The 475748-nt window shown below is 44.1% G+C and overlaps 3 protein-coding genes, 1 long non-coding RNA gene and 1 other non-coding gene across 11 annotated transcripts; 3 read left to right on the top strand and 2 right to left on the bottom strand.

Annotated features, from left to right (window-relative positions):
• The first annotated feature begins 20808 nt into the window (after positions 1-20808).
• LOC130277446 (ficolin-2-like) lies at positions 20809-39954 on the top strand. The gene is made up of 9 exons (XM_056528117.1): positions 20809-20875; positions 25119-25232; positions 25375-25419; positions 27252-27287; positions 28383-28421; positions 29591-29718; positions 31718-31847; positions 32293-32427; positions 39501-39954. Exons 1-9 carry the CDS (start codon positions 20809-20811, stop codon positions 39746-39748), a joined length of 942 nt encoding a protein of 313 aa, XP_056384092.1. The 3' UTR covers positions 39749-39954.
• A 3023-nt stretch (positions 39955-42977) lies between these two features.
• On the top strand, positions 42978-147801 carry LOC130275887 (ficolin-2-like). Of its 3 annotated transcripts, none has more exons than XM_056524489.1 (11): positions 42978-43110; positions 55659-55905; positions 57421-57543; positions 125458-125571; positions 125689-125733; positions 127114-127149; positions 131241-131267; positions 132925-133052; positions 142922-143051; positions 144303-144437; positions 147351-147801. In XM_056524489.1, exons 3-11 carry the CDS (start codon positions 57477-57479, stop codon positions 147596-147598), a joined length of 930 nt encoding a protein of 309 aa, XP_056380464.1. In that variant the 5' UTR covers positions 42978-43110; positions 55659-55905; positions 57421-57476; the 3' UTR covers positions 147599-147801. The 3 variants fall into 3 exon arrangements, with proteins under 3 accessions (XP_056380464.1, XP_056380463.1, XP_056380466.1); XM_056524488.1 differs by having other exon boundaries at positions 131241-131279; XM_056524491.1 differs by lacking the exons at positions 42978-43110; positions 55659-55905; positions 57421-57543 and adding an exon at positions 118947-119030 and having other exon boundaries at positions 131241-131279.
• Positions 147802-152468: 4667 nt separating this feature from the next.
• On the top strand, positions 152469-372275 carry FAM107A (family with sequence similarity 107 member A). Of its 5 annotated transcripts, none has more exons than XM_056524483.1 (5): positions 152469-152608; positions 233303-233366; positions 340983-341157; positions 362861-363017; positions 366286-372275. In XM_056524483.1, the coding sequence occupies exons 1-5, from the start codon at positions 152585-152587 to the stop codon at positions 366397-366399; spliced, it is 534 nt and encodes a 177-aa protein (XP_056380458.1). In that variant the 5' UTR covers positions 152469-152584; the 3' UTR covers positions 366400-372275. The 5 variants fall into 5 exon arrangements, with proteins under 5 accessions (XP_056380458.1, XP_056380462.1, XP_056380461.1 ...); XM_056524487.1 differs by lacking the exon at positions 152469-152608 and adding an exon at positions 185054-185074; XM_056524486.1 differs by lacking the exon at positions 152469-152608 and adding an exon at positions 196642-196658.
• On the bottom strand, positions 306044-337332 carry LOC130275886 (uncharacterized). The gene is made up of 3 exons (XR_008844938.1): positions 337189-337332; positions 318413-318505; positions 306044-306570 (listed from the first exon to the last, which is right to left on the bottom strand). It is a non-coding gene; the product is annotated as an uncharacterized LOC130275886 (long non-coding RNA).
• A 29137-nt stretch (positions 372276-401412) lies between the features above and the next one.
• Positions 401413-401603, bottom strand: LOC130277886 (U2 spliceosomal RNA). Its single transcript, XR_008845624.1, has one exon. It is a non-coding gene; the product is annotated as a U2 spliceosomal RNA (small nuclear RNA).
• Positions 401604-475748: the final 74145 nt, after the last annotated feature.

The raw sequence follows: 475748 nt of genomic DNA, 5'->3' as shown, positions 1-475748 counted from the left end.
GTCAGGGGGCTTTATGTATGGGGTCAATGTTAGGGGACTTTATTATGTATGGGGGCCATGTCAGGGAACTTTATTATGTATGGGGGACATGTCAGGAGACTTTATTATGTATGGGGGACATGTCAGGGGGCTTTATTATGTATGGGGGCCATGTCAGGAGGCTTTATTATGTGTGGGGGACATGTCAGGGGGCTTTATTATCTATGGGGGCCATGTCAGGAGGCTTTATTATGTATGGGGGACATGTCAGGGGGCTTTATGTATGGGGTCAATGTTAGGGGACTTTATTATGTATGGGGGCCATGTCAGGGAACTTTATTATGTATGGGGGACATGTCAGGAGACTTTATTATGTATGGGGGACATGTCAGGAGACTTTATTATGTGTGGGGGACATGTCAGGGGGCTTTATTATGTATGGGGGCCATGTCAGGGAACTTTATTATGTATGGGGGACATGTCAGGAGACTTAATTATGTATGGGGGCCATGACAGGGGACTTTATTATGTATGGGGTCCATAACAGGGGACTTTATGTATGGGGTCCATGTCAGGGGACTGTATTATGTATGGGGGCCATGTCAGGAGACTTTATTATGTATGGGGGCCATGTCAGGGGACATTATTATGTATGGGGATATGTCAGGGGGCTTTATTATGTATGGGGGCCATGTCAGGGGACTTTCTTATGTATGGGGGCCATGTCAGGAGGCTTTATTATGTATGGGGGCCATGACAGGGGGCTTTATTATGTATGGGGGCCATGTCAGGGGACATTATTATGTATGGGGTCCATGTCAGGAGGCTTTATTATATATGGGGTCCATGTCAGGGGACATTATTATGTATGGGGGCCATGTCAGGGGCTTTATTATATATGGGGTCCATGTCAGGAGGCATTATAATGTATGGGGCAATGGGAGGAGGGATTATGTAGTGGGGCAATGTGAGGGGGGTGTTATAATGTATGGGGGCAATGTGAGGGGGCATTATTATGTTTGGGGGCAATGTGAGGGGGCATTATAATGTATGGGGGCAATGTGAGGGGCCATTATAATGTATGAGGGCAATGTGATGGGGCATTATTATGTATGGGGGAAATGTGAGGAGCCATTATAATGTATGAGGGCAATGTGATGGGGCATTATTATGTATGGGGGCAATGTGAGGGGGCATTATTATATGTGGTGGCAAGATGAGGGGGTATTATAATGTATGGGGACAATGTTGGGGCCTAATACTATACAGGGGCACAGAAGGGACTACTATATGGGGCAATGTAATACATATAGGGGGTTTGTACAGAATTGAGGACTTTGCTGTAGCGAGGAACCTAAAACATTCGTCTGGCAGATTCAGTGACGAGTTGTGATCGGGAGAAATCTTCATGATGACCCAGGACAGATGGAGAAGAAAGAGAAAAGTGAACGACTCCGATCAGAGAAGATGCCCCTGTGAGTAACTATAATGACTTATAAGGTCTGCAGTCCCTGTGTACAGCTAAAATCTACCTCTATATAGGGGTTATTGATCTTGTGTATAGTGGTTTTCTATTCAATAACAATATAGCAGTATTAATCAGTGGTAATGGTAGTGTCATGGTGTGGCGGAATTATATGTCCCTTTTATAGTGGTGTTATTAGTGATATTGCCCTGTGTATAGTGGCTTTTATTTCTAAACTGTTATGTCTTGGGCAGGACCTGAGGGGTCTCCAGAGTGGTATAAATCGCTCTGTCGTGCACTGACTCCTGATCACTTTAATTGTTCTGTTCCAATTGTTCCACAAATTCTTACTTCAATGTAACTGTGCTGCAGTCAGCCTGGACCAAAGCCATGAACATTGTCCTGCAGGTGAAATGTCATACAGACCCCTGTCATTTGTTCTCGGGTTCAATGGGGGTCCCAAAGTTTGACCCTTCACCAATCATAATGTTTTGGCATAGCCTAACAGTACTCCATGTGACATATTGAGCCCGGCTCAATATATCATACTGTTGTTAAGTCAATCACTAGACGGGGATGGACATTGCTGCAGCGCAATTAATTGACCACAGGGAACCTGGAACAGGAGGGCTTTGGGGACCGCAGCAGGACAGGGGAGGCACCGGGGGAGCAGCAGGAGGTGATTTAGATGTTTGTGTTTTTACAACGAACAGAAAGGTAAAGGTTCAGAACCCCCCCTCTATCCCAGAGTACTCCTTAATGGTCTATTCACACGTACAGTATTCTGTGCAGATTTCATGGGCAGGATTTCCTGCTGCAGATTTCAATGTAAACTGAATGACTGAACACAGTTTGAAATCCTGCACATGAAATCTGCGCAGAATACTGTACGTGTGAATAGACCCTTAATGTTTATTAAACTATGCACTGGTTACTATGTGCAATATACTGTTCTCTCTGATTATGAGATCATTCTTCTTTGTATCCTCCATCTTGAATTGATGTACAAGGGTGTTTTTGCATGTCTTAAGTTATTTTTCCCACAATGTCTGGTGCTTCTGCTGCAAGCTGACCCATCTGCACCATTACACTGCAGAAACAAAGAGAGACAAGAAAAGGATTAGGAAACTGCAGAAGTGGAAAACAAGAACAGTGGTTCAGAAAGTATATGAGCGAGTCACAGAAAAATACAAAATAATACTTTCTTTGTAAAAGGGAAGAAACATCTAAAATAATAAATAATCCTCAATACACTTGCTTTAACTGAAGTTATCCACTAGGGGGAGATGAAGCATTACTTTACACATTCAGCTTTACAAACCTTATATTTTACTCACATTTGAATTTATGGAAATCAGAAAGTGTGAGATTTCTCAAATCTAAGTCCAAATCATCTGTGGAAATCACATCTCCACTACAAAGATAACTTAGAGCAGACCTTTACAAACTTTTTACCCTGGTGACACCTTTTTTAGGCTACATTCACACTGCCGGTTGTCTCCGGCAGTGTGAAGCTCATTATTTTCGGATCTTGCACCGTCACCGTTTTCTCCCGCTATTCTCTCTGAAAATAATGGCGCCCGACGGACCCCATTGACTATAATGGGGTCCGTCGGGACCCGTTATTGCCTGTTATGACCCGCCAAAATGACGGCTGTCAAACTAAAAGAAAATAAAAAAGAGAGTTTGAAGGCCATTATTGCCGGGGGAATAATGTGTGAAAGAGGCCTAAGACATGCATAGTTTGACAACCCTCGCCATACCACCACTTGTACTTATCAAGCTGCACGTCCTATGGTGCCAGTGGCGTAGCTGGAAACCACATGGCCCCAATGCAAAAAATTTCCCTGGGCCCCCTACCCACCCCAATGACGTCTGACACACATTGGTTCCTCACTTTGTCACTATATACAATAATCATTATAACCCTGCTAAATACTGTACCCCCTGAATATAATACAAATATTCGAGTGTAGAAAAAGAAATGGTAGCTGGCCACTCACCAGTATGTCCTTTCTTCAAGCCTTTATTGCATCGGCATAATACTCACATAAACGGGGGGGTCATACAGAAAGGAAGAGAAGGGGGTAGAGAGGCGACAAGCTCAGTTTCGTACACTCAGGTGCTTCGTCCAGCCATGCCGTATGGCCGGACGAAGCACCTTAGTGTGCGAAACAGAGCTTGTCGCCACTGTACCCCCCGCTATTCCTTTCTGTACGACCCCCCGTTTATGTGAGTATTATGCCGATGCAATAAAGGCTTGAAGAAAGGACATACTGGTGAGTGGCCGGCTATCATTTCTTTTTCTACACTTGAATATTTGTATCTACTGAATATTGCAAGTAGCCTGAGCACCACCTACATCTTGATGCAAGAACCAACTGTATACCCTATTCACACACCTCCTGCATTTCTGAAGTCGCAGTGCCGAACGGGTCTTTCATTGTGCTCCTTACCTGAATATAATACTGCCACAGACTGTACCCTCTGAATATAATATTGCCACCCACTGTACCCCACAATACAATACTGCCACCTACTGAACCTACAGAATATAATACTGCCACCCACTGTTCCCCCTGAAAATAATACTGCCACCCACTCTACCCCCTGAATAAAATACTGCCACCCACTGTACCCCCTTAATATAATACTGCCCCTTAGCATTGATATACAGTATGTATAATAGATGTGTATATAACTGGTAAATGGTAGATGTATGTATGACAGTTGTGTGTTTGATAGATGTATTTATGTATGATTGTTGTATGATCTATCATACATACACACATTTATCATACACACAACTATCATACATTCACACATCTATCATAAAAACAGTGTGACGGTCTGAGGATAAGAAGCAGGGAGCCGAACAGCGCTGAAGGAACTGGACACAGATACCGGCGCAACGAGGAACGTAGGAAGGTGAGCTAAAGTTAGTTTTGTTTAGTTTTTGCAGCCCGGGCACAGGGAAAGTTAAAGGGGAACTCAGGTGGAAACAAGTTGAAAAAAGAAGTGTTTTCAAATCAACTGGTGCCTGCAAGTTAAACAGATTTGTAATTTACTTCTATTTAAAAATCTTAATCCTTCCAGTACTTATCAGCTACTGTATAAAACAGAGAAATTTGTGAATTTCTTTTCTGTCTGACAACAGTGCTCGCTATTGACATCCCTGTCCGTGTCCGGGACCATCCAGATTAGAATAACTTCCCCATAGAAAACCTCTCCTGCTCTGGACAGTTCCTGACACGGACAGAGGTGTCAGTAGAGAGCACTGTTGTCAGACTGAAACGAACTTCACTAATTTCTTTGAAGTATGTCTGTAGTATACAGCAGCTGATAAGTACTAGAAGGGTTAAGATTTTTAAATAGAAGTGATTTACAAATCTGTTTAACTTTCTTGCACCAGTTGATTTGAAAAAAGAAAATTACACCGGAGTACCCCTTTAAAAGTTTTGCGCCGCATTTCTCTTTTAATTTTCTGGAGCCAGTTCATATGAAAACAATTGTTTTCCATCGGAGTACCCCTTTAAGGCTGTATAATTTTACCATCCTTTGTATATACTAATTCTATAAAATGTCTGAAACCTTCAACTAATAATAAAGAAAAAAAATCTACATTTTTAACAGAAGTAGAAGTATAAAAAAAGGAAACAAAAAAAAAAAGGAAAGCAAATTAATAGTCAATCAAAATGGACTTTGGTCCTGGATATTTATGGATTGACAGGCAGGTTGGTAGTGGAGCCTGTCATTCCCTTTCTGGCCAGTCCAAATTCTAAGCCCAGGTGCTGGAGGTCATGCATTACTAGACTTACAAAAGGTTGCATACCGGGAGACTGTAAGGAAATTGGACCCTGTTGAAAGTTTGAAAGACTGTTATCTGCTAGCCTCTTGTGGGACACTTAAAGGGGTTATCCAGAAAAAAAACTTTTTTTTATGTGTCAACTGGCTCCAGAAAGTTAAACTTTTTGTAAATAACTTCTATTTAAAAATCTTAATTCTTTCAGTACTTATGAGCTGCTGAAGTTGAGTTGTTCTTTTCTGTCTAACTGCTCTCTGATGACATGTGTCTCGGGAACTGTCCAGAGTAGAAGCAAATCCCCATAGCAAACCTCTTCTACTCTGTGCAGTTCCCGAGACAAGCAGAGATGTCAGCAGAGAGCATTATTGCCAGACAGAAAAGAACAATTCAACTTCAGCAGCTGAGTTATTGGGAGGATTAAGATTTTTAAATAGAAGTAATTTACAAATCTGTTTACCTTTCTGGAGCCAGTTGATATAAAACATTTTTTTTCCCTGGAATACTCCTTTAATACTGGTGTGAGGTAACACATCTTGATGTCTTCTGTTTTGATGGAGTGACTGGTAGGAAGTCACTTGCATAGTGCTTTGACTACAGGATTTATTTTGTATTTTTGTGCCTGAATGTTAAGGATGCGTTTTTATTTTATTCTGAAAATTAAAAAAAACAGGAGACGCTCTATTTTTAACCCTTTCCTGTCTCAAGATATAAATGTATTTCATGGCAACCGCTACATTAGCGCAACATGACGTACAATTATGTCATGGCGATCCTATGCACTTAGACACAGAGGCAGTAGGGATCAGCTTTTAAATACGACCATGCTTCTGCTGCAGCTGCCAAGACCGAGGATTGTGCCGGTCTCGGCAGTTTAACCACATAGGTGCTGCAATCACTACTGATTGTAGCTTTAAAGGGGTACTCCTGTGGAAAACTTTTTTTTTTATAAATCAACTGGTGCCAGAAATGTAAACAGATTTGTAAATTAGGCAATAGAACAGAAATAGGTAGCCAGTGGTACGATGAAAAAATCTGTTTATTCGGATCCCATAAAACCGCATGCAAGCGGGACTCAGCCAGGCAACCAACAACCAATATTCAGCTTGGACGTGTTTCGGGTGTGCACCCTTTGTCTCAGCACATTGTAATTCACTACAAGAACAGTTTATATACGGGCATCTATCAGGGGTAAGGAGGAGTCAGGACAAAGTCCATACTAATTAACCCACTCTGTTGCCTCGACAGATTAACTCTAACAAACACTTAAAGGTAAAACATGTAAGTAGTAATAAGGTATTGTTGCACATAAAATTACACACAATAAATGCAATTATGTAACAATATAAATCCTATGTTAATAAGAAAAAAACGTAAGACAAAGAAAAAACTAAAATAGAAAAACCGCACAATGTAAATAATGCCCTAAAAGTGAAACCAATTAATAATGAAGAATCAAATCGTTTCTAAGGTTCAGGCCACTAGGATGAGTGGTCTGAAGATTATGTATCCAAAAGGCCTCTCTGTTTCGTAGGGTTCTAACCCGATCCCCTCCTCTCAAATGTTTACGGATACATTCGATGCCACAGAAAATCATGTCAGAGACATCGCCACCGTGAACGTCCCGAAAATGTCTAGAGACAGTGGAGGCGTTCACATGGTGCGGATTGACTGCGGCTCGAATGTGCTCCTGTATACGTTTTTAAAAAAAACGTTTTGTGCTGCCTGTCACGATGCCGGCTGGCAGGTAGTGGATCCTCTGTGCCAGAGAGGGATTGGCGTGGACCGTGCTAGTGGACCGGTTCTAAGCCACTACTGGTTTTCACCAGAGCCCGCCGCAAAGCGGGATGGTCTTGCTGCGGCGGTAGTGACCAGGTCGTATCCACTAGCAACGGCTCACCTCTCTGGCTGCTGAAGATAGGCGCGGTACAAGGGAGTAGGCAAAAGCAAGGTCGGACGTAGCAGAAGGTCGGGGCAGGCAGCAAGGATCGTAGTCAGGGGCAACGGCAGAAGGTCTGGAAACACAGGCAAGGAACACACAAGGAACGCTTTCACTGGCACTAAGGCAACAAGATCCGGCAAGGGAGTGCAGGGGAAGTGAGGTGATATAGGGAAGTGCACAGGTGAACACACTAATTGGAACCACTGCGCCAATCAGCGGCGCAGTGGCCCTTTAAATCGCAGAGACCCGGCGCGCGCGCGCCCTAGGGAGCGGGGCCGCGCGCGCCGGGACAGAACAGACGGAGAGCGAGTCAGGTAGGGGAGCCGGGGTGCGCATCGTGAGCGGGCGCTACCCGCATCGCGAATCGCATCCCGGCTGGCAGCGGAATCGCAGCGCCCCGGGTCAGAGGACGTGACCGGAGCGCTGCCGCGGGGAGAGTGAAGCGAGCGCTCCGGGGAGGAGCGGGGACCCGGAGCGCTCGGCGTAACAGTACCCCCCCCCCTTGGGTCTCCCCCTCTTCTTAGAGCCTGAGAACCTGAGGAGCAGACTTTTGTCTAGGATGTTGTCCTCAGGTTCCCAGGATCTCTCTTCAGGACCACAACCCTCCCAGTCCACTAAAAAAAAATTTTTCCCTCTGACCTTTTTGGCAGCTAAAATTTCTTTGACCGAGAAGATGTCCGAGGAGCCGGAAACAGGAGTGGGAGGAACAGATTTGGGAGAAAAACGGTTGAGGATGAGTGGTTTGAGAAGAGAGACGTGAAAGGCATTAGGGATACGAAGAGAGGGAGGAAGAAGAAGTTTATAAGAGACAGGATTAATTTGACACAAAATTTTGAAAGGACCAAGATAGCGTGGTCCCAACTTGTAGCTAGGGACACGGAAGCGGACATATTTAGCGGAGAGCCATACCTTGTCTCCAGGGGAAAAAACGGGGGGAGCTCTTCTTTTCTTATCCGCGAACTTCTTCATGCGTGATGAAGCCTGTAAGAGAGAATTTTGGGTCTCTCTCCATATGATGGAAAGGTCACGAGAAATTTCATCCACAGCGGGCAGACCAGAGGGCAAGGGAGTAGGGAGGGGGGGAAGAGGGTGACGGCCGTACACCACGAAAAATGGGGATTTGGAGGAAGACTCAGAGACCCTGAAGTTATACGAGAATTCGGCCCATGGGAGGAGATCTGCCCAGTCATCCTGGCGGGAGGAAACAAAATGTCGCAAATAATCACCCAAGATCTGGTTAATCCTTTCTACTTGTCCATTGGACTGGGGATGATATGCAGAAGAAAAATTTAATTTAATCTTGAGTTGTTTACAGAGAGCCCTCCAGAATTTAGACACGAATTGGACGCCTCTATCCGAGACAATCTGCGTAGGCAACCCGTGAAGACGAAAAATGTGTACAAAAAATTGTTTAGCCAACTGAGGCGCAGAAGGAAGACCAGGAAGAGGGATGAAATGTGCCATTTTGGAGAATCGATCAACGACCACCCAAATAACAGTGTTGCCACGGGAAGGGGGTAAATCAGTAATAAAATCCATACCAATCAGAGACCAAGGCTGTTCGGGGACAGGCAGAGGATGAAGAAAACCAGCGGGCTTCTGGCGAGGAGTCTTATCCCGGGCACAGATAGTGCAGGCTCGCACAAAGTCCACAACATCCGTCTCCAGAGTCGGCCACCAATAGAAGCGGGAGATGAGTTGCACAGATTTCTTGATACCCGGATGACCTGCGAGATGGGAGGAGTGACCCCATTTGAGGATTCCGAGGCGTTGGCGAGGAGAAACAAAGGTCTTTCCTGGAGGAGTCTGCCTGATGGAGGCAGGAGAAGTGGAGATCAGGCAGTCAGGTGGAATGATGTGTTGCGGAGAGAGTTCAACTTCTGAGGCATCCGAGGAACGAGAGAGAGCATCGGCCCTAATGTTCTTATCGGCAGGACGAAAGTGAATCTCAAAATTAAATCGGGCAAAGAACAGATACCACCGGGCCTGGCGAGGATTCAGCCGTTGGGCAGACTGGAGGTAGGAGAGGTTCTTGTGGTCGGTGTAGATAATAACAGGAGAACTTGATCCCTCCAGCAGATGCCTCCATTCCTCAAGTGCTAATTTAATGGCTAGAAGCTCTCGATCCCCGATGGAGTAGTTCCTCTCCGCTGGAGAGAAGGTCCTAGAGAAAAAACCACAAGTGACAGCATGCCCGGAAGAATTTTTTTGTCGAAGAACAGCTCCAGCTCCCACTGAGGAGGCATCAACCTCCAATAGGAAGGGTTTGGAAGGGTCAGGTCTGGAGAGGACGGGAGCCGAAGAAAAGGCAGACTTGAGTCGTTTAAAGGCGTCTTCTGCTTGAGGAGGCCAGGACTTGGGATCAGCATTTTTTTTGGTTAAAGCCACGATAGGAGCCACAATGGTAGAAAAATGTGGAATAAATTGCCTGTAATAATTGGCGAACCCCAAAAAGCGTTGGATAGCACGGAGTCCGGAGGGGCGTGGCCAATCTAAGACGGCAGAGAGTTTGTCTGGATCCATCTGTAGTCCCTGGCCAGAGACCAAATATCCTAGAAAAGGAAGAGATTGGCATTCAAACAGACATTTCTCAATTTTGGCATAGAGTTGGTTGTCACGAAGTCTCTGAAGAACCATACGGACATGCTGGCGGTGTTCTTCTAGATTGGCAGAAAAAATTAGGATATCGTCCAGATATACAACAACACAGGAGTATAACAGATCACGAAAAATTTCATTGACAAAGTCTTGGAAGACGGCAGGGGCGTTGCACAGTCCAAAGGGCATGACCAGATACTCAAAGTGTCCATCTCTGGTGTTAAATGCCGTTTTCCACTCGTCCCCCTCTCTGATGCGGATGAGGTTATAGGCGCCTCTTAAGTCCAATTTAGTGAAGATGTGGGCACCTTGGAGGCGATCAAAGAGTTCAGAGATGAGGGGTAAGGGGTAGCGGTTCTTAACCGTGATTTTATTAAGACCGCGGTAGTCAATGCAAGGACGTAGGGAGCCATCTTTTTTGGACACAAAGAAAAATCCGGCTCCGGCAGGAGAGGAGGATTTACGGATAAAGCCCTTTTTTAGATTCTCCTGGACGTATTCGGACATGGCAAGAGTCTCTGGGGCAGAGAGAGGATAAATTCTGCCCCGGGGTGGAGTAGTGCCCGGGAGGAGGTCGATAGGGCAATCATAAGGCCTGTGAGGAGGTAGAGTCTCAGCTTGTTTTTTGCAGAAAACATCCGCGAAGTCCATATAGGCCTTAGGGAGACCGGTTACTGGAGGAACCACAGAGTTACGGCAAGGGTTACTGGGGACCGGTTTTAGACAGTTCTTGGAACAAGAGAACCCCCAACTCTTGATCTCCCCAGTGGACCAATCCAGGGTAGGGGAATGAAGTTGAAGCCAGGGAAGTCCAAGGAGAATTTCCGAGGTGCAATTGGGGAGGACCAAAAGTTCAATCCTCTCATGATGAGATCCGATGCTCATAAGAAGGGGCTCCGTGCGGAAACGTATGGTACAGTCCAATCTTTCATTATTTACACAATTGATGTAGAGGGGTCTGGCGAGACTGGTCACCGGGATGTTGAACCTGTTGACGAGTGAGGCCAAAATAAAATTTCCTGCAGATCCAGAGTCCAAGAAGGCCACTGTAGAGAAGGAGAAGGCAGAGGCAGACATCCGCACAGGCACAGTAAGACGTGGAGAAGCAGAGTAGACATCAAGGACTGTCTCACCTTTGTGCGGAGTCAGCGTACGTCTTTCCAGGCGGGGAGGACGGATAGGACAATCTCTCAGGAAGTGTTCGGTACTAGCACAGTACAGGCAGAGGTTCTCCATACGGCGTCGTGTCCTCTCTTGAGGTGTCAGGCGAGACCGGTCGACCTGCATAGCCTCCACGGCGGGAGGCACAGGAACAGATTGCAGGGGACCAGAGGAGAGAGGAGCCGAGGAGAAGAAACGCCTCGTGCGAACAGAGTCCATATCTTGGCGGAGTTCCTGACGCCTTTCGGAAAAACGCATGTCAATGCGAGTGGCTAGGTGAATAAGTTCATGTAGATTAGCAGGAATTTCTCGTGCGGCCAGAACATCTTTAATGTTGCTGGATAGGCCTTTTTTGAAGGTCGCGCAGAGGGCCTCATTATTCCAGGACAATTCTGAAGCAAGAGTACGGAATTGTACGGCATACTCGCCAACGGAAGAATTACCCTGGACCAGGTTCAACAGGGCAGTCTCAGCAGAAGAGGCTCGGGCAGGTTCCTCAAAGACACTTCGGATTTCCGAGAAGAAGGAGTGTACAGAGGCAGTGACGGGGTCATTGCGGTCCCAGAGCGGTGTGGCCCATGACAGGGCTTTTCCGGACAGAAGGCTGACTACGAAAGCCACCTTAGACCTTTCAGTGGGAAACAGGTCCGACATCATCTCCAGATGCAGGGAACATTGGGAAAGAAAGCCACGGCAAAACTTAGAGTCCCCATCAAATTTATCCGGCAAGGATAAGCGTATCCCAGGAGCGGCCACTCGCTGCGGAGGAGGTGCAGGAGCTGGCGGAGGAGATGACTGCTGAAGCTGTGGTAGTAACTGTTGTAGCATAACGGTCAGTTGAGACAGCTGTTGGCCTTGTTGCGCTATCTGTTGTGACTGCTGGGCGACCACCGTGGTGAGGTCAGCGACAACTGGCAGAGGAACTTCAGCGGGATCCATGGCCGGATCTACTGTCACGATGCCGGCTGGCAGGTAGTGGATCCTCTGTGCCAGAGAGGGATTGGCGTGGACCGTGCTAGTGGACCGGTTCTAAGCCACTACTGGTTTTCACCAGAGCCCGCCGCAAAGCGGGATGGTCTTGCTGCGGCGGTAGTGACCAGGTTGTATCCACTAGCAACGGCTCACCTCTCTGGCTGCTGAAGATAGGCGCGGTACAAGGGAGTAGGCAAAAGCAAGGTCGGACGTAGCAGAAGGTCGGGGCAGGCAGCAAGGATCGTAGTCAGGGGCAACGGCAGAAGGTCTGGAAACACAGGCAAGGAACACACAAGGAACGCTTTCACTGGCACTAAGGCAACAAGATCCGGCAAGGGAGTGCAGGGGAAGTGAGGTGATATAGGGAAGTGCACAGGTGAACACACTAATTGGAACCACTGCGCCAATCAGCGGCGCAGTGGCCCTTTAAATCGCAGAGACCCGGCGCGCGCGCGCCCTAGGGAGCGGGGCCGCGCGCGCCGGGACAGAACAGACGGAGAGCGAGTCAGGTAGGGGAGCCGGGGTGCGCATCGCGAGCGGGCGCTACCCGCATCGCGAATCGCATCCCGGCTGGCAGCGGAATCGCAGCGCCCCGGGTCAGAGGACGTGACCGGAGCGCTGCCGCGGGGAGAGTGAAGCGAGCGCTCCGGGGAGGAGCGGGGACCCGGAGCGCTCGGCGTAACACTGCCTACATAGTTTAATTTGCATTTCATACAGGATATAACATAAACTGTAAACGTAGTCTGGCAGTTTATGAATGAGCGTATAGGGAAACATTGGTTAGTATTATAAGCAACAACCTCCTTAGTTACTTGTGCATATTTGCATACCACACAGCGAGAAAGGCCACACTTATAAAATCCTTTAACCTGGAGCCAGGTGGGGCTGATCTCGCTGGTGGTAGAAAACATACTGGCAATATGTTGCCAATAGTAGGTGCACGTCTAGAGGAAAACCTACCACCTCTACGTATGAACTTGGCCAAGATTGGATCCTGCGATAAAACTGGTAGATACTTCTTTACAATTTTAGTTACTTCATGATACTCTGTACTAAAAGTAGTAACAAAGGTAACTTTATCATCATCAGGACACTTAGTTCCTATGTTTCCGTTACTACTTTTAGATTTAGATGAGATCAATAAATCCTTCCTATCCTTATCACAAATCTTATTTAAAGCTCTGTGTATTAGTCTTGTGGGATAACCCCTATTAGTCAAGCGTTCTTTCACCACAATAGATTCGTTATTGAACAATTCTTGGGAAGAACAATTGCGCGTGGCACGAGTAAATTCACCCACAGGCACAGCAGCAATTGTGTGCCTCGGGTGACAAGACTCTGCTCTTAAAAGTGAATTACCTGCACAGACTTTACGGTAAGTAGATGTACAAACATGAGGGATTTCAGCTGTTAACAGTATATCCAAAAAAGGGACTTGAGTTTTGTTCCAGGTAAATGTAAACCATAAATTAAACAGATTATTATTGATGAAGTCAATGAAATTTTGTATGTTACATGGATCTGTTTTCCAAATTATGACCACGTCGTCCACAAATCTACCAAAAAAAGCTATATCTTGTTGAAATGGATTGTCATCACAAAAAATGTATTGTAACTCCCACCAGAAAACAAAATGTTAGCGATGGATGGTGAGGCTTTAGCGCATATAGAGGCACCTGTTTTTTTAATAAAAAAATCTCCATCAAAGGAAAAAAAATTATGTGACAATTAGTAACGTAAAGCCTTGATGAAAAATTCCTGCAACTCAATGCTGTAAGTGGAAAACGTGGACATAATAGAGCTGACGGCCAAAATAGACAAGTTATGAGATAGAGATGAATATAAGGATTCGATATCCATAGTGAGCCACGAGAAGGAGGGTTGACATTCTATCTGGCCCACCATGGATAGCAAGTGTTGCGAGTCCTTAATATAACTGGGGCAGAGAGGAACCAAAGGTTTTAAAACTGAGTCCACCAACTGACTGAGGCGCTCGTTCAAGGAACCGATTCCCGCTACGATAGGTCGCATCGGGGGAGGGAATCGGTCCTTGTGTTCCTTAGGCAGTGAGTGGAAAATGGGGGTGGTGGGATTGTGAACCAGGATATAATCGTACTGTTTTTGAGAAATAACCCCTAAATCCAGACCAAGGTTCAACACTGACCTCAGATCCTCCCTAAAAAGGGATGTTGGATCAGAGGGCAGTGTACCATACGTACCCCGGTCTTCAAGGATTTTTTTTTATTTAACAAGCCATATAACCCTGTATCCAAACAGACCACCATACCCCCGTTGTCAGCTGACCTCACAATCTGTTTGTTATCTTTAATCTGTCTAATGGCCAGTTTCTCCTGTTATGGACAATTTCCAGGACCTAATTATGCATGACTTAGTAGAGCTAAAAAAGTCTAGTACTTGCAAAGTCATGCATAATTAGGTCCTGGAAATTGTCCATAACAGGAGATCTGGAGTGAATTGGATAAAAATCCGGATTACTCATAAAAATCACCAGGACCATCAGTCATATTAGTTGCTTTCATAGACTCTATTACTAAAGATCTAAGGTTACATAGAGAAATTTGCTCATGGAATGAAACACAACCTAAATCACTTGTTAACACTTGTTAACATTGCGTTAGAACGTGAACTAGACATAATGGCTGAAGAGTCACTATTACGAACACTGGAAATTTCATGAGAAAAAGTCCCTGATATATCAGTCTCATCTTGTGGAAGTCCAGGAGGCATTAATGCAAAGTGTCTCTTTAACGTCCGAGATCTGACAAATCGATTAATGTTTAAGATGGTATCAAAAACATCAAAATGGTAAGTAGGTGAAAAACCCAAACCTTTAGACAACACCTTGATTTGGGGTATAGACAAAATAATGGCAGAAAGACTAAGTACCTCACCGATTTCTACCATTGATTCTTCGGTTTGCTTTCTCGAGGAGAACGCCTGGTGCCGATGTTTCCTCCCCGCTCTCCTACCCCGTTTTTTTACCTCTTACCACGAGGATTGCGGTAAGGCGGGTTAGAGAGGGGGCCTCTGGTTGATGAACCGGCATTGGACTCGGGAACATCCGAAAGATCCGACATGGAGTCCAAGGTTTCAGATTCCAGGGAGGAGAAGGTAACTCTCTGTGTAGGCTTGGCGTTTTTCTTACGTAGAATGGATTTGGTGGGGATGATTTTATCCCACTCACTCCACGCATACATCTTGTTAGATTTCAAATCGTGGAGATCACGTTGAAACTTCAACTTTTTGGTTTCAACCAGGTTAGTCTCAAGACGTGCAATATTATCTTTAAGTCTCGTATCAAAATTGCAAACGATAGGCATCGTGGAGAATGGAGTGAGGTCCTGTTGGATACTTTTAATCTCCGTTTTCACATTGGACAAAGAAAACCATCCATGGTAAGGAGTACGTCCATTAATTTTAATGAACAGGTGGTTAAAGCTTCATCCCACACTTTCTGTAGCTCTGTTGTTAAAGTAGGTGTAGGGAGCTTTTTTATCCGTAGACCCCTTGGAATGAGTCTCTCCTCCATGTACTTTTCCATGGTGGTAATGTCCCACCAAAGTGTGGTTTCTCGAACAAGCAGTTTTTCTAAAGTGTTCATATTAAGTTGTAGTTTAATATCTTTAGAGGCTTGCTCTGTATCAAAGATGTTGGTCGCAGTTTACAATCGGGTGGTGTAGTCCTCTATGTCTTTCAGCACCAACAACTCAGGTCTTTGAGCGGGCAACGCCTCTGTGGCTGGGGGATCCGTAACAGACATCTTGAGTCCGGGGCTCGACCGGTGTGGAGAAGCACCAAGAATGCAAAGTATTACTGAAACATAACCTGATTTAGGTTGTGTTTCATTCCATGAGAAAATTGTCCAAACAGGAGAAACTGGCCATTAGACATATTAAAGATAACAAACAACTGATTGTGAGGTCAGCTGACAAGGGGGATATGGTGGTCTGTTTGGATGCAGGGTTATATGGCTTGTTAAATAAAAAAAATCCTTGAAGACCGGGATACGTATGGTACACTGCCCTCTGATCCGACATCCCTTTTTAGGGAGGATCTGAGGTCAGTGTTGAACCTTGGTCTGGATTTAGGGGTTATTTCTCAAAAACAGTACGATTATATCCTGGTTCACAATCCCACCACCCCCCTTCTCCACTCACTGCCTAAGGTACACAAGGACCGATTCCCTCCCCCGATGCGACCTATCGTAGCGGGAATCGGTTCCTTGAATGAGCGCCTCAGTCAGTGGGTGGACTCAGTTTTAAAACCTTTGGTCCCTCTCTGCCCCAGTTATATTAAGGACTCGCAACACTTCGATATCCATAGTGAGCCAGGAGAAGGAGGGTTGCCATTCTATCTGGCCCACCATGGATACATGGTGGGCCAGATAGAATGGCAACCCTCCTTCTCCTGGCTCACTATGGATATCGAATCCTTATATTCATCTCTACCTCATTACTTGTCTATTTTGGCCGTCAGCTCTATTATGTCCACGTTTTCCACTTACAGCATTGAGTTGCAGCAATTTGTCATCGAGGCTTTACGTTACTTATTGTCACATAATTTTTTTTCCTTTGATGGAGATTTTTTTATTCAAAAAACAGGTGCCTCTATGGGCGCTAAAGCCTCACCATCCATCGCTAACATTTTTGTTTTCTGGTGGGAGTTACAATACATTTTTTGTGATGACAATCCATTTCAACAAGATATAGCTTTTTTTGGTAGATTTGTGGACGACATGTTCATAATTTGGAAAACAGATCCATATAACATACAAAATTTCATTGACTTCATCAATAATAATCCGTTTAATTTATGGTTTACATTTACCTGGAACAAAACTCAAGTCCCTTTTTTGGATATACTGTTAACAGCTGAAATCCCTCATGTTTGTACATCTACTTACCTTAAAGTCTGTGCAGGTAATTAACTTTTAAGAGCAGAGTCTTGTCACCCGAGGCACACAATTGCTGCTGTGCCTGTGGGTGAATTTACTCGTGCCAAGCGCAATTGTTCTTCCCAAGAATTGTTCAATAACGAATCTATTGTGGTGAAAGAACGCTTGACTAATAGGGGTTATCCCACAAGACTAATACACAGAGCTTTAAATAAGATTTGTGATAAGGATAGGAAGGATTTATTGATCTCATCTAAATCTAAAAGTAGTAACGGAAACATAGGAACTAAGTGTCCTGATGATGATAAAGTTACCTTTGTTACTACTTTTAGTACAGAGTATCATGAAGTAGCTGTAAAGAAGTATCTACCAGTTTTATCGCAGGATCCAATCTTGGCCAAGTTCATACGTAGAGGTTGTAGGTTTTCCTCTAGACGTGCTCCTACTATTGGCAAACATATTGTCACCCAGTATGTTTTCTATCACTATACTACTAATAAAAACTATATTGCACTCTGCATAAAAGAGGCCCTCACACAGCTCTGTCAACTAAAACAAAATTTACAAATTATCATCAAAAACAGCTTTATGAAACATCTATTGCTGTCAAAAGCTCACTACCCCCAATATAAATTTTTTGAGGGGTTTAGTTTCCAAAATATTGACCTGATGAAGGGGGGTCCTTCCCCTCGAAACGTGTTGTCTGACACTACCTGTTTGTTTTTTATTCAATTTCATTTATTTTTATTTTACTTTATTTTGGGCAAATAAAGCTTCTTTTTTGCATCTATACCCGAGTTTCTCTCAGTCATTCATATACACAAGCACGCAAGTGGAGAAGCGCCTGTACCAGCAGTCTTTTTTCCTTTCCTCACACGCTGAGGACATCCATAGTTTCCAAAATAGGGTCTTTTTGGGTGGATTTTATGTTTTGACACCTCAACTTTTGCAAACTTTAGCATGGACCTAAAAAAACAACCTAATAAGAAAAAGGATCTTATAGGAAAAAAAAAAAAGAACAAAATTAAAAATGTGCAAAAAAGTTGACATTTTTACATTTCACCGATTGACACATCACCTTAATTTCTGTAAACGACCAAAGGGTTAACAATTTTCTTAATCCTGTTGTGAATTCTTTGAGGGAAGTAGCATCCAGGCCTCTCAAGACAACATCAGAAATGAACTGTTTCCTTTAAAAAAATAAATAAGAAAAAAAATCATCTAATATATGTGGCATGTGTAACTAACCTGTGTGGGTGATGACACTGACCGTATCGGGGAGCGGAGTCTAAGGTGCCTCTGGTCTTCACCAGAGCCCGTCTCAAGGCAGGATGGGCTTGCTGTGGCAGGTGACACCCAGGTCGCAACCCCCGATACGACTCGACCACAAAAGTAGCTGGACGAGGCGAAGTACAGTAGGATGAGGCAGAGACAAAGTAGGACTTAGCAGAAGGTCAAGGCAGGCGGCAAAGGTGCGTAGTCAAATTACGTAGTGGAAGGGTCAGGACACGGGCTAGGCAAACAGACAAAGGGTACGCTTAATCTCAGGCAATTGGCACTGAAGATCCAGCAGGGAAGAGTGGGAGGTGCAGGGACTTATAGAATAGTGTCAGGTGTTGCACATAATTATGGACTACTGGCCCTTTAAATTTCAGAGCTCCGATGCGCGCGCGCCCTAGGAGACGGGGACCTGCGCGCCGGAGCTGAGAGGCAGTGGAGGAGGCAGCAGAGGACTGTGACAAGTGACGGGCTGGCATTTGCATGCGGGCGCATCCTGTCATGCGAATCCCAGCCCCGCCAGCAGCAGGGGAGAGTGAGAAAATGCGCTAACAGCTAGCGCATGCGGCCGGAGTGCAATGTGTTATCTTTCTTAAAAGCAGAAAATGTCAAATTTAGAAACATGGTAATTTTTTCCCATTTTTGCAAACTTTAGAAGTTTTCACAAATAATAGTTAAAGGTATTGACCACAATTTATCACTAAGATAAAGTACAAAGTGACGTAAAAATTTAGGATTACTTAAAGTTAAAGCTTTCCAAAGTTATTAGGACGTAAAGCAAGAAAGGTTGGATTTGAAAACTGAGCCTTTGTCCTGAAGGCCAAGATAGGTTACGTCATTAAAGGGGTTATCCACCATAAGGAGATTTTAGTACTTACCTGCCAGAACTTGGCATTTCCTGTTAGATTTTGTTCTCTAAACTACACATCCCACAGTTCCATGCTTGAAAGTTTGAGGTCACTTTCCTTCCTCCCACACTTCAGCCACCACACCCATTGAAACAAAGTGTTTTCTAAACAGGGGGGCCTACAGCTGTTGCAAAATTAAAGCAGGACAGGCTCCCTCTGATCACCTGACTAGTGATGTCATGTCTCGACACACTGCAACCTGGGAAATCCTGAGACATGAGTAATTTTGCATGCTGTTAAAAATAAATATTGGGGCGATAATCACAGAAGAATTGTGAGAAAACCGTCAAACACAGGTACAGACACTCTGGGGGGTATTTATCAATTTTGCCTGTTGACAGTTTCTTTTTACCCTTTTTTTTTTTCACTTTGGTTTTCGTGGACATGCACCAAATTTATCATTTGGTGCAAGTTGTTAGTAATTTTGGCTGAAATGTTGAAATCAGCTGTTCACAGCGCCTTTTACACTGAACTTACCACCACAGAGGACGCGTATTTTACCCTGTAGAGCAGCCATTTTGGAATCCCTCCTGCAGTATATCAGCAAGCGACAGGAGTTATTTTCTTTTGTGGGGTTTATAGCCACCATGTGAAATGGATTTTATTTTCAACTTGGGTAGTTTTTTTGTTTTTCGTTTTGTTACTTTAGTGCAGTGGTCTCCAACCTGCGGACCTCCAGATGTTGCAAAACTACAATTCCCAGCATGCCCGGACAGCCGTTGGCTGTCCGGGCATGCTGGGAGTTGTAGTTTTGCAACATCTGGAGGTCCGCAGGTTGGAGACCACTGCTTTAGTGCTTATCTTTCCTGAACCTGTGTGGCCATGTCCAATGCTGGCTCAATGGAGGGTGAAGGTTCCTCAGAGACAACTATGTCGCAGGATAGTATTGAGCAGCCCTGGAGGCGTCGCTGCTTTCACAAAAAAAAAAAAAAATGTATGTATTTTTTTACGCCTTTACATTTTCTGACATTGCTAAGTGTGTTTTCCATGTGCAAAATTTCTTGGCGGTGAATTGCGCCAAAAATACGGCATTTTGCACCAAAGATCGATTGGCGCCAATGATGAATTACTGACTAAAGTTAAAATCACACACAGGACCGTGTGATTTTGAGAAAGTTGTAAAAATGACAGTGGAGAAGATGCGCCAAACTTCGGCACAAAAAGACACTGCGCCAAAGTATTGCGCCAAAGTTACGTGAAAAAAAAAAACAACATAAATCCTTTGATAAATACCCCCCTATATTATGAACCACACTAACTTTACAGCCCCTGTAGCATAGTCAAATAAAAAAAAAATTCCTGGAATACCCCTTTAAGGATAGGCAGTATGGTTGAGAGGTCAATCTATACTTTTGTGGCCCTTTCTCTGACTGATGTTTTAGGCTATCTGCCTGGCTCTAGCTAAGCTCCCACACTTTCTTGAACAAATCACTTAAAAGAACAGGATTAAGAAATACCAGGTATTGGGTTATGGATGAATGATACGAGCCAAGTAATAAGATCAACAAAGTGCAGTTTATATTCGAATTGTGCAACATTCACTATGTTGCTCAATTTAAATATAAACTTCTCTTTGGTTATGGATGAATGATATGAGCCAAGGGATAAGATCAACAAATACCTGGAATGTCTTAATCCTTTTCCTTTTAGTGATATTTTTCTCGTACCTACTTAAAGATCATGAGGAAGTGTATACAACTAGGAAGAAATATGCGGATGTTTTCCTAACTAGGCTCCAATAAAAACCCATTTCCGTCACACAACTGAAGATCAGATGTACTTGGCACAATGTGGGCTTTACTGGCTGCTGCTCTCTGCTTGGGATCCTCTGTTAGTGCTGAACACTCATGTCCCGGTGAGTAATCTCTGATCAGTAGATACGGACCTCAAATATGTATTGTAGACAATGTTCAGGAGCAGCGGTCTACTGCATAAATACTTGAAAACACATGAATATAATTACTAGTAGCACTGTATCATAGCACTCAGATCATATTAGTACACATATCTAGTATTGTCATATACCGGGGCCAGTTCTGCTGCTACTGAAGGAAGTGGTTGCCGTGTGGCTGCAGATTTGTCACTAATATGGTGAAATCCATTATGGATACAGTGAGTCAAAACATTTATCATTGTTGTCTTTAAAATGAGAGATGAGCGAACTTACAGTAAATTCGGTTCGTCACGAACTTCTCGGCTCGGCAGTTGATGCCTTTTCCTGCGTAAATTAGTTCAGCCTTCAGGTGCTCCGGTGGGCTGGAAAAGGTGGATACAGTCGTAGTAAAGAGTCTCCTAGGACTGTATCCACCTTTTTCAGCCCACCGGAGCACCTGAAAGCTGAACTAATTTATGCAGGATAAGTCATCAACTGCCGAGCCGAGAAGTTCGTGACAAATCGAATTTACTGTTAAGTTCGCTCATCTCTATTTAAAATATGTGTTTTGAAGTAATTTAAAGGAGTTGTGTAGTGAAAAATAACGTATCCACTATACAAAGGATAAGTTATAGATCGCGGAGGGTCCGAGCGCTGGGACCCCCCACGACCTCCTGACTGGGGCCCCGGCAGTCTGCTGGAAGGGGGTGTGCTGACCCGGGCATGGAGTGCCGGCCTACACGCTCTCTCCATGTTTCGTCCGGCACTCCGTAGAGGAGGTGTGTCAACCAGCTCACCGCCATATATGGACTTGTATAGGAAGACTTCAATAATTTGAAGGAAGCACGGAGTAGACATCCAACCGCATACTTGGAGTGAGCAATATTTGAAAAGAAGAAGAAAAAATCCAGCTCCCAAAGGAAAAATGAAAAGTCCAACGGCGTTTCTGCTATGCTTTTATCTTTTTGGTTTGCACTCATTTTTTTACATGTGAAATAAATTTTGGACTTTTCATTTTTCCTTTGGGAGCTGGATTTTTTCTCCTTCTTTTCAAGTATTTATCATAACATTGCTTGGGAGTTGATAAATTTGGCACATGTGCCGTATTTTTCGCCGTATAAGACGCACTTTTTCTTCCCCAAAACTGGGGGGAAAAAGTCGGTGCGTCTTATACGGTGAATACACCCTTATCGCGGCGGTCCCTGCGGCCATCAACGGCCGGGAACCGCGGCTAATACAGGACATCACCGATCGCGGTGATGCCCTGTATTAACCCTTCAGTCACGGCAATCAAAGCTGACCGCCGCGTCTGAAGGGAAAGTGACACTAACCCGACTGTTCAGTCGGGCTGTTCGGGACCACCGCGATTTCACCGCGGCGGTCCCGAGCAGCCCGACTGAATAGCCGGGTTAGTACTTACAGGACACCGGGAGGGACCTTACCTACCTCCTCGGTGTCTTCTCCATTCAGGGATCCCCTGTATGGCCGGCGCTCTCCTTCCTCGTCATCACGTCGTCGCGTACGTGCGTCGGCGTGTGTAACGACGTGATGATGCCGACGGAAAGCGAGGATACCCGGCCGGCAGCAGAGACGTTCTGGAGCGACGGGGACACGGCGACAGCGATGGAGCGACATCCAGGGCGGAGCGGCGGGGACACGTGAGTATTACCTCCTATGCAGTGGTCTTCAATCTGCGGACCTCCAGATGTTGCAAAACTACAACTCCCAGCATGCCCGGACAGCCAACGGCTGTCCGGGCATGCTGGGAGTTGTAGCTTTGCAACATCTGGAGGTCCGCAGGTTGAAGACCACTATTGGGTTCAAAATCTTTATTCTTTTAGATTTTGCACCTATAAAATTGGGTGCGTCTTATACACCGGTGCGTCCTATAGGGCGAAAAATACGGTAAGTAAGATATAAGTCGCTTCATAACACCACTTTGTATGATTCCTCTGTTAATAAACAAGGAGGAACAAAAGGGTAAAATAAAACTGGCTAGTCTTTATGGGGTTAAGATGGAAATGTTTCTTGTACATCTGAAGTTGTATGTTATAGTCTATATGGAGGAGCTGTATATCGTGCAGCTGGATTAACAAAATAGAAGCATAAATCACGACCACTGCTGACTAAACCTATAATCTTTGACAAGATTTAGCATATTTAGTGTAAATAATAGGATTCATATGAGCTGTGGCTGCTGTCCTGTCTGTTTATAGGTTCTGATGTGTTATCATTAAAGCAGATCTAAAACTATGTTCTTTTATAACCAATCTGGTCATTCTTAAATGTATCTAAAGGAAAAATAAAGTTATTTTGCTAAGTGTTATTTTAAAATACACTATCATCTTGTATATACAGTTCCAATGCAGCCCTATTTGTCGCTATGAATGTGGGGGGAGGTGTATATATGCACATTTGTGGGTACACATACATCCACTGAGTGATATCAAACATAATAAGGTAAAAAAATGAGTGCGTGTACCTGAAATTGTAATGGCAATGCATCTATGCATAGTCCTTCCTACCCTCCACAAGCTCCATAGTCTACTGTCCAGAGCCGGAGAGGTTTGCTATGGGGATTTGCTTCTACTCTGGACAATTCCTGACATGGACAGAGGTGTCAGCAGAGAGCACTGTGGTCAGACTGGAAAGAACTACATAACTTCCTCTGTAGCATACAGCAGCTGAGTACTGGAAGGATTAAGATTTTTAAATAATTTACAAATCGGTATAACTTTATGGCACCATTGATTTAAAAACATTTGTTTTCCACCGGAGAACCCCTTCAAGTCAACCCCTGAAACAATCCTGTAGCATTATGCCTCCTGCACCACAGTATTTGTGCTGATTTTATTGAGTGATAAGGTTTGGAACACATAAGTTATTGAGCAAAAAGCTGAAAGGTATAAAATTTAAGCTGAGCTGTGAATGGTTGTTATGGGCAAATTGTAGAGCAATAAAGGTCTGCTGGGAGACGTAGTCCTTCAGATGTTGTGACAGTGGGGTATAACTATCCTGGTGTTTCCTCTGAGATATGGTGTCTTTTGATCTCTGGACACTGAAACTTCTTGTGCAAATCCAATACAAGATAATTGTTGCAGCAAAGCATGGAATGTTACACCTTTTGGTGCAGCCCCATGAATATGAATGACCACGTTTTTGCCTGCGGTCGGGAAACCGCACACGGCCGAAAACGCAGCCGACCGGAGGCTGCGGTTCACTCCGGTCGGCTCATAGACATGCATTAAATACGGTTCCCGAATACGGCTGAGTGCGGGCGCCATGATTACCCCCCCGCCCCCCCTCCCCCCAGCCGTATACGGAACAGTAAGTAGAAAACGTGGTGTGAACCCAACCTAACTGAGGCTGAGGCATTATATACGAAGGGACATACACAGAAAACTTTTGATGACATGATAGCCCCCCAGCACTGAGTCCAAATATAGGCCACTGAAGAGAGTGTTTTCGGAGGGACACTCGTCCAGCATTAGGTTTCTCAAAGACTAAACCCCATCTTGGAGGTAAAGACTTTAAGCACTATGGGGGACATTTATCCGGGTATTTTTTGCTTTCTCCGGGTGCACAAAAAGTCGCACATGTGCCTTAGCACTTTTTTGTGCGACTTTTGTGGGTAAGCAAAAGTCAACAGCTGGAGGCACACTATGGGTTAGGTCACCGGTGGATCAGCAGCATAAAATACGCTACTGATCCGTTACGTTTGACCCTACCCTCAAAGTATTGTATGTGTTCCTTTATATCTAATAAAAGCACTGGCTTGTTTAGAACCTTCGTCTAGGGCTACATGGACAGTTAAGGTCCTGCCTAACATTTAACATGTACATTAGTGTAAGTGTAATTGTCTTTTTTCTAGACTGTGATCTTCAATAATATCTGTAATCGGGAATATAAACACTTTGGCCCAAATCAAACTTCTGTAATTTCTTGGCATCCCAGTACATGTGTTCTAGCTACCTACCCTAAGAAGTTGTTTTATGGCAATGAGAAAACTTTCTGCAAACCACTTAAATCTGTAAGGAGTACTGTAAGTAAAATATGGTGTCTCCTCCCTACAACTATTTTCCGTTATGTAAAAGACAAAATATCTCAAGTTTGTTCTTTTTTTAGAAGCTGTGGGAAACCATCTACAAAGACTTATTTGTAATAAACTGTCTACATTTATGGGAAGCGTACTGTACATCATTCTCATTCTTCTTCACGCTTACAGAAATAAAATATGTGGCAATTGGAGAAACTGATAAGCTGACAATCCTGCGAGGATGTCCTGGTCTGCCTGGAGCTCCTGGGCTAAAAGGAGAAGTTGGTTCATCAGGGGAGAAAGGTGAATATTTATTTTCATTACCTCTCTATGGGCAGTTTAACTTTCACTTATAAATAACTTATTTTGTAAAATAAGAGTAAGGATATGTGTGGGGTTATAACATAGACAGATAATAGATAAATAATTGTTGTGTTTGTTTTAGGACTTAAAGGAGACCCTGGAAAGGCCGGACCTGCAGGACAGCCAGGTTATCATTCAAATAACTGTTGTTTTTTGTAGTAGAAATAAAAATAAAAATGGTGCTAATAACTGATATGTAAATATGTGAAATATTTTTTTGTGCCACCACTTGTACTTTATAATGACAGCAATCATTTTACTAACAAAATTTACGGCGAAACCAGAAAAAAAATATTTGTGGGGCAAAATTGGAAACAAAAACGCCATTTTGTAAATTTTGGGGGCTTCCAATTCTATGCAGTACACTTGTCGGTAAAAATGACACCATATTTTTATTCTGTAGGTCCATACAGTTACAAGGATACCTAATTTATATAGGTTTGATTTTATTCAACTTCCTAAAAAAAATTATAATTACATACACCAAAATTAGTATGTGTAAAATTGTCATTTTCTGACCCCTATAACTTTTTATTTTTCCATATACAGGGATGTATGAGGACTCATTTTTTGCGCTGAAGTTTTTATCGGTACCATTTTTGTTTTGATGGGACCTTTTGATTGCTTTTATATACATTTTTTAGGGTATACAAATCGACCAAAAATACGCAATTTTGGACTTTAGAATTTTTTTTACATGTACACCATTAAAGGGGTAGTCCAGTGGTGAAAAACGTATCCCCTATCCTGAGGATAGGGGATAAGTTTGAGATCGCGGGGGGTCCGACCGCTGGGGCCCCCTGCGATCTCTCTGTAGGGGGCCCCGGCTCTCGGCCCAGATAGCGGGTGTCAACCCCCGCACGAAGCGGCGGCCGACACGCCCCCTCAATACATCTCTATGGCAGAGCCGGAGATTGCCGAAGGCAGCGCTTCGGCTCTGTCAGAGAGTTGTATTGAGGAGGCGTGTCAGCCGCCGCCTCGTGCGGAGGTCGACACGCCCCCTTCCCGCGGGCTGTCGGGGCTCCGTACAGGAGAACGCAGGGGGCCCCAGCTGTCGGACCCCCCGCGATCTGCAACTTATCCCCTATTCTTAGGATAGGGGATAAGTTGCTCACCACTGAGTCACCACTGGACTACTCCTTTAACTCTGAGGTTTAATTAACATTACACACACAGCGATACCATATATGTTTATTTTTATTATGGTTACATATTTTTTTATATGGAATTTGGGAAAAGGGGGGGTGATTCAAACTTTTAATATGGAAGTTTTTTTTTTTACTCTTTATTCAACTCTTTTTTTTAACCCCTTTAATCCCCTTAGGGGACTTTTAGGAGGAATCAGCAGATTCCTCATACAGATCAATGTGGTTCCATAGAACCACATTGATCTGTGTGCTCTGTGCTCGATTGATAAAGCCTGGTCGTGCCAGGCTTTATCATTGTCAGAGCCGCAGCAGCTAAAGGACGTGAGGTAAGCCCTTCGGCGATCCACCCTACTACACCACCAGGGAGCAGTTAAAGGTCCCTTTAGATGCCGCTGTCAGCGGCAATATAAAGGGTTAATAGCCGTGACAATAGCCGCATGTCGCTATTAATGGCAGCTCCCAGCTACAGAAATCAGCTGGGGGTTGGTATATGACGCAGGCTCGAGTCGGGAGCCCACGCCATACACTGCTTGCTGTCCCAGGACGAGCTAACTCGTCCTTAGACGTCAACCAGTTAAATAACTATATATATATATATATATATATATATATATATATACACATACACACACATAATCACTGTCACTTGTGGATTAATTCTGGAAATAAGAGCAATAAATTATATATATTGTGTGTGTGTATATATATTATTTTCCATGTGAGGACATCATTAATGCACTTGAACAATTCATATAACATTACGTAAACATGAACATACATCTGTTCTCACGACAATTATTTATCACTACAGGATCTGCTGGTTCTCCTGGATTACCGGGACTGAAAGGTGAGAGGACTAGTACAGACTAAATTCTAAAGAACAAATGGAGGCATTTATTATTGTCTTTAGAGCAGTTTTTGTGTGTAGATTTGATTCCATTTTGAGGCAGCGCTGCACCTTGGGCAATTTTTTGTAACTTTTTGGTTTACACCTTTTTTTTTAAAAGAGTGTACAGACCAGCTGTTATGGATTGGTTTTGTGCAGTGGTAATGAATTTGTCAACTGCAGCTTTAAAAAAAATAAAAAATAAATAAAGAGTTGTGAAAATACACTAAAAGGTTGCAAATCTACAGAAGCCCAGACTGTGAAGAGTGAAATTTCAGAAAATGTGTATCCTCCACAAAATTTATCAAATGCCCTGAGAGGCTGCGACCATTTAATACATTTGGTTGAGTCAAGGAAGAAACCCCCCCCCCCCCCCAAAAAAAAAAATTAACTAAATCACTCACATCTTAAATGCATCTTAAATGCTTAAATGCCCCCCAAAGTCCCATGGATTCATTGACGTCATTCAGGGTACAGACAGCTAGCGGAAAGGATGCAGATTTTCCGCAGCAGGAAATACACAGGTGCAGCTGTTTTGTGGATTTTATTTCCCCAAGGATGTAAATTTGGAAAATCCATAATAAATAAAAAGTTTAAATGCTTAGTTTTTTTTAAACCTGCATTACATCTTCACTGCAGCATATGGATAAGATATTTTCCATTCTCCTCCACTTTTCTGTGCTGCAACTGCAAATGCTCTTTTTTGCATGAAAATTCAGTGTGAAAAACCGGCAGTGAATTGGCTGTACCATCAAGAGTTAAAACATTCGTGCTAGAGAAGGAAAAACGTAGCATTTGCAAATAGCAACCAGTCATGTTGCAGCTTTATAAGACTCTAAAAAATCAGATCTATGTTATAGTAACTGCACCACTTTTTACCTATTTTTAGTTTATTTATTATTTTGGAAAAGTGTTTTTTTTGTTTGTTTGTTTTTATAAAGAAAAAAAAATTGTCATCAGTTTTTTGTTGTTTCTTTTACAGTTGTAGAAAAACTCTTCTGTGGCTATTTGCCATCATTTGTTGTTATATTTATTTTTTGACCTGTTTTATTTTAGGAGAGAAAGGGGAATCTATATTTTCAGGTCCAGCTTATGGTGAGTTTTAAAAGATATTACATTTGGATGCCATAAGGTTATGTTTATTCTTTGGCAGTGTCTTCTTTTATTAATGTTAATGTATTACATTTCATGACTACAGAATAAAGACATACTATTGCTTAAAGGGAACCAATCATCAGATTTTACCCTATATAACGCTTGGCAAAGCGTTATATAGGGTAAAATCTTTATTTTCACCATTCCCGGGTGATGCTCCTGCCACCAGGGATGGTGAAGATATGAAGTTATAAACTAGTCACCGCCACCGCCGTAAGTAGTCACCTGGGCGGGGAGCTCTTCTCACCTACTCCCGTTCTTCGGCCGGGAGCGACACCCCCTCTGCTTGATTGATGGGCCGCGTCATTGTTCTGCTCACTGAGCAGACGGAGCAGAGCGATGACGCTGCCCATCAATCAAGCGGAGGGGGCGTCGCTCCCGGATGAAGAACGGGAGTAGATGAGAAGAGCTCCCCGCCCAGGTGACTACTTACGGCGGTGGCGGTGACTAGTTTATAACTTCATATCTTCACCATCCCTGGGGGCAGGAGCGTCCCCCGGGAATGGTGAAAATAAAGTTTTTACCCTATATAACGCTTTGCCAAGCATTATATAGGGTAAAATCTGATGATTGGTTCCCTTTAAATGTCTGGGAGAAGCCTCCTGTTGCCAGTAAACTTGTGTGTATGGCGCCCTTCAGTCTGGGTCTTCGAATTTACCCTACCTCAGAATAAATCTAGGCAGAGACCACCCCTTTTTGAACAGTAGTCTAGCCAAAATGTATTTAAATTATACTTAACTGAGCTCAGCACCACTATCACTATCCTATGCTGCCTTTTCCAGCAAAACTTCCCATCACTGTGCTGAGTTCCTCCTATGTTATACTGGGCAGATTGTTACTACCACTGCAAGGTCAACAGGAGAGATCTGCTCTATAAATACATTGTACAAAATAATACCAATATATTGATACATTTGCAGTTGTCTAAAAAAAAATCTAAGTACACAACATTTTGGATGTTTTACAATTGTAATTTGGAGGTTACATTACATTGTAAACAAGTTTTGTTTTGTTGTTTTAAACTGTTTTTTTTTTTTAGACTATATACATTGGTACATTGTATCAAGATGCTTATTTGGCAGGACCACAACAACTTCTATTTCTTACAGCTCCTCGAAATTGCAAGGAACTACGGGAGCAAGGGACTTACCTCAGTGGGTGGTACAAAGTATATCCAGATGGAGAGAATCCTCTTACAGTCTTGTGTGACATGGATACAGATGGAGGAGGATGGATTGTAAGTGACAAAACAGCTTTTGTCATTTCTTAAAGGGACCCACTGTCTAAAAGCACCTACTGTATCCCGGAAGGTCCCTGTCAATCCAGAGATTCACAGGATTTTCTTGCAGGTGACTCCAATAGACTGGCTGCATGTTCAGATCTCTGGCAGTGGTTGTCATGATTTATCCAGGAACCTGTACAGAAAATAATTCTCTGCACACACAAGTAATATATTCAGCCATCTAAATATGGGATTATTCTTATATAGGAATTCACTAGACATGTAATTGTAAGAGGACTGGCAGACCCTTACTACCAAGGGCGGATTATGTCTTAATTATTGTTTTTTTTGGGCCTACTGATGACCTAAGTATCCAGTTAAGTTACCTCATTGGGCCCAAATTAGTCTTGGTTTCTGAAGTCAATGGCATTGCTAATTATTATATGTGGTCACCATACTATATGTATTTATATGCTCTTAAATAATAGGAACAGGCCATCAATGTTAACCCCTTAAGGACACATGACGTACTGGAACGTCATGTGTCCACTCCCGATCTATAATGCGGGGCCACGGTCGGGACCCGTGGCTAATAGCGCGCGGCATTAATCGCTGTGCTGCGTGCTATTAACCCTTTAGACGCGGCATTCAAAGTTGAACGCCGCGTCTAAAGTGAAACTGAAAGCATGCCGGTTAGCTCAGTGGGCTGTTCGGGATAGCCGTGGCAAAATCGCGGCATCCCGAACAGCTTACAGGACAGCGGGAGGGCCCCTACCTGCCTCCTCGCTGTCCGATCGCCGAATGACTGCTCAGTGCCTGAGATCCAGGCATGAGCAGTCAAACGACAGAATCATCGATCACTGGTTTCCTATGAGAAACCAATGATCAATGATAAAGATCAGTGTGTGCAGTGTTATAGGTCCCTATGGGAGCTGTAACACTGCAAAAAAAAAAAAGTGAATAAACATCATTTAACACCTCCCCTATGAAAAGTTTGAATCACCCCCCTTTTCCCATAAAAAAAAAACTGTGTAACTAAAAATAAACATATACGGTATTGCCGCGTGCGAAAATGTCCGAATTATAAAAATATATTGTTAATTAAACCACACGGTCAATGGCGTGCGCGCAAAAAAATTCCAAAGTCCAAAATAGTGCATTTTTGGTCACTTTTTATATAATGAAAAAATGAATAAAAAGCGATCAATAAGTCCCATCAATGCAAAAATGGTACCGTTAAAAACTTCAGATCACGGCGCAAAAAATTAGCCCTCATACCGCCCCATACACGGAAAGATAAAGTTATAGGGGTCAGAAATGACAATTTTAAATGAATTAATTTTCCTACATGAAGTTATGATTTTTTCCAGAAGTATGACAAAATCAAACCTATACAAGTACGGTATCATTTTAACCGTATGGACCTACAGAATAAATATCAGGTGTCATTTTTACCAAAAGCCCCGAAAAGTTACTAAATGGTTTTTTTTTTTACCAATTTTGTCTCACAATGATTTTTTTTCCGTTTCCCTGTAGATTTTTGGGCACAATGACTGATGTCATTGCAAAGTAGAATTGGTGGCGAAAAAAATAAGCCATAATATGGATTTTAGGTGCATAATTGAAAGAGTTATGATTTTTTAAAGGCAAGGAGCAAAAAACGAAAATGAAAAAACTGAAAACCCCCCGGTCCTTAAGGGGTTAAAAGCCATTTAACAGCCTAGTTTGTAGCTTTTACTAATTACAATTTTTCCTTTGTTTCCAGCACAATTTTTTTTTGTATTTTAAAAGTTTTATCTACTCATCATCTTAAAAAACACCCTCCAATCCCACTGAAATGACAGACAATCGTCTAAAGAGTTGTTGTGAACTACAATGCGCACTATTTTCCAAGAGGCTCTATGAACCACTTAGGGCATTGCTGATGACTTTTCCTATCTGTTACTTTTAAAATAACTGTTAATTATCTTCTATTATCTATGATATTTTTATTCTTTTTTTTTTCAATCTTTAGGTTTTCCAGAGACGGTATGATGGCAGTGTGAATTTTTTCAGAGAGTGGAATGACTACAAGCAGGGGTTTGGTAACCAGCTTAGTGAGTTCTGGCTGGGAAATGAAAATATTCACCGCCTTACATCTACAGGTAACTCTTCGTTCACTCTTTTGGGTCATCGTAAGGGTACATTCACTCTGAGTGAAGTACAGAATTTCTTTGCTGACTTCTCCATGCAAAACCCATATCACACAAGTAATTTGAGTCAGATTCAAGCAGAGTTTCAATTTGGAAATTCACTTTGAATCCTCTTAAAATGAAAGCCATATTGTTGTCAGTGGAGTTCCTGATAAGCATTATTTTCTGCTTCAAGAATGGACATGTCAAGAAGATAATCCTCGTCAGGAACTTCCATTATTATTAATGGGGCTTTGATTCCACAAGGAATGTGGAAAATCTGCTTGGATCTGCCTCAATACTGTGGACAACTGTCCTAAAGTGTCCTTAAGAACTGCAGATCACTATACATACAACTCTCAAAAGATAACCTAGCAGAGAAGGTATGCACTGACTTTGTATATGTTTAACATTTTAGGAACCCATACACTTCGAATAGATCTGACAGATTTTGAACATAACTACAGTTTTGCCACCTATGCTTCATTTGCCCTATCAGGAGAAAGCAACAATTATACGCTGAATGTTGGCCCATCCACTGGAGGCACTGCAGGTAATGTTGACTGGTAGTTGTAATATAGTGTAGTTCAATGAGAGGAATAAGAGGTAGCTTCATGTGTGAGGTTCCGAAGTCTAGAGGAACAAAAAGCATGTACCTGGTGTGCATGAAGTAGGTGTGACTGGGGAAGATTTAAAACGGCAATGATATCTCTAGGTGCTAACCACCTACAAGTGTCCCTATTCATAAGTGTTCCCATCGAGGTCCCACCCTTTGCCTCCCACTGGCATAACCAGGAGGAGGAACAACCCTGAGGGAATTCTGGGTGATCGCTAAGGGAAATGTGCTTTAAAAGAAGGAAGGGAAGGCCAAAAATCTTCCGTACCTCCTTCCAGGATATAATCGTGTCCCTGAGCAATATCGAACCTCTGGTGATAATTTTTCAAAGGACGTGTGTAGCAGTGCAGGAAGACACCATGGCGCAGCCAGTTCCTTCTCGATCCTCAGGTTAGAGAAATAGGTAGAACCAAAGATCCAGGCCATTACATGGTAAAATAAACATGCCAAATTGTAACCTCTGATAATTGGGAAGTTGACTCCCCCCTCTGCCCTACATAGCATAAGCTTCTGTAAAGCTATGTGTGGGCGTTTGCTCTGCCACAGGAAGTGTGTAAAGGTGGAATGTAGACGACGAACAGGAAGGGAGGAAGGGTTTGAAGGGGATATAGCAGGCGAGGGAAACTAATCATCTTGACGAGATGGCAACAACCCAGAAAGGAGAGCGGCAGGTTCTCACATTTTTTTCAATTCCGCAGAAATTCGCCGGAAGAGAGGGACATAGTTGAGTGAGTAAAGTGTCTCATGTGTGCGACCTATGTGAATGCCCAGGTATGTGATGGAGGAGGTGGATAACCTCACCCCCATATCCCCCGCAGTAGACTGCCACCTAAGTGAGGCAGAACCCAAGGGCAGCAACACACTCTTTGAAGCGTTGATCTTATATCCCATAAATTTCCCCACCACTGAGAAAAACTCAATAATTTTAGGGACAGCAATTCTCACTAACATAAAGTATGTCGTCTGCAAACATGGATAACTTAAGTTCCTGTGAACCTTCCATAATACCCCTATATAAATCCGATGTGAGCAAGGAACGCGCCAATGGTTCAATCGCCAGGTGAGAAGGGACAGCCTTGGTGCGTACCTTTCAGTAGAGTGAGGGGAAGGGAAAGAATACCCGGGGTATAGACTCTAGCCGTAAGACCATGATAGAGACCCAATATAACGGAGCTAAAGTGACCTGTGACCCCGAACTTGTTCAGCACAAGCCTCAACCAGTCTCACAGAACATTATCAAAGGCTTTTTCAGCATCAAGGGTAGAGCATCGGTTGAGACCGGTGTCAGACACTATCCATGGCCGCCAGGACTTTGGGGATGTTTGTGACCGCTGAGCGCGTTTTTATAAAGCCCACATGATGTTCTCCGAGAGAGAGAGGGTATGGACTTGGCTAGGCTGTCTGCCAGATCTTCGAGAGCAATTTCACGTCCTGGTTGATCGGCGAAATGGGTCTGTAAGAGTTAGGATCTAAAGGGTCTTTACCCAGTTTGGGAATGACTTTAATATAAGCTCATTTAGCCGAGGACGACAAATGGCCCGTGCTGAGGACATTATTAACATAGGCGGTCAAGGTGGGAGTAACTTGGTCTACTAGGGTCTTATAAAACTCGCTCGAATACCCATCTGGCCCCGCTGCTTTTCTATTCGTTTGGGACTTAATAGCCGACTGAACTTCCTCCCCCGTCACCACTGCATTCAGCTCCTGGTGCTGGACAGGAGGGAGAGGCCTTCCAGAAACTGAGCCCCCTCTGTGGAAGGAGTGGAAGGCATGGAATATAGCTCAGCATAATAGGAGCTCAACACACTATTGACCGAGCGAGGATAATTCCGGATTCGATCCTGAGAGTCTTTCAGTGTTAATACATGAGCCGATGCAAAGGCTTCTTTAGCCAGTCTGGCCAAAAGACGGCCAGACTTATTGCCATGTTTAAATAACTCTAGTTCAAAATGGGATCTATATATGCGTTCCCTTCTATCCAGCCAAAGTTCATAGGATGCCTTTGCTTCCTGCCAAAGGAGTTTATGGGTCGGAGTGGGGGGAGTCAACAAAGCGGGAGTAGGCTGCTGTGAGGGTCGCGCTAGCCGTGGCATGTCCTTCCTGTGTTTATCGTTTGATGGAACTGTGGTACGCCATGATCTTACCCCTAAGAACTGCTTTTGCTGTTTCCCAATATAGTGTGGAGTCATCTACGTGTGCTGCATCGTCGGTCTTGAATTCCAACCCTCCCCCCCACAGAAGGTCTAAAAATGCCTCGTCCTTCATCAAGTAGGACGGAAATCTCCATAGGTAGTCAGATCCTCTGGGGCACGATGTCAAGAGTTCCAAGACAACCGGGGAATGATCCAAAAGAACCATGTCCTGGAAGTCCACTGTGCCCAAACGAGTACATAACAGGGGACTGACCAGGAAATAGTCAATACGGGACCATGAGCAATGTGTGTGCGAGAAATTTGTGTACTCACGCCACTCTGGGTGGAGATGACGCCAAGCTTTCTGCAAACCTGTGAGATAGAAAAGGGGGTCCTGCCAATCTGGCTAAGGAAGCAAAAAAATAATGATTATCGCCATTTGGGGCAGAAACATTAAAAACATCATATGTCTGTCCACAATGTTCTAATTGAAGATGGGATAAGCGCTCTCAGTGTCATGGTCATGGGAGAGTATGCGGTGGGCGAAGGATGTGTGAATTAACATCAGGACTCCAGATTTACCATGAACTGAAGGGGAGCTCACAATCCTGCCAACCCCCAATTTCTGGATCCTCTGAAAGTCACTCTCTGTGAGATGCGTCTCCTGAAGGAAAACCACATCAGGTCGCAGACATTTCAGAAAACGCAGAATGGACATCCTTTTCTGGGGGGAGCACAACCCTTTTACATTCCAAGAGATCACTCTAAACATCACTCATATAGACCCCCATAATAAAGAGGGGGAGGAGAAGAAACTTGCATGAGACAATAGGATGAAGGAGAGGGAGGAAGCAGGAGACTAAAAACTAACAGTGGAAGAGGGGATAAAAAGGGTTGGCAGGCACCAGATGAAAACACATGGAGCATGGTCTCTCTCCAGGCATGAAAGAGGATGGCCATGGGGTACCCTACAGTGAAAGGCATGGCAGAATGAGAAGGCACAGACAAAACAAACAGGAAAAACAAAGACAAATAACGGAACAAAACATAGGAGCCCAGAACAATGCAGCGCCCAGTGCGGAATATAGGCAGCTGCAAATTGGGTTGAGGACTTCACTTTTTTCGAACATGTGTAGACACATGGGCCCCACCCTCGCACCCCCTTTGGGCAGCAAAATTAGGCTAGGGCAAGTCATAAACAGAGGGGAATTGTACCCGCCCCAGGAGCCCTATAAGGAAAGAAAAAGCTACGTCAGCTCCCGCTACTTATAACAAAATACAAGTTATAAAACATGGTGCAGATAACGATCTAGGCCCCCATTAGGAGATGGGGTATCAGAAAAACAGAAAAACAGACAAAACAGCAGTATGCAATACTCAGTCCAGGGAGGAGGATCTGTTGCTACGACTTCTGCTGCGTCTCCCCACAGATTTCCTGAGCTTCCTTGACTCTCCTGGTGAGTGCGTTCGATCATCTCTGCGTCTGAGAGGTCTGGAAGTGGCATCAGGTCATTCCCTAGGAGATCGTGAGCAATGTGGAGGGGATCGAGAAGGTCTCACTGAGGTTGCCAGAAAATCCTCCGCTGCTTGAGTTGTGTAAGAAGTGAAAGTCCCGTCTGTAGGGAAAACCTTTAGGGTCGCTGGGTATTGGAGCTGGAAGCGTCATTTGGCCTTATAAAGTTCCATGTAGCTGTGGTGGATGCTGGGTGAATGGCAGGACCACACGTGTTGCAGTGTGAGTGGTGGGATCTGATGTTATTAACCCCGGGGGGTCGGATGGTATTAACCCCTGTGTGTTTGTGACACCAGTGCGGTTTTTGGGTTCCGGAGCATCACACGCTGCATTCTCCGCTATCCCATGGGCTAGTAGTGAATAAAGAGTCCACAACCAGTTATGGTCGAATGGAGGCTTTACTGAATAGAAGACAGGTGTAATTATCTTCACAACTAAGGCCAGATTTCCCAGAGAGGTGGCCAGGACCCAGAGTACTTGACTTGACTATGTGCGGGACTTGACTAGGTGTAGTGACAGCAGACAGACTTGTAGACTTACTGGAGAGACTTGTCGCTTTTTGGGGTACTCCAGATGCTGAACATTTGTCCTGAGATCTCTGGTAGCTGCTTCAGCAAAGACTTGTTCTCAGATCAGATGGTAGGGTCTAGAGAGAAATTGTAATGGCCGCCCCTTTATATAGTGGAGGGCTGGACTAAAGCCCATTGGTCAAGCTGTGGGTCATAGGTTAAAGCTGGTGCTCTCTGGGAGTACATGTGACAACAGATTAGGTGATTTAACATAACATGTGACCAACTTACATACAGGTCCTTTAGACCTCCCACAGGTCCTTGACACTATCTAGACATTGTCTATCCATTAAAGGAACATACACACATTTATTAACCACTTAAGGACACAGAGTTTTTCAGTTTTTGCATTTTCGCTTTTTCCTCCTTACCTTTTAAAAATCATATCCTTTCAATTTTCCACCTAAAAATCCATATTATGGCTCATTTTTTGCATCACCAATTCTAATTTGCAGCGATATTTTTCATTTTACCCAAAAATCCACGGCAAAATGGAAAAAATAATCATTGTGCGACAAAATCGAACAAAAAATGCCATTTTGTAACTTTTGGGGGCTTCCGTTTCTACACAGTGCATATTTCGGTAAAAATGACACCTTATTATTCTGTAGGTCCATACGGTTAAAATGATACCCTACTTATACAGTTTTAATTTTGTCGTACTTCTGGAAAAAATCATAACTACATGCAGGAAAATTTATATGTTTAAAAATGGCCTCTTCTGACCCCTATAACTTTTTTATTTTTCCACTTACAGGGCGGTATGAGAGCTCTGAAGTTTTTATCGGTACCATTTTTGTTTTGATAGGACTTTTTGATCACTTTTTATTCATTTTTTTAATGGTATAAAACATGACCAAAAATAAGCTTTTTTGGACTTTGGAATTTTTTTTACGTGTACGCCATTGACCGTGCGGTTTAATTAACGATATATTTTTATAGTTCGAACATTTACACATGCGGCAATACCACATATGTTTATTTTTATTTTTATTTACACTGTTTTATTTTTGAATAGGAAAAGGGGGGTGATTCAAACTTTTATTAGAGAAGGGGTTAAATGATCTTTATTAACACTTTTATTTTAACTTTTTTTTTTTTTTGCAATGTTATAGCTCCCATAGGGACCTATAACACTGCACACACTGATCTTTTACACAGATCACTGGCGTGTATTAACACGCCTGCGATCACTGTTATCGGTGCTTGACTGCTCCTGCTTGGATCTCAGGCACGGAGCAGTCATTCGCCGATCGGACACCGAGGAGGCAGGTAAGGTACCTCCCGGTGTCCTGTAAGCGTTTTTTGGGACATCGCGGTGGTCCCGAACAGCCCGACTGAGCAGCTGGGATATTTTCCCTTTCGCTTCAGACGCGGCGGTCAGCTTTGATCGTCGCATCTGAAGGGTTAATACAGGGCATCACCCCGATCGGTGATGTCCTGTATTAGCCGCGGGTCCCGGCCGTTGATCGCCACCGGGAACGACCCAATATGACGCGAGGTCACCGCGTGACCCCGCGGCACATCGCGGGAGCCGGCGGAGGACGTAAATATATATCCTTCGTTGATAAGGGGTTAAACCAACAGGAGAACAAGGGGAGACCCTGCAGGGCAGCCCCCAGGTCACTGAGGGACTCAACCTGACAGGGCCGACAGGTAGTACAGGACCGTGTACCTGTACTGGGGCATCACATAGACCTTACTGTAAGCCCATCTGCGCTTGGCCACTTCAGTGGAAAAATCCTCGAAGATCAGTATCTTCTTATTGCGTAAGGTCAGTGGTGAAGTGTGCCTGTGAAAGGCCTTCAAGATCTCCAGCTTGCTGTTGTAATCAAGTAGCTTAAAGATTACTTGTCGGAGTCGGGCGTCTGCTCCAGCGCGTGATTGTGAGCGCTCTGACGCCAACAGACCCAGTCGATGATCTCTTTCAACTCGACATTTGTGTGGAAGTCCCAGAGCTTTTTGCAAGTCACTTTCACAAAAAGCCTGAAGATCTGAGGAAGAGATTCACTAACTCCCACCATGCGCAGGTTATTGCGACGGGAGCGGTTTTCCAAGTCCTCAAGTTTTTCGCTGACATAGCACAGATCTGTTTCGGTCTTTCTCAAACGGGCAGCCAGACCGCTGTGAGTCAGTGATTCATAATGCAATGATTCTCTCTTCAGCCTCACCCAGTCTACCAGACTGAGCGAGCAGGTCATTCCGGAGTCAGCATGGAACTCATTGTGTTCTCCATCGTCTGCTGTATGGTAGGAGTTATCAATTTGACCAAAGCTGCTGCAAGGGACTGGAGGTCCATTGGGGGTAGTTAGAGAGATTTCTGTAGCTGCCACCTGTGCTAGGTGTTATGGAACTGTTGAGATCTGTTTCAGAGCATCATCAGGGGAGAATAATAGCTGTCTCCCCACAACTTCCATGGCTGCTGGCGGGTTCTGGGTGGCAGACAGCAGGGACTGAGCAGGTGCAGGCGTAGAGGACACTGCAGCCTCTGAGGTGCCCTGGCATGGGGTCCCCTTAGTCAGGAAGCAGTCCATAGAGTATAGATGTACTCCCAGGGCAGGGAAAGGAGGATGCAGCTGTCTGTGGAGCAGAGAGGGGAGTAATAGTGTATGCGGTAAGGAAGGACCCTGTGCCAGCAGGGGGGGGGGGGGGGGAATACAATCTGCAGTTAAATTGCACACTGACGCAGCTTATGTCTGCACTCACAGTAAAACCCCATGCCAGTGTGTTTTGCAGCTGCTATGTATTGCCCTATCCTTCGAGAAAAACTTTAATAATTTTTTTTTTTGCACGCAGGTGACGGTCTCGTTTATCACAATGGGCGCCCCTTCACAACCAAAGACAAAGACAATGATGCTTATCCAGATAATTGTGCAGTAAGCTTTAAAGGTGCTTGGTGGTATGGAGCATGTCATAATTCCAATCTCAATGGGCAGTATCTGAGAGGAACACATGCCAGCTATGCCGATGGAGTCAATTGGGAATTTGGAAAAGGGCAGCATTATTCCTATAAAATGACTGAAATGAAGTTCAGGCCAGTTTAATATGTATTTTTTTTATAGTTTCAAAGTAGCCAATTTTGGGGGGCCTTCAAGAATTTTACTAGAGAGTGACTACATATTACCAAAGACATCACAATAATGAAGTTGTTTAAAATGTATGAGGGTGTACCCCACATTTCACAGAATAATCTATGATATGACACATTTGTATTTGTAACCTCATGTGTTATGTATAACCATATACAATAAATGCTTTCTACTGTATTGTCCTGTGTTCTCTTTGACTACCAACCAAATGGCCTTACCCTTTTATACAGAAACCTGCTCATCTCTATATAAGTGAGTCAGTTAATAGCGGTATTCTGGGATTATTTTTTTATTTGACTATGCTACAGGGGCTGTAAACTTAGTATTGTTCATAATATAGTGCCTGTACCTGTGTTTAATGGCTGTCCTTCTAATTCTTATGTGACATTTGCCCTAATGTTTATTTTTAGCAGCATACAAAATGAGTACTGTTTTTTCCGAGGTTGCAGTGTAGCCCAAGACATTACATCACTAGTCAGATGATGAAAGGGAGTGTGTCTGAGCATCAATGGGTGGAGCGACCGCTGGGTGGGAGGGAGATCATTCTTTATGGGGCTGCAGGGAATTGTGATTTCAATCAAAGCATGTATGGAAGAGTGCTTAACTGTGCTGCAATGGGTGGGGAGACTGATGTTTGGGAGGGATAAAAGTGACCTCACACTTACAAACAAGGGATCTCCAACAGATGGGAGGGAGATCATTCTCTATGGGGCTGCAGGGAACTGTGGTTTCAATCAAAGCATGTATGGAAGAGTGCTTAACTGTGCTGCAATGGGTGGGGAGACTGATGTTTGGGAGGGATAAAAGTGACCTCACACTTACAAACAAGGGATCTCCAACAGGAAATAGCTTTTCACAAAAAGAAAACAGCAGTGTTATAGTGGACTCACAACACTTAGCCCCAAGACAAGCACAGATCCATTCTAAGCATGTCCATTACTGTCTGGCACGTACATACTAAATTCACCTTATGTTGGATAACCCCATTAATGTTAGGGTCCCATCTGATATAAGGCCACCACCGTGCTTATGACAGTGATTATGGCATTTGATGTTAGTAATGTTTTTCAAAATAATAATATATACAAGCAAGGGCTATCGTGGTTAGATCATGAAGCTGCTATGAAGTCTTTGGACAAAGGGGACTCGGGCCTTTTTATCCTGGGATTCCTTTGTCACTGACTATAGTAGTCCTCACTGTACAACTGCATTTAACCTCTAAGGTGCTGAGTGCCGGCACAAGGAATACACACCAGACAGAATGTTGGTATCATATCTCCTTATACTGGTATCATATACTACCTAAAGAGCTGCCCAAGGAGTTCTGTTTAATTACACGGAAGTACATTGTTTTTACATTTGATAAAAAGGGAGGTTTAGTTATGACGTCAAAATCTTCTCGTTACATTTTGATTAGTTATTTGAGCTTAGTTATTTGATTGGTTATTTGAGCATTATATCTGTATATATTAGCATATTTAGCATCCATTTCTTTCTTGGCCAAAGTTCATTTATGCGGCCCTCTCGCTCTCATACTGGAAAATCCCAGATCCTTGTCCTTCTATACAATCTGTATCCTCTTCAAATATTTTGTCTTCTGAAGTTTCATCTTGGACCTTCTGGCATCATTTCAAGGTCTTTTTCTTAGTCACGAGCAGATTGCAAGCTGATTTATGGGTAAAGGGTAGTTTAACAAATATCTTTTTCCAGCATCAGCAATGGCATGTTAGTATTAATATATTGATCAGTCATCAGAAACATAAGGGTCATCCTTATCAATAACATCCAAATGCACATCGTTGAGGAGGCACAGGGGACTGGGGACCCCCATTCTGCTATCTCAACTATCTTGTGGATCACCTATCTTTTTAGAATTAAGACGCCAAGGCCAACAGCTGATTTTGCAAGGAGGAGCTGTGTTTGTCCATGCACTGGTGCTCACCCTCATCTTGACTCCTCAGCTCCTTCTCACCACTAGGGGCATTGCTCAGGGGATTGCTGACAAATTGTAACTTTGGGGGCGGGGGCAAACACACAGTTGTGGGACAGCTATTTAACTCCACCTACCCATACGGCCCGCCCTTCCCACAACAGTACTGATAGGGTAGATAACAAATAGACAGAAATATATATATATATATATATATATATATATATATATATATATAAACAGTAGTAGGTAGGCAGCACACCAAACTTGAGAGTAGTGAAGCAGCGGGGTACAGGTAAGGAATACAGTCCCAGTCACAGGCTGTATATAGAGATCCACAGCAAAAATCCAGCAGCACACCCAAATGTAAGTAAAACACCAACAGTGCTTTATTGACCCACTGACGTTTCGGCAGTATCACACCGCCATTATCGAGCATTATCAAAGCATTATCAAATAGACAGAAATATATATATATATATATATATATATATATATAGCAAGGCAGGGTGAGCGGTACATCAGTCCAGGCAAAAAGATAGGTGCAAGCAGTCTTGTAGCTCAGGTCAGGAGCCCTCACCAATCCACAAAATAAAGTTTGACCGCAGCACACAAAGTACAATGAAGTAGTGGTAGCTTTATTCCATACCAAGTGGAGCAACGTTTCAGCCGCCATGCAGCCTTTCTCAAGTAACACTGTATCTAAAAAATAGGTGTTTCTATCTACTTTGATATTGAAATGAGGGATGGAAATTCAAGTGGGAATTGAGTTTATTAAGACCACACAGGTATAAAATACAATGACATGAAGTCATAGGACACAGGTTGGGATTTACTCTAAAAAACTCAATATATTGTTTAAATCCGATTACATCGATAAAACTGAACTGGTGCATAACTAAAAATATACGTACATATACATTATATATATATATATATATATATATATATATATATATATATATATATATATATATATATATATAGTCTGTAATCCAAAATAACATATGCTGGTAGTGGTGACAATCTAATGTGACCAATAATATGGAAACCAATAGAGCAGTGCAGAATGAATAGTTGTGATCCCTCTTCTTTTCACACAATTTCTTTAAAGTTCAGTTGATTGCGCGGGTTGTAGTAGGAGTTAGGTTGCGTGACATGTAACTGTTTTGTCAGTCATAATTAGCCAATAGCGCATTGAAGCGTCATGGTAGTGGTCACATGACAATATCATCCATTCACACTACAGGACGTCACGGACGGAGTCACATGACCTGTTGATCATGTGACAACCCAGGAAGTGCGGCATCTTACAGCGCCGCTGACAAAAAAGAGGTCAGAGATCAAAAGGAAACAAAGCAATATGAGGTGCCGACGCACAAATGTGGTAAGCTTTGACCTTTTAGATTGATGGCTCTAATTGAAGATATGAATTGACTAACTCTTAATGGCGGAAATGATTAGTAGCTTAGTTCATAACATAGTAACATAGTTCAATGGTTGAAAAAAGACCAGAGTCCATCAAGTTCAACCAAACGATTGGAGGACCAAACGTGAGGAGGGGCCACTATAGTCTATATAAGTTCCAACAAAAGGTCCCCACGTGCCATATGCCTCAGATACCCCTGATGACTGGTGTCACGAGACATGTAGGGGAGGCAGTGCATTCACAGTTTTAATATTAGCAAAGTGTTCACCAATGAGGTCTCCTTATAAGTTTGTGATTTTTTAAATAACCTATATTAAAAGTGAAGTTTTAAGGGAGGGTGCATTTTAAGGGGTCTTATACCCTCACCTGGAACTGTTTCTAGGTGTGGGGTTTAGTTGTTATTGTATGTTCTTATGTTTTGGCACCTCAACTTTTGAAAATTTTGCAAACCTTAGCATGATACCTGAAAAACAACCTAATAATAAAAAATAGGAAAAATGGATCAAATTTTAACATTTTAAAAAAGATAAAATTTTTCTGACACGTTGCTTTAATTCCTGTGAACCACCTACAGGGTTAACACTGTTTCTTTATTCTGTTGTGAATCCTTTTTAGGGGTGTAGCATGCAGAGCGTGTAGCGTCTGGAAATGAACTAGTTCCTTAAAAATAAAAAAATAAATTATTGAAAATTAGCTGCTAAATTTCTACTCCCTGTAACAACCTAAAAAAGTAAAAGGAAGTTTAACAAATAATGCCAACATAAAGTAGACATAAAGTAAATATATATTATTATTAGCTTATTTATGTGGTGTGACTATCTTTCTTAAATGCGGAGCATGTCAAATTTGGAAAAATTATATATATTTTTTTTTTAATTGCCAACTTTAGGAGTTTTTCATAAGTGATAAGGTATTAACCACATTTTACCACTAAGATAAAGTACAAAAGTGGCATGAAATGAAAAAAAAAAAAAATACATTTCTGAATTACTTAACCACTTAAGGACGCAACCCATTTTGACTTTAAGGACGCAGTCGTTTTTTGCAAATCTGACTACTGTCACTTTAAGCATTAATAACTCTGGGATGCTTTAACTTATGAATTTGATTTCGAGATTGCTTTTTGTGACATAGTCTACTTTACGTTAGTGTAAATTTTGCATAATTTCTTTGTGAAAAATTCCAAAATTTCATGAAAAAGTTTAAAATTTAGCATTTTTCGAACTTTGAAACTCTCTGCTTTTAAGGAAAATGGACATGCCAAATAAATTATATATTGATTCACATATACAATATGTCTAATTTATGTTGACCTCATAAAGTTGACATGTTCTTACTTTTTGAACCCATTAGAGCCTGGGTTCTCAACCCGTGGTACACGTACCCCAAGGGGTACGCCACGGGTTGAGCGGGGGTAAGCGAAAGCGCTGTCAAATACCGGCCATGCAATGGCCAGTATTTGACAGAGCACATTTTTTATTAGCCACGGCAGCTCACTGTATAGTAGCACGGCCCAAGCTGCGGCCGCGGCTACTGTGAGTGAGCTGCCTGGTTGCCGGGGAGACGTGTGACCTCCCCTTACGTTGCGCGGAGTTGCCGCACAATGCAGGAGGACGTCATACGTCAGTGCGGTCCCGCCGAACGGGTCGCACTGCATCAAGTGGCAGCGAACAGGGTCCCGCCGGAGGCCAGGTAATACGAAAAAAGAAAGTTAACAACTGTGCGGGCCAGAGGGGGGAAGTGTATTGGACAGGGGGAAGTGTATTGGAGGAGGGGGGGGAAGTGTATTGGACGAGGTGGGGGGAAGTGTATTGGAGGGGGGGGAAGTGTATTGGAGGGGGGGGAAGTGTATTGGAGGGGGGAAGTGTATTGGAGGGGGGAAGTGTATTGGAGGGGGGAAGTGTATTGGAGGGGGGGGAAGTATATTGGAGGGGGGGGGGGGAGTGTATTGGAGGGGGGGAAGTGTATTGGAGGGGGGAAGTGTATTGGAGGGGGGGAAGTGTATTGGACAGGGGGGGGGAGTGCATTGGAGGGGGGAGTGCATTGGAGGGGGGGAGTGCATTGGAGGGGGGAAGTGCATTGGAGGGGGGAAGTGTATTGGACGGGGGGAAGTGTATTGGAGGGGGGAGTGCATTGGAGGGGGGAAGTGTATTGGACGGGGGGAAGTGTATTGGACGAGGTGGGGGGAGTGTATTGGACGAGGTGGGGGGGAAGTGTTTTGGATGAGGTGGGGGGGAAGTGCATTGGACGGGGGGAAGTGCATTGGACGGGGGGGAAGTGTATTGGATGGGGGGAAGTGCATTGGAGGGGGGGGAGTGTATTGGACGGGGGGAAGTGCATTGGAGGGGGGGAAGTGTATTTGACGGGGGGAAGTGTATTGGACGAGGTTGGGGCGGAGTGTATCGGACGAGGTGGGGGGAAGTGTTTTGGACGAGGTGGGGGGGGAAGTGTATTGGAGGGGGGAGGAAGTGTATTTGATGGAGCACAAGGCATTAAGATGGAGGGGGAGAGGGATAATGGCGGTGGGGGTGGGGTGGGGTAAGTAATAAAGCACAAGGCATTACATTTTAATGCATTGTGCTTTATTTCTCCCTCATCCCCCCTCCACCATTATCCCTCTCCCCCTCCATCTTAATGCCTAGTGCTTTATCCCTCTCCCCCCTTAATCTTAATGCCTTGTGCTTTATTGCTCCCCATCCCCCCTCCATCATTATCCCTCTCCCCTTCCATTTTAATCCCCTTGCGCCATTCCCCTTCCTATGATCCCCTTTTGTCATATCGGATAATAATGGCACAAGGGGATTAAGATGGAGGGGGGGAAATGGCAAAAGGGGATCAGAGGGAGGGGGGATAACGACACAAGGGGAATAAGATGGAGGATGAATAATGGCACAAGGGGATAAAGATGGAGAGGGAATAATAACACAAGGGGATAAAGATGGAGGATGAATAATAACACAAGGGGATAAATATGGAGGGGGAATAATAACACAAGGGGATAAAGATGGAGGAGGAATAATAACACAAGGGTATAAAGATGAAGGAGGAATAATAACACAAGGGGATAAAGATGGAGGGGGAATAATGGGACAAGGGGATAAAAATGGAGGAGGAATAATAGCACAAGGGGATAAAGATGAGGAGGAATAATAGCACAAGGGGATAAAGATGAAGGAGGAATAATAACACAAGGGTATAAAGATGAAGGAGGAATAATAACACAAGGGGATTAAGATGGAGGAGGAATAATAACACAAGGGGATAAAGATGGAGGAGGAATAATAACACAAGGGTATAAAGATGAAGGAGGAATAATAACACAAGGGGATAAAGATGGAGGAGGAATAATAGTACAAGGGGATAAAGATGGAGGAGGGAATAATAACACAAGAGGATTAATATGGAGGGGAGAGGGTTGATTATCCCCCTCCATCTTTATCCCCTTGTGTTATTATTCCTCCTCCATCTTTATCCCCTTGTGTTATTATTCCTCCTCCATCTTTATTCCCTTGTCCCATTATTCCTCCTCCATCTTTATCCCCTTGTGTTATTATTCCCTCCTCCATCTTTATCCCCTTGTGTTATTATTCCTCCTCCATTTTTATCCCTTTGTCCCATTATTCCCCCTCCATCTTTATCCCCTTATGCTATTATTCCCCCCTCCATCTGATCCCCTTTTGCCATATTGGATGATAATGGCACAAGGGGATTAAGATGGAGGGGGAAATAATAACACAAGGGGATAAAGATGGAGGAGGAGGAATAATAACACAAGGGGATAAAAATGGAGGAGGAATAATAACACAAGGGGATAAAGATGGAGGAGGAAGAATGGCACAAGGGGATAAAGATGGAGGAGGAATAATAACACAAGGGGATAAAGATGGAGGAGGAATAATGGCACAAGGGGATAAAGATGGAGGGGGAATAATGGGACAAGGGGATAAAAATGGAGGAGGAATAATAGCACAAGGGGATAAAGATGGAGGAGGAATAATAACACAAGGAGATAAAGATGGAGGAGGAATAATAACACAAGGGGATAAAGATGAAGGGGGAATAATAACACAAGAGGATAAAGATGGAGGATGAATAATAACACAATGGGATAAAGATGGAGGAGGAATAATAACACAAGGGGATAAAGATGGAGGAGGAATAATAACACAAGGGGATAAAGATGGAGGAGGAATAATAACACAAGGGGATAAAGATGGAGGAGGAATAATAACACAAGGGGATAAAGATGGAGGGGGAGTAATGGGACAAGGGGATAAAGATGGAGGGGGAATAATAACACAAGGGGATAAAGATGGAGGAGGAATAATAACACAAGGGGATAAAGATGGAGGGGGAGTAATGGGACAAGGGGATAAAGATGGAGGAGAAATAATAACACAAGGGGATAAAGATGGAGGAGGAATAATAACACAAGGGGATAAAGATGGAGGGGGAATAATAGTACAAGGGGATAAAGATGGAGGAGGAATAATAACACAAGGGGATAAAGATGGAGGAGGAATAATGACACAAGGGGATAAAGATGGAGGAGGGGAATAATAACACAAGGGGATAAAGATGGAGGAGGAATACTAACACAAGGGGATAAAGATTGAGGAGGAATAATAACACAATGGGATAAAGATGGAGGGGGAATAATAACACAAGGGGATAAAGATGGAGGAGGAATACTAACACAAGGGGATAAAGATTGAGGAGGAATACTAACACAAGGGGATAAAGATGGATGAGGAATAATAACACAAGGGGATAAAGATGGAGGGGGAATAATAACACAAGGGGATAAAGATGGAGGAGGAATAATAACACAAGGGGATAAAGATGGAGGAGGAATAATAACACAAGGTGATAAAGATGGAGGAGAAATAATAACACAAGGGGATAAAGATGGAGGAGGAATAATAACACAAGGGGATAGAGATGGAGGAGGAATAATAGCACAAGGGGATAAAGATGGAGGAGGAATAATAACACAAGGGGATAAAGATGGAAGAGGAATAATAACACAAGGGGATAAAGATGGAGGAGGAATAATAACACAAGGGGATAAAGATGGAGGAGGAATAATAACACAAGGGGATAAAGATGGAGGAGGGAATAATAACACAAGGGGATAAAGATGGAGGAGGAATAATAACACAAGGGGATAAAGATGGAGGAGGAATAATAACACAAGGTGATAAAGATGGAGGAGGAATAATAACACAAGGGGATAAAGATGGAGGAGGAATAATAACACAAGGGGATAGAGATGGAGGAGGAATAATAGCACAAGGGGATAAAGATGGAGGAGGAATAATAACACAAGGGGATAAAGATGGAGGAGGAATAATAACACAAGGGGATAAAGATGGAGAGGGAATAATAACACAAGGGGATAAAGATGGAAGAGGAATAATAACACAAGGGGATAAAGATGGAGGAGGAATAATAACACAAGGGGATAAAGATGGAGGAGGAATAATAACACAAGGGGATAAAGATGGAGGAGGAATAATAACACAAGGGGATAAAGATGGAGGAGGAATAATAACACAAGGGGATAAAGATGGAGGGGGAGTAATGGGACAAGGGGATAAAGATGGAGGGGGAATAATAACACAATGGGATAAAGATGGAGGGGGAATAATAACACAAGGGGATAAAGATGGAGGAGGAATACTAACACAAGGGGATAAAGATTGAGGAGGAATACTAACACAAGGGGATAAAGATGGAGGAGGAATAATAACACAAGGGGATAAAGATGGAGGGGGAATAATAACACAAGGGGATAAAGATGGAGGAGGAATAATAACACAAGGGGATAAAGATGGAGGAGGAATAATAACACAAGGTGATAAAGATGGAGGAGAAATAATAACACAAGGGGATAAAGATGGAGGAGGAATAATAACACAAGGGGATAGAGATGGAGGAGGAATAATAGCACAAGGGGATAAAGATGGAGGAGGAATAATAACACAAGGGGATAAAGATGGAGGAGGAATAATAACACAAGGGGATAAAGATGGAGAGGGAATAATAACACAAGGGGATAAAGATGGAAGAGGAATAATAACACAAGGGGATAAAGATGGAGGAGGAATAATAACACAAGGGGATAAAGATGGAGGAGGAATAATAACACAAGGGGATAAAGATGGAGGAGGGAATAATAACACAAGGGGATAAAGATGGAGGAGGAATAATAACACAAGGGGATAAAGATGGAGGAGGAATAATAACACAAGGTGATAAAGATGGAGGAGGAATAATAACACAAGGGGATAAAGATGGAGGAGGAATAATAACACAAGGGGATAGAGATGGAGGAGGAATAATAGCACAAGGGGATAAAGATGGAGGAGGAATAATAACACAAGGGGATAAAGATGGAGGAGGAATAATAACACAAGGGGATAAAGATGGAGAGGGAATAATAACACAAGGGGATAAAGATGGAAGAGGAATAATAACACAAGGGGATAAAGATGGAGGAGGAATAATAACACAAGGGGATAAAGATGGAGGAGGAATAATAACACAAGGGGATAAAGATGGAGGAGGGAATAATAACACAAGGGGATAAAGATGGAGGAGGAATAATAACACAAGGGGATAAAGATCGAGGAGGAATAATAACACAAAGGGATAAAGATGGAGGGGGAATAATAACACAAGGGGATAAAGATGGAGGAGGAATAATAACACAAGGGGATAAAGATGGAGGAGGAATAATAACACAAGGAGATAAAGATGGAGGAGGGAATAATAACACAAGGGGATAAAGATGGAGGGGGGAAGCATTAGTATAAAGGTAAGAACACGCCTTTTGTCCGCAGGTACCCCTCGCGCGCAAGTTCCGTGCGAGGGGGTACCCGCGGACATACTTTCAGCCTTTGGGGGTACAGTCGCCAAAAAGGTTGAGAACCACTGCATTAGAGGACTTCAAAGTATAGCAGCAATTTTCAATAAATATTGAAAATCTGAATTTTTCATGGGCCATTTAAGTTTGAAGTGGATTTTAGGGGCCTTTCTCTCAGAAATCTCCCATAATTGACCCCATTATAGAAACTGCACCCCTCAAAGTATTCAAAATGACATTCAGAAAGTTTGTTAACCCTTTAGGTATTTCACAGGAATAGCAGCAAAATGGAGGCAAAAATTCTAAATCCAAATTTTTTACAGTAATATGTTCTTGTAGACCAATATTTTTTATTTGTATAAGGGAAAAAAAGGAGAAAAAGACAAAATTTGTAACCTAATTTCTCTCGAGTAAGGAAATACCTCATATGTGGATGTAAAGTGCTCTGTGGGTGCAGAAGAGGGCTCAGAAGGGAAGGAGCGACAATGGGATTTTGGGGAGCGAATTTTGCTGAAATGGTTTTTGGGGGGAATGTCGCTTTTAGGAAGCCCCCATGGTGCCATAACAGCAAAAAAATGCCCACATGGAAAACTATTTGGGAAACTACACTGCTCAAGGAATGTAACAAGGGGTACAGTGAGCCTTAACACCCCACAGATGATTGACAAACTTTCGTTAAAGAAGATATCCCATGCAGCAAAGAGAAAAAAATACCTAGCCATTCCATAGTATATTCACCTACCACCTCTCTGACATGTTTGTGATTTTTTTTTCCGGCCCCCATTCACCGGCTATTCAGCTCATAAATTCCAGTTACTTCCTGGTTATGGTGGCTATGCCTGTGATCTCAAAGACTACATTTCCCTGCATGCACTGCTCACATTTCCTGCTCTCAGCTGCCTGAGCAGAGAGCTTGTTAACACTCTTAACTTATGTTAGTCACTCCCACAGCTCTGCTAGCTCACTCCCACATAACACTGAGCTCCAATCATAGCCCTATACAGCAGGGTGGCCACATAACACTGAGCTCCAATCATAGCCCTATACAGCAGGGTGGATACGAGGAAACAAACTAATCTCAGTGCTCAGAGAGAGGGACCCTGGAGTTGAAGCTGCAGTTTTACACTGTAAAATAACTCCCTCCCCCTCCTCCTCTCAGTGAAACAGCTTTACAGTGTCACAGTCACCTCCCCCCTTCTCTGCCCTGCACTCCTCCCTCCCCAGTGCTCAGTGTGACAGCTCTACTCTCCCTCCCCTCCATTCTCAGTGTGACAGCTCTACGCTGGCAGCTCCCTCCCCTTCCCCCTCTTCTCCGTTATCAGTGTAAAAACATTAGCAAGGAGAGGGGAGAGAATCAGCCTGTTTGCTGGGGCTGCTATGATCTGAATCAGCCGGCATATAGGCAGTGCTGCTCAGCCAATCACTGCAGAACAGAGGGAGGACAGTGTGAATATTTATCAGATGGGAGGGGCTAAGGCCGAGCACAGGGAGCTCTCTGCAGCACAGGGGTTTTCTGGGTAATTGTCACGTCACGGCCTCGGGATGCTGCTGATAACAGCCTGAATAGGGGGTCGCAAGTCATGAAAACCTGGAACTGCTGAACTTCCTGTCAGACAGAAGAATGAAGAAAAAGCTTGTTTCTAAGCAGCATTGGTAATGGAAGTGATTTACAAACCTATATAACTTTACCTTCTGCACTAAAAGCTGAACAATTTTTTACTGTGAGACATGTCCTTTAAAGTAGGACATGAAAATTTTATTTTTTTCACTGAAATGCAGATGTTACCCCAATTTTTTTATTTTCACAAGGGGTAATAGGTGGAAATGTCCCCCTGCAGGTGCACTAGAGGGCTCAAAATGTCGCTCCGACATTGGGCTTTTGGAAAGCAAATTTTGCTGAAATGGTTTTTGGGGGGCATGTCTCATTTAGGAAGTCCCTGTGGTGCCAGAACAGCAAAAAAAAAAACACATGGCACACAATTTGGGAAACTACACCCATCAAAGAACGTAACAAGGGGTACAGTGAGCCTTAACATCCCACAGGTGTTTGCCAAATTTTCACAAAAGTTGGACATGAAAATGAAAAAAAAAATTTTCACTAAAATGCTGGTGTTAGCCAAAATTTTTCATTTTTACAAGGGGTAATAGGAGAAAAAGCCCCCCAAAATTTGTAACACAATTTCTTCTGAGTATGGAAATACCCCATATGTTGATGTAAAGTACTCTGTTGGCGCATTAGAGGGCTCAGAAGAGGAGAAGCGCCATTGAGCTTTTGTAGAGAGAATTTGGTTGGAATAGAAGCCGGGGGCCATGTGCGTTTACAAAGCCCCCATGGTGCAAGAACAGTGGACCCCCCACATGTGACCCCATTTTGGAAACTACACCCCTCATGGAATGTAATAAGGGGTGCAGTGAGCGTTTACACCCCACTGCCATTTGACAGATCTTTGGAACAGTGGGCTGAACAAATAAAAATTTACATTTTTAATTTTCACGGACCAGTGTTCCAAAAATCTGTCAGACACCTGTGGGTGTAAATACTCACTGCAAAAAATGAAAGTGAAAGCTTCCCGGCAGCTCAGTTGTGCTGTTCGGGACCATCGAGATAAAATCGCAATGTCCCGATCAGCTAGCACGCGAGCAAAGGTCCCCTCACCTGTCTCCGTCGTGTCCGATCGGCGATTGATTGCTCCAAGCCTGAGATACAGGCTTGAGCAATCCACCGCCTATAACACTGATCAATGCAAAGCTATGGCTTTGCAGGGATCAGTGTAAAAGATCAGTGTGTGCAGTGTTATAGCCCCCTATGGGAGCTATAACACTGCAAAAAAAAAGTGGAAAAAAAAGTTAATAAAGATCATTTAACCCCTCCCCTAATAAAGGTATGAATCACTCCCCTTTTCCCATAAAAAAAAGTGTAAATAAAAATAAACATATGTGGTATGACCATGTGTGTAAATGTCCGAATTATAAAAAATATATGGTTAATTAAACCGCACGGTCAATAGCGTATGCGCAAAAAAATTCCAAAGTTCAAAATAGCGTATTTTTGATCACTTTTTATATCATGAAAAAATGAATTAAAAGCGATCAATAAGTCCTATCAATGCAAAAATGGTACCTCAGATCACAGCGCAAAAAAATTTGCCCTCATACCGGCCTGTGCGCGGAAAAATAAAAAAGTTATAGGGGTCAGAAGATGAGAATTTTTAACGTATATATTTTCCTGCATGTAGTTATGATTTTTTTCAGAAGTACGACAATATCCAACCTATAAAAGTAGGGTATCATTTTAACCGTATGGACTTACAGAATAAAGATAAGGCAATTACCGAAAAATGCACTGCATAGAAACGGAAGCCCCCAAAAGTTACAAAATGGCATTTTTTCTTCAATTTTGTCGCACAATGAATTTTTTTTCCATTTCGACGTGGATTGTTTGGTAAAATGACTAATGTCACTGCAAAATAAAATTGGTGGCGCAAAAGATAAGCCATCATATGAAATTTTATGTGCAAAATTGAAAGCGTTATGATTTTTAGAAGGTGATGAGGAAAAAATAAAAATGCAAAAAGGGAAAAACCCTGCGTCCTTAAGGGGTTAACGAAAATGTGTCAAACAGCTGTGGGGTGTAAAGGCTCACCTCTGATTACATTCAGTGAGGGGTGTAGTTTTCAAAATGGGGTCACATGAGGGTTTTTTTTTTTTTGCATTTATATCAGAACCGCTGTAACCAGCTGCCACCCCTGTGCAAATCAGCAGTTTAGGCCTCAAATGTAAATGGTGCGCTCTCACTTCTGATCCCTGTTGTGTGCCTGCAGAGCACTTTACATCCACATATGGGGTATTTTGGGGGTCTTTGTTCCCTTTTACCTCTTATGAAAACAAAATGTATGGGGCAACATTAGCATGTTAGTGTAAAACATTATATATTTTTTTACACTAACATGCTGGTGTAGACCCCAACTTTACCTTTTTATAAGGGCTAAAAGGAGGAAAAGCCCCCCAAAATTTGTAGCGAATTTGTGGCCCTAAACTGTTGCCTTGAAATATGACAGGGCTCCGGAGTGAGAGAGCGCCATGCACATTTGAGGCCCAAATTGGGGATTTGCATAGGGACGGACCCAAGTATGGCGCTTGCCTCCTCCACCAAAAATAGCTACGGCAGTGTTCTCCAAACAGGGTGCCTCCAGCTGTTGCAAACCTCTCAACATGCCTGGACAGTCAAGACTGTTGAGACACAATTAGCTCCTAGCAGGCTGTAACTACCCCTCCCCCTTATTACTATAATTAATTAAATAATAACTGACACAACAACAATTTAACTTTTCCGTGGGTGGGGATTGGCCACAGCTTTATTTATAAAATTACTTATATAAATAACAATTTAACTGTAACAAAGACACCGATTGGCTTCTTACCAACCCGAGAGGTGCTGCCACACCGTCCTGTGTGGAGGTCTACCCCGGGTTGACCCCGCTTTCACCGTCTTCTTACCGCCAAGCTGTGACTTACAATAAACAGAGATACAAAAAAGGGAGGGAGGGAGGGCAAAACTCCGGGTCCCGGGCAGATTGAGGGGGGAAGGGAGGCACCACAGCTATAAATACCCAGGGGAGGGCCCCTGAAAGCCCGGGAAACTATTGAACCCCTGATTGGTGCACTCCTTCCCCCCACCCATGGGACATACCACTATAGCCACTGGCAAGTTTTACAGGTGGGGGAGGGGGCTAAAACATTGCCTGTATATTTCTTAACCCCTTAACTGCTCACCAGTCAGGGGGCAAGCTAGTTATGCACAGCTTGCCCCACCATGGCTGTCTGGCAATACTGGGAGTTGTTATTTTGCAACAGCTGAAGGCTCCGTTTTGGAAACAGTGCTCAAGACATTTTTACGGGTGTGTATATGTAGTGTACGGGTGTGCATATGTAGTGTTTTACTCTTTATTTTGTGTTAGTTTAGTGTAGTGTAGTGTTGTTAGGGTACATTCACATGGGTGGGGGTTCAGAGCGAGTTTCCCGCTGGGAGTATGAGCTGCAGTGTAAATTTGCCATAGCTCAAACTTAAAGAGGAAAACTCACTGTAAACCCCACCCGTGTGAATGTACTCTGTACATTCACATGGGGGAGGTGACTACAGCAGTGTTTCCGCACCAGTATACCTCCAGCTGTTGCAAAACTATATCTCCCAGCATGCATGGTCTGTCAGTGCATGCTGGGAGTTGTAGTTTTGCGACTGCTGGAGGCACACGGGTTGGGAAACACTGAGTTAGGTAACAGACAGTGTTTCTCAACAACTGGAGGAAAACTGTTTGGAGACCACTGTGTAGTGGTCTCCAAACTGTGGACTTCCAGATGTTGCAAAACTTCAACTGCAAGCATGCCCAGACTGCCCAGGCATGCTGGCAGTTGTAGTTCGGCAACCTCTGAAGGGCCAGATGTTGCAGAACTACATCGCTCAGTTCAACTCCCAGTATGTGTCATTCAGGTGTCCCCCCCCCCCTCATTCACACATAGAAATCATCCCCAGTCCGAGATTTATTCCCCTGCAGTCTATACATCCCCAGCCCGTGCGCCTTGTTATCCCTTCACATAACACTTCCTCCCCTTCACATACATCTTCTCTGTCTTCTTTCAGTGCAGACCTGCGTCCTCAGAAGACAAAGCAGGGGGAGGGGAGATGAGGAGCTGTGTAGGAGCTTCTTGCTCTCATGCACACCTGTGACCACCTGGAGGGGGAGATGAGGAGGCGTGGCCTATCTCTGTCATGCAGTTTTGAAAGAACAGAGAAAAAAAATTACATCTTGTCCACAGCCTAATCCTAACCTGTGAACAACAGTAAGAGATCCAACACAGAACTACAGAACTCCCTGGCCCACAAACAGGTAAGAAAAAAAAGACACATGCTACATAAACATATAATACATGTCAATTGCAAAAACTTGAACATTAAAAGAAGATGCAATATAGCCAAAAATCTTAATCACCGGAGTACCCCTTTAAGGGGATAAAGAGTACCTGTCACTAAATAAATCTTTTAATATAGTATTCCTTGTGTAAATAGCAGACACTTTCCCAATCACTTGCTTTATAAATATGTTTAAAATGTAATATAAAAAACAGCCACTAGGTGGCTCTGTTCTGTTCCCTGCCACAATTAATACAGTGAGTTTGGTTTCCTCCCGGCCTGGCAGGAGTCCGAACTCAGGAAGTGTTTCTCTGCACTGAGCTTGATTGACAGCTGCACAGAGTGTGAAAGCTCCACAGATTCTCACAGAAAGCCGCACAGACTGACAGCTGAAGGAGAGCCTCACTGAATACTGCATAGACTGAAATATACACAGAGCCTGAGGTCTTCTATTCATCACAATGCTGCAACATAGTGAGGGCGGAAGTTGTCCCCCAACAGGCTTCAGTGATGTCACGCTCCTGGGAAACACCCACTTTCTCCTGCTGTGAAATTGCACTATGTGAGCAAGAAGAAGCCTGAGGTAGTTGAGAACAGTTTATTTGGTGGCAGGTACTTTTTAAGCTAAAGGGTACCTCTCATCAAATAAACTTTTGATATATTTTAGATTAATGAATGTTGAATAACTTTCCAATAGCATGTTAATGAAAAAATATGCTTCTTTCTCTTGTATTTTTCCCGATCAGTCCTGTCAGCAAGCATTTCTGACTCATGCTGGAGTCCTAAACACTCAGAGCTGCCAGCTTGCTTTGTTCACAGCCAAACAGGCTGTGAACAAAGCAGGCTGGCAGCTGAGTGTTCTCCTTTGTGAACAAATCAGACTGGCAGCTCGTAGTGTTTAGGACTCCAGCATGAGTCTGAAATGCTTGCTGCCAGGACTGGTAGAGAGACCCCTAGTGGTAATTTCTTCAAAGTGGAAAATGAAATAGAAAGAAGCATATTTTTTAATAACATGCAATTGTAAAGTTATTCTGCATACATTAATCTATAATATATCAAATGTTTTTTGATGAGAGGTACCCTTTAAATCATGCTAAAGTTAATAACACATAGGGAGGTCAGGTTTGAAAACTGAACCTTTGTCCTGAAGGCCAAGATAGGTTGCGTCAACAAAGAGTGCGACAACTAGGCAGTGTCATGAAGGGGCCAAACTATACTTTTGTGGCACTTTCTCTGACTGCTGTTTTATGTTCTTTGTCTGGCTCTATGGAGCTAATCTCCCACACTATCTTGAACAAAACATTAAAAAGAACAGGATTGAGACATACCTGGCATTGCTGATCTTATCCCTTGGCTCATACCATTCATCAATAACCAAATGACTGCCATGTCTTAATTCTGTTCCTTGTAGTGATTTGTTTAAGTGTCTATGGAAAGATCATGAGAAAGTGTATACATCTAGGAAGAAATATGCGGATGTTTTCCTAACTAGGCTCCAATAAAAACCCATTTCCGTCACACAACTGAAGATCAGATGTACTTGGCACAATGTGGGCTTTACTGGCTGCTGCTCTCTGCTTGGGATCCTCTGTTAGTGCTGAACACTCATGTCCCGGTGAGTAATCTCTGATCAGTAGATACGGACCTCAAATATGTATTGTAGACAATGTTCAGGAGCAGCTGGAAGCTGGAAACTTAATAGTACATTATATATATAGTTAGTATGGTTGAAAAAAGACATACGTCCATCAAGTCCAACCAGGGGCTTGAAGGGAAGGATGTAAGGGGATAAGGGAAAGGGATGTAGTTTTATAATTCTGCATAAGCTTTAATGTTATTTTGTTCCAGGAATGTATCTAACCCTGTTTTAAAGCTGTTAATTGTTCCTGCTGTGACCAGTTCCTGAGGTAGACCGTTCCATAAATTCACAGTCCTCACGGTAAAGAAGGCGTGCCGCCCCTTTAGACTAAACCTTTTCTTCTCCAGACGGAGGGAGTGCCCCCTCGTCCTTTGGGGGGGTTTAACCTGGAACAGTTTTTCTCCATATTTTTTGTATGGGCCATTAATATACTTATATACGTTTATCATATCCCCCCTTAAACGTCTCTTCTCAAGACTAAACAATTGTAACTCCTTTAATCGCTCCTCATAGCTAAGATGTTCCATGCCCCATATTAGTTTAGTCGCGCGTCTCTGCACCCTTTCCAACTCCGCAGTGTCCCTTTTATGAACAGGCGACCAAAACTGAACAGCATATTCCAGGTGAGGCCGTACCAATGCTTTATAAAGGGGGAGTATTATGTCCCTGTCCCTTGAGTCCATGCCTCTTTTGATACATGACAATATCCTGCTGGCTTTGGAAGCAGCAGCCTGACATTGCATGCTATTCTGTAGTCTGTGATCTACAAGTACACCCAGATCCTTCTCTACCAGTGACTCTGCCAGTTTAATCCCCCCTAAGACATACGATGCATGCAGGTTATTAGTACCCAGATGCATAACTTTACATCTATCCACATTGAACCTCATTTGCCAAGTGGAGGCCCAGACACTTAGTCTATCCAAGTCATCTTGTAACTTATGCACATCCTCTATAGACTGTACCGTGCTACAAAGCTTGGTGTCATCTGCAAAGATAGAAACAGAGCTGTTAATACCATCCTCTATATCATTGATAAATAAATTAAACAGCAGCGGGCCCAGTACTGAACCTTGGGGTACACCACTAATAACCGGGGAACATTACTATTACTAATTGAATCATAGCACTCAGATAATTTTTGTACACCTACCAGGTATTGGCTCTTGATTCAATATACCAGGGCCAGTTTTGCTGCTACTGAAGGAAGTGGTTGCCGTGTGGCTGCAGATTTGTCACTAATATGGTTAAATCCATTATGGATACAGTGAATCAAAACATTATGAAGGACATTTATTATTGTTTGTCTTAAGAGTGATTTGGAGTAAGTCATTTTTATTTTGGTTTTTCTTACGTGACATGACATATTTATCATAATATTGCTCGGCAGGGCCGGATTAAGAGCATCATGGGCATGGTGCTGAAGATTTTGATGGTCCTTTTTATAGAAATATATAAAATGAAAACTCAACACAAAGCAATTTTGTTTAACACAAATAAAGTGCATTCGTCACATGTTTTAAGCAAATTACCAGGATAAATGAATATATGATAGCGTAATATATGATAGCGTATGGAAACTTTGCATATCTTTATAGAATCTGTTCTTCAGCTATAAAAAATAAAAATCACTTTGCTCTGGCTGAGTCTCTCTGAAGCTATGGTTTGCATTCTAAAGTGTTGTATTCTTAAGTGTGAACATCTGAGAAGTTTTATACGCAGAAGTACATGTGCTGAGTGTAAGTCTGTAAGCTTGGAGTGTTTGAATTTAGTCTAAAACAAGTTTGGGTTGGTGCAGATACTGTAGATCATTGTTTTCCAACCAGGGTGTCTCCAGCAGTTGCATAACCCTTGCATTTTTTTCCCTCTGGTCTGTAGCACACCTGGGGAAGGTTAATTAATTAACTGCTCTCAGGTGTATAAAACTAACTGGGATACTCTGTGAGCCTTGCTCTGACTGAGTCTAACTGAAGCTTTGGTTTGTATTCTAAAGTGTGACCATCTGAGAAGTTTTATACGCAGAAGTTTAAAAAGCAGTTGTAGTAAGCAGGACCCACTGTAACTGTAAGTATTACACTCCCTTGATAAAAGTAATTTTTTTTAATAGTTAAAATTAAATAGTTAAAATAGTTAAAATTTCTTAATAGTTAATAACAGCTGTTTGTCACCTAGGATATGGACAGCAGGATTGGAGGTTTTCTTCAGTGCACATTGTGCCACATGTATACATCTCTGGAGCAGCAGCTTCAGGGTGAATACCGCTGTGACAAATGTGAGCATGTTGCCCACCTGGAAGCTCGTATTAGAGATCTAGAGGAGCAAAATGCAACATTGAGGGTGATTGACAATCTTACAGAGCAAGCAGTTAGTGGGGTAGAAATGGAGGTTGGAGAAACTAGCCAGGAGGCCCAAGTAGGAAGCTAGGTTAATGTAGTTAGAGGGACTGGAAAGGGGGCAAGGAAAAGGAAGGCCACTTCTGCTTCTGATCTCCCAAGTAAAATTGTCAAGTTGGGCAATGATGCGAGGGCCTCAGTATCAGAGATGGCAACCCTAGTGGATACTGGTCTCCCTAACAGCCAGGGGAACAGCTCAACTAGTAGTGTGGGGGATGGTAACGCAGGTAGGCCAAGACAGTTAGTTGTGGTAGGGGATTCTATAATCAGGAAGACGGATAGAATAATTTGTCGCCAAGACCACCTCAACCGAATGGTTTGCTGTCTCCCTGGTGCCATGGTTCGACATGTGGTGGAAAGGGTGGACAAATTACTAGGGGGGGGCTGGGGATGACCCAGCTGTCGTGGTCCATGTGGGAACCAACGACAGAATACATGGTAGGTGGAGGTCCTTGAAGAATAATTACAAGGAACTAGGTGCCAAGCTGAAGGGAAGGACCTCTAAGGTTGTGTTCTCTGGAATACTTTCTGTGCCATGCGCATCGCAGAAAAGACAGCGGGAGCTTAAGGAGTTAAATGCATGGCTTAAGTCGTGGTGTAAGGGGAAAGGGTTTGGGTTTTTAGAGCACTGGGCTGACTTTCCATTGGGGTACAAACTCCAGATCATTTGCACCTGAATGGAAGGGGGTCCGCTGTGCTGGGGAAGAGAATCCTGGAAGGGGTGGCAGAGTATTTAAACTAGGTGAGTGGGGGGAGGATAATAAAGCAAAGAAAGCAGACAGTGGGATGGATAGGTTAGAGAGGGGTCAGGACATAATGGTGGGTGGAGAGGAGTCCTGTGGGGGGAGGTTAAGAGCAGTGGATAAGGAGATCCAAGGGTTACAAACCAGCCGTAAAAATAAATGTAGCCCGAAAAATTTTAACCCCAATAATTCAAAAAATTCCATTAGCCCCAATAACTCAATAACCACAATAAGCCCCATTAACTCAAAAAATACCATTAGCCCCAATAACTTAAATAATAACTTTAGACCCAATAACGCAAAAAATCCCATTAGCCCCAATAACTTTAATAACGTTAGACCCAATAACTCAAAAAATCCCATTAGCCCCAATAACTTAAATAGTACAATTAGCCCTTATAACTCAAATAATAACATTAACCCCAATAACTCAGAAAATCCCATTAGTGAGACTATATGTGTAAAACTTAATGGAAATGTAAAGTGTATGTTCACAAATGCCAGAAGCCTAGCAAATAAAATGGGGGAGCTTGAGGCCTTGATACTGGAGGAACATCTTGATATAGTTGGGGTCACTGAGACATGGCTGGACTCCTCGCATGACTGGGCCGTTAATCTGCAGGGGTTTACATTGTTTCGCAAGGACAGAATGAACAGAAAAGGTGGTGGAGTCTGTCTGTATGTAAGAAGTGGTATGAAAGTCAGTGTGAACGATGCCATAGTGTGTGATGATTCTGAGGATGTGGAATCACTGTGGGTAGAATTACAAAAGGAGGGAAATACTGAAAAAATATTTGGTGTAATCTATAGACCCCCTAATATCACTGAAGAGATAGAAGGTCGGCTGCATAAACAAATAGAGAGGGCCGCCCGGGCAGGTACAGTGGTAATAATGGGAGATTTTAACTATCCAGATATAGATTGGGGTCCAGGGTTGGCTAAAACTACAAAGGGGCGACAATTCCTAAATTTATTGCAGGATAATTTTATGGGCCAGTTTGTGGAGGACCCAACAAGAAGTGATGCCTTGTTGGATCTGATCATTTCCAACAACGCAGAGCTGGTTGGTAATGTAACTGTGCGGGAAAACCTTGGTAATAGCGACCACAATATAGTTACTTTTTACTTAAAATGTAGAAAACAAAGACAGGCAGGGAAAGCAAAAACATATAACTTTAAAAAGGCAAATTTCCCTGGGCTGAGGGCTGCACTACAGGACATAGACTGGGGGGAGGTGTTCTCAAATACTGATACAGAAGGTAAATGGGACATCTTTAAATCAACTCTAAATCACTATACAGCTAAATATATACCAAAGGGGAACAAATATAAACGATTAAAACTAAATCCTACATGGCTGACAAACGTTGTTAAAAGAGCAATAAATAACAAAAAATAGCCTTCAAAAAATACAAATCTGATGGGTCAGCTATAACATTTAAACAGTACAAGGAGCTTAATAAAATCTGTAAAAATGTAATAAAAACAGCAAAAATTCAAAATGAGAGACAGGTGGCCAAAGAAAGCAAAACTAATCCTAAATATTTTTTTTAGATATATAAATACAAAAAAACCAAGGACAGAGCATGTAGGACCCCTTAATAATTATAACGGGGAGGTTGTCACGGGCGATCAAGAGAAGGCGGAGCTACTGAATGGGCTCTTTAGTTCTGTATATACTTTGGAAAAAGGAGCTGACATTGGCCAGGTCAGTGCTGGTAACACATCATGTAATGTACTGAACTGGCTTAATGTAGAGATGGTACAAGGTAAGTTAAGTTAAGTAAATGTAAGCAAATCTCCAGGACCGGATGGACTACTCCCAAGAGTTCTTAGAGAGGTAAGTTCAGTAATATCTGTACCCTTGTTCATGATATTTAGAGATTCTCTGGTGTCTGGTATTGTGCCAAGGGACTGGCGCAAGGCGAATGTGGTGCCAATCTTCAAGAAAGGCTCTAGGTCTTCCCCAGGAAACTATAGACCGGTAAGTCTAACGTGCATTGTGGGTAAATTGTTTGAAGGACTTATAAGGGATTACATACAGGAATACATAGGGGATAATAGTACTATAAGTGATAGCCAGCATGGGTTTACTAAGGATAGAAGTTGTCAAACCAATCTAATTTGCTTTTATGAAGAGGTGAGTAGAAGCAGAGGACAGAGGAATGGCTGTGGATATAGTGTTTCTGGATTTTGCTAAAGAATTTGATACTGTCCCTCAGTCGTCTGACAGGTAAGTTAAAGGGGTACTCCAGTGAAAACCTTTTTTCTTTTAAATCAACTGGTGGCAGAAAGTTAAACATATTTGCAAATTACTTTTATTAAAAAAATCTTAATCCTTTCTGTACTTATTAGCTGCTGAATACTACAGAGGAAATTATTTTCTTTTTGGAATGCTCTCTGATGAAATCACGAGCACAGTTCTCTCTGCTGACGTTATTATAACAATAATAACACTTTAATTATTGTTGTCCTTAGTAGGATTTGAACCCAAGTCCCTAGCACTGCAAGGCAGCAGTGCTAACCACTGAGCCACCATGCTGCCCTTTGCATACATCTGCTATGCTTGGTTGCTAAAATGGACAGAGTAGTCAGCAGTGTTCCAAAAAGAAAGGAATTTCCTCTGTAGCATCCAGCAGCTAATAAGTACTGGAAGGATTAAGATTTATTAATAGAAGTTATTTACAAATATGTTTAACTTTCTGCCACCAGTTGATTTAAAAGAAAAAAGGTTTTCACCAGAGTACCCCTTTAACCCCTTAAGGACCAGGCCATTTTACACCTTAAGGACCGTAGCGTTTTTTGCAATTCTGACCACTGTCACTTTAAACATTAATAACTCTGGAATGCTTTTAGTTATCATTCTGATTCTGAGATTGTTTTTTCGTGACATATTCTAATTTAACTTAGTGGTAAAATTTTATGGTAACTTGCATCCTTTCTTGGTGAAAAATCCCAAAATTTGATGAAAAAAATGAAAATTTTGCATTTTTCGAACTTTGAAGCTCTCTGCTTGTAAGGAAAATGGATATTCAAAATAAAACATTTTTCGGTTCACATATACAATACGTCTACTTTATGTTTGCATCATAAAATTTATGAGTTTTTACTTTTGGAAGACATCAGAGGGCTTCAAAGTTCAGCAGCAATTTTTAAATTTTTCGCAAAATTTTCAAACTCGCTATTTTTCATGGACCAGTTCAGGTTTGAAGTGGATTTGAAGGGTCTTCATATTAGAAATACCCCATAAATGACCCCATTATAAAAACTACACCCCCCAAAGTATTCAAAATGACATTCAATAAGTGTATTAACCCTTTAGGTGTTTCACAGGAATAGCAGAAAAGTGAAGGAGAAAATTCACAATCTTCATTTTTTACACTCGCATGTTCTTGTAGACCCAATCTTTTAATTTTTGCAATTGGTAGAAAGGAGAAAATTTTTACTTGTATTTGAAACCCAATTTCTCTCGAGTAAGGACATATGTCATATGTCTATGTTAATTGTTCGGCGGGCGCAGTAGAGGGCTCAGAAGGGAAGGAGCGACAAATGGTTTTTGGGGGGCAGGTCACCTTTAGGAAGCCCCTATGGTGCCAGGAGAGCAAAAAAAAAACACATGGCATACCATTTTGGAAACTAGACCCCTCGGGGAACGTAACAAGGGGTAAAGTGAACCTTAATACCCCACAGGTGATTCACGACTTTTGCATATGTAAAAAAAAAAAAATGTTTTACCTAAAATGCTTGGTTTCCCAAAAATTTTACATTTTTAAAAAGGATAATAGCAGAAAATACCCCCCAAAATTTGAAGCCCAATTTCTCCCGATTCAGAAAACACCCCATATGGGGGTGAAAAGTGCTCTGCTGGCGCACTACAGGTCTCAGAAGAGAAGGAGTCACATTTGGCTTTTTGAAAGCAAATTTTGCTCTGGGGGCATGCCGCATTTAGGAAGCCCCTATGGTGCCAGAACCGCGAAAAAACCCCACATGGCATACCATTTTGGAAACTAGACCCCTCGGGGAACGTAAAAAGGGATAAAGTGAACCTTAATACCCTACAGGTGTTTCACGACTTTTGCATATGTAAAAAAAAAATATATATATTTTTACCTAAAATGCTTGATTTCCCAAAATTTTAACATTTTTTGAAAGGGTAATAGCAGAAAATACCCCCCAAAATTTGAAGCCCAATTTCTCCCGATTCAGAAAACACCCCATATGGGGGTGAAAAGTGCTCTGCTGGCGCACTACAGGTCTCAGAAGAGAAGGAGTCACATTTGGCTTTTTGAAAGAAAATTTTGCTCTGGCGGCATGCCGCATTTAGGAAGCCCCTATGGTGCCAGAACCGCAAAAAAAAACCACATGGCATACCATTTTGGAAACTAAACCCCTCGGGGAACGTAACAAGGGGTAATGTGAACCTTAATACCCCACAGGTGATTCACAACTTTCGCATATGTAAAAAAAAAAAATTTTTTTTACCTAAAATGCTTGGTTTCCCAAAAATTTTACATTTTTAAAAAGGGTAATAGCAGAAAATACCCCCCAAAATTTGTAACACAATTTCTCCCGAGTACGGCGATACCCCATATGCGGCCCTAAACTGTTGCCTTGAAATAAGACAGGGCTCCAAAGTGAGAGCGCCATGCGCATTTGAGGCCTAAATTAGGGACATGCATAGAGGTGGACATAGGGGTATTCTACGCCAGTGATTCCCAAACAGGGTTGTAAAAGTCCCAGCATGCCTGGACAGTCAGTGGCTCTCTGGTAATACTGGGAGTAGTTGTTTTGCAACAGCTGGAGGCTCCGTTTTGGAAACAGTGGTGTACCAGACATTTTTCATTTTTATTGGGGAGGGGGGCTGTGTAGGGGAATGTGTATATGTAGAGTTTTTTACTTTTTATTTTATTTTGTGTTAGTGTAGTGTTTTTAGGGTACAGTCGCACGGGCAGTAGTTTCTCGCTGGCAGTTTGAACTGCGGCAGAAAATTTGCCGCAGCTCAAACTTGCAGCCGGATACTTACTGTAATCCTCCGCCCATGTGAGTGTACCCTGTACGTTCACATTGGAGGGGGGAGAAACATCCAGCTGTTGCAAAACTACAACTTTCAGCATGTAGGGTCTATAAGTGCATGCTGGGAGTTGTAGTTTTGCAACAGCTGGAGGCTCCATTTTGGAAACAGTGGCGTACCAGACGTTTTTCATTTTTATTGGGGAGGGGGGCTGTGTAGGGGTATGTGTATATGTAGTGTTTTTTACTTTTTATCTTATTTTGTGTTAGTGTAGTGTTTTTAGGGTACAGTCGCACGGGCGGGGGGTTCACAGTAGTTTCTCGCTGGCAGTTTGAGCTGCAGCAGAAAATTTGCCGCAGCTCAAACTTGCAGCCGGATACTTACTGTAAGCCTCCGCCCATGTGAGTGTACCCTGTACATTCACATTGGGGGGGGGGGACATCCAGCTGTTGCAAAACTACAACTCCCAGCATGTACGGTCTATCAGTGCATGCTGGGAGTTGTAGTTTTGCAACAGCTGGAGGCACACTGGTTGTGAAACACAGAGTTTGGCAACAAACTCAGTGTTTTGCAACCAGTGGGCCTTCAGCTGTTGCAAAAGCTACAACCCTCAGCATGTACGGACAGCGGAAGGGCATGCTGGGTGTTGTAGTTATGCAACAGCGGGAGGCATACTACTTTGGCTGGGGATGCTGTGGATTGTAGTTATGCAACAGCTGGAGACACACTGGTTTGCTACTTAACTCAGTGTGCCTTCAGCTGTTGCAAAACTACAACTCTCAGCAGTCACCGACAGCCAACGGGCATGCTGGGAGTTGTAGTTATGCAACCAGCAGATGCACCACTACAAGTCCCAGCATGCACTTTAGCTGTTTGTGCAAGCTGGGAGTTGTAGTTACACAACAGCTGAAGGTACACTTTTCCATAGAAAGAATGCGCCTCCAGCTGTTGCAAAACCATAAGTCCCAGCATGCCCATAAGGGAATGCTGGGAGTTGTGGTGGTCTGCCTCCTCCTGTTGCATAACTACAGCTCCCAGCATGCCCTTTTTGCATGCTGGGAGCTGTTGCTAAGCAACAGCAGGAGGCTGTCACTCACCTCCTGCTGCTGCTGATCGATGCTGCAGGTCAGTCCCGCCGCCGCCGCCGTCGTCGCTCCTGGGGCCCCGATCCCAACATTAACGCCGGGGATCAGGGTCCCCAGCACCCGGGGTCTTCTGCCCGCACCCGCTCACGTCCTCCGGAAGAGGGGCGGAGCGGGTGCGGGAGTGACACCCGCAGCAGGCGCCCTGATTGGTCGGCCGGGAATCTTGCCGATGAATCAGGGCGATCGTGAGGTGGCACCAGTGCCATCTCACCCCTGCAGGCTCTGGCTGTTCGGGGCCGTCTCTGACGGCCCCGATCAGCCAGTAATTCCGGGTCACCGGGTCACTGGAGACCCGATTGACCCGGAATTGCCGCAGATCGCTGGACTGAATTGTCCAGCGATCTGCGGCCATCGCCGACATGGGGGGGCATAATGACCCCCCTGGGCGATATGCCGCGATGCCTGCTGAACGATTTCAGCAGGCATCGGGCACCGGCTCCCCTCCGGCTAGCGGCGGGGGGCCGGGAATGGACAGGACGTACTCCTACGTCCTCGGTCCTTAAGGACTCGGAAACGGGGGCGTAGGAGTACATCCATTGTCCTTAAGGGGTTAAGGACCGGGGGGTTTTCCGTTTTTGCATTTTCGTTTTTTGCTCCTTGCCTTTAAAAAATCATAACTCTTTCAATTTTGCATCTAAAAATACATATGATGGCTTATTTTTTGTGCCACCAATTCTACTTTGTAATGACATCAGTCATTTTGCCCAAAAATCTACGGTGAAACAAAAAAAAAGAAATTGTGCGACAAAATTTTTAAAAAACGCGGTTTTGTAACTTTTGGGGGCTTCCGTTTCTACGCAGTGCGTATTTCGGTAACACCTTATCATTATTCTGTAGGTCCATATGGTTAAAATGATACCCTACTTATATAGGTTTGATTTTGTCGGACTTCTGGAAAAAATCATAACTACATGCAGGAAAATTAACACGTTTAAAATTGTCATCTTCTGACCCCTATAACTTTTTTATTTTTCCGTGTATGGGGCGGTATGAGGGCTCATTTTTTGCGCCGTGGTCTGAAGTTTTTAACAGTACCATTTTGCATTGATAGGACTTATTGATCGCTTTTTATTCATTTTTAAATAATATAAAAAGTGACCAAAAATGCACTATTTTGGACTTTGGAATTTTTTTGCGCGCACGCCATTGACCGAGCGGTTTAATTAATGATATATTTTTATAATTCGGACATTTCCGCACGCGGTGATACCATATGTTTATTTTTATTTTTATTTACACTGTGTTTTTTTTTTATTTGAAAAGGGGGGTGATTCAAACTTTTAATAGGGGAGGAGTTAAATGATCTTTATTCACTTTTTCCCCCCCTTTTTTTTTGCAGTGTTATAGGTCCCATAGGGACCTATAACACTGCACACACTGATCTCTTATACTGATCATTGTTATCCCATAGGGACCTATAACACTGCACACACTGATCTTCATCATTGATCACTGGTTTCTCATAGGAAACCAGTGATCGACGATTCTGCCGTATGACTGCTCATGCCTGGATCTCAGGCACTGAGCAGTCATTCGGCGATCGGACAGCGAGGAGGCAGGTAGGGGCCCTCCCGCTGTCCTGTCAGCTGTTCGGGATGCCGCGGCTATCCCGAACAGCCCGACTGAGCTAGCCGGCAACTTTCACTTTCACTTTTAGCCGCGCGGCTCAGCTCTGAGCGCGCGGCTAAAGGGATAATAGCGCGCGACGCCGCGATCGGCGCTGCGCGCTATTAGAGGCGGGTCCCGGCTTCACTATGACGCCGGGCCCGCCGTGATATGTACCGATACGTCCTTGGTCCTTAAGGGGTTAAGCAGCCCGCTGTCCACCTAACCACCCAGGGCCTTTGGTAAGGAAACAGGGCTGGCCTGGGACATCACATGGCCGCAGAGGCGGCTCTAGACTTTGTGAGGCCTTAGGCGAAATGTGAACATGAGGCCCCACATCATTTTCAGCAGACCTCCCATGGTGATCCTGCACTCAGGGACCGAAGCAGGACACCGGAGGCCCCATAGGAGCGCTGGAGGTGAGTACAGGTTTATTTTTTTTATATACTAGATATAGGCATTCTTCTGAAAATAAAACCCTTCAGCCAAATAGCCACTTTAACAGTGTATTGTGACATCACTGTGCATATTAACCCTGTACTGGCATGTCACGGTATATATTAACCCTGTATTGTGATGTCACTGTGCATATTAACCCTGTACTGTAAGTCACAGTACAGGGTTAATATGCACAGCACCATCACAGTACATGATTAATATACACAGTAATATCACAGTACAGAGGGAGGCCATGCTGCAAAGTACAGGGTTAAGCAGTGATGTCACAGTACAGCATCAATGTGGAAATGAACATAGTAGTAGGGAGGGCATATAGCATGATGGGTATCATGGGTGGCATGGGCCGGCCAGGGTATGGTCAGTGTAATCATGACTGTGTAATGTTTTTGTAGCTGGCTGCTGGAGTAGTGGAGCATGGCGGTGGGGGCAAAGGCACAGGAGGCTGCTGCATGCCTTCACTGCGGCTGCACTGCCAAACACTGTCTGTGTTTACATACTGCGGTGCATGGGTGGACTGAAAATTCATGGGGCCACCATGCATCCATCCATGTGCAATACAAAAAATTTATAATTTAACCTTTGGGACACAACCCCTTTTGGCCTTGAGCCCAGATAGATAGATAGATCAGTGTTTCCCAACCAAGGGGGCTTCATCTGTTGCAAAACTACAACTCCCAGTATGCCCATACAGCAAAAGGCTCTTTAGGCATGCTGGGAGTTGTAGTTTTGCAGCAGCTGGAGGCACCCTGGTTGGGAAACACAGATAGATAGATAGATAGATAGATAGATAGATAGATATGAGATAAATAGAGATGATAGATAGATGATAGATAGATGATAGATAGATATGAGATAGATAGATAGATAGATAGATATGAGATAGATAAATATGAGATAGATATATACAGATATAGGTAGATAGATATGAGAAAGATGATAGATAGATATGAGATAGATAAATATGAGATAGATATGAGATAGAGATAGATAGATATGAGATAGATATGAGATAGATATATACAGATACAGGTAGATAGATATGAGATAGATGATAGATAGATAGATAGATAGATAGATAGATAGATAGATAGATAGATAGATAGATATGAGAGATAGATAGATAGATAGATAGATAGATAGATATGAGATAGATAGATAGGTGCAGGGCCGGACTGGGGCTAAAAACCAGCCCTGGAAAAATAGTCATACCAGCCCCACAGCATTGCGTTATTGTAGCAGTCACTGGCTGCAGGGAAGGGACAGGGAAGCCGGGCACTTGATTTGCCATGCCTCTATAAGAGAACTATGCTGTGGCTGTGCCCTGAAGTCAAAGGGGTGCAGCCTCAACATACAAGACAGTAATGTGGTATTAATGCTATGTAAAATCCACTTGGGGAAAACAGTAAAAAAAAAAAAGTAAAAAAATTAAAGCAACCCTTTCTTTTTTGCACTTGCGCTACCGCCAGAATCACGGAACTCATTTCCCAGTGTCCAGCTCTTCTGGGTTAGGTTACCTGATCTCACACAGCTGCTCATTCAATTACAGGCCGAAGCAATGTCCAGCCTCAGGCGCTGATTGGATGGCTGGCCATGTGACGTCACGTCACCTAACCAAAAGTGCCAGATACCAGGAACAGAATTCCGTCATTTCAGTGGCAGTGTAAAAGCGAGGAATTTTAGAGAGGGTTTTTGTTTTTTTTACTGTCCCCCCTCCCGTAATAGATATAACATAGGGTTAAAATACAGTGGGAAGCATAGCACTGGTGCAGGCATTTGAAAATGCTACCAGAATACAGGTAAATAGTCACAGGGGCGGGTCCTGACCAGCCGGCTTGATTGACACGTCTCTCTTGTCTCTAGCAGTGTATAGGGAGACCCTGGAAGACAGTGGTCAGCACTACAAAGTCCAACACTACACCTTTTCTCGACTTTGCAGGTTCCTGCATACAGATGGGGTGCTCAATCCCAATAGTTTATAGCAGTAAGCATAACAGTCTCACAGTAGAACATTATTGGAAGCACTCACCAATCAACTGGGCAACATTTCCTTTGCACAGGCTTTGATAAATCTCCCCTGGGTCTTGAAACTGTGGACTGTTAGGTATTCCAACAACGGTCTGTGCATGCTGGGAGTTGTCATTTTGCTGGGAGTTTTAGTTTAGCAACAGCTGGAGATCCACAGTTTGGAGACCACTGATACAGGGAGAGATGCGTCACCTGCCCTGCTGAGACCCGCCCTGAGGACTAATCACCGGTTCCGATGGCATTTACAAACTAAGATTCCTTTGAATGACCGAGTGTCCTGGGATCGTGATGCCTGCACCAGTTTTATGCTGTCCGCTGTTTGGGCAAAATAAAACTGATAACAGGTTCCCCTTAACTGTAGTTAAATTTAAAAAAAATAGTTATTTAGAAATAATGAATAAACAACCTAAATTGCAAAAAAAAAAAAAAAAGTGCCCCTCCCTTACAAAGTAGTAACAACAGGTCTCCTCTTCCCAGAACCTACCCCCTACCCGACATTACAGGTCCCCCCTCATTACAGGTCCCCCCTCATCACAGGTCCCCCCTCTCCAGCCCCCCACATCACAGGTCCCCCCCATCTCCGACCCCCTACATCAAAGGTATCCCCTCTTCAGTCCCCCACATCACAGGTCCCCCCGTCTCCAGCCCCCTACATCAAAGGTATCCCCTCTTCAGCCCCCCACATCACAGGTATCCACTTTCCAGCCTCTCATATCACAGGACCCCCTTTCCAGCCTCCCCACATCACAGGTATCCCCTTTCCAGCCCCCAATATCACAGGACCCCCCTCTTCAGCCTCCACATAACTGGTCTCCCCTCTCCCCCAGCACCCACCAACATTACAGCCCCCCTCCTTGCAGCCCCCCACATCACAGGTCCCCCCTTTGCAGCCCCCCACATCACAGGTCCCCCCTTTGCAGCCCCTCACTTCACAGGTCCCCCTTTGAAGCCCCTCACATCACAGGTCCCTCCTTTACAGACCCCATCATCACAGGTCCCCCCCTTTGCAGCCCCCCATATCACAGGTCCCCCTCTGCAGCCCCCCAACATCACAGTTCCCCCTTTACAGACCCCATCATCACAGGTCCCCCCCCCATTTGCAGCCCCTCACATCACAGGTCCCCCCTTTGCAGCCCCTCACATCACAAGTCTCCCCTTTGCAGCCCCTCACATCACAGGTCCCCCTTTGCAGCCCTCACATCACAGGTCCACCTTTACAGACCCCATCATCACAGGTCCCCCCCCCTTTGCAGCTCCCCCACATCATAGGTCCCCCTCTGCACCCCCCCCCCCCCACACACACATCAAAGGTGCCCCTCTGCAGCCCCTAACATCACAGGATCACAGGTCTCCCTCTCTGCAGCCCCTAACACCACAGGTCTCCGCCTCTGCAGCCCCTAACATCACAGGTCTCCCCCTTTACAGACCCCATCATCACAGGTCCCCCCCCCCCTCTGCAGCCCCTAACATCACAGGTTTCCCCCTTACCAGACCCCCACACACACACCACATAACAGGACTCCCACCCTTACCCTTACATAGTAATAACATTAGGTTCCCTTTTCCTCTCACCCAGTATAGTAGATCCTCCCCCGAGCAGCTGCAGTCACTGTGTGTGGACAGGAGGAGGGGCCAGGAGCAGTGAGGAGGCAGATAGTAGAGGGGAGTGTACTGTCTATACAGCTCCCATTACAGACTCTGTACTCAGCTCCCATTACAGACTCTGTACCCCAGACCTCCGGACCTCCGCTCACTGTGTCAGCTGTCAGGAGCCTCAGACCTGTGTGTGATGCTGCAGCTGCGGTGCACACCGGTCCAGACACTGCTGACAGACTAAAGGCTGGGTTCACATCATGTTTTCTCCCACACAGGAGTGCATACGGCAGGGGGGAGCTAAAACCTTGAACTCTCGTATGCGCTCCCATATGTAATTCATTTCAATCGGTAGGCTCATTTTTGCGCTGTATGCGCTTTTTCCCCGGACCTAACACTGTGGTCAACCACGATTTTAGGTCCGGTTGTAAAAGCGCATACGGCGCAAAAATGAGCCGACCAGACCGAACGTTTCACTCCGGCCGGCTCATTGAAATGAATTACATACGGGAGCGCATACGAAAGCATACGGGAGCTTGAGGTTTTAGCTCCCCGCTGCCGTATGCGCTCCTGTATGGGAGAAAACGTGATGTGAACCCAGCCTCAGACACAGTGATTTGTCAGGACTCAGGCAGCCTGCGCTCCAGCCACTACCGGCCCACAAGGCAGCAGCCTATTGGGAATTTTCCCAGTAGGCCAGTCCGGCCCTGGATAATATCCCTCCATTGCCCCAGCAGAGAAAAGTTGGACTAAGGACTATCTCCTGCAATGATAGGTTGAGAGATTCATATAACAAGAACCACTATTCAATTGTGTAAAATAAATGCAGGAAATATTAACCCTTGACACTTTGGTTACTTCAGTGTACGCATTAGATTAAGAAAATACATTTTGCAAACTCTCCAGGACCTGAAACACATTTTATGCATTAAGCAAAATTTTAGACTGTCGTCTACCCGGCAACTTTCTGGCAAATGGCAGCTGGAACAGTTGTACAGGGTCACGACATCGGCTTTAGTTAAGTTGTATTCATGTCTATTAATTTATCAATAACATCCTGTCTGCTGTTTCACTGTCTAGCAGCAAATAGGTATTGGACAGGGCTGGACTTGGACCAAAAATAGGCCCGGGCATTTTAGACTAAGCAGCCCATTTTAGTCGTGGGTGTGGCTATGTGAAGGCGGAGTCACAAAAGGGAGAGACAAAATGTAAATCATAGTTGGGTATAATCGAGCACCTAACGAAAAGAAAAATGTATGTATGTGTGTATATATCTCTCTCTCTCTATATATGTATTATAAATCCAGACTTCAGCAGCACACAGACTGGGTGAATAAAGTGGATAATAATTACATCACCAGTTTAAACAGAAGCAACGATTCCGCGGCCTCTCGCCGCCATTATCAAGCTCAAGTGAATGACTGAGAAGTGCAGTCTTAAATGTGTACATACAAATTAAATAATTACATAATTATTTGACAGTGCAAATTGCATAAAGCATAAATAGTGCCGATTTCACTTTTCAAGTGCCGTTCATCCCTGTGCATTTCCTAGTGATCAGTGATTCATCATATTCCTATAGATGCGCTTCATATTCATAAATACACAGATTGTATACATTAAAAGCACTTACCCAACAGAACCCGCTGTTTTCACATGTCCCACTGTACGGAGCGTGTGTGATTTCTCAGTGCGCATCTGTGAAAGACTCCACCAATCCTGTGTGAGTCTCTCGGCCAACACTGACCAATCAATGCGTGCGCCAGGTGTGACACGATGCGCAGGCGCATCAGAAGAGAAGTAGAAGAGATCGCCATATTTGTTGTTGGCAAAATTGCCCATATTTTAATACAGATTCTCAGGCGGTCCCGTGTTCAATCTCGCAAGGGTATGCGCAGATAGAGGTGGCATGGCTCAAGTGGATGTTGTTACCAAAGGCAGGCACTGCTCCATATATGCCAACCACCTACTGTGGTAACGATCCGTATTCTCTGCACCCATTAAAAAATTTGGACACACCTAATGGTATAAATATTGGCTCATCTCTTATGATAAAACAATAAAAATAGGTTCTGTGGTGTCCCAGTAACGCATTCTATACAGTACTTATTTATTTATGGGTCCCCATAGCCAGAGTCCCTAGGACTTAGGGATCCCTGTTAGTCAGTCTACCCCTAGTCGCCTCTATTCTAGTGTATAATCTCTAATTCATGCATAGGTTAATGTAAATAGCATAGTATATGTAAATAAATGGTTAATTACTTGTTTCCATTAGCGTTGCAGGACCTGCGGGTCATGTGACGAGGTGAACTCTATGGTATTTAGCTTAAGGACCTTTGGAGGCCCTGTGACGTAAGCAATCCCATCTCACCATGTAATGGTGAATGGCAGACGTTCGGACCAATCAGATTCGCCACACCCCCTGCCCATATAAGGGAGCAGCGGCCATGTTTCGCTCTCTTGTTCCTTGGAAAGCAAGCAAGCAAGACCTGTACAGCAGTAAGGTCCGCAACTACTGCCAGTCACTAAGCAACCTAAGGACTGTTTGTATGAGACTGTTACTGTGCCATGGATATTGCAAGCACTTCAGTAAAAGTTGTTCAAGTTCAAATCTCCTTGTGGACCTTCAGTTATTTTATGCACCCATCGTTACTGGGAAGGGCGGCGATAGGCCGGAACACTGATTCAGCATACCAGCCCTCAGCCTGGCGTCACGAACTCTAGGGTTAACATTAACCCCTTATATACCGATACCATATTATCACTAAAATACACCCCCCAAGGGCTACCACAGTTCCATATGTATCTGTACAGGGTTACACAACGGTTCTGTTGGTGGCTGATACAACGGGGTTTTCAATAGTATCTGCAATAAACAGAAAAAGAACAGTGTCAGTTCAGTCAATACAAAAATACACTAAAAAACAACATAATACAGGTTAGGGGCTGCATAACAGAGTATACCTTCTAGTCATTCTAGGTGTAGTCTTAAACTCTGCATTAAGACCGGAGGGTCTCATAGTATTCAACCTGAAGATCCACATCAATTCTCTTTTTTGAGTAGTGTAATACGAACCCCCCTCGTTTGAGTGGCGGGATGTGGTCTAGTATCATAAATTTTAGGTCTTTTTCTTTGAGATTGGCCTCCGAGAAATGTTTGGACACCGGTAGGTCCAATCTTTTTTTTTCTGATGGTGTAACAGTGTTGATTTAAAAGCGTTTTTAAATCCAGACTCGTTTCACCCACATATAGTTTCATGCAAGGACACCACAAAATGTATATCACGTAGTCTGAGTTACAGGTAAGTTAGAATTTGATGTCATATATGTGATTGGTTTGAAGATGTACAAATTCCGAACCTTTTGCCATATACTGACAGTTCACGCAGTAAAGGCATGGAAAGGAACCTTTAGTTTGTACAGTGAGATATTTTTGTTGTGATTTTGATTGAATAGAGACATCAGTTTTAACTTTCTGCACCCTTTACATATATGGACTTATCTAGTTGTGCTGCTCTTCTTGGAGTTTTTTTTCTCTATCTGTATACTGAGACCAATATTACCAATAATACCAGTATACAAGGAGGAGTATTGAGGGGAATTCATCAAGCTATTTAGAACCTTTTTCAACACAAAGGGGGAGATTTATCAAAGGATTTAGACTGTTTTTTCTTGTCTAAATTTGTCGCACAGAAAGTCGCAGTCTAAATATGTGCGACTTTTCTGCGACTTTTGCTCTAGAGGATTTTTAGAACATGATGCATGCAAGTCTATTTTAGACTGAAATGCATTGAAGAATGCATTGGTGCTGAATTTATCAAAAGCGACTTTTCAGCGACAAGTCGCATGGGCTGAAAGTACGCCGAAATGTCAGACCATGTTGGAGCAGGTTTAAATATAGACTAAAGCGTAGATCATGCAGTCTGTGCACAGAATTTATCAAGAGCCCTGCGCCATTTGATAAATTAGGTGCACAATAGACCGGACTAACCCTCTGTTGTTTGGTCTATATTGATGCGGGACATAGACAACTTTGATAAATATCCCCCAAAAAGTCTCGGGTCACTTCCCATGCGACTTTTGTGTGACTTTTGCTTTTGATCATATTTCAAAAAAGTTAACCAGTTAAAAGTTGCAGCGGCCTACACATTTACCTTAGCACTGTAAAGCAGTCTAAATGGGTACCATGGGCGTAGGAGACGGTAAATTCATCACGTGGCGTGCGACTTTTGATGAATTTGTCGCAGGAAGCTAACATCAAACGTGACTTTTCTGCTCTAAAATAGTACACATACTAGATAACAATTGATGAATTTCCTTCTTTATTACCATACATATTACCATCATACTGTTACTGACCAAATCCTGTATACTGAGACCAATATCACCAATAATACCAGTATACAATATTATCACCACACACATTACCATCATACTGTTCTAGTCAGTAGGGTTGTAAACAGTGCAGTCAGTGTATAGCAGCAATGTCCTGGGCATCACTCTATTCTACAACAAAGTTACACTTCTATCTAATAGTGGTACCTCCAAATCTGTGCTCGCTGCAGGCTCTCTCACCCTCCTTGTGACTCCTCCAGCAAAATAGTGAATACAGCTCTGGAGTATAATACAGGATATAACACAGGATCAGTACAGGATAAGTATTGTAATGTATGTACACAGTGTCCTCACCAGCAGAATAGTGAGTACAGCTCTTGAGTCTGGCCACTAGAGGGAGCATCTTCCTGTTTGGGTCTGCGTTTGGTGTGCTCGACATCTGTCTCCCCGCAGCGACCTTCTTTTCCCCAGTAGGAGGGTTCGTTTCCTGGTATGAGCGAGGAGCAGAGAACCCCAACACCTTCCCCCCGAAGTAGGTCCGCAGGGGGAAGGGGGAGCCAGCGACCAGTTGCAGAGGGACCAGCATCAGGAACTGCACCAGAGGTCTTCGGGTTAAGGCGCTCTGCCAGGAGATGCAGCGATGCATCTCAGCACCTCCTAAGCCCATGGAGACGAAGAGTAGCCGCAAGGCTGCTCCAACAAGCAGCAAAGCTATAAAAAGTACTGCAGGTACTGTGAACTGCGATACTCCTCCTGCAGCAAAGTCAAATGCCCATGGAGGTGAGGAGGAGGATTGGGCAATGCCAAGGGCCCGGGAGCCTGGAACCACCTATGGGTCCCGGGTGGCAGACATACTTCAGGGATATGAAGACGCATGGAACACCTTGTATAGGCTCCAGGAGGAGGTACAGGAGGCAAAATCCTTAATGGACACTGCGTCAAAATGCCAGAAGGCTGAGCTGTCAGCCCGGATTAAATCGTTAAAAACCAGCATCAGCAATCTAAAGAAAAGAAAAACGTTTATTTTGTAGAACAGTGGGCCATTTAAAGAAAAGCTTCAGAATGAAGATCGCTTAGCAGAAAAGGAGAGGGAGAAGCAAAGAAAGCTGAGGGGGCTTCAGCTACGGGTGGAGGAGGAAGGAGACGTTGTGGAGGCCGATAATGTTGAGCCAAATCCACCCTAGGGTCTGCAACATCTGACCCCATACAGTGGGCTCCTTGCAGGGCAAGTGGCGATGTCATCTGGCCACGGCTCTGGAGGTTCGAGAGCAGCACCAGTCACCAGGGAGGGGCGCTGATGGCCCAGATCCAGCTCCTGGAGTCCTCAGGTCGCCTCCAGGATTTCATGTTTGGAAATGAGTTACCAGAGGAGGCACCTGGGGGAAGGAAAAAGAAGAAGCTAAAGAAGACCAAGCTCCAGGAGCAGGTAACATTTGTATATACCCTCCTCCTTGAGCCCCCCGGACTGGCCGCAGGGTCAGCTCACTGTGTAAACCCCATTTCTCAGCCCAGCCTGAGTTCTGCTGTGGACTCAGTGCAGGAGAGTGGGGAGAGTATGGAGTCTAGTGTGGCGGTGAGCTCCGTCGCTGTTTGCAGTAACAGTGGTGGAGCAGACAATGTATTGGCTGTGAGGTCGGACAGAGATATTGGCCCAGCAATGGGCATGGATGGCTCTGGCACATTGGGTTGCTCCCTAACGGGAGGGGGGGCGGCGGCTTTGTGGCAGAGTCAGCTGCGGGAGCTCCCGTGGCTCTGAGTGCTGGCATTGCTGTTCCTTTGGAGCAGCGGTGTCATCGTGAAAGAGCTGCCAGGGCTAAGATGTCTTCGCCTCCCAGAAAGACTGGACTCAAACCCCTATTTTGTATTGGCACCGCTAATGCGGATCAGCGGCGCCCAGGAGCAGGGATCTCCAGTACTGATGAGGCGGAGGGTACCAGTAAAAACAGGGCTGGGGCCGCTAATTAACAGGCTAGGCAGGCTTCCCGGTTCTTGTATAAGGGACCGGTGGCCTGTCCTGTGGCAGTGGCTCCAGCTCTGGTACCCAGTGATGCTGATGGTACAATATCTGCACCAGAACGCAGGAGTGGATGTGCTTGAAAATTCAACTGTTAATAAAAATCTGTCTGGGGCTTTGAATGGTGGTATGGGCTGTAGCACGGTGGAGATATGGGGGGGGCACATCAACTAAAACAGGTATAAATGGTGTAAGTATGGATTATGTGGAGGAGGGTGGTGAAAGGGCACAGATTAGTGGTGGAGATGTAGGGCCTGGTCCAGTTGCACCCTCAGCGGTGGCAGCACAAGTACGCAGCTATGCAAATGTCACCGCTGGGGGGAGGGGGCCTTCTGGGTCTGAGGAGAGCAATTTGCAGCAGTGTCTCCTGGGGGCCTTAAGGAGAGGGGAGAGATCAATCAATGTAGATTGAAGCTGACATCTACGCCTTGATACTCGATATCAGCTTTGTTCAGCCGGAGGGGCTTGAGCTCTTCTAGTTGAATTATGAGCTGGTAAAGAACGAGCCCGGCTGGTGAGACTTTGCCATTCAGGTGGTGTCTCGCCAAAACAATGTCAAGAAAGTGACCGTTTTAGCCCGTAACGAATCACTCTCTTGTATTGACATCATGACGTGGCTAGGTCGGTATAGAGAGGCAGTGGGAGTCCCAAAAAAGAACAGGGATGAATAAGGCATCTGGTCAGGGGCCTGGACGTTTATGGTCAAGCTTAGGCGTTCAGGAAACACCGTTACCCATATGCCATCTGCGACCTTCCTTGGAAGAGATCATATCCAGATCTTCTACCAGGGTCAGCCGAAGCTCTGTGACAGATGTGGTGACCCCACACATTTTAGTGGCAGTTGTACTGTGCAGAAGTGCACTCTGTGTGGGGAAATAGGCTATCTCGCTGCATCTTGTGCGAAGATTAGGTGTCACCTGTGTGGTGACTTAGGTCACCCATTCAGTCGCTGCCCTCGTTCCTTTGTCAACGCGGTTGTTGTCCCTATGGGGGTAAGCCATGAGGTGGACTCTGCTGGGGGGATGGCTGGCGGGGATGAAGGGGTGAAGGGGCCAGGGAAAAAAAGTAAGCAGAAGACGCCTGCCCAACTGAGGCGTCTCAAGAAGCGTCAAAGGGATAGGGAGGTTCGGGAGTCACAGGAGCATCGGCCAGCTGAGGTGACTTCTGATCCTGTCCCTGCGACCAGTCTTACTGCTGAGGCCCTGGGGGATAGTGAACTGGATGAGGAGACTGGAAGGATCCACAAAGAGGAGGATGCTGTCTCCTCGCTGTCCTCCCATGGTGAAAGCACGGATGAGGACAGTGGGTGATGGGCAGAAACAAGCGGGGTACTCGGAGGAATAAGAAAAAGGGAGATTTAAGATCTTTTCCCACCCGCCAGATGCTAAAGGAAGGTACAACTGACCCCCCTCTGATTGGTCTCTCCAACAGGTTCTGAGCCCTCAGCGACATTTCCTCTTCGGAGGAGGAGGCTGGGGGTGAGGTCCTGGATGTTGCGGTGGGGCCCACAGGAGACGCTGAGTCCTCTCTCCCTGGGGAACCTATGTCTTCAGGTGGGGGGACTGGCCCAGAGTCAGGGGACGAGGAAAATGTAAATAAAGGGAAAATGGAGACATCCATCTCACTAAAAAGGGGAAAACCATCATCTGATGAGGAGGGTGATGGGGTGGATGGGAAGGATGGTGGGAAAAAGAAAGCTGTCTAACTCAATCACCCTTGATGGCGGCACCCTCTCCGTTGACTATGGCATCCATTAACGTTGCCAGCATTAAGTCAGATACGGCTCGATTTGCAACCTATGATTTTTTTGCACATATTAATGCTGATATTTTATTTTTGCAGGAGACCAGGCTTACAGACATGTCATCTACATATAAGGCTAAAAGAGAGTGGAGGAATGGGCCCTCCTACTGGTTTCTTGCGGCAGAGCCTTATAGCGGAGTGGCGGTCCTTTTTACCGCAGCGGAAGAATGCGACGGGTTATCGAGTTAGAAATGGGGAGGGGCCTGATCTTAGATGTCCTCATGAAGGGACAAGAACTTCACCTTATTAACATCTACGGCCCACAGTCTAAGTGGGACCGGAAGTGTCTCTTTATGAGGATCAAGCCCTATCTTTTTACAAGTCGGCAGGTGGTCTTTGGAGGGGACATTAATGCTGTCACGAGGCCCCAAGACAGGGGAGGTTCCAGAGACAAGCTGACTTATGATGGCGTTACCCTTAATAGCATAGAGAGTGAGGCTCGCCTGGTGGATGTCCACATCCGGCACACCCCAGGCCAAGCGGGATTCAGCCATCATAGGGGTAGTTGTAGGTCCAGAATAGACAGGTTTTATTTAAAGGAGGAAGCTGTCTCTTCAGCAGTGTCTGTTGTTGAGGTGGAGTTCTCCGACCACTGTTTAATTTTGTTTTCTCAGAATGTTACAGAGACCCCCCGGATGGGCAGAGGCTATTGGAAGCTTAATTTGTCTCTCTTGGAAGAAGCGGAGATAAGGCAGTCCTTTGAGGATTTCCTTCAGAGCCAGGTACCATTGCTGAGCCTTTGTAGCAGAAAGTCAGAGTGGTGGGAGATCTTCAAAAAAAGGGTTGCGAGATTCTTCCACCAGCTCTCAGGCCTCAGGCCTGAGGAAGAAACTTAAGCACCTTGTCTCGACTGGAGGTAGCCGAGAGGATATCTCCAGAGTGAAGTCTTTGCTGATGAAGTGCCAGTACGAAAGACACGCATCTTTGGTTTTTGAGAGGGATTACGAGAAGTACCGCTCGCCCGACCCTTACAGAAACTGCAAGATGTCAGTGAATAGTAAAGTAGTCTCAGGACTAATTGATAGTACGGGTTCCTTGAAAAGGTCCAGATCAGGGATCCTGGAGGTCATCAGATCCTTTTACTCGCACCTCTTGGGAAGGAAGGGTCTAGATCGAGGTAAGGTATCAGCTTTCTTGGCTGAAACATCCCTGAACAAGGAGTAGACCCCTGTCTTAACGTTTTGACAGAGATGATCCGGGAAGAGAAAGTCAGGATGGCTATTGATGGGCTTGCCCTCAAGAAGTCACCCGGTCCAGATGGCTTAACATCTGAGTTCTATAAGACCTTTAAGAACACTTTGGTTCCCCTCTTGACAGAGGTATTTAATGAGTGTCTATCCTCGGGCACTCTGGCAAAGTCAATGAGGAGGTCAGCGCTGATCATCCTGTCAAAGGGTAAAGACTCATCCCTCATTGAGAATTGGCATCCCATAGCACTTCTCAATGCGGACAAAAAGATTCTGGCAAAAGTGCTGTTTAACCCGGCTGGTGGAGTTTGCACCCCGGCTCCTTTCGGGGGCTCAGCATTGATCTATTCCGGGCCGCAGTACATTTAGTGCTGTGCTCAGTGTCCGAGAGGCTGTGGAGCAGGGTAAGGCTGGCCACTGGAAGGGGTACTTGCTGTCCTTGGATCAGGCAAAAGCGTTTGATCGGGTTAACCATGAGTACCTCTGGTCTGTTCTTCTGAGATATGGCCTGACGGGGGGGGGGGGGTTGTTGATTGGCTTAAGACCTTGTATGTAGAGGCCGAGAGTTTCCCACTTGTGAATGGTTGGATTGGTTGCTCTTTTGAGGTTGGGTCTGGCGTCCGTCAGGGTTGTCCTTTGAGCCCTTTGGTGTACGTGTTTGCCATTGATCCTTTCCTTAGGAGGATTGATTGTGGACCATTGGCGGGGGTGAGAATGGACCTGGCAGTGACGGATTCGGCTCTGAGGGCGGTAGTGTATGCCGATGATGTCACCGTGTTTGTCTCCTCACAAGAGGAGGGCCGATGGGTGATATCCGAGGTGGACCGCTACTCGGAGGCATCCGGGTCCAAGATCAACCGGGATAAGTGAGAGAGTCTTGGCTGGGAGGGGGAGATCCTGGTTTTGATCTCCCGGATGCCCTTCCAGAGCCCCAGGAATCTGCAAAAGTTCTCGGCATCAAATTTGGCCAAGGGGATTACCCCAAACAAAACTGGGACAGCAGGCTTAAGATCGCCGCTCAGAAGGTGGATCAGTGGAAGGGTTGGTCTTTGACCCTCCGGGAAAGGGTTAACCTGATCAAAACATTCCTGCTCCCTTTACTGATATACCTGGGCAGTGTATGCATGTTGCCAGAACCTCTTTGGACCCGGGTCTACAGTGTGTTCTTCCAGATGTTATGGGGGAACAGACTGAACCTAGTGAAGAGGGAGGTTACTTACCGTACAAGGAGACTAGGGGGGTTGTGTATGGTCAACCCCGTGGTATTCCTAGTGAATACCTTTCTTAAGACCAATATAGCAAACCTCTGGTCAGAGAGGGCTCCTCCGTTGGTATCCTCCTGTAGGGGATGGTTTTGGCCTTTCTTCCAGGAATGGGAGACAGGAGGGCAAGTGAAGGATATTCGCACACAACATGGGCATCTCCCGGCTTACGCTACCCTGGTTCTGACGGTTATTCGTCGGTGGGGTCTGGGGATGGGGGAGTTTAGGACTCTGTCGAGGAAATTCCTTGACAAGAGGGTCCTGTCTTCTCATTTCCAGAGGCCATTGGTGCTCAAGGACTGCCCAAGTCGGGATCTGGAGGTGGATTTAGAACTTTTGAATTCTGTCAGGATCCCCTTGAAGTTTTGGGACTTGACTTAGCGCTGCTTCCATGGGAAACTGTGTGTGAGGGACAATCTGAAGTGCAGGAGCTCTGATGACCGCTGATGTCCCCGCGAAGAGTGTGGAGGCATGCTGGAAAGCATGGAGCATTTTCTGCTTCATTGTCCCTTTAACACAGAGGTTTACACCAGGGTGGGCGCTTCCATTCCACTCGGCTGGCCAGTCTCTCCTATGCGGAATGGGCCTATGGGGCATTCAGAAACCTTGGAGGCTGGGACCGATGCACTTTATTCCTAGTCAGCTCAGTAGTTAGGTATTACACGTGGAACGCACGGTGTATAGTGTCGACGCAGCGTAAAATCCTCCCTGTGGATGTGGTGGTTAGGAACATTCTCAGTGACCTGGTGAAGGTGCGTTCTCTGGAGTACGAGAGGCTGGGTGCTGGCAGGGCCTCTCGTCTGTGGAGGGGCTCTGCCTTTAAAGTGCCTTAGCCTGTTGTCTCCCCCTGGTGGTGGGCTGATGCTGGCACATTAGTCTTTTTGTTTTGAGCAGTTGGTATATGGTAATATAGGGCTTGCAGGTGCTGAACTTGAGCTTTAGGGGTTTGTTGTTTGGCTTATAGTGTTATTTGTATTTGTTATTGTATTTATTGTTGTAGTCTATGTATATACTTATGTATTGTATATACTATTAGTCTGTGTATATATTATGTAATGTATATATTGTATATATTGTGTGATGGCACCTGGGGTTTGGGTTTAGTTTAGGTTGGGTGGTGGGTTAAAAGGGGGGAGGGGGGTTGTATGGGACTTTTATATATATATAAAAAATCCTGGACTGGTTCATGGACGTCTGGTAACATGTACTGGGGGCATGGGATGCGGGACCAGCTAAGGGCCCAAAAAAAAAAAAAAAAAAAGTGGTGTTATTTTGTTTGTGTTGGTTTTTATTATTTTGTATATATTATTATTGTTGTTGTTGTTATTCTTTTTGGTATATTACTGGTATTGGGTTTTTGGTATTGCAACTGGGCCAGGAAATTCACATTTAGTATTAGTGTATATTAGTGTATATAGTTTATTAGTATGGTATGGGTATTATAGGAATGTGTCTTTTGTAAATATTGTATATATTTGTTTGTGTGCAGGAATGAGTGTGGGGTGGACCGGTGTTGTATTTTATGCTATGGTGTTGGTTTTATGATTCGTTATATTGATATGTTCTGTCGGATATGGTATGTTTATGTTTTGTAATTTTTTATTGTTATGTTTGAAATTTTAATAAAAGATCTACAGGATATAACTCAGGATTAGTACAGGATAAGTAATGTAATGTATGAAAAACAGAGGGGTCTGGAGGAGAACAGAGGGGTCAGGGAGGGACAGAGGGGTCTAAAATAAAACAGAGAGATCAAGGATGGACAGTGGGGTCTGGTGGAGGACATAGGGGTCTGGAGGTGTCCAGAGAGGTCAGAGTTGGACAAAAGGGTCTGGTAGAGGACAGAGTGGTCACGGATGGACAGAGGTCTGGCGAATTACTGGGAAGCCAGGGATGGATAGAGGGGTCTGGTCAAGTACAGAGGGGTAAAGCGTGGACAGAGGGGTCTGAAGTAGTACAGTAGGGTTTGTAGGGGTGTGGCTTGTCACTGAGTAGGGTTTTGTTTTCAGAATTTTCCCTATATATTGTCCTTACTGTAAGTGAGGACATTACAGAGGCACCAGATAAAACACAACTGCCATTAAAGTTTTTTTATTAGTACAGATAGGCATTTTAGTCCAGATCTGCATAATACAGACTCTAGTATTACCCCCCCCCCCCCCCATGTATAATACAAACCCCAGTAAGAACCCCCCCCCCCCCCCCCGCATAATACAGAGACGGATGCCAGAATCACTCTCCATAGTCGTTCACTTTTCCTTTTCTACTCCATCTGGCTTGGAACTCCATGAAGAGTTCTCCCAGCTGTGACTTGTACCTGCAGAATCTGACGGACACACATTTTAGGCTCCTTTCTCCACCACCATCCCCACCTCTATACAAACTCCCCATCAATATTGCCCACTTTGTGCCCCCATACACATATATTTCCCCTCACATGCGTGCGCATAGCCTCCATACCCCCTTAAGGACACAGGTTTTTAGTTTTTTTTTTGCACTTTCCTTTTTTTCCCTCCTCCCCTTCTAAAAGCCGTAACGCTTAAAATTTTTCACCTACAGACCCATCTGAGGCTTGTTTTTTGCGCCACCAATTGTACTTTGTAATTACACCAATCATTTCACCAACAAATCTATGGTGAAACAAAAAGATATTTGGGGGTGAAATGGAAAAAAATGATTTTGTAATTTTGGAGGCTTTTGTTTCTACGTAGAGCACTTTTTGGTAACAATGATACATTATCCTTATTCTGTAGGTCCATACAAGTAAAGTGATACCCAGTTCATAAAGGTTTTGTTTTAACTTACTAACCTACTTAATTTTTATTTATTTTTTTACCAAAAATTTTTTTTGCCGTATACAGGGATGCCTAGGGGCTAATTCATTGCGCAGTGATCTGTAGTTTTTGAAAAAAAAGGAAAAATACACCCTGGCACTATGGATCCCAGGCAGTGCCCCCCACAAAAGCTATGTATGTCAACCCAATGGGACCCCGTATCACCATTAAATTTAAAACTGCAATAAATATAATGTAAGGTTGACGGCAGCACTAATAGAGACTTGCTAAAAGTGCAAACTGCATGGTAAAGTGCATAAAAATATATATAAATTACAGATAGCGAGCATTCGCCTACTGAAGAAGGGGTCGGAGGACTACAATTCCCAGCACCCTGAAAAGTGTCTAGGACTTGGCACTATTGATACCATCTGCTGGTACGCATCCAATTACCAGTGTCCGCACCAAACTGTGGAAGTCCCGGCATTTGAGGAGTTAACCCAGGATTCAGCCTTCCGCCTTGTCTGGCGGCATCTCACCTCCCACATCTCCCGGACCCCAGATCTCCACGTGGGACGCCGCTCCCGTGTATGCTGACACCCCTGCCGGAGTGTCGGCTTTGTTACCATCAGCTACCAGCCGTAGAGCGGTCGCAGTCTATTGCACAGAACACCGCGTCGTACCCCACTGCCATCGGGGTTACGAACCCAGTGTGAGATCGCTACTTACCATTCTGTGGACATATGGGAGAACATACAACAGCCGCAATACATCGGTCCACACCAGTGAGAACCAGGCGGCTGCAGGCGGTGAGAAATGCAACCACTATTGTTTATATAATATATTCTATCAACTACCTGGAGTCTGATTCTGCAATATTCTTAAGTGCACTTTAACCATCTGCTCCATAATGGGACTCCCAAAATAGGTGCCGGACTATCGGACTGTATATATATATATATATATATATATATATATATATATATATATATGCTCAATTAGCATTCTATTTTTATATTCAACAATTTGATACTCTACTAGGGCCCAGTGGGGTATCTATTAGTGCCTCTGTATGTGTAGTTAACTCATTTTATCGAATTACATTTTTTATACCAGTGATGCTGTTTTCTATATAATTGATTAACGTTTCCACATATATCATTATGCACCTTGGATGGTGAGGTCCTTGAGGTAAAAGCTATAAATTTGGCTTTTATTTTTCCTTTGACGTCGGTGGGGACCGGTTATAGCTTCAATTACCTCGTACTTTTTGCTGTGAGCTGCACCTTTTTTAAACTAATTTACAAATCTGTTTAACTTTCTGGCACCAGTTGATTTAAAAAAAAAAATAAAATAAAATTCCTGTGGAATACCCCTTTAGGGTGTGAAGTTCTTTACGGGAGAAGCACAGTTACTTATGAGTGTCCATGGGAGGTTATGCCTTATCTTTATGTCTACCATGCTACCAACCAAAAGAGTACAGTTTGTGTTGGTGGAAAATGCACTGAGCAATGTGGCAGTCAACGTGGTGGAACCTGGAGGCCTGTTTGTCAGTGTTAAGGTCTTATATATATTACATAATCAACTTAATTACAAAGGTCTGTTTGACCAGAAGGAGATACCTGTGAGTCTCTATGGTTTCATGTCTGAACGCTGCCGCTCGATTCTACTTCGCTTGTACTTCCGGATCACATCCGTAGCTCCATATACCATCCACGCATGCGCACTCCATACTACAGACTTCCGGATCACATCCGTAGCTCCAAACACCATCCACGCATGCGCACTCCATACTGCAGACTTCATTGCATGCGCTTGCGCAATGCGCTCCAGAATACACTCCATACATTCTCGGGCTACATCCCGATATACCTCTATGTGTATCACTTGTAGCTGTGCACTCTATCACTATGGCCACAAACTAATTCATCCATTCCCCTCACTATGAACCATTATCTTTCACAATGGTAGTCCCTCAATAATATGTATTTCAATAAACTGATCTTATATTATTCACATGGACATAAAATACATAAAAAACTTTATAGATAAATTTAAGATCATTATCTTAAGCTAGTAAAAAATACAAAATAGATAGCATACTGTATAAACTCTGTGTGATACAGCCAATTTTGGCAAAACCTATATATCTCTCATGAGGGACCATCCATAGATGTACATCACATAGTCCATATTTAGCACAACAAGTTTATACCTCATGAGGGACCATCCATAAATGTACATCACATAGTCCATATTTAACACAACAAGTTTAAACCCTATATAGAGAGGGCCAGCTAATGCCCCACACATCAATATAAGAAATGGTTGTTATTATTGATATCCAGCATACAAGGGTAGCAACACACGTGAGCATACACATAAACATAAACATAACCATGGACATATATAGAGAGTGCCCTATCACCTAATCCACCTATGTGCACATCAGAACACACCTGAATATATCTAAAATAAATAATAATAAAATAAAATATATTATATAATAATAAATAAATAAATATTAAATAAATAAATAATAAATAAAAAGTAAAAAATATAAATAAAATGAAATAAATTAAATCAATAGATGAATAAATGGCTCATCCAATATTAAACTAAATTAAATAAATAAATCAATAAATGGCTCATCCTATATCAAACTACAGTGAACAGATAAACAGACAACAGATATCCATATACCCATAGCAGTAGATCGTTAGGTAGCAATATATATATATATATATATATATATATATATATATATATATATATATATATATATATACCCCCATATCCCTAAATAATTTCATACAATATTCCCTAGATGAACCCATAATATATACATCCAAGTGATTATAACTCCCACTGAGTTTGACATAAATACAAAATCACAAAAGTTGCATATAGTGTGAAAAAATAATAAAATAAACTAAAGCAATTTTTATTATATTTATAGACAATTTGTGTGCCATTATTATTATGTATCATCAATAATTGTAGAGGTTATCATCTGGGACTCGGCCACACTTCATTGTAGCTGGGCGGAGCTGCCGCCCGGCTCATGAATATTCATGAACTTATCCTCCTGGTCTAATTCTTCTTTCTCGGTCTGGTGTGGAGGGCCGCGCATGCGCCGCGTTCCATACACCCGGAAGCGGCGTTCTCCCCCCGGCTTCACTCAAGCTGCGGCCCTGTACAAGTAAGGAGACGGGCTGCATAAGTGAAAAGCCGGGGGTGGGAGGAAGGGAGGGACGGAGGGTGTATTTATTCACAAACAGACCGAGAAAGAAGAATTAGACCAGGAGGATAAGTTCATGAATATTCATGAGCCGGGCGGCCGCTCCGCCCAGCTATAATGACGTGTGGCTGAGTCCGAGATGATAAGACCTCCCACTGAGTCCCAAGCCAGGGAATAACAGAAAACTAAAAATTTAGATATCTTAAGAAGCGCTGAACCATTTTTAACCAGGTAAGAAGCGTTTTTATCAGGATCACCCGCACTACAAGCCTGTGTAACAGGTTTAGTGCGGGTGATTCTGATGACAGATTTCCTTTAATAGAAATAATTTACAAATCTGTTAAACTTTCTGGCACCAGTTGACTTAAAAAAAAAAATAAAAAAATTGTTTTCCACCAGAATACCCCTTTAAAGTATAAGTGCACAACGTATATGTGGTTTATTGCTGGGGTATGAAGCTGTTTAACAAAACACGGTGGCCGGGAAGTCTGACCATGAGGCTATTTGGTAGTAAACAGGCAATAGCATGAGGGACTTGTTCTATGACCATTACATTGTTGGGTCTACATCAGGGGTCTCAAACTGGTGGCCCTCCAGATGTTGCAAAACTTCAACTCCCAGCATTCCCGACAGCCATTAGCTGCAGAAAATGGCTGTCTGGGCATGTCCAGGCATGCTGGGAGTTGAAGTTTTGCATCATCTGGAGGGCCACCAGTTTGAGACCCCTGGTCTATACGCTTATTTTAAAATAGGCGGAAAGTGAGGACTGTGTACTGCCGGTGTGAGCTGTGACTTGTTGAGAGAGACATCAGCATTCATGGCTTATGTGAGGACAAACCACTCGTGGAGAGATGTGAGAGCGACATCAGCCACCATAGAGCCACATGGAGCGACATCAGCCACCATAGAGCCACATGGAGCGACATCAGCCACCAGGCCAGTATTTTACAGGCACAGCCTTTATTTTGCCGACCCTGCCGGTTTTTTATATTAAAAATACTGGCAACGCAATGGTCGGTATTTATCCAACCAATCCTACTCCTGGAATGTTACCAGTGTTTCCCAACCAGAGCGCCTCCAGCTGTCGCAAAACTGCAACTCCCAGCTGTTGGCTGTCCGGGCATGCTGGGAGTTGCAGTTTTGCGACAGCTGGAGGCACCCCTGGTTGGGAAACACTGGTTTAGAGAGGGCAGCAGAAGAGACAGCTGGAGCCGGGGGACAGACAAGTCCCATCTGTGACATGAATAGCCCCTGAATAAGAATTGCTAAAGCAGCGCAGGGACTACAGAGTGTTAACCCTGAAGTAGGATCATCTGAGAGAGATTAAGAGGTTGTACTATAATAGTCTGCCCCTGCTACGAGGGCCTAGAACTAGTATTAAGATATTGAGCCCTCGGCTATGAGCACATTTGATCTGTCTTAGGCTGCATTCACACTTCGTTTTAACATAACAGGTGCCAGATACGGCTGGGGGAGGGGCAAACCGGGCTCTCCCATACCCCAGCCGGACCAGCACTGAACTCCATTTACTTTAATGAGCCGACCGGAGTCACCGTCAAACGGTGACTCCGGTCGGCTCATTTTTTACCCTTATGCGGTTTCTTGACCGGACCAAGAACCGTAGTTCTGCTGCTCAGCAGCACCGTGAGTTAACTCTTTCCTTGCTGGGCTCCTGGATGGTATACATGGGTACACTATGCACCCCAGTATTCTATACAGCTGGCGTAGGTAAGTAGTGATGTTTTGCACCCTGTATATGCTATATATCACTCCTCACCTCCTCTGTGGACTGGGCGCTCTGCATCCGACCCATGGAGTGGTACCTGAAGGCAGTAAAAAAATTGCCACAGGATACAAAAATTATTGTTTCCACACACCAGCAAAAACGCAAGAAAAGAACACAAGAAAAAATGAAAAAACGCAGGAAAATCTGTGACAGTTTTTCTGCCGTTTTTGCTGGTGAACAAAAAACTTCAATGTAATCCGAGCCTCAAAGCAATAGAACAAAATCCCTATGTCCACTTTTCCTGTGAGGTGCAGCTCAGGTGTACAAATAGAACTGTGTGGAAATTTAGAACTTTGCACAAAATGTATCATGTGCCTTGCAATTGCACCAAATTTAGACCAACCAAAACAATCTACAAAAAACATGTACCTACAACAATGATAAATTTCCCCCAATGTATATGTGTGATTGTGTATATGTAGTAGAGCTGAATGTGAGTGTGTGTTTATGCAGTAGAGGTGAGTGTGTGTATATGTAGCAGGAGCTGAGTGTGTGATTGTGTATATGGAGCAGAGCTGAGTGTGTGATCAGGTGTATGTAGCAGAGCTGTGTGTGTGATTGTTTATATGCAGCAGAGCTGAGTGTGTTGTGTAAATGCAGCAGTGCTGAGTGTGGGATTGTGTAAATGCAGTAGAGCTGAGTGTGGGATTGTGTAAATGCAGTAGAGCTGAGTGTGTGATTGTGTAAATGCAGCAGAGCTGAGTGTGTGATTGTGTAAATGCAGCAGAGCTGAGTGTGTGATTGTGTATATGTAGCAGAGCTGAGTGTATGATTTTGTAAATGCAGCAGACCTGAGTGAGTGATCAGGTGTATGTAGCAGAGTTGAGTGTGTGCGTGGTCATGCTTATACATAATCACACATTCAGCTCTGCACCATACACATGTCGCACACTAATTTCTGCTACATGTACATGATCACACACTCAGCTCTCATACATGTACACAGTGTTTACCAACCAGGGTACCTCCAGCTTTTGCAAAACTGCAACTCCCAGCATGCCAAGTTTTGCCACAATTGGAGACCTTCTGGTTGGTAAACACTGATATAGAGGTAAGGGGACAGATTGTTCAGCAAAATTACATATTTTTTAAACCCAGACATTCTGGGGGAGATTCTCAAAAATTAATGTAATTTCTGTTCCAGCGATATTATTCACACCTTTTTTTTCTCCCCACATTTTCAAAGGTCTCTTGTGCTGCTTTGAAAATATGTGAAAATTCATTTTCGCACCCGAAATTTTTTTTCGCAGCCATATTGGATTTGTTTTGCGCCATATTTTACATCCCAGAAAATTCTGACGGAAACATCTCACAAAATATTCCATGGTTACTAGTGCCCAGTGATAACTGTATAAATAAAATATTTCTGAGCTTAAATGTGAGTGAAGGTGCAGTGACCATGAAAAAAATAAAATATATATATATTTTAGTACCATTTTTCAATAATAATGGTTTCTTTTTTTTATAATTACTTAAATAACATCTTTTCCCAAAAAAACAAAAAAAAAACACAAAAACAGTAAAACTACAACACAATTTCTGTGTAAACTGGACTCTCACCCCTTTGAAAATATCATGTAAAGCAGAAAATATACATGGACACGCCCACTTTTACAAAACTGACATGAACAGTGTAAACCGCGGCACAAAGCTCTTTGAAAATGTGTTCGATACTTTTTACGCCCCAAAATAGATTTTTTTGTGCCGCTAAATTCTTTGAGAATCTCCCCTCTGTGTACTTTATAAATATTTATGATTTTACTATTATGCAGAGTTTTGTTCGGTGCACACTGCTGCTCCAGCACTTCTAGCTATGTGAGCAGTGCCGTGGAGGTAGAGAAGGAGTGCACGGTAGAGCCAGGGGGGTGTTTCTATATTTGTGTAAAATTTATCAAAGCACGTGCACAACTTTTGTAAATTTTTGAGCAAGAGTGTTAGACAAGAGGTGTAAAGGGGCAGATCTGTGTCTACAATAGACCCTAATGAGAAATCTCCCCCAATGATTCTATAAACTGGTGGTCGATAAGGAGTATATAGTTTATATACATTTTATGTGTAGAGTTTTTTTTTTAATATAATAGGAAAGAAATAAAAGAAATTTTTTAAAAGGTTCCCAATCTCAGTTTTCGTTAATCAATAAAAGAGATTTACACCATTTTATGAACAATATAATTTCAGTTGTATGTATATAAAGTATACAAAAAAGAAGGTCGCAGCAGCAGATCTCTTGGTCAAAAAATAGAGGCTCTTAGCGCACTTTTTGATCAAAACGTGTCCCCATCCACCACACAGAGGTGGCCTCTTGTCGGATGAGACCCTAACATGCCTAATCCACTCACCTCTGCTGGGCACATGGCCTCTGGCATGCAGGATCCTTTTATATTATGCATGTTTTGTATATCAGGGATGTGGAAATCCTATCGCCCGATGCCCGGGACAAGTAGTTTTGGGCGCCGGGCAGGTGAATTGTTCATAGATTTAGCCCTGTATCGGGCTAGCAGGGACAGGCCAACTTCCCCCTTATTTTTCTTTAGTGCAGTCTGTCCTCACACACAGAAATCCTCCCCAGCCCTGTGCAGTGCGTCCTCTCCTCTCTCCCCCCCTGCTCTGTGTTTTCCCTGTGCAAACTTGCAGCCTCTCCGTGGTAGATTAGGTCCTGTGGAGACAGAGCAGGGGGAGGGGATGGAGCTGTGTGTGGGGGAGGGAGCTGTGTACCGAGCTATGTGCGGGGGATGGAGCTGTGTACCGAGCTGTGTGCCGGGGATGGAGCTGTGTACCGAGCTGTGTGCCGGGGATGGAGCTGTGTACCGAGCTGTGTGCCGGGGATGGAGCTGTGTACCGAGCTGTGTGCCGGGGATGGAGCTGTGTACCAAGTGTCCCGAGCTGTGTACCGGGGATGGAGCTGTGTACCGAGCTGTGTGCCGGGGATGGAGCTGTGTACCGAGCTGTTTGCCGGGGATGGAGCTGTGTACCGAGCTGTGTACCGAGCTGTGTGCCGGGGATGGAGCTGTGTACCAAGTGTCCCGAGCTGTGTGCCGGGGATGGAGCTGTGTACCGAGCTGTGTACCGAGCTGTGTACAGAGCTGTGTGTCGGGGATGGAGCTGTGTACCGAGCTGTGTGCCGGGGATGGAGCTGTGTACCGAGCTGTTTGCCGGGGATGGAGCTGTGTACCGAGCTGTGTCGGGGATTGAGCTGTGTGCGGGGGATGGAGCTGTGTACCGAGCTGTGTTCGTCCTCGCTCTCCCCTGCTTCTTGTGTAATGTAGAGCGGGGGGTGTGAAGCTCAGGTGAGGAGGCCGAGCATGCAGGCGGCGGGAAGGGGGGTTGTATATGTATGTAATGTATGATTAGGGGGTGTATCAGCGGCGAGTGTATGTATGGTGTATATGTATGGTGTGAGTGTATGTGTGATGTGTGTATGGTGTGAGTGTATATATGATGTGTGTATGATGTCTGTGTATATATATCATGTGTGTATGATGTCTGTGTATATATGATGTGTGTATGATTTCTGTGTATATATCATGTATGTATGATGTCTGTGTATATATGATGTGTATGATGTCTGTGTATATATCATGTGTGTATGATGTCTGTGTATATATCATGTGTGTATGATGTCTGTGTATATATCATGTGTGTATGATGTCTGTGTATATATCATGTGTGTATGATGTCTGTGTATATATCATGTGTGTATGATGTCTGTGTATATATCATGTGTGTATGATGTCTGTGTATATATCATGTGTGTATGATGTCTGTGTATATATCATGTGTGTATGATGTCTGTGTGTATGTAATGTATGATGGGGGGGCAGCGGCGGGTGTATGTATCATGTGTGTATATGTATGGTTGGAGTGTATGTGTGATGTGTGTATGATGTGTGTGTATGTAATGTATGTATGATGAGTCTGTATGTATGATGTATGTAATGTATGATATAGGGGGCAGTGACCGGTATATGTATATGTGTATGTATGATATGTGTATGTATGTGTGTATGTATGATGTATGTATGTAATGTATGATATAGGGGGCAGTGGCCGGTGTATGTATATGTGTATGTATGATGTGTCTGTATGTATGATGTATGTATGTAATGTATGATATAGGGGCAGTGGCCGGTGTATGTATATGTGTATGTATGATATGTGTATGCATGTATGTTTTGTACAGGGGCGGACTGACAAGTGCTGCTGCCAGTTGTGCAAATTTTTTAAAATGTATTTTTAGTGGTTTCTGGCCACCCACACTAAATTGCACCCCCAGAATCCCCCCCCCCCCCTTCATACTCGCCCGCCGACCAAGAGCCCCACGGATGCACGCAAACACGCCCGAACCAAAACTACAACTTCCAGCATGTTGCACCATAACCTAAACTGTAGAACTATAAAGTTTAACATGCTGGGAGTTGTAGTTTTGGTTCAGGTCAGCTGCAGAGCCGTAAGCTGTATCAGGGCATGCTGGGTGTTGTAGTTACTAACTGCAATTCCCAGTATTCCTTGACACAGCCTATGGCTCTGCAGCTGACACGGAACAAAACTACAACTCCCAGCATGTTACACAATAACCTTAACTGTACTACTATACAGTGCAACATGCTGCAACACCCACACAACCATAGGCTGCATCAGGGCATGCTGGGTGTTGTAGTTATCTAGTAACTAAATGAAACTTCCAGCATTTCCTGACACATAAATTAGAGTAAATAAAATGCACCACATAAACTGGAGAAGCAGAACCACCCCCCCCCCCCCAGTAACACTTTTCCAATCAAAAGACTCCATATATAAGTCCCTATGAAGACTGAAAAATAGTGATTCAAATATTTTAAAAAGTGCGTATATATGTGAATAAGCCCCTTTCCTAATAAAAGTTCTGATAATAAATGGTTCCGATAAAAACTACAGATGATGGCACATAAGATTACCCTCATACATCCCTGTATATGGAAAAATTGGAATTATAGGGGTCATATGGGGGGCTTGCCTCAGGTGTAAAAAGGAGCCACAGCTCTCCCGCCGCTAATAGCCTGGCATGCTGCGATCTCCGTGGCCGCTATTAAACCATTAGATCACCGCTGTCTAAGTTGACAGCAGTGTCTAAAGGAATCTTATATCCATCCCTGGTGGTCTAGTGGGGGGGATCAGACTATTTTGGTTGAAATTATTTCATCTACCAGGACAAGTGGATTTTCTTGAGGGTCAAGTAGATTATGTTCCGCTTTAGTCCCTTGGACAAGTACCGTATTTTTCGCCCTATAGGACGCACCGGCATATAAGACGCACCCAATTTATAGGTGCAAAATCTAAAAAAATAAAGATTTTGAACCCAATAGTGGTCTTCAACCTGCGGACCTCCAGCCGTTGGCTGTCCGGGCATGCTGGGAGTTGTAGTTTTGCAACATCTGGAGGTCCGCAGATTGAAGACCACTGCATAGGAGGTAATACTCACGTGTCCCTGCCGCTCCGGACCCGTCACTGCTGCCCTGGATGTCGCTCCATCGCTGTCCCCGTTGCTCCGGAACATCTCTGCTGCCGGCCGGGTATCTTCGCTCTCCGTCGCCGCCATCATGTCGTTACGCACACCTACGCACATACGCAACGACGTGATGACGAGGATGGAGAGCGCCGGCCATACAGGGGATCCCTGAACGGAGAAGACACCGAGGAGGCAGGTAAGGTCCCTCCCGGTATCCTGTAAGCACTAACCCGGCTATTCAGTCGGGCTGTTCGGGACCGCCGCGGTGAAATCGCGGCGGTCCTGAAAAGCCCAACTGAACAGCCGGGTTAGTGTTACTTTCCCTTCAGACGCGGCGGTCAGCTTAGATCGCCGCGTCTGAAGGGTTAATACAGGGCATCGCCGCGATCGGTGATGTCCTGTATTAGCCGCGGGGCCCGGCCGTTGATGGCAGCAGGGACCGCCGCCATAGGTGTGTATTCGCCGTATAAGACGCACCGACTTTTCCCCCCCAGTTTTGGAGAAGAAAAAGTGCGTCTTATATGGCGAAAAATACGGTCGTTTTTTTATTTTTTTATTTCTACACCCCTGTAGATAGATATATATATATATATATATGCATTGTACCATCCGCACTATATCTCTGCACTTTTTTATATATTTTGTATATGTATGTATTGTATTGCTCTATATACTCTTGCACTCTGCAGGCACTGCTCCTAACCATTTGGTTTTACTATACATCATTCCTGCACACTAATCAATATTCATTTATACACTTCTATAAATAGATTTTGTTACAAAAATATTTCTCATTTTTGTATATGTTGCATGCACTATAATTTTTTTTTACCATTATGCATGTGATCACATCCTTGTCATTTTTTTTATGCTTTCATTTGCCCCCGGATTATTATTATAATCATTATTGCTATTATCTTAAATGTATATGCATTATTTATGGCCATGTTATTGCCTTCACAGTCCACAGTCAGTTCTCCCACTATATATTTTCATTCTTTGTATTATTTAGCCCTGGGTCCGATGTTCAGCTTATTTTGTATATCCCTCTATTAGCAGCGATCTGCGGCCATTTTGGAGACGCTTGTCTTTCCCCCTAGAATTTTTTCGTGCACGCATGCGCAGTATGAGTGACTGTGGCCATGTTTTCATGGCCGCACACGCTCTATAATGTGAATGCGCGTTGCGTGCTCCATCACACAAGTGCCGCGGTGTCCAACATCACTTCCGACCCAGCGGCTTACTATTTGGACAGGTGTGTTATTCCTTTTCTATTGGGTCACTATTATATAAATACCGTACCTGTAGCCATTATTTGCAGCTACATTTTTTAACATATATTGATATATATTTATTTTATTCCGTCTATTATGTACATTTTTAGAATCATGTTCTTTTATTAATAGAAAATATATATTTTCATACATCGATTTGTACTTTATTTGGTGTCGGGGTTACAATGTGTTACGCTTTTGGCGTTTGTAGGTATATATGTAGAAGGAATAAGTTGCAATATATAGGGGAAAAAAAGAAACATGGGGGTTGGGGTGCAGGTGACTACTCCCAATGAAGCAGAGCTGTAGTGTTCTGATCAATCCGGGAGCTTTGTATTCTTCCCCCACCATCACTTTCCTCCTCCTCCTATTCTCAAAAATGAGGAATCCTCCTGCCAGAATACCCAATTCTGTAGAGAACGTTGGACTTTTTGTCAAAATTTTATTAATATTTGTATTTATATTTGTATATTATATTTGTTTGTCTTCTATGTTATAAAGTGACGTTCATTCCTCCGTATAAAGTCACCCCAAAAAACACCCTACACCCAGAGTTTTCTATACCTTTATTTAATAATAAAAAGCTTATTTCACCCTATAAAACAAATGGATGTAAATGTCCATGTCTACACCTGTCCTCAGAGCAGTGACATTCTGTATGACATCACACATGTGACTTCACAAATGGTGATAGCTGGAAAAAGAGGTGCAGAGCCCCAGAGCCCTTACTCTGAGGACTGCACTCTAGCGAGCACTAGTGTTTCTAGATTGTTTTCTTGCGCTTTTTATTTTATTTTATCATGATTCGAGGGGACCACATCAGCAGAGATGAGGTCAATTTGGCCTGTAGCATGTGCTGGACAGTTACCATCCTCCTGGGTTCCCTCTTCACCACCGCCCGGAGTTTCTGGTTTGAAATCACCAGCAACCAACCGAGCCGGAATATCACCTCCAGCCACCTGCAAGGGCAGAACGATACCATCAGAGATCTGCCCAGCTTGAATACTACCAGCAGCGACATGAAGTGTCCCATCTGGACGAGGACCAGGATCAGAAAGATCACCCCTGTCCTGGTGAGTAATCAAACCTCTGCCAGCAGCGACATGAAGTGTCCCATCTGGACCAGGACCAGGATCAGAAAGATCACCCCTGTCCTGGGGAGTAATGACACCACTGCCAGCAACGACATGATCAGCTGGGATTCCATTACCAACAACCTGCAGAGCGGGGCGGCCATCATCAAAAACTATCTTGGCTGGATCAGCACTTATGGTGACATGATCATCTGCCTGCTATGCTTTATCCCCATCAATAATAACCTGCTGGACCGGTTCATAGATGCTGTTGACGATCTGATCTCGTTTGCTACTACCATCGGTGACCTGCTGTCCTGGATAGACACCACCACTGAATTGGTATTCTGGATCCCCACCATCACCAGCAGCTCCCTGCTTGCCTGGATGAACCCAGTCAATGAGTTGGTGGCCTGGATTAACACCAGCAGCACTATAGAGCTTCTTTACATGATCTGTAACCCCACCGCCATCAGCTGGATCGGCTTCATCAGTGACAGGCTCACCTGGATCGCCATCACACTCCAGCTTCTGACGTGGGTTATGCCAAGGGGGATAGTGACCAGCATCACCGGACCGATGGACTATATTAACTCGGTCAGACAGTTCCTGGGACGGGTCACCGTTGCCATCCTAATTGTCAATATCCCCGAGATTAAAGGTGTCATTACCATCATCACCAGAATACTATGGGTATTTACCACCAACCTGTATGTATGAACACTGGAAAAGATGAATAAACATTTTTATTTGACAAATATTCCAATAGTTGTAATTATTGTTATAATAGACAAAGTAGGGAATTTATTATAAATCAGTGTTTTATATGTCAGTGAGAAAAAAAAATATCTGAGTAAGGTGCCCCAAATGTATGAAGAGCTGCAGTTGAATATGGTTTCACATAACTACAACTCCCAGCATGCCCAGATAGCCAATAGCACTGCTCAGCCTCTGATTGGTGGAGCACTTTGTCGTACGGTAATAACTCAACTAACCCCTTCCCGCAGAATGCCTTATATAAACGGCGTATTGGGCAGGTCCTTCACGCATTCCGCCGTTTATAAAAGGCATTCAGTTATACCGGCGATGCGCGGCATCGCATGGGTTAACTGGAAGAAGTCCCGCTGTTACCAGCAGGAGACAACTTCTGCAAGCCCCCCCAGGACCATCTGTGGATGGTCCTAGTCAGCAATGTGATTGGTCCCTGTGGACCAATCACAGTGTCTCAGCTGACTGGGGGGGTTAAAGTTAATTTCCCTCGGTCTGCCCGTCCTTAGAAGTCGGGCAGAGCGGGGGAAGATGAGTGCTTCTTGGGGGGACCGCGGCACATACCTGGGACCGGCGGCAGTCACAAGTGGTGAAGGCAGCTGTGGCATCAGACGCAGCAGTGAAGATCGCTGTAATGTGATCTTCACTGCTGCTGGGAGTTGTAGTTTCGCAACATCTGGAAGGCCACAGTTTGGAGACCACTGAGCAGTGCTCTCCAATCTGTGCTCTTCCAGATGTTGCAAAACTACAATGCCTGGGCAGTCCGTGCATGCTGGGAGTTGTAGTTCAGCAACATCTGAAGGGCAAAATGTTACAGAGCAACAACTCCCAGCATGCCTGGACTGTCTGGGCATGCTTGGAGTTGTAGTTTTGCAACAACTGGAGGCACACTGGTTGGGAAGCATTGTCTGTTTCCTAACTCAGTGTTTCCCAACCCGTGTGCCTCTAGCTGTTGCAAAACTATAACTCCCAGCATGCACTGACAGAGCATGCATGCTGGGAGTTGTTGTTTAGCAACAGCTGGAGGCACACGGGTTGCGAAACACTGAGTTAAGTAACAAACTCTCAGTGTTTTGCAACCAGTGTGCCTCCAGCTGTTGCATAACTACAACCCTCAGCATGCACGGACAGCCAAAGGGCATGCTAGGAGATGTAGTTTTGCCTGCCCCCCCATGTGAATATACAGGGTACAGGGTACATTCACATGGGCGGGGGTTTACAGCAAGTTTCCTTGCTGTAAACCCCCACCTTGTTATGTGTTTTGAGGGGTGTAGATTTCAAAATAGTATGCCATGTGGGGGCTTTTCTGGCACCATAGGGGCTTCCTAAATGTGACATGCCCCCCAAAAACCATTTCAGCAAAATTCACTCTCCAAAATCCCATTGTTGCTCCTTCCCTTCTGAGCCATCTACTGCGCCCTCCGAACACTTTACATACACATATGAGGTATTTCCTTAGGCTCCTTTCACACTATTAATTTCTCCATTTACAAACTTCCGTCACATGTTCCGTCACTACAGCTGCAAAACCCGGCCGTTACAAAACCCCTGACGGCCGTGACTAAATTGCATTGCAGCCTATGGGGTTTTGTAACTGCCCGTTTGCACCCGTATATGCCCGTAATTCATTACGGGCGTTATACAGCGAAGGGACATCGTGGCGGAAAAATTACTGCATGCACCTCTGCAGCGCCTAACATCACAGGTCTCCCCCTCTGCAGCGCCTAACATCACAGGTCTCCCCCTCTGCAGCCCCTAACATCACCGGTCTCCCCCTCTGCAGCGCCTAACATCACAGGTATCCCCCTCTGCAGCCCCTAACATCACAGGTCCCCCTCTGCAGCCCCTAATATCTCAGGATCACAGGTCTCCCCTCTGCAGCCCCCACATTACAGGTCTCCCCCTCTGCAGCGTCTAACATCACAGGTCTCCCTCTCTGCAGCGCCTAACATCAAAGGTCTCCCCCTCTGCAGCCACTGACATCACAGGTCTCCCCCTCTGCAGCCCCTGACATCACAGGTCTCCCCCTCTGCAGCCCCTAACATCACAGGTCTCCCCCTCTGCAGCCCCTATCATCACAGGTCTCCCCCTCTGCAGCCCCTCACATCACAGGTCCCTCTCTGCAGCCCCTAACATCACAGGTCTCCTCCTCTGCAGCCCCTAACATCACAGGTCTCCCCCTCTGCAGCCCCTCACATCACAGGTCCCTCTCTGCAGCCCCTAACATCACAGGTCTCCCCCTCTGCAGCCCCTAACATCACAGGTCCGCCTCTGCAGCCCCTAACATCACAGGTCTCCCCCTCTGCAGCCCCTAACATCACAGGTCTACCGGTCTCCCCCTCTGCAGCCCCTAACATCAGAGGTCTCCCCCTCTGCAGCCCCTATCATCACAGGTCTCCCCCTCTGCAGCCCCTCACATCACAGGTCCCTCTCTGCAGCCCCTAACATCACAGGTCTCCTCCTCTGCAGCCCCTAACATCACAGGTCTCCCCCTCTGCAGCCCCTAACATCACAGGTCCGCCTCTGCAGCCCCTAACATCACAGGTCTACAGGTCTCCCCCTCTGCAGCCCCTAACATCACAGGTCCCCCTCTGCAGCCCCTAACATCACAGGATTACAGGTCTCCCCTCTGCAGCCCCCACATCACAGGTCTCCCCCTCTGCAGCCCCTAACATCCCAGGTCTCCCCCTCTGCAGCCCCTAACATCACAGGTCTCCCCCTCTGCAGACCCTAACATCACAGGTCTCCCCCTCTGCAGCCCCTAACATCACAGGTCTACAGGTCTCCCCCTCTGCAGCCCCTAACATCACAGGTCTCCCCCTCTGCAGCCCCTCACATCACAGGTCTCCCCCTCTGCAGCCCTTAACATCACAGGTCTCCCCCTCTGCAGCCCCTAACATCACAGGTCCGCCTCTGCAACCCCTAACATCACAGGTCTACAGGTCTCCCCCTCTGCAGCCCCTAACATCACAGGTCTCCCCCTCTGCAGCCCCTAACATCACAGGTCCTCCTCTGCAGCCCCTAACATCACAGGATCACAGGTCTCCCCTCTGCAGCCCCCACATCACAGGTCTCCCCCTCTGCAGCGCCTAACATCACCGGTCTCCCCCTCTGCAGCGCCTAACATCACAGGTCCCCCCCCTCTGCAGCCCCTAACATCACAGGTCCCCCTCTGCAGCCCCTAATATCTCAGGATCACAGGTCTCCCCTCTGCAGCCCCCACATCACAGGTCTCCCCCTCTGCAGCGCCTAACATCACAGGTCTCCCCCTCTGCAGCGTCTAACATCACAGTTCTCCCCCTCTGCAGCGCCTAACATCAAAGGTCTCCCCCTCTGCAGCCACTGACATCACAGGTCTCCCCCTCTGCAGCCACTGACATCACAGGTCTCCCCCTCTGCAGCCCCTGACATCACAGGTCTCCCCCTCTGCAGCCCCTAACATCACAGGTCTCCCCCTCTGCAGCCCCTCTCATCACAGGTCCCTCTCTGCAGCCCCTAACATCACAGGTCTCCCCCTCTGCAGCCCCTAACATCACAGGTCCGCCTCTGCAACCCCTAACATCACAGGTCTCCCCCTCTGCAGCCCCTAACATCACAGGTCCGCCTCTGCAACCCCTAACATCACAGGTCTACAGGTCTCCCCCTCTGCAGCCCCTAACATCACAGGTCTCCCCCTCTGCAGCCCCTAACATCACAGGTCTACAGGTCTCCCCCTCTGCAGCCCCTAACATCACAGGTCTCCCCCTCTGCAGCCCCTCACATCACAGGTCTCCCCCTCTGCAGCCCCTAACATCACAGGTCCGCCTCTGCAACCCCTAACATCACAGGTCTACAGGTCTCCCCCTCTGCAGCCCCTAACATCACAGGTCTCCCCCTCTGCAGCCCCTAACATCACAGGTCCCCCTCTGCAGCCCCTAATATCGCAGGATCACAGGTCTCCCCTCTGCAGCCCCCACATCACAGGTCTCCCCCTCTGCAGCGTCTAACATCACAGGTCTCCCCCTCTGCAGCGCCTAACATCACAGGTCTCCCCCTCTGCAGCCACTGACATCACAGGTCTCCCCCTCTGCAGCCCCTCACATCACAGGTCCCTCTCTGCAGCCCCTAACATCACAGGTCTCCCCCTCTGCAGCCCCTAACATCACAGGTCCCCCTCTGCAGCCCCTAACATCACAGGTCTCCCCCTCTGCAGCCCCTAACATCACAGTTCTCCCCCTCTGCAGCCCCTATCATCACAGGTCTCCCCCTCTGCAGCCCCTCACATCACAGGTCCCTCTCTGCAGCCCCTAACATCACAGGTCTACCCCTCTGCAGCCCCTAACATCACAGGTCTCCCCCTCTGCAGCCCCTAACATCACAGGTCTCCCCCTCTGCAGCCCCCCCATCACAGGTCTCCCCCTCTGCAGCCCCTAACATCACAGGTCTCCCCCTCTGCAGCGCCTAACATCACAGGATCACAGGTCTCCCCTCTGCAGCCCCTAACATCACAGGATCACAGGTCTCCCCTCTGCAGCCCCTAACATCACAGGTCTCCCCCTCTGCAGCCCCTAACATCACAGGTCTCCCCCTCTGCAGCCCCTAACATAACAGGTCTCCCCCTCTGCAGCCCCTCACATCACAGGTCTCCCCCTCTGCATCCCCTAACATCACAGGTCCGCCTTTGCAGCCCCTAACATCACAGGTCTACAGGTCTCCCCCTCTGCAGCCCCTAACATCACAGGTCTCCCCCTCTGCAGCCCCTAACATCACAGGTCTCCCCCTCTGCAGCCCCTAACATCACAGGTCTCCCCCTCTGCAGCCCCCCCCCCCATCACAGGTCTCCCCCTCTGCAGCCCCTAACATCACAGGTCTCCCCCTCTGCAGCGCCTAACATCACAGGTCTCCCCCTCTGCAGCACCTAACATCACTGGTCCCCTTCTGCAGCCCCCACATAACAGGTCTCCCTCTTACCCTTACCAGACCCCCACACACCACATAACAGGACTCCCCCTTACCTGACCCCCACACACCACATAACAAGTCTCCCCCTTACCAGACCCCAAAAACCACATAACAGGTCTCCCCCCCCCCCCTTACCAGACCCCCACACACCACATAACAGGTCTCCCCCCCTTTCCAGACCCCCACACACCACATAACAGGACTCCCACCCTTTCCCTTACATAGTAATAACATTAGGTTCCCTTTTCCTCTCACCCAGTATAGTAGATCCTCCCCCGAGCAGCTGCAGTCACTGTGTGTGGACAGGAGGAGGGGCCAGGAGCAGTGAGGAGGCAGAGAGTAGAGGGGAGTGTACTGTCTGTACAGCTCCCATTACAAACTCTGTACTCAGCTCCCATTACAGACTCTGTACTCCAGACCTCCGGACCTCCGTGAACTGTGTCAGCTGTCAGGAGCCTCAGACCTGTGTGTGTGATGCTGCACTGCTGACAGACTGACACCGTGACCTGTCGGGACTCAGGCAGCCTGCACTCCAGCCACTGCCGGCCCACAGCACAGCGGCCTACCGGGGATTATCCCGGTATGCCGCTAAACCAGTCCAGCCCTGGATAGGTGCTAAATAGACAGATAGATCAGTGTTTCCCACCCGAGGTGTCTCCAGCTGTTGCAAAACTACAACTCAGCTGCCCGGACCTACTGAGAGTTGTAGTTTGGCAGCAGCTGGAGGCAGACTGTTGGGAAGCATAGAAAGATAGATAATCACATATCTAAAGAATACAACCAAAGAATAAGTTGGCCAGCACTATTAATTCCAAACTATAGTAAAAACCTGGCTTGCAGGTGGAGGCTGCTGGGCTAAATATGCAGCAACAGAAGAATACAGCAGCACACTGCTAGCACAAAGATATATATGAAACATGAGTATATAGATAAAACATGAGTATATAGATAGAACATGAAAAGCTATTCAGCTGTAATGCAATAAATGAAGATATGAAACGATGAAATTATGAGCTACTTAGCTTGCAAATTTGGCGCCAAATAGCGTGGACCGTCCCACCACGGTAAGGTGACCTCACTCTGGGACGGACCTTACACTGTGAATATGCCTCTGTGTGAACAGTACAGCAGGCATTGCAAGGTCTGGAACATCCAAGGCACCTTATATACACCTAATAGAGGTGGGTGGGGTGCAGGAGCCAACATGGAGGTAGCCACTCCCCCGTATGTGTAATACAACCAAAGAATAAGTTGGCCAGCACTATTAATTCCAAACTATAGTTGGCTCCTGCACCCCACCCACCTCTATTAGGTGTATATAAGGTATCTTGGATGTTTCAGACCTTGCAATGCCTGCTGTACTGTTCACACAGAGGCATATTCACAGTGTAGGGTCCGTCCCAGAATGAGGTCACCTTACCATGGTGGGACGGTCCACGCTATTTGGCGCCAATTTGCAAGCTAAGTACCTCATAATTTCATAGTTTCATATCTTCATTTATTGCACTACAGCTGTATAGCTTTTCATGTTCTATCTATATACTCATGTTTTATCTATATACTCATGTTTCATATATATCTTTGTGCTAGCAGTGTGCTGCTGTAATCACATATCTATCTATCGCATATCTCTCTCATATCTATCTATCGATCTCATATCTATCTATCTCATATCTATCTATATATCTCATATCTATCTATATATCTCATTATCTATCTATCTATCTGCATTTTCCATACAGGGTGTCTCCAGTTGTTGCAAAACTACAACTCCCAGTACGCCCATACAGCCAAAGGCTCTTTAGGCATGCTCGGAGTTGTAGTTTTGCAGCAGCTGGAGGCACCCTGGTTGGGAAACACAGATAGATAGATAGATAGATAGATATGAGATAGATAGATAGATATATACAGATAGATAGATATGAGATATATAGATAGATATGAGATAGATGATAGATATATACAGATACAGGTAGATAGATATGAGATAGATAGATAGATAGATAGATAGATAGATAGATAGTTATGAGATAGATATGAGATAGATAGATAGATATGAGATAGATAGATAGATAGATATAGATATGAGATAGATAGGTGCTAGATAGACAGATAGATCAGTGTTTCCCACCCGAGGTGTCTCCAGCTGTTGCAAAACTACACCTCAGCTGTCCGGACATACTGAGAGTTGTAGTTTTGCAGCAGCTGGAGGCAGACTGTTGGGAAGCATATAAAGATAGATAATCACATATCTATCTATTTCATATCTCTCTCATATCTATCTATCTATCTATCTAATATCTATCTATCTATCTATCTATCTCATATCTATCTATCTATCTATCTCATATCTATCTATCTATCTCATATCAATCTATCTATCTATCTCATATCTATCTATCTATCTATCTCATATCTATCTATCTATCTATCTATCTAATATATATCTATCTATCTCATATCTATCTATCTAATATCTATCTATCTGCGTTTTCAAAACAGGGTGTCTCCAGTTGTTGCAAAACTACAACTCCCAACACGCCCAGACAACCGTTGGGAGCATGTTGGGAGTTGTAGTTTTGCAACAGCTGGAGGCTCACTGTTTTGAAAACACTGGGGGATTACCACCGATCAAAATGAGAACCCATTAAGGCATCCTTACCTCAACAGGACTACTAACTGCACAACAGATGATCTCCGCCACCCGCTGGTACAGTTCTTCTTATCTTCTACGCAGGCAGGTCTCAGGGGAATGAAGCAAATAACTTTTCAGAGCAGGGAGGAGAGAACTTCTCGGTGCACCCCGTGCTCACTTGTCAACCATCACTGTGGTGGGGGGGGGGGGTAGGGAGCGGGGGTTTCAAGGTCACTGAGGAGGCACCTGGATCAGGCAACAGGCAGCCACGGATGTGATGGTGCTAAGAGCCGGTGCTCCTTTCTCCGCCCCTACGTTAATCCGGCCCTGTTGCTTTGAAGTTGACAAATTTGGCGCATGTAAGCAAAAAATCCGTCACTTCAGAACACCACTTTGTATGATTCCTCCTCTCCTCTGCAACTTTTCTTTGACTTCTTACCACGTTGCACAAAAATCCTAAAATAATGTCCTCGGCCAGTTTTGTAGGCAACATCTTGGCTAGTGTGGATTAGTAACATATTGAGGGGTTTGCGACAAGATTTTAACTCTTTTAAGAAAAGTTTCACTTCATCAATCAGCTGCTAATTTCATGTCCAGGAGAAGGAGATGTAGTGTAGTCTGGCTTTACCAGAACCAAAGTATAGCTTAAAGATTTAGCAAATTACAGTAACAAACTGTTCCAAACGCTGGAGCCGGCGCCAGGAGCTTGTGACGTCATAGCCCCACCCCCTCATGATGTCACACCCCACCCCCTCAATGCAAGTGGGGGTGGGGCTATGACATCACGAGCTCCCGGCGCCGGCTCCAGCGTTCGGAACAGTATGTTCCAAACGCTGGGCAGCAGAGTACCCCTTTAAGTTAACACTTCCGTTTAGGTTTTTCTTGCTCTTATCGTACACACTTACCATCACATCGATGTGTTTCATTACTGTAATATAGTCATGTGATCACCAGTCTGACCCAAAGAAAATGACAGTGCTTAATGTGTCAGAAGAAGAAATTCCAGGGTCAGCGGACTTCCTGTGAACTACAGGATGACACCATCACCTATCAGATTCTTCCTGCCAGACTTCTCTCTTCCCATCTTTATCTGTATACTGCTGCTGCTCACTTTATAGGATCAGAATATTTAGTAGTTATACACCTCCCCTGAGGCTGTGTTCACATTGCATTTTTGTTGTTCTATTTGGTGCTATTTAACAGACATTTTGCAAATCACAATGGAGGAGATTTATCAAAACCTGTGCAGAGGAAAAGTTGCCCAGTTGCCCATAGCAACCAATCAGATCGCTTCTTTCATTTTACAGAGACCTTTTTAAAAATGAAAGAAGGGATCTGATTGGTTGCTATGGGCAACAGGTCAACTTTTCCTCTGCACAAGTTTTGATGAATCTCCCCCAATAAGAATGTGTCATTTTTCATGCGATTTAAAAAAAAAATCTCAGCAAAAACAGCCAAAATGCTGCAAAAATATGTAAGAAAAGGCAGACAAAATTCAAAGTGTGAACACAGTCTAAATAGTTTTAATATTCATACACTTAAAAACACCTCAATTGTGATTATAGTTCAATCACTTAATGGTACTACCTCAAATTTCTCAAGTACATACACAAAAAAATCTAAATAAATATCTCACTTAAGAAAACATTTAGGAATTGTAGCACATTGATACCCAATTCCTGCCACTGTTAGGTACACTTCTTCTTTTCTTTATTCATTGCCTGTGTGAGATGCTCTGCCTGGCCAGTAGGTGCTCTTGCTAATACAAAAATAAACACGTAATTCTAAGAATATCCTAGTAGGTTGTTTTGAAAGTGCTCTAGGCATAAGTAGCGTGTAGTCGATAGACCCTATAGCCAGTATACCTTTCGTGTACTAACTAACAGGTAACTTATTGTTGGCTAATAGAATGTGTGAGATAATACAAGTGCCTAGTCAGCTTGAAGCTAACTGTATAGAGAGCTGTACTAATGTCTAGTTAGCCTTATGTATAGAAGTATGTGCTAATGTTCAGTTTAGCCTCATCAAAATGTATAGAGAGCTAATAAAGTGTCTTAGGAGCTAGCAACTACATGTCAGATAGCTACCTAATTGTCTAGCAAGCCTCAAAATGTATACTAAGTTTGATAAAGTTGTATAGGAAGCTAGAAACTAAAGTATAGATAACTTCTTTAAATGTCTAGATAGCATCTAAATGTCTAGATAGTATTAAAATGTCTAGATAGATTTATAATTGCCTAATCCAGATACTAGGAAAGGTATCAAAATAATGTAAATGTGTTTAGTCTACTTAGGATGTATAGCAAAAGTACAGATCATCCTGTTCTATAGCATCCTGTTCTAGTCCTAGTCCCTCTGTCTCAGGGGACAGGCGTCGAGGCCGACTTATCTTAACCCCTTAAGGACTCAGCCCATTTTGGCCTTAAGGACTCAGACAATTTAATTTTTACGTTTTCATTTTTTCCTCCTCGCCTTCTAAAAATCATAACTCTTTTATATTTTCATCCACAGACTAGTATGAGGGCTTGTTTTTTGCGCGACCAGTTGTCCTTTGTAATGACATCACTCATTATATCAAAAAATGTATGGCGCAACCAAAAAACACTATTTTTGTGGGGAAATTAAAACGAAAAACGCAATTTTGCTAATTTTGGAAGGTTTTGTTTTCACGCCGTACAATTTCTGGTAAAAATGACATGTGTTCTTTATTCTGAGGGTCAATACGATTAAAATGATACCCATTATTATATACTTTTATATTATTGTTGCGCTTAAAAAAAATCACAAACTTTTTAACCAAATTAGTACGTTTATAATCCCTTTATTTTGATGACCTATAACTTTTTTATTTTTCCGTATAAGCGGCGGTATGGGGGCTCATTTTTTGCGCCATGATCTGTACTTTTTTTTGATACCACATTTGCATATAAAAAACTTTTAATAAATTTTTTATAATTTTTTTTTAATAAAATGTATTAAAAAAGTAGGAATTTTGGACTTTTTAAATTTTTTTTCGTTCACGCCGTTCACCGTACGGGATCATTAACATTTTATTTTAATATTTCGGACATTTACGCACGCGGCAATACCAAATATGTCTATAAAAAAAAATTTTTACGCTTTTTGGGGGTAAAATAGGAAAAAACGGACGTTTTACTTTTTTATTGGGGGAGGGGATTTTTCACTTTTTTTTTACTTTTACTTTTACATTTTTTTACATTTTTTTTTACACTTGAATAGTCCCCATAGGGGACTATTCATAGCAATACCATGATTGCTAATACTGATCTGTTCTATGTATAGGACATAGAACAGATCAGTATTATCGGTCATCTCCTGCTCTGGTCTGCTCGATCACAGACCAGAGCAGGAGACGCCGGGAGCCGCACGGAGGAAGGAAGGGGACCTCCGTGCGGCGTTATGAATGATCGGATCCCCGCAGCAGCGCTGCGGGCGATCCGATCGTTCATTTTAATCGCGAACTGCCGCAGATGCCGGGATCTGTATTGATCCCGGCACCTGAGGGGTTAATGGCGGATGCCCGTGAGATCGCGGGCGTCGGCCATTGCCGGCGGGTCCCTGGCTGCGATCAGCAGCTGGGATCAGCCGCGCATGACACGGGCATCGCTCCGATGCCCGCGGTTATGCTTAGGACGTAAATGTACGTCCTGGTGCGTTAAGTACCACCTCACCAGGACGTACATTTACGTCCTGCGTCCTTAAGGGGTTAAGTAAGGGGGCTTGTGGTATCCCGGTACCGCATCTGATACGGTACCTATGTGTGTATGGGTCCCCATAGCCAGAGTCCCTAGGACGTAGGGATCCCTGTTATGTAGTTTACCCCTTGTCGCCTCTATTCCAGCTAGTAGACCAGTAATTTATGCAAAGGTAATGTAAATATAGTAATATATATTTAAATAAATGGTTAATTACTTGTTCCATGGCGTTGCAGGACCTGCGGGTTACGTGACTAGGTAAACTCTATGGTATTCTGCTTAAGGACCTTTGGAGGCCCTGTGACGTAAGCAATCCCATTACTCTCTGTAACGGTGAGTGACAGATGTTCGGACCAATCGGATTCGCCCCGCCCCCTGCCCATATAAGGGAGCGGTGGCCATGTTCTCTCTCTCTTGTTCCTGGGCTGTCAAACGAGAAGGACCTGTACAGCAACTAACGCAGTGAGTTGGGCCCGAGCCTTGCGGCAGTGGCTGAATCATTCAAAATATAGTGTATCAATTCCCAGACACTCTGCAGCATCACCGGACCTAATAATACCCCTAAATCCGGACGGATCTGCAAATATCTACCCTAAATTCAGAGACTGTATAAAAAGCTCAAGGTCCGCAACAACTGTCAGTCACTAAGTAACATAAGGACTGTTTATATGAGACTGTTACTATGCCTTGGATGTATAGCAAGCACTTAAGTAAAGTTGGTCAAGTTCAAGTTAAATCTTCTTGTGGACCTTCAGTCATTTCATGCACCTATCGTTACTGGGAAGGGCTGCAATAGGCCGGAGCATTACCTCAGCATACCAGCCCTCAGCCTGGCGTCACGAACTATAGGGTTAACATTAACTCCTTATATACCGATACCATACCACCACTACCATACACCCCCTAAGGGCTACCACAGTGTTATTTAAAATTACACTACCATTTTGTGTATACAGTTCTAATGCAGCCTTCTTTGTCTCTATGAATGGAGGGGAGGTGTATATATGCATTGTCACATTTGTGGGTTCACGCACCCACTGCACAATTTGAAACATAATAAGGTAAAAAAGTTTAGAGGGTGTACCTGAAAGTGTGGTGGCAATTAGGGATGTAAGAAAAAATCGATTCTCGCGATAATCGCGATTTTTCATTTGCCGATACAGAATCGATTCAAAATATTTTTGAATCGATTCTTTTAGGGATGTGGAATTTTTATCTGCGGACGCCCGGAACAGCATGTCATGCCCCGGGCATCAGGAGATAAAAGTTCCACATTTGTGGAGCCGGATCTGACACGGCTATGGAGCGGGCTCCGACTCGTGCCCACTCCGTACTATGCGACCCCCGGCTGATTTCAGTAGCCGGGGGCCGCCGCTAATAGCCAGCATGCGGCAACCGCCGCGGCTGGCTATTAAAGGAGTATCCGGTGCGCACTTTTCTCATTTTATCCTATCCAGACTGCAAAATAAAACGCACTTTATCTTACCTGCCAACGAGCCCCCGGAGCTCCGGTACAGGTGTTCGGTCCCCGGGCTGTATTCTTCTTACTTCCTGTTAGTCCGGCACGTCACATGGAGCTTCAGCCTATCACCAGCCGCAGCGATGTCCCGCCTCCGCTGGTGATAGGCTGAAGCTCCATGTGACGTGCCGGACTAACAGGAAGTAAGAAGAATACAGCCCGGGGACCGAACACCTGTACCGGACTGTACCGGAGCTCCGGGGGCTCGTTGGCAGGTAAGATAAAGTGCGTTTTATTTTATTTTGCAGCCCGGACGGGATAACATGAGAAAAGTGTGCACCGGAGTACTAGATCGCCGCTGTCAAAGCTGACAGCGGCGTCTATTGGGATCTATGAATGCTCCCAGGTGGGCGATATATCGGGATATATCGCGATGTATCGTCACCTAGACGGTATCGCGATATATCGGGATATATCGAATCGCCACACTGGTATCTCGAATCGAATCGCCAAATTCTTGGCGATTCACACCCCTAGTGGCAATGCATGTATGCATGTTCCCCCTTCCCCTCCCCAAGCTCTGCAGTCTGCATACACAGATATACATTATGTATATCAATGTAATTGCATTGATGTTTTAACCCCTCAAGATGCCCCTTGATAGTGACCTTGGCACCTAAGTGGTTAGACAGAGGCAGACAGAGCTCTTTTGAGACAACATAATATACACAATCAGATGGCATTGTGAAGAACCTTATTGGGACTAAAAAATTATAGACAGGCTGTAATAGGTAATGATGAGAATGACAGTTCTCAAGTGCTGTATCATGCTGCCATGAATGTTTGGGTTCTGTCATTGTACCCCTGCATTTAGAGCTAGGCTACAGTTAAATATTGTAACAATGATCCTGGCAGTCTAACTCTTTAGATGTTGTGCTCAATAGTTACTGCAGTATTAAAGGGGTACTGCATTGCAGGACATCGTATCCTCTATCCACAGGATAGGGAATAAGTGCATGATTGCAGGGGCCGTCAGCATGTCACAATTAGGTATTGTGTTGATTTAAGTTATTGTTTTCTTATGTGCTGACCAAACTAATACTGCTAGACTGTATATTGGCATTACCGATTACTGTATATATCCCAGTGATATCCTGCTTAGCTTTGTGTTGGGTTTTTTTTAAGGGTGGGTCATTTTATGGGTGTTTTTTCTACCTGTTTTTGTATACATAATAAAGATGAATTTTTTGACTATATCTTTGGGCTAATTTTGTAGGTTATTGATTAAATTATTAGCCGTGTTGGGCTTGTAGGTAATACATGATTGCAGGGGGTCCAATTACTGGGACCCCCTGCCATCTCCTGCTCAGCACCCTGGCTCTCTCTGTGCATGGAGCAGTCTCCGCTTAGTGCATGGATTACTGTAGACCACCACACCAAGCGGTGACAGACACGCCCCTCCATGTATTTCTATGGGAGAGCCAGAGATACCCTGTCGTATATAATTCATACGTGATGAAAATAAAGTAATAAACGTTATCTCTCAAAAATAAAAATATGAGGACCACGGGAAAAAAAACAATGAGATCCTCAGAGGTCGACACAATAAGAACCTCTATTATTTGTTAAGATTTGGAAGATAGGAATATCGTTGCACAAATGAAGCATCAACAATCAAATACTGTATATACTCGAGTATAAGCCGAGTTTTTCAGCACGATTTTTCGTGCTGAAAACGCCCCCCTCGGCTTATACTCGAGTGAACTCTCCGCCTGTCAATCCCTTCTCAGTGGTCTTCAACCTGCCGACCTCCAGATGTTGCAAAACTACAACTCCCAGCATGCCCGGACAGCCATCGGCTGTCCGGGCATGCTGGGAGTTGTAGTTTTGAAACATCTGGAGGTCCGCAGGTTGAAGACCACTGCGGCCTTCGTCATCATCCAGACCCCCCTTTAGTTTTCTACTCACCTCCCCTCGGTGGGAAGGAAGGGTGAGCTGGTGCGGGCCATCTATGCGGCAGGGACCGTCCGGTGGGGAGGGTTAGTCGTTCCGGGCTGTCCATTTTCACCGGGGGGGCCCTCTTCTCTGCGCTCCAGGCCTGCCCTGGACTAGTGACATTGCCTTGACGACGGCGCACAGGTATTAGTCAACTATGAGAGATGGAATCTAAAACAAAAATTCAGAAAATCACATTGTATAGTTAAAAAAAATTAATTAGCCTTTTATTGCATGACATAAGTATTTAATACATCAGAAAAGCATAACTTAATATTTGGACTTACGGACTTTCAGCTCCCTCCAAAGATTTTCCACTGGGTTCAGGTCTGGAGACTGGCTAGGCCACTCTAGGACCTTCAGATGCTTCTTACACAGCCACTCTTTAGTTGCCCTGGCTGTTTCAGGTCTTTGTCATGCTGGAAGACCCATCCATGACCCATCTTCAATGCTCTAACTGAGGGAAGGAGGATGTTGGCCAAGATCTTGCGATACATGGCCCCATCCATCCTCCCCTCAATACGGTGCAGTCGTCCTGTCCCCATTGCAGAAAAGCAGATGTTTCCACCTCCATGCTTTACGCTTGGGATGGTGTTCTTGGGGTTGTACTCGTCATTCTTCCTCCAAACACGGCGGTTAGAGTTTAGACCAAAAAGCTCTATTTTTGTCTCATCAGACTACAAGACCTTCTCCCATTTCTTCTCTGGATCATCCATATGGTCGTTGGCAAACTTCAGACGGGCCTTGACATGTGCTGGCTTGAGCAGGGAGAGCTTGCGTGCACTGTAGGATTTTAATATATGACGGTGTAATGTGTTACTAATGGTTTTCTTGGAGAATGTCGTCCCAGCTCCCTTCGGGTCATTGACCAGGTGCTGCTGTGTAGTTCTGGTCTGATCCCTCAACTACCTCATGATCATTGATGCCCCACAATGTGAGATCTTGCATGGAGCCCCAGACCGAGGGAGATTGATGTCATCTCGAACTTCTTCCATTTTCTAATAATTGCGCCAACAGTTATTGCCTTCCCACCAAGCTGCTTGCCTATTGTCCTGTAGCCCATCCCAGCCTTGTGCAGGTCCCCAATATTATCCCGGATGTCCTTACACAGCTCTCTGGTCTTGGTCATCGTGGAGAGGTCGTAGTCTTTTAGACAGGTAACAAGTTCAAACAGGTGCAGTTAATACAGGAAATGAGTGGAGAGCAGGAGGGCTTCTTAAACTAACAGGTCTGTGAGAGCCGGGATTCTTACTGGTTGGTAGGTAATCAATTACTTATATCATGCAATAAAATGCAAATTAATAAAAAAATAAATCATACAATGTGATTTTCTGGATTTTTGTATTTGTATCATATTTACTCTTCAAGTATGAAAGGCGAAATGTCTTTCATACTTGAAGAGTAAATATGATACAAATTACAGACCTCTACATGCTTTGTAAGTGGGAAAACCTGCAAAATCGGCAGTGTATGAAATATTTGTTCTCCCCACTGTATGTCTCAATTCCACAAATTCCATTCTGCAAAAGTTGCTGTTTGGAATTGTGACATTCTGCTGGAATTCCGGGGGAATTTGCATGGAATTTCTGTGTTCTCAGAGCACAGAATTCTGCAGAGATTCAAGCCCCATTGACTTTAATGGGATTCCACCGCAGAATTCCACTAAATATACAGAATGTAGAAAGTGCCCGTTGTGCAAATTCCGCTGTGTGAATGGGACAGCAAAATCCAATTGAAGTGAATAAACAGTAAATTTGGGCAGAATTTCCAGCAAATTCTTCTGCGGAATTCTGCATGGAAATTTCACAGTCTGAACATAGCCCAAAGATGTAGGTCATGTGCTGCTCATGTAATCTGTAGACTAAATACTTTTTGGTATACCATGGGTGTTATATGAGCAAACAGGAGCTTTCAGGACATTCCATTCTAAATCAAGAAACATTAATATGGAGTTGTGCCCCCCTTTGCAGGTATACCAGCTGCAGTTATTGAGTCAGCAGAAAACTGAAAGGTGTAAAATGAAAGCTGAGCTGTGAATGGTTGTCATGGGCAAATTGTTGCGCATTGGGAACAATTGCAATGTAGGTCTGCTGGGAGTAGTTGTCCTTCAGACACTTCTGCCTAGGTGTGGGTTTGCCTAGAAGGGGCAAAGCTGGGAGGTGTTCACACTTTGCCGGCCTGAGCAAGACTTCAACTTTCTAGATGTTGGGTGCCCCTCTCTTCTGGGAGAGGAGGCTGGGCAAGGGATTTCTCCCGCAGCCATGGGCTAGTGAGCATCACTTGACCAAGTCATCTTCCATCTATTACAACCGTATATGCAAATTTTACCCCTTACACTCTTGTTTTACTTGCAGTACCTCTTACGGATTTAAGTGGTTTGCAGAAAGTTTACTCACAACCATACTACAACTGTTTAGGGTAGGTAGCTAGAACTAGTACTAGTACTGGGACGTTAAAAAATGACAGAAGATTAAGGCTAGGTTCAGACTACGGAATCTCCGGGCAAAAAATTTCCGCCCGAAGATTCCAAGTTCCGCCTGCACCGACTGAATTAGTCGGCGCTAGGACCGCGCAGACACTGCAGTCTCCTATAGACTGCTATGTGTTCCGCTAGGATTTCCGCCTGAAGAAAGAGCAACCCCTTTCTTCAGGCGGAAATTTTCTAGCGGATTTTTCATCCGGATTTTCCGCTTCACAAATTCCGAAATGTGAATTTGTGAACAGAAAACCATTCACTACACTGTGCATTATAGTAAGCGGAATTTCTGCCGGAAATTTCAAAGCGAAAATTCCGGCCGAAATTCCGTAGTCTGAACCTAGCCTAATTTGGGCCAAAGTGTTTATATTCCCAATTACAAGGACTACAGATATTATTGACGATCACAGTCTGGAACTAATGTACATGTTAAATGTTAGGCAGAACCCTAACTGTGCATGTAGATCAATACACCGTTTTTTTTTTTCTAAACAAACTAGTACTTTTATTACATATTAAAAAACACATACAATACTTTATAACTACACTGGAGATCAAAATTAGAGAACAACACACAATTTCCTAAATGTCAAGGTCATAGGGGGAGATTTATCAAAACCTGCCCAGAGGAAAAGTTGCTGAGTTGCCCATAGCAACCAATCAGATCGCTTCTTTCATTTTTGAAAGGTCCTCTGAGAAATTAACCCCTTAAGGACCAAGGGCGTACAGGTACGCCCTTGGTCCTGCTCTCCTGATATAACGCGGGGTTACACAGTAACCCCGCGTCATATCGCGGCGGGCCCGGCGTCATAGTGAAGCCGGGACCCGCCTCTAATAGCGCGCAGCACCGATCGCGGCGCCGCGCGCTATTAACCCTTTAGCCGCACGCTCAGAGCTGAGCCACGCGGCTAAAAGTGAAACCAAAAGTGGCCGGCTAGCTCAGTCGGGCTGTTCGGGATAGCCGCGGCTAATCGCGGCATCCCGAACAGCTGACAGGACAGCGGGAGGGCCCCTTCCTGCCTCCTCGCTGTCCGATCGCCGAATGACTGCTCAGTGCCTGAGATCCAGGCCTGAGCAGTCATGTGGCAGAATCATTGATCACTGGTTTCTTATGAGAAACCAGTGATCAGCATAGAAGATCAGTGTGTGCAGTGTTATAGGTCCCTATGGGACCTATAACCTGCAAAAAAAAAGTGAAAAAAAAAAGTGAATAAAGATCATTTAACTCCTCCCCTATTAAAAGTTTGAATCACCCCCCTTTTCCAATAAAAAAAAAAAAAACACAGTGTAAATAAAAATAAACATATGTGGTATCACCGAGTGTGGAAATGTCCGAATTATAAAAATATATCATTAATTAAACCGCTCGGTCAATGGCGTGTGTGCAAAAAAATTCCAAAGTCCAAAATAGTGCATTTTTGGTCACTTTTTATATAATTTAAAAATGAATAAAAAGTGATCAATAAGTCCTATCAATGCAAAAATGGTACCGTTAAAAACTTCAGATCACGGCGCAAAAAATTAGTCCTCATACCGCCTCATACACGGAAAAATAAAAAAGTTATAGGGGTCAGAAGATGACAATTTTAAACGTATTAATTTTCCTGCATGTAGTTATGATTTTTTCCAGAAGTCCGACAAAATCAAACCTATATAAGTAGGGTATCATTTTAATCATATGGACCTACAGAATAAAGATAAGGTGTCATTTTTACCGAAAAATGTACTATGTAGAAACGGAAGCCCCCAAAAGTTACAAAACTGCGTTTTTTTTTCAATTTTGTCGCACAATTATTTTTTTTCTGTTTCACCGTAGATTTTTGGGCAAAATGACTGACGTCATTACAAAGTAGAATTGGTGGCGCAAAAAATAAGCCATCATATGGATTTTTAGGTGCAAAATTGAAAGAGTTATGATTTTTTAAAGGCAAGGAGCAAAAAACGAAAATGCATAAACGGAAAAAAAACCCGGTCCTTAAGGAGTTAAAGAAGCGATCTGATTGGTTACTATGGGCAACTCAGCAACTTTTCCTCTGGACAGGTTTTGATAAATCTCTCCCATAGTGTAGTCCTATGTGAATATATCGTAACATGGGTACAATAGCAGTCTATCACAACAAGAGCTATCCTTGGCGTGTGAACAACGGACAGGTTCTGCAGCTCCTATAGCATATCCACATGATCCACATGACCTCTTCGGTGCTCACATCAAGTAGATACTGCAAATTTTCCCACAAAAGATAGCTGAAATGGAGCACTCACCAGGTCAGTAGCTTTAACCCCTTAAGGACGCAGGACGTAAATGTACGTCCTGGTGCGGTGGTACTTAACGCACCAGGACGTACATTTACGTCCTCTGCATAACCGCGGGCATCGGAGCGATGCCCGTGTCATGCGCGGCTGATCCCAGCTGCTGATCGCAGCCAGGGCGTCCGCCATTAACCCCTCAGGTGCCGGGATCAATACAGATCCCGGCATCTGCGGCAGTGCGCGATTTAAATGAACGATCGGATCGCCCGCAGCACTGCTGCGGGGATCCGATCATTCCGAACGCCGCACGGAGGTCCCCTCACCTTCCTCCTTCCGGCTCCCGGCGTCTCCTGCTCTGGTCTGAGATCGAGTAGACCAGAGCAGAAGATCGCCGATAACACTGATCTGTTCTATGTCCTATACATAGAACAGATCAGTATTAGCAATCATGGTATTGCCATGAATAGTCCCCTATGGGGACTATTCAAGTGTAAAAAAAATGTAAAAAAAATGTAAAAGTAAAAGTAAAAAAAAAGTGAAAAATTCCCTCCCCCAATAAAAAAGTAAAACGTCCGTTTTTTTCCTATTTTACCCCCAAAAAGCGTAAAAAATTAATTTTATAGACATATTTGGTCCGAACTATTAAAATAAAATGTTAATGATCCCGTACGGTGAACGGAGTGAACGTAAAAAAAAAAAAAAGTCCAAAATTGCTACTTTTTTAATACATTTTATTTAAAAAAATTATAAAAATTTTTTTTAAAGTTTTTTATATGCAAATGTGGTATCAAAAAAAAAACAGATCATGGCGCAAAAAATGAGCCCTAATACCGCCGCTTATACAGAAAAATAAAAAAGTTATAGGTCATCAAAATAAAGGGATTATAAACGTACTAATTTGGTTAAAAAGTTTGTGATTTTTTTTAAGCACAACAATAATAGAAAAGTATGTAATAATGGGTATCATTTTAATCGTATTGACCCTCAGAATAAAGAACACACATCATTTTTACCGTAAATTGTGCGGCGTGAAAACGAAACCTTCCAAAATTAGCAAAATTGCATTTTTCTTTTTAATTTCCCCACAAAAATAGTGTTTTTTGGTTGCGCCATACATTTTATGATATAATGAGTGATGTCATTACAAAGGACAACTGGTCGCGCAAAAAACAAGCCCTCATACTAGTCTGTGGATGAAAATATATTATGATTTTTAGAAGGCGAGGAGGAAAAAATGAAAACGTAAAAATTTAATTGTCTGAGTCCTTAAGGCCAAAATGGGTCCTTAAGGGGTTAAAACTGTATTTTTTATTTCATCTGTTCATCACAAGTGCAGGGGAGCAGACAATAGCAGTTAGGGGGGGGTGTATGGGCCAAATAAGCAGTATTTTTAGCTTAATTCATAAATTGTATTTATTCTAAAGCACAGAATAAAAATGTAAATAAGATAATTGAAATAGAACACTGATCAAAATTAGAGAACACTTTCAGATACTTGCAAGTTCTTGGTGTTAATCTGGCAACTGGTGCTAATTTCCTTAATGATCTGACAAACCTTATTTAACTGGCAGCCTAACTTTCCAGTTTTCACTGACTTTTCAAAAATGGTTTGCCGTTCCAAAGTGACTGAAACCCTCCAGCAGCAGGTTTTGCAGATGAAGGCCAAAGGGATGACCCTATCAGACATAGCAAGAGAAGTTGGTTGTCCCAAGTCTGTGATTTCTAGAATATTGCATCTTTACAACATCACAAACTCATTCAAGTCCCCCAAGGAAGCTGGTCACCCTCAAAAGACAAATTCAAGAGAGGACAGGATAATGCGGAGAATCTCCATGGGTAATGGTTTCAACACTGCAGCTGGAATTGCTCACCAGGTTAGCATTGAACAGGGTAAGGATCTGTCTCATCATACAGTGTCTCAACATTTAAGAGCATTTGATCTGAAAGCCCACTCTGCAGTGTACAAACCTCTCATTAGCAGAAAGAATCAAAAGGCTATACTCACCTTTGCTAAAGAGAACCTTCTTCAACAACACATGGTTCCTTCCTTGCAATCATCACTCAATCAGCAGCAATTTTCATGCAGGACAATGCCCCCTGTCACACAGCAAAACTGAAAACATTGAAACAATAAAATTGCCAGCCCAGAGTCCTGATCTAAACCCAATAGAAAACCACTGGAAAATCCTTGGTGACAAGAAACCCACAACAGTCACACAACTGTGGAAGAGACTGGAAGAAGAGTGGAGCAAAATCACACAAGAGCAGTGTGAGAGACTAGTGATGTCCTGTGGGGGGCACAGATGTGCTGAAGTCATTCAAAGCAAAGGCCTGTACACTTCCTACTGATTGGTGACTGTTGTAACCTTCACAAAATTGACATACAATCAGGGGCGTACCTAGAGCATTTGGCACCCGGGGCGGACCCTTTGTTTGGCACCCCCCCCCCCCCCACACACACACACACACGCACCCCCCCTTAATTACACCCCCTCCCTCCCCTCCCCCCGGGGGCGGACTGGCAACACTCGGGGGGCCCCCGGACCAAAAAAAAGGCAAGGGCCCCTGCTAGGCTCTGCAGCTCGTCAATCTTCTGCCACGCTCCTGTTCCACCCAAATCCCACACACAATATACTAAAATGTATATATGTAAGAAACACTTTAACGTAGGTAAATTTCCATGACCAATAATACTGGTATACAAGGAGTAAATATATACCACCACACAATAACTGGATAATACCGCCATACTGTACTGAATAAAACCACTATATACAGACCACTATACTATAAAGAATCTGTATACAATATAAGTGATTATATACAGGACCATATGGCGGTAGATATCAGCTGTACACAGGATGTGTATACCATATAAGTGATTACAGTTACATTTCGGGACTCACAATTACGTTTTTTCTGATCAGCGCCGTCCTCTTTCCTTTTCTTCTCCGTCCGGATAAGACCGCCATGTGGATCTCTTAACATCTGCAGGAAAAACATGTCAGACTCTGCATATTTCCAGTGCCCTCCCCTCCTCTACACAATCTTTCCATCTATAGACCCACAAACTGTAATAATGCCCTCCTTGGTGTCCTGCACAGTAAAAGGGCAGGTAGGTAGGTAGCCCGGTAACCCCCTCTTTCCCATAGGTATATGCAGAGTTACACACCCCCTCTTTCCCATAGGTATATGCAGAGTTACACCCCCCCTCTCTTTCCCATAGGTATATGCAGAGCTATGCTACACCCCCCCCTCTTTCCCATAGGTATATGCAGAGTTACACCCCCCCTTTCCCATAGGTCTATGCAGAGCTAAACCCCCCACCCCCTCTTACCCATAGGTATATGCAGAGCTACACCCCCCCCCCCCCGCTCTTTCCCATAGGTATATCGGTTCATACCGAATACCAAATTTTTTGGGCTGCACGATATGAATTTCCCCCCATACCGCAATACTGGTTGGGCCCCTCCCCCTTGGGAATGTATTATCAGCCTAGCACAGCGCTGTCCCCACATCGGGGAATTAATCCTATGTTACCCGCCAGCACTGTTCTGCTCCCCCCAATTAATGATCAGCCCAGTTGGGTACTACTCACATATGTCAAGCACTGCCCTCCTCCTCTTTGTTGGTGGCCACCGGGCGCTGAAACTCTATACTGTACGCCAGTGGTCTCCAACCTGCAGACCTCCAGATGCTGCAAAACTACAACTCCCAGCATGCCCGGACAGCTGGCGATGGAACTCTCTGTACGCTAGTGGCCAACGGCTGTCCGGGCATGCTGGGAGTTGCAGTTTTGCAACAGCTGGAGGTCCGCAGGTTTGAGACCACTGCTGTACGCTGTATCCCTATGCCCGGGCTGCAAAAGATACAGAAAATAAACTTTTATCTCACCCACGTTGGCCGCACGCTGGGGACAGGAACGCCGGACAGCCATCAGCCTATCACCGGCCAGAGCGATGCCCCACCCTGGCCAGTGATAGGCTGAGTCCACTGTCATGTATGAAGCCAGCTTCTTACATGACAGTGGGCTCAGCCTATCACTGGCAGGGGCGGGGCATCGCTCTTGCCGGTGATAGGCTGACGGCTGTCCGGCGTTCCCGTCCCCAGCGTGCGGCCGACGTGGGTGAGTTAAAAGTTTATTTTCTGTATCTTTTGCAGCCCGGGCATAGGGATACAGCGTACAGCAGTGGTCTCAAACCTGGGGACCTCCACCTGTTGCAAAACTGCAACTCCTGGCTGTCCGGGCATGCTGGGAGTTGTAGTTTTGCAACAACTGGAGGTCCGCAGGTTGGAGACCACTGGCATACAGTGAGTTCTATTGCCGGCAGCCCCCAACAAAGAGGAGGAGGGCAGTGCTTGACATATGTGAGTAGTGCCCCGCTGGTCTGATCATTAATTGGGGGGAGCAGAACAGTGCTGGCGGGTCACATGATTTTGGGGGGGGGGGAAGCCCAACACCGCGCGCTGGTCACATGATAGGGGCGGGGGGGGTCAGAACAGCGCTGGCGGGTCACATGATTTGGGGGGGGAATGCCGTTATATACCGTGGAACCGCCATTAGTTAAAAAAAATACCGTGATACACATATATGGTCATACCGCCCAGCCCTAGGTATATGCAGAGCACCCCCCCTTCCCTATAGGTATATGCAGAGCACCCCCCTCCCCCTTCCCTATAGGTAAATGCAAAGCACCCCCTCCCTCTCCACTATATGTAAGTGCAGAGCACTCCCCCTTCCCTATAGGTAAATGCAGAGCACCCCCCCCTTCCCTATAGGTAAATGCAGAGCACCCCCCCCCCTCTCCCCATAGGTAAATGCAGAGCACCCCCCCCCTCTCCCCCCTTCCCTATAGGTAAATGCAGAGCACCCCCCTCCCCCCCTTCCCTATAGGTAAATGCAGAGCACCCCCCCTCTGCCCTATAGGTAAATGCAGAGCACCCCCCCCTCTGCCCTATAGGTAAATGCAGAGCACCCCCCCTCTCCCCCCTTCCCTATAGGTAAATGCAGAGCACCCCCCCTCCCCTATAGGTAAATGCAGAGCACCCCCCCTCTCCCCCCCTTCCCTATAGGTAAATGCAGAGCACCCCCCCCTTCCCTATAGGTAAATGCAGAGCACCCCCCCTCTCCCCCCCTTCCATATAGGTAAATGCAGAGCATCCCCCCTCTCCCCTATAGGTAAATTCAGAGCACCCCCCCTCCCTCTCCCCCCTTCCCTATAGGTAAATGCAGAGCACCCCCCCTCTCCCCTATAGGTAAATTCAGAGCACCCCCCCCTCCCTCTACCCCCCATCCCTATAGGTAAATGTAGAGCACCCCCCCTCTCCCCCCATTCCCTATAGGTAAAATGCAGAGCACCCCCCCCCCCTTCCCTATAGATAAATGCAGAGCAAAAAAAAATAAAGGATGCTCACCTGATTTCCCACGCAGCGATCTCCTCAGCAGCAGGGGCCCGCGTCTTCTCTCCTCCACAATACAGGTGCTGATGAGTGACATCACCGGCGCCTGTACTGCGTGCTGCGTGGGGGCGGAGGTCACGTCTCCTCTGTGTAAGCTGCAGATGCGGCTCACACAGAGGGGACGCCTTCTCCTGTATGTGCGTGTATCGCGCATACAGGAGAATGTAGCGCTGTCTGCTGGGGATCTGGGACGAGTGTCCCGGACCTCAGCAGCGGCGGCGGCGGCGGGTCAGTCCGTCCCTGGCACCCCCCTTGAGAGTGGTACCCGGGGCGGGTGGCACCTCCCGCCCCCCCCCCCCCCCCCTTGGTACGCCACTGCATACAATCTTTCTTTGTGCTACAGTTATTGCTGTTCTCTAATTATCATCATCTTTTATGTTGATATACTTTGGTTATTTTGTAAAACACTGTTCTAATGGCATGGTGTACCCCTTACAAAAATCCTTTAAATGATAATCAATGTAGCTTACATAATTTCTGAAAAAATCTAATATTCATAAATTGTTCTCTAATTTTGATCTCCAGTGTATATTCTATAGAGAAAATAGGAATGTCCAGCGCAGATGGTCGTGCAAAGATGGTAGTTCTTTATTGGATAAAAGCCATAACAGGAGCAAAAGTAACACGTTTCAGGTGCGTTAGCACCCTTAGTCGTACACCCTTGTACGACTAAGGGTGCTAACGCACCTGAAACGCGTTACTTTTGCTCCTGTTATGGCTTTTATCCAATAAAGAACTACCATCTGTGCACGACCATGTGCGTTGGACATTCCTATTTTCTCTATTGATGTGGTGCTTGCCTTGCACATTGTTCATTGCTTGGACCCAGTGTATATTCTGTAATGTAAATGACAAAATATCCCAAGCTTGTTCTTATTTAGCAGCTGTGGGAAGCCATCTACAAAGACTTATTTGTAATAAACTGTCTACATTTTATGGGAAGTGTACTGTACATCATTCTCATTCTTCTTCACGCTTACAGAAATAAAATATGTGGCAATTGGAGAAACTGATAAGCTGACAATCCTCCGAGGATGTCCTGGTCTGCCTGGAGCTCCTGGGCTAAAAGGAGAAGTTGGTTCATCGGGGGAGAAAGGTGAATATTTATTTTCATTACCTCTCTATGGGCAGTTTAACTTTTACTTATAAATAACTTATTTTGTGGTGATAAGATAGACAGATAATAGATAAATAATTATTGTGTTTGTTTTAGGACCTAAAGGAGACCCTGGGAATGCCGGACCTGCAGGACAGCCAGGTTATCATTCAAATAACTGTTGTTTTTGTAGCAAAAAAAACCCCCAAAAAAACGGTGCTAAGGTTATGTAAATAACATAACGTGAAATCTATTTCTGAAAACCACCCAAAAGTGCATTGAAAAATGGTCTTTTCAAAGAAATTAACAGATGTTTACTATACAAAATGTATGGTGGACTGGAAAAACATCATATTAAATTTGGTCTTATTCCAAATCCACACGTTGCTCCAGGGGAGAGCGGTCGGACCACCTGCAATCTAAAACTCATCCCCCTTTCCTTTGGATAGGGGATAAGTTTTTCCCTTTGATATATCTCCTTTAAATAACTCTATGTTATGTTTTTTGTCTTTGTATTTTTGAAGATATTGTAATGGGTTGCAAAACTAGGGCTGTGTTCACACTTTCAGTTTTTTAATTGTAATAATTGAATACAAAGCCAGTAATGGAGAAGTCTCAGTCTTTCCTTTCTACATTTCATTTCTTTAATTAAACCCTAAATGTGTGAACACAGCTCCTAATATAATGCTCTTAATCCACAAGTGAAGTTATATATATATATATATATATATATATATATATATATATATATATATACAGTGACCCCTCGACCTACGATGGCCCCGACATACGATAATTTCAACATGCGATGGCCTCTCAGAGGCCATCGCATGTTGAAGGCAACATCAACATACGATGCTCTTGTATGTCGGGGCCATCGCATAAACGGCTATCCGGCAGCGCAGACTGCTTCAGCTGCCACCGGATAGCGGTTTACGGTGCCCCGTGTTGTCCGCTGACGATCACTTACCTGTCCTCGGGGCTCCGGCGCGTCCTCCTCAGGATCCCTTGCATTGTCGGCGCTCTCCATCGTCGTCATCACGTCGCTGCGCACGCTGTCCCGTCATCCAATAGGAGTGGCATGCGTAGCGACGGGATGGCGGCGACGGAGAGCGAGGATGCTGGGGAACCAGAGGCCTTGCCGGAGCGTCGGGGACACCTCGGGGACACCTCGGGGACGTGGCGACAGCGATAGACGGCGACATCCAGGGCAGCGGTGACGGTCCAGAGCGGCGGGGACACGTGAGTATAACTTCCTATACGAGTGGTCTTCAACCTGCGGACCTCCAAATGTTGCAAAACTACAACACCCAGCATGCCCCGGCATGCTGGGTGTTGTAGTTTTGCAACATCTGGAGGTCCGCAGGTTGTAGACCACTGTCCTATACTTTACATTGCACGGATCCCTCAACATGCGATGGTTTCAACAAACGATGGTCCGTTTGGAGCAGATTACCATCGTATGTTGAGGGATCACTGTATATATAATTTTTTTTCTTTTATTTATGATATTTTTATTTATTATATTATTCATTACCACAGGATCTGCTGGTTCTCCTGGATTGCCTGGACTGAAAGGTGAGAGGATCAGTACAGACTAAATTCTAAAGAGCAAAGGGGAAGATTTATCAAAACCCATGCAGAGGAAAATTTGCCCAGTTTCCCATAGCAACCAATCAGATTGCGTCTTTTATTTGGCAAAGGGCTTGTTCAAAATTAAAGTAGCAATCTTATTGGTTGCTATTGGCCACTAGGCAAATTTTCCTCTGCACAGGTTTTGCTAAATCTCCCTTAGGCTAAGTTTCCACTTGGTTTTATTTCTGACAGTTTTTGGAATACTGCCACTGCAGTTTTTGAGCCAAAGTCAGAAGTTGATCCATAAGGGAGAAGTGTAAGTTTTTCCTTTATATGTCCTATTACTTTTGAATACACTTCTGGCTTTGGCTCAAAAACTGCAGTGGCAGATATCCAAAAACTGCCAGAAAAAAAGCCAAGTGGAGACTTAGCCTTAGGGTCTATTAACATGTACAGTATTCTGTGCAGATTTGATGCGCAGGATTTTCTGCTGCAGATTTCAATGTAAACTGAACACAGCTTGAAGTCCTGCGCATCAAATCTGCACAGGATACTGTACATGTGAATAGACCCTAAGGCTAGGATTCCACTTGGTTTTTTTTCTGGCAGTTTTTGGAAAACTGCCACTGCAGTTTTTGAGCCAAAGCCAGAAGTGTATTCAAAAGGAATAGGACATATAAAGGAAGGACTTAAACTTCTCCTCCCTTATGGATCAACTTCTGACTTTGGCTCAAAAACTGCAGTGGCAGTTTTCCAAAAACTGCCAGAAAAAAAAACAAGTGGAATCCTAACATTAGGGTCTATTCACATGTACAGTATCCTGTGCAGATTTGATGCGCAGGACTTCAAGCTGTGTTCAGTTTACATTGAAATCTGCAGCAGAAAATCCTGCGCATCAAATCTGCACAGAATACTGTACATGTGAATAGACCATCAAAGTCCCATGAATTCAGTGACGTCATTCAGGGTATAGACACCTAGCGGAAAGGATGTAGATTTTCTGCAGCAGAAAATACACAGGTGCAGCTGTTTTGTGTATTTTTATTTCCCCAAGAATGTAAAAGTGGAAAATCCATAATAAATAAAAAGTGTAAATGCTTCAGTTTAACCCCTTGAGGACACATGACGTACTGGAACGTCATGTGTCCGCTCCCGATCTATAACGCGGGGCCACGGCGTGGCCCCGCGTCATAGCGAGTCGGGCCCGGCCTCTAACAATGGCCGGGACCCGTGGCTAATAGCACGCGGCACAGCGATCAATGCCGCGCGCTATTGGCCACGGGTCCCGGCCGTTGTTAGAGGCCGGGCCCGACCCGTTATGACGCTATTAACCCTTTAGACGTGGCGTTCAAAGTTGAACGCCGCGCCTAAAGTGAAACTGAAACCATGCCGGTTAGCTCAGTGGGCTGTTCGGGATAGCCGCGGCAAAATCGCGGCATCCCGAACAGCTTACAGGACAGCGGGAGGGTCCCTACCTGCCTCCTCACTGTCCGATCGCCGAATGACTGCTCAGTGCCTGAGATCCAGGCATGAGCAGTCAAGCGGCAGAATCATCGATCACTGGTTTCTTATGAGAAACCAGTGATCAATGTGAAAGATCAGTGTGTGCAGTGTTATAGGTCCCTATGGGATAACAATGATCAGTGTGTGCAGTGTTATAGGTCCCTATGGGAGCTATAACACTGCAAAAAAAAGTGGAAAAAAAAAGTGAATAAAGATCATTTAACCCCTTCCCTATTACAAGTTAGAATCACCCCCCTTTTCCCATAAAAAAAAAACACAGTGTAAATAAAAATAAACAGATATGGTATCGCCGCGTGCGGAAATTTCCGAATTATAAAAATATATCGTTAATTAAACCGCACAGTCAATGGCTTGCGCGCAAAAAAATTCCAAAGTCCAAAATAGTGCATTTTTGGTCACTTTTTATATCATGTAAAAATGAATAAAAAGCGATCAATAAGTCCTATCAATGCAAAAATTATACCGTTAAAAACTTCAGATCACGGCGCAAAAAATGAGCCCTCAAACCGCCCCATACGCAGAAAAATAAAAAAGTTATAGGGGTCAGAAATGACAATTTTAAACGTTTTAATTTTCCTGCATGTAGTTATGATTTTTTTCCAGAAGTACGACAAAATCAAACCTATATAAGTAGGGTATCATTTTAACCGTATGGACCTACAGAATAAATATCAGGTGTCATTTTTACTGAAAAATGTACTACGTAGAAACGGAAGCCCCCAAAATTTACAAAACGGCGTTTTTTTTCTCAATTTTGTCTCACAATGTTTTCATTTTCCATTTCACCGTAGATTTTTGGGCACAATGACTGACGTCATTACAAAGTAGAATTGGTGGCGCAAAAAATAAGCCCTCAAATGGATTTTAGGTGCAAAATTGAAAGAGTTATGATTTTTTAAAGGCAAGGAGGAAAAAACGAAAATGCAAAAACGGAAAAACCCCAGTCCTTAAGGGGTTAAAAAAAAAACCTGTATTACATCTTCTCTGCAGCATATGGATAAGATATTTGCCATTCTCATCCACTTTTCTGTGCTGCAACTGCAAATACTCTTTTTGCATGAAAATTCAGTGTGAAAAAGCTGCAGTGAATTGGCTGTACCATCAAGTTAAAACATTTGCTCTAGAGAAAGAAAAGCGTAGCATTTAAAAATAGCAACCAGTCATGTTGCAGCTTTATAAGGACTCTAAATAAATGGTAACGGCACAATTTTTCACCTATTTTAACCCCTTTAAGACGCCGGACGTAAATGTATGTCCTGGTGAGCTGGTACTTAACACACCAGGACGTACATTTACGTCCTTTACATAATCGCGAGCATCGGAGCGATGCTCGGATCATGCGTGGCAGGTCCAGGCTGCTGATAGCAGCCAGGGACCCGCTGGTAATGGCGGAAATCCGCAATCACGCGGATGTCCGCCATTAACCCCTCAGATGCCGTGATCGATACAGATCATGGCATCTTTAGCATTGCTGTCATCTAAAATGGATGATCGGATCGGCCGCAGCGCTGCTGCAGTGTTCCGATCATCCAGAACGGCAGACGGAGGTCCCCTCACCTGCCTCTGCTGCCTTCCACGAGCAGACCAGAGTAGAAGATCACCGATAATACTGATCAGTGCTGTGCCCCATGCATAGCACTGAACAGTATTAACAATCGAATGATTGCTATAAATAGTCCCCTATGGGGACTATTAAAGTGTAAAAATAAAAGAAAAAAAAAAGTTTAAAAAATGTGAAAACCCCCTCCCCCAATAAAAACGTAAATTGTCCCATTTTCCCTACTTCACCCCCAAAAAGTGTAAGAAAAAAAATGTTATATACATATTTGGTATTGCCGCATGCGTAAATATCCAAACTATCAAAATAAAATGTTAATGATACTGTACGGTGAACGGCGTGAACGTAAAAAAAATAGCTGCTTTTTTTTATAACATTTTATTCCCCAAAAAATTGATAAAAAATGTATTAAAAAAGTTTTATATAAGTAAATTGGTTATCAATAAAAAGTACATATCAAGGCGCAAAAAATTAGTCCCATACCGCCGATTATACAGAAAAATGAAAAAATTATAGGTCTTCAAAATAAGGGGATTTTAAACATACTAGTTTGGTTCAACAGTTTGCGATTTTTTTTTTTTTGCGCAACAGTAATAGAAAAGTATGTTATCATGAGTATAATTTTAATCGTATTGACCCAAAGAATAGACCCAAGAAATGACCCAAGAACACATGTTATTTTTACCGTAAATTGTATGGCGTGAAAACGAAACCTTCCAAAATTTGCAAAATTGCGGTTTTCTTTTTAATTTCCCCACACAAATAGTATTTTTTTGGTTGCGCCATACAATTTATGGTAAAGTGAGTGATGGCATTACAATGGACAACTGGTCGTGCAATAAACAAGCCCTCATACTAGTCTGTGGATGAAAATATAAAAGAGTTATGATTTTTTGAAGGTGAGGAGGAAAAAACGAGTCCTTAAGGCCCAAATGAGTCCTTAAGGGGTTAATAAGAAAAAAATCTACTATCATTTGTTGTTATAGTCATTTTTTGACCTGTTTTATTTTAGGAGAGAAAGGGGAATCTGTATTTTCAGGTCCAGCTTATGGTGAGTTTTGAAAGATATTACATTTGGATGCCATAAGGTTATGTTTATTCTTTGACAAAATGCCAGTGTCTTGTTTTATTAATGTTAAAGGGGTACTCCGATGGAAAACATTTTTTTTTAAATCAACTGGTGCCAGAAAGTTAAACAGATTTGTAAATCACTTCCATTAAAAAATATTTACCCTTTTAGCACTTTTTAGCGTCTGTTTGCTACAGAGGAAATTCTTTTCTTTTTGAATTTCTTTTTTGTCTTGTCCACAGTGCTCTCTGCTGACACCTCTGTCCATGTCAGGAACTGTCCAGAGCAGCATAGGTTTGCAATGGGGATTTTCTCCTACTCTGGACAGTTCCTGATACGGGTATCAGATGTCAGCAGAGAGCACTGTGGACAAGACAAAAAAGAAATTCAAAAAGAAAGGAATTTCCTCTAAAAAGTATTGGAAGGGTAAAGATTTTTTTAATAGAAGTACTTTACAAATCTGTTTAACTCTTGGCACCAGTTGATTTAAAAAAAAAAAAAATGTTTTCCACAGGAGTACCCCTTTAAGGTATTACATTTCATGACAACAGAATTAAGATATACTATTGCTTAAAGGGGTACTCCATTGGCAAGCGTTCTGGCTGCATTCTGAACACTTAGTTCCGAACGCTGTGCGCGTGCTGCGGGGGTCGGCCACGCCCCCTCAATGTAGGTCTATAGAAGGGGGCTTGGCAGCCATCCCACAGTGCGCGCACAGTGTTCGGAACTAAATGTTCCAAACGCAGCCGGAACGCTGACCAGTGGAGTACCCTTTAAATGTCTGAGAGAAGCCTTTTTTTTTTTATTAAATTATACTTAAAGGGCACCTCTCATCAAAAAAACTTTTGATATATTATAGATTAATGTATGCAGAATAACTTTACAATTGCATGTTATTAAAAAATATGCTTCTTTCTATTTCATTTTCCACTTTGAAGAAATGACCACTAGGGGTCTCCCTACCAGTCCTGGCAGCAAGCATTTCAGACTCATGCTGGAGTCCTAAACACTACGAGCTGCCAGTCTGCTTTGTTCACAAAGGAGAACACTCAGAGCTGCCAGCCTGCTTTGTTCACAGCCTTTTTGGCTGTGAACAAAGCAGGCTGGCAGCTCTGAGTGTTTAGGACTCCAGCATGAGTCAGAAATGCTTGCTGACAGGATTGATCGGGAAAAATACAGTAGAAAGAAGCATATTTTTCATTAACATGCTATTGGAAAGTTATTCAACATTCATTAATCTAAAATATATCAAAAGTTTATTTGATGAGAGGTACCCTTTAACTGAGGTCAGCACCACTATCACTATCCTATGCTGTCTTTTCCAGCAAAACTTTCCATCACTGTGCTGAGTTCCTCCTATGTTATAATGATTGTTACTACCACTGCAAGGTCAACAGGACAGATCTGCTCTATAAATACATTGTACAAAATAATACCAAAATATTGATACATTTGTAGTTGTCTGAAAAAAATCTAAGTACACAACATTTTGGATGTGTTTTTTGATTGTAATTTGTCAGTTACATTACATTGTAAACAATTATTTTTTTTTTTTTTAGCATATTCATTGGTACATTGTATAAAGATGCTTATTTGGCAGGACCACAACAACTTCTATTTCTTACAGCTCCTCGAAACTGCAAGGAACTACGGGAGCAAGGGACTTACCTCAGTGGGTGGTACAAAATATATCCAGATGGAGAGAATCCTCTTACAGTCTTGTGTGACATGGATACAGATGGAGGAGGATGGATTGTAAGTGACAAAACAGCTTTTGCCTTTTCTTAAAGGCACCCACTGTCTAAAAGCACCTACTGTATCCCGGAAGGTCCCTGTCAATCCAGAGATTCACAGGATTTTCTTGCAGGTGACTCCAATAGACTGGCTGCATGTTCAGATCTCTGGCAGTGGTTGTCATGATTTATCCAGGAACCTGTACAGAAAATAATTCTCTGCACACACAAGTAATATATTCAGCCATCTAAATATGGGATTATTCTTATATAGGAATTCATTGGAGGGCTTCGCTAGACATGTAATTGTAAGAGGACTGGCAGACCCTTACTACCAGGTGCGGATTATGTCTTAATTATTGTTATTTTGGGGCCTACTGATCACTTAAGCATCCAGTTTGTGTTATCTCTAGGGATGAGTGAATTGAAACTGACGAATCCGAATTTGTTACGAATTTCAGGAAAAATTTGCTTCGCAACAAATCCGAATATCAACGCGATTCGAGAACATGAATCGCTTCATTAAACTCCATTTAGTGCGGTCCAGGCTCCAGGACATCTACAATGGCGGATCCACATGTGTTGACATGGGGCAAGGAACTCTGGGAAGGCGGCAAGGCGGGTAGGCAGGATGATCTTGAATCACATGTAGCATGCAGCCTATCAGCAGCCAGCCACCCCTGTAATGTCACAGCCCTATATAATCGGCAGCCATCTTGCGGCCAGTCACATCAGCATCAGCATTTTATTTCAGAGAGAGAGTTTCACTGCAGGGAGAGATAGAGCATTGTGTGCGTTGCACAGAAAAACAGATTCACAGCAGTGATTCACCACAAGCCCAAATCACTGCATACAAGCACTGACAGAGAGAGAGAGGGAAAGTACACTTTTGGGTGTAATACACAGAGACTCCTCTTCTGAAGAGGGGTGTACATCAACTCTTAAGCTTAAAGGGGCCAGTTAGTCAGAGCAATAAAAGCCATTGTCACCTGCTATTAGTGCCTAACAGTACTGTACTGGGCTGTACTACACAGCGATTCTGTACTGCTGCAGTTGGGTGTACAACAACTGTAAAGCTAACAGGGGCCAGTTAGGGTGAGCAAGAAAAGCCATAGTCACCTGATTACAGTGCCTAATACAGGTTGCGTAGCGGAGCTTATTGTCATCTCATAAGTTTAACCTGTGTGTACATAGGTGGTGTAAGTTTTTATTTTTTTCTCCTGAAAAACTAATTTTGCCCTAGTTACTGTGAAAAGCCAGCCAAAGCTACATCCTTGTTCCTGTAGCTTTACATAGTTTTAAGCTGAGAGTATTGTTCAGCTCTCATAAGTGTAAAGTGTAGGTACACTTAAATGGTAAACGTTTTTTTCCTGAAAACCCATTTGGGCCTAGTTACGGTGAAAGGCCAGACAAATTTACACACTTGTTTCTGTAGTCTAATACAGTTTTAAGCGTAGTGGAGCGCATTGTCCTCCTCTCATAAGTGTAACATATACGCACTCAGCTGGTGTATAAGTATGTCAGGCAGAGAAGTGCCAGGACATGCACAGAGGAGTGGCAGAGGCTTAAATTCATCAGGCGCAGACAGAGGTGGCAGCAGAGTAGGGGCGTGTGGCAGCAGGAGTCACAGCGAGAGGTCTGAGCTTCCAGTGTCAGCTAGCAGTCATGTCTCAACCAGCAACCCAGCAGCCATGATTGATTGGTCATCCACTTCATCCCAAGTGACAACCGTCACCCCCATTCAACAGTTGGTGGGTTCCTCAGACTCAACCCTCAGTTGGCATGGCCCTCATGCTGCTGCTACCACCTCCAGGCTCTGTCATTGTGCCGCCATATGGTCTACTCATGCTGATGTTGCCACCTCCAGGCTCTCTCATTGTGCTGCCATATGGTCTCCTCATGCTGATGCTGCCACCTCCAGGCTCTGTCATTGTGCTGCCATATGGTCTCCTCATGCTAATGCTGCCACCTCCAGGCTCTCTCATTGTGCTGCCATATGGTCTCCTCATGCTGATGCTTCCACCTCCAGGCTCTCTCATTGTGCTGCTATATGGTTTCCTCATGCTAATGCTGCCACCTCCAGGCTCTCTCATTGTACAGCCATATGGTCTCCTCATACTGATGCTGCCACCTCCAGGCTCTCTGATTGTGCTGCCATATGGTCTCCTCACCCTGATGCTACCACCTCAAGGCTCTCTCATTTTGCTGCCATGGATACTGCAAAATATGATTAAGGTGCTGGTCCCCAGTTACAGAAATTCCTCCGCATTAGACCACAAGAAAGTATTGAGGATATGCTTTAGCTAAAACTTAGCTTTTCTTAGGATAAAATATATGGACCCAAATTTTTTTGAAATCTAACAAAAGGAAAGGTGTGTAAAAAACACCATGTGCCACCTACACCACCAAGTATTGATGCGATGCAAAGACCTCTAAAAGGTGGAAGAGAACAACGAATGGTACATTGTAACAGATGGGGGTAAAAACTTCCCCTGTAAGGCCCTACTCTTGAATTATTAATTCCTATTATTAATTCCCTTCTTGGCAAGTGTTACTCGCCCTAAAAAGGGCAGCCCCACACAGGAACCTCTCCCTATTTCCACCTAAAAACACTGCCATTTCCCATGGTTTTTAGTTGGAAATAGGGAGAGGTTCCTGTGTGGGGCTGCCTTTTTTAGGGCAAGTAACACTTGCCAAAAAGTGAATTTATAGTAAGAGAGTAGGGCCTTACAGGGGAAGTTTTTACCCCCACCTGTTACAATGGACCATACATTACTCCCTTCCACCTTTTAGAGGTGTTTGCATTGCATCAATACTTGGAGGTGTAGGTGGCACATGGTGTTTTTTGCACACCTTTCCTTTTGTTAGATTTCAAAAAACTTTTGGGTCCATATATTTTATCCTAAGAAAAGTTAAATGGGCACTGTCACCAACTTTATTTTTTGATATGTTGTAGTACTTATGTACTACAACATATCTCTAATATACTTTTATTATTTTTTTTTTCATTAAAAAGGCTTAATTTACATTTAAAAACCGGCTACTGAAAAAGGACTGATTTTGGAGTGGCAATCAGTCCTTTTTCAGTTAGGCTGCACTCGCTCCCTGTCTGTCAATCAGACAGGCGGGAGCGAGAGCATTGGCTCCCCGGCCACTGGCTGGGAGGCCACTCCTCCCGCACATCGCCGCCGCTGCCTCGTTGCCGCCGCTGTCCCTGCACGCCCGCTGCCGGACTCTGCAGTAACTGCAAGTGTAATGAGGGAACGGGGTATGTGGGGCGGGGGGGGAGGAGATAACGGGCTAGTGCCATAGCGAGGGGTGGGGGGGTGAACGGGCTAGCAAAAAAAAAAAAATAGGATGGTGGGAGCTACCCTTTAAGTTTTAGCTAATACATATCCTCAATACTTACTTTTGCACATCAACACTTTGCCAAAAGAGACCATTTTCTTCTGCCTACTTGTATCAACTATTGTTCTGATCCACCCACCTGATGCCACACATCTGATGCCAAGTTCTCCTTCTTTCACCCACCTTCGTCAATGGGTACTGGTATTAACACCCACCACCCCACTCTGCCAAAGTGCACCAAAGTACACAGCAGTGCCGACGTGTGGAGCTGTAACTACAGTCAGGGACAATACAAGTCCTTTATTGCCCACTGGGTGAATGTGGTTCCTGCACAGCCACAACAGCAACTTGGACAGGTCCCACCGCTTCCACCTCCACGCTCTCAGGCCGTTGGTCCTGCGACAGTGTGCGACTCTGCTTCCTCATCCTCCACTGCATGGACAATTCTCTGTGCCCCTCCAGCATACCATGTGTGCAGGGTACCGCGGTGTCACGCTGTTCATCACATGGTTTGCCTTGACGAACGGAGTCACACAGGGGAGGAACTGCTAAAAGTCATTCATCAAGAAATCAAATCATGGCTTACTCCACGAAAACTGGAAATGGGAACTATGGTGACCGACAACAGAAAGAACATCTTGTCTGCACTACGTCAAGGAAGCCTGAGACATGCACCCTGCATGGCACACGTGTTCAATCTGGTTGTTAAGCGATTCCTGAAGTGTTACCTCCATCTGCAAGACATCCTAACAATGGGAAGAAAACTTTGCATGCACTTCAACTACTCATACACCGCAAAGCACACCCTCCTTGAGCCTCAGCATCAGAAAGGCATCCCCCAACAGTCTGATTTGCAACATTTCCACACGTTGGAATTCCACCCTCCATATGTTGTACCGACTATATAAACAGAGAAAACTCATCACCGATTTCTTGATGATCCAAGCAGATAGGGGTACTCCCCTGTGTAACTTCAATGTCAACCAGTGGCAGCTCATATGTGACACCTGCCATTTGCTCAGGCTCTTTGAGAAAACCACATTATTAGTCAGTCGCTAGGCTTACGGAATGAACAACGTTATTCCGCTGCTTCCTATCCTACAACATGTGTTGGAAACTATGGCTGGTCAGGGCACTGGAGACATGGTGCCTACATCTCAAGGCCACATGAGCCCTGTGGGAGCTGAACTGGAGGAGGAGGGGGACAGTGGAGCACAGGCAAGGTTTTGCGAAATGGGTAGTTTTTATAGTCATCTAAAAAGAGAGAAGGAGCAGGAGCAGGCTGTGGAGCTACAGGGTGATGAGGAAGACGAGAAAGAGGACCCAGACACACTCATGCTGGCATGGTCTCCTCATGCTGGTAGCACATTAAATGAAACTTTATCTTAATCTATTTTAAATCTTCAATAAAAATTTTCCTAAATATCTTTAATCTTTTCAATTGTGAGGCGCAATGGTCTCGTCAGGCTGTTGCCACCTCCAGGCTGGGTCATTCCGCCACTGTATGGTCTCCTCTTGCTGCCGCCAATTCCAGGCTGTGTCATTATGCCAAATGATGGTCTCCTCATGCTGCTGCCACCTCCAGGCTTTGTCATTGTGCCACCATATGGTCTCCTCATGCTGTTTGCACCTTAAATTAAACTTTTAAAATTTTAATCTATATTAATTCTTCAATTTAAATTTTAAAAAATATCTTTAATCTTTTCTATTGTGAGGCCCTATGGACTCATCGGGTTGCTGCCACCTCTAGGCTCTGTCATTGTGTCGCCATGTGACTCCTTGTTAAATTGGGTTTTGTGGTCATACAGTATTAGTTAAAAGTAAACGTTTTGGGCACCTGGGATATTAAACTTGTGAATCTAATCAAAATCTTACATTTAAATAAATCAATGTAATCTTTTCAAGACTGAGGCCCTATGGTCGTCCACGTCGTTTATTACCTGTGGAATTACCACAAGAATCCAATGAAACAGGTTGGAGTGATAACATTGAACCATAACTGATTAAATGAAACATTCACACTTTTACAGTTGGGGGTGGGAGCGCTAAGAGGCAGAGGCTGGAACAGGAGGTAGCTTGCCTTGCGGAGGACCGCCAGCTCAATTTTAAGATAGAAGTACGAGCTTTTTCACTGCAGCCACTTCTAGCTTTATGCGCCCACTTATCCAATGGCACAGAAGCTGAATATGCTCCCGTCCAAGTTGCTGGTACTGCAGTTCCTCCCTTTTCAAGTGAACACAGAGCATGGGGGTGCACTGAGAGGCAGGGGCTGGGACAGGTGGTAGCTGGCCTTGCGGCGGACCACCAGCTTTATTTTAAGATACGACTAGGAGCTTTGCCATAGTTTACACTGCAGCAATTATAAACTATTGGAGCTGGAATTACCACGGCTGCTGGCACCAGACTTGCCTTCCAATGGGTCCTCAAAAAAGGATTTAAAGTTTGGTCATTGCAATTACCAGGCTCTCTCATTGTGCAGCCATGTGATCTCCTCATGCTGCTGACACATTAAACTTGTGAATCTATTCAACATCTTCTATTTAAATTTAAAAACATTTATGTAATCTTTTCAAGACTGAGGCCCTGTGGTCATCATCATATATTACCTCTGGAATTACCTCAAGACGCCAATGAAACAGGTTGGAGCGATAGCAATGAACCATAACTGATTAAATGAAACATTCGCAGTTCCATACAGAGTAAGAGTTGGGGGCACTGGAACAGGTGGTAGCTCGCCTCATGGCGGACAGCCAGCTCGATGCTCACCAGAATGGGTCCCCAAAAAAGGATTTTATAAAATTAAAATAAATTCACATTAAATAAAATAAAAATTACATTAAAAAATCTCTTTAATCTCTTCAATTTTGACGCCATATGGTCTCCCTGCTGCCACATCCAGACCCTGAGCGGCAGTGATTCTAATAGTGATGCCTGTAATCTGCATGTCATACTGAGTAACAGTATTATTTCATTAACACAGCACACTCCCTATGAGGGTTACGACAAGGCAAAGTGTTCTACACCCCTATTCAGCCTCTCTGTTGCCAAGAAATAGCTGTTTTTAATAGCGATTTGCCGAGAATAAATTCATACCCAACCCAATGTTTTTCAGAAAATTCGGAGAATTGGCCAAATCGAATTTTCTAAAATTCGCTCATCTCTAGTTATCTCATTGGTCCCAGGTTTTTCTACTGTTGTTGGTTTAAAGGTCAATTTCATTGCTAACTATTAATGATAGTCATCATACTGTATGTGTTTATATGCTCCTAAATAATAGGGTTAGCTCATCAATTTTAAAAGCCTGGATAAACCCTTTAACAGCCCTAGTTGGTTGATTTTACTAATAATTTAAAGTTGTACTTAGTTTTCAGCATAATTTTTTTTTGTATTTATTTTTTTTTATCTACTTCAAAGCACCCTCAAATTCCATTAAAATGACAGACAATCTTATAAAGTTTTGCCATGAACTTAGATGCCCACTATTTTCCAAGATAATTTATAAACCACTTGTGACACTTGAACCACATTATTAACTTATTCTGTTACTATGGTGGCCTAAGGGGTGTTGTGTAGGTAGACAAGAGTTTGTAATGCCAGGAGTGTTAACCACCACTCTACCATGGATATGCAATTGCCTGTGACTGGCACTGGGCAAGAAATACCTCAAATGCCAGGTTAGTTGTCACGATTCGGCTGGCTGGAGGTGGATCCTCTGTGCCAGAGAGGGATTGGCGTGGACCGTGTTGGTGGACCGGTTGCTACTAAGTTGCTACTGGTATTCACCAGAGCCCGCCGCAAAGCGGGATGGTCTTGCAGCGGCGGTAGCAACCAGGTCGTATCCACCAGCAACGGCTCAACCTCTCTGACTGCTGAAGATAAGCGCGGTACAAGGGAGTAGACAAGAGCAGAAGGTCAGGGCAGGCAGCAAGGATCGTAGTCAGGGGCAACGGCAGGAGGTCTGGAACACAGGCTAGGAACACACAAGGGAACGCTTTCACTGGCACAATGGCAACAAGATCTGGTGAGGGAGTGCAGGGGAAGTGAGGTATAAGTAGGGAGTGCACAGATGAACACACTGATTAGGCCTGCTGCGCCAATCAGTGGCGCAGTGGCCCTTTAAATTGCAGAGACCCGGCGCGCGCGCGCCCTAAGGAGCGGGGCCGCGCGCGCCAGGACAAGACAGACGGAGAACGGGTCAGGTACGGGAGCCGGGATGCGCATCGCGAGCGGGCGCCTCCTGCGTCGCGAATCGCATCCCGGCTGGGAGTGATATTGCAGCGCACCCGGTCAGCAGGTCTGACCGGGGTGCTGCGAATGAGAGGATGCTGCAAGCGCTCCGGGGAGGAGCGGGGACCCGGAGCGCTCGGCGTAACATTAGTGAAGCCGCTGTAACAGGAATTTACAATGTTATACAGACAGGAACAGTTCACGTTCATGCAATATTAGCTGAGGAATGCAACATAGAACCACACTTGCTTCTTGGCTCTATGGGACTTATAGCCCTTGCAGATTAACTTGTGACTGAGATTTAACTTAGACAGACTAAGTGACTTGATGACTTGACTTAGTTGAGCTTGACTAGACTTTAGACTTGATTGTCGACAGCATAGAAGATGTAGACTTGGAGACAGAAGAAATGGCTGCCCCTGGCCTAGATTTTCTACACACAGGGTTCCAGGGTTAGGGCTTACTGCCAGGACAAACCTATTTGGACTGGAGTTGCCTGAGGCTTTCTCTCACTGGACCTGGTTGTTGGAAATCCATATGCAGGCAGTCAGTCTCTCAGGAACCGTTAGACAAAGAAGTAGACATTGTACCTGTCCCCATTAACCTGTTAAGGACCCAGGGCGTACCTGTACGTCCTGAGTCCGCTCCCGATCTATAACGTGGGGCCAGGACCCATGGCTAATAGTGCGCGGCATTGATCGTGGTGCCGCGCGCTATTAACCCTTTAGACGCAGCGTTCGAAGTTGAACGCCGCGTCTAAATTGAAAGTGAAACCATGCCGGTTTGCTCAGGAAGCTGTTCGGGATCGCCGCGGCGAAATCGCGGCATCCCGAACAGCTTACATGACAGCTGGAGGATCCCTACCTGCCTCCTCGATGTCCGATCGCCGAATGACTGCTCTCAGTGCCTGAGATCCAGGCATGAGCAGTAAAGCGGCAGAATCATCGATCAGTGGTTTCTTATGAGAAACCACTAATCATTGTAAAAGATCAGTGTGTGCAGTGTTATAGGTCCCTATGGGAGCTATAACACTGCAAAAAAAAAGTGAAAAAAAAAGTGAATAAAGATCATTTAACCCCTCCCATAATAAAAGTTTGAATCACCCCCCTTTTCCCATAAAAAAAAACCCAGTGTAAGTAAAAATAAAAATAAACATATGTGGTATCGCCGCGTGTGGAAATGTCCGAATTATAAAAATATATAATTAATTAAACCGCACGGTCAATGGCGTACGCGCAAAAAAATTCCAAAGTCCAAAATATTTTTGGTCACTTTTTATATCATGAAAAAATGAATAAAAAGTCGTATCAATAAGTCCTATTAATACAAAAATGGCGCAAAAAATTAGCCCCCATACTGCCCCATTTACGGAAAAATAAAAAAGTTATAGGGGTCAGAAGATGACAATTTTAAACGTATACATTTTCCTGCATGTAGTTTTGATTTTTTCCAGAAGTACGACAAAATCAAACCTATATAAGTAGGGTATCATTTTAACCGTATGGACCTACAGAACAAAGATAAGGTGTCATTTTTACCGAAAAATGTACTGCATAGAAACGGAAGCCCCCTAAAGTTACAAAATGGTGTTTTTTTTTTTAATTTTGTCTCACAGTGAATTTTTTTTCCATTTCGCCGTAGATTTTTGGGTAAAATGACTGACGTCATTGCAAAGTAGAATTGGTGGTGCAAAACATAAGCCATCATATAGATTTTTAGGTGAAAAATTGAAAGAGTTATGATTTTTTTAAAGGTAAGGAGGAAAAAACTTAAATGCAAAAACGGAAAAACCCCGGGTCCTTAAGGGGTTAAAGGGGTACTCCACTGGCCAACATTCAGAACATTTAAACCCCCTGCCTGCCCCAGTATGCCTGCCCCATACCATACCCCATACTATAAAGGTATGGGGGCAGGCATACTGCAGAGATGCTTCACCCTTCTGACTGTACTCAACTCTCCTCTCTAACTAGCTTGCTTCATCGTATCTAGATAGACCTGGGTGGAGCAGGGCAGGAGGCCCTAATCAGCCAAAGTGGGGTTTATGGGGTTTGCTGAGCATTACTCCTGCAAAGACAAAATTACATGGCAAGAACAAAATATAAATGGCATTAAATATATGACATTACATAAAATTACATTATGACAGACAATACATGTAACCTTAGCTGTGGGCCAGAGCAGACACTGCAAAGTGACATCCACCTGACAGGGCAGGTGGACAAGTGTGTTCTGCACCAGGACACCACGTTACATTCAAACTTAATGTTTATTATCATCTATTATGTATTATCTTTTACTTCTTTTTGAAATCTGTAGGTTTTCCAGAGACGGTATGATGGCACTGTGAATTTTTTCAGAGAGTGGAATGACTACAAGCAAGGGTTTGGTAACCAGCTTAGTGAGTTCTGGCTGGGAAATGACAATATTCACCGCCTCACATCTACAGGTAACTCTTATTTCACCGTATTTGGCAGTCCATAAGGGTGCATTCACTCAGAGTGGTTGTGTTGTGTTTTTTAACACATATAGTCTGCTGCCTTGCAATGCTGGGGTCCTGGGTTCAAATCCCAGCAAGACAACATCTGCAAATAAATTGTATGTTCTCTCAGTGTTTGCGTGGGTTTCCTCTGGGTACTCCGGTTTCTTTCCCCACTTCAAAACATACTAGCTGTCACGCCCCCTCCCATAGACATGAATAAAGGGGCATGACTTGATGTCACGATCACGGAAGCCCCAGACTTCCGTCCCCATAACGCTGCAGCACCTGCCCGGAGATCACGGGGGTTCCTGCCACCGGAGCCCCCCCCCCCCTCCCTCCGGCGATCAGATATGTTATCCCATATCCTTTGGATAGGGGATAACATGTCTAGGGTTGGAGTACCACTTTATGGCAGATCCAAACAAAATGTCAATGTGTAAATTCTGCTGGAATCCACATGAAATAAACCCCCTATTGATGTCAATGGAAGCTCCTGATAAGGATTATTTTTATGCTTCAAGAATGGACATAGGGGAAATTAATCAAAACTTGTGTAGAGGAAGAGTGGTGCAGTTGCCCATAGAAACCAATCAGATTGCTTCTTTCATTTTTAAAGAGGCCTGTGAAGCAATCTGATTGGTTGCTATGGGTAACTGCACTACAATTCATCTACACAGGTTTTGATAAATCTCCCCCATTGAACCAGAATATAATCCTCCTCTGGACCTTCCATTGATATCAATGGGGCTTTAATTCCACAATGAATGTGGAAATACTGCTTGGACCTGCACAGAATTACTTGAATGCCATGGTTTTTGCATGAAGAAGTAGAAGAAATTCATCAAGGAAATTCTGAAGTGTAAACCCAGTCTAAGGGTCCATTGACCCGGGCGGATTACCTGCGGAATTTCCACAGCGGATTTTGCTACCATTGACTTTAATGGGTCAGCAGAAAGTCCGTAATAGAGGCAGATTTACAGATTTTGCTTTGGACCCATTGAAGTCAGTGGTAACAAATTCCACTGCAGATTTTCCTCAGCAAATATGCTGCAGAAATTCTGCAGATAATCAGCTCGAGAGAATGTACCCTAAGACTCCTTTGTCAATACCATAGACAAGTGTTCTTGTGCATACTGTGACACGCCAGTTACTAAAGAACTGCAAATCGCTATACATACTACTCTTAAAAGATAACTCTGTATATGTTTAACATTTTAGGAACCCATACACTTCGAATAGATCTGACAGATTTTGAACATAGCTACAGTTTTGCCACCTATGCTTCATTTGCCCTATCAGGAGAAAACGACAATTATAAGCTGAATGTTGGCCCTTTCATTGAAGGCACTACAGGTAATGTTGAGTAGTTGTATTGTAGTGGAGAACAATACTAAGAAACCTAATATCTAAGATATGGTTTCCTATACCTGAAGAACCACAGCTGACATAAATCACTGTTCTAGAAAATGTAACATATCCCCATGCCTGCAAGACCACCAATAATAAGGTGTCATTGGCAGGGCTTCCCCCACCCACTGGCAAGGAACACAAAATCAGGGGGCAGTCCATATAATACACATAGGGTTGTCACCTGGCCGGTATTTTACCGGCACAGCTGAAATTTTGCCCACCCTGCCGGTATTTTTATATTAAAATGCAATGCAATGGCCAGTATTTATCCAACCAATCATCCAAATCCCGAAATGTTACACCATAACCTATACCATTGTTTCTCAAACAGAGCGCCTCCAGCTATTGCAAAACTACAACTCCCAGCATGCCCGGAAAGCCAACGGCTGTCCGGGTATGCTGGGAGTTGTAGTTTTGCAACAGCTGGAGGCACCCCTGGTTGGGAGACACTGAACTCCTCAATTCCCCCATTGAAAAAGTCAATGGGCAACAACATCTGCCGAAGCAAATCTGCAACAGATCTGCAGTGAAAAAACGCACGTGTGAACTGACCCTAAGGGTATGTTTACACAAGCAGATCCCCAGCGCATGTTACGCTGCGGATCCGCCGCTGAAGGACTGCTGTATGCTGCCTTTCCAGGATAATACGCTGCTAAAGCGATGTGTGAGTCACTGCGCATGTGCGGTGTACTCACACACATTGCGGTCGCTCCCCCTACTCTATGAGCTAGGCCGAGAGCTGCTGCGATGTGCAAGTATACTGTAGTTTGTGCAAATCGTACATTGCAGTGTGTCTGCTCGTAGCGGTGTATTGCCGCTCCGAACAGGCACCTGTAAAGGCAGCATACAGCGGTCCTTCAGTGGCGGATCCACAGCGTAATATCTGCTCATGTGAATGTACCCTAATGTACCCTAAGAGTACGTTCAGAAGAGCGGCTCCACTGTGGATCCACCGCTGAAGGACCCCTACAGGGTGCCTTTAGATGTGCCTGCTCAGAGAGGCAATCTGCCACTACGAGCGGACACACTGCTACAATGTGCACACATCGCGGCCGCTCCTCCTGTGTGAGCTAGGCCAAGGGGAGCCACGATGTGCGATATACTGTGCATGCACACAGGGACTCGCACATCGCAGTGTGTCTGCTCGTAGTGGCGTATTGCCGCTCAAAGCAGGAACGTCTAAAGGCACCCTGTAACAGTCCTTCGACGGCAGATCCCCAGTTTAAAATACGATGCGGATCCGCTCGTCTGAACGTAACCTAAGGGAAAGTTCACACGGGCGCATTACCTGTAGACTTTCCACAGCATTTTTGCTGTGAAAAATCCGCAGCTCATATTTTATGCTGCGGATCCGCCACCGAAGGACTGTTACAGGGTACCTTTAGATGTACCTGCTCGGAGTGGCAGTACCGCTATGAGCAGACACACTGCGATGCGCGAGTCTCTGAGTGCATGTGCAGTATACTGCACATTGCGACTGCTCTCGGCCTAGTTCAGGGGGAAATTCCGCAGGTAATCTTCCCATGTAAACGGACCTTTAGGGCAGGGTCACGTGTGCGTATTTTGCTGCATAATTTCTGCAGTTAATTTTGCTACCCCTTGACTTCAATGGGTAGGAAAATACTCAGCAGCAAATACCCAGAAAATTATGACACATAGTTACATAGTTACATAGTTAGTACGGTCGAAAAAAGACATATGTCCATCAAGTTCAACCAGGGAATTAAGGGGTAGGGGTTTGACCCTACCCTTAGGCTTTGTTCACACACAGTGGCCCTCATTTGATAATCTAAATCCCACTAGTTTTTATCAGGTTTTTCCAAGTTATTTTGTCTCAGACACTGTGCGACAGGGTGCACCAGGAAAATCCAACTAACCTGACATTGCCATGTGAAAAGCTGGGAAAGGGTCTGTCGCAAAGTGGGCGTGGTAGGACTATTGAATTCACAGTAAATCCTGGGAATAAATGGCTGGATATTTCCACCTAGGAAATTTTCCTGACATTCCCGAATACCCATAGTAAATAGAGTGGAATCCTACAAGTCTGAGACAACATTCAAGTCTGAACCAACATCCCTACACTCTTAGTAAATGAGGCCCAGTATTTTCATCCTTATTTTGGGCCTCATTTTGTTGCTTATGTTTTGTGTATTTTTTTTATCAAAAGCTGAACTGACATACAAAAAATATAATTTGAAGTTTTGCATGTTGTTTTCTGTGTTTTGGACCCACTCAGAAATACTGTGTGAACATAGCCTTAAAGGGGTACTCCGCCCCTAGACATCTTATCCCCTATGCAAAGGATAGGGGATAATATGTCAGATCACGGGGACCCCCGGGATCCTGGCTGCAGCACCCCGCTGTCATTATTGCACAGAGCAAACTCACTCTGTGCGTAATGACAGGCGATACAGGAGCCGGAGCATCATGACATCACGAGGGGGCGGAACTGTGACATCACGATGCTCCGGCCCCTACATTGCCGTAATTACGCACAGAGTGAGTTTGCTCTGTGCAGTACTGACACCGTGGTGCTGCAGCCGAGATCCCGGGGGTCCCCAGCAGTTGGACCCCCGCAATCGGACATCTTATCCCCTATCCTTTGGATAGGGGATAAGATGTCTAGGGGCGGAGTGCCCCTTTAAAGTCAAGTTAAAGTGCAGACTTGCTCCAGACAAAAACTGCGTCAGTGTGCAGTTTTACTGTAGATTGTATTCTAGTTTATGTCTGGGCTCCAAAACCATGTGATTCACAGTAAAACCCAATGCCATTGTGTTTTGCAGCTGCGATGTGTTGTCTTATCCTCAGAGGAAAATGTGAAAAATTATTCCTTTTTTTTTTTTTTTTTGCATGCAGGTGACGGTCTCGCTTATCACAATGGCCGCCCCTTCACAACCAAAGACAAAGACAATGATGCTTTTTCAGAAAATTGTGCAGTACGCTTTAAAGGTGCTTGGTGGTACGGAGAATGCCATAATTCCCATCTAAATGGACAATATCTGAGAGGAACACATGCCAGCTATGCCGACGGAGTAAACTGGAAATTTGGAAAAGGACAGCATTATTCCTATAAAATAACTGAAATGAAGTTTAGGCCAGTTTAATATGTGTGCTATTTTTTGTAGTGTCAAAGAAGCCATATTTTGTTTTTACAAACATGACTACATATTACCAAAGGCCATCCCAACTATGGAGGCAACATATGAGTTTTGTCCTTCTTTAGGATGGTCCCCACATTTCTCAGAATAATCTATGATATGACACATTTGTATTTGTAACCTCATGTCTAATGTATACCCATGTACAGTAAATGTTTTCTACTGTATTGTTCTGTGTTCTCTCTCTTGACTACCAACCAAATGCCCTACCATTTTATACAGCAACTAGCTCATCTCCATATAAGTGAGTCTGTTTAATGTTAGGGCCCTATCCGATATAATGCTACCTTAGCGCCGATGACACAATTTGAGCAAAATATGAAGCAGTTATTCAGCAAGTGTAACAGTAATGCTATTCAAAACAATAATATATACAAGCAAGGGCTATATGGTTAGATCATAAAGCTGCTATGAGGCTTTGTAGGAAGGTGACTTTGGCCTCTTCACCCTGTGTGTGTGGTGGGGGGGCTCATTTTCATCATTGCTAGGGGACCTCCTACTTATGCATAGCACTGATCAGTATCTGCAATCTACAGATTGCAAAACAATAGTTTAAAAAAGGAAAAGTGTAAGTGTAAAAAAAAAAGTAAAAAAGTTTTAAAACAATTTAAAAAGGCCCTTTTTCCCTATTTTACCCCAAAACGCATAAATAATTTAATAAACATACTTAGTATCAGCGTGTCTTTAAATGTCAGAATTCTCAAAATATAATGTTAATGATCCTGTACGATGAACAGCGTAAACGAAAAAAAAAAAATCTGAAATCAGCTGCTTTTTGGCCACATCACTTTCCAGAAAAAGGAAATAAAAAGTGATCACAAAATCACATATATGCAAAAGTGGTACCAATAAAAATGACAGATCATGGCACAAAAAATTAGCCCTCATACAGCCCTGTATATTGAAAGATGAGAGTTAGAGGGGTCAGAATAGAGTGATTTAGAACATACTTATTTTGTTTAAAAAGTTTGATAAGTACAATTATAATAAAGGGCATAAACATGGGTATCATTTTGATTAAATTGACCCACAAAACAAATAATAGAACATGTCATTTTTACCGTAAAGTGCACTATGTAAAAAAGGAAACCCTCCAAAATTTGCAAAATTAAATTTTTCTTTTCAATTTCCCGAGAAAAAAATATTTTTTGGGTTATGCCGTACATTTTACTGTAAATAAACCCCAAAACAAGCCCTCATGATGGAAAAATAAAAAAAAAGTTATGAATTTTATAAGACAAGGAGGAAAAAATGAAAATACAAAAAAATGAAACTGGCTTTGTCTTAAAGACAAAAATGGTCTTAAGTGGAGTTTTTTTTTTGTCTTTTAAGGGTGCGTTCCCACAGGGCGTATACGCAGCGTATTTGAAGCTGCGCAAAATGTATGGCAGCAGCGGGAAATACGCTGCGTATTCCTTGCTCACTATACACACAGGGCTTTCCGGCGGCAGCCCTATGTGTGTAGTGAGTTTTGGAGGCGGGGCCGTGTGCCGGCATGTCTGCGACGCGCAGCTCCGCCTCCAAAACTCACTGTACACATAGGACTGCCGCCGGAAAGCCCTGTGTGTATAGTGAGCAAGGTATACGCAGCGTATTTCCCGCTGCTGCCATACATTTTGCGCAGCGTCAAATACGCTGCGTATACGCCCTGTGGGAACGCACCCTTAAGTAGTACAATAATGATTTACTTTGTATTGACCCACAAAATAAAGATAACATATCAGTTTTACTGTAAAGTGCACTCTAAAAGTTGCAAAATTGGGGTTTTCTTTTTAATTTCCCTGCAAAATACTATTGTTTAGGTTGTTCCATACATTTTAGGGTAAAATGAAAGGTGTCATTACAAAGTACAAAAAACAAGCCCTTATATGGGCCTGTGGATAAAAATACAAAAGAGTTACGTCTCTTAGTAGGCGAAGAGGGAAAAAAATAAATAAAATAAAAAAGTGTCCTTAAGGCCAAAATGGGCAATGTCCTTAAAGGAGTACTTCTGTGGAAAACAGAAAGTTAAACAGATTTGTAAATTACTTCTATATAAATTATTTTATAAATTACTATATGAATTTGAATGGTTTCATTTTTTTTCGTCCAGTTGACAAAACTAAAGTAAAAATTATATACAAAATAGCACACACATTAAAGGGGTATTCCAGGAATTTTCTTCTATTTGACTATGCTACGGGGGCTGCAAAGTTAGTGTAATTCATAATATAATATAGTGTCTGTACCTGTGTGTGACGGTGGTCTCACAATTCTTATGTGATTTTCACCCCAACATTTTTTTTAAGGGGGATATTCCAGGATTTTTTTTTTATTTGACTATGCTACAAGGGCTGTAAAGTTAGTGTAGTTTATAATATAGTGTCTGTACCTGTGTGTGATGGTTTCCTCACAATTCATATGTGATTTTCACCCCAATATTTATTTTTAACAGCATACAAAATGACTGTTGTCTCAGATTTTTCCCATGTTGCAATGCGGCCGAGACCTGACATCACTAGTCAGCTGATGACAGGGAGCCTGTCTGCTTCAATGGGTGGAGGGATCGTTTGGTGGGAGAGAGATTAAACTGCAACTAATGCAACAGCTGTAGGCACCCTGATTGAAAAACACAGGTCTTTTGAATTAATGCAGCTCATTTATATTTCAATGGGTGGGGTGGCTGATGTGTGGGAGGGAGGAAAATGGAATTATGGGATTTTTAGGCAAAGAAGGAAACTCAAACAGGAAATACCAGTTCACAAAATGATATCCACAGCATTCTGGTAATCTCACAACATAGCCATTTAGCCCCAAAACAAGCACAGATCCTTCCTAAGCATGTCCATTACTGTCTGCCAGGTACACACTAAAATCAATTTATGGTGGATAACCCCTTTAATCTATTTTTATGGTATCTGCACTTATGTTTTTTGACACTAGATGGCAATGCTGTCAAGAAAAAAGTCAGGAATGTTAAATAGTTTTTGAGTCAGATTGTCAGCGTTATCATATGTAATGTTGATAGCAAAGTTGTAAAAAAAATAGTTGTAAAAAAAATCTAATAATAATATTTACTTGCTATCACTGGTTATAACTTTTTTTATGCATAGTAAACAATTACTATTTTATGCTTAGTAAACAATTGCTAATGTTTAAATGCGGTTTTATTTTTACCTTTCAGATAATCACAATCCTATACTATTTTCTGTAAACTTATACTGCAAAAAAAATGCACAGGATAGGGGGTAAGTGTTTGATAGCAGGGGTCTGACCACTGGGACCCCCCGCGATCTCCCAAATGGGCCCCAGCATTGTGAGAGCGGCTAATGCCCGTAGCACTGACCTCAGTGAGGTGAACAGTATGCCGCCTCCCCATACAGCTCTATGGGAGAGGCGGGGAGGCATGAATGCTGCATCCTAGCCTCTCCCAAAGAACTACATGGAGGAGGTGTGTTGGCCGCGGCGTCATGCTGCGGCCGACATGCCTCCTGCACGGGAGAGCCGCAACAGAGCCGTGTCCAGGTGCAGGAGACCCCGCAATCAAACACTTAAGTTGCTTTTGCTACATATTTCCTTTAAAGACTTTACAAATCACAAATATCAGGCATTCAACACCCCCTCCTCCTTTTACCATTTACAATATAAAAAAAAACCAGTAAAATATATAAAATACATAATTTGTATTCATAATGGTACAAATAATACCTACAGTTTGACCTATAAAATTTAATAAACAAGCCCTCACAAACATTACATATATAATAATAGTACTAGCAGATGTATGAAACCCTTGTTTCTCCTGTTATCCAGACTTTTTTCGATTCCCCCCCCCCCCCCCCACCCTGTTCAAATCTTCTTCTCTGAAAATCATCTTAGCTTTGTTTTGTGTCTGCAAGACAAGCAATACAAGGTCTATGGAGGGGGGGGGAGGGGGAGCTCTGCCACCAGCTTTGAGAGAACTTAAAATTATTGATGAAGCCTGCAGAGCAGAAATCTACTGAAAATGCCATATACAAGCAGAGGCGTAAGAATGCAAAATTTGCAACAGGGCCCCATGTTCCATTTATAATACTGGTCTCTTCAGATGTGCCTTGGGGCCCCCTTAGGCACCAGGGCCCCGATGCCACTGCTACCACTGCACCTCCTACAGATATGCCCCAGTATACAAGTTATATAATGGAAATATATTGTATTGCTCCTCATGTACACACACAGGACAGCTTATCCTAAAAAGTCACCTGAAATGACCGGTACATTTTAGGTTTCTGGGCCCTAATACAAAATCTGTAATAGGGCCCCAACTATCATGTAATATTTATAATACTTCTGTCATTTCATGTGGCTTTTGGGACATATCAGGAATTGGGCCCAGGGGCACTGCTAATCCTGTACCTATGTATACAGTACTGGCAGTCTCTGCCTATGTATCAGTGCGGATGAGCTACTTCCATCATTCTGCGAACATTTACTGCGGACGCACAATGAAAATATTAGCATTCGTACGTCTCCGCTGCAAAATGTTTCCTGAATCTCCTGCAGAACTGCTCGGCATTCTGTGACATGTTGGGCTGTCAGGAGCAATTACTTTAATCTTGTCCAGCCTTTCTGCATCAGGAGCCCGGCTTAACAGCGGGGTCTGTATGAAAGGTACTATTGTGCATGGCATGAACACTCCACCAAGGAAAAGATTGTTCTCTCTCCTGCATAGGACAAGTGAAAATGTTCCTCTCCTTTAAGATGCTGCTGATTTCTTCTTCTCGCTGGGTAAAATAAACTGGTGCTGTCAGGGTGCCAGCGGCTGTGTGTGTTTCATGCAGTCTGTGCCTTTCCGGAGTCTGGGTGGACAATACACACTCTGCAAAGTGCCAACTCTCAGAAAGTCAAGGACCCAATTGTGAGGAGCGGCAGCATTTTCCGTGGGGGGAGATTGGATTTCCAGCTCCTCGTAGCATGGGAGCGGCTCATGGAAAGAAGGTATGGGGATTGTTTGCATTCCCATCTTAAAGGCTTTTTCGACTTTCAATGTATTGGGAATACCTGCAGAGAACATAGAGCAGGTTCTATGAATGAATGGCTGGAGGATTCCAAATGTAGATAATGTAGATAACACAGGATGATACTAATATTGTATCTGGTTGAAATGTTCCAATTAATGGTCGTCCTATAGGGAATGCTGATGTCACCTAGGTCTGAAGTTGTCAATATAAGGGACATCACTGATACATCAAGGGACATCACTGATACATCAAGGGACATCACTGATACATCACCGGCTGGGCCGCACCATATATGTATATTAGATTTTGTTATTGGCTGACAGATTAAAGTATGTGGGTGTGGATGAATAGTGACGCAAGTGTTTATATAGTGCATGTGACACTTTCAATTGCAAAGTCATGTTAGACCTGATAGAATGTCTAGTAGAGTGAAATGTTGGGTTTCATTTATTTGACATTTTATAGTATTTCATTTTTGGTTATTTTAATTTGCTCTGACATTTAGTGACATTTAGTGTAATGCTGTCCTATATCTTAGTAAATGGTCTAAGGTAAAGCCTTCTTTTAACCGCTTAAGGGCCAGGCCCATTTTGGCCTTAACCCCATAAGGACTGAGCCCTTTTTCACCATAAGGACTGAGCCCTTTTTTGCAATTCTGACCACTGTCACTTTAAGCATTAATAACTCTGGAATGCTTTTACTGATTGTTTTGATTCCGAGATTGTTTTTTCGTAACATATTGTACTTTAACACAGTGGTACATTTTCGTTGTTACTTGCATCTTTTCTTGGTGAAAAATCCCCAAATTTCATGAAAATGTTGAAAATTTGGGCAGGGGGCGGGGCGAATCTGATTGGTCCGAACGTCCGCCATTCACCATTACATGGTGAGATGGGATTGCTTACGTCACAGGGCCTCCAAAGGTCCTCAAGCTAAATACCATTGAGTTCACCTCGTCACATGACCCGCAGGTCCTGCAACGCTAATGGAAACAAGTAATTAACCGTTTATTTACACATATTATTCTATTTACATTAACCTATGAATAAATTACTGATTATAAACTAGAATAGAGGCGACTAGGGGTAGACTGGCTGACAGGGATCCCTACGTCCTAGGGACTCTGGCTATGGGGACCCATAAATAAATAAGTACCGTATAGAATGTGGTACTGGGACACCGCACAGTGTGCCTCCAGCTGTTGCAAAACTAGAACTCCCAGCATGTACAGTCTCTCAGTGCATGCTTGGAGTTGTATTTTTGCAACAGCTGAAGGGACACTGGTTGCAAAACACTGAGTTAGGCTGGGTTCACACTACGTTTTGTCCCATACGGGAGCGCATACGGCAGGGGGGAGCTAAAAGCTCGCGCTCCCGTATGCCTTTGTATGCGCTCCCGTATGTCATTCATTTCAATGAGCCGACCGGAGTGAAACGTTCAGTCCGGTCAGCTCATTTTTGCGCCGTATGCGCTTTTACAACCGGACCTAAAACTGTGGTCAACCACGGTTTTAGGTCCGGTTGTAAAAGCGCATACGGCGCAAAAATGAGCCGACCGGACCGAACGTTTTACTCCGGTCGGCTCATTGAAATGAATGACATACGGGAGCGCATACGGTGACATACGGGAGCGCGAGCTTTTAGCTCCCCCCTGCCGTATGCGCTCCCGTATGGGACAAAACGTAGTGTGAACCCAGCCTTAGCTAACAAACTCAGTTTCACAACCAATGTGTGTGCAGCTATTGCAAAACTGCAACAATCAGCATGCATTGACAGCTGAAGGGCATGTTGGGAGTTTTAGTTTTGCAACAGCTGGAGGCACACTGCTACAACTCCCAGCATGCCCTTTAGTAGTCTCTGCATGCTGGGAGTTGTAGTTTTGCAACAGCTGGCTGCACACTTTTTCATAGAAAAAAAGTACCTCCAGCTGTTGCAAAACTACAACCCCCAGCATGCACAGACTGGAGTTGTATTTGGAACTCCAGCTGTTGCAAAACTACAACTCCCAGCATGCCCTTTGTCTGTGCATGCTGCGATTTGTTGGTACGCAACAGCAGAAAGTGACCAGGCCTCACCTCCTGCTGGATCCTTCCGCTGGGGCTGCCACCGCTGCTGCCGCCAATCCTACTGCTCCTGTCGCGGCCACTGATCCCGAGGGGACCCCGCCGGACCAGGGCACAGTAGAAGACCTCCGCCGACGCCAATCTCCGCCATCTTCGCAGTCCCGATCGCCGCCCAGCAGGGTCGTGATTGATCGGTCGTTCTGACCGATCAATCACGTGATCATGAGGCGGCACCAGTGCCACCTCACTCCTGCTGGGTAAGGGTGAATGGGGCTGTCTCGGACAGCCCCATTCATCCTTTTTTTCCGGGTCACCAGAGACCCGATTCACCTGGAAAATCCGCAAATCGTTGGTCTGAATTGACCGACGATTTGCGGCGATCTCGGGACCCCCCCAGGGGTTTGCACGGGGTGCCTGCTGATAGATATCAGCAGTCACCCCGATCCGGTCCCCGCCGCTCGCCCCGGTCCGGTCCCTGCCACAGCCTTTGGCTGTCTGGGCATGCTAGGAGTTGTAGTTTTGTAACAGATGGAGGCATCCTGGTTGGAAAACACTGGTCTTAGGTATAACTGTGCACTATATACGTGAATACAGCATCTGGGTATTGCATGCCTTAACTATGGTGGTTACATGGCAATTTACAGTAGCTATTGGTATTTCCATCATTATTTGTTCCAGAAAGTATTGAAAAAATATTTTCAGATTCAAAATCTTTTACCAAAGGAACACTGTGTTAAAAAAAAATGTCAGGTCAACTGGAACCAGAAAGTTAAACAGATTTGTAAATTACTTCTATTTAAAAATCTTAATCCTTCCAGGACTTATCAGCTGTAAACTACAGATGTACTACAGATAAAGTTGTGTCGTTTTTTCCAGTCTGACCACAGTGCTCTCTGTTCACACTTCTGTCTGTGTCAGAAACTGTCCAGAGCAGGAGAGGTTCACTATGGTCATTTGCACCTGCTTTGAAAAGCCCTTTTGAATTTTGTGTTTGTATGTGCATATTGTGTCTCCATATGTTTTGTGTGCCTCCATGTCCATTGTTTCTTCCTGTGTGGATTTTGTGTCCTTCTCTAATTTGTGTTTCCATTTGTTTTGTTTGTATCCATGAAACATTGTATATCCCTGTGTGCATTGCATGTTTTTATGTGTATTGTATTTCCTTATGTGCATTGTGTGTCCACGTGTGTTGTGTGTCTCCATGTGTGTTGTGTGTGTCCACGTGTGTTGTGTGTCTCCATGTGTGTTGTGTGTCTCCATGTGTGTTGTGTGTCTCCATCTGTGTTGTGTGTGTCCACGTGTGTTGTGTGTCTCCATGTGTGCTGTGTGTCTCCATGTGCATCCCATACTGTTATTGTACATGGCTGTGAATGTGAATCACTGTCACTTAACACACAGTGAGAATTCCTGAGAGTTGTAATGCTCTGAATGATCTGCTTATACTCTATATTAGCTGCTTATTGCATTGCTTACATTCCAGATCACACACTGTGACACTTTGGCCTGTAGATTCATTTTATGCAATTTCTTCTTTTTTTCCCCCCCAATATTATACAGTGGGGCAAACAAGTATTTAGTCAGCCACCAATTGTGCATGTTCTTCCAATTAAAAAAAAAAAGAGAGAGAGGCCTGTAATTTTCATCATAGGTATACCTCAACTTTGAGAGACATAATGAGAAAAATCCATAAAATCACATTGTCTGATTTTTAAAGAATTTAATTGCAAATTATGGTGGAAAATAAGTATTTGGTCACCTACAAACAAGCAAGATTTTTGGCTCACAGACCTGTAACTTCTTCTTTAAGAGTCTCCTCTGTCCCCCACTTGTTACCTGTATTAATGGCACCGGTTTGAACTTGTTATCAGTATAAAAGACACCTGTCCACAACTTCAAACAGTCACACTCCAAACTCCACTGTGGCCAAGACCAAAGAGCTGTCGAAGGACACCAGAAACAAAATTGTGGACCTGCATCAGGCTGGGAAAAAATCCACTGTGGGAGCAATTATTAGAAAATGGAAGACACACAAGATCACTGATAATCTCCCTCGATCTGGGGCTCTATGCGAGAACTCACCCCGTGGTGTCAAAATTATCACAAGAACGGTGAGCAAAAATCCCAGAACCACAGAGAACTGGGTAACAAAACTACCATCAGTAACACACTATGCTGCCAGGGACTCAATTTATGCAGTGCCAGACTTGTCCCCCTGCTTAAGCCAGTACATGTCCGTGCCCATCTGAAGTTTGCTAGAGAGCATTTGGATGATCCAGAAGAGGATTGGAAGAATGTCATATGGTCAGATGAAACCAAAGTATTGAGATTAGCTTTTGTTATTGGACAAATACTTATGGATTTTTTTTTCTCATTATGTCTCTCATAGTTGAGGTATACAGGCCTTGATACACCCTATAAGCACTCTATAGCAAAATTAGTTTAGTAGAAAGACGTCCTCCGAATTATACATTCAAATTATTTAGTTGGTAATAAATATTATATTCTCTTTCATAAACACTGTATAATGTAATTACCGGGACAGCAGATGAATAGATATCAGAATTTTTGTAGCAAAATTACATTACTTTTATTACTTGGAGAATGAGTACTGCAAACGGTTATTGGATTATGCAATGAATATCCATGCTCAGAAATTTTTTAGACTCCTGCAGTATATGAGAACACCATCTCAAGAAATGGGAACATAATAACACATGTACTGAGAGGAAACAGCGATCACCGGTACACCAGTATAAGATTTAGTCCTTGTGCTCAGGAAAAAAAACATTTTTTTTTCATATCAACTGGCTCCAGAAAGTTAAACAGATTTGTAAATTAATTCTATTAAGAAATCTTAATCCGTCCAGTACTTATCAGCTGCTGAAGTTGAGTTGTTCTTTTCTGTCTGACAACAGTGCTCTCTGCTGACACTTCTGTCTGTCTCAAAAACTGTCCAGAGTAGCATAAAATCCCCCATAGCAAACCTCTCCTGTCCAGCAGAGAGTACTGTTGTCAGACAGTACTGGAAGGATTAAGATTTTTTAATAGAAGTAATTTACAAATCTGATTAACTTTCTGGAGCCAGTTGATATGAAATTTTTTTTTTTTCATGGAATACCCCTTTAAGTTTCATCTTTGCCTGTGGCAACTATAGAGATGCAAAAAAAAAAAAATTATTACCTCAGGGAAGGTCAAAATTGAACAGAAATTTAGCAGAAAATCTTGTAAATCAGATAAATCTGCATTGGCAAATCTGCTCCTAAGGCTATGTTCACATGGCAGAATTACCATCGCAAATTTCGCTGAAGAATTCCAGCAAAAAATTCCACCGTAATTTACTGCCTATTGATTTCAATAGGATTTTGCAGTCCCATTGAGACAGTGGAATTCCACTTTCCGCATTATGCAAAAATATAAAACCGGTCTTATATTTTCCAGAATTCCGCGGCGGAATGCCAATAAAGTCAATGGGGCTTGAATTTCGGGTGTGAATATAGCCTTGCTGTGTGGAGCTGGGTACAGATTTGTAACTGTTTGGAAACGTAAACTAAATATGTGTTAATTTGTAGCTGCTGCAGATCTTCAGCATTTCTGCAGCAAAATCTGGGAAAAAAGAATGTGTAAATTTGTTTAAAATTTTTACTTTCCCTTTGAAGTCTTTTTTTTTTTTTTGTATTTTAGATTTGGGTCTTGGTATTCTTCTAGAACCAAATCAGAGAAAACGTAGCGAAAAAAAATTATGATGCAAAATACAGAGGATAGCAGTATTTTGACACTTTGGGCCTAATTTTTCAACATAGATTAGTGCAATTTAATTCCACTTGTTCTGATGCATTTAAAACGCTGCACTCATTTCCATTGGAAAAAATGGGCACGCATTGAACACATTTTCGGCACATATTTGGGTGCAGAAGACAAAAAAAAGGGCCAGTTTTTAACTGGTTATAATGGCATTTTTACAATTGTTATTATTTGGTAATATTTAAAACAAGCACTTTTTTTTCATGTGATTTTCAACTGCTATAGAGAAGCCTATGGGAAAAATACCACAAACAAGTCATTCCTAGAGCATGTGTCATAAAACAAATCAAAACAGTCAAGGAAACTATGGGGGACATTTATCAAAGCATTTAGTAGGGTTTTTTTTTATTAAAATTGTCGCAAAAAAGTCGCATGTGCTACTACTCTCTTTTTTCTGCGACTTTTTGCATAATCAGTGTCCTAAGCAAAAAATACAAATCTTGCTTACCAAAGCAAAAAGGGATTTTTGACTTGCAGTGGTCAGAGATTTATCAAGTGCGAAAGTCGCAAAAAAGTGGCATCGCATGAAAAACCTACTAAATGTACTCCAGCTCAGACATGGAGCAGAAAAAGCTACTACCAAAGCAAAAAAAGAAAAAGTGCTTAAGCGAAAGAAATTTATCAACAGGCTGAAAGCAGTTGATAAATGAGTCGCACATAAGCAAAAAAATTGTAAGAAAAAAATAACTAAAAAAAGGAATACATAAGCGAACATTGATAAATGTCCCCCTATAATACCAGCCCAACTGGCATCAGCATCTGGTCAGTATTATATTATCTGCCTATTCCAGCCTATTAAGCAAAGTTGGGAACCACAACAAACAGTGGCTTTTCCTTTGCTGAACCTGGCACCATGTATTAAAGGGAACCAATCATCAGATTTCACCCTATATAAACGCTTGGCAAAGCGTTCTATAGGGTAAAATCTTTATCCTCACCATCTTTAGGGGACGCTCCTGCCCCCAGGGATGGTGAAGATATGAAGTTATAAACTAGTCCCCGCCGGCCCTGCAAGTAGTCCCCTGGGCGGGGAGCTGCTTTTACCAGGTCCCATTACTTCGGCTGGCAGGGACACCCCTCGGCTTGATTGACGGGCCGCGTTGTCGCTCTGCTCTGTCTGTTCAGTGAGTAGAGCGATGACGCGGCCGTCAATCTAACCGAGGGGGCGTCGCTGCCGGCTGAAGAACGGGACCTGGTAAGAGGAGCTCCCCGCCCAGGGGACTACTTACGGGGCCGGCGGGGACTAGTTTATAAGTTCATATCTTCACCATCCCTGGGGACAGGAGCGTCCCCCGGGTATGGTGAGGATAAAGATTTTACCCTATATAACACATTGCCAAGCGTTATATAGGGTAAAATCTGATGATTGGTTCCCTTTAATTGCCAATTAGGGTGCATTCACACTATGAAATGTCTGCCTGGGTTGTCCTAGTGCTGACTGATTCAGTGGGTGCTAGAACCACTGACATGGGCCATCCTATCCAAGCAGATACGGCCAAAAGTCTTTTAGTGTAGTAAATAATTTGATTACCATAACACTGAGACTATCTTTTTGGGAACTGGCTATTTCCTGTTGGAGTTTCCTTCTTCAACTACAAATCTCATAGTTTGTTGTTTGTAAGTTTGAGGTCACTTTCCTCTCTCCCACACATCAGCCACCCCACCCATTGAAACACAAATGAGCTGCCTTCCATTCAAAAGACCAGTGTTTTCTAACCAGGGTGCCTACAGCTATTGCACAATTATTTTTCTTCCACTCAGCAGTCACCACACCCATTGAAGCAGGACAGGCTCCTTGTCATCACCTGACTAGTGATGAAATGTCTCGGCTGCACTGCAACCTGGGAAAACCTGAGACCTGAGTAATTTTGTTTGCGGTTAAAAATAAATATTGGGGGGAAATCACAGGAGAATTGTGAAACCACCGTCACACACGGGTACAGACACTATGTTATGAAATAAATTCAAGAGATCCAGCTCACCTTCCCCATGAGAGTGCACGGACCTCTGCCCGGCTAGGCATACAGAAATTCTTCAGAAAACAGACGGTGATCCAGCACTTGGAAATATGCAGCTTTATTTCGGAACTTGACACACACAGGTAAAATCAACTACAGCAGCCAACGCATTTCAAGAACTTGCGCTCTTTCTTGGTGACGTTCGTCTGCTTTCAGGTGCGGGTTTAAATACCTGAAAAGTGGGTGGAACTATGAAAAGCTCCAATACCTCACCCTCCACCTGAGAGAAAACAATAACAATAAGGCTCCTTTCACACTATGAATTTCTCCGTTTACAAACTTCCGTCACATGTTCCGTCACTACTGCATGCAGTAATTTTTCCGCCACGATGTCCCGTCACTGTATAACGGCCGTAATGAATTATGGGCATATACGGGTGCAAACGGGCAGTTACAAAACCCCATAGGCTGCAATGCAATTTAGTCACGGCCGTCAGGGGTTTTGTAACAGACAGGTTTTGCAGCTGTAGTGACAGAACATGTGACGGAGAAATTCATAGTGTGAAAGGAGCCTAAGATGATATGACCTACCACATAAAATCAACATTGTAAAAAATCAGGGCTCAAGACCTGCAGGAACGCATGGGAACGGAGTTCCTGCACTTTTTTCCCAGCAGGAACACTGTATTCATTAGTAGACGCCCTGCAGAAACAGCTTTTGAGTGGAAATCTTGGGTAAGTTCCCACACTTTTTTCCCCAGGACTTGACCCCTGGTTAAAACCATATTGGATCAAGGACGGCATGTTTGCAAAGAATGTCTAAATTTATACAACATAACAAGTGTGTATAAGTATAATACAATTCAATCATGGCAACATTATTTGTTAGTAATAAAATAGCAGTTCACGGCGGACATTTATTCCAAACGGAGTCCTTGGTCCCTCCAAATGAGGTGATGTGGCGTCCGCAACACTGTTTGCTGAATACCTAAACTCCAATTCTTATAATATGAAATTTACTCAAGTTCATTCCACCTTCATTGTTTTTCTTGATTTGGAACTTACAGGTCAGCACCATGAGAACATTTCTGTATCCAGTCATCGTAAACCTATATCAGGCAACACTGTATTCAGAACTGACTGTAATCATCCTCTTCATACCACACGAGCTATTCCAAAAGAATTAGCACATACCGTATTTTCCGCCCTATAGGACGCACCAGCGTATAAGACGCACCTAATTTATAGGTGCAAAATCTAAAAAAATTAAGATTCTGAACTCAACAGTGGTCTTCAACCTGCGGACCTCCAGATGTTGCAAAACTACAACTCCCAGCATGTCCGGACAGCCGTTGGCTGTCCGGGCATGCTGGGAGTTGTAGTTTTGCAACATCTGGAGGTCCGCAGGTTGAAGACCACTGGATAGGAGGTTATACTCACGTGTCCCCGCCGCTCCGGACCCTTCACCGTTGCCCTGGATGTCGCTTCATCGCTATCGCCGCGTCCCCGTGGTGTCCCCGACTCTCCGGACGTCTTCTTCCCCGGGATCCACGCTCTCTGTTGCCGTCATCACATCGCTACGCACGCCGCTCCTACTGGATGACGGGACGGCGTACGCGACGACGTGATGGCGTCGAAGGAGAGCGCCGGCCAAGCAGGGGATCCCGGCACGGAGCAGACACCGAGGAGGCAGGTAAGGTCCTGTAAGCTGTTCGGAACCGCCGCAATTTCACCGCGGCGGTCCCGAACAGCCCGACTGAGCAACCGGGTTAGTGTCACTTTCCCTTCAGACGAGGCGGTCAGCTTTGATCGCCACATCTGAAGGGTTAATACAGGGCATCACCGCGATCGGTGATGTCCTGTATTAGCCGCGGGTCCAAGCCGTTGATGGCCGCAGGGACCGCCGCGATAGGCGTGTATTCGCCGTATAAGATGCACCAACTTTTCCCCCCCAGTTTTGGGGAGGAAAAAGTGCGTCTTATACGGCGAAAAATACGGTAGATTAAAAGATAGGGGATATTCCTCCCATATACTAGCCAGAGCCAATCGCATTGTGGCAGGTAAGGATCGCAGTTCATTAGTCAATCTGGTGGTTACTCCCAGGAAAAACATGGACAAACATGTCCTTGCCATCACGTTCTCTCCACAATTTAACAGTTTATAAAATATCATTTTGAGACACGTTTACTGAGGCAAGATGAAGTACTTTTGAGGATCTTACTAGAGATGAGCGAACTTACAGTAAATTCGATTCGTCACGAACTTCACGGCTCGGCAGTTGATGTCTTTTCCTGCAAAAATTAGTTCAGCCTTCAGGTGCTCCAGTGGGCTGGAAAAGATGGATACAGTCCTAGGAGACTCTTTCCTAGGACTGTATCCACCTTTTCCAGCCCACCGGAGCACCGGAAAGCTGAACTAATTTATGCAGGAAAAGTCAGCAACCGCCGAGCTGAGAAGTTTGTGACGAATCGTATTTAATGTAAGTTTGCTCATCTCTAGATTTTACAGAAGGGTTGTCATGTGGTGTCCAAGAGGGCTCCAACGCTTGGAGATCAGTTATGTAGTAGATGGTTAATAGTAGATGGTTATTCAAAAAAGATTTCTTCAAATGTGGCCATTCAATCTGCCGTACTTGTAATTATGTTAAACCTACCAAACTATTTGAAAGCGTGGAAGGAACAAAAACTTTTTTTTTCAATGAAACAATATATGAATTGTAACTACAATAATGTTATTTACATCATAGAATGCACTTTGTGCAAACTCAAATATGTAGGTTATATATACTACTGGTAAATTAAAGGTGAGAGCTTTGGAACATCTCAGTGACAGCAGTATCACAACATTGCGTAATAGATCTGCTGCAGCTTCACACTTTCAGACTGTACATGGAGGTGGTGTAAAGGGATTCCATATATATGGCATTGAACAAGTGAAGGTTGGACTGCGCAAGGGTTGTATTCATAAAACAATTGGCAGATAGAGAAGCATTTTGGCAGTTTACTTTAGGAACAAGGGCTTCATTTTAAATAAATGTCCGCCATGAACTACTATTTCATTACTAACAAATAATGCCGCCACGATTGAATTGTATTATACTTATACACACTTGTTATTTATTTTGTATAAATTTTGACATTCTTTGCAAACATGCCGTCCTTGATCCAATATGGTTTTAACAATGTTGATTTTATGTAGTAGGTCATATCATCTTATTCTTACTGTTTTCTCTCAGGTGGAGGGTGAGGTATTGGAGCTTTTCATTGTTCAACCCACTTTTCAGGTATTTAACCCCTTAAGGACTCAGGGTTTTTTCGTTTTTGCACTTTCGTTTTTTCCTCCTTACCTTTTAAAAATCATAACCCTTTCAATTTTCCACCTAAAAATCCATATTAAGGCTTATTTTTTGCATTACCAATTCTACTTTGCAGTGACATTAGTCATTTTACCCCAAAATGCACGACGAAACGGGAAAAAAAATCATTGTGCGACAAAATCGAAGCAAAAACGCCATTTTGTAACTTTTAGGGGCTTCCGTTTCTACGCAGTGCATATTTCGGTAAAAATTACACCTTATCATTATTCTGTAGGTCCATATGGTTAAAATGATACCCTACTTATATAGGTTTGATTTTGTCGCACTTCTGGAAAAAATCATAACTACATGCAGGAAAATGTATACGTTTAAAAATGTCATCTTCTGACCCCTATAACTTTTCTATTTTTCCATGTACAGGGCGGTATGAGAGCTCATTTTTTGTGCCATGATCTTAAGTTTTTATCGGTACAATTTTTGTTTTGATTGGACTTTTTGATCACTTTTTATTCATTTTTTAATGGTATAAAAAGTGACCGAAATACGCTTTTTTGGACTTTGGAATTTTTTTGCGCATACGCCATTGACTGTGCGGTTTAATTAACAATATATTTTAATAGTTCGGACATTTACGCACGCGGCGATACCACATATGTTTATTTTTATTTTTATTTACACTGTTTTATTTTTTTTATGGGAAAAGGGGGGTGATTCAAACTTTTATTAGGTAAGGGGTTAAATGACCTTTATTAACACTTTTTTTTTACTTTTTTTTTGCAGTGTTATAGGTCCCATAGGGACCTATAACATTGCATACACTGATCTCCTATGCTGATCACTGGCGTGTATTAACATGCCTGTGATCAGCGTTATCGGCGCTTGACTGCTCCTGCCTGGATCTCAGGCACGGAGCAGTGATTCGTCGATCGGACACCGAAGAGGCAGGTAAGAGCCATCCAGGTGTCCTGCAAGCTGTTCGGGACGCCGCGATTTCACCGCGGGCGTCCAGAAAAGCCCGACTGACTAGCCGGGATACTTTCCCTTTCGCTTTAGAAGCGGCGGTCAGCTTTCACCGCTGCTTCTAAAGGGTTAATACCGCACATCGCCGCGATCGGCGATGTGTGGTATTAGCCGCGGGTCCCGGCCGTTGATGAGTGCAACGCAATGCTTCATATTGCGGGAGCCGGCGCAGGACGTAAATATACGTCCTGCGTCGTTAAAGGGTTAAACCCGCACCTGAAAGCAGACAAACGTCACCGAGAAAGAGCACATGCTCCCGAAACGCGTCTGATACTGTAGTTGATTTTACCTGTGTGTGTCAAGTTCCAAAATAAAGCTGCATATTTCCAAGCGCTGAATCACCGTCTGTTTTCTGAAGACTATGTTATGAACTACCCTAACTTTACAGCCTCTGTAGCATGGTCAAATAAAAAAAAATCCTGGAATACCCTTTCAAATTTGGAGATCATAACACAATTAGGTCATCACTCATTTGTTAAATAACCCTATAAATGACAGAAATCTAAATAGGTGTTCAGGAAGTGGGTTGACGGAACTGTACCCTCTTGGAAGCCTGACTTATCATTGTGATTCAATTGGAAAAATAGCCAAAATGATGGCAGAAATACTGGGATTTTGGGGCGCTATAAGAACCCAACATAGATTCTCCAAGTAAAAAAGGATAGTTTATTATTCACATGCAACGCATTTCTGGGCCGCTCTGGCCCCTTCCTCAGGCAAGATTTTGCATACTTTTGCCTAGCATGTGGAGGAGCAGCTACCATTGATTAACCTGGATTACCATCATCCTTATTTGAGTTTAGCCTGCTGAGAGTTGTGCCTCTGGTTACACAACATTCCTTGGTCAGCATTGTGATTGACTGACTGGTGGCCCTACACATTCCGATACCACACAACAGTAGTTTTTTCTTACAGTAGGATTGTTCCATGCCATATTATAGATAACAGATGAGTGTCTGGGTCCACAATGGACTGCTTATAGTAAAGATCAGTCCTGTAGATAAAGTATAATTTACCGTTTTGCTGGCAGCAGCCTCCTGGATAATATGAGTCACCTGCATCTTGAATAAATCAGTAGAGCTGACTCAAAGCCTGGTATACTTTGCTTCCGTTAATAGCTGACTTATTGATTTACTGATTCGGCCACCTTCCAAAATGTTCTTAGTAAATGATCTGTCACAGACACTTTCTAAAATACTTTACTGTCCCACTTTCCCTTCACTACAGATTTAACCAGTGTGTAATCAGAATGACTTATAATCTTTTCACGGCTCTCGCATTATTTCTTCTCTGTACCCTGGACATGTGAGTTCATAAAATGTCACCAGGGTTAGAAAGAAATTCATTTCAGGCCTAGACAGGTGGAATGGATCAGTGATTATTAACTAAATGGAGCCTGGACTATAATAAACCCACATTCCTTAACATCCATAAAAACTGGTCTTAGTACAAAACCTTGTCGATATTATGGATTTGCTACACTTGCAAGATGTTTTCCAAACTTCTTAACTTAGCAAATCTATATAAAAAAAAACACAAATATGAAACAATGTTTTTTTTTAATCCTGCCAATGACTATCTTATATGTCACGGCAGGGAAACATTCTGGTAGCCAAGAATGTATGAGTTCCTTCTTTGCTTCTTATGGCTCTATCGCTAGCTAGAGCTTCAATCACGGTCTTGTTTTAAAGCCAAGTAGAGCAGGTTGGAGTAGAAGTTGCATATATGAGCATTTCTCACTTAAAGGGGTACTCCACCCCTAGACATCTTATGCCCTATGCAAAGGATAGGGGATAAGATCTCTGATCGTGGGGTCCCGCCGCGATCTCCCTGCTGCACCCGGCATTCGTTTAGAGCATCGGGTGCAGTGCAGAAGGTTCGTGACCTACCAGCCACGCCTCGCTCGTGACGTCATGCCCCTTCAATGCTAGTCTATGGGAGGGAGCGTGACGGCGGAGCGTGGCCGTGATGTCACGAGCCTCCACCCCACATCTCCAGTCATCCGGCACAGAGCAAAGTTCATTCCATGCACCAGATGTCTGAGGTGCCACAGCCGAGATCCCGGGGGTCCCCAGCGGTGGGACCCCTGCAATCAGATATCTTATCCCCTATCCTTTGGATAGGGGTAAAGATGTCTATGGGCGAAGAACCCCTTTAACTGTATTAGCCATCTACAAGCTAGATTCTTGGCCTTGAAATAAGGATAAGCTTGCAAGTTTTTATTTTGTCTGAGATATAGCAGTTTTGAGTTGGAGATACATTTGTCTTACTTCATCCAGCAAGGAAAAGGAGGCAATGGGTGGACATGACATCAAGCTGCAGTAACAGGAGGAGGATGTGTGATCTATATAGGCCCAGATTTATCAAACTGTGTGAGAGAAAAAATAGAGTGATTTTCCCACAGCAACCAATCACAGCTCAGATAAGGAGCACTGGTAAAGTGAAACCTGAGCTGTGATTGGTTGCTGTGGGAAAATCACTCTATTTTTTCTCTCACACAGTTTGATAAATCTGGGCCTATGAACCTACTCCTGTCTCCATGTAACTGCGGATGTTATGAAGGGAAGGGATTCCATGGACTTATCAAACACTATATGAACAACTGTATTGGGATACCTACACATTACACCTACCTAGCTGTTGGGTCATACCCTTCTAAATCCATAGTCACTAATATAGAGAGCTAAATACAGCCTCATAGCATTATCTCTTCTCTACAAAACTCCACACTTGGCACAGTGCAGTCAGACCATACAATCCTATTATTAACCGAACCCAGACTCATCCATCAAAGTGTCAGCTAGAGAAGCGTGATGCATCACTCCACAGAACACCTTTCCACTGCTCTGGAGTCTAGTTATGACTTGCTCTACAGCACTCCATCCTATAATTGCCTTTGTACATAGTGATATAAGGTTTGCATGTAGCTGCTTGGCCATTAAATTCCATACCATGAGGATCCTGGCAGGGCACAGTTTTTGTGCAGATTTTTATGCCAGATGAGGTTTGTGCTGTAGTCAGTTGTAGTGAGTGGGTGCCTTGGCTGAGTGGTGTAACCAAAAGTTCCTCAGTGGACCCCGCAATGTCCTTTTGAACCCCTTCTCTCCCCAGGACATATGCTTACGTTCAGGGAGGGGGGGGGGGAGCAGCTACGGAGAGGGATTGTGACGTCATCCTTTAGATCCCGCAATCAAAGCTGATCGCGGGACCTAAAGCTGGTAACTGAATGTTGCCAGCTAGTTGCTATGGGTGATTTGGACCACCGCGGGGCAATCATGCAATCCAAATCACCTGAACTGATGGCCTGCTTTGGCAGCCAAGAGCAACAGACCGCAGATAACACTGATCAATGCTGTGTAATAACACAGCATTTATCACTGTTAGGAATCAAAAGATTCTATGTTATAGTCCCCTATGGGGACTTAAAAAAAAAAAAAAAAAAGTCATAACTGTGTTTAACCCCTCCCCCTAATAAAAGTTTGAATCACCCCCATTTTCCCACTTTATAAATTAAATAATGTAAAAAAAGATATAAATAAACATATGTGGTATATAATATAATATAATGTTAATTAAACCCCATGGTAAATGAAAACGTAAAAAATTGCAATGTCCAGAATTGTGCATTCTTGGTCGCCTCATATAGTAGAAAAAAAAAACATAAAAAGTAATCAAAAAGTCCATTAAAAACAAAAATGGTACCATTAAAAACTACAGATCACGGTGCAAAAAATAAGTTCTCATATAGCCCCGAATACGGAAAAAAAAAAAGTTATAGGGGTCAGAATGGGACAATTTAACCTCTTAAGGACCAAGGACGTAGCGGTACGTCCTGAGTCCCTTCCCTTTCTATAATGCGGGGCCGCGGCGTGGCGTGGCAAGGCGTAGCCCGGGACCCGTGGCTAATAGCACACAGCACTGATCGCGGTGCCGCGCGCTATTAACCCTTTAGACGCGGCGTTCAAAGTTGAACGCCGTGTCTAAAGTGAAAGTAAAACAATGCCGGTTAGCCCAGGGAGATGTTCGGGATCGCTGCGGCGAAATTGCGGCATCCTGAACAGCTTACAAGACAACTGGAGGGTCCCTACCTGCCTCCATGCTGTCCGATCGCTGAATGACTGCTCAGTGCCTGAGATCCAGGCATGAGCAGTCAAGCGGCAGAATCATTGATCACTGGTTTCCACTGAGAAACCAGTGATCAATGTAAAAGATCAGTGTGTGTACTGTTATAGCCCCCTATGGGGTCTATAACACTGCAAAAAAAAAAAGTGAAAAAAAAAAGTGACTAAAGAACATTTAACACCTCCCCTAATAAAAGTTTAAATCACCCCCCTTTTCCCATTAAAAAAAACTGTGTAAATAAAAATAAAAATAAACATATGTGGTATTGCTGCGTGCGGAAATGTCCGAATTACAAACTCCATGTCCGCGCAAACAAATTCCAAAGTCCAAAATAGTGTATTTTTGGTCACTTTTTATATCATGAAAAAATTAATAAAAAGCGATCAATAAGTCCGATCAATACAAAAATGGTACCGCTAAAAAATTCAGATCATGGCGCAAAAAATTAGCCCCATACCGCCCCATACGTCGAAAAATAAAAAAGTTATAGGGGTCAGAAGATGACAATTTAAACGTATACATTTTCCTGCATGTAGTTATGATTTTTTTCAGAAGTACGACAAAATCCAACCTATATAAGTAGGGTATGATTTTAATCGTATGGACCTACAGAATAAAGAGAATGTGTCATTTTTACCGAAAAATGTACGGCGTAGAAGCAGAAGCCCCCCAAATTTACAAAAAGGGTGTTAATTTTCCTATTTTGTCTCACAATGATTTTTTTTCCGTTTCGCCGTAGATTTTTGGGTAAAATGACTGACGTCATTACAAAGTAGAATTGGTGGCACAAAAAATAAGCCATCATATGGATTTTTAGGTGCAAAATTTAAAGAGTTATGATTTTTTAAAGGTAAGGAGGAAAAATTGAAAGTGCAAAAACGGAAAAACCCCTGGTCCTTAAGGGATTAAAGCTACTTATTTTCTTACAAAAAGTAATATTTTTTTTCACTAGCAAAAAAAAAAAACTTATATAAATTGGGCATCGTTGGAATCGTATGGACCTACAGAATAAAGATAAGGTGTCATTTTTACCGAAAGTGCACTGCATAGAAATAGAAGGCCCTAAAAATTTGCATAATGGTGATGTTTTCCAATTTTGCCCCACAAATTATTCTTTTGGGCTTCACCATACATTTTGTGGTAAAATTAGTGATGTCATTACAAAGTACAATAAAGCCTGCAAACAACAAGCCCTATAGATGACAATTTGATTAAATATTGGAAGAGTTATGGATTTTAAAAGAGGAGGAGAAAAAGAATGAAAACGCAAAAAACTAAAAATTTCTGCATCATTAAGGGGTTAAAGGAAGCTGTTCCCCTTACACAAAAAGGAAAAAGGCATCCAGGGTTTTGGTGAAAAGCTTTAAACTTGGTAAATCCACTGATAGGAAAAGATATAAACGTGGCACTCACCACTTGGGGAAAGCTTATTTCTTGTTTATTTTTAATGGTACATAGACATACAGGAAGCAAAGAAGCTACGGACATGGGACAGCTGTTTCATATGTTGATATGCACTTTCTCAAGCCCATGCTCTCAGTGGTGAGTGCCACAATTATATCTTTTTCTATCAGTGGATTTATAGACTTTGCAGATTTTACAGAGTGGAGCTGAGGTGCGGGTTCTAAGCAGCATGTCTCCAGTGATAGTGTATACTTGAAACTTGAGAGTACTTACAAATTAATGGTGAAGTCATTATTAGAAAAATGTTATTGGTAATACACAAAAACATGTAGTATAAAATAGGGGACTTCCATCCAGATGGAGGGGAAAAAAACTAAACCAAGGTGACCCCTCAGGACCTTGTAGGAGCTAAAAGGACATAATGGCCCTTATACTAAGAGAGGAGTGTAGGTTTCTTTCTGGGTTTTAACCCCTTAAGGACCGGGGGTTTTTCCGTTTTTGCATTTTCGTTTATTGCTCCTTGCCTTTAAAAAATCATAACTCTTTCAATTTTGCACCTAAAAATCCATATGATGGCTTATTTTTTGCGCCACCAATTCTACTTTGTAATGACGTCAGTCATTTTGCCCAAAAATCTACGGTGAAACGGAAAAAAAAAATCATTGTGCAACAAAATTGGAAAAAAAACGCAGTTTTGTAACTTTTGGGGGCTTCCGTTTCTACGTAGTACATTTTTTGGTAAAAATGACCCTCATCTTTATTCTGTAGGTCCATACGATTAAAATGATACCCTACTTATATAGGTTTTATTTTGTCGTACTTCTGGAAAAAATCATAACTACATGCAGGAAAATTAATATGTTTAAAATTGTCATGTTCTGACCCCAATAACTTTTTTATTTTTCCGTGTATGGGGCAGTATGAGGGCTAATTTTTTGCGCCGTGATCTGAAGTTTTTAACGGTACCATTTTTGCATTGATAGGACTTATTGACTTATGATTTTTATTCATTTTTAAATGATATAAAAAGTGACCAAAAATGCACTTTGGACTTTGGATTTTTTTTGCGCACACGCCATTGAGCGAGCGGTTTAATTAATGATATATTTTTATAATTTGGACATTTCCGCACGTGGTGATACCATATATGTTTATTTTTATTTACACTGTGTTTTTTTTATGGGAAAAGGGGGGTGATTCAAACTTTTAATAGGGGAGGGGTTAAATGATATTCATTCACTTTTTTTCACTTTTTTTTTGCAGTGTTAAAGGTCCCATAGGGACCTATAACATTGCACACACTGATCTTCATCATTGATCACTGTTTTCTCATAGGAAACCAGTGATCGACGATTCTGCCGCATGACTGCTCATGCCTGGATCTCAGGCACTGAGCAGTCATACGGCGATCGGACAGCGAGGAGGCAGGTAGGGGCCCTCCCGCTGTCCTGTAAGCTGTTCGGGATGCCGCGATTTCGCCACGGCTATCCCGAACAGCCCACTGAGTTAACCGGCAGCTTTCTCTTTCGCGGTGTGCTGCGCGCTATTAGCGGCGGGTCCCGGCTTCGCTATTAGCGGCGGGTCCCGGCTTCACTATGACACCGGGCCCGCCGTGATATGATGCGGGGTTACCGTGTAACCCCGCATTATATCAGGGGAGCAGGACCAAGGAGGTACCAGTACATCCTTGGTCCTTAAGGGGTTAATTCCCTACAATTTATTTTCCACATTATTTACTAAGGTTTCCCTACATTTTCCCCTTTCCCTACACTTTGCTTTTTTTTTACACATGCTCTGATCTGTATGGTTTTCCTCAGCTCAAATCCACCACATTTTATGTGGAAACCTTAGTAAATATGTTGGTTTTTTTGTAAAAATGTCTGGAACACGCCCCATTTCAGAGACAACGCCCCCTTTACCCAGTGGACACGCCCCTTTTTTGGGTTTTCTTAGCAAAATGGAGAGTTAATCAGGGTTTTTTGTATTCTGGTGCAAATTCTGGCGCAGAATCTGGCGCAGACAGAATGTCTGGCGCAATGCGACATAATCTGGCGCACAACCCGACAAAACATGTCTGGTTTGCAATAGTAAATGAGTGCCAATATGTAAGAAATCAATATAAATTAGTGTTGAGCGGCATAGGCCATATTCGAATTCGAGATATTTCGCCAATATATGGTGACTGACTAATAATGTGGCTTCCCCAAAGGGCCTGAACAAACGGCAGGTGTTACGTAGGAGCTGCCACTGGTTGACATTAAAGTTACACAGGGGAGTACCCCTATCTTGGATCATCAAGAAATCGGAGATGGCTTTTCTCTGTTCGTATAGTCGGTCCAACATATGGAGGGTGGAATTCCAACGTGTGGCAATGTCACAAATCAGACTATGTTGGGGGATACCGTTCTCCCACTGTGAGTGGCTGAAGTGCATCAAAAGTTTCCTTCCCATTCTTAGGATGTCTTGCAAATGGGGAGAACACTTCAGGAACCGTTTGAAAACCAGATTGAACAGTGTCCCATCTTGTCGCAGCGCAGACAAGATGTTCTTCCCGTTGTCAGTCACCATGGTTCCCATTTCCAGTTTTCATGGGGTAAGCCATGCTCCGATTTCTTTATGAATGACTTTTAGCAGTTTCTCCCCTGTGTGACTCAGTTCGCCAAGGTAAACCATGTGAAGAACAGCGTGACACCACCGTGCCCTGCACACAGGGTATGCTGAAGGGGCACTGAGACTTGTCTGTGCAGTGGAGGCTGAGGAAACGGTGGAGGAGACAGAGTCGCATACTGTCTCAGGACAAATGGCCTGAGAGTGTGGAGGAGGAAGCCACGTGACCTGTCCAAGTTGCTTTGGTGGCTGTGCCGGAACCACATTCACCCAGTGGGCCGTAAAGGACATGTATTGTCACTGACCATAATTACAACTCCAGACGTCGGCTCTGCTGTGCACTTTGGAACACATAGACAGGCTCAAGGACTGGCCCACCTTCTCTTCCACAAAATTTGCAGGGCTGGTACTGCCTTCTTCGCAAAGAAATGACGGCTTGGGACTCTTCACCTCGGGCTCGGCACAAGCCATCAGTTCTCTGAAAGGTGCAGAGTCCACCACTTGAAAAGTGAGGGACTGCAGCACAAGAAACTTCATCTCATTCAGCTTCTGCGTTGTTGGATGAGTGGGCGCATACTGTAGTCTCTTGGACATGGTTTCGCCGATGGATTGCTGGCAGAATGACTGACTAAAAATAGGAGGAGCAGGAGCATCTGGAGCCACAGAAGTAGGGTATGACACACAGCTTCCTTTGGCTAAGGTGGTGCAGCCTTGGCTAGCTGAAAGAGGGAGCAGTGTGCCACTGGGTGATGTAGCAGGCTGGACCACCACATCGGAGTCACTGTTCTCCCAGGGTGCTTTACATTGGGCCCTGGCCACGCTTCACCTTCTGCCGACACATCTTGCATGTGGCTATGTTAACCTCCTCCGGATGCTTAATGAAAAACCGCCACACCACCAAGTAGCCGATTTTCCCACCAACAGTCCACACTCATTGACTGCTACCATCTCCAGGAACCCCTTTACCACTACCTCCCGGGAAGGTAAGCTGCCGCAAAGCAGGTGGTCTCCCCCAGGCACGTTTGGCTCCAGAATTTCCACTTCTGCCACCATGCTGACTGCCAGCCATGCTACCACCTTGCTGGCTCAGCTGCTGCCTCACGGGCAACCTGCAACCCTCTTCTCATGATGATGATGAAGCCCCTTCTGCACCCGGCTCCCAATTGCGATCAGCTTCATCATCATCAACAAGTGGCTGCATGTCACTGATGTCCTCCTCAGGTTTCTCAACAGTGTTTGCTTCAGGACCCTGAACGCTGTCAACACCTCCCACGTCACTCATCACTACTTGCCTGCTTAGCGGAGGAAGTGGAGGATGTCTCCTCCACTTCTTGGCTGAGCAGTAGCTGCTGACTGTCCTCTATTTAATCGTTCTCACTGAATAGTAGAGCTGAACATACAGCATAAGATACTTCTGTAGGGGAGGGAACAGCATAGGACAGAGGCAATGGGAGGACAGAGACTGCTCCCAGGCCATGCCAACTGAAGGTTGTGTCTGAGGAACCCAACGACTGTTGACTGGGGTATCAGATGTCACTTGTGATGAAGTGGATGACCGTGTTAACCAATCAATGATGGCAGATGGGTTGCTGGTCGAGACATGACCGCTAGCCGATACCGGGAGATCAAGCCTCTCGCTTCGACCCCTGCTGCCACTTGCCCCTAGTCTGCTGCAACCTCTGTCTGTGCCTGATGAATTTAGGCCTCTGCCACTCCTCTGTGCATGTCCTTGTACTTCTCAGCCTGACATACTTAGTGTGTATATGAGGGGAGTACAATACGCTTTACTACGCTTAAAACAATATTTGTCTAGCACAGCAGCAGGTGTGTACTTTTGGCTGGCCTTTAACAGTAACGAGCCCCTTAAAACTTTATAAGGAACAAAATGGTACAACACTTAGCTGTACGTATGTGGTATGCACTTATGTGGGCAGGAGAATGCAGTAGTATGCTTAACAATATTTGTCTACAACAGCAGCAAGTGTGTACTTTTGGCTGTCCTTACACAGTATCTAGGCCCTTAAGAGTTTAACAGGTACAAAATAGTACACCACTTAGATGTAGGTATGTGGTATGCACTTATGAGGGCAGAAAAATGCGCTACAGTATGCTCAAAAAAGCATTTGAGCAAAACACCAGCCAGTGATTACTTTTGCCTGGACTTTCAGAGTATCTAGGCCCTTGAGAGATTAACAGGTACAAAATAGTACACTACTTAGATGTACATATGTGTTATGCACTTATGAGGGGAGAAAAATGCACTACACTACGCTTAAAAAAGTATTTGAGTACACCAGCCGCTGAGTACTTTTGCCTGGCCTTTCACAGTATCTGTGCCCTTGACAGATTAACAGGTACAAAATAGTACACCATTTAGATGTAGGTATGTGGTATGCACTTATGAGGGCAGAAAAATGCACTACAGTATGCTTAAATAAGTATTTGTGCACAACACCAGCAGTACACAACAGTGCTGCAGCACACAGCGGCTGTGTACTAAACCCAAAATTGCACTCTCTCTCTCTCAATCTCACTCCCTTTCCTATCGGTGCTTCTAGGAGGGATTTGTGCTTGAGCTGAATCACTGCTGTTCTTCTGTGCAACACATAGCTCTCTGCCCCTCTCTGTAATGCCTCAACAACACCAAAAAAGTCCCCAAAGGATCTTAGGGACAACTATAGAAAATACAACTCCTTGGGGAATTACCCCCTCAGGGATAACTCTGGGTAAACTTAACCTTTTTTCAATGGTAAAAAGTTGAAAAAATTTGTTCAGTGGCCACTAGATGGCAGTGGTGCTTTAAAATTACAACTACTGTGTACGTTTTACGTTCCTCTAATCAATTTCTTTTGTGTCTGTTACACAGACTATTAGGAATGGACTGATGGGTATGTTTTATTCCGTCTACAGACTAGTATAACCAGCAGAACATTTGTTGTGGAAAAAAAGACACAGAGTTGCGCTAAAAACGTATTCCTCTCTCCTCTCCTAACATTTCTTCAGCTGAGCCAGCTTGTTCAAATGTATGAGGCAACACACAGCTCTCTGCCCCTCTCTGTAATACAACACTGTAGACAGTGACTGGGAGGTTAATCGTTGCAGTAAGAATTCTTTTCTGTGAAAAACGCACTACTCTCTGTCCAACAGATTGCTGACGTGACTAGGAGGTGAAACGCTGTTGGAAAAAGCTTTTCTGTGTAACACACAGTGCTGTCTGTCCTATCTCTCTGCAGTGAAAGAATGAAGTGACTAGCCAGAATATGGCTGCCCATTATATAGGGCTGTGACATCACAGGGGTGACTGGCTGCTGATAGGCTGCATCCTGCATGTGATTCAGGGTCATCCCGCCTACCCTTGTTCCTGCCTTCCCAGAATTCCTTGCCCCATGTACTCACATTTGGATCCGCCATTTTAGATAACCTGGAGCCTGGACCGCACTAAATCGAGTTTAATTAAGCGATTTGTGCGATAGAATCGCGGTGATATTCATATTCGTTAAGAATCAAATTTTTCATGAAATTTGCAATGAATTCGGATTCATCAGATTCGATTCGCTCATCTCTAGTAACAACCCAAGATCCATACATACAAAGAATCCAAAACAAATAAGCTCATAAATTACGTGTAATAATGTCAAATAATACAGGGAAAAATATTGAACACGCTCATTGATATTTATGTAGTACTTTGTACAAAAGCCTTTGTTGGTAATGACAGCTTCAAGATGCCTCCTGTATAAAGAATCTAGTCGCATGCATTGCTCCGGTGTGATTTTGGCCATTGTTCCACACAAACCATCTTCAAATCTTGAAGGTTCCATTGGACTCTTCTATGAATCATGATCTAAAGTTCTTTCATATATTTTCAATGGGATTTAAGTCATGTGATTAGCTGGTGATTGTAGCAGCTTTATTTTCTTTCTTTAAAACCATTTGAGAGTTTCCTTGGCTGTGTGCATAGGGGATAAGTCTAGTTCGTGCCTCGGAGTACCGATTTAACTGCTCCAGCAAACCAGGTGGAGGAAGTGGAATAAAGACCCCAAGTGATGATTGAATGAAGGAGATAGTAGTCCTTCACGGTCTGGTCATGGTGGCTGGGGTCTTTTCATCAGACCTCCCACACTCCTCGAACTTTCACAGTGCTTAGGGGGTTGCTTTTAAGGATGATAGTGGTAATAGTCCCCCCAGGGTACTCCCCTTATGTAGTGGGGTGCCCCTGATGGTGAGGTGCAAATAATAGGTGGGGGACTTCAGTAACATTAAACAAGAAGTTGTCTTTACTTGCCATAATAGCAGATTTAACAGGTTTCCCAGTTTTTTTTTTTTCTCTCTAAGGCTCTAGTATTCATGTTCCTCAGATACAAGCAGGCAAATGTTCAACAAACAATTCCTCTCCAATCAGTCTTCTTTACGTGCAATTCCTATGTGCAGGGTGCACATCTTCAGTACTGCAATTCCTATCTACAGTGTGCAGTCAGCTTCCAGGTAGCTAGGCCAGAGGCCTAGTCAAGGCTGGGAGGTCCTTCCTGTATTTCTTCTCACAGACTTCTCAGACAACTGACACCTTTCCTCCTTCCTTTACTCTTTACACTGTCTCAACTGACTACACTTTCCTGAAGAGAGTGCTGGGCTAAGATGGTAGTCTACAGATTTAGTAATGGGAAACCAGTTTCAGCCATGTCTTTATGATTTGAATCATTATTTAGTATGGTACCAATAATGTGTGTGTGGAGGGAGGGGGCTATAATTTTTTGTATGTCTTTGGTGGTTTATCAAAATGACCACATATTGTGGAGGTGGGTGTTTTTCAACTATAGACCAGCTGAAATGTCGGCTGATGACATCACCACTTTGTTTAGCATGTGAATTACACTGGAAACTAAGCAAAATGTTTGTGACCCAGTCACATCAGTTACTTTGGTAGTAAGTCTTGAGAAAACTCCCACATATGAAGAAAATCTTTCTGAACAGCTGATAAGATGGCCCTAGCCTTTCACTACAAATAATAGCTCTCTGTCCTCCTTCAACACTACGCTCTTGTTCTTTCTTCTTATTTTTTCTTTTTTAATTACCAGATGAGAAGCAATGCGTTTTCTCAGTTCTGATCAATTCTAAAGGATTTCATTTCCACTTTTTTTTTTGTACTTTTGATAACATGTTTTTTTTTTTTTTTTTAAATACTTGGATATGCCTGTGTTTACAGGTGAATGGGCTGCAGATTGTTCTATCCAGAGAGATAAGCAAATCTATCATGTAAGAATTCACAAAGGAAATTAATATATTCTTCTTGGTAAGTGATATAAACGTCATTGTTTAATCGTAAATAGCAAACTGCAGATTTGATATTATTATTTCTGTTTCAGGGAATAATGCCTTTAGTAGTATTTTTGATGGCTATGAAATAACACCTAATATTTTTACCTAAAGGTTTGGAGTGTGGGGGTTTGCTCACTAACAACATTTATCACTTATCCCTGGCACCTGCCTGGGGCAGTTCTTTATGAAATTTTTGGTTTACAATGATTGCCATTCTATAAAAGTTCTCAATGGCAATACCCCAATGGAAGTCAGCGATCATTGAGTGATACTTTTTAAGGACATCTAGACTGAAGTGGCCAAACAGAAGGGCATACAGCAAAATCTGCTCTAAGTTATACCATAAGAAGGCAAGGTTTCAGCTCCATTAACTGACAACACATCAATGTATTGATCATGAGGATGGCACCACCACCATCTACACTTCCACAAGATGCCCTGGCAGGTCCCTTAAGTGACCACAGAATGCCCTATTCATCTGTGAGTCCTCAACAGGGGTCTCAGTCTCCACAGTCTTCAGATCCCAGAAAACCCCAACCTCAACGGGACCATGTCAAGCAGAAGACGTCTCAATAAGTTTTCAGACGTGGAAATGTTGGAGGGCCAGAAGTTCCTTGACATGGTCACATTACCTTCCCTTTCTTCTGAGCGAAGGGAGTGTCTTAATGTGGATGTCACAGAAGCAGAAGTTAAATTAGCCAATGGTATCCTAGTGTGTTCTTTAAAGCGCTGGTCAATCAAATCACAACCCCATTACCATCTTATTATAATCCCCTTCTCTATACCAGTGTCTTCCCCTTTCATGCCAATTTGGGTATTATAAAGCTGCTCTTGAAATCCAACATTGATCCTTTTGTCCCCTATGTCATGTCGACCGATATTATTCACAATCCAGGTTATCAAAATAGCATAAAAAATCCTGGTGAATAGGCCGGCTCCTTTCTGCTCAATCTCATTAGGGATTCTTAGGTAGGTCTTGTTAGGAACGGTTTGGCTGCAGACACCCTCCAGTAGTTCCTTACTATTTTGGACAGGGTGCAACACCATCCCAATACAAGTGAGTCACCAGTCTTCTTAGCACTTGACGCTAGAAAACCTTTTGACAATGTGTGTTGGGACTGGCAAAGGATGGTGTTGGACAGGTTTGGGATGACTGGTCCTTACCCGACTTTTTATAGTGGTCTATATGTATCGCCTTAGCACAGGTCCTTACATCTACTGTCTGACTTAAGACTTTCCCTCTAGTCAAAAGATCAAGGGAGGGATGTCCCCTGTCCTTTCCTATCTATTTGGCCCTGTAGCCCCTCTCCTGGCATTTAGAATACTGTGACTTGTATACGGGTATCACAATTCACTTTGGCATTATTTGTGGACGATCTCCTCATCTTTTTCTCTATCCCCAAACCTTATTTCTCCTATGATGCCTGTTTTGACCAATTATGGCCCTTTTTGGGGGTATAAGAGTTATCAAAAGTGAAATGCCTGCATTAGGGCCAAAACAACCAAGCTCCTTTTGTCATTCGATAAGAACATCTGCCAGTTTGGTGAAACCTCACTTAATTTCTTTGGCATTAAAATAGGCCCCTCCCCTTCTTGTCCCCCCCCCTCCCCCCCCCCCCATAATCTCAATACTTTGTTATATACTCCTTGTTGGCAATGACAGAGGTCAAACATTTTCTGTAAGTCTTCACAAGGTTTTCACACACTGTTTCTGGTATTTTGGCCCATTCCTCCATGCAGATCTCCTTTAGAGCAGTGATGTTTTGAGGCTGTCGCTGGGCAACACAGACTTTCAACTCCCTCCAAAGGTTTTCTATGGGGTTGAGATCTGGAGACTAACTAGGCCACTGCAGGACCTTGAAATGCTTCTTACAAAGCAACTCCTTCATTGCCTGGGCGGTGTGTTTGGGATCATTGTCATGCTGAAAAACCCAGCCACGTTTCATCTTCAATGTCCTTGCTGATGGAAAGAGGTTTTCACTCAAAATCTCATGATACATGGCCCCATTCATTCTCTCCTTGAAAAGGATCAGTCATCCTGGTACCTTAGCAGAAAAACAGCCCCAAAGCATGATGTTTCCACCCCCATGCTTCACAGTAGGTATGGTGTTCTTTGGATGCAACTCAGCATTCTTTTTCCTCCAAACAAGACAAGTTGAGTTTTTACCAAAAAGTTCTACTTTGGTTTCATCTGACCATGTGAAATTCTCCCAATACTCTTCTGGATCATCCAAATGGTCTTGTGATCATTTTGACACCACGGGGGAGATCTTGTATGGAGCACCAGATCGAGTGAGATTATCAGTGGTCTTCCATTTTCTAATAATTGCTCCCACAGTTGATTTCTTCACACCAAGCTGCTTGCCTATTGCAGATTCAGTCTTCCCAGCCTGGTGCAGGTCTACAATTTTGTTTCTGGTGTCCTAGCCACAGCTCTTTGGTTTTGGCCATAGTGGAGTTTGGAGTGTGTCTGTTTGAGGTTGTGGACAGGTGTCTCTTATACTGATAACAAGTTCAAACAGGTGCCATACAGGTAACAAGTGGAGGACAGAGGAGACTCTGAAAGAGGAAGTTAAAGATCTGTGAGAGACAGAAATCTTGCTTGTTTGTAGGTGACCAGACCAAATACTTATTTTCCAACATCATTTGCAAGTAAATTAAATCGGACAATGTGATTTTATGGATTTTTTTTCTCATTCTGTCTCTCATAGTTGAGGTATACCTATGATGAAAATTACAGGCCTCTCTCATCTTTTTAAGTGGCGAGAACAATTGGTGGCTGACTAAATACGTTTTTGCCCCCCTGTAGTATGGGTGCTTGTTGAAGGCTGGTTATGCTCAATCAGTATGTCAGTCAAATTATTGAGAAATTAGAAATTCAGATTAAAACTTTCATGTGGCACCATAAAATATTCAGTCCAAAGGTATTGGAACAATGTAAATCCAGTGTTAGCGGTAGTGATGTATAATACATGTAATAAACCAAATTGTGGATGAGTTCCAACACCCCTCTAGGTAGAATGCATCCTCTCGATAGCAGAATGCAGAATATTCTTTTATAAAAAAACAAAACAAAACATAAAAGCAGATGATGACATGGCAGAACAGTTACTGCAATGCATGACACTATAAAAAAAAAAAGTCCTACGGTGAGAGAGACACTATTTGATGTGGCTCCCTACTCACTAATTTAGAGGGGTCCCTAACAAGACTCTATGACATTCATATATCCTAACAAGGAATATTGTTAAATTGCTAGGTGTAAGACCGCAACTAGAGGTAAACCTAAATGGTTTCTTGCAAAATGTCTAGGAAAGTTGGGTGACTGCTTTTGTGCTTGTCACTATGACTCCCATAGGGGTTATCAGTTGTCAACCAGCTTTTCCATACAATCAGTTTCCTCTTTTTGCATGAAAACGAGTAAATATTCAAGCTGCTGTTATCTTTAAGGACAAAAGTTTCTGTGTGGTTGCCATGAAACAACAGCACCATAAAAGTTGAATCCAGGTGAAGAAGTGCACATGTCCGCCTTCTGTACAGCTAAGAGGTAATGAACTGTGTTTGGTGATAAGCATGAGACCGGCGGCGACCACTTCAATACAAGCTGCTTTGATCTTAAGCTTAATCCCTTCCACCGTCTGTTAATGCTAAGACACCACCACTAAACCCACAACCTCTATTATTATATAATTGCTTTTACTTCATTGTATTTCCTAAAATAATTCACAAGTAAGATTAGTAAAAAGATTCATTTTATTTTTATTTTTTTCGTTTTTTTCTAGGAGTCCCATTACAACGCCTTTTTCTAAAAGAAATAGGAGCGTTTATTGCCTGTTTAACATCTTAGTATAGTAGCCATTGGATGTATGCCGCTATAAAAGGGCATCGTCAAGTAGACAGTGGGTGGGGGGATAGCTTTCATTTTTTTTTAGCTTTTTAAAGAGACTTTGGCGTCTAATACTGATAAATAAAAACAGGTACAGTGGTCCCTCAAGTTACAATATTAATTGGTTCCGGGACGACCATTGTATGTTGAAACCATTGTATGTTGAGACCATAACTCTATGGAAACCTGGTAATTGGTTCTGAAGCCACCAACATTTTATCCAAAAATAGGAAAAAGTAAGGATTAAAGAAAAATTTGTAGATAACTAATACAAATAAAGCAAATCCTTACATATAAAAGTAAGAAATAGCTACTGGGAGCTGTAAATCACTGTCTATGTCAGTGTTTCCGAACCAGGGTGACTCCAGATGTGGCAAAACTACAACTCTCAGCATGCCCGGACAGCCGTTGGCTGTCCGGGCATGCTGGGAGTTGTAATTTTGCAACAGCTGGAGGCACCCTGGTTGGGAAACAATGGTTTTTGTTGAGGACAGGAGCTTCTTCAGGGTCCTATACAGTATATATGGTGTCCCAAATGGAGCCACCCTTACTTTGTGTCCAAAGGAGCAGCTAACCCTGGCACAGGTAAGGAGTAGTACAGAACTTGTAGTTCCTCCCTGGACTGTAGGGGGCGCTACCAGACAGCCATTCAGTGCTTGTACTTCAGTTATACAGGTGATTTACCAGTAAAATGCCCATTCTGATTGGTCAGTTCCTCCAGTTGTGACACGTTTCACAGATCTGGCCTGTCTGTACCATTGTATGTTGAGTCTGGTTTCAAGTTACAATGGTCCAGAAAAGACCATTGTATGTTGAAACTATTGTATATTGAGGCCATTGTAAGTTGAGGGATCACTGTAAATAGGTGCTACTGCTGGAGTTGCATTTGGCACGAACATATAAAAAACACAGCTAAGGACATGTTTACAAAGGTTATAAAAAAAAAAAAGCCGTATTTTGTTTTGCGGATGTTTTTTCTGCCGTTTACATCAAATCTGCAGCATACACCGTGTATATGAATATACTCTTATTCTTTATCTGCACTGTGGATATAGTCCTACCATCATGTAAGTCAGGGAGATGTAGGGTTATACAGTATATCAATTGTTCTTTTATTGTACAATTTTACAGTCTTTCTCATTCTCTCCACTGCTTAAAGCACGTATAATGTACAGTATGCTCTATGGCTGGTATTACAGTAGTGTGCAAAAGTTTTAGGCATGTGTAAAAAAAAAAAAAAAATGCTTTGAAAACAAAAGTGTTAATAGTTTATTTTTACCAACGAACAAAATGCAAAGTAAATGAACAGAAGAAAAATCTAAATCAAATCCATATTTGGTGTGACTTCAAAACATCTCTTCTGTGTAAGTAGGCTTTGTCGAATTCTTCTGCCCCTTCATGTACAGTGGTGCCTCAAGTTACAATATTAATTGTTTCCACGACGACCATTGTATGTTGAAACCATTTTATGTTGAGACCATAACTCTACGGAAACCTGGTAATTGGTTCTGAAGCCACCAAAATGTCATCCAAAAATGGGAAAAAGTGAGGATTAAAGAAAAATAATTAGATGACTAATAGAGATAAAGCAAATCCTTACATATAAAAGTAAGAAAGATCTGCTGGGAGCTGTAATCACTGGTCTATGTAGAGGACAGGACAAAACGGGATTCACAGACAGTATGGAAGGTCTCCCCGCGCTTGCCGGTAGTCGATGTCAGGCATCGACTACCGGCAAGCGCGGGGAGACCTTCCATACTGTCTGTGAATCCTGTTTTGTCCTCTGTTAGGGTACATTCCCACACGGCGTATTTGCTGCGTATTTGCTGCTGCGTATTTTATTTTCTCTGTTGAAGTCAATGGGTAGGAAAATACGCAGCACCAAATACGCAGCAAATACGCAGCAAAATACGCTGTGTGGGAACGTACCCTTACACGCCAACTGGCGTGGGAAGCCTGCAGCAGCCAGAACATCACCTATGCCTTCATGAGTGTTGTGCCTTATTTCTGCACAACCGTACAAGGTTAGCATAACCGATTTCTACTCATTACAATCATATGTAATCCTGAGTCCTGCACATAGGAGCGCTTTTGTGTTTTTTCTTTTCTATATATAGAGGACAGGAGCTTCTTCAGGGTCCTATACAGTACACAGTGTCCTAAATAAAATGGAGCTGCCCCCACCTGGAGCAACTAACCCTGGCACAGGTAAAGAGTAGTACAGAACATGTAATACCTCCCTGTACTGTAGGAGGCGCTACCAGACAGCCAGTCAGTGAATGCACTTTAAGAATACATGGGGTTTTACCAATGAATGCCCATTCTGATTGGTCAGTTCTTAGAGTCATTGACAGGTTTCACAGATCTGGACTGTCCATAGCATTGTATGTTGAAAATATTGTATGTTGAGGCCATTGTAAGTTGAGGCATCACTGTAATCTCAGACAGACTCCATGATGTTAAAGATTATGTAAGGGCCATATTATCACTTTCAGGACTCCTTGTTCTTCTTTATGCTGAAAACAGTTCTTATATAAGCACTGTCCGAATCAAAAACTTGTTGTACATCTTGCTAAAACATTGAAGGGGTACTCCCCGGGAAAACATTTTTATTTATTTTTTTAAATCAACTGGTGCCAGAAAGTTAAACATTTACAAAATGACTTCTATTAAAAAATCTTAATCCTTCCAGTACTTATTAGCTGCTGTATGATCCACAGGAAGTTCTTTTCTTTTTGCATTTTCTTTCACAGTGCTCTCTGCTGACACCTCTGTCCATGTAAAGGAACTGTCCGGAACATGTAAAGTGAAAGCTGAGCTGTGATTGGTTGCTATGGAAAAATCTCCCCACTTTTTCTCTCACACAGTTTGATAAATCTGGGCCAATGCATTGTTCTGCTGCCGAATAGATTTGGAGAATTTTATGGCATATATCATAGGGGCACTGTCAGGTACTATGTAATTATGTAATTACTATTAAAAATGTATTTATCCAAGTGGTGGTTTTGGAAGTGTGGCCTATAGATTCAGAAGGCATGTCTATGTTAGGACCAATGTCTAACAGCCTTAGGGTCTGCTCCATTTCTGTGCCTATAAGGTCATGTCCAGATGAAGTCAGTTGAGTATTCTTACTCATTTAAAGGGGTACTCCACTGGCCAGCATTCGGAAGTAAATGTTCCGAATGCTGTTTTTGGGGCTGCGGGGGTCGGCCACCCCCTCGTGACATAATGGCCACACACCCTCAATGCAATTCTATGGGAGGGGGCGTGACGCTGGCACGCCCCCTCCCATAGACTTGCATTGAGGGGACGTGACCGCGATGTCACAAGGGGCATGGCCTACCCCCGCAGCGCCAAAACATCATTCGGAACAGTAAAGTACCCCTTTAACTCCTTAAGGACGCAGGACGTAAATGTACGTCCTGGTGAGGTGGTACTTAACGCACCAGGACGTACATTTACGTCCTAAGCATAACCGCGGGCATCGGAGCGATGCCCGTGTCATGCGCGGCTGATCCCGGCTGCTGATCGCAGCCAGGGACCCGCCGGCAATGGCCGACGCCCGCGATCTCGCGGGTGTCTGCCATTAACCCCTCAGGTGCCGGGATCAATACAGATCCCGGCATCTGCGGCAGTTCGCGATTTAAATGAACGATCGGATCGCTCGCTGCGCTGCTGCGGGGATCCGATCATTCATAACGCCGCACGGAGGTCCCCTCTCCTTCCTCCGTGCGGCTCCCGGCGTCTCCTGCTCTGGTCTGTGATCGAGCAGACCAGAGCAGGAGATGACCGATAATACTGATCTGTTCTATGTCCTATACATAGAACAGATCAGTATTAGCAATCATGGTATTGCTATGAATAGTCCCCTATGGGGACTATTCAAGTGTAAAAAAAAATGTAAAAAAATGTAAAAGTAAAAGTAAAAAAAAAGTGAAAAATCCCCTCCCCCAATAAAAAAGTAAAACGTCCGTTTTTTCCTATTTTACCCCCAAAAAGCGTAAAAAACATTTTTTATAGACATATTTGGTATCGCCGCATGCGTAAATGTCCGAACTATTAAAATAAAATGTTAATGATCCCATACGGTGAACGGCGTGAACAAAAAAAAAATAAAAAAAGTCCAAAATTCCTACTTTTTTAATACAGTTTATTTAAAAAAAATTATAAAAAATATATTAAAAGTTTTTTATATGCAAATGTGGTATAAAAAAAAAGTACAGATCATGGCACAAAAAATGAGCCCCCATACCGCCACTTATACGGAAAAATAAAAAAGTTATAGGTCATCAAAATAAAGGGATTATAAACGTACTAATTTGGTTTAAAAGTTTGTGATTTTTTTTAAGCGCAACAATAATATAAAAGTATATAATAATGGGTATCATTTTAATCGTATTGACCCTCAGAATAAAGAACACACGTCATTTTTACCATAAATTGTACGGCGTGAAAACAAAACCTTCCAAAATTAGCAAAATTGCGTTTTTCGTTTTAATTTCCCCACAAAAATAGTGTTTTTTGGTTGCGCCATACATTTTATGATATAATAAGTGATGTCATTACAAAGGACAACTGGTCGCGCAAAAAACAAGCCCTCATACTAGTCTGTGGATGAAAATATAAAAGAGTTATGATTTTTAGAAGGCGAGGAGGAAAAAATGAAAACGTAAAAATTAAATTGTCTGAGTCCTTAAGGCCAAAATGGGCTGAGTCCTTAAGGGGTTAAGGACCAGGCCATTTTACACCTTAGGACCAGAGCGTTTTTTGAACATCTGACCACTGTAATTTTAAACATTAATAACTCTGGAATGCTTTTAGTGATCATTCTGATTCCGAGATTGTTTTTTCGTGACATATTTTACTTTAACATGGTGGTAAATTTTTGTCGATACTTGCATCCTTTCTTGGTGAAAAATCCCAAAATGTTATGAAAAAATTGAAAATTGTAAGGAAAATGGATATTCCAAATATTTTTATTTTTTTTATGCACATTTCCAATATGTCTACTTTATGTTTGCATCATAAAGTTGACATGTTTTTACTTTTGGAAGACACCAGAGGGCTTCAAAGTTCTGCAGCAATTTTCAAATTTTTCACAAAATTTTCAAACTCACTATTTTTCAGGGACCAGTTCAGGTTTGAAGTGGATTTGAAGGGTTTTCATATTAGAAATACCGCATAAAAGACCCCATTATAAAAACTGCACCCCCCAAAAGTATTCAAAATGACATTCAGTCAGCGTTTTAACCCTTTAGGTGTTTCACAGGAATAGCAGCAAAGTGAGGGAGAAAATTCACAATCTTCATTTTTTACACTCGCATGTTCTTGTAGACCCAATTTTTTAATTTTTACAAGGGGTAAAAGGAGAAAATGTATACTTGTATTTGTAGCCGAATTTCTCTCGACTAAGCACATACCTCATATGTCTATGTAAAGTGTTCGGCGGGCGCAGTAGAGGGTTCAGAAGCGAAGGAGCGACAAGGGGATTTTGGAGAGTAAGTTTTTCTGAAATGGTTTTTGGGGGGCATGTCACCTTTAGGAAGCCCCTATGGTGCCAGAACAGAAAAAACACATGGCATACCATTTTGGAAACTAGACCCCGTGAGGAACGTAACAAGGAATTAAGTGAGCCTTAATACCCCACAGGAGTTTCACGACTTTTGCATATGTAAAAAAAAATAATAATTTTCACTAAAATGTGTGTTTCCCCCCCAAATTTCACATTTTTGCAAGGGTTAATAGCAGAAAATCCCCCCAAAATTTGTAACCCCATCTCTTCTGAGTATGGAGGTACCCCATAAGTTGACCTGAAGTGCACTAGGGGCGAACTACAATGCTCAGAAGAGAAGGAGTCATATTTGGCTTTTTGAGAGCTAATTTTGCTCGGGGGGCATGTCTCATTTAGGAAGCCCCTATGGTGCCAGAACAGCAAAAAAAAAAAAACACATGGCATACCATTTTGGAAACTAGACCCCTTGAGGAACGTAACAAGGAATAAAGTGAGCCTTAATACCCCACAGGGCTTTCACGACTTTTGCATATGTAAAAAAAAATAATAATTTTCACTAAAATGTGTGTTTCCCCCCCAAATTTCACATTTTTGCATGGGTTAATAGCAGAAAATACCCCCCCAAAATTTGTAACCCCATCTCTTCTGAGTATGGAGGTACCCCGTAAGTTTACCTGAAGTGCACTACGGGCGAACTACAATGATCAGAAGAGAAGGAGTCATATTTGGCTTTTTGAGAGCAAATTTTGCTCGGGGGGCATGTCTCATTTAGGAAGCCCCTATGGTGCCAGAACAGCAAAAAAAACACATGGCATACCATTTTGGAAACTAGACCCTTTGAGGAACGTAACAAGGAATAAAGTGAGCCTTAATACCCCATAGGGGTTTCATGACTTTTGCATATGTAAAAAAAAAAAATTTTTTTTCAACTAAAATGTGTGTTTCCCCCCAAATTTCACATTTTTGCAAGGGTTAATAGCAGAAAATCCCCCCAAAATTTGTAACCCCATCTCTTCTGAGTATGGAGGTACCCCATAAGTTGACCTGAAGTGCACTAGGGGCGAACTACAATGCTCAGAAGAGAGGGAGTCATATTTGGCTTTTTGAGAGCAAATTTTGCTCGGGGGGCATGTCTCATTTAGGAAGCCCCTATGGTGCCAGAACAGCAAAAAAAAAAACACATGGCATACCATTTTGGAAACTAGACCCCTTGAGGAACATAACAAGGAATAAAGTGAGCCTTAATACCCCACAGGGGTTTCACGACTTTTGCATATGTAAAAAAAAAAATGTTTCACTAAAATGTGTGATTCGCCCCAATTTCACATTTTTGCAAGGGTTAATAGCAGAAAATACCCCCCAAAATTTGTAACCCCATCTCTTCTGAGCATGGAAGTACCCCATAAGTGGACGACAAATGCACTACGGGAGCGCTACAATGCTCAGAAGAGAAGGAGTCACATTTGCAAATTTTGCTGAAATGGGTGGGGACATGTCACATTTAGGAAGTCCCTATGGTGCCAGGAAAGCAAAAAAGACACATGGCATACAATTTTGGAAACATACAAATACAAAACATACAAATTTGGCAATTTTGCACCTCTCAAGGAACATAACAAGGGGTACAGAGAGCCTTAACACCCCACAGGTGTTTGATAAATATTCATGAAGTGGGATGTGAAAATGAAAAATTTGATTTTTTTACACTAAAATGCTGGAGTTACCTAAAATTTTTCATTTTCACAAGTGATAAAAGGAGAAAATGTCATTGTAAATGTGTAAATACATTTCTTTGGAGAAAGGACATACCTCAAGTCTGGGCGTAAACAGCGTGCACACCGGTCTCAGAGGTGCCGGAGATCAGTCAGGGTCCTTGAGCTTTGGCTTTCTCCTATGGAGCCAGAACAGTGGGACCCCCCCTCAAGGGGCATTACATTGGGTAAATAACTGGGGTACACTAAGTAACTAAAATGGGGTATAGTGGGACATAAAATTATAAAACAGATTATGTTCCCAGAATGATGACCCAGAGCATAGCCAAAACAAAAAAATATGCCCGCCCCAAACCCTATGCTCTGAATCATCATTCTGGAATGTGATATGTGTGGCCATCCCTAACTTGTTGCCTCAAATGTGCACCCCGCTCAGGTGGAGAGAGAGCACTGCGCATTTGAGGCAACATAAAAAGTCCCCGATGATAGTGACTCAGTGACCCATGACCCATTTTTTATAAAAAAAAAAATAAAATACCCCCATAGGTCTTATCAGTTTTTTTTTTTTTTTTTGGATTAAATATTTTTTTGTGCAATTTAGTGGTTTTATGGGGTTAAAACTTGGAAGGTACTATGGACTTGGTACATTTGGGTCAAATTGTGGAAAATTAAAATGAAGAGGGAAAATTTAGAACTCCATGGAAGTGTGATACTCCCTGAAGCAATCCTTAATGCAGAGGCCCGGATTATCTGGGCAAGTGTCACATTGAGTGGTGGTGTCCTTCCGAATCCCCATCTTGTAACACACTCTGCATCTTTTCTGGGCTCGTCCCTTCTTTCCAGTGTGGGGGACCTCACCTGGAAAGTGTTGGCCTGGGACGATCCTGGCACCTATTACTTCAGTTCCTTGGGAAGTCCGGCCTGCTCTTTCCCGGTCGCCAAAGATCAGGACCTTTAGGACTTCTTGGAACTGGAGGAATGTCCCTGTGTTGCCAGCGTACTGGGACAGTACAAAAGAGTTGTACATGTCAACCTGTACCATGTAGACCGCAACTTTCTTGTACCATACCCGTGTTTTCCGTATGGCGTTATATGGCTTGAGGACTTGATCAGAAAGATCAACTCCCCCCATATACCGATTGTAGTCCAGAATACAATCGGGCTTGAGGACCGGTGTTGTGATACCTCGCCCAGGGACAGGTGAGCTGCCGTTGCCATGAATAGTGGTCAGCATAAGGACATCCCTCTTATCCTTATACTTTACCAGCAACAGGTTTTCATGGGCAAGAGCACGGGACTCACCCTTGGGAATAGGTGCCTTAACAAAATTTAGAGGGAGGCCTCTCTGGTTTTTCCGCACGGTCCCACAAGCGGACGTGGATCTGGCGGCAAGGGATGTGAACAGAGGGATGCTGGTATAAAACTTGTCCACCTACACGTGGTAACCCTTATCCAGCAATGGGTGCACAAGCTCCCAAATGATTTTCCCGCTAACACCCAGAGTGGGGGAACAATCTGGGGGTTCAATACGGGAATCTCGTCCCTCATACACTCTAAACTTGAGAGTATACCCGGAGGTACTCTCACAAAGTTTATAGAGGTTCACGCCATGCCGCGCCCGCTTTGAGGGAATATACTGGCAGAAGATGAGTCTCCCCTTAAAACTGATAAGAGACTCATCAACCAAGAGCTCCCTGAGGGGTACATAGGACTCCAAAAATTTGGCCCCTAAGTGATCGATGACCGGCCTCACTTTGTAAAGCCGGTCATAGGCGGGATCACCTCGGGGTGGACATGCCTCATTATCTGCATAATGCAGGCATTTCCAAATGGCCTCGAACCGCCTCCGTGTCATTACCATACTGTAAAGCGAGGTCTGGTATAGGATGTCCCCACTCCAGTACTGTCTGACACTGGGCTTATGCAACAAGAGGCCCCAAAATGTCCTAATTTCTGCTGGATCACTGGCCAAAAAAGAATCAGGGTGGAGGGCGATGAACTGCCTGGCGTACAGATTCGTCTGCTCCACCATGTGATTGACAAAACTGTCACTGAAAAAATAACTGAAATAGTCAATTTCAGTGAATCCAGAATTGTTAATCCGGATTCTGGAGTCGCCAACAAACTCCGGAACCCATGGCTGATAACCCTCTGGGGGTCTCCAGACAGGTTCACCAGAAGGGGGCTCTGGTAAACTTGTCTGGGGGGTCGGACTCCTTGTACGAGCGGCATCATCACTCGCACTAGTGCCGGCCACTGGGCCACTATCATGGGGGGTGCGTGGCCTCGCCTGGCGGCGTCTCCGCTGCCGTGCAGGGGGCTCATCATCACTACTAGATGATGAGGAGGACGATGAAGAACACAGAAATGTTGGATCTTCATCGTCCTCACTGACAGATTCAGAGTCGGAGGCAAGAAAAGCGTATGCCTCCGCTACCGAAAATGCCCGGCGAGCCATCGCCTTTTTCTATGGTGGCGAGGGCGGTGGTGGGGGGGGGGGGGGGTTAGTGTGTGTGTGTGTGTTTTATGTACTGTGTGTGTGCTTGGTGTATACTATATATATAACGGTTATATGGGGGGGAAAAAATGCTGCAGCCCCCCAAAAAATGGGGGGGGCTAATGCAGCGCCCTGAACCCCTAATAGTCACACTGAAAAACTGCAGAAGACCCTTGGGGACCTATTAGGGGGTCAGGGGGGGGGAATTTTTAAAAAACTTTTTTTAGCTTTATTTTTTACTATTTACCCTACCTTTCCCTGGGCTGTATGCTTTCCCTGATCTATGGGGGGCTTCTTTTCTTCTCTGGGGGCTCCGATCTCAGCAGAGGGGGGGTCCCCAGCTTCCTCCAGCAGCTCTGACCGCTGACTGAACCCAGCCAGCCGCGGGAGCTGCAGGAGGATGCTGTTAACTCCTCCCCTGCCGGCTGCTATTGGCTGGACGATCGTCCAGCCAATAGCAGCGATCCTGGAGGGGTGGCGAAATTGCCACCTCCCCATAGATACAGAGTGTGATAGGGGGTGTATCATACACCCCCGATCACCTTGTATCTCCGGGTCAGCGGGTCACACGTGACCCGCATCGCCGGAATAGCCGCAAATCGCATGTGTAAATTCACATGCGATTTGCGGCGATCGCCGACATGGGGGGGTCTTATGACCCCCCCTGGGCATTTGCATGGGATGCCTGCTGAATGATTTCAGCAGGCATCCCGGTCCGATCCCCGCCCGGCGCATGGCGGGGACCAGAACTGCCCATGACGTAACTGTACGTCCTTGGTCCTTAACCCCTTAAGCATTGATCGCTGTGCCGCGCGCTATTAACCCTTTAGACGCGGTGTTCAAAGTTGAACGCCGCGTCTAAAGTGAAACTGAAACCATGCCGGTTAGCTCAGTGGGCTGTTCGGGATAGCCGCGGCGAAATCACGGCATCCCGAACAGCTTACAGGACAGCAGGAGGGTCCCTACCTGCCTCCTCGCTGTCCGATCGCCGAATGACTGCTCAGTGCTTGAGATCCAGGCATGAGCAGTCAAGCGGCAGAATCATCGATCACTGGTTTCTTATGAGAAACCAGTGATCAATGTGAAAGATCAGTGTGTGCAGTGTTATAGGACCCTATGGGAGCTATAACACTGCAAAAACAAAGTGAAAAAAAAAAAAGTGAATAAATATCATTTAACTCCTTCCCTATTAAAAGTTTGAATCACCCCCCTTTTCCCATAAAAAAAAAACTGTGTAAAAAAAATAAAAATAAACATATATGGTATCGCCGCGTGCGGAAATGTCCAAATTATAAAAATATATAGTTAATTAAACCCCACGGTCAATGGCGTGCACGCAAAAAAGTTCCAAAGTCCAAAATAGTGCATTTTTGGTCACTTTATATATCATGAAAAAATGAATAAAAAGCAATAAATAAAAAAAAATAAAAAACAATAAGTCCTATCAATGCAAAAATGGTACCGTTAAAAACTTCAGATCACGGCGCAAAAAATTAGCCCTCATACCTCCCGATACACGGAAAAATAAAAAAGTTGTAGGGGTCAGAAATGACAATTTTAAACATATTAATTTTCCTGCATGAAGTTATGATTTTTCCAGAAGTACGACAAAATCAAACCTATATAAGTAGGGTATCATTTTAACCGTATGGACCTACAGAATAAATATCAGGTGTCATTTTTACCGAAAAATGTACTGCGTAGAAACGGAAGCCCCCAAAAGTTACAAAACTGCGTTTTGTTTTGCAATTTTGTCTCACAATGATTTTTTTTCCATTTCACCGTAGATTTTTGGGCACAATGACTGACGTCATTACAAAGTAGAATTGGTGGCGCAAAAAAATAAGCCCTCATATGGAGTTTTAGGTGCAAAATTGAAAGAGTTATGATTTTTTAAAGGCAAGGAGCAAAAAATGAAAATGCAAAAACGGAAAAAACCCCAGTCCTTAAGGGGTTAAGACCCAGGGTGTCGGGACGTAACGTTACGTCATAGGTCCTGTAGGGGTTAAATACACTTTATTTAGAGACAATTTAGCAGCTCTAACTTTAAAGTGTACATAAAACACACCCACATACCTTTTAATGTAAGTCTAATAAATCATCGTCTGTGTTCTCGTTCCTTGTAAGAAACTTCTGTAATCTGTTTGTGGGTTGATGCACAGCTAGTCTCTGGTGTCCTCTCGAGTCGAGACAACATTGCTCCAAAGTGGCTTTGTTACTTTAAATCAATTGGGTTTGTGTTTCCAGCCATGAGACTCTGCCAGCTTGTTTTTCCATCTTTCCGGTCACTGTCCTGGTAATGAAATTACAATAGTATCAGATGTTCTTCTCTGGGTCCAGTGCCATTTTTGCCATCAAACTCATGCAGAGACGCTGAGCAACTTTCTTGAAACTGAGAGAGCTAAAGGGTTTATTGAACAATGCTCTTGTGTGTTTTTCCTCATACAATTTAACTATAATGAATATGAAGGAGATTTATCATTCTTTTTAAACGTTTGGCTTTTATATGACAATTTATTTACTTACTTTTGCTTACATACGACCTATTTATCACATAGTCGCACGACCTTGATAAATAAATCACACGTAAGCAAAACTGAGGAAGAATACGAAACACGTGTTGAGGCGGCGGCGGGGGCATAGTGATCTTACAGGACCCAGTATGACTACCTTAGGTAATGACACATGACCACATTATTTTCTTTGACCTTGCTATTTTTGTGATTCTTTCATGTATGCTAGGGTCTAGAGATGAGCTATCCCCTGTCTATTTTTGTGGGGTTTATTTTTAAGGGTGAGTTGTTTTAATTGGGTGGGTCCTATATTGTGTATATTGAAATGTTCCAAATAAAGTATTTTCATGACTTTATATTTCTGGATTCTTATTGGGTGCTAGTTGTAGGTTTATACATATATATATATATATATATATATATATATATATATATATATAATATTTGTAAATGACTTCTATTTAAAATTTTTAACCCTTCCAGTACTTATCAGATGCTATATACTACAGATATACTACAGAGAAAATTGTGCAATTCTTTCCAGTTTGACCACAGTGCTCTCTGTTGACATCTCTGTTTGTGTCAGGAACTGTCCAGAGCAGGATAGGTTTTCTTTGGGGATTTGCTTCTAATCTGGACAGTTCCTGACACGGACAGGGGTGTCAGCAGAGAGCACTGTGGTCAGACTGGTAATAACTGCACAATTTTCTCTGTGGTATACAGCAGCTGATAAGTACTGGAAGGATTAGGATTTTTACAAATCTGTTTAACTTCAGTTGATTTGAAAACATTTGTTTACCATTTGTTTCCACCGGAGTTTCCCTTTAACTTTCTGTCCTCAATTCTAAGCGTCATGTCTGGAGGAAACCCGGCACTGTTGATCACCTTCACAGAAAAAAGGGTTGATTCCAGTTACCAGCTTTTCTGTAAAAAAAAAAAACTTCTATTATGGATCCATAAAAATATTTCACATAAAATAAAGTTAAAAAAATTACAAAATAAAAACTAAACAAAAAGAAAAAAAATGTTCTTCTGACTTTTTTTATCATGTGTGTTTTCTAAATAATTTAGGTGGTGGCAGCTGAATGCAGCAAAGTAGAGAGATATTCTTAATAAAACCTAATTCAGAGTGCTCTGGACCTCAGACTGGGCCGAAGGTTCACCTTCCACCAAGGCAATGGGGGAGATTTATCAAAACCTGTCCAGTGGAAAAGTTGGTGAGTTGTTCATAGCAACTAATCAGATTGCTTCTTTAATTTTTTTAGAGGTCTTTTCAGAAATGAAAGAAGCAATCTGATTGGTTGCTATGGGCAACTTAGCAACTTTTGCTCTAGTTTTGATAAATCTCCCCTAATTACCCTAAGCACACAGTCAAGACAGAAATGGCTTAGGGACAATTTTTGAATCTCCTTGAGTGGCCGAGCAAGAGCACTGACTTGTACGGTGTCCATTTTAGGACATCGTCAGACGTAACTCCATCCTCCGTCAGGTGAAACGGCGTCCCGCCTCCTCCTTCGGACAAATCGCCGTCAGTCGTCAGCCACAATTCCGTCCTGCGTCATATGAAACGGCGTCCCGCCTCCTCCCTCACACCAATCACCGTCATCCTTCAGCCACCACTCCATCCTCCCTCATCCAAAACTCCCTCGTCCCTCATGCCTCAGACGATTCTCCCTCAGACGCAACTTTCTGCTGTAAAGCAGAGCCGATGCTGCACAGCATGTATAGCAGAGTCGAAACTGTGAAACTTGCACGTGTGTATTACAGACACTACATGTGCTACAGAGTCTGTATAGCAGAGCCGACATTGAATAGCGTGTACAGCAGAACCCATATAGCAGAGAGCCAACACTGACTCGGTTCTGCTACCAGGCAGGAAAGTTTTTCGTCTGAGGGATGACGGAGTTTCGGATGAGAGACTTTAGGATGACAAAGAAGGGAGTTGCAGCTGATGCCTAGCGGAGATTGGCCCCAGGGAGGAGGCGGGACGCCATTTCACCTGACGAAGGACGGAGTTACATCTGACGACTGACGATGTCCTAAAATGGACACCGTAGACTTGAACCCAATTGAACATCTATACAGAGAAATAAAAATGGCTTCCACTGACTGTCCACTTCCAACCTGACAGTGCTTGAGAGGAATTGCAGAGAAGAATGGCAGAATATCCGAGTGGGAAAAGCTTGTGACATCATAACCACAAGGTTTGTGGATAGCAAAAGACTGGTTGCCCTTAGCCAAGCAGAGACACTGACCACCCTGAGGCCTAGAGAGTCTGTACATCCAAGAACAATAGAGTAGGTTAGTGGAATTGAAACAACGGACCATGAAAATCCCACAGGACTCTTGGAAGCACTAGTCACAAGTGAGTATCATATTGTGTGGTGACACAGGGGTGCAAGGATTCCTTATCACTTTGTGACGTCAGGGCACCGTTAGCCTATACATGGTCTGAGGTGGAGACAGCTTCTCCTGGGCCAGACATGGGAGTAAAAAAAAACACAACAACGTCGGGTTACGAATAACTGTCTGAGAAGGTTGCAGATGTTATTACAGTATGAAGCAGAGTGGAAGGGGTTCAGTGTAACCGTTGGGAGCCCTGTTGCCTTGCTGGGACTTATGGTGCTTTTTACCCACTTGATTCATAATACTGACTTGAGATAAAAGATTGACTATTCTCCACACTGGCTAGGGTTCTGACAAGGCCTTATTACTTTTTCCGCCAGGGCTTGACTTTCCGCTGCATGGGGGAACACCCAGAATGGCTGGTAGACTTTAGAGGAAACCTTTTCTTAGGCTTTCCTCAGAGTTCTCCACACAACTTCACCTCCTTTCCACACCGTGGCCCAGCATACATCAGTGATTAGCACCGAATTTAGACTAGACTCCAACTGGGGCAACTCCTCCCCCACAACACTTTATACTGTACAATTTAAGGGTTCCCATTGGACAGGCAGGTTCACCTGGTTTACACTGCTTCTCTGCTCTTAAAGGTACAACACACATAAACAAAATAACATATCTTACAGTGCATATGAGAAACATAATAAAACGTATGATAAAGTGCTTGAAAATTTGAAATACAGCAGTCTCTTAGTGGGCCCAACGCCTGTGCTGCAGCCTGCAGGCATGTCCTAAGAGATCCGCAGCCCACAGGACCACCATTGGTGCTGGGACATCACAATTGTATATTGAATTGCAAGATAAAGGTAATTTGTGTAAAGATGAAGCTGACATGTCTGAAATTATAGTGGTACTGCGGCTTGACATATTCTGGAATATTCCCATCTTATAAAATAACTAGCTGAGTACCCGGCGTTGCCCGGTTTTTCCTTCCTAATCCTTGTTGGGGAGGAAAATAAACAAAGGAGGAAGCTTTTGACTTCATATCCCGTCCTCATATATTGCTGTCATATCCCAACCCCATATCCTGTCCTCACATCCTGACCTCCTATCCTGTCATCATATCTCGACCTCACATCCCATCCTCACATCCCGTCCTCACATCCCGTCCTCCTATCCCGTCCTCCTATCCCATCCTCCTATCCTGTCCTCCTATCCCATCCTCACATCCCGTCCTCCTATCCCGGCCCTCCTATCCCGTCCTCACATCCCGTCCTCCTATCCCGTCCTCCTATCCCGTCCTTCAATCCCGTCCTCCTATCCCGTCCTCCTATCCCGACCCATAATGTATACCAGGTATTGAAATATCTCCAGCCGTACGGAAGTTATGTGGGAACATACATTTCCCATTGATTTGCATGGGACTTTACACAAAAACCCTGACCCTCACAAATGGGGGTATTTAAGGGTTAAATTAACTATCCTATATTTTAAGTGGACATATAAGTAACATGTGACCAAGTATTATCGAAATATCTCCAGCCGTTTGGAAGTTATGCAGTAACATATATTTCCCATAGACTTGTATGGGACTTTAAACATAAACCCCGCCCCTGGCAATGGGGGTGAGTAAGGGTTAAATCACCTATCCTATGTTAGTTGTTGACATATAAGTAACATGTGACCAAGTATTATCAAAATATCTCCAGCCATTTGGAAGTTATACAGTAACATATTTCCCATTGACTTGTATAGGACTTTAAACATAAGCCCCGCCCCTGGCAAATGGGGGTGAGTAAGGGTTAAATTACCTATCCTATGTTTGTTGTTGACATATAAGTAACATGTGCGCCAAGTTTCATGTTAATATCTTTAGCCGTTTGGATGTGATGCTGGAACATACGCACATACATACACACACACAGACATACATACATACACACACATGAGTTTTATATATATATAGATAGATAGATAGATAGATAGCTCAATGATAACATATGCCATTATTGTATCATTTTTGGTCCAACCTCCAGAACTAAGTATGTCATGCAGCTATTGTGAAGAAAATAGGTTATTTGTTCTCCCGTCCCCCCCCCCCCCCCCATTACGCCTGTATATTATTATTATTATATTATTATTATTATTATTTTCACTATTATTTCAAACTTTTTGAACACCAGGCCTAAATCATTAATGCCTTATGTCCAAGTAGCTCTTCACTGTTTTTCAGAAGGAGATAACAAGTTTGTTTTAGGCTATAATGTTTCTATGACCTGCAGAGAAGAATGCATAGAATGTTCCAGAGATATAAGTGTCATGTGATTTACAAGATGATTTCAGATTTCACAAACAAAAAATGCTGCACTCCCTTATTCTCACAACTTCCATGAGAGGGCAGCATGTTACTGGCTTATATACTGATGCTTCGTGAGACCTCTGTAGGTGAGTTTACAGTGTATTTAACACCTTCATGTCTTCCATAGCTTCATGTCTTACATAGCTTGGTATTTTTAGCAACTTGCCTAGCAACCTGGAATCACACATGTAATTTCCTCTACTTCTAAACAGGAACTTTTCTCAGCTGCCCCTATTATCTGAATTTCTTATGCCGCAGCATACTGTTCCCAGTGTTCAGAATGGTATTCACAGGGAGCACATGGGGTTAAATATCCTGCCATGGATTTTGTTTTCATGTTACCCTATAGGTATGCAGTCAATGTAATGTAAGCCCTGACATTAGGTGTATTCGGTACTTGTGCTGAACTGTCTTTAAAGGGGTACTCCGGTGATTTTTTTTTTTTTTTTAAATCAACTGGTGCCAGAAAGTTATACAGATTTGTAAATTGCTTCTATTTAAAAATCTTAATCCTTTCAGTACTTATCAGCTGCTGTATTCCCCACAGGAAGTTCTTTTCTTTTTTAATTTCTTTCTTTTCAGTCTGACCACAGGCACCTCTGTCCATGTCAGGAACTGTCCGGGGCCGGATAGGTTTGCTATGGGGATTTTCTCCTGTGTTGGACAGTTCCTGACATAAACAGGTGTCAGCAAAGAGCACTGTGGGCAGACAGAAAAGAAATTCAAAAAGAAAACAATTTCCGCAGGAGTATACAGCAGCTGATAAGTACTGGAAGGATTAACCCCTTCCCGACCCATGACATACATGTACGTCATGGGTCGACTCCCATTCTATAACGCAGGGCCACACCGTGGCTCCGCATCATAGCGGGTCGGGCCCGGCACCTAGCAACGGCCGGGACCCGTGGCTAATAGCGCGCGGCAGTGATCACGGTGCCGCGTGCTATTAACCCTTTAGATGCGGCGTTCAAAGTTGAACGCCGCGTCTAAAGGGAAAGTAAACTAATGCTGGTTAGCTCAGGGAGCTGTTCGGGATAGCCGCGGTGAAATCACGGCATCCCGAACAGCTTACAGGACAGCTGGAGGGCCCCTACCTGCCTCCTCGCTGTCCGATCGCCGAATGACTGCTCAGTGCCTGAGATCCAGGCATGAGCAGTCAAGCGGCAGAATCCTCGATCACTGGTTTCCTATTAGAAACCAGTGATCAATGTAAGAGATCAGTGTGTGCAGTGTTATAGGTCCCTATGGGAGCTATAACACTGCAAAAAAAAAGTGAAAAAAAACTGAATAAAGATCATTTAACCCCTTCCCTAATAAAAGTTTGAATCACCCCCCTTTTCCCATTTAAAAAAAAAACAGTGGAAATAAAAATAAACATATGTGGTATCGCCGCGTGCAGAAATGTCCGATTTATAAAAATATATCGTTAATTAAACCACATGGTCAATGGCGTACACGCAAAAAAATTCCAAAGTCCAAAATAGCGTATTTTTGGTCACTTTTTATATCATGAAAAAATGAATAAAAAGCGATCAAAAAGTCTGATCATTACAAAAATGGGACCGCTAAAAACTTCAGATCACGACGCAAAAAATGAGACCTCATACCGCCCCATACGCAGTAAAATAAAAAAAAGTTATAGGGGTTAGAATGATAATTTTAAACGTATAAATTTTCATGCATGTAGTTATGATTTTTTCCAGAAGTACGACAAAATCAAACCTATATAAGTAGGGTATAATTTTAACCATATGGACCTACAGAATAAAGATAAGGTGTCATTTTTACCGAAAAATGTACTGCGCAGAAACGGAAGCCCCCAAAATTTACAAAATGGTGTTTTTTCTTCAATTTTGTCTCACAATGATTTTTTTTTCCGTTTCGCTGTAGATTTTTGGGTAAAATTACTGATGTCATTACAAAGTAGAATTGGTGGCGCAAAAAAATAACCAACCATATGGATTTTTAGGTGCAAAATTGAAAGAGTTATGGTTTTTTAAAGGTAAGTGCAAAATATGCAAAAACCCTGGGTCATGAAGGGGTTAATATTTTTAGATAGAAGTAATTTGCAAATCTGCATAACTTTCTAGCACCAGTTGCACCAATTGTTTTCCACCGGAGTACCCCATTCATTTTTTTAAATACTTTGGTATTTGTTTAGTATAGTATTGTTTTATAATGAGACAGGGACACAGAAGTAACATGTTCACAGGGCTTTTGCTGTTTTTATTTTTCAGTAACAAAACTAATACAAACACAAACTTCAGGAACAAAAAAATACAAAATAAATTCTGCTTGTCCAGTCCTAACACAAAATGTCCCCTTTTTTAGGGGTGTACTCCTCCTCAGGTTCCTTACAGCCTCTCAGTGAAGACTTGGTTACACCTTTAGGGTGCGTTCACACGGAGTAAATGAGAGTAATTCACGTCGAAAAATTTACGGGCGGAAAAAAGAATTTTATTTTCGGGCAAAATTTGCTGGAAATTCGTGTGGAATTCGCACAGAATTCACACGCAATTTGCGCGGAATTGCGTGCGGAATTGCGCACAGAAATGGGGGAGAAAGAATTGAAGGGTTTTTCAGCCATTTACGTGCGAATGCCGCATGAATTCAACGCAAATTCCACGCAAATTGCGCGCAAATTCAGCGCAAAAACTATGTCGGGCGGAATTTTTTTTTACCATCGACTTCAATTGATTTCTGCTAGCGGATTCTGCTTGAAGAATGAACATGTTCTCTCTTCAAGCGAAACGGAATTCAGCGTTGGAATTCCGCTAGCAGAATTTCCGCAGTGTGAACAGGCCAGCAGAAATAACATTGAAGTCAATGGGCAGAGGAGATGTGCATTCATTTAGAGCGGAGAATTCAAGAGGAATTACTCGAGTAAATTCCTCTTGAATTACTCCGTGTGAACGCACCCTTAGTAAGCCTAACCTTTTACCAGCCTCAGATTTCCAGGATTACCCATTTTTTACCCAGCTTTCCCTGGATGGGATATGCGATTCCTGAAACCTGGCATCCACATATGACATGTACCTTGGGGAAAGATATAGCGGTCCCTAACAACCATTCCTTCTTTCTTTAGGATTTACAGGATAGGGGATAAGTATCTGATCGCAGGGGGTTGGACTTACACACTTATACCGCTAGATAGATAGCAAAGATAGGTAGCCATGTCTTTAAAATTTAAAGGGCTACTCCACTGGCCAGCATTCGGAACTAAATATTCCGAATGCTGTTTTCATGCTACGGAGTCGGCCACGCTCCCTTGTGATGTCATGGCCATGCACCCTCCATGCAAGTCTATGACAGGGGGTGTGACAGCTATCACACCCCTTCCCATAGGCTTGCATGGAGGGGGTGTGGCCATGACGTCACGAGGGCAGTGGCCGACACTCGCAGCGCGAAAACAGCGTTCGGAATATTTTGTTCCCAACGCTGGCCAGTGGAGTACCCCTTTAATATACAGTACACGTATGTCAAGATGTCAGGGAGGAGAGTACGTAGCAGGCTCTGGATGAAGAAATAGAGGTTTTCAGCTTTTTCTCATCATTTTCATATACGTACACATACTGAATGTTCTACATATACATACTGAATGTTCTACATATACATACGGAATGTTCTACATATACATACGGAATGTTCTACATATACGTACTGAATGTTCTACATATACATACGGAATGTTCTACATATACATACGGAATGTTCTACATATACATACTGAATGTTCTACATATACATACTGAATGTTCTACATATACATACGGAATGTTCTACATATACATACGGAATGTTCTACATATACGTACTGAATGTTCTACATATACATACGGAATGTTCTACATATACATACTGAATGTTCTACATATACATACTGAATGTTCTACATATACATACTGAATGTTCTACATATACATACTGAATGTTCTACATATACATACTGAATGTTCTACATATACATACTGAATGTTCTACATATACATACTGAATGTTCTACATATACATACTGAATGTTTTACATATACATATACATACTGAATGTTCTACATATACATACTGAAGGTTATTTCCCCTTTTCAGCCATCTACTGTATGAAGGTGCTGAGGAATGTGGCATAAACCCAATAGTATCAGCACCATGGAGGACAGGAACATAATTCACCTGTGTCAAACTATTTTATTTATAAATAATATAATAAAGGAGCTATTTCAAGCTACGCTCATTTTCCAGTTGAATAGCCTAAGTGTACAAGTGGCTGCCATGCTTGGGAGACTGGCAAAGAGGTAACCTGATCTCCTTCTTGTAATGAGATCAGGAGACCACAATCCCCATCCAGCAGACAGTGGAATAACCTGTGGATGTGAGAAATATCCACCACACGTTGACATCATTTTGTTTTATACAGATGTAGCAGAGCTGAATTTTATTAAATCTGATCTTTGGCGCATTGTTGTAACTTTTCTTTATTCCTAATAAAAAAATCTTCCATGGTATCATAATCAGGTGTCCTAAATGACAGACTCAGCTCTGCTACATATCATTTGTTGTGTGTCTCAGAACCAGGAGAGAAGCTTTAGTCATTCCAACAGGAGACAAAGTCACATGACATGTGACACTATGATACAACCTTCAACTGCATGAACAAAATGGCTATGTAGACGCAGCCCTGTATTCACGTGTATTTTTCATGTGTATTGTATAAAAAATGCATGCAACATGCATCCCACTGTTTTCAAAGGAAATATGCAACGTAGTACATGTGGGGTACTGTGGTGCACATTTTGTTTTCCACTGTGGAGGCGCAGTATGATAGGAAAAGCTGACCCACCACATTTTCTATGCCTATTTTTAATCTTTAGAGTATATATTATTTTTCCTTTCATTTGAACTACTATAATAAAAGTATATATATATATATATATATATATATATATATATATATATATTACCCAATTCTGATTCATTACTGCACTTAAATAAATAATTACAATATAAATCAAAAAAGAAAAGAAAAATTATAGGGAGCAACACACACTGAAAAAAATTCTGACATTTATCATTTAAACTTTAAAAAATTTAAAAAATGTATAAAATTAAATAATATATAATATACATTAAAGAAAAAACAAAATTAAAAGTCCCAACACAAACTAAGAAAAAAACACTGACATTTATTATTTAAACATAAATAATATAAAAACTATTGACAGCAAAACACATGCCAAATTGAACACAAAATATGATTTTGTTTGATGTTTATTCAAATACGACGTGCAGAACCTATCTAAAAAGCTTGGGGCAGTTTAGCATTGCTGGTGTGGGTAAACTATTTTTGTACACCTTTTTTCTCTGTTGCTAATGCGCACCAAATTTATTACATGGTGCAGGGCACAATGTCAATTATGGTGCTAGTACACATAAAAAAAAAAATAGAAAAACACTGTGTGCCACTTTGTATAATTCCTCCTCTGTGAGTTTTTCTGCAACATGTTAACCCATTGTGCAAAAACTGTGGAACTAATGCTATCTGCAGCCAGATCAGGGCTGGTGTATGTTTGTGGTATTATTGAGGGCAGGGCCGGCATTAGGGCGGGGCAATCCGGGCAATTGCCCAGGGCCCCCATCCCCCAGGGGGCCCCCTGCGAGTGCTCAGTGGCAGATCCAGGTGGGGGCTCCGCCACTGAGCAGCCCACAGGGGGCCCCCGTCACATTCGTCCCGGTTACTTTTCTGCGGCCCCGCGTTAACTTTTAAAATGCAGGAGCCGCCGGGAGGTAGGGCACGCAGGGACGTCACTGACGTCCTGTGCGCGCGCCCATAGGGACGGAGGAGCGGAGCATCGAGGAGGAGGAGGACGCACGCGCACATGGTAAGTTCCTCCGGTCCCCGGGTCTAGCAGTAGATCGTGACCCCGGACCAGAGGAGCGGTGGACAGAGCAACGAAGTTGGGCAGTACACAGGTATACAGCCTCCAGCCATACACTGTATATGGCTGAAGGCTGTATGTCTGTGGGGGAGCTATACTGCACCTAATGTGGGGAACAATACTGCACCTAATGTGGGGAACTATACTGCACCTAATGTGGGGGGAACTATACTGCACCTAATGTGGGGGGAACTATACTGCACCTAATGTGGAGGAACTATACTGCACCTAATGTGGGGGAACTACACTGCACCTAATGTGGGAGACTATACTGCACCTAATGTGGGGAACTATACTGCACCTAATGTGGGGAAACTATACTGCACCTAATGTGGGGGAACTATACTGCACTTAATGTGGGGAACTATACTGCCAACCTAATGTGGGGGGAACTATACTGCACCTAATGTGGGGGGAACTATACTGCCAACCTAATGTGCGGGGAACTATACTGCCAACCTAATGTGGGGGAAACTATACTGCCAGCCTAATGTGGGGGGACTTATACTGCCAGCTTAATGTGGGGGAACTGTGCTGCCAATCTAATGTGGGGGAACTATACAAAAATATAAAATTGTACTATTCTGATCCCTATAACTCTTATTTTTCTGTATATGGGGATGTAATAGGGACATTTTTTGCACTGTGATTTGTAGTTTTTCTCGGTACCATTTTTGTTTTGATGGGACTTTTCAATAGCTTTTTAGATATTTTTTTATGGTATTTGAAGTGACCAAAAATGTGCAAATCTGGTTAGTGCACTATTACAACTTTTGGGGCCCCACTTTTGCCCATGGCCACGCTAAGCCTAAAACCAGCCCTGATTGAGGACTTTTTATGACAAGCTTGCTACTTAATTTACTGCAAAGTGAAAATCCAAAAGTGTGTACCAGAGTCATTTAACCCCTCAAGGACTCAGCCCATTTGGGCCTTAAGGACTCAGACAATTTTATTTTTAAGTTTTCGTTTTTTCCTCCTCACCTTCAAAAAATCATAACTCTTTTATATTTTCATCCACAGACTAGTATGAGGGCTTGTTTTTTGCGCGACCAGTTGTCAGTTGTAATGCCATCACTCACTTTACCATAAAATGTATGGCGCAACCAAAAAAATACTATTTGTGTGGGGAAATTAAAAAGAAAAATGCAATTTAGCAAATTTTGGAAGGTTTTGTTTTCACGCCGCACAATTTATGGTAAAAGTGGCATGTGTTTTTTATTCTCTGGGTCAATACGATTAAAATGATAACCATGATAACATACTTTTCTATTACTGTTGCGCTTAAAAAAAATTGCAAACTCTTAAACCAAATTAGTACGTTTAAAATCCCCCTATTTTGCAGACCTATAACTTTTTCATTTTTCCATATAAGCAGCGCTATGAAGGCTCATTTTTTGCGCTGTGATCTTTACTTTTTATTGATACCATATTTGCTTATATAAAACTTTGAATACTTTTTTTATTAATTTTTTTTGGAATAAAATGTTATAAAAAAGCAGCTATTTTGGTCTTTTTTTTTTTTTTTTTACGTTCACGCCGTTCACCATACGGTATCAATAACATTTTATTTTAATAGTTCGGATATTTACGCACACAGCGATACCAAATATGTATATAAAAAAAAAAATTACACTTTTTGGGGGTGTAATAGGGAAAATGGGACAATTTACGTTTTTGTTGGGGATGAAGTTTTTCAAATTTTTTTTTTTACTTTTATTTTTACTTTTTTTTACTTTTATTTTTACACTTTAATAGTCCCCATAGGGGACTATTTATAGCAATCATTCAATTGCTAATACTGTTCAGTGCTATGTATAGGACATACCACTGATCAGCATTATCGGTCATCTTCTGCTCTGGTCTGCTCGATCGCAGACCAGAGCAGAAGACCCCGGGAGACGGCCAGAGCAAGGTGAGGGGACCTCCGACCGCCATGCTGGATAATCGGATCGCAGCGGCAGCGCTGCGGGCGATCCGATCATCCATTCAAAGTACCGCGAAGCTGCAGATGCCGTGATCTGAATAGATCACGGCATCTGAGGGGTAAATGGCAGACATCCATACAATCACGGATGTCCGCCATTACGGGTGGGTCCCTGGCTGCTATTAGCAGCCGGGACCTGCCGCGCATGACGCGAGAATCGCTCCGATGCTCGCGGCTATTCATAGGATGTAAATGTACATCCTGGTGCGTTAAGTACCAGCTCACCAGGATGTACATTTACATCCTGCGTCGTTAAGGGGTTAAGTAAAAAAGGACTGGGCAAAATCAGCAAAAATTTTGCATGAAACCCCCACTTGCGACAAAATAACGACTAAAAAACTTAGTATATCAGATTGTCAGGCATTCCAATGACTGGTCCCAACCTCTTTGCTCCAATGTAAGATGGTACTGACTGATCATATGACATTTTAGTCATAGACAAGACTGAGAGGGGAAGCTTTCACGCCATGTATAAACACATTAAAGGGGTTATCCAGGAATAGAAAAACAGAGCTAATTTCTTTCAAAATCAGCTCCCCATCTGTCTCCACGTTGGGTGACAACTTGGTTCCAGTGACATCATTGGAACTGAGCTGCAGAACCACACCCAACCTGGAGACAGACGGGGAGCAGTTTTTGAAATTACCTGTTTTTCTATTCCTGGATTAACATATGATGGAAAAACAAATAAAAATTGTCTATGAAAAGAGAGGGGGAAAAAAGGGGAAACATTGTACATGAGACTCAATGTGTCACTTGCCCCTTGTTCTCCTGCACAATCTTACATTAGGCAGAGACAAGTAGTACTGCACACAAATAGGACAAATTCACAATACTACTCTAATCTGCAACTACCCCACCCAGTGTGCACTAGTGTCTCTCCATACCCAGTAAAAGAGGCAGTGGCACTTTAGCTTCAGAGATGGGTGGTAATGGCATAGATGGCATAGTTCCGGCTTGTGCACACAGCTGTATTGCAGATATATGTGGCATGGGTCTGTAATACAGTGCCCATAGCCTTAGTGGGTGCTGCTGATTTCATATGGCACAATCTATTATTTCTGAACAATGGAAAAGGCCAACAATGAATGCAGGTACATTTTACCAGGGGTACTTAATAAAGTGTCCAAATAAGGACACCAAGAATACCAGGGGTACTTAATAAGGTGTCCAAATAATGACACCAAGAATACCAGGGGTACTTAATAAGGTGTCCAAATAATGACACCAAGAGTACAGGTACATTATACCAGGGTTACTAAATAAGGTGTCCAAATAATTACACCAAGAATGCAGGTACATTATACCAGGGGTACTAAATAAGGTGTCTAAATAATGACACCAAGAATACTGGTACATTTTACCAGGGATGCTAAATTGGCATATTATAGAGTAATTATCAGGGAGGCACCACCATATGGCAAAACACAGACTCCAGAGTGCCCATGAATCTGTGCACTAACAAATAGAGTCTGTGCCCCTGGCATGAGCCCTGAGAGCAAGACTTTTATAATGGTCGTCCATTATTTTGTTCCATTATTTTACATTTGGTGTGCCAGCACCAAAGGCCGTCCTGTGGGCTGGGGATCTCCTCAGGCAGACCTGCGGCACAGGTGTTGGGCCCCCCTAAGTCACTGACTGCTGTGTTCCAGTTATTAAAGCACTTTATCCAATGATTATTATATTTCTTATATGCACTATGTTATATGTTATTTATATGAGTTGTACCTTGAAGAGCAGTGTAAGCCATGTGACCCTACCTGCCCAATGGGAACCCCTAAATTCTTAGCTATATAGTGTAGTGGAGGAGGAGTTGCCCCAGTCTAGCCCTAGTGCTAAGCCTGAGCACAAGTGTGATAAAGAAGTGAAGTGGTATGTGAAGAAATCCTGAAGTAGGCCCAAGAACAAATCTCTTCTCAATCCTATCCGACTATTCTGCAAGTGACCCCGGTACAGCGGAAAGTCAAGCCCTGGCGGAGAAAGTAATAGGACCTTGTCAGAACCCAAGCTGGCGTGGAGAATCTTCAGTCTCCTTTCAAGTCAGTATTAATCAATTGGGTGAAAAGTCCCAGCAAGGCAACAGGGCTCCCAAAGGGTTACGCTGCATCCCCTCCACTCTGCTCCATACTGCTTGTAATAACATCTGCACCCTGCTCAGTAAAAGTCAGTTATCCATAACCCGACGTAAGTGTGTTTCTTTACTCCCCGTGTCTGGCCCAGGAGAAGCTGTCTCTACCTCGGACCGTCTATAGGCTAACGGTGCCCTGGCGTCACAAAGTGATCAGGTATTCCTTGCACCCCCGTGTCACCATACATTGTTTTCCAAAGAGTGTGCCTCCAGCTGTTGCAAAACTACAACTCACAGCATAACCGGACAGCCTTCGGCTGTCCGGGCATGCTGGAAGTGGTAGTTTTGCAACAGCTGGAGGTACACTGCTTGGAAAACACTGATTTACAACTATGAATCGATTACAATTATCTAGAACTATGTACCAATGTACTGTATATGTTTGAAATATGTATTTTTGACCATAGAATATATATATAAAGCAGGACAATTTGTGAAATCCTTAGTTTTCCAGTAGCAGTTCATCTGTGAATTCATGCTGAAAGTGCATTATCATAAATTAGTGGAGATAATGACATGTCAGCTGATCTGTAAGAGGAGGCAATGCATCAGATGAATGGAGGTTAGCGGTGACTGCTGCGGGTAATTGCAGCCTGTACACCTTTACAGAACATTGTAGAATGATGCTATTCAGCTCTGCAAGTACTGCTGTTCTGTACATTACTTACAGCCGTGGAACCTGGTTTCTCCATTTTTTTACCGTGGCCCCCTTGGGCTTCTGTAGATAACCTGTAGGGCAATTTGTCCCATTATAGAGGTCTTAGAAAAACATGGTTGTTTTTCTGCAGCGCCACTGCTGTCAATGGGTTGTGTCTGGTATTGCAGTTCAGCTCCACTGCAGTGACTGAGACTAAGCTGCAATACAGCATACGGCCTGAAGGCATGGGGCTCTGTTTCAGGGAGAAAGAAGTCATGTTTATTTAGCCGTGTAATACCTGATTAATTGGAATACCCCACTTTCATTTGTCTATGGTGCCCTACATAGTTCTATAAGCAATGGCTTGAGATATAAAGGGGCTTGTGCTAATGACGATACCTACGGATATCCCTATTAGGGTCCATGCCCTTGTACAGCAATATACAGGGCTCCCAAGGTCCCTGCTGGTTCATATAAAGGATCCATACAGGGGTGTAGCTATAGGGAGTGCAGAGGTAGCAGTCGCACCAGGGCCCTGGTGCTTAAGGGGGCCCCAAAACATATCTGTCCATTAAGAGACCAGTATTAAATGGTCAAGAAAGTAGGAACAAAGCTTGAAGGAGATCTGTGGCGAAAATTAACTTATCCCCTATTCACAGGATCTGATCGCAGGGGGTCCGACTGCTGGGGCCCCCCATGATCAGCGGGACAGGAACCGGCGCTCAGTGAGGAGCACGTGCTGCAGTCGGTATACGCTCCATTTATTTCTATGGGAGCACCGAAAAGACCCGAGTAAGCTCTCGGGCATTATCATCGCTCCCATTGAAATGAATAGAGCTCGTGCCATCTACTGGTAGATGAGAGGCGCTTCTCACTGAGAGCACCAGGGTCCTGTCCTGGTTAGACCCCAATCCCCCCCCCCCACAATCAGCTTCTTATCCCCATCCTGTGGATAGGGGATAGGTTAATTTTTGCCGGACCATCCCTTAAAGTTGGCTGACAAAAATCAAACAACTCCTGTGCATGCCCTTTTAGGGGTATATGTGTATCATAGAGGGGTATACACTTCTTGCCACTCCCTTTATGAGCAAGAATTAACCCCTTAAGGACATAGGGCGTATCCATACGCCCCCGTTTCCAAGTCCTTAAGGACCGAGGGCGTATGGATACGCCCTGAGCATTTCCGGCCCCCACCGCTAGCCGGAGGGGAGCCGGAGCCGGATGCCTGCTGAAATCGTTCAGCAGGCATCCCGGCATATCGCCCAGGGGGGTCATTATGTCCCCCCATGTCGGCGATTGCCGCAGATCGCTGGACAATTCAGTCCAGCGATCTGCGGCAGATTCCGGGTCAATCGGGTCTCCAGTGACCCGATGACCCGGAATTACTGGCTGATCGGGGCCGTCAGAGACGGCCCCGAACAGCCAGAGTCTGCAGGAGTGAGGTGGCACTGGTGCCACCTCACGATCGCCCTGATTCGTCGGCCGGATTACGGGCCGACCAATCAGGGCGCCTGCTGCGGGTGTCACTCCCGCAACCCGCTCCGCCCCTCTTCCGGAGGACGTGAGCGGGTGCGGGAAGACGACCCCCGGTGCTGGGGACCCCGATCCCCGGCGTCCCTGTTGGGATCGGGGCCCCAGGAGCAGCGGCGGCGGCGGAGACGACGAGGGACTGACCTGTGCGGCTGGATCGTTGGAGGTGAGTGACAGCCTCCTGCTGTTGCTTAGCAACAGCTCCCAGCATGCAACAAGGGCATGCTGGGAGCTGTAGTTATGCAACAGCAGGAGGCAGACCACCACAACTCCCAGCATGCCCTTATGGGCATACTGGGACTTGTAGTTTTGCAACAGCTGAAGGCACATTCTTTCTATGTAAAAGTGTACCTTCAGCTGTTGTGTAACTACAACTCCCAGCTTGCACAATCAGTTAAAGTGCATGCTGGGAGTTGTAGTGGTGCATCTGGTGGTTGCATAACTACAACTCCCAGCATGCCCGTTGGCTGTCGGTGACTGCTGAGAGTTGTAGTTTTGCAACAGCTGAAGGCACACTGAGTTAAGTAGTAAACCAGTGTGTCTCCAGCTGTTGCATAACTACAATCCCCAGCCAATGTAGTATGCCTCCGGCTGTTGCATAACTACAAGACCCAGCATGCCCTTCCGCTGTCCGTACATGCTGGGGGTTGTAGCTTTTGCAACAGCTGAAGGCACACTGGTTGCAAAACACTGAGTTTGTTACCAAACTCGGTGTTTCACAACCTGTGTGTCTCCAGCTGTTGCAAAACTACAACTCCCAGCATGCACTGATAGACCGTACATGCTTGGAGTTGTAGTTTTGCAACAGCTGGATGTTTGTCCCCCCCCCCAATGTGAACGTACAGGGTACACTCACATGGGCGGAGGATTACAGTAAGTATCCGGCTGCAAGTTTGAGCTGCGGCAAATTTTCTGTCGCAGCTCAAACTGCCAGTGAGAAACTACTGTGAACCCCCCGCCCGTGCGACTGTACCCTAAAAACACTACACTACACTAACACACAATAAAATAAAAAGTAAAAAACACTACATATACACATTCCCCTACACAGCCCCCCTCCCCAATAAAAATGAAAAACGTCTGGTACGTCACTGTTTCCAAAACGGAGCCTCCAGCGGTTGCAAAACTACAACTCCCAGCATGCACTGATAGACCGTCCATGCTGGGAGTTGTAGTTTTGCAACAGATGGATGTTCCCCCCCCCAATGTGAACGTACAAGGTACACTCACATGGGCGGAGGATTACAGTAAGTATCCGGCTGCAAGTTTGAGCTGCGTCAAATTTTCTGCCGCAGCTCAAACTGCCAGCGAGAAACTACTGTGAACCCCCGCCTGTGTGACTGTACCCTAAAAACACTACACTACACTACCACAAAATAAAATAAAAAGTAAAAAACACTACATATACACATACCCCTACACAGCCCCCCTCCCCTCCCCAATAAAAATGAAAAACGTCTGGTACGCCACTGTTTCCAGAACGGAGCCTCCAGCTGTTGCAAAACAACTACTCCCAGTATTGCCAGATAGCCACTGACTGTCCAGGCATGCTGGGAGTTTTACAACAGCTGGAGGCCCCCTGTTTGGGAATCACTGGCGTAGAATACCCCTATGTCCACCCCTATGCAATCCCTAATTTAGGCCTCAAATGCGCATGGCACTCTCACTTTGGAGCCCTGTCGTATTTCAAGGCAACAGTTTAGGGCCACATATGGGGTATCGCTGTACTCGGGAGAAATTGGGCTTCAAATTTTGTGGGGTATTTTTTGCTATTACCCTTTTTAAAAATGTAAAGTTTTTGGGAAAACAAGCATTTTAGGTAAAAAAAAAAAATTTTTTTTTACATATACAAAAGTCATAAAACACCTGTGTGGTATAAAGGTTCACTTAACCCCTTGTTACGTTCCCCGAGGGGTCTAGTTTCCAAAATTGTTTGCCATGTGTTTTTTTTTTTGCGGTTCTGGCACCATAGGGGCTTCCTAAATGCGGCATGCCCCCAGAGCAAAATTTGCTTTCAAAAAGCCAAACGTGACTCCTTCTCTTCTGAGACCTGTAGTGCGCCAGCAGAGCACTTTTCACCCCCATATGGGGTGTTTTCTGAATCGGGAGAAATTGGGCTTCAAATTTTGGGGGGTGTTTTCTGCTATTACCCTTTTTAAAAATGTAAAGTTTTTGGGAAAACAAGCATTTTAGGTAAAAAAAAAAATTTTTTTTTTACATATACAAAAGTCATAAAACACCTGTGGGGTATAAAGGTTCACTTAACCCCTTGTTACGTTCCCCGAGGGGTCTAGTTTCCAAAATTGTATGCCATGTGTTTTTTTTTTTGCGGTTCTGGCACCATAGGGGCTTCCTAAATGCGGCATGCCCCCAGAGCAAAATTTGCTTTCAAAAAGCCAAACGTGACTCCTTCTCTTCTGAGACCTGTAGTGCGCCAGCAGAGCACTTTTCACCCCCATATGGGGTGTTTTCTGAATCGGGAGAAATTGGGCTTCAAATTTTGGGGGGTGTTTTCTGCTATTACCCTTTTTAAAAATGTAAAAATTTTGGGAAACCAAGCATTTTAGGTAAAAAAAAATAAAAAATGTTCACATATGCAAAAGTCGTGAAACACCTGTAGGGTATTAAGGTTCACATTACCCCTTGTTACGTTCCCCGAGGGGTCTAGTTTCCAAAATGGTATGCCATGTGTTTTTTTTTTGCTGTTCTGGCACCATAGGGGCTTCCTAAATGCGACATGCCCCCAGAGCAAAATTTGCTTTCAAAAAGCCAAATGTGACTCCTTCTCTTCTGAGACCTGTAGTGCGCCAGCAGAGCAATTTTCACCCCCTTATGGGGTGTTTTCTGAATCGGGAGAAATTGGGTTTCAAATTTTGGGGGGTATTTTCTGCTATTACACTTTTAAAAAATGTAAAATTTTGGGAAACCAAGCATTTTAGGTAAAAAAAAAATATTTTTTTTTACATATGCTAAAGTCGTGAAACACCTGTGGGGTATTAAGGTTCACTTTACCCCTTGTTACGTTCCCTGAGGAGTCTAGTTTCCAAAATGGTATGCCATGTGTGTTTTTTTTGCTGTTCTGGCACCATAGGGGCTTCCTAAAGGTGACATGCCCCCCAAAAACCATTTGGCACTCCTTCCATTCTGAGCCCTCTACTGCGCCCGCTGAACAATTAACATAGACATATGAGGTATGTGCTTACTCGAGAGAAATTGGGTTTCAAATACAAGTAAAAATTTTCTCCTTCTTACCCCTTTCAAAAATTCAAAAATTGGGTCTACAAGAAAATGCGAGTGTAAAAAATGAAGATTTTGAATTTTCTCCTTCACTTTGCTGCTATTCCTGTGAAATACCTAAAGGGTTAATACACTTACTGAATGTCATTTTGAATACTTTGGGGGGTGTAGTTTTTATAATGGGGTCTTTTATGGGGCATTTCTAATATGAAGGCCCTTCAAATCCACTTCAAACGTGAACTGGTCCATGAAAAATAGCGAGTTTGAAAATTTTGTGAAAAATTTCAAAATTGCTGCTGAACTTTGAAGCCCTCTGGTGTCTTCCAAAAGTAAAAACTCATACATTTTATGATGCAAACATAAAGTAGACATATTGTATATGTGAACCCAAAAAAAATATATTTTGAATATCCATTTTCCTTACAAGCAGAGAGCTTCAAAGTTAGAAAAATGCTAAATTTTCATTTTTTTCATCAAATTTGGTGATTTTTCACCAAGAAAGGATGCAAGTTACCATAAAATTTTACCACTAAGTTAAAGTAGAATATGTCACGAAAAAACAATCTCGGAATCAGAATGATAACTAAAAGCATTCCAGAGTTATTAATGTTTAAAGTGACAGTGGTCAGAATTGCAAAAAACGCTCCGGTCCTTAAGGTGAAAAAGGGCTCGGTCCTTAAGGGGTTAATTCCACCTCTTAAAGTTTTGCAACTGGCTGAAGCGAGTCTTGTATTACATGGTCAGACAATTCATCTTAAATATTTGGCTGGCCACAATATCCCCTTGAAAAATGGCTGTTTTTAGGCTGTGGGTAGCAAAACCCTTGGTGATCAATTAAAAGGGGGTGATCTGGGCTGAGATATCTAATTTAGGATACGTCCCAACCATACATTAAAGGGGGTTCTCCACCATAAGGTGGCAGACAGTATAGGACATGCTTAGGAAGGATCTGCGCTTGTCTTTGGGTTAAATGGCTATGTTGTTAGATTACCATAAAGCTGTGGCTTTCTTTTTGTGAACCTCAGTATTTTCTGTTGAAGTTTTCTTTTTTACTACAAATCCCAGAATTCCACTTTTCTACCTCCCACACATCAGCCACCCCACCCATTGAACAACAAACAATCTAGATTCAATGAAAAAGGTCAGTGCTTTTTAATCAGGATGCCTCCAGCTGTTCCAAACATAAAAGTAGACAGGCTCCCTGTCATCACCTGACTAGTGATGTCAGGTCTCGGCTGCACTGCATACTGGGAAATACCTGAGACAGGAGTAATTTCGTATGCTGTTAAAAATGAACATCCAGAGCAATGATCAGAATGTGAGACCAGCCGTTAGAGACAGGTACAGCCACTATATTATGAACTACACTAACTTTACAGTCCCTGTAGCATAGTCAAATAAAAAAAAATCCTGGAATACCCCTTTAACATCCTGTCAAAAATGGGATGCCGATGTATACCATGCTGCACATCAGAGGGTCCATTCACTTTATTGGCCTGAACTTCTGTTCATACATGTTTATTTTGCTGTACTTAAAGGGATACTCCAGTGGAAAACAATTTATTTATTTTTCAAATCAACTGGTACCAGAAAGTTAAACAGATTTGTAAATTACTTCTATACAACTTAACTACAGAGTAAGTTAAGTTGTTCTTTTCTGTCTGACCACAGTGCTCTCTGCTGACACCTCTGTCCGTGTCAGGAACTGTCCAGAGCAGGATAGGTTTGCTATGAGGATTTTCTCCTGCTCTGGACAGAGGAGTCAGCTGAGAGCACTGTGGTCAGACAGAAAAGAACAACTCAACTTCCTCTGTAGTATACAGCATCTGATAAGTACTGGAAGGATTTAGATCTCAAAATTGTTTTCCACTAGTGTACCCCTTTAAAAGCATGGTCTGCTGTGCCATTAATGTGAATAGACCCGATGCTGTGTGCCACAGGATAGGTCAACATCCCTTTCTTGACAGGATGCCAACATTTAGGGGGGGTTGTACAGCATTAACACTGTGTGAACCAAGCCTTACAATAACAATTCTGAAAACCAAATGAAATTTACTTCAACCTTCTAGCTCAACCTCTACTATAATGCTTCGAATTGTTTATCCCAAAAAACAAATGTAATGTGTGAATGAGGGAATTGTGGCAGTCAGTGGATGTTGAGTGCACTGTGAATGTTATGGGGGCATTCTGACTGCCATAGGGGAATGATTTCTTGATGTCTTTGTGGCATTGTGGCTTTGGTGGGGACATTGTGGCTGTCCGTGGATATTGGGGGCACTGTGATTGTTATGGGGCCATTTTGACTAACATAGGGGATTGATTAATTGATGTCTTGATGGCATTGTGGCTGTGATGAGGGCATTATGGGTGTCATGGAAGGTGATCTGTGGCTGGCATAAGAAGAGATCATAGTTAAATAGTTACATCATAGTTATATAGTGGGTCGTTCCCCCCTGTGGGCATTGGTGTTGCGGCGATGGTGGTCGCCGCTCGGTGCTGCGCCATTTTATGCTAGGGACGTTAGGGACCCACTCTGAATAGGTGGCCTTGACGTGGCGAGGGGGCTTGTACTTTTTGATCAAAAATGTATACTAACAACCTGTTAGTTTTTGATATTATGCTGAGAAGCAATCAGATCATTATACAAGATTGTAGATGTGCACCATGTCTGTTTTTCTACCCGAATTCACACTGTGATTTCTATCCCCTCTTTTTTTTTTGTTTGAACATGTGCTGCACTCTTCCCCACCCCCTCAGCCCAACCCTATATAAGTAGTAGTTAGCTACACATGGGTCATTTCTTTCCTAGCAGCCTCCCAGTCTGACTGAGAGAGCATGGTAAGTGAGCCATTACACCTTGTTCACACTGGTGTGGTGCCGTGCGGTGTCCGTTACTGCCGTGGTGCCGTGTCTGCGGGGGGGTGCGGCCCATAGACTGGTTTGAGTGGCATTGGGGCCGCTCTGCCGGTGGGTCGTTCCCCCCTGTGGGCATTGGTGTTGCGGCGATGGTGGTCGCCGCTCGGTGCTGCGCCATTTTATGCTAGGGACGTTAGGGACCCACTCTAAATAGGTGGCCTTGACGTGGCGAGTGGGCTTGTACTTTTTGATCAAAAATGTATACTAACAACCTGTTAGTTTTTGATATTATGCTGAGAAGCAATCAGATCATTATACAAGATTGTAGATGTGCACCATGTCTGTTTTTCTACCCGAATTCACATAGTTATATAGTTGAAATATGCCTTCAGTCCCAGGCAAGATGGAGAAAATCTGTAAAATAAGCTCCATGGGGGACATTTATCAATGTTGGTGTAAGATAGTTAAGATCTTACCCCTGTTTGCTTGGTGTATTTTTTACACAGTTTCTCCAAATTTACCAAAATGGTGCACAGACTTGATAAACTCTGCACAATTATAGAAACCAGTGGGCTGCAGAGATTGGTTTAAAGGGGTACTCCGGTGAAAACCTTTTTTCTTTTAAATCAACTGGTGGCAGAAAGTTTAACATATTTGTAAATTAGGCAATAGAACAGAAATAGGTAGCCAGTGGTACGATGAAAAAACTGTTTATTCGGATCCCATAAAACCGCATGCAAGCGGGACTCAGCCAGGCAACCAACAACCAATAATCAGCATGGACGCGTTTCGGGTATACACCCTTTGTCTCAGCACTGAGACAAAGGGTGTATACCCGAAACGCGTCAACGCTGATTATTATATTTGTAAATTACTTCTATTAAAAAATCTTAATCCTTGCTGTACTTATTAGCTGCTGAATACTACAGAGGAAATTCTTTTCTTTTTGGAATGCTCTCTGATGACATCACTACCACAGTTCTCTCTGCTGACATTATTATAATAATAATGCTTTATTTATTGTTGTCCTTAGTGGGGTTTGAACCCAAGTCCCCAGCACTGCAAGGCAGCAGTGCTAACCTCTGAGCCACCATGCTGCCCTTAGCATACATCTGCTATGCATCTGCTATGCATGGTTGCTAAAATGGACAGAGATGTCAGCAGAGAGCACTGTGTTCGTGATGTCATCAGTGTTCCAAAAAGAAAGGAATTTCCTCTGTAGCATTCAGCAACTAATAAGTACTGGAAGGATTAAGATTTTTTAATAGAAGTAATTGACAAATATGTTTAACTTTCTGCCACCAGTTGGTTTAAAAGAAAAAAGGTTTTCACCGGAGAACCCCTTTAAGCTTTCTGCTCTGGCATCTGACAGTTTTGTACATGTCCTATTAGGTGGTGGAGGTTTGCACAAAAAAGTAGGCTTTGCACAAAAGTTGTGCACCAAAAAAAAAAAAAAGTTGACGCATATGATAAGTTCATGCCCGTTGCATAAAGTTTTCCTTGCTTTCAAAAATGCTCTATCAAAAAGAACGCAGAGAAAAAATGCAAAAATGGCAACTGCACAAAATTTTGCGCCTAGAATAAACAAGTAAAAAGGTGTACTACCAATGATAAATGCCCCCCTAATGTCTTTGCAGAGTTTTATGTACTCTATACCTTTAGACGTATGAGTGAATGATGCAACCATAACTACAGTATAGCATTGGTATCATTGCTATGTGAATACTAGCCTTTGACAGAACATATTTTCATTACCAAATATTAGCTCAAACCTTTGATTATTTATTTCCTTATTTTATCCAAACAATTAGAACTGGAACAACTTGAATTGTGGGAACCATAGCCAAATCAGCCGGAGCTCGGGTTCAGATGTCTGTTTCATTCAGTCACCTTAGTAAACATTCCTGGGGAATGGTAAAATGCTGAAATACTGGGGTTTATTGGTCTTCTTTTAGCCAATTCCCAGCTTTAAACCACAAGTTAAACGTTAATAAGAGTTAACCGCTCATAAGTCCTTCCAGAAAAAGGAAGAACCTATGGTTAAAGGGGTACTCCAGTGGAAAACTTTTTTTTATTTAAATCAACTGGTGCCAGAAAGTTAAACAGATTTGTAAATTTCTATTAAAAAATCTTAATCCTTCCAGTACTTATTAGCTACTGAATACTACAGAGAAAATTATTTTCTTTTTGGAACACAGAGCTCTTTGCTGACATCACGAGAACAGTGCTCTCTTCTGTGCTCTCTCCTGTCAGATAGGACTCCTCTCTGCTCTCTCCTGTCTAATAGTACTCCTCTGTGCTCTCTCCTGTCTGATGGTACTCCTCTCTGCTCTCTCCTGTCTGATAGGACTCCTATGTGCTCTCTCCTGTCTGATAGTACTCCTCTGTGCTCTCTCCTGTCTGCAAGTACTCCTCTGTGCTCTCTCCTGTCTAATAGCACTCTTCTGTGCTCTCTCCTGTCTGATAGTACTTCTCTGCGCTCTCTTTTGTCTGATAGTACTCCTCTGTGCTCTCTCCTGTCTGATAGGACTCCTCTGTGCTCTCTCCTGTCTGATAGTACTCCTCTGTGCTCTCTCCCGTCTGATAGTACTCCTCTCTGCTCTCTTCCGTCTGATAGTACTCCTCTCTGCTCTCTCCCGTCTAATAGTACTCCTCTCTCCTGTCTGATAGGACTCCTCTCTGCTTTCTCCTGTCTGATAGTACTCCTCTGTGCTCTCTCCTATCTGATAGCACTCTTCTGTGCTCTCTTCTGTCTTATAGTATTCCTCTGTGCTCTCTCCTGTCTGCTAGTACTCCTCTGTGCTCTCTCCTGTCTAATAGCACTCTTCTGTGCTCTCTCCTGTCTGATAGTACTTCTCTGTGCTCTCTTTTGTCTGATAGTACTCCTCTGTGCTCTCCCCTGTCTGATAGGACTCCTCTGTGCTCTCTCCTGTCTGATAGTACTCCTCTGTGCTCTCTCCCGTCTGATAGTATTCCTCTCTGCTCTCTTCCGTCTGATAGTACTCCTCTCTGCTCTCTCCCATCTAATAGTACTCCTGTCTGATAGGACTCCTCTCTGCTCTCTCCTGTCTGATAGTACTCCTCTGTGCTCTCTCCTATCTGATAGCACTCTTCTGTGCTCTCTTCTGTCTGATAGTATTCCTCTGTGCTCTCTCCTGTCTGCTAGTACTCCTCTGTGCTCTCTCCTGTCTAATAGCACTCTTCTGTGCTCTCTCCTGTCTGATAGTACTTCTCTGTGCTCTCTTTTGTCTGATAGTACTCCTCTGTGCTCTCTCCTGTCTGATAGGACTCCTCTGTGCTCTCTCCTGTCTGATAGTACTCCTCTGTGCTCTCTCCCGTCTGATAGTATTCCTCTCTGCTCTCTTCCGTCTGATAGTACTCCTCTCTGCTCTCTCCCGTCTAATAGTACTCCTGTCTGATAGGACTCCTCTCTACTCTCTCCTGTCTGATAGTACTCCTCTGTGCTCTCTCCTATCTGATAGCACTCTTCTGTGCTCTCTTCTGTCTGATAGTATTCCTCTGTGCTCTCTCCTGTCTGATAGTACTCCTATATGCTTTCTCCTGTCTTATACTTGTGGTAAGCCAGAAGGGTAGTGATATAGGGGTGTTGCAATGATGCTACAGGGTCTGGTGGTATTAACCCTTGGTTTGTCGTGACGCCAAGGTGCGGTTGTTTTGTATAGAAGGCCCTGCCGACAACCGGTCCACAAAAGGCAGGATAATAAACGGAATGTCCACAGCAGATTTTATGAGATAACTGGAACTTTTACTGAACTTCTTATGCCAACAGTCTTTACAAATATACAGTTTCTCTTGAGGCAACCAGGATGCAGGTTCCTCACAGGCTTTGCTAGGACTAATATTCTTGAGCTTTAAGCTGGCCACTATTCTACTAATTATAGGATTTGAGTTGAATAGTAGTCACACAGAATTTGTAGATAGAGCTTTATAACTCACGGTTTTAGTGGCTGCTGGTTCTTTAGGCTTTGGCCTAGGTAAGATGAATTGAGATATGCTGATTGTGCTTGCTTGAGTGTCAGGAACGAGAGTGAATTTAGTGACTAAAGCCCCTTATATACTAGGGGGCTGGACTAATCCCATTGGTTGCAAGTCTGTAGGTCCTGAACCCAGAGAACTCTGGGTACATCACATGACATCATCACATGACCTAGGAAGGTCCTAAACATTTGTACTGCCATTTTAATATATCACATGACCTAGGAAGGTCCTATACATTTGTACTACCTCTATATACAAATTGTACAATATACAGGAACACATTTATATGGGGCGAACAAGAGGCAGGCCCTGCAGGAGAGTCCTGTGGAATGGAGGGGCTCTAACTGAGGGGACTTATGACAGGGACAGAACAAAGTCCTGTACCGGGACACCACATACTACTCCTCTGTGCTCTCTCCTGTCTGATAGTACTCCTCTGTGCTTTTTCCTGTCTGATAGTACTTCTCCTATAAGACAGGAGATAGCACAGAGGAGTGCCAGCCCATCTCACTTACTGGACTTTGTCCATGCCTGTGCTTTGGCTCGGAAAAAGCCAGGATTTTATAAGCCATGATTTCTATAAAAAGGAAATAAAAATTTCTTATAAAGTATATTAGAAAGGTTAAGGGGGTTATCCAGCATAAGGTGATTTTAGTACATACCTGGCAGACAGTAATGGACATGCTTAGGAAGGATCTGCGCTTGTCTTGGGGCTAAATGGCTATGCTGTGAGATTACCAGAACACTGTGGCTAGCTTTCTGTGAACTTGTATTTCCTGTTTTCAGTTTTCTTGTTTGCCTACAAATCCCATGATTCCATTTTCTTCCTTCCCACACATCAGCCCCCCCCACCCATTGAAACATAAATGAGCTGCAGACCTGTGGTCTTCAATCAGGATGCCTACAGCTTTTGCATTAGTTGCAGATTGATCTCTCTCCCACCAAGCAATCCCTCCACCCATTGAAGCAGACAGGCTCCCTGTCATCAGCTGACTAGTGAGTCAGGTCTCGACCGCATTGCAAGCTGGGAAAAATCTGAGACAACAGTCATTTTGTATGCTGTTAAAAATAAATATTGGGGTGAAAATCACATAAGAATTGTGAAATAATCATCACACACAGGTACAGACACTATACTATGAACTACACTAACTTTACAGCCCCTGTAGTCAAATAAAAAAAATTCCCGGAATACCCCTTTAATGGTTTGCCACGATGTACAACATATAACATTGTTTGTATCTGACAGTACCCATTTAAAGTGGCCATGGCACCAGCTGCCATTTTAAGATCAGGCAACACAGGCCACTTTAAGACTAGTAACCAGTGGCTGCTGTGGCACAAAAACTGCTGAAATTTCATTTTGTTCCATTTTAATTAAAAGAGAAGGACAAAATTGACATTTTGATAAAGGACAGGGACTACAGGTGCTAGCGGATCCTGCTGTACTACTAGGTGTGCCCCGGAGCACCACATATGGGCGCAGAGATTTACAGATAACCCTCAGAACTTAATACCTATTGTCAGATGATTCCTGCCTGTAACGTAAGGATAACATATTAGAAAACTGCTCATAATATATTCCTTTATATCATAAGAAGGAAACTTCTATTCCATAACATGTATCTAAGTTGCTGTAAACTTTTTTGCTGTAAAAATCACTTTTCCCCCCTATAATTTTGTATTAAATGCCAGCATTTCTGAGCCACATGGAGCCTGCACTTATTCTAGAAACAAATCTCCTACCAACCAGATTGTCTCTATAAATTGACTTCAGGGAGCTATGAAGAAACACAAAGGCTTTTTGTTTCCAACTTCTTTTAACAACTATGGTTTAGCTATGTAGATGGCAAAGTCAGTCTGTAACCAGCAGGTCAGGCACGTGTAACCCCAGGAATCAATATGGATACCTGGGGAATATCACAGAACTAACAATCCCTAAGCCTCATACACACTGGCCCTGATTTACTAAAATCCCAGTGTTCTTTCTGGAGTGTTTTAGATTTCACTCCTCTTTCTGGGAGCTGATTTACTAATGTGTTTCACGTGTCGGTTAATTTTGTGTTGAATTGTTTTTTTTTGTGTCGCACGGGAAAATGTGTTGCACATACTCTGAGTTAAAAAAGAAAAAAACTAAAAAACATGGGTATAGAATACAAATTATCAATAGCATGTGCCAAAAAATGTTATGGACTTAGACTTAATGTAGGAGTTTAACCTAACAGATCCCCCCCCCCCCCCCACCCCATAAAAAAAAGTGTATATACATTTAAAGGCATATTTTAAAGTTTAAAATGCATTGCATATTCTAAAAATCCTTGTGTAGAACTGTAAAACAATGAAGAAAAAACATAAATAGTTTAAGCACTCCCCACCACGTTAAGCTGTGCCTTTGCCAAAATCACTCGCTTTTGGTAGTTTTTACACATCCTCTTGGCTGTCGGTTCTTCTGTGAGCCCAAACTAACACTTTTTCAGAAGTGATTTTGGAAGTACTCCGAGTAATTTCTGCTTTTTGTCAGGAACACGCCCATTTTTTTGTTAACCATGCCTATTTTCTTGTAATAAAAAAACACTCTGAGTGTTTTCAAAAGTGTAGGTTGTGCAGTGTAAAATTTGGGTGCAGAATTAGTTGCATGGTTGGTGCGACAAAAATTTAGGCGCATAAACCGAGAGAAAAAGTCTGTTGGACTTTAGTAAATCAGGGCCACTGTATGATGTCATTACTTGTACCGTGCAAATCGTGTCAAACTGTGTGAGAATGTTTCCGGAGTAAAAATTATTTAGAAGCCATCTTATCCTATGTTCGCAAATTCCAGGGAAGGTACGGTATTTAACAAATATTTCCTTATGCCGACATTCCAGAATGCAACCCAGCAAAACTTGATTCCCGTTTTAAAGGAGCACGCCAGGTAAAACTGATATACTGTATTATGCCTAGTGCAGGGCCTAGGAGGACGGAGAATGACACAGGGAAACAAAGAACATCATAGAAATAATCCCTGAGTCATTCTTTACCCACTGAAGCCCCAAACTAGGCATAACAAAGTGCATCATTTTTGCCTGGAGTGTTCCTTTAATTCTTTTGTTACCAAAATTACTGACAAGTCTACTTAATCAACTTTTAACCATATAGGAAGTATTAGCATCTAGAATTATTGCTTTTAGGGGACAATATAGCGCACACCGTAACACCATATGTGATTTTTGTTCTTCGTATTGTACAGACTCCATGCACTTGACAATTCACCAGCTACACATCAGGGACCTTAAAGGACCTGTCTAGTTTAAAAAACCCATGAGGGATCTCTAGGTTAATAGAGGGAAGTTCCACAGTTTAGAATCCTCATGGCCTGAGCTGAGAGATGTGGGTGTATTCGCACCATGGTTTGTGCCTCCATGTAACAATCCGGCAGGAGAAGCTGAAAACTGCCTGCCAGTGCATCTGTGCCGGAAGAGTGCCGGACCTGTTCAATCCAATGACCCAAACAAAGTCACTTAATGACTCAGTTCACGTCATTTTCTGTTCGTATCAAAGTTTTGGCCAAAACTGAAAATCGTGGTCTGCTGCAGTTTTTATTCCTGTCCAGAAGTCAGATATGACTGGTACATCATATCAGACTTTTTTTTTCCGTGTCCTTAAGGGTATGGTACCTGTGCAGTCACACAGAGCGTATGTTCTGTCCGTATGAAGACCTTGCACCCTCAATCTTACATTTAGTGTCTAAATCTATGGAAGACATCTGCATACAATGCATCTTCATCCTCTGTGTTATTTGTGTACTGTATGATTGTATTATATTATATGCTCCATTAGTATGGTTAGCCTTCAAGGCAGTAAGGACACTGCGCCAATCAGACTCTGTGCCCACATTCCCCACTGTCTGCTGGTGTTAAGTAGGCAGCCACCTGGGATTGATCTTACTTAGCCTCACACTTGTTTATTTCTGATTCTATTGCTGTGCATCAGACTTCTTTCTAGTGATCTGGATAATCCATTGTGCCTTGTGATTTTGAGCTAGACAAACTCTTCTGGACATCTCCGGACCTGATTCTGACTTTCTGCATTCTGATTTGGACCTTGTCGTGACATCCTGGCTCTGATCCTGCTTTGCTGACTCTTGCTGACAACTGCCTTCCCTATCCTTCTCCCTTGGACCATCACCCACCTGGCTGTTATCTAGGGCAGATCAGAAGTAGGCAGGATCAGAGATGAGGGTGCAGGGTCGGCTCTGCCTATAGGCAAAATAGGCAGCCGCCTAGAGCGCCCTCTTGATGGGGGTGCCACTCTGCCCACCACAAGAAAGTTAGACAACCATTATCTAAACCATTCTCTCAATCAGCTCAGCCAGCAGCACCCTCATAAACCCCTTCTGATGTGTGTCTCCTCAGTAGTAAGGAGATTACATGAGGAGGAGGCTTGTTACAGTGTATCACCCCAGCAGTAAGGTAATTACATAAGGAGGGGGCTTGTTACAGTGTGCCACCTCAGTAGTAAGGAGATTACATGAGGAGGAAGTTTGTTACAGTGTGTCACCCCAGTAGTAAGGTGATTACATGAGGAGGAGGGTTGTTACAGTGTGTCACCCCAGTAGTAAGGCGATTACATGAGGGGGTTTGTTACAGTGTGTGTCCCCAGTAGTAAGGTGATTACATGAGCAGGAGATTTGTTACAGTGTGTCACCACAGTAGTAAGGTGATTACATGAGGAGGGGGCTTGTTACAGTGTGTCACCCCAGTAGTAAGGTGATTGCATGAGGAGGAGGCTTGTTATAATGTGTAACCCCAGTAGTAAGGAGATTACATGAGGAGGAGGTTTGTTACAGTGTGTAACCCCAGTAGTAAGGAGATTACATGAGGAGGGGGCTTGATATAGTGTGTCACCCCAGTAGTAAGGAGATTACATGGGAAGGAGGTTTGTTACAGTGTGTTTCCCAGTAGTAAGGTGATTACATGAGCAGGAGATTTGTTACAGTGTGTCACCACAGTAATAAGGTGATTGCATGAGGAGGAGGCTTGTTACAGTGTGTAACCCCAGTAGTAAGGAGATTACATGAGGAGGAGGTTTGTTACAGTGTGTAACCCCAGTAGTAAGCTAATTACATGAGGAGGGGGCTTGATATAGTGTGTCACCCCAGTAGTAAGGAGATTACATGGGAAGGAGGTTTGTTACAGTGTGTTTCCCAGTAGTAAGGTAAGGCGTGTCAAAGGGCGAGCCAGTGGGCGGAGTCAGGGGATGGCAAAATTAGCTTTTGCCCAGGGTGGCTAAAATCCTGGAACCAGCACTGTGCGGGTGCAGTTTAGTGCTGGACACCCTCCCCCCTGTCCTGACAGATATCAGTGACACATAACTTCTAACCAAAAAATGGCTCAACTTACGTAAATAATTTTGGCTAATTTGTAAACTATCCATGACATAATCAAACTAGATGTCTGCCATAATGTGATTAGTCTATTGCTATATCGTACTACAGTTTTGTTCCCTTTCAGTTTGTTACAAGACTCAATCACATATCACATATCTCATAAATCCGTGTCAGCTCTACAGAGAATCTATAGGACTATAGAACTGCCCCAACATGGAAAGATTTAAGGCATTTCAGAAGTCTGTATCCATCAAGTCAGTATAATGGCCGAAAATTAATTCCTCAGTCTATATACTGGCCCCTATGTGACATCTCTGTTATGGAGTTATATGTAATCCATAATTTACACTGATTAGGAAATGATATTGCTATTGGTACACCAATCTAGTATACTAAGCTGGCAGTATTAGTTACATGCATATAAACACAGTATTTATCACCCAGAGATAAAAATAAATGATACGGACAAACAATTGCTAAATACCCTCCAATGACCGCGTACTCTATAGAGGTTGTGCGAGGATGTATGGAAAGGTGATATCATCAACACTCTTTTAGAAATCAGATAAAGAAGTATAAATACCATAGAAATACCAGGGACATTTACCCTTTCAACTAATCACCTCGCCACTGAAAAAATGAAAGCTGCAATCTGATTCCTATAGTGGATACCTCTATGTTTTTCCTATACTACTACTACTTATAATAATAATACATAGTCTGCAGTCTGAAGGTTCAGTTTGTTGTAATGTATAACACATAAAAAATGTCATGTTTTCTTGGCGAACAAGAAATAGTTCTAAATTCCTTGTCAAATTATTTTGTATCTGTTGTATTAACACAAGATATGGAATTTATTTTTGATAAAGCAGCCGCCGGTTGACTGGTTAATAGTTAACATAGCTGTGTGGACATTGAATGGGTTTGTGTTATTTCAGGTTGGGACCTTCATTCCCAGGGCTGCTTGTATCAACCAGAGTATCAAGGTAACTAACAGGTTCTAAAAGCAAATATTGACTCAAGAGGGAAAGCCTAAAACGTGTCAGAGGAATTAATGCCAAAAGTTAATTTATTGGATTATTTTCATAGTTATAGGGTTAAAAAGTATTCATCCAGGCAAACTCACACAGCGGTAATGCTTTACATCCCAGATATACTTTGAAATTCCATCAGAAAAGGAATACAGACATATGTGGTGCACAGCAGTGGGTCTACTCACTTTAATAGCCCAAAGATAGTCAACTAATGACTATGGACAAGCCACTTCCTGCGCATATTTTCTGGATGGGCTATCTGCTGCACAACTGAGTACAGTAAAATAAAGACGTAGGAGCAGGAAATGGCCCCAAAGTAGTCCCTAGCTAACTGTGTTCAGTCCAAATAAAGTGAATGGACCCGCTGCTATGCGCCACAGTATATGCTGGCATCCCTTTTTTGATTGGATGCCAACATATAGCTGGGATGTACAACATTAACAGCCTTATTGATGTAATGTAAAGCATTTAGTCAGGTATCAGAGAAGGTAATGTGTCACCTAGATTTAGTTCTTCAGCTGTCACGCCCACTCCCATAGACATAAATGTAAGGAGCGCGGCGTGACGTCACGACCACGGCCTCCAAAACCAATCGTTCTGAACATCAGTCATCTTCTAGCATCTAACGACGGAGTACCCTTTTAAAGCCAAAGACTGAAACATTTTGTTTGATTAATTTTATTAAAATTGAAAATTTTAATTTTTTTTATTATTATTTCACCTTTGCCCTAATTCCTATAAAGTACCTAAAGTGTTAACAATTTTAAATTTTTTAAATCCTACTGTGAATTCTGTGAGGTGTGCAGTTTTTTAAATGTGGTGATATAAGAAGGTTTTTCCGCATCTGAGGCTTCAACTTCAGAAATGAACTGGTACCTTAAAAAAAATCTAGAATTGTGAAATTTTCATGAAAATTTGATGCAAAACTTCTAAGCCTTCTAACGTCCTAAAAAGGAAAATGATATTTACCAAATAATGCCAACATGACGTAAACATATTGTAAGGGCCATGCACATTGTGGAATTTCCGCTTGGAGAAATTCCAGGCAAATAATCTGTCTTTATTTTTGCTTTCAATGGGATTATGCTGGACTGTGCACACTGCTGAATTTCTGCTTCGGAAATTCAAATTCTTGACTCATTCGCCAAGTCATTATAGCGGTACCTGCTACATAAAGATTGCCGAATATGCTGCTGTGCGCATAAACTCTAAATGTGAATTAAAATTAGAGAATGTCAAATTTAAAAAAATTCTAATTTTGAGAGAATACCAATGAGTTTTTTTTTTTTTTTTTTTTTTACAAAAGATACAGTCATGGCCGTAAATGTTGGCACCTCTGAAATCTTTCAAGAAAATGAAGTATTTCTCACAGAAAAGAATTGCAGTAACATGTGTTTTGCTATACACATGTTTATTTCCTTTGTGTGTATTGGAACTAAACCAAAGAAGGGAGGGAAAAAAGCTAATTGGACATAATGTCACAACAAACCCCAAAAATTGGCTGGTCAAAATTATTGGTACCCTTAACTTAATATTTGGTTGCACACAAAAAATAACTGAAATCAGTTGCTTCCTATAACCATCAATAAGCTTCTTATACCTCTCAGCCGGAATGTTGGACCACTCTTCCTTTGCAAACTGCTCCAGGTCTCTCTTATAGGAAGGGTGTCCTTTCTCAACAGCAATTTTAAGATCTCTCCACAGGTGTTCAATGGGATTTAGATCTGGACACTTAAGAAATCCCCAGTGCTTTGTTGCCATCCTTTTCTGGGTGCTTTTTGTTGTATGTTTGGGTTCATTGTCCTGCTGGAAGACCCAAGAACTCGGACGCAAACCCAGCTTTCTGACATTGGGCTGTACAGTGCGATCCAAAATCCGTTGGTAATCCTCAGATTTCATGATGCCTTGCACACATTCAAGGCATTCAGTGCCAGAGGCAGCAAAACAACCCCAAAACATCATTGAACCTCCACCATATTTTACTGTAGGTACTGTGTTCTTTTCTTTGTAGGCCTCATTCCGTTTTTGGTAAACAGTCGAATGATGTGCTTTACCAAAAAGCTCTATCTTGGTCTCATCTGTCCACAATACGTTTTCCCAGAAGGATTTTGACTTACTCAAGTACATTTTGGCAAAATGTAGTCTTGCTTTTTTATGTCTCTGTGTCAGCAGTGGGGTCGTCCTGGGTCTCCTGCCATGGCATTTAATTTCATTTAAATATCGACAGATAGTTCGCGCTGACACTGATGTTCCCTGAACCTGCAGGACAGCTTGAATATCTTTGGAACTTGTTTGGGGCTGCTTATCCACCATCCGGACTATCCTGCAACACCTTTCATCCATTTTCTCTTCTGTCCACGCCCAGGGAGATTAGCTACAGTGCCATGGGTTGCAAACTTCTTGATAATGTTGCGCACTGTGGACAAAGGCAAATCTAGATCTCTGGAGATGGACTTGTAACCTTTAGATTGTTTATTTTTCCACAATTTTGGTTCTCAAGTCCTCAGACAGTTCTCTTCTCCTCTTTCTGTTGTCCATGCTTAGTGTGGCACACAGACAGACAATGCAAAGACTAAGTGAACTTCTTTCTCTTCTTCCCTTTTTATCTGTTTTCAGATGTGATTTTTATATTGCCCACACCTGTTACTTGCCGTTGCAGGTGAGTTTAAAGGAGCATCACATGCTTGAAACAATCTTAGTTTTCCACAATTTTGAAAGGGTGCCAATCATTTTGTACAGCCCTTTTTTGGAGTTTGGTGTGACATTATGTCTAATTAGCTTTTTTTCCTGCCTTTGGGTGCATTCATACGCTATTACTAGCAGCGGATTGCCCGCTGCGGGAATCCCGTTGCGAGTTATGCTACCATTGATTTAAATGGGTCCACAAACAGTCCGCAATAGTGTCAGATTTGCGGACTGTCCGCGGACCCATTCAAATGAATGGTAGCGTAACTCGCAGTGGGTTTCCTGCAGCGGGAAACCCGTTGCTAGTTACTAGCATGTGAACGCACCCTTTTTTGGTTAGTTCCAGTACACACAAAGAGAATAAACATGTGTATAGCAAAACATGTGTTACTGCAATCCTTTTCTGTAAGAAATATTTCATTTTCTTGAAGGTATCGGTCAAAAATGTACCATAACAAAGTATGTGTCATGAAAAAAACGGTCTCAGAATCACCAGGATAAGTTAAAGGGGTACTCCTGTGGAAAACTTTTTTTTTTTTTTTTTTAAATCAACTGGTGCCAGAAAGTTAAATAGATTTGTAAATCACTTCAATTAAAAAATCTTAATCCTTCCAGTACTTTTTAAGGGCTGTATACTAAAGAGAAATCCAAAAAAGAAATGCATTTCCTCTGATGTCATGACCACAGTGCTCTCTGCTGACCTCTGCTGTCCATTTTAGGAACTGTCCAGAGCAGCGTATGTTTGCTATGGGGATTTTTTCCTGCTCTGGACAGTTCCTAAAATGGACAGCAGAGGTCAGCAGAGAGCACTGTGGTCATGACATCAGAGGAAATGCATTTCTTTTTTTGCATTTCTCTTTAGTATACAGCCCCTAAAAAGTACTGGAAGGATTAAGATTTTTTTAATAGAAGTGATTTACAAATCTGTTTAACTTTCTGGCACCAGTTGATTTAAATAAAACAAAAAGATTTTCCATGGGAGTACCCCTTTAAAGTTTCACAAAATTATCAGCACTTAAAGTGAGGCAAATCACGTTTGGTCCTGGTCTTTAAGGGGTTAACAGCATTTAAAGATATGCTTAAAGGAGTACTCCACAGGATAGGGGATAAGTAACTGATCTCAGGGGGTCCGACCTCTGGGGCTCCCCTTGATCAGCGAGGAACGCGTGCTGCAGCCGACTTGTGCTCCATTCGTTTCTATGGGATCACCGATGATGCCGATATGGAGCTTCCATAGAAATGAATGGAGCGCGTGCCGGCTGCAGAAGGGTATCCTCACTGAGAGACAGGTCAGGTCCTGGTGATCACAGGGGGCATCAGCGGTCAAGCCTCCAGCAATCAGCTACATATCCCCTATCATGTGGATAGGGAATTAGTAAATTTGCGCCAGAGATCTCCTTTAACAACTGCAACATGGAAAACAATAGACTGTCACCTGTGCTGAGGTCATTGTCCAGGGAGGCAGAGGAGGTGAGCTGTGTGAATTCACCTATTGTGAATGACCAGATCCCCTCTTATCTTTCTACTGGTGTCACCTTTCACTATAAGGCTGTATGTGATGATTAATGAAGACACTGCTAAGAATTGAAATGTATAGAACAGAAAGCATTAGCATATTAGGCTTATCGACCAGAGGTAAAACTACAAGATTTCTAAATATAAAGTAAAATGAGAAATTAGGGGGGGGGGGGGAGGGAATCGCCAAATAGACTAATAACTCATTTTAAACAATAGATCTTTTTTGATAACACATTGGGGGAGATTTATCAAAGGATTTAGACAGTTTTTTCCCCATCTGGTTTGGACTGTTAGAATTGCAACCAGTGGGGATCTCAGTAGCTGAACCCTTCTATATGATGCAATTTTAAATTCATTAAAGGGTCTTCCAGGCAGAATTTTTTTTAATGCTTCTGGGTGCTGTAAAAACTAAATTTAAAGGGGTTCTCCGGTGCTTAGACATCTTATCCTCAGCCGCTGGGGATCCCGTGATCTTGCACTCGGCACCCGTTTGTAATCAGTCCCCGGAGCGTGTTTGCTCCGGGTCTGATTACCGGCGACCACAGGGCAGGTGACGTGTGACGTCACGCCTCCGCCCCCGTGTGACGTCACGCTCCGCCCCTCAATGCAAGCCTATGGGAGGGGGCGTGATAGCTGTCATGCCCCCTCCCATAGGCTTGCATTGAGGGGCGGAGCGCGATGTCACACGGGGGTGGAGGCCTGACGTCCCATGCCGCTGGCCCTGTGGTCGTCGGTAATCAGACCCGGAGCGAACACGCTAAGGGGACTGATTACAAACGGGGTGCCGCTTGCAAGATCATGGGGGTCCCCAGCGGCAGGACTCCCGCGATCAGGCATCTTATCCCCTATCCTTTGGATAGGGGATAAGATGTCTAAGCACCAGAGAACCCCTTTAAGCCATACTGCCTGCCTATTCCCTCACCACTGCCATTTTGTTGGTGGCCAGTCCTTGTGCTTTTAGCTTCTCCTTGTTTCTGATGACATTTGGCTCAGGTAGGAAATGCCCACATAGCCGATCACTGGCCGCGGAGGTGACCATCTTCAGACAGGCATTACCACAGCAAGCGTTTCCTGGAAAGGGGGACAAAGTTCCCTCCCCATTTTAATGGACTGTCCATAGATTTCCAGACTCTGTTTTTTGTCTCCTTTTTTCTCATACATTCTTAATTTGTTTTCGCTACTGTCTTTTAAGTACTATAGAGTAATATATAGAGTAATATAGTTTAACCTTCAGGGTTAAAATGAATAAAACACAGCATGTAGTTATATAAATCGGCTAGCATGAAATTTTAAGTGAAGACAAAAGCATTAAATGTACATTTATTTTACTCTCTTTACAGAAGGAATACTCGCTCCAAGCTAAATTCCATAATGAATATGGAAAACATGTAATAAATGGTTCAGGTAAGAGAATGACATATATCTATACCTATCTATCTATTTATTTATTTATCTATCAATCTATGGCAACTATCTATCTCATACTGTATCTATCTCTTTCTTTCTATCTATCCATATGTTGGTATATTGTGCGTATAATGGAACTTGAACTCTATACAGGATCTTACAAGTGGCATGCGTTATTTGTTTTTTCTGTTGTCCTCATATTATGGGCCCATTGGACTGTACAATTGCAACCTCTGAATTATTCACAAATTACCATTTGGTACAGTACCTTATTTTCTATTCATCAACAATTGTATAACACTTAATTTTCAAGTGTGATTAAAGGGGTATTCCAGGCAAAACCTTTTTTTATATATATCAACTGGGTCCGGAAAGTTAAAGAGATTTGTAAATTACTTCTATTAAAAAATCTTAATCCTTCCAATAGTTATTAGCTTCTGAAGTTTTCTGTCTAACTGCTCAATGAAGATGTCACGTCCCAGGAGTTGTGCATGATGGGAAAATATCCCCATAGGAACTGCACAGCTCCCGGGACGTGAGTCATCAGAGAGCAGTTAGACAGAAAACAACAACTCAACTTCAGAAGCTAATGACTATTGGAAGGATTAAGATTTTTTAATAGAAGTAATTTACAAATCTGTTTAACTTTCCGGAGCCAGTTGATATATAAAAAAAAGTTTTGGCCTGGAATACCCCTTTAAGAGTGATGAATTATTAAAAGCCCAGTCAAAGTCCATTTTCTCACATAGTCCATAATTCTTCTGCCCACTTTGCCAATTACCCCTGATGACACCAAAGTGTATGTGGAGAAACCTGTAGGGGTGCACGCCTATTTTAAATAAACTAATTTTAAATTTACAGCAGAGTGGTAAAAGTAATATGAGGAAGTATTACTTTACTGAGAAAGTAGTGGATGCATGGAATAGCCTTCCTGCAGAAGTGGTTGTTGCAAATACAGTGAAGGAGCTTAAGCATGCATGGGATGGAATATCCTTCATATAAGATAGGGACAGGAACTATTCATGAGTATTCAGAATATTGGACAGACTAGATGGGCCAAATGGCTCTAATTTGCAGACACATTGGCCCTCATTTACTTAGAAAATCGGGTTGTAAGTCTATCTTGCTTTCTTACCCGACTGCTTTTTTCTCCTGGTATTTATTATTATGTCGCATCCTGTTTGTCGCATGTGGGTCTTGTTGGTTTTGGTTTCCAACTCCTCTGAGCTGTCGGGAAAAAATCCACAACAATTCAACAAATTCAGGTTGGAAATCTTTATAAATACGTGGGAAAGCTCAGAAATGTCGTGTTAAGCTCCTTTTTCTGGGATGGGAGAATCCAAATCGGGTCCGTCTGGAAAAAATGTCGCATCATGTCGCAGACTGGCACGACAAAAAAACCCGACAAAACAAGTCGGGTTTAGAATAGTAAATGAAGGCCATTCTATGTTTCTGTGGTGTGGAGGCTTTACAGTCTATACAGCAGGTATACAGAGCCACAACAAATTACACTTTTCTATTCTTGCTGCCGGACGGCAGATGTAATATGGACTATTAGATATGGAAGAGACCTGGGCTTTAAATGTTTGGCTTGGTTATGAAAATCCCAATTAAAAGTTATGTTTTAGTGTGACTGTAGTGTGAATGAGCCCTCACTAGTCACTAGTAGAACATTCATGCACTGTCTAGCAAACAGTACAATAATAAGAAAAGCTAGAAAGAAGAAAATATGGTGAACAATCCCCTTGAAGTACAAAGGGAAACTCAACCAATGTGCAAGCCAATAAATGATCCTTCTGCATTCTTCCACATAACTGATATATTAAGACAAGAGTATGGAGGGGGCTGTCGTACATGCAGATGATGCCCGGAAATCTATTGTTAGATTTATAGCTCATAAACCAATTGCAAAAGAAATGTAACATAAAGGGAATAATAAACAGGCAAACAGCAGCATACGACCCGTGAATTCACTGAGCCTTGGCAACTCCTGGATGTGGCACAGAGCTGTCAATCATCAAGAAAAAAAACTTCTCGCCCACCAGTCCTGCTATATATATATATTAAGAGGCTTTCCAATGGCATGTAATTATTCTCGTTGCCATGGTAATGGACCTATACTGAGCAGCATTATGAGAACAAGTTGTACCTTGGCAAGTACAAGCTACTGACAGACGACAGAAAAGCTTTTCACAAACAGAACTACCAGATCTGACTTATGCCTTTGTTTACCCTTCGTCATTCCCGGTGTTGAATGTAGCCGTCCGGCACAAATGTATCACTAGAACATATAGCGTCCGTTCATGGTCAAAGAATCTTTTAACTGAAAATATTTTCTGTCTATATGAAGGTCATAAAATAAAACATGTAGTTGCGTACATACAGTCTATTGTGTGTTCTCAGTGTGCTGACCCACAAAGAGTCAAAATCAAACGATTTATTCCCAGGTCCCTGAGTGACAATCCGAGTAATTCTCCTACCCAATCACCCATGTAAATGATGTCTAATACTGTAACTATGGAGACCATTTCCTTCTTTTAGTATGTTAACCCATTTTCAAATGATTTAAAGGAACAATGACCAACGTAATTGTGGTTCAGTCTCTCGGGAGCATTTTGATCTTGCTTTGTATTTTAAGCAGGCACCCTACCAGCTGATCCACTCAAAGGTATGGGCCTCAGGTGCATATTGGAATATCTGGCCTTGATCAACTTCCCTCTACAAATAAGACAACCAATAGAAAATGGATACAGATAGAACACAAGTTATATATTGTAACTATGTAAATATTATAACTGCTGCCACGCCCACTCCAATAGATGTGCATTGAGTCGGGGTGAGATGTCACAAGTGGGCGGAGCCATGACATCACGATACTCCGGCCCCTGTATCGCCCGTCATCAGCCACGGAGCAACCTTCGCTCCATGCAGCTGAAAGACTGGGGTGCTGCAGGAGAGATTTCAGGGTTCCTGCCGCTGGGGATAAGATGTCTAGGGGCGGAGTACCCCTTTAAACGTACCTTACCGCTTCTCCCTCAGTGCACTGATATCGCTTTCCTGTCCCCTGGCCCATGTCTTCTTCCTAGTTTTGGGGCCCAAAACGTTAATTGCCTGCCGCACTGATGTCCCATCTTGGCTGGTGATAGGCTGAGCAGCAGTGTGATGTAACGGACCGAGCCCAGTCTTCTTCCTGGTGCCAGGGCCCATTACATCAAACTGCTGCTCAGCCTATCACCATCCAAGGTGTGACATTGATGCACCATGGCGCCACTATGAAGGGAATTTACTGAAGACTGGTATTTTATATGCTGGTTTTAAAAGGAACCTGTCACCATGAAAATACTAACAATTACTGGCATCATGTTATAAAGCAGGGAAAGCTGAGCAGATTGATATAGATTGGTTCTATCATTGAGTGACACAGTCACTGGACTCCTAAGCATGGAAAGATCAGAGATTTCAATCAATAAATGACAAGCTAGAAAATCCCTTATAGGATGTGTCCCCACACATATATAGCCCTCACATACCCATAAATGACTGGCACAGTTCTCATTTCGCTAGACCGGGAGGTCGGCCACAGCTCTTATTATAATACATGAACTATCAAAATGTATTAAACAAACCGCTTAGCAGACAACGCTTTTAACCTTTACCACTCTTATGGCCAAAGCACTGTGCCAGCTGCCGGCATTACCGATGGGCATGTCTGCCTTCAGTCTCTTTAATGCTCCTGATATCAATCTGAAGCAAGCATGATTCTAGAATGAGAAAACAACGTAACTCGTAAAGTTACTCGTAACAACGTAAAGGGATAAACACAATCAATAGATAAGTAAGTAAGTGCAGAGAATTAAAGTCCTCTTATGTAAAATATAACTTTTTATGTAATTTTTTTACTAAGTTTTTTTTTGTATTAAAAGGGTAGCAAAGCCAAACTGTGACACAATCAGACATAATAACAGAGCAAACATTCAAGTAAACAAGTAGGAATATATATGTATATATGTGTGTGTGTGTGTGTGTATATATTACGTGTACTACGGTTCATTACTGCTTTGCACCACAGTAGCTTGGAGAGCTTTTATGCCACGCATACCTGCTTTGCATTTATAATATGCATATGTTAAGCTTAATATTGTATGTTTCTAGCGTTTTTCTGTGCACACGTTCTTAGTGCTATGGGAAAAAAAGAGTTCATGCAGTACATATGCTCATAGTGTTATGCTGTTTATTTGCTGGTAGCAGTTACATTGTCCATACACTTATTGCATTCATGCTGTACATACGCTTATAACTTTATACTTTTTACCTGCTGATAGCATTTATATTGTTTCATATGTTCATTGCATTCATAGCATACCTACACTCGTTTTACTGGCAGGTGTTTTAACAGTTATGATGTTCACTCACTCGTAGCGGTTACTATAATTAAGCCTGTAGCAGTTTTTTGTTAATGTGCTTGTAGCATTGCTACTGTTCATACATAGCATTTCACTATACATAGGTAGGTTTATTCTGTTTGTACGCTTATAGTATATATATATATATATATATATATATATACATACATATACTATTCATACTCTCATTGCATTCACATAGTGCATACGCTCATAGTGCTGTGCTGTTTATTTACCTGTAGCATTTATATTGTTCATACGCTCATTGCATCCATGCAGTACATACGCTCATAGTGTGCTGTTTATTTGTTCGTAGGTTTTATTGTTCATATGATCATTGCATTCATGCTGTACATACACTCATAGCTTTATATTGTTTATACGTTTATAGGCCGCCATTTATCATTGTAGGTGTAAGTAAAGCATTTTTCTACACCTTTTTGTTGTGTGCTGGTAATGTATAGGAGCACCAAATTTATTAAATGGTCACAGGACATTTGATAAATTTTGTGCAGGTAAACATTTTCTGAAATCTCTCTCTTCACATACACCAAAAAGCTAGCTAAGTCTGAGCTGGTGTAGTTTTAGAGACTTTTTCAGTGGCTTTGCCCCTTTTCACAAAAAGGCGCAGTCACAAAAACCTTCTATATCATGTGTATTGACAAAATAAGTGGATTGCAACTCAACATCAGCAGAAATGTGTAAACCAAAATGCGCAAAAAAGGAGCAAATAAACCCTGCTTGTGCCTCTTTTGCGCCTTTTCTAGACACAAAAAACAGTCTAAAGATAATGATAAATGTCGGCCATAGTATTTATACTGTTCATACGTTCATTGCATTCATGCAGTACATACGCTCATAGTGGTGTGCTGTTTATTTGCTTGTAGTATTTATATTGTTCATATGCTCGTTGCATTCATTCTGTGCATATGCTAATAGCTTTATACTGTTTATCTGCTGATGGCATTTATATTGTTCATTCGTTCATCGCATTCCTTTCATACATATGCTTGTAGTTTTACTGACAGGCGTTTTAGCAATGTTCACTCGCTCGTAGCGGTTACTATTCATAAGCCCGTAACAGGTTATATTCACACACTTGTAGCGTCGCTAATGTTCATACATAGCATTTTACTATACATATGTAGGTTTATACTGTTTATACGCTTATAGTATTTATACTATTCATACTCTCATTGCATTCATGCTGTATTCATATTGGGCTTACGTTTATAGCAGCTCTGCCGAGCACATATTTCTTATGCCTGCCACGTCTGCAGGGTGTTGCACCACATAGGTTATTGTTACGGACATGTTTTCAGAGCAATAGCATCTCGATTAGCGAGTTTTTATTTTTGTGTATACTGTTACCAGGTTTATTCTGTACATACGGTTAGCATGTGTCATGCTGTGCATACGGTTGACTTTATTCTGTGCTTATGGTTAGCATGTGTATTCCGTGCATACGGTTAGGGTATTGTATTCTGTGCTAAGGTGAGCGTATTTTATTCGGTGTATACAATTAGCATGTGTTATTAGCATGTTTACTCACCATCTTAGCCTATGGTTAGGGTATTTTATCCTGTGCTTCCATTAGCGGGTTTCTTTATGTGCATACGGTTAGCATGTTTTTTAATTTGTGCGTTTCAGTGAGCACGTTTTATTCTGTGTATATGGTTAGCGTGTTTTTATTCTGTTGGTACGGTTAGCGGGTTTATTCTGTGTATACGGTTAGTGGGTTTTTATTCTGTGTGTTTGGTTAGGGGTTTTTTAGTCTGCATATACACTTAGCAGGTTTTATCATGTTTGTCATGTGTTACGGTTAGTATGTTTTATTCTGTGTATACAGTTAGCGGGGTTTAGCATCTTTTATCACATGTTACGGGTTGTATGTTTTATTCTGTGCATACGGTTACAGTCAGCATGTTTTTGGTCTGTACATATCGTTTAGCATGTTTATTCTGTGCCTGCGGTTACTATGTTTATTATGAGCATACGGTTTCACAAAGACCTGTAATGTCTACAGGCACGATGGTTTCACAAAGACCTGTCACATCTACAGGAACGATGGTTTCACAAAGACCTGTTACATCTACAGGCACAAAGGGTTCACAAAGACTTGTCAAGTCTGCAGGCATGATGGTTTCAAAAAGACCTGTCACGAGTACAGGCATGATGGTTTCACAAATACCTGTCACGGCTACAGGCACGATGATTTCACAAAGACCTGTTACGTCTAAAGGCATGATGGTTTCACAACGACCTGTCACATCTACAGGCACGATAATTTCAAAAAGACCTTTTACGTCTTCAAGCACGAAGGTTTCACAAAGACCTGTCACGTCTACAGGCATGAAGGTTTTACAAAGACCAGTTCACGTCAACAGGAATGATGGTTTCACAAAGACCTGTCACGTCTACGGGCACAATGGTTTCACAAACACCAGTTATGATACAGGCATGATGGTTTCACAAAGACCTGTCATGTCTACAGGCATGATGGGTTCACTAACACTTGTCACGTCTACAGGTACGTTGGTTACGTAGGGAACTGTCATCTGCAATGGGTCATCACTCCCGAGACCAGTTGGGTCAGAATGATGGCAGTTTGGGTATGCATGACTATAGTCTAAGTGTTCAGGTAAGGTGTTTCATGAGCCTTGTTTTGGTTGACAGGCGATATGAACCCACACGGTCTATCATGTAGATATGTTCTTACTTGTCATTTACCTGACAGTTTATTTTTGCCTCTTAATAGAAGGGAATTGGTGCTTGTCAGACATGCCATAGAGCTATCCCTTCAGTGTCCCTTTGAAGTGATGTCACAAGTAAGTATGTTAATAGGTATAGTTCAGTTAGTACATCTGTCGGGTCCTGTTATCATTGTCAGGTCGTTCTTTCACAAACGGACGTTACTACCACAGTCTCTCAGGTACGGGTACCGCCTCCAGTACTCTAGTTGGTAGATGCTACTCTTTCCGGCATGCAAGGTATAGTCTACTTAGGCTATATGAAGCTTGATGCTGGGTGTATGCTGTGTTATTTTTTGAAGTGTTATTCATCCTATTATGGTTGCTTTTTGTCCTCTATAGGCGTGCCCTCGTACACGGTTTGTGGCACACCTCTGACCGCTATGCTAAGTTCAGGTATTCGTACAGGTATGTATGCAATGTTCTCAGTCACTAGTACATGTCTGGAGCCCTGAGCACAAGTATTAATCCCATAGGGCTGTATTTGTGCGAGGGGCTTAAGTATTCCCCGCCCCCCTGCAGGGAGTAAGTGAGAGGCATGAGTATATAACTCCCCCTTCTCCTCCAGGTGGGGCATACGGTACATTTGCGGAACCCTCCCAACCCTCCCTTATTTTATTCTTTTATTATAGGGTATGCCCTCTATAGGCATGCCCTCGTACGTGGTTTATGGCACACCTCTGACCGCTATGCTAAGTTAAGGTTTTTGTACAGGTAGGTATGCAACGTTCACAGTCACTAGTACATGTCTGGAGCCCTGGAGCACAAATATATTATATATGTATTATATATATGACATACATTTAAATAATGTATGTTGCCTTTTAAACCCCTTAAGGACCCTTGACGTACGCGTACGTCATGACACCCTGGTACTTAAGGACCCATGACGTACGCGTATGTCATGGACAATTTCGGCCCCCGCCACGCACCGGGTGGGGATCGGACCAGGATGCCTGCTGAAAACATTCAGCAGGCATCCTGTGCAAAGGCCCAGGGGGGTCAACAGACCCCACCATGTCGGCGATCGCGGCAAATCGCAAGTGAATTCACACATAGATGGGGTTAACTTTCGTTTTCACCGTCCTGCCCACCCACAATAGGCGGAGCAGGACGGGGAAACCCGACAGGGACTGGCACCGAAGATCCACATACCGATCCGGAGGCTGCGGGCGACGGAGATCGTTGGGCGGCGACGGAGATCGGCGGGCGGCGACGTCGTGTAGCTGGATCCTATGGAAGCCGCTGAGTTGCCTAGCGACATCTGGAGGGTACAGTCTGAGACCACTAGATAGTGGTCTCTAACTGTAGCACTCCAGATGTTGCAAAACTACAACTCCCAGCATGCCCAGACAGCTGTTTGGGCATGCTGGAATATGTAGTTTTGCAACAGCTGGAGGGCTACAGTTTGAGACCACTATCTAATGGTCTCTAAACTGTATCCCTCCAGATCTTGGAAAACTACAACTCCTAGCATGCTCAAACAGCTGTTTGCTGTCCGGGCATGCCTGGATTTGTAGTTTTGCAACAGCTGGAGGACCTGCAGTGGTCTCTAAAACTGAAGCCCTCCAGATGTTGCAAAACTGCAAATCCCAGAATGCCAAAACAGCTGTCTCGGCATGCTGGGAGTTGTAGTTGCGTACCTCCAGCTGTTGCATAACTACATCTCCCAGCATGCCCTTTGGTGATCAGTACATGCTGGGAGTTGTAGTTTTGCAACAGCTGGAGGCACACTGGTTGGAAAATACTGAGTTAGATAACAGAACCTAACTGAAGGTTTTCCAACCAGTGTGCCTCCAGCTGTTGCAAAACTACAACTCCCAGCATGCATGGTCTGTCAGTACATGCTAGGAGTTGTAGTTTTGAAACAGCTGGAGGTTTGCCCACCCAGGTGAACGTACAGGGTACATTCACACGGGCAGGTTTACAGTAAGTTTCTTGCTTCAAGTTTGGGCTGCGGCAAATTTTTTGCCGCAGCGCAAACTCCTAGCGGGAAACTCAATGTAACCCGCCAGTGCGAATGTACCCTAAAAACACTACACTACACTAACACATAATAAAGAGTAAAACACTACATATACACCCCCTTACACTGTCCCCCCCAATAAAAATTAAAAACGTATTGTACGGCAGTGTTTCCAAAACGGAGCCTCCAGCTGTTGCAAAACAACAATTCATGACTGTCCAGGCATGCTGGGAGTTTAGCAACAGCTGGAGGCACCCTGTTTGGGAATCACTGGTGTAGAATAGCCCTATGTCCACCCCTATGCAATCCCTAATTTAGTCCTCAAATGCGCATGGCGCTCTCACTTCAAATCCCTGTCGTATTTCAAAGAAACAGTTTAGGGCCACATATGGGGTATCTCCGTACTCGGGAGAAATTGCACTACAAATTTTGGGGGGCTTTTTCTCCTTTTACCTCTTTGAAAAGGAAAAGTTGGGGGCTACACCAGCTTGTTAGTGTAAAAAAATTAAAAAATTTACACTAACATGCTGCTGTTGCCCCATACTTTTTGTTTTCATAAGCGTTAAAAGGAAAAAAAGGCCCCCAAAATTTGTAACGCAATTTCTCCTGAGTACGGAAATACCCCATATGTGGTCGTAAAATGCTCTGCCGGCGCACAACAAGGCTCAAGAGTGAGAGCGCACCATGTACATTTGAGGCCTAAATTGGTGATTTGCACAGGGATGGCCGATTTTACAGCGGTTCTGACATAAACGCAAAAAAATAAATACCCCCATGTGACCCGGTTTGGAAACTACACCCCTCACGGAATGTGAGCATTTACGCCCCACAGGTGTTTGACAGATTTTTGGAACAATGGTACGTGAAAATGAAAAATGTAATTTTTCATTTGCATAGCCCACTGTTCCAAAGATCTGTCAAATGCCAGTGGGGTGTAAATACTCATTGCAACCCTTATTAAATTCTGTGAGGGGTGTAGTTTCCAAAATAGGGTCACATGTGGGGGGGTCCACTGTTCTGGCACCACGGGGGCTTTGTAAACGCACATGGCCCCTGACTTCCATTCCAAACAAATTTTTTCCCAAAAGCTCAATGGTGCTCCTTCTCTTCTGAGCATTGTAGTGCGCCAGCAGAGCACTTGACGTCCACACATGGGGTATTTCCATACACAGAAGAGATGGGGTTTCAAATTTAGGGGGGAATTTTGTCTTACTCGAGAGAAATTGGGTTACACATTTTAGGAAGATTTCTCTCCTTTTACCCCTTGTAAAATTCAATAACTGGGTCTACAAGAACATGCGAGTGTAAAAAATGAAGATTTTGAATTTTCTCCTTCAATTTGCTGCTATTCCTGTGAAACACCTAAAGGGTTAACAAACCTTTTGAATGTCATTTTGAATACTTTGAGGGGTGCAGTTTTTATAATAGGGTCATTTGTGGGGTATTGCTAATAAGAAGGCCCTTCAAATTCACTTCAAAACAGAATTGGTCCCTGAAAATTTTCGATTTTGAAAATTTTGTGAAAAATCGGAAAATTGCTGCTATACTTTGAAGCCCTCTGATGTCTTCCAAAAGTAAAAACATGTCAACTTTATGATGGAAACATAAAGTAGACATACTGTATTGTATATGTGAATCAATATATAATTCATTTGGAATATTCATTTTCCTTATAAGCAGAGAGCTTCAAAGTAAAAAAAAAAGTGCAATATTTTCAATTTTTTCATCAAATTTTGGAATTTTTCACCAAGAAATTATGCAAGTATCGACAAAATTTTACCACTAACATAAAGTAGAATATGTCACGAAAAAACAATCTCGGAATCAGAATGAAAGGTAAAAGCATCCCAGAGTTATTAATGTTTAATGTGACAGTGGTCAGATGTGCAAAAAATGGCCGTGTCCTACAGTGAAAATTGGCTGGGTCCTTAAGGGGTTAAAGGGGTATTCTAAAATTTACCCTCTCTGATGTGCTGTTGCATTTTGCTATTGGCAGACTTCATACAATACAGGTGTTCTGGTCTTTCACAGGCACTTTGAAATGGGGGTATTTAGTGTTGTGCTCACATTTCTAGGGATCCCAGTTATTTTGTATAGCAGTTGGGTTCTGTGCCTCCTTTGTGTTTAGGATTTCAGCAGCTGGCCTTGAATCAATGAAGCTACAGACTGGGTACATGACAATAGACACTTTTGTCCTGGACACACCTTGGTTTTCCTAATAAGACTCTTATGACACTCTGTGAACCCTTTCAATGACAGAGTCCCTCCGGTAGATGGGAAGGCTATGAATCAATGATGTGGTATTACTTGTATTATAAGGAGAGGTCTACTTTAGTATTATATCATTAAAATGATTACATACTAGATAAGTACTATAATTGTGTCCTGAGGCCGGTCAGAGTAGGTAAGAGATATTTTCTATAAGAAGTCCCTGCCAGTCACTGAGAACACTGCTCCTGGTAGGAATCGTCTCATATTGATTTCAATGAGTCAGTTGTGTGTGTACTGGAAATAACCCACAGTTAGTATAAAGAGCTTTATATACACAAGTAGAAGAGGCCGGCATGTTACATTTATTTATTCCATTGTTCCCAACCAGGGTACCTCAAGCTGTTGCAAAACTTCAACTCCAAGCATGCCCAGACAGCTTTCAGCTGTCCGTGCATGCTGGAAGTTGTAGTTTTAACTAAACACAAAATAGCCCTAGGTAAATAAAGGGAACAAACTCATATAAACCAAACCAACAGGCCAAAGCCTGGGGTAAAGAAAACCTTTATTGATTCCCCACCACTAAAACTTCATTTTTACTGTGATATGAAATAAAATCTGAATTATGTACTTAAAAACTGTAGGTCAGATGCTGTTAAGTATAAAGTACACTTGTTAGATATTCTAGCTAGTAGGTCATTTTTAGTAACCCTGCAGTGTTCACAACCAGAGCCAGAACATCTAAAGCTATTGTAATTATAAGACACTTTGCTATTTACTTGCTGTTAAAATTCTCAACCTTTATATGTTTTTAATGCAATTGAAAAAACGTCCACTAGGTGGCTCTGTTCTGTTCCCTGCCACAAGTCAAACAGTTAGTTTGGTCTCCTCCCGGCCTGGCAGCAGACCAAACTCAGGAAATGGGTGAGGAGCATGGCAAGGCACAACTCTCGCAGATTTCAGTGACATCGCGCCTGCTGGGGAACGCCCACTTTCTCCTGCCAGGAGCTCACACAATGTGAGCAAGGGGAAAGATATGATAAATAGCTCTGAATTTTTTTTTTTAAGGGCAGGAGGGGTGTTAGGAGTAGATAGGGAATTTAATCTGAGTTAGTTTAGAAAATATGATTTGATGACAGGTACTCTTTAAGAACATGGCTAATTTTGGCCTTAAAGGGATACTCTGGGGAACTAAACCCATAGCCCTTTCTCTCTCACCAACATATGTATTTGTCTAAATAACATTCATTAGCTATATAGAGCAGTTTCCCTCTTTCAGTTGTCACATGCAGGGAGTGAGAGAAATACTTCATTCTCAAATCCCCCTTGTCTTGGTGTAAACCCCTCACTGAGACTAGCCCCCACCCTTCAAGACAACACCATATGATTTCTGTCTTGTCCAGAGCTCTGGCTTCACATGCACACCTCCCCTCCCTTCCCTGTGTGAGGATCTCACTACGGCAGAGAAGCCAGTGAAGATTGTGCTGAGATTTTCCTGTGTAGATCTAATCACTGACTGCAGCCATTCAGAGCACAGCATGATTTATTGCTGAAGATAGCCTAAAAGAAAAGATCTGTATAGTATGTTTGTGTGCAGTGTGAACATGCACACAGATAGTGAAAGCAATTGGCGGGCAGCCATTACACAGAGGTCCACTGACTCAGAGCTCATCAACGGGCGGGACCCGCGGCTAATACCACACATCGCCGATCGCGGCGATGTGCGGTGTTAACCCTTTAGAAGTGGCGCTTCTAAAGTGAAAGTGACCCGGCTGCTCAGTCGGGCTGTTCGGGACCGCCGCGGTGAAATCGCGGCGTCCCGAACAGCTTGCAGGACACCGGGGGGCCCTTACCTGCCTCCTCGGTGTCCGATCGGCGAATGACTGCTCCGTGCCTGAGATCCAGGCAGGAGCAGTCAAGCGCCGATAACACTGATCACAGGCGTGTTAATACACGCCTGTGATCTGTGTAAAAGATTAGTGTGTGCAGTGTTATAGGTCCCTATGGGACCTATAACACTGCAAAAAAAAATGTTAAAAAAAAGTGTTAATAAAGGTCATTTAACCCCTTCCCTAATAAAAGTTTGAATCACCCCCCTTTTCCCATAAAAAAATAAAACAGTGTAAAAAAAATTAAAATAAACATATGTGGTATTGCCGCGTGCGTAAATGTCCGAACTATAAAAATATATCATTAATTAAACTGCATGGTCAATAGCGTACGCGCAAAAAAATTCCAAAGTAAAAAAAAACGCATTTTTGGTCACTTTTTATACCATTAAAAAATGAATAAAAAGTGATCAAAACAAAAGTCCGATCAACACAAAAATCATACCGATAAAAACTTCAGATCACAGCGCAAAAAATGAGTCCTCATACCGCCCTTTACGTGTAAAAATAAAAAAGTTATAGGGGTCAGAAGATGACATTTTTAAACGTATAAATTTTCCTGCATGTAGTTATGATTTTTTCCAGAAGTACGACAAAATCAAACCTATATAAGTAGGGTATCATTTTAACCGTATGGACCTAAAGAATAATGATAAGGTTAATTTTTACCGAAATATGCACTGCGTAGAAACGGAAGCCCCCAAAATTTACAAAATGGCGTTTTTTCTTCGATTTTGTCGCACAATGATTTTTTTTTCCGTTTCGCCGTGCATTTTTAGGTAAAATGACTAATGTCACTGCAAAGTAGAATTGGCGACGCAAAAAATAAGCCATAATATGGATTTTTAGGTGGAAAATTGAAAGGGTTATGATTTTTAAAAGGTAAGGAGGAAAAAACGAAAGTGCAAAAACTGAAAAACCCTGAATCCTTAACCCCTTAAGGACCGAGCCCTTTTTCACCTTAAGGACCAGAGCGTTTTTTGCAATTCTGACCACTGTCACTTTAAACATTAATAACTCTGGAATGCTTTTAGTTATCAATCTGATTCCGAGATTGTTTTTTCGTGACATATTCTACTTTAACTTAGTGGTAAAATTTTATGGTAACTTGCATCCTTTCTTGGTGAAAAATCACCAAATTTGATGAAAAAAATGAAAATTTTGCATTTTTCTAACTTTGAAGCTCTCTGCTTGTAAGGAAAATGGATATTCAAAATATTTTTTTTTTGGGTTCACATATACAATATGTCTACTTTATGTTTGCATCATAAAATTTATGAGTTTTTACTTTTGGAAGACATCAGAGGGCTTCAAAGTTCAGCAGCAATTTTGAAATTTTTCACAAAATTTTCAAACTCGCTATTTTTCATGGACCAGTTCAGGTTTGAAGTGGATTTGAAGGGTCTTCATATTAGAAATGCCCCATAAAAGACCCCATTATAAAAACTACACCCCCCAAAGTATTCAAAATGACATTCAGTAAGTGTATTAACCCTTTAGGTGTTTCACAGGAATAGCAGCAAAGTGAAGGAGAAAATTCAAAATCTTCATTTTTTACACTCGCATGTTCTTGTAGACCCAATTTTTGAAATTTTGCAAGGGGTAAAAAGGAGAAAATTTTTACTTGTATTTGAAACCCAATTTCTCTCGAGTAAGCACATACCTCATATGTCTATGTTAATTGTTCGGTGGGCCCAGTAGAGGGCTCAGAAGGGAAGGAGACCGCCGCTTCTAAAGTGAAACTGAAAGTATCCCGGCTCAGTCGGGCTGTTCGGGACCGCCGCGGTGAAATCGCGGCGTCCCGAACAGCTGATCAGACACCGGGAGGGCTCTTACCTGCCTCCTCGGTGTCCGATCGACGAATGACTGCTCCGTGTCTGAGATCCAGGCAGGAGCAGTCAAGCGCCGATAATGCTGATCACAGGCGTGTTAATACACGCCTGTGATCAGGATGAGAGATCAGTGTGTGCAGTGTTATAGGTCCCTATGGGACCTATAACACTGCAAAAAAAAAGTAAAAAAAAAGTGGTAATAAAGGTCATTTAACCCCTTCCCTAATAAAAGTTTGAATCACCCCTCTTTTCCCATAAAAAAAAATAAAACAGTGTAAAAAAAAATAAAAATAAACATATGTGGTATCACCGCGTGCGTAAATGTCCGAACTATAAAAATATATCATTAATTAAGCCGTACGGTCAATGGCGTACGCGCAAAAAAATTCCAAAGTACAAAAAAGCGTATTTTGGTAACTTTTTATAACATTAAAAAATGAATAAAAAGTGATCAAAATGTCAGATCAAAACAAAAATCATACCAATAAAAACTTCAGATCACGGCGCAAAAAATTAGTCCTCATACCGCCCCGTACGTGGAAAAATAAAAAAGTTATAGGGGTCAGAAGATGACATTTTTAAACGTATAAATTTTCCTGCATGTAGTTATGATTTTTTCCAGAAGTGCGACAAAATCAAACCTATATAAGTAGGGTATCATTTTAACCGTATGGACCTACAGAATAATGATAAGGTGTAATTTTTACCGAAATATGCACTGCGTAGAAACGGAAGCCCCCAAAATTTACAAAATGGCGTTTTTTTTCGATTTTGTCGCACAATGATTTTTTTTCCGTTTCGCCGTGCATTTTTCGGTAAAATTACTAATGTCACTGCAAAGTAGAATTGGTGACGCAAAAAATAAGCCATAATATGGATTTTTAGGTGGAAAATTGAAAGGGTTATGATTTTTAAAAGGTAAGGAGGAAAAAACGAAAGTGCAAAAACGGAAAAACCCTGAGTCCTTAAGGGGTTAAGGGGTTAAAGGGGTACTCAGGCGGAAAACTTTTTTTTTTTAAATCAACTGGTGCCAGAAAGTTAAACAGATTTGTAAATGACTTCTATTACAAAATCTTAATCCTTCCAGTACTTATTAGTTGCTGAATACTACAGAGGAAATTATTTTCTTTTTGGAACACAGTGCTCTCTGCTGACATCTCTGTCCATTTTAGGAACTGTCCAGAGCAGCATATGTTTTCTATGAGGATTTTCACTTACTCTGGACAGTATTCAGCAACTAATAAGTACTGGAAGGATTAATATTTTTTTAATAGAAGTAATTTACAAATCTGTTCAACTTTCTGGCACCAGTTGATTAAAAAAAAAAAGAAGTTTTCCACCGGAGTACCCTTTTAAAGAGTACCTTTCGTGATCGTGTTACATTTTATAATCCTCCCAGTTCACTTCCCCCATCATGATAAACCACCCCCTGCCTTTATTTTTTATTATTTTTTAGTTTTCTACCTTGATATTGCTCTGTATTTTCTGCTCAGTCTCACAAACTGGGAAGCGATGTTCCTCAGCAGGCTTGACATCATCTGAAGCCATACAGGGAAGAACTTCCTCCCTCACTTGCTACACACAGCCCAGAGCAGTTCAGTGTGAGATGAGATATGAATGGCTAAGGCTGCACACACACCCCTCAGCACTCCAGACTGCATTTCCTGATTTTAGACTTTTGTCAGGCCACCAGGAGTCAAAAGTCTGTGCAAGAGATGGGGGGGGGAAATATGTTCTGGACAAGTAGGGAGACACAAATAAACACAAATAAAACATAGAAAACTTAATTTTTTTAAACAAAGTACATTGGAAAGATTTTATTTACCATAAGGAGTGCAATAGCAAAAATTAGTTTTAACCCCTTAAGGATGCAGCCCATTTGGGCCTTAAGGATGCAGACAATTTAATTTTAACGTTTGCGTTTTTTCCTCCTCGCCTTCAAAAAATCATAACTCTTTTATATTTTCATCCACAGACTAGTATGAGGGCTTGTTTTTTGCACGACCAGTTGTCTGTTGTAATGCCATCACTCACTTTACTATTAAATGTATGGCGCAACCAAAAAAATACTATATGTGTGGGGAAATTAAAAAGAAAACCGCAATTTTGCTAATTTTGGATGGTTTTGTTTTCACGACGTACAATTTATAGTAAAAATTACATGTGTTCTTTATTCTTTGGGTCAATACGATTAAAATGATACCCATGATAACATACTTTTCTATTACTGTTGCGCTTAAAAAATTAAATTGGGAATAAAATGTTATAAAAAAGCATCTATTTTGGACTTTTTTTTATTTTTACAATCACGCCGTTCACCGTACGGTATCATTAACATTTTATTTTAATAGTTCAGATATTTACGCACGTGGCGATACTAAATATGTATATAAAATATTTTTTTAACACTTTTACGTTTTTATTGGGGTGGGGGGTTTTCAATTTTTTAAACTTTTTTTTACTTTTATTTTTACACTTTAATAGTCCCCATAGGGGACTATTTAGAGCAATCACTCGATTGCTAATCCAGTTCAGTGCTATGTATAGGACATAGCACTGATCATCATTATCGGTCATCTTCTGCTCTGGTCTGCAGGAAGGCAGATCAGAGCAGAAGACTCCTGGAAGACAGAGGAGGCAGGTGAGGAGAGCTCCGGCTGCCGTGCTGGATGATCGGATCGCCGCGGCAGCGCTGTGGGCGATCCGATCATTCATTTTAGTGTCCGCAATGCTGCAGATGCCTTGATCTGTATTGATCACGGCATCTGAGGGGTTAATGGCGGACATCCGCGGTATCGCGGGTGTCCGCCATTACGGGTGGGTCCCTGGCTGCGATCAGCAGCCAGGACCTGCCGCGCATGAACCGGGCATCACTCCGATGCTCGCGGTTATGCTTAGGACGTAAATGTACGTCCTGGTGCGTTAAGTACCACCTCACCAGGACGTACATTTACGGCGCTCGTCGTTAAGGGGTTAATGACAGTGCCCATTTAAGGACCAGGCCAAGTTTCATTTTTGTGTTTCTGTTTTTTTCTCCTCCCCTTTTAAAATCCATTGCTCATTTATTTTCACCTACAGAACCATATGAGGGCTTGTTTTTTGCGTGACCAATTGTACTTTGTAATGACATCTTTCATTTTACCATAAGTACTATGAAACCAAAAAAATCATATTTGCAGGCAGAAATTTATAAGAAAACTGCAATTTTGCAACTTTTGGGGGGTTGGTTTTTAAGCAGAGCACTTTACAGCTATAGCTACATCTCCCCAGAACATTATATACAAGGATACACATTTTTAGACAACATAACAATATTACCTTTATACATGGTAGCTCTGTCACTCTACGTGTTTATCTAGCTCCCAGAAAAACTCTCTGGCCAGTAGAGCACCCTGTACACGATGGACAGGGAAGTGGTCAGACCTTTGACATTATTGACTATTAGGGACTGGGATTATAGACTGACTAGCTACAGTCCTACCTAGGCATGACATTTGACTGGGTTATACACAAAGCACTATGTACATGACATTAGCATTATCTATGCTAGACTGACTAGATATCATGTTATTTTATACTGTTAACTTTATACAAAGGTACTGTTACTATTCTCTGTACCTGGCTGGTAACTGTCCCTGTGTTCATCTTTGGGATCTGCACAGCCTCACCTCTGGAGAATCAGGAACCCTCGCCCATTTTCTTACTGACAATCTCCTTGGCCTCCTGAATCCTTCTCTGATGGTCGGAGACTAACTCCAGGGGTGCTTGTGGAGAATTGTTAATTGAGGCCTGCAATCCAAACGTTCGGTCTTTCGTTAGCTGCCCATGTCGACCCATCAACAAGAAGAAGGGGGTGTATCCGGAGGGGAAGTGTACTGTATTATTGTAGATTTCCAAAAATACTGGCAGTAACCGGGGCCATTCTTCTTGCCTTGACACAGAAGCTGCTCGCAGCATATGGATGAAGACTTAGTTGATACGTTCACAGAGCCCGTTCCCCTGAGTGTGATAGGTGGTCCAGAGTTTCTTGCAGTCATGGAATTGACACAGTTCTTGGAACAGTTGGGCCTCGAAGATTGTTCCTTGGTCAATTAAGACAGACTCCGGACACTCAAGGATTTGCACCCATTTGGAGTAGAACATCTGGGCTGCTGTCTTTGCTGTGAGATCTTTGATGGGTGCAACGACAACCCACTTGGAGTACTGATCCACCATGGTGAGAGCATAGGTATACCCGGACCGGGTAGGAGACAATTTCACATTGTCTAGTGCAACCAATTGGTTGGCTCTGTCACTCTGGATGGAATGGATGGGTGCTCTTGCGTCCTTGTGCACATTCTTGGTGCACCATTTCTCAATGTCGGTCTGCATTCTTATGCAATAGAGTCTTCGCCAGACAGTGGCTTCGGTCTTGTGGACTCCAAAGAATCCCGACTGGTCATGGTATGCGTTGAGGACCATCGCCGCATCTCTTTGGGGAACCAGAATCTGATGAAGTCGATCAACAGAGACCGGATCCAAAGAAATTCGGTACAACAGTCACTTCCTTTTTCACCACAGACTGTTCAACTCATAATCATACTGGGCCCAGCATAGACAGGTTGGTACCTTTTTCTCCAGAAGGTAGTCCAACAGATCCCCCATGACTCGACTTTAATCTAGAAGAGTCTTCCAGGTGTATAGGTCTTCTTTAACCTTTTCAGACCTGGGTTCACCATCCATGAGGGCAGTCACAACATTCTGGTTCATGAACCGTTGATAGAATGGGGGCACCTCCACATTTTCCCACATGTCTTCGACAAGTGGTTCTTCACCGTGGGTCATTTGAGACAGTACATCGGCATTGGCATATGACTTGCTGCTCCTGCACTTGATGGTGAACTGTAATTAGCTCATTCTGAAGCTCATCACTGTTCGATGGCACCCAACTTGGCAGTGTTCAGGTGGGCCAGCGGGTTATTATCCGTGTAGACAGTAAATGTCGTGGTGGCCAAATAGTCTTTGAACTTTTCTGTCATGGCCCATACCAGGGCTAGAAGTTCCAATTTGAAAGAGCTGTAATTAGCATCATTCTTCTCTGCTCCTCGCAGGTTACGATTCGCATAGGCAATTACTCACTGTTGTCCTTCCTGGACTTTGGGGAGGACAGCTCCCAGACCTTCAAAACTGGCATTAGTATATAGCCAGAACAGATGACCGGACCCAAGATGGTTGGTTCGGTCAGCAGACATTTAAGAGCTCAGAACGGTGTCTCTTGCTCTTCGGCCCATTCAATAGGCAGTCTTCCATTATAATTCTCCTTTGCGCACCCCGTAGGAGAGCTGTGAGGAGTTCTGCAATCTGAGCGAAGTGTGGGATGAAGTGGCGGTAGTAGCCGGCGAATCCCAGGAAGCTCTTGACATCTTTCACCGTGCATGGGATAGGCCAGTTCTTGACAGCATCCACCTTTTAAGGGTTTGGCTGTACTCCCTCTGCGCTGACAACATGTCCCAAGTAATGGACTTGAGGTTTGAGCAAGTGACATTTTGATGGTTTAATCTTCAACCCATGCTTGATCAAGACTTGAAAGTCGTCTGACAGATGACTAAGGTGTTCCTGGTAAGACTTAGAATACATGATGACATCGTCCAGGTACAACAAGACACTTTGGAAATTCAAATGACCCAGGCACCTTTCCATCAGACGCTGGAACATAGCAGGGGCATTACATAGCCCCAACAGCATATTTTTAAACTCAAACAACCCCATGGGTGTCATGAAGGTGGTCTTCTCCCGATCCTCCATGGCCATGGGCATTTGCCAGTATCCACTGGTCAAATCCAGTGTGGAGAAGTAAGCAGTAGACCCGAGGGCCGTAAGCGACTCCTTGATCCTTGGCAAAGGATAAGATTCCTTATGTGTGACATTGTTCAGCTTCCTGTAGTCGACACAGAAGCGGATGGTTCTGTCTTTCTTTTTTACCAGGACAAGTGTTGCTGCCCTGGGACTCTGACTTTCTTGTATTGCATCCGCCTCTTTCATGTCGGTCAGCATCTTCCTGACAGTCTGGTACATTCCTGGTGCGACTGCGCAGTGCCTTTCGCTGATAGGCGGGCTGTCACCTGTGAGGATATGGTGCTGGATCATTGACGCCTTCCCGAAGTCTGTGGGCCGATAGCATTAACTCCTTATGTTCGTAACGCCAGGGCGTGGTTTATCCTCTACACCACCCGAAGGAATAGCGCTGGATCCTGGGCTAGGCACAGGGATAAATAATGACTCCAACGCCAAGTTACGGAACAATGGCAGCTTTACTGAGTCAGACAGATGTAACAGTCTATACAGCTTGGCTAGGTCCACAGAGGTGACCAGTGACTTCTGAGACCTCAGGGCTTGCTGGGACTTATGGTGGACTGGGCCAATTTGCTTCAGAGCCATGCTGACTGAAGACAGAGTGAATTGGACTGACTTGACTATGGCAGACTATGACTAACTTCACCCCTTCTGTAGCTTACCAGGCTTTGACTTGACCTGTTGCGTACTGGACTTTAAGATCCGTGGCTGCGTGGTAGACTTTAGGCCTCTTCTGGACAGAGCTGCCATCAGAAATTTTGGGGCCCCTTACACAGCTTGTAGTCTGCCCCCCACCCCCTCCCCTCACTGTGGCACACGCTGGATTTTATCTTAGTAAGAAAGATAAAATTAGTTTGAAAGATAAAGTAATATTGCCACTCCAGGACAATATATTAATTCTGCAGTAGCTAAATAATACCACCATACTGTAAGGAAATAAAAGCCACTATACACAGGGCAGTATCGTAAATAACACACCACTATAAAAGGGACATATACCATGACCACTTCCATTACCACTGAATAATACTGCTATATTGTTATTGAATAAAAAACAATATACAAAAGATCAATAACCCCTATATAGAAGTAGATTTGAGCTGTACAAAGGGGCTGCAGACCTTATAAGTCGTTATAGTTACTCACAGGGGCATCTTCTCTGATCAGAGTTGTTCACTTTTCTCTTTCTTCTCCATCTGTCCTGGGTCATCATGAAGATTTCTCCCGATCACAACTCGTCTTCACTGAATCTGCTAGACAAATATTTTAGGTTCCTCTCTACAGCAAAGTCCTCACCTCTATACAAACACCCTATTTGTATTACACTGCCCCATATAGTACTAATATAAAATCCACGGTGACACATTACACACTAATCTTGGTTGCAGTGAACTATCTTGACAAGTCTGTCAGGCACAATGCTTGAATGTTGCAATAAACCTGTAACAACAAAAATGTGCTAGTGCACTACAGTCAGTTAGTCTGGTGACCAAGTCTGGTTAAACTTTTCTGTACACAAAGTTACTTAGACAACTTTCTTTCTGGCAATTTTATTTCCCAGTCTCGCCTATCAGGCTGGGCCCTAGGTTGTGAGATGAACCTCCGCCAACCTAGGGCCCAGCCTACCTCCGCCACTGCAGGAGTAGGCCAAGGCACTTGAGTTGGCACCTGCGGGATAGGCCAAACCTCCTTGACAGCTGGAGTAGGCCTAGCTACTGTTGTGGGTGCCCGCTGGGTAGGCCAAACCTCCTCGCTCATAGGAGTAAGTCTGGGCACATCTGTACAGGAACTTTCACACAGATACTGGGGATCCATCGCTGAGGGATCTGTTGGCTTGGACAAGTATGGTGGAGCCATGGCAAGCTCTTCAGGCATGCCTGTGGAGGCCTACAGACCCGGCCTCAGCTCTGTGGCTGCTAGAGTGGGCCGGGTCAGGCCCCTGGGCAATTGGGTTAGCATCTTGACTTTATGGATGTAGGCATCTTGAAGAGGGTAGGTAGATTGACAGGCCTTTTCAATGTTTAGGCCTATGCTGCCTGAAATCAGTTTGTTAACAACTTCCTTCAGGACATTTGTTTGCACCTCTCGGATCAGGATTTCCATCATCTTTTGGCAGAGCTTACAGACTTGTTGATACTGGGCAGGGGATGTCTTCTTGCCCTGTTTTGCACTTTTTTAGGGATGCAGTACAGCTGAGACAGAAGGTAGCCATCTGTGGTCTGTGTGGCTACCTGGGCTTTAATCCTGGGACACCGTTTTTTTTCTCATGGCTAAGCCTCTCGGCAGACTAAGGGTTACTGGCCCTTTAAGAGACTTAGTGTGAGGCTGCAGCGGTCTGAAGCACTTTCCCATTAGGATATTTGCAGTGTCTGCTCTGCAGCGGGTGCTGCACCAGGACTTACGGAGCCAAACCCACGGTGATGGCGGGACCACAGGGTGTAGCGGTGTAGGTGGACGGGGCAAGATGGTATTAACCCCAGGGGCAAGGTGTTTTTAACCCCTAATGTGCATGATGCCAAAGTGGTTTTTCCACTATTGCAATAGCTAGGCAGTGAAAATTAGAGTCCACAACCAGGTTATGGTTTAACGGAGACTTTACTGAGGTCATATAGGTGTTATTATCTTCACAGCTGGGCCAGAATCCCAGAGAGGTGGCCAGGAACACAGAAGGACCTTGCAGCTTGCTGGGACCAATTATACTTGTAATAGACTTTAGATAATTGACTTGAGGCTTGACTAGACTGTAGATAGTGACAGCAGACATAGACTTGACTTACTGGATTGACTGTAGATTTGAGGCCTTCCAGGTACTGGACCCTAGCACTAAGATCTCTGGTGTTTGCTGGTCTCAGTAAAGTAATAATGGTACAAGAGAGAGAATTGTAATGGCTGTACCCTTATATAGAGGGGGGCTGAGCCAAAGCCCATTGGTCAAGCTGCGGGTCTTGTGTTAAACTGGTGCCCTCTGGGTAACATGTGATAACATAAACATAACATGTGACATTTCACAGGTCCTTTGGACATTTTCTGGAGTCCTCCAAAGGTCCTTTTATACTGACTATACATTGACATACTGACTATATAATCCTATTACATTAAATAACACTATAATAACAGCAGGGGAGACACTGCATGAGAGCCCCCAGGTCACCGAGGGACACAACCTGACAAAGCCTAAGTGTAGTGCAGGACCATGTCCTGTACTGGGACATCACACACAGAAACACAGAAAAGACATTTGCAATGTAATAAACACATATGTATAGGCCATTGCATTTTAAACAGAGGAGGGAATTTATCAAGCTTGGTGTAGGTGAATGATTTATCTACACCGTTATGTTATGTGGTGGTAATGTGTATGTGTTCCAAATTTCTTAAATGGTAGCATGGCATGTGATAAATATGGTGCTGGTACACCTTTCAATAAAATTACACTTCAGTACACCACTTTGTATGGTTCCTCCTCTGCGACTTTTTCTGCAACTTTTTAATCTGTTAAGGGCAAAAGATATACAGGTATTTTCTTGCATCCTGGTACTTAAGGACCAAGGGCATACCTGTACGTCCTAAATTCTCAAGTGGCTTTGAAGCGAGAACAGGAGCTGCGCTCGCTTCAGAACAGTAGGAGGAAAAAACAAAAATGCAAAAATGATAATTGGCCTGTTCCTTGAAGGGGTACTCTGCCCCTAGACATCTTATCTCCTATCCAAAGGATAGGGGATAAGATGTCAGATTGCGGAGGTCTCGCTGCTGGGGACCTCCGGGATCTCGGCCGCAGCACCCACCTGTACGGCTTCCGGCAACGCTGGAGGCTTCGGATCCCGACCACAATGGCGGAAGAGCGTGACGTCACGACTCCGCCCCGTGTGACATCGCGCCCCGCCCCCTCATAGCAAGTCTATGGGAGGGGGCATGACAGACCTCCCATAGACTTGCATTGAGGAGGGGGGCGTGACGTCACACGGGGCGGAGTCGTGACGTCACGCTCTTCCGCCATTGTGGTTGAGATCTGAAGCCTCCAGCGTTGAAGCCGTACAGGTGGGTGCTGCAGCCGAGATCCCGGGAGTCCCCAACAGCGGGACCCCCGCGATCTGACATCTTATCCCCTTTCCTTTGGATAGGGGATAAGATGTCTAGGGGCGGAGTACCCCTTTAACCCCTTCCCGCTATTGTCAAGCCGAGCGCTCCGGGTCCCGCTGCTTCCCCGGAGCGCTCGCGGCGTGCTTCTGTATGCACTGCTTCCATGTTCTCGGAGGGGACGCGATCCGAGTTGCGGGACGTGCCCACTTTCGGATCGCGTCCCGTGTCTCTCACCCACCACGTCCTCCTTCACTGCCCTCCCGGTGCACACGGCCCCGCTCTCTAGGGCGCGCGCGTGCCGGCTCTATGAAATTTAAAGGGCCAGTGCACCACTAATTGGTGCCTGGCCCAATCAGTTCAAAACATATAAAAACCCACTTCCCCTTCCTGTCCTTGCCAGATCTTGTTGCCTTGTGCCCTGAGAAAGTGTTTAGTGTGTCCCAAGCCTGTGTACCTTGACCTTCTGCTGTTGCCCCTGACTACGAACCTCGCTGCCTGCCCTGACCTTCTGCTACGTCTGACCTCGCCTCTGTCTAATCCTTGTGTACCGCGCCAGTCTCAGCTGCCAGAGAGGTCGAGTCGCTACTGGGGAACACGACCTGGTAGTTACTGCCGCAGCAAGTCCATCCTGCTTTGCGGCGGTCTTTGGTGAACACCAGTAACTGCTGAGAACCGATTCCCCAGTATGGCCCGTGTCATCGCCTCTCTGGTACAGGGGATCCACCTCCAGTGTCTTCACCAGCCGCTAGTCCGGACCCTGACAGTAGATCCGGCCATGGATCCCGCTGAGGTACCGCTGCAAAGCCTCGCTGATCTCACCTCCGTGGTTGCCCAGCAGTCCCAGCAAATTTCTCAACAAGGACAACAGCTGTCGCAGTTGACCGCCATGATTCAATAGCTCCTACCTCCACAGCCTCAACCGCCAGCTCCAGCATCTCCTCCTCTCCGAGCTGCTGCTTTTTCTGCTAGAGTCCGCCTGTCTCTCCCAGATAAGTTTGACGGGGACTCTAAAAATTGCCGGGGATTCCTGTCCCAATGCTCCCTGCACTTGGAGATGTTGTCAGACCAATTCCCCACTGAACGGTCTAAGGTGGCATTCGTCGTCAGTCTACTTTCTGGGAAGGCCTTGGCCTGGGCCACGCCGCTTTGGGACCGCAATGATCCTGCCACTGCCTCAGTCCAGTCCTTTTTTTCTGAAGTCCGCAGTGTCTTTGAGGAACCTGCCCGTGCCTCATCCGCGGAAACTGCCTTACTGAACCTTGTCCAAGGAGACTCTACCGTGGGCGAATACGCCATACAATTCCGGACTTTGGCCTCTGAGTTGGCCTGGAACAATGAGGCTCTCTGCGCGACCTTTAAGAAAGGTTTATCCAGCCATATTAAGGATTTTCTGGCCGCACGAGAGATACCCTCCTCCCTGACTGAACTAATCCACCTGGCTACCCGCATTGATATGCGCTACATTGAGAGACGTCAGGAGCTCCGCCAGGAGAAAGATCTCGTTCGCACCAGGCGATACCCGCGCCTGGCTCCTCTCTTCCAGCATCCTTTGCAGTCTATTACTGTACCTCCCGCTGAGGAGGCCATGCAAGTGGACCGGTCTCGCCTGACCCATCAAGAGAGAACTCGCAGGAGGAACGAGAACTGATGCCTATACTGTGCGAGCTCAGAACATTTCCAAAAGGATTGTCCTCTTCGTCCTCAGCATCAGGGAAACGCTCGCACCTAGTGATCGTGGGAGAGGCGTCACTGGGTGTAAATTCTTCCTCTCCACGCCTGACTATTCCAGTGTGGATTTCTCCAGCTGATAAAGCCTCCTTCTCTGTGGAGGAATTCTTGGACTCTGGTTCAACAGGAAACTTCATAAAAGCCTCCTTCATCAACCGGTTTAACATCCCTGTTATCCGTCTAGTCAAGCCCTTCTACATTTCCTCTGTTAACGGAGAACACCTGAATTCTACCGTGCGTTACCGCACAGCCCCTGTACGCATGACCGTGGGGGTTCTCCATCAAGAAAGGATTGAGTTCTTTGTCCTGCCTAACTGCACCACAGACATCCTTCTTGGCTTACCCTGGCTCCAGCGGCATTCTCCTACCCTCGACTGGACCACGGGGGACATAAAATCCTGGGGCTCTTCCTGCCACTCACGCTGCCTTAAGTCGCTTCCCACCAGCCAAGTCTCTAATGCTTCTCCTTTGCTCGGCCTTCCAAAGGCCTATCAAGACTTTTCTGACGTCTTTTGCTAAAAACAGGCAGAGGTCTTACCACCACATAGGCCCTACGACTTCCCTATTGACTTGCTCCCTGGGACCACGCCGCCCCGTGGCAGGATTTACCCTCTTTCCGCTCCGGAAACTGAGACCATGTCGGAATATATTCAGGAGAATCTCAAAAAAGGTTTCATCAGGAAGTCTTCTTCTCCTGCTGGAGCAGGATTCTTCTTTGTTGCCAAGAAGGATGGGTCTCTACGCCCTTGCATTGACTATCGCGGCCTCAATAAGATCACTATAAAGAACCGCTACCCTCTGCCACTCATCTCGGAACTCTTTGACCGGCTGCGCGGAGCAAAGATTTTTCCCAAGCTTGACCTCAGGGGCGCGTACAATCTCATCAGAATTCGTGAAGGAGATGAGTGGAAAACTGCTTTTAACACCAGAGATGGTCACTTCGAATACCTGGTCATGCCATTCGGTCTTTGCAACGCCCCTGCAGTCTTCCAAGACTTTGTCAATGAGATCTTCCGGGACTTGTTGTATACTTGCGTGGTGGTCTATCTCGATGACATTCTAATCTTCTCCTCCAACCTAGAGGAACACCGCCTCCATGTTCGCCAAGTGCTCCAGCACCTCCGAGTTAACCATCTCTACGCCAAAATTGAAAAATGCCTCTTTGAACGTACCTGTCTTCCTTTCCTAGGATATCTGGTCTCAGGACAGGGCCTTCAAATGGACCCCGATAAGCTCTCCGCAGTCTTGGATTGGCCACGCCCCTCTGGACTTCGCTCTATCCAGCGCTTCCTCGCATTCGCTAATTACTACCGTCAGTTTATCCCCCACTTCTCCACCATCGTGGCTCCCATTGTGGCTCTGACCAAGAAAGATGCGAATCCAAGATCCTGGCCTCCCCAAGCGGAAGAAGCTTTTTCTCGCCTTAAGGCCGCCTTCGCCTGCGCACCAGTCTTGACTAGGCCTGATCCACTGAAGCCATTCTTCCTCGAGGTGGATGCCTCTTCAGTAGGAGCCAGGGCGGTTCTTCTTCAGAAAAATGCTAAAGGAAAAAACGTCACTTGCGGTTTTTCCTCTAAAACATTTGCTCCTCCTGAAAAAAATTACGCTATTGGTGACCGAGAATTGCTGGCCATTAAAATGGCACTCGAGGAGTGGAGGCATCTCCTGGAAGGGTCTCTCCACCCGATCACCATCTACACTGACCACAAAAATCTGTCATACCTACAGTCCGCTCAGCGCTTAAATCCTCGCCAGGCCAGGTGGTCATTGTTCTTCGCTCGCTTTAATTTCCAGATACATTTTCATCCTGCAGACAAGAATGTCAGGGCGGATGCCCTTTCTCGTTCCACTGATGCCACGGAGGCAGAAACCTCTCTCCGACACATCGTTCCCCCTGAGTGTCTGATCTCTGCTGCTCCGGCTTCCCTAGCACCAGTTCCTCCAGGAAAAACCTTTGTCCCTCCACGTCTTCGCCTCCGGACTCTCAAATGGGGTCACTCCTCCCACTTGGCGGGTCACGCTGGAATCAAAAAATCCACTCAGTTGATTGCCAGACACTATTGGTGGCCTTCCCTTGAAAAAGATGTAACTGACTTTGTACGCTCCTGTACTGTCTGCGCACGTGATAAAATTCCTCGCCAAAGGCCCGCGGGTCTTCTTCTTCCTCTGCCAGTACCCGAACAGCCTTGGTCACACACAGCAATGGACTTCGTCACTGACCTTCCTGTATCCCATGGCAACACTGTCATTTGGGTGATCGTTGATCGATTCTCCAAAATGGCCCATTTCGTTCCACTCCCTGGCCTCCCTTCTGCGCCACAATTGGCGAAGCATTTCTTTTTGCACATTTTTCATCTCCACGGACTGCCTACGCATATCGTCTCCGATAGAGGCGTTCAATTCATCTTGAAATTCTGGAGAGCACTCTGCACCCAATTAAAGATTAAATTGAATTTTTCCTCCGCCTACCACCCGCAATCTAATGGACAAGTGGAGAGAATAAACCAAATCCTTGGTGACTGCCTGCAACATTTTGTCTCCTCCCGCCAAGATGATTGGGTTGACCTGTTACCCTGGGCCGAATTCTCGTACAATTTCAAAAACTCTGAGTCATCCGCCAAGTCTCCATTCTTTGTGGTGTACGGCCGTCACCCACTTCCCCCCCTCCCTATCCCCACTTCATCTGGAGTCCCTGCCGTAGATGATTTGACCCGGGACTTTTCCTCTATTTGGAAGGAGACTCAAAAGTCACTCTCGCTGGCCTCCTCTCGTATGAAGAAACATGCGGACAAGAAGAGAAGAATTCCTCCTGTCTTTGCTCCTGGTGACAAAGTGTGGCTCTCTGCCAAATATATTCGGTTCCGTGTCCCTAGCTACAAGCTGGGTCCACGTTACCTCGGGCCATTTAGGGTCAAAAGTCAAATCAACCCTGTCTCTTACAAGCTTCATCTTCCTACTTCTCTTCGTATTCCTAACTCCTTTCATGCTTCCCTTCTCAATCCTCTCATTCTTAACCGCTTTTCTCCCAAGGTCACCGTTCCTGCTCCTGTCTCGGGCTCCTCTGACGTCTTCTCGGTTAAAGAAATTCTCGCTTCAAAGATTGTCAGAGGTAAAAAAAAAAATTCTTGTCGATTGGGAAAATTGTGGCCCCGAAGAGAGGTCTTGGGAGCCAGAGGACAATATTCTAGACAAAGAACTCATCTACAGATTTCTTGGTTCCAAGAAGAGGGGGAGACCCAAGGGGGGGGGGGTACTGTCACGCCGAGCACTCCAGGTCCCGCTGCTTCCCCGGAGCGCTCGTGGCGTGCTTCTGTATGCACCGCTGACCGCGAGCGCTGCTTCCATGTTCTCGGAGGGGACGCGATCCGAGGTGCGGGACGTGCCCACTCTCGGATCGCATCCCGTGTCTCTCACCCACCACGTCCTCCTTCACTGCCCTCCCGGTGCGCGCGGCCCCGCTCTCTAGGGTGCGCGCGCGCCGGCTCTATGAAATTTAAAGGGCCAATGCACCACTAATTGGTGCCTGGTCCAATCAGTTCAAAACATATAAAAACCCACTTCCCCTTCCTGTCCTTGCCGGATCTTGTTGCCTTGTGCCCTGAGAAAGCGTTTACAGTGTCCCAAGCCTGTGTACCTTGAACCTTCTGCTGTTGCCCCTGACTACGAACCTCGCTGCCTGCCCTGACCTTCTGCTACGTCTGACCTCGCCTCTGTCTAGTCCTTGTGTACCCTGCCAGTCTCAGCTGCCAGAGAGGTTGAGTCGCTACTGGGGAACACGACCTGGTAGTTACTGCCGCAGCAAGTCCATCCTGCTTTGCGGCGGGCTCTGGTGAACACCAGTAACTGCTGAGAACCGATTCCCCAGTACGGCCCGCGTCATCACCTGGCCCTCTCTGGTACAGGGGATCCACCTCCAGTGTCTTCACCAGCCGCTAGTCCGGACCCTGACAGCTATACATATGTGGGGTGTCCCAGTACCGGATTGCATCCGTTACCTTGTGGTGAGGTCCATTTGAGTCCCTAGCTACCGGTGGGGTCCTCATCAATAGTTAGCCCCTTGTCACCCCTGTAATAGTTAAAATTATTCAAATTCAATGTGTAAATATGTAAATAAAATGTACTTACCTTGTTGTAGTGTCGCAGGACCTGCGGGTCACGTGATGCGTTGCAAAACTCTATGGTTTATGGTTCAAGGACCTTTGGAGGAAGTCAGGTGATCGTCCACCATGCATTGTAACAGGGAGTGACAGCTGACTCGGACCAATCCAAAACGGCCCTGCCCCTGCCCATATAAGGGAGTGGCAGCCATTAATCTCTCTCTTTCCTCGTGGGCTGCTGATAGAGAAGGATCTGCGCAGCTTTCATCAGCAGTGACTAGGGCTAAGCCTTGCGGCAATGGCCATCTTACAAAACTGTGAGTTACCTCAATCCCTGTTAAGTCTGCAAGATCACCGGACCTAAACAGACCCCTAAATCCGGACGGATCTCTGCATCAATCCTAATTCTACTAGTCCTTTGGATAAGCTAATGGTCAGCGGCATCTGTCAATCACTGCCGTACTACATAGAGACTGTATTGCTAAGACTGTTGCTGTTAATTGGATGTACCGCAAGTACCTCAGTAAAGTTTATACAAGTTCAAGTTCATCCCTATTGTGGACCTTCATTCATTTAAGCACGCACCAATCATTTCTGGGAAGGGTGGCGATAGGCCGAAGATTTACCTCAGCGTATTAACCCACACCCTGGCGTCTCGAGTGACAGGGGTTCAATTAACCCCTCATATACCGAAGCAACACCCCAGCTACACTACACCCCCAAGGCCCTACCACATATGCATACGTCCCAGCACCCGACATGTTTGCGCACTGGGACGTATGCATACGTCCTAGCGATATCCTGCACTGCCTCAGGGAGCTTAGGAAAATGGCGGCGGGACCCGGATTTCAATCACAGCTTGGGACCCGCCGCAGTTGCCGGGGCCCCGATCGCGCCAGTCCCGGCAGCATTAACCCATAGATGCCGTGATCAATCCTGATCACGGCATCTATGGTGTTGACAGGGGGAGCGCGCTCCCCCTGTTCACCAACGGCAGTGGCATGATACCATCGTGGGTCGCCGTTGGTTGCTATGGCAGCAGGGGGTCAGATGATGGCCTCCTGTCTGCCTGCTAAGGAAGCCTGTGAGATCCAGCCAGAGGCTGGATCGCACAGGCTGTAGTGTGTGCAGCTCATCAGGTCATACTGTGCTGCAGTACAAATGTTTTGCAGCATAGTATAACCTGTAAAAAGGGAAAAATAAAATAATAAAAGGTTCTTCAATACATGTATGAAATGTAAAAAAAAAAAAAATGCCCCTTTCCCAATAAAACCCTGTATTGTCATAAAAAAAGATCAAAAACACAAATCATATTCATACTAAATATTGCCACGCCCGTATTGACATGTGCTATAAAATTATAATGAAAATTATCCCACACGGTGAATGGCGTAAAAAAAATATATGCAAAATTCGATAATTTTGGTACAAATAGCGGAATAAAAAAGATCAAAAGGTAGCATGTATGGCATAAACGATACCAATAAAAAGTACAGCTCATCTCGCAAAAGTTTAGCCCTCACTCAATGGCGTCAGACGAAAAATAAAAAAAGTTACAGCGGTTGGAATATGAATGGCTGAAAAATGATTTTGCTCAGAAAAGGAAAAGGAACATAAAAAGCCATATCAAATGGGTATCACCATAATTGTACTGACAGAATAAATATCACTTTTGCTGTACACTACACCATAAAAAAATAATAAAAACAAAAATGTCAGAAATTTTCCAGTTTTTCACAAAAAATGCTGCATGTGTCAACAAAAATGCACCACTCATATAAAGTACAATATGTCACGAAAAAACAATCTCAGAATCGCTCCGCTCAGAAAAAGCGTTCTAAAGTTATTACCATTTAAAGAGACCCAGTCAAATAAAATAAAAAAGAGCCTGGTTATTAAGGTAAATAAAATGGGTCCATCCTTAAGGGGTTAAGGCTAAAATGGGCCATGTCCTTAAGGCTAAGTTTCTACTTGGGTTTTTATGTGTGTTTTGCCCCAAAAAAACATCAAAGCAGCCCCATGGCGTTTTTTTTTTTTTTTCAGTGAAAAAACGCTGTGGTCAGATGTTAGCCATAAATCAATGAGGAATCACTAAATTCCTTTTCCACTTTGTGTTTTTCAGTTTGCCATTTTTTTAAATCCTTTCGGCATTTTTTCACTCCTTTTTGGCATATTCCTGCTCCTTGGCAGTTTTTCAAAATTGCAGCATTTTGAGCCTTTGGCATGTTTTCCCCTGAAATCGTGGCATTTTTCTCCCATAGAAGTCTATGGAAGTAAAAAAACACTAAGAAAAACGCCATGTGGGTTTGAACTTTGGCGGTTTTGCAGGCAGTTTTTTTTCTTTTTTGGACTTTAGCGATCCAAAAAAGAGATGGCGATACCTTTTTTAACCCCTTAAGGACTCAGGGTTTTTCCGTTTTTGCACTTTCGTTTTTTCCTCCTTACCTTTTAAAAATCATAACCCTTTCAATTTTCCACCTAAAAATCCATATTATGGCTTATTTTTTGCGTCGCCAATTCTACTTTGCAGTGACATTAGTCATTTTACCCAAAAATGCACGGCGAAACGGAAAAAAAAATCATTGTGCGACAAAATCGAAAAAAAACCGCCATTTTGTAACTTTTGGGGGCTTTCGTTTCTACGCAGTGCATATTTCGGTAAAAATTACACCTTATCATTATTCTGTAGGTCCATACGGTTAAAATGATACCCTATTTATATAGGTTTGATTTTGTCGCACTTCTGGAAAAAATCATAACTACATGCAGGAAAATTTATACGTTTAAAAATGTCATCTTCTGACCCCTATAACTTTTTTATTTTTCCACGTATGGGGTGGTATGAGGACTCATTTTTTGCGCCGTGATCTGAAGTTTTTATCGGTATGATTTTTGTTTTGATCGGACTTTTTGATCACTTTTTATTCATTTTTTAATGATATAAAAAGTGACCAAAATACGCTTTTTTGGACTTTGGAATTTTTTTGCGCGTACGCCATTGACCGTACGGCTTAATTAATGATATATTTTTATAGTTCGGACATTTACGCATGCGGCGATACCACATATGTTTATTTTTTATTTTTTTTACACTGTTTTATTTTTTTATGGGAAAAGGGGGGTGATTCAAACTTTTATTAGGGAAGGGGTTAAATGACCTTTATTAACACTTTTTTTTTACATTTTTTTTGCAGTGTTATAGGTCCCATAGGGACCTATAACACTGCACACACTGATCTCTAATGCTGATCACTGGCGTGCATTAACACGCCTGTGATCAGCATTATCGGCGCTTGACTGCTCCTGCCTGGATCTCAGGCACGGAGCAGTCATTCGTCGATCGGACACCGGGGAGGCAGGTAAGAGCCCTCCCGGTGTCCGATCAGCTGTTCGGGACGCCGCGATTTCACCGCGGCGGTCCCGAACAGCCCGACTGAGCAGCCGGGTCACTTTCACTTTCACTTTAGAAGCGGCGGTCAGCTTTGACCGCCGCTTCTAAAGGGTTAATACCGCACATCGCCGCGATCGGCGATGTGTGGTATTAGCCGCGGGTCCCGGCCGTTGATTACCGCCGGGACCGACGCGATATGATGCGGGATCGCGGCGCGATCCCGCTTCATATCGCGGGAGCCGGCGCAGGACGTAAATATACGTCCTGCGTCGTTAAGGGGTTAATAAAATTTCGTAGGGTACCATTAAAAAAAAAAGATACAGTAGGGATGGAAAAAATTGTATATAACGTAATTTATATTTTTTAAAGAAGCGGCTGGTCCCCTGCACTGTATTCTGCGATGTGAAATTCTTCACATCACAGATTCATATTTCCTGCAGAGAGTTGTGATTGGCCAGATGGTTCCAGCCAATCACAACTCTTTGCGGGAAATATGAATAGGTGTATATATAGCATATACTTCAGTGCAAGGGACCAGAGAAGAGCGGCTGGCCTCCCGCATCTGTACATTATACAGAACGATCGCAGCAGATGTCAGGAGTGACACGCGCTGTGATCTGTCCTTAATTGCAGGGACTACTGCTCCCAACATGGAGCACACACTATTAATGCGGGTGCTACTCCTGACACCCGCTGCGATTGTCCTTCATTCTTCTGAGATGCCGAGCGGCTTTCTTCTGTTCTCCACATCTCTGTACTATACTCCGGCTGGCCAGTGATGTGAATATAAATTCCCATCACTGATTCATATTTCCCGCTGAGAGCTGTGACTGGCTGCCACCATCTGGCAAATCCCCACTTTGGACGGAAAATACGAATGAGTGATGTGAATTCTATTCATATCACTGGTCGGCCCGAAGTACAGGAGTAAGCCACTCTGCATCTCTGCAATATAAAGGACAATCGCATCGGGTGTCTATTAGTAAAGGTACTACTTCTCCCAGTATGGAATAGTCTGTCCCACGCTGGGAGTAGTAGTACTACCAGAAAAATTTAAAAAATAAAGAAAAAAAAGTTAAAAAAGTTAAAAGCACACACTTTATTAACCCCTTAAGGACGCAGAAAAATTTCATTTTTGCATTTTCGTTTTTTCCTCCTTTCCTTCTAAAAATCATATTGCTTTCAATTTTGCACCTACAGACCATATAAGGTCTTTTTTTTTGCGTCATCAATTGTACTTTGTAATGACATCACTTATTTTATAATATAATCTGCGGCAAAACAACAAAAAAATTATTTGTGGGGTGAAATAAATAAAAAAATCCATTTTGTAAATTTGGAGGTTCCCGTTTCTACGCAGTGCAGTTTTCGGTAAAATTACACATTATTTATATTCTGTAGATCCATACGGTTACAAGGATACCCAATTTATATGGGTTTTATTTTAATACTTAAACAAATTATAAACTACATGCAGAAAAATTTGTATGTTTAAAATTGGCATCTTCTGACCCCTATAAGTATTTTTTATTTTTCCACGTACGGGGCTATATAAGGGCTCATTTTTTGCGCCATCGTGTCTTGTTTGTATTGGTGCCATTTTTGTTTTGATTGGACATCTTGATAGCTTTTTATTAATATTTTTATGGCATATGAAGTGACCAAAAATGCACAATTTTGAACTTAACTAATTACCTAACCCCAAGGCCGTAGCCCGGGGTGCAAAAACACCTCTAAATAATCCCCCCTAAAATATAACTTTTATTGTATATCAAATAAAATGAAACCGATTATAAACCCAGCAAAGTGAGAATTAAAAATAGGATGTCAGGTAGGTTAGTACTTGTATGATTCGAGCAACATAGCTCCACTATCAAGGGCTCTGCAGCATCCCAATATGCCTACACTGACACCGGCTTAAAACACTAGATTGCCGCCTCTACATGTTTCGCCGTCTCCACGGTGTTCTCAAGAGGCAAACTGTGGCATCATCACTACAAAATGGCGGCGGGGGCTATTTATAGATAGTGCCCCAATCATCATCACTCGGCGACCAATACCTGTCACCTATCCCGTGCATCCTAAGATTGCTCCAATCAATAATGAGGATCCGCAATCACTTCCCAGGTCCTTTTCCCCTAAATCACCAATGGGAATATGTAACATGTACTGACCTCATCCCTCTCCGTCAGGCCAAGGCTTCACGTCATTAGGTCATGTCGGCCGTATGAGCCGCATCATAACATCGCGCCGCGCCTGCGCACTTCAACTAACCACATCTCACGGTTATCTGTCTGCCGCAAGTAAGCCGGTGCATGCGCCCGCACTTAGACTTAAACTCACTATGGCTCTCACTAGTGCGCATGTTCTCGCACTTTTACTCCGGTCATAATGACCGCCCTAACTGCGCTTGCGTGGGGAGATAGACTTACTTCTGAGTCTCTCCTATATATGTATTGGGGAGGACAGTACTCTATTCTTAAAGTCTCCTATTATATGTGCTGTCTAAAAGCTTCTCCATTATATTGTTGTACTTAGATGTGTGGTGGTCTTATTATATAATACACATATAATACTCTGAGTTTACTATTATATATAAGCTTATAGACATCTTTAATGTGCAATTAAATAATGAATAAATAATATATATATACATTTAAAGGTGTAGTAAGGAAAATTGGAATTCTCAATATATACAATAAACAATAAAGTGATATATTTCATGTGTTCATATATAAATAATAAATAAATGATGCCGTAATACCAAATCTGTAATAAATAATGTCCAGTTCTACATCTCAGGTTCAAGGCGTATCAAATAAGCCACCCTAACTTGTTCACACATCATTAACACCATCAATAAGTATCTGCGCCGATGGATAAGTATCGAGTAATAATTCTTGCCGGTATATACATGATTAAATTCATGTTCAATATCACAGATGTAAAGCATATTAGCTTCACACCAGCTACTATATAGTATACATACTATTCAACACATCAGACAACTAGAACCCTAAAGGAATCGGTAAGTATGGGGAAGCAAAATTAGGAATCTAACTGAGATGATATACCATATATTCATTCTCAATAATATACTGTTTGTTATTTAACAATCATCCGCCATCTATTTGTATATTAAAATCAACACTGGGAAACCAAAAATATTATAATTAATTAGTAAACTGAATATTAAAGAAAACTAAAGAAATGCTGCATACGAAAACCCTTCATTAAGGCCATTGGGTGCTTGGCAGTGAAGTCTCCAAATCCATTTCGCCTCCTCGCGTAGGAGAAGGTTATCAATATTACCTTTATGCGGGCCTAATTTTAATTGACACAGTCCTACAAATTGTAGCTCTCTGATCCGTCCTCCATGTACCGCTCTCATATGTCTGGATACAGGTGTGTCTTTCAATGTCCTGATGGAACTAAGATGTTGAGAAATACACTTGCGAAATTCCTGTGTGGTTTTGCCCACATACCACTTAGGGCAGGGGCACTGAGCAATGTAGATGATATTATGAGAGCTACAGTTGATGAACTGTCTGATCTCATATTGACGTCCATCAACAGGGTTCCTCACTATTTTTGTCTTCTTTTTTTTTTTTTTTTTTTTTTAAAACTTTATTTATAAATTTTCATATAACAAGAACAACAGCAAGGTCCTCAATGTATGATGTATAAAACAAGGAATGAGAGATCACCAAAACAGTCATAATCATAATACACATATCATAATACACAAATCAGAGTGAGATACATCGTGCATATACGATTAGCTAATCCACGACCCTAATTGAGGTCGAACATCTGTCCGTCCACTGGGACAGAGTAGCTATACGGCTATTAGAAGCCCCACACCTCCTCGCTATCAATCCCTCCAACACGAGGTTACTATGCACCTCCGCTAGAATGGCAGGAAGACCCGGCACCCCAGTCGACTTCCACCTCCGAGCAATGTGAGCCCTCACAACTATCAGAATATGATATAAAACGATCATATAATGCGGGGGAACTTGTTCTAGGGACAGAAATAGTAGTGCACTCTCTGGGCCCCATGGGAAGGGGCAATCCACTAGGTTGTCCAATAACTTCTTAATTTCGGCCCAAAGAGGTGCAATTAACGGGCAAGTCCACCACACGTGTAGTAAGGTACCACTTTCTCGGTTACATCGCCAACATACTGGGGAGGTGGTAGGGTATATTTTAGCCAGACGAACCGGCGTGTAGTACCATCGGTATAGGAGCTTCCTAGAAGCTTCGAAATGATTAACACATTTAGAATATTTTTTGTGCAAGTCAAAGACAAAGCTCCACTGCTCAGCCGTGAATCTGCGTGCCAGGTCCTCCTCCCATCTGGACTTAAACGTACTGTCCACTTCCCCCTCTTCCTCAGTCAAAGCTACATAAGCAAGGGAGATACCCCTAGTAGAGGAGTCCCTGCACAGAAAATGACGTTCATACGCAGTGCGAGGCCGAGAGCTATCCCAAGTGAGGGATCTCAAAAAATGTCTAAGCCTCAAATATTTGTAAAAGTCTTTCTGCGATATAGAAAATATGCGTACAATATCAGTGAAAGGCATTAACCCATCAGCATCGCTAATCAATGCCACCGTGAGGATGCCCGCATCTATCCAGGGCTTAAAATCTATATCTAGAATATAGTCTCCTATAGCAGCTAAAGGGATATCCTTCACTCTAGGTGGACAAAGACTTTTAATTCGCGCCACCTTACTCCACAACCTGATAGCAGCCGCAATAGTAGAGAAAGGAGAAGAGGGAGCAAAGGTAGGGTTAAAGCGCAATGCCCAAAGAAAGTTATTAAAATTAGAGACATTGAGGACAGCAGCTTCAATATCTACCCACAGGGGGGGAGCGTCCTGCCACCACCATTTTTTAAGCTGATCGAGTAGAACAGCGTGATAGTACATTTTAAGGTTCGGCACCCCCATACCCCCCTCATGTACAGGGCGATACAGTATATTCGCACCAACCCTAGGATGCTTACCATCCCAAATAAATCGTAAGAGCATTCTCTGTAGTTGTGAGATGAAGGAGGCAGGTACTATCATCGGCAGGCATCTAAAAAAATATAAAATTTTAGGGAGCAGCATCATCTTAGCAGTGGCAACACGTCCCGCCCAAGAGACAGGGAGCTTAGAGAAGTGATCCTATTTTTGTCTTCTTAACCTGTTGACAGAAGCTACTGTAACGCCGAGCGCTCTGGTCCTCGCTCCTGGCGTGTGTCCCAAGGCTTACGGCGTGTGTCCCAAGGCTGCGCTCCGGCGTCTCAGCGTGTGCGCCCCCGCTCTCTTGGTCCCGGGACTCTTAGATCTAAAGGGCCAGGGCACCGCTGATTGGTACCTGGTCCAATATGGTTAATTAAGGGTTAAGGTTTGTGAGAGGCAGTGCTGCTTGGCCTTAATTAGGCTTCACCTGTGCACTGCCTATAAGTACCATCTCCTCCCACAGCCTCCTGCCGGATCTTTGTTGCCTTGTGCCTGAGAGAAAGCTTTCTTTGTTCCTGTGTTCCCTGCCTGTTGCCGTACCCATTGCTACTGACTACCGCCTGTGAACCGTTGCTGCCTGCCCTGACCATTTGCTTCGTCCGACTACCCTTTGCCTGATCCTCTTGTACCTTGCCTTATCTCAGCAGCCAGAGAGGTTGAGTCGCTACTGGGAGGAACAACCTGGGGGTTACCTGCCGCAGCAAGTCCATCCCGCTTTGCGGCGGGCTCTGGTGAAAACCAGTAACTCCTTAGACTCCGTTCCCCTGGTACAGCCCACATCTTCACCTCTCTGGCACAGCGGATCAACCACTAGCCTCCGCTACCTGCTACCAGCCCAGATCCTGACAGCTACAATGTCCACAGGGATAGCAGCCAATGGTACTATTTCTCAACCAGCACTCTTTTCTACCTACAGTTGCCAAGTGACTGTGGACCAGCTGATCTTTTATGCTGGGACCCTTCCTAAAGGTGATACTAGGAGATTTACCAATAACCTGTGCCAAATCTTGATCACGTGTAAGTAGGTGCCAATGTCTCCTCATTATTGCCATCACCTGATTCGTGTGCCCATCAAATGTTCCAATGCATCTTACTTTCTTGGAGGTATCAGTTGTTCTGGTAGTTGTTAAGAGTGTATTCCTATCTGCACTACATGCCCTCTTGTATGCTGTTTTTAAATGCTTGCGAGGGTACCCCCTCTGCCTAAACCTCTCGTATAGATTCCGACTCTCCTTCTGAAAGTTCGCCTCCTCTGAACAATTCCTCCTCGCCCTGAGGTACTGGCCCACCGGGATACTCCTCTTGAGGGATCCCGGATGCCAGCTACCCCAGTGGAGGAGCGAATTGGTAGAAGTTGGCTTACGGAAAATATCCGTTTGTAGATGATTGTGGAAAGTGGATAGATCTCCCACCTATTTCAGAGCTAAAGACTATCCCAATCTCATTATTATTCAGTCTGTCCACAAATTCCTCATACAGCTCAATCGGACCGTCCCACAACATGTGAATATCGTCTATGTATCGACCATAAAATAAAATATGCTCAGTGAAAGAAATCAACTCATCAGAAAAAACAAACGTTTTTTCCCACCACCCTAAAAAAAGATTAGCATAATTAGGTGCACAAGAAGCCCCCATAGTGGTGCCCTGTGTCTGGTGATAGAAAGTGTTGTTAAAGGTAAAGTAATTATTTGTTAAGATAAAAGTGAGTAAAGATAGTATAAATTGGTTGTGCTCGTGAAACAATGTGCTCTTAGTGCGTAAAAATGTTGAAACTGCCTCTATGCCAAGCTTGTACCGTATGTTGCTATAGAGGCTCTCCACATCTAAACTTGTTAGTATTGTAGAGTCTGTCACGGTAATGTTATTAAGTTTTAATACTGTATCTTTTGTATCTTGTAAAAAAGAAGGAAGTGTAGTGACAAACGAAGAAAGTGCGTGATCCAAGTAAATGCTACCACCTTGTGTGAGACAGTTATTCCCCGAAACAATAGGCCTCCCCCTAACAGGATTTGTGTTCTTGTGTACTTTGGGGAGTGCATAAAAAGTAGCAATGGTGGGACGGGGGTTGAGCATAGCTTGTAATTCATCTTTAGAGATTAGGGTTTTCTCTCTTGCAGGAAGGAGAAGATCTCTATATTCCTTCAGATAGTTACTAGTCGGGTCAGAAAGTAAGAGTTCATATTTTGTTTCATCAGATAGTAACGACATTACCATTTCTGTGTAGTTTACCCTATCCATTAGGACAATGTTACCGCCCTTGTCACTAGGTTTAATTATAAGTGACTCCTCATTGTTCCTCAACGTAATTAGGGCATTTTGAACTTTGGTATTTTTTTTCATGAACGCGATCGACCGTGTGGACTAGCAAACCTTATATTTTAATAGTTTGGACATTTACGCACGCGATGATTATTTTTATTCTTTATTACATTATTTAATTATTTTTAAAAGAGAAGGGGTTAATGAACTTTTATTCACTTTTTTTTTTACACTTTTCTTTTGTTTGTTTTTTAGCCCCCATAGGGGGCTATACCATACAATCTTCTGATTGCATATACTGATCAATGCTACGCCATAGCATAGCATTGATCAGTGTTCTCGGTGCTCTGCTGCTCAGTGCTCTCGGCACTCTGTTGCTCCTGCTCCTCATGCTGAGCAGGCATGGAGCAGTAGATAGCCGATCGGACGACAGAGAGGCAGGTGAGGACCCTCTCGTCCTCCAGTAAGCTGATTGGGACATTGCGATTTTGTTGCAACTTTGATCGCGGCGTCTAAGGGGTTAATGCTGGGCATCGGCCTGATCGGCGGTCCTGGCTGACGGTAGCAACCGGGACCCACGGGGTTTACCTGTTCTCCGCTTGTGAGAAGCCCTGCGTCCTTAACAGGTTAAACACATTATTAAAGGGGTAGTCCAAAGGATAGGGGATAAGTTTCAGATCGCGGGGCGCGGGGGGGGGGTCTGACCGCTGGGGCCCCCCGCGATCTCTCTGTACGGGGCCCCGGCTCGCTGGCCAGATAGTGCGTGTTGACCACCTCACGAAGCGGCGGCGGCCGACACGCCCCCTCAATACAACTCTATGGCAGAGTCGGGGATTGCCGAACGCGCCCCCTTCCCGCGGGCTGCCGGGGCACCGTACAGGAGATTGTGGGGGGCCCCAGCGGTTGGACCCCCACGATCTGAAACTTATCCCCTATTCTTAGGATAGGGGATACGTTTTTCACCACTGGATAGCTCCTTTATAATACATTCATAATAAAAAGTTTAACAAAATTACTTATCATTTTTACATTGAAATGGCCTCTTTCTTATTACTGGCTACATTTTCAGTTCCCTGCCCACCCACATAAATTGATCCCTGTTTAAAAATTAATTAAAATTTTGTTATAAAAAATATAAATTTCGTTAAATAATTTTTCTTCCCTCCCTACTGCAGCATCTTTATTTATTTTTTATTTTTATTTTTTGCTACCCTTGGTACCCAAAAAATTGTGAGAAAAAAATGCCAAAGGGGCCAAAAATGCAATTTCCACTCAAAGGCAAAAATGGCAGTAAAAAAAACGCAAGAAAAAAATGCCAAGTGCAGGATAATGCCGTGGCGTTCTCTCTTGCGTTTTTTTTTTTTGGGGCCAGGAAAAGAAAAGAAAGTCGAAACTTAGCCTAATGGTTTAATCTGTTGCATCAAAATGAGCGACTTTTTTAAAATGCTGTCCACAGCCAGTTTTGTAAACCAGGTCTGGGCTGGTGTAGGTTTGCAAAATGAAAGTTGCAAAAAAAGTAATTGCGAAAAAATATATAGTTTACATACAATGATAAATTCCCCCCAAAGAGTTTTGTCAGACTACAGTCACCCAAACCAAGTTCAGGGCAGCTACTGGTACAGCTTTGTTGGGCCACCACAGAAGCAGTTTTACTGCCACCCGCACATTAGATTTCAATAGATCCGGTTGACATCGTTAGGATCTACTGATAATTATCTGTGTCCAGCTTAATAATGTTTTGTCCAGGATTCCGAACCTCTCGATGTATAACCTTCATCTCTATCATACCTACAGAATATACTGTATCGGTGACATTTATCATTGTCTTTTTTTTGTCTACAAATGGCCAAAAAAGGCGCAAGCAGGGTTTATTTGTGCTTCTTTTTGGCACCTTTTGGTTTACACATTTCTGCTAAAAGGGATATGGCGGTATGATTCCTAGTATATGGTCTGGCTGGACATACAGTATATGATGCTCTCAGCAGGGATATGGCGGTATGATTCCTAGTATATGGTCTGGCTGGACATACAGTATATGATGCTCTCAGCAGGAATATGGGGGTATGATTCCTAGTATATGGTCTGGCTGGACATACAGTATATGATGCTCTCAGCAGGGATATGGCGGTATGATTCCTAGTATATGGTCTGGCTGGACATACAGTATATGATGCTCTCAGCAGGGATATGGGGGTATGATTACTAGTATATGGTCTGGCTGGGCATACAGTATATGATGCTCTCAGCAGGGATATGGCGGTATGATTCCTAGTATATGGTCTGGCTGGACATACAGTATATGATGCTCTCAGCAGGGATATGGGGGTATGATTCCTAGTATATGGTCTGGCTGGGCATACAGTATATGATGCTCTCAGCAGGGATATGGGGGTATGTTTCCTAATATATGGTCTGGCTGGGCATACAGTATATGATGCTCTCAGCAGGGATATGGCGGTATGATTCCTAGTATATGGTCTGGCTGGACATACAGTATATGATGCTCTCAGCAGGAATATGGCGGTATGATTCCTAATATATGGTCTGGCTGGACATACAGTATATGATGCTCTCAGCAGGGATATGGCAGTATGATTCCTAGCATATGGTCTGGCTGGACATACAGTATATGATGCTCTCAGCAGGGATATGGCGGTATGATTCCTAGTATATGGTCTGGCTGGGCATACAGTATATGATGCTCTCAGCAGGGATATGGGGGTATGATTCCTAATATATGGTCTGGCTGGGCATACAGTATATGATGCTCTCAGCAGGGATATGGGGGTATGATTCCTAATATATGGTCTGGCTGGGCATACAGTATATGATGCTCTCAGCAGGGATATGGGGGTATGATTCCTAATATATGGTCTGGCTGGACATACAGTATATGACGCACCCAGCAGGGATATGGCGGTATGATTCCTAGTATATGGTCTGGCTGGACATACAGTATATGATGCTCTCAGCAGGGATATGGCGGTATGATTCCTAATATATGGTCTGGCTGGACATACAGTATATGATGCTCTCAGCAGGGATATGGGGGTATGATTCCTAGTATATGGTCTGGCTGGACATACAGTATATGATGCTCTCAGCAGGGATATGGCGGTATGATTCCTAGTATATGGTCTTTCTGGACATACAGTATATGATGCTCTCAGCAGGGATATGGGGGTATGATTCCTAATATATGGTCTGGCTGGACATACAGTATATGATGCTCTCAGCAGGGATATGGGGGTATGATTCCTAATATATGGTCTAGCTGGGCATACAGTATATGATGCTCTCAGCAGGAATATGGCGGTATGATTCCTAGTATATGGTCTGGCTGGACATACAGTATATGATGCTCTCAGCAGGGATATGGGGGTATGATTCCTAGTATATGGTCTGGCTGGACATACAGTATATGATGCTCTCAGCAGGAATATGGCGGTATGATTCCTAGTATATGGTCTGGCTGGACATACAGTATATGATGCTCTCAGCAGGAATATGGCGGTATGATTTCTAGTATATGGTCTGGCTGGACATACAGCATATGACGCTCTCAGAAGGGATATGGCGGTATGATTCCTAGTATATGGTCTGGCTGGACATACAGTATATGATGCTCTCAGCAGGGATATGGGGGTATGATTTCTAGTATATGGTCTGGCTGGACATACAGCATATGACGCTCTCAGAAGGGATACAGATCACAGCATCTGTGGGAGTGCGGTCAGATAAATGCATGATTGGATCGTCTACAGCGAAGCTGCGGCTATCTGATCATCTGTAATGGCGGACGGAGGTCCCCTCACCTGCCTCCCGGCGTCTTCTGCTCTTGCCTGAGATCGAGCAGACCAGAGCAGAAGATCACTGATAATACTGATCAGTGCTATGTCCTATGTTTAGCACTGAACAGTATTAGCAATCAAATAATTGCTATAAATAGTCCCCTATGGGGACATAAAAAGTGTAAAAAAAATTAAATTAAAAAAAGTAAAAAAATAAAAACATTTTTGAAAAATCCCCTTCCCCAATAAAAAATTTAAATTGTCCCTGTTTCCCCATTTTACCCCCCAAAAAGTGTAAAAAATATATTTTTAATAAACATATTTGGTATCGCCGCTTGCTTAAATATCTGGACTATTAAAATATAATGTTAATTATCCCGTATGGTGAACGTAAAAAAAAAAAACATCCAAAATTGCTGCTTTTTTATAACATTTTATTCCCAAAAATAATTGCTAAAAATGTATTAAAAGTTTTATATATGCAAATGTGGTATAAAAAAAAAAAAAAAGTACAGATTGCGGGAGAAAAAATCAACCCTCATACTGCTGCTTATATGGAAAAATGAAAAAGTTATAGGTCAGCAAAATAGAGGGATTTTAAACGCACTAATTTGGTTACAAAGTTTGCGATTTATTTTAAGTGGTACAATAATAGAAAAGAATGTAATCATGGGTATCATTTCAATGGCATTGGCCCACTGAATAAAGAAAACAGGTCTATTTTACCGTAAAGTGTACAGCATGAAAACGAAACCTTCCAAAATTTGCTAAATTGCGGTCTTCTTATCAATTTCCCCACACAAATAGTATAATTTTTGGTTGCCTCATACATTTTATGGTAAAATGAGTGATGTCATTACAAGGAGGAAAAAACGAAAAATAAAATGAGTCCTTAAGGCCCAAATGGGCTGAGTCCTTAAGGGGTTAATACAGAGAAATAAGATGAGTAAAGGTTTATTTGTGTTAGGCTGCATTCACATCTCGTTTTTGCAATACGGCTCCCGTATCCGGTTTCAGTGAAAAAAACGTATGGAACCGTATTGCAAACCGTATGTATAGACATTTCATAGAAAACGGTATGCCAACCGTAGCATCCGGTTGTGTACGTTTTGCATCATTTACGGTTTTATCCATTTTTTCCCATACACAAAATCGTAGTCTACTAGGGTTTTATGTCCAGGCGAAAAACCGGATACAACCCGTATATGTTTTTTTTTTTTTTTAAATGGTGGTCTATGGGAACCGTACTGAACGGTATGTGCGTACGGTTCCATCCGGTTTGTACAATACGGTTTTGCAGTTTGCACATGCGCAGTGCACGCCGAAAGTTCTTCCCACAAATAGAACAAGAACTTTATTTAATTAACCCCTTAATGACCAAGGACGTATATTTACGTCCTTGGCTGGCTCCCGCGATATGACACGGGGTCACACGGTGACCCCGTGTCATATCGGTTCGGTCCCGGCATGTAACTGAAGCCGGGACCCGAGGCTAATAGCGCACGGCAGTGATCGCGGTGCCGCGCGCTATTAACCCTTTAGACGCGCCGTTCAAAGTTGAACGCTGCGTCTAAAACGAAAGTGAAAGCTGCCCGGCTACTCAATGGGGCTGATCGGGACCACCGCAGTGAAAATGCGGTGTCCTGATCAGCTGGGACACGAGCAGAGGTCCTCTTACCTTCCTCCGGCGTGTCCCTTTGGCGATTGATTGCTCCAAGCCTGAGATGTAGGATTGAGCAATCGACCGCCGATAACACTGATCACTGCAAAGCTATGGCTTTGCAGTGAACGGTGTATAAGATCAGTGGGGGAGATTTATCAAAACTTGTGGAGAGGAAAAGTTGCCCATAGCAACCAATCAGCTCGCTTCTTTCATTTTTAGGAAGGCCTGTGAAAAATGAAACAAGCAATCTGATTGGTTGCTATGGGCAACTGGGCAAGTTTTCCTCTGCACAGGTTTTGATAAATCTCCCCCCCTATGGGAGTTATAACACTGCAAAAAAAAGTGTAAAAAAAAAGTTAATAAATGTTATTTAACCCTTTCCCTAATAAAAGTCAAAATCACCCCCCTTTTCCCATAAAAAAAGTGAATAAAAATAAATATAAACTTATGTGGTATCGCCGTGTGCGTAAATGTCCGAGCTATAAAAATATATCATTATGTAGTTATGATTTTTTTTAAAGAAGTACGACAAAATCAAACCTATATAAGTAGGGTATCATTTTAATCGTGCGGACCTACAGAATAAAGATAAGGTGTAATGTTTACCGAAAAATGCACTGCGTAGAAATGGAAGCCCCCAAAAGTTAAAAAATTGCATTTTTTCTTCAATTTCGTCGCACAAAGATTTTTTTCCCCTTTCGCCGTAGATTTTGGGGTAAAATGTCTGACGTCACTGCAAAGTAGAATTGGTGGCGCAAAAAATAAGCCATCATATGGATTTTTAGGTGCAAAATTGAAAGAATAATGATTTTTAAAGGTAAGGAAAAAAAAAACGAAAGTATAAAAACAGAAAAACCCTCAGTTCTTATGATTATTAAAAGGTGAGGATGAAAAAAAGAAAGTACAAAAATGGAAAAACGCCTGGTCCTTAAGGGGTTAAGGACAAACATAAAACCGTATCCTTTTTTTTAAACTTATTAAACCGTGTGCAACCGGACATCCGTTTTCAAATCGTATACGGTTTAAAACCGTACACAGGTATATACTGTTGGGTCCGGTTTTGAGACATACGTTTTTTACAAAAAACTTGATACTTGCAAAAACGAGATGTGAATGCAGCCTTAGTCATCTATAAGAAAATGCTGGAATAAGAAACCAACTTCAGTGAATAAGAAGCTGCCGAATAAGAAACCAACTTCAGTGAATAAGAAGCTGCCGAATAAGAAACCAATTTGAAGACTGTGTGGGCTGTGATAGAGCAGAGTGGTGGAGGATGGAGCTGGTAACAGGGGAGGCTCCGGCACAATACAGAACAGGCACCACAGGTCACGTGACTGCTGCTCTCCTAGAAAACACCGCGGACGAGTGAGAGCTCTGCAGATTCCTGTCAGCTGCAGCCGGGGCTTGGTGTGTGCGGGCTGGACGGCAGGGGGCGCACTCATGTCACAGAGGTGGTTTGACCGGGTGAGGGTACCTGATACCACGGGCACCGGGATGCATAGGGCCATGCTGGTCAAGTCTGGTAAGCAGGGGGGATGGGGGCTGTATTTTCTATTCGGCTCATGCATTATAGGAGCGTGTACACATGCAGTGCTGCTGCAGAGCATCTCACTGTTATTGACAGCTCAGATTTCTGGAGGTTCTGCAGCAGCTTTAAATGCTTTTCTCTCTGCATCGTGTCCTGTAACCTGTGGATTCTCTGGATCTTGTACAACTACAACTCACAGCATTCCCTGGATGATAGCATGATAGGGATTATAGTTTGCTGAGAGCAGATAGAGAACCAGAGATTGCACAGACTGTACTGGGGTGCAGTGTATCATTAATATTTGCTTTGCCTGTAGAGATCTGGAACCAGTAAGTATCAGTCCCTAGGGCAGTGGTTCCCAACTAGGGTGCCTCCAGCTGTTGCAAAACTACAACTCCCAGGATGCCCGGACAGCCTTTGGCTGTCCAGGCATGCTGGGAGTTGTAGTTTTGCTACAGCTGGAGGCACCCTGGTTAGGAAACACTGCCCTAGGGTGTCCCTTAGTTTTGTTAGGATCAAGTCAGTGGTCTCTGATCATGCTGGGAGTTGTAGTTTTGCAACAGCTGGAGGCACCCTGGTTGGGAAACACTGCCCTAGGGTGTCCCTTAGTTTTGTTAGGTCCAATTCAGTGGTCTCTGATCATGCTGGGAGTTGTAGTTTTACAACAGCTGGAGGCAACCTGGTTGGGAAACACTGCCCTAGGGTGTCCCTTAGTTTTGTTAGGACCAAGTCAGTGGTCTCTGATCATGCTGGGAGTTGTAGTTTTGCAACAGCTGGAGGCACCCTGGTTGGGAAACACTGCCCTAGGGTGTCCCTTAGTTTTGTTAGGTCCAAGTCATTGGTCTCTGAACATGCTGGGAGTTGTAGTTTTGCAACAGCTGGAGGCACCCTGGTTGGGAAACACTGCCCTAGGGTGTCCCTTAGTTTTGTTAGGTCCAAGTCAGTGGTCTCTGATCATGCTGGGAGTTGTAGTTTTGCAACAGCTGGAGGCACCCTGGTTGGGAAACACTGCCCTAGGGTGTCCCTTAGTTTTGTTAGGTCCAAGTCATTGGTCTCTGAACATGCTGGGAGTTGTAGTTTTGCAACAGCTGGAGGCACCCTGGTTGGGAAACACTGTCCTATGGTGTCCCTTAGTTTTGTTAGGTCCAAGTCAGTGGTCTCTGATCATGCTGGGAGTTGTAGTTTTGCAACAGCTGGAGGCACCCTGGTTGGGAAACACTGTCCTATGGTGTCCCTTAGTTTTGTTAGGTCCAAGTCAGTAGTCTCTGAACATGCTGGAAGTTGTAGTTTTGCAACATCTTGAGGTCCTAAGTCACCTAGGGTTTAAGTCAGTGTTTTCCAAACAGTGTTTCTCCAACTGTTGAAAAACCACAACACCCAGCATGCCCAGTATGCTGGGAGTTGTAGTTTTGCAATAGCCGGAGACGCACTGTTTAGATAACACTGGTTTAAGTTGTATCTGTTACTGGGAAATAAGCAATAAGGTCACTATTACAGGTCTCACAGGTTGTCTCTGCTTTTTAAGAGTCTGACTGATAAAACTGCATTTGTATGTAATGATACATTTCCATATTGCTGCAAATTTGCCATTCAGAAGTCTGGGAAAGCTGAATTCTTTGTATGTTACTGGAGTTGCAGTAGTGCCCATGGACAAATGGTTCTAAAAAGTGTGAATCCCCTCTGAATGTCAGGACCAGGTGTTCTAGGACAGTGGTCTCCAAACTGTGGACCACCAGCTGTTGCACAACTACAACTCCCAGGATGCCCTGACACATTGGGGGTTGTAGTTTTGCGACACTGTATCTTTTATTCAATGGCTGCTGGAACTGTAAATAGATCTGGAACCAGTAAAACTATTGGTCTTTGGGGTGTCCCTTTTTTTTCTATTAGGTCTAAGTCAGTGATCTCCAAAGCATGCTGGGAGTTGTAGTTTTGCAACATCTGGAGGTCCACAGTTTGGAGACCACTGTTCTAGGCTAATGATTTCCAACCGTGGGCTCTTTAGGTTTTTCAAAACTACAACTGTCTGGGCATGCTGGGAGTTGTAGTTTTGAATCACAGGTACATGACCATTGATTCCGGGCAATGATTTCCTCCTTATATGGATTATATACAAAGTTACCGAGGCATGTAACACCCGGGATCAGTGGCTTCTCGGGATCATAGGGTAACATAGAGAGTTTTATACCCTTTAATGTATTGTTGAATGTAATTTTACCTTGTACAGGAAATTCTGCCAGGAGGCGAAATGTAGCGCACCGTTGGTTGTATCACATCATTGTGATCACGAACCAAGCGTTACAGTAGTAGCTACAATGGGAGTCCACCAATGCGTTTAACACTATCACTTTCAAAGTTGCTGTTTGTGATTGAATTTTACATTGTTCTGATAATATTTGTAGTTGAAAATAAAAATATTTAGGTATTAAAGGTAAATGCTAGAAACTGTGTTGTCCACTCTCCAATAATGTGGATTATTAACGGAGATCTGCAGTGTACAACACTAATCCCCTACCTGTTGGATAGATGACGTGTCTGATCACGGGGGTCGTCCCCCCCCCCCCCCCCCCGCGATCCCCTGTATGGGGCCCTGCCCCTGCCGAGGCTCTCCCGTGCAGCTGACACTCCCCTCCATGTATCTCTATGGGAAAGCCTTTGGAATGATAGGTACACTTTATTGAATGAATGGCTACTTTATTGTATTCCTGTCTGTCTCACTATACATTCGTTTAACTCCAATGAGTGTCCAGCATTACAGCAGGATACAACTGTAAACCCCATTTTTCTCAGGATTGGGTGGGTCCCAGCGGTTATCAGAGAGCAATGGTGTAAGCCAGTGGTCTTCAACCTGCGGACCTCCAGATGTTGCAAAACTACAACTCCCAGCATGTCCGGACAGCCGTTGGCTGTCCGGACATGCTGGGAGTTGTAGTTTTGCAACATCTGGAGGTCTTCAGGTTGGAGACCACTGGTGTAAGCAATGTGCCATTTCATATATATATATATATACACAGTACAGACCAAAAGTTTGGACACACCTTCTCATTCAGAGTTTTCTTTATTTTCAGGACTATGAAAATTGTAGATTGACACTGAAGGCATCAAAACTATGAATTAACACATGTGGAATTATAGACATAACAAAAAAGTGTGAAAATGTCATATTCTAGGTTCTAGCCACCTTTTGCTTTGATTACTGCTTTGCACACTATTGGCATTTTCTTGATGAGCTTCAAGAGATAGTCACCTGAAATGGTCTTCCAACAGTCTTGAAGGAGTTCCCAGAGATGCTTAGCACCCGTTGGCCCTTTTGCCTTCTTTGGGTTCAGGTCTGGTGACTGTGGAGGCCAGGTCATCTGGCGCAGCACCCCATCACTCTCCTTCTTGGTCAAATAGCCCTTACACAGCCTGGAGGTGTTTGGGGTCATTGTCCTGTTGAAAAATAAATGATGGTCCAGCTAAACACAAACCGGATGGAATAGCAGCCGCTGCAAGATGCTGTGGTAGCCATGCTGGTTCAGTATGCCTTCAATTTTGAATAAATCCCCAACAGTGTCACCAGCAAAGCACCCCCACACCATCACACCTTCTCCTCCACACCAGCACACCTGTGAAGTGAAAACCATTTCAGGTGACTACCTCTTGAAGCTCCACTAGAGAATGCCAAGAGTGGGCAAAGCAGTAATCAAAGCAAAAGGTGGCTACTTTGAAGAACCTAGAATATGACATATTTTCAGTTGTTTCACACTTTTTTGTTATGTCTATCATTCCACATGTGTTAATTCATAGTTAACTTGATCAGTACAGGTAGCCTGGGTATCTTGAAATTGGCTGCTGTTTCTTAATTTTTCTGGGTTGTTTTTTTAATGATGTTTATGACAGGTCTATAAAATACTATCAAACTGGAGCAGTCCAGATGACTCCAATTTTCAACATTCACAGGAACAGTTTCATCCCCAAGGGCCAGTTTGAGGAGGGTGCAGACCTCGCCCGTCTACTCTTGGCGTCATATATGTTTGTTCTGTAATCTCTGTATATCTTAATAGTATTAGTTTTAGTGTTTGTCTTTGTTCAGTTCTGGTTGTTTTTTATGCTGATAATTCTGCAGTGCACAGCCTCGTTGTCCTGAACACACCGGGTCATTGCTTTACAGTGACATACCACTCATCCTCTCCTGTACATCATATAGATCACGACTGTCATGTTAACTTTGGTTATATGTTTATTGCTCCCGCAGCATATCGCTGGATAGGAAGTACATTGTGAAATAGACCGGGTTATTTCTTTATTGTTGTTTATTATGCTGCAGTTTATTAATACTTTCACCTGGGCCAAGACAAACCTTTGTCATCAGTGGGGTAATAGATAATGGTAAGAGATGGTGCAAGAGTGAAAAAGGTATGTGTTAAGAACACCTTGTTTATCTAGATTAAATAAAGGGTCTTTCACGTGGGCACATGGGGGTGCTTGAAAATATGGCGCTATGGGTCAGTTTTCTGATGAAACATGATCACAGGGCTAGGGGATACTGGCCTGGTACTGACATAATTCCAGCTTTTAAAGTTATTTGCAGCCTTTAAAATTTGTTTTTCCATGGTCACACCTCATATGTGACTGGACCTTCCGCATATGCCCCATGAGGACATACAGTATTTACATCATATAGGATGAGACTCAATAATACTACATTTCCCCTTCAGTAGCCGTGGCTGTCCATGGCATCCACTGGCAAAATCAACTGTATTTTAGAGATCTTGGGAGTATCCATAGTAAAGGGGTTATCCAGGAAAAAACTTTTTTTTTTTTTTTATACAGTAACCCCCCGACCTACGATGGCCCCGACATATGATAAAATCGACATACGATGGCCTCTCAGAGGCCATCGCATGTCGATGTCAGCATCGACATACGATGCTTTTATATGTCGGGGCCATCGCATTAACTGCTATCCGACAGCGCAAAATGCTTAAGCTGCTGTCGGATAGCAGTTTAAGCATCCCTGGCAGGTTCGCTTACCTATTCCCGCTGCTCCGGGTCCACTTCGCGATCCTCCGGCGGTCTTCTGCATCTTCTCCGGGGTCCGGACCTTGCTTTCTGGCGTCGTTATTACGTCACTACGCACGCCGCGCTGGCGCAGCAGCGTAATAACGTCACCAGAAAGCGAGGCCCGGACCCTGCAGAAGATGCGGAAGAAGCCGGAGGATCGCGAAGAAGACACCGGAGCAGTGGGACAGCATCGAGAGCCCCTGGGACAGCATCGGGAGCGGTGAGGACCTGGTCCGGAGCGGCAGGGACAGGTGAGTACAGCTTCCTATACTTTACATTGCACGGATCCCTCAACATACGATGGATTCAACAAACGATGGGTCATTTGGAACGAATTACCATTGTATGTTGAGGGACCACTGTATATCAACTGGCTCCAGAAAGTTAAACAGATTTGTAAATTACTTCTATGAAAAAACCTTAATCCTTTCAGTACTCATGAGCTTCTGAAGTTAAGGTTGTTCTTTTCTGTCTAAGTGCTCTCTGATGACACGTGTCTCGGGAACCGCCCAATTTAGAAGAGGTTTGCTATGGGGATATGCTTCTAAACTGGACGGTTCCCGATACACGTGTCATCAGAGATCACTTAGACAGAAAAGAACAACCTTAACTTCGGAAGCTCATAAAAGGATTAAGATTTTTTAATAGAAGTAATTTACAAATCTGTTTAACTTTCTGGAGTCAGTTGATATATATAAAAAAAATGTTTTTCCTGGATAACCACTTTAACCCCTTAACGACGCAGGACGTAAATGTACGTCCTGGTGATGTGGTACTTAACGCACCAAGACGTACATTTACATCCTGAGCATAACCGCGGGCATCGGAGCGATGCCGGCATCATGCGCGGTAGGTCCCGGCTGTGGATCGCAGCCAGGGACCCGCCGGTAATGGCGGACACCTGCGATCCCGTGGATGTCCGCCATTAACCCCTCAGATGCAGTGATCAATACAGATCATGGCATCTGCAGCATCGCGATCACTTAACATAATGATCGGATCGCCCGCAGCGCTGCCGCGGCGATCCGAACATCCTGCACGGCAGACGGGGGTCCCCTCACCTGGCTCCGGTGCCTTCTGGGAGTCTTCTGCTCTGATCTGCCTTCCCGCAGACCAGAGCAGAAGATGACCGATAACCCTGATCAGTGCTATGTCCTATACATAGCACTGAACAAGATTAGCAATCGACTGGTTGCTATAAATAGTCCCCTATGGGGACTATAAGAGTGTAAAAATAAAAGTTAAAAAAAGTAAATAAATAAAGTTAAAAAAAATGTGAAAACCCCCTCCCCCAATTAAAAAACGTAAATTGTCCCATTTTCCCTATTTTACCCCCAAAAAGTGTAAAAAAAAATTAAAATATTTTATATGCATATTTGGTATCGCTGCATGCGTAAATATCCAAACTATTAAAATAAAATGTAAATGATCCCGTATGGTGAACGGCGTGAACGTAAAAAAAACTAAAGTCCAAAATAGCTGCTTTTTTATAACATTTTATTCCCAAAAAAATTTATAAAAAATGTAATAAAAGTTTTGTATAAGCAAATATGGTATTAATAAAAAAGTACAGATGACGGCGCAAAAAATGAGCCCTCATACCACCGCTTATACGGAAAAATGAAAAAGGGGGATTTTAAACGTACTAATTTGGTTAAAAAGTTTGCGATTTTTTTAAGCGCAACAGTAATAGAAAAGTGTATAATCATGGGTATCATTTTAATTGTATTGACCCAGAAAAAAACACGTCATTTTTACCATAAATTGTACGGCGAGAAAACAAAACCTTCCAAAATTTGCAAAAAAACAAGCCCTCATACTAGTCTGTGGTTGAAAATATAAAAGAGTTATGATTTTTTGAAGGGGAGGAGGAAAAAACGAAAGCGTAAAAATAAAATTGTCTGCGTCCTTAAGGGATTAAAGTTGTTGTCAATGGTGAGACATGTGGCTTAATACCATGAAAGACAAATCGCGATGGTGGGCTCAACTAAACCATATAGAAAAAGGGTGCTGACTGGTGTAAGAATTTCAAAACTAAGTAAGGAACACACCCAATAGATTTCTTGTAACAGTAGAAAAAAAAAATATCTTTATTTGGTAATCTAAGATAAAACAATTAAACAAAGGTCCTATCTGAACCAACTCCATAATTGGGGGGGGGGGGGGGGGGCATGGGTGGACCCCTCCTCCAAGACTTGTGTGCTAGTAATAAACAAAATTGCACTAGCCTTCAGTTATGCACAATAACACTAAATAAATGCAGGAAGGAACATGCAGTTCATGAGTATAATAACAATGAAACTAAAATAATGGCATAAATTGCACAACAAGCATAATGCTATCCCAGTGCACAAATAAAGGATGATACCCTCCAGATGACTCTGAACTGAGTACCAGACAGTAGAATTTTGGCAATAAACGGAATGGTGCCACTCTGTAAACCCACGTGTTTCGTCACCCACAGGTGACTTCCTCAGGGGTGTTTTGGCTCTGTACCATCTGTTATCATAAAAAGTGTCCCTTAAACGAAACAAAAATTTTTTAACTGTAGTAGATGCTACAATAATCATTTTTTTCCTTATAGATACATTAATATTAAGCTATGTTGACCCAGTGTATTTGTAGCCGTAAAAAATACATTTTCTAGTAAATGAAAGTTGTAGAAATTGCTTTTTCCAGCAGTTTTTTTTTCTTCAGTTTTTATGGTGAGATTCTCTGATTCCTGCTGTTATTTCATATTTATGGTCGCTAATAATAATCATGCTCATTATTTTAAGTGCTCTTCAGAATTGCGTCAGTATTTTATTCAGCATGTGCACTTTTTTTATAGACTTTAATAGAACACATTACCGTATATACTCGAGTATAAGCCGAGTTTTTCAGCACGATTTTTCGTGCTGAAAACACCCCCCTCGGTTTATACTCGAGTGAACTCTCCACCCGCAGTGGTCTTCAACCTGCGGACCTCCAGAGGTTTCAAAACTACAACTCCCAGCAAGCCCGGGCAGCCATCGGCTGTCCGGGCTTGCTGGGAGTTGTAGTTTTGAAACCTCCGGAGGTCCGCAGGTTGAAGACCACTGCGGCCTTCGACATCATCCAGCCCCCTCTCACTCCCCTTTAGTTCTGTACAGTACTCACCTCCGCTCGGCGCTGGTCCGGTGCTGCAGGACTGTCCGGAGAGGAGGTGGTCCATGGGATAGTGGTTCCGGGCTGCTATCTTCACCGGGGAGGCCTCTTCTAAGCGCTTTGGGCCCGGCCTCAGAATATTCACGTTGCCTTGACAACGACGCAGAGGTACGTTCATTGCCAACGTACTTCTGCGTCATTGTCAAGGCAACGCCTCTATTCCGGGCCGGAAGCGTGGAGAAGAGGCCCCCCGGTGAAGATAGCAGCCCGGAACCACTATCCCACCGGACCCCCTCCTCTCCGGACAGCCCTGCAGGACCGGACCAGCGCCGAGCGGAGGTGAGTACTGTACAGAACTAAAGGGGGGTGAGAGGGGGCTGGATGATGTCGAAGGCCGCAGTGGTCTTCAACCTGCGGACCTCCTGAGGTTTCAAAACTACAACTCCCAGCAAGCCCGGACAGCCGATGGCTGCCCGGGCTTGCTGGGAGTTGTAGTTTTGAAACCTCTGGAGGTCAGCAGGTTGAAGACCACTGAGGGCGGATGATGAGAAGAGGATGATGAAGGGGGGTGTGTGGGATGATTACAAGGGGATGATGAAGGGGGGGTGTGGAATGATGACAAGGGGATGATGAAGGGGGGTGGGGATGATGACAAGGGGATGATGAAGGGGGATGTGTGGGATGATGACAAGGGGATGATGAAGGGGGGATGTGTGGGATGATGACAAGGGGATGATGAAGGGGGGATGTGTGGGATGATGACAAGGGGATGATGAAGGGGGGATGTGTGGGATGATGACAAGGGGATGATGACAGGTGATGATGATGAGGGTATGGATGATGACAGGCGGTGATGATGATGAGGATGTTAATGACGGGTCTGAATGATGACAGGGGGGGATGATGTATTTCCCACCCTAGGCTTATACTCGAGTCAATAACTTTTCCTGGGATTTTGGGTTGAAATTAGGGGTCTCGGCTTATACTCGGGTCGGCTTATACTCGAGTATATACGGTAATTTGAAAAAATAGTTCAATTTTTTAACTCTAAAAATAAATTTTGCTGTACTCTGTGTGAACGTGGTCTAAGAGTGACTTCCTTTACAAGCAGGGTGAACTCACAGCCATCACCCCATCAATAAGCAGCTTGCATAATTAATATGACAGACAATTAATCCGCTAATCGAGCCTTTTAATGTGCTGATCTGAAGCTGTGGGTGTAGTTCAAATGATATTTGCTTAATCATTATACTCCCTTTATTTGAATTCAAAGATGCATTTTAAGGCCGACCCTTATTCCCCCCAGAATTTAACATAAACACCATTCGTTTTGTAATTTAGCTCCCTAGGAAAATTGGAACAATTGGTAACTACTAAGAAGATGTCTCACACACAGTTATCATTTGTGGCTTATCTTTACATGACAGCCTAAAATCTGACAGTCTGGTGTATTCATTACAGAAATCCGAAGTGGAGCCTGGGATTTCTACTGTAGACATAGTTGGCCATACATATGTTTTGAATATTCATATGTTCTCTATGGGGAGGGGTAAGTCGCAGCCAGACAGTTCTGGCGCCCACTTATCAGTTCCAGAACAAAAGGGGCCCCCATACACTTGACAGTTGGCTGAATCCAACAAGTGTGTCCCATAAGGTGTATGAGCACCTCTAGCCCCCTTGCTAGTCACATGCAAAAATTTGCCATACAAATTTGTGTAATGCTTTAAGCATTTCAAAAAAATAGGGTGAAGCTGCAAATTTTTGCAGGACTGCCAGCAATGTAATGTGTGTATGGGGCTCCCAGCTTTTCTCTTTCTGATGTCAGGGGAGAAAAGGATCAGGCCCTATTAGGATCCCATTGTTTTCAGGGAAATAAGCCATCACCCCAGAAGTCTGGAAGTGGCTTACCCCTCCTATTTCTATTCCATATACATGAACATGCGGCTTACAGCTATTGAAGTTGTATGGCCACCTTTAGACATAAGGACCTTTATTATTCTGAACAACTAGTAAACTGCCCTGTAATAATAAAATAATGGCGTTGTCAGGATTTGTGTTTATCTGATTTTTTTAGCACATTGTGACTCACAAAAACTATGTTTTTCATAAACCCATCTGTTGCTGATAAATGCTGCAAAGTCTCGGGCCATTCATGTCTTGTCCTTTCCTCTTCCAATAGAAGAGCCTGTTAAAAATTGCGATAATTGTTTTCCATTTGTGTGATGTCTTAAAGGAAGCCAATCACTAATTATATCCTGCCCAGACAATGGGCAGCATAAAACTGGTGCATGCAGCTTAATGCCGGACACTATTATTAATTACTCTGATACATTTAGATTATTTATGGTTCAAACATGCCACCGGGTCCCAGAAAACGCATCTCTCACTAACTGTATATAGGGAGACACGTGTCACTCACTACAGGCCACGTGGAGAGCAGCTGCCAAAACCACCATTTTTATGGTGACTGCATTTAGAGATATTAAAGGAAAAGTGATGGTACATGGCAATATAATGGAGGTAGGTTATGAGGTTACTGACTGGGGTCGATAATGTTATAAGAAAACGTATTTAGCTGGTAATATTATCAAGGTAGTGATTCACAATCTTATAAAAGGTACTACTGAGGATCACTTACGTTATAATGGAGGTACTGCCTGTGGCTTGAAGTGTTATGGAGCCACTTACTGTGAGTTTTCGTTTGTGCTTACAGAGACAAATATCACTTCTTCCACTTTGAGTTTGTCACTGATGCCGGGTCTGATTTGTAAAATGTATATCATATGTAAAGACAAAACTCTGTGTAGACATTAAAACTAAGGATCGGCCGATTATCGGTTTGGCCGATATTATCGGCCGATATTCATGATTTCGGACATTATCGGTATCGGCAATTACCTTGCCCATATTGCCAAACCCCCCCCCCCCCCCCCAACCCGCCTCCCCGGCCAGAGACCACCACTGCCGCCGCTGCCCCATTGCCTCTCCATCCCCGGTTTTATAATTACCTGTTCCCAGGGTCCGCGCTACTTCTGACTCCTGCGGCGTCCAGCGCAATGACGAGTGACGTCCTCAACGCGACGTCACAATCAGTGCTAGCAGTGACAGCTCAGGACGCCGCCGGAGCCAGAAGTAGCGCGGACCCCAGGCCCCTGGAACAGGTAATTATAAATCCGGGGATGGGGGAGGCAATGGGGCAGCAGCGGTGGTTGGACTCAGGACCCCAGGACAGGCAGGGGGAGAGAAGCGGGCGGCGGCGATCTCTGGCCCCGCAAAACCCGCTGCAGTTCATTGATTTAAAGCGCCCGCTTTAAATCATTGATCTGCGTTGGGGGGGGGGAAGGAATAGCCAATAACTTATACCGGAATATCGGTATACGTTATCGGCTATCGGCCTGAAAGGTCGCAGATTATCGGTATTGGCCCTAAAAAAAAAACGATATTGGTTTATCCCTAATTAAAAACATTGCAAAATTAGGAAGTCATGCACCTGTAACCGGTGATATTGATATAGATGGTTCAGAAGGTTGTAGTTACACTGTGAACTTGCTGCCAGAGGGAGCTAAAAAGACCCCTTTACCACTTAAAGTACTTTGGGGGGCCAAAAACAGATTTAGGCCCAGAAGCCTAAACGCCCCTTAGTTCCTCATAATCTTTTGTAGGAGGCTATCCCCAGCTTCAGACGCTGCTTCAGATACTGTGTTTTATACATGTGGAGCAGTTTACAGATGTGACTCATGAACCTATTGTGATTGAACATACACAATTTCTTACAAGCTCTAGAACTTCATATATATGGATCATGTTTGGAAATACAGTTTCTTGGCTGAAACCCACACTTTGTTACCGTACACCCACATAAGTGGCTCCAAATGACTCCCTGAAGAGCTTTATAATACGCTTAGCCATGGCACACTGAGTACATGAAAACAGGTTTTTTCCCACTTGCTTTCCTTCATATTATTTGCTATATATGGTGGGCTGATTTTAAGTTTATTTTGCAGTAACTTGCTATTTCTTTGCAGAAACCGTGCATTCCATAGACTGCATTAACAGCAATTACCAGAAGTTCCAGTTGACTGTCTAAGCCAGGCAGAAGTTTTTCTCGGAACCTGCTATTGTTTCCACAGACAAATGTTTTCTTTATTAAGTCAGTCCAAGTGCTGGAAATGCACAAAAAACATTTATCTGCCTCCATCCCCCACCACTGCCTTTATGAAGGTGCCCATTTCCCAGCAGGGGAGTACAAAGAGTATTTGGCAGCTGGGGAGGATCCAGTCTTTGGCACCTAAAACCCCGACCCCCATGTACCTTAAAAACTAAAAACACCCACAAAAAATGTATGTATTGCACAAATTTGTAAGCTGTAAACAATAGGAGTTAATTCTGAAAAAAAAAATAAAAAAAAATCATCCACCATAAGGTGATTTTAGTACGTACCTGGCAGACAGTAATGGACATGCTTAGGAAGGATCTGCTCTTGTCTTGGGGCTAAATGGCTGTGTTGTGAGATTACCATAACACTGTGGCTAGCTTTTTGTGAACTGGTATTTCCTGTTTGAGTTTTCTTCTTTTACCTACAAATCCCATAATTTCATTTTCCTCCCTCCCACACATCAGCCACCCCACCCATTGAAACATAAATGAGCTGCATCCATTAAAAAGACCTGTGGTTTTCAATCATTGTGCCTACAGCTGTTGCATTAGTTGCAGATTAATCTGTCTCCCACCAAGCGATCCCTCGACCCATTGAAGCAGACAGGCTCCCTGTCATCAGCTGACTACTGAGTCAGGTCTTGGCCACATTGCAACCTGGGAAAAATCTTAGACAACAGTCATTTTGTATGCTGTTAAAAATAAATATTGGGGTGAAAATCACAGAAGAATTGTGAGAAAACCGTCACACACAGGTACAGACACTATATTATGAACTACACTAACTTTACAGCCCCTGTAGCAAAGTCAAATAAAAAAAAATCCCGGAATACCCCTTTAATATCATGAATTAAAATTTTTTTTTGTATCAGAAACATTCCCCAATCTAAGGTCATGCTGGGTTTATATCACTGCCCTGCAAATAACTCTGGATTGCAAGCTCCTGGGTACCTACTAGTTATATAATATAATGTTTTCACAGTGTGGACACAGTCTCTATAGCTTTACTCACGTTTATGTGCAGACACAGGGGGGTATTTATCAATTTTGCCCGTTGACAGTTTCTTTTTACCCTTCTTTTTTTCACTTTGGTTTTCGTGGACATGCACCAGATTTATCATTTGGTGCACGTTGTTAGTAATTTTGGCTCAAATGTTGAAATCAGCTGTTCACAGCGCCTTTTACACCGAACTTACCGCCACAGAGGACGCGTATTTTACCCTGTAGAGCAGCTATTTCGGAGTCCCTCCTGCAGTATATCAGCAAGCGACATGAGTTATTTTCATTTGTGGGGTTTATAGCCACCATGTGAAATGGATTTTATTTTTAACTTGAGTATTTTTATTTTACTTTTATTTTTATTTTTGTTACCTTTCCTGAACCTGTGTGGCCATGTCCAATGCAGGCTCAACGGAGGGTGAAGGTCCCTCAGAGACAACTAGGTGTCGATGCTTTCACCCAAAACATTTTTAATGTATTTTGACGCCTTTACATTTTCTGACATTGCTATGTGTGTTTTTCATGTGCAAAATTTATTGGCGGTGATTTGCGCCAAAAAAACAAAACCTAAAGGCGCAAAATTGTGCCAAAGATCGATTGCCGCAAATTATGAATTACTGACCAAAGTAAAAATCACACACATTGATTTTGAGAAAGTTTAAAAAATCAGTGCAGAGAATGCGCCAAACTTTGGCGTAAAAAGACACTGCGCCAAAGTATTGCACCAAAGATACGGGAAAAAAACACATAAATCCTTTGATAAATACCCCCCCACAGAGAGTAAATGCAGTTGTTGCATTCCGCCACTGACTTCACACCCAGAGACTTTAGGCCACACTGATGGCTGACCCGTGATGTTGGCTGCACTAAGCTTCATACAAGAACACTCAGCGGCTAGCCTCGTCCCTCTCTGTCCTGCCCATTCAGCTGTCAGTAGAGGCTGAAACGGAGAACAGTGCACACTAGTTCTGCAATGCAATTTAGGCTCCTAAATTCACCTCAGTACAACAGAGGCAAACAAGTGCGCACAGGTCGACCCGTCACGGCTTACTATAATGTCCCGTATATTCAGGAACTGCCTGTAAAATAAAATAAAAAAACATGAAACGTGTTTCAAAACCAATCCTGTATTTTGAAACCCTTTGCATGTTTTTTTTTTTAAATTAATGCAGTGTTTTTTTACCTTCTATTTTCATTATTGTTTGGATCCATTTTTACCTTTGACGTGGATCCATTCCTTCATCTGTTTTGTGGCTGCGTCCGGTTATCTCCAAGGAGGTGAGAGTGGTGATTGCAATAATTGTGCAACAGAAGCCAGTTTTTCAGTTTGTTTTTACATTGTTACATATACCCCAAACATCGCCTCCAACCACATCCCTTTTCCTGGTTGTCCGTCTTCTATGATGAGGATTTGATGCCTTGGACCCTCATCCATCCTGATAATGAAGGGGTAGTCACCTCCACTGCACTTCACTTCTAACACACGTGTGGATGAACACCTCCTGATCGACAGGCTCTACAGACCTGAATCACTTGTATGCCCTCAATAGACCAAGGTGTTCTATCTGCAGACAGGTTAATTAAGCATAATGTCCATAATGATGCACGGATACATATTCAAGGGATTTTTCCACAACAACCAATCACAGCAAAGTAAACTAGCTCTAGTAAAGTGAAACCTGAGCTGTGATTGGTTGCTGTGGAAAAATCATTCTATTTTTTTCTCTCATACAGTTTGATAAATCTGGGCCATAGTGTATTCAGACATAATGGTGTCGACATTCACAATGCAAGATGTTAAAACAGCATAGCTTGGTCAGATGGAGAGAGACATGGGTACAAACCTGCTGCGCTACGTTTCAGGGGCACACCTCCTTAGTCATGTGCACAAGCTTGGAACACCGGTGGGTTTAAGTATAGAAGCGGTTAGACACAGGTGAGAAATTAAAGGGGTTATCCAGCGTAAGGTGATTTTAGTATGTACCTGGCAGACACTAATGGACATGCTTAGGAAGGATCTGCACTTGTCTTGGGCTAAATGGCTATGCTGTGAGATTACCATGACACTGTGGCTAGCTTTCTGTGAACTTGTATTTCCTGATTTCAGTTTTATCTTTTGCCTACAAATCCCATGATACCATTTTCCTCCTTCCCACACATCAGCTACCCCACCCATTGAAACATAAATGAGCTGTAGACCTGTGGTTTTCAATTAGGGTGCCTCCAGCTGTTGCATTACTTGCAGATTGCTCTCTCCACCCATTGAAGCAGACAGGCTCCCTGTCATCAGCTGACTAGTGAGTCAGGTCTCGACCGCATTGCAAGCTGGGAAAAATCTGAGACAGCAGTCATTTTGTATGCTGTTACAAATAAATATTGGGATGAAAATCACAGAAGAATTGTAAGAAAACTTTCACACATAGATACAGACACTATATTATGAACTACACTAACTTTACAACCCCTGTAGCATAGTCAAATAAAAAAAAAATCCCGGAATACCCCTTTAACTCTTCATATTCTGCGCTTATTAAGATTCTTTAAAAATGAACGTCCAACAACTGCTAACACAGTTAAATCCACTCTTACAAATAGAGTTTAAAATTTGAATTTTCATTAAGCCCTTTCGGTTCCAATGATTTGAATTCCACAATCCAAAATGTTTCCCTCTTCACCAATTTCTTTCTATTCATCTCCATATGAAATTAATTCACCTTCGCTTCCTTGATCATTTGGCATCTTAGATCAGATGCTACATACCCGTGTTCTTAAGGACGCACGGCGTACTGGTATGCCCTGAGTTTGCTCCATAACGGGTCGGGCCTGGCCTCTAACAACGACCGGGACCCGGGCCCTATTAATCCTTTAGACGCATTATTCGAAGTTGATTGCCGTATCTAAAGTGAAAGTAAACTGCTCCCGGATAGCTCAGCGGGCTGTTCAGGACCGCCGCAGCAAAATCGCAGCATCCCGAACAGCTGGCAGACACAGGGAGGGTCCTTACCTTCCTCCTGCATCGCCGAATTACTGCTCAATGCCTGAGATTCAGGCATGAGCAGTCAAGCGACAGAATCATCGATCAATGTTAACCTATGAGATAACAAAGATCGACGTAAAAGATCAGTTAGTGCAGTATTATAGCCATTAGAGGGGGCTATAACACTACAAAGTTAAAAAAAAAGTTAATAAAGATCACTTAACCCATTCCCTAATAAAAGTTTGAATCACCCCCCTTTTCCCATAAAAAAACTGTAAATAAAAATTAAATAAACATATGTGATTTTTTAAAGGTAAGGAAGAAAAAATGAAAGTATAAAAACGGAAAAAACCCTCAGTTCTTAAGGGGTTAAAATTTCTGGCCACTGACTCTCCATATTGTGGTACCGAACAAGCCAAAGGTTCCTCGTGTGTATAGTGTCTTATTGCAGACTTATGTTCCCCGATTCTAGTTTTAATCATCCGTGTGGTCTGTCCTACATAGACAAAACCACACGGACATTTCAATCGATATTTCACCTTAGTACTGTTGCAGGGGTGGTAGCCTTTAATAGGGATTTTGTGGCCTTTAATCGGATTTAAATTGTCACCACCTTTTATAATTCCATTACATTGGGTATATAAAAGACACGAAAAAGTGCAATTTTTCTTTGCTGCCATGAATGTTCGTTTATCCTTAAATTTTTGTATAAAGTCACTCCTAACCAGTTTATCATTAATAGTTTTCCCTTTTTGAACGAAACGTGAACATGGTGTGGGGGGGGGGGGGGTGTTTCAACGCTGATCCATACTTATCAGTAGAAAACAACTTGACATGTTTCTTAATGGTATGTTGGATGATAGAAGAAAGCTTATCATATCTACTAACGTGCATTACCCGTTCACTTTTTTCTACCACACATGCAACAATATATCTATTGTAATGTCCGTGCGGTTTTGTTTATGTAGGACAGACCACATAGATGATTAAAACTAGAATCGGGGAACATAAGTCTGTAATAAGACGCTATACACCCGAGAAACCTGTGGCCTGTGCGGTGCCGCAATATAGAGAGACAACAGTGGCCAGACATTTTAAAGATCACAGGCATGTAGCATCTGAACTAAGATGGCAATTGATCGAGGAAGTGAAGGTGAATTCTAATGTGGAGATGAATAGAAAGAATCTGCTGAAGAGGGAAACATTTTTGATTGTGGAATTAGAATCATTGGAACCAAAAGGGCTTAACGAAAATATAAATTTTAAAGTCAATTTGTAAGAGTGGATTTAACTGTGTTAGCAGTTGTTGGATGTTCATTTTTAAAGAAATGTAATAAGCGCAGAATATGAAGAGTTAATTTCTCACCTGTGTCTAACCGCTTCTATACTTAAACGCACTGATGTTCCAAGCTTGTGCGCATAACTAAGGGGGCGTGTGGATGACTAAGGGGGCGTTCCCCTGAAACGTAGCTCGGCAGGTTTGTACCCGTGTCTCTCTCCATCTGACCGAGGTATGCTGTTTTAACCCGTACAGGACCTAGGGCGCATGCATACGCCTTCTGTACCTGGGTCTTAAGGACCCAGGGCGTACCTGTACGCCCGTGGGAATTTCGTTCCCTGCCGGGCGGGGACTGGACCGGGATGACTGCTGATATCGATCAGCAGGCACCCCGCGCAAATGCCCAGGGGGGTCGTCAGACCCCCCTCCCATGTCGGCAATCGGCGCAAATCGCAAGTGAATTCACACTTGTGATTTGCGCCGATTCCGGGTCATACGGGTCTATGGTGACCCGGAATATAAGGGGGATCGCGGTTGTCCATGACACCCCCGATCCCCCTGAAGGGATAGGAGTGAGGTGGCAGAGGTGCCATCCCTCCTATGCCTGCTATTGGTCGTCAAAAGAGACGAGCAATAGCAGATCAGGGCGGCGGGGTTAATTTTAGTTTTCCCCGTCCTGCCCAACCAGAATAGGCGGGGCAGAACGGGGAACCGAAGGTGACCGGGTGCCGAAGATCCACTTACTTGTCGGTGGAGGCTGCGGGACGCGATCGGCTGCGGTGCTCCGACGGAAGCCGGTAAGTTGCCTAGCAACATCTGGAGGGCTACAGTCTGAGACCATTATATAGTGGTCTCTACACTGTAGCCCTCCAGATGTTGCAAAACTACAACTCCCAGCATGCCCAGACAGCTGTTTGGGCATGCTGGGATTTGCAGTTTTGCAACAGCTGGAGGTCTACAGTTTAGAGACCACTGAACAGGGATCTGTATACTGCCCTCTAGATCTTGCAAAACTACAACTCCTAGCATGCACACCCCTTATTAAATTCTGTGAGGGGTGTAGTTTCCAAAATGGGGTCACATGTTGGGGGGGGTCCATTGTTCTAGCGCTATGGGGGCTTTGTAAACACACGTGGCCTTCAATTCCGGACACATTTTCTCTTCAAAATCCCAATGGTGCTCCTTCTCTTCTGAGCATTGTAGTTCGCCAGCAGAGCACTTTACATGCACATGGGGTATGTTCTTACTCAGAAGAAATGGGTTTACAAATTTTGGGGGGCTTTTTTCCTATTTTTTTTTTTTTTTTTTTTTTTTGCTGTTCTGGCACCATAGGGGCTTCCTAAATGCGACATGCCCCACAAAAATAATTTCAGAAAAACTCACTCTCCAAAATCCCACTGTCGCTCCTTCCTTTCTGAGCCCTCTAGTGCACCCGCCGAACACTTGACATACACATATGAGGTATTTTCTTACTTGAGAGAAATTGGGTTACACATTTTAGGAAGATTTCTCTCCTTTTACCCCTTATAAAATTCAAAAACTCGGTCTACAAGAACATGCCAGTGTAAAAAATGAAGATTTTCTCTATCAATTTGCTGCTATTCCTGTGAAACACCTAAAGGGTTAACAAACCTTTTGAATACTTTGAGTGGTGCAGTTTTTATAATGGGGTTATTTATGGGGTATTTCTAATAAGAAGGCCATTCAAATCCACTTCAAAACAGAACTGGTCCCTGAAAAATTTCGATTTTGAAAATTTTGTGAAAAATTAGTAAATTGCTGCTATACTTTGAAGCCTTCTAATGTCTTCCAAAAGTAAAAACATGTCAACTTTATGATGGAAACAAAGTAGACATATTGTATATGTGAATCAATATATAATTTATTTGGAATATTCATTTTCCTTATAAGCAGAGAGCTTCAAAGTAAAAAAAAATGCAAAATTTTAAGATTTTTCATAAAATGTTAGCATTTTTCACTAAGAAACGATGCAAGTATCAACAAAATTTTACCACTAACATAAAGTAGAATATGTCACGAAAAAACAATCTCGGAATCAGAATGAAAGGTAAAAGCATCCCAGAGTTATTAATGCTTAAAGTGAAAGTGGTCAGATGTTCAAAAAAATGGCAAGGTCCTACAGTGACAATTGGCTGGGTCCTTAAGGTGTTCCAAGCTTGTGCGCATGACTAAGGAGGTGTGCCCCTGAAACGTAGCGCAGCAGGTTTGTACCCGTGTCTCTCTGTCTGACCGAGCTATGCTGTTTTAACATATTGCATTGTGAATGTCGGCACCATTATGTCTGAATACACTATGGCCCAGATTTATCAAACTGTGTGAGAGAAAAAAATAGAATGATTTTTCCACAGCAACCAATCACAGCTCAGGTTTCACTTTACTAGAGCTTGTTTACTTTGCTGTGATTGGTTGCTGTGGAAAATCCCTCTTTTTTTCTCAGTTTGATAAATCTGGGCCTATATGATGAAGATAGTAGAATAAATAAATGAGAAGGAATATGTATCTGTGCATCATTATGGACATTATGCTTAATTAACCTGTCTGCTGATAGAACACCTTGATCTATTGAGTGCATACAAGTTTACTAAATCGGTGCCTTATCCCCTTTTAGGTTTTTCCCATACAATGGTAATTCCGACTACCCAGCTATGCAGAACTGCAAAAAGTTTAATCCTCTGCAGTTCCCTACATAGTTGGTGTATAGGTGGTTGAAGAAAAAGCCCCAGGACACTTGATGCAATCTACGGACCTCTTCCTCAGATGAATTATGGCATAGTACATCTGAGGAAGAGGTAATACGTATACCTCAAAATGTGTCATGTTATATTGGCATTTAACAAATAAATATGCTTTATTGATAAAAGGAAACTACAAATTTTCATAAATTAGTGTATTACGCCGAGTGTCCAGGGTTCTTTTTCTTAACCACCCATGCATTCTCCATTCAGTCCATCTTGGATCGGACCAGAGGCTGCATCACTACAAAATATGTTGTTGTGTCTTCTATATACCACAACCAAAGGTGAGCAATATACAATATGAAACGATGAAGTTCCTACTTGTTCTTGCATACTGCACCATGTGAAGCTCTGCTTTTTCCTATATAGAGCACTAGAATGCGTATGGCTGGGGCGCTGTTGTGCAGGAAAAACCATCAAGGACCTCAGTGCTACACCAGCTCCTCAACTCTGGCTTCTCAGGTTCATTGTCCCTAAAGTGTTGGCATATCATAGCGATATGCCATCACTTTATAGTACACACCTTCAAAGCAATTCTGGTTATGTGCTGAAAGGGCCTTTCTCCAACAATGACTGGATTTGAAGTCCCAGAATGACTCCTGTGCAGAAAGTATTAAAGGGGTTATCCACCATAAGGTGATTTTAGTACGTACCTGGCAGACAGTAATGGACATGCTTAGGAAGGATCTGCTCTTGTCTTGGGGATAAATAGCTATGTTGTGAGATTACCATAACACTGTGGCTAGCTTTTTGTGAACTAGTATTTCCTGTTTGACTTTTCTCTTTTTGACTACAATTCCCACAATTCCATTTTCCTCCCTCCTACACATCAGCCACCCCACCCATTGAAACATAAATGAGCTACAGACCTGTGGTTTTCAATCAGGGTGCCTCCAGCTGTTGCATTAGTTGCAGATTGATTGCTCTTCCCATTGAAGCAGACAGGCTCCCTGTCATCAGCTGACTAGTGAGTCAGGTCTCGGCCGCATTGCAAGCTGGGAAAAATCTGAGACAGTCATTTTGTATGCTGTTAAAAATAACTAGTGGGGTGAAAATCACAGAAGAATTGTGAGAAAACGTCACATACAGGTACAGACACTATATTATGGACTACACTAACTTCACATCCCCTGTAGCACAGTCAAATAAAAAAAATCCTGGAATACCCTTTTAAATTCTTCTACAGTGACCACAGGAGAAATATATTATGACATGCTGACCTTTCGGATCAGTAGGCCATCTGTGTAGTGCAGACAAGCGCCTTGTAAACTGTTAGGGAAAAACTATGATTGGTGTCAAATTTTATAAAGTGCCCTCTTCATCTCCTATTAGAGGCTGCAGATTTTAACCTCCTTTACACTGCAGCTCTGCTTGTTCTGATTAGCTGCTGTATATCAGCAGAAACCCACCACGCTTACCAGAAAATGCACTGTGAGCTGACTTCTCCTTCAGTAGAGAAAATTATGATTATTTAATGCTAAAACCTTTAAAAAGTTTATCAGGTAAACAATTCATAAATAATGGGGTAAATGAGCCATAATGAGAGATCCCAGAGAATTGCTTTGTACTGTATTTCATTCGTATTAGGTTCTAGTGTTATTTGAGACAGTTTCGGCACCGATTGTGCTTTAGGCTTTATAGGCAATCAGATAAATAAGAAGCCAAATATGATTATCTGCTGAATGTTTGTTTGTTTTTAGTTTTTTTGTCCAAATCAAATATCTGGAACATAATACAGTGAAAGAAAATACGAGCCTTTGCTATGGAAACACTATTTTATTTCTAATATGGCTGATGAAGATAAGAGCGCGTTTCTCAGGTTCATACACATAAAATCAGATAAAGCCTGTCTTCTGATACTTAGAGGATTCCTCATGCTATCTTAAAGGGGTACTCCCACCCTAAACATCTTATCCCCTATCCAAAGGATAGGGGATAAGATGTCTGATTGCGGGGGTCCCACCTCTTGGAACCCCCGCAATGTTGCATGCGGCACCCACCTGTTTCTTGTCCGGAAGCGCTGGAGGGTCTCGGTCGCGACCACAAGAACGGAAGTCCGTGACATCTGGACTCTGCCCCCGTGTGACGTCACACCCCGTCACCTCAATGCAAGTCTATGGGAGGGGGCGTCACACCTGACATCACGGACTTCCGTTTTCATGGTCGCGACGGAGACCCTCCAGCACTTCCGGACAAGAAACAGGTTGGTGCCGCATGCAACATTGCGGGGGTCCCCATCAGCGGGACCCCGCAATCAGACATCTTATCCCCTATCCTTTGGATAGGGGATAAGATGTCTAGGGTGGGAGTACCCCTTTAAAGGGAAACTCCGGTAAAACAATGACGGAGCCCTTTAGGGACAGGAGAGGGTGACAACTGTAAAACAAGTTGCTCATGATTGCAGGTCATATCAATTTTAGGCTAAGTTTCCACTTGGTTTTTTTTCTGGCAGTTTTTGGAATACTGCCATGCAGTTTTTGAGCCAAAGTCAGAAGTGGATCCATAAGGGAGGAGAAGTGTAAGTTCTTCCTTTATATGTCCTATTCCTTTTGAATACACTTTGGACTTTGGCTCAAAAACTGCAGTGGCAGTATTCCAAAAACTGCCAGAAAAAAAAACCAAGTGGAGACTTAGCCTTAGGCAGTGCTTCCTAACCATCGTACCTCAAACTAATATTTGTAGTAGTAAAATATAAATCCTCTCTCTGGTAATCCTCTACACAAACTGGCCATGAGCACTGGCCATAAACAATGGGGGGAATTTATCATTGGTTTTACCCTGGTTTTGTAGGATACATTTTTCTCACAGTTTGTCTGTTTAAAGACTTTTCATTGCACTTTTCCTCAAGAAGGTTTTTTAAAAAGAACAAACCAAGTGGTGATTCCAGTTGATATCATGCAGTGGTCAGGAATTTATCATGGGCGACTTTTCAGTTTGTCACATCTTTTGTCACAAATGCGTTAACTTAGCCGCAAATCCGCACGGGGACGGAGCATAGTGACGTCACGGCTCCGCCCCCGTGTGACGTCACGCTCCGCCCCCTCAATGCAAGCCTATGGAGGGGGCGTGAAACGCCCCCTCCATAGGCTTGCATTGAGGGGGCGGAGCGTGACGTCACTATGCTCCGTGCCAGTGATCGCTAGTAACCTTTGGATAGGGTATAAGATGTCTTAGCTCCGGAGTATCCCTTTAATAAAAAGTCGCACAGGATAAAAAGTCACACAAAAAGTCACAAAAGGGGCCACCATACAAAGTAGAGTACTGAGGAACAAAATGTGATCTGCACCAGATTTATCGCATGCCCTGCACCATGTAATAAATCTGGTGCAGGTACACAGTTTCCACCCCATGAATTAATGGAGTAAAAAGGCATTCACCTGCACCACTTTTCATGAATTCCCTCCAATATATCCATAAAACAAAATGAAGGGTATTACAGCATGATTCCAGGTAAATATCCATCTTCTTTATTAAGTTAAGCCACTAAATTAGTCAAACCACACAACATAAATAAACACTATGCTTTAGGTTTCTGGAGGTGGAGAGAATTCGCTTTCGAACATGGCCAAAAAAACACTGGCGTAATCATAAGAGACAGGGGTCCCCATTAATAATGATGGTGTGTGAACAGACCCTTAGCAGTCTTGACATATCATAGAGAACCCCCCTGATCACTAGAAGTAGGAGGGCCAGGCCGCTTTTGCCCTTTAATTACGCAACCCAGCTAAGCAGTGTGTTAACCCCTTGTTAATCCTATATGACGGTAACTTTGAAATTCCCACCAAGCTCTTGTGTAAATCAACATTTTAATTACCTTTTCCAAGTCACATACCAGTCATTCTTTCTTCTCCTATCGAGAACATGAAAAGTAAACTTGAAGTCCCTGCCAGAAACGTATTAGACTTTTAGGTGTGTCTGGGAACTGTTTACATCCCTGTATGAGTACACTAGAGTAGTTTCGGATTTTATTTTATTATGAACACTTCCATATTTTTGACATAAATATGGCTGATACTTCAATGTAAAAATTTCTATATCATGCATTTAATTTAGAATTATCATTTTTGTGAAGTAACATTTGTTATAAGCCAAAACACAAAGGGGGTGGGGGGATGGTCACTGCTAGACTCCAAATCACCGGCCTTGTGAAGCACTATATACTGTCCCAGGTGAATGCAGTAGGTGGGGTGCCAGACACTAGTGGCATATAGCAATTCCACAGTAATAACCAGAAGGTAGAAAGAGTGTCTGCACTCATAGCGTTTGTTGCAAAGTTAGAAAATACTTTATTGTGGCATATCCAAACAAAAGCCGAACTTCACCCGGTGCAGGGAGGGAAAGGAGGCACCAAGCCTGGAGCAGGGACGTATCACAGGAACGACAGCACCGTTTCGCGTCACTCCTGCATCTTCCGGTTTCCATCTCCAAACGCTAACAATCAGGTATAAATAGGTAAAAGGGGAGGAGTGACCCAACACCAGGATTATACATAGATAAAAAAGGAAATATTGTACAAAGCAATATATAGTTAGCATTATTAAAAACAGAGATACATCTTATCCTGTGGTACTCATAAAAATTAACTTAAATCATTTATTTAGTTTAAGCCCAGAGGGCCTAATGCTTTAAGTTTTATAATCCAAGTCTGTTCGCATTGTAATAATTTAACATGCCTATCCACACCTTGCGGTTGTGGGGAAATTGCCTGTAGTCCAGCAAAACGAAGGTCCCTATAATCACCTGTCTATGTGGTCACTGAAGAGCGTAGCACCTATTTTAGTGCGTAAAGAATATAGATGTTTTCTGAACCTAATATGTAAATTATGCTTCGTTTTTCCCACATAGAACCGTCCACATACGCATATTAAACAATATACTACAAATTGGGATTTACATGAGATGAATTGATTCACCCTAACAAAAAATTGCAGTAATTACAGGGAAAGTTACCTTTAGGTATCTTCTTATTCAACCAATCTGAACTGGAACTTAACATGTGTTTATTCTTTCTTTTTACAAAGTCATGGATGGTACTATTTTTTCTAAATGTAACAATAGGTCTGTTTTTGCGGTGTCCACTAGTAACGGGTCCTGCTCTAAGATACACCAATTGGCCAATATTGCATTTTTTATAATCCGATTAATGGTGTTACGCCTAGCGCTCCGGGTCCCCGCTCCTCCCCGGAGCGCTCACGGCGTCTCTTTCCCTGCAGCTCCCCGGTCAGTCCCGCTGACCGGGAGCGCTGCTCTGTCATGGCCGTTGGGGATGCGATTCGCACAGCGGGACGCGCCCGCTCGCGAATCGCATCCCAGGTCACTTACCCGTTCCCGTCCCCTGCTGTCATGTGCTGGCGCGCGCGGCTCCGCTCTCTAGGGCGCGCGCGCGCCAGCTCCCTGAGACTTAAAGGGCCAGTGCACCAATGATTGGTGCCTGGCCCAATTAGCTTAATTGTTCCCACCTGTTCCCTGCCTTTATCTAGTCTCCTCCCTTGCACTCCCTTGCCGGATCTTGTTGCCTTAGTGCCAGTGAAAGCGTTCTTTGTGTGTTTATACCCTGTGTACCAGAACTTCTGCTATCTCCCCTGACTACGAACCTTGCCGCCTGCCCCCGACCTTCTGCTACGTCCGACCTTGCTACTGCCTACTCCCTTGTACCTCGCCTATCTTCTGTATCTTCAGCAGCCAGAGAGGTGAGCCGTTGCTAGTGGATACGACCTGGTCACTACCGCCGCAGCAAGACCATCCCGCTTTGCGGCGGGCTCTGGTGAAAACCTGTAGTGTCTTAGAACCGGTCCACTAGCACGGTCCTCGCTATCCCTCTCTGGCACAGAGGATCCACCTCCTGCCAGCCGGCATCGTGACAGTAGATCCGGCCATGGATCCCGCTGAGGTTCCCCTGCCAGTTGCCTCTGATATCACCACGGTGGTCGCCCAGCAAGCACGACAGATCGCCCATCTAACCCACCAGATGTCAGAAATGTCCACCATTGTGCACCAACTTCAGTCGCAACTTCATCAGCAATCATCTCCTCAGCCAGCTCCTGCACCCCTTCCGCAGCGAGTGGCCACTCCTAGCCTCCGACTGTCTTTGCCGGACAAATTTAATGGGGACTCTAAGTTTTGCCGTGGCTTCCTTTCGCAATGTTCTCTGCACTTGGAGATGATGTCGGACCTGTTTCCTACTGAAAGGTCTAAGGTGGCTTTCGTAGTCAGCCTTCTGTCTGGAAAAGCCCTGTCATGGGCCACACCGCTCTGGGACCGCAATGACCCCGTCACTGCCTCTGTTCACTCCTTCTTCTCGGAAATTCGAAGTGTCTTTGAGGAACCTGCCCGAGCCTCTTCTGCTGAGACTGCCCTGCTGAACCTGGTCCAGGGTAATTCCTCCGTTGGCGAGTACGCCATACAATTCCGTACTCTTGCTTCTGAACTTTCCTGGAATAATGAGGCTCTCTGCGCGACCTTTAAAAAAGGCCTATCCAGCAACATTAAAGATGTTCTGGCCGCACGAGAGACTCCTGCTAGCCTGCATGAACTCATTCATCTAGCCACTCGCATTGACATGCGTTTTTCTGAGAGGCATCAAGAGCTCTGCCAGGAAAAAGACTTAGATCTCTGGCCACCTCTCCCACAGTCTCCACTGCAATCTGCGCCTAGGCCTCCCGCCGAGGAGGCCATGCAAGTGGATCGGTCTCGCCTGACCCTGGAAGAGAGGAATCGCCGTAAGGAAGAGAATCTTTGTCTGTACTGTGCCAGTACTGAACATTTTCTGGTGGATTGCCCAATCCGTCCTCCACGTCTGGGAAACGCACGCTCGCACTCAGCTCTCGTGGGTGTGGCGTCTCTTGATGCCAAGTCGGCTTCTCCACGTCTCACGGTACCTGTTCGGATTTCCACTTCAGCCAGCTCTCCCCTCTCAGCCGTGGCCTGCCTGGACTCTGGAGCTTCTGGGAATTTTATTCGGGACTCCTTTGTGAATAAATTCCGTATTCCGGTGACCCGTCTTGTCAAGCCACTCCACATTTCCGCGGTCAACGGAGCCAGGTTGGACTGTACCATACGTTTCCGCACGGAGCCCCTTCTTATGAGCATCGGATCTCACCACGAGAGGATTGAACTTTTGGTCCTCCCCAATTGCACCTCGGAAATTCTCCTTGGACTTCCCTGGCTTCAACTTCATTCCCCAACCCTGGATTGGTCCACTGGGGAGATCAAGAGTTGGGGGTCCTCTTGTTCCAAGAACTGTCTAAAACCGGTTCCCAGTAACCCTTGCCGTAACTCTGTGGTTCCTCCTGTATCTGGTCCCCCTAAGGTCATTAAGGACTCTGCCTGCCACAGGAAATGCCCCTCCCCCCCTCCCAGTTCCATCAGGCAAGCTTCTGTGTCCCCTCATGGCCCTCGTCCTGGTGTCACACTGCCCCGTGCCAGGTCCCGCCCTCTGCCCTCTCTCCCCATTCCTACTCCTGCGGTTCTGCCTGTCGTTGAGGAATCCCTCCATCCTTTCCCGGTGTCCTCATCCCAGGGGAGGCAGTTACCCGATAAAGAGAAGGGGAGACCTAAGGGGGGGGGGTACTGTTACGCCTAGCGCTCCGGGTCCCCGCTCCTCCCCGGAGCGCTCACGGCGTCTCTTTCCCTGCAGCTCCCCGGTCAGTCCCGCTGACCGGGAGCGCTGCTCTGTCATGGCCGTTGGGGATGCGATTCGCACAGCGGGACGCGCCCGCTCGCGAATCGCATCCCAGGTCACTTACCCGTTCCCGTCCCCTGCTGTCATGTGCTGGCGCGCGCGGCTCCGCTCTCTAGGGCGCGCGCGCGCCAGCTCCCTGAGACTTAAAGGGCCAGTGCACCAATGATTGGTGCCTGGCCCAATTAGCTTAATTGTTCCCACCTGTTCCCTGCCTTTATCTAGTCTCCTCCCTTGCACTCCCTTGCCGGATCTTGTTGCCTTAGTGCCAGTGAAAGCGTTCTTTGTGTGTTTATACCCTGTGTACCAGAACTTCTGCTATCTCCCCTGACTACGAACCTTGCCGCCTGCCCCCGACCTTCTGCTACGTCCGACCTTGCTACTGCCTACTCCCTTGTACCTCGCCTATCTTCTGTATCTTCAGCAGCCAGAGAGGTGAGCCGTTGCTAGTGGATACGACCTGGTCACTACCGCCGCAGCAAGACCATCCCGCTTTGCGGCGGGCTCTGGTGAAAACCTGTAGTGTCTTAGAACCGGTCCACTAGCACGGTCCTCGCTATCCCTCTCTGGCACAGAGGATCCACCTCCTGCCAGCCGGCATCGTGACAAATGGGACTGTTATCAAAGGAGAAAACAAATCTCTTATTACTTTCTTTTTTCTTTTTAAATTATTTGAAATCAGTAGCTCTTTTCTCTCCATATTTTCTGCTTTACGGAAGGCCTGCTCAATCACAGCTTCAGGATAGTCACTCTCTGAGGCGATTTTTTTTTTAACTCTTCAGCTTGTTGATAGTAAGATGAATTATTATTTATTCTCTTGAGATTGACAAATTGTGAGCATGGGATGTTGTAACATGGATGTGAACTCTGGTAGTGTAATAACGAGTTTCTAGCTACCTCTTTTCTAAAGCCGGTGGTGTTAAGCACTTGTCCATCAAGACATAATTTTACATCTAGGAATTCTAGAGTTTTTCCACCAAATTGAAAGGTAAATAGCATGTTCATACTCTTATTTAAATAATTATCAAAATTTCTAAATTCTTCCTGTGTGCCGTCCCACACTATCAGAACATCGTCCACATATGTCAGGAACAGCTTCACACACCTGGTTAAGGGGTTCCTGAGTGTGTGGACGTACGTCTGTTCAAATACAGTTAAATAAATCTTGGCTAATGTACAGGATACAGGGGACCCCATAGGTGTCCCATGCACCTGTCTGTACCAATGATCACCATAACAAAAAGTATTATTACTTAGAATGAAAGTAAGGACATCAACAACAAAAGTATTGAAATCACATGACCTTTCCCGAGGAGGCAAAAAAAAAAGGGACATAGCGGGTGTACAAATTTTCAACGTCCAAAGATACAAGATTGAACGAATCTTGCCACTCAAAATCAGACAAAACACCCAACAAATCACTGGTGTCCCTATTAAAAAGGGGATGGCTGGCAAGAGGGGTGGAAAGTAACCATTCAAGGTAGCTAGATAAGGCCTCTGTCGCCAACCCGACCCGAACATGTGTTATAACAATATAGGAAGAAAGTCACTTGAAAGTTTTCAAAAACAGTGTTTTTAGTGAATAGTTATTTATGAAACTCACTTGGCATTTTTTCTTATGATGTTTTTTAACTCATCTTGGCTGTTTTTCTGCGTTTTGGGCTCATTGGCTCATGTGTTTTCCAAAATCAGAGCATGTTGACACTAAGGGTGCATTCACACTGCGTAAATGTCGCTGAATCTCCGCTCGCGGAGTTCAGTGAGCGGAGATTCAGCCTGGCAGCTACCGCCAAAATTCTCCGGCGGTAGGACCGCACATCACTGTGCCTTCACCATTGACAGTTATGCAGAGCTCGCGGAATTCCGCTCAAAGAATCAACATGTTCATTCTTTGCGCGGAACAATTTCAGCAGCGGAATTGTTTGCCGCTGAAATTGCTCAGTGTGAACAGGTCTTGCGGAAGATCCATTCACACTGATGTTCACCGAGTGGAATTACATAGTGTGAACTCACCCTAAGTCCAAACTCGCTGTTAAAAGTGTAGTTGGGGTGGCAACTATGTTATGTTTATGTGAAAGAAAAGTAGAGAAGCAGAAACATAGCCACACATCCACCATTTGTATTTTGATCTAATTGCTTCTAAAAGCCCATTCGCCATATCAAGGGTCCCTAACCTAACACTAGTGACACCAAGCCTACAGGGGGAATGACCTAGTGGCCAGGCAGCCCCTACTGCCCAACCAAGCCCCTGACTCCAGACCACACCACCCCACAGACAAAGCATCACAGAAACAATGGCTGCCACAGAGCACCACACCAGTGTGAACACCTACCATGTGCTCCCTGCCAGAGGGCCGGGAGAAGGCTAGGAGGAAACCCATATGCAGTCTCCTGCTAATTAAAAACGCCTGGGCCGAATGGGTGGAGTAGAGTGCTGCACATGGTGGAAGGGAGAGACTACAAATTTACGTCACAAATAGAGAAACATAGCCGCACATCCACCATTTGTATTTTGATCTACTGTTAGTTTTTGAAATTATGCTGAGAAGCAAGTAGATCAAAAAACAAATGGTGTATGTTTTTTCTCTTTTTGGTTGTATTTTTCTCTATTTTTGTTGTACAATTGTAGTCTCTCCCCTCTTCCATGGCCAGCGCTCCACTCCACCCATTCAGCCCAGGCGTTTTTAATTAGCAGGAGACTGCATATGGGTTTCCTCCTAGCCTTCTCCCGACCCTCTGGTAGGAAGCACATGGTAAGTGTTCACACTGGTGTGGTGCTCTGTGGCGGCCATTGTCTCTGTGATGCTTTGTTTGTGGGGTGGGGTGGCCCAGAGCCAGGGGCTTGGTCGGGAAGCAGTTGAGCTGTCTGGTCACTGTGTCATTCCCCCAGTAGGCTTGGTGTCGCGGAGGCACTGGTGGTCGCCCGGCGCTATGCCAGTTTTAGGTTAGGGAGCCACTCTGACTAGGTGGCCTTGGCGTGGTGTGGTGATCAAAATGTATATTAACAACCTGTTAGTTTTTGAAATTTATGCTGAGAAGCAAGTAGACCAAAATACAAATGATGGATGTGCAGCTATGTTTCTCTATTTTTGCTGTACATATGTTATTTTTATGCCCAAAATAAAGGTGTATTCTAACTACAGATACCATATTTATAGTGTGTCGTTACAATAACTCATATGTTGGAGATCAGCTGGCTTATCTGTTTCTGTATCCCCCTGTACTGTAAGGGTATGATCCAATGGCACAGAATGCATGCAGACATGACAATGGTGGTCACTGGCAGCACTATTTTGCATTTATCTGGAAAAATCTGGTAGCCAATGATGGCCAGCACATTCAAGCAGGGTTTTGTCTGACATGCATCATCTGCATCTTCGGACTGTACCCTAATAGAAAGTGTAGTGCACACAGTAGGATATGCTCTTAGGCAGGGGCTTTAGAAAATACGACACCCCACCCCCACATTCACTCAAGTTAAATATGATTGCTGCTGTTAAAGGGAAATTTGTCAGTTTGATTGCCCATCTCATTCCTATCTTTCCCCTGTAATCCCACCAATCCGTATACTATTTATAATATATGCTCTCAATTTTCCTTCGCCCATTTTTCACATGTGCATTTCTCTTTTACAACTAGCTGCCTGTCCTTCCACGTATGGTTGGGTGCCATTTTCTTACCAAAAAACTCGATGTAAATGCACATCTGGCCGTGGCACCTATAGATCTGCTATTTGGGAAAAGTATGGGGATCCCAGGTTCAGTTGGTCGTACAAAGAAATTTAAAGGCAGATCACCCAAAATGGTGCCCTAGTCTTGTCCTGTCCTGAGTGCACATGCTTGACCTGTCTTTTCTTCTTCATTGTTTCCTTTGTTTTTTGTCTGACACAACATGGTTATGGCACCCCTGTTCTCCCAACAGTGGGACCCTCACTTATCAGACATTAACAATGTACCATGTAAATTGAATTAAATGAATGGACCATCTACTTTTACCATCTTATAAACATTGTAAGGAAGACTTGGATGAGCAGAGGTTCCATATTTAAGTCTTTGGCAGTTGATGGGCTTATGATGGATTATGCTATAGGATAGAGCTAAGTAGTACATAGTTTTGTTGCTAAATTGGGACTATCTGCACCTTATTGTGCATGTAAATCAAAGTTATGCATCTGATAATTCAGCAGCTGTTGGGGAATAGACGTGTTTAGAAACATCTGGACAGGGTATGTAATCTTCTGTGATGTCATTTTTTTGATCATCAGTATTAAACATAACAATGTGATGGGAACAAATTTCTGTTTATAAACAACTACGTATACTGAAGCTGACTTTGACTGTACAGTATTTGTGTACAGTGTCTCTTCATTGCTTTCCCCACAGGTTTGCATTGTGAAATGTGATGTTTGTGATCAACGATGAGGCTTCTTTATTGGTGGCCATCATTATGACTATATACTGTGACATTTCCTTTGTTACATTGGGGCACTGTTCATATCATTACAATTATATATTTAGTATTCTAAGGATGGGGCCTTTCTTATGGTGACCACTATTATGACCACACATTGTGGCATTGTCTTTGTCACAACATGTCCTTGTCACATTGTGGCACTATCTATATTACTACAATTATATTGTTAGGGACCGACCGGGGGACAGGGAGAGTGAGCCCTAAACTGACCCTAAAACCGCTCTCCCTGCCTACTTGCCCATCCACCTAACCGGTGGATTAACAACTGGGCGCCGGTCCCTTCCTGAACTAAAGTGCAGGGGCCTAATAAGATCACATAGTAATAAATAGTCAGTCACAAACCGGAAACATGACAGGAAAATACAACTCTAATATATTAAGTTCAGAGGACACAGATCAGTGAGCAGCACAGAGGACACTATCAGCGGTCATGAACAGAGGACACTATAGATCATCGGACATGAACAGAGGAAACTATAGATCTGTGGTCGTGAACAGAGGACACTATAGATAAGTAGTCATGTACAGAACTCCAAAGATCTGAAATCAAGAACTAATAAAGAGTACAAAAAACCTGACAGGAAAACGGACAAGTCAACAGACTTTAGGAACAGACAGGAATATAGCATAATCCCCCAGAACATCCAGAAGACAAAGTTCCCATGGACCAGAAACAGGGATCTATCGCTAATCAGAAATATACGCATTCCCTATGCAAAACCTCCAGTAGACACGAAGTCCCCATGGACAGGTAATAGGAATGTCAGATACACAGGATATATTTATAGAAAACTGTTCACACTGAACACAAGACAGGAATAATCGCAATCCCTTCAGAACACCTCCAGAAGACAAAGAGTCTCATGGAGCGGAAACAGGGATGCCAGATATAGGGCATTGTTCACACTGAACACACAAACTGGACACTCCACTCCACTATAGGAGTAGCCATTAATAATAAATCCAAATAGACTACTGGCCAGTGGCACACTCCACCGAGGTCAGGATGCTGGCCCAGTAGGAAAACAGAAATATAAAACACAGAACTTCACATAAAGAGAAAACAGTGTGAACAGACACATAGCAGAAAGGATAAATAAATCCTAAAACCGACTAAACAATCTCAGCTTAAAATCTACTAAGAGCATGCCACATAACATGGCTAAAACCAAAATACAAAGTGCATGCTAAAACAGAGATAGTAGATTTAAAGCTCAAATAAGAAGTGTTTCACCCAACGCCTCCATTAGCTGCATGGCCAGAATGTTAGCAGCTGCACAGAGGCTAGGCTGGGCTGACATTAAATAGACACACCCAAAAGGCTATTGGCTAACAGAGGCTAAAGCTGAAAAGGAGAGAGACATTAACTCTTCCCTGACCAGAAAACATAAAACTGTTCACACACAGCAAAACCAATAGGCTGTGTTTGAACACAGACCAATACAGACATGACAGACATACTCAATAATCTAAGGATGAGGTTGAACACTTACCATACATCAGAATGACAACTATGAGCATTATTTACTAAATTTTTGCACATGCGCGGGCAATCCCGCAGTTGTGTGATGCAGCTTTCAGTCCTGAGATAATAGAAGCTCTCGCGCTGAAGTACGCAAGAGCAGTGAAGTACGCAAGAGCAGTAATATCCATGACCTGCACCGTGCACCTAATTTCTGGTGCATGCGCCATGCGATGTCGGGCTGACCTTCATTTCCAAGTTCCAGCGCTTGCACAGACTAGACAATTGAGATGACGCATTTCCTGTTAGCGATCTCCAATGCGGAGAAGCGGTGAGTGATTGACATTTTAAGTATTCTATGAGAGTATCTCATATTGAGTATGGGACATGCCTTGGAGTAATTGGATGATGATGCATGGAATAGCATTGGATAGGTTCATTGTCCATCTTCTATTCATGAATCTATTGGCAGCAAATCAAAGGTGTGGTTATGATGTCACATGGAGAGGTTATAAAACCCTTAGAGCGGCGTCTTATGCAGCCATTGCCCCATAACCTCTGAGGGAGTCACACCTGTGACAAAACATGTTGGGGGGAGGGAGGGGCACTGTGAGTGTCATTTTAAAGCAGCACAAGCACTGTTGTTGATGCACACACTGCAGGTGTGCTCTGACCTAAAACCAAATGCTATATTGTTTAACAATTTCATGTGATACAAGTGCGAGAATGTGCTGGGTTTTTAAATCACAGTGAGGGATAAAAAGTGGACTATTTACTCAGCCGTTTGACTGAGTTGATGTACAAACATAGCACTCTTCTGTACTCACTCCTGTCCTATCTATCAGACTCAGGGAGGAAGTGAACACATGGCCAGTAAGGGTGGGCTCAGTGCTCGCCTCAAACACCTCTTTCTGAGCAGTAGATGTCAGAATAAGTAGCAGAACAGAGAGATTTGTGAACCGAATGCAGAAGCTAGACACATAAAAACACATCCAAAGTATTTGGATGACCTAATAAGTAACATATATAAGCATTATTTTTTGCGGTTAACAGGTATACTTTAAGGCAGAAGTTAGCTCAGGCCTTATTACTTTATACAGTGTGCTTCCAGCTGTTGCAAAACTATAACTCCCAGAATGCCCAGACAGCCAACTTTAGTTTCCATAGTGAATTAGTAGACGTTCAATTTTTGCAGTTGATGTGTTGGAGGCAGGAAGAAAGGTCAAGTGTAATGATCTAAATGATCTAAGCAACTTTGACAAGGGCCACATTGTGATGGCTAGATGACTGGGTCAAAATATACAAAAAAAATCTCAGGTATTTCGGGTTGTTTCCTGTTTGCAATTATTATTACCCCCTTAAAGGAGAACTCCGGAATATAAAAATTAGCCCCCATACTGCAGGCAGAAAAAAAAAAAGATGTACATACCTTCCACCGCTCCCCCAGGGCCTTCGGTAACCGGCTACGGCCTCCGCCGTTATCCTCTTCCTGGTTGCCGGTGGTCGGAGAGTCTTACTGCGCTCAGCCAATCACCAGCCGCAGTGAAGTCCCGACTCGGCTGGCGATAGGCTGAGCGGCAGTGTGATGTTTTCAACCCCGGCCGCAGGTGTCGGTGTAGTGAAGAATTTTGTGTCCTGAAGCGTTTTCTCACTGCCTCTCAGCCTATCGCCGGCCGAGTCTGACTTCGCTGCGGCCGGTGATTGGCTGAGCGCAGTATGATTCATCCGACCACCGGCAACCAGGAAGTGAATCGCGGCGGAGACCGGAGCCGGTTACCGGAGGCCCCGGGGGAGCGGAGGAAGGTATGTATCTTTTACTGCCTTTCTCCTTTTAAGGTGGTCCAAGGAAGGACAACCAGTAAACTGGCCACCATGTGGCTATTGATGGACATGGTGAGCAATGGCTAGGCCATCTGGTCCAGTGCCACAGTAGGGCTTTTATAGCACAAATTTATAGATGTTATATACAGTCCTGGGTAAAAATAAATGACAGGAGAGATCTTTGTACTGCCCCTAATATATTTATACATGGTTATTAGGTCATCACTCTACCACTGTAGTCCTCCCTTTTTCTTTTACTACTCTGGTTGCCCATCTTTGAACCTTCTCCAGCTCAACTATGTCTTTCATGTACACTGATGCCCAAACTTGTACACAATGTTCCATGTGTTATGATGCATTATAGGGAGAAAACAAGAAAACCGGTGGGGGTAGATTAATGGTGTATCGCCCTGCCAGTGTGGACTCATTGTGCCACAAGTTGCAGCCGGCCAGGCAGGGAGAATAGGGCAAACTGACACTAAAGATAGCATCAGACGCAGCAGTGCTGAGCAGCTACTGTAAAAACAGCTACTAAGAATGGCTACAGGTGTAGGCTGAAACAAGCTGCAAGCATACAGGAAAAGTGGTAGACAGACCAAGTCAAAGTCCAGTAGACAGGCAGGATCAGGAACACAGGTATAGAAGACAGGGTTCAGGGACCTTAGCAATACAGGAAACACAATCTAACTGAGGCATCAGGCAACAGGTGGAGCAGGTTTATATAGGGAGTGCCAGGCAGGGATTAGAGGTGGATCCATTAGTGAGCGCACACTATTTCTATAAGATTCAGCTTGTGCTGAATTGTTCATGTTGAAGTTACTTTAACACATAGTACCTACATAAACACTGGTGTTGACCAACTTCATCCCTTCATGTCACCATTATTTCCTTATGGCAATGGCCTCTTTCAGCAGGGTAATGTTCTGTCCACACTGCAAAAAATGTTTAGAAGTGATTTGAGGAACATCACAATAAGTTCAAGGTCTTGACTTGGCCTCCAAATTTCAGTCTGATTGAACATTGGGATGTGATGGAAAAACAAGTCCATTATTCCATCAAGGTTCCACCTTTGAACATACAGAACTTAACCCCTTAAAGCGTACCCATCAGATCCAACAAAATTTTTTTTTTTTTAAATATATCACTCAGTACCTAACCCTGACCATGTACATCTATTTTTTATGTGTCTAGCACCTTTATTTCTTTTTTTATTACACTTTTAATTTAGCTCACTAGTCTGAATTCCTCTCAAAGGGAGGGGGCATTGCCTCACTGTGCTGGTCTCCGCCCCCTCCCTCAGTATGCTGTCTGCTTATATCTCCCCTAGCCTTAGCAAAACTACAACTCCCAGCTTGTCCTAACTGACAGTAGTGGGACACAAGCTGACAGTGGGAGGATTTTTCCTCCAGCTATGAGCCCTGCACTCACAGCTGTCAATCAAGGAAGTGTGTCCATGACATAGGTTATGACGCATGGACACAGCAGGACTAGTATGTGTCCAAGCAGGCAGGGGGGGGGGGGCAATTGTTTGACTGGCATTTTCAGTATGAAATACTGAAAATTTTCTAATGAAAGCAATTGCAAAACCTATCGGTTTTGCAGGCTTTAGAACATATATCAAACGTTTTTGTATCTGACAGTACCCATTTAAGGACACGGAGTACCTGTATGCCCTGGGCATTTCCGTTCACCGCCAGTAATCCGGCAGTGAACGGAACGGGATGCCTGCTGAAATCATTCAGCAGGCACCCCGTGCAAACGGCGATTTGCAGCGATTCCAGGTCAATCGGGTCCCCGGTGACCCGTCTGAGATGGTCCCAGTCTGAGATTGCACCTATCACCCTTTGGCAGCAGGAGTGAGGTGGCACTGGTGCCACCTTACGATAGTCCTGATCAGGACTCCTGCTGGGGGTGTTTCTAACAGCACCCACTCGGCCCCTATTCCGGAGGGTGAGAGCGGGTGCCGGGAGTTGGTACCTGGAGCGGGGCCCCCGATCCCTGGCATTGGCGGCAGGATCGGGCCCCAGGAGTATTTTTTAAACAAACATGCTGGTGTTGCCCCATACTTTTCATTTTCACTAGAGGTAAAAGGAAAAAAAGACCCCCAAAATTTATTACGCAATACGTATCAAAAATGTGTAGCTCACTTAGGATAAGGGGAAGAAGAGGGGAGGGGGGTGCTCGAGGTTAAAGGTGATGCCTTCACCCAATAGGCCTAAGAAATATATGTAAAGGAGGGATGTATATATGATATATATACAAAAACCAGTCCTCAAGAGCACTGAGGGTAGGAATGAGGAAAAGAAAGAAAAGTTTAGGATCCAATAAAAGTATATTTATTATAATAAAAATACGACCGATCCCCCTGCAGGGCCCTTGCAAAAGCGAAAGGTGTATGTGATATTAGGTAAAATAAATGTAGCACTAATCAAACGATAATAAAAATATATATATCCACTATAACAAGTTGTGTTGGTATAGATAGATATATGATTCACAGTTCGTCACAACCAACAATATTGTAGAAAAGTAGTAGCAATAAATTCCAATGGTACTGAGATTATATCAGAGTCTCCAGTAGCATAAATCGTGCCGTTTGTGACTGTATTGCGATGCGCAGTTGTATCAATAAATCCAGAAGTAAAGTTTGTAACCTTGTTGCAGTTTTGAGATAGTTATAACATAACTGTATCAGCGGTGTTTGTAAAGGTAATGTTCGTAACGGAACGGTGCACAGCACCACTCACCCTCCTCGGCAGATCTCGGATGCAGGCTTGGTACGGCAGTATCTTAAGGTAGCGATGTCTGTCTGTACTTGCGGTGTACTTTTTGTATATATATCATATATACATCCCTCCTTTACATTTATTACGCAATACCCCATATTTAAATGTAAAATGGTCAGCGGGCGCACAACAGGGCTCAGGAGTGTGAGCACACCATGTACATTTGAGGTGATTTGCACAGGGGTGGCTGGTTACAGCAGTTCTCACATAAACGCAAAAAAAAACTCCCACATGTGACCCCATTTTGTAAACTACACCCCTCACGGAACATAACAAGGAGTATAGTGAGCCTTAACACCCCACAGGTGTTTGACGAATTTTCTTTAAAGTTGGATGTGAAAATGAAATGTTTTATTTTTTTTTTTATTGCTGGTGTTACCCAAACATTTTCACAAGGGGAAATAGGAAAATAGCCCCCCAAAATGTTTAACACCATTTCTTCTGAGTAAGGAAATACCCCATGTGTGGACGTAAAGCGCTCTTCCGGCGAACTACAGGGCTCCGAAGAGAAGGAGTGCCATTGGGCTTTTGGAGAGAGAATGTGGCTGGAATTGCAGACCATGTGTGTTTACAAGGCCCCCATGGTGCCAGAACAGTGGACCCCCCCCCCCACATGTGACCTAATTTTGAAAACGACACCCTTCACAGAACGTAACAATGGGTACAGTGAGCATTTACGCCCCACAGGTGTCTGACATACTCTTTGAACAGTGGTCCATGAAAATGAAAAATAACATTTTTCATTTGCACAGCCCACTGTTCCAAAGGTCTGTCAAACGCCAGTGGAGTGTAAATGCTCACTGCACCCAATGTTACATTCTGTGAGGAGTGTAGTTTCAGAAATAGGGTCACTTGTGGGGGGGGGGCACTGTTCTGGTAGCATGGGGCTTTTTAAACGCACATGCCCCCAAAAACCATTTCAGCAAAATTCACTCTCCAAAATCCCATTGTTGCTCCTTCCCTTTTGAGCCCTCTAGTGCACCCACAGAGCACTTTACATCCACATATGAGGTATTTCCTTACTCGCGAGAAATTGGGTTACAAATTTTGGGGGGCTTTTTCTCCTTTTACCTCTTTTAAAAATAGAAAAATGGGTCTACAAGAACATGTGAATGTAAAAAATGAAGATTTTGAATTTTCTCCTTCACTTTGTTGCTATTCCTGTGAAACACCTCCTAGGTTCCGGTCCTGCGATATAACGTGGGGTCACACGGTGACCCCGCATCATATCGCGGCGGGCCCGGACTCATAGTGAAGCCGGGACCCACCTCTAATAGCGCGCGGCACTGATCGCGGTGCCGCGCGCTATTAACCCTTTAGCCGCGGGCTCAAAGCTGAGCTGTACGGCTAAAAACTAAAGTGAAAGTTGCCGGTTAGCTCAAGGAGCTGTTCGGGATTGCGGCGGTATAATCGTGGCATCCCGAACAGCTGTAGCACAGGAGGAGGTCTTCTTACCTTCCTTCCTGCAGTCCGATCGCCGAATGAATGCTTCAAGCCTGAGATCCAGGCTTGAGCATTCAATCTCCGAAAACACTGATTGATCCATTCCTATGGAGATGGATCAATCAGTGTAAAAGATCAGTTAATGCGATGTTATAGCCCCCTATAGGAGCTCTAATATTGCATAAGAAAAGTGTAAAAAAAATCATTAACCCTTTCAATTATCCCTTCCCCTAATAAAAGTTTGAATCACCCGGCATTTCCAAGAATTAAAAAAAACACAGTTTAAATAAAAATAAACATATGTGGTATCGCCACGTGCGGAAATGTCTGATTTATAAAAATATACCGCTTTTTAAACCTCACGTTCAATGGCATACGTGCAAAAAAATTCCAAAGTCCAAAATAGTGCATTTTTGATCACTTTTTATACCACAAAAAAAGTGAATAAAAAGTGATCAAAAAGTCTGATCAGAACAAAAATGGTACCGCTAAAAACTTCAGATCACGGCGCAAACAATGAGCCCTCATAGCGCCCTGAACACAGAAAAATAAAAAAGTTATAGGGGTCAGAAGATGACCATTTTAAACATATAAGTTTTCCTGCATGTATTCATGATTTTTTTTCTGAAGTGATACAAAATCAAACCTATACAAGTAGGGTATCATTTTAACCGTATGGATCTATAGAATAAAGATAAGGTATCATTTTTGCCGAAAAATGTACTGCGTAAAAACGGAAGCCCCCAAAACTTACAAAATAGTGTTTTTTCATCAATTTTGACGCACGTTGATTTTTTTTCGCCGTTTCACCGTAGATTTTGGGGTAAAATGACTAATGTCAGTACAAAGTAGAATTAGTGACGCAAAAAATAAGCCATCATATAGAATTTTAGGTGAAAATTTTCATTTTTGAGTTATGATTTTTTAAAGTTAAGGAGGAAAAATTGAAAATGAAAAAACGGAAAAAGCCCGGGTCCTTAAATGGGCACTGTCACCAACTTTATTTTTTGATATACTTATGTACTACAACATATCTCTAAACTTTTTTTTTTTTTTTTATTAAAATGCTTTAATTTACATTTGAAAACTGCAGCCTGGCGTGACGTCACGCCTGCAAAAAGGACTGATGCGGCCGGGCATCGGCCCTTTTTCATTCAGCCTGCGCTCGCACCCTGCCTGTCAATCAGACAGGCAGGGAGCGAGCGCATTGGCTCCCCAGCCACTGGCTGGGAGGCCACTCCTCCTGCACATCGCCGCCCCCACCGCCTCGCCGCCGCCGCTGTCCCTGCACGCCCGCTGCCGGACTCTGCAGTAAGTGTGATGAGGGAACGGGGTATGCGGGAGGGGGGTTTGTGATGGAGGGAATGGGGTATGCGGGGGGGGTTGTGATGGAGGGAATGGGGTATGGCGCGGGGGGGAGAAGGAGGGGACGGGCTAGCGCCGCATGTAACTAACTAATAGTTTATCTACACAGGGTGCCTCCAGCTGTTTCAATACTACAACTCCCAGCATGCCCTGACAGCCAATAGATGTCAGGGCAAGCTGGGAGTTGTAGTGGTGAAACAGCTGGAGGCACCCTGTGTAGATGAACTAAGGGCGGAAGTCCCCCCCAGCAGGCATCAGCGATGTTGCGCCTGCTGGGGAAGTCTGCCTGGTAGTGAGCACACTGCCAGGCAGACAAAAGGCATTTTTAATATAGTAAAAATAAAAATTAAAAGCAGGGAGGGGGTTAGGGATAGATTGGCAATAGGCAGGGACAGAAAAAAAAAATAGGATGGTGGGAGCTACCCTTTAAGGGGTAAATAAGATAACTGAGCAATTAACTTCGCAAATGCCTCACAAATAATTCTCAGTTTCAATCAGTGCTTATAGTGAATAGCAAAGCTTATAGTAAAGTCTCCTGTGTAGGACCCTAACAGGCCCGTGAGCAGACTGATCTAAAATAGAAGAGAACAGGTCTTCACAAGACGAGACAAACAAAAACAGTACACCACAAGTAAGATGAGGGGGGGGGGGAAGGGCAGTACTAGAAAAAAGGAAGAGAATTAAAGGGTAACTCATTAAAATAAATGTTTGCTATTGCTCTCCTTATGGTAAATGAAAAATATTTCTAATATAATTTGTAAAAAAAATGAAGTTTTCTATGTTTTATTTGTGCTTAAAATAGCTCAAGAGCTCATTTTCTCCCATCTTATACACAGACTTAGGACCGAAGCCCAAACACAGAAAGTGCAGCTTGGAGTGCTGAGGGGGGGTGTCCAGCCTCATCCAATCATAGCTCCTCTCACACTTAAGTGCCATATACTGCTGGTTGGACACACACCCCTCAGCACTCCAGGCTGCACTTTCTGTGTTTGGGCTTCTATCCAAATTCTGTGTATAAGATGGGGGAAAATGTGCTCTTGAGCTTTTTTAAGTACAAATAAAACATAGAAAACTTCATTTTTTTAAACAAATTATATCAGATATATTTTTTATTTACCATAAGGTGAAAACTACTGGAGAGTTGCAACAAGTAAACCAGGGGGTCTAAGGGTACGTTCACACGGGTGGATTTTTTTGCAGGTTTTCTGCTGCGTAATTGAAAGGGGGCGGGCTCTTCTCGGCTGTCCGCAGCAGATTTTCCGCGGCGGAATTTACGCTGCGGAAAATCCGCTGCAGTCCCTACTGACTTCAATGAGGCTTGCGGCGGATTTTCCGCAGCGTAAATTCCACCGCGGAAAATCTGCTGCGGACAACCAAGAAGAGCCCGCCCCCTTTCAAATACGCAGCGGGAAAACCCGCAAAAAAATCCGCCCGTGTGAACGTACCCTAAGACCAAGTTTCCACTTTGTTTTTTCTCTGACAGTTTTTGGAAAACTGCCATTGCAGTTTTTGAGCAAAAGTCAGAAGTGGATCCATAAGGGAGGAGAAGTGTAAGTCCTTCCTTTATATGTTCTTTTCCTTTTGAATACACTTGGCTTTGGCTCAAAAACTGCAGTGGTAGTTTTCCAAAAACTGCCAGAAAAAAAACCAAGTGGAAACTTAGCCTTAGGGGACCAAAACTCCAAGCACCTCAGCGACCAACCGCTTCACCATATTCCAATAGGCAACAATTGTAGGGCAGGACCAGAATATATGGGGGGAATATTTGGGTTCAATTTATTAAGCAATGCAGAAGTATGGTACCAGCCCATTAACATCTTAAATTGTTTTTCTTTGTAGGCTGTACAAATTGAGGCCTTAGAGGTCTGTTGCCAAACAATCCACCATTGGAGAAGTGTAATAGTGGTGTTCAGAACCTCCTCCCAACGACTCATGTAACGATGAGATGGGGCACTCCCGTCAGGAGGAGCGTTAATAATGGAGAAAATGTCCGAGAGAAGACCCTTCGTCTGTGGGCCAGAGCAGCACAACCGCTCGAAGGCCGTAGGTAGGGAAACCACATGAGTTCCCAGCGCAGATGACATAAAGTGCCTGAGCTGGAGATAGTGAAGTCGTTCAAATGAGGAAAGGCCGTGTCGGGAGACTAAGTTCTCAAAGGACACCAGTGTGTGGGAGAGAGGGTCCACTATATCAGCCCAACAGAAGAGCCCCCTACCACCCCATTTCCTAACAATACAGGAAGTGAGGTTCGGGGGCAAGGTGGGATGGTAAAGAAAAGATTGCAGGGGGGAGACAGGGGAAAAGAGTTGGAATTTCTTGGAGCAATAATTTATCGGGTATTTCTAATATGAAGGCCCCTCAAATCCACTTTAAACTGAATTGAAAATTGCTGCTAAACTTTGAAGCCATCTAATGTCTTCAAAAAGTAAAAACATGTCAACTTTATGATGCAAACATAAGGTAGACATATTTTATATGTGAATCCATATATAAATTATTTGGTATGTCTATTTTCCTTACAAAAGGAAAGGATAGGGGATAAGTTTCAGATCAGGCTGGCGCCCTCCCACGATCTTCTGTACGGGGCCCCGGCAGCCCGCGGGAAGGGGGCATGTTGACCACCGCACGAAGTGGCGGCTGACACGCCCCCTCAAAACAACTCTATGGCAGAGTCGGGGCGCTGCCTTCGGCAATCTCCGGCTCATAGCGATGTATTGAGGTGGCGTGTCGGCCACCGCTTTGTGCGGTGGTCGACACCCGCTATCTGACCAGCGAGCCGGGGCCCCATACAGGAGATCGCGGGGGGCCCCAGCGGTCGGACCCCCGATGATCTGTAACTTATCCCCTATTCTGAGGATAGGGGATTCGTTTTTCAGCACTGGACAACCCCTTTAAGGTCATAATGGGCTTGGTCCTTAAGGGGTTAAAGGGTCTTATTCTAATGTATTAGTGCCAGATAACATAGAACACCTTCAGAGGTCTTGTGAAGTCCATGCTATGATGATCACTGCTGTTTTAGCAGGATTAGGGGAGCCTACACAATACAAGGCAGTTGGTTTTAAAGTTATAGCTGAAAGGTATACATTGTTTGTCCACCCTAAATGGGCATAGCTGAGCAGCACATTTAGGCTAAAAGATTCAGAAAACCTCTGCTCAGAAGAATAAATATGATTGATATTATCATCGATTCAGCTGCAATGTGTATATTTGTCCCTTAGAATGAATTCTGCCATTCGTCTGCTGGAAGAATGAGGAGGAGGATGCTCTTGTTCACTTACTAGCAATTATGTAAACAGCGTGATGAGCTGAAAAGTGCTGGAGAAAAATGTCACACAGTGAGTGGTGTTAACCCTCTCTGCAAGAATGACACGATAGGGAGAATCTTGGATATAATGACATGGATCCGGACTCGAATGGAGGAGATCAATATCTCAGCTTGAACGTCCATTCGGCCTTAATGCCTGAGCGGCACCACATCATCTCATACAGAATAGAAAAGAGTAGATATAATTTTGAGGTGAAATTTCATGGGCATATACATCTCTAGTGAAATAGATTCTTAAAGGGGTTTTCCCAAGATTAAAACTTTATCCACAGCCAGTCATGGGGCACTTCTGCTTCATTCAACTGTGAGACAAGGGACACCCATTGTTGTGATCAGGTTGGCTGCCATAGGTCAGCTCTCCACCAATCAGATAAAATTTAATCACCCAAAAATAGGTTGAGAGCACCAAAAAATGTACTGAAAATTGGTCTTCTATGGGAGTGGTCTTTTCAAAGAAAATGGGCACTATGAATTATGCTTGGTAGACGGAAAATCCATCACACTAAATGTGATCTTGATAAGAGGTGGTCTTCTGAATGAAGTGGTCTTTTGGAGAGGTTTCACTGTAATTATCCCCATTCTCTGGATACGGGATGTTGTTTTTTTTTTTGTTATTATTGCACTGTATTTTCATTACGAGTTGGTATTGGACAGAAGAGCTGCCATGTGTCAATATGGTCTTGGGCCTCAGGAGCCCTATAGTGTGTAATAGTAAGAAATTCTCTGCTCCTGAGAGATGGAAGCAGTTGTATCATAGGATTTTAGAGTATTTTGCTGATCGCTGGACTGTAACTGTGAAGCCCACTTGGGTTATCTCACTACAGTCTTCCTCCTCCCCACACGCTAACAGTACCATCTGTGCTCATCCTGCCAAATGTTCATTTTGTAAGCGCCAGCTCTGCCAGCTCCATGGACTGATATTGCTCTCCAGAATGGCTGCTTCCAGCTCTGCGAATCATATTTACTTTATATTAACTGCATTAGTACAATGAGACGTTTTACTATAGACTTTTACTATCCTGGAAATCAGATGGAAGGTAAATGGCTAGATATCGCTGTGCCATATAATTTCCTTGTGAGATAATCAGATTTCTATGATCTACCCATTGATTCTTTAGATTCGTTTTACAAAAGATAGAGCTGTGAACGGACCGTCATTTATTTTAGATGGGAATTGTTGTATTAGACAGTAATAAATGAGAAAGGACTAGTAGGACCCATCAGTTCATGATATAGGTTGGGGTCCCACCAAAAAGATATCTTACTTATTTGACCAACTGATGTTCCAAAGGGACCCTATGTAATGTTTCCAGAACTGTTTCTATGTTAAACACATGTACAGTATTACATATTTTATTTAGAATTGTGGTTTTCCTACTGAGGCTTGTGAAGTTGTTGGAGGAGATGCCCACAGGTCTGCCAATATGGCACTAAACTGTTGCAGGTTTGTTGCAGATTCTCCTAGTAAAAGAGAATCCGACAGCTAGTTCACCCACACTAAAGTATATTGGGTTATAGTGCAGGTGAAGAGCTGCAAAATGAGGGGTTACTCACTGAAATATGTTCACTAGGTGCTGTGTTCTTCTTGAAAATAGTTTCATTCCTGATGCGTCCCAGTACACATTGGCCTCCATTGGAAGCCAGCTGGCCAAGTTCCCCCATCCCCCACATATTTCCTTGCAGGCCCCGCCCCTTTAGTATTATGCTAATGAAGAATGTGGGTGAGTGCTTACCTTCTGCCTTCATTTGCATAATAATGAAGGGGCAGGACTGACGGGGGATTATGTAGGAGACAGGGGAACCTTAGGGTCCCTTAGGAATAAACTATTTACAAGAAGAACGCAGTGTCTAGTGAATGTATTTGGGTGAGTAACCCCTCATTTTTCAGCTCTTCACCCGCACTATAAACCAGTATACTGGGTTTAGTGCGGGTGAACTAGCTGTCAGATTCTCTTTAAATCCAAGTCTGCAGAAAATCCACAATAATGGTACATTCCCACCTGGAGTATATGCAGCGTATTTCACGCTGCGCAAAATCTGCAAAAGCAGCGGCAAATACGCTGCGTATCCCTCGCTCACCATATGCACAAGGCTTTCCGGCGGCATCCCTATGTGTGCAGTGAGTTTTGGAGGCGGAGCCGCACATCAGTCAAGCCAGCACACGGCCCCGCCTCCAAAACTCACTACACACATAGGGCTGCCACCGGAAATCCTTGTGTGTATGGTGAGCGAGGGATACACAGCATATTTTGTGCAGCGTGAAATACGCTGCGTATATGCCAGGTGGGATTGTACCCTTAATCTGCAGCATTTCCATCCTGGGCAAACTAAGGGTACCTTTACACACTGTGGATCTGATGCAGATTTTCTGTAACTGATCTGCAGCAGATCGGCAACTGATCTTAAGTAAATTGATTTGCTTTGGTGCACTAACACTGCACATTTCATGCAACTTATTGCAGCTGATCCACTGTTAATTGACAGAATGTGAAAATACTCACATGCCGCTGCATGAAATCTACTTCTTACTTAGTAATACTAATTCCATGGATGTTATGTGGTCCTGTATATCTGGCTGTGTTATAGTTGATCATAATGGCACTGTAGGTTCATATTCATGCTGTTCTGTATTACCTATCTTAGAGGGTACAGTGCCAAGGTCCCCAACTCCTTATTTGCTACAAAGGATTAAAGGGGTTATCCACCATAAGGTGATTTTAGTACGTACCTGGCAGACAGTAATGGACATGCTTAGGAAGGATCTGCGCTTGTCTTGGGGCTAAATGGCTATGTCATGAGATTACCATAACACTGTGGCTAGCTTTTTGTGAACTTGTATTTCCTGTTTGACTTATGTTTTTTTGACTACAAATCCCATAATGCCATTTTCCTCCCTCTCACACATCAGGCACCCCACCAATTGAAACAAAAGACCTGTGGTTTTCAATCAGGGTGCTTACAGCTGTTGCATATTGATCCCTCCACCCATTGAAGCAGACATGCTCCCTGTCATCAGCTGACTAGTGAGTCAGGTCTCGGCCGCATTGCAAGCTGGGAAAAATCTGAGACAACTAGCTCATGATGGAAGTTGAACTTACATAAGTTGAAACATACAATGTGGAGAGCCATATAGTGTACTCTACTGTTTTGTGTGCTATTGGTTGTTGATACATAACCTGAGGTCATCTTTTTCTTCATAAGACATAAGCATTTAGTCACAATTACGTTCTTGTGATTTGAAATAATGAATAAATGATTCAGCAGTAAGGGGTTTTATGCAGTCTGATACTAAAAGGAGTATCACTCAATGCTTCTGGTGCCTCATTGGGAATAGAAGACATCCAGTCATTGAGCTCAGAGTCATCCCGGTCAGAATCCTTTTTGGTGTAATGTGATACTCACTTTGGTCCCCAGCATTGAAACATCCTGTGTCTTCATTAATATTTTTAAATCAATGGTCACAATGGCAGCCTGACCTATTTGAATGAAACGGACAAGATATTTAATAGCATCATCGGAATCGCCCAAGGAATTCTCCACTGCAGTTTTAAACACAGATCTGCTCTTTAAAAACACTTTGTCCAGCTTTAGATCAGCCTTAGCAATCTTTACTCCTCTCAGTGCAGAGATTTCATGAGTTCCCTTCTGGAATAAATCTTGAAAGCACAGATTACACCTTGATCTAATGGCTGCAAGAATAGTGCAATCAAATGTTTCATGGGTCAGATATTTTTTTTAGTCTTATCTACAAACAGTATTTTTTCCATTTTTCAGCTGCATTTTTTCACTTCCTTTTATTAACCAGGAATTAAAGGGGAACTCCGCCCCTAGCCATCTTATCTCCTATCCAAAGGATAGGAGATAAGATGTCTGATCGCGGGGTTCCCGCAGCTGGGGACCCCCACAATCTCCCTGCTGCACATTGCATTCGTTTAGAGCGTCGGGTACAGCGCAGGAGGCTCGTGACGCCATGGCTACACCCCCTCAATGCATGTCTATGGGAGGGTATGGAGAGAAGTTCGCTCTGTGCACTGGATGTCTGGGGTGCCTATCCTTTGGATAGGGGATAAGATGTCTAGGGGCGGAGTACCCCTTTAAAGATTTTAGATGTCATCTACTCCACAGCTCAGCGTTGACAGACCTATCTTTTGGAAGCACCTTAGTCATATAGGAGAATGGATTACCGTTGTTCACACTCTTCCCCCATAAGGATGGCACATAGTGCTATGGTCAATGTTTATTTTGCTGACTCTTTGCACTTGTCACTTTTTACAGTTAAAGGGGAATTCTAAACCTTAAAGGGGTTATCCAGGTTTTTTGATTGGCTTTTAAGGCTAAGTTCACATGAAGGAATTTCCAACAAATTCCGCAGAGAAGGAATTCCACAGAGTCCCCTTCTGAATTCTGCTGCACTGTGCACATGACCGTGCGAACATGCCGCACACAATCAACCATATGAACATGGCCTAAAGAGCCCCAAAGGCATTAAAATAACAAAACAGGAGTTACTTATCTTGCTGATCCCCTGGTTAGGTTCCTGTCGGCAGCATTCCATTTGTAGTGGATGTCATGTGAACACAATAGCAGCCTCACTTGCCAAACTGCAGGCATTACTGCCCAGTAATGGGAGCCATGATGCCTGGAGTACGGCACATGACCTGAATCTGCTGATTGGTTGAGACGGTCATTTGATGTCTGCTCCAAAAGGAAGACCGAGGTGCCAACTGGAGTCTGAACAGGGATCAGCGTGCGATCGGAGATGTAAGTAACTGCTGCTTTGTTATTTTTATGCATTCGGGGACTTTAATAAAAAATAAAAAAAATTATCTAAAACCTGGATAACCCCTTCAGCCAAAATTCCTTTTAGGAATATTCTCCTCACTGAATTCCCTGCCATTCCAGTGCCATGTACATCATGTAGAAGACACGGCACAGTGTTCTCCACAGTTACATCACTTCCCTACAGGAAGAGACCGCTGAGCAGTTGACTGCAGTGCCTTGTGTTGGATGTGCTGGGCGTCATTGCAGCACTTCCAGTGGGGGACACAGAGAGCAGCTACCAATTTATGGATGGGTATATGTTTTTTGGGCTTTTTGTGCCACATTCCCAGTCTGTAGAAAATTTTGTCTGGTAGAAAACCCATCTTGTCTGGGACTGCTTTAATATGGAATAGACCTGCATATTTTTCAAAGATGTCCCTGTCAGCATAACCTGGAGTTGTGGTACACAGCCGCTCTTTACAAGGCAGAATTTTCTCTCATCTCTGCACTTTTTACTAGAAATGGTACAGAAAATGATGCCATGTTGCATACAGAATTTATTCAGCCATCTGTTATCTTGAATTCCTAGTTGAGAAGCAAACTGTAAAGCCTTCTCTCCAAGGGCTCTAATAGAGAATAAATAGAAGAGCGGTCATCTGTGTACATGGCCACTCTATTCTGATGGGAGATTTGGGTTCCTCTTCTCCAGATTGTGGGGAGACACAGCACTCAGACCTCCTATGGTCAGATAGTAATCCCCAATCCTAAGGACAGCGGATAACATCTAATTGTAGGACAACTCCTTTAAGGATGTATTCACACACAGGATCCATTACAGATATGAAGTTGTAAAATCAACAGTGGTGGAGTTGAAGTTGTTGTAAAATCTATAGTTTCGCATCCACAACTGCAGATTTTACAAGGCAATTCTTATGTACTCTTGACTGCTTTGTTAAATCTGCAACACAGTGGAAAATATGCAAGCTATCAATGGATAGCAACATAATCTGCTCATGGATTTTCTGCCACAAAATAAATCAGCTTGCGGAATTATGCAGTAAAATCATTTGCAAGCGGAATTTCAGCTGCGGATACATTATGTATGCCCTTGCCCTTAAAGAAAAGTGGACATCCCATTCACCACACTAAACCCAATACACTGGGATATAGTGCAGGTAAACAGGAGGCCGATGCGGGGTCTCTGACTAATATACATACAGTCTGGCGCCCGGTCCCTCTGAAGATTGGCTTCATTCTATGCTGAATTGCACGCTGTAGGCAGGCCCGCCGACATGGTCATTGGTCACATGAGTGCTCAGTAGGCACAAGCGCTCATATGACCAGAAACCATGAATATTCCTATCCAGCCAGCGGGCCTGCCTACAGCGTGCAATTAAGCGTAGATAGAAGCTAATCTTTGTAGGGACCAGGCGCTGGACTGAAGGTATGTATATTAGTCAGAGACCTCGCATTTGCCTCCTGTTCACCTGCACTATAACCCAGTGTATTGGGTTTTGGGTGGGTGAACAAGATGACCGTTTTTCCTTTAAGGAGAATTTGTGTTTCACTAAAACTTTTTTTTTTATCCCCCTCATTGCTAACCTTAACACCTCAATGGCTGTCTACAGGTATAGCAAGAAAGATTCCTAGTAGAAGACGCAGGTTTCCACAAGGCACTGGATACATATCCAGTCCGCTTTGGGCATCCAGTCTATTTGAGTTGAGCATGGGCAAGAGGGAGCCATGTAGTGATCTCTATAGTAAGAGGATAAGAAGAACGTTGGTCATCTTCTCTTAATCCAATATTTGCAGCAACAAGAGTGTTTAGGTGTGTTGGGTTGTTCAATTACATCCCTTAAAGGGTCTTTTGGAGATGGAAGGAGAAGCTGATTGGTAGCAATGGCAATCACATTGTTCTGCACCTTAAAATGGAAGTCATCGCTTCTGCGGCACGGTAGGCCAACAAGATTATTCTGCACCCCTCCAAATGCTTGGGAGTATTATAGGAATGAAAATAGTAGTGTTAAATTGCTGATTAGGTGGATTGTATACTTTAAAGGGTACCTGTCAGATACCCCACAAAAATAAAAAACTGTTATATGTTACTCAGTACCTCATCCTGATCATTTACATGTAATTTTTATGTCTCTATCACCCATATTCCACTAAAAAAATAGTATATTACAGCTGCTCAATGTCTTTTCCATCTTGTCAAAGGGAGGGGGCGTGCCCATCTCTTGCCTGCACTGTTATGACTCCTCCCCCTCCCTCACGCTGCCTACATCTTTTGCAACACTACCAGCATGCCTAGTCATTCTTTGTCTGTCCAGGCATGCTTGGAGTTTTAGTTTTGCAACAGCTGGAGGCACATGTTTGGTAAAACTTTGTGTTACAGCAGTGTTGCTGCAGGCTGTGTTCCTTCTGCAGCCTTGTCAATCAGCCATCTCATGTCCATGACCCTTGGACACATTAATGCTGCTGTGGGATTCAGTGTCCCAAGAGGTATAGGGACCGGGTTTTTCAAAGGCAGTATTCTTTAATAAAATGACATTTTAAAATGTGATTTTTTTTAAAAAGAAGTATATTAGAAAAACTACCGTATATGCCGGCGTATAAGACGACCCCCAACTTTTACAGTTAAAATATAGAGTTTGGGTTATACTTGCCATATAAGACTACCCCTCCTACCGCGATGTACAGTACCTTGTAGTTCCCCCCATATTAAGTAGGCAGTATAGTTCCCCCACATTAGGTAGGCAGCATGTTCCCCCACAATAGTAGGCAGCTCCCACACATTAGGTCAGCAGTTCCCCCACATTAGGCCAGCAGCTCCCACACATTAGGTCAGCAGTTCCCCCACAATAGTAGGCAGCTCCCCCACATTAGGTCGGCAGCTCCCCCCCACATTAGGTCGGCAGCTCCCCCCCACAATAGTAGGCAGCTCCCCCCCACAATAGTAGGCAGCTCCCCCCCACAATAGTAGGCAGCTCCCCCCCACAATAGTAGGCAGCTCCCCCCCACAATAGTAGGCAGCTCCCCCCCACAATAGTAGGCAGCTCCCCCCCACAATAGTAGGCAGCTCCCCCCCACAATAGTCGGCAGCTCCCCCCCACAATAGTAGGCAGCTCCCCCCCACAATAGTAGGCAGCTCCCCCCCCCCCCCCACAATAGTAGGCAGCTCCCCCCACAGACATACAACTTCCAGCCATATAGAGTGTATGGCTGGAGGCTTTGTCTGTGTACTGCCCCCCACAGTGTTCCGGTCACCGCTCCTCCGGCCCGGGGTCACAATCTACTGCTATGGCCTATGGACCATAGCAGCAGTCCCGGGACCGGAGGAGCGGTGATCGGAACACTGTAGATGACGCGCCGCCGGTCACTCACCAGGCCCCGGCCAGCTCTCGTCCTCCTGCGCCTCTATGATTGTACGCACGGGACGTCACTGACGTTACGTGCGTACAACCATAGAGAGGTGGAGAAGCGCAGAAGGACCAGAGGAAGACCGCAGGAGGACCGGAGGAGGACGCGTGGTGGTCGGGGAATGGTTAGTGACCCACGGACATCCTTATGTTCCGAAAAGATTTTTCGGGACACAGGGATGTCCGGCATAGGAATACTTATGATTATCTTCCCGGCTCCTGTGGGCGGCTGCAGGCGGGGGCCATCCAGAGCATGTAAAAACGAATTAATGTATACTAAAAACCAGGGTACCTCCAGCTATTGTGAAACTACAACTACCAGCATGCCCTGACAGCCTTTGCCGGTCCGGGCATGCTGGGAGTTGTAGTTTCACAACAGCTGGAGGCACCCTGGTTTTTAAGTATACTGTACAGTTATTAGTTTGTACATGCTCTGGCCGGCCCCCGCCTGCAGCCGCCCACAGGAGCCGGGAAGATAATCATAAGTATTCCTATGCCGGACCCCAATACCCGGCGTATAAGACGACCCCCGACTTTTCAGAAGAAAATTCGGGGTTAAAAAGTCGTCTTATACGCCGGGATATACGGTATTTTGCCAAGATGTACAACATATAAAAAGTTTGTATATCTGACAGTGCCCATTAAAAGCATTGTTCCTGCTTTGTTCAGCTCTCTATTCTTCACAAATATGGCAGATTCTTCTTCCTGATGTCTTTTGTGCATTGAAGTCCTGCTTGTGGCCTTCAGATTGATTTCCAGTGATAAGGATTTCTCAAACTGATGATTGTTTTGATGGTTGTTGAGTATAACTGGGAGGAAAATCTATCACCTATCTTCTGTCTGGGGAGGATTCACTGTATACGATAAGCTTGTAGCATATCCTAAGTTCTAAGTCCCTTATGTCCTTTTTTTGGCGAGGACAGTCTCTGAATCTTAATCATGGATTATGGTAGTTAATTCTATGGCATTGACTTTGGTGTATAGTAGATGGTTATTTACTGAGGGTTTACAGTTTAAGCACTAGGGACCACCCCATGGTGATCTATTGATGCAACACTTCAGGTTATAACAACTGTGGGGGAGCTATATGATCCCCAAAATCTTGCACACCAAAAAAGAGTTTGTATATTCACCATACCATATGTAATAAATAATTTGCATTTTATATTTACTTTACACACAATTGTGTTCATGTTTTCATAGACTACAGATCATACATACGCTGCATAGCGGATATTGGTAACAGCTGAATCTGAACTTAACAAACTTAAAGGGGTATTCCAGGAAAAAACTTTTTTTTATATATATCAACTGGCTCCAGAAAGTTAAACAGATTTGTAAATTACTTCTATTAAAAAAATCTTAATCCTTTCAGTACTTATGAGCTTCTGAAGTTAAGGTTGTTCTTTTCTGTCTAAGTGCTCTCTGATGACACGTGTCTCGGGAACCACCCAGTTTAGAAGAGGTTTGCTATGGGGATTTGCTTCTAAACTGGGCGGTTCCCGAGACACGTATCATCAGAGAGCACTTAGACAGAAAAGAACAACCTTAACTTCGGAAGCTCATAAGTACTGAAAGGATTAAGATTTTTTAATAGAAGTAATTTACAAATCTGTTTAACTTTCTGGAGCCAGTTGATTTATATAAAAAAGTTTTTTCCTGGATAACCTCTTTAAATGTTCAGATGAATGACATCAGCATTAAGAATCTGCTAGTCTGGACAACTGTGCTGAGGTCTCTGTCTTAATACCCCACAATTGGCTTTTTTTGAGAAGTCTCCATCCTTACGGTTTATAGTCATTCAGTGCTGTTCACTGGCAGAACCAATGTGCTCAGCGAGTCTCATGAGAAATGTTCCCTCTTCATCTGGGCATTGGGCCAAACTCCTTTCTTCACCATACGGCTTGCTTCTTCATACATAGCCAAACCTCCCTCATCTCTGACAGATTCACTAAGACCATTGAAAATGAGGAAATAAAAACTTTTTCTTTCAGCCTGGAAGCCAGGCCTTAAGGAATCTGCATTACACCATACGCCGGTGGCTGGAGGAATACAAATGCCTTAACCATTGTTGTCAAACAAAGATCCACTGTTGTAAGGAGTTTTAATCACAGCAGAGATTGTGCTGAGGATCTTGATCTACATTCTGCAGGAGTTATTTAGATATTACATTACGGCAGTGCCCACAGTGTCCAGACATTATTGTCCTGGGAGGCTATATATAAAATGCTTTTAATATGACACTAACATTTGTACTGTCAAGCCACTGCAGAAGCAACATAAAAATAATGCAAATTTTCAAGGTTGACCTAGAGTCAAAATGGTTGAAAAAATTATTTTCTGCCACCAAGTAATTTTATGGATAAAATAAAATTGTAGACTATTTTTGAGGTATGGTGGACTAGTAAGAACCACTGGAATTAAAGTAGTTTTATCGTTAAACTTATGGACATGATAAATAATTAGGTCCAATTTTGAAATTCTTTATCTGTGTAAAAACGAAAGGTGTATTTTACCTTATTCACTACTTATCCTTGGAGTTTTGATGGCACTTCCACAATAACGTTTCTTCTATTAGCAATACTGCATTTCCATTATCACATCCACTGGTTCACACTGGAATGATTAAAGGGGTACTCCACCGGCCAGTGTTCCGCCTGCGTTCGGAACATTTAGTTCTGAACGCGGTGCATGCGCTGCGGGGGTCAGCCATGCCCCCTCATGCCGTCAGGCCTTGCCCCATCAAAGCAAGTCTAAGGGAGGGGGCATGGCAGCCATCACGCCCCCCTCCCATAGACTTGCATTGAGGTGGTGTTGCCTGACTGCACGAGGGGGCATGGCCAACACCCGCAGCGCGCGCACCGTGTTCGGAACTAAATGTTCCGAATGCAGCCGGAACACTGGCCAGTAGAGTACCCCTTTAAAGCGTACCTGTCAAATCAAACAAACAAAAAAATATGTTACTCAGTACCTAATCCTGACCATGTATATCTAATTTTCATGGCTCTAACACCTATATTTATTATAAAAAATATTCTAAACAAAAAAAAACACACACACACATTTTTTAAATAGAAGTAATTTGTTTAACTTTTTGGTGCCATTTGATTTTAAATAATTTGTTTTTCACTGGAGTACCCTTTTAACCCAAAAGCTCATAGTGTTAGAAATCCTCTCAGGGAAAGGGGTGTGTCCCTTCCTTGTGGTGGTGGGAGGTGATTGGTGTGTCTTCTCATGCAGCCTTGTCCATGAGTCATCTCTTGTCCATGACTCATGGACAAGCCTGATGCTGCTGCAGGACTGGTTAGTGTCCCAGTTATTGGTTCTGACAGTGCTATGGGGATTTGCTCCTACTGTGGACAGTTCCTGACACAGACAGAGGTGTCAGCAGGGAGCACTGTGGTCAGACTGGAAATAACTACACAACTTTCTCTGTAGCAGCTGATAAGTCCTGGAAGAACTTTGATTTATAAATAGAAGTAATTTACAAATCTGTTTAACTTTTTGGCACCAGTTGATTTAAAACATTTTTTTTGCACTGGAGTACCCCTTTAAACCAAATGCCGCATTACATATGAATGAATACATCATCTGTACAGTGCTGTGGGATATGTTGGCACCATTTGAAGGATTATGATTGTTCAACTATATTCACAGGTCCATTGTGAATGTTTGTACTGCAGGTGCCTCACCCGCTTATTAGCTGCACCCTACATTATTCATGTTTGTTACCCAAATGGAAAATGAAATGTATAATAACTGTGTTGTTGGAGCACAATCCATTGGATGCTTTTAATAAGTAATGGGATTAGGTGTCTTTAGTAACGGCCTTTGGGTTCCTCTAAGTATTCTGTATTGCTGTATCTTAGACATATCATATGACTGTTGCTTTGCAGGCAAATACAGTTTCAGGTTATAAAGAGGATGATAATTAATGCATCACAACAAATTAAAGGCCGTCTGGACTTGTGACTTCTCTGTCAAAGACAAATTTGACACCTCAAGGAGTCTGAAGGACACATGAAGGCTAAAATTGAAATGTTCATATACTAGGTGTAAAGGCAAAGCCACTAGTTGAGGCCAATCTGCGTATCTTGGCATGACCATGAACTACATAGTTGCCAATTCAAAACCCTAAGTTCAGAACCAGAATGTCTTAGGCTAGGTTCACAAGACCATTGGAGCCTCCATCAGTTGACCAAATTTTGGTACTCCTGTTCTTCCTGTCAAAGAGATGGACAACACAATGGAACCTATTGGACCCCAATCTTAACCTGTGGGGTCTAGTAGGATTCTTCATTGACTGTTGTTTGATGGGTCCAGCACTGCCATAATAATTTCCATCATAACAGAAACCATGACAGTGGTGTGAGCAGAACCTTACTTTACAAAAAGCCTTACTTTACTACATTTCACAAGAGTTGTAAAGTGGCTTATGTCTTGGGCAAATACATCAATATTTGTATCCCTTAGCTTCTAAAGCAGAGTACTGAAGAAGTTAAAGGGGTACTCCTCCCCTAGACATCTTATCCCCTATCCAAAGGATAGGGGATAAGATGTCTGATCGCAGGGGTCCCGCCCCTGGGGACCCCCGCGATCTCCCTGCTGCACCTGGCATTCGTTTAGAGTGTCGCGTGCAGCGCCGGAGGCTTGTGACATCACGGTCACGTGCCGCTCGTAACGTCTCGGCCATACCCCCTCAATGCAAGTCTAGGGGAGGGGGCGTGATGGCCATCACGCCCCCTCCCATAGACTTGCATTGAGGGTGTGTGGCTGTAACATCACGAACGGCGCATGACTGTGACGTTACAAGCCTCCGGCGCTGCACACGACACTCAAACGAAAACCAGGTGCAGCAGGGTGATCGCGGGGGTCCCCAGCGGAGCAAAGTTCACTCCGAGCACCGGATGTCTGGGGTGCTGCAGCCAAGATTGTGGGGGTCCCCAGTGGTGAGACCCCATCAGACATCTTATCCCCTATCCTTTGGTTAGGGGATAAGATGTCTAGGGGCAGAGTACCCCTTTGATGTCTACATTCCTGGGGATCAAGGACAGAGGTGTCCTCTCTCTGGTGGTTTGGAGTAGAGAAAGGGTTAATCTATCACACCTGTTTTGCATTCTTTAATAAGTACTCTGCCCAGTCACTACAGGAGCAGCTCAAGGAGTCTACATGTGAGAAGACTTTCTTTGAGATGGAGGAATTCTTAAGTGCTGTAGAGATTGAAAGAAATGGTGATTGTTAAGAAGGTCTGTGGTAAATAAGTTGCCTCAATATGACCGTTGCACTTAAAATTTTTGAAATTCCAAATCCCTAATGAGGCTATCCCATGAATTTCTGTTTGAAACCTTTTACATCCATCTAAATATCACCTAGGTTTTACATAGAAACACAGAATGTGTCGGCAGATGAGACCCATGCGGTCCATCTAGTCTTCCGAATAAAGTAATTAGTCTGAGCACAACATTTTTTTTTTCAGAGTTAATCCCTTTAAGCCTCTGCCAATGTTAAAGGGGCACCGTTTTAAAAGTTAGAATGTAAAACTATATCAGTCCAGCTTTAATTTTGAAGTAAATGATAAAAAAAGAAAAGAACCAGACAGTCCTTAGTGAAATGGCCTTTGTGGCAGGTTTAGATAATAGCTGAAGGTCTTCAACTTTGAGCTGTACTTCGTTTGCTACATCCATTCTACTTTGTAATTCTGTCTTTCCTTTAATCTTTATGCCCCATTTAATTTCCTTCCTTATAATTTTATGTTTATTTTTCTTCTGTCTCACTGTATCCATTTCCTCATTTTTCTTCATTTCTTTCCTCCTTTCAGATTCCTCTTTCCCTTGCTTCATTTCTCAAAACCCTGGTCTATACAACACAGTTACCAAGTTAATATTAACCAGGAATTGATGTGTCATTTTATAGGACACAGTGAATGTATGCTAATTCCTTATTTTACATTCCAAGACCCTGGAGGCCTTTTGGCCTAGAATAAATGTGCACCTGACCGACTTCACATAGAGATCAAATTCTTGGGGAATTAACTTTGTTCATAAAGTAGCTCAGAAAGTTCTCATTACTTTCTACAAGTAGTCAAACTCTCAACACTTTCTAATAGGACTTGTTACCACAAACATATTGAAAATCTGTCTTTCCTTTATATTTTTGTGGAAACCCTCAGGGCCTTCATCATACAGCTCCCCATTCTTGGGTAATAAGATCAGCACACTAAACTTTTTCAGTAGGAAATCCATTCCTGCAATCTCTTATTTTTGCAGTAACATTTGTATCATTATGTTGTGTTTTTTTTTTTTACCTGCAGCTTCCATGTACTCAGATATACAGAGGGAGCCCCCTGATATAGGAAGTATTCTGTCTCATCCTGATTATCTGGATTCCAACCCTGAACTTATCAAACCCAAGAAACTCTTGAATCCTGTAAAAGCATCTAGAAGTCACCAGGAACTCCATCGTGAACTGCTCATGAACCATCGGAGGTACGTTTTTTTATTTACATCTCAACTCAAATAACAAAATGCAGTTAAATATGAGAGAATAGTAGATGCTTGGAACAAAGTTCATGCAGATGTGGTTGGTAAATCCATTGTAAGTGAATGTAAACAATGCATGGATACAATTGAAAAGGAGTTAGAGAAAACTGGGCCAATAGGGGCAAATGCCCCAGGGCCTCCACCATCTAAGGATTCCACCACCCCCCTTAAAATGGTAGTCAAGTGGTCAAAAACTTATCCCCTACCCTAAGGATAGGGGATAAGTTTGAGATTGCGAGGGGTCCGACCGCTGGGGCCCCCTGCGATCTCTCTGTACGGGGGCCAGGCTCTCCGGCCAGATAGCGGGTGTCGACCTCCGCACGAAGCGTCGGCCAACACGCCCCCTCAATACATCTCTATGGCAGAGCCGGAGATTGCCGAAGGGCTGTCAGTGCTCCATACAGGAAATCGCAGGGGGCCCCAGTGGTCGGACCCCCCGCGATCTGCAACTTATCACCTATCCTTAGGATAGGGGATAAGTTGTTCATCACTGGGTCACCACTGGACTGCTCCTTTAAAGATGATTCATATCAGAGTCTAACTATAGGCATTAAAAGGGTATTTCAGCTCTATACATTTTATCCCCTATCCAAAGACGTGCCTCCGAGACGTGACGTCACGACCACACCCCCTCGTGATGTCACGCCAGACATGAATGGAGGGGGTGTGGTGTGACATAACAAGGGGGCGTGGCCGTGATGTCACATCTTGGAGGCAGCGCCCGGCACAGAATGCCGGGGGCTGCACTGTGAGCCCCTGCGGTGGGGCCACTGCAATCATACATCTTATTTCCTGTCCATTGGATAGGGGATAACATAGTTCATAAGGTTGAAAAAAGACCAGAGTCCATCAAGTTCAACCTATAACCCTAATGAGTCACTACTGAGTTGATCCAAAAGAAGGCAAAAAACCCTCATACTAGAGGTAAAAAAAAATTCTAAACTAAATAACCCTAATTCTGATAATCTTTCTGGGTACTGTAGTCCTCCCATTTCCCGTATTACCCTAGTTGCCCGTCTTTGAACCCTCTCCAGCTCCACTATATCTTTCTTGTACACTGGTGCCCAGTACTGTACACAGTATTCTATGTGTGGTATTACTAGTGATTTGTACAGCGGTAGAATTATTTCCTTGTCGTGGGCATCTATGCCCCTATTGATGCACCCCATGATTTTATTTGCCTTGGCAGCAGCTGCCCAAAACTGTTCACTACAGCTAAATTTACTGTTAACTAAGACTCCCAAGTCCTTTTCCACATCAGTCATCCCAAGTGTTCTCCCACTTAATACATAATCCCAGCCCGGAATTTTTCTCCCCATGTGCATTACCTTACATTTATCAGTGTTGAACCTCATCTGCCACTTCCCAGCCCAAACCTCCAATCTATCCAGATCCATTTGTAACAGTGCACTGTCCTCTATTGTGTTTACCGCTTTACAGAGTTTATTATCATCTGTACAGATTGTTACTTTACTATTCAAACCCTCTACAAGATCATTAATAAATATATTAAATAGAACAGGACCCAAGACTGACCCCTGTGGTCCCCACTAGTAACAATCACCCAATAAGAATAAGTACCATTAATAACCACCCTCTGTTTCCTATCACTGAGCCAGTTACTTACCCACTTACACACATTTTCCACCAGTCCAAGCATTCTCATTTTATGCACCAACCTTTTATGTGGCACCATATCAAATGCTTTAGAAAAATCCAGATATACAACATCCAGCGATTTTCCCTGGTCCAGTCTGGAGCTCACCTCCTCATAAAAGCTGATCAGGTTAGTTTGACAGGACCAATCCCTCATAAAGCCATGCTGATATGGGGGTCATACATTTATTTTTATCAAGATATTCCAAAATAGCATCTCTTAGAAAACCTTCAAACCATTTACATACAACGGAGGTTAAACTAACAGGCATATAATTGCCGAGGTCACCTTTTGACCCCTTTTTAATTATTGGCAACACATTTGCTATGCGCCAGTCCTGGGGAACAGTCCCTGTCACTATAGAGTCCTTAAATATAAAATCTATTACATTACTTAATCCCTTTAGAACACGGGGGTGAATGCCATCTGGACCTGGTGATTTGTCTATTTTGATTTTTTGTAGGCGGCACTGTACTTCTTCCTGGGTTAGACAGATGACCTGTACTGGGGTGTTTACCTTATCTTGCTGTATGTCACCTGGCATTTAATTTTCCTAAGTGAATATAGTGGAGAAGAATTTGTTTAATATATTTGGTTTTTCCTGATCCCTGTCTATAATTTCTCCTTGATCGTTTTTTTTAAAGGGCCAACACTTTCATTTTAACCTTTTTGCTATTTATATAGTTAAAGAACATTTTGGGGTTAGTTTTACTCACTTTGGCAATGAGTCTTTCTGCCTCTATTTTTGCTGCTTTTATCAGTTTTTTACATATTTTACCTTTTTCTCTATAGCTTTTTAATGCTTCTTCACTTCTGTCCTGTTATAGTAGTTAAAATGCTTTATTTTTGGCATTTATTGCCCCCTCAACATTTTTATTCATCCATATTGGTTTTCATTTATTTCTCACCCTTTTATTCCCATAAGGTATATACATCTTACAGTGAGAATTTAAGATATTTTTAAAAGTCTCCCATTTAGTGTCAGTATTCTTGTTTTTGAGGACATTATCCCAATTTATATTGTTAAGGGCTTCTCTGAGTTGATCATACTTTGCCTTCCCTAAGTTCAATGTTTTTGTGGCCCCTTGAGAGATTCCCTTATTGAAGAACAAGCTATAATGTATTATATTATGATCACTATTTCCTCGGTATCCTTCTACTTGCACATTAGTTACTCTGTCAGGTCTGTTGGTTAATATTAAGTCCAGTAGGGCGCCCCCTCTGGTCAGGCCCTGCACCATTTGGGACAGATAATTGTCTTTAGCTATAGTCAGAAACCTGTTTCCTTCATGAGATTCACAGGACTCAGTCTCCCAGTTTATACCAGGATAGTTAAAGTCCCCCATTATTATCACATTATTCTGATTTGCTGCCTTGTTTATTTGCCTCAGTAATTGATCTTCTGCTTCTTCCATTATGTTTGGTGGCTTATAGCAAACCCCATAAGATGTATAAAGCTGGGATACCCCTTTAAGAAGTTACTATTTTTCAGAGATAGACCTGGTAGGGAGACTTTTAAGCAAAGCTAGGAAAAGCATGTAAAATAGCTCCCATACCACAAGGAAGAAAGCTGTTTCTCTAGCGCCACTTGTAGGTGATCAATCTTTAAATATTAAAGGGGTACTCCGGTGGAAAACTTTTTTTTTTAAATCAACTGGTGCCAGAAAGTTAAACAGATTTGTAAATGACTTCTTTTAAAAAATCTTAATCGTTCCAGTACTTATTAGCTGCTGAATACTACAGAGAAAATTATGTTCTTTTTGGAACACAGTGCTCTCTGCTGACATCATGACCGCAGTGCTCTCTGCTGACATCTCTGTCCATTTTAGGAACTGTCCAGATTAAAAAAAAAGTTTTCCACTGGAGTACCCCTTTAATTCTAATCTGATGCTAAGTTTGAAACTTAGGCACTGTTGTGTATCAATGTTATTTAGACAGCATATGGCTGTATTATTAGGACACTGTGGCATTATTGTTATTTCAAAATATTATAACTATGAAATGTGGGCTTAAGGTAATGATCATTTATATGATTGTCTTGCTTATTCTATTTGTTTACTATATCATAGCTTTATAATTGTTATCTGCTGTATCACCTAGATAAAAGTTGGCCGAACCTGTCTAGTTCGATCAATTCTCTAAAGCATATGGATGCCTCCCAACTTTCCTCCAACAAGTGATATTGGAGGAGAGAAGGGATGAGTATGTTGGATTCTGCTGCCCCACCCTATTGTTATGGGAGAGATAGACCTCCACCAAAGCTATCTGGCTGGGGCTTACCCCTCTCCATAAAGGACACGTGTAATGGAGAATTGGAGAGATAGCTGTTGGCCAACAGCAACTTGAAGTGTTTGGCCACCTTTAGATCTCTATGGATCTTGAATCTCTGAATTAATGAATGCTCATGTTCACATATATATATATATATATATATGTGCTTCACAGAAGGGGTATATATATCTTTTTTTTTTTTCAGTTTTGTACTAGATGCTAAGTAGAATTATAATTTTTTTGTAAATTGTTACCTTCTTTCCAATGATGGGATTGTGATAGCAGAATATCGCTCATCTGAATACACTTTATCATCTGTATTACAGCTGCAACCCTAGGACCCCTTGTGGTTCTGCAGTACGCTTAGATTTATAGATCAATAACCCTATGGAGACTTAAGATCAGATACGGGTGATAGATGTTGTAGCCGTAATATCTCCACCTTTGTTACTGTTACTGATCTCATAAGAGGACACAATTCCTTGCCCTTGAGTACAGCATTTTAACAGTATCTTCTATCCCAGAACAGCAGTTAGCTCAGTATCACTCTCCATTTACAAGTCAGGTAGAAGTCTGACGACAAGGTCACCAGGGAATCCTGTCCGACAAGTAACCTTTATACTCAAATTTACCAGCAGCAGAGACACATGGCTTAGACCTCATATAGTATGCATTACAGCCTGCTCCTCCTCCCAATGGTACAGAGGTGCAGTAAGGCATTGAGACGTAGACTGGCATTGGTAATGGGGCATCTCTAACAAGCTGTGCTCTGCTTCCTTTTATTTTATTGTTTGTTATAGTATTTCCTAATGTTTGTTCTTGATTTTGCATTAACATTGTATTGTTCTTTAAGATGTACTCGTGCATTTCTGAGGTGTATGCTGGACCTTTGTAAAGGTAATAGCATTGGGACATACCATATACTGTACCTTATACCTTACAGCAATTTTATATATATAGATAATTAAAGAGTTATTTATTTACAGTATCTATTGTATTGATTCTTTCATATAAATATGTTGTATATAAATATTCATTATCGGGGAGATTTATAAAAACTTGTGCAGAGGAATAGTTGACCAGTTGCCAATAACAACTAATCAGATTGCTTCTTTTGTTTAAAAAAAAAAAAGCCTATGTAAAGGTTTTGATAATTTTCCTCCTATATATCACCAGTTATGTCCCAATTTTACACTTGAATGTATAATGCTTATGCATACTCTGCACTATGCATACATTACAGCTTTGTTTTCTACTGAGCCATAATGGGCCTGCCGTAGTGTTGCATGAGTCCTCTGTTGTACTAATCTATGCCTCCAAGTATCAAAGAGACGTTCCCAAACCCCTGGAGTGCTGAGAAATGGCACTCCTCCTCGTCATAACAAGTATCTACCAGGGTCCCAGGTTGGAATGTGAATTGCCGCTGACAGATTCCCTTTAAGGGCTTATTCACACATGGCAGGTTTTGTTGCAAAATTGTATGACTGTCCCATTCATTTAACTGGAACTTGCACAAAACCATGAGCTTGCTGCCAAAACAACCCCACTCACATGTAAGTTTTGGCCAGTATCAAAACGTATCAAAACACTCAGCAAAAATGCTCCTGTTCTCACAAGAAATTGCGCTGAATGCATGCTTAACCTGTTGGGGACAAAGGGCATACCTGTATGCCCTTTGCCCACTCCCTTTATATAACGCGGGGCCACGCCTTGACCCAGCGACATAGGCCGGGATCCGTGGCTAATAGCGCGCGTTACTGATCGCAGTGCCACGCGTTATTAACCCTTTAGACGCGGCGTTCAAAGTTGATCGCCGTGTCTAAAGTAGTTAAAAATCACTCCCGGCAGCACAGTTGGGCTGATCGGGACAATCGCGGTGAAATCGCAATGTCCCGATCAGCTAGGACACATCAGGAGGGTCCCTATGGGAGCTATAACACTGCATAAAAAAAGTGAAAAAAAAAAAGGTGATAAAGATCATTTGTGGACGGGTTACATGTACCGTGAGTAGAGTACCATTTGCATGAATTAGGCCTGGGGTGTGCCTGCCCGGCCGTGAAGGGTATCCTAAAGAAAGGGGGATACCCTGAGAGTGACTGTAGAAAAAAAAAAAGGGGACTGAGGGTGGGGACGTCTTGCATGCTGCCAACAGCACCTGTGTGGATAAAAAAATGTATCACCCCCCCCCCCCCCTTTCCCATTTAAAAAAAAGTGTAAATAAAAAAAAAACATATTTGGTATCGCCACGTGCGTAGATGTCCGAACTATAAAAAATATATGGTTAATTAAACCGCATGGTCAATGGCGTATGCGCAAAAAAATTCCAAAGTCCAAAATAGCGTATTATTGGTCACTTTTTATGTCATGAAAAAATGAATAAAAAGCGATCAAAAAGTCCGATCAATACAAAAATGGTATCACTAAAAGCTTCAGATCACAGCTCATAAAATTAGCCCTCATGCCGGCCCGTGCAGAGAAAAATAGAAAAGTTATAGGGGTCAGAAGATGACAATTTTCAACGTATTCATTTTCGTGCATGTAGTTATGATTTTTTCCAGAAGTACGACAAAATCAAACCTATACAAGTAGGGTATCATCGTATGGACCTCCAGAATAAAGATAAGGTGTCATTTTACCGAAAAATGTACTGCGTAGAAACTGAAGCCCCAAAAAATTACAAAATGCCATTTTTTCTTCAATTTTGTCGCACAATGATTTTTGAATTTTTTTTTGGGTTTCGCCGTAGATTTTTGGATAAAATGACTGATGTCATTACAAAGTAGAATTGGTGGCACAAAAAAATAAGCCCTCATATGGGTCTGTAGGTGCAAAATTGAAAGGGTTATGGTTTTTAAAATGTGAGGAGGAATAAAATGAAAGTGCAAAAACGGAAAAACCCTAGATCTCCAAGGGGTTAAGAGTAACAGGAAATTATAGCTGCACAATGTTGCTTCTCAGATTCAGCTGCATGGACAATAATTATATTTGGTGGAAATATTCTAACTTTGTTTGCGGTTTGTTCTAATGTTGCAGTTTCTGCATGAAGCTGGAACTGGGATTTACTGGCCTCATCATGTGGCCATTAGCCCTTGCATCCTGCCATTGCATGGCATCGGACGCATTAGTAGAGCATATCCTTATACTGAGGTATTACATTTTGGTGTAGAAAATAGGATAACAACATTAGCATGAGCTGAGGAAACCCTGTCCACTTTTTAACACAATGTTATTTTTAGATCTAACATTCTGTGCTAATTAGTTTTTCTATACAGTATATCTCTACAACAGTTAGAGCTCTGGATTTCTTGTTCCCCCATAGAAATATAGAAGGATACTCTGTCTGCCTGCAGCCTCTAAAAGAATATAGGAGTTCACTGCATGGTAGTTTATTATTGACTTCCATCTATTACAAGTGTTTAGCGAGCTCATATACAGAGAAGGCTCTAGACTTTGTGAGGCCTTAGGCGAAACCCAAACATGAGGCCCTACATAATTTTCTGTGGGGTGTAACTAGTGTCCTATGAACCCCATGGCAAATTCTGTCCAGTACACAGAGATGACAATCACCAATATTACCAGTATAAAAGTAGGAATATTATCACCATACATATTACTATCATACTGTTACTGACCAAATACTGTATACTGACCAATATTACCAAAATACCAGTTTACAAGGAGAAATATTATCACCATACATATTACTATCATACTGTTACTGACCAAATCCTGTATACTGACCAATATTACCAAAATACCAGTATACAAGGAGAAATATTATCACCATACATATTACGATCATACTGTTACTGACCAAATCCTGTATACTGACCAATATTACCAAAATACCAGTATACAAGGAGAAATATTATCACCATACATATCACCATCATACTGTTACTGACCAAATCCTGTATATTTAGACCAATTACTAATAATACCAGTACAAAAAAATGGTCCCTCCAGAAAAAAGTAAGCACAGGTGACCACTGTAAGTTGTGTGTGTTATCAGCAAGAAAAACATAATACCTTCACATCAAGACCACAACTACTATTGTGACTGACTAAAGCCAATTGTTACTGTATAAAATTCACTATACAAAGACCTATATTCTAACCTACACTGACCATATAGTGGTAGATACCAGCTGTACACATCTCTGTGTGTATTATCCCTGTACTGTGACATCACTGTGTATTATCCCTGTACTGTGACATCACTGTGTATTATCCCTGTACTGTGACATCACTGTGTATTATCCCTGTACTGTGACATCACTGTGTATTATTCATGCACTGTAACATCACTGTGTATATTATCCCTGTACTGTGACATCACTGTGTATTATTCATGTACTGTGACATCACAGTGTGTATTATCCCTGTACTGTGACATCACTGTGTATATTATCACTGTACTGTGACATCACTGTGTATTCTCCCTGTACTGTGACATCACTGTGTGCATTATCCCTGTACTGTGACATCACTGTGTGTATTATCCCTATACTGTGACATCACTGTGTGTATTATCCCTGTACTGTGACATCACTGTGTGTATTATCCCTGTACTGTGACATCACTGTGTGTATTATCCCTATACTGTGACATCACTGTGTGTATTATCCCTGTACTGTGACATCACTGTGTGTATTATCCCTGTACTGTGACATCACTGTGTGTATTATCCCTGTACTGTGACATCACTGTGTATTATCCCTGTACTGTGACATCACTGTGTGTATTATCCATGTACTGTGACATCACTGTGTGTATTATCCCTGTACTGGGACATCACTGTGTGTATTATCCATGTACTGGGACATCACTGTGTGTATTATCCATGTACTGGGACATCACTGTGTGTATTATCCCTGTACTGTGACATCACTGTGTGTATTATCCCTGTACTGTGACATCACTGTGTGTATTATCCCTGTACTGTGACATCACTGTGTGTATTATCCCTGTACTGTGACATCACTGTGTGTATTATCCATGTACTGTGACATCACTGTGTGTATTATCCCTGTACTGTGACATCACTGTGTGTATTATCCCTGTACTGTGACATCACTGTGTGTATTATCTAGGGGTGCACCGAAATGGAAATTTCAGAAACGAAACCGAAATAAAAAAAAAATGTCCGGCCGAAACCGATACCGAAAATAACTTCTCCCCGTCTTCTGGTAAAATGCAGCGCTCCGCTCATTAGATTAGATTCCCCCACATTAGATTGCCAGCTCCCCCACATTAGGTCGGGAGTTCCCCCACATTAGTAGGCAGCTCCCCCGCAATAGTAGGCAGCTCCCCCGCAATAGTAGGCAGCTCCCCCGCAATAGTAGGCAGCTCCCCCACAATTGTAGGCAGCTCCCCCACAATAGTAGGCAGCTCCCCCCAACAATATTAGGCAGCTCCCCCACAATAGTAGGCAGCTCCCCCCAACAATATTAGGCAGCTCCCCCACAATAGTAGGCAGCTCCCCCACAATAGTAGGCAGCTCCCCCACAATAGTAGGCAGCTCCCCCACAACAGTAGGCAGGTTCCCAAATTAGGTCAGCATTTCCCCCACAATAGTAGGCAGCTCCCCCCAACAATAGTAGGCAGTTCCCACACAATATTAGGCAGCTCCCCCCACATTTGTAGGCAGCTCCCCCCCACATTTGTAGGCAGCTCCCCCCCACATTAGGTCAGCAGTTCCCCCCCACATTAGGTCAGCAGTTCCCCCACAATAGTAGGCAGGTTCCCCACAATAGTAGGCAGCTCCCCCCAACAATATTAGGCAGCTCCCCCCAACAATATTAGGCAGCTCCCCCCAACAATATTAGGCAGCTCCCCCCAACAATATTAGGCAGCTCCCCCCAACAATATTAGGCAGCTCCCCCCACAATAGTAGGCAGCTCCCCCACAACAGTAGGCAGGTTCCCAAATTAGGTCAGCATTTCCCCCACAATAGTAGGCAGCTCCCCCCAACAATAGTAGGCAGTTCCCACACAATATTAGGCAGCTCCCCCCCACATTTGTAGGCAGCTCCCCCCCCCACATTTGTAGGCAGCTCCCCCCCACATTAGGTCAGCAGTTCCCCCCCACATTAGGTCAGCAGTTCCCCCACAATAGTAGGCAGGTTCCCCACAAAAGTAGGCAGTTCCCCCACAATATTAGGCAGCTCTCCCCCCCCACAATATTAGGCAGCTCCCCCCAACAATATTAGGCAGCTCCCCCCAACAATATTAGGCAGCCCCCCCCCACAATATTAGGCAGCTCCCCCCAACAATATTAGGCAGCTCCCCCCACAATATTAGGCAGCTCCCCCCCCCCCCCCCACAATATCAGGCAGCTCCCCCCCCCCCACAATATCAGGCAGCTCCCCCCAACAATATTAGGCAGCTCCCCCCCCCCACAATATCAGGCAGCTCCCCCCCCCCCACAATATCAGGCAGCTCCCCCCCCCCCACAATATTAGGCAGCTCCCCCCACATTTGTAGGCAGCTCCCCCCCCCATTAGGTCAGCAGTTCCCCCACCCCACAGACATACAGCTTCCAGCCATATACAGTGTTTGGCTGGAGGCTGTATGTCTGTACTGCTGCCCCCACAGTGTTCCGGGCACCGCTCCTCCGGCCCGGGGTCACATCTACTGCTATGGCCTATGGACCATAGCAGTAGGTGCCGGGACCGGAGGAGCGGTGACCGGAACACTGAAGAAGATGACGCGGTCACTTACCAGGCCCCGGCCGGCGTGCGTTCTCCTGCGACGATCCTGCGGTCCTCCTGCGTCTCTATGGTTGTCAGTGACGTCCCGTGCGTACGACCATAGAGGCGGAGAAGCGGAGGATCGCAGGAGGACGCCGGGGAATGGTGAGTGACCGGCGGACATCCTTATGTCCCGAAAAGATTTTTTGGGACACAGGGATGTCCGGGATAGGATTAGGAATACTTCTTTTTATGTGCCCGGGCCGGCTCCCGTGTGTGGCAGCAGGCGGGGGCCGGCCAGAGCATATAAAAACTAATACTGTATACTAAAAACCAGGGGGCCTCCAGCTGTTGTATAACTACAACTCCCAGCATGCCCGGACAGACTTTGCCGGTCCGGGCATGCTGGGAGTTGTAGTTTCACAACAGCTGGAGGCCCCCTGGTTTTTAGTACACAGTATTAGTTTTTATATGCTCTGGCCGGCCCCCGCCTGCAGCCACACACAGGAGCCAGCCCGGGCACATAAAAAGAAGTATTCCTAATCCTATCCCGGATAGCGCAACCCCCCCCTGCACCCCCCACGAGTGCCTCTGCCACTGGCCATGTTTGTAACTTGTGCTGTGGGCGGGCAGGGGAGGTGGTCATTATCGGCACATTTTTTGTTGTTTCGGCATTTTGTCGAAATAGCTATTTTCGGCTGATATGTATCGGCTGCCGATATATCGGTGCATCCCTAGTATTATCCATGTACTGTGACATCACTGTGTGTATTATCTCTGTACTGTGACATCACTGTGTGTATTATCTCTGTACTGTGACATCACTGTGTGTATTATCTCTGTGCTGTGACATCACTGTGTGTATTATGTCCCTGTACCGTGATATCACTGTGTATATTAACCCTGTACTGTGACATCACTGTGTGTATTATCTCTGTGCTGTGACATCACTGTGTGTATTATATCCCTGTACCGTGATATCACTGTGTATATTAACCCTGTACCTTAATCTCACTGTACATATTTACCTTGTACTGTGAGTGACAATACATGGTTAATATGCAACGTTCAGAGTTAATATACACAGTGACATCACAGTACAGGGATATTATACACAGTGATGTCTCCGTACAGGGATAATATACAGTTTTGTCACTATGAACCTTAAACACCTCATAAACACCTTCTAGTGGTGGAATTAGGCAGCAAAAATTTCTCTATTCAAAGGGGTTATCCAATCTTAAAAAGTGTAAAAAGAAATATACAATGTATCTGGAAAGTATTCAGACCCTTTCAATGTTTTATATTTATTATGCTGAGGCCTTGTGCTAAAATAACAAAAAATAGTTTTCCCATATGATTCTACACTAAATACTCCATAATGGCAATGTTAAAAACTAACATTTTTGGAACTATATAAAAAAGAAAAAATATACATGGGCATATATATTTGCTATGACCCTTCTTGCTCAAAGGGCTTTCCATTTCTCTTGATCATGTCTGAGATGTTCCTACACCTTGATTGGAGTCACGTGTGGTCAGTTCTGTTGATTAGACGTGATTTGGAAAGACACAGCCCTGTCTATATAAGATCTCACAGCTGACAATGCATATCAGAGCTTTAAATTGAGCCATGAGGAGGGAAATTTGCCTATAGAGTTTAGAGACGGGATTGTGTGGAGGCGTAAATCTGGAGAAGGATGCAAAAAATTCTGCCGCACTGAAAGTTCCCAAGAGCCCTTATATTGAAAAAAAAATATGAACAACCAGTAGTCTTCCTACAGCTGGCTGCCTCAACAGGCTATGTAGTAAAGGAGAAGGTGACCAAAAACCATACTGTCATTGTGGCTAAACTCCAAAGATCTGCATACAGATGGGAGAAACTTCCAGAAGGTCGACAATCACTGCAGCAATCCACTAAACTGTGTTTCATAGCAGAATGCTTAAAATGAAGTCTTTCTTTAGTAAAAAAAAGGTGCATGAAAAGGATACTCAGACTATGGGAAACAAGAATTTCTGGTATGAAGAAACCAAGATTGAACTCTTTGGCCCTTAATTCTAATTATCATTTCTGGAGGAAACCATGCACTGCACATCACCTGCCCAATACCATCCCCACAGTGAAGCATGGTGGTGGCAGCATCATGCTGTGGGGGTCAGTAGCTGGGACAGGGAGACTGGTCAGGGTTAAGTAAAAGCTGAATGAAGCAAAGTACAGAGTTTTTCCTTAAAGGGGTTATCCACCATAAGGTGATTTTAGTACATACCTGGCAGACAGTAATGGACATGCTTAGGAAGGATCTGCGCTTGTCTTGGGGATAAATGGCTATGCCATGAGATCACCATAACACTGTGGCTAGCTTTTTGTGAACTGGTATTTCCTGTTTGACTTTTCTTTTTTGACTACAAATCCCACAATTCCATTTTCCTCCCTCCCACAAATCAGCCACCCCACCCATTGAAACATAAATGAGCTGCAGACCTGTGGTTTTCAATCAGGGTGCCTCCAGCTGTTGCATTAGTTGCAGATTGATCTCTCTCCCACCAAGCGATCCCTCCACCCATTGAAGCAGACAGGCTCCCTGTCATCAGCTGACTAGTGAGTCAGGTCTCGGCCGCATTGCAACCTGGGAAAAATTTGAGACAACAGTAATTTTGTATGCTGTTAAAAATAAATAGTGGGGTGACAATCACAGAAGAATTAGGGATCGACCGATATCGTTTTTTTAGGGCCGATACCGATACTCTGTGGAGGTTAGGGCCGATAGCCGATAACTTATACCGGTATAAGTTATCGGCTATTTATCCCCCCACCCCCGGCGACACCGCTGCAGATCATTGATTTAAAGCGGGCACTTTAAATCAATGAACTGCAGCGGCTTTTGCGGTGCCAGAGACTGCCGCCGCCACCCGCTTCTCTCCCCCTGCCTGTCCTGAGTCCTATCACCACGACCACCCCTCCCCCACCACCCCACACCCCCCACCGCACCACCCCGGCCAGAGACCGCCGCCGCCGCTGCCCCATTGCCTCCCCCATTCCTGTTTTTTATAATTACCTGTTCCCGGGGTCCGCACTACTTCTTGCTCCGGCGCCGTCCTCCTGAGCTGTCACTGTGCGCACTGACGGTGACGTCGCGTTGAGGACGTCACTTGTCATTGCGCAGCGCACAGCGTAACACAGGACGCCGCAGGAGCCAGAAATAGCGCGGACCCGGGAACAGGTAATTATAAAACCGGGGATTGGGTAGGCAATGAGGCAGTGGCCGCAGCGGTCTCTGGCCTGGGCGGTGTGGGGTGCGGCACGGTGCGTTGGTGGGGGTGCGGCGGGGGGGCATTATCGGATTATCAGCAAGGTAATTGCCGATACCGATAACGTCCAAAATCGTGAATATCGGCCGATAATATCGGCCAAACCGATAATCGGTCGATCCCTAATAAGAATTGTGAGAAAACCGTCACACACAGGTACAGACACTATATTATGAACTACAAGGAAGAGAATAACAGAAGACAAACTATAAGCTAAGAAGCACACCAAGATATACTTAAATAGATAACACACCAAATTCATGCCATACATGATAATGTGGAGAGATACTCTAAAATCAATTAAAAGACTCCTAAGAGCCACAACCCAGTCCTAGCGAGGGGCCATGAACCCCCTCAACTAGTATGGTGCCCGTCCAGAACCTGAGATGTCACATATATGGAACAACCATCCGTGCCGCAAGTGAGTTAAGATAGTAATAGATCTGAATTGGGATAGGCAAGTAAACACTGTAAAATAGCTAGAAATCGGGAACCTTGTTACACAGAGTTAATAACATCAAAGAGTATAAATACATATAGACCAAAAATAGGATACACTAGTTGCGATTGCACAAGCCCTATGTAAATAATACGTAACATGCATGAATACCTATGTAACAAATGCCAATCCCTCTAGCAATACAACCTGTCAATCAACTCTTCCCTGCGGCCGGAATGGAGATGGTCAGACAAATGAATTAGGATGAGGCCGGACGGGGCCAGTGAAGCCCCACACGTTCCGTCGCTACAAGGCGACTTCTTCAGGGGTACTCAATATATTATGAACTACACTAACTATATTATGACACTAACTTTACAGCCCCTGCAGCATAGTCAAATAAAAAAAAATTCCTGGAATACCCCTTTAATGAAAACCTGATCCAGAGTGCTCTGGACTTCAATCTAGGCCAAAGTTTCACATTCCAACAAGACAATAACCCTAATACATAGCCAAGACAACACAGGCATCGTCTAGTGACAAACCCAGGTCTCTGGAGAGACCTAAAAAGATCTGGAGTACCCAAAAGAAGGGATGGATGGAGCAGTCCAGGGCATCTGAAAATAGTAGTCCCTCCAGTGATAATCCTCTAGCAAGCAGGGTCCACATCGGTTGGCCAACTGTGGTAAAGATACTTGAGAAGATGTGTGCAGGCATTTCCTATCACAGGGCATAAGATCCAGATGTTCATGACGTGTAAGCCACATGGCACTAACTCTGAGTGGAATCTTACAAGATGACCTGCTCAGCTATTCTCTCTTCTGTTTCTCTCAGAGCAGGAACAGAATACTTGAGACCAATGCCCTCTTGGCATGTACTGGAGATATGGGGAAAACCTGTGGGATCCCACACAAGGCTGTGATCACCATGACCTACCCAGAGCTGGTCTGGGTGAACTTGAACTGGTCATGGATATGCTGGCAGGACTGGGGTTTGGTTATTTGCATAATAGTAGGTTTTAACTGGTTACAAAGATACTGAACTATGCCTAATCCTTCTTCTCCTTATGTGAGCTAGCTGAGGCAGACAGACTGTTTCTGGTCTTTAGCCTGAGCTAGACTAAACTGGTTCCAGCCATCTGGGGAGAGCGGGTTGGACTTGGACGACTCCTTTCTCAAGAGAGATGCATTTTCCCAACTTCCCAATATTCCAAGTTTAAATAATCAGGATAAAGGAAGCTGTAACTTCTATGAAAAAAAATGCATATAAAGAAATGGATACATTTGGGGACTTTTTTTTTTTATAAAAACAAAACTACAGTTTATTAAAGGTTCATTTCAAACTTAGGTTGGGTTTCCACATTGTAAAATGAAAACAAAAAAACAATAGTAAAACAGCTATGAAGCACCAGGTTGTTTTTTTTGTTGTTTTTTTTTTTTTTATAACAATGTGTTTTAATAAAGAGGACCTATGGTCAAATCCATCATATAGATTTTATATTGTACGTATAGAAAAGCTAAGGGGCCCTGAACATATACCTTTTTTATGGTATGTTGAGTAGGCCCCCAATTCCTGAGATATGGGGCTTTTTATTTCCCATCTGACGGTCTGTGAATCCGTGAGATGGATGGGCACTTCATCACAATAGGGTCTGTGGTCACAGTGCAGGCTATGTGGCGGGATGTGAATAGGTTATCGCAGGGGGCGTGTTTAGCGCTGGTCTCTCACATCGCCATATACTGTATACATAAAGAAGCTGCTGCTGGCCCATGCCGCCCTCCTTTCACTTCCCTCATTTACCCCCTACTGACTACTATTAGTCTGTACTATTATCATGGTGATAAAAAAACTTGCTAATGGTTGCTGTTGACCCCATTCCCCCCCACTCCGCTCTGTGCCTCCTTATTGTCCAGCACCTTTCTGTGCCTCCATATTGTCCGACGCCTTTATGCTCTTTCACTCTGTGTGAGGATAAATGTGGCGCTCCTTCAGTGTGTGCATGCATGATGGGAAGAGCAGAGAAGTGCATAGCATTGAGGAGACGTGAGGCTCCAGTACTGCTGGGGACTGCACAGAGGACAAAGCAGAGGCAGTGAAAGGGAGGACAACAGCACCCAGCATTATTATCACCCTAATATTTGGCCAATGTTCTAATTCCACTGCTTTTATACCTATTTTACTGCTGTTTTTTCTTTTATTTACAATGTGAACCCAGCCTTAAAATGTAATCAATTTAGAAAGATTAATGAAAATGTGCAAAAAAACTAAACAAAAAAAAAAAACCTGATTTATCAAAATGTGTCAGAGGAACACTGGAAAGAATTTGCCAATAACATCCAATCACAGCTCAGCTTTCCTATCCTAAAAAGCTCTGGTATGTGAAAGCTGAGCTGTGATTGGTTGTTATAGGCAATATCTCTCTGTTTTCTCCCACACATTCTAATAAATCAGGGCCTACATGTTAACAAATGTAACATACCATAGTGGGGGACTCAATTATTAGGGGGACAGGGCGATCTGTCACAAAGACCGGGATCGCCGAACAATGTGTTGTCTTCCTGGCGCTAGAGTTCGGCACATCGCGGATCGGGTTGGCAGGTTGCTGGGTGGGTCTGGAGAGGACCCAGCAGTCATGGTACATATTGGCACCAATGACAAAGTAAGAGGTAGGTGAAGTGTCCTTAAAAATGATTTCAGGGACTGAGGCCACAAGCTTAAGGCAAGGACCTCCAAGGTAAAATTTTCTGAAATATTACCTGTACCACGAGCCACACCAGAGAGGCAGCGGGAGATTAGGGAGGTAAACAAGTGGCTCAGAAGCTGGTGTAGGAAGGAGGGGTTTGGGTTCATGGAGAACTGGGCCGACTTCGCTGTCAGATACCGGCTCTTCCTTAGGGATGGGCTGCACCTTAATGGGGAGGGTGCAGGTGTGCTTGGGGAGAAGATGGCTAGAAGGGTGGAGGAGTGTTTAAACTAGGGACTGGGGGGGAGGGAACCTACAACATAGAGGGGGAAGATAGTGTAGATAGAGAGGGGGGACTAATTAATGTTAATAGGGATAGGCGTCATAGGAAAAAAAAAACACCATTGAATTGCATGTTGACTAATGCCAGAAGTCTGTCCAATAAAACTGATGAACTTGAGTGGTTGATGTCTGAGGAGGATTATGACATAGTGGGTATAACAGAGACTTGGTTGGACGATAGCTGTGACTGGTCGGTCAACATACAGGGTTATAGTCTATTCAGGAAGGAGCGGACAAAACGGAAAGGGGGGAGGAGTTTGGCTTTAGGTAAAGTCCAGTCTGTAGGCCGAACTGCGGGAGGATATATGGGAGGGAAACGATAATGTGGAGTCATTATGGGTAGAAATATATGAAGTTAAAAATTTAAAAAATTCTAATAGGGGTTTGCTATAAGCCACCAAACGTAATGGAAGAGCCAGAAGATCAATTACTGAGGCAAATAAACAAGGCAGCAAATCAGGATGAGGTGATAATAATGGGGGACTTTAACTATCCTGGTATAAACTGGGAGACTGAGACCTGTGAATCTCATGAAGGAAACAGGTTTCTGACTATAGCTAAAGACAATTATCTGTCCCAAATTGTGGCCGACCAGAGGGGATGCCCTACTAGACTTAATATTAACCAACAGACCTGATAGAGTAACTAATGTGCAAGTAGAAGGACACCTAGGAAATAGTGATCATAATATAATACATTATAACTTGTTCTTCAATAAGGGAATCTCTCGAGGGGCCACAAAAACAATGAACTTTAGGAAGGCAAAGTTCGATCAACTCAGAGAAGCCCTTAACAAAATAAAATGGGATAATGTCCTCAGAAACAAGAATACTGACACTAAATGGGGGACTTAAAAATATCTTAAATTCTCACTGTAAAGTGTATATACCTTATGGGAATAAAAGGGTCAGAAATAAAAGAAAACCAATATGGATGAATAAGAACATTAAGGGGGCAATAAATGACAAAAATAAAGCATTTAAACTACTAAAACAGGACGACAGTGAAGAAGCATTAAAAAGCTATAGAGAAAAATGTAAAATATGCAAAAAACAGATAAAATCTGCAAAAATAGACAGAAAGACTCATTGCCAAAGAGAGTAAGACTAACCCCAAAATGTTCTTTAACTATATAAATAGCAAAAAGGTCAAAAATGAAAGTGTAGTCCCTTTAAAAAAAATTATGAGGAAGAAATTATAAACCGGGATCTGGAAAAAGCAAATATATTAAACAATTTCTTCTCCACTGTATTCACCGAGGAAAATGAAATGCCAGGTGAAATACAGCGAGATAAGGTAAACTCCCCAGTACAGGTCTCTTGTCTAACCCAGGAAGAAGTACAGTGCCGCCTACAAAAAATCTAAATAGACAAATCACCAGGTCCAGATGGCATTCACCCCTTGTTCTAAAGGAATTAAGTTGTTACGCCGAGCGCTCCGGGTCCCTGCTCCTCCCCGGAGTGCTTGCGGCGTTCCTCTCTCTGCAGCGCCCTGGTCAGACCCGCTGACCGAGAGCACTGCACTGACACTGCCGGCGGGGATGCGATTCGCATAGCGGGACGCGCCCGCTCGCGAATCGCAACCCAAGTTACTCACCTGTCCCGGTCCTCGGCTGTCACGTCCTGGCGCGCGCGGCTCCGCTCCTTAGGGCGCGCGCGCGCCAGCTCTCTAAGATTTAAAGGGCCAGTGCACCAATGATTGGTGCCTGGCCCAATCAGTTTAATTAGCTTCCACCTGCTCCACGTCCATATAACCTCACTTCCCCTTCCCTTCCTTGCCGGATCTTGTTGCCCTTGTGCCTAGAGAAAGCGTTTACTGTGTTTGCCATTCCAGTGTTCCAGACCTCTTGCTATCACCATTGACTACGAACCTTGCCGCCTGCCCTGACCTTCTGCTACGTCTGACCTCGCCTCTGTCTAGTCCTTCTGTCCCACGCCTTCTCAGCAGTCAGCGAGATTGAGCCGTTGCTGGTGGATACGACCTGGTTGCTACCGCCGCAGCAAAACCATCCCGCTTTGCGGCGGGCTCTGGTGAATACCAGTAGCAACCTAGAACCGGTCCACCGACACGGTCCACGCCAATCCCTCGCTGACAAAGATGATCCACATCCAGCCTGCCGAATCCTAACATAAGTAATGTAATAGACAGACCCCTATTTTTTTATATTCAGGGACTCTTTAGGGACTGTTCCCCAGGACTGGCACATGGCAAATGTGGTGCCAATATTTAAAAAGGGGTCAAAAGGTGACCCCAGGAATTATAGGCCTGTTAGTTTAACCTCCGTTGTATGTAAATTGTTTGAGGGTTTTCTAAGGGATGCTATTTTGGAGTATCTTGATAAAACTAAATGTATGACTCCATATCAGTATGGCTTTATGAGGGATCGGTCCTGTCAAACTAACCTGATCAGCTTTTATGAGGAGGTGAGCTCCAGACTGGACATGGGGCAATCACTGGATGTCACATATCTGGATTTTTCCAAAGCCTTTGATACGGTTCCACATAAATGGTTGGTGCATAAAATGAGAAGGAGTGGGCTGGGGAGAATGTGTGTAAGTGGGTAAGTAACTGGCTCAGTGATAGGAAACAGAGGGTGGTTATTAATGGTTCTTATTCTGATTGGGTGACTGTTACTAGTGGGGTACCACAGGGGTCAGTTCTGTTTAATATATTCATTAATGACCTTGTAGAGGGGTTAAATAGTGAAGTAGCAATCTTTGCAGTTGATACTAAACTCTGTAAAGCGGTAAACACTATAGAGGACAGTGCACTGTTACAAATGGCTCTGGATAGGTTGGAGGTTTGGGCTGGGAAGTGGCAGATGAGGTTCAGCACTGATAAATGTAAGGTAATGCACATGGGGAAGAAAAATCCGGGCTGGGATTATGTATTAAATGGGAGAACACTTGGGACGACTGATGTGGAAAAGAACTTGGGAGTCTTAGTTAATAGTAAATTTAGCTGTAGTGACCAGTATCGGGCAGCTGCTGCCAAGGCAAATAAAATCATGTGGTGCATCAATAGGGGCATAGATGCCCACGACAAGGAAATGATTTTACCACTGTACAAATCACTAGTCAGACCACACATAGAATACTGTGTACAGCACCAATGTACAAGAAATATATAGTGGAGCTGGAGATGGTTCAAAGAAGGGCAACCAGGGTAATAAGGGGAATGGGAGGACTACAGTACCCAGAAAGATTATCAGAATTAGGGTTATTTAGTTTAGAAAAAAGAATTCATAGGGGCAACCTAATACCTATGTATAAATATATCAGGGGGCAGTACAGAGATCTCTACCATGATCTATTTATACCCAGGACTGTATCTATAACAAGGGGGTATCCTCTACGCTTAGAGGAAAGAAGGTTTCTACACCAGCACAGACGGGGGTTCTTTACTGTAAGAGCAGTGAGACTGTGGAATTCTCTGCCCGAGGAGGTGGTCAAGGTGAACTCTGTAAAAGAGTTCAAAAAGGGCCTGGATGCATTTTTGGAGAGTAATAACATCGCTGTTATGTATGCTAGATTCATAGGGACAGAAGGTTGATCCAGGGATTTATTCTGATGCCATATTTGGAGTCGGGAAGGAATTTTACCTCGAGTATGAGGGTTTTTTGCCTTCCTCTGGATCAACTCAGTAGGGACTCATTTGGGTTATAGGTTGAACTTGGTGGACTCTGGTCTTTTTTTTCACCTTATGAACTATGTTACTATGCTACCAGATTTTTTTTTACGTGGTTTCTTTTGTGCATTTTGCTATAAGTAATAGTTATACATTAGGTTTATCCAAATCTCAGATAACACATCTTGAAGGGATTATGTCAAGTTGTCAACATCAGCTCTACTATATCTACTATATCTGTAGTGTAAAATACGTATTGTAGCTTTAGTTATTTAAGAACAATGAATATGTAGGTTTCTAAAATACAAATCTCTGAGAAGAAAATGAAATAAAGCATTTCCATTAAAGGGAATTCTCAGAGCAATGAATACCAAAAATATGGTCAATATGAAAGCGCTTGGATCCGATCAGGTTATTCCTCACAGTGGTGTTACTATGCCCTCTAGGTGCAGAACAGATTATTGCATCTACAGAGGCTGTGTTGCATCTACAGAGCTTAATTCACACAATAAGACACATGCTGTATACAGTTTGATAAACTCTATTTTTATCAGGCCATACTGGTGGTTTTCATTATTTTATGGTGACCTATCATTGTTTTGGGTGATTAACCATGTCTGCTTCTTGCAGGGGTTTGAGCATTGACAAGAAGCCGGAGCTCCAGAGAGTGTTGGAGAATCGTAGAAGAGACAAGATCATACAACAGAAGAGACAGGAGGAGGAGAGTAAGAAGATGCAGTCGCCATTTGAACAGGAGTTGTTAAAGAGACAGCAGAGACTTGAGCAGGTACCTGCTTCTCTATGCCAAGTATTGTCTCAGTATAGTATAGTCTCATTTACTCAGCATCATTTTGTTTTGGTTTAAGTTGTGGGAATGGTGCATGAGGAATGTACTGTGCATTATAGGGGTTAGCTGAGTGCCAGAGGCACACCTTCTCAGTCATTTCCCCCACAACCAGGTCTTTGCATAGTGATCCTCAGAGATGGCCCTAGTTTATGCGAGGCGAAACTCGAACATGAGCCCCCTTAATGAAACCTCACAGATCAGTGAATGTATACAAGGGGCAATGCATATCTAGCAGATGCTAGACCATGATCTGTCTGAGGACAGGTGAGAATCAAATTCTGGTCTGGTGGCACAGTGCTTTATATCCTATTTAGGGGAGCACAGGGCATTATATATTTTTAATGGGGCACAGTGCAAAAATATCCTATTAAAGGGGTTATCCACCATAAGGGGATTTTAATATTACGTACCTGCCAGAATTGGGTGTTTCCTGTTGAATTTTGTTCTCTAAACTACACATCCCATAGTTCCATGGTATGTAAGTATAAAGTCACTTTCCTGCCTCCCACACATCAGCCACCACACCCATTGAAACACACCTGTGATCCCTTCAATGTAATACACCAGTGTTTTCTAATCAGGGTCCATACAGCTGTTGCAAAATAAACTCTCTCCCACCCAGCAGTTGCTCCACCCACTGAAGCAGGACAGACTTCCTCTGATCAGCCGACTAGTGATGTCAGGTCTCAAAGCATTGCAACCTGGGAAATCCTGAGACATGAGTAATTTTGTATGCTGTTAAAAATAAATATTGGGGGGATTGGGGTCACAGAAGAATTGTGAGAAAACCGTCACACATAGGTACAGACACTATATTATGAACTACACTAACTTTACAGCCCCTGTAGCATAGTCAAATAAAATTAAACATTTCTGGAATACCCCTTTAAGGGGTACAGTGCATTATATATTTTAATGGGACACATTGTATTATAGCCTATTAAGGAGGGCTCAGTGCATAATATTTTACTAAGGGGGCACAGTGCATGATATCTTATTAAGGGGAGCGCAGGGCATTATATCCTATTAAGGGGGCACAGTGCATTAGATCCTATTAAGGGGGGGTCATAGTGCAGTATATCCTATAAAACACACAGGGAGTGTAGCAGTATTACAGTAACCCCCCGACCTACGATGGCCCCGACATACGATCATTTCAACATACGATGGCTTCTCAGAGGCCATCGCATGTTGAAGGCAGCATCAACATACGATGCTTTTGTATGTCGGGGCCATCGCATAAACGGCTATCCGGCAGCGCAGACTGCTTCAGCTGCCACGAATAGCCGTTTACGGTGCCCCGTGTGGTCCGCTGACGATCACTTACCTGTCCTCGGGGCTCCGGCGCGTCCTCTTCGGGATCCCCTGCATCGTCGGCGCTCTCCATCGTCGTCATCACGTTGCTGAGCACGCTGTCCCATCATCCAATAGGAGCAGCGTGCGTAGCGACGTGATGGCGGCGACGGAAAGCGAGGATGCCGGGGAAGCAGAGGCCTTGCTGGAGCATCGGGGACGCCCCGGGGATGCGGCGACAGCGATGGAAGGCGACATCCAGGGCAGCGGTGACGGTCCGGAGTGGCGGGGACACGTGAGTATAACCTCCAATACCAGTGGTCTTCAACCTGCGGACCTCCAGATGATGCAAAACTACAACTCCCAGCATGCTGGGTGTTGTAGTTTTGCAACATCTCGAGGTCCGCAGGTTGTAGACCTCTGTCCTATACTTTACATTGCACGGATCCCTCAACATACAATGGTTTTAACAAATGATCGTCCATTTGGAACGGATTACCATCGTATGTTGAGGGACCACTGTATATTCATAGGGTACAGTGAGTTCAGCAGTATTATATTCAGAGGGTGCAGTGAGTTCAGCAGTATTATATTCAGAGGGTGCAGTGAGTTCAGCAGTATTATATTCAGAGGGTGCAGTGAGTTCAGCAGTATTATATTCAGAGGGGGCAGTGAGTTCAGCAGTATTATATTCAGAGGGTGCAGTGAGTTCAGCAGTATTATATTCAGAGGGGGCAGTGAGTTCAGCAGTATTATATTCAGAGGGGGCAGTGAGTTCAGCAGTATCATATTCAGAGGGGGCAGTGAGTTCAGCAGTATTATATTCAGAGGGGGCAGTGAGTTCAGCAGTATTATATTCAGAGGGTGCAGTGAGTTCAGCAGTATTATATTCAGAGGGTGCAGTGAGTTCAGCAGTATTATATTCAGAGGGGGCAGTGAGTTCAGCAGTATTATATTCAGAGATTGCAGTGAGTTCAGCAGTATTATATTCAGAGGGGGCAGTGAGTTCAGCAGTATTATATTCAGAGGGGGCAGTGAGTTCAGCAGTATTATATTCAGAGGGGGCAGTGAGTTCAGCAGTATTATATTCAGAGGGGGCAGTGAGTTCAGCAGTATTATATTCAGAGGGGGCAGTGAGTTCAGCAGTATTATATTCAGAGGGGGCAGTGAGTTCAGCAGTATTATATTGGGAAGAGGCAGTGAGTTCAGCAGTATTATATTCAGAGGGGGCAGTGAGTTCAGCAGTATTATATTCAGAGAGGGCAGTGAGTTCAGCAGTATTATATTCAGAGGGGGCAGTGAGTTCAGCAGTATTATATTCAGAGGGGGCAGTGAGTTCAGCAGTATTATATTCAGAGGGGGCAGTGAGTTCAGCAGTATTATATTCAGAGGGTGCAGTGAGTTCAGCAGTATTATATTCAGAGGGTGCAGTGAGTTCAGCAGTATTATATTCAGAGGGGGCAGTGAGTTCAGCAGTATTATATTCAGAGATTGCAGTGAGTTCAGCAGTATTATATTCAGAGGGGGCAGTGACACTGAGAAGTTTAGAGGGCTTACTCTCCAGCTGCGGAGAGATGCAGTTGCATGCTGGGCAGTACAGTTGCCGAGGCCAGTGACTTTGATGTAGAGATAGATGGATTGATGTGTGGGCAAAAAATGAAACAAAATAAACAAATAAATAAATATCACCAAATGAAAAAATAAAGAAATAACTATTGGCCAAACCTACACTTCTGTCCCCATCCCTATACACATCCCCTATAAAAATTACCATAATGAAAAGGGAACATCATTTAAAAATATATATATTAGCATCACTTCCTGTTAGTATATAACAATGTTATTCATTATTAATATTATGTTAAATATATATATTTTATTATTTTATATATTTTTTTACATTCTGTTTGTTTAGCTTGAAAAAGAAGAACAGGAACCTAAAGAGGAAAGTCATGCTCCCGAATTCATAAAAGTGAAGGAAAATCTCAGAAGAACAGCGACATTACCAAGTGATGAGAGAGTAGTGTAAAATAATTGCCAACCAGGAATGAAGTTCTGTGTCGAGCTGGATTCGTGATGTCACCTGGGCATCTGTGTACTTGACTGACATTGCAGATTGTTTGTACAAGGAACTATCCGTTATCCCGACAGCAGTGTACGCCATGAGATTGTGCTCTCAGAAGTGATGTGACACCCTGTATTTAGCTGCCACAACATGTAGTACACGATGCTAAACCCTAACACCAGTGGAAGTGTCCTCATACAACTGCACGTGGCTGTGGAGATTTGTGGCTGCTGTGTTGCCCACGCTTTCCATATGACTCGATGGTCAAGAGATGTCAGGTTGTCAGTAGATAACCTATCCAATGTGTATGTATATGTTCAGGGCCACATGGGAGCATATGGATTATTAGGCTGTGTATACCACATACTTGTTCTGCATGTCAAATTCCAAGATATGTTCTCTAAGTGTTGCACAGTCATCTTTACTGCCACATGAGGTGTCTCCTGACCAGGACACCTGCACTATTGTGTTACCAGCCGACTGGTCTGGGCAGTATTACATTCCTAATTCCATATTACTATAATGCAGTGTTTACCTGCATAAAACAACCATGGGATCGTAGCGAGTTAGTGAACCAAGTGCACTCCTCCTTCTTTTAACCTTAGAAGAATGTGGCTTGCTATTTTTCCTTCTGACCACTAGAGGCAGCAGTGTGGTTGTCTGATATGGATTCCTAACAATATGCACATTTGACTTTAGAGTCAATAAAGGCAAAGTTGCTGAATTTAATTCTGAATGTACAGGGGAAGATATCTCAGGCATATGTAAAGCCAGTATTCAATCACGCCTTAATGTTGTAAATTTAATAATCTCAGTAAAGGGGAAGGATCATCACAAGTAAGAGGGGTTGTTTTATCATAGACAGCTACTATTTATAGGCCTATGGAGGGCTCGTCCAGCTTCTCCTGACACAGAGGCAACCCCAGATAAGTCATCCCCAACCTTTGGCAAACTGCCATCGCATGATGGGGATTGTACTTCTGTGGCAGCTGGAAAGCCTCAGGTTGGGGAATTCTAGTCTAGATACAAAAACAAAAATTTGGGTCAGATTTACTAAAACATGGATTAGAGAATTTGCCACATTTATCCAAATGACTTCTGGTATTTGATAAACTTGCTGCATCTGTAGATAGTGTTCAAACAAAATTGTGCTCCAAATTTTTGGTGCATTTTGGCACGATGTCAAATAGTGTCCCCTTTCCAATAAGCCACTCCTCTGGCCACGCCTTTTGCGAGATGATATATACAAAGTATATAAGATACATGACAAATGTGGCGCAAGGCGTATAAGCTAGTGTTTTTTTTGTGAAAATTGACAGAATTCTGACCTATTGGCAGTAGTAAACCTGCCCCAAAATATCAGTGTGGATAAAGGGACATTGTCATTGAGTCTTGAATAGACATCATACATGATGCACAAAAACATCAACATCCAAACTGTTCATTTCATCAGTGACTGATCCTTCCCCTGTAAGATTGTGACCCTATCAATATCACTTCCTGCTGTGCAATTCAGTAGAGCATATATTTATTTTGGCATCGGTGCGATGCCAGCTATTTTTCTATATAGTCTTCTAATCAGAATAAATCAATAGATGTATAATATTTGCATACGGTATAATGAATACAGCACAAAGTATTTTTTTAAATCTAAATCAGACCTTTACAATCGCTTCATTTTTTGCCCTCACTAATGATCAAGAAATAATATGTTGCACTTTATGTATTAATAGGATTGTTCTATTTCTCTACAGATCTTTATGCCAGATATTAGCAGACAAACCTTATTCATGTACTGAATACAATCAGAACTATGATTTAAGGCTATTCTCACACCCAAATGGTAAGAGTAGTGGTATCTATGATGAGAGTAGTGGTATCTATGATGAGAGTACAGTGGTCCCTCAACATACGATGGTAATCCGTTCCAAATGGACCATCGCTTATTGAAATCATTGTATGTTGACGGATCCGTGCAATGTAAAGTATAGGACAGTGGTCTACAACCTGCGGACCTCCAGATGTTGCAAAACTACAACACCCAGCATGCCCGGACAGCCAACGGCTGTCCGGGCATGCTGGGAGTTGTAATTTTGCAACATCTTGAGGTCCGCAGGTTGAAGACCACTGGTATTGGAGGTTATACTCACGTGTCCCGGCCGCTCTGGACCATCACTGCTGCCCTGGATGTCGCCTTCCATCGTTGTCGCTGTGTCCCCGCCGCTCTGGCAAGGCCTCTGCTTCCCTGGCATCCCCGCTCTCTGTCGCCGCCATCACGTCGCTACGCACGCCGCTCCTATTGGATGACGGGACAGTGTGCGCAGTGACGTGATGACGACGATGGAGAGCGCCGACGATGCAGGGGATCCCGAAGAGGAAGCGCCGGAGCCCCGAGGACAGGTAAGTGATCGTCAGCGGACAACACGGGGCACCGTAAACAGCTATCCGGTGGCAGCTGAAGCAGTCTGCGCTGCCGGATAGCCGTTTATGCGATGGCACCGATATACAAGAGCATCGTATGTTGATGCTGCCTTCTGAGAGGCCATCGTATGTTGAAATGATCGTATGTCAGGGCCATCGTAGGTCGGGGGGTCACTGTAGTGGTATCTATGATGAGAGTAGTGGTATATGTGAAGAGTTTAGTGCTACTCTTGATAATTATATTGCCATTTCACAGGCATTACCACTTTGATTTCGTACTTTTAGTTTTTCGAAATTCCCCCCAAAAATGCAGTTTTTGAGCATCTATTCTTAGAACTCTATGCTGTGCCTGTTGTTCATCCTGGAAATTTTGGGATTTAGGGAAATGCCCTATTGACAAGAGGAATTGTGACACCCAGTTATCAGTGGATTCATAGATTTCCAGAAAATATGCTCCAGTTAAGAGTCTCATAGATTCCGTGCCTTGGGGTGCACTGTATTTTATTATTTTTTTTCATTTAAAAATTGCATACCTTGCCCTGTTATCATATAAGTTTTCTGCCATCTGTGTTATCAATGTAACTAACAGGAGTTTACATTGCTAGTCCCTAGGGTGCATATAAGCTAATAAGAAGGCAGTTTTACCTAAGTGTAGGGGGGCCTTCCCTGTTTTAAATATTGAAGTGGACACAGATGGCATATTTTAGAATATGTAAAAAAATATATATTATGGAAAAAGAGGGCGTGGTGTGAGAAGTGGCAGTGTATGCATGTAATTGAGTGGGTGACCATAAGACTCATCTCTGTAACTTCAAAATAACTAACAGGGGTTATTACTTCTTGTTCCTGGTTAAAATAGAAAGAGCAGCTCTGGGGCACAAACTTCTTCCCTTACAAGTAAAATTCTGTACAGATTAAGAGAACATGAAAATACGTAAATACTGTGCATGTAAGGGGCTCCATTGAGATTTTATGATTATTTATGGATCTTAAAGGGAAAAATGCAGTAGTCTATTTCATATTCCTAAATGTCCTGTATTCCTTTATAAGAATTCTTCCAGTGAATAGAATTCGTAAAGGCCTATTACAGGATTCATTTTTTCATGAGCCTTTGAGCTCATACTGTATAATATTCTTCTATTACCTCTGTGTGCGACATCACCCACTGCAGCAATACCACGTCCCCTGGAGACCATGTGACTTATGACATATTGTTTCTGGCCACATGGAATGCTGGGAAAGACTTGCGCTGCAGCACTTCTGGGTGTGGATCCCATGCATGAAAATGGGACAAAGCGGCGCATGGAGGTAATAGAAGAATTTTACGCAGTATTATAACTTGACATTATGGGCTCAAAGGCTGAAGAAAAAATCCTGGAATGCCTCTTTAAGCTTCTAACCTCAAGTACATTTTATTTTGCACATAGCTTAAAGGGGCACTCCAGTGGAAAACTGGTGCCAGAAAGTTAAAAAGATTTGTAAATTACTTCTATTAAAAAATCTTAATCCTTTCAGTACTTTTTAGCAGCTGTTTGCTACAGAGCAAAATCTTTATTTTTTGAATTTCCTTTTTGTATTGTCGACAGTGCTCTCTGCTGACACCTGATGCCTGTATCAGGAACTGTCCAGAGCATGAGAAAATCCCCATAGCAAACCTATGCTGCTCTAGACAGTTCCTGACACGGACAGAGAGCATCTTCTCCCTGTACCCATCATCCTTGATTGATAGAACTTTACCTGTTCAGGTATAGGGAAAGATGTATCAGTCAAGGTCAGCAGGGCTGGAAGAAAACCCTAGGGACCACCTCAGTTATTTGCAATTCAGGCAACATGATAACAGGTTCACTGAAATTTAATTTCAATGGGTATCATGTTTAGCGGCATTGAACAATCGCTTCCAGTATGTAAATCTATTCATCAGTCAAAAACCACTAAATATACCATTTACCAACACCTGTACCAAAGCTACATAAAAAAATACAGGCCTTATTTAAAGAGTAGCTCCCACCATCTGTATTTTTTTTTCTGTCCCTACCTATTGTTAACCTATCCCTAACCCCCTCCCTGCCTCTTAAAAAAAAAAAAAATTCTACCTTATAAATGTCTCATATTCTGCTTGTCTGTATAGCTCTGGCGGAAGCCGACTTCCCCAGCAGGCGTGACGTCACTGATGCCTGCTGGGCACCGACTTCCGCCCTCACCTCATCTATGCTGCGCTCCTGTCAGGAGTGCGCATAGATGAGCGGCCAATAGCACGGCAGGCTGCTCTGGGGTCTCCTCCTCCCTGTTTAGCAGTGCAGTGTTATCCAGGGAGGAGGAGTATAGGAGCATCGCCCACCTGCCGCGCTCACCGCTGAGACCGAAAACAAAGTACGGGTAAGTGAAATAAGACCTCACTTACCCGTACAGGACATGTACATGTCCGGCCGACATTGGTCCTAATTCAGTCGTGACGTCACGGCTGGCGGCAGCCGGCCACTAGGAGGGAGGTTTTCAAATATAAAATACACTATTTTAATAAAATAAAAAAATTATGAATCTATATTAGAGATATATTGTAGTGCATAAGTACTACAACATATATAAAAAAAAAAAGGTTGTGACAGTGCCCATTTAAAGGAAATCTGTCACCAGTGTCACCTGCACTAACCTGCCAGTACCGACAGGTATTGCAGGTGACACTGATGACAACGGTACTCTCCTTGGCCCGTTCCGTGTAAGGGATCTTCGGTAATCTTGTCTGTTAGCTTTAGCTCCGGGCACCCGGCTTGGAGCATGGGCGGAGCATAGTGACGCCACCGCTGCGGCTCTCTGCTTGGTCCCGCTGCTAGAGAACAGCAGTGGTGATGTCACTAAGCTCTGCCCGTGACCCAAGCCTGGCCCGGATCTGAAGCTAATGGAGAAGATTACCGGAGATAACCTGCACGGAACGGGACAAAGTAAGTACCATTGTCATCAGTGTCACCTGCACTACCTGTCTGTACCGACGGGTTAGTGCAGGTGACACTGGTGACATATTTCCTTTAAAGGTTTTCTGGAGTTAAAAGAATAGTTTGATTTTGCTCCAGAAACAGCGCCCCTCCTGTCCATGAGCTGTATCTGGTATTACATCTGGCAATCCTTGCATTATCTTATATTAATGGATATCCTGCATGTTGCCTTGATAAAAAAAATACTCAATTATTGCAAAACTAAGGCTGCCCGGGCATGCTGAGAGTTGTAGTTCTGCTAACAGCTGCTATCTTTTATTGTAGTTTGATCACATCAGTTCCACTTTCTTACAATTACTATTTTTTTTTTTTTAAACCTGTATAAAGCTCATGTGCTACTTATAGTGCTAGTGTACATTCTTTGTGGCAGAGGGGCCTGTGACCCTCCTCAGGCATTGGGGCCCGGATGCAACTGCTACCTCTGCAGCCTCTATAGCCCTCTACACCGATGCCCATTGCCCCATTATCATTAGAAGCATTCATGGTCTGTTTGGTTGGCTGTTCTTATTAAACTATATCACTTCTGGTACACGTAACTGGACATTAGTATTATTCATTTATGTATAGACCTTACGAATGGTGACTTCAGATTAACCTTGTTGTGACTGTGGTGCAGGTTTAATAATCAGTCAGTATTTCAGTATCAGTTATGTTATGTCTTCACTTTATACTTTAGGTTTATATTTTTAGCTTATTGATAAAATATTTGTCCATCAAGTTCAAACCTGTAGAAAGTTGGCTTCAGATGGATAAAACCTTTTCTTCTTGGATACATTACTGGATTAATTATTATTCATTTATAGAACTGGTCTGGACTTTTATAGGAAAGAGCAACTTTAGGGGCCCCTCAGGCTCCTGGGCTCCCCCTAGAGTTACACCCCTACATACTTACTATTTTTTTGAAGTCTTTATTGCATCTATCCATCACACAGGGCTCTCTCTCCAACAGCAGTTTTGCTTTAAACATGGCACTTCATCTAGGCATCTATAGTTGGTGAGTGCCGCGCTTTCACCTTCTTTGTGTACAGTCTCTGTTGATGGTCGGAATGCTTGGATATTAACACTGAGCATCTAGTTAACTAGCATAAGGTTAAAGGGGTACTCTGCCCCTGAACATCTTATCCCCTATCCAAAGGATAAGGTATAACTTGTCTGATCTTGGGGGATCTGGCCGTTGGGACCCCTGGGATCTCTTGGCCAGCACACAGTGTTCTGAACATTTGTGTTCAGAAAGCTTGGTTCGGGAGACATGGTCCTGACGTCACACCACGCCCCCTCCATTCTGGTCTATAGGAGGGGGCATGACGGCTGTGATTTCTAATAGACATGAATGGAGAGGGCATGGCGTGATGTCACGACCATGGCCGCCCAAACCCGGCGCTCTGATCTATTGGATAGGGGAAAAGATGTCCACTGGCGAAGTACCCCTTTAAGCAGCTGCACTGGGTTAGCATAGCATGTTCAGTATTTAATTGTAATTATTGTATTGAGTGCCAGGAACAGATCGTAAAAGGAGGACACGTATAAAGGAGAGACTCAAACTTATTTTTTCCAATCCATTCATGGCTTTGTATTAAATAATTGCAGTTAAACATGAACATGTGAACACACCCTTTGGGTACATTCACACGTAAATAACCCGGAAACTCAGCAAAAGGATTATGTTGCTTCCCAATGAATTCAATGGGTAGCAACATAATCTGCAAGTGGAATTCCAGCTGCGGGTAACCGCCACTAATTACTGACACAATTTTACCGCACTTTTTGTAAAAATAGTGCAATTTGTACAGCAATTTTAAAAAAAATTGGGTAGAATTGCAGTACTGCCAATTAAACATCCGTGTGAACGCAGCCTTATACTGGAACTATACATCTGCTCTGCTCCTCCTGCTTCAAAACTTGTTCCCTTTAATGTGGAATATATGTACATGTAAAATGGGGCTCAATATTAAACATAAATTGGTCTTTTCTGGACCATTGAAACTTGAAACCATCCTCACCATACAATGCTACGGACAGGCCAGATCTGTCAAACCTGTCAATATCTGGAAGATCTGACCAATCAGAATGGGCATTTTACTGGTTACACCCCTGTATTAGGGTGCATTCACACCACGTTTTTGCAATACACTTCCCGTATCAGGTTTTTGATGAAAAACGTATTCCTCAAAACCTGACTAAACTGTATCAAAACGTGTGTAAAAATTTCCACCCGTATATGGTTAAAAACATATACGGTTTGAAAAATGATGTCCGGTTGCATACGTTTTTTAAGAAAAAACTTATAAGTTTTTAACTTTTCACTTCATTTTGAATAAAGTTTCACTTGTTTGATTGAAATTCCAAGAAAAATAATTGTGCAAAGTCAAAGAACGGATGGTGCAAACCGGATGGAACCATTGACTCCCATGTTAAAAAAAAAAACGTATACAGTTTTTCACCCGGACCAAAAACCGTGGTAGACTACGGTTTTGGGTAGGGGGAAAAAAATGGACAAAACCGTACATGATGCAAAACGGACACAACATGATGCATCTTTTGGCATACGGTTTTCAATGGAGAGTCAATGCATACGGTTTTCAATACGGTTTCATACGGTTTTCACATTGAAAACGTATACGGGAACTGTATGGCAAAAAACGTGGTTTGAATGCACCCTTACTGAAGTGCATGCACTGACTGGCTGTCTGGTAGCGCCCCCTACAGTACAGAGAGGTATTACATGTTCTGTACTCTTTACCTGTGCCAGGGTTAGCTGCTCCTTTGGACACCAGGTAAGAGCGGCTCCATTTAACTTTTTTAGGACACTGTGTACTGTACAGGACCCTGAAGAAGATCCTGTCCTCTACATAGACAGTGATTACAGCTCCCAGCAGATCTTTCTTACTTTTATATGTAAGGACTTGTTTTATCTGTATTAGTTATCTACTTATTTTTCTTTAATCCTCACTTTTTTCCTATTTTTGGATGACATTTTGCTGGCTTCAGAACCAATTACCAGGTTTCCATAGAGTTATGCTCTCAACATACAATGGTCGTCCTGGAACCAATTAATATTGTAACTTGACCACTGTACACCAATATCTATGCTTATTTGATACTGGGGCTTTAATTAAAATATCTACTGTATTTATAACTATGGGATACTAAAACAAACCCACTCCAGACAATTATATTTACTTGACATATTTATCCTCTTACAACCCAATGCACTGGATCGAACACATTCATTCCTATACACTGGATAACATTTTAAGGGCATTTTTCGCACTGCTGTAAGAAAACCAATGACTAATATACTGTATGTTCAGGTACCTTCTATGCCTTTTATTTGCAGATAGATATCATTGATATCGTGTTTACAGTAAAGAAATTCTGTCACTCTCCTGACTTGTCTGCCTTAGTAAATATTTATCATTCCCCATTAAATAAAAAATTCCGAACATCTTTAATTAGAACTCCACATTGTGTCATTCCTCAGTTATTCCTCCGGGAAATTTTTCAGTAAATCGACACCATTCCCAGTGTGAAAAGGATGGGTCCATCCAAGCTCAGGTACTGTCCCATCAGTACAAAGGAACGCCAAGAGTCAAAGACTCTTTCCGGAATTGTTTTACTAAATTCCTATATTCTTCATGAAATTACAGACAGGTCAGGGCAGATGACAGGTCGCCTTTAAGGGCTCGCCTCCTTAAAATCATAGTTGATCTGCATTTTTAGGCAACATGATTGTATTTTTTGTTGTTGTTGTTATTTCTCCTACGTTTGCCTTGACTACTACTGAAAATATATTTTATGACATTAAGCGTATAGGAGAAATAGGGAAAGTTTTCTTACATGATTTATTTTACATTTCTGCTGGGATTGTCATATATATTGCCTACATCACTGTTTCCCAACCAGGGTGCCTCCAGCTGTTGCAAAACTACAACTCCCATCATGCCCGGACAGCCAACGGCTGTCCGGGCATGCTGGGAGTTGTAGTTTTGCAACAGCTGGAGGCACCCTGGTTGGGAAATACTGGCCCAGAGGATGTTTTACATAGAATACTTAGTGCATTGTTTTTTAAGGTCTTATTCAGATCAGGATTCGGCCTGCATTGCGCATATATGTTAACATAAAGGTCAGGGCAGGCAAGGAGCTGTGCAAGACTTAAAGGGGTATTCCAGGAAAAAAACTTTTTTTTTTATATATCAGCTGGCTCCGGAAAGTTAAACAGATTTATAAATTATGTGGATACAGAGACAAAAAAAAGACATGGTCGCACAATATGCACAAATGATCTGACGCTTCTCAGCAATATATATAAAACAAACAGGTCGTTTGTGTACTTTATGATCATAAAGTGCATGAAGCCCGCCAGCCTCGTCACGGCCACCTGGATGTGGCGGGTCCCTAACATCCCTAGCATAAAATGGCGCGGCACCACGCGGCGACCACCACCGCCACGACACCAGTGCCCACGGGAGGGGAACGACCCACTGGCCGAGCAGCCCCAAATGCCACTCGAACCAGCCCACGGGACGCCCCCCCCCCCACGCAGACACGGTGCCACGGCGGGAGCAGCATCCACGCAGTACCACACCAGTGTGAACAGGGTGTAATAGTTCACTTACTGCTACACACTTACCGCTACACAAGGGCCTTTTCTTTCCTACCAGCCTCCCAGTCTGACTGGGAGCACATGGTAAGTGAGCTATTACACCTTGTTCACACTGGTGTGGTGCTGTGCGGCGTCCGTTGCTGCCGTGGCGCCATGTCTGTGGGGAGGTGCGACCCATGGACTGGTTTGAGCGGCATTGGGGCCGCTCTGCCAGTGGGTTGTTCCCCCTGTGGGCATTGGTGTCGCGGCGGTGGTGGTCGCCGCCCAGTGCTACGCCATTTTATGCTAGGGACGTTAGGGACCCACTCAAATTAGGTGGCCTTGACGTGGCGAGTGGGCTTGTACCTTTTGATCAAAATGTATACTAACAACCTGTTAGTTTTTGAGTTTATGCTGAGAAGCAATTAGATTAAAATGCAATATGTAGATGTGCGACCATGCCTGTTTCTTCTACCTGAATTCAGATTTATAAATTACTTCTATTAAAAAATCTTCATCCTTTCAGTACTTATGAGCTGATGAAGTTGAGTTGTTCTTTTCTGCCTAAGTGCTCTCTGATGACACGTGTCTCGGGAACCGCCCAGTTTAGAAGCAAATCCCAATAGCAAACCTCTTTTACTCTGTGCAGTTCCCGAGACAAGCAGAGATGTCAGCAGAGAGCACTGTTGCCAGACAGAAAACAACAACTCAACTTCAGCAGCTGATAATTATTGGAAGGATTAAGATTTTTTAATAGAAGTCATTTACAAATTTGTTTAACTTTTTGGAGCCAGTTGATGAAAGAAAAAAGTTTTTTCCTGGAATACCCCTTTAAAGGGGTAGTCAAGAAAAAACAACTTATTCCCTGTCCACAGGACCCCCGCGATCTGCTGCCCTGCTCTTTGAGAGGATCACGAGGTACAGATGACACGTGCTCCATTCATTCTATATGGGAGGGCGGGAGATGCCCTGTGGAAAGGGGATACGTTTTACATGGGACTACCTCATTAAGCAGCTTGTCTCCGCCTTTTTGACACTTGGTTGAGAAATAGATTAGTAAGTTTGGCAACCTCAGCTCCAAGAAAGGTACAGTTTGCTTTTATACCCTAGCAGCTATTATAATGCAGTATTTTTATACCATTGTGCCCACAATTTAGTTCCATTTACAGTATAGCACTTTATTATAATTCATATAGGTTGTGTATGACTAGAAAAATATGGCTGCTTCCTTCTAGAAACAACTCCATAACTGGAGTTACATAGGCAGAGTAGCTTGTAGGGATACGCCGTTTGTGCAACTTTCATTAAAGTCAGGGTAAGTTGTGCAAATTGCGTAACCTTTAAAGGGGTACTCCACTCCCCAACGTTTGGAACATTTAGTTCCGAACACTGGGTGCGGGCTTCGGGGGTCAGCATGCCCCCTCATGACGTCACGCAACCGCCCTCTCAATGCAAGTCTATATGAGGGGGTGTAGCGACCCCCGAAGCCTGCACCCAGCGTTCGCATCTTAGAAACACCCCACCTAGTAGATATGTTTTTTTGTGGGACCCAATAACTAAACTTAAATATGTATATTGAAAACTATGACTAAAACTAAATATATTTAAACAAATCATCATTTTTTCAGAGTATGCCACTCTCTTAATATTTATAGACAGCTATTAATGCTGGATGTATATCCGCAGCCTATACACCGTACCGGCAGCCAGTTTGTGGGATGGACTGAGATTAGTTGGAAACTTGTGATATTAGTAAAAGCCTATTACCCAACTATCATCTGAATGGGGGAGATTTATCAAAAACTGTGCAGAGGAAAAGTTACCGAGTTGCCCATAGCAACCAATCAGATCGCTTCTTTCATTTTTAACAAGGCCTCTGCAAAGCGAAAGTAGCGATCTGATCGGTTGCTATGGGCAACTGGGCAACTTTTCCTCTGCACAGGTTTTGACAAATCTCCCCCAATGAGTGTATGTGGGAAAGGTTGTTCCCAAGCATATTGGGGGAGATTTATCAAAACCTGTGCAAAGGAAAAGTTGCCCAGTTGCCCATAGCAACCAATCAGATAACTCGTTTCATTTTGCAGAGGCCTTGTTAAAAATGAAAGAAGTGAGATGATTGGTTGCTATGGGCAACTGGACAACTTTTCCTTTGCACTAGTTTTGATAAATCTCCCCAAAAGACCCCCACCCATAAAATGGCTGCTTTTTTCTGTAAGTGACATGAAACACCTTAAATGGGGGGCTCGTGGAGCATTTATAATGCACATCAAGCCCTCAGGTGAGACTTGGAGCACAGTAAATTATTTTAAAAGTTTGTCAAGGCAGGTAAAATGAATGTTGTATATATTTTTTATTAAGCGTTTTCTGCTTTAACTGTGACTTGTTACCAGAAATACTTATCATGACTGTAATAAAGATCTAACTATCACAATCACGTGTGAATTCAGTTTTTTTTTTAAATAAAATTTAGGTCGTAATTTGCTGCACAATTTTCAAACCAAGCTTGTTGCAGATTTTCCTTGTAAGTTGCAAATCTGCAGTAAAAAAAAAAAATGCTACAAATTACTGGTCAAACAAACAAACAAAAAAAAAAACTATACTTACCTCACTTGGTCCCCCCATAGTCTCCAGTATTGCTGCCTCCAGTCTCCGCTGCACTCCACTTCCTAGTGCTGGGGCCCAATGTGTCAGAGTTCAGCTCAGCCAATCACTGGCTGAGGCAGGACACAGTGATTGGCTGAGCAACAATGTATTTTTTGGGTCAGTGCGAGACACTGCTTAGCAAATCTCTGGCCACCATGGTGTTCTGCCAGATAATTCCTACCGAGAAAAAAAATGCTAATCACCTGATAGCTGCCACTATGGGTAGTAGGGTCACATGTGGTGAAATTTGCTGCGTTTTGTTTTCTTTTTTTGCTGTGTATTTTCCTTCCCAGTGAGTAGAAAAATAAGCTTCAGAAAATATGCAGCACAATAAGGCCTGTGTAACTGTACCCTAAAAGGCTTTATTTCATCATCAGGTGTTCCAATAGTGTAGGACAGTGGTCTCCAACCTGCGGACCTCCAGATGTTGCAAAACTACAACTCCCAGCATCCTCGGGGCTCCGGCACGTCCTCTTCGGGATCCCCTGCATCGTCGGCGCTTTCCATTGTCGTCATCACGTCGCTGCGCACGCCGTCCCGTCATCCAATAGGAGCGGAGTGCGTAGCGACGTGATGGCGGCGACTGAGAGCGAGGATGCGGGGGAAGCAGAGGCCTTGCCGGAGCGTCGGGGACACCACGGGGACGCGGCGACAGCGATGGAAGGCGACATCCAGGGGAGCAGTGATGGTCCGGAGTGGCGGGGACACGCGAGTATAACCTCCAATACCAGTGGTCTTCAACCTGCGGACCTCCAGATGTTGCAAAACTACAACTCCCAGCATGCCCGGACAGCCGTTGGCTGTCCGGGCATGCTGGGAGTTGTAGTTTTGCAACATCTGGAGGTCCGCAGGTTGGAGACCACTGGTATAGGAGTTACTCCACACTGGCCTTTTTTTTTCAATAATGAGCCTTTTTGGTGCTTCCTTTGGTGTAGAATGACGGAGGTTGCCGAGATCTGTAATAGAGTGCAACAGAAAGTCAAGTTCTGTTACCATAGCAACCAATCCAAGTGTAACTTTTTTTTCCAAGAACAGTTTAAAAAAAATAAAAGCTCGGCCCTAATTGGTTGCTGTTGGCATCTAGGCCAAAATGGTCAGCTTTGCTTGATGATTGATTGCCAGTGATTTTCATTTTGCCAACTTGCCCAAACTCTCAGGTAACAATAAAAAAATAAAAAATAAAAATCTTTTTTTTTACAACTGATGCAGAATAGTTTTGGTCTCAAATAACGAAATTTTGAACTTATGGTGGTTGTCCCCCAAAAAAACTAATATTGTAATGTGTAACTGTATCTAACCAGTACAGCCAGTGGGTGGCAGCATTGGCTGCAGAGAATCTCTGTGATGTGGAGGCCTGATCTATATTGTTTACCCCCCTGATATAGTGGCAAACAGTACAGTGTCTGGGGCACTTTATCTGGGGGGGGGGCATGTGACACAAGGTTGGACATATGAGATGATATGTGACTCTTATCAGTGGATCTCAATACAAAGTAGACTAAATGCACATTACAGTTCAGAATGAATTATGGTGGGACACATATTACAAGCAATTTTCACGCTGTCACGTTTCATGCGGATTCTCTTGAATTTACCACAACCCCCCCACCACCATGTGAGCGTCAAAGCAACCATGTCATATCAAAGAAAAAACATGCTAAGGCTGTGTTCACACCACGTTTTTCCAATACAATTACCGTATCAGGTTTTTGATGAAAAACGGATTCCTCAAAACCTGACTAAACTGTATCAAAACGTGTGTACAAATGTCAACCCATATATGGTTAAAAACCGCATACGGTTTGAAAAATGATGTCCGGTTGCATCCGTTTTTTAAGAAAAAAACGTATACGTTTTTAACTTTTCAATCCATTTTGAATAAAGTTTCACTTGTTTGATTGAAATTCCAAGAAAAAAAAATTATGGTGAAAACCGGATGGAACCATATGCACATACAGTTCTGTATGGTTCCCATTGACTCCCATGTAAAAAAAAAAAAAAAAAACGTATACGGTTTAATACAGTTTTTCACCCGGAAAAAACTGACAAAACCGTACAGGATGCAAAACGGACACAACATGATGCATCTTTTGGCATACGGTTTTCAATGGAGAGTCAATGCATACGGATTTCAATACGGTTCCGTACGGTTTTCACATTGAAAACGTATACAGAAACTGTATTGCAAAAACGTGGTGTGAATGCAGCCTTATATGTGTTGCTAACTAGTTTATGCAGATATTTTATATGTCTTTTTATATGTGTCTAACTTCCGTGTTTGGCTCACATATCCCTCTGTTTTGCTGCTCACTCATTCTGACATCCACTGTACAGGAAGGGGCATCTGAAACAAGCACTGGGCATGTCTGAAACAAGCACTGAGCCCGCCCTTACTCACCATACATTCTCTTCCTCCCTGAGTCTGATGTGCTGTGCTGGGTCTCTTCATCAAATCACTGCAGGCTGCTCTGTAGCCACCTTAGCTCTGTTTTCATGCTGCAGTCTAATGGACAGGACAGCAGTGAGCACAGAGGAGTGCTAGTCCGCCCTCATTTACTGGACTTTTGTGCATCAGCTGGGACAATGCTGCAGCCGGACAGGATTATGTTGTGGATCTTATGGGGATCCCTAGTGGTCTTTTTTTTTTTATTATTCATGATTACTATAAAAAAGAGAGAACATTTTTTATAACATATATAAGATTGGTTAATGTTTTGAAAAGATGTACATTATAATAAAATGTACATTATAATAAAAAGCTTTTTATTCTGGCAGTCCCTATTTAACCCCTTAAGGACCCAGCCATTTTACACCTTAGGACCCGGCCATTTTTTGAACATCTGACCACTGTCACTTTAAATATTAATAACTCTGGAATGCTTTTAGTTATCATTCTGATTCCGAGATTGTTTTTTCGTGACATATTCTACTTTAACATAGTGGTAAAATTTTGTGGTAACTTGCATCCTTTCTTGGTAAAAAAAAAAAAAAAATAAACTAAATTTGATGAAAAATTTGAAAATTTAGCATTTTTCTAACTTTGAAGCTCTCTGCTTGTAAGGAAAATGGATATTACGAATACATTTTTTTTGGTTCACATATACAATATGTCTACTTTATGTTTGCATCATAAAATTGACGTGTTTTTACTTTTGGAAGACACCAGAGGGCTTCAAAGTTCAGCAGCAATTTTCCAATTTTTCACAAAATTTTCAAACTCCCTATTTTTCAGGAACCAGTTCAGGTTTGAAGTGGATTTAAAGGGTCTTCATATTAGAAATACCCCATAAATGACCCCATTATAAAAACTGCACCCCCCAAAGTATTCAAAATTACATTCAGTCAGCATTTTAACCCTTTAGGTGTTTCACAGGAATAGCAGCAAAGTGAAGGAGAAAATTCACAATCTTCATTTTTTACACTCGCATTTTCTTGTAGACCCAATTTTTTTATTTTACAAGGGGTAAAAGAAGAAAATTTATACTTGTTTTTGTAGCCCAATTTCTCTCGAGTAAGCACATACCTCATATGTCTATGTAAAGTGTTTGGCGGGCGCAGTAGAGGGCTCAGAAGCGAAGGAGCGACAAGGGGATTTTGGAGAGTACGTTTTTCAGAAATGGTTTTTGGGGGGCATGTTGCATTTAGGAAGCCCCTATGGTGCCAGAACAGCAAAAAAAAAACACATGGCATACCATTTTGAAAACTAGACCCCTTGAGGAACGTAACAAGGAATTAAGTGAGCCTTAATACCCCACAGGTGTTCCACGACTTTTGCATATGTAAAAAAAAAAAAATGTCACCAAAATGTGTGTTTCCCCCCAAATTTCACATTTTTGCAAGGGTTAATAGCAGAAAATTTGTAACCCCATCTCTTCTGAGTATGGAGGTACCCCATAAGTTGACCGGAAGTGCACTACGGGCGAACTACAATGCTCAGAAGAGAAGGAGTCATATTTGGCTTTTTGAGAGCAAATTTTGCTCGGGGGCATGTCGCATTTAGGAAGCCCCTATGGTGCCAGGACAGCAAAATAACCTCCACATGGAATACCATTTTGGAAACTAGACCCCTTGAGGAACGTCCAAGGGGTACAGTGAGCATTTACCCCCACTGGTGTCTGTCAGATCTTTGGAACAGTGGGCTGTACAACATTTTTTATTTGCACAGCCCACTGTTCCAAAGATATGTCAGACACCAGTGGGGTGTAAATTCTCACTGCACCCCTCATTACATTCCGTGAGGGGTGTAGTTTCCAAAATGGGGTCACATGTGGGGTTTTGTTTTTTTTGCATTTGTCAAAACCACTGTAACAATCAGCCACCCCTGTGCAAATAACCTCAAATGTACATGGTGCACTCTCCCTTCTGGGCCTTGTTGTGCGCCCCCAGAGCACTTTACGCCCACATATGGGGTATCTCCGTAGTCGGGAGAAACTGCCATACAAATTTTGGGGGGCTTTTTTCCCTTTTACCTCTTGTCAAAATGAAAAGTATAGGGCAACACCAGCATGTTAGTGTAAAAAATTAATTTTTTTACACTAACATGCTGGTGTAGACCCCAACTTCCCCTTTTCATAAGGGGTGAAAGGAGAAAAAGCCCCCCAAAATTTGTAAAGCAATTTCTCCCGAGTATGGCGATACCCCATATGTGGCTCTAAACTGTTGCCTTGAAATACGACAGGGCTCCAAAGTGAGAGCGCCATGCGCATTTGAGGCCAGAATTAGGGATTTGCATAGGGGTGGACATAGGGGTATTCTACGCCAGTGATTCCCAAACAGGGTGCCTCCAGCTGTTGCAAAACTCCCAGCAGCTTGGATAGTCAACGGCTGTCCGGCAATACTGGGAGTAGTTGTTTTGCAACAGCTGGAGGCTCCATTTTGGAAACAGTGGCGTACCAGACGTTTTTCATTTTTATTGGGGAGGGGAGGGGGGCTGTGTAGGGGTATGTGTATATGTAGTGTTTTTACATTTTATTTTGTGTTAGTGTAGTGTTTTTAGGGAACAGTCACATGGGCGGGGGATTACAGCGAGTTTCCCGCTGCGAGTTTGAGCTGGCGCGCAAAATTTGCTGCATCGCAAACTTGCAGCCTGATACTCACTGTAAGCCCCCTGCCCATGTGAATGTACCCTGTACATTCACAGGGGGGGGGGGGGGAATCTCCAGCTGTTGCAAAACTACAACTCCCAACATGCACAGTCTATCAGTGCATGCTGGTAGTTATAGTTTTGCAACAGCTGGGGGCACACGTGTTGGGAAACACTGAGTTAGGAAACAGACAATGTTTCCCAACCAGTGTGCCTCCAGTTGTTGCAAAACCACAACTCCCACCATGCCCAGGCAGCCGAAGGGCATATTCGGAGTAGTGGTTACGCAACAGCTGGAGGAGAACAGTTTGGGGACCACTGTGTAGTGGTGTCCAAGCTGTAGCCCTCCAGATGTTGCAAAACGACAACTCCCAGTATGCCAAAACTGTCCAGGCATGCTGGGAGTTGTAGTTCTGCAACATCTGAAGGGCCAGATGTTACATAACTACAACTCCCAGCATGTCTGGACAGTAAGGGCATGCTGAGGATGTGTAGTTTTGCAACATCTGGAAGGGCACAGTGGTCTCCGAACTGTGGACCTCCAGATGTTGCAAAACTGCAACTCCCAGCATGCCCAGACGCCAACGGCTGTCTGGGCATGCTGGGAGTTGTAGTTTACAGGGTCCCATTACAGCAATGCATGTCGCTTTACGGCGACATGCATTGCTGTAAAGGGCCCGACCGCGGCTGAAGATCAACACACCTGTCGCCGCCGTCGCCATCTTCATCGCCGGGATCCGGGTCTTCAGGGACAAGGTAAGTACCGGGGCCGGTCCCCAGCACTCCCCCGTCCCCCGCCGCGTCCTCCGGTCTTCCTCCCGTCCTCTCCGGACTTCCAGGGGCCGGGCAGGGCGGGAGGAAGTAATCGCCCCCCCCCCCGGTTAACTAACCGACGGATCGCAGGGTACAGGAGGAGGTGGCCAGCTTGCCACCTCGTTCCTATTCTTTAGCATGGTCCTGGCTGTCTGTGACAGCCGGGATCATGCAAAATTACCGGGCGGTCGGGTCCCAGAGACCTGATCAGCCCGGTATCGCCGCAGATCGCAGGGGCGATTTCCCTTGCGATTTGCGGCGATCGCCGACATGGGGGGCCTACATGGCCCCCCTCGGCGTTTGCCCTGGATGCCTGCTGAAGCATTTCAGCAGGCATCCGCTTCCGATCTCTGCCCGGGGCGCGGCAGAGACCGGAGAAACACCAGGATGTACTAGTACGTCCTGGGTCCTTAAAGCCCAGGGTGCCAGGACGTTCTAGTACGTCCTGGGTCCTTAAGAGGTTAAAGGGATATTCCAGGAAAATACTTTTTTTCTTATATCAACTGGCTCCAGAAAGTTAAACAGATTTGTAAATTGCTTCTATTAAAAAATCTTAATCCTTTCAATAATTATCAGCTGCTAAAGTTGAGTTGTTGTTTTCTGTCTGCCAACAGTGCTCAGTGCTCTCTGCTGACATCTCTTGTCTAGGGAATTGCACAGAGTAGAAGATGTTTGCTATGGGAATTTTCTTCTAAACTGGGCGTTTCCCGAGACAGGTGTCATCAGAGAGCACTTAGACAGAAAAGAACAACTCAACTTCAGCAGCTCATAAGTACAGAAAGGATTAAGATTTTTTAATAGAAGTCATTTACAAATCTGTTTAACTTTCTGGAACCAGTTGATATATAAAAAAAAGTTTTTTCCTGGAATACCCCTTTAAAGATATGCTGTACCATAGCAGCACAAATAATCTGCAGCAGATATAAGTAGGCCTGTTCACACGCATATAACATAAACTGTCATGGATAATAATTAATAAAAAAGTAATAGTTAATTTATCTAATGAGTAAAGAAAAAATTTCAAAATTTCAATTAAAATTTTTACTATTACTGTAATTATCATCAATTAGAACATTAGTCACAGCATCAATCGAGCATATGATAAATCCAGAAACTACTGAAAATATAAGTACACTTAATCCTATGGGTGCGGAGAAAATATTAAAATAAAGAGGGAGATTATCGGCTCCATATATACAGTGTTTATTACTTTTCTCTTTATTCCCAGACTCCTCCAGCAATATATATGCAATTATCTAATACATAGAACAATGGAGCTATGTAAACCTTTGAAGTTTTCATTAGACATTGTTCTAGGGCAGTGGTCTCCAAACTGTGGCTATTGCAAAACTACAACAGCCAAGGGCTGTCCGGGCATGCTGGGAGATGTAGTTTTGCAACAGCTCTAGGGCCACTGTTCTAGGGGCAACTTCTATAGCAGTTTCTTAAAGGGGTACTCCACCCCTAGACATCTTATCCCCTATCCAAAGGATAGGGGATAAGATGTCTGATCGCAGGGGTCCCGCCACTGGGGACCCCCGTGAACTCTGTACTGCCCCTGGCGTTCGTTTAGAGCATCGGGTTAATCGCCGGAGGCTCGTGACGTCACGGCCGCACCGTACTTGTGACATCATGGCCACGCCCCCTCACTGCAAGTCTATGGGAGGGGGCATGATGGCCGTCATGCCCCCTCACATAGACTTGCAGTGAGGGGGCATGGCTGTGATGTCACGACCCTCCGCCTCGCATCGCCAGTCATCTGGCACAGAGCGAAGTTCGCTCCGTGTACCGGATGTCTGGGGTGCTGCAGCAAAGATCGCAGGGGTCCCCAGCGGAGAGACCCCCGCGATCAGACATCTTATCTCCTATCCTTTGTATAGGGATAAGGGGGGAGATTTATCAAAGGATTTAGACTGGTTTTTCTTGTCTAAATTTGTCGCACAGAAAGTCGCAGTCTAAATCTGTGCGACTTTTCTGCGACTTTTGCTCTAGAGGATTTTTAGAACATGATGCATTCTAGTCTATTTTAGACTGAAATGCATTGAAAAATGCATTGGTGCTGAATTTATCAAAAGCGACTTTTCAGTGACAAGTCGCATAGGCTGAAAGTACGCCTAAATGTCAGACCATGTTGGAGCAGGTTTAAATATAGACTAAAGCATAGATCATGCAGTCTGTGCACAGAATTTATCAAGAGCCGTGCGCCATATGATAAATTAGGTGCACAATAGACCAGACTAACCCTCTGTAGTTTGGTCTATATTGATGCGGGACATAGACAACTTTGATAAATATCCTCCAAGATGTCTAGAGGCAGAGTACCCCTTTGAAAACATGTCAAAAATGGCTGCTGTCAATGTGTTTTTTATTCCCCCTACTGACCCCACAATAAATAGGTAAATAATTGTTTTAGGTTCATTTCTCTTATCCCTTTCCTTACTGATATACAAGTCATGGTTTCACTTTCAGGGTAAAGCAGGGTTGAGCTTAGAGACAACAATGGTCCTTGTGAAGTGAGACATATACAGTATATCCTCCTACTATCGCAGACAGATGCCATTGTAAAAATATACCGAAAGAAATGACAGCGCAAGACGATATTCTATTATATTCAGCAGGTAAGAAATGAGCCGAAAGTCTTCGCTTTCACATAATCAGATTTTGCTATTTCCCCTGAATATTGCTATAGTATAGAATATCTATAGCTGGCTTAGTATCACATTTTATATATTGTAATAATATACACATTTAATAAAGAGCTTGTCTGCAAATATAATAAATTAAAGTATTTGAATGGAATGTTCTAAAATAAAAACCAACCATAGTTCACCTGCTATACCTAGCATAAACCGCCTCCGCCGCTGCCCCATTGCCTCCCCCATTCCTGGTTTTATAATTACCTGTTCCCGGGGTCCGCGCTATTTCTGCCTCCTCCGCATCCTGTGTTATGCTGTGCGCTGCGCAGCGCAATGACGTGTGACGTCCTCAACGCGACGTCACCGTCAGTGCGCACAGTGACAGCTCAGGAGGACGGCACCGGAGCCAGAAGTAGCGCGGACCCCCGGGCCCCGGGAACAGGTAATTATAAAAATGGGAAAGGGGGAGGCAATGGGGCAGCGGCAGTATCTGGCCAGGGCGGTGCGGTGGGGGGTGCGGCATGGCGAGGTGGTGGGCGGTGATAGGACTCAGGACAGGCAGGGGAGAGAAGCGGGCGGCGGTGGCGGTCTTTGGCACCGCAAAAGCCGCTGCAGTTCATTGATTTATAGCACCTGCTTTAAATCAATGATCTGCAGCGATGTTGCCGGGGGGATAAATAGCCGTTAACTTATACCGGAATAGTTATCGGCTATTGGCCCTAACCTCCACAGAGTATCTGACTGGGGAATGGAAAAAAACGGGCGCTACCCCAGCCGGACGTGGCCCGCATCTCATTAATTTATATGAGCTGACCGGAGTCACTATCTGACTCAGGTCAGCTCATTCAAATGAATGAGAACCGGAGTGCCCGGTTTTCCAATTTACCCAACCTTAGTGGTGGGTCAGCTGCCTCTCTATCCGGAGTTTGTTGCCTTGAGCTGGTAAAGTAGCAAATAGTAACATATATATATATATATATATATATATATATATATATATATATATATATATATATATATATATATAGATATATATATATATATACAAGCAAAAAGAAAATTAGCCAGCACAACAACCTAATACATGGGTGCACACTGCTGTGGCAGATACAGAGTATACAAAAAAGGAGATTGCAGCAGCACACATTGGTCAAAAAATTTAGGCTCTTAGCGCACTTTTTTGATCAAAAACGTGTCCCCCATCCACCACGGGGAGGTGGCCTCATTCAGGATGGGACCCTAGCACAAATTCTGAGCCTAACACTCAGATACCAACTCACCTCTGCTGGGCATAGAGCCTCTGACTGTATACTATATATATATATACACATATCAAAGAAAGGTTCTGCAGCACTCCCTGCAGAACCTTTCCTTGATGTGGATATTCCAGATTGACCTGTGACCTGGGACAACTATCTGCTATACTTATTTGGTTGTGCTGCTCAGTTTCTCTACATATATATATATATATATATATATATATATATATATATACATATATGTGGTAAGCTGGGGGTGTATGGTAGCTGGGTTGTTGCTGAGCAGGTATCAGGGGTTTATTAACCCTTGTCACTTGTGATGCCAGGGTGAGGGTTAAATGCTGAGGTAATGCTGGGCCTATCGCCACCCTTCCCAAGAGCGATAGGTGAGTGCAGAATAACGGATTGTCCACAACCAGTGCTTAGCTGAAAACTTGTTGAAACTTAACTGAACATTTTCTGTAACATGCAGTAACCGGTAACAGTCCAGATAAGGCTGGGTTCACACTACGGTTTGTCATTACGGTTCCCGTATACGGCTGGGAGGGGGGGTGGGCGGGGCTTAATCGCGGCGCCCGCACTCAGCCTTATAGGGAACCGTAGTTAATGTATGTCTATGAGCTGACCGGAGTGAACCGCAGCCTCCGGTCGGCTGCTTTTTCGGCCGTATGCGGTTTCCCGACCGCAGGCAAAAACGTGGTTCACCACGTTTTTGCCTGCGGTCGGGAAACCGCATACGGCCGAAAAAGCAGCCGACCGGAGGCTGCGGTTCACTCCGGTCGGCTCATAGACATTCATTATCTACGGTTCCCTATACGGCTGAGTGCGGGTGCCGTGATTAAGCCCCGCCCACCCCTCCTCCCAGCCGTATACGGAACCGTAATTACAAACCGTAGTGTGAACCCAGCCTAACAGAGTCTATATACAGCTGAGCAGCGATTGACAGTGGTTGGGACCGGGTAAGTTCTCTTTAGTTTAGGAGGATTTTGTAGCATAGATCCGCTGGATTTAGGGGTAGGTTTAGGTCCAGTGATCTTGCGGAGTTAGCAGGGAATTGTAAGAACTCACAGTCTTTAGCGTAGGCTGAGGCCGCAAGGCTTTGGCCTAGTAATTGTCTTTGGAAGTTGCGGACGTCCTACCTCATCCAGTGTCAGCAACCCAAGAGAGAGATTATTGGCTGCAGCTCCCTTATATGGGCAGGGGCTGAGCGGTTTTGGATTGGCCCATAACAGCTGTCACTCACCGTTACATGGCATTGTGGGTGAACACCTGACACAAGAACCACCGAAGGTCCTTCAACAAACCATAGAGTTCTGAACACCGAGTCACATGACCTAAGGTCCTGCAACGCTAACAGGTAGGCATTTAAATATACATATTTACACTGATATTTATATAAATATTAGCTAACTGAGGGGTGACGAGGGGCTAACTAGAAAAGAGGGACCCCACCGTTCCTAGGAACTCTGACTTTGGGGACCTCTACCAAGGTACGGTATGCAACACGGTACCGGGACACCACATATATATAAACAATGATGTCTCTTCTCCTAGTATGCATTCATTTTGAATCTGTACTGTCAGGCCGCTGTCTGACAAAGAGCCCGATGCTGGTTTGAATCACGTTGTTTATGGAATAATTTCTGTTACTGTTCATCCTTGGGAGAAGTGCCATAATTCAGTTTTTTTTATTTTTATATAATACTAAATGTCATTAGCCTAGCATTGTATATACATCATTAATGTACAAAATAAAAAATGCTGTGAAATATAAGTCTACTCAAGTGTATTCCCTGATAATCCTTTAATCCCACATTTTTGTTAAATCAAAACAGCCTCGTCCTCTGAAATACATCCCTTATCTTAAACAGAGGCTCCTGTATGTGAAGAGACGTATCCATAACATAATAATGCTGTCTAATCCCAGGGTGAGTGGCATCATGGAGCCAGGTATGTATACAAGTAGGTATAAAAGGATCTGCAGGGGAGGAGGCAGTATTCAGAGACATGAAGCTGTTGCTGGCTTTGACTGTTTGCTATGGCCTGGTTTTCCATTTTACAAACTCAGGTAAGAATCTAATAGGGAAATGTTCTTTATTTGCGTCTACTAGGGTAGGTTCTACAAGATTATATACACTGCTCAAAAAAATAAAGGGAACACTTAAACAACACAATGTAACTCCAAGTCAATGACACTTCTGCGAAATCACACTGTCCGCTCAGGAAGCAACACTGATTGACAATCAATTTCACATGCTGTTGTGCAAATGGAACAGACAACAGGTGGAAATTATAGGCAATTAGCAAGGCACCCCCAATAAAGGAGTGGTTCTGTCGGTGGTGACCACAGACCACTTCTCAGTTCCTATGCTTCCTGGCTGATGTTTTGGTCATTTTTTAATGCTGGTGGTGCTTTCACTCTAGTGGTAGCATGAGACGGAGTCTACAACCCACACAAGTGGCTCAGGTAGTGCAGCTCATCCAGAATGGCACATCAATGCGAGCTGTGGTAAGAAGGTTTGCTGTGTCTGTCAGCGTAGTGTCCAGAGTATGGAGGCGTTACCAGGAGACAGGCCAGTACATCAGGAGATGTGGAGAAGGTCGTAGGAGGGCAACAACCCAGCAGCAGGACCGCTACCTCCACCTTTGTGCAAGGAGAAACAGGAGGAGCACTGCCAGAGCCCTGTAAAATTACCTCCAGCAGGACACAAATGTGCATGTGTCCACTCAAACGGTCGGAAACAGACTCCATGAGGGTGGTATGAGGGCCTGACGTCCACAAGTGGGGGTTGTGCTTACAGCCCAAAACTGTGCAGGACATTTGGCATTTGCCAGAGAACAGCATGATTGGCAAATTTCCCACTGGAGCCCTGTGCTCTTCACAGATGAAAGCAGGTTCACACTGAGCACATGTAAGAGTCTGGAGACACTGTGGAGAACATTCTGGTGCCTGCAACAGCCTCCAGCATGACAGGTTTGGTAGTGGGTCAGTAATGATGTGGGGTGGCATTTCTTTGGGGGCCGCACAGCCCTCCATGTGCTTGCCAGAGATAGCCTGACTGCCATTAGGTTCTGAGAGGAGATCCTCAGACCCCTTGTGAGACCATATGCTGGTGCGCTTGGCCCTGAGTTCCTCCTAATGCAAGACAATGCTAGGACCTCATTGGGTTGGGGGGGTGTCACCAGTTCCTGCAAGAGGAAGGCATTGATGCTATGGACTGGCCCGCCCGTTCCCCAGACCTGAATCCGATTGAGCACATCTGGGACATCATGTCTCGCTCCATCCACCAACATCATGTTGCACCACAGACTGTCCAGGAGTTGGCGGATGCTTTAGTCCAGGTCTGGGAAGACATCCCTCAGGAGGCCATCCGCCTCCTCATCACGAGCATGCCCAGGCATTGTAGGGAGGTCATACAGGCACGTGGAGGCCACACACACTACTGAGCCTCATTTTGACTTGTTTTAAGGACATTACATAAAGTTGGATCAGCCTGTAGTGTGGTTTTCCACTTTGATTTTGAGTGTGACTCCATATCCAGACCTCCATGGGTTGATACATTTGATTTCCATTGATAATTTTTGTGTGATTTTGTTGTTAGCACATTCAACTATGTAAAAACGAAAGTATTTCATACAATTAGTTCATTCAGATCTAGGATGTGTTATCTTATTGTTCCCTATATTTTTTGAACAATGTATTATACAGTACGGCATTGGTGACATATGTGGCTTTATATTCCTCACATACATTTGCCGATTTCCCTTGTATGTTTTATAATTATAAGGTATTCAGCTCACGTGTGGTGCGTGGCTCAACTCCCATAGACCAGAAAAAAAGTACACAAGCCAGCACTCCATAAACATCACCTTTTATTAATGGAATGTGTTTTTTAATGGCCATGAATAGCCTTGCAATACACTAAAAATAGAACTGTTGCAGGAAAAGCACAATAGCCTGGTGCATGTTGAATCAATAGATTCTTAGTCGTAGACATAATCTGATTAGAATGTTCTGATTGTGATTTTGGCTATGACTAAGATCAAATTAAATCCAAAACCAGTCAGACTAGTGTGCTTTTCCTGCAACAGTTCAATATTATTGTCTTGTGTGGCCATTTTATAAACATTCCCCCCAAAAAAAGGGAAGGGGAGTACTGTCTTTTCGCATTGTATTTATTTATAACACTGTAGATAGCTTTTTGAACATCCTTTGTAATTTTATACTTAAATTAAAATATTGGAGTATAGTACAGTACATAGTATTTCTATTTGATATAATGCTAACACAAAATACCAATTCTGCCAATTAGTACATCAAAATTTTATTTCTTATTAGTCTTTTTACAAAAAACTGAAGCGTCTGACTTCCTGGCCATAGTTGGAAAAAAGTATGGTGGCAATGGACCTTGTTCTGTTGGGAGGTGTGATCTTGAGAACAGTGATGCCATGGATGAGCGTAATTTAAGGGTTGGTAAAACTTCTATTCAAATCCTATGTAAGAAAGTAGTTATATATGGTCTAACATTTGTTTAACTATTAGAAGAGTAATAAGGATTGGGGACCCTTCTTAGATAAATATCCTCTTAGAGTTTGTGTCCTTAACCAGAAAACAACTCAATTTTATCTTATTTTGCACGTATTTGGCCTACAAAAGCACTTTAATTTATATATTGTTAAAAAAAACTTTTACCACAATGTGTCATTTTTTTATGGAATAACCAAAAGCACAGATTGCCATTATGCCATCCATCTGTTGCCCACAATTCATATAAACTGTATAAGGCATTTTAGAAGACTGCATATACCTGGTTTGGCAATATGTTATGGCCCCTTCCAAAAACCTCTTGGTGTGTGGACAGCATTAGATAGAATCTTTATAAACATCTTCATCTATGAAGTCTATTTTTTCATTTTCCTTTTTCCAGGTACGATCGGGTAGGAGAGTAGAGTCTTCATCATCTGAATCATCCATGATTTCAAAGGTATTTTTCCATTTAGTGATATAATAATATTCACATCTATGTCTGTTTAAACCCAGTGGTGTAACTATAGGGGTCGCAGCAGCTGCAATTGAGACCTGGCTCCATAGACCAGCGAGCGATCCCAAGGGCCCCCTTTGCCATATAAGGCACCAAACTAGCAGAGACCTCCACCACCCCCAGCCAATGCAGGAAACTGGTGAGAGGAGGCATCCGCAGTCCTGGTATTAATTGTATTCATGTCTTTAAGACACTGATACAGTTGAATAAGGGAACCCTATGCTCCCTCCCTGACAACACTTTCTCTATGATGCAGACGGCACAATTAGCGCTGCCTGCATTGTTCTCTTTTGGCCAGGCCTGACTAGAAAAAGGCAGAGCAGTGCGGGAGCCAGGACAGGTAAGTATTCTAAGGGGGACAGCTGGCGGCAGTGGCAACGTTTTTTAATGGAATAATACCACAGTTTATTATGGCAAAGTTCATATAAGGGCTGTAGCAGTGGCTGGAACAGTGGCTTCATTAATTGTTTGAGGGAGCACAGTACCATCATTTCTTGTTATAAGTGTACCTGTCTTTAGCAAAAACATTTTATATAATTAGATAATACTATTACATGTATCATCCATAAGAAGAAAGAAAATATCGGCACTCACCACATCGGCTTGTAAGTCTTCTTTATTCAGACATACTCACATATGGGGTACAGGAGAGAGGGGTGGTGGGGGGACAGTGGATGGCGACCGAGCTCCTGTTTCACACGCTTGGTGTGCTTTGTCCAGCCGAACGAAGCACGCCAAGCGTGCGAAACAGGAGCTCGGTCGCCATCCACTGTCCCCCCACCACCCCTCTCTCCTGTAACCGTTATGTGATTATGTCTGAATAAAGAAGACTTACAAGCCGATGTGGTGAGTGCCGATATTTTCTTTCTTCTTATGGATGATATTTGAACACTGCTTATATATCTGAGCACCGCCTACGGCATACAGCTACACCATCTGCTAACACAGATCCCAGGACACCTAAGCAGTGCCGCACCATCTCCTTTGTGAACTATTACATGTATATTTGTAATATACATTGGTTAAAAATGTGTATAGTTTTGGTTGCCGTCCCTGAAACTATTGCCCGTGTGTCTATATGCAGAGACAAAACACAGGAAGTGAGGGTGGGACAACTAGGGCTCTGTGCAGGCTCCTGGCTTGTCCATCATCCTGCTGTGTGAGCCGGGAGCTTGTCTCAGAGCCTCAGTGTACAGAGCCCTGCTTGTCCTCTGTGCACGGAGCCCTGCTTGTCCTCAGTGCACAGAGCCCTGCTTGTCCTCAGTGCACAGAGCCCTGCTTGTCCTCAGTGCACAGAGCCATGCCTGTCTTCAGTGTACAGAGCCCTGCTTGTCCTCAGTGTACAGAGCCCGGCTTGTCCTCAGTGTACAGAGCCCGGCTTGTCCTCAGTGTACAGAGCCCGGCTTGTCCTCAGTGTACAGAGCCCTGCTTGTCCTCAGTGCACAGAGCCCTGCTTGTCCTCAGTGCACAGAGCCCTGCTTGTCCTCAGTGCACGGAACCCTGCTTTTCCTCAGTGCACAGAGCCCTGCTTGTCCTCAGTGCACAGAGCCCTGCTTGTCCTCAGTGTACAGGGCCCTGCTTGTCCTCAGTGCACAGAGTCCTGCTTGTCCTCAGTGTACAGAGTCCTGCTTGTCCACCCACACTACTGGTATTTGGACTCCTCATAGAGACACACAGGCAATAGCTGCCGGAACAAAAAATATACACATTTGTTAACCAATGTATATTGGAAATATACATATAATGTTATTTTGCACACTGTATAAAAAGTTTCTGCTAATGACAGGTACATTTTTAAGGGGTACTCAGTAGGTTTAGTGATTGTTTGAGGGGGCAGAGTGGCATAATTTATTTAGGGGGCACAGTAGTATAATTAATTGATTAAAGGGGCACACAGTGGCATTGTTCACTGTTTAAGGGGCAACAGTGGAATAAGTATTCAGTTTAGGGCACAGTGCATATTGTACAGGGTGGGCCATTTATATGGATACACTTTATTAAAATGTGAATGGTTGGTGATATTAACTTCCTGTTTGTGGTACATTACTATTTGTGAGGGGGGAAACTTTTCATGATGGGTTGTGACCATGGCGGCCATTTTGAAGTCGGCCATTTTGAATCCAACTTTAGTTTTTTCATTAGGAAGAGGGTCATGTGACACATCAAACTTATTGGGAATTTCACAAGAAAAACAATGATGTGCTTGGTTTTAACATAACTTTAATCTTTCATGAGTTATTTACAAGTTACTGACCACTTATAAAATGTGTTCAATATGCCGCCCATTGTGTTGGATTGTCAATGCAACCCTCTTCTCCCACTCTTCACACACTGATAGCAACACCACAGGAGAAATGCTAGCACAGGCTTCCAGTATCCGTAGTTTCAGGTGCTGCAGAATGGGCAAAACAAAAATTGGAACAGGACTCTCAGTTTACGCAGAAGATTTTGTTCAGTGATGAGGCAAACTTTTATGTGAATGGTGAAGTTAACAAACAAAACCAACGCTATTGGTCTGACACTAACCCACATTGGATAGATCCCTCCAAGACTGTTGGAACACAAAAATTGATGGTATGGTGTGATATATGGGGTACAAAGATAGTGGGGCCATTCTTCATCAATGGAAACCTCAAGGCCATTGGATATGCGAAATTGCTACATGATGATGTGTTTCCCTCTTTATGCACTGAAGCTGGCATGTTCCCTGAGTTTTTCCATCAAGAGGGTGCACCACCACATTATGGGTGTCAGGTCCGAGCATTCCTAGATGAACAGTTTCCTGGAAAGTGGATTGGTCGTCGTGGGCCAGTTGAATGGCCCCCAAGGTCTCCCGGTCTGACCCCCTTAGACTTTTATCTTTGGGGTCATCTGAAGGCAATTGTCTATGCTGTGAAGATACGAGATGTGCAGCACCTGAAACTACGGATACTGGAAGCCTGTGCTAGCATTTCTCCTGGGGTGTTGCTATCAGTGTGTGAAGAGTGGGAGAAGAGGGTTGCATTGACAATCCAACACAATGGGCAGCACTTGTGAAATTCCCAATAAGTTTGATGTGTCACATGACCCTCTTCCTATTGAAAAAACAAAAGTTGGATTCAAAATGGCTGACTTGAAAATGGCCGCCATGGTCACCACCCATCTTGAAAAGTTTCCCCCCTCACATATACTAATGTGCCACAAACAGGAAGTTAATATCACCAACCATTCCCATTTTATTAAGGTGTATCCATATAAATGGCCCACCCTGTCTTCAGGAGCACAATATGTGGCAATATTGTATTCAGAAGCACAGTATGTGACAGCATTGTGTTCAGGGCACAGTATATTGTAGTATTATATTCAGGGCACAGTATATTGTAGTATTATATTCAGGGAACAGCATGTGGCAGTAGTTGACGTAGCTGGAACAAGTTTTCATGACAGTCTGGTCTGAATGAAGAAGAAAAGAAAACAACTCTGATCAGAGAAGACATCAGAGGTGAGGCACTGGATGTAAATGCTTTTCTGCCTTATTATAATGTGCCTGATGAATGCTGTATTACTTGTATGATCTACAGTGAGAAAATGTAAAAAAAAAAAAAAAACACAAACATTTCCAATTAATTCTATACAAACCCTCCCCCCATTATCTTCATGATTTGCCACCGCAGTACGACTCCTATTTTCCCACCCAAAAATGTTTGCAGCATTTTTTCTTGTATTATACAATGTTTAGTGATGTTCTTAACAAACATTTATGTATTCTAAATAATGAATCTAATTGTTTTTTTTTTTACATTTGTTCATTACAGGACATGTTACTTCCTCCAACTCCTCCAGTGGGAGTCACAAAATAGCGTGGGGTCTGTTTTTGGCCGCCATTTTGCTGCCATATTGTGAATCCTGTGTTGTTATGCTGAATTTTGCTCCTATACAGTTTGACAAACTGTTGCAAAATAAAGAAAGCATCTAATTCTTGGTCTATTTCAAGATGTTTTTGATAAAGTCTGTGAGCTGGGGGAGAGAATGGCTGCCCTAAGGCCTACTGTGGAAAGGTACTGTGTTTTTTTGTTGTTGTTGTTGTTGGGCAAATTTACAAGGAAATACCAAAACCCCTTTTAGAACCCTACCCTTCCCATCCTTGGCTAAGCTATACAAATGAAACACAGGACACATGTACTTTTGATGGGGACAAAATGGCTACAGTTTATTATTATTTAATAACTGTATTTACCAAATATTTAAAGGGGTACTCCGCTGCTCAGTGTTTGGAACAAACTGTTCCGAACGCTGGAGCTGGTGCTGGGAGCTTGTGATGTCATATCCCTGCCCCCTCATGACATCTTGTCCCGCCCCCTCAATGCAAGTCTATGGGAGGGGGCTTGGCAGCCACCACACCCCCTTCCATAGACTTGCATTGAGGGGGTGGGGTGTGTTTGTTCCAAACACTGAGCAGCGGAGTACCCCTTTAAATATTTGGTAAATGCAGTTATTAAATAATAATAAACTGTAGCCATTTTGTCCCCATCAAAAGTACATGTGTCCATGTTGGGCCTTACTGTTCAATAAGTGGAGCAGGGACTGCTAGTTTTTCTGCTCCACATAAGAAGTTTCCATGATGTTCAACACTGGTAGCGTAGCGGTGCCACAGATATTACCATGTAAGTGACTAAAGAATAAGTCACAAACACAGCTCTATGCAAATACTTCAATTTCTGTGTCATACCCATACAACACATGCAGAACATCAACATGACCATAACTTGAATCCTCATAGCATCATTTAAAGCATATTACTTAAAGGGGTACTCTGGCTCTAATACATCTTATCCCCAATCCAAAGGATAGGGGATAAGATGTCTGATCACGGGGGTCCAGCCACTGGGGACCCCCGCAATCTGTCATTCAGCACCCACCTTTGCGAGCTTTCCGCAGTGCTGGAGGCTCCAAGTGTGCAGCGTGATGATTACGGGGCCGGAGTATTGTGACGTCACGTCTCTTCCCCGTGTGACGTCACGTCCCGCACCCTCAATACAAGTCTATGGGAGGGGGTGTGACGATAAGAAGAAGAGGGATGCTGTTTCTGCTGTAGGGTACTATCTGTGTGCAGCCCCTACACAACATTCATGGTAACAATGAGGAGCTGCTTCTTGAAGTGAGTGTGGCTACAGCTTCTGGCAACCAGTTTGACCATAAGCAGGTAGACTTGCCTAACACAGTATATGACAAACATTTATAGGATTGCTTAAACAGCATTTTGGGCAATATTTAATGAAAGTTGAGGTACACTTTAACTCCTTGCTCCCCGACTGCACCTCCCTCCCAGCAGCCAGGGAGCACTGACTCAAGAACCACGCAGGTTCCCATCAGGATGGCACAGGACACAAAAATGATTCAGGTTATGTTTGAGATGTCCAGAAGGATCCTGTTTTTATACAACACAGAACCCAGTGTCATGAGGATACAACAGGACAGGCATCCTGGTTTAAAGGGTACTCCACTGGAAAACATTTTTTTTTATTTTTATTAACTGGTACAAGAAAGTTAAACAGATTTGTAAATTACTTCTATTTAAAAATCCTAATCCTTCCAGTACTTATCTGCTGCTGTATGTTGCAGAGGAAGTTCTTTCCGCTTTGCATTTCCTTTCTGTCTGTCCACAGTGCTCTCTGCTGACACCTCTGTCCATTGTTAGGAACTGTCCAGTAGAAGCAAATCCCCATAGCAAACCTCTCCTGCTCCGGACAGTTCCTAAAATGGACAGAGGTGTCAGCAGAGAGCACTGTGATCAGACAGAAAGGAAATTCAAAAAGAAAATAACTTCTTGTGGAGCATATAGCAGCTGATAAGTACTGGAAAGATTAAGATTTTTAAATAGAAGTCATTTACAAATCTGTTTAACTTTCTGGTACCAGGTGATTTAAAAAAAAAAAAAAAGTTTTCCAGGGGAGTACCCCTTTAATGGAACCTCTCAACAGGATGCAAAATGATGATGTAAACTGGGCTTATGTGATTTATCCCTCCTTCTGCATTATTAGTAATTCTGCAAGCAAAAGAATAACACCACTGCAAGTTGCATTAACCAGTTCTGTAAAGAGAGAGTACCTACTTTCCATAATGGATTTGGATTGGTACTAAGGTAGCCTGTGGAATCGCACTATGGTGTTGTTCAGAAATTTGTGCAGAGTGCACATGGCATAGTTGTAACCTAGGATGGTTGTGTGGTCAAAGCACAACATTGGTACGTAAATGCGGGGTCTCCTTGCTGTCATAATATCACACTGCTTGGATACTCAGTCCACGTGCTTTGTAATATTGTCTCCCAGAAACATCACAAAAAAAAGGGGGACCTTTAATACTTAACTTTTAAGAACTACTTGTTAAAAAAAACCTCTAAAACAAATATCTTGTTAATAAATACCGTATTTTTCACAGAATAAGACGCACTTTTTCTTCCCCAAAACTGGGGGGGAAAAGTTGGTGCGTCTTATATGGCGAATACACACTTATCACGGCGGTCCCTGCGGCCATCAACGGCCGGGACCCGCGGCTTATACAGGACATCACCGATCACGGTGATGCCCTGTATTAACCCTTCAGACGCGGCGATCAAAGCTGAGCGCCCCGTCTGAAGCGAAAGTGACACTAACCCGGCTGTTCAGTCAGGCTGTTCGGGACCGCTGCGGTGAAATCGTGGCGTCCCGAACAGCTTACAGGACACCGGGAGGGACCTTACCTGCCTTCTTGGTGTCTGCTCCGGGCCGGGATCCCCTGCATGGCCGGTGCTCTCCTTCGACGTGATGTGATGACGGAGAGCTTGGATCCCGGGGAAGAAGACGTCCGGAGCAGCGGGGACACCCTTGGGACGCGGCGACAGCGATGGAGCGACATCCAGGGCAGCGGTGACGAGCGGTGACGGGTCCGGAGCGGCAGGGACACATGAGTACTACCTCCTATACCAGTGGTCTTCAACCTGCAGACCTCCAGATGTTGCAAAACTACAACTCCCAGCATGCCCGGACAGCCAACGGCTGTCCGGGCATGCTGGGAGTTGTAGTTTTGTAACATCTGAAGGTCCACAGGTTGAAGATCACTGTTGGGGCTGGGAGTTGTAGTTTTGCAACATCTGGAGGTCCACAGGTTGAAGATCACTGTTGGGTGCAGAATCTTTTTTTTCTAGATTTTGCACCTTTAAAACTGGGTGCATCTTATATGCCGGTGCGTCCTATAGGGCGATAAATACGGTACATTACGGCCACCACCGTTAAATTGCCAAAACTGGCAATTTAATGAAAAGGGTGCACAGTGTTCAACTCATATATGTTGTGAAAGACCATGATGCCTGATGGCAGGATAACAGGTCTGTGTCTGAACTAACCCATATAATTCTGTGCCTGGAATATCTGATGAATAACTAAGTACGGACCAGAGTGCATTAAGACAAGACATGTGCGTATTGTAGAATATTAGTCTGGTGGGGGCCGTAAAGTATATATTAACATAGTATTTGTATCAGAGTTTTTTTGTTTTTTTGCACTGTACCCAAAGATACTGCCATATCGGGTCAATGCATAGGGCGACGGAAGAAAGCTTCGAAATTGGTCCCCGTTTTCAAAAATCCATTTAATATATGGTTCCCAGATAGGGGACGTATCAGATATTAAAGTGGTAAGAACAGATACTACACTTGTTCTTAGCCAAAAGGCCGAGAAGCAATATCAGAGTTTTTTTTTTAACAAGTAGTTATTAAAAGTTATGTATTAAAGGTCCCCTTTTTTCTATATAGTATCTCCTTTCTGCCATCCCATCCAGAAACAGTAACTAACAATACAGTAATCCAACAAACAGTAATGAGATTCAAAAAGGCATTGGAAAGACTTCAGATGCAGAGTTCATAGTAAATAGGTTTATTCAAGCACAATGCAGTACGTTTCGTGGTGACACAACGCTTTCTTAGCCATGATGGTAAAGCATACAGTATGTACCCATTAGTGTTGTTCGCGAATATTCGCAATGCGAATTTTATTCGTGAATATCGCATATTTGCGAATTCGCGAATATAGCTCTATATATTCGTAATTAAGAATATTCTTTTTTTTTTTTTTCAAAGTACACATCACAGTGATCACCCCTCTCTGTTTCCAGCTTGTGTGGTGTAAAGAAGGCTCTAATACTACTGTGTGAGACTGGCGTGCGAATTTTTGCATATGCGAAAATAAAACGAGAATATTACGAATATGCGAATTTAGCGAATATATGACGAATATTCGTCCATATATTCGCGAATATTCGCGAATTCGAATATGGCCTATACCACTCAACACTACCCATTATGGTTAAGTGAGTTCATGGAAGCCGACATTAGAGCACGAGGTCCTGTTCTGTTATTTGCTGTTGTCTTTAGAATTTATCCCTTTTTTTTTTTACATTGCAGCAGATTCATCATATAGTGCAAAGTTGAACTTCACTGCTTATCTAAATGTGGTGAGCTGGGTGAGGCAATGATGTAGCAGAGTCCGGTGGTATTAACCCTTGATTTGTTGTGACACCAGGGTGCGGTTGTTTTGTATAGAAGGCCCTGCCGACAACCGGTCCACAAACGGCAGGATAATAAACGGAATGTCCATAGCAGATTTTATGAGATAACTGGGACTCTTACTGAACTTCTTATGCAAACAGTCTTTATAAACATACAGTTTCTCTTGAGGTAACCGGGATGCAGGTTCCTCACAGGCTTTCCTGGGACTAATAGTCTTTAGCTTTAAGCTGGCCACTGTGCTACTAATTGTATGAGTTGAGTTGAATAGTAGTCACAGGATTTAGTAAACAGAGCTTTATAACTCACGGTTTTAGTGGCTGCTGGTTCTTTAGGCTTTGGCCTAGTTGAGATGAATTGTGCTTGCTTGATAAGCCGGAACCAAGAGAGAATTTGGAGACTACAACCCCTCTAAGGGGGCTGGACTAATCCCATTGGCTGCAAAGCCTGTAGGTCCTGAAGCCAGAGAACTCTGAGCACATCACATGACCCAGGAAGGTCCTAAATATCTGTACAACCATTATAATATATCACGTGACCTAGGTAGGTCCTATACATTTGTACACTTTACAGAAATACATTTATATGAGGTGACCAAGGGGCAAGTCCTGCAGGAGAGCCCTGTGGAATGAAGGGACTCTAACTGAGGGGACTATAGACAGGGACAGGACCAGATCCTGTACCAGGACACCACATAAAGATCTGACAAGATTATTTATTTACAGACATAACCTTGTCTTCAATCTGATAAAATACTAGTACAGATGTATCTCAGACTCTTCACTTCGGTTATGTACAAGCCTAACAAGAAGCTTCTCAAGAGTAACAACATGGGATATAGCAAGGTGTCTGCATACACATCAGTTTCAAGCAGGTTGCTATAATATATCAGTAAATATAGTTAAGACTTTTGCAAACTTTGAGTTGTACCTATTAATAAGCAACTTGAGAGTAATATTAATAAAGTATAAACAATAAGTCCCCCGGGGATTCCAGGGTAAAAAGTACAAACAACAACTTTTAGGGGTGCTCCCCCAAAGGGGTTAACCCTAAAACTAGAAATCCCCCCCCCCCCCCCCGTGTAAAACTTCAATGTTTTATTATATCTCTTAAAATGAAAATAGAAAACAAAATAAGTGTTTGGTGCACATTTAAAAACACGACCGCTGCTCAGCTAGTAATATCTGTGAGTCCTCTGATGTATCAGACTTCCACTATTTTGGGACAGCTTTTAGCTATGGACTCACATATGTACTGATTTAGATGCTGGCTTTATGGTCGCTATTTAAAATAAGTTGCTAGCCATCCGCCCCCCCCCCCCCCCCCCCCCCGACGTTTCGTCAGCTAACGCTGACTTTACCAAGGGAGTCCGGTTAAATGGGGGACTTCTAGTTTTAGGGTTAACCCCTTTGGGGGAGCACCCCTAAAAGTTGTTGTTTGTAATATTAATAAAGATGGCTCTCAGCATATCCACTTAGTAAAAGTTTGGTACTTCCATGCATTTAAAGGGGTACTCCGGTGGGAACTAAAACCAAAGCACATCCTTTCCCTCTCACCAACCTATTTATCTGTCTATATATCATTCATTAGCTATATAGAGCTTTTCCCTCTTTCAGCTGTCACTTTTATGCAGGGAGTGAGAGAAAGACGTTATTCCCAAATCTACCTTGTCTCTATGTAAAGCCCTCACTGAGAGTAGCCCGCACCCTCCTGGAAGACAAACATCACGTTATTTCTGTCTTGTCTGGCTTCACAGTCACACCTCCACTCCCCCTCCCCTCTTGCCGGGAGATAAGCAGCCCAGCGTATCCTAAGCACATAATGCTGCTCTTTTCCTGCTGTAGATCTTGTAACCGACTGCTGCCATTAAGAGCATAGCATGATTTATTGCTGGAGTGGAATTATAGTTTGAAAGAAAAGACTTGTACATTGTGTGCTGCTCACTATGTTTATAGCAACACAGAATGCACACAGATAGTAAAAGCAATTGGCTGGCAGCCATTACACAGCTGCACTAAATGCTGGGAATTGTAGTCTGGCCTGCAAGCAAGGAAAAAGAATATTCAGGAGACAACAAGTATATCTACAGGGGGCACAGAACAGGTATTGTGGTGGCTTTGGGGCATTTTTATTTTTCTTAAATTCCCTGGAGCACCCTTTTAATGGACAGTTTCCAAGCCCACCGTGTATTAATTTATTTACCCCATGGTGGCGCTGCAGAGAATTGCCTTCCCCTTACAACATATGTGCCAACAGCCCCATTTTTAGTTGCAAAATAGGTAAAGAATATGCAATCCCAATCGGCATTAGGGGGACATTCCCAGGCAGGTCTTGGTTGTTTTCTGGGCTGAGTTTAAATGCCCCAATTCTGGCTATTTCAATGTTGGCAAGTGTGCTGCAGCTGATCTTTGGGCATTTACAGTAAATTCTGCTTATTGTCAGGGGTAAACCTTCTATCAAAAAGGTATTTCCAAAGCAGACAACCACTTTAAAGGGCTACTCCAGCTTTTGAAAAACATATTACCTATCGGTAGGGTACCTTGTGTTCTAAAACTAAGATGGTCCTATACTGGGAGTACTACCTGTCTACTGGAGGGGGGTCTAATTTGGGGTACTACCTTTCTACTGGGGGGGTCTAATCCGAGGGTACTACCTGTCTACTGGGGGAGGGGTCTAATTTGGGGGTACTACCTGTCTACTGGGGGGTCTAATTTGGGGGGTACTATCTGTCTAATGGGGGGTTTAATTTGGGGATACTACCTGCCTAATAATACATTTTGATAATTTTTCCTGATTAATATTTTTATGACCATATTTCATAATTCTTAACCCCTTAAGGACCAGAGCATTTTTTTGCACATCTGACCACTGTCACTTAAGCATTAATAACTCTGAGATGCTTTTATTTATGAACTTGATTCCGAGATAGTTTTTTCGTGACAAATTCTACTTTATCCTAGTGGTACATTTTTGTCGATACTTGCATCATTTCTTGGTAAAAAATTCCAAAATTTTATGAAAAATGTGAAAAGTTTGCATTTTTCTAACTTTGAAGCTCTCTGCTTGTAAGGAAAATAGACATTCCAAATAAATTATATATTGATTCACCTATACAATATGTCTACTTTATGTTGGCATCATATCTTTATATTATATACAATATATTATGTTGGCATCATACAGGAGATCTTTATATTATTATATTATATACAATATATTATGTTTGCATCATAAAGTTGACATGTTTTTACTTTTGGAAGACATCAGAGGGCTTCAGAGTTCAGCAGCAATTTTCCAATTTTTCACAAAATTTTCAAAATCGGAATTTTTCAGAGACCATGTCAGTTTTTAAGTGGATTTGAATGTCCTTCATATTAGAAATACCCCACAAAGGATCCCATTATAAAAACTGCACCCCTCCAAGTATTCAAAATGACACTCAGAATGTTTGTTTACCCTTTAGGTGTTTCACAGGAATAGCAGCAAAGTGAAGGAAAAAATTCAAAATCTCAATTTTTTACACTAACATGTTCTTGTAGACCCAGTTTTTGAATTTTAACAAGGGATAAAAGGAGAGAAATCCCCCCAAATGTGTAACCCAATTTCTCTCAAGTAAGGAAATACCTCATATGTGTATGTAAAGTGTTCGGAGGGCGCAGTAGATGGCTCAGAAGGGAAGGAGCAACAATGGGATTTTGGAGAGTGAATTTTGCTGAAATGGTTTTTGGGGGGCATGTCACATTTAGGAAGCCCCTATGGTGCCAGAAAAGCCCCCACATGGCATACTATTTTGAAATCTACACCCCTCAAAACACCTAACAAGGGTGGGGGTTTACAGCAAGTAAATCCCCGCCCATGTGAATGTACCCTGTACCCTGTACATTCACATGGGGGGGGCAAAACTACAACTCCCAGCATGCCCTTTCGCTGTCCATGCATGCTGAGGGTTGTAGTTATGCAACAGCTGGAGGCACACTGGTTGCAAAACACTGAGAGTTTGTTACTTAACTCAGTGTTTCGCAACCCCTGTGCCTCCAGCTGTTGCTAAACTACAACTCCCAGCATGCATGGTCTGTCAGTGCATGCTGGGAGTTATAGTTTTGCAACAGCTACAGGCACACGGGTTGGGAAGCACTGAGTTAAGAAACAGACAATGCTTCCCAACCAGTGTGCCTCCAGTTGTTGCAAAACTACAACTCCCAGCATGCCCAGACAGTCCAGGCATGCTGAGAGTTGTAGCTCTGTAACATTTGGCCCTTCAGATGTTGCCGAACTACAACTCCGAGCATGCCTGGGCAGTCCGGGAATGCTGGGAGTTGTAGTTTTGCAACATCTGGAAGAGCACAGATTGGAGACCACTGCTCAGTGGTCTCCAAACAGTGGCCTTCCAGATGTTGCAAAACTACAACTCCCAGCAGCAGTGAAGATCACATTACAGCGATCTTCACTGCTGCGTCTGATGCCACAGCTGCCTCCTCCACTTGTGACTGCCGCCGGTCCCGGTCCCAGGTATGTGCCGCGGTCCCCCCAAGCAGCACACATCTTCCCCCGCTCTGCCGACATCTAGGGACGGGCAGACTGAAGGAAATGAACTTTAACCCCCCCCCCCCCCAGTCAGCTGAGACACTGTGATTGGTCCACAGGGACCAATCACATTGCTGACTAGGACCATCCACAGATGGTCCTGGGGGGGCTTGCAGAAGTTGTCTCCTGCTGGTAACAGCGGTTCTTCTGCCAGTTAACCCATGCGATGCCGCGCATCGCCAGTATAACTGAATGCCTTTTATAAACGGCGGAATGCGTGAAGGACCTGCCCAATCCGCAGTTTATATAAGGCATTCTGCGGGAAGGGGTTAGTTGAGTTATTACCGTACGACAAAGTGCTCCACCAATCAGAGGCTGAGCAGTGCTATTGGCTGTCTTGGCATGCTGGGAGTTGTAGTTATGTGAAACCATATTCAACTGCGGCTCTTCATACATTTGGGGCACCTTACTCCGAGATATTTTTGTTTCTCACTGACATATAAAACACTGATTTATAATAAATTCCCTACTTTGTCTATTATAACAATAATTACAACTATTGGAATATTTGTCAAATAAAAATATTTATTCATCTTTTCCATTGTTCATACATACAGGTTGGTGGTAAATACCCATAGTATTCTGGTGATGATGGTAATGACACCTTTAATCTCGGGGATATTGACAATTAGGATGGCAACGGTGACCCGTCCCAGGAACTGTCTGACCGAGTTAATATAGTCCATCGGTCCAGTGATGCTGGTCACTATCCCCCTTGGCATTACCCACGTCAGAAGCTGAAGTGTGATGGCGATCCAGGTGAGCCTGTCACTGATGAAGCCGATCCAGCTGATGGCGGTGGGGTTACATATCACGTAAAGAAGCTCTATAGTGCTGTTGGTGGTTATCCAGGTCACAAACTCATTGACTGGGTTCATCCAGGCAAGCAGGGAGCTGCTGGTGATGGTGGGGATCCAGAATACCAATTCAGTGGTGGTGTCTATCCAGGACAGCAGGTCACTGATGGTAGTAGCAAACGAGATCAGATCGTCAACAGCATCTATGAACCGGTCCAGCAGGTTGTTATTGATGGGGATAAAGCATAGCAGGCAGATGATCATGTCACCATAAGTGCTGATCCAGCCAAGATAGTTTTTGATGATGGCCGCCCCGCTCTGCAGGTTGTTGGTAATGGAATCCCAGCTGATCGTGTCGCTGCTGGCAGTGGTGTCATTACTCCCCAGGACAGGGGTGATCTTTCTGATCCTGGTCCTGGTCCAGATGGGACACTTCATGTCGCTGCTGGCAGAGGTTTGATTACTCACCAGGACAGGGGTGATCTTTCTGATCCTGGTCCTCGTCCAGATGGGACACTTCATGTCGCTGCTGGTAGTATTCAAGCTGGGCAGATCTCTGATGGTATCGTTCTGCCCTTGCAGGTGGCTGGAGGTGATATTCCGGCTCGGTTGGTTGCTGGTGATTTCAAACCAGAAACTCGGGCCGGTGGTGAAGAGGGAACCCAGGAGGATGGTAACTGTCCAGCACATGCTACAGGCCAAATTGACCTCATCCCTGCTGATGTGGTCCCCTCGAATCATGATAAAATAAAAAGCGCAAGGAAACAATCTAGAAACACTAGTGCTCGCTAGAATGCAGTCCTCAGAGTAAGGGCTCTGGGGCTCTGCACCTCTTTTTCCAGCTATCACCATTTGTGAAGTCACATGTGTGATGTCATACGGAATGTCACTGCTCTGAGGACAGGTGTAGACATGGACATTTACATCCATTTGTTTTATAGGGTGAAATAAGCTTTTTATTATTAAATAAAGGTATAGAAAACTCTGGGTGTAGGGTGTTTTTTGGGGGGTCGGTAACTTTATACGGAGGAACGAACGTCACTTTATAACATAGAAGACAAACAAATATAATATACAAATATAAATGCAAATATTAATAAAATTCTGACAAAAAGTCCAACGTTCTCTACAGATTTGGGTATTCTGGCAGGAGGATTCCTCATTTTTGAGAATAGGAGGAGGAGGAAAGTGATGGTGGGGGAAGAATACACAGCTCCCGGATTGATCAGAACACTACAGCTCTGCTTCATTGGGAGTAGTCACCTGCACCCCAACCCCCATGTTTATTTTTTCCCCCTATATATTGCAACTTATTCCTTCTACATATATACCTACAAACGCCAAAAGCGTAACACATTGTAACCCTGACACCAAATAAAGTACAAATCGATGTATGAAAATATATATTTTCTATTAATAAAAGAACATGATTCTAAAAATGTACATAATAGACGGAATAAAATAAATATATATCAATATATGTTAAAAAATGTGGCTGCAAATAATGGCTACAGGTTCGGAATTTATATAATAGTGACCCAATAGAAAAGGAAGAACACACCTGTCCAAATAGTAAGCCGCTGGGTCGGAAGTGACGTTGGACACCGCGACACTTGTGTGATGGAGCACGCAACGCGCATTCACATAATAGAGCGTGTGCGGCCACGAAAACATGGCCACAGTCACTCATACTGCGCATGCGTGCACGAAAAAATTCTAGGGGGGAAAGACAAGCTTCTCCAAAATGGCCGCAGATCACTGCTAATAGAGGGATATACAAAATAAGCTGAACTTCGGACCCAGGGCTAAATAATACAAAGAATGAAAATATATAGTGGGAGAACTGACTGTGGACTGTGAAGGCAAGAACATGGCTGTAAATAATGCATATACATTAGAGATAATAGCAATAATGATTATAATAATAATCCGGGGGCAAATGAAAGCATAAAAAATGACAAGGATGTGATCACATGCATAATGGTAAAACAAATGAATAGTGCATGCGACATATACAAAAATGAGAAAAATATTTTTGTAAAAAAATCTATTTATAGAAGTGTATAAATGAATATTGATTAGTGTGCAGGAATGATGTATAGTAAAGCCAAATGGATAGGAGCAGTGGCTGCAGAGTGCAAGAGTATATAGAGCAATACAATACATACATATACAAAATATATAAAAAGTGCAGAGATATAGACAGGCATTTACTAAGGGGTTTAGTCATTTTTTTCTGACTATTTTTGGCGCAAAATTGTCGCAATTGCGCCTACCCTATAAATTGTGCGACTTTCCCTAGCAAGAGCTAGAAAGTCAAAAAAAAATTTCCCGCTTAATTTACGCAAGTTTTCACTTTTTACTTGCAGTGGTCAGGAATTTATTAACTGAGACAGTCGCAGTTGCGCAATAAACTGTCGCAACGGCCATAAAAATTGACTAAATTTACTCCAGCTCCAACATGGAGCAGGAAAAGCTACTGCCGCCCGGGCTCCGACATACTTTCTCCCCGCTACCCTCACTACCGGGACACTACAGTGATTTACATCCCCCCTCTCACCTGCCAGCGCCACACAACTCCCATGTGTCTGCTGTTGCAAGACTACAAGTCCCAGCATGCCCTTACAGTGAGGACATGCTGGGAGTTGTAGTCTTGTAGCAGCGGGAGCTGAGCGGCGCGGGCGGAAGACAAGGGGGGGGTAGCGGGGAGGCCGTATGAGGAGCCTGGGCGGGAGACAAGGGGAGGGGGGGTAGGCCGTATGAGGAGCCCGGGCGGGAGACAAGGGGGGTAGCGGGGAGACCGTATGAGGAGCCCGGGCGGCTGCACTGTAATGTCAGCCCGGGCTCCTGCCCTGAGAGCCATAGGCTTTGGCTGTCCAGGCATGCTGGGTGTTGTAGTTTTGCAACAGCTGGAGGGCCACAGTTTGCAGACCACTGGTGTGTGGTCTGTAAACTGTAGTCCTCCAGCTGTTGCAAAACTAAACAGCTGAAGGGGACCGGCGAAGAAGTTCACTTACCCTTACGAGGCTCCAGCGACGATCGCTGACGGAGATCGTTGCGCGGCACTGTCGCGCGGCAGTGTCGTGCAGCGCTGGATCCTACGGAAGCCGGTAAGTTGCGCAAGCTTCCCAACCAGGGTGCCTCCAAATGTTGCAAGACTACAACTCCCAGCATGCCTGGACACCCTTTGGCTGTCCGGGCATGCTGGGAGTTGTAGTTTTGCAACAGCTGGAGGCACCCTTGTTGGGAAACACTGGCCTAAAACAGTGTTTCCCAACCAGGGTGCTTCCAGATGTTGCAAGACTACAACTCCCAGCATGCCTGGACAGCCATTGGCTGTCCGGGCATGCTGGGAGTTGTAGTTTTGCAACAGCTGGAGGCACCCTTGTTGGGAAACACTGGCCTAAAACAGTGTTTCCCAACCAGGGTGCCTCCAGATGTTGCAAGACTACAACTCCCAGCATGTCTGGACAGCCATTGGCTGTCCAGGCATGCTGGGAGTTGTAGTTTTGCAACAGCTGGAGGGCCACAGTTTGCAGACCCCTGGTTTGTGGTCTGTAAACTGTAGTCCTCCAGCTGTTGCAAAACTAAACAGCTGAAGGGGACCGGCGAAGAAGTTCACTTACCCTTCCGAGGCTCCAGCGACGATCGCTGTCGGAGATCGTCGCGCGGCAGTGTCGTGCAGCGCTGGATCCTACGGAAGCCGGTAAGCTGGCCTAAAACAGTGTTTCCCAACCAGGGTGCCTCCAGTTGTTGCAAGACTACAACTCCCAGCATGCCTGGACAGCCTTTGGCTGTCCAGGCATGCTGGGAGTTGTAGTTTAGCAACAGCTGGAGGCACCCTGGTTGGGAAACACTGGCCTAAAACAGTTGGGAAACACTGGCCTAAAACAGTCACCCTGGTTGGGAAACACTGTTTTAGGCCAGTGTTTCCCAACCAGGGTGCCTCCAGATGTTGCAAGACTACAACTCCCAGCATGCCCTGACAGCCTTTGACTGTCCAGGCATGCTGGGGCTTGTAGTTTTGCAACATCTGGAGGCACCCTGGTTGGGAAACACTGTTTTAGGCCAGTGTTTCCCAGCCAGGTTGCCTCCAGATGTTGCAAAACTACAACTCCCAGCATGCCTAGACAGCCTTTGACTGTCCAGGCATGCTGGGACTTGTAGTTTTGCAACATCTGGAGGCACCCTGGTTGGGAAACACTGTTTTAGGCCAGTGTTTCCCAGCCAGGTTGCCTCCAGATGTTGCAAAACTACAACTCCCAGCATGCCTAGACAGCCTTTGACTGTCCAGGCATGCTGGGACTTGTAGTTTTGCAACATCTGGAGGCACCTTGGTTGGGAAACACTGTTTTAGGCCAGTGTTTCCCAGCCAGGTTGCCTCCAGATGTTGCAAAACTACAACTCCCAGCATGCCTAGACAGCCTTTGACTGTCCAGGCATGCTGGGGCTTGTAGTTTTGCAACATCTGGAGGCACCCTGGTTGGGAAACACTGGCCTAAAACAGTGTTTCCCAACCAGGGTGCCTCCAGATGTTGCAAAACTACAAGTCCCAGGTTGGGAAATACTGTGCCCGGCCTCCGCCCCACCTTACTGTAAGGGCATGCTGGGAGTTGTAGTCCTGCAGCTGGGGGCAGGGGACAAGCTTGTCACTTGCCCACACATCTCCTGCACCACACAACTACAACTCCCAGCATGTCCTTCTGTAAGGGCATGCTGGCAGTTGTAGTCGTGCGGGGCGGGAGATGTGTGAGCAGGTGATAATAAATGTACTAACCCATTTTTTTTTGTTTTCTTCTCATTTCAGATCCGTGTATCCTGTGGACTCCTTCGGATTCGGTGGACTACTTCGATGACCAGCGTTTTTCTTTATTTGATTTTAATAAAATGGTTAACGAGGGCTTGTGGGGGAGTGTTTTTTGTAATAAAAATTTTTTAAAACCTGTTGTGTTTTTTTCTTACTTTACTAGACAGGCTTAGTAGTGGAAGCTGTCTTATAGACAGAGTCCATTACTAACCTGGGCTTAGCGCTAGCCACAAAAACAGCTAGCGCTAACCCCCTATTATTACCCCGGTACCCAACGCCACAGGGGTGCCGGGAAGAGCCGGTACCAACAGGCCTGGAGCGTCAAAAATGGCGCTCCTGGGCCTAAGCGGTAACAGGCTGGCGTTATTTAGGCTGGGGAGGGCCAGTAACAATGGTCCTCGCCCACCCTGGGAACGTCAGGCTGTTACTGTTTGGTTGGTATTTGGCTGAGAATGAAAATAGGGGGGACCCTATGCGTTTTTTTTTTTAAATAAATAATTAAATATATTAAAAAAACGCATAGGGTCCCCCTATTTTTATTCTCAACCAAATACCAACCAAACAGTAACAGCCTGACGTTACCAGGGTGGGCGAGGACCATTGTTACTGGCCCTCCCCAACCTAAATAACGCCAGCCTGTTACCGCCTAGGCCCAGGAGCGCCATTTTTGACGCTCCGGGCCTGTTGGTACCGGCTCTTCCCGGCACCCCTGTGGTGTTGGGTACCGGGGTAATAATTGGGGGTTAGCGCTAGCTGTTTTTGTGGCTAACGCTAAGCCCGGCTTAGTAATGGACTCAGTCTATAAGACAGCTTCCACTGCTAAGCCTGTCTAGTAAAGTAAAATAAAAATCAAACACAACAGGTTTAAAAAAAAATTTATTACAAAAAACACTCCCCCACAAGCCCTCGTTAACCATTTTATTAACATCAAGCAAAGAAAAACGCTGGTCATCGAAGTAGTCCACCGAATCCGAAGGAGTCCACAGGATACACAGATCTGTAGAAGAAGTAACCAAAAAAAAAAAAAAAGTGTAAGTACATTTAGGGAGAAAAAAAACTGTTAAAAAAATGTAATAAACACACACACACACACTAAACGCCGTTTACCACTTCTGAGCCATGACTACAATTTACAGTGATCCCTCAACTTACAATGGCCTCAACATACAATAGTTTCAACAAACAATGGTCTTTTCTGGACCATCGTAAGTTGAAACCAGACTCAACATACAATGCTACAGACAGTCCAGATCTGTAAAACGTGTCAATGGCTGGAAGAACCAACCAATCAAAATGGGCATTCACTGGTAAAACCCCTGTATTACTGAAGTGTATGCACTGACTGGTGTCTGGTATTACATGTTCTGTACACTTTACCTGTATCAGGGTTAGCTGCTCTTTTGGACACCAGGTTAGGGCGACTCCATTACTTGTTTGGGACATTGCCTGTACTGTACAGGACCCCTGAAGAAGATCCTGTCCTCTACATAGACCAGTGTTTGCCAAGCAGGGTGGCCCCATCTTTTGCAAAACTACAACTCCCAGCATGCCCGGACAGCCTTTGGCTGTCCAGGCATGCTGGGAGTTATAGTTTTGCAACAGCTGGAGGCTCCCTGCTTGGGAAACACTGACATAGACAGGGATTTACAGCTCCCAGCAGATCTTTCTTACTTTTATATGTAAGGATTTGCTTTATCTATATTAGTTCTACTTATTTTTCTTTGTCACTTTTTCCTATTTTGGATGACATTTTGGTGCCTTTAGAACCAATTACCACGTTTCCATAGAGTTATGGTCTCAACATACAATGGTTTCAACTTACAATGGTTTTCCTGGAACCAATTAATATTGTAACTTGAGGGACCACTGTAGTTATTGAATTATTTAGATGTGGTGAAAAAGCTAAAAAAAAACTCAAAAACAAAAGATCCAGAAGGAAACCAGCAGCCAAACCTATTCAGACAGCAGGAAAAAGGAACAGACTATTTTTTCTACTACATGAAGTAAATTTCCCACTTTTGCCTATGTGCGCCAAATTTATTAATGCCATGCAACAATTTAGTAAATTTGTCGCACATAGTCAAAAATGAAGTAGAAAAAAACAGGGTAAAAACCAGACTACATAGTAAAAGATTAGTAAATGCCCCTCATAGTGCGGATGGTACAATGCATATATATATATATATATATATATATATATATATATACAGGGGTGTGGAAATGAAAAAAAAAAACTACTTGTCCAAGGGACTAAAGCGGAACACAATCTATTTGTCCCTCAAGAAAATCCACTTGTCCTGGTAGATGAAATAATTTCAACTGATAGTACGATCCCCCCCACTAGACCACCAGGGATGGATATAAGATTCCTTTAGACACTGCTGTCAACTTAGACAGCGCTGATCTAATGGTTTAATAGCGGCCATGGTGATCGCAGCATGCCAGGCTATTAGCGGCGGGAGAGCTGTAGCTCCTTTTACACCTGAGACGAACCCCCCCCCCCCCCCCCCCATCTGACCCCTATAACGCCAATTTTTCCATATACAGGGATGTATGAGGGTAATCTTATGTGCCATGATCTGTAGTTTTTATCGGAACCATTTATTATCAGAACTTTTATTAGGAAAGGGGCTTATTCACATATATACGCACTTTTTAACGCCGCTGTGTTTAACGCCAGTTTATGTGGTGCATTTTACTTACTCTAATTTATGTGTCAGAAAATGCTGGAAGTTGCATTTAGTTACTAGATAACTACAACACCCAGCATGCCCTGGTACAGCCTATGGTTGTGTGGGTGTTGCAGCATGTTGCACTGTGTAGTAGTACAGTTAAGGTTATTGTGTAACATGCTGGGAGTTCCCAAGGAATACTGGGAATTGCAGTTAGTAACTACAACACCCAGCATGCCCTGATACAGCCTATGGCTCTGCAGCTGACCCGAACCAAAACTACAACTCCCAGCATGTTACACTTTATAGTTCTACAGTTTAGGTTATGGTGCAACATGCTGGAAGTTGTAGTTTTGGTTCGGGCGTGTTTGCGTGCATCCGTGGGGCTCTTGGTCGGCGGGCGAATATGAAGGCGGGGGGATTCTGGGGGTGCAATTTAGTGCGGTGGCCAGAAACCACTAAACATACATTTTAAAACATTTGCACAACTGGCAGCAGCACTTGTCAGTCCGCCCCTGTACAAAACATACATACATACACATATCATACATATACATACACTGGCCACTGCCCTCTATATCATACATTACATACATACATCATACATACAGACACATCATACATACACACATACATACACACATACATATACATATACACACACCGGCCACTGCCCCCTATATCATACATTACATACATACATACAGACACATCATACATACACACATACATACACATATCATACATACACATACACACACACCGGCCACTGCCCCCTATATCATACATTACATACATACATCCAGACACATCATACATACATACACCCGCCGCTGCCCCATCATACATTACATACACACACATCATACACACATCACACATACACTCAAACCATACATATACACCATACATATGCACACATCATACATACACCCGCCGCGGCCCCCCATCATATATTACATACACACATACACAGACATCATACACACATGATATATACACAGACATCATACACACATGATATATACACAGACATTATACACACATGATATATACACAGACATCATACACACATCATATGTACACAGACATCATACACATCATATATACACAGACATCATACACAGACATCATACACACATCATATATACACAGACATCATACACACATCATATATACACTTACACCATACACACATCACACATACACTCACACCATACACACATCATATATACACTCACACCATACACACATCACCAGAGACGTGCACAGACATTTTGAAGGGCAGGGGCTCAAGTAAAAAAAGAGGGCATTTTTCATAATTTAAAAAACGTCTGCCAGACTTAATGGGCAGATGTGCTGCGGCCCAGGGACACAGTGGACTCCCGCCGGGCCTCCTCGACATTCCTAGCCCCCATAAAGGTTGGTGTTTTTGTAAAATCGAGTCAAGAACAGTTTCTATGAAGGTCTGCCATGTGTATATACATTTGTCTGTGCTGTCAGTCTTATTTACAGGAAACATGTGACAGCTGCCCTATAATATACTGTATTATAGAGGAGATTCATCAAAACCTGTGCAGAGAAAGAGCGGTGCAGTCGCCCATAGCAACCAATCAGATCGTTTTGCAGAAGGATTTTCCTCTGCAAAGGTTTTAATAAATCTCCCCCTATATGCCCCACCTGAGCTCTATATGACAGAACCCATCCCCAATCACACATCACCAATCACCCACCACCCATCCCCAATCACCCATCACCAATCACCCAGCACCCATCCCCAATCACCCATCCCCAATCACCCATCCCCAATCACCTAGCACCAATCACCCAGCACCCATCACCCATCCCCAATCACCCAGCACCAATCACCTAGCACCAATCACCCAGCACCCATCACCAATCACCCATCCCCAATCACCCAGCACCCATCCCCAATCACCCAGCACCAATCACCCAGCACCCATCCCCAATCACCCATCCCCAATCACCCATCTCCAATCACCCATCCTCAATCACCTAGCACCAATCACCCAGCACCCATCCCCAATCACCCAGCACCAATCACCTAGCACCAATCACCCATCCCCAATCACCCATCCCCAATCACCCAGCACCCATCACCCAGCACCCATCACCAATCCCCCATCACCCAGCACCAATCACCCATCCCCAATCACCCATCCCCCAGCACCAATCACCCAGCACCCATCACCCAGAACCCAATCACCCATCACCCATCCCCAATCACCCAGCACCAATCACCTAGCACCAATCACCCATCACCCATCCCCAATCACCCATCCCCAATCACCCAGCACCAATCACCCAGCACCCATCAACCATCACCCAGCACCCATCCCCAATAACCCAGCACCCACCTTATGCAGCAATCTCCACACAGCTCTGGTTCTTACACTGAAGAGATGACACCACACAAATATATGCTTACAGTCTACAATATACTAGAGTTGGCAAAAAAAAGAATTATAAATATACAAAGATGGCCAGGCATAGCACAGCATACAGGATGGAGGCAGGGAAGCTCCACCTCCATTGCGCACAAGACTGACTTTGCATACTAGCAATGTGGAGCAATACCTAGAAAATGGAAAGACCAATTTTTGTATACATGCACTGTAACCTAGTGTATTGGGTTTAGTGCGAGTAAACAGCCTGTCAGTTTCCCTTTAATTATATACCATACCCCCCCTTAATTCCCTATGTACTGTGCCACCATTCATCTATTAATTCCCTATATACTGTGCCACCATTCATCTATTAATTCCATATATACTGTGCCACCATTCATCTATTAATTCCCTATATACTGTGCCACCATTCATCTATTAATTCCCGATATACTGTGCCACCATTCATCTATTAATTCCCTATATACTGTGCCACCATTCATCTATTAATTCCCTATATACTGTGCCACTATTAATTAACTATATACTGTGCCACTATTAATGAACTATAAACTGTGCCACCATTCATCTATTAATTCCCTATATACTGTGCCACAATTAATTAACTATATACTGTGCCACTATTAATTCCCTATATACTGTGCCACCATTCATCTATTAATTCCCTATATACTGTGCCACCATTCATCTATTAATTCCCTATATACTGTGCCACCATTCATCTATTAATTCCCTATATACTGTGCCACCATTCATCTATTAATTCCCTATATACTGTGCCACCATTCATCTATTAATTCCCTATATACTGTGCCACCATTCATCTATTAATACCCTATATACTGTGCCACCATTCATCTATTAATTCCCTATATACTGTGCCACCATTCATCTATTAATTCACTATATACTGTGCCACCATTCATCTATTAATTCCCTATATACTGTGCCACCATTCATTTATTAATTCCCTATATACTGTGCCACCATTCATCTATTAATTACCTATATACTGTGCCACCATTCATCTATTAATTCCTTATATACTGTGTCACCATTCATCTATTAATTCCCTATATACTGTGCCACCATTCATCTATTAATTCCCTATATACTGTGCCACCATTCATCTATTAATTCCCTATATACTGTGCCACCATTCATCTATTAATTCCCTATATACTGTGCCACCATTAATGAACTATATACTGTGCCACCATTCATCTATAAATTCCCTATATACTGTGCCACCATTAATGAACTATATACTGTGCCACTATTATTTAACTATACTGTGCCACCACTAAGGGTGCGTTCACACGTGCGTATTTTCTGCTGCAAATATGCTGCAGATTTGCTTTAGCAGATTTCTCTTCCCATTGTCAATAGGAAGCAAAATCTGCAGCAAAAATAGGCACATGTGAACGCACCCTAAGGATCTATACACAGTGACAGCATACATAAAAATATAATGTTCCAACATAATGAAATATATACTGTGCTTCCATAAATTCCCTATATACTCTGCTTACATTCCTCCAATAATTCCCTAATAATGTGCTTCATACAATAAATACAAGCACATAACATAAAGGCACATACAGTACATAGGTAATATACACACATACAAAAAGACACTGACACATACATACAGGTACAAATATACATTAAGAAACATAAATACACAGACACACATATAACATGGAATATATACTAAAAGATATAGTCAATAAGCACATCATACATACAGGTACACACATACAATCACTCACAGATATATACACACATACATAGATTCACTTGCTCATATATATACACACATACATACACACATACATACACACACATACATACACACATACATACACACACATACATATATACATGCATACACATACATACATACACACATACATACATACACACACACATACATACACACATACATCCATACATACACACATACATACACACATACATATATACATGCATACATACATACATACATACACACACATACATATATATACATGCATACACATACATACACACATACATACATACACACACATACATACATACACACACATACATACATACACACACATACATATATATACATGCATACACATACATACACACATACATACATACACACACATACATACATACATACATACATACATACATACACACATACACATATGCATACACACAGACATACATACACACATATACATACACATACATACACACATACATATATACATGCATACACATACATACATATATACATTAGTGTTGCTCGCGAATATTCGCAATTCGAATATTATTCGCGAATATCGCATATTCGCGAATTCGCGAATTTCGCGAATATAGCGCTATATATTCGTAATTACGAATATTCGTTTTTTTTTTTTTTTTTTTTTCTTCACAGTACACATCACAGTGATCATCCCTCTCTGCTTCCAGCTTGTGTGGTGTAAAGAAGGCTGTAATACTACTGTGTGAGACTGACGTGCGAAAATTCGCATATACGGAAATTCGCATATGCGAACATTAGCATATGCTAATTTTCGCATATGCGAATTTACGCGCGTGTTAATTTTGTATGCCAATATTCACATGTTAATTTTCGTATACGCGAATATTCGCATATGCGAAAATAAACCAAGAATATAACGAATATGCGAATATTCGCGAATATATGACGAATATTCGTCCATATATTCGCGAATATTCGCGAATTCGAATATGGCCTATGCCGCTCAACACTAATATACATACATACACACATACATATATACATACATACACACATACACATATGCATACACACATACATACACACATATACATACATACACATACATACACACATACATACATACATACATTCACTTGCTCACATATATAGGCATATACATAGAGATAGACACACACACACACACACACACACACACACATATATATATACATACACACACACACACTGACATACAATATATATACAATATAAACATATATTACAGTTACTTACAGTAAGGCCCCAGCCATCCCTCTCTGCACATACATAGAGATAGACACACACACACACATATATACACATAGCACACACACACATATACACACATACACACACACTGACATACGGTCACTCACATATATTTACAGTTACTTACAGTAAGGGCTGCATAGACTGAAGTGTGTGGGCGGACATGCTGTGGGCGGGGCTTCTCTCTGCCTCCCCTGCTCCTGTCTCCTCCGTGTGGAGAGAAGCTTAGAAATAGCAGATAATGACAGGGTGAGTGGCGCCCCCTTGCTGCAGGGAGGGCACAGCACCCTCCATTAAACCACATACAACTCCCCAGCAATGGATCCTTTTTACTTCACCTGTCACCCTGCGTCTGTAGCTCCTTTTGTGAGGGCACTAGAGGGGCAGGTGAGGAAAAGGGCAGGGGCTCTAGCCCCCTTTCACTCCTATGTGTGCACGTCCCTGCACATCACACATACACTCACACCATACATATACACCATACATACACTCGTCGCTGATACACCCTCCTAATCATACATTACATACATATACAACCCCCCTTCCCGCCGCCTGCATGCTCGGCCTCCTCACCTGAGCTTCACACCCCCCGCTCTACATTACACAAGAAGCAGGGGGAGAGCGAGGACGAACACAGCTCGGTACACAGCTCCATCCCCCGCACACAGCTCCATCCCCGGCACACAGCTCGGTACACAGCTCCATCCCCGGCACACAGCTCGGTACACAGCTCCATCCCCGGCACACAGCTCGGTACACAGCTCCATCCCCCGCACACAGCTCCATCTCCGGCACACAGCTCGGTACACAGCTCCATCCCCGGCACACAGCTCGGTACACAGCTCCATCCCCGGCACACAGCTCGGTACACAGCTCCATCCCCGGCACACAGCTCGGTACACAGCTCCATCCCCCGCACACAGCTCCATCTCCGGCACACAGCTCGGTACACAGCTCCATCCCCGGCACACAGCTCGGTACACAGCTCCATCCCCGGCACACAGCTCGGTACACAGCTCCATCCCCGAACAACGGCATGGTACACAGCTCCATCCCTGGCACACAGCTCGGTACACAGCTCCATCCCCTGCACACAGCTCGGTACACAGCTCTATCCCTTGCACATAGCTCGGTACACAGCTCCCTCCCCCACACACAGCTCCCCTCCCCCTGCTCTGTCTCCACAGGACCTAATCTACCACGGAGAGGCTGCAAGTTTGCACGGGGAAAACACAGAGCAGGGGGGAGAGAGGAGAGGACGCACTGCACGGGGCTGGGGAGGATTTCTGTGTGTGAGGACAGACTGCACTAAAGAAAAATAAGGGGGAAGTCGGTCTGTCCCTGCTAGCCCGATACAGGGCTAAATCTATGAACAATTCACCGGCCCGGCGCCCAAAACTACTTGTCCCGGGCGTCGGGCGATAGGATTTCCACATCCCTGATATACAAAACATGCATAATATAAAAGGATCCTGCATGCCAGAGGCCATGTGCCCAGCAGAGGTGAGTGGATTAGGCATGTTAGGGTCTCATCCGACAAGAGGCCACCTCCTTGTGGTGGATGGGGACACGTTTTGATCAAAAAGTGCGCTAAGAGCCTCTATTTTTTGACCAAGAGATCTGCTGCTGCAACCTTCATTTTTGTATACTTTATATACATACAACTGAAATTATATTGTTACATAAAATGGTGTAAATCTCTTTTATTGAGTAACGAAAACTGAGATTGGGAACCTTTTCAAAAATTTCTTTTATTTCTTTCCTATTATATTTAAAAAAAAACCTCTACACATAAAATGTATATAAACTATATACTCCTTATCGACCACCAGTTTATAGAATCATTGGGGGAGATTTCTCATTAGGGTCTATTGTAGACACAGATCTTCCCCTTTACACCTCTTGTCTAACACTCTTGCTCAAAAATTTACAAAAGTTGTGCACGTCCTTTGATAAATTTTACACAAATATAGAAACACCCCCCTGGCTCTACCGTGCACTCCTTCTCTACCTCCACGGCACTGCTCACATAGCTAGAAGTGCTGGAGCAGCAGTGTGCACCGAACAAATCTCTGCATAATAGTAAAATCATAAATATTTATAAAGTACACAGAGGGGAGATTCTCAAAGAATTTTGCGCCAAAATTTGGGCGCAAAAAGTATCGAACACATTTTCAAAGAGCTTTGTGCCGCGGTTTACACCGTTCACGTCAGTTTTGTAAAAGTGGGCGTGTCCACGTATATTTTCTGCTTTACATGATATTTTCAAAGGGGTGAGAGTCCAGTTTACACAGAAATTGTGCTGTAGTTTTACTGTTTTTGTGTTTTTTTTCTTAGTTTTTTTTGGGAAAAGGTGTTATTTTTATTATTATTATTATTATTATTGAAAAATGGTACAAAAAAATATATATATATATATTTTTTTTTTTCTTGGTCACTGCACCTGCACTCACATTTAAGCTCAGAAATGTTTTATTTATACAGTTATCACTGGGCACTAGTAACCATGGAATATTTTGTAAGATGTTTCTGCCAGAATTTTCTGGGATGTAAAATTTGGCGCAAAACAAATCCAATATGGCTGCAAAAAAAAAATTTGGCCTGCGAAAATGAATTTTCACATATTTTCAAAGCAGCACAAGAGACCTTTGAAAATGTGAGGAGAAAAAAAAAGGTGTGAACAATATCGCTGGAACAGAAATTACATTCGTTTTTGAGAATCTCCCCCAGAATGTCTGGGTTTAAAAATATGTAATTTTGCTGAACAATCTGTCCCCTTACCTCTATATCAGTGTTTATCAACCAGAAGGTCTCCAATTGTGGCAAAACTTGGCATGCTGGGAGTTGCAGTTTTGCAAAAGCTGGAGGTACCCTGGTTGGTAAACACTGTGTACATGTACGAGAGCTGAGTGTGTGATCATGTACATGTAACAGAAATTAGTGTGCGACATGTGTATGGAGCAGAGCTGAATTTGTGATTATGTATAAGCATGACCACGCACACACTCAACTCTGCTACATACACCTGATCACTCACTCAGCTCTGCTGCATTTACAAAATCATACACTCTGCACTGCTACATATACACAATCACACACTCAGCTCTACTGCATTTACACAATCACACACTCAGCTCTACTGCATTTACAAAATAACACACTCAGCTCTGCTGCATATAAACAATCACACACACAGCTCTGCTACATACACCTGATCACACACTCAGCTCTGCTCCATATACACAATCACACACTCAGCTCCTGCTACATATACACACACTCACCTCTACTGCATAAACACACACTCACACTCAGCTCTACTACATATACACAATCACACATATACATTGGGGGAAATTTATGATTGTTGTATGTACATGTTTTTTGTAGATTGTTTTGGTTGGTCTAAATTTGGTGCAATTGAAAGGCACATGATACATTTTGTGCAAAGTTCAAAATTTCCACAAAGTTCTATTTGTACACCTGAGCTGCACCTCACAGGAAAAGTGGACATAGGGATTTTGTTCTATTGCTTTGAGGCTCAGATTACATTGAGGTTTTTTGTTCACCAACAAAAACGCCAGAAAAACTGTCACAGCTTTTTCCTGCGTTTTTTCAGTTTTTCTTGTGTTCTTTTCTTGCGTTTTTGCTGGTGTGTGGAAACAATAATTTTTGTATCCTGTGGCAATTTTTTTACTGCCTTCAGGTACCACTCCATGGGTCGGATGCAGAGCGCCCAGTCCACAGAGGAGGTGAGGAGTGATATATAGCGTATACAGGGTGCAAAACATCACTACTTACCTACGCCAGCTGTATAGAATACTGGGGTGCATAGTGTACCCATGTATACCATCCAGGAGCCCAGCAAGGAAAGAGTTAACTCACGCTGCTGCTGAGCAGCAGAACTACGGTTCTTGGTCCGGTCAGGAAACCGCATAACGGTCAAAAATGAGCCGAACGGAGTCACCGTTTGACTCCGGTCGGCTCATTAAAGTAAATGGAGTTCAGTGCTGGTCCGGCTGGGGTATGGGAGAGCCCGGTTTGCTCCTCCCCCAGCAATTTCTGGCACCTGTAATGTTAAAACGAAGTGTGAATGCAGCCTAAGACAGATGAAATGTGCTCATAGCCGAGGGCTCAATATCTTAATACTAGTTCTAGGCCCTTGTAGCAGGGGCAGACTATTATAATACAACCTCTTAATCTCTCTCAGATGATCCTACTTCAGGGTTAACACTCTGTAGTCCCTGTGCTGCTTCAGCAATTCTTTTTTATATAACTGTTTATTTTTATATTTTATAAACAATTTTTCATTTTAACAGTAAGGGAATCAAAAAAGAAAAAACAGACATTGAAAACAAATAAAAAGAAAATATATCGGTATTATCTGAATCTGAACCAATAAATTGTTAGTCCTCTAATTGTATAATTCACTTAGACATGTCTTGTAATCATAACTTTCAGTTTCATGAAAGTACATATCTAATTACAATAAGGAATAAGATTTGGCTTATCACTATATGATACAGCAAGGTTGCCATGTGATAATGCCTTTCAAAATTAGTAACAGTATTCATGCAACCTAATCATTATTCTCTATAACGGTAATAAAGAACATATTGTATACACAAATAGAAGTGTAATCCTCTCTATCATTTATAACAAGATTTATAATGGACTGGGGATAAAAGAATTATAAGATGACATATTTTGGCTAAAATATGGTTCAGAGAATGGAGAAAGAAAAAAAAGGGGTACAGATAACAGTAGAAAAATTATAGTTAGAAAGAAAGACAAATTAAAGACATAAGATATTATAATGAAAAGTATATGCAAGCTCATGTGACAGTATCCGGACCTCCTCTGCCTCACCGGGGGATGGTATTCTCCATAAAGCCGTCCCAGTCCTTCCATATATTGTTAAAATGGGTAAGTCTATTTTCAGAAATCGCTGATAAATATTCCATTCGTCTGACCCCAAGGATTCTATCAGTAAGTGATTGAGCTGATGGGGGTTCGGATTTTTTCCAATTTTGGGCCAATAAACATTTAGCTGCGGTAAGTATGTAATGGAAAAGCCTAAGTTTATGTTTTCTTACACCTGGAGGTGGGATGTTCAGAATATAAGTAAGAGGACATAAGGGAATATGTATCCCTACAGTCTCCGCTACCAGAGATTGAACTTCCAGCCAATAATGGCGAAGGGATTGACAATCCCAAAATATATTTGGCAGGGTTCCGGAAACCGAGCCACATCGCCAACATCTTGACGATACCTGTGGGTAAAAACGGTTCAGCACATCTGGTGTATGGTACCAATGGAAGAGAATCTTATATTGATTCTCTTTGTGCGTTACACACGAAGAGGATTTCACAGCTTGAACCCATATATTCCGCCAAGTAGACATAGGAAGTGAGTTCCCTAAATAATCCTCCCATTTCTTCATGTAGTTATGTTTCGGGTTGTCTCGGTATATGAGGGAATTCAATATGTTATAAATGGTTGAGATTAATCCCTTTGTAGATACTTCCCCCCCCACATTGTGTCTCAAAAAGAGTTGGTTTAGAAACAGGGATATCGCTTGTTAATAAACATGAATGTAGTAAAAAGTCCTGATAAAATGTACTAGCAGAACTAGGGAGGTGATGTTTGTCTTTCAAGGTGTGGAAGGGAAGAATTGTTCTCCTTATATGGTCCACTAAATCCGCTAGGTGAAATAATTTAGCATTTACCCAAGGGGATATCGTATCTATGTCGTCACTGTTAGGAAAGGAAGGATTAAATATGAAAGGAGTCAGTAGAGAGTTAGCCGATTTTAGGGAATATTTAGTGTTGGCTAGTTCCCAAATCTTCAAAGTTGCTCTCATAGGACCTAGTAGGTTCCTTGAAAGATTAGGAGGGTTAGGACTCCAAATTAGAGCACATAAATGAATGGGGGCCGACCACAGCTTTTCCACATCCGTCCATTTATTATACGCTAAGAAGCGTGACCATGAGGGAACTGCTCTAAGATGTGTAGCGTAATAATATTGGTAGACATCTGGTAAAGCCAGACCTCCAAAATGTATTTTCGCTGTTAAAACAGATACGGCCAACCTGTGGCGACCCCCCTTCCAAATGAATTTAAGTATGGATGATTGAAACTTTTTCAGAGCCCTTGTCACGGATGGTACTTGTCTGTCCCCCGGCTCCAGCTGTCTCTTCTGCTGCCCTCTCTAAACCAGTGTTTCCCAACCAGGGGTGCCTCCAGCTGTCGCAAAACTGCAACTCCCAGCATGCCAGGACAGCCAACGGCTGGGAGTTGCAGTTTTGCGACAGCTGGAGGCGCTCTGGTTGGGAAACACTGGTATAGTATATAGTGCAACATTCCGGGAATCTGATGGTTGGATCCATTCCAGGAGTCGGATTGGTTGGATAAATACCGACCATTGCATTGCCAGTATTTTTAATATAAAAAACCGGCAGGGTCGGCAAAATAAAGGCTGTGCCTGTAAAATACTGGCCTGGTGGCTGATGTCGCTCCATGTGGCTCTATGGTGGCTGATGTCGCTCCATGTGGCTCTATGGTGGCTGATGTCGCTCTCACATCTCTCCACGAGTGGTGTGTCCTCACAGAAGCCATGAATGCGGATGTCTCTCTCAACAAGTCACAGCTCACACCGGCAGTACACAGTCATCACTTTCCGCCTATTTTAAAATAAGCGTATAGACCAGGGGTCTCAAACTGGTGGCCCTCCAGATGATGCAAAACTTCAACTCCCAGCATGCCTGGACATGCCCAGACAGCCATTTTCTGCAGCTAATGGCTGTCGGGAATGCTGGGAGTTGGAGTTTTGCAACATCTGGAGGGCCACCAGTTTGAGATCCTGATGTAGACCCAACAATGTAATGGTCATAGAACAAGTCCCTCATGCTATTGCCTGTTTTCTACCAAATAGCCTCATGGTCAGACTTCCCGGCCACCGTGTTTTGTTAAACAGCTTCATACCCCAGCAATAATCCACATATACGTTGTGCACTTATACTTTAAAGGGGTATTCTGGTGGAAAACATTATTTTTATTTATTTATTTATTTTTTAAATCAACTGGTGCCAGAAAGTTTAACAGATTTGTAAATTACTTATATTAAAATAAATGTTGTCGCACAATGATGTGTGCAGTGTTATAGGTCCCGGAATATGCACTGCGTAGAAACGGAAGCCCCCAAAAGTTACGAAATGGTGTTTTTTCTTCGATTTTGTCGCACAATGATTTTTTTTTCTGTTTTGCCGTGGATTTTTGGGTAGAATGACTAATGTCACTGCAAAGTAGAATTGTTGATGCAAAAATAAGCCATATTATGGATTTTTTGGTGGAAAATTGAAAGGGTTATGATTTTTAAAAGGTAAGGAGGAAAAAAGCAAAAACTGAAAAACCCTGCGTCCTTAAGGGGTTAAATGTTTCGTATATAACAGTCTGCAATCTTTCCTGCAAAGACCCGAATGGTTGAAACAAATATAAGATTTCTTGGCATTGCAACAAATAAGCTTTTTGTATGGAGGGCACCTGTCAATACAAGGGGTTCTTGCGCATTTTGCTTACCCCCCCCCCCCCCCCTCACATTTCTTCCTCTCTAATGTTCACTGTCCGCAGTGGTCTGTTGGTGATAGCTGGCCCTTGATTGTCCCTCACCCTGTCCTCTCTGGTTACCAGTGCTCTCTCTGACGTGCCCACTGGCAGAAACCTTAACACTGACAGACAAACAGGCCTCCAGGTTCCAACACGTTGACTGCCCCATTGCTCAGTGCATTTTCCACCAACACAAACTGTACTCTTTTGGTTGGTAGCATGGTAGACATAAAGATAAGGTATAACCCAGTGGCGTTGCTAGTATTGGTGTCACCCGGTGCGGTAGAAAATGGTGTCACCCCCATACCTACCCCCCTCAGTAAGTTTTTAGCCTGTTGTGACAGACACCACTGTTGTAGCGCATTGTGAGAAATTCCAGTATAATAATCAGATATACCAGTTGCCACAGAATGGGAAAGTGTTAAAGAAGTTTTCACCATTTAAATATACAGCTCCCAGAATTACTTAAAGGGGTACTCCACTGGAAAACATTTACTTTTATATCAACTGGTGCCAGAAAGTTAAACAGATTTTTAAATTACTTCTATTTAAAATCTTAATACTTACAGTACTTATAAGCTGGTGTATGCTCCACAGGAAGTTGTGTAGTTCTTTCCAGTCTGACCACAGTGCTATTTGCTGACACCTCTGTCCATGTCAGGAACTGTCCAGAGCAGGATAGGTTTGCTATGGGGATTTGCTGCTACTATGGACAGTTCTTGACATGGACAGAGGTGTCAGCACAGAGCACTGTGGTCAGACAGAAAAGAAATTAAAAAAGAAAATAACTTCCTGTGAATCGCTTATACAGCAGCTAATAAGTACTGGAAGGATTAAGATTTTTAAATAGAATTAATTTACAAATCTGTTTAACTTTGTAGCACCAGTTGATTAAAAAAAATGTTTTCCAGTAGAGTACCCCTTTATGCAGTGGTGAGGTTATGCTGGGAGTTGTAGTTTCACTGACCATAACTGTAGAACTGACAAGCGACTACAGCTCTGATAGGACATAGAGAGGAGAATGTACAATGATATCAGTGACATCTTCTCTATAGTCTTCCCTTATCTAATTCAGATGGTACATACCGCCTGGTCCAGCTAAAACTTCTCTCTGTAGAATGTGACGCCCAGACGTCTCCTCACTATGTCAGCGCATTCTCATCCTCTATATGAAAACAATTATTATTATAAACCTGCCAGACACTGTATCCTCTAAATATAATACTACTATACACTATACTCTTTGATTATAAACCTTCCATACACCATACCCACTGAATATAATAATACCACACACTGTACATTCTGAATATAATACCAACACATACTGTACACTCTGAATAGAAATCTGCCACATACTGTACCCCTGAATATAATACTATCACATACTGTACCCTCTAAATATAATACCATCACATACTGTACCCTCTGAATATAAATCTGCCACATACTGTACCCCTGAATATAATACTATCACATACTGTACCCTCTGAATATAATACTACCATATACTGTACCCTCTGAATATAAATCTGCCACATACTGTACCCCTGAATATAATACTATCACATACTGTACCCCTGAATATAATACTATCACATACTGTACCCTCTGAATATAATACCAACACATACTGTACACTCTGAATATATTACTACCACCCACTGCGCCCTCTGAATATAATACTTAGAGATGAGCAAACTACAGTAAATTCAACTCGTCACAAACTTCTCGGCTCGGCAGTTGATGGCTTTTCCTGCATAAATTAGTTCAGCTTTCAGGTGCTCCCGTGGGCTGGAAAAGGTGGATATTGTCCTAGGAGAATCTTTCCTATGAATGTATCCACCTTTTCCAGCCCACCGGAGCACCTGAAGGCTGAACTAATTTACGCAGGATAAGTCATCAACTGCTGAGCCGAGAAGTTCGTGACGAATCGAATTTACTGTAAGTTCGCTCATCTCTAATAATACTACCACAAACTGCGCCCTCTGAATATAATACTACCACCCACTGTGCCCTCTGAATATAACACTACCACAAACTGCGCCCTCTGAATATAACGTTGCTATACAGTGCACCCTCTGAATATAATACCACAACCGCAGTAACACCCCTCAACATCTGTTAGCTGATGCTATTACCACGGGAAGGGGGTATTGGTGGTGTTGCTAGTGGATGATGGGGGTGCTACTACTGGGGGGGTGTTGCTGAAGGATGATGAGGGTGCTACTGGCCATCCCCCCTGGCAGTATCACCCCCATCATCCATCGGCAGGATCATCCTCCTGGCAGGAGCACCGCCATCATCCACCATCAGGATCTGCTGATGGAGGTGCTGCGGGGGGGGGGGGGGGGTAGTTGCTGGCGGATGATGAGGATGCTACTGCCAGGGGGGGGGAGCATTAGGTAGGCAGCAGTTCCCCCACATTAGGTAGGTAGCAGTTTCCCCACATTAGGTAGCATCTTTTCCCCACATTAGGCAGCATAGATTCCCCACATTTGGTACCAGTTTCTCCACATTAGGTAGGTACCAGTTACCCCACATTAGGTAGCAATTTCCCCATATTAGGTAGCACAGATTCCCCACATTAGGTAGCAGTTTGCCCACATTCGGTAGCACAGATTCCCCACATTAGCTAGCATAGACTCCCCACATTAGGTAGCATAGACTCTGCACATTAGGTAGCATAGACTCCGCACATTAGGTAGCATAGACTCCGCACATTAGGTAGCATAGACTCCCCACATTAGGTAGCATAGACTCCCCACATTAGGTAGCATAGACTCCCCACATTAGGTAGCATAGACTCCCCACATTAGGCCGCAGGTTCCCTTGCAGGTTCCCCACAATGCGTCAAAGTCTCCCCACACACACACACACACACACACACACAAAAAAAACACATACAACACAGAGAGACACACACACAAACACACACAGTCAGAGAGACACACACTCACAGACAGACACACAGAGTCACACAGTCACACACACACAGAGTCACACACAGAGTCACACACACACACACACAGTCACACAAACACACAGTCACACACACACACAGAGTCACACACAGAGTCACACACACACAGAGTCACACACAGAGTCACACACACACTCAGAGAGTCACACAAATACACACAGTCACACACACACTCAGAGAGTCACACAAACACACACAGTCTCACACACAAACATAGATAGTGACACACACACTCACCCATCCAGCGCAGCGATCCTTCTCACCGGGCGCCGTGCGAGTGACGTAACTGACGTCCCCCTGCGCGGCCATGCGGTGTGACGTCAGGCCGGCGCAGACGTGGGAGCGGAGGCCGGGCACACTACTGGTGAAGGTGAGAGGGGGGGGGGGGGGCGTGATGACGGACGGGCGCACTGAAAGGGGGGGGGGGTTGCTAACGGACGGGCGCACCGCACACACAGCACAGGGGGGGGTGCTGACAGATGGGAGGCCGGTCGGGCACATAGGGGGGTGTCAGTGTAGCTGGGGAGGGGGTGTGGGTGCTGCGGAGCGTCTTGGTGTCACCCCATTAGGTTGGTGTCACCCGGTGCGGGCCGCACCCCCCCGCACCCGGGTCGCAACGCCACTGGCATAACCTCCCATGGACACTCATAAGTAACTGTGCTTCTCCCGTAAAGAACTTCACACCCTAAAGGGGTATTCCACAGGAATTTTTTTTATTTATTTTTTTTTAAATCAACTGGTGCCAGAAAGTTAAACAGATTTGTAAATTAGTTTCAAAAAGGTGCAGCTCACAACAAAAAGTACGAGGTAATTGAAGCTATAACCGGTCCCCACTGGCGTCAAAGGAAAAATAAAAGCCAAATTTATTGCTTTTACCTCAAGGACCTCACCATCCAAGGTGCATAATGATATATGTGGAAACGTTAATAAATTATATAGAAAATATCATCACTGGTATAAAAAATGTAATTCGATAAAATGAGTTAACTACACATACAGAGGCACTAATAGATACCCTACTGGGCCCTAGTACAGTATCAAATTGTTGAATAAAAAATAGAATGCTAATTGAGCATATATATATACAGTCCGATAGTCCGACACCTATTTTGAGAGTCCCGTTATGGAGCAGATGATTAAAGTGCACTTAATAAGAATATTGCAGAATCAGACTCCAGGTAGTTGATAGAATATATTATATAAACAATAGTGGTTGCATTTCTCGCCGCCTGCAGCCGCCTGGTTCTCACTGGTGTAGACCGATGTATTGCGGCGGTTGTATGTTCTCCCATATGTCCACAGAATGGTAAGTAGCGATCTCACACTGGGTTCTTAACCCCCATGGCAGTGGGGTACGACGCGGTTTTCTGTGCAATAGACTACGACCGCTCTATGGCTGGTAGCTGATGGTAACAAAGCCGACAGTCGGGCAGGGGTGTCAGCATACACGGGAGCGGCGTCCCACGTGGAGATCTGGGGTCCGGGAGATGTGGGAGGTGAGATGCCGCCAGACAAGGCGGAAGGCTGAAGCCTGGGTTAACTCCTCAAATGCCGGGACTTCCACAGTTTGGTGCGGACACTGGTAATTGAATGCGCACCAGCAGATGGTATGAATAGTGCCAAGTCCTAGACACTTTTCAGGATGCTGGGAATTGTAGTCCTCCGACCCCTTCTTCAGTAGGCGAATGCTCGCTATCTGTAATTTATATATATTTTTATGCACTTTACCATGCAGTTTGCACTTTTAGCATCCTTACATTATATTTATTGCAGTTTTATATTTAATGGTGATACGGGGTCCCATTGGGTTGACATACATAGCTTTTGTGGGCGGCACTGCCTGGGATCCATAGTGCCAGGGTGTATTTTTCCTTTTTTCAAAAACTACAGATCATTGCGCAATGAATTAGCCCCTATGCATCCCTGTATACGGAAAAAAACATTTTAGTAAAAAAAATAAAAATAAAAATAAAATAAAGTAGGTTAGTAAGTTAAAACAAAACTTTTATGAACTGGGTATCACTTTACTTGTATGGACCTACAGAATAAGGATAATGTATCATTGTTACCAAAAAGTGCTCTACGTAGAAACAAAAGCCTCCAAAATTACAAAATCATTATTTTTCCATTTCACCCCCAAATATTTTTTTGTTTCACTGTAGATTTGTTGGTGAAATGATTGGTGTCATTACACAGTAGAATTGGTGGCGCAAAAAACAAGCCTCAGATGGGTCTGTAGGTGAAAAATTTAAAGCGTTACGGCTTTTAGAAGGGGAGGAGGAAAAAAAGGAAAGTGCAAAAAAAAAAAAAAAAAACCTGTGTCCTTAACCCCTTAACGACGCAGGACGTATATTTACGTCCTGCGCCGGCTCCCCTGATATGAAGCTGGATTGCGCCGCGATCCTGCATCATATCGCGTCGGTCCCGGCGTTCATCAACGGCCGGGACCCACGGCTAATACCACACATCGCCGATCGCGGCGATGTGCGGTATTAACCCTTTAGAAGTGGCGATCAAAGCTGACCGCCGCTTCTAAAGTGAAAGTGAAAGTTACCCGGCTGCTCAGTCGGGCTGTTCGGGACCACCGCGGTGAAATCGCGGCGTCCCGAACAGCTTACAGGACACCGGGAGGGTCCTTACCTGCCTCCTCGGTGTCCGATGGGCGAATGACTGCTCCGTGCCTGAGATCCAGACAGGAGCAGTCAAGCGCCGATAACACTGATCACAGGCGTGTTAATACATGCCTGTGATCTGTGTAAAAGATCAGTGTGTGCAGTGTTATAGGTCCCTATGGGACCTATAATACTGCAAAAAAAAAAGTTTAAAAAAAAGTGTTAATAAAGGTCATTTAACCCCTTCCCTAATAAAAGTTTGAATCACCCCCCTTTTCCCATAAAAAAAAAACACAGTGTAAAAAAATGAATAAATAAACATATGTGGTATCGCCGCGTGCGTAAATGTCCGAACTATAAAAATATATCATTAATTAAACCGCACGGTCAATGGCGTACGCGCAAAAAAAATCCAAATTCAAAAAAAGCGCATTTTTGGTCACTTTTTATACCATTAAAAAATGAATAAAAAGTGATTAAAAAGTCCGATGAAAACAAAAATCATACCGATAAAAACTTCAGATCACGGCGCAAAAAATTAGTCCTCATACCGCCCTGTACGTGGAAAAAGTAAAAAGTTCTAGGGGTCAGAAGATTACATTTTTAAACGTATAAATTTTCCTGCATGTAGTTATGATTTTTTCCAGAAGTGTGACAAAATCAAACCTATATAAGTAGGGTATCATTTTAACCGTATGGACCTACAGAATAATGATAAGGTGTAATTTTTATCGAAATATGCACTGCGTAGAAACGGAAGCCCCCAAAATTACAAAATGGCGTTTTTTCTTCGATTTTGTCGCCGTTTTTTCCGTTTCGCCGTCAATTTTTGGGTAAAATTACTAATGTCACTGCAAAGTAGAATTGGGGACGCAAAAAATAAGCCATAATATGGATTTTTAGGTGGAAAATTGAAAGGGTTATGATTTTTAAAAGGTAAGGAGGAAAAAACGAAAGTGCAAAAACGGAAAAACCCTGAGTCCTTAAGGAGTTAAGGGAGTATGGAGGCTATGCGCACGCATGTGAGGGGAAATATATGTGTATGGGGGCACAAAGTGGGCAATATTGATGGGGAGTTTGTATAGAGGTGGGGATGGTGGTGGAGAAAGGAGCCTAAAATGTGTGTCCGTCAGATTCTGCAGGTACAAGTCACAGCTGGGAGAACTCTTCATGGAGGTCCAAGGCACATGGAGTAGAAAAGGAAAAGAGAACAACTAGGGAGGGTGATTCTGGGGTCTGTCTCTGTATTATGCGGGGGGGGGGGGGGGGGTGTCTTACTGGGGTTTGTATTATACATGGGGGGGTAATACTAGAGTCTGTATTAAGCAAATCTGGACTAAAATGCCTATCTGTACTAATAAAAAAACTTTAATGGCAGTTGTGTTTTATCTGCTGCCTCTGTATTGTCCTCACTGTAAGGTCCTTACAGTAAGGACAATATATAGGGAAAATTCTAAAAAACAAAACCCTACCCAGTGACAAGCCACACCCCTACAAACCCTACTGTACTACTTCAGACCCCTCTGTCTACCCTTTACCCCTCTGTACTCCACCAGACCCCTCTATCCATCCCTGACTTCCCAGTAATTCGCCAGACCTCTGTCCATCCGTGACCACTCTATCCTCTACCATACCCTTTTGTCCAACTCTGACCTCTCTGGACACCTCCAGACCCCTATGTTCTCCACCAGACCCCACTGTCCATCCTTGAACTCTCTGTTTTATTTTAGACCCCTCTGTCCCTCCCTGACCCCTCTGTTCTCCTCCAGACCCCTCTGTTTTTCATACATTACATTACTTATCCTGTACTGATCCTGAGTTATATCCTGTAAATCTTTTATTAGAAAAATATAAATCATAACAAACACAGAACCAGCACAACTTTGCCATAATGGAAAACAACAAAATGAAATAACATAAACCCATACTTTTCAAGAACAAAAATCCTGCCTAAACAGCCAGCCCAGCTTTTCCTAAAAATACTAATACTACACCAAACATAACCAAACACACTCACATGCATGCATACCTAATGTGCAAAAACCAAAAATAAAATAGCATATTTAGCTTTAACTAAAAAAGACACCCAAACTTGGGAGAATCACACATTACAAAAACACAACAAGCTCTTCCATGGCACACAATTTTTCCTTTTTTTTTTTTCCTTTTTTTTTTAATCCACACAGTACAAACATGCATACACATAACCATTCCTTTACAACATAAAAAAAAAAAAAATAATTAAAAATTCAATATAAAAAAAAAAAAAAAAACTGGTTCGACTGCCATCTATCACTACTATAAACACTATATAATACACAAACCAAGATATAAAACAAAATTATAATATTTACTATATATACTATATACATACTATATATATAACCTATATACACCTATAAATATACAGAAAACACACCTACAAATATAATAAAACAACCTACTCTAAACTGTCCCTTCACCCACACCACCCGCCCTCCCGTACATGGGTCAGAGTCCATAGAGTTCATAGTCCTCAATGTCCAGTCCATAACTGACCCATGACAGGTCCACCAAAACAAACAACCACCACCACCCACAAAAACACACTCCCAACCTAGAACTCCTCCCAACCAACTTAACCATAACCAGCTTTATAATATACAAAAACAAACAATACAAACCACCTTAGGCCCAAGTTCGGTGCCTGTAAGCCCTTCATAACCTTAGCGTCTGAAAACAAAACAAAAAGCTATGATGCACATGCATTAGCCCACCACCAGGAAGAAGGATGGCAATCCTGATACATACAAAAATGTACATTCTTTCCCCAACTCCACCCTGCCTCTCTCCCTACCATTATCCCTAAAAATAAACTGACCCTACTATCACCCTAACCCTGTCCCTACATCACTGTCCCTAACCAAAACCAGGGTACTCTACCCAAAAGGTCTAGTACCTAGGGCACATCAAAACAAAACCCTCTCCATAGGAGAGAAGCCCTACTGGTACCAAGACTGCCATACTCCAAAGACCTGATCTTCCCAAGGTCACCGGTGATGTACCTACAGACCTCCACCTCGGAGAGGACTTTCCGCTGTGTAGACACTAAACACCGTGCATTCCACGTGTAGTATCTAACCACTAAACTGACTAAGAATAAAGTGCCCCGATCACGGCCACCCAGGGTCCTGAATGCCCCATAAGCCCATTCCGGATAGGTAAGGCCGGCAAGTTGACTCCAACCGATGGATGCGCCCACCCGGTTGTAGACCCCTATGTTAAAGGGACAATGAAGCAGGAAATGGTCCATGCTTTCCAGCATGTCCCCGCACTCTTCTCGGGGACACCCCCGGTCATCAGATCTCCTACACTTCAAATTGTCCCTCACATATAGCTTCCCCTGAAAGCAGCGCCAGGCCAAGTCCCAAAACTTCTGGGGGATCCTTTTCATGTTTAAAAGATACAACCCCACCCTCAGATCCTGACCTGGGCAGTCCCTGAGCACCAGAGGCTTCTGGAAGTGGGTCAACAGAACCTGTTTGTCAAGGAACTGCCTTGACTGGGTCCTGATCTCCCACACTCCCAGACCCCACCGACGTATCGCCTTCAGAGTCAGGGTAGCGTAAGCCGGAAGATATCCATGGGGCGTACGGAGGTCCTTCACTTTCCCTCCTGTCTCCCATTCCTGGAAGAAAGGCCGAAACCACTCCCTGCAGGAGAGTACCCACGGAGGAGCCCTCTCTGACCAGAGGTTTGAGATGTTGGCTTTCAAGAAGGTGTTCGTTAAGAACACCACGGGGTTTACCATAGATAAACCCCCTAGTCTCCTCGTGCGGTACGTAACCTCCCTCTTGACTAGGTTCATCCTGTTCCCCCATAACAGTTGGAAAAACAGGCTGTATATCCTAGTATAGTAAGCCTCTGGCAAGATACATACACTGCCCAGATAGATAAACAAGGGGAGCAGGTACGATTTGATCAGGTGTACCCTTTCCCTGAGGGTCATAGACCAACCCTTCTATTGGTCCACCTTCTGAGTGGCACCCTGAAGCTTACCATCCCAGTTTTTGGTGGGATAATCATCCTGGCCGAATGTGATGCCCAGAAGTTTTGCTGACTCTTGGGGCCCTGGAAGGGTGTCCGGGAGATCAAACGTGGGATCTCCCCCTCCCAGCCAGAGACTTTCACACTTATCCTGGTTGATCTTAGACCCGGATGCCTCCGAGTAGCGGTCCACTTCCGACATCACCACATCGACCTCCTCTCTCGAGGACACGAAAATGGTGACATCATCAGCGTACGCCACCACTCTCTGGGCGACATCCAGCTCCGCCAGACTCATCCCGACTCCCGCCAACGGCCCACAATCTACCCTCCGGAGGAAGGGATCGATTGCGAACACGTATAAAAGCGGGCTCAAGGGACAACCCTGGCGGACTCCGGACCCCACCACAAAAGAGCGGCCAGGCCAACCGTTCACCAGTGGGAAACTCTCTGCCCCTGCATACAAGATCTTAAGCCAATTAACAAAAGTACTCGGTAAGCCATATCTCAGGAGGACGGACCAGAGGTACTCGTGGTTCACCCGATCAAATGCTTTGGCCTGATCCAGGGACAGCAAGTACCCCTTCCAGAGACCTGCACTACTCCGCTCCACTGCCTCCCTGACACTAAGGACAGCACTTAAGGTGCTGCGGCCTGGAACCGAGCAATGCTGGGCCCCCGAAAGGAGCCGGGTGCAAACTTCACCAGCCGATTAAACAGTATCTTGGTGAGAAGCTTCCTGTCCGTATTGAGAAGAGCTATGGGTCTCCAATTCTCAATATGGCTGGGATCTTTACCCTTTGAGAGAAGAATCAGGGCTGACCTCCTCATTGACTTCGGCAGAGTGCCCGAGGAGAGACACTCATTGAATACCTCAGTCAAGAGGGGAGCTAAAGACTCCTTAAAGGTCCTGTACCACTCGGATGTTAAGCCATCCGGACCTGGCGACTTCTTGGGGGCGAGCCCCTCGATCGCCAGTCTCACTTCCTCTTCCCTGATTTCTTCTGCCAAAACATCAAGAGAGGGGTCCTCCAGGAGGGACGAATTCAGCTTCCAGTAACCTTTACCCATCCGGGGGGTCTCTGAAACATTCAGGGAAAACAAAATCATACAGTGATCGGAGAACTCAACCACGGACACTGCGGAAGAGATGGCTTCCTCCTTCAAATAAAACCTGTCTATTCTAGACCTGCAGCTACCTCGATGATAGGTGAAACCCGCGTAGCCTGAGGGGCTCCGGATGTGGGCATCCTCTAGGCGAGCTTCCCTAACTATACTATTGAGAGCTATGCTATCATAAGCCAACCGATCATTGGAGCCTCTCCTATCTTGGGATCTCGTGACAGTATTGAAGTCCCCTCCAAAGATCACCTGTCGGCTTGTAAAAAGAAAGGGCTTAATCCTCATAAAGAGATCTTTTCGTCCCCACTTGGTTTGCAGGGCGTAGATGTTAATGAGCCGGAGCTCTTGTCCCTTCATGAGGACATCTAAGATCAGGCACCTCCCCATTTCTAACTCAATAACCCGTCTGCATTCAACAGGAGCGCCAAAAAAAAGGGGAAGGAGATATGCTCATAGATGTATAGGGTCCTGTGGTAAACACTCTAAATATGAAACCAAAAGGAAAGAAACCACTTGAAAACGGACCATGTATAAACTAAAATGAATTTTATTTAGAATAATATAAAGACATATAATGATTACACACACAGCGTGGACAAACAGAAGTGGGAACCAGGGAGCAGGGGGAGATAAAAAGAAGGTAACAATAGTATATATAGTGTCCAAGTATGCTGAACAATTTAAAGTGCCAGCAGCGTGCCAAATAAATAGATAGGACCAATATGTTTAAAAACGCACACAAAACGGATCACAGAGAAAACGAGATGTAGTAGTGGCATAGAACAGTAACACTCCCTCCGCTCCCCAGTTACCCACCAGACCTCCAACGCGTTTCACCCAACGGGGCTTTATCCAGGAGTCCTGGATAAAGGACTCCTGGATAAAGCCCCGTTGGGTGAAACGCGTTGGAGGTCTGGTGGGTAACTGGGGAGCGGAGGGAGTGTTACTGTTCTATGCCACTACTACATCTGGTTTTCTCTGTGATCCGTTTTGTGTGCGTTTTTAAACATATTGGTCCTATCTATTTATTTGGCACGCTGCTGGCACTTTAAATTGTTCAGCACACTTGGACACTATATATACTATTGTTACCTTCTTTTTATCTCCCCCTGCTCCCTGGTTCCCACTTCTGTTTGTCCACGCTGTGTGTGTAATCATTATATGTCTTTATATTATTCTAAATAAAATTCATTTTAGTTTATACATGGTCCGTTTTCAAGTGGTTTCTTTCCTTTTGGTTTCATTCAACAGGAGCGGTAAAAAGGACCGCCACCCAACTATACGGCTCAGCCGCAAGAGACCAGTGGGAGGGGCCACGCCTCCACTCTCTCCTGGCTTTTATCAGGGAGGCTAGATTTGACAACCTGGTCTCTTGTAAAAAGAAAATGTCGGCTTCAACACGGCCGAGAAAATCAAAGGCTGCGAATCTAGCCGTATCAGACTTTATACTGGCACAGTTAATAGATGCCAGCGTCAATGGGGTGAGTGCCGCCATCATGGGTGATTGAGATAGACGGCCCTAACCCCCTCATTTTTGTTTTTTCTTTACCCCCTCATCCCCAGATGAGGAGGCTTCATTCCCTTTGGACCGTTTTTTTGATTCTGACTGGTCCATTTTAGAACCCCCATCTCCGCCTGGCTCCGATTTGGCCCCATCCCCTGAGGAAATTGCCCCATCAGGACAGGGCCCAGTTCCCCCTGGAGCCTCCCCCACTTCAGGCACCCCATCCCTGACCCCCCCCCCCCTCCAAGAAGGGGGAGGAGATGTCATCAAGGACAGAGTACCGGTTAGACAGATCAATCAGAGGGGGGGCAGGTAAGCTTCCGCTTGGGACCTGGTCCGCAGCACGGGGACTAGAGGGCTCTGACCTCTTCTTTCTCCCTTTACTGCCCTTCTTTTTTGGCCTCTCTTCACCCTCCTCATCCACACTTTCACAGTGGGAGAAATTGGAAAGATCGGCCTTGCTGCCTTCTTCTCTACAGATTCTCCCCATTTCCTCTTCCAGCACATTCTCCCCCAGGGCCTCAGCAGTTTCAGGACTAACCTCAGGAGCAGGGCCAGAGGCTACTCCTGCCACAAGGGAACTCTCCAGCTCCCTGCTCCTTCTCCGATTAGCCTCCCGCCTCAGCTTGGCGAGACTTTTCCTCCTCACTGACCCTGTTGCACCTTCACCCGCACTCGTGCCCTCCCCAGCTGAGGCAACATTACTGCTCTCCCCAGCCAAGGTGACCGTCGCACGGGCAAAGGCGCTAGGACAACGGCTGAAAGGGTGTCCTAAGACACCACACAGATGACACCTGATCTGCCTACAGGATGCGGTAAGATGACCTACCCCACCACACAGAGCACAGACCTGCACGGTACAGGCTGCGCTAAAGTGAGTGGGGCTGCCGCACCTGTGACAGACCTTTGGCTGCCCCTGGTAGAAAACTTGGATTCTGTCTCTCCCAAGGAAAGCAGCTGATGGGATGTGGGCAACAGTGCTCCCCGAACGCTTCAGTTTGACGGAAAACGTCCAGGCCCCAGACCAGATCCCATGTTCGTCATAGTTCTTTTTTGGCATGTCCGTCACATCCCCATATCGGCTGAGCCAGGTCATAATGTCATAGCAAGATAGTGACTCGTTACGTGTCAAAACGGTCACTTTCTTGGCCAGATTCTGACGGGATATCGCCTTAACGGCGAAATCCCGCCAGCCGGGCTCGCTTTTCACCACCTCATAATTCGACCAGAAAAGTTCCAGACCCTCTGGCCGAACAAAGCTGATGTCAAACTCGGAAGTACTGTAGGGGTGGATCAGGGCAAAGATGTCACTTGCCCTGAATTCCATCCGGAGGAGGAGCTCAACCACCTTACCCCGAGGGGGACACGCATCTTCGCCCCTCCACACTAAACGGACCACATTCCTACGACCACTTTCCTGCCCGGATGTCGGGAGGGACCAGACCACCTCCCCGTTTTGTTCTCGGAAGGCGCCTAAGCCATGTCTTTCTATCCAAAAAGACAGGTCAACCTCACCCTTCCCCTCTACCTGGATTGACCTGTCTCCCCTACGTAGAGCCTCCAGGAGGCGCTGTTGCAAGTGACCCCCAGAGTCAGACGGAGATGGGGATCCCCCTGATCCCCCGGCAGTGAAGTTGGCATAGCTTCTGGGAGAAGCAGCCACTACCGGGGGGGGGGGGGCAGTCGAACCAGGAACTGACCCAGAGGCCAAACCTGGACCCTTATCCTTAACAGAATCATCAGCCATAACACCTCACTCTGCCATTCCACTACCACTCCTCACCTGTATTTCACTAGCACCCCTCTCTTGAACTCCACTTGCACCCCTCTCTTGCACACTACTTGCACCCCTCTCTTGCACTCCGCTTGCACCCCCCTCATCCACACTGATACCACAACTCCTCCCATGCACACCACCATAACTCACATTCTGCACATTACCATTTTTATTCACATTTTTACTTTCACTTTCACTCTTGCGTACACTCTCCCTTGGTGTGTTACAGACTGGGCTGGCTGGGTCCTTTGCTTCATGTTTAAGGGTTGCCGGTTTCAGGATTGGGGCTGCATAGATCTTTCTTCCTGTGTCTTGGGGTGCAGACACAGGCTCCGCCTCTGACATGGGTGGCCACGCCCCCTCGCAAAAAGACTGTCCTTCCGAACTAACTCCCACTACAGCTGATGCGCAGGGAACCTCCCCCTTTCCAGCGGAGTGCCCCCTGGCGCCAGAACCAGTACCAACCACGCCACCTAGGGGACCGCCCCCTGAACCAACAAGGTCCGGCGCCCGGACACTCCCCCCCCCCTCACAGGAGAGTGCCCTGCAGTGCCAGGACCTGTACCGCCCACTTTAACCAGGGGACCGCCCCCCCCCCCGAACGGGTGAATCTGCCGCCATTTTCCGGTGCCTGGACACTCTCCCCCCTCACAGGAGGGTGCCCTTTTTTTTCTATAGCACCCGTGGCCATTTTGGGTGCACTACTGTATCCCCCATGCTGGCCTCGCTCCACTACAGAAACGGGGTCTGGCAGATTGGGGGACCCAGCACCCTGAACCGACTTTTCAACCGACCCAGACTGCTGGAAGGGAGAAAAGACAAACTTAACTCCTTGTGTCTTCTTCCTCTTCTTGCCCTTTCCTTTCTTCTTCTTTCCCTTCTCCTCTGGGCCCAATTCATCCCCGAAGGAAAAGTTTTCCAGACGGGTGGGGGACTCCTGCATAACAATCGCCCGCAGGAGACCCCCATCTGCGAAGCCGCTGCCATCACTGCAGTCACTGCCATCATCATCATCATCCTCACTGGAGGGAGGTAAGGCCACCTGAGCCGGGTTTACATAGTCCTCACTGAGGGTAAGTGGGGGGTCTGGGGTAACAGTGGTGGTGGTACACAGAGGTCCAGTATCCATATCTCCCTCACTCACATCACCCTCCTCACCTCCCTCCATCTCCTCCTCCTCACTCTGGCAGTCATCTTGGTTACTCACTTGTCCTGAGACCTTCATGCTGGAGAAACGGTCCTTGTTCACAAGTTATTTGCTGAGTATACCACCTCCCTCCACAATGTCCGATCTCAGCCTCACAATCTCATCCACCTCTTTCTTCAGAGCTCTCACCTTGGAGGAAAATGCTGCCCTCTTGGTCTTTGCTGCATTGTTTGCTTGGTAGCTTGCAAACTTCAGCTCCTCTCTGAGGCCTCTTAGTGGTTTGCCGAGCTGTTCATACTGAGCCATCTTGGCCTGGATTCTGGACCCAAAGCTGACCAGGGACTCCCTGGGCCCCTTTACCCCCCATTGCTGGGGTTCTGAGGAAACAGATGCAGATGCCTTTCCACTCCACTGCCTGGATGAGCTTCTGCTGGAAGCTATGCAGCTCCCAGCTGAGGTCGGGGGAGGGGGCCCCACATGGTTGTGGACCCTGGTGGATCTCCTCACCCCATCCTGACTACTGGATGTTGCATGTTCCTTTGCACACCCCGCCAGCCGAGAACGGGGGGTGCAAGATGAAGCCCCAGCTTCCCGGGGCTCCATAGCAGGAAAACCTACCCAGGTGTCTGCCACACACCTGGGGAGGGGCGGAAGAAAATCACTGCTTCTCTGGGAAACTCAGGAGCTCAGCAGAACACACCCTATCTCCAGAGCTGTACTCACTATTCTGCTGATGGGGTCACTGTGTACATACATTACATTACTTATCCTGTACTGATCCTGTGTTATTGTCACGATGCCGGCTGGCAGGTAGTGGATCCTCTGTGCCAGAGAGGGATTGGCGTGGACCGTGCTAGAGGATCGGTTCTAAGTCACTACTGGTTTTCACCAGAGCCCGCCGCAAAGCGGGATGGTCTTGCTGCGGCGGTAGTGACCAGGTCGTATCCCCTAGCAACGGCTCAACCTCTCTGGCTGCTGAAGATAGGCGCGGTACAAGGGAGTAGACAGAAGCAAGGTCGGACGTAGCAGAAGGTCGGGGCAGGCAGCAAGGATCGTAGTCAGGGGCAACGGCAGGAGGTCTGGAACACAGGCTAGGAACACACAAGGAAACGCTTTCACTGGCACGATGGCAACAAGATCCGGCGAGGGAGTGAAGGGGAAGTGAGGTGATATAGGGAAGTGCACAGGTGTAAACACTAATTGGAACCACTGCGCCAATCAGCGGCGCAGTGGCCCTTTAAATCGCAAAGACCCGGCGCGCGCGCGCCCTAGGGAGCGGGGCCGCGCGCGCCGGGACAGAACTGACGGAGAGCGAGTCAGGTACGGGAGCCGGGGTGCGCATCGCGAGCGGGCGCTACCCGCATCGCGAATCGCATCCCGGCCGGAGGCGGTATCGCAGCGCCCCGGGTCCGTGGAACCGACCGGAGCGCTGCAATGAGGAGAGTGTAGCGAGCGCTCCGGGGAGGAGCGGGGACCCGGAGCGCTCGGCGTAACAGTACCCCCCCCCTTGGGTCTCCCCCTCTTCTTGGGGCCTGAGAACCTGAGGATCAGACTTTTGTCCAGGATATTGTCCTCAGGTTCCCAGGACCTCTCTTCTGGACCACAACCCTCCCAATCCACTAAAAAGAAAGTTTTCCCTCTGACCTTTTTAGAAGCTAAAATTTCTTTGACGGAGAAGATGTCCGAGGAGCCGGAGACAGGAGTGGGGGGAACAGATTTGGGAGAGAAACGGTTAATAATAAGTGGTTTAAGAAGAGAAACGTGAAAGGCATTAGGAATACGAAGAGAAGGAGGAAGAAGAAGTTTGTAAGAGACAGGATTAATCTGGCGCAAAATCTTGAAAGGACCAAGATAGCGTGGTCCCAACTTATAGCTAGGGACACGGAAGCGGACATATTTAGCGGAGAGCCATACCTTGTCTCCAGGGGAAAAAATGGGAGGAGCTCTTCTTTTCTTATCCGCGAATCTCTTCATGCGTGAAGAAGCCTGTAAGAGAGAATTTTGGGTCTCTCTCCATATGATGGAGAGATCACGAGAAATTTCATCCACAGCGGGCAGACCAGAGGGCAAGGGGGTAGGGAGGGGGGGAAGAGGGTGACGGCCGTACACCACGAAAAACGGAGATTTGGAGGAAGATTCAGAGATTCTGAAATTATACGAGAATTCGGCCCAAGGTAGAAGATCTGCCCAGTCATCCTGGCGGGAGGAAACAAAATGTCGTAAATAGTCACCCAAGATCTGGTTAATTCTCTCTACTTGTCCATTGGATTGAGGATGGTATGCAGAAGAAAAATTTAATTTAATCTTGAGTTGTTTACAGAGAGCCCTCCAGAATTTAGACACAAATTGGACGCCTCTATCCGAGACGATCTGTGTAGGCAACCCGTGAAGACGAAAAATGTGTACAAAAAATTGTTTAGCCAACTGAGGCGCTGAAGGAAGACCAGGAAGAGGGATGAAATGTGCCATTTTGGAGAATCGATCAACGACCACCCAAATAACAGTGTTGCCATGGGATGGGGGTAAGTCAGTAATAAAATCCATACCAATCAGAGACCAAGGTTGTTCGGGGACAGGTAGAGGATGAAGAAAACCAGCGGGCTTCTGGCGAGGAGTCTTATCCCGGGCACAGATAGTGCAGGCTCGCACAAAGTCCACCACATCAGTCTCTAGAGTCGGCCACCAATAGAAGCGAGAGATGAGTTGCACAGATTTCTTGATGCCCGCATGACCTGCGAGATGGGAGGAGTGTCCCCATTTGAGGATTCCAAGGCGTTGGCGTGGAGAAACAAAGGTCTTTCCTGGAGGAGTTTGCCTGATGGAGGCTGGAGAAGTGGAAATCAGGCAGTCAGGAGGAATGATGTGTTGAGGAGAGGGTTCAATTTCAGAAGCATCTGAGGAACGAGAGAGAGCATCGGCCCTAATGTTCTTATCAGCAGGCCGAAAGTGAATTTCAAAATTAAATCGGGCAAAGAACAGAGACCACCTGGCCTGACGAGGATTCAGCCGTTGGGCAGACTGGAGGTAGGAGAGGTTCTTGTGATCGGTGTAAATAATAACTGGAAATCTTGATCCCTCCAGCAGATGCCTCCATTCCTCAAGTGCTAATTTAATGGCTAGAAGCTCTCGATCCCCGATGGAGTAGTTCCTCTCCGCCGGAGAGAAGGTCCTAGAAAAAAACCCACAAGAAACAGCATGCCCGGAAGAGTTTTTTTGTAGAAGGACAGCTCCAGCTCCCACTGAGGAGGCATCAACCTCCAATAGGAAGGGTTTAGATGGGTCAGGTCTGGAGAGCACGGGAGCCGAAGAAAAGGCAGACTTGAGTCGTTTAAAGGCGTCTTCCGCTTGAGGAGGCCAAGACTTGGGATCGGCATTTTTTTTGGTTAAAGCCACAATAGGAGCCACAATGGTAGAAAAATGTGGAATAAACTGCCTGTAATAATTGGCGAATCCCAAAAAACGTTGGATGGCACGGAGTCCGGAGGGGCGTGGCCAATCTAAGACGGCAGAGAGTTTATCTGGGTCCATTTGTAGTCCCTGGCCAGAGACCAAGTATCCTAGAAAAGGAAGAGATTGGCATTCAAACAGACATTTCTCTATTTTGGCATAGAGTTGATTGTCACGAAGTCTCTGAAGAACCATACGGACATGCTGGCGGTGTTCTTCTAGATTGGCAGAAAAAATCAGGATATCGTCCAGATATACAACAACACAGGAGTATAGGAGATCACGAAAAATTTCATTAACAAAGTCTTGGAAGACGGCAGGGGCGTTGCACAGGCCAAAGGGCATGACCAGATACTCAAAGTGTCCATCTCTGGTGTTAAATGCCGTTTTCCATTCATCCCCCTCTCTGATGCGGATGAGATTATAAGCACCTCTTAAGTCCAGTTTGGTAAAAATATGGGCACCTTGGAGACGATCAAAGAGTTCAGAGATGAGGGGTAGGGGGTAGCGGTTCTTAACCGTGATTTTATTAAGACCGCGGTAGTCAATGCAAGGACGTAGAGAGCCATCTTTTTTGGACACAAAGAAAAATCCGGCTCCGGCAGGAGAGGAGGATTTACGGATAAAGCCCTTTTTTAAATTTTCCTGGACGTATTCAGACATGGCAAGAGTCTCTGGGACGGACAGAGGATAGATTCTGCCCCGGGGTGGAGCAGTGCCCGGGAGGAGGTCAATGGGACAATCATAAGGCCTGTGAGGAGGTAGAGTCTCAGCTTGTTTTTTGCAAAAAACGTCCGCAAAGTCCATATAGGCCTTAGGGAGACCGGTTACAGGAGGAACTACAGAGTCACGGCAAAGGTTACTGGGAACCGGTTTTAGGCAGTCCTTGGAACAAGAGGGCCCCCAACTCTTGATCTCCCCAGTGGACCAATCCAGGGTTGGGGAATGGAGTTGAAGCCAGGGAAGTCCAAGGAGAATTTCAGAAGTGCAATTGGGGAGGACCAAAAGTTCAATCCTCTCGTGATGAGATCCGATGCACATTAGAAGGGGCTCCGTGCGGAAACGTATAGTACAGTCCAATCTTTCATTGTTTACACAATTGATGTAGAGGGGTCTGGCGAGACTGGTCACCGGGATGTTGAACCTGTTGACGAGAGAGGCCAAAATAAAATTTCCTGCAGATCCAGAGTCCAAGAAGGCCACAGCAGAGAAGGAGAAGGCAGAGGCAGACATCCGCACAGGCACAGTAAGACGTGGAGAAGCAGAGTAGACATCAAGGACTGTCTCACCTTTGTGCGGAGTCAGCGTACGTCTTTCCAGGCGGGGAGGACGGATAGGACAATCCTTCAGGAAGTGTTCGGTACTAGCACAGTACAGGCAGAGATTCTCCATGCGGCGTCGTGTCCTCTCTTGAGGTGTCAGGCGAGACCGGTCGACCTGCATAGCCTCCACGGCGGGAGGCACAGGAACAGATTGCAGGGGACCAGAGGAGAGAGGAGCCGGGGAGAAGAAACGCCTCGTGCGAACAGAGTCCATATCCTGGCGGAGCTCCTGACGCCTTTCGGAAAAACGCATGTCAATGCGAGTGGCAAGGTGAATGAGTTCATGTAGATTAGCAGGGATTTCTCGTGCGGCCAGAACATCTTTAATGTTGCTGGATAGGCCTTTTTTAAAGGTCGCGCAGAGTGCCTCATTATTCCAGGATAATTCAGAAGCAAGAGTACGGAATTGTACGGCATACTCGCCAACGGAAGAATTACCCTGGACCAGGTTCAACAGGGCAGTCTCAGCAGAAGAGGCTCGGGCAGGTTCCTCAAAGACACTTCGAATTTCCGAGAAGAAGGAGTGTACAGAGGCAGTGACGGGGTCATTGCGGTCCCAGAGCGGTGTGGCCCAAGCCAGGGCTTTTCCAGACAGCAGGCTGACTACGAAAGCCACCTTAGACCTTTCAGTGGGGAACTGGTCCGACATCATCTCCAAGTGTAAAGAACATTGGGAAAGAAAGCCACGGCAAAACTTTGAGTCCCCATCAAATTTATCCGGCAAGGATAGTCGTAGTCCAGAAGCGGCCACTCGCTGCGGAGGAGGTGCAGGAGCTGGCGGAGGAGATGATTGCTGGAGCTGTGGTAGTAACTGTTGTAGCATAACAGTCAGTTGAGACAGCTGTTGGCCTTGTTGCGCTATCTGCTGTGACTGCTGGGCGACCACCGTGGTGAGGTCAGCGACAACTGGCAGAGGAACTTCAGCGGGATCCATGGCCGGATCTACTGTCACGATGCCGGCTGGCAGGTAGTGGATCCTCTGTGCCAGAGAGGGATTGGCGTGGACCGTGCTAGAGGATCGGTTCTAAGTCACTACTGGTTTTCACCAGAGCCCGCCGCAAAGCGGGATGGTCTTGCTGCGGCGGTAGTGACCAGGTCGTATCCCCTAGCAACGGCTCAACCTCTCTGGCTGCTGAAGATAGGCGCGGTACAAGGGAGTAGACAGAAGCAAGGTCGGACGTAGCAGAAGGTCGGGGCAGGCAGCAAGGATCGTAGTCAGGGGCAACGGCAGGAGGTCTGGAACACAGGCTAGGAACACACAAGGAAACGCTTTCACTGGCACGATGGCAACAAGATCCGGCGAGGGAGTGAAGGGGAAGTGAGGTGATATAGGGAAGTGCACAGGTGTAAACACTAATTGGAACCACTGCGCCAATCAGCGGCGCAGTGGCCCTTTAAATCGCAAAGACCCGGCGCGCGCGCGCCCTAGGGAGCGGGGCCGCGCGCGCCGGGACAGAACTGACGGAGAGCGAGTCAGGTACGGGAGCCGGGGTGCGCATCGCGAGCGGGCGCTACCCGCATCGCGAATCGCATCCCGGCCGGAGGCGGTATCGCAGCGCCCCGGGTCCGTGGAACCGACCGGAGCGCTGCAATGAGGAGAGTGTAGCGAGCGCTCCGGGGAGGAGCGGGGACCCGGAGCGCTCGGCGTAACAGTTATATACTGTAAATCTTTTATTAAAAATTTAAACATAACAATAAATAAGTACAAAACATAAACATACCATATCTAACAGAACATATCGATATAATGAATCATAGAACCAACACCATAGGATAAAATACAACACCAGTCCACCCCACACTCATTCCTCCACACAAACAAATATATACAATATTTACAAGACATTTTCCTATAGCACCCATAACATACTAATAAACTATATACACTACAATTAAATGTGAATTCCCTGGCCCAGTTGCAATACCAAAAAACAAATAATTAAGCAAAACCCAATACCAAAAATGAATAATAATGTGGTGTCCCGGGAACCGCATTCTATACGGTACCTGTATATAGGTCCCCATAGCCAGAGTCCCTAGGACGACGGGGTCCTTCTTATTTAGTCCACCCCTTGTCACCTCTCATCTAGATATTAGTTATCTTACAGTTTACTCAGGATTTCTATAAATATAATTGTACAAATTACTGTACGGAGCATAGCAGGACCTGCAGGTCACGTGATCAGGTAAACTCTATGGTTTTTGCTTTAGGACCTTTGGAGGTCCCTGTGACGTATTGCGCCCACAATTCCTTGTAACAGTGAGTGACAGATATTCAGACCAATTAAAACGGCCCTGCCCCTGCCCATATAAGGGAGTGGCGGCCATAACTCGCTCTCTTGTTCCCGGGCTTTGATGAGAGAAGGATCTGCGCTGCGGTCATCAGTGAGTTTAGGCCTGAGCCTTGCGGCAATGGCTGATCATTACCAAACCGTGAGTGTATCAATCCCTAAGCACTCTGCAAGATCACCGGACCTTATCTATCCCCTAAATCTGGACGGATCTTCGCAATTAACCCTAAATTCAGAGACTTATAAAACAAGTCAAGGTCTGCAACAACTGCCAGTCACTGAAGTGTATAGAGACTGTATTGATGAGACTATTAATGTTCATTAGATGTACCGCAAGCCTTTAAGTAAAGTTTTATCCAAGTTCAAGTTCAGCTACCTTGTGGACCTTCATTATTTACATGCACCTATCTTTACTGGGAAGGGCGGCTGTGACAGATCCTAGAGTCACCCAACCTACCTGGATGGACTTTAGGACATCAAGCTCAGAGTTAAAATACTTTTATTTACTGTTTTCATACACTTTCTGCACACGGTCCACTTTCTGTGCACAATACACCTTTTGCACACCAGGCACTGTATAGGGAGAGCTAATCACCTTTATTGGATTATCTCCCAGACTCACTGTCACCTGTATTGTCTTTACTGACCCTTCCCCCTGTGATGTCCTTCCTATAAAAGAAGACACTTGTTCCACAATAAAGAGTTCTGATTTTATACCTGAAGACTGGTGTTGCCTGGTTCTTCGGGTACAAGGATGCAATAATCTCTAGTTCTGACGGGGGATATTGCATGTGATATGCTGGGGCTTGTCATCCGGAAGGAGAAGTCACTTTTGGCAGAGTCAGTCCATCACAATTGGTGGCAACGGTGGGATCTGACTTCTCCAGGATCGACACGGAGACCAGCCCAGCTGGGGGAGATACAGCCGCTGACTTGACCCTGGTCTCAGCAACTTACCCTGGCAAGGAAGAGCCTGTAAGGATGGAGGATTTCCGAAGAGAGGTGCAATGGTTCCTGGGTCTCTTCAAAGATCCTCCATGAGAGAGTGTGAACAGGGTCCTTACACAGCTGACACAACTCCGTATAGCGAAGCTGCAGTATGCCATGAAAGAGATGTCCATGCAAGAGAGAGCCTTAATTCGATTACAGATTTGGGAAGTTGTTCTTGAGGAGTCGGTGAGAAGCCGAGCACAAGTCCTGCCCACCCCAGAACAGCTCTTCAGGGAACAGGTCCACTTGCGGCTTCGCTACCTCAGAGAGAAACCCACGGGCAGCGAAATGGTTGAGTTGCACAGATTGGTGCAGAAAGAAATGGAGCTCGAGGCTCATTACCGTGCCCTGTACTGGTGGGCAAGCTGCAGGCAGTCGGAGCCAAACACAGCCTGTTCTCCGGAAGGGACAGACTTCGGCTGGCCTGGTCTATTGTGGGATGCATTCGAGGAGCGGTACGACTTTGGCCGTACCGAGGCATACAGACTCTGGGACATCCAGGACAAGCGGAGAGAGATGTTACCGCAGCCGGAGGTGCCAGACCTGGAACCGGATCTATCTTGGCTGGCGTATCAGGAATGGTACCTCGAGGAAGACTACCTGTCCTTGTTTGAGGGAGATTTCTTTGGTCACGAGCCATGTACAGCAGAGGAAACCAGCAGAGATGAGACGGCTGGTCTCTGTCTTCCCCTTCCCCTGGATTGCACACCAGACCGCGACGCTCTAGCAGTATCCGGTCAGGACACCAGGGTTGAAGCGCCGGCATTAGGACTGAATTCTGCTACACTCTGTCCAGCATCAGACACCAGTGCCAGCTCTACAGCTACAGAGGGGTCAGTGACCCCTGTACCAGTCCACCCTGGATCACAGGCAGTTGGCCTGGATCCACAGAGACTGTTTAACAGCACAGGAACAAGCACAGACGGTGCGGCTCCCCAGATGGAGACATTTACGTCGGGAGATGGAGCGGTCGGCTCATCTCCCCAGCGCAAGAGGTTGCAACCGGATGAGGAGGCAGTTGACCTCCCTCTCCACCTACTGAGCACAGCCCCGGCTGAAGCGCCAGCTTCAGGGCAGAGTCCTACTATACTCTGCTCAACAACGAATACTGCAGCTACAGAGGGAACCGTGATCCCTACACTGGTACAGCCGGGATCGCAGGCAGTTGGCCTGGATCCCCAGCGGCTGTTTAACAGTACTGGTGAAAGCTGTCACCTGTATTGTCTTTACTGACTCTTCCCCCTGTGATGTCCTTCCTATAAAAGAAGACACTTGTTCCACAATAAAGAGTTCTGATTTTATACCTGAAGACTGGTGTTGCCTGGTTCTTTGGGTACAAGGATGCAATAATCTCTAGTTCTGCCTGGGGATATTGCCTGTGATATGTTGGGGCTTGTCATCCGGAAGGAGAAGTCACAGCGGCGATAGGCCGGAGAATTAACTCAGCATAATAGCCCTCAGCCTGGCGTCACAAACTATAGGGTTAACCTTAACCCCTGATATACTAAAGCAAAACCCTGACTACACTACCACTACCCCAGAGGCCTACCACAATGCCTTTTTGGCATTGCACGAACAGGATTCGGGTGTGTGCCTACTATAGTCGCCATTAGTGAAAGTGTACTCCCTCTCAGAAAACGAACTTTATTCATGTGCTGTAAACCGTGTTGCTGTGTACGGGAGTGGTGTCCGTGGTGCACCATACAGGGGGGCCACAAGAAAAGTAAGGGGGGAGGCGAAAATTCATCTACAGCTAAGATGTGTAAACTGCGTAATGAGTTCATGCTGTGATCCTTTGGTCCGGTCGGTAGAAGCGTGGCTGCCAAGTTGCTGTTTCACAGCCGAAAAGGAACTTGGAGACACGTCTCTGGGTGGACCGGAAGTCGGGGCTGCACCGATAACGTCCTTCCTGCCGGCCGCCATTTTGGGGAAGCCCACTATAAAAGCCACCACGCAGAGCAACCTCTTCAGTCTGCACAGAGAGCCGGAGAGTATAGACATGGCGGAGAGCAGCGTTCCACGTGGTGAAGTTAGAAAAATGGCGCCGGAAAAGCTGTGGCAGTTGCAGCCCGACTTTTCCAAGAACTTGCTGACCGTCTGCAGCGGTTGTCATTAGACGAAGAGGGGGCCTGCAAACTTCCCCCACTGCCTGATGATGACGACGATTGGCCAGAGACACCTCCAGCGGAGAGCACAGGGACACCTGGAGGTGCATCACCGGTGAGATTGTCCCCTCACCACAGATCTTGGGGCTCGTGGGCCGAGATCCCATCGGAGGAGTCTGCAGTGAGTACCCCGCCAGAGGCGGCCTATTCTTCCTCCTCCAGCCCTGAGGTCATACCTCGATCAAGCTTGCCAAGTGCACGACCGTGCTCACCAAAATTGCCGCAATGGGTGTTCGGAGATGAACCAGAACTGATCGAGTACATGCACAGAGTACATCAACCATTACCTTTGAAGCCACTACCACCAATCCCAACTGCAGAAAAAGAAAGGGCTTGTCAAGAAGCCGAGCTGGCCAAATTTATGGAAAAGCTAAAGGCCCGACACAAAGAACTCTATGCCCCCAAGCACGTGCATTTGCCTCATGAAGAGAAAGTATGGTGGCAAGAAAACACCAAAGAAATGGAGGCATTGTACATTCGTAAATGGGATCACCCCCGAGAAGGGGAGGAGCCATTAGAAAGATGAAGAGCAACTGTGGCCAAGTTCGACAAGGTCAGAGGTTATGGGACACTCCTTGAGTGCCACACTGGGCAGACCATCCTCGTAAACCGGCGAGCAGTGCAAAGGCCATATCTCCATAAGAAGCTCTACACCTTGGAGGTGGGTGAAATTGTGGAGTACACCCCTGTCCAGAGCCTTCGTGGAGAATGGGCTGCAGCGGTCACCAGACCAACAGCCTCAACACAGCTTCCTTTCAAGTATTTTCCGTCAACTGATTGGAAGTCCGATCCCTTCATCTTGAGGCTGAAAGGGTCTGCTCCTAAAGGCTCCACCAGCGTACCCAAGGAGGAGGAGCTTCATCAGCAAGTTCATCATCTTCTATGTACAGCAAAGAGTCAAGTTCATCATCTTCTATATACAGTAAAGAGTAAAGTTCATCATCTTCTATATACAGCAAAGAGTCAAGTTCTTAATTTTCTACATACCGTCGAGAGTCAAGTCCTGCTCAAGTTCAGGAAAGTAAGCCCAAATTGCGGGAGCCAAAGACCGTACCTAGACCCTCTCGGAGCAATGAGTGTTTGTCTGTTCCAGAGGTACCAACGCACATACCTAGGCCCGCTCGGAGCAATGAGAGTTTGCCTCCTACACAGGTACCAACGTATGTACCAAGGCCCTCTTCTGACATGGAGAGTTTGCCTGCTTCCAGAGTACCAACGAAAGAGTCATGGGTCCATCCTAGTTTGGAGATGGTACTCAAGCCCTATTGCCCCACTTTGATCCTGGCAAGAAAGCCTGTGTCCCCTTCTAATGCTGCTTTCCACCACTCCATCCTCACCAATGTGGTGTGGCAAAGCTATGTCATTGTTTACATTAACCACAGTAGTGAAACCATATTGTGATCCATAGGTACAGGTCCTCCACTCCAAAGTAGGTGCACAACTGCACTTGGGGTTGAGCACCTTGTATCACCTTAGATCACGTCAATGTAATTGTAATTGTCAATTCCAGACCTGCCCCTGATGTTGGGAGGTACAGAGGAACCAAGAGAGGCACAACACGAGTAAAGAAGAATATTCTTTGAAGGGACTTTAAAGTAATGTCAGATTTTTTCTTGTGTTAACCACTTTTATTTTGCAGCAACCAAGTTCAAGAATTGTGCCTAGCAGGACTGTGCTAAGATTGTTCCAATTGTTCAAAGTTCAGCAACGTAACCTCTAAGCTTGTGCCTTACTATTAAGTCAAGAGACTCCAAGCCAATAGAAGATTCATTAAGGACTGTACCCGGCTGAGTTGTGGTTAAGGCCGTGTTTACCTTTCCCTTTAATTGGACTCTTAGTGTAGGTGGACTGCTGATCCTTACATGCCACTTTGTATATATCCCTTTAATTGGACTCCTAGTGTAGGTGGACTGCTGATCCTTACACGTCTATTTTATGTATATACCAGCAGCTTCATAAGAACTCTTATGCTAAATGTTGCACTTATCAGGTGAATGCGCCTGAACCATGTTGAAGTGTTGATAATTGTGTAAGTCTGTATAGTAAATATGTATATGGTTCTTGTACACAGGAAGGTATCCTCGTGTCTGTGTACATAAAAAATAGGTAAGGGTTGTACATAGAAAAATAGTCTAATATCTATGTACATAAAGAGTGAGTTAGAGCTGTACACAGAAAATGTCGGTGTGCTGCATGTGTACACTCAACACTAGAAACGTAAATGATTCTTGTACATACAAATGTAAAGAATGCTAAAGGTGTTTAGTAGTAGCTAAATATGTGACACCTCGGCTCCTCCGAGGGTAATATTATTACTGTCGACCATCGCTAGCACCTGTCTCAACAAAAATAATAGGGAAGATTGCCCTCAAAATAGTACTTGCACACATAGTACTCTAGATTACAGACTTAAATGTACTACCTCAAGTTTCTCTAGTACATACACCAAAAATAAATATCTCACTTAAGAAAAACACTTTAGGGATTGTAGCCTATTGAAGTTCAATCCCTGCCACTGTTAGGTACACTCATACTTCTTCTTCTCCTTCATTGCGTGTGTGAGATGCTCTGCCTGGCCAGTAGGTGCTCTTGCAAATATAGAATTAGACACGTAATTCTTAAAGTAACCTAGGTAGGTTATGTGAAGTGCTCTAGGGGTAAGTAGCGTGTAGCCGATATACCGTAGCTGCCAACCTTACTGTGACCTAGCTTCCGGCTAGCCAGTATAACTTTTCGTGTACTATCAGGTAACTCATTGTTGGCGAATAAAATGTGTGAGATAATAAAAATGTCTAGTAAGCTTGACGCTAAAGGTATATAGAGCTGTACTAATGTCTAGTTAGCCTCATAAAATGTGTAGAGAACTAATAAAAATGTCTCAGGAGCTAGAAACTACATGTTAGATAGCTGCCTAATTGTCTAGTAAGCTTTAAAAAGTATCATAAGTTTAATAAAATGTCTAAGAAGCTAGAAACTAAAGGGTTAGATAGCTTCATTAATGTCTAGATAGTATTAATGTCTAGATAGCTTCATTAATGTCTAGATAGCATTAATGTCTAGATAGTACCAATGTCTAGATAGATTTCTATTGTCTAGTCCAGATACTAGTAAGAGTATCAGAGAATGTAAATGTGTTCAATGTTTACTTAGGATGTACAGCCAACTTGTAAGTACCATCCTGGTCTAGTCCTAGTCCTTCTGTCTTAGGGGACAGGCGTCGACGTCGACTTATCTTAAGTAAGGGGGTTTGTGGTGTCCCGGTACCGCATTCTATACGGTACCTGTATATAGGTCCCCATAGCCAGAGTCCCTAGGACGTCGGGGTCCTTCTTATTTAGTCCACCCCTTGTCACCTCTCATCTAGATATTAGTTATCTTACAGTTTACTCAGGATTTCTATAACTATAATTGTACAAATGTATATAAGTGGTTTATTACCTGTACGGAGCGTAGCAGGACCTGCGGGACACGTGATCAGGTAAACTATGTTTTTTGCTTTAGGACCTTTGGAGGTCCCTGTGAATTCCTTGTTACAGTGAGTGACAGATATTCGGACCAATTAAAACGGCCCTGCCCCTGCCCATATAAGGGAGTGGCGGCCATAGCTCGCTCTCTTGTTCCCGGGCTTTGATGAGAAAAGGATCTGCGCTGCTGTCATCAGTGAGTTTAGGCCTGAGCCTTGCGGCAACGGCTGATCATTACCAAACCGTGAGTGTATCAATCCCTAAGCACTCTGCAAGATCACCGGACCTTATCTATCCCCTAAATCCGGACGGATCTTCGCAATTAACCCTAAATTCAGAGACTTATAAAACAAGTCAAGGTCTGCAACAACTGCCAGTCACTGAAGTGTATAGAGACTGTATTGATGAGACTGATACTGTTCATTGGATGTACCGCAAGCCTTTAAGTAAAGTTTATCCAAATTCAAGTTCGATGCACCTATCGTTACTGGGAAGGGCGTCGATAGGCTGGAGAATTACCTCAGCATACTAGCCCTCAGCCTGGCGTCACAAACTATAGGGTTAACCTTAACCCCTGATATACTAAAGCAAAACCCTGACTACACTACCACTACCCCAGAGGCCTACCACAATAACAAAAACAACAACAACAATAATATAAGAGAGACTGGCTAGCCTAGGCCAACCAATGGAAGCTCCCACCCTGTTGTAAACCTCTGTGTTAAAGGGACAATGAAGCAGAAAATGCTCCATGCTTTCCAGCATGCCTCCACACTCTTCGCGGGGACATCCCTGGCACTTCAGATTGTCCCTCACACACAGTTTCCCATGGAAGCAGCGCCAAGTCAAGTCCCAAAACTTCAAGGGGATCCTGATGGAATTCAAAAGCCCTAAACCAACCTCCAGATCCCGATTTGGGCAATCCTTGAGCGCCAATGGCCTCTGGAAATGAGAAGACAGAACCCTCTTGTCAAGGAATTTCCTCGACAGAGTCCTAATCTCCCACATCCCCAGACCCCACCGACGAATAACCTTCAGAACAGGTAGCATAAGCCGGGAGATGCCCATGTGGTGTGTGAAGATCCTTCACTTGCCCTCCTGTCTCCCATTCCTGGAAGAAAGGCCAAAACCATCCCCTACAGAAGGATACCCACGGAGGAGGCATCTCTTTCCAGAGGTTTGCAATATTGGTCTTAAGAAAGGTATTCACTAGAAATACCCTGGGGTTGACCATACACAACCCCCCTAGTCTCCTCGTACGGTAAGTAACCTCCCTGTTCACTAGGTTCAGTCTATTCCCCCATAACATTTGGAAGAACACACTGTAGACCCGGGTCCAGAGAGGTTCCGGCAACATGCATACACTGCCCAGGTATATCAACAAAGGAAACAGGAATGTTTTGATCAGGTTAACCCTTTCCCTGAGGGTCAAAGACCAACCCTTCCACTGATCCACCTTCTGAGCGGCGATCTTAAGCCTGCTGTCCCAGTTTTGTTTGGGGTAATCCCCTTGGCCAAATTCGATGCCGAGATTCCTGGGGCTCTGGAAGGGCGTCCGGGAGATCAAAACCAGGATCTCCCCCTCCCAGCCAGAGACTCTCACACTTATCCCGGTTGATCTTGGACCCGGATGCCTCCGAGTAGCGGTCCACCTCTGATATCACTCATCGGCCCTCCTCTTGTGAGGAGACAAACATCATCAGCATACGCTACTGCCCTCAGAGCCGAATCCGGCACTGCCAGGTCCATTCTCACCCCCGCCAATGGTCCACAATCAATCCTCCTAAGGAAAGTGCCCGAGGATAGACACTCATTAAATATCTTGGTCAAGAGGGGAACCAAAGTGTCCTTAAAGGTCTTATAGAACTCAGATGTTAAGCCATCTGGACCGGGTGACTTCTTGAGGGCAAGCCCATCAATAGCCATCCTGACTTCCTCTTCCCGGATCATCTCTGTCAAAACGTTAAGAGAGGGGTCTACTCCTTGTTCAGGGATGGTTTCAGCCAAGAAAGCTGATACCTTACCTCGATCTAGATCCTTCCTTCCCAAGAGGTGCGAGTAAAAGGATCTGACGACCTCCAGGATCCCTGATCTGGACCTTTTCAAGGAACCAGTACTATCAATCAGTCCTGAGACTACTTTACTATTCACTGACATCTTGCAGTTTCTGTAAGGGTCGGGCGAGCGGTACTTCCCCTAATCCCTCTCAAAAACCAAAGATGCGTGTTTGTCGTACTGGCACTTCATCAGCAAGGACTTCACTCTGGAGATATCCTCTCGGCTACCTCCAGTCGGGAAAAGGTGCTTAAGTTTCTTCCTCAGGCCCTGGTACAAAGAGTACCTGTTTAGGCTTCTGAGGCCTGAGAGCTGGCAGGAGAATCTCGCAACCCTTTTTTGAAGATCTCCCACCACTCTGACTTACTGCTACAAAGGCCCAGCAATGGTACCTGGCTCTGAAGGAAATCCTCAAAGGACTGTCTTATCTTCGCTTCTTCCAAGAGAGACGAATTCAGCTTCCAATAGCCTCTGCCCATCCGGGGGGGTCTCTGTAACATTCAGAGAAAACAAAATTAATCAGTGGTCGGAGAACTCCACCTCAACAACAGACACTGCTGACGAGACAGCTTCCTCCTTTAAATAAAACCTGTCTATCCTAGACCTACAACTACCCCTATGATAGCTGAATCCCGCTCAGCCTGGGGTGTGCCGGATGTAGACATCCACCAGGCGAGCCTCACTCGCTATGCTATTAAGGGCGACGCCATCATAAGTCAGCTTGTCTCTGGAACCTCCCCTGTCAGTTTACACAAAAAAACAGTTACACCTAATTATATATGCACTTTGAATAACACTACAGCAGTGGTCTTCAACCTACAGACCTCCAGATGTTACAAAACTACAACTCCCAGCATGCCCTGACAGCCGTTGGCTGTCCGGGCATGAAGGGAGTTGAAGTTTTGCAACATCTGAAGGTCCGCAGGTTGGAGACCACTGCACTAGAAGCTATGCATCTATGATTGTATGAAGTGCACTCCATCAGTTGCTCTATTTGTGAACTAAACATACAAAGGACATTAATTAACATATAATTGGACTGCAAAATAAAGAGCAGTAATAAACATTCACAGAGGTAACTGCATTATAGCGTGTCTATGTGAAAAGGGTCCAGTAGAGTAAGTGTGAAGTAACACTGTGTATTGTGACTAAAAGCCACATTTGCCCTAAACCCCCCCCCCTCCCCCTCCCCCTCGGTCACCACCCCACACGATTCCCCATCCCAGAGAGTACCAAAGAAAATAACAAAAAAAGCTCACCTAGTCCCACGCAGCGATCTCCAGAACGCCGGGCTGCGTTTTCTCTTCTCCACAGTGCAGGCGCTGATGACTGACATCATCGGCGCCTGCGTCTGGGAAGAGGTCACGACCTTCTCTGAACTGTGTGCGCACGCAGTCCAGAAGCTCTGGCCGTGAGTGACCAGCTATGAATGCCTCCTTTGGTTAAATAGACTCAGGGAGCATATAATACAGCAAAGTCTGCAGGCAGAACTGGGGGGGATTTCCCCCATGATCTGTCCCCCTGCATGATTTTCTGGGTGGGATGTGTCCCCCCGGTTCCTACGCTCCCTTGATGTCCCGAATGTGACGGGAGCCTGGGCTTGATTAGGGTGTGCCCAGGCACACCCGGCACAAACCGTGCGCACGCCTATGATTAAAATATGGGCAATTTTGGGGAATCGTTGGGGAATCGTTGCTTCTGTTTAAACTGGTGATGTAATTAATATCCACTTTATTCACCCAGTCTGTGTGCTGCTGAAGTCTGGATTTATAATACAGATAGAGAGAGATATACACACACACATACATACATTTTTCTTTTCGTTAGGTGCTCTTGTTACGCCGAGCGCTCCGGGTCCCCGCTCCTCCCCGGAGCGCTCGCTTCACTCTCCCCGCGGCAGCGCTCCGGTCACGTCCTCTGACCCGGGGCGCTGCGATTCCGCTGCCAGCCGGGATGCGATTCGCGATGCGGGTAGCGCCCGCTCGCGATGCGCACCCCGGCTCCCCTACCTGACTCGCTCTCCGTCTGTTCTGTCCCGGCGCGCGCGGCCCCGCTCCCTAGGGCGCGCGCGCGCCGGGTCTCTGCGATTTAAAGGGCCACTGCGCCGCTGATTGGCGCAGTGGTCCCAATTAGTGTGTTCACCTGTGCACTTCCCTATATCACCTCACTTCCCCTGCACTCCCTTGCCGGATCTTGTTGCCTTAGTGCCAGTGAAAGCGTTCCTTGTGTGTTCCTTGCCAGTGTTTCCAGACCTTCTGCCGTTGCCCCTGACTACGATCCTTGCTGCCTGCCCCGACCTTCTGCTACGTCCGACCTTGCTTTTGCCTACTCCCTTGTACCGCGCCTATCTTCAGCAGCCAGAGAGGTGAGCCGTTGCTAGTGGATACGACCTGGTCACTACCGCCGCAGCAAGACCATCCCGCTTTGCGGCGGGCTCTGGTGAAAACCAGTAGTGGCTTAGAACCGGTCCACTAGCACGGTCCACGCCAATCCCTCTCTGGCACAGAGGATCCACTACCTGCCAGCCGGCATCGTGACAGTAGATCCGGCCATGGATCCCGCTGAAGTTCCTCTGCCAGTTGTCGCTGACCTCACCACGGTGGTCGCCCAGCAGTCACAACAGATAGCGCAACAAGGCCAACAGCTGTCTCAACTGACCGTTATGCTACAACAGTTACTACCACAGCTTCAGCAGTCATCTCCTCCGCCAGCTCCTGCACCTCCTCCGCAGCGAGTGGCCGCTCCTGGGATACGCTTATCCTTGCCGGATAAATTTGATGGGGACTCTAAGTTTTGCCGCGGCTTTCTTTCCCAATGTTCCCTGCATCTGGAGATGATGTCGGACCTGTTTCCCACTGAAAGGTCTAAGGTGGCTTTCGTAGTCAGCCTTCTGTCCGGAAAAGCCCTGTCATGGGCCACACCGCTCTGGGACCGCAATGACCCCGTCACTGCCTCTGTACACTCCTTCTTCTCGGAAATCCGAAGTGTCTTTGAGGAACCTGCCCGAGCCTCTTCTGCTGAGACTGCCCTGTTGAACCTGGTCCAGGGTAATTCTTCCGTTGGCGAGTATGCCGTACAATTCCGTACTCTTGCTTCAGAATTGTCCTGGAATAATGAGGCCCTCTGCGCGACCTTCAAAAAAGGCCTATCCAGCAACATTAAAGATGTTCTGGCCGCACGAGAAATTCCTGCTAATCTACATGAACTTATTCACCTAGCCACTCGCATTGACATGCGTTTTTCCGAAAGGCGTCAGGAACTCCGCCAAGATATGGACTCTGTTCGCACGAGGCGTTTCTTCTCCTCGGCTCCTCTCTCCTCTGGTCCCCTGCAATCTGTTCCTGTGCCTCCCGCCGTGGAGGCTATGCAGGTCGACCGGTCTCGCCTGACACCTCAAGAGAGGACACGACGCCGTATGGAGAACCTCTGCCTGTACTGTGCTAGTACCGAACACTTCCTGAGAGATTGTCCTATCCGTCCTCCCCGCCTGGAAAGACGTACGCTGACTCCGCACAAAGGTGAGACAGTCCTTGATGTCTACTCTGCTTCTCCACGTCTTACTGTGCCTGTGCGGATGTCTGCCTCTGCCTTCTCCTTCTCTACAGTGGCCTTCTTGGACTCAGGATCTGCAGGAAATTTTATTTTGGCCTCTCTCGTCAACAGGTTCAACATCCCGGTGACCAGTCTCGCCAGACCCCTCTACATCAATTGTGTAAATAATGAAAGATTGGACTGTACCATACGTTTCCGCACGGAGCCCCTTCTTATGAGCATCGGATCTCATCATGAGAGGATTGAACTTTTGGTCCTCCCCAATTGCACCTCGGAAATTCTCCTTGGACTTCCCTGGCTTCAACTTCAATCCCCTACCCTGGATTGGTCCACTGGGGAGATCAAGAGTTGGGGGTCCTCTTGTTCCAAGAACTGTCTAAAACCGGTTCCCAGTAACCCTTGCCGTAACTCTGTGGTTCCTCCAGTAACCGGTCTCCCTAAGGCCTATATGGACTTCGCGGATGTTTTCTGCAAAAAACAAGCTGAGACTCTACCTCCTCACAGGCCTTATGATTGCCCTATCGACCTCCTCCCGGGTACTACTCCACCCCGGGGCAGAATTTATCCTCTCTCTGCCCCAGAGACTCTTGCCATGTCCGAATACGTCCAGGAGAATCTAAAAAAGGGCTTTATCCGTAAATCCTCCTCTCCTGCCGGAGCCGGATTTTTCTTTGTGTCCAAAAAAGATGGCTCCCTACGTCCTTGCATTGACTACCGCGGTCTTAATAAAATCACGGTTAAGAACCGCTACCCCTTACCCCTCATCTCTGAACTCTTTGATCGCCTCCAAGGTGCCCACATCTTCACTAAATTGGACTTAAGAGGCGCCTATAACCTCATCCGCATCAGAGAGGGGGACGAGTGGAAAACGGCATTTAACACCAGAGATGGACACTTTGAGTATCTGGTCATGCCCTTTGGACTGTGCAACGCCCCTGCCGTCTTCCAAGACTTTGTCAATGAAATTTTTCGTGATCTGTTATACTCCTGTGTTGTTGTATATCTGGACGATATCCTAATTTTTTCTGCCAATCTAGAAGAACACCGCCAGCATGTCCGTATGGTTCTTCAGAGACTTCGTGACAACCAACTCTATGCTAAAATTGAAAAATGTCTGTTTGAATGCCAATCTCTTCCTTTTCTAGGATATTTGGTCTCTGGCCAGGGACTACAGATGGATCCAGACAAACTCTCTGCCGTCTTAGATTGGCCACGCCCCTCCGGACTCCGTGCTATCCAACGCTTTTTGGGGTTCGCCAATTATTACAGGCAATTTATTCCACATTTTTCTACCATTGTGGCTCCTATCGTGGCTTTAACCAAAAAAAATGCTGATCCCAAGTCCTGGCCTCCTCAAGCAGAAGACGCCTTTAAACGACTCAAGTCTGCCTTTTCTTCGGCTCCCGTCCTCTCCAGACCTGACCCTTCCAAACCCTTCCTATTGGAGGTTGATGCCTCCTCAGTGGGAGCTGGAGCTGTTCTTCTACAAAAAAATTCTTCCGGGCATGCTGTCACTTGTGGTTTTTTCTCTAGGACCTTCTCTCCAGCGGAGAGGAACTACTCCATCGGGGATCGAGAGCTTCTAGCCATTAAATTAGCACTTGAGGAATGGAGGCATCTGCTGGAGGGATCAAGTTCTCCTGTTATTATCTACACCGACCACAAGAACCTCTCCTACCTCCAGTCTGCCCAACGGCTGAATCCTCGCCAGGCCCGGTGGTCTCTGTTCTTTGCCCGATTTAATTTTGAGATTCACTTTCGTCCTGCCGATAAGAACATTAGGGCCGATGCTCTCTCTCGTTCCTCGGATGCCTCAGAAGTTGAACTCTCTCCGCAACACATCATTCCACCTGACTGCCTAATCTCCACTTCTCCTGCCTCCATCAGGCAGACTCCTCCAGGAAAGACCTTTGTTTCTCCTCGCCAACGCCTCGGAATCCTCAAATGGGGTCACTCCTCCCATCTCGCAGGTCATGCGGGTATCAAGAAATCTGTGCAACTCATCTCCCGCTTCTATTGGTGGCCGACTCTGGAGACAGATGTTGTGGACTTTGTGCGAGCCTGCACTATCTGTGCCCGGGATAAGACTCCTCGCCAGAAGCCCGCTGGTTTTCTTCATCCTCTGCCTGTCCCCGAACAGCCTTGGTCTCTGATTGGTATGGATTTTATTACTGATTTACCCCCTTCCCGTGGCAACACTGTTATTTGGGTGGTCGTTGATCGATTCTCCAAAATGGCACATTTCATCCCTCTTCCTGGTCTTCCTTCTGCGCCTCAGTTGGCTAAACAATTTTTTGTACACATTTTTCGTCTTCACGGGTTGCCTACGCAGATTGTCTCGGATAGAGGCGTCCAATTCGTGTCTAAATTCTGGAGGGCTCTCTGTAAACAACTCAAGATTAAATTAAATTTTTCTTCTGCATATCATCCCCAGTCCAATGGACAAGTAGAAAGGATTAACCAGATCTTGGGTGATTATTTGCGACATTTTGTTTCCTCCCGCCAGGATGACTGGGCAGATCTCCTCCCATGGGCCGAATTCTCGTATAACTTCAGGGTCTCTGAGTCTTCCTCCAAATCCCCATTTTTCGTGGTGTACGGCCGTCACCCTCTTCCCCCCCTCCCTACTCCCTTGCCCTCTGGTCTGCCCGCTGTGGATGAAATTTCTCGTGACCTTTCCATCATATGGAGAGAGACCCAAAATTCTCTCTTACAGGCTTCATCACGCATGAAGAAGTTCGCGGATAAGAAAAGAAGAGCTCCCCCCGTTTTTTCCCCTGGAGACAAGGTATGGCTCTCCGCCAAATATGTCCGCTTCCGTGTCCCTAGCTACAAGTTGGGACCACGCTATCTTGGTCCTTTCAAAATTTTGTGTCAAATTAATCCTGTCTCTTATAAACTTCTTCTTCCTCCCTCTCTTCGTATCCCTAATGCCTTTCACGTCTCTCTTCTCAAACCACTCATCCTCAACCGTTTTTCTCCCAAATCTGTTCCTCCCACTCCTGTTTCCGGCTCCTCGGACATCTTCTCGGTCAAAGAAATTTTAGCTGCCAAAAAGGTCAGAGGAAAAAATTTTTTTTTAGTGGACTGGGAGGGTTGTGGTCCTGAAGAGAGATCCTGGGAACCTGAGGACAACATCCTAGACAAAAGTCTGCTCCTCAGGTTCTCAGGCTCTAAGAAGAGGGGGAGACCCAAGGGGGGGGGTACTGTTACGCCGAGCGCTCCGGGTCCCCGCTCCTCCCCGGAGCGCTCGCTTCACTCTCCCCGCGGCAGCGCTCCGGTCACGTCCTCTGACCCGGGGCGCTGCGATTCCGCTGCCAGCCGGGATGCGATTCGCGATGCGGGTAGCGCCCGCTCGCGATGCGCACCCGGCTCCCCTACCTGACTCGCTCTCCGTCTGTTCTGTCCCGGCGCGCGCGGCCCCGCTCCCTAGGGCGCGCGCGCGCCGGGTCTCTGCGATTTAAAGGGCCACTGCGCCGCTGATTGGCGCAGTGGTCCCAATTAGTGTGTTCACCTGTGCACTTCCCTATATCACCTCACTTCCCCTGCACTCCCTTGCCGGATCTTGTTGCCTTAGTGCCAGTGAAAGCGTTCCTTGTGTGTTCCTTGCCAGTGTTTCCAGACCTTCTGCCGTTGCCCCTGACTACGATCCTTGCTGCCTGCCTCGACCTTCTGCTACGTCCGACCTTGCTTTTGCCTACTCCCTTGTACCGCGCCTATCTTCAGCAGCCAGAGAGGTGAGCCGTTGCTAGTGGATACGACCTGGTCACTACCGCCGCAGCAAGACCATCCCGCTTTGCGGCGGGCTCTGGTGAAAACCAGTAGTGGCTTAGAACCGGTCCACTAGCACGGTCCACGCCAATCCCTCTCTGGCACAGAGGATCCACTACCTGCCAGCCGGCATCGTGACAGCTCTATTATACCCAACTATGATTTACATTTTGTCTCTCCATTTTGTGACTCCGCCTTCATATAGCCACACCCACGACTAAAATGGGCTGCTTAGTCTAAAATGCCCGGGCCTATTTTTGGTCCACGTCCAGCCGTGTCCAATACCTATTTGCTGCTAGACAGTGAAACAGCAGACAGGATGTTATTGATAAATTAATAGAAATGAATACAACTTAACTAAAGCCGGTGTCGTGACCCTGTACAACTGTTCCAGCTGCCATTTGCCAGAAAATTGTCGGGTAGACGACAGTCTAAAATTTTGCTTAATGCATAAAATGTGTTTCAGGTCCTGGAGAGTTTGCAAAATGTATTTTCTTAATCTAACGCGTACACTGAAGTAACCAAAGTGTCAAGGGTTAATATTTCCTGCATTCATTTTACACAGTTGAATAGTGGTTCTTGTTATATGCATCTCTCAACCTATCATTGCAGGAGATAGTCCTTAGTCCAACTTTTCTCTGCTGGGGCAATGGAGGGATATTATCAAGGGCCGGACTGGCTTACTGGGAAAATTCCTGATAGGCCGCTGCCTTGTGGGCATAGGCGTGCGCAGCCTATTGCATTAGGGTGTGCACCCTAAAGCACAAACTCACTCTGCGCACGCGTGTGTGTGTTTATGTATGTGTGTGTATATATATATAGATGGATATATATACATACACACACACACTCCTGCTTGCATAGTGTAGGAGGATTGGATCCAGGGACAGTTTTAGGCTTAGCATGGCCCTGAGCAAAATCAGAAGTGGGGTCCCAAAAGTCTTAATAGTGCACTAATCAGATTAGCACATTTTTGGTCACTTCAAATACCATAAAATATATCTAAAAAGCAAAAAAAAAAATGGTACCGATAAAAACTACAAATCACAGCGCTAAAAATGACCCTCATACATCCCCATATACAGAAAAATAAAAGTGCTATAGGGATCAGAATAGTACAATTTTATATTTTTGTATTCACATTAGGTTAGTAGTACAGTTCCCCCACATTAGGTGCAGTACAGTTCCCCCACATTAGGTGCAGTACAGTTCCCCACATTAGGTGCAGTACAGTTCCCCCACATTAGGTTGGCAGTAGAGTTCCCCACATTAGGTGCAGTATAGTTCCCCCACATTAGGTTATCAGTACAGTTCCCCCACATTAGGTGCAATATAGTTCCCCCACATTAGGTGCAGTATAGTCCCCCCACATTAGGTGCAGTATAGTTATAATTGTAGGGAGGAGGACAAGCCTAGAATTTACCATGAGGCTTACGGGACTAATTCTACCCCTGATCTTATATTTGCCAAGGGGTTCAATGGACGGAGCCAAAGGGTTGTCAAAATTAGGTTTTGCCATGTATGATTGTGACTGTCTATTATATGTAGGCTCACAGCTCAGGACTACTTTCCCATCATGTATGATTGTGACTGTCTATTATATGTAGCCTGCATATAATAGACAATCACACATGATGGGGATGTAGTCCTTAGCTGTGAGCCTACATATAATAGACAGTCACAATCATACATGATCAGGGCTGGTGCAAGGACTTTTGGCACCCTAGGTGAAAGCTAATTTTGCCACCCCCTTGACCCCACACATTGGCTCCGTCCTTTGACACGCCCAACATTACTACTGGGGTGACACACTGTAACAAACTCCCTCCTCATGTAATCTCCATACTACAGGGGTGACACACTGTAACCAACCTCCTCCTCATGTAATCCTCTTTACTACTGGGGTGACACACTGTAACAAACCCCCTTCTCATGTAATCTCCATACTACAGGGGTGACACACTGTAACAAACCTCCATCTCATCTAATTTCCTTACTACTGGGGTGACACACTGTAACAACCCCCCCCCCTTATGTAATCTCCCTACTACTGGGGTTACACACTGTAACAAGCCTCATTGTCACGATGCCGGCTGGCAGGTAGTGGATCCTCTGTGCCAGAGAGGGATTAGCGTGGACCGTGCTAGAGGATCGGTTCTAAGTCACTACTGGTTTTCACCAGAGCCCGCCGCAAAGCGGGATGGTCTTGCTGCGGCGGTAGTGACCAGGTCGTATCCCCTAGCAACGGCTCAACCTCTCTGGCTGCTGAAGATAGGCGCGGTACAAGGGAGTAGACAGAAGCAAGGTCGGACGTAGCAGAAGGTCGGGGCAGGCAGCAAGGATCGTAGTCAGGGGCAACGGCAGGAGGTCTGGAACACAGGCTAGGAACACACAAGGAAACGCTTTCACTGGCACGATGGCAACAAGATCCGGCGAGGGAGTGAAGGGGAAGTGAGGTGATATAGGGAAGTGCACAGGTGCAAACACTAATTGGAACCACTGCGCCAATCAGCGGCGCAGTGGCCCTTTAAATCGCAAAGACCCGGCGCGCGCGCGCCCTAGGGAGCGGGGCCGCGCGCGCCGGGACAGAACTGACGGAGAGCGAGTCAGGTACGGGAGGCGGGGTGCGCATCGCGAGCGGGCGCTACCCGCATCGCGAATGGCATCCCGGCCGGAGGCAGTATCGCAGCGCCCCGGGTTCGTGGAACCGACCGGAGCGCTGCAGTGAGGAAAGTGTAGCGAGCGCTCCGGGGAGGAGCGGGGACCCGGAGCGCTCGGCGTAACAGTACCCCCCCCCTTGGGTCTCCCCCTCTTCTTGGAGCCTGAGAACCTGAGGATCAGACTTTTGTCCAGGATATTGTCCTCAGGTTCCCAGGACCTCTCTTCTGGACCACAACCCTCCCAATCCACCAAAAAGAAGGTTTTCCCTCTGACCTTTTTAGATGCTAAAATTTCTTTGACGGAGAAGATGTCCGAGGAGCCGGAGACAGGAGTGGGGGAAACAGATTTGGGAGAGAAACGGTTAATGATAAGTGGTTTAAGAAGAGAAACGTGAAAGGCATTAGGAATACGAAGAGAAGGAGGAAGAAGAAGTTTGTAAGAGACAGGATTAATCTGGCGCAAAATCTTGAAAGGACCAAGATAGCGGGGTCCCAACTTATAGCTAGGGACACGGAAGCGGACATATTTAGCGGAGAGCCATACCTTGTCTCCAGGGGAAAAAATGGGAGGAGCTCTTCTTTTCTTATCCGCGAATCTCTTCATGCGTGAAGAAGCCTGTAAGAGAGAATTTTGGGTCTCTCTCCATATGATGGAAAGATCACGAGAAATTTCATCCACAGCGGGCAGACCAGAGGGCAAGGGGGTAGGGAGGGGGGGAAGAGGGTGACGGCCGTACACCACGAAAAACGGGGATTTGGAGGAAGATTCAGAGATTCTGAAATTATACGAGAATTCGGCCCAAGGTAGAAGATCTGCCCAGTCATCCTGGCGGGAGGAAACAAAATGTCGTAAATAGTCACCCAAGACCTGGTTAATTCTTTCTACTTGTCCGTTGGATTGAGGATGGTATGCAGAAGAAAAATTTAATTTAATCTTGAGTTGTTTACAGAGAGCCCTCCAGAATTTAGACACAAATTGGACGCCTCTATCCGAGACGATCTGCGTAGGCAACCCGTGAAGACGAAAAATGTGTACAAAAAATTGTTTAGCCAACTGAGGCGCTGAAGGAAGACCAGGAAGAGGGATGAAATGTGCCATTTTGGAGAATCGATCAACGACCACCCAAATAACAGTGTTGCCATGGGATGGGGGTAAATCAGTAATAAAATCCATACCAATCAGAGACCAAGGTTGTTCGGGGACAGGTAGAGGATGAAGAAAACCAGCGGGCTTCTGGCGAGGAGTCTTATCCCGGGCACAGATAGTGCAGGCTCGCACAAAGTCCACCACATCAGTCTCTAGAGTCGGCCACCAATAGAAGCGAGAGATGAGTTGCACAGATTTCTTGATGCCCGCATGACCTGCGAGATGGGAGGAGTGACCCCATTTGAGGATTCCGAGGCGTTGGCGTGGAGAAACAAAGGTCTTTCCTGGAGGAGTTTGCCTGATGGAGGCAGGAGAAGTGGAAATCAGGCAGTCAGGAGGAATGATGTGTTGAGGAGAGGGTTCAATTTCAGAAGCATCTGAGGAACGAGAGAGAGCATCGGCCCTAATGTTCTTATCAGCAGGCCGAAAGTGAATTTCAAAATTAAATCGGGCAAAGAACAGAGACCACCTGGCCTGGCGAGGATTCAGCCGTTGGGCAGACTGGAGGTAGGAGAGGTTCTTGTGATCGGTGTAAATAATAACTGGAAATCTTGATCCCTCCAGCAGATGCCTCCATTCCTCAAGTGCTAATTTAATGGCTAGAAGCTCTCGATCCCCGATGGAGTAGTTCCTCTCCGCCGGAGAGAAGGTCCTAGAAAAAAAACCACAAGTAACAGCATGCCCGGAAGAGTTTTTTTGTAGAAGGACAGCTCCAGCTCCCACTGAGGAGGCATCAACCTCCAATAGGAAGGGTTTAGATGGGTCAGGTCTGGAGAGCACGGGAGCCGAAGAAAAGGCAGACTTGAGTCGTTTAAAGGCGTCTTCCGCTTGAGGGGGCCAAGACTTGGGATCGGCATTTTTTTTGGTTAAAGCCACGATAGGAGCCACAATGGTAGAAAAATGTGGAATAAATTGTCTGTAATAATTGGCGAACCCCAAAAAACGTTGGATGGCACGGAGTCCGGAGGGGCGTGGCCAATCTAAGACGGCAGAGAGTTTATCTGGGTCCATTTGTAGTCCCTGGCCAGAGACCAAGTATCCTAGAAAAGGAAGAGATTGGCATTCAAACAGACATTTCTCTATTTTGGCATAGAGTTGATTGTCACGAAGTCTCTGAAGAACCATACGGACATGCTGGCGGTGTTCTTCTAGATTGGCAGAAAAAATCAGGATATCGTCCAGATATACAACAACACAGGAGTATAGGAGATCACGAAAAATTTCATTAACAAAGTCTTGGAAGACGGCAGGGGCGTTGCACAGGCCAAAGGGCATGACCAGATACTCAAAGTGTCCATCTCTGGTGTTAAATGCCGTTTTCCATTCATCCCCCTCTCTGATGCGGATGAGATTATAAGCACCTCTTAAGTCCAGTTTGGTAAAAATATGGGCACCTTGGAGACGATCAAAGAGTTCAGAGATGAGGGGTAGGGGGTAGCGGTTCTTAACCGTGATTTTATTAAGACCGCGGTAGTCAATGCAAGGACGTAGAGAGCCATCTTTTTTGGACACAAAGAAAAATCCGGCTCCGGCAGGAGAGGAGGATTTACGGATAAAGCCCTTTTTTAAATTTTCCTGGACGTATTCAGACATGGCAAGAGTCTCTGGGACGGACAGAGGATAGATTCTGCCCCGGGGTGGAGTAGTGCCCGGGAGGAGGTCAATAGGACAATCATAAGGCCTGTGAGGAGGTAGAGTCTCGGCTTGTTTTTTGCAAAAAACGTCCGCAAAGTCCATATAAGCCTTAGGGAGACCGGTTACATGAGGAACCACAGAGTCACGGCAAGGGTTACTGGGAACCGGTTTTAGGCAGTCCTTGGAACAAGAGGGCCCCCAACTCTTGATCTCCCCAGTGGACCAATCCAGGGTTGGGGAATGGAGTTGAAGCCAGGGAAGTCCAAGGAGAATTTCAGAAGTGCAATTGGGGAGGACCAAAAGTTCAATCCTCTCGTGATGAGATCCGATGCACATTAGAAGGGGCTCCGTGCGGAAACGTATAGTACAGTCCAATCTTTCATTGTTTACACAATTGATGTAGAGGGGTCTGGCGAGACTGGTCACCGGGATGTTGAACCTGTTGACGAGAGAGGCCAAAATAAAATTTCCTGCAGATCCCGAGTCCAAGAAGGCCACAGCAGAGAAGGAGAAGGCAGAGGCAGACATCCGCACAGGCACAGTAAGACGTGGAGAAGCAGAGTAGACATCAAGGACTGTCTCACCTTTGTGCGGAGTCAGCGTACGTCTTTCCAGGCGGGGAGGACGGATAGGACAATCCTTCAGGAAGTGTTCGGTACTGGCACAGTACAGGCAGAGATTCTCCATGCGGCGTCGTGTCCTCTCTTGAGGTGTCAGGCGAGACCGGTCGACCTGCATAGCCTCCACGGCGGGAGGCACAGGAACAGATTGCAGGGGACCAGAGGAGAGAGGAGCCGGGGAGAAGAAACGCCTCGTGCGAACAGAGTCCATATCCTGGCGGAGCTCCTGACGCCTTTCGGAAAAACGCATGTCAATGCGAGTGGCTAGGTGGATGAGTTCATGTAGATTAGCAGGGATTTCTCGTGCGGCCAGAACATCTTTAATGTTGCTGGATAGGCCTTTTTTAAAGGTCGCGCAGAGTGCCTCATTATTCCAGGATAATTCTGAAGCAAGAGTACGGAATTGTACGGCATACTCGCCAACGGAAGAATTACCCTGGACCAGGTTCAACAGGGCAGTCTCAGCAGAAGAGGCTCGGGCAGGTTCCTCAAAGACACTTCGAATTTCCGAGAAGAAGGAGTGTACAGAGGCAGTGACGGGGTCATTGCGGTCCCAGAGCGGTGTGGCCCAAGCCAGGGCTTTTCCAGACAGCAGGCTGACTACGAAAGCCACCTTAGACCTTTCAGTGGGGAACTGGTCCGACATCATCTCCAAGTGTAATGAACATTGGGAAAGAAAGCCACGGCAAAACTTTGAGTCCCCATCAAATTTATCCGGCAAGGATAGTCGTAGTCCAGAAGCGGCCACTCGCTGCGGAGGAGGTGCAGGAGCTGGCGGAGGAGATGATTGCTGGAGCTGTGGTAGCAACTGTTGTAGCATAACAGTCAGTTGAGACAGCTGTTGGCCTTGTTGCGCTATCTGTTGTGACTGCTGGGCGACCACCGTGGTGAGGTCAGCGACAACTGGCAGAGGAACTTCAGCGGGATCCATGGCCGGATCTACTGTCACGATGCCGGCTGGCAGGTAGTGGATCCTCTGTGCCAGAGAGGGATTAGCGTGGACCGTGCTAGAGGATCGGTTCTAAGTCACTACTGGTTTTCACCAGAGCCCGCCGCAAAGCGGGATGGTCTTGCTGCGGCGGTAGTGACCAGGTCGTATCCCCTAGCAACGGCTCAACCTCTCTGGCTGCTGAAGATAGGCGCGGTACAAGGGAGTAGACAGAAGCAAGGTCGGACGTAGCAGAAGGTCGGGGCAGGCAGCAAGGATCGTAGTCAGGGGCAACGGCAGGAGGTCTGGAACACAGGCTAGGAACACACAAGGAAACGCTTTCACTGGCACGATGGCAACAAGATCCGGCGAGGGAGTGAAGGGGAAGTGAGGTGATATAGGGAAGTGCACAGGTGCAAACACTAATTGGAACCACTGCGCCAATCAGCGGCGCAGTGGCCCTTTAAATCGCAAAGACCCGGCGCGCGCGCGCCCTAGGGAGCGGGGCCGCGCGCGCCGGGACAGAACTGACGGAGAGCGAGTCAGGTACGGGAGGCGGGGTGCGCATCGCGAGCGGGCGCTACCCGCATCGCGAATGGCATCCCGGCCGGAGGCAGTATCGCAGCGCCCCGGGTTCGTGGAACCGACCGGAGCGCTGCAGTGAGGAAAGTGTAGCGAGCGCTCCGGGGAGGAGCGGGGACCCGGAGCGCTCGGCGTAACACTCATCCTCATGTAATTTCCTTACTACAGGGGTGACACACTGTAACAAGCCTCATCCTCATGTAATTTCCTTACTACTGGGATGACACACTGTGATAAACCTCCTCCTCATGTAATCACCTTACTACTGGGGTGACACACTGTAACAAGCCTCATCCTCATTTAATTTCCTTACTACTGGGGTGACACACTGTAACAAGCCTCATCCTCATTTAATTTCCTTACTACTGGGGTGACACACTGTGATAAACCTCCTCCTCATGTAATCTCCTTACTATTGGGGTGATACACTGCAACAAACCTCCTCCTCATGTAATCTCCTTACTACTGGGGTGACACACTGTAACAAACCTCCTCCTCATGTAATCACCTTACTACTGGGGTGACACACTGTAACAAACCCCCTCCTCATGTAATCTCCTTACTACTGGGGTGACACATTGTAACAAACCTCCTCCTCATGTAATCTCCTTACTACTGGGGTGACACACTGTAACAAACCTCCTCCTCATGTAATCTCCTTACTACTGGGGTGACACACTGTAACAAACCTTCTCCTCATGTAATCTCCTTACTACTGGGGTGACACACTGTAACAAACCTCCATCTCATGTAATCTCTTTACTACTGGGGTGACACACTGTAACAAACCTCATCCTTATGTAATCTCCTTACTACTGGGGTGACACACTGTAACAAACCTCCATCTCATGTAATCTCCTTACTACTGGGGTGACACACTGTAACAAATCCCCTCCTCATGTAATCTCCTTACTACTGGGGTGACACACTGTAACAAACCTCATCCTCATGTAATCTCCTTATTACTGGGCTGACACACTGTAACAAACCTCCTCCTCATGTAATCACCTTAATACTGGGGTGACACACTGTAACAAACCTCCTCCTAATGTAATCTCCTTACTACTGAGGTGGCACACTGTAACAAACCTCCTCCTCATGCAATCTCCTTACTACTGGGGTGACACACTGTTTAGCAGACAGTGTAACAGTATTAGATAGAGACAGTATCACACATTATAGGATTAGATACAGGGGCTCAGCAACCAGTATCAGACATAGGGGGATTAGATACACAGCTCAGCAGACAATATCAAACATAAAGGGATTAAATACACAGCTCAAATCACACATGGGGATTAGATACAGGGGCTCAGCAAACAGTATCACACATGGGGGAGATTAGATACAGGGTCTCAGCAAACAGTATCACACATGGGAGGATTAGATACACTGCTCATCAGACAGATCACACATGGGAGGATTAGATACACTGCTCATCAGACAGATCACACATGGGAGGATTAGATACACAGCTCATCAGACAGATCACACATGGGGGAATTAGATATAGAGGCTCAACAAACAGTATCACACATGGGAGGATTAGATACACAGCTCATCAGACAGATCACA

The sequence above is a fragment of the Hyla sarda genome, chromosome 6, assembly GCF_029499605.1.
Source record: "Hyla sarda isolate aHylSar1 chromosome 6, aHylSar1.hap1, whole genome shotgun sequence".
In the NCBI taxonomy this organism is placed as follows: domain Eukaryota; kingdom Metazoa; phylum Chordata; class Amphibia; order Anura; family Hylidae; genus Hyla; species Hyla sarda.
Note: the sequence above shows the minus strand (reverse complement) of the source record. Positions and strands in the feature narration are given on the sequence as shown.

Bases quoted from the DNA above. Each gene is read 5' to 3' on its own strand.
- LOC130277446 (XM_056528117.1), top strand. From the start codon at position 20,809: ATGTGGGCTTTACTGGCTGCTGCTCTCTGCTTGGGATCCTCTGTTAGT. The intron at 25,233-25,374 runs GTGAATATTTAT...TGTTTGTTTTAG, and splicing joins TGGTTCATCAGGGGAGAAAG to GACTTAAAGGAGACCCTGGA. The intron at 31,848-32,292 runs GTAACTCTTCGT...TTAACATTTTAG, and splicing joins TCACCGCCTTACATCTACAG to GAACCCATACACTTCGAATA.
- LOC130275887 (XM_056524488.1), top strand. From the start codon at position 57,477: ATGTGGGCTTTACTGGCTGCTGCTCTCTGCTTGGGATCCTCTGTTAGT. The intron at 131,280-132,924 runs GTGAGTTTTGAA...TATTTCTTACAG, and splicing joins ATTTTCAGGTCCAGCTTATG to CTCCTCGAAACTGCAAGGAA. The intron at 144,438-147,350 runs GTAATGTTGAGT...TTTTGCATGCAG, and splicing joins TTTCATTGAAGGCACTACAG to GTGACGGTCTCGCTTATCAC.
- FAM107A (XM_056524483.1), top strand. From the start codon at position 152,585: ATGGGAGCGGCTCATGGAAAGAAG. The intron at 341,158-362,860 runs GTACGTTTTTTT...TGCTTCTTGCAG, and splicing joins CTGCTCATGAACCATCGGAG to GGGTTTGAGCATTGACAAGA. The intron at 363,018-366,285 runs GTACCTGCTTCT...CTGTTTGTTTAG, and splicing joins GACAGCAGAGACTTGAGCAG to CTTGAAAAAGAAGAACAGGA.